We start from the raw sequence: 572148 nt of genomic DNA, 5'->3' as shown, positions 1-572148 counted from the left end.
AGTTTATTGTCTTTGGGTCTGAAAGTCATGAGTGTGTTTAAGAACACCAACGCGTGTAGTTTCAACAGCCTTGAGTACCCGTTTGAAAGGATGAAGGAGCAGAGGACAAGAGCTAAAGAGATCAGATACTGCATGAAAAATGAGTGAAAATGTGTTCCCGCTCATCTCAATGTCAAAAATCCCACCATTCAGTGACACTACGCTTTCACCCTAGCAAGCTGCTTCCAACTTCACATTTTCAAATGGTGTGAAATACACTTAGAGTCAGACAGAAAACAATTGCCTTTCTAGTCAGTATTTTTTTGCAGATTTATGCTATAAGCCCTATCCAATTACGACAAAAGATGGCACACAACAGCGCAAACCACGAGACCTCTGTGTCGTATAGTTTGTGTTTCTATTTGATCTGACATGCTCGAGGGAGAAAATAAATGCAAATCCCACATTGCACAAAGCTTATCTGAATATTCAATAAAACATATTTTCAAATCACGACAGAATAGAAAAGTTATTACTTTGCAAGCTTTTCAGATTAGTCAATCAAACTTTCATGCCTCCAGACCACAGAAGGAGAAAGCAGGACATCTAAGTCTGCGCTGCTGCAATCTCCTCCTGATTCATCCAGAGAGCATCAACCCAAACCCATGAGCAGACAGAGGCTGCCCCAGGAGGTATTTCCTCAGCCCTCTTAAAATGCCAGCTATAAAAGAAAGATGGATTTACCGAGAAGTCAGCTGGCAGCCAGCGCAGGACTCAGCGCACAGGTCTCCCAGAGAGCAACTTTGCCTAATGAGCAGGTATGTCCTGCACGAGCAGCTATTTTGGGATGGGTTTTGGGACTAGGTCCAGGAAAACTGCTTTACAGTGATCTGACTCAGGCTACCTGAGCTTAGACGTTCCCAGGTACCCATGAGGTTGTTGAAAGCGTGCAAATACTCAGTGGCTCAGGTGACATCCACTTCCTTTTTGTTGTACTTGCCCGTGCATATGTTCAGGAGCACCCAACACCTGCACCCCTGGGCAACAGCACCCCAGGCCACCTGTGCAATCAATGGGAAGTACACTTCCTCCTGTCTGCTGTTTGCTTAATTGCTAGTGTTGCTTCTCAAATCCTGTAATCATCATTTTGAATTTACACAGTCTCAGCCAAATTATTCTCATCCAGTCCCCCATCTCTCTCAGACAATGGATGGCAAATTCTTCTGCACTAAATATTTAGAGAAAATGAAGATATGGAACTGGTAAACTGAGACACTCGCCTCGACTCTCCTCACCAGCCTGGCCAGTCGCGCAGCCATGGGGAGTCGCATAGCTGCAGGAGTGAGACCTCATAAAACCTTACACAAGCCCCACAGCCAATACGGCTCTGTGGAATCACCCGTAGGGGCATAGGACTGTAAGTGCCCGGGTGGTTTCATCCACAGCATATTTCCTGTGCTTGTTTTTCACCCTTTGCAGATGTTGTTTTTGAGCAAGCACCCACAGCAGTTCCATAAGGAGGGTGCAACAATAAGGAGAATACACTCACTGAGACTTCCTGGAAGTTGATTTCTTCTCTTAAACTTTTCTGAACTTCAGCAGCTCCCTAAGAATGTGTTAGAGCCTCTGCTGGTGTCAAGTGACATGGCTTGGTGGACGAATTCAACTCAGCTGTGTCTTGGCACGATGAATACCTTACCAGGAATCACATCCTTCTTTCAGATAGATTAACAATCTGATCTGTGTAGTACACTTCCATTTTTCAGCAGTACAAGCCTATTAAAAAGTGTTAAAATAATTACCTACCTGTGGCAAATGTTATTTTAAATATTTTTATTAAAGACACTAAATCTAACCATTTTTCCCTAACTTCTTTCATAAAGTAGTAAAAAAAACTGGTATAAAATGTTAAAAGGAAACCCTTATCATCTTATTGATATTTAAAATGTATTTTTATTTCTTATTGTTTACTATAAAGTTGTTAGGAAATGAAAAACTGTTCAGAGAAATCTAATTTTTCACAAAAAAATTAATTTCTAAGGACAGTCTGAGACTAGTTCTAGCTTATGCACTGAACAGTTACTTCACATCACATATGAGTGCTAAACAGTCCATTTTTTTATTTTAGGAATTAAAATTTTGCCTTGTAGGACTTCTGTAAGGCCTCCTTATATATATGAGGCTGAGCATTCACTAGAAGGAAGAAATACAGCTAGATTACCCTTAGAAATCAGGCCTGTTCCAAATAGTTTAGGTCAGTAATGGAGGAAAGTGTGTAGGGAAGAAGGTGTAACAAATGGTGGGTGGCCTATGAGGACGCAAGCCTAGTGAAACCCCGTAGATGACCGTGCAACTAGACAACAGAAGATAAACATTTCTTGGAAGCAATTTCTGGGGTATACAGACTTCTGAAAGTGAGAACATGGAGTGAGACCATGAAAAAGAATTGCGAAGTCCTTAATATGAAATTACCAGCAGCAGGAAAAATAGAAGAGAAAGTGATGGAGCCAGAACTTAGTAAGCAGCAAAAGACCTGTTTGGTCTATGGAACCAGGGAATAAGTGGTTTTAATCATCTAAACTCAACACATTTTGAAAAGATAAATCTGTCCATCTCAATTATTAACATGTCTCTAAATTTAACCTCAGAATTTACACAATATGGTTATTTTCATCAATTGTGCTGCCACTCTGTGTTGTGAGTACACTCCAGCATTTCTCTGTCCAAATCCTCTTGTTCACCCTGCCAGACAGGCCACGGTGCCTCATTTCATCACCACATTGGTGTGCATGGCTAGAGAATGGCCATGCTTGTCACTACAGAGGTGGACATCTTCCTGTGTTAGGTGAAATGACTTCATGGGAGTAGCCAATATTTGAAGAAACACCCCTAAAAATGCCAAGTCCCAGCCAAAGCTCAAAGTGATGTGTGAAAAACACTCAAATTAGTCCCACAAAAGTTCACTGGAGGATTCATTTTTTTAGGCATCCCTCTCTGTGGAAGATTGGAGCCATGGTTTATGATTCTCTAAAAAAACTTTTAGACTTATAAGGAATGTTAAGTCTTTGGGAAAGTCAGTGAAAAGGGCAATGTCATCTGAATGCCCTGTTTGCAGCATATTGTCTTTCAGACTAATCAATCTCTCATTTTCAAGCAGACCTGTCCCTAAGCAGCAGAAGGTAACACCTGAATGGACATAACACAAGCCTGGCTTTCAGTCAGAATGATTTACTGTTGTTATATATGGTGAGAACACCATTTTTACAATTTATGAATCTGATCATTACAGTCTTGCTTCTCTACCCCAGATTACGTAAAGCAGAGAATGTTTATGGATCCCAGCTAACATAGAGGAAACAAACCACATGTTTCTCATGTGCCAAAAATGGATAGGCAATTCAGTAGCTGCAGATCCAATTCCTTCTGAATGTCAGCCTCTAGTCTATCCCAAATATTTTTTTAATAATTTACAAGAGCACTGGTACTAATTTCCTCTCCATTTAAAGGGTCCCAACTGTGTGCTTGCTTCCCTCATGATAAGTTTCATTAACACAATGAAGTCTCCAAGCAAAGGCATGCAGTATATAAAATCAGAATAAAACAGGATGACACATTTTAGGTCATCTGCTGTAGTCATCTGATTGCTAGAGCACACTGGCTCTTTACTGTACCTGTAGGGGTCCTCTTCCCAGAATGGGGCTGAATGTCACAAGCAGGGGAAACATCAGTTGTTCTCTTCAGGGGGCAACCTAGTGTGGTCCACTATAGGGAAAGCTTCTGCGCAGGTCTCTTGAATTGTCTAATCTTACTCTGTTATGCTATTATAGGCTGTGATACTTTATTAACCACCCTAAATAATTTCCTTCCTTTTTGCATGGATGTAACTGAGATGGGAGTCTTTAGTGGACTTTATACATGGCTTGCCAGTAACAAAACAGTGGCACCAGGACCAAAACTAAAGCCCACTGCTGAGAATGAGGTACAATGTTTTAAAAATAAATTTGGCACTAGACACTGGGAAGTGTCACAATCACTACTCTGTGTGCTTTTTCTTAATAACTGTAGTGCAGGAGCTTTAAAGATGGTCAAAGAAAACACATCAGTGGAACCCTTTTCTCTGAAGAGGCAGCTCCTTTGAGGTGAATACTTTTTGAAATCATGTGAATTCCATGAAAATGTTTTAAGGAAAGCAGAAAGATGTTCTGGCAGCTTCAAAGCATCCAGTTTTTATATTTTTAGAGAAAAACATTTTCTTTTCTAAATCACTATGGTTTCAGATTAAGTTAGCATAGTGTTAGAATATAGTGTAACATAAATGGAAAGGTGACATCATTAAACATTTCAATCAATCAGCCTCATTTTTCTTCTAGAAGTTTTTTTTAAGGCATTTCAATAGTTGCATTCCTAATTAGGACAAAGACAAACCTCAAAAATGTTCATAAAACTGAATTTCATTGTCTGCACATCTTATGCACTCCCTCATGCTATAGTAAGATAATATGTTTCCTTCTAACTCATAATAACTTTTTTCCCTTGAAATCTCTTTGTTTGTCATTATTTTCAGTAATGAAGTGCCCCGTTTTCAACAGCATCATCCAAGTATAACCACCCAACAAGTGCTGTCCACTTCTGAGCTGCAAGTCTTTTAGATATACATTCCAAGAATACATCCAATTTTGCAGCAATGCTGTATCACCACACTATTATTAATAATTATTCTACTGTATCACAATAGAGTCTCATGTCCTTAATTAAGGCGAGTGTTTGATTTGAGTAGGAACTGCTCAAATATAGAGTGGAAAACAGTTTATCTTCTGCGGAGTTTATGGTCCAATCCTTGAAGGAATTCAACTAGCACACAACACATAAAAAGGAAAGTGAGTGAGCTGATACAAACCATGGGTACATGCCCAGCTTTCCAGGTTTCTCTGTCCTAAGAAATAGCTGTGAATTTGATTGGTTTCCCCCAAATAAGTTTCTTAAGATCTTACTTAATCTTTTTCTTGATTTCTCTAGGGTTATTTATCCCATGCTGACCCCTGTAATACCTCCCAAATTAGTGTTTGCTGCCAAATTCATTAGCATGCTATTTGCCAACCCCTCCTAGGAAATTAAGGAACACAAGAAATATAACACTACTTTACTACAGTTGGAAAGAAGATTCCTGAAGGAGAAAGGAAGGAAAAAAGAGAGGCAAAGCCAAAGCAGGGTGAAGGATGCTGCAGGAAATGGAGGGAGATGGAAGAATGAGGAAATGATGGATAGGAAAGTAGGAGTAGAAGAGATATGAAAAAAAGAAAAAAGAAATAGCCAAACAAAAAAAGGAACAAAACTGTCTGATTTAGTTAACCTCTGAGAGGGCACTTAATTTCAAATATGAGAAGCTCACAGACCCAGGCCCATGCCTAAAATTAAGCTTGTGTTTCATTCAGGCCAACAAAAATAGCAGTTGGACTAGATGATCATTGTAGGTCCCTTCCAACTGAAATATTCTAGTCTAGTGTAGTCTAGCCTAGTTTATATTGCTGTTTTCTATACAAGAATTTAAAGCACTGGAGAGAATAAATCCCTTGGAAACTTGGTGAGATTAGGGCACCTACCTCCCACAGATTTCTTGAAAAATCTGGGATTTCAAGCTATAGTAATAAACTATAAAATAAATGATGCTAGCACTCTTTTGGTGCTGTTCCCTATTCAGTGAAGGAGCCTGAACAGAATACATCACTACTCAGTTATTTAGCACTGGGCTATGTGTCAAAAAGAAGCAATTCTCTTCCTCAGGCCAACTTGGTGACAATTACTTGCAGTTCACCAGACATTTTGTTGGAAATAAAATCTGTATCATGGTGGGCTTTTTGTACAGCTACAGTCACCACCATTCCCAGGCACAGAATAGAGGACTAAGCAAGCAAACACTTCCTCTAAGCACTTAACATCCTCTGTTGATGCTACCTATATGGCTCCATACATCACCACAGTATAAGAATATCCCTTTCATGGTTGCTAAGAAATGCACACCTCTGACTCATTCCAGCACTGAAGACTGTATAGTCTGGCATGGCTGTTATGTACTACGGTGTACCAAAAAAGAGAATGAAATAAGATCTTGAACCTTGGCTCAATACCAGAGATCAGAAGAGGTATTCTTGTTACAGGAACAGAGTAGGATTTGCATAGGGAACACTGACTCCTTCCTGACATCGTGTATTTTGGAACGAAACTAATCCCCTGAAATGCCTAGTTCTGGAAAGTTAAAATTTAGCATCTTTTTGTACGTTACAAATCATCCTCCATTTCTACTGGCCTTGCTGGATGCTAAGGGCATCGTACAATGAATCCATGAGATAACAGTTTTCCTGTTGTGTACTTCACTGTACACTAGATTTCCAGAGGGCACCAGGATCACTGCCGTGTTGTGTCTCAGGTTGCTGCTCACGCCTGTGATTATCCCAGATGCGGCTCTTGGAGGGCAAAATTAAAACTTTAGCAATCTCTCATTTTAGCTAAATGAAAGCAATCTTTGAGGAGCCAAAAAGGCCACAAGCTGTAACCCTTCAACTAAATTAAATTGTGCCTGAGCCCATCCCATGGCTCTGGGACCAGCAGGCACAATCTGGCCCTGTCCACGACATTGATGTCTCATACCCTGTTGGGACTGGTGCCGTGTCAAAGCTGACTTCTGCGTGGCATTGGCAAGTTCCCTGGGAGAATCCTGGTGTTGCTCCACCCGAAACTACCCCTAGGAATGTTCTAGGGATATCACAGTGCTGACAACTGAGTCTTAGCATTCAAGAATATACCCTGCCTTTGTTTAATTTACTAGTATAGGTGTCATCATTGCAAGGCCTATGTGTTCTGAATCTCATTTTTACTGACCTGTACTAATTCCAATGCAAATTATTTCCCTTGGTTCTTACCAGTATTTATTACTGATTAATTCTGGTAAATCTGGTAATGTTTCCTTCCATGCAAAAAACAACTAACCAACCAAGAAATCCTGCAGTTCTAAACATATATACATGAAAAAACACCTTTTAAAATTCCACTTATTACAAATGAATCTGTGCCTACAGCTGACTTCTGGATTTTCCCCAACCTTTGATGAAGTCTGGATTTGGGTTTGAATTTTCATGAAGTCTGAACTTCTTCCATCAGCTTCTTTGAAGCTGATTCTTGATCTGCTTGATAGACGGAAGAAAGCCCCCAAACTAGTTAATCTTCTGTATACCCGTAAGATTCAATTGTAAAGCCAAATGCTGATACAAACACCTTTCTTGATTTGAGGGTGTTTCACACAGAAAAATGTAGCCATATTTTAACCCATGGCAGTTATCAGCTTCCTAGTGAAGTGCCTTGTAAAGTCTAGTGTCATGTGGAGGTAAAGAATGGTGATGGATGGGATGCTGGGAAATGGGGGTGGATGGCAGAGAATGGGAGAATTGAATGGGAAGGCAGGGAACCCCACAGTACCCCCGGTCAGTCCTGCTCTAGGACCTAAACCCACCCTGCACTAGGAGGGAAAGGATAAGTCCTTCCTTGGCTGTCCTCTTCAACAAGTTGTCATGTAATTTGGCATGTGGAGAACGCTGGAAGGGATTCAAAAGCAGACCTGAGGACAGAAATCCAGACGTGGGGAATCTAGCATATACAGGGGAGCATGGGGCTGTAAGGGGCTTGCTGTGAAGCATGTTTGCAGCAGCAGAGTATCAGAGAGCAAAGAGAAACTCCTTAAGTGCTAATAGTTTCTAAAAAGCTAATGGCTTAATAAGGCTGGAAGAGAAGAACCATGTTGGAAATTTTCTCAGGTGGGGTTATGTATATCCTGATAGGAAATGAAGGAGAGGGAGGAGAGACCCATCATTTTCTTCTTAGGTGTTTATTATAATCAACCATAATTTCTGAGGATTCTCTCATCACACTGTCAATAACTTACCTTCCAAATATTTCAGTGAGTGGTGACCTTCCATATAACAATGGAGAACAGGGCTACAGAGTCACAGGGCTCCCTTTACTTCATTTCAGTAGTGCCGTTGTTGTAATAGTAACTCCAAGCATCTGAAGAACCTCTAAGATCTACAAAAAATATGTCCCTATTAAAAACATTACTTTGCTGGAAAGATTTGCTAACATATGGTTAAGATTGCTCACTTACTTCTATAAAGTCGAGCTCAGCATAATTCAAACCTCTGAGAAACCAGGAAATACAGAGGATAATAAAGCAATATTAACTCCAACATTTATAGCAATGCCTCAATATATCTGTAATGGAAATAATTCACCTTTTCAGTGAGTGTCTTTCAGAGAACATAGTATGTACCTACTATAGCATAGGCACACCTCCTCTTTGGAGAAGTGGGCTGTATTTACAGTGACACTTCCTTTACACGCATACTCTGATCCAATTTCCTAGAAACAATTCCATAATAATTGAATTTTTTCTTTCCCATTACTCATCAGGTATCAATATTTGGTCACATATATATTATTAAGTCCACAGAATATTTTCCCTACTTTACTTTACCCAAGTGCCAATGGCTAAAATGTCTCTGTCTCCCAGAGCTGACTCAATGTACAGAACTCAGTCATGAAAAGAGGCACGCAGATGTGTCAGGGTATATATATATATATGTTGTTCTTTTGATCCCTCCCACAGAAGTGATGGGGCTGCAGCCCCATCTGAGAGGTATGGCCTCCCATCTTTGCTACTATCATAGTTTACCAAGTCTGCTACCACTCAACACAGCAATAGTCAACTCAGCAAATACTGCCAGTTCTCTATTCCTATTGCCAGCTCCCAGGAGGGAAAAATAAAGGTTGCCCGAATGTTGACCTAAACTCTGTATTTCCTGGCTTTCGAAAGTCTGAATTTTGCTGAAGCTGATATTTTATAAGGGCTCCAGCTACTGCCAGGAAATCCTAACTCTGCATTAATTAAGGGGGTTTGTCAGTCAATAACAAGGAAAGATGCTTTAAGGGCCTGAAATTCACTCTTTCCTTCATCCTCAAAATATGGCTTGAGAGAGCATCTTTGCAAAGTGTTGGTCTGTGATTCAGGATGAGAAAAAAAATCTGAGGCTACTGGAGTCCTGAAGTTCCTAGTAAGGACCAGATGCATGAGGGAGTGGTAGGCTGGGGGGTTTTTTGCTATGTGTGGGGTGGTGGTTTGGTTTTGAACATTTTCCTGCTGACTGGCTCTTTTATACCGGCGGTGGGGTTCACCACTGGTTTGCTATTTTCTTTATTGCTTTCATGGGTTCTGTCTTTAATGGCAGTCAGAAAACACTGAGCTAAGGATGAGTAGGCTTCTTTAGCAGGTATATGTAGAGAAACTAGCTTTTAAAAATGTAAGTGTAACTGAAGACACAAACACTGCACCAGTTTTCAACAGAGTTCAGCTCCTATCTCTCTCAAAAAAAAAAAGAAAGAAAAAAGGATAGTTATCCCAAAATACTCAGTGGATATCACTGTCACATTTAGCAGCTGGATTTTCAGAAGTACCTGAGTGGGCTCTTTGTGTGGTACATGACTGTGCTGGTTTTGGCTGGGGTAGAGTTAATTTTCTTCACAGTAGCTAGTGTGGGGCTATGTTTTAGATGAAAGATAGAGTGAAGCTGAAGTTTTGACCTAGGACTACAGGTTACCTAACCCTTTAGTCCAAGGTCTATCAAAACTCAGGCATGAACTCATCACTTAGTTTTTCAGTTCTACATCTCTAAAATAGGATGGAAATGCTGTGGCACATCAGTAATGTTGACATTTGTCAGTAATGAGGATAATAGGGGTGAAGGATCAATGGTGTCAGTGGAAATGGGATGCACACCTCTCACCGCCTCCGTCTTGTGATGTAAACTATATACCACAGCCGTCTCTTAAAGGTGGCTGCAACCTTCTTGACCTTCCATTTCCACAATCTGAAAAACCTCCTCCCAGGATGGCTGGAAAAAGCTGTGGTGACGAGGGCAGAGAAAAAATGTTTTAAAGATCAATTCAAGCATTTAAAATGAAATTTTTAAAGAGTAACATGAAGAAATGTTTTCCATTGGAAAACTGGTATTATCATGCCAACTTAGGAATGACAAAACACCTCAGCAGTTTATGTATTCATGAATATGCATGAGAGCACTGCTACCAAATTCACTGCTCCTTCCACCCATTAAACCATCATCAGAAAGTGACAGTTGATGCTGGGCAGTAACAAGAGCTCAAGGAGATAAAACTGATATAGACTTTGCATTACAGTAATAGACTCTGAAAAAAATTCAGTGGCGGCATGAGTCAGCCCAGTTACATCAGCTTCTGTGATGTCTGAATTTGATCAGTGGACAAATCCAAACAAAGCAGATCTTGCTTTAGAAATAAATTTTACATGGCCTTTGTGCTGTTGAGCAGTGCAAGAGAGGAACAAAACGATTTGGGGCACAGACAACTCCAACACTCCCCCCTGAGGAAGATTTCTGTGGCAACCAGTGATTAAGTGTGATTGGAACCAGGCAAAATATTTTCAGAGAGCTGTTTCTTCCCAAGTCAAAATGGGCTTGTTTTTGAATTCACAAATTCTTAAACGAAACTGGACATCTTCTCACATGTGCCGGTTTGTGCCCCCTTCCTCTCCCAGAAATAAGTAAAATTACCATTCATTCACTAGAATGACTGCCAAAATGCTGGGAGTAATGGCTGTAAATCTTTTTAATTTTAAGCTTGATGAGTTGTTCTAGATTTGTCTGTTGGCTTTAGACAAATCCCAGTTCCCTTACTGGTCACCCTGCTTCAGGTTATCTGAAAAGCGAATAGAAAATTCTAGTTAATGTTTTCAGACAAGGAACTGCACTCTTTGTGTTGTCCTCTAGCTGGAAAAGATAAAGAAGTTGCTGCTTCCTGTGTGTGGATCTCTAGTATCTTACTGACTACAAGAAACCCAAAGAGGCAGACAGGAACTTAGGGACATAAGCATTTGCAGAAATAACAGTCCATACAGTAAAGACATCAGAAGTCCATACAGTAAAGACATCAGAGAAAAGTAAAATAGGCCACCTTCCCCCTAAGATAGTAACACTGCGTAATTATGAATGACCTTACAGAGTACTCCAAAATCATGGACAATTTTGACCAAGTTAAAAACCTCAAGTTCTTTCCTGGCAGTAGAGCTGGACATAGCATAGTTATGTGGAAGTCAGTTTTGTGTGTTTGCATGCAATGGTGCTGCATTAACACAAGGACTGCAAAATTATTGCTATCTTCATTAATTTACTTCTCTTATAGCCATGGTGAATCAGTCCTGTTTGCTAAGGCATGCATTTTTCGAATGGTAATCTGCAGTAACCAAAACACCTTCAATCTCATTTGCATCACCTATACAAATATATACTCACCCCCCAGAGTGCTCCCAGGTTAGGAGCCTGATCCACCCACCCTTTCAAAAGAGGACGGAAAAGAGTTAAACATAAAAAGCACTAGCAGAACCAGAAGAGGAGTGCTTATGATAATGGCAGCTTTTATGCAAGTGCCCTGCCACCTCTCTGACTGACTGCAGGATGCCAGCCTTTGTGCTCTCCTATGGTATGCCTAGGAACATTTTAATGGGAAGTGGCCTGATTTTTAAAGAGCCGTCATTAGAGGGGAAAATTTTGTTAAAAAAAAAAAAAAAATGCAACTGTGTTAGAGAATATCTGTGCAAATATGCAAGTACGGCTTTGTGCAAAGCATTTCCAAACATGGAAACATGTCTTTTTCCTATACATACATAGCAAGCTCTTTTTTGCAAGAATCATAATTTTCTACCATATTGCTTTTATTAAGAACCTAGAGAGGTTTATTTTTCCTCAAAATCTGTGCTCTGGAGTCATAATTTCATAAGTCCAACTTAGTTCGGTTTCATTAAAATTTTTGCCCTCCTGATTGTGAAGAAAAGGTGGAAAGGTGAACTGTAAAGTTTCAAACCCTAGAGGAATTTTCAGCAGGTCTGGGGATGGAAGTTTGGGGTCTGACTCAGTTTCTGATTGTTGGGGTTAGCAGCACTATTAGCCTCAAGACTAGAAGGCTTAAAAAAATTGGCTTAATGCTCATAAAAGGGTTTGAGCAGGATATTTTCTTTTATTCTTCCTTCCCCACCCTTAGACTAGTACCAAATTACATACATTGCTTCAGATTTCCAACATTTCCCAATATGGATTAATTTACATTTGGAGAGAGGGTGTGAATTAAACTGTTATAAAAGGCTTAGATGTAGTGCCAACTTGTTACTATGCTCTTTCAAGCATCAAATGCTTTTTCTATTAAGGAAGCTCTCAGAGAATTTCTTGCATCTGGAAATCTCTCTCATTGCACAGCTTATTTATCGAATGCAAAAGAAGAGATATACAAATGAAGGCATTCACAGTAATACAACTCCTGGACACCTTGCTGCAGTTGGAGGCTCTATCGTATTATGGCCTACAGTAAGATGTTGCCTTCTTCAAGGAGATTTCAGCCTGAGAAAAACCCAGCTGCTGCAGGGGTGCAGAATGCATGAGAAGAGTCAGAAACAACAAGGAGAAAAGCAGAGGACAGAAGAGCACACACCAAACAGTTACAGCTGACACAATCAGAACTCACAGCCTGCAGCCTGAATTGCACTTAACAGTCCAAAGTGAGAAGATGGGCCTGACACCACTTCTTAATTCATTAAATATTGCAGGGATGACTTCAGCTTCCAAGCTACATTTTACATGCCACCTAGTAGACAGCTATACCTAGGAGTGAATATGAAGCCCTTCCTTGTTTTCTGCTGTTCTTTTTTCTTGAATTTTCTCATGTATCAAGTGCCTACAGACATACAATTCCATTTTCTGCCAAGGGATGTGATACAATTCCGGTCCCCTGTTGGTTGCAAACATCACATTCATACCACCCATTCTAATTAAAACATAAAAGCATTGGATGAGGCTGATTCAAATTTGGCTATGTAAAGGATGGTCTCATTCTTGCTGTTATTGATACTTGTATCAGAGCTGTGTTAGTCACTAAGGATTTTGCTAGCAAATTGTATTCAAGGCCTGTTCAACCTCTCCCTTGCCAGCATTCACAGAAATCTCTCCCTTATGTATTATCTTAACCAATTAGCCTCTGCCAATTTTTGTAGGCACTGTAAAAAGTATTCAGAGATCACAAATTTCCCAGTGACTGCCATTTCCATCCTGAAGCATTATTGGCCCACACATCCTCCAGATACTTTAGTATGTTCATCTACTTGTGATCTTTAGCCTGCCCTAACCTTCAGCTCACTGCCACCTGGGTGAGCATCCTCCTTCAAGCTAGAGAATATGGGAAAGAGCTTAGAGCTGAGCATCTTTAGTTTCTCTCCAATGCGCCCACAGGAGCAGAAGGGACTCAGGGTTTTGAGGGGAATTGTTGGTGACCTTTTTTTCTCCTTTATTCATCCTTTCCAATCAACAGCTACAAGAGCCTTAGAGGTTCTGCATTCCTCCTTTACCGGATTTCTTCTGTCATTCCCCCTTTACCAGATTTCTTCTGTCTTTTGGGGGTATGTGATTGGTATTGTGGGGTAGCTACAGAGTACAGCTCATCTTCCACATCACCAGTACCAGCATCAGAGACAGCCCAAATGCTGCTAACAAAGATCCTAGTCCTTCTTCCCACCTGTTAAATAGCTTGCTTACTGTTCTCTCTGACTCTCTGCTGAGTTGGGAGAGAGTCATGTGTATGCATCAGCTTATAATTCATCAAATGTGACTAATAGTTTTATGGTGCTTAATATATGAGATAAATGTGAACTGAAATGTAAGGAAATCACCAGGCAGCAGGTTTTAAACAAACAGAAAACAATTGCTTTAACATGGTGCTTAATGCTGTTGTGGGACATATAGCCATCAGTTGTTGCAGCAGCAAAAATGGATAAATGAGTTTTAAAAAGATTGGAAAGATTTGTGGAGGATGATTCCATCCTTAGCTATTAAATATGATGATTCAAATGCAACCTCTGACTCAGGAAACTGTTCAACTTTGCCAAAAAGTGCCACAATATTCAAGAAGAAGAAACACTTTTCAGAGAGAAACATTCCATGAGCATCGACCTTGGCCCCTGTTGATTATAAGATGTTGAGCTAGCTGAACTTTAGTATGGCATGAATGGTCTTACATTTTTCCTAAAAATGCTGCGTTTGGCTAATATGTTTTTTATTGTGATTAATCTGTGTCATACAGGGGCTCATCTGTAAGGACTTGTACAGTTCTGGTGAATTTACTACTTGCAACCAATAGGATGCTGCTGGACCCTATGCAATTAAATATATATATGTAGTTCTAATAATTGGGGGTTTACCTAGTATACAGTCAGTACCCATTCTTCTCTGCCATGGCTCACCAAATAAAAATGGAAACTCGTAAACAACGGGAATCTGTCCACACTGTGCTTGCAATGCTTCTGAGTCTTCAATACAGAAGGCAGGCTACAGAGAGAGAGAAAACACTGGTGTGCTGCTGCACTTCCTGACGTAACCCGCAACAGATCTGGCTATTCTTGTAGTCATAAAACAGTCACTGAAAAAAACCTACTACTTTACCCAGTGATTGCATATCCTACGCAGCCACACTGCAGCTGAGGTGAGAATCATGCAGACAGGTAGTTTGGAAAAAGAGTCTCAAACCCCACCTCCTCCAGGCAGGAGACTGCGTTCACTCCTGCTCAGACTAGCAGGCTCAGAGCAATTCTGAAACACAGAGGTTAACTTTGCTGTTCCAAACTGTCCCACCCAAGAGACTGCCCTGAAGCTTTTTACAGGGAAAGGATTTAATTAGAATATGATTTGCAATATTTGGTATAACAGACGACTGCCAAAATTTATGCTTTGTGATTCATGGTACAGGTTTGCTTAGACAACTTTTAAAATGATCCCTAAGTACAGAAAGGGTGAAGGCACCAGAGGCAGAGGAGAGGCTTTGCTGAGCAGATTTGAATGTCATAAATGCACAGTTATGGCTTAGTAATTGTATCACAATTGACAGATGCTGCAGCAGTCACGTGACTAGAACATGACCTCATATTTCGGCTTTCTCCCCTCCTTCCCCAGTGATGAGGGCAGCGCTGGCACTTAAATAAGCAGAAGGCATTTAGAGAAGGCTAGCTCTTAAATTACTTAAAGGAGAAGCCTGAATTTGGATACATAGATATACTTTGTATGGGCTATTAAGCAGCTGCTCAACAGTGGCAGTGAAGTAAAACTCTTTTTTTCCACTTGGGAAGCATACTACAGTTAATATTAGGGTAAAAATATTGAATTCCAAGTACATTGGCTTAGATCTTCCCTTCCTAAGGAAGAATTTGCAGGAGGGGCAGTAGAGGAAAGAAATGCCTCCATGATCCATTCACAGGATTACTCTGCAGACAATGGGGCTGCTGCAAGCTCAGATGTCCTCCAGGGATCTGTGGAAGGATGCTGCAGCAATGAGGAGGTCATCTCTGCTCTGCCTCTGCCCCAGAAGCCACTCTGGATGCTCTGGCAGGGTGATTTCACAGGAGGATGGAACAGCCTGGAATAGTATTTAATTTTCTGGAGATTTTCCAGGGGTACTGAGTGTCCTAAGCCTGTCCACTCCTTTTTGCGTAGATTTTGCATCATGCAAGTCCCAGGAGGGTCCTGGGAGGAAGACATGGGATGATGCTCTCTTGATAGCCAAACACCACTTCAGCATAAAGGGGAATCCCACCTTGGAAATTTCCAAAGGTGCAGTCAGGCCTGGGGGGATAACTTTCTATCACAGCACTGTTACACAGGGACAAAAGCTGAGGCTGGCTGAGAGTTAAAAGTTCTAAATTAAAATCTCAGCTTTGGCATTGACCCCCATGGCAAGTTATGCCTTGAATGAAATGATAATAGCACTTATTTGCTGAGTTATCCCAATGAAAAGTGTTCTACAAGTGCAGGGATTTTTGTAATTTTTAGAGTTTTCTCACTAATACATCTGCAATTTGCAGCTATTTGTAAACTACAGACCTGAAACTTTTCAATACAGCTTCAGAGTTGTTCAAAGATGAAAATTAAGAATTTTCCGCACAACTACCCTTCTCTAAACCTTCTTTTTCTTTGCCTGATGTTGCTAATCTTCTCTTTGGATTGAAGTGTGGGACAGTTATTCTAATCTACCAATTGCAGTGGTAACGCTTTGGAGAGGTAAGATCCTAGTTAGCCTTGTTAACATTGATAGCATATCAGAACAGGATGGGAATTCTCTGTTTTTGATAACAGGGTTGCAGTCATGTTTGGATTTCAGCTCCAAGAAAGCTTTTGCTTGAAAAGCTCTGACTAGTTGTGGTAACCATTATTTTGATTATCCCAGCTGAAGCGTGAGCATTCCCGAAAGAGCCAGCAGCTTGGTGGCCTGCTGCTTGAGCCATGCTTTGTTGCTGAGCTGTTACATGACTTTGCTAAAGACCTTCATAGGATTATTCAGTTTCTTAAATGAAAGAAAATGCAAACTGAAAATCTGGGGACAAGATGAGCTCTGTGTGTGTGTTAGGTACTACTGCTTGACCATAAACAAGGGTCTTACAGTCCTTTGGTGCGTTCTTGGGTGACTGGGCACCCCAGCAAGCGCAGTGCCTCTCCTCCATGGCACTTGAGACCACCTCCAGGGGTTCAGGCTCTGCAGAGCTGCAGGAGATCACTGGAGTATTTTGGGGTTGTTTGCTTGGTCCTTTTCTCCTTCCTAAGCTTCTAGGGCAGAAAGCCAGCTCGTTTCTTGCCATTTTCTGTGTTGGGTGTGTGACTGACAGGTGCTGCTGGAGACGCACAGGGCGCAAGCCCGTGTGGGAGGCCGCGTTTGGCCTCGACTTTTTCCTAGGGACCTGAAAAGCAGCTGCAGTCACCAAACGTCCTGGGAGCTGCCCCTGCAGGGGGTCCCATGCAGCCCTCACCATGGCCATGGCACTGTCTATCCTAGCTCATCCCCGCCAAAGGCCCCAGCTTTCACATCCGAGGTTCTGGGATGCTTTCAGCCAGAACTGTCAGGAGGCCTCTCCGAGGCAGAGAAGAAGCCTGCTCGTAGAAAAATGAGCATGCTCAGCAATATCGAAGGGGTTAACCCACTTCCCACCTCCCGCTATACAGCTCTGCCGCGGCCGCCATGTTGGGAGCCTCCTGCCCCGCACGGCGCCATCTTGTGGTCCCTGAGGGCTGGTGCCAGGAGACAGGCAGGAGGGACGCAGCGCCGCCAGCCCCTGGAGAGGGGCCGGCTGATGAAGCCGTTGTCCTTGTTATGGAGGGAAATAAAAGCATTTCAAAGTGTTGTAGGGCTGCCTGCTTCTCAGTGCAGCAAGCGAGCGGCCAACAGCTTCAGCATCTTCCCTGTGATGCTTCCCTGTGCTGCGTGTGTGCTCGGGTGGAGAATCACAGCGGTGCAGAGAGCTGCCACCCCAGTGTGAGGATTTTGGGGTGTCTCAATGAGCCCCAGCTCCTTCCCAGCGTATCAGAAAGCACGTTCCCAGTGGAAACCACATCAGCAGCACAGGACTGCTTCTCACACTACAACACACCAGTTACTAACAGGTAAAATATCATGGTGATAAATATGTATTATTCCTGTTCAGGGTGAGCCTACACCTAAGTCCTTCTAAATGCACATGGCTGAAAATATAGTTTCCAGCATTTCACCAAGATTTAAAATCCTCAGGCACCTTTTTTCACTTAGAGCCTGGCCTGTGATGTGTTTTCTAGTAAAACACTGAATTGCAAGCACGCATTTGAGAAAAATAATCTGTTGACCAGCACCATCATTCCTCAAATGGTGGTGGTGGTTGGTGGTGTCACCCTAAGGCTGATTGAGAAAGCTGATTTACCCCCTGTTTTGAACGGGCCTCCCCCTCTGCTGGGCTACACTGACAGACAGCAGGCACAGAGCAGCTCAGGTAACACTGGAGAGAAAGCTCCTGCAACTTCTGAAGGCTTACATATGCTTCGGAGCTGGATTTGAACTGAATGAGATTGGCCTGGAGTAGGGTAGATAGCAAAGTGGGATAAGTCATGGTTTCAGGTATTGACCTGTTTGTCACAGCATCATCCCTTGGGGAGTCTCACTTTACCCGCCTTCTCGCTGAAGATTTCTAAAAAGTGTTATTTAGGCCTTTTTGCAATCCATTGTCCTATATCATTGAATGAAAAGTTTTCAGAGACAGTCTGTATTCACAGTGTTACGAACATTGATCAAACCATCTAGGTTTCTAGAGGTTTATGCAGTACATTTAGGTGCCTGTAAATATTGGAAAATCTAGCTCTTAGTGTTTAGCTCATTTTTTTTCTTAATTTTCTTAGCACTGGTAAATTAAGTAGTTATCAAAATGTTGTTATTTAGTAAAATGCTGTTAGGGTGAAAGCATCAAACAATCTAACACATATTCTGTTGCATTCACTTGACACTTATAACTATGTAAAAGTAGTTAAAAATCACTTTTAGGAGGTAAAGCAGTACAAGGTCTCTGTGTGAGCCCCACCTAAGCCATGAACGTTCAGGAATGAAGAAAGCTTATTTTTGCAAGTTTCCAGTAAGCCTATCTGGCTTGAGTGTAGACCATCCATGGTTTCATATCACTTACACACCAGACCCCCCCCCCAGCCGGTCTAGTTGAGGAATTTAATTTATTGGTGAAGGGCCTCAGGATATGCCCCCTTATAAATGTTATGTGTCACTGTAACTGAAATTTTATTCTGGGAGTAGATTAAATGACAGTATCATTGACCATTTGTCTTGGGCTTTACAATTTTCTCTTTTGACTTGAACTGAGAATTAAGTTAAGCTTCTAAACTCTGCTTTTCTGCTCACAATCTGCCTAAACAAAGCAGGAGATCCTCCTGAACATTTCAATGCCCAAGTTGCTGGTAGTAGTCCCTGATAGATTTCTCTTTTAAATTTAGCACAGCCCAGAATAGTAACTCTTACATAACATATACACAGCAAATATGGGACTTGCTATAATTTCAGTGAGAGATTGCAGATTTCCTGCCTTGCAGAACAACTAAAGCAGACAGCATTAGATTTGTGTCTCATATAAAAAGCTTGAGCAAATAAGCTTATTCTTACAAAGCAAGGGATAATGTTTCTCCTAGGTATCAGAATATAGCTGACAACCAAACGGACTGTGACAGATCCTAGCTCCTCTCCTGTGTCTGTGAGTGGCACTGTGGCCTCTGTTTACCCCAAAACATACAGGTGTGCTGGACTCCCTGTTCCTGAGGATAAAGTGAGACAGCAAGGCAAGAATTTGCACTCCATTGTGGATAGGCCATTGGGGCTAGTCAGGAAGGGGAGTTCTTAGATAAATATGATCTCTGCTTATTCACAGCTAGCTATCTAGCTATCTGTGGAGCATATAGTCCTCCATGCCCATGCCACAGATGGCAGACCTTGAAGTAGTAAAGAACAGGAATTAGACCTTTCTGGCATAGTATGTTTGGCAGGGGATCTGGCAGAAGGAATGAAATAGACCTTCAGCCCATTTTCACCCCTTCCTGCCTTCTGTTTTCCATAGCTTGACACTTCCTGTAACAGTGAACTGCAGAGCAATTGCAGACCCTGCACATTATATGCGTGTGTCACAGCTGGAGCCTGATCCCTCCATGTTTCAAGGGTAAATCCATGAAATGCTGCATCCTTTCAGCATTCAGTGCTCGCTCTCTTTCAGGCTGACAGCCTTTGAGGACTGTAGCTTACTGAGCTGGGTAGCAGTCAACTGTTCTGGTAGGCAGGACACCAGGGTATCACCGCCTCCTAGAGTCACTGCAGTGCTGTTATACTGGAGGAAGCAGCAAGGACCTTCACTGTGCTTAGATGGTAGTAGTCATATGGACTCTTGGACAGGATTTCATTTCACTGGGATCCACAGATACAGTGTCCTAGAACTGCTGGCACCTTGCATAACAGAGTACAGGCTGGACAGTATTTGTCCCTATGTCATTTGAAGAGATTATTTACACAGAGGAATTTGCTTAGCTAAGAAACCTGGATGGAAAGAGAAACATGTCAAATAAGCAATTACCCCCATAGTCAGAGGCTTATGGAGATCAATCATACTGACCTATAGTCCCTGCCCTTTCCTGGATTGCTTTAAAAATAAGAAACCTACCAGGAAAGACATTAAGGCATTATTAGATCAGCCTTGATTTTGCAGAGTCGCCTTGGGAACTTTTGATCTAATAAGTATCTCCTCTGCTGATTTGGTACCCTTTTCTTGTAGGTGTAAATGATGATGCAGACAAGGCAGTGCAGTCTTAAAACCAGTTCATTACACAGAGGAAATGTATCAGTTTCATTAGAAGGATGATGTTGCACCAGTTTAACTATGTGTCCCTTTAAACCTTGCTTATCCTGGTGAAGTTTCCCCCAGACTAGTACAGAGTATGCACATACACACACAGCTGCACTGGTTGAACTAAAGCAGTGTGATGCCATATTTTTAGCTAAATCATTAAATGTCCTCAATGAATATTTAAGTGTGACATTTATCTGTCCCTCAGACCCATAGCAATGTACTGATCCTGCTTTCTTGTCTCTGTGAGGAACTAGTCTGTAACTGTTTTCTGTGCTGATACAAAAGGCTGGGGATTGAACATGCATGGTGTCTTCCTTCCTGCTTGCTTCCCCACAGACCCTGGGTTTTCTGGATCTGCAGAAGTAGAGGGCAGTGGTAACTGGAAAGGTAGCTTGAATGCCAGGCATTGCCATTCATAGCCATGAATGTACTCTTTCTGCTCCCACAGCGTCCCAGGAGTCACAGCTATCCAGAGCTCCTAGATTCTGTGCCTTTATTAAGTGTCATAATTGCTGGTCAAAATAAAATTTCCCTAAGGGGTAAAAAAAAATAAAAGGAGCTTGCCTTTGTGTAGGCAATAGGCTGGCAATAAACCCCAAGGTAAGGGGGTGAGGAAGACTCCAAAAATTAGAAGTGAGAGAACTAACCTATTATGGGTATCTGAAAGTCTTGCTACAGTTCAAGCTATAGCTGCATGTTTTTAACAGTGAAGGATAGCTGGGTATTGGGTGTACTGAATTCCCTGTTGTTCATAGCCCCTATGACAAGAGAGGATGCCTTCCTAGAATTTTGACTGCTTTTCAAAGGAGAGCTATGGGCTTCAAATAGGAATTCCTGGGTTACTTTATTTGGCCAGTCTTTTGGAAGAAGTAAGTCAGACTAGAGGATCATAATTTATATAGCTGAATTTAAACTCTCTGAGACAGAGATTTTGTTTTGCTAATAACAACAGGGGAACAGTGCTATTGACCTTACTGGGAGTTTAACCTGCATGTGTTCAGTGAAGACTGCTGTACATCTGCTGATGTGCAGGCTCCAGTAAAAACTCCAGCACGCCAGTCTCCTGTGTCATATTCTGGAAGACTGTAGAAAGCTGGTGATTTAGGACATAAATCAGCAATAAACTGTATAATCCCAATGTAGAGGTTTAATTTAAAAGAGAGAACTTGATTAAAAGGGTTAGATTAGAAGCGAGATTTATAAATAGTCATGTGGAAGACATTTAAATAATACGAATACCTTTTATGTAACACAGTACCGGGTTCAAGAAATATTTAAATAAAATACTTGGTTGGTTTTGCCAAAAAACCCTTGGAGAATTCTTGGAGAGTCTAATCAGGTTCTTGCTGGTGCTATCAATCTGCCCTTAGAAACACTTTCAATTCTCTTACATGTCTTGACAGGGACCAGATAAACACCTTGGGGTACTCCTGCCGGGTTAAGGTCACCTTTATGCCGAGGCACACGCAATACTCCACTTAGCAGCATCAGAACAGGACTTAAATGATGCATAAATCTTGAGCTCTCCAGGAGTTATTTTCACCTTCTCTGTATGAGAAGAAAAGCGAGTATTTCCTTTAACCCTGTGTGGCTTCTGTTTTAAAATAAGCCTTGATACTAATCCTTGGCTATCTGGATTTAAACTGACATATATCCTACAGCTTCAAATACCAGAGCATCTGAGTTACCAATGTGCCCTTAAACCCAGAGTGTTTATGCTCTTAATCACACCAAAGGACAGAAAAGTCATTATCCTCCCAGTGTTTCCCTAATACTGCAGTGGGTTCCTTCAAAAACCCAGGCAGTTTTCCTCACGTTATTTCCTTTTGCTGCAGTGTTTGCACTCTTCCCCATTCTGACTTGAAAGAACTTGATGAGCAAGGTAAATATCACAGAGCGACACATCAAGACTATGTTAGCAACTTGTGTAACTTCAACTATACAACTTACAAACTGGAGTTTGCACTTGAATTTCACAAAAGGCAGGTGGCTTCACTTGTATGTGAGCAGATTTTCTCCCTGATGGAAACACACAGATTCCTAGGCCCTGATCCTAATACAATTGTCAAGCTTAACCAAAAAGAAATATCAGTAAATGGTAAAGCATCCATGTTTCTGGTTTATAAATATATATATGATGGTAATGCATTAGAACAATGCTCCTGTAGTGATAACTTCAGCAATGTCACTTCCTGTATGTACTGTGCACATTGTATCACTTAAATAAACCACCAACTTCTATCTTCTAGTGTCCTTGAAAATGCAGAGGTACTGCATAAGATGCTGCTGCTCTCATTGAGTGTAAAAGACCAAACCAAGCTTTTCCTTCTATGCTATACAGGGTAACAGGGTGAATGCCGAACAGAGACAGAGCCACTACACTGTGACTTTAAGTTGCTTGTGGCTGCCAAGGCTCAGCACCGAAAACTGGTGCTGGCAGATGCATTCATCACATGAAGTCCATGCTTTATAGGCTTCACAGATGGACTTCACTGGAGTCAACTGGTGACAAAGAGAAGAGAGCTGAAGTTGCTGAAGAGTTGACCAGAGGTCAAGGACTAGGGTCCACAAAGAACCAAGGTGGTACCAAGACGATTAAGTAAGTGCTCTTTGTCCAGGACCAGGAGTTCCTCCGCCAGGCAGTGCTCAATGTAAATATCAGCTCTTTTTTTAGGCATCACAGTAGGCTTTAGCCCTGCATTCTTTAGTCACTGGAAAAGAAATAGTAACTATGTGGGAGATGGTGTCCCACTTATTCCCTATTCCATGCTTTGTCACGAGAGGAAGGAAATTATCCTGGAATTTCAAAAGCTGTTGCAATTATTCTTAGATTGAGGTGGAAATAGTTTCTTGAAAAGAAAGATGCACGTTTCTTCCAAAGGTTCTTTCGGAAACTTTCATTTGTTCTATATGCAATTTAAGGAGTTTTGCTTTTGGAACACTGGAAACCTTTAAAAGGATTCAAAACAAAGCATGTTTAGAGAAATGCCATTCTTGTCAGAAAGAATGGTGGTTTACTAGAAGATATTTCTCCTCATCTAATTCTTACATTAGTGGCTGGCAGTGACTGAGAGCTGCAAAGTAGCCAACTTTCTGTCCTTGCTAAAATTGTACCAGGTAACTCTAAATTTGAAAGGTATGTACCAGAAAAAAATACAGGAAAATCAAAGACACTGTGTTACTGTGTCAATTCCAGGAGTGTGTCTCTTTCTTGGGACACATTAGCTGATGTTATGTCCAGTGAATATCTATACATAAGAAGGAAAGTGACTGATCTGTAAGACTATACTTCTAGTCCTCAGGAATTTGTGGTTAGATACTCATGTGAGATTTACTTCTGCTTATTATTAACTGATTATTTGATGCAGTTGCCTGGCAAAAAATAAAATTATCAACATCTGATATACCATGTGTAAATGGTCTCTGCAGCATAGCATTTTTAGGTGGTGATGGTCACAAAGAAGTGTGAAAGCAGATGGAGCACTCACTCTTTCAGGCTTTGTTCTCTAAGTTTTCTCTCCAAAAATGTGTCTTACTGCCATGTTTGACCATTTGGCTCTTAGCATCTGCTGAAATTGTCCAAAACCATCCAGTCTTCTGATCCAGTGTTGCCACTGTTTAAGCCCTTCTGAATGAACAGTTATTGCTAAGAACCAAACCTGTGTTTCTAACACAGAGCTAGAGAGAAAACAGTGGCTTTAACCATGATGTGTGCCTTTGATAGCAGCAGTCTGTTTGGCAACATTTATAGAATTTCTTCAGTTTCATCTTTTTCAAAAACCACAGCCCAATGAGGACTTTTGTGATAGTCAAGAGATGTCCCTTACCCTGAAGTTTGAAGCAAGTTGAGGTAAAGAGCATAAGTTTTAGAAGTTATGTGCAGTTTGTGAATGTACCCACAGAAGGGAAACTGGATATTTTTGGTCAACCATGACTCAAGATTTATTGAACCACCTTATTTCATACGGAAGTGATAGAATCATAGAATCATAGAATCATTTAGGTTGGAAAAGACCTTCAAGATCATTGAGTCCAACCATCAACCATGCCCACTAAACCATGTCCTGAAGTGCCTTGTCTACGTGCTTTTTGAATACCTCCAGGGATGGTGACTCAACCACTTCCCTGGGCAGCGTGTTCCAATGTCTGACAACCCTCCCAGGAAAGAAATTTTTCCTAATATCCAACCTAAACCTCCCTTGCTGCAACTTGAGGCCATTTCCTCTCGTCCTATCTCCAGCCACCTTACAGAAGAGACCAGCACCCACCTCACTACAACCTCCTTTCAGGTAGTTGTAGAGAGCGATAAGGTCTCCCCTCAGCCTCCTTTTCTCCAGACTAAACAACCCCAGCTCCCTCAGCTGCTCCTCATAAGACTTGTGCTCCAGGCCCCTCACCAACTTGGTTGCCCTTCTCTGGACACGCTCCAGCACCTCAATGTCTTTCCTGTAGTGAGGGGCCCAAAACTGAACACAGTACTCGAGGTGTGGCCTTACCAGTGCCGTGTACAGGGGAACAATCACCTCCCTGCTCCTGCTGGCCACACTATTTCTGATGCAGGCCAGGATGCCGTTGGCCTTCTTGGCCACCTGGGCACACTGCTGGCTCATATTCAGCCGGCTGTCAACCAGCACCCCCAGGTCTTTCTCTGCTGGGCAGCTTTCCAGCCACTCTTCCCCAAGCCTGTAGCGCTGCATGGGGTTGTTGTGACCAAAGTGCAGGACCTGGCACTTGGCCTTGTGGAACTTCATATAATTGGCCTCAGCCCATCGATCCAGCCTGTCCAGATCTCTCTGTAGAGCCTTCCTACCCTCAAGCAGATCGACCCTGCCTCCCAAGTTGGTATCATCTGCGAACTTGCTGAGGGTGCACTCAATCCCCTCGTCCAGATCACTGATAAAGATATTAAACAGAACGGGCCCCAACACCGAGCCCTGAGGAACACCACTTGTGACCCGCCACCAACTGGATTTAACTCCATTCACCACAACCCCCTGGGTTCGTCCAGCCAGCCAGTTTTTCACCCAGCGAAGAGTACACTTGTCCAAGCCATGAGACGCCAGCTTCTCAAGGAGTATGCCGTGATGAGAGACAGTGTCAAAGGCCTTGCTGAAGTCAAGGTAGACAACATCCACAGCCTTTCCCTCATCCACTAGGCAGGTCACCTGGTCATAGAAGGAGATCAGGTTGGTCAAGCAGGACCTGCCTCTCGTAAACCCATGCTGACTGGGCCTGATCCCCTGCTTGTCCTGCACATGTCATGTGAGCGCTCTCAAGACAAGCTGTTCCATAATCTTACCCAGTACCGAGGTCAAGCTGACAGGCCTGTAGTTCCCCGGATCCTCCCTCCAACCCTTCTTGTAAATGGGAGTCACATTGGCAAGCCTCCAGTCCTCTGGGACCTCCCCTGTTGACCAGGATTGCTGATAGATGATGGAGAGTGGCTTGACAAGCACCTCTGCCAGTTCCCTCAGTACTTTTGGATGGATCCCATCTGGTCCCATAGATTTGTGAGTGTCCAGATGGCATAGTAGGTCACTAACTGGATTAGTGTTTCCTCCTGGATTAAGGGAGGTATATTCTGCTCTTCATCCTTGCCTTCCAGCTCAGGGGGCAGAGTACCCTGAGAATAACTTGTCTCTCTATTAAAGACTGAGGCAAAAAAGGCATTAAGTACCTCAGCCTTTTCCTCATCTCTGGTGGCAATGTTCCTTTCTGTATCCATTAAAGGACAGATATTTTCCTTGGCTTTCTTTTTATTGTTAACATATTTGTAAAAACATTTTTTGTTGTCCCTTACAATAGTGGCCAGATTGAGCTCTAGCTGAGCTTTTGCCTTTCTAATTTCCTCTCTGCATGACCTAACAAGATCCCTGTACTCCTCCTGAGTTGCCTGACCTTTCTTCCAGAGATGATAAATTGTCCTTTTTTTTCTTGAGCCCTAGCAAAAGATCCCTGTTCAGCCAGGTCAGTCATCTTCCTCGGCGGTTCGTCTTGATCTCCTCCCTGTTATGATCCTGAGATTCTGCAGTGCTGCAGAAGTAGTAGGACAGAAGGGAGCCAAGCAAAAACTGAGATGTAAAGAATATCTATTAAAATGAAAGAAAAGAATAGACTTTGACAAACTCTCATACAAAGATAGCATTTCAGACTTAGTGCCTCCCTGAGACAGTTGCAACTTTTACAATGAGAACTGCTATTGTTATAACATGTTCCACAAAATTCAGTTTAAAAAAGGGCAGCTGCCATAAAAACCACTGCACAATATTTATTTCTTCTTCCTCTCCGTTACACAGGGTGCTTCTCAAAGAACAGTGTATGCACCAAAACTGTATTCAGAACTGCACCCACAATAATTTTAGTGCTACAAAATCAGTAGTTGCCCCATCTTTGCTAAGCCCAAGTATTCAAAAATCATTACTTAGATTTCAAAATCATTATTGGCTTAAAACTCATGAGAATTTTCTTTTTAAGCAAGTAAGAGCCTTAGAGCTCTTACAAGCTTGACATCTGGTTTCTGGGCTTCAAGTCCTGTTCTGGAGTTTTCATAATTATGAGAGCTGGAAACTTGAAAGTGTTTATTTTGTAACTGTGTAATCACATGACTAGTGGCTGTGATTGTCGTGGTTTAACCCCAGCCAGCAACTAAGCACCACGCAGCCGCTCACTTACTCCCCCCCCCACCCAGTGGAATGGGGGAGAAAATCGGGAAAAGAAGCAAAACACGTCGGTTGTGATAAGAACAGTTTAATAGAACAGAAAAGAAGAAACTAATAAAGATAATGATAACACTAATAAAATGACAACAGCAATAATGAAAGGATTGGAATGTACAAATGATGCGCAGTGCAATTGCTCACCACCCGCCGACCGGCACCCAGCTAGTCCCCGAGCGGCGATTCCCCGCCCCCACTCCCCAGTTCCTATACTAGACGTGACGTCACATGGTATGGAATACCCAGTTGGCCAGTTTGGGTCAGGTGCCCTGGCTGTGTCCCCTCCCAACTTCTTGTGCCCCTCCAGCTTTCTCGCTGGCTGGGCATGAGAAGCTGAAAAATCCTTGACTTTAGTCTAAACACTACTTGGCAACAACTGAAAACATCAGTGTTATCAACATTCTTCGCATACTGAACTCAAAACATAGCACTGTACCAGCTACTAGGAAGACAGTAAACTCTATCCCAGCTGAAACCAGGACAGTGATTTACAATAAAATCCTTAGAAGCCAGCAGTACTGGTTTTGATTTGTATATCCAGCATTCACAGTGAAAAAAAATTTAAAGAAATTGGGCTTCTATAGTCTAGTGCTGACAAAGGACCTAACTGATCTTATGGTCAGTTACCCAGTTCCTGCAATTCAGGCAGGAGGGGAATGATTGCAGGCACGGAAGCAAAATTAGCTGAAGTTACCTTTGGGTTCATACTCTGGAGTCCTGCAGGGGCCGCAACAACTCTTACTGTGAGCCGGAGCCTCCTCAGGACCAGCGTAATTTGCGCTGTGCCTCTTAAGGTCCTGTGAAGCAGAGACTACCCAGGGCTTAGCGCCTACCAGCTATGCTCCTGATCTTCCCTGTATGCTGGAGCTGGGAGAAAAGCCGATGGGGAGCTCCTACACCAATTCTTCATAGCCCAGAGGGACCCTTGGAGCAGAGGGTACTCTCAGCAGATTACTTATCTCTGCGTGATGATGCCAGAACAGATTTCAAGGCAGGAAATACCCAAGTAAAATCTGCAGTGTTCTTAGATGAGCTGGTCGAAATATGCCAATTATTTTGCAGTTCCTTTTTTAATATATTTTCCAATGTGAGTTTCTTTTTGAAATGGAAATAGGAAAAAAGGGTTTCCTGAGAGCCATAAAGTTATGATAAAAGTGAAAAAACATTGCTGAAAGAACATTTTAAATCTGTATAGAAGAGTTCAAATTTTTTAGCCCATGTATACATTTCACACACACATATGCACAAAGTCTATAGTTAAAATGACTTTATCTTTTGTTTAAAAAATTGTAGTTAATCCAAAACATACTGATATTTTACTATATTTTGAGATAAATGAGATTTGAATCAGGATCTGTTTTAGAAATGAATGGGTTTGGACACCGCATTTGAATGACTTGATGAGGTTTATAGGAGCCTATGGTACTTTAAGGAGTGACGCCTCACAGCCTGCCTGTTAGCTTTATTACACTGCAGACAGTCTTCACCATTAGCTGCTGCTGTGAGACAACTGCAGAAAAAAATACCACCTCTGGACTCCACATGAGATTTGGGTTTGCTTTTGTAAAGCAACAGGAGGTGCTGAGTCATTTTGGTCTGGTGTAAGAGCAGTGACGCAGGGCACAGATTAGCCTTCAGACTTTTGAAGTTGCCTGGAAAAATATGTGTTTCTCCTGGGAAGGTGTTATGTCTTGCCATCCAGGTAGGGGTGCCATTAACAGTGGCATCTGATAAAAGAGTCTCAGCAAAATAATTTGCTTAATTTTAGATTTTCTGATCTTAATCCTGATACATGCTCTCTGCCTTATACATCCACTCTCTGATACAAGAGCTTGCCACTGAATAATGCCACCAAGCTCTCCTGCAGCACAAGAATGAGCTCTCTGTAAGTATCAGAGCTCTGCTTAGGCAAGACTGAATTTGAGCTTGTGATTTTGGATCAAAGGTCACAAAGGGGTATCTGAGCGCTAATGACAGTGCAATACGAGTGTTAGGCTGATGATTTTGAAACTTTGGCTTAGATGACTAGTCTGTGGACAAATAAAGGAGCCAGTGCAATAAGCAAAATCCAAGCTCAGGTACTGTAGTCCTGAGGCCAGACTACTACCCACCTTAACAAATCTGACATCCAGCAGTTATGACATGGGGAAAATAGAAAGGTTGAAATGATGTATGTCAGTTCTCTTTTTAAATCTCATTTTAAGGTCAGAAGAAGGCTACAGTGTAATATACCATATTTTATGAAGGATTAAAAACCCCATGGATTCAAGATTGCTCAAATTCATCAGTTATTCATTGCCCTGCTAATATCCTTTCAAACACAGACTAAGAGGTATGCATTGAGTCATGGTTATGCTTACTGGCATCTTTGTTAACTCTGGTGAGTAAAAGCCGTATTTATTGATGCCTATACATATGGGTGTGTATATGTACACACACACACATATGTATATATAACTCCATGTTTGACTAAGAGAGTTTCTGTCATTAATTTAAGCCACAACGGTGCACACAGCACCCCTGAATTTTGCTTTATAGTCAACAAGTCTCTCTATTTGCTCAGCAAACTGTATTCTGCAGCATCTTGGTGGCCACAGATCTTTCTCTACATTATTAAAACCACACAGGCCTCAATTTGCGTTCATTCTTACTACCCGACTCGATAGTTACAGTACTCGGCATCACCCCTGGGGATTGCTTAAGCGTTGTCTAAACCAGTGGCGGTAAAGAAAACTAATGATCTAACTTTCCCTTTTAAACTCTTTAAATGTAAATCACTTTGTGAACTCAAACAAACACACAAAAATTAAATTCTGAAGGTCACTTAAGACCATAAAGCCATATGGTCTAAATTTTCAGAAATACCCAGTGTAGGAAATTTTGCAACACTGTATTAACAGTGTAGCAAATCTCAATGGCAGACCCTGTAGGAGGGGAAGATGATTTTATTGTAAAATCAAAACCTGAAACAAAACAGATGTCATTCATTCACATACACGCTCTCACAACCACCTACAAGCACCAGGATGTGTGCATCCAAGCAACCTGCTGAGCAGTCAGGCACTGAGGGGGGTGTGTGTACAAGTGTTCAAGCAGTCTGCCCAGCACACTGGCACCAAAACATATGTATTGAGGCAGTTTGGCCAGGATTCCTGGCAATGATGCAGAGGACAGCGACATCAGCTACTGAGTCCTCCTCACATCTATGTCCTTGGCAGGTTGGTGACCATGTGCTGGTTTTGCATATGCCTTTTTGTAGTCTTTTGGAGCTGACACTGATCAGTCTGTCCATCCTGTCCCACTTACTCTATGAGTAATCAGGATTTACTGCCCTTTGTCTCTCAACATGGGTGTTCTGAGAAGTTGCACATATATGTATGCCAGGGCCCTCATGACTTGCTAATCTAGGTACTGACAACACAACCATTCCTATAGTCCTTTTTCAACCTTGTGTCACTTGCAGTACTTCCACACCCAGACAATTCCCATTCATACCACTCTTAGCATTTCTATTTGTCCTGGGTTTGGCTGGGATAGAGTTAATTTTCTTCCTAGTAGCTGGTACAGTGCTGTGGTTTGGATTTAGGATGAGAATAATGTTGATAACATACTGATGTTTTAGCTGTTGCTGAGCAGTGCTTACACTAAGCCAAGGACTTGTCAGCTTCTCATACTGCCCTGCCAATGGAGACCTGGGGTGCACAAGAAGCTGGGAGGAGACACAGGCAGGACAGCTGACCCAAACTGGCCAAAGGGATATTTCATATTGTATGATGTCATGCTGAACAATAAAACTGGGGGGAGTTGGCTGGGGGGTGGCAGCCCGCTGCTCGGGGACTGGCTGGGCATTGGTCAGTGTGTGGTAAGCAATGGCATTGTGCATCACTTGTTTTGATATTCTTTTATCATAATTATTATTTTTCCTTCCTTTTCTGTCCTATTAAACTGTCTTTATCTCAACCCTATGGATTAGGACACTCACCTAATAGACAGAAGGCACATATTGTCCCTTCTCTAAACTAGGCTGTTTTCCCATCTTTCAGATGAGGTTACTACACTACAGGCTTTCTGCTGATTTGTGAAGAGGCATTACTTGGCTTTGTCTTCTGAGACCTCGTGGCTGAATAACCGGTATAGAGAAACATACCTTTGGTATCGAGGTAGGTATTTAATGTCTTTCAAAGAGCTCCTGTTTTCCTGTGCTTCCTGTCAGCTGCTGTCAGCTAAGTCATGAGACTTTTAATGTATTTTCAAGCATGTAGCATGTTAACCACAATTTCTGCCTTCATAAAAATGTTTACATTTCATAGCTGAAAAGAGAAAGCACCTAAGCTTCTTCCTGTTTAGATAGAGAGTCTGAGTGAGTCAATGGCTCAGGACTGACTAATGTCACCAAGAGACAGGGTCCTTAAAAATTAGCTATTGCCTATTTTAAATAATGGTTTAACATGGCCCTCACATGTCTGAAAAGATTATGTGTTCATTTAGAACCTGTGGCTTCAATTTTTGTGTCTGTCATTATTGGCAAATATGCCTTATTTATTCAGACACCTAGAAGCCTTATTGCTCTTACACAAGAAATGCTTTAGACATCTATACAACTTAAACTGTACTCTGAAGAGTTAAAAAGCACGATTTGCACCTGTGATTAAATGTGCTTTAATTTACATTTATGAGAAATTTTATTTGGTGGCCCAGTTCCCATGGTTTCTCTTAAAATCTAATGCCCAGTCTGGAGATAACGAAAAAGCAAGCGCAGCTGCACCACTTTTTTGTTGGTTTTGTTATTTTGGGTTCCCCACCCCCACCCCCCTAGGACATTGGTGTAAGTCTCTGAAATCATCTTTCCCCTAAAGCTTTGAGCTGCTTTTAACCCTCTGACCACTTACAGAGGGTACAGTCCTGCCAGTCCGTAAAAACCGAGTAGCTAACCACTCCTTAAGGTAGTGCCTCTCCTTCCTTCCTGTTGCCACTAGTCAGAGAACAGGGCACTGAACTGCCTGTCAGTCCCCAGTGTGTCGGCACTGAAAACCTGAGATGATGCTTGGCAATCTTCACTGGGGCTGAGGGTTGCACAGGGGAGCCAGAGCAGGACCATCTGCCCCCTCTGCTTGCTCTCTGCAAGCAAAGCTGCATTCCCCAGTCACTGGTACTGGCTGCACTGGGGCTCAGTTTTCTACACAAGGTGAAGATAAAACTGAAGTTTCCTCTGCTAAAGGGTGTAGCTATGGTCATTCCAGCCCCATGGCAACACTGAAGAAACAGCCTCCTAAACTGTGCTCTGTTTTGCTTCAGTGCACACTCATCACACCAGGAAATCACCAGCTGAAAGACATTAATGTGAAGGTGCTCCCTTCCCTATTACAATTTTAACTTGCTGTCTGCGTTCCTATCACAGCCCAGCACTTATTCTGCTTTCCATAGGGAAATGCAGCCAGAGTAGGTGGTTATTCACAGACACGTGTAGCTTATCCCTAATGTTACGCTGCTTGGAGAGTAGTTTGCAGGCGGGGCTGTTGGCCAAGACTAGGTAATTCAGAACAGTCATCCTAATACAGTGAGACTGAAGGTACAGGAAATTGGAAGGCAGAAGAAAGCAAGCTCTTGAAATTAAAACAACAAACCAAAGATCCACAACTTTTCAGATTTCTTGGGTAAAAAACCAAGTCTGCTGATGAGGGAGACACATACCTTTTAGTTTCTGTGGAAAGATTTCACTGCAGACATTTGGAGTTCTTGCATCTCTCTGTAAGAGCCATATTCCTGTGTCCCATCTCTTTCACACACCTACTTCCTTTGTGACATGGAGAATCTGCTTAGCTTCATGTTTTTCTCTCCTGCCCCTTTCCCTCTCAAGAGGGAGTCTGCCATAGATTGTGTATGCTCCAAAACCCATCTCCGTCTCCCAAACAAGTTATCTTTTCCTTCAGCCAATACAATGGTCAAAAGACTTCCCTCGGTCAAAGTGTGGTCCTTTGAGTCTCCTGAACTCTTAACATCTGTGTTTTCAAAAGCCACTTCCTGCTCTTTGTTCCTTTTTTTTTTGCTGGGATTTTTCCATAACACACCCCCAGCTCTTACAGACCTCTGGGTGCAAAGGCAGCCATACATTTCTTCTAAGACAGTCCTATTTAAATGGAAGACTATTATTGTCAGTGACTCTCTCAGATTTTTTTCCCTTTTCAGGGAGTTATATGACACCAGCTGTGGTAGCAAATTGCTGATTCACTATAACCTTAACCTTTCCATGATACAGCAATTTTATAACCTTATCCAGCATTCATAAATTCCAAATAAATAGATTTTCATACCTGTCAGTTATTTAAGACAAGCTTTGGCCTCACATGAGCTTATGGAATTGTTTGATGCAGGCCTAAATACAAACATGACTACTGCCTAGAAATATGGGGAAATTATACTGTATATTGAAAATGTGAAGCCTAGAATATGTGAGAAAGTACACAATATACGATGGTCCAGTGCTTTGCATTTGGCATCATTTATAAAGGTCCAGGGAGGAGGTTTACACAACCATTTCACTTGGTGGTTGCTAGAAATGGTGTACATGACTCAACATCAATGGGAGAGAGTCCAGCCCAGAATTTTTTTCTGCCATGTGTGCTGTGTCAACATGATGAATGCCTCACAGAAAGGAAAAATAACAAAGAAAAGCCATGTTGATGTCTGCTGTAGAAAACAGGTTGCTTACAGTTTGTTGGTTTTTTTTTAATTTCTTCCATTTCATTTCCCAGGTAAAGGATTGAAGTATGGAGATTTATTTGTAGAAACATTAATAGATAGTATCAAAAATTGTGAGGTGAAGCTGTTCAATAACTCACCTGTAATAAAACTGCATGTAAACAGATGCCATTCCATGGGAATTCTTTTCTCTCCAGCAGATTGGCAGCCTTTCATGACTCAGGAGGCACTCACACATCATGACACTAAACTGAACTATTATTTTTCCAGTGGGAAAAACTGACACAAAGGAGCTCACTTGTACAAACCCTGTAGCAAATCAATGAAAGAACTGGGATAAACTCCATCCTCGTTTTGACTGGGATAGCGTTAATTTTCTTCTTAGTAGCTGGTACAGTGTGTTTTGGATTTAGTGTGAGAATAATGTTGACAACACACCAATGTTTTAGTTGTTGCTAGTAGCGTTTATCCTAAGTTAAGGCTTTTTCAGTTTCCCACACTCTGCCAGCAAGCAGGTGTACAAGAAGCTGGGAGGAAGCATAACCAGGACAGCTGACCTGAACTAGCCAAAGGGTTACTTCATACCATAGAACGTCATGCTCAGTATATAAAGTGGGGGGGGCGGGGAGTGAGCGAGTGACTGTGTGGTGCTGGCTGAGCTTAAACCATGACAACTCCCAAGGTTTATCCAGCATCATAGAAGAAGGTTTAGTTCAGCTTACCACTGAGTGCTGCAAGTATCGAAGTGCAAGAAAGTTAAGGTGCTAGGGCTCTGCTTGGCTCTTCTAATGATTAAGGGAAGAAGCTGGGTATTTAAGGAACAGAAAAATAACCTGTGGGGGAAAAGTGAAGACAACAGAGAACCCCTTATAGACAGATGTATTATTTGCTGTATCCAAATGTTTTCAACCCAGAACTCAGATATAATGGGAGAGTGATGGTTTCTAGGTGAGAAGATTTGTAAGTCTTAGCGCTGCCTGAGACCACACCGTTGGGGCGTGAAACAGAAAGGATTGCGCGAGAGCAGGGACAGACTTCATCTTTTTCCTTACTGCAGATGAGCATTTTGACAGCTGACCTTTGTTATGAGGTATGTGCCTACACAGGAACACCAACACTTTTCCTTTGATAAATTCTTAAAAGCGTGTCACTGAGTTTTGCCAGGTTTTTTTTTCTGGGCCAAGTTTAGCAAAGGCAAGTGTCTGCTTTTTCACTAGACTGCCTATATTTACAGGCTTGTGCTGAGAGCATGGACAAATATCTGGGAAGTACGGGCCAGTGAACAAGGGCTGATGCAAAGTAATTGGCTTTTTCATTTTTGTTGCTGGTTGAATGTAAATGAAGACTTGCATTCACTGTGGTTAGAAGAGAAGTTAGGGTTACTGTGGTTTTCTTTCAGTTCTGCCACTTATTCACATGGCCTATTTTTCAGTCATACTGTTCTTTCACTCAGGGGGAGAACTCTTCCATTATTGTGATGTCCTCAAGTGAAATATAGAGCCACTTCAAGGCTGCTCTAATTGACATAGCTGCTTCTGGTTATTTTCTATTATCCCCAGGATATAAAGAATACTGTATTACAGTACAACATAGGCCACTCCCAAGAAAGTTTGACTGAGCCCTCATCCAGTCTTAAGCAGCAGACAGTTCTTAAAGCAGGCAGGTATAGACCTCTTACTTGTTGCTCTAGGAAAGCTTTCTACATGGGTATTTGCACTCCAGAGCTTGTGTGCTTCTAGTTCAGCCCAACGGATCTTTGTGGTCACTGAAAATAAAACCTTTGGAATAGACTCATGCCAGATACTCAGCCTCTCTATACTTCAGTCTTCCCAGCTCCACATAAAGCTAATAAAACCTGCCTAGCTTTTTACTGAGTGATAGATATGTATCTGGCATTCGTGTTTGCATAGCTGTTGGAGATCCCTGGATAAGTACAATAGAAATGTCATTACTATTTATGTGTTTACTTATTTGCATGATTTATCGCTGTGGTATTGTGGTAGGTTGACCCTGGCTGGATGCCAGGAGCCCACCAAAGCTGCTCTATCGCTCCCCGCCTCCTCAGCTGGAGAGGGGAGAGAAAATATAACAAAAGGCTCATGGGTCAGGATAAAGACAAGGAGAGATCACTTACCAATTACCATCATGGGCAAAAGAGACTCAACTTGGGGAAAATTAATTTAATTTATTACCAATCAAATCAGAGTAGGATAATAAGAAATAAAACCAAATCTTAAAACACCTTCCCCCTACCCCCACCCCTCCCTTCTTCCTGGGCTTGACTTTACTCCTGATTTTCTCTACCTTCTCCCCTCCAGCGGCGCAGGGGGACGGGGAACGGGGGTTGGGGTCAGTTCATCACATGTTGGCTCTGCCGCTCCTTTCCCCTCAGCGGCAGGACTCCTCACACTCTTCCCCTGCTCCAGCATGAGGTCCCTCCCATGGGAGACAGTTCATGAACTGCTCCAGCGTGGGTCACTTCCAAGGGCTGCAGTCCTTCAGGAACAGACTGCTCCAGCGTGGGTCCCCCATGGGATCACAAGTCCTGCCAGCAAACCTGCTCCAGCATGGACCTCTCTCTTCACAGGATCACAGGTCCTGCCAGGAGCCTGCTCCAGCACGGGCTTCCCACAGGGTCACAGCTTCCTTCGGCCACCCATCTGCTCTGGCATGGGTCCTCCATGGGCTGCAGGTGGACATCTGCTCCACTGTGGACCTCCGTGGGCTGCAGGGGGACAGCCTGCCTCACCATGGTCTTCCCCACGGGCTGCAGGGGAATCTCTGCTCTGGTGCCTGGAGCACCTCCTCCCCCTCCTTCTTCACTGACCTTTGGGTCTGCAGGGTTGTTTCTCTCACATATTCTCACTCCTCTCTCTGGCTGCAGTTTCTGTTGCACAGCAACTTTTTCTTCTTCTTAAATCTGTTATCCCACAGGTGCTACCACCATCGCTGATGGGCTCGGCCTTGGCCAGCAGTGGGTCCATCTTGGAGCCGGCTGGCATTGGCTCTGTTGGACACAGGGGAAGCTTCTAGCAGCTTCTTGCAGAAGCCACCCCCGTAGTCCTCACTACCAAAACCTTGCCATGCAAACCCAATACAGGTATCTAGATACTCCTGGCCCATTTAAGAAAAGAAGATTGGATTGGAACTGCTGAAGTCCAGTTCCCCTGCTACTGCAAATATATATATCATTTCTGTCATGAACTGATAGAGCTCTAGCTAGCTAAGTATTCAGTATTCTTCCCCCTCCTACTTCCATAGAGAGGCTGTTGCAGGCTATCACTCTCTACAGGAAAAAAAAAATCTCCCGATTTCCAACCAAAACATATTTGTGACCCATTGACACCCTGATTGCTTTTGTGTAAACACTTCCCCTTTAGCTTACATAATTCTTGTCCCTTCTCAGGCTAAAGTCACCCAAAGTATTTATGCAAAGTACCTGCTCTCAGTCTTTGTTTTGCAAAGGTTTACAGGTTGTCCATTCTCTTTGTCTCTCTTTTAAGTCTTCTCAGCAGGTATGTTAGTCCCAGTTCACCTGCATTTAAATGTGAGTGACCAGAATCGCATGATTGAACTAGAACTGCATGTAGCATCTCAGCTGTGGTCTCCTGAATGCAATTCTACTGTGTCATTTCATACTGGAAATACCCAGGATCACATTTCCTTTTTTCACAGCTGCATCAGTGGCAGCTCACAGCCTGCATCCCTCCTTCACAGTTGCTTCCAAATTGACGATGCCCCAGTTTATAGCAGCATAAACTGTGATTATTCATCCCTAAACGTATGGACTTGGACTCATTCCATTCCTATTATGTTGGTCTCCGCAGGCCATCGTTTCTTCCTGCGCGATGCCCATCTCCTTGCGTACGGATAGCACATCCCAGCTTTGCACCATGTGCGGATTTCGTCTGCGGGGTCCGACTGCTTGTGCCAGGGCCGCTAAGGAGTACCTCGGACCGGCCCCACGCCGCCGCCTCCACCCGCGGCTGCTGTCGCTGCCTCCTTCCGCCCCTCGCTCCCTCCCGGCAGCCCCAGGAAGCGAGGCGTAGGCGCCGGGCGGGGAGGGCCCCTGCAGGGCGGCTGACAGCTTCCCCACGGCGGGGCAGCCCGGGCGGCTGCCGGCGCTCACGTAGGCCGGGGGGCGGTGCGGCGGCCTCAGGAAGCGGCGGCCGCGGCCGCACGTAGCGGGGCCGCCCGCGGCGCCGCGCCGGTCACGTCGGCCGGGCCGGACCTCCTCGCAGCGCCAGCGCCCCCCCCCCGCCCCCGGCGGCGCCTCGGGGGCGGGCGGCCGGGGCTGCGGGCGCAGGCAGCCAGCGCGATTGAATCGGGCTCTGTGTGCCGCTGACTACCCCCTCTTTCGTTCCGGCTGCCTGCACCTTCCGCCTTCCCCATCTGCCTTCGGCGTAGTGCCCGCGCGTGTGAGATGCCCCAGACCGGGGCTTGGCTGCTCCGGCCAACGACCCCTCCAGCCCCGGAATGAGGAAAAAAGTGTCACCGGGAAACCGGAGTCGTGGCTGAAAAGACTCTGCTTACTGTTATCAATATCCTTAGGAAACGCAGAGAATCTTCACATCAGAACAGCGGATTTTCACCTAGAAGGTCCTATACGCCACTCAGCGCAGTGTGGCATTCTGAGCAGAGTAAAGCCCGTTTCTAACGTGTCCTAATATAAAATATAGGTTCCAAAATGGACTTTGTATCAGATGGATTTAGTAACTAGCTGTTACATAGGGTTTATATGTAGATACCTGTCTCTCCCTATGCCAAGTAAGCTCTCAAAAAAGTGGCATCTGGAAAATAGGAAATCATTTGTCTTGAAGTGGTGAAAAGTATTTAATGATTGCCAGTTATTTTTCCTGCTTTGTTATCCTTATGTCCCATAGGGATTGCTTCACCTCATAGGCATTCTAATGAAGGCTGTTTCAATCCTCATTTTATGGTTATGCATAACTTATGTATCCTGAACAGCATGTCATTTCCTCTTTTCTTACAGCAGCATCATGCCTGTCACCCTAGATCTGCTGCTTAATTCTTTCCTGTCCACATGGCGCTGCTCCTTCTTTTAATTTTTTCTCTCCTTTATTGTAGCAGCTTTCATCCACTTTTCCTGTTACTACACACACTTCCACTACACATGCCAGCACCTGCCATTTAGCTCATTTCATCGCCCAGGAAAGTGAATTAACAATGGAGGAATAGCAAGCTGGTTTCCTGTCCTGAAAGGAATCCTTAATAACGTGTGTAGGACCTGACTCTTGGGTCTGCTTCAGCTGCCATTGCTCTGCAGCTATAAAAGTTGGATAATTAACAGGGCTCCCTAAAAAAAGAAGTGCTCTATTGAGGGGAGATAATCAACCCTTTTCCACCCACAAAGGTGATGTCCCTTAGAGTAAGGAAGTAGGACAGGAGGCAGTTCCACAAAGACCACTGGCTCAGTGAAGCAGGGTCTAATTTTAAGCAGATCTGGCTGATCTGAATCATGCCAGAGACCAGACTGGATCCTTTCTGCCCCTAAGATTTGAAGACTATAGGAATGCACAGAATGACCTGTGCCTAACCCTGGTCCTGCAACTGCTGTTTATTGCAGCATCTAAGTTTAGCCTTTCATGGATTGATATTGCGCAAACAGTCATCTCAGAGGTCAGTCTAAATGGCTGGACAATGTTCTGTGTTTGAAAACAATTATAAAACTGTCACAGTTCACCAGTGCTTTAGGCCATAATGATAAGGGACTCCAGGAAGACCTGTTTGGAGAGACTAAATTGGTTTTTCTCCATGTTTTTCACATGTTCTAACTTCAGCTTTCAAACAATTAATGTTCTTCTTGCCTCTGAGTTGCCAGAGTGCTTACAGAAATCTGTTAGTTTACATATGGTCAGGTCCTCTCAATCTTTTACACTTGCAAAGAGAAAGGAAGTAGTCTCTGTACATTGCACCATACAAGAAGTTCTTCTAATAGCCAAGCTATTTGTTTGGTAACAGGCAGGTGTTTGTCCAGAAACAATTTTGGCTTTCTATTGTGAAATGTGTTCATCTGATTCGTGTCAATATAAACAATGCTAGGGCCGCATAATAAAATGTGACCCTCACTGTAACCATTTTGTCGGTCCTTGTATAACCACAGGCCAGGAGGAAACAGATGATATGTATATAGTTCTTTTTTGCCAGCCCCAAACCGGTTTTGTTGTTAACTGCGCAGTGTTAAACAAGAGATCCTAGGGGAGAACTGAGGCATTTATCATAGTATTAAGCGAGGTTACGAACGGGGTGATCTTTAGTATGTATGAATAGAGGGTGTATTGAAGTGGCAGTGTGTAAGCAATTTGTTATATGCATTTGTTGGGGGGCAGGTGTCTGTTGCGAACTTGCTTAGGTTTTGATGGCCACAGCTGGTGTTGTGCAGGGTGTCGCCTGTTGCACAGGATGTCTGCTGTCATGCCCCAGCAGCGAGGAGCAGTGAGGAGACACATTGTATAGAAGACCCCTCAGCCAATGAGGAGAGTTCGAGAAGTTTCTAGGAGAACTGAAGACCCCTCAGCCAATGAGGAGAGTTTGAGAAGTCTCTAGGAGAACTGAAGACCCCTCAGCCAATGAGGAGAGTTCGAGAAGTCTGTAGGAGAACTACTGCACCTGCACAACCAGGAGGTGGAGAGTCTTTTGGAAGGACACAATGTAACTAATGTTAGACTATAAAAGAAGCTGGGTTGTTTTTCACAGTGTGCGTCTTGGTAGAGCAGAGACTCGCGATGCACCCAGCGCTGTTTGCTTGCCTTTATTCATTTAATAAATTGTAAACTTTGATTGGAATCCTGTTTGGGACTAAATTCATTTATCACACTATTATGGCAAAATATTTAGGCTTTTGTCAGTGTCTTCACTCTACTGTGTTCCCAAAGGTTTGTAGTCTTGAAAATAGCCAAGAATCCTTGCTGCTGCATGCTGCTCAGTGCAAGATGCCTATCCTTTATTCCACTATAAACTGTGTTTCAGCTGCACCTTAGTGAGAAGTCATAGGACTGGACTGCAAAAAAAAGGTAGCTGTTTATAATTGTAGATAATAATGTGGTTATTGTCTACACTGAGAAGCATATGCATGTATGAAACTTTCACAGGATAGGTCTGATCACAGTTTCTGTGTGAGATTATCATTTTTTCAGTAAGATGGTAAGACAAACCCTTATCAGTGGCATTGTTCCATGAGAAGTCTGTGACAATGTGTTCATAAAAAGGACTAAGATGGAGATAAGGCCACAGGCCATACCAACAATTGGCAGCATATTTCTTCACCTTTAACTAATGGCTGAGCTCCTTCACTGCTGTCCACAGTCCTCTAGATCAGCTAGAGTTACTTCTTACATCTGGTAAGAAATCCTTTCAGGACCCAGATCTTCAACACAATTACAAACCGTCTTTATGGCCTTCTATTGAAATCAGGCTTATTCTCTCAATAAGGCAAATAATCTGTTTGGGTTTGGTTTGTTGGGTTGGTTTTTTTTTTCAAAAAACAAAATGAACCTGTGGGGGGGACCAGAGTCTGTCAAGGAAACCATGCCTACCATTCCTCTTTCTTCCAGGATTTTAAGAGATCTGCAGATTATCTTTATCCTCATTTATCCCCAGAAGAGAGAGATTTTAGGAGACAGTGAACAGCTGGATGGACCAGAAAGTCATGAAGGGAGTGGAAAGAGAGAGACTGTAGAGCTCTTAGAAGCCACAAAGACTCTCACAAGGGGAGTGACAGAGACAGTTGAAGGTGCAAAGGGATTAAATGCTTGAACAGCGGGTATCTAGGTGTCACTTTGCAGTAGCAAATTAGTGGACTGGAACTACAGCATGGCAGTAACTTTCTTCTTCCCGAACTGAAGAATGCCACCCTAGCTGCAAAGCAAAAGCATCCAGCCAGTAATGCAGATGTAAAATCCTTTCTTCTGCATCAAACTCTAAATCAAGCATAACGTTCCTAATTCGCATTCTAGCTGCTGTAAGAGTTCTTCCTCTTTATTAGTGTGTGTGCCTAGCTGATAACCCAGACTTGCATGGGTGATACAATTTAATAAAAAAGAACCAGTCAAGAACATTTTCAGGATTTATGTCTGGTTCTATTTACCAAATTGAGTTTGGGAGTGCGGAATGAGGTTTTGATAGACGTTTCTTCTTTTTGCTTGCTAATTTTGAGCCAAAGTCTAAGCTTGCATAGTCTAAATAGGTTTACAGTGGTGCCAACCTGAGGGTCATAGAGAACTTTTAAAAATGAGCAGTATGATTTATGACTGGAGAAAGGTATGAATATTCTCTTTCTGGTTTCTAGGCTCACAGTGGGGCTTTTGTCTAGTGCAGGCTGAATTAGAAAGACAAGACTAGAACTGACTTAGTTTTGTTCTCAGCTATTGTAGGCAGCTGTGCCATGTAATCCCTTTTATACCCTTCAGTTGGCTCTAATAAGTATAAAAATAATGAAGTCTCTCAGTGAATGGGTTTGGCTCCCAGAATAACCTCTTGCCATGCTCTGTTGATCCCAGCAGTGCATTAGGGCTTTACCTGGGAACTTCAGCCTTCCTTTAAACAGATCTTTCCTAGTATTTTCTTCCTTGATCTATTCTTTGCTCCCTTGATCTTCTGTTAATTTCTCTTTCTCTGCTTGTTTTGCTTAGTGCTTGCTTTTTTTTTTTTTTTTTTTTTCTGCTTAGCAATCATCTAGAATCAAGGAGTCTGAAAGAAGTCTCTTTAATCTAGAGTCTAACTGGTCACTGCTGTCTAAAGTGAGCACAGCACAAGATTGTGCCATTATTTGTTAAAAGTAATGGTCTTCTCTTTCCTTGGTGGTGGTGTACTTTAAGACTAATACCTGGAAAAGAAAGCATAGAAGTATGGAGAGAGAAATGTACAATGATGTCAGATGTTCCTGGCAATAGCTGCTATATTCTAGAATAATATCCCATGGTAAAGTCAGATCCTCTTGCTTGGGATATTTAGGATGGCATTGCACATAGCATTGGGGAAGACAGTTTGTAGTTCCCAAGAAGCTGACAAAGTGTTGTAGTACATATTTGCTTCATCCATTCTTGTGCCATACTTAATTAGTTAAATGTTTGTGTTTTTTTAAAGGAAATAATTTATTATCAGTGAAATAGTTTACAGGGCTGATAGGGCACCAGGAAGACAGGATGAGTTCCCCAAAAGTGAAGTACCAGAATAAACCACCAATGACTCATATCTGTTGTGGAACATTTTTAGCTAATGGTCACAAGAGCATTCCAGACGCCTTTAGAAGGCCTTGAACAGAATAAACAGAAGACAAAAATAAGAAAGATACCAATTAGAAAAACACAGGTGCACATTCCACGATAAAGAGAACTTGGCACAAACAACCTCAATGCGGCAGTTTATCTTGACCAATTAGACTGAGACAAGTCTCGTATGTTTTAGTTAGTATAACCAATTATGTTTTATGTTTATGTGCGTGTACAGTGTTGATATAACCAATCATTAAGTGTAACTAGACGCGTGAACAGTGCGTGAATAATGTGTGCAACCAATAGTAAAATAGCTAAACGCATGTACAGATGTAACTAATGTATAAAATGATGTCTGATGCTCTAGTAAAGTGGGCTTCACCTGATCACATTGGTCTGTGTGTGTTGTCCTGTGCCTCCGCACATATCAGATGGCTAATCCTTCTCATAAGGTGCCTTTCATCCTTACATCTGAACATTGTTGATTAGGGTCAGGAATTTCAGTGAAGGCTGATATGGGAGAGGAAGAACTAAGAGCAAGCAAATAATTCCAGAGATTTTTAGTTAGATATAATAGAGTCAGTACAATAACAAACAGCTGACGCTTCTCGATATAAAAAACAGCCGTTCCTTTCCTATATAAATAAGGACCATGATGATGAAGCAGTACAAAAACAAAGCAATCTGGTCTTGGGGCACATAGATGTCCTGTAATATTTCAACAGGCTGTAGGAAAACTAGCAAAAATAGCTGATATACAGAGGAGGATTTAATCAGGTGGGAAGATCCACTGTATTCTTTCTGCCTTCCCCAGCACTCCTCGTACAGTGGTGGACAGCTGACCTCCTACCTGAATTGCAGCCTGATCCAGCCATTAATATTTCAAGGGCAAGCACTGACACTTGTCACGATCCACTGAAAACCACTAGAACTGCATGGGAGAGTGTCAATGAATTGCAGACTGATGGCATTGCTTAGTTAGGCAAACCATTCAGCTAGTGTTTGATGGTGTACACTAAAATTTCTCTGAATATCTGAATATTCTGGCACTCAGTTCTGCCTTTCTTATGCTTGAAACTATTTTTCTGCTCTAGTAGCATAGGCAGGAACAGCAGTATTCTGGTCATTTTTATATCAGCTGCAGAATTTTTCTTTAAATCCCAGATGATGAGTCAAATAATACACAGTTTCTAGGAACTTGTATGTTAAGTCACTTGAAATAATTTCTGCTACTCATTTTTTACTCCTTTGGAGACTGGTTCTTAGTTCATAGCCCAGTCACCCAAAAGAGACTTCTGGGACTTCTATTCAGCACACTGCTGCAAGACTGAAATGCTGCTCCATTTAACTATTATAAGAACAGCATCATGCTATATATTAGGTAGCTAGTAGCCGCTTTAAAATCCAGCATGAGAGTAGGAATCTAACATGAGAGCTCTGGTGTCCCTGAAGAATTATTCTGATTCACATGAGAATTGAGTTAGACTAGTGTTAATTTTTTCCTTTGTGGTCTTTGTCACTGGTAGACTACAAGTTTTCATGAAATATATGATATCACAGAATTTCCATACCACTACATATTCAAACTATTTTGCAACACTACTTTATGGATTCAATTTCCTATTTTCGTACTGAGTCATCCATGCGAGGTATTGCATGACCTCAGAAGACTTCCTGGAACTGATGTCAACTGGATAATCCTGTACAGAGTGAAGTTATTAGCTCTTCTGTTACTTAAGGTTTAAGTTATAATTCTACTTTCTAAAGTACCTCTAAATCTGTGCTATTGGAAGAAAGAGAGGCCATGGACATTCTTGTACAGCTCTTCATCAGACGTGCCTTAGTAGATCTCTTAGCATCACCTGCTCCACTTTGCTGTCAGCTGGGTAATTGTTAACAAACTGCCACTTTCTTGAGACAACCAGAGCTTTTTTTGCAGTCAGTGGCTTGGATCTGCAGTCAGCAGTCTGAATAACTGAAGACTTATTTCAGAGCTAGCTGAGTTTCCCCACAGCTGTACTGCCATCTGGCCTGTTTCTTTTACATCATGCTCCATGTCTCATTATTCTTTTCCTATGAGCTGTCCTTGTGTCTATTAATCATCACAACTGCTTGTTTTCCCTTGCCTGGGATTTGGTCCTCTAATCTCCTCTTCAGTTTCTTCAGAATTTATTCAGTCACAGGGTATTTTTGAGCTGACTGAATGAGTATTCCCTTGCCTTAGAAAAAAATGTGACCTCTGTAATATAGGTTCTGACTTCAGCTGTGCCCTTCTTGTATTCCCCTCCAACTGAAGAAATTTGGGGCTATACACTCCAGGCAGGCAGTTACAGCAAGGAATTCTGGAAGGATGAGTGGCTGTATGTAAACACTCCAGAGGGAGTGTAGGAGAGAATGAGCTGTGGGTCTCTGCTCCTTTTGCAGAGGGTATGGCAGTTTCTTCAAGGTTATCGCACAGCAAGTTAGCTGGAAAAGAAAATACAGAAGATTTTTTTGTAGTGAAGCTGCCTGTTGGAGGACATTGATGAGCCAGCAGGCATGAATTTGACAGTTTTGGGCGAGCAAGGGAAAAGGGACTTGCTTCCTTTAGTCAAATCTCAGAGCTGAAGATTGTGACAGGTAAGAGGAAGCTTCCTCCAGCTCTGCTTGGCTAGAGGGAAAAGGGAGTCACTGCTTGTCAGGAGGAAGCCATGCTGAGGAGTGACAGAGGAGCTTCTGCTGGTTTCTCTGCTGCTTTGTCTTTTATCCATTCTGTTACTGATAAGGATAAGATAAGGGTAACTAAACTGAAGACATTCCTGACATCAGGATGGAAAAGGCAGAGGGGTCACAGTGAATGAAACTGAAAAAGAGATAAAAGTCAAAATTGTCATCAGTACAAATCTAGTGAATGGTGTTATGCAGGATGCAGATTTAACCCAAGGCCTTCCCTTTACAATCCTCGTACAGCAGGAACCAGCCATACAGAAACCAGAGTCATTAATAGGTCTACCCTCTCAATATAAGAAAATTTTAGCTTATTAATGCATCAGCAATTTTTAACTGGAGTTGCCATGTGTTTTACATTCTTACATTGTGTTTTTTGCATTTTTCTGAATATTTTAGCATCTCTAAGCTGCGTGGAGTAGAGCTTGTCAATGTTAACCAATTTATTGACTATCATTTTCACAAACTTAATTATCAATTTAAGAGGCTCTTGTCCCTTCCCTTGCTTGAAATGTCTTCCGCTGTCATCTGTGCCAAATGCCAAACCAGCAATGTGGGACTGAGGTCTAGGTGATGGTGCAAACATCTGGCAGGATAACTATGGCATGCTTACCTTCCTTGTCTCAAATCAAACGTCACTTGTGCTTATAAGCAGAAAAAAAGCCAGACAAAACTACACTGTTTTCTTTCCCACCTAGTTTTTTTGAGCTTATCTCACTTCTGAGTCCTGTTATATCACATGGACTTTTCTGCTTTGGACTTTCTTCTGTCTTCCAGGCCCTGTATCCTCATGACTAAACCTTTAAAGTCTTTCTCAGTGTTTTCAGAAGAGAACAATTTCATATTGACTATAACTGGAGGTATCTAGTTAGAGCTGCATACAAAGTTTTAAAGAAAGGACTGTTGGGTACTTTCATCATCATGTGTAAACTTGCATAATTCTGTACCCTTTCAAAGTGATGTCATCTGAGGTAAGCTGATGGATGTTGTCTGAAGATCTGTTTATTTAGCAAGTAAGTACAGGAAACCTGGACAAAAGCTTTCATCAAAAAAAGATCAAACAGAAAAGGTAAACTCTCCCTGTCACAGGTGTTAAATTCTGTCGTAGCTCAAAGTCTACATAAAAAAGAGTGAGTAAACATGAAACTAGACAGTATTACTCTTACCATTGAGAAGTTAGATACAAAATCAGAGAAACTAATGCTGTGCTTATAAATAGTAGCCTCTGTCTCTCAAGCCCCTCATTCTCCCTGCAGAGGACTCCGTGAAGCCTGTCTGCGGTTAGCTCAGCGCCCCTCATCCAAGCTGAGTGCCAGGCGCAGGGAGTGGCTGTGCTGACCTCACTGGCCATTGTGCTGCCCTCGCCACCTGCCCACTGCATCAGGGTTGTCCCTGCAGGGTTGCGGAGTCCTTTGTCTCTCCAGCCTGGAAAATGGGATGACATTGAGTTTCCCTGATATATGCAGTCTGGAGTAGAGCCAGGTCAGGATGCAGTTTACCTGAGACCTTATTTAAAGCCGTGACTACTAAGCCATCTTTCCTATTTTCTCTCCTGCCTGCCTCCTGTTACCTGGCTTCTGTGGTGGAGGAGATGCAGTTTCATCCATGTGATTCTGCGTGCTACACAGTGGTCTTAGTTCACCTTCCAAAATACTCATGATTAACTGGAAGACCTGGAGAAGAAACTTAAGAAGGAAATCGGAGAATGTGCTGGTAAAGTTTTCGTGGGTTCAGGTAGGGATTTTCATATCATGTCACATATCAGTCATGAGAGATCAGGAAGGTTATTCACAGAGGTGTTTGTTAGCAGAATAACATGGACTGGCATTGTCATTTTTGTATCAAAGGAGATCTAATTATCATAGGGGTATTACCTTGTAGCAGTCTTCAAAGTGTTAAGAAAGAAGCTTATGTTGAAAGTAGCAAGATGGTAAAAAGAAAGCAAGGTGGAGCTGGAGACACAAGCAAAAAGCAAAGTAGAAAATAGCAGTAGTGTTTGGCATAGACATGAGTGTCAAAAGGACTGGATGCAACAGAGCTGGAAAAGTAGAGGTGACAGTAGTCAAGCAACAAGATTATCAGCCCATCGATAAACACTTTGGCAGTCTCTCAGGCAAAACATGATGGTCTTTGCAAAGCTGTGGAGGAAGGAGTGATAAGATTTAAACAGTGCCAAGATATAAGGCAATCTGGGAGGGGGGATGCAGAAAGATGGTGCCCAGCTTATGCTTAGTGAGTAGGAAGATGATGCTGTCATCCCTGATGAGAGGAGAAGGAGAGAGAAGGGAAAATGGGAAGAATTTTGAGTCTTAGTCAGATTAAAATAACAGACCTGCAGCAAACACTGAAGTGTTGTCACAGTTAGATAGATGGTGAATGTTTTTAAGTGAGTTTTGCAAAGTGTTTCTAAGGTATTGATTCCTTCATGCCATTTCTCTCATCTATGTGAACTGAACAGCTAAGCACAAACAGACATTTGAAATATCTGGTTATTCTGCCCCATCCTAGAGTCTCCATTTCTTATGAACAGTTTTAATCAAGAGAACAGAGAATGTCAAAAGAAGAAAAGATGAGCTGTGCTCCCTTTTGCAGAATATGAAGTGAAACAGACTTTGAGAACTGAACAAAGAGGAAGTAATTATGAGAACTGATCTTCACAGGAACTGAGGCAGGAAAATAGCTGACAGGCAGGCAATTTTCTTTTGTAATAGACGTTGGGCAAAAAGAAATCCTGGAAGAGCATGAGTCTACACTGGTAAGTGCACAGAAGCAGATAGAACTGATGAGGGTGCTCAAACTACTCAAAGCCTGTTGTTTTCCATAGGGAAAACTACAAAAGCCTGGACTTTGACAGACGTAGTTGTTGTTGGATAACTTCATGGATGTCCAAAAGAAATACATAAAAAACTGTTAAAAGACGAAAAAAACCAGTGTCAAAACCATTTCAGAAGAGCAGATGAAAGTACTCAGTAGCACCATCACAATGTACATATAATAGAAATGTGAATATAACCAGCAATCAGACTCACCATGAAGAAAGGGATAAGGAAACAATTGGATGGTGCCAGCCATATCCATCTTTATAAGATAAAAATCATGTAAGGGCATAGAGACAGAAGGCTTACAGTAGATGTGAATTGCCTCATGCACAGCAACATGAATGTCATGCTCACAAGAAAATATGGAATATATGTATGGAGTGCAAAATGGTTTTCACTGTTTCACAAATACACCTCACAAGTATGCAGAAAAATGCAAGATATAGAGTGTGTATTACTGGAGAACAGTTCAAGGGATAGAATCTCAGCAGCAGTGATACCATCATATTCTTATCAAACAGTGACAAATGGATGCAGAAGTACCATAGTAAGGCACAAATAAAGTGAGATAGCATGTAAAAAAGCATGGCCCATTCTGAAACATTAACAGTACCGGTATCAGCAAGACTCACAGGTTACAGAACATATCTATTCCATATAGCTGGGGTATGCAAAGATAAAAATACCAAACCTTAGGTTTCTATGTAATGAATGTGTGCTAGCAAAAAGCATGGTACTGAAAGGTCTTGAGTCTGTAAAGCTGGTTAGGTCCCAGTGACAGTGGAGTCGTTTGGAGGATCTCACAGTAGAAGACATTTTTTGAACATTCCCTTAATGTTTCTGAAAGTGTATTTCCTGTGACATTGCATCACTGAAATCTCTAAATGCAGACCCTGCCATGCATGAACTGAAGTAATCACTGTTGAGGAAGAAACCTAAGGAAGTATAAATTACAGGATCTGTCATATTTGAGAATGAAAGAAAAGGTGGAGGAACCATTGCAGAGCAAAATAGGCCAACCCTTTTATCCATAGGTGAAGGCTGCAGGCCAGACTTAATGGAATCAAATGAAATTAAAAGGATGAGATCATTTGTATTGCCAGTTTATATAAGAAGCAGGTACTAGAAAATCCTGTGTGTGGGAGGTATCCAGAACAGCAGACAGAAACAATCAGGTTGGGGTTGCTGCTACCCACTCAGTTTGGATGACATTGGTTTGCACACTGCACACAGCAGGTGCTAGATGTTCAGTGTAGATGACTGCTGGCCTAAGCTGGACAAAGTGTCTGTTTTCAGGATTCAGATGGAAAACAGTGTTTCCAGGGAATGTGTCATTGATCTATCACCTACATTAGAGCTATGCTGGAATGAGAAAGTAAAATCTTACTAGAAGTGATGACATCCTTGTAGACATCAGCTGAACTAGTAGGACAGCGCCTGTGTAATATGGACAAAATTAGGACAATTACTGAAGTGAATCTCTGCCAAAATACACTGCTTTTGGTGGAAACCTTTCTCTTTACTTCAGTGGTCACTGGATCAGACTTTGACCTGATGATTCCTTCTCTTCAAAGAGAAGGTGGAAAAATACCTCAGTATTCAAAAAACATTGGCAATACTTTTTAGAATGTCCAAAAGTTTCAGTAGTGGATTGAGTCTAGGCAAGGAAAATTTCAATTGGAAAGAGGTAGTTTCAACTGACTGTGTGTAACAAACACAAAGAAAAACAAGGGACTGCAGACATCTCCCATTTTTAACCATGGCACTAAGAACGATTTGTATGAAAATGTCATGAGCAATGATAAAAGAGAGCCTTTCTACAGAATTCACTATGGAGAAAGAATGTAGCCTTTTGTGGGGGGAATGGGCTACTGTAACTGAATCATTCTCAAAAGATTTAAAAATAAATCTTATTTGCCTCTCCACCATGTGTTATATTTTTGACTGACAGTAAATTACATAGGGCTGCTAAATACAGCAGTAGTATTGTTTGGGTTGTTTTTTTTTTCAACTTAAAAACTGAACTGTCAGCTCAGTTGTGGATCTCATTAGATGATCATGTGGCTAAAAAACAGAATGGACTCAGTTGTATTGGTTTCATTGTCCAGACCTCCACAGACTTTCTCTTCAGCTTAGACAACCTACAGTCAACCCTAACAACCCACAAAAATCAATTGAATTCTGAGAGCTTTGTGTCAGATCTTCATCTGTTAAACACTGAGGTAATAGTATTTCTTCTTAATCTTACGCATTAGCTGTACAGGATCCGTGTTTTTTGTCATCTTTAGCTGTGCTGATGCAAATACCCAATTAATGACTTTGGCACCTTTATTTCTTTAGGTAATGTGAGCTAAACACCTAAGCTGGTTATTTGCTCTTGAAAAATTATACTGACTAAATCTTCACATGATCATGGAGATATCATTAGGTGCCCCAATGTTTTTAGAAATCTGCCACCTAAATTTTTGAGACGGATATATGAAAGACAAAACCCAGAGAGGGACTTAGGAACTATAGCATTCAACAGTAACTTAATGGAACTTAAAAGCTGCTGATCGGTATTCTGACACTTCAAGATAGCCATCTGGAAATGCTAAGGGGAGGAACAGACTTTGTCTTGTATTTCTTCAGAGGTAGCTTTTTGCTGTCCCCTTAGGATTCACATTTGCTGGAGAGAGGGTTTCAAGCTGTGACATTTTTCAGAAAATTGAAATATAGAATTTGGATTTGTTTGAATCCTTCATCTGATTTGGAGTGGAGATATCAATTTAGATCTCCACATCTCTCCAAGGGAGTCTAATTGCTGGATTAGTAGATATTAGGACTGTCAAAGAGGGAGGCAGCTCATATGGCTCCATTTTGTGCAAAATAGACAAAATACGTAATAGGCCCATGTCAACAGGAGTTAGAGTTTGGATGTTCTGTCAGGCAAGGGGTAATGAGGACCTGAGGACCTGATGGTATAAAGCCTTAAACCGTCCACATCAGGTGATCACTTTGGTGAGCTGAGTTTCCTTAGGAGGTAAGTAAAACCACTAAAGTCATCCATCAAGTGAATTATTCTCAGCAGTCTGAATATAATTTTTCAGTTTTAATTTCTTTTTCTTCTGAACTTTTAACCTTCTTTCTTCAGGGCAGAACTCATCATACTTTCATAACCTACCTCATCTACTTGAGCTTCCCAAGAAGGAGTGTTTTGGCTTTGGCTGTGAATGTGTTTGAACTATTGGCATAATCCCCAATCTAATTTAAAACAGGTTAAGAGGATTTCTGAAGAGTGTTTTCTGAAGGAAGGAGACATTAGCAAAATGCAGAAGCGTTTAACAACTGATCTGGGTATGATACTTCCTTCTGTGTCCTGCCCAACCTTCCTTTTCCCATCTTTGCTTATTGATTTGTGGGCTAACTCTTGACATACCTTCTCCATTTCCTCCTCAAACACCTTTTACATTCAGTTATCTTTTTTTGTTTGTTTCTGAATCCTACCACATCCTTGCCAGCTGTATGTAATCTGTGATTTTCATGCTTCAAAGATATTCCAGGTCTTCCAGATTGTTTGGCAGCAAAAGCTCTCTAATCAGCTTTGGCAAATGTTCATTTAAGACATATTTTTTCCATACATTATCCTAATGGGTTACCTACAGGTAAATCCAATGACCTAGTCACATTGCTTCTTCCCCTTTTTGGAAAATATCAGACTATACAGATAAAGACTGAAAGGCCTCTGACACTGTTCATAGCAACAAGCTTACCTGAGTTAATAGAGAACCCATCATCCATTCTTAAGAGCTAACACAGGTTCCTTTCTCTTTGATAGGTATTTCCTTCTGAGCATCATTTCTTTTCTATTTCAACTTCCTTCAGACACTGAGTGTGAAACAGCTGTGACTGTGCCTCAAAATCTCTTCCCTTCTATTTTCTTTTTTATCTCCTGTTACAACTGCCAGCATAGAACCTGCTGATCATATACTAGTAGCTATTATATTTCATTGTTCTGGTATGTATTAATTTGAAACCTTTAACCTCATCTCTACTTTCTGAAAACTCAAGCATAATGGTAACATATCATTTGTCTATGATCTGAACTGGCGTTTATCACCAAAATGGCACTAAAATCAAGAGCTGTTATGGGTGCAAAAGATTTATTCTCATTCCCAGTTAGCTGATTTCTGGGAAATACCATGATTTACTTAAAAGAAAGTGCATATCATTGATGGCCATAGTACTATTGATAAAGACATTTTTCTAGTATTTACAAAATAGTCTTTGAGTTCTTTGATTTTCACAATAACATAAATGTACTTTCTTCTTCCCCTTTCTCCATGGTAGGTGATTGAGAAACATAAGATTTTCAAATCTGACTTATGAGACACTGAATTTCCAGGTATGTTTGACTCCTTCCATGAGAGAAAATGCATATAGACAGAAAAAGACAGCCCTCTTTTATAGCGTACTGTATTTCTTCACTCCTACAAAGTGGCATCTCAGCTTGGTATTTGAGCCTGCACCACCCTCAGATCTCACACCTGTCTCTCCCTCTCATTCACACATCAGCAACCTACATCCTCCCATGTCATGAGCCAGAAGTGCAGCTCCCAGCACAGACTGAGTTCCTCCAGCAAGCACTGCAAGTGAAGCAGCCAGTCAGCATGGAGCCACTGGCACACACAGAAACAAGCTGTTACTAATTGGTAGGCTGAAAGTAACTCCCTTCGTAGAGTCATGGTTAAAGCTCAACTCAGCTAAATGCTTCCCCACACAAGGAGCTGAAAATTACTCTTTCCCCCTGAAAGTGACTCTGAGCCCATGATCACGAGGATCCTTTGGCCTCTCTGGGCACCAGCTCCAGTGCTGGACCATTCTTACAATGAAGAAATTTTGCTAGTATCTGATCAGGGTTTCCCTGGCTGTGTGACCTGTGCTCATTGCCTCTCAGCCTTTCCCTATGTGCCTCTGAGAAGGATCTGGCTCAGTCTTTTTTACCACTGCCCATTAGGTAGTTAATACAGCAGGTAGATCCTCCTATAGACTTTTCTTCTGTAGGCTGAACAAACCCAGGTCTCTCATTCATGTGTTGCAGTCCCCTAGTTATCTTAGGATACCTCTGCTGGACGTCCTTCAGTTTGACAGTGTCTTTTGTGTACTGGGGAGCTCATACTGGGTATGCTACTCCAGATGGCACCTCAAAAGTGCTGAACAGAGAGAATAAGCTTTTGCCTTGACCTGCTGTCTACACTTTTGCTAATGCAGCCTAGTATGCCATTGACTCTCAGCCCCCATTAAGGCATATTGCTGACTCATGTTCAACTTGTCTGCAAACACCAAATATCCTGTTCACCTGGTGAGTTGGCAGCCATGCGGCCCAGTGCTGCAGCAGATGTTCTCTGCTTTCTCACCGAGACTGTTTTTTCTGGGTTTCCATTTCCTTTTTGTGCTCTAGATGAGATACTGTTCCTTTAGCTTCCCCATTGGGGGTGGGGTGAGGAGGAGGGTAAGCTGTGTCTAAGAGTAAGTTTACAAACTTCCCACATCTAGTGATGCTGTTGCCTGGTTCTGGATACTGATAATATATTATGTGGCCGCCTAGGCAATATAGGCTATAATTAGGCATACTATTCACACACATACACACAGAGCCCCAGACACACTCTTCTGAATGTACAGTGCTTTTGCAGAAAGCTCAGTAATGGAGAAAAGCCTCCTATAGGTTGTTCCTGTCCAGTCACATATCCACTCCAGAGCAGTTTAATTGCTATTTAACTAGAGACATAGAGCATGAGACTATTCAGTGTTGCATGTGCTCCATCTCCCAATACGACAAATATTTGTAACTGTATTGGTGATAGACACTTCCCTGAAGTTTGTTATGTCTTTGTCTGTATAGCCCAATCTCTTCATACTTTTACATCTGGCAGTTCAAACCCATTGGCCATTCCTGGACTCACTCCAGAATGGTTTCCCAAGCCTTATGTCAGAATGATATGTTTTCTTTGCCGTTATTGTGTTGCCACATTAGTTTTATCTGGCAGCAAGAATGACAACTACAGCAGGTCACTTTAGGGTGGTACAGCACTTTTCTTCTTCCTTATATAAGACCATTGTTCCTTATAGTATTGTCTTTAAAACTGGGGGGTAAAGGAGGATTGACTGTGTTATGATGGTCAGCATCGTTCCTGAGTTGTGCTGTATAGGCTATGATACGACCTTCTCCTCTTCTCCTTCCTGCTGTTGCATGATGTTGCCATTTGAAGAGATGGCTGCTTGGAGCAGCAGCAGAGAAGCTGGAGAATGGGGCCAAGTCCTTACCAGCTAAAGACTTTCCAGTTAACATTAGAAGAACAGCTGTTAGGTGCCTCAGAGAAGCATTGAAGGGGGAACTCTGGGAGTTGCTTCTTGGAAAAAGGGTGTGCTTAGGCAGTTTCTCTAGAGATTTTAGCTGACAGAGAATCTGTAAGTATTTGCCTTCAGGGAACAGGAGGCAGATAGCCTGGGTGATGGAGACAAGTTGTGCTGGTAGAAAACCTCAGCAGGAGTTATATTAAGGGCTAAGTATGAAGACCTGGAGCCAGGATATTCTTGTGTTGCTTGTTAAGTTTTTCAGTAAGTGGAAATCCCCAAAAGGGAAATGTTCTCTAGGACTTGTCTAATGTGAAGGAGAATGTGAAGGGAGCTGAGAGACATGGTGTTAGCAGGGTTACACTCTGCCAAGGGGATGCGTGCCCTGGGATGGTGCAATGTTGGCTTCCTCCCCATGCAATACACACAAATGCAGATTGAAGACAGAGACTGCCTTTCACATCAAGAGTGTCTATGTTCAGTTAATATTTCTTTGCTCTTTTGCTCCTCTCTGAGTCACCTATTGTTCTTTGTTCTTAGAGCTTCTCCATGAGGGAGTTTAGTCTTGGTGATATTAATTTGCTTTGTTTTTTGGGAGCAATTGCCATTTAAAGCTATTTGTTAGCTTGCTTTATTTATTCAGTCCATGTATTTGACTTGTTTCTTCTCTTGTATCTTTGTCCTGTAAGGATTTTCATGCTTTCTTTTTTGCCTTGCTTCCCTAAAACACCAAGCGTCATCTCCCAAATTGCTATTTATATGTGTCCTGAATTATCAACTTCCACCCACCAGACTAAAAAGCACTGTTGTGCTTCCATTGCTCTTACTGTAATTGTACTCCCTTTTCGAGGAAAAAAAAAAAAAAATCAACTCATGTAAATAAGTAATGTGCTCCGTTTACAGAAGTAGAGCTGTGCCAGGAACAACTTGGGCTTTTAACTGAATGATCTGACCTTGGTTTATATGGTAATGTCCTGGGAGAAGGGACTCATCTACATATTTATATCGAGACAGACATATTATTAGTGTTAGTCATAAAGAGGAAAGCACTACCTCAAAAAGTTTACAGAAATGTCAGTTGTGTATTTTTTAAAAGAAGAAATGTAGTCTTGATGGCTTGAGAACTGACTTTTTGAAATAATAACTATCTTTTTTTGAAGGAGGATTGCTGATAACTGAGAAACATATTTCAAATGCTAATGTCATACTGAGACAGTTCTGACCACATAGTAGAAGATGGAGCAGGCTGAGTAACTAGGCTGACATTTAATGTGAGTGGTATTAGTGTGGGGGTACTTCTAAGTACAGCTGTCATCGTGAGCCGGTTCCCAGGGTAGGAGGAGAATAGGAGCAGGTATCCAAATAAATCATGGTGTCAGCTCTGTGATGGTGTCTCAGGCTTGAGCACAGGTCCAGTTGCTAACAGCATATGCGGTACCTCTCTATTCTCAGAACATTGGAGATGGCTTCTCAAATAGCTATGTTTCCGTCACCTTCCCTTCTCAGTGTATATGCTAAGTTTTCTAAACAGAGATATGGTACACTCATTTTAGTGAATTGTCTCATCTGAACACAGATATCCTGAATATTCAAAAAAATGAGATTTGCCAGCTATTAAAAGTGCTCCTATCCCCTGCAATGAATGCAGTAAACTGTGGTTATAAAAAGGAATGTAGAACTACCTCAGACGTAAGACACCACCCAACCGATATCTACATAGGAAGAAATGACAATTTGTCAGTTGATTGTCAGTCTCTGAAGGGATCTTATATTCCAACAGATGTGCAGGCAGTTGTGAAACTCATGTAGGCATAAGCAATGGGAGAAACCATCTTCTATAGTGATGGCCCAAAGCCAACAGAAGAAAGACTGCATTCATCTTTCAGGATTGGCCTTTCCTTGGCTTGGACTCCATCAATGATCCAAAACCTAACCAAGGAGGTTAGAACGTGGAGCATTTCACTTAGAAGCAAGAATTTCATGAATTCTTCAGTGATTGTTATGCTGACTGCAGTGAAACCAGCAGCAAAGGTAGCTCAGGTTTTGCAAATAATTTTACGTTTATTCAGAGCTTATTTCTAATACCTGGAATAACTGCAGAAGTTATGCGTCAGGTGTGCAAAAAAGCCTTTTCCCATTTTAAATGCATTCATGGCTCTTAAAGGTCCTATACCAAAACCCAACCACCAACTCCTTACTGAAACTCTGGATATTGTTGAATATAGTTATTTCTGACTAAAAGCTGCCTTTAAATATCATGACAGCAATACTGTGCTGCCTCAAATTTTGTGATGTCAATTACAGCTGTGCAAAATTAGTATACAATTTCAGGAAAATTAGACTGGTGGTGCTTTTGCACTTGTTGTTGGTACTTGTTGGCTTTCTCTGCTTACTCAGAGAAGTCAGACTCAACATGCACAGCCTTCTACTCTTATCTTTCAACTCTCATTCAAGCTTAGACAGCTTGACAGCATTGCTCAAATACCTGCCCTGGGAGAAGCCAGGCTGCACCTTTCACCAGAGCGAGTAGGGTTGAACCCAGGCTTCAAGAAATTACCTTTGCTGGAGTATAGTTAGAATTTTAACAAGTAAAGAGTAAAGCCTGAAATTAAGGAAGCTCAAAAATGTAGGCCTAATGAAACAAATCTGTTGGTGTTCCATGAAATATTGTTGTAAGAAGTTACCTGGATTTGGGAGTCTCAGTATTATTTGTCAGGTAAAAGAACACAACTTTATCTGTAGTGCCTCAGAATTGTTGTGAAATATTCTAGGCCAAATTCTCAGATGATGAAAAATAGTAGAATGTCATGGAAGAAAATGAGGTTTGCTAACCTGTTCTAGATGATAATCTGATCCCTGGAGGGTTTTCATATCATCTTAAATTATTGTAACATCCGTATCCTTCCAACAAACCATCACTCAGAAAATTGATTTGCCCTAATGGGTCACAGAAATATTTGTATTTCCTGTTCTGTCCTTCATGACTTACAAATATCTTAAAATAATCAGGTATGTAGATATGTATGTATGCATGTATGTTTACAGGGGGTAATTAAATCTTACAGGTGAATAGTTTTGCACTAACAGTTTTTGCACTGTTAAAATAGTTTTAACAAAATGGAAGAGCTCTTTTCTTGGGCACAAAGAAAAGAAACCATGATAAATCAGCCCATGAAAATGAAGTATCCCAGTGCTGACACAGGAACAGATCCTGAGTTTATTAGGCAAGCTGTAGAAGAAGCAAAAGAATGAGATTTACGGTAAAGTTAGACCACTTTCTCTCAGTATAGCTTAAGTGGTATTGTCTTTGTTATCCAGTATGTACAACCCATGTGTTTTGTGCTTATCTTCAGGGAATTCAAATGTATATTCTGAGTGATCATCAAAACTCACTAAAAGGAACAGTGAAGCACAATTAGCTAGGATAATTTAAAATGGTTCATTGGAATTGATCAAAAAATACATAGAGGAGGCAGCTTAGCCTTTAAAGAGCTTCAGAATGTTGGTGATCATTTTTTTGGCCATTATATTTGATGAGGATTATATGTATTTTAATTTCAGTGAAACGTGTACTCTTTTGTTGCATGTAAGTTTTGTCTGACCAGAAAAAGTGGAATTTGGCCATTTGCCTGGAATTTCTCAATGTTTGATATCCTGGAGGTCCTAGTGATGTTGCCACTATACACAGATTGGCTGTCCAGTGCATGCACAAGACCTCCAGTGTGATCACAATGGGAGAATGATTGTGCATGTGTTAGTTGTAGTATCTACTCAGGATTTTCCTAGGCATGCTCTTCTTTCTGGTATGAATGCCTCTGTACATCAGTAACTTATATAACTATGTCTGTTTCCAAAAGGCAATGTATGTAGAAGAAATGTGATACTTTTTTTCTTTCTAAGAAGAATTCTATCTTGTCTACTGCTGCAGTATTCAGAGGGAGAAAATATGAGCAAAGAAGGATGGTTGCACAGATAAGGCATAAGACTAAAGATCAGGCATGGGTATGTCATTTATTTTAGCTGGTGACTCAATTCCCCATACTTAAAGAGGAGATGACTCCTCTTACCATACCATTAATGCACAAATTAACCCAAGTGCATAAAAATCTATAGCAATAGTGTGTGTGCCACAAAGCAGGTACTCATTTATTTCCTAAGAGGTGTCTAAGGAAGACTGCCTGACTACTTTGACAGCCTAAAAGCTGCAGTCTAAGGAACTATTTTGCCAGCTCTCTCCCATTTTTCCAAACAGCAGCACTGTCATCCAGTGTATTAGAAGGTCATCTAACCTGAGGGGACCGAAACAGCTGGTAAGTGTCTATATACAATTCCATTTGCTGACCTTCCCATTTATTAAATATTATGTAGGAACTTGCAGTGCCTGAGTACCAAAAAAACCCACCTTTGGAATTTCTTTGGAATTCTTTGCACCTGCTCACAATCCCTTATTACTAACATCCTGCTCTAAATTTGGCCTCCAACATAGATGCCCATATGAGATGCACTTGGCTTTATAGAGAAATTATCTTCAGATATTGAAATACATTGTGAAGAGAGACTTCCTACTTAGGCATGAACTTTCCTCACTCTCTAAATATATACAGTTATCCCAACTGTTATATACCCTACTGTGTCCTTGCAACTATGGAAAAATCACATCAAGAAGGAATTGAAAGTAAAACTTTGCAATATATAGCAATAACTGCAGCACAAATGACGGCAACAGTATACCTTCCTGCTATGTGTTAACTTCAGCTCTGCTGGCAAAGTGACAGCAAGTTTGGAGAGAGAAGAGGAAAGCAAAACAGATCATCATTTGAAAATGGAAGTAGCAGCCTCCATGTCGTGGTTGAACCCCAGCCAGCAACTAAGCACCACACAGCTGCTTGCTCACTCTCCCCCGATAGGATGAGGGAGAGAACTGGAAGAGTAAAAGTGAGAAAACTCGTGGGTTGAGGTAAGGACAGTTTAATAGGTAAAGCAAAAGACACGCATGCAAGCAAAGCAACACAAGGAATTAATTCACTACTTCCCATCAGCAGGCAGGTGTTCAGCGATCTCTAGGAAAGCAGGGCTCCATCGTGCCTAACGGCCCCCCTTCCTTCTTCTTCCCCCACATCATATGGTGTGGAATATCCCTTTGGTCAGTTGGGGTCAGCTGTCCTGGCTGTGTCCCTTCCCAACGCAGGTGGGGTGAGAAGCAGAAAAGACATTGACTCTGTGTAAGCACTGCTCAGCGGTAACTAAAACATGTCTGCATTATCAACACTGTTTCCAACACAAATCTAAAACGTAGCCCCGTACTAGCTACTATGAAGAAAATTAACTCTATCCCAGTCAAAAGCAGCACACTCCACTTCTTCAGGTGCAACGAGAGAGGACATTAGCTTCCTCTCTGGTTTGAATGTGAAGGCAAATATTTTAATACAATAAATCAAGGACAAAAGCATGTGAGATGCCGAGAACTTCACAAGCCTCTGAAGTACCTGGTAGTGAGTCTGGTTGCAAAAGATTGAAAGGTGTTTGGTACATGGAGAATGAATGATTTTGCAAGTACCTATTTACTGTAGGAGGTTTACTGTATATTTCATGCCTACCAGACAGTACCCTATGCCTGCCACTTGCCAATTAAGTCATTCAGCAAAACCAGATTGATTTCCTAACTGCACTGCAATGTTTGATCCCTGGACAGACATTAAAATCCTTTTTATAGTTCTCTAAGATTTATGGGGATATACATTCATGAGGGTGTCTTGAGACTGACTGAACAAATACATCATTAGTAAGCTTTTAAGGCATTATGATACCAGCATTGTCCACCAGAAATTCAGGAAACTTAACTGCAATAAAAGCACAAAGACTGCCACAGCTCCATTTCAGTGTCTTCTTAGAAAATACACATTACCTTTGGAAAGCATAAGATAAATATGCAAATATCCTACATCCGTTCTTGTTCTTTTTCTGATTATTCAATAACTAGGACCTATGTTTAACTAGTGTGGTGGGTTGACCCTGGCTGGGCGCCAGGCGCCCACCAAAGCCAATCTATCACTCCCCGCTCCTCAGCTGGACAGGGGGGAGAAAATATAACAGAAGTCTCATGGGTCAAGATAAGGACAGTTTAATAAAGTGAAAGCAAAGGTCGCGTGCGAAAGCAAAGAAAAACAAATGGTGTTATTCTCTACTTCCCATCAGCAGGCAATGTCTAGCCACTTCCTGGGAAGCAGGGCTTCAGTACGCCTAGTGGTCATTCTGGAAGACAAAAATGCCCCCCTTCCGTCTCCCTTTACTTAGTTTTTATATCTGAGCTGATGTCATATGGTATGGAATATCTGTTTGGTTTGTTTAGGTCAGCTGTCCTGGTTATGTCCCCTCCCAAGATCTTGCCCAGCCCCAGACTGCCATTGAGGGGGGGCAAAAATGTTGGGGAGACAGCCTTGATGCTGTGCCAGCGCTGCTCAGCAGTAGCCAGAACACTGGTGTGTTATCAACACCTTTCTAGCTACTGATGCAGAGCACAGCGCTGCGAGGGCTGCTATGGGGAGAATTAACTCCATCTCAGCCAGACGCAATACAACTAGGTAATTGGATTGTTGGCACCAAAAGCAATTAAAAACTCTCTAATACTTTCAGTCAAAATTAGTGGTGGAATTCCAGAGCCCTGTGTATCATTCTGTCTTCAGTGTGCCTTGGGATTTTAAAATCCAGCTGTAAACTGACAAAACACTTGATAAATGATGCAACAGGAAGTGGTCTCAGTAACATCATTAGTCTTTCTTACATTCACTGGGTCTGTCATCCAGCTCTCCACACATCACCTACCAAGCAAATATACTGACTTTGCACTAGTGTGTGTGATATACAGAACAGGGCAAAAAGCAATTGAAGTCGCTGCGTTTATTTACATGATATAATCTGTAATTGATAGATCCTTTTCTGAAACGTGCTTTATACAAACTAGTAACAGTAGAAGAACTTTATCTCCCTACTCCTGAATAACAGAGAAGAAGGTGGCTTTCTTTAAGATTCTTAAAAGGCTCACATTGCCTTACTGCAGCGACATCCTTTACTGTATCATGAAGTCACTGTGAGCTTGTGACCAGTCCCTGCAAGGGATTTCAGTTTATAGATGGGAAACTGAAATGCTGGCATATCTACAGTAGGGAATAGAGGACAGTGCAGAGATTCCCGGGCTAATTACATCCATGAGATTCACTGCAACACCTTGAAGAGAAACTATCCAGGAACACTGAAATGGGATAGCTATTATCATGGTGCTTTATCTGATCCAACAAACCTGCCTCCCAGAAAGAGCTAATAGTCTTGGGCACAGGTACATTCTGGAAGCCCACAAATTCTGGCAGAAAGCTTCACTGCAATGTAGATGTATTTGCAAGGGAGAAAACAGTGACCAAGTAGGATGGTCTGTGACAGAAAAGGAGGTAAGCTCAGTTCCCCTTGAAGAGCCTGGACACTGCCCCAGCAGTAGAACAAGGAATGTGACAGAATGTGACCTTGTCAACAAAAAGCATCAGTTTGTTGTGGCAACAGAGCAGTTATGAAGTCAGCCAAGGGCAGACTCTCTGCAGTCGTTGTGTCCTGGCCTTTGAACTGGGACAACTGCTTTCACATTTTCTGTATGGAAATCCTGTGAAGAGGAGACTGTTGCCTTATGTTTAGCCTGCTACCTGCCCTGTCTTTGGACATCAGTTACCCATGGTAATCAGCTTGCTTTACTTTCTTCCTCTTCTGCTCCTCTTCCTCAAATTCAATAACAAACAAATTGTCTTACTTGCCTAAATCTTTTCTCAGATGTGAAATCTATGCCTTATACCACTTTTATAAAATGCAGTAAGTACTGTGAGCCTGGAAACAAGAGAACTCTTAGTTCACATACTGAAATGTCTATTTAGCTCCAGTGAGTTAAAAGGATAGTATTGACTTCCAGCCAATGACTAGATGTACCCTACAAGTTGTGATCTGACTATGCTGGAGGCAGTAAGAAACTCCCCAGTCTAAGGCAGATTTTCAGTCAAGTTTTATTTCCATGAAAGAAAAGCCATCCTTCTTCTAGCTGCAGAATGATATTGATTATGTTATATTTTAAAGAAGTGTGATACACTATTCTTACTTCCTGGGGGCTCCCAGCCAGCTCCATGGGTTACTGTAAAGGGAATTGCTGACAAATTCTCATCTTAAAAAGCCTGCAAGTGAGATTTTCAGAATGTCTACCTACAGACCTATATCCAGTGATATTTTTTGTTATTCATATCTAGGCAAGGAACATGATGGAACGCAAATAAGAGTTAAACCCCTAGCCACTTTCATGTAGGCTCCAGTGTGCCCTTTGTGTGTGTGCTTACATTATTTGCAGAGTTACTCCTTTTCTTATGTATGGGTCACCTGCTTCATTGTCAGCACATAGATATCCCCATTCTGTTCCAGAACATCCCTGAAGATGCTTTAACATCAGTGGAGGTCTCCCATGTTGAGACAGGAACTCTGTTTGCTGAAGACCAGGAAATACAAGGAGATTTGGAAGACCTCTGTGATCTAGAGGGATCAGAATATTCCTTTCAAACAACCATGGAAGAGCTTGAGGAAAATCAGAAGGATATTCAACTTACTTTACAGGAACCCCAGAATAATGATAACAAGAAGCAACAGCAGGAAAAGATGGTAAGTGGAAGATACAATTCTTCCAGATGTAAAACTACAGTGCATCATGGAACATGTAGATCAGCCAGGAAATCAAGTGTGCAAAGGAAAGTGAGGATCATGAGACATTTAAGTTATTTCTCAGAGGTAAAGAATCTCAGTGACTCCCATTTTCATGGGTTAACATCAAATTCACAAGATGTGAAATCCTTCCATTTGGTCAAAAGAGCCATAGCGTTTGGTTTAGATCAACCAGGCCCTCATTAAATATTTTTAGAATTTTCTTTACATTTTCAAACCAGAGAATTTTTATATGGTGGATATTTTGTATTTTGTAAGACAACATTCAATGGAAGATTTCTTTTCCAACTCTAGGAACAAACTTTTTAAAGGGAAATAATGGATATTAGAGAACTAGTTAGTCATTATACAAATGTGTGAATAATCACTTGAACAAATATTCAGGTTTTAGATTAACATACTCTATTTTCATCTCTCAGCTTAAAAACAGATTTTACCTCCCTCTCTCCAATTTATAGCAGGGAGCCATCAGACACATGACAACATCATCTTTCATCTCAGACAGCAAAAGAGAGAGCTTGGACACAAAGTGTCATATGGCACATTTGGACATGAAGGAAGGAACCAGTGTTTTGCAGTCAGAAGTATCTACCAGTGCAGAGGAGCTGGAACAGCTCTGTGGCAAGGAGGTCACAGCAGCTGATATTGAGCTTGAGAGGATGAGGTGGGATTTTGTGCTGGCTAAACTGAAATATGAACATGAGGATAATGAAAAGCAAAGGCTTCATGAAGAGAGAATGCAGCAGATTCATCAACAGGCAGTAAAAAGATCAGTAAGTAGGGAAAGGAAAAAGGGTTGAACACTACAGAGACTGAAACTTTCACATTCTATAGTAAGCAATTTGTAAGGTTTTATTCTTTTGCATGTTGAGCAGTACTGGGACTTCTTTTAAAGTTAGACTTGACTAGGTGACCTTTACAGCTTGTACATATACTTAAGGAGAATGGAGTTGTTCTACTCCCTACAGTGTGAACTATGGTAACATTCATTGCTATAAAATATATTAAAGAACAGTTGACTCACAAATTAAGTTTATGACGTAAGGATCCAATAACTTTTTTTCTCCTTATTTTCCCCCACTGAACATCAGAGGAATTGCTCTGAATGCCACTTTGATCAGTTTCCTGCTTCTACAGTGGGATCAATTTCCCGGGTTACAGTTAGATGACTCAGATAATAAATGCATGAATAAATGAGTGGATGAAAGAATCTACCAAAGTAATGCGAATTTTCTAGACAATTAGTCAGATTTTGCAAGCCTGTTTTTTATAGAAGTAGATGAAGTTATTGTATGTTCAGGCATATGAGTCTGTTGTTAACAGTAGTCCAGCCCCGAAGAGACCATTCTATTTGGCAAGGTTTAGAAAATGGGACAGCTGCAAGTCTTGGTTGTCTAGGCTCTTCCTGATCACATTGGCTGTCTGTGGGCCTGACTCTCCTCCAATTTAACGCAATTTGTCATTGGACTGAGTTAGAGAGTAAGCAGAGTACCTGAATCTCAATCATCAATGTTTTAGAGGTACTTGCATGTTTGTCTTCTCTTGTATGTTCTGTGCTCTAAATCAGGACAGGATGGAAGGATGTGTTTTACACAGTATTTGTAGCATTTGTGTTGTGGTTGTACATAGGAGCTCAGATCACACACAATAGTGGCACGCAGCTAAGCACCGTAGAAGCCCTGAAGTTTTCCATATGCATATATTAATATTTTTTCCATATAGTTAATCCATAGGCCTGGGTAGGATCTCACAATTATGCAAAGTAAATGCAGTTCCAATGAAATTAATGAAGTTATATCAGAGAAAAACAGATGAGGATCAGGTACAATATATATTTGGCTAAATGACTGACATGCATCTGGACTAAGCAAATTAACTACTGAATTCTTTTATTAAATTAAGACCTGAAAGTTTGCCCATGAACATATGTAAAGATATGAAAATGACCATGCAGTGAAAAAACATAGGCAAAAGTTTGTGCCACAGCTGTAGAGATGGATACACAAAAGCCTTACCATGGGCATGCACTTACTTCACATGAATTGCTTTGTGTACCTGCATGCTCATTCTTGCAGTAAATATGAGGTCACTTACCCTCATTTCAGAGAGAGAAAACCTAGCTCATGTTATGGATATGGGTGGGAATGTGACACCTACCACTTAATACAGCATAGCTGATTTGCTCTCAGTTCACATACTGGCTTATTTCACAGCAACTTTTTATGAACTAAATGTCCCAGAGGGCCAGGTGGGCTCAGAGGAGCACATGGACTGGGTGTGAGTGGAACATAGTTGTGTGACATAATGTGTATCTTTTCCTTTTTCCACAGTTTAGCCAAGGACTCCAAGACCTACTCCGGCCCCCGAACCCGTATGCCTTGTTCCTATACTGCTTCATCGTTATTCATGTTATTTATACACTAAAGGAGCTGTCCTTCTACTTTTTCCAAACCCATTATCTGTTCTGTTTTGCTGTTGTGGTCTTTTACATTCTCAAAAAGATTTTCCAGGATTACAAAAATAAGAAGAAATATCCTTAAAAAGGCAGCATATTGTACTCATTTTGCCCCTGTTTTTGCTGCTTTTTTATTATCTTTTCCTCACTACACCAATCATACATGCAGGATTTCAGATATTGCTATATGCGCAGTAGACTAATTATGGAAAACTAACTGATTTCCTCAAGAAAATTCCGACTGAATGACATCATTTGACTTCATGCTGTCTCACCAACATGTTTGGCATCATTCAGGGGCATTCGTCTATACAAATAAAGTTATACACAATAAGAAGTCATTTTGGAATGTGTACTTTCTATTCTATCTCACCTTCTTGGATTAACACAGTGACTTGGGATTACCTGTAATAAATTATCACAGAGAGGTTTCAGAGTTGGGTTTATTAGCATGGAGGGAGGTGCTTAAGAGAATTTAATATTCTGTTACGTATTCACTACCACGCACCAGGCAGACACCTTGCTTTGCCTTAGGGCTCTCTACCTCTGGGACAGCAGCATTCCCCTCTGTGCTGTGCCATCCTCCATAGCTACACACAGTTTCTATCAGCAATAGACCATCAAGCACTGGCAAGCACATACATACTGTATAATCAAGGTATAGTGATTTCTGAAGTATCCACACTGATAAGTAAAGATATTAAACATAGCCCCAATAAAAGGCATTTTGTCTAGTGAGAATGTGACTAGAGCCTTTTAATACTATTTCAGTCATGCAATAGAGGATATTTCCAGCAGAGAATAGGTGAAGAGTCATCTACCATATGGCATGTGAGGTTAGAGTAAGTACAATCTTATCAGCCTTCCACTGTTGCTAGAATCAGAGCATAATTCACCCATATATCCCCATGCACATGCCTTACTCTCTTTTACTTAAATAAGTTTTGTCTCAGTTTGCATTCTCTTTGCATTGTGTTCTTAACAGGAAAACAACCTAAAGAGTGTTTGATAATCAGGCTAGGTATGCTAAAAACTGTTCAGGTCAGGGTAAAATAGGTGTAGTCTAACCTTACTCAGGACTGTGTCCGTGATAAGTTTGGCCTCAGTCAAGATGGTATACTTTGGGCATGCCAGTGGTAAAGTGTTTACAAAACCAATGCCATGTACAAGGCTGGCTGAATCAAGGCAGTAGAGAAAAGAATATCTCAGATCTAGGTGTAGTGACTGGGTAGTTTCCTGACAGTGCAGAATGAGTGCAGAGTGCAGGGTCTTCTCGTATTTCCACAGTCTCTGCGTTTCTGAAGCAGTGGAAGGTTACAAGGATGGTCCACTTCACATATACAGAAAAAAACTGCAGAAGATTGAAACGAATGATGACACAATCTTCCTGAAAGGAAATTTAACCAGGCAAAGTGAGGTTGCTTGCTGTAGATAAAACCTACATAGGCAGATTTAGAGAACTAGACCAATCAAAAATAAGCAAGTGAATAAAAGCTTTATCCCAGCTGCAGTTCCTCTTTTTCCAGCAAAAGTGACCATTACCTCTCACTGAAATCCCAGGCACCCTCACCCGCTTTAGAATTTCTGTGGAAGGCAATGATTCAACTTTAATTTTTGTAAATGACCTGAGAGTAAGACCTGTAAATAAGCTGCTTTCAAATCCGTGTTTTTCTCTCACTGAAATCATAAGTGTCACCCAGACAACTGAGAGAAGCCTGTCCTTTGTTTTCTTCTGAATCTGAAAAAATTTCCTGTAGATAACCTATATATAAATACGGTTTGCAATAGCACAAGTGACTTAGAGTACTTCATTGCTGGTAACTCTTGGATTTTGAAGAACAGGAGAGATTATATCAGTCTGCATTTAATATTGTTAATTCAAATGACAGCTAGAATTAGTCACAGATGTGAGACCACTGGAAGTTTCAGAATACAGAGTCTGCACAGAAGCATTATTTTTAATATTCAATGCTAACTTTTGGGGAGGGGCACAAGGACTTGGTAGTCTTTTGCATTTTACTTACTGCACACAGCAGGTAATGCTAAATAGTCTTAAGACAGCTGCCTCACCGTACACACATATTCCAAACATATCCCCAAATCATAAAGTCAAGGAGAAAAATAGGTTAGCCTTTCCCTGACAGGTGCTCTCTGAGCCATTGTGGGTACCCATGCTATACTTTTAAACTTATTGCCACATTGATGAGAGCCAGATTTTTCTTTTTAAGTGGCAGTTTCTGTGTAGCTGCCTAGCTTCTGGGAACTTCAGCTCAAAAAACTGTTGAAATACCATGAATCCATTGATAAAGTCATGAGAAGTAGCAATACAGCAAAGAACAGAAAAATCAAACTCCTCTTTAACTGCTTCAGGTCCTTCTGAGCTTTGATCAGCTCTTGCCCTTCACCAGGGTGAAAAATACACTCTTTGAGTTGCCTGGCGGTGTCCTATACCCTTATTTTATGACAGTAGGTTCACTCATCACAAAGCATATGGCTTCATGTGAAACCACAGGGAACTTGGTGGTTTCAGCTATTTTAAGCCTAAAAGTAGCCAGTATTTTACAGCTGGTTTGATTTCAAGAGAACGACAGCAGGTAAAAAGAGCTCAGGGTTGTAGCATAAAGCTATTCTGAAGTTTCAGAAGCCACTATGAAGACCCCCAAGTTAACAATTAAAAATAATAATATCATAATTCCCATAGTTTTTGGCAGCTAACTTGTGATTTATCAGTACTTGATTTGGGCGTTACTGATCTTGACAAAACAAAATGTTTGCCAACTCACCTACTAGCGAAGACTACGTTTCACAACATTTATTTATCATTCTCCCATAAGGAGGCTAGCTGCACCAAATCAAAGGGCAAACTTGGAAGTGAAAGGAAGGCCCCAACCCACTCGATAACCAAAACTTGTTTTGTGTTTAGCAACTTCATTCTGGGGCCCTCTAGCCAGAAATTTCTCTGAACTCAAAGCTGGGGGCGGGGGGTTAAAAGGCTGCAAGGGCAGCTTTGTTGCAAAAAGTTTGCACAGGCTGTTTTCAGTGAATTGGTGACTTCAGACCTCACATTTACATTTTGAGCCCAAGATGACCTCCTACCTATATACAAGCTTAACAAATGTGATCAAAACCTTCCTCTTCTTTTTTATTTTTCTGCAGTGGAAGGCTAAGGAGAGGGGATGAGGAGAAAGGCAGTGCAGCAGAAGGGAAGATCTTGCCAGAAGATCGTCCGCTATTGCCAGTTCCAACGCTGCAAAGCTCAGCAGGACAAACGTGAGCCGGCTGAAAGCGGCTCAGTGCACCGGTGAGACCCTTTGCTGTCACTGTGCCAGCCGAGTAAACTCAAGCGAGACGGAGCCTTGCGCCTGTTGGCGTTGCTGGGACGCGGGACAGCACGCCGGTTCCAACATGCGCCCGATTCAGCAGCTCCCTTGGCTTGCCGGCGAGCCCCGGGACAGCCGCGGAAGTGCCCCGGGGCAGCCGCAGCCGCCCAGGCAGCAGCGGCTCGGCGGCGGCGGCGGCGGCAGCGGGAGCGCGAGCCCCGCCCCGGCCCGGCCCGGCCCGGCCGCCGCAGGGCAGGGCAGGGCAGGGCAGGGCAGGGCAGGCTAGACTAGGCTGCTCTTAGGGACGGGTTAAGAGCACGGGGAGTGACAGCCGAAGGGAAGTCCCTGGCCGGCCGTGGGAGCAAGGAACCAAGAAACCGTGGAGAGCTTCAGTACAGCACAGGGGTGAGTGATATGAGCCTTCTGCATGAGCAAGGAGGGTGTTATGGGTGGGTTTTCATGCTCTGAAGAGTGTGATGTTAATTGTACTTATTTTTTTTACCTGTGCAATCCCGGAAATGTTGCTCAGATAAAAAAACCTGTAATAATTTGTGAAGAATGATTTGCAAGTTGCAGTTATGAGGAGTGAGGTGGGATAGGACAAGAAAAATTGTTTTTGCTGAACTGCAGCAATGTCCCAGCTGCTCGGCAGTACCTGCGTGCTTAGGTGTGCTCTTTGCCACTCTGAGCCTGGCAGGCACAGACGGGGAAAGAGGGTGTCAGTAAAGGCAGGTGGTGGAACTCCTGCCCCCCTGGTTTTATGGAGCAATTTTTCTATGGTAAAGAGTTAGGTGCAGTTCTGCTAGTTGTATAAAGGATTGCTGTTGCTCTAAACAGGGTGCTTTTGCTCCAAGTCTTTGGGACTGGTTTAAAGGCCAGTACTACACTTGTTAGCAGTCATGAGCAGCTAACTTCTAGGTATACTGTATGTGCTTTGGGTTTTGGGCAAGCAGGGAGAAGAGACTTTCAGGTCATCTGATACCCCTTTTCAGATTAACATAAGCTCTGCTGGAGAAAAATCTTTTAGGTCTAGCCTGCTGCCTTCAGCTTTATAAACTGCTTTGTAGATCTTACAGAATGAGGTAGGCTCCCAGTTGCATTACACTTGTGGGGATGACTCCCCAACATACAAAACTAGGGTGCAAAAAGTGTGTGTCTGTGTATGCAAGTGGCTGGTTCTTCCTCTCAGCTGTGGGAGGTGAGGCCTGACTGGGTAAGTGCTTGCACCTGGGATGCCACTGATCACAGCCAGGTGTGGGCTCAGCCTCCTTAGAGGAGCGTCACACCCTAAATCCCAATGCTCTTTATCATCTTCCATTTCCTTTCCAAAGACCCAAACCATATGACCTAAATGACAGTAGTGTTCTTGAATTGTTATTTTGTCTCTGCTTGGTTGTATAAGGGCTAGCTTTGACATGTGTTGCATATTTAAAAGCTTTATATCTCTGCAGAGATGCACTGTGTCTGCATAAACACTTGTGTTCTTGGCTCTTCTCTAAAAAATAAGGTGTTTGTAGCGCTAGGTTAACTAATTCTGCACTTTTGGGATTTCTTTCTTGTTTGGAGCTTGGGAACTGTGGTTGCTTAGCACTTCATGGACTCAAGTCCTTTCAGACTACTTGAAATACCCAACCTTGGATGGGTGTTACTGAAGTGTGAGATATGCTGTTGCTTTATTGTTGTGAAGAGAAATTTAAAAGCCTGCCTCGGTGCTTTTGTCCAAGGACCTTACCATGTAGATAGCCTCTACACTACAGCTTGGTCCAACTGTCACTGAAACCAGTGAAAATCTTTCTGTTAACCTCAGTGCTAGCTGGGTTAGCTGTTCTGGCTTGCAAAAGTACTCAAGAGTATTACCACTGTAGGGGCCGATGGGATAGTATAGCTGTAAAAGTCTCATTACAGCCACAAAACGTTCCAGTGCTGTACACTGGGCAGCAACTTTTGATCTGAGTTGTTTAGTGTTTCCCATGGTGTTCTTCTTTTGGCAGCAGAAGCTGGTGAAATGTTTGCTTGTTTGGGGGATTTTTGAGTACTTCAGTGAGGGAAGCAAGAAAATAGGTCCTTGTTTGCTTTCTTCTGCAGCCTTGAAGTCACAGTAAAGAACTTTAATTTCCATTAAGAAATCTCTCCCTCTGCATTCTTTTTTTGGTGTGTGTGTTCTTCTCCCAAAAGTCTCACTGCTGTTGTGAAAATCCTGATATCCATGTGGGTTAAACTTACTGGAGAAAAAATTGAGTGTGTGACCTCTTTCACCAGCTTAGTGAAATCAATGAAATTGGTCACCAGCACAAAGAAAGATGGCTTTATGTGAATGCTTGAAAGAGACAGAGATGGGGAAAAAGGATGAGGTGCATCTCTAAGATGCTGAGGGTGATTCTGGTTGAAGGAATGGAATTCACTGGACACCAGTTTCTCTGACTGCGGTGAACATGTTTGTGGGCTTTGCCTCCTGTAAGGCAATTTTGCAGGTGTTGAGTGTGATGGTACGCAGCTGGACTAAGGGCTTTAGCAGGACATTCATGTAAATGAATCAGGCTCTTGTTACTTAAATTATTTGAAGTAGTACCATGCTCACAGTTGTTCCTCCATCCCTAACTTGGTAAGCATTTCTCCAGTGCTCCTGAAGGACACCCTGCATCTGTCCTCAGTGCACTGCTGCTCTGCATGACTCCAATACAAACACCACTGCCTCTGGTCTCCAGAGCTCTGAGTGCTGCTTCCTGCACATTGGCTGGCAGCTCTGCCTTCAGCTTTGGTGTAAGTAGAGATAAATGGCTTATAGGACTTTGGCTATTTCTAACCAGGTTGTCTTCTGAGTGCTGAGGGTAACCACCCAAAATGTGGTGTCTCTCCAGGGCTGGGGAACCACCATCAATCAGGTGGTGCTTAGGCTGGGAGTAGCAGTATCAAAATGATGGGTCTAAAGCATGGAGGGGTTGGAAGCAGTGGGAATTAGTGGAAAGTTTTGTCTCTTTATAGAAGCCACTCTTCTCACTGATGAGAAAGATGATACTGGACTGTATTTTGGGGCTGACTTTTCCAGGTGGACTTCATTAAGGATTTGAAGAATGGTAGAGAAGACTCTGGTCTGGTATAGTTTTCTTTCCCTAATTGTTTAGGTAGTAAAACTTCTGCTCAAAAGGAAAAGCAGACAGCAGGGCTGGCATAGTCTAGCTGGCTGATAGTGACTTTAAAAAAAAAAAAAAAAGCGCCAACCAACCCAGAAGAACCTTTGCCTTTGGGGGAAAATGCTACAAAAGTTGCAGTGGGTTTTTTTTATTATTATTATTTTTGCTGTGCTAGTATTTGGTCTTGCAGAATCTGTGTGATTGCTTCTTACCGTGATCTTACTGCTGGTGAACTCAGAAGCGAGGAATAGTGTTATTGACTGCTGTGAAATTGACGGTGTGTTTAAAGATGAGCATGTGCTTAACTGTACACTTTTTTGTTGGACTAAATCCATATGCAGAATGCTGTTCCTTATCTTACAGCATTTGTAAAAGGGAAATAATATTTCCTTCCCTTTGAAGCTTGCAAGAGGCTAACTTGTAAGTTTTGACATATATCCAAGATTTTTTTGATGGACGGTGCTATTTAAACATCAAGCTTCTGGGATACCTACGGTAAAACGTGGCAGAAAACAGGTGTAACAACTCCCTCTGTGAATTATCCCTAGTCTAAGACTGCCCTCTCTTGGACACTATCAGTTGCTGCACTGGGCTCAGAGAGGTTTCTCACTCAAGTCATCCTTGCAGCTTTGCTTTGTAACTGACCATTGCTTTTACGTCTTTTGGGGGTGGGGTGGGGTGGAGTGGTTTTTTTTTTATGTTGGTTGTCCTTTTGGAGAAAACACTAGAAAGTTTCAAAATAATTCAAGACACTTGTTGCTATGTTCAACCCAGGGTAGACAACTGTATTCTAGCTGAATTTTTTACTTCTTTTTATTTTTTCCCTCCCTTTTAGAAACAAGGGAGGTTGATGGAAGCTTAGAAATAGAAAAACCTTTCAAAACATTTGCTTAAATGTAGCAAGGGTAGAGTTCCAAGGAGCCAAAGGGATGTAGATGACCAAACCTTGTGGAATTTTTGAAGGGATTTCAACATCCAAGTACCTCAATGCCATAAGAAATCTTGCCCTGTGTTAGTATGCATTGTCGCAAATCTCCTAGCTAATCATACATGATCTTGAATTGTATTCTGCTTAAATGTTTCAAGTAACATCTTTTTAGTAATATGAACAGGGCAACAGGAAGGTATATGGACTAAAAGTTGTCTTTGGCTAAAATAATGCTGAAATGTTTGTTTAGATTTAGCTAGACTAGCAAGTTAGGCTGGTAGACCTATTTATCCAGCCTCATTCTGGTGCCTAGAACAGAAAATGTTTATTTTGTTCACCTGTCAAGGTTTAAAAAGAAAAAAGAAATTCTCCCAGGTGATTTAAGGTGAGACAAACTTGGTGTGGTTAGTCTGCAGAACACTCTTATCTTGCTGTTAAGGCCTGTCTTGTTAGATTTTGGTGAGTACCTTATTGTTTGCTTTAAGGAGAAACTGTATTTGAACATTTCTGCTGGCCTAGGAGCTTATCCATTTTATTTTACTGCAATGCTCCCCTGGAGCCTGATTTTTGCCCCATTTCATGGGATATCCTGAGGTCAGAGGAGAGATTGTTGCCCTGATCCATGTTCTTCGCCTCGCCAAATATGCCCTTGACATTGAGAGTAAACCAACAGACGCAAGACAGCAAAGCTTGCAGAAGCGAGGCAATCAAGAGCAGTGCTGTAGGCAGCTCCGTAAGACCATGACAGCTTAAACTGTTTTTGCTTAACTTGTTTTCAGGGATGTCTTCTCAGAGCGAGCCTATCTACCTTTGGGTGGAGAACTGCAAAGGGCTAAATTACTTTTTGGCTTGTCTGGCTTCATGTTATTTGTGACTTCTGAATGGAATACTGGAAACTTGGGATCACCACAGCATGATCTTGTATCAGTGTCTGTGCTGGACAAGGATTCAGACAAGCCTTTAGCTGTCACATATTCCCAACAGCATTCTTTAGCTTACTAAATTGGTATCTGTTTTCGGTTCTGCTACAGCAATTCCAATGGAGAAAATGCTTTTTCTTTTCCCAGCAGAACAAGAAAATTAATTGATTAACTCTTGTTGGCTTGCTGAAGTTGTGGCATCCTTCAAAGATGTCCAACTTAAAAAAGAGTATTTTGAATTTCTGTCTCTGACAAGACTAGCTTTTCAAGGGTGAAATAATTTACTGTCTGTGTTCTTCCTGTGCAGTGAACAATCCCTCTGCCTATTAAGACTAGAAAATGCCTTGCTTTTGTTTTCTTTGCACAAGCTGATGCCTGAGAACGTTCTCCTGTGGTGGTGAGAGCATGTCCTTTCCAGAGCCTGTAGGGGGTGGAAAATTATTTTGGCCTCAAACCTTAATTCAGAGGTGCTGAGTATGTAGCCACTCTAATAGCAGGAATTTTAAGATCATCCTTCCCTAAGATGCTTTAGAGTTTAAGATATGGTGGAATAAATCTTTTAAGATCAGTTGTTCTCCTGATCCCTGGCTACCATCAGAATTGTAACAAGTGCTGTTCTGATCGGATCCAATCTAGAATAGCTGCTGCAAGATTTGGCTTGGGTTTTAAATTTATGTGGGCTTCAGTTGCTTGTAGCTACCATGGTATTTCATCACAGAAAATGGAAATAACTAGCTAGTCGGTTATCTGTAGTGTTTAACACATCTCACTGCATTTTAAAGACTAGGACAGCCTGTAGATATAGCAATGTCTGGTGTTCTTCTGATGTTTTCAGATCCTAGGGTTGTAGCTTCTAACCAGTGAGGTCTCAACATGTTTCAGGTGAGGCATGAGGCTAAACTTATTCTCTTGTCTCCTCTTTCTTGCTGGAGAGGAAAATCATCAGCACAGAAAGACCAGGGTATCTTTTAGTACTTGCCCCACTGAGGTTCTGTGTCTGATATGGCTGTGTCAAAGTCCTCCTTTCTCCAATGCCCTCTGCAGCTTGACATGCTGCTGCTCCTGCTTTTCAAATAAGCTGAGAAGGAAGAAATGAGGCAGCGTGCCCTTTGGAAGCAAAATTTCTCATACTGTCCAAATAACTTTTTTACTCTTGTCCTTCCAGCACTGAACCTCTTGTGTAACATTCATTGCTCCTCCCTCTTGGTGTCATTGTTCATTCACAGCCCCAGTAACTCTCTTCAGGGTTATTAACATCTCAGTCTCCACTGTTCTTCCACATCAAGATCCAATTTCACATAAATGTAGATGGGAGCAAGGAGCAAGAGGGAGAGGACAAGGAGGTAGCAGCCTAGTAGGGACGGCAGCTGGGTGGAGTGGAAGACTTGCTGGGAAAGATTGCTCAGGGAGACACATCAGATGACAGTCTTTTGCCTTATTCCCTTTTGCAGTACAAGGGCAACATGTAGGTGCTTTTGACCTTCTGAAGGGCAATGTTCTTGTAGTCTACTTTATGGTGACAGAAGAGAGCATCTTACAAGGTTGGAAGGTAGTTTAGTTGGCCAGTGACAGGTAGGCTCCTGTGAAATGTACCCCTTGGCATCTCTGCCCCCAGGGGCTGTACAGAAGGTTTCTGGGGTGATTTGAAACTGCAGCATCCCCTGTCTGAGAGAGCAAGTGAGGGAGATTCACTGTTGGTGCGAAGACCGCTTTTTATAAAAACAGAAAAAGGCAGGTCAGGAGAGGGATTTCAGTGGGATGCAGTTATGGATTGTGCTGTGAGATAAAAAGTGACGTCTGGTTTCCTGCACAGCCCCTTGTGTCTAATGGTGTGGCTGAGCTCTGGCTGCAGAGGTATTGAGGCTGTCTTTCCTTTCCCTACCTATTGTCAGGACACTTACAAGAACCTAATATCCATGAGGTCTCTGCCTTTGTCAAAATAGGATTGAAATTGGGCAGCTAGATTTAAAAAGGGAAAATAAACCCCAAACTGCCTCTGGCAAGAGGGGCAAGAAAGACAGCCAAAATTACTAAATTTGCTGCTTCTACTTCAACAGATGTGGTAAGATTATTTTTCTTACTACAGCTCAGTTTTTTGCACTATTGAGCTTTTGCCTTTTTCTTTTTTCTTTTCTTTTTTTTTTTTTTTTTTTAACCCAATGACCTATTTTGATGTCAGAGTGCTGGTAAAACGCATCTGAAAATCCTAATCAGAAAATCCTAAGCCAGTATCTTTAACAATTGTGTTTCACACATGATATAAAATCATCCATACAAAAGACATACAGAATGGAAAGTATTTAGTTTTCTCCCTGTGTGCTCTGTCCCTGTGTATTGGCAAGACAAGCCACACCACCAAAAGAGTAGCAGAGCCAATGATGTTTTAATCCAATTGACCTGTGATCTATTTTGCTACTGGCTTACCTACCATAATGACCCCTGCTTGTCCCATCCTTGCTTGTCTGGGGTCAGCACTGGGGCCTGGGGTTAGAAAGAGTATTTGCAGTGGCTAGTGGAGAGCCACATCCATACTGGTTGACTGGCTGCTACCAGCCAAGAAGTGTCTGAGCCAAGTTCCTCCTTTGCTCTCCCCAAATGAGGCATGAATTTGAATGTAGCTTATCTTCTCAGCTGCTAATTCTCAGGAAATGAGTTGGGATTTTGTTATCGGAGATATTTCTGCTGTGTCAAATTTGATTGAAATTGGCTACCAGATTAAAAAATGGTAGCAGCAGACAAGATGAACAGACTGTAAAAAATATACCTGTTAGAAATCGAAAAAAAAACCTAGCAGAACTCAGGGATCCTCTTGTAAATATCTTTTTTTCTTCTATTAGAAGTTACCTGAGGAATTAAAACCATTTGACTCTGACATACATGCAAATGCAGGACTAAGCCTGGAAATTTATCGGAAAGATGGAGCATCTTCTTTGCTTGGCCTCTAAAGCCGTTCCCCAAAAGGTGGCAGTCTCTGCTAGCAGGAATGTGTCTCTCTGGCAGATGGATGCTTTTCCTTAAGGTTCGTTCAGTTCTATGCTCTGTATTAGCTGGGGTTTTTTTTCCCCTCCCTTCCTCCCCCATAACCTTTATATTTCAAACGAGAGCAGCAGCCTGTATATTTGACAAATATTTGTCTAGTGCTGTAAATGCACACAGACTTAAAAATGACCTTTGAGTTAAACCAGAGCAGATTCCCACACAAAAATGAATTAGTTTTAGTTGGGGTTTTTTCCTAAGCTGTATAAACATAAATTAATAGAATGCGTGCTATGAATGCTTCATCTCTGCATCTGTGGCCAGGCTTCCACAGCTTTTTTAAATGTAATCACAGCTACAACTGTTCCCTAAAAACTGTGCTAGAGGCCTGGACCTGCATTCTCCAGTTAAAAGGAAAGCTTCCCGCCTTCTTCAGTGTTTGCTTCGTTTGCGGTCAGATCTGAAGGACTTGAAGCTGTCCCTGTGTCATAATTCAGACCCTGTGGAGCTGGCACTCTTTGCTTACCGATGTTTTTCTGGTGGAGCTGTATTTTACTGCCCTGCCTGGACTCTGCAGCTCCCCAGGCACAGTTTTTCCTGAGCTACTGCTGGGTCCAACAGCAGCAACAAGCCTGTGGATCCTCCTGCAAGATTTGGCCAGTGGTCATCATGGGACGAGGGGGAATGCAGTTCATACCTTGATGTTTCCACACCCTGCCCCCATCACATCCTTATACACATGATTTCCTCATCTACTTCTGCAGTTCTCTCCCTGGAGAGCTCAATGAATCTAAGGAAAGGAGTGGAAAATGTCTGAAAAAGCAGCTAATTCTGTCCTTCCATTTGGGGACAGAAACCCAAATTTACCTCTCGGGACACTCAAAGGCATGTGCTGGTTGTTGCTTAAAAACAAATGGCAAAACAAACTTTCCAGAATGGATCTTTTGCACTTAGGAGCCTGACAATTGTATTTCAGGCCCTTTTTGAGGTAGGGCTAAATTAACAAGGGTATTCTAGAGACAAATTCACTGGGACTGAGCTGTTTCAGAGAGTGCAGGCACTCTAAAGTAGTCTTTACAAGCATGACAATTTCCATTCCAGTCTGGTTGGAATAAAAGTATCTTCATATGAATAATAATTCAAACTAGCATGGCACCATTAGAAATTTCATTGAACCAAGCTGTTTGTATCGGTGAGGCTGTTCCAGGACTGCCTTCTCTTTTAAAAAAAATATTCATTAGTTAACAAATCTGACTTACCTTCACTCAAAAATTGTATGGATAATATGAAAAAAAAATATGAAAAGAAATTTATATGAAAACCTGGATTTTGTTTGTTGGGTTTTTTTGAGAATGCATTTGTCTGTCAGACCCTGAGGAACTGATGAGTGCAAAATCCAGATGCTTGCCTCGCTACCGATTTTTTGAAGAGCCTTTGTTTCCACTGTTGCCTGCGTTCAGGCTTCACACAATGGGATAAGTACTCAAAAGCCAACAGCACAGAAAAGGGCTAAGGGCAGCTCCACATCAGAGAAGGTAGATAACAGCTAGAGAAGATTCAGATCAGAGCAGCAGTAATTATCAGAGGCACTGAACAGCTTCTGTACAGTGGCAGATAGGCTTGGGCCTTCCTTTCTTGGGAAAGAAGCTCCTGTGAAAGGATGGACAAAAGCCTTGATGCCACAGGGAAGGAGGAGATGAAAAGGAATTAATTGTTTGCTGCTGCTTATAATATGAAATCCAGGGGACATGAAAAAATTTCAGTGGGTTTGGAGTTTAAAGCAAGGGGTGGTGGTTTGTAACATATCTAACCTGTTGAGCAGAGGCTAGAGGTGCTAGAACTTCACGTGGTTTCAAGAGGTCTGGGTTTAAGGAGCCTTGCAGGAGACCTGTGAATTGTATTGACCCCAGCAGAGTAATCTGGTGAGGTGTGACCACGTGCTTGTGCCAGTCTTACATTTTTCCCCAAGCATCTGGTATTTGCCAGTGTCAGAAACAGGCTAACCTAGGCTGCAGAGACTGATGTGACCGAAAGATGGTCCCATCTGCTATAGATGTTGTGATTTTTAAATGCCATAATAACTAATTTTCATGTGGATAAGAACCAGTTTGAAAGTCAAATTAGTACAGTCTTTAAACGTTTTCTTTCCTTTTTTCCCTAAGCAATCATGACTTCTACGTAACTTTCCTCCCTTTAAAGAACTATTTCACATATGTAAAAGGAAATTAGATAATCCGGATTATTTCACAATCGGTGTAGAATTTGCTTCCCTTTTTTTACCCTCCCCCTCTTCTTGGCTTGGCACACTGCAGTTCCTCACTAGGGGCCAGATTCTGGGAGACGAATGTCCCAACTCCCACAGAAAGTTTCCTGGAGGTATTTGGCAGAGGAAAAAACACAATTTTTTCTATTAGAGAGCTTGTTCTTTGGTTTTGGTTTTTTTTTTTTTTTTCTTTCTTTCTTTCTTTCTTTTTTAACTGGTCACATTCTGGAGCATTTGTTTTGCTCATGTCTTGATTAAACCAAAAAAAGAAGAAGAAACAAACAAACAAAAAAAACCAGCTAGCTGGTTCCTCCCTCGTGGATAGAAGTACAATGTCCATGTTGGCCCTGTACACATTGCAAAGAGTTACTTAAATGCAGACAAGCTGCCACTGTCATTAAAATCATTCATGAAAGTGTTTACATTAAAGTTTTTCAAACCTCTCCTTTTCTTTCTTTCTTTCTCAATTAAGTTTCTGTTTATTTTTGTCAGCTGGCATTTGAGACCCATTGCAACACTGGAAACCTACTTGGTTTGGTGCTATCTAAGCTTTTCAGGGTGGTGGAATGGTCAATAATCTTTGTCCCAAAGACTTTTGGTTTAAATTAGATGAGAATGTCCCTTCTTTAAAAAAAAAAAAAAGAAAAAAAAAAATCCAACAACAAACTAGCCCAGCCATAAGTTATAAGGCATTAATAAAGTTACTCAAGTGTAACTTTTTTCTTTGTTCTATTTCTATAATCTACTAGGGAATAAATTTCCTAATCAGATAAGGAAAGGAATGAATGTTAAATGCACATTGCTTTAAAATAGACCTGGAGTTTTAGTTTCTTTGGATCTCTGTTGCAAAGATGTTCGTATCAAAGATTATTTCTTTAATGACAAATAAACTGCATTAAACACAATTATATGCCTTTCATGAAGATTCAAAGACAGAGGTTGTCAGCCATGCAAATATTTTGGTATATGCATTACAGGTTTCTTCTGGGCAGGGCAACTTCTAATTTAATTTAAGAAATGAGTGGGGGAGAATCATATTTATAATAATAAAATCACTGTTTCAGAAGAAAAGAGTAGGAGCCTGTTTACTGCCTTCAGTGGGCTTTAGATCAGAAGCAAAATTATCACAGTTATCTCTAATGCTCTTAAAATTACTGTAATAAACTTCCTTTTCTTCTCTTTGGTATACATGTGGAAAATCTTGTAATCTCTGCTAATTGTGAGGCAACAGTTTCCCTGACTCTATTAGAGGCTTTCCAGAACTGTGTTAATGAAACAATGAGACATGACAGGTTGGGTGTTATGGTCTAATAATGATCTGCCTTGGAGGTTAATGGCACTTGGCTCACAGCCTCCTGGTAATAGGCAGCGTGTGCACTAACTGCCCAGGTGTAGTGTTATTAATTCACTTTGGTTTACTTCAGGCTGTATGTGCATCATTGAAACATTTGGCCCTTCATTCTTCAGCCCCAGTGTAGCCTGGTGTTTGAGGAGAATGGCAAGATTTTTGCCATATAAAAGTAATGCATGTCAAAATAGGGACTTTTTCTAATGTGTTACCTTGTGGTGTGTGGGGAGCTGCCACCGGCAGGAGCAGAGACGGGGCAAGAGGAGCTTTCCCCCTCCTCTCTGGGCAGCAGCCTCCTGAGCATGCCTGGTACTATGCTCCTTCACCTGATGCAAGGCTGTGGCTGGGCAGACAGTTGTGCTTTGCTGTTCTATCCCCCCACCCTGCTCTCCTCGGGAGATGGCAGACTGGGCTGTGCCACTTCTGCTACAGGCCTTGCAAAAGCTTCAACTTTGACAATTAAACCTCGGGGATGAAAAGCCACGGGAAGCAGGTGGGAGCACAGTCTGCTCCCAGGCCTCCCTTCTCCAGGGCTTGGAGGCTTTACAGGTGGATTCTCTTCAGCCATGCGTTGGGAATGAGCAGGGGTAGAGGCAGGGGCAGAAGCTAAGTGGCGCAGGATTGCGTGAGGCAGGACATGCTCCTAGTGACTCTGATGTGGTGGTGGTGTATGTCTGTAGGTACCAAAGCAGTGTGTACTCGCAAGTGTTATGCTTTTTGGTGCTTGAATGACTGTTGTTACTGCAAAGAGAGGTAGCAACATGTGACTGCTGAATAGCATATGTGTAATTAGCTCAAACCTGGGAGAGAGGGAGGTGGCATTTTGTTTAGCTGAGGTGTGCTTCTTCTGGAAGAGGAAGAAGCCTAGAGGCTTAAGAACAAACTGTATATATAATTTCTTTAGCTTACAATTCAAACACTCCTCCAAATCCTTTTGCTATAGTAAAAATAAAAAAACTGAAACCAAACCACCTACTTACTATTGTATTAACACAGCCTAACAGGCCTGGGGGTATGAAGTAGAGCATGGAGTATGTATGCTGCTGGGTGGGAATGACGCAGACGCTGCTCTTGAATGAGACACCACCGCCTGCAACTCTGATTTTTGTGAGTTACTTAACAAACCCAAGCACTGCCTTGCATCTGGTAGAATAGTGCCTAGAAGAGCAAATGGAGATCTGATTCTCACCTGATGAATTTTGCTTGTGGATAAACAGGCTTGGGACCCCAGCATTCATTTCGGACACTGCGGTTGTCATCACACTGAATACGTAGAGAATGAGTATTTCTGTACTTCAAATCAGTTGCTTAACTAAGAATCATTTCCAGGGTGAAATGCCTCCACTGTTCGGAGGCAAGGGCATACAATAGTGCTGTATATTTGGTTTGATGTTTGTCTAGTAGAGTAATATCTTCTTGCGCTATGTTTTTTGTTTTATTAGTATTTAAAATGGGAGGTTTTCTTAGCAGCTATATAACTAGGCTCTGCAGTGATGTTGTCCAGTGATAAAAATAGCATCTTACATGGGAGGAGAAAGTATGAATTTATAGTGGAAAACAAACTCCCTAAATGCTATCCAGAAAACTGGATAGACAACCAATTTGGAGTGAAGAGTATTAAAATAGTGTCATTGCTGTGTAATACCTCCTGTCCCAGTTCTTTCTGCTGAAACTTCAGTTCCTGAAAAGAGTAAAGATGCTGCTCCTGTGAGGTTGCTGCTGCTCTGTTCTCCAGATGCACCGATGTCCGAAAGGGTGTCTCTACATGAGAGTGATGTCTGCAGCCTATCCGCATGGGAGACCAGGTGTGCTGTGGGATGGAGGGGGCTCAGGAAGCCAGAGTTCTATTTCTGGCTTTGTCGAGGACCTGGCAAATGACCTGGGGAAAGGCAGTCTGCCTCTCCCAGCCTGTGTTTCCTTTCCTGTTTATATAGCCTGCACGCTCTTCAGGCAGAGGTTTCTCTGACTGTGTTCAGTGTTGAATATCTACTTCATCTTTGAAGGGCTATGGCCCTTAACATCTGATGGTGGATAAATTAAGAGACGGGGATGTCCATCATGATCCTGGTCAGGGGTTTGCCTGTGAACAGCAAACACATCTGCTCTTTCCTGTGAAAAATAGATGGTTCTTTCTGTCATGACTTTTAAGTTACTTTTTCCCCAGTTAATTTGCCTTGATCTAAGTCCCAGAGAAATATTCATATAGTAGCCACTGCATTTTTTTTTTAAAGATCAGAATGGACTTGAGAAGATAGGGTGCTGAAACAATAATTTGTTGTGTATACGTCTCTCCTGATGTCTAGAGTACATTATGAAATATACTTGTTGTATGGAGTAGTGACAACAATTTATGTGCAAGTAATAATAATTCAGAAAAGAGTACTTTGTTAGGGGAAAATACATCACCAGTGGCCTGAGATGGGGATGCAGCTGACTCACCTATGTCCAACCAGCAGCAAGGCTGACTATGTATTCCCAGACATTAGTAAAGGCTGCATCCTGCTCCCCTATCTGGCTGAGCAGGGCAGAGGTCGTCTAGTGAGGGGTGGGGGAAAATATATATTTTTTTTGTCCCTGGTCTCCAGTAGCTAACTCCCCTGTGTTCTTGCCCCTAGAGACACTCCTGGCTCTCTGGCCCGTTTACCTCCTTGCCAGCTAGTTCAGCTCCCTCTTTGCTTGCACTTGCACACTCCCTCACGCGCCTGCACTCGCTCCCTCACGCACCTGCACTCACTCCATGGACACACGGGCCCTCCCACTTGTGGTCTGACTCCAGTAGCTGCATTTCTGCACTCAGACCCCTGTACACACACATGCATAATGAACAGAGTCCCTCACACAGTAAAAGAGTTACAAATTAATTTAATAAGAAGATAGGTCAGGATGTAGCCAGACAAGTGTACCGAACAGCCAACTGGTTACATGTGACCAATCTTTTATATCCTCTTACCTGTCTATTTTCCCCACACTCGTTCACCCCAAAATCACCTAAATCCACCCCTTTTCCAACCTCTGGTGCCTCCCCTAAACATCCTGTAGTAAGTCTTGTGCAATCCCAAAATGCTCTTCCCCCACATCCCATGAAGTGTCCCATACCCCTGGGCAGCAACTCTCTATCCAAAAGGTGTGCTACTGTTGACCCATCTTGATGGGTTTCACACCTGGACACTGGGGTTGAGGCCCTGCTACAACAGCCCCAGGAGGGGTCCAGGCAGAGTATCCCTTCTTCTGAGTCCTTAATTTGGGTTCTCACCTGCCCTTGTGCCTCTGTGCTCCTCTGGGATTGTGGAGATCAGGTTGTGGTGGGCTGATGGCTCCTGTGGTGGCTTGGGAATAGCCAGGGCAGGGTATTATTTGGACTTCCCCTCCTGCCACTATCTCTCTGTGCTCATTTGGGCACGTGCAGATGAATTTTTATCACGTAACCTGACATTCCTGAGGTTCTCTTTAACTTCATAAATGGATAGGGAGTAAGCAGGAAAACACAAATCTGTAGCTGGCTAATTTGTGGCCACCCAATATGCTTCGTGCCTGAGAAAAAGGTGCATCATCTCTGTCAAAACCATATAGTGAAACCTGAAGCAAAACAACATAGCTACTTTTCCATATTAGCGATTCATCTCTTACTTGCTATTTTTTTAAACATCATTCTTCAAACCATAAGTACAAAATCATAATTAGTACACAGAATAGATACAGCAACTTCAAAAACGGAAATCAAGCAATAAACCTCGAGGCAACATAATGCACTAGTGACAACCAAGATGTGGTTATAGAGGCAATAATGATATATGGAAGTGTATGACTTCATCGAAGATGAGATAGGAGGCATTTATGAAGGTTAACGCAATTTCTGCACAAAAATTGAAGGGCTTTATCTGATGGCAATGATGTTGTTGATAACAAACTCCTGGTTTTGTCCCTGTGGCGGGTTAGGTTGCTTATCCTGCTACTTATTTGTCAGGCTGTTGTCTGTAGCAAGGTGAAAGCTAGCAGGCTCCCTCTTCCACTCCTGCATCATCTAGTTAGTAAATTCTTCTACAAGCTACCAACCCTCTTGTCAGCCTGAGTAAACGTCAGACCTGAAAACAAGTCTGCTCTCCACCCTCGGCTTTTGCAGAAATGGCTTCTTTTACAAATAAAAAAGCAAGCAGGAAGAAAGGCATAAATCATGAGTCTCCTGTGGGATGCTGAGTGGCAGTTGCATGTTTAGCACAGAGCAGTCTTTTAGGAAGAAGTGCTTGCTCCAATTTGAGCAGGCTGAGCGCAGGGCTGTGGCTGGTCAGAGCTCGTGCGAGAGCTTGGTGTGGACATACAAAGGGATTAGTTAACTGCAAGCCAGAATCAGGTAAGTGTATAGTATCTTGCGTCTTGTCCATGCTAAAAAAAAATTGCACAGCCTTAACTACTCTAGAGAACTGTGTTTTATGCAACCCACAAATACGGTTGAACTGGTACTGCCAGTGTTGTGGTACTTTATATTAGAGTATCTTTTCCATTCATTCCTATATATGAAATCATGAAAGGTGCTGGTAGAAGATACTTAAATAAAGCTTCTTCCATGTCACTGTACCAATGATCTCAAACAAACACACTTTCTCACTGTCACAGTGACTGCCTGGTAACTGGGGAGGACCTTGCGTGATGGCACTTTGCACGCATGTGTGCATCAGTATGTACAAAGCCTTTAAGTGAAACCTACCCCCCAAACACAGTCATCCCTCTACGCCTTCGGTGGGAGAGGAGCTGGGTGTGCTGCATGGGGAGGGAGCCTGCTAGCGGAAATCTAGCTCTGCCTCGTCAAGCAGCTCTGAAAAAGGAATGAGTGGAGATGAGGATGAGGTCAAAATGGGTTACCTGGGGAGTAGCATAAATTATGGTCACAAAATTTGGCCCTGAAGTATAACCTGGAAGAAGAAAACTGGATTAGTAATAATGCTTTGAGGTGCAAGGGAAAGGAGGAATAGGGTAAAACACTGCTGTTTCTTAAAAAACTAAATCCCTTTTATTTTTTTTACTGAGATTATTTTCCAGGTGCAAACACATAAGAGAGCAGTTAGAGCTACTCTGTGAGGTGTCCTGTGCCAGAAGCTTTCTGTCCTCTCCACAAATAGGAGCTAGTTATATTGTTCTGAGCAGGTGTAGACGAATACTACAATGTTTACCCTTGGAGAATTTATCTATGATAATCTGGGTAAAGCAACAACACTTGAAAGCAAAGATAAAACATAGATAAAGATATCTTTCCACCTATGACCCTATTATTCCACTCTATATTTATTATTCTGTATTTTGACCAGGTAGTTTCTGATTTCTTTTCCCTTCTTCTGATAAAATAATTTGTAGGTTTATTTGAGGTTTTCTGAACTGAAAACTGATGCCTAGCACTTTTTTCTTTTTTTTTTTTTTCCCACGAGAACCTCTCACTTTGTGGTTGCTTGAGGAAGTTGACTTAAGCAATTTAAAATGTAGTCGTGGCTTATTTAGAAAGAGACACTGGCCGTTAACACAAAAATATATGCCTAAATATGCTAACAGGTGCAAGAGCTGTCTAATCACATGATGGCTACAGGAAACATATTAACTATAGTGTTTGGGTTAAAGACAGGTCATGCTGATAATTAAATACAAAAGTAAAAATTTTTGCTATATATTTTTCTTTCTTTTCTTTGCCTCAGGTTTTCCTGCTATTGCCTGTGCTTACAGCTGGAAGTTGAAGTTTTCTATGTTCTAGAGTTAGTATGAAAGGTTGTGACACTGATTAAAATCAGTGACAGTCATAGCTGTAGTAGGAACAGAAATAGAAGTGTGAGATTAAGCAGATGTCAGCATTCATTATGAACTTCTGTGCCCTTTCAAGTCTCAGGTCACAGCTTCCAAATTACTTTCTACATATTTCTAAAATAAAGTTCCTGAAAACATATTGTGAAAAATCTGAAGTTGTTGTCTAAGTTATTGCTTAGATTGCCTTTGGTTCTAGAGATCTTTATGTAAGGCACCATTTGGGTTTGGTGTTTCGTTTTTGTTTTGTTTTTTTTTAATTAAGGGTTATGACTTTTCTTCCTCCTTGCAAGGAGAGAGCACACACGCACACAAAAAATCTTTGGAGTAGATTTCAACTTTAATAAGGAGGGTACCTCTTCTATACTACCTGTTCTATCAGGTCTACAATCTGGGCATGAAGTGTGTATATAGCTCATCTCAAAGCTTTCTAGCAGCTGAGTAAAAATCTATTGGCTTTCTGCATCACAGATTTCTGTAGGCAGGGGAACCCTGGTGATTCATCCCTAGCGGTGATCCAAAGCATTTCACACCCTTGTTATTGATGTGCTTGCTGGTTGAATGTTTGATGTGCAAATTGCTGTTTTACCTTCTCCCCACCCCCCCCCCCTCCCACCCCTAGACGATATAAATTTCCTTAAAGTTGGTTGGTGCCATCTTGCCACTGTACCTAATTTTGAATCATCAAAACTTGTTTATGGAGCATAGAACCACATCTGGGACTGAGTACAGTGACCTATCTGTTTGAAATCTACTTCCTAAGGATGTTTAGGGAAAAATCCCAAACAGCCTTCTCCAGTATCCAGCATCTATCCTTCCCAGGGCAGGAAGAACATTTGTCTGTCAACAGCAAAGGCAGTGTTTCTCAGAGGTTAGGTCCACTGTGCCTGTGTAGCAGGGCTAGTCTTTCAGCAGTAAACAAGATATAGGTGATTCTGTCCCGTAAATGGAAAAAGGTAAGTGAACCATCTGGTTAGAAGGCTTCTTACTGTGCTCATCTTCCCTCATCCCCAGAAGGCAAAGGTGACACAAAGAGCAAGATTTTTATTTACCAAGATGCATTCTGACACGGAGAGCTGACTTCATCACTGTCTGGCCTCTGACTGCTAATGACTAAACTGGCCTGCTGTGTACCTTTGGATCTTGGTACCTAAAACTGCATCTGTGGTTCAAATGTCTTGCTTAGTTAGTCAGCTTGTGCTACTGTCCACACCTTTGAAATTGTATAGCAGACAGAAGTTGCTGGGTGTTTCCCTTAGAATTGTAACTGTCCTACTCCTTTCAGTATTACCGTGGAAAGTTGATGGTGAGGTAAGATTCATTAGAAAATATGAAAGCTAGACTTAAGTGCCAAATCTGTAGATTTTGATGCTTCTAGCTGATGCTTCTTACTTGCAAGGTGGGAGCATGTGAACAGAAGTTCTGTCATGTTCCAGAGACATGCAACAAAGCTCTTGCAAGCTTTCGTTATAAACCATTTCCTTTGGTGTAAAAACCCAAGCACAGTAACGCTGCAGTAGACACTTAACCTCTGTTCATACACTAACCGGTTTTCTTCTTTAAACTGTCATATAAGGACTTTTAAATTGCAGGTGTCTAACAAAGTTGGTAAGGAGTGATGATGCAGTAGTTAAAGAACTGAGTTCAGTTTGTTCTGCTACAAATTTCTTCTTAGCCTTCAACGTGTTGCTAAGACTGTCTGGCTTTAGAGCATATCCTCCTTGGCTGGCAAGCTATCTTAAAAGATAAGGATGATATGGAAAACTCCTGCCTTGTAGTCAAGTAGTCTGTGGTTCTTCCTACCTGGTTTGGCTCACTGACATCTCAGGAACTGATCTGTGTGTAGGGTAACCCTTTATTATACAACTGCTTTCATAAGTATAAAGTTTTGTATTACTCTTTTAGTAAGCAATCATTTTTATTCTCTTAACTCTTCCTTCCTTAAGTTGTTTAAACATTCTGATTTGTATAAGCTTTGTTTGCTTACCTGATTATTTTTAAGATTTCAGTATATTTAAGCACTTTTCCAATCTCATACTTGTGTTGCTTACCTAAGGTGGAAAACATGTCTAAGGTAGGTACCTTTTGAATATTCCCTGGAGACTGGAGTAACATGTTTGGTTCTCTGGATTCTCCATACCCTATGTGTGGTCTTTGCTTGAAGTTGCAAAGCACCCACCCAGATCTGCTCCTGATTACATATATTTTAATTGTATAGCTGTAGGAGAAACTGTAGAGAAGGGGGAAGAAGGGTGACTTAATACTATGACAGCTTGTTCTGCTGTGGTCTGTCACGTCAAGTCCATTACCATATTTAACTGGAAAAAGTATTCTGGAAGGTATGGGCTCTACATTTTAGTAAAGGCAAATATAAACTTCATTTTGTGCCATATTTACATCAGTGACAGCAGATGATGTTGTTAGTGGAAAGTAAGGGTGAAAACAGAGTTATCAGAATATTGTATCATGAGATGGAAATAGGGCCGATCCAGGCAAATGAGAGGTGGGAAAAAAGGCATTGCAAAAGACTGCACAGTTCTCTGCTGCTCAGCACAGTATTGAATAAAGGCACAACAGATGCAGCAACATCAAGTCTGTTCCCCAGAGAGAAGGAAGCCACTTTCTCTAGTGACAAGTCTTGGAGGGATGGAAAAGACTTCATGTGTCTGCATTTCAACATTGTCTTTTGTTCTTATATTGGTTTTAAAGCAGCTTCCTTCAGGAGAGAATTTGGAGAGGAGGCAGACATTACTGTTGCTCGTCTTGTTTAGCCTGATGCTATTCCTTGTGTAAGTGAGGAAACAGCCTTCTCAAAACTTGTATCAACGGTATTTTGCTACCTGAACCTGGTGCTCCAGTCTAAATGTCACAGTTGTCCCCACTGCTCGCACCCTGACTCAAATGTGGAGCAAGGTGGATGACCCTTTCAGGTCAATACTAGCATGAGGAGGGGGAGGATTGGCATAGAATTAAACTTTGCCCAAAGAGGCATACTGCTTTGTCCACTACAGAAATATGTATGGGATGGGGTTTGAATGTTGGGCACCTCTTCTGGAACTCATTCGGGTATATGGTTAGCAGAGCCCTTACTTATATCCTAGAGATACAAAGTTCTTGTCAACATCTTGAGGGAGGCTTTGAGGTTGGCCATACCAGAAAACACCGATCTGTGGCAATTGCGCTGCACCTATCTCAAGGCAGCTTTACCACAAGACTTCTTGATGTAAAAAACTGAAATTGAAGAGCATGCATATGTCAGTCACAGAGGACTGAACCAAAGCCTTTAGTTTCTAAATACATGTCCATCTTATGATGATTCACAGGAAGCCTGTGCAGAGCTGTTATTGCTGAGTTAGTATCTGTGCTGTGTTTTCCTGGAAGCACTTATATGGCCTGTCGATGCCTTTGATTGTCTATTCCCATTTCTCCAGTACAGATCTCTATCAAATGCAGTACCTAGTACAAACTTCTGGAGTTTGCATGCAGGTTGCCAGCAAGCATAACAGAAATCCAGGACTCGACTGACCGAAAGAAAAGAGACTGTATTTTTCATGTGGGATTGGAGCACACCCCAGTGATATAGCAGACCCCAGCACTCCTTTTCACTTGTCACATTCTCTTTTCCACTCTCTCCTCCCCTAGTATTACTCAATCTGTCATTCTTGCCCTTCTCACCAAGTAACTGAGCACTGAACAGCATCTTCTGAAAGTACAGCTTCTGTACCTCTCCTTTTCCTCCCAGCTTGGATCATCCCACCAGTGCTATTAGTCTTTGTTCTTGAGAAAAGGAAGCCCTTGGAGGGTAGAGAAGGGGCAGATGCAGTTGTGGTTCTGTCCTCTGCAATGCAAACAAAAGGCGCTGGAGATTTGTACACAGCTCCTTGTCTGCAATGACTGTAGCACCCTGGAGGTAGACTGGAGGCTAAAAAACAGCACATCCTTTGTGCTCTTGCCTGCCTGAACGCAGTGCAGGAAGTCTGAATCGCCCTGAGCTGAGGTCACTGTTACTCTAGCTAACAGAGGCACAGTGCTAATATAGAAAATTCAATAAAAATGGTGAAGGGCTGATAATGTATTTGGCCTCCTGGAAGAAGGAAGATATCTTGTTACAAGGTGCACAATACAGCTTGATTAAGCAACACATGTGAGCCAAGAGGCCTTGGACAGGTGATCTTGTAGGTGTATGAGATAACCAGTGAGCTTGAATGTGGCCATCTGCATAGGCATGAATCACGTTCACCTGGTTCACTGAATGTGAATCAGGACTGTGACATGACTACTAAAAGCAACAGATGTATCATAAGATACTAAAGCCAAAGTACAAGAAGTATTTGAACACTGCTATAGTTCTGTTGACACAATAAAATACCTTTGTGCTCTGCTGAATCCATGCTATTCCACAATTAGAGGCAGAATTGAAAGCCATAGATTTACAAGATCGGTATCTGATGTCCTTGGCCCTGTTGAGCTGCTATTTTCTTGGCATTGCCCAGTAAAATAGTTATTTGGAAATAATTAGAAAACCACCAAATAGGTAGAGACAGAGCATTCTGAAATACCTGACTTGGAAAGAGGTTACAGGGGTTGCTTGTAAAGTGGAATCTGGGTGTGGTTCTTGCATCCACACTTCTTTTGTGTTTAAAGCAATAGAAGGTCACACAGGTATTCACCTATGTCCTGTAGATATGCACAATAAAAACAGCTTGAGAAGTATTTTTCTTATTTCACCCTGACAGCTGTGTTTGGGAAAAGAGTTTAACAATGTGCTCTTCAACTTTGTGGCCTTTAAACACTCACTGTGAATATCAAAGATGGAAGAATGCTTGTACCCTTTATAATGAGGAATATTACATAGAACGTTTCAGTCTTTAAATACTTTGTCATATTCAGTAATGACCAATGCTTATTTTCACTTTACTCCCAGAGAAACTAAGGCAAAAAGAGCCTTTGTAATCTCTCTCAGCTACCTTGAGCTTCATGCCTGGTGTAAGGGATAAATTTCAGTCTCAGAAGCCGAAGTCTGCCTTACTACATTTTATATTTAAGCTTATATTTTAGGTGTGAATTAAATGTAATAAAAAATTGCTTGAATGCTTCTCTGACCAGAACTGAATAATTCTTTGCTCAATTTTTCCATGCTTATGGCAAAGCAGATATGATTACTAACAAAGTCTCCACAATGATTTGGTGAAATTTATACTTAGACATTGCATATTAAGACATTCTAGGATCAGTAAACAAAAGAATAGCTAGACTAATTCAAGTGATTTATAGTGTTGAAATAGCTTATAAGATATGAGAATCCCCAATGGGCACAGAAGTGAACGAGATCGCTCTCAGGCATGCTCTTTCCCCATTCCTAGCAAACCATGGTTACATTCTGTGAATTCAGGCCTGAAAAATCATGAACAGAACCAAAAACGCAGGAGATGAATACTTCAGTGTTGCGAAACCCCCTAAATTTAAGATAGAAAGTTAACGTTTATACTTGATAAGAAAGAATACAGTTTTTAAATTGGGCTAGTAGGTCTCAACTCTGCATTAGAGCTTATTTTTCACAGGATACATAGGAGAGCGTTGATTTGGAGTGGGTGGGAAGGAGGTAAAGGAATAGCTCTGGCAATGCTTTTGCATCCTTTTGTCCCCCAGTAACAAGGTTATATAGATGAGCTAATGAATAAAAACAAAGTTTATAGAGACAAGGTACCTGTGAATTCAATACAAGACAGGCATGCCTTTGGCCATGAACTGTGATTGATGTTTGAGGCTGGGTGACAGGATCATTTTTGACAAAGAGGAGGTCATGTTCAGAAAAGATGTGAAGAACTTGGATGGAAACCTGCTTACTGGGCAGGAAGCCACGTGAAAGAGGGGAATAATTTCCAGCTTGCTTATTTGCCAATAAATGTTAAACTGTGGAACACAAGGTTATTGCCTGTCCAGCAGTTTCTTAGCAATATTAGAAGTTCACTTATTCCTTTCCTTTCTTGGCTTCTTTCTCGGTCACAAACTTACTTTCAGCTGAGGAGGCGATCTAAACCATATCGAATGTTGCACTGGGAACAGTTCACACTCTCATACTCCAGACAGAAGAAACCCTGATTCTGATTTCAGAAGGAATATCTGTCTTGGTATGCTCTCAAAACCCATGGGACTATCACAGTCAACCCTGTGTGGAGCATGCAAAATTTGATATATCAGAGAGGTCTAGTCTGCGTTTTGTCTGGTATGCAACGGATGAGAGCATGAAACCAAATAGGCAAAATTAGCAATAAATTAGCTAGTCCAAAGATCCTTCATCTTCTTTCTTTATGACTGTGTGTGTTTTATCAGGCCTTTGTACATACCACCAAGATCAAAGGCAGGACAGTTCAGCGGTGGCTCTGAGTAGCCCTATGTAATAATCTACCTCCTGTCATTGCCAAGAGAGTGAACCAGGAGAAACTCTTTGAATTAGTCTTTGAATACCAATCTATTTTTATGAATACTGCACCTGAAATGCATAAAAAGTTGTATCTTGAGAAGACAGCTCTTGCTACTTAGGTCCAGAAGGGAGGGATTTTTCTAATCTCTAGTTTATCTCTAATAATCGCTGTCCATTACATGGGTAAAAAAGGAGCATACCAGAAATTGACTCTTGCCAACATCTCAGGCAGTTGAGCATTATAAGTGATAATTATGCTCCTGGCAACAGGTGAAGCCAGATGTTCAGGAGCAGCTGCTATTGACCTGTTGGCATAGTTGGTTCATGGTATAATGGAGTGATTCTTGGCATATTTCTAGGGGAAGAGGGCATAAAACTGAGGGGAAATTACATTGAATATAGGGTTCAACAATATGCCATGATGATAGAAATGTACATCAGTAGTGGAGAATGGAGAATCTTGAAAGTGATGGCAGCTATGCAGAGGATAGAAAAATACCTCCTGGGCATCATTAGTCAGTGATTTCTGCTCATCAAGAAGGGCCATTAGGAGTGGCATCTGGATCTGTTTCAAATAGTCTAGATCTGGATTGTGGGAATATGACCTGGAGGCTTTTCTTCCATTGCAGGTACTCAAAATTCAGGCACCTGGGATTTCTTTGCTAGCAAGTTTTGTGAGGAAAGGAAAAACAAAGTTACAGTAGGACGTCACGGGTACTTTACCACTGGCACAGTGGACTGGGAAATGCATGATAATCTTGGGTCTTGAACCCTCATGTGCTTGTGTCATTCCTCTGACTCTCCTTCATAAACACCTCAGAAGGCATCTCAGTGATTGTGGGAGCATTGCTATCAAAATGAGGATTTTATGAGTTTCCCCATAGATAAGTAGACCATGCAGGGAAACGTTTTGAAGGAACTTTAGTCCTCTCTTCTCTCTAATGGATTCAGAAGCGAGTTTTAAAAACTCATCTTTATGGATAGCAAAATGTAATGAGTTTTTATTTTCTTTGCGTTTTATACCATGCCTGAAAATGTTCTGAATGGGATGGTTTTGCATCTGTAAGTATGCTCAAAAGACCATATTGTCTTAATTGTACATGTGCACAGACAATTCAGTCTCCAGACCAGAGTGCATTTGTGTTTTGTCATCCCTGAGAAGGGTAAATAATTCACTCTGTCCATGAAATGCATCTTTTCTGTGGAGTCTATAGGAAAACTGAATAGTACAAAGAAGAAAATATGTATTTATGGCAGGGTTTTTTACAAATACAAAACTGAAAGTGGACAAGTTATACATACTGTGCGTTTTATCCATAACTAAATTCAATATAATTTAGCTTTATGTATGTCTGAAATTTACTTAGTTAAATTGTCAGCGTTTATATATGCAAAACACTTGATACCTTTAGAAGCCCAGTGTTGACCACGACTGTGTGTCATCATGACCTAGACCGATTTCTCACCATGAAAGTTTTAAATTTCAGCATCCAGAACCTCTGGTTTTAAGATCTTGTTTGCACTAAGTCCTGACATTTTCACTCAAAGTACCATCGAATGAGATCCCAAGTCTCAACCTTTGGTATTCATACACATGTTTGCACATGAATGGGCTTACATAAACAGGCATTTGTGTGCTTCATTGCTTCACTTTTCTTAGGTAAATGCTTATGAGAAAATATGCGTGCTTCTGGGAAGAGCCCATTAAAAACTTCTTATCAGGGCTAAACTGTTTCAGGGGTCCTTGGGGGATGATAGGGTTTGTTTTCCGTGGTTTGCTGTCCTTCAAAAGAACATTGCTAAAGGGCAAGCTGTGTAGAAAAAATAAGGTCATTTTACCCGTTGCTTACTGGTAAAGCATAAAGTTCAGCTTTTTGATTGTGTGTTGCACAGGTGTTTTAGTGAAGAAACATATGGCATGATACTTGCACTGGTCTAGAGGTTCATTTCTGCTTACTCATCCCAGAGGGCTTAGTCTGTTACGGTTTTTTTGTTATAAGCATAAACATTGTCTAACCATCGGGGAGACTTTGTCTGTGATTGGATCTGCTGATGTTAATGTTTCCTTTAGGAACTAATAAGAATACCTCAAGAAAAAATGTTTTTACATTGAGGAAAGATTGTAGAGTAAAATATACACAAATTATTGCTGTGTGTTTCCCTGGAATAAGTATGAAGGGTGGGTGGGTGAGAACATGTAACAGAAAGTTCCAAGAATAAATGAGATAATATTGTGATGTTCCTTTTTTATTGTTGTTGTTAAATTATATTGTTCTGTTTTTCATAACATATTTGTGTTAAGCTCTACTCCCCAAAAACTCTTTGGGATGTGTAAACTCTTCTTCAGGTCCAAAATACTGCCTGAAAGACATGTCGGGGGGGGAATGTGTCTTCCCCCCCACCCCCAAAGTTATAACTATTAAAGTGTATAACCCTATATATTTCCTGATGCATAAGTATTTTGCCTTTAAACCCATCCTTTTAGAATTAAAGCAACTGAAAGGAGAGATGATACTTTAGGAATTTCAGTGTTTATTTTTCTTATATTTCTAAGTGCGTGCCCTTCATGATACTCTGTAGCATTTCTTGACAGTTCTCTGCAGAAAATTTTGAAAAATTTGTGGAATAAACTTTAAAAATTTATTAAGCAGCTGTAGCTCAAAATCCTAGAGTAGTACAGTATCTCATTTCTTGCTTTCCTAAGGCTGTTAACAACTGGGTCCCTTACAATTCAGGACAGTTTTAAGGTCCTCGTCCTACATTTAGGTCAGTGAAATAGGCTCCCACTCTTTCACGTTTCTGTTGAATTAATAAAGTCTCTTTGCTGAGATCAGACTGCACTATCTGAGGACGTGGAAGAGAAGAGCAAATGACATGGGAACGGTTAAGCATGAAAAATAACCATAACAATGTGACCTTTCCTGCTCACGGGCTGTAGACTATCATTTGTTCTGCAAATGGTTTTCCTTGTCCAAGCAATGTATGGTTGTTAGTTTTGAAATGGAATTGAGTCACTGTTACTCAGTTTTGTTTGTCTTTGCTCACTTTGTGCAGCTGAACCTCCTTCAGAAAGGCATGGTGGTTCCTCCAAAGTATTTTAAAAGTGCAAGAATAGCAGCTGGGCCAGAACGTGGTGAAGGAACATCTGTAAGACTAGAGCTCTAGATGAAATTCAGCATTTTAACTTCACAGGGGCAGGTCTGTTAGCTTGCTACGAGGCGGGGGTCTGCTAACTGCCCTGGATCTCACTGTGTCCAGGGTAGTCAGTGCATCAGGCTGTAGTTTGCGTGGTTTAAATTAGGATGTATTAACTGATGCTCATAGATTCACCGCTGCCACTATTTAGAATTAGAATTTGGGAGCTTAGCTATTAGTGATTGCTTAGCTACAGTGACACAAATGCTGAAGACAGAAAGTGTTGCACTATCAAATAGGGAGAGCGCTACACCCCTGGGAATGCAGGGGAAAAGGGTTGTCATGAAACTGTGAAGCTTAGTCTCTAGTTAGAAAGTGCTCCAATCAGCAGACCTGTTGTGATTATTTTATGTGAAATGCTGGTTTTGTTGATGCAAGGCAAGATGGGCTGAGCATGAAGAGGTGACCAAAAATTGCCTAGGGGATTCATATATAATGCTGATGTAATGCACTGCTAAGCCAAAAAGAAGTGTACAGCAGTAGTGTGAAAGCGTTACTGGTGAGTGGTAGGTGCTTAGAGGTAGAGGCGGATTTAAATACCTCCTCTACATTGTCATCCCATGACTAAAATTCCTCTTTCTTGCTTCATATTATTTATATCTATGGAAATTTCTGCAAAGCCACAAATGGCTTCAAGGTTCCATCCTCAGAGGTACTTTGAAAACCAGCAGGGAGAGAAAATCCCTGCACCAGAAAGCTTCAAATCTAAATGGACCAGTGAGGCAAGGAAGACAAGGGGTGCTACCCCCATCCTTCTTCCACACCTTCGGATCGTCCCTGTGTGGCTGCAGAGCCTCCTTCCTTCCTGTGGTCAGCAATTGGGAACCTGCTGTCCCCTGTGCAACACACCCTCTCAGTGCCCACATGTAGCCTCAAGACTAACCTTCAGGACCTTCCTGAGCACCCTCAGAAGGTCTGCGATCCTCTGGTGCTAAAATAAGGCCAAAGCTGCCATTGGAGGTTGGCTGGCACGGTCTCTGTTTCTTAGTCCTCCTGCTGAAACTGATGCTCCTGCCTCTTGCCCCGGCACCCTTTGGCACACCCAGCAGGCTCTTGTGGCTGCGGCGGGGGAAGGCGAGTCCCCATGGGTTCCTGGGGCACGGGCTTTCTAAGAAGATGTGCAATGTTGTGGTGGGGGTGCTGTTGTTCATTTCTCTCCTCTCTCCATGCTGCTTTTTGGCCCCCTCTGCTGTGCCCTCCCTCCCTCTCGTGCCAGTGTGTGCCAGTCCCCCCGGCCAGAGGGGTGCCCAGCTGGGCTGTGCAGCTGGTGTAGTGGGGGCAGGAGGCAAGGGCAGCCCCCGTACCAGCTGCATCCTCACACAGGAAGGCCTCCACAGGCTGTTTCCACATCTGCTGGAGAGGCGACGTGTCTGCCGATTTACCAGTCATGTATGGCTTGCTGCCCTTACAGCTGCACAAAATCCGTGAGAATCCGTCCCGTCCTCCCCCTGTGCCCCCCATGGGAGGATGAGCGTGCCCAGGGGATGCTGGCAAGGTGGTGACTACCCCCAGCTCTGCTGAGAGTGGAAGCCGCAGCTGGCAGCACAGAGGGGGCATTCTTTGTGTCGGGGCACGTGCCCCTGGAGGGGCAAAACAGATTGTGCCGAAAATGAGAGAGGAGTTGGCAGGTGTAGTAGGGTGGTAAAGGCTGTGCTCCCTCACTTTGAGGAGCGCCATCATCCTTTTCCATTGCTCCTCCTGTATCCCTGATGACTCTAAGCAATATTCCAGCTTCCACCTTTAAACTTGCTTGAACGTGCATTGCCATGTCACCTGCTTTTCACCCATATGCTCTAGTTAGTGAGCTTCCCCTTGCAGTACTCCCAGTGACATGATTTGACTCTTTTCGGCAGAAGGTAGTTTGTCTTAGGAGAGTATTTGTTAAACGTGATACAGTCTTGAATTAACATCTGACATAAGTGTTGCTGAAAGAAAATAGATCCCACCTATTGTGCAGCAGGTATAATGGGGCTTCTTAAACAGCATGGTTTGGGAATAACCCAATTCCTTAATTAACTCTCTCTTTCTATGCCAAACACAAGCTGCTCAGGCAGTTTTATTCTTTTCCCATGTCTGGGAGGCAGTACAGTGTTTAAAAGACTTCTGTAAAGCTACATGTTGATTTTTAATAACACCTGTGTCTTGAGGCTGATTGTGGGGGATTGCTGTCTGTCATTAGCCAGTCATCTTGTTTAAGCTTACTAACCAGTTTGTTGTCAAAAATATCTCTGTTTTGGAAGAAATCTGACACCTTTTTGCTCTATTTCTTTGACAGATTAGTTTGCTTTTCCTCGGCTCCTGTGCAAAGGGAGTCTGCCACCCTGGAACCAAGCTCCTGTTTGAAATAACTAGTATATACCTAAGAAGTATTCATGAAAGGATTCAGGCTTTTTGTTTGTTCTTTAATTATTCCTAATTAAACATCAGAGGATCACTTGAGATAGTTGGAAGCTAAAATGCTTTTTCTGCATAGAACTCTTCTCTCATTTACCTGTTCATATCTCTGTCATATCAGGTATGTCATACCTGTCAATATCTCTCTTATTTACCTGTTACAGTACAGCTGATGAGTGTCTCAGGTTTGTCTCCTATGAGGGAGAAAAACAAAAGTACTTTCAAATGTCTGGTTTCTGTGGGTGGATGTAGGCTCTGGCTAATAGTCATGTACACGTGCTGTGGTGGTAGCAGCCATCAGACTGGTCCTGTGACCCACCGTGTACTCTGCCCTGGTCCTACCACCTCTGTCTCTGCAGGCAGGCTCCACCTGATACAGAGGGTGCTCCTACACAATAGGCATCTTTGTTCCAAGAGTGGGAAACGGCAGGAGGTGAACAGCCGCCTTCTGTCTTCTCACCAGCGATGATCCTCCTTTTCCCCTAGGAAAGTTCTGAAGGTTAACCAGGCAGAGCCCATGCGGAGGTAGTGTTGGTCCCTGCTGTGGCATGATAAATCTTCACCCCATCTCCACAGACTGCTTCGGGACAGGTTTAGTGATTGGTACCTCTAATCCCTTAAAGCCCCACTGACTCTCAACTCAGGATGTTATAGGTGACATGTGAAGGACTTAGAGCTTCTGTCATAGCCTGGGATGTGTTGTAGCAGGAGTATATTTCTCATGCTTGGCTTATGGCTTTAGAAAGAAATGGGTTGCCTGGATTTTTGTCTATAGATGCATTATGCTTTGAATGGGAGCCATTCTTTCCCCAGCTTTAAACCATGTTACTGTGCTTGTTGTGCTGTGATCATGCTACAGGCTAAAAAAAGATAACCTCTCCTCCCCTCCCCATCTCCATGCCCTTTTACAGGTATATCCAGCACCTTTCAGACAACTCTGAACCATAGTTGAACCTTATATCTTCCTACTGAGCAGGTCTAGTGACACCCATAGTAACCTTGATGGTAAAGGTGGAGTGCTCTGTGACCTCCTAACTCTGCAATGTACCTGTCACTTGTTCAGCAGATGGTCTGGGCAGCTACTTAGGCATTCAGAGGGTCAGAAACAAGCCTTTCTATGATTACTATTATATATTGTGACTACTACTTTGCTTTCCAAAGCAAGGGTGGGGTGGAGATTTGTATGTGATACTAAACAAACAAAAAAATACCCAAGAATGAGTAAATTCAAGCCAAGACTGTTTTCAGATTATGATTTCAAGTTTATCAGAGTTGGGGGGTTGACAGTGTCGCCTTTTGTGGTACCGTCCCATAATTGCGTGTATTCCCTTGTAAGTCTCTTTGTGCAGCTCTCTGTGCTCCTATTGACTCGTGACAAAAAGCTCCGAGGAGCACTGGTGGGTTTGTATTGCAGCCTGGGATGGCTCTGTAATGAATCCCTGAGTGGGAATTTCCATCTCTGCTTCTAGCTTCTGTCTCCTGCCATGGGTTATCTATGTATATGTGGCTCGTGGTTTAGATAGGCTAACGAACCAGGAGGGTCCCAGTCTCTACTCAGGTCCTAGACATGTTGTACACAGGCGCCGGGGGAATCAACTCCTCCATGGGGGAGCATGGTCAGCACAGCACAAACTCCCTGCTGCCTGCAGACTGGACTGTCTTAAGCCACCAATTTGGAACATTCAGAACATATTTGTGACCCTATCAAAGCAGTTAATAAGACTTTATTTTCATTTAAGCATGTTCACAAAGTGGAAGGCAATGTGACTCCCTTGCATCAATATACAGCCTGAGCTCCTGTAAATTACAGGACATGTTGTAATAAGATGGCTTTTTGCCTTTAAAGTTTAGCAGAAAAATTCTGTAATGCCATTTTTTTTGCCATTACTTGCACACAGGAATTGACTAAGTAAAGAAAGACCATTATAACTGTGGTTTCAGAGGCTGTTCAGCTTGAAACAAAGGGATTTCTTCACATTCAACCTCATTAGTCTGATTAGTGGGCTTGTAAAACGAAGCATGAAAATGAAACATGACATAGACATGAATTGATTGTACTAAAATCTACACAAACTGCTGCTTGGAAATGAAAGGATGACAGCCATCTTCTTTAAGCTGTTTAAAAAGTTAAGTTTTCAAAGTAGCTCATTTTTTAGAGCCTGTAAACTACATTTCTGTAGCTGCTAAGGGGAGTCACTAAGAAGCTAAAAAAATCCAAATGAGTCAGGTGATTTCTTTTTTTTTTTTTTTTTTTTTTTAAATAGAGCAGAAAAATCTGAAGGTGTAACAAATTATCAGTAGAAAGAAATGTTGGGCAGGAACACATTACGATTGGGTAGAAATGGATGACAGTCTACTTGTTTCCATTTTAAAAATGGAGAGAATAGTCAGCATTATTTTCAAAAAGGCCTCTTTGTATCCTGCTGAATTCTGCCTTCAAACACACTCTACCCTGTTTCCTTGGTTAATGTAAAAATACTTGTTTGGATGGATCTTGACTGGAGATCTGGAAGGAGAGCAAGTTTACTCTTTCAGCATTAGTTCAGTGATTGGCACCGTGTGGTACAAGTGCAAGGTAGTGTCCTATACCTAACATTAGCTGTACAGCTACAATGTATTATCTTTAAAATTCAGTTTTGAATGCCTACTTTTCTTAACAGAGCTTAGTCCCACAAGCCCATATGTCTTCGGATATGGACTTATTTTGTTCTACATACACCTCGTACTGTCAAAAGTAGGCCTGTCCAACTGCAGCGTGTGCCGCACTTGACTGCGCAACTGTCCACATCCTTTTTCTTCTGTAGCTAACTTTACAAAAAAAACCCCAAAACAACCCAAAAACACCCAAATGATTTGAATGTACATTTCAGTGCTGCTGCAATACTACTTTCGAAGATGAGTCATGGTGGTACAGATAAGATCCCAGAACTCCTTTTGTAATTGCGTTGTCTGCATTTCCAATAAAAGCATCTGGAAAAGGATTTCTAAATGCTCTGTGACGTTGTGAAAAGGTCAGCTGGCGATGTTCACTCAGGAGAAGAATTTGGCATCTTGGTAGTGAAGAAAGGGAGGCTATGGCTGGGGGGTGCAGCAAACTGAGGAAGTATCTGATAGCTGTGTGTGAAATTAGGTGTGAGTGAGGGCTCCTGAGCACAAGTATGCTTGGGGGACCCTGCAATGCTGCTTTTGGTCCTAGCAAGTTGCTGCCGTTATAGTGTGGCTCACTGGGAGGAGCAGGATAGGACACTAGCATAGTGGGTGTGCTATGCTGTTGTCCTTCGAGCGGTGAAGTTTGGGGGTCTAGTGTGAAAGGGGAAAGAACGGTTTTTGGAAAGCTTCCTGGGGCAATTTCCTGTTAAGCAGCTTTTACTATGCATGGTGTTGCTCTGTAATGCTCAGCCACAAAGTATTTCCATGAACCATGGAAGTAACACATTACCAGGCTTATTTACCCTCTTGCTCCACATGTAAGTGAATTGTGTGTTATCTACGTTAAACCTAGTAGATGGGTTTCGTATAGGTGACCTGAGTTGGGGACAGCACATGAAATGAACAGCTTGTTCAGCCACTGTGCTTCTGGCCTACGACTTGAGAACAGCCGTGTCTGCCAGGCACAGCTGCAGCATGTCCTGCAGCACACTGGGCATTCCTGTGTCGGGGTCAGGAATGCCCTATGGAGAGCATGAGTTCCTGCCATAGGCTGCAGAAGACCCATTTTTCAGGGGCTTGGGGATGGTCACCCCTCATCAACTGGTTTGTAGCATAGGCTTTGTAGACACATGGGATTCATTTCCTTGGCATGAGTCAGGATGTGATTTTGCCTGTAAGAATCAAAATACTCTGAAAGATTTCCATGGGAAGGAGGCATAAGGTGGGGAAAAGGGAAGGGGAGGAAGGAGGATCACTTGTATTTTCTTGGAAATGTCCTGGGGAATGGCTCAGCAGGAGGGAGCGGGAGCATTTCCTGCTCTCTAAGGTGGCTTGTTTGGGATCCAGTCTCAATGTACCCACCAGGGAAAGCATTCTCCTGGTGGGTTTTGAAGAGGATCTGCTTTGAGCAGGTTTCAGGACAAGTCTTTTGGCTATGCCCAGCATGGCAGTGTGCCATTCAGAGGCACTTCTTGTGGTTCTTGAGCTCTGGGCACAGGCACTTTTCACCCTGTTTATTTTCAGCACAGGTTTGTGGAATTTGTACACTGAACAGGACAGAAGAAATCCTGGATAAACAAAATTGTATTTAGCTAAGTGTGTGTGTTTCTAATACAAAACCTCAGTGCAAACAAACCCTGCCCAGCAGGGACTGTGTTGGAGAAAGAAGAATGAGAGCATTGTTGACTTGAACGTTCCCTGTCTTTCCAATGAACTTAAATGAGTTCCAGATATTTCATTGGTTCCTGGTTCCTCCGCTGGTTACCCAGACAAGTATTTTAGTGACTTTCATTTCATTTTTTTCTAAAGATGCTTTTTTCTTGGTCTTGCATGGGGGGAGGGAGAACGTGTAAGGGGAGAGGTTGAAGAAGTCACTCTAAAAATGAAAGCACAAGTTAAAGTGTTTATTTGGTATATTAAGATATAATTGATGGTTCCAAAAGCCAGGTTTTTGTCCACTTTTCAGAGTGCTTGGGTGGCTTTGCATAGATTATGCTTGCTGTGGATCAGGGAAGGAAGAAAGGGGTGCTAGATAAGAGCAAACCTACCACATAGTTGTTCAAGGTGTTGCCTATCATTAAACAGAATCTCTTCTGCAGAAGAGAGGTTTTGAGAGGGAAGAGGGAGGTTGACCAAAAATTATTCAGTGTTGGTGTCTCCTTTATCTTTGAGATTTCTGTGGTGATCAGACTGGCCCCAAAACAGATGATACTGTGCACTCCACAAACTGACTAAAGATTGAACAAATTGAAGTTGTGAACAACAACCTGTGTTAAAAGGTGTAAATATGCTAAAAAAATATGAGCATTTCTGTAGTTAAGCAAGGCACAAGAAAGCTCATCTTGATGTTTGAAGCTGAAGTTAAAATAATGGAGAGCAACCTGTTCTCCCATTCAGCTTCCATTGGTTTGCTTTCTGTGAACTCCAGTGTGTTTTGGGGGCTGCAGTTAAGGACAGCACTATCTGTGTTAGCAGTAAGGCAATAGACACAATTAGTATTGCCTGCCCTTCCAGGAGAAAAGCCAACAGATGTCATGCAACGTATCTAAAACTGGACGGTGACAACATCCATTTTATGCTTTGTTTGATCCAGTGTAATACTGTTGGGGTGCTGCTGTGTGAAGGAGGGGCTGAATTAAAATTTTATATATATATATTTGTATTGATCATAAGGCTCATCATATGAGGCAACTTTTGTGGTTTGCCACTTAGAAGTTTGTGCAACTTCTACAAAATAATGCCAGGGAGCTGTGGGCTTCGGTCTGGGTTTTTGACAGTTGTGGGGTTTTTTGATTTGTTCTTTCCCTTTCTGTCTCAAATTTGGTCTTTACCAACATCTTGAGAAAAGGAGAGCAGGACTTTCAAGCTGCTGTTTTTTTTCACTAGAGAATCTAAAATAAAGTGCAGTTGCATAAACAGTTATAACTGGGAAAATGCATGCCTGTCAATGTCTTTAGAAAGAACTTTATTCTGGGGAACTGTTGAAGTGGTGTTGTGATCACTTTACTGTCTGCGGGAGTGTTAACCTTTGATTTTCCTGACTTATGGGTTATAACTGGACAGAGATATCCCTGCAGGTCACTGTCCCCTGGGGCACTGCAGGGTTCTCCAAGTTCTGAACAGGCAAACTCTGGAGTGAGTGCATAACGATTGCCCAGGGCTGAAAGTACTGAGGGATAAGCTGGACTTGGAAATAGCACCCTACGTGAACTTGTCGGTGTCCGTTAAACACATACAAGCATCTGGAAGTGCTCTAACGAGTGTATGTGCCTCTATCTCAGGCTTAATTTTTGTCCTGAACATGCAATTATTTGTATGGGGAGAAGATTTGGGGAACCATAAATATGGATTATCTTCCCACTAGCGTTAGCTCTATGGTGCTGTTAGGACTAAAAGAGCAAACACATACTGCTCCTCTTATGGCAGGGAAATTGTTCTGGCTTTACAGACAGAGTTCAGCCATCTGGGGAAATTGCTCAACTCTGCTCTCATTTCCAAAACTGCAGGAGAAACTATATGTACATCTGAAATTTGTTAGGATTTTGCTTGAAGAACAGTGTCAAGGGGATGATGAAAGAAATACCGTCTGTGAGCCAGCAGCACCTTTTTCATCCATACCCCACCATTGCTTGCTTCAGTAGCAAATGGAAAGAGCCATCTAATAGCTGAGGAAAATGTCTGAAATCAATTGGTGGTGGTGTTGCAGGTGTCAGGGGGATGCACTAGCTTCATGTGACTTGGAGCATTAAATCAGCTTTCATGTCAGGGCAAGGATTGTGGTCTGTTGTGTCATGCCCAGCAACTAGAGGGGGAATAGGGTTTGGACATTTTCAACATGAGCTCAGTTTGAGAACCACAGAAGCTGAGGGTTTGGACAAAAAGGGCTGGGGATCTGGCTGATAGTCACATCAAACAGACAGCCAAGGCAAGGACATGACCAGAGAGAACCTATAGTGGAAGTCCCTGAATCTGTGCTAAAAACTGCTGCCTGCAACGAAGGGCATGTAGAGGTGTGGCAGGTTGGAACAAGCTTGTCAGGAGGGGAAGGTGAGCTGGAGAAGGGGAAGGCAGCATGAGGCAGAAACCAGAATGATGAAACCACAGACCTAGGTAAGAGCTGGGAGCTAGGCGAGAAATGGGATTGAGGTTAAAGGAAAGGCCAGGAATCAAGACTAAGCGATAAGGGTTGCTTGCTGCAGCCAAGAATCACGTTCAGCTGTTGAGAGACTGGAGGACTTTCCATGTTTGATGGATGAACTAGCCATCCTGTGTTGCTGTGGTTTATCTAGGACCTTTGGTCCTTCTGGAGGGTGACACCAATACACCTGGAGGACGCAACGCTTGAGGTAGGTTTCTGCCACAAGAGACTTCACTGGAGGTTTGTCTTTGCCAGTGCTGTGGGGTGACAGAGCTTCAGTCACTAGAGCTGTTGTGTAACGCTTTTTCTTGCAAAACCCAGCCAGTGCCAGTCCTTCAAAGAAAGACCAACAGTGAGACCCCAGATAATTAGCTTACAAATGATATAATTTTAAAAAATATACCTGGTGGGAGTTCACTCTTGTCTTCTGGTGCTGGTGCCTTTGAGTATCTAGGTTGCCAGCTTTGTCTGTAATTCCAAGATCTAAACACAGACTTTTCAAGCAGCGACATTGGGGTGTTGCTTATTTTTCTTTTTTTTAATGAAGCTAAGGGGAGTTGGGTTTTTTGAGATGCGACCCAGGTCTAAGCAGTCCTTCCAGCCACTGCGGTTAAGGTGCAGCAATTTCCATAGCAGATAGCACATGAGCCGGGGACACAGCTGCTGTTGCCTCCAGCTGCCTGCTACTGTCTGGTGTCAAAAGGCAGTAGTAGCTGGTGCTGGTTGGCTTGCAGGTAGTCTTTGCAAGCCAGTTTCATGGATGTGTTTCTGTTCCCTAATGAGACATCTTAACCGCATTACTAACTGAGAGGCATGACTGAAGAGAATTAAGTAACCCCTTGATTACAGGAGTTTAGGACTTTAAGGAAAATGTTCCATGTGAGTCCTGTGGCACATTACAAGCTGCCAAAACTGCAGGCTGGCTTTCAGACACAAGAAACGTCTGTGATGCTTCCAAACTGAGTAGCTAAGGTTTTTCTTTCTCTCTCTCTCTCTTTTTTTTTTAAATTTGAAGCCATTTTTAATTTTAGCACCGAAAAATGGGGTACATATCAATTGCTAGAGCCTTCCTATGGTGCTTTTGTAGCTTCAGTTGACTAAGGAAAGCAACCATAACAAACAGAGCTCAGGGTAGTGGGAATCCACACCTGCCTTCCTGGCGGGCAAGGGTGAGCTCAGAAGCAGCCCCAGATAACCAAAAGGAGGCTGTTGTGCTGTGTGTTGGCTTGTGCTAAGGGAGCAGAACAGGGATGTGTAACAGATTTTGTTGTCCTAAGAAAATATTGTTAAGGATTTTCTTTTTTCTTAGAAATTGTTTCTTCGTCTCTTGGGAAGCCTATAAGAGAGTTGGAGGGGAAAAAAAAGAAAGAAAATAATGCTGTTTATTTAAATGGAGGTGAATATTTCCAATTCTCCACTGTAGCTCTTAAAAAACAAAACCAAAAAAACCACAAAAGTATCTGGCATGTCTATGAATAGCTTTATAAAGCTCCTCGGGGGAGAAGTAACAGATGAAACCTTCACCATCTAGAATTGGAGCAGTTGTGTGTTGGAGTGAGCGTTTTCCTGTGCTTTGCTTACTGTCGTCTCAAGCAAGTGTGATGAATCACCTACTGTCCACAGATCTCAGTAGTCCTTAGGAGATGGTGTCTTGACTGAAAATATAACTTGGATTTTGCTCCAAGTTATCTGGGCTTTTTTGTAGTTTTATTAGTAATCACAATATATACAAGGATGTTGAGAATTTCCTACAGTATTTTGTTGTAACCATTTGTTTGATAAAGAGTGTGAATCTTACCTGCATGAAATCTACGGTCTAGGAAAAATGTATGCTTGATCACTTTAAAAAGAAGATGATTGATTGATAGACTTGAAAATCAGCCAGAGACTGAGAGAAGCCCAAGTAAGGAGAGGTTGGCAAAACTGCCTGATTTTTCAGCACAATGTAGTGAGTATTGAACAACATAGTTGGGATCAGTGCTATGCTGTTAGAGATACAAGATCTGATGCCAAGAAATGGTGCTTTTAGGCAGTGAAAGATGATCTACACTTAATTTTAAGCACTTCTGCTGGCCTATTGGGGGTGGGGTGGGGGCGTGGGGAAATCAAATTTTTAAAAAAGTTGTAATAAATCCCTGTTCAGCAGAACAAAACTTGGCTATTGATGCAATCTACTTATTATGTTTCTGGCCAGGGTTTGGGTCTTTTGGGTATGTAAATTGCAATGTCAGAGCTTAGCTGTCCAGGATGTTCACATAGGTAAGGGAAAAACACTAAAACTCACTAGCATGAGAGGTGTTTAGCCCTAGTAGAAAGGGGTGGTGGTGGTGGTGCTAAAGGCACTTACGAGTATGTTCCTTAAGCTACTTGAACATGGGAGTGGTGAATGCTGGAAGCTCTTCAGCATGAGAGTGCTAGCAATAAGCTGTGTGCAGACACCCCAAAAAAATAATGCCTGGCAGCACTAACTTACTTATATTAGCAATTAGTGATTACAACCTTTAAAAGATAAAATGGATCTGAACAGGTTAATCTCTACTTGAGATTGGCTTTTTTTTTTTAACCTTCAGTGGGATTAGGATCTGACATGCTGAGTTAGTCTTTGTCGAAGTGCCCTGAAGATCAATGGAATGCTTTAAGAGAGGGTAACAGGCACACTGCCCTTCCTCTTGACTACAGAGTGTTGTGTGATTACTGTTAATTATAGGAGTTACTTTCTATGCCTGCTGAGCATCCCATCTAGAACAGGAGGTGACAATGTTGTTTGCGAAGCTCAAAGGTGCTAATATGGGCACTGTGTGTTTCAAAGGCAGTTATCATCAGAAGGGTCAAGCGCCAACAGCTTCCACACAGGCCAGTCTGAATTTAAGTGCATGTTTGGAAATGAGTTTCTCAATGTGTCTGTCCTCCTACAGCATGATCGCTGTTATTGCACAGGCAAAACTGGCAATTTCTATATGGAGAAGGATTGGCATGTTTAACAGCAGCATTGGGATAAAGGACTGGGTGGGTGAAGCAGAGGCATATTCATGGGCTTGTCAGGACTGCCAGAATAAGGTGGCTTATGTTACTGCCACAAAAACTGAAGTGGGGAGCTGTGGCAATTCAGCCTCTAAAATGTTTTGTCAACAACCTAATTTTTTTTTTTTTTTTTTTAGGGGTAGCATTACAAGAGGCACCCTCAGCTCCTCAGACAGAAATCCGCTTTTGAAATAGAAGCAGCAGTCTGAACCATAGGATATGTTTCAGAAGGGCAGTCTGCAGGGCATTAATTCTCTATTTGAGGAAAGCTGGGTAAACTCTACACAAAGGTTGGTGGTACAGACATTTAGCACACTACTTCCCAGCTCTCAAATATGGGTAGCTTTTGTTTGTTCTTTCATTCTTCAAAGATCAATGCAAACCTTTATTTTCTATAAATAATTTAATAAATACTTTTCTTTTACAATGATACAACAAATAACAAATTCATAGCAAAGGAGTCACAAAGAATTTAGGATCAGTATACTTTAATAAAGTATCAGTGTCAAAATACATTTCCTTATCAAGTTAAAGTTCCCATACAGTTATAATATTGTCAATAAGAATTTAGCAATATAGATTATGAAATAATTATGATAAAAAGTATGATTAATATTAAGACATGGAATATTTTTCAGAGTGTTTTAGTAAACTGTTAGGGTATAATGTTTTTAATGCTGAAACTACACAAATAAGGAACAGAAGAGCAGTATTCAAGTGTCTTTAATCCTTGAAGCCTTTAAGTCCTTGCCACTGCAAATTTGTCAAATCTGGTTTGCAACTTTTAATCAGATTTTGATGCTTACAATATATTTTTTCCACACAGTAATAACTTCACTTCAGGAATAGATTATTTTTGGTAATAAACTCCTGAAAGATTGCCTACAATAGGGACTAACTTTTTTTTTTTTTTACGTTATGTACCAATAAGGGAAGATCTTCAGCTTTTCTAAGTATGTGTTGTTAAGACTCACTTAACACAGTGAACTCTGAAGTGCTCTATGAACCCAAGGCTCCCTCTCTGCAAGTGTCAGTGCATGATACAAAGCAATTTTATAAGCCAGACTTCAGTGGAATCAGAAGTCTCAAAAGAATATATCTTTGTTCTAAGTTTCTGGGCCAGATTTTTACCTTGTGTACATTGCCACTGTTCCATGTTCTTCAATGAAGCTATGATGATTTATACCAGTGGAGGAGACAAGATGATATATCCCAACATGTATCTAGGTTTGTATGTATTTTAAAGTCAGAACTGCTCACCTGCCTTTTATTACTTTAAACAGTAAAAATGTTAAATATGTTGTAATTTAAACTTTCAAATCCTTTTGACTTTGAAAGCATCCAAAGCCTTATTTTTAAAAATATGTGCATGACAACTAATGATAGTTGGAAAGGAGCTCTTTGAAAATCTCTGGCTGCCTTTTAATGACATTTCAGCTACTGATTAATGTAAGGCAAGTAAAAATGATAGAGACCTGCCTGCCAGCTATTCATCTCACTACACAATCCTTAATTCTTTTTGCCTACTTTTAACTGAGTTAGCCTAATATGCTGGGAAATACCACTTTAACTTTTAGTTTTAATGATTCAATATTGCAATTACATTGCTAGCTAGCATATAAAATGAAAAAGGGTGACATTAATCAGAGGTGTTAGTACTGGCCACTAGTCAGATTCCTAAAATATCAGCAACAACATAACAAATTCTGCTAGAACTAGTAGTAATGGCTCTTACAGTTGCTGTATCCTAGATATAGCAAAAGTACCAAGAGATGATTAACAACTGACCCAGTGAGAAATTTAAAAAAAAAATTTTTAAAAAAATCTGTTTTTTGTAAAAAAATGAAGGAAACAACAAAGCAAGAAACCCCAACACAAATGAAAACACAGGTCTAAATCCTCCACCGGGGTAAATCTGTAGTACTCCCTTGGCTGTAGAGCTAAGCCAGGTTAAGGCAGCTGAGAATGTGGCTCGCTTCCGAGGAAAAAACCTTACAAGGTGCAACTTTCACAGATACCCACAAACATTGCAGTTCACCATTCACATTTCTTTCAACAACATGTATAAAAATGAAGGAGGTGGGGAGGCAGAAAGGTGGGATTTTTCTTTAGTATGCTTTTCCAAAGTTATTTAAGTTACAATAAGATAAATGCTGGAAAACAGAAAGACTCAAAGGATTTCAATTTGGCAGATCAACAAAAAACTGTGGTAGGAAATGAAATTTGTTTCATTCATCTTTGGCAATAAAAATAAATCTTTGCAGTACTGCAGCCAAAGTCTCACGTGATGAGGCATTTATACCACAGCTTTTTATGAGCATGAAATTTGAAGAAAATTTCAGCATATAAATTACAGGTAATGAGATAAGGGGAGGGTAATCAAACTCTCTAAACAACACTTTAATTGCAATGGAGAAAATACAGTAGATGTATTTCTTTAATATGAATAATAAAGTCAGTAACTTCAAAAGGCCACTATTTGGTAACATGGACAGGTTCAATATCTAAGTAAAATCCTGTAAAAGTGTATTGGTATTAGAAATTGTCTACTTGCAAAAATATATTTAAAAACTGAAGCTGTTTTGAACAGTATAGGCCATGGAATATTGCAGGATTGCTCAGGTGGCCTGGTCCAGTGCTCTGAGCAGTTCACTGCCCTGCAGAAGCATAGAGCTGCCCAAAACAGGGACGTTCACCTCACAGTCATATCTTGTCAACTCAGGCAACAAGTAGGGTTCAAAGGAGGGCCCCAGCAGACGACTGGTCATACCTGGAAGAGATTAGTGAAGTAAGTCACGGTGCTGAGACAAGAGAGACACAGAGGACTTCTTTCCTCTCCTCCTTCTTCTGTTTATATCAGTTATAATTTCATTTTGTGTTTATGTTAATATGCCTCAAACCACCAGCAATTACAGGTTTCAGAGCAAACCTACACATTGCTCTGCCTTAAACTGTTGCAAGCATGTCACATGGACATGGGCAGTTTTTCACATCCACCCCCAATTTAGATTGTTCTGAGAAAAATGATATTAGTGCAGATGAGGAAAGCAGTAGTAAACAACACAGTTTCTAAATTAACACCCACTCCCCTTATATATTAAAAGGGACACATATATGTCTCCTTTAATTAATTAACTTTTAGAAGGCATGCGTTAAGACTTAACTTACAAACCTCCCAAGTTGTTTAGTACAATTTAATCCATTCCATCACAAGACAAGCGTATGGATGGAGGTTGACTAGACCTCCAAGGTAAAAAGGCATTAAGTTTAATTGAAATGAAGGGCAAAAATATTTTTTCCTCATATATTACAAATGTAGACATTAAAAGTTTCACACTAAACAAGAGAACAAATTTTTCATTCTATGAAACAATACATGTTTGGTTCTTAGTTTATCTCCCCCCCCCCCCCCCCCCCCTTTTTTTTTTTAAAGTGTTTTCTTTCATGGAATCAGTATTGGAACTAAATACCAACATTTTCCAATTTCAGTATTTGACAGCTCTTACCTGATGCTTTATGAGCTGGCTGGACAGTATAGTCCTGATAACGGGAACTGTAAAACGGAGGGGCAAACACTCCTGCTTTCAAATTCTCACCAGGACTGCCACAGGTGGGTTGCTGCTGCTGCTGCAGTTGATTCATTGGTTGGCTCAGACCTCTCAAGTTACAGACAAATTCATCTGATTCACATAGTAGCAGAAAAAAAAAAGTTAAATTAAGCCAGTGTAATAATTATAGTAGATAATACTAATTCAAAGCAAAGCAACCCTCGTCATGGTGGTCACATGGCATACCTACATCTTGTCACAAAGAAGTCCAGAAACACCACTAGCTCTAGAAGTAGTATTGCACCCAAGATATGCTTGTGTAAGGAAACAGTGTTGTAGAGAGAAAGTATCCTTTTTAGCTCTGAGATGCCTGCACCTTGGATCAGCACGAGGTAAACCCATCTCCATTAAGCCGATCTCTGTTACCTCCAAAGCAAGGATGTGAACATACATGAAACCATCTACCTGGTAGTTATCAAATGTATCTTAAATTGTTCAGCTCTTAGTGATACAACCTGATCTTTAACTTTATCTTAGTGTAATATTTACAGAGCTTATTTACATTTCCTTTTGAAAGAGTCTTTGTTTCTATTCAACCTGTCTTAAAATTGTGTTTTGATACAAAACATTGCAAAACCACTTTCTTTTGTCTTACCAGTAAGAACACTTGTGCTGAGAGACTTCTTTTCTGTAACCAAGGAACAGTTTTCCCCTTTGAGAAATTTCATTCTCTTCCACATTAGGTGAGAAGGGTTAATGACAGATGGATCTCCCTAGAATGTAAAGAAAAGCAAAATAAATAATTACACCAATGACCATGGTGAGTCCAAAGTTGTGAAGGGGATGCATTTCTTATGATTACCCCACTCAGCTGTTGCAACGCTTGTTCTTCATAATCCAGTTGTCGCTTCAGTTTCAAACTGTTAGACAGAGCAATTCTTGCCGGGCTTACATCTATGCCTCGTTGCCCAAAAGCATCCAGGGGCCTGTGGAGAAAAGGTCTCTGGGTAAGTGAGCAGGGAGGCAATTCTAAACCATGTTGTTCACTTATGCAGATTCTTCTTTCATTTAAAGACATTTAAGGTGTTCTTTGACACATGACAGTGGACAGACCTCAAATGTCAAATGTTTTTATTTCCTTTTGTTAGTCATCCCACAAGCTTTGGAAACTTTTGACTTTTGGGATCAAAGACTAATGAAAGTCTAGCATAAACAGCCTCTAGGGATCTCCAGGCAGACATAAAAATGCTGTGGAAAAGAGAGTCATGCAATTTTCTAAGGATAGGATTTTGAGAGCCACACCTGTCCCTTTGCTTTGCATACAAAATATGAACACACAGGTTGCTGTTTGGGGACAAACCCTTTCTTTCCAGATGCATATTCAGACACTGGTATTTCTGCCAACAAGAAATCTCAGAAAGCAAACTGCAAAGCTTCATGTTTTAAAATGATCCTTGCTACTTTATGTACTTCCTGAATGTTTTAGCGTGACCACCAGTGAAGACCCAAGAGCTACAGAGAAGCTTCTAGCTATGACAGGAAACTTCTAGGACTGTAGCCTGTGATCTACATCTCATCGCATACTGTTCCCATGTGTAAAAGTGAACAAGGTGAGGAAGGATTGTAGAAAAAAGCCTATAATTTTAAATCTTACTTACATATGCCAACAATAAATGTACTGTCATCCCTCCCTCTCCCCTATTTTCTGTTGTGCAAAAAATATATGCAGGTAAGAAAGGTAAGAAAGTATGCATGGGTCCCAGCTTACTGCTGGACCAGTAAGCCTTTTCAGTACTTTTCTTAAACTGCATAAAGTCAAGCAGGCTTTGCAGAATTACTGCGGTAATTTCTACCTGACCAGCAGGAAAATCCATTCATGCACCCTTGCAAGCAATGAAAAATTAGCCCACCCAGTCTGCTTCCACTAGACTGACTGCCCCAGGAGAGCACCACACTAATTTCCCCAGAGGTGCAGTCTGATGCCTATCAAAAGAACTTATTCCAGCTGAACTGAGAAAAAAGAATTTTTCAAGATTATGACCCCCCCCCCCCATCTCCCAAAATATTTTCTGAGTAAAATACATAGTTATACCACAAAAACTCTTACCTTTTTTTATATATGGGCACGCTTGGAGAATGTACTGGTGGCCCTGAGGGGGAACTTGATAGGGTTCCTGAGTATTTATCCATGAGTCTCCATTTAGCAGGAACATATTCTAATGGAGGATCAGGTGGCCACTGGGTGTTTGGTCTTCCTCCCATTGAAGACAGGGGAGTGCTGGCTTGGTCATGGTACGGTGGCAGAGATGACCTACTCACATTGTTGAAGAACACCGATGACAGGGACCCATGACCAGGGTTAATGTTTTTATTTGATAGCTGTGGGCAGTATTTCTCTGGGAGGAACTGACTCTGTGAAGCAGAAGCAAGGGGTTGAAAGATGGTACTCATGCTACTTGGACTCTGCTGGGTATTTTGTGCACTTTCAGAGAGAGGACGTTCTTCTTGGCAGATTGGGCTGAGCTGGAAATCCTCTCCATCCATAGGAATGTAAGGAGCCAAGGTTTCAAGGTCCAGTTCATTGAAATCAGTCTGTGCAAAAATAAAGTAAGTTCATAAAGAAACTAGAAGTTAATAGTAGTTGTGGCAGTTAGTGTGATATGCAATACTAGTAGATGCAAAGCTGAAAAATCGCTGTATGCCAAATTTACCTACGTGAAACTGGCCAGCTCCTATTTAAAAATGTCTTATTTCTGTAACATACATGTTCATCATATCATCAGCAGCAAAGTAAGATAACAAACTGAAGAAAAAAACCCCTCCCAGACAAGCAGTATTGCTAAAGCAGCTTGCATGAAGCCTGCAAGATCAGTGTGATCTGAAGTAGATCTTGTGTTCCATTACGCTTTGAATAACTTGTCTGCCAAGACTCTACAACATGTGGCATGTAGTTGAACCTCAGGGTTTTTCATGCTAAAATAGAAACACAGCTTTCTCGTAATCTAGCTACATGAAAAAATGCTTCTAAAAATGCAAAAGTTTTAAAATATGTACTTGGAAGGGCACTATTGCACCTAAATCTGTATTTTTTTTTTTTTCCCTTGGAGGACTAGTCATATTTAAATTCATTTCTCTTGGCGTTTTACCAGAGCTGAACAGAGAGGGAAATCGATATGGGCCCACCAGCCAGATCATGACAGGGGCACTTTTCTAGTGCTCATTTTTCCCACCAAAGCTGCTGATGTGGTGGGACACACCTGAGCAAGCAGATGCTGAATCTGACAAAACTGAAGTTTGCACATGTGAAGTCTTGCACTGAGTTTGATCCTGATACACATTTTCCTCCTATCTGTCCACTCTTTCTACCGCTTTCATTGCTGTCTCTATGTCCAGATTTAGATGAAATTTCTTCAGGACATAGACTACCACATACCTAATTCTGCAAATTGCACTGGCAAATTGAGGCACCTCATTTGTGTCCCAATCACCCCAGACTTTCCGTAGGATTAATAGAAGGAGATGAGTGTAACAGCTGAGCTGACAGCCAGCAATGCCTGTTCCTTTCTCTTAACTATAAAGAAGTATAAGCTCTTAACAAAGGCATTTCAATTAAGTTTCTAAACTTAGGTGGGCTGCATCAGGCCTACACCTCTTATTCACTAACTCACCTGATGTAATGTTATAATAGTGGAGGATTAAGAGAGTTATTTATAGAGGGAATTTCCACACTTACACCCTGATTAGAATGCAGGAGATGGAGACCATGTTACTTGATGTGCAAGTAATTGTCACCTCTCTCTGAAATCCTCCAAGAGGTAAGACAAGAAGAATATATCCAAAATGACAGTTTTCATTTTGTAGTTGAAGGAGATATGTGCTATGAGGGGCATTCCTTTCTCATTTTGCCATTTTGCCAGAATTAGTTTATTTATATTTTGTTCTAGAAAGGATGTTTACTCACTAGTCAGTATGCCAGATTTAAAAAAAATTGCTGCTGCTTATATTCCTTATCCAGTCTACAGAAGCTTCCAAATTCTGAAAGCTCCCTCCTGCTTCTTTCTTCTTAGCAGGGCCAGCACAGTGACACCCTAAAGCACTTGCTTCAGAGAGTTAGGGTTAGAAATTTACACCCCAGCTTTTGAAAGTGCATGTTTTTGTTAGCATTGTGCATCAAAGCTTTGGTGTATACGTTTGGACGTTATATCACAGTATCTGCACATACAGCATGCATCTGTACTACCTACTAGGAGGGGACTGATTTTTAAGGCTTTTGGATGAGATATTAGTTCCTTACCTGGGAGGTGCACTGACTTTTCGATTCTGTGTCCATGGCAAAAAGTTTTTCAATCACCTCAATCTTAAGATCTTCATCCATAGAACTGTAATAATCTCCTGGGCTGCTTGGCTGCACAGAAATAAGAATTTGCTATAAGCAGCAATGCAACAACAGTATTGGCTTAGCATCATGCCATTTATACTTAAGATGTATGCAGTACTGGAGGAATATAGATCCACTGGGCCTTGTTAATAAGCAATGACACAGGACTGCTAACATGAAAACGTCATCTACATGTATTGATGGGACTTACATATAAAACATAACATACTTTTTTTTTTTTTTTTTTTAAAGCTGCTCTTACCGTGGAACAGCTGCTGTTGCTGCTTGCACTTGGAGTACTGCTTCCAGGTGCAATCTGAGGCATTGTAAAGGATGGTATCGTCAGCGTTTCACCTTGAGCAGTGTGGCTTTTTACTTCCACTGGCCATGCTTTGTTTGGTGTCGAAACAGCACTGGTGAAGGCAGGGGCTTCCTCAAACTTCTGTGTCCCTGGATGGAGTTTTAATAATATTAATGAATGCTTTTAGCTTGTGGTGTGTTATGATATAATTGCAGCTATTCATTAAAAGTAAACACTGCTTCTAGTTGCCATGACAATAAGTTGGCATAGACTTAATGCAAGTTGTTTAGTCAGCAAGAAAGCCTGATTCTGCTCTCATTCATAGAAATTTTCCACTGGTGTGAGCACGTGGGCTCTTATAGCTATTAATCCTGCTTTGTACACAGAGCAACCAGACTTGTCTATTAAGTTTCTAAATGTAGACTCACATGTGGTTCTTTGTTGCACAAAAATTATTTATACAAATACTAACCAAAATCCAGGGAAATAATGGCATCGCCGGGTGTTGGTGCCAGCTGAGCAAGTTCCTCTGGTTCCTCCTTTAACTTAGTAAACAAGAAGTCGCTCTTCTCTGACCCGGGGATGCCACTCTCATAGGTGGTGCTCATCGCCAGCAGGTGAGGCTTGAAGAGCGATTCCGTTTGGTCCATGGAGAACACAACATCGTTCTTCTCAATTTCACTAACAAGAAAATAGGTTTTAGGCATTTTGCACTCTAAAAAAAAAAAAGATGCGGGTAATGTAGGCAGTACAAACTGTCTAAAGCTGGGACCCGTACAAGTGTTTTGGCCTCTCTCGGTTGCATGCCAGGCTCTCGACAGGCGAGGCACAGTTCCAGCGTTGCTGAGCACCATCATCTCAGATGACGCAGAGAGTGTTGTCAGGACTTCTGTGGGAATACTCGGGGCTTTGTTGCTCTGCTTTTTAAAGGGATGTAGTCGAGGCTATAATGACCCAGACTATCACTCAAATAAGTATTTCCTCTTTTGGGCCCATCTAGGACCAAAAAATACTTGAGTTTTGCCAGACAGAGGCAAAACTCCTGATTGGTCCTGATTTTTGAGGCAGTAAACAGCTTCTCCTAGCAACATAAGATACAATTACTACTTAATTTTATCTCTCTGTCACAGCATTAGAAAAACAGAGCACATTAGCAGTTGTGTTACACAATAAAATCATCAGTGCAGGCTTTATACTCTGTTGTATCAGCACAGCAGCCACGCTACAGAAGAGAAAGGCTGTGGTATATTTCAACAGCATGTATGAGAACGGGCATGCCACATTTTTCATTGATGTCCAACAACAGTAAACAAGACTGAACAAACATGACTAAACTGATTTCAGAATAACAACACTGAATAAATAGATCCTTCAAAAGTTCCTCTGATTATTGCATTTCTTCCAGCACATGAATCCATATGTGTTTTTTCTGTCTTACCTCAGCACATAGTTGACACAGACAATACACTGAGGCTGTAGGTTGCGAGTATTGTAAATCACCGTCCCTTGAGTCTCTAGCCATACATATCCACCATGCTTGGCAAGCATACGGTACTGGCTCGTCACTACTTGACCTTTTGTACACACTGAGAAAAGGGGGCAGAGAGATATAAATAATGCAGCAGGACAGGAACACACAATATATAACACTTGTTTTAAATAAACCCACTTCTGAGTTTTCATTAGTGCAGTTTTGCATAAGACATTTGCTAGCAAGGATACTTAACTTTGGGAAAATTCAGCCATTTTAAATACAAAAGGGGCCGTTCATTTGATGTCTCCACTCAAGATTGGAAATTTGAATTCTTGAGATGGTCTGAGTATTCAGATCAGAGTGTGAAATTTTTTTCATTTAATATAAGATCCCAGCTGCACCCAAAATAATGCCTTCTAACTGCGTGTTTCTCAAGAGTCCCTGTTCTAGAAGTGCCTCAGTTTGGGCTCCCAAGTTGATCTGTGGAAAAGTGAATTTATTTAGGAAACTAATAGTTTTCTGGTTTAGATGATGGATAAGCCCAAGAGGCAGATGGTTTAAAAACTATACTCACAAAAAATTAAAAATATCTCACAGTTGAAATCTATACCTATCTCTTTTTATACCTTACAGTTAGGAGCTGGTGATACCAACACCACAAATAAAGTGGTGTCACTAGCACAGCATTGGTCTTAAGAGGCTGAAGAAGTAATATAACTCTTAAAAAAGTATCAAAATTAAGAACAGTAAATGGGACTGTTTTGCCTCGGACAAAAATAAAACTGAACTACTGTATTCCTCTGTCTGCTTGAACTGTGTTGTTCCTCTGCAATAGCTTGAAATTAGCAGACTAGAAGGAACCAAGACCCATGTGAGAAATCAAACAAAGTTTATTTAACTTAAAAAAATTATTATTTTTTTTTTAACTGGCCTGTGTTTCTCAAGCAACATACTGACAATAGTACAACTCAGGTTTAAAGCTTCATCTAGATGTTTGAAGGGTCAATCCCCCTCCCCCCCACGTGCAATATTTTGTAATATTTGAAGAGAATGAGTTTTCAGCATGGAGCTTTGGATTTCCGAGATGTAAAGTTTTATGATGTCCTGTCTGCTGTAAACCCTTTCCTAAAAGCAATGAATATTGTCATGCAATTCACAGTCGTCAGTTGAGGAAAAATACTGTCAATCAATGGCAATAAAATTAGGGCAGGAGTATGCAAGCAGTACTCGTACTAATAGAAGTTTGTATTCGTAAGCAGAGGTAGTTGAACTGAGTAGCAGAAGTGGGAACTGGCTCAACTAAACCTTTGACCCCATTGCCAATCTTTCCTTTTAAACAGCTTTTATGCCTGAAGACAGTATGCCATCAAATTAATTCCCTAAAAATAATGCAGTTTGACTCAGTAAGGCTGGAACCTTGATTCTGCAGTCTTTGTACAGAAAAATTCCTTGTGAATGTGGCCATTAACAGAAGCTATTTATTGTCAGTCTCTCCTATATCGCCACCATACAAATCCAGGCTTGTGAAATGCAACAACTGTTTTGCAGATAATTGTTGCTGTGTTTATCCTTCTATCTCTGAAGTTTGTTTGTTTTCTTTCTAGCAGTATTTAATAATCCTTCATTTAATTTATTTAGACAAAGTAGAACATTACTTTTATTGATTAAATACTTCTAGTGGAACAAAATCAAAAGGCTTTCATTTCAAAGTATTTTAGTGACTGGACTGTTCTGCTCTGCTTGTGAAACATAATTACACTGCTTCCGAATCATCAGCTCATCAATAAGAGTCACAGTGTAGGCGCCTGTTACATTACAAAGAAGCTTTTTACTGCTTTAATCTTTATTATTATTATTATTCAAAGCATGTCATGTTCTGATATAATAAAGTACAGCAGAATCCCTCCGTGGGGTAATGTCATAAATTACCAATATGCTTGTAACTGCTGACTTTGTTATCAACACCACATTTAAGGTTCTGCCTTCAGAGTGAACTTCTCCCTTTTTTTTTTTTTTTTTTTTTTTTTAAAACTATACATTACCTGTATCTTTACAGAACTAGTAACATCTCAATGAAATAGGCTCCAGTTATATTCCTTATCTTTGGGTGGAGAAAGGGGGAAGGCAGGGATGAATTTAACTGAACACAAAATTTGTTTTTTAATTGCTGAGAGGCACTTGAGAAATACGATTCACTTGGAAGGTTTGTCAAACTTCTGCTATGTACTACCAAGTGGCAGGTCCCAGATGGTGATATTCAGCTCCCCACTGAAGTCAATAGCAAAATTCCCATTGGCTTTAATGGCAACAAGACCAGACTCTAAATGGAAGCGATTATAGATTATTAATTGCTGAATTGGAAAGTATAGCTCTACAGTTAATCTTTTGTATAGATTTATGTAACAAGACAAGAGATTTTCATCTTGCTTGCATAACGTGAAAAACTGGGTATGCTAAATACTGCCAAATGCACTCTAATCTTCCATTTGATGGTGACTAATTAAGACTTTTGTACTCTATATGCGACTATAGTTCCAGCCAAGAACACAAACACTATTGTGGCTTGCTTGAATGTGAGGTTGTTATTTCACCTCAAGAAAAAAACCAACCCTGCAGTACAGTAAAACTGCAATAAGTGTGATTTATCACTAAATTAGAAGGAAGGAAAGGGAAGGAGTTCTGCTTCTATCCAAGAGACTAATTTGAGGTTTTTCTTCCTCTCTGTCTTCAAACTTCAGTCTCCTTCCTCTATTTCCTATGCATCTTTACAACACTAAATGGTTGGCACTGTCAGAATTGATGACTGTATTACTGCATGAATATATACTCTACACATAGCATATTTCTAATAAAAATTATTGTTTAATAAATACAAGTGTGCTGAACATGAATTTTGAAGTGGATATTTTCATGTGTAAATGACCACGGCCAGGAAGAACCAATAACTTCTGTACAGCTATGTGCTAGGAAGAACTAGGAAGTTGTGTATAAGCTATATACCTGCTTGGTTACCCTGTGCATTAGACTTCATCTCAGTGGCACACATTATGAAACCTAAGGATTTCCTATTTGGAGGGCTTGTTTTCTCAAGTCACAGCTTGCTGTCACTTTGCCTTTGTGGTTGTTCTCTGAGTCAGTAAGAAGTCTGACTGTCCCAGAAGACACAGAAAGTATTTATCTTAGAAAAATTAAAGGGGTCAAATTTGCTGGTGATGTAAACTGATGGTTCAGTTGTGGGCAACGGCATTTATCACAGCACAGATTTTGGTCCTGTGCTTCCAACAGTAAAGACCATCCATGCTGATCCTGTGCTATCATCATAAACGCTATGGAACAGATTGATCCTAAATATTTATAACCTGTCCAGTGCACAGTGCCTTGAGCACTTTTACTGGTATAACTCACCCCTCTAGACTTTCCTTTGCCTTCATTCTGCATCTTGATCAGTCCTCATGCCCAACAGCAAAAGTTTGTAGGACACAGCCCTTTTCAGTAGGCACAAATGGCATCTAGACACACACTCTGCACTACATGAGGTGAATTGAATTGCTAGGGTGAGGAGCAACCTCAACCAATGCCTGGTCAAGATGGGTACTAGAAACTCTCCAGAAACCTTTACATGGACAAGTCCCAGGTCAGTGGTCCCATTTAATTAAGTAGATAGGGATAACCAACAAGGGCTCGCTCTCTCTCCTATTACCAAAGGGACTGCCAGCTCTCATTTCATTCCCTCCCTGGTGTTGTCCCATTCTTAGAAATGCAACTCCATGATTCAAAAGCAACAGTGCAGCATACCCCCTGATTTCTCAGGATGACTCTCGATAACCCAGCATAGGATACGGACATCCTATCTATGAATATCACTAATTCCTTTTCACTATTAAAAACATGAACACATTACCTAAGAAACAATTTTAACAAATACATTCCCAGATAATTCTCTGTAAGTATGGTTCAATTTCTTTTTTTCTTTTAAGCAGCTCTGGAAACGGGATGATTCATACCAACAGTTTTACAGCACACAACTTTAATCACTGCCAAACATTCTTTCAAATAACATTTCAGCTCAAAACTGTCCTGAATCCTTGCCATTGGAGCTAATGCGTATTCCCTTTTCCCCTTAAGGTCAGACAGTTATTCTTTGCTGCTACTTTTCTCTGGGAAGTACAGAAATACTATTGGTCTATTTGGTAGGCAATTTCCTACAGACATGACCTAAGTGATGGGCTTGCTCCTGAGGACAGAGACTTTGATCAGAGTAACTACAAGGTGGGGATGTTTTTAGCTTGTGGACTCCAGTCTAGGAGCTTTGCTTTGTTTTTATAAAAAGAGCAGCGGCAGATGTTTTAGTGATGCGTTGCTGAGAACTCTCCCATACCCTAGTTCAGTGGCTGTAACAGCCAAGGGTGGGAAATGTCATTTCTACATTAGTGCACCGTGCTGCCTCCAGCCATAGTGCCAACTCTAAGGACAGAGACTGAAGATTTAAATCCAATAATTTTAAAGACACCTTATGTGAGAGAGAGAGGAAGCATAACTGTGCGGCCTGCTGAAGAAAGGTAGCAGATCTTGGATCTGATCTCTGCTCCTGGAATAATTTGGGTACTTTACATTAAAACCAGCTAAAACTGGTAGTTCACATATGCATAAGAATAACAAGAAGCAGCTGTTCCTGGCAGTATGTATTATTTGTATAATGAATATCCCTTTTAGAAAGTCTCCTCGCACATTTATTTTGGGTGGGGAAGATAGTTGTTATTTGGTAGGAGAAGACAGACATTCAAAAATGCACTGCAATAAGCTCTTCCTATTACACTTTATAGCTGCTCTTCCTGCTGAGCCCAATGGCACAGCAGAAGGATAATACCACCAGTAAACACACTTCTCACCAGGCTAGTACTGCCCAACTCAGCTTTTCAAGTTTTCAGCTGATCCTTGTATTATCACTTAGAGAGACAGTGATTCTCCTCTCTACCATCCAAGTTTAGTTTTAATTATGGCAAAAATCAGACCCTCTGGAAAGATCAGCAGCAGGTTTCAGCTAGACAAGCATGGTAACCTGTAAGCTTTCTTGCAAAGGGTAAATACTGTTCTCAGAGAATATCTGCACACGAGGTGCATTTGTGTTTTCAGCTACTTATTGAGGTACCCACAAGCTGTGCTTTATGTGCAAACTATGAAGAACAATAAGAACGTGACTTACAGTTCTGGTGACTCTTGGTCATACTCTCTGAGTCCAAGGCATGGTAGAACTCATATGCTGAACGGCCCAGCAGCTCCTCTGGATGGTATCCAATCAACTCTGTTATTCTTGGTTAAGAAATAACCAGATATTTAAAATTCAGGTCACCTTAGCCTTATGCTTATATGTGCAGGGCAGCTATCAGCTCTAGTCCTTAGACTAACAGAATTAAAACCATAATATGAGAAATTCTGAACTTTCGAACACATTAGGAGCTGTAGACGACTTCTGATCACATTCTGAAATATTTCCACGTTCAGAATAAACTGCCTTTTACTACTAACGGAATAAAAATTCCTAGGGATGTCATTACATGTGTTGCAAATTATCCCAGGCCTATTGCACAGTATCTCTTATAGAAGGCCTTAGCTGGAAAACTGTTGCTGACAAAGTTCTCAGGCTGTCCACTACATGCAGAAACTCCCAACTACCATCATTCAAAATCAAATGCATGTGAGGGGAGTAGTGGTTGGCACCATCAGGTTTAAAAGTATGTGTACATTTAAAAAACATACGTAGAAGGGTTAAATCATTACTTTGGGTATTGCATTTAGTAAAATAAAAATGCAAGGTGAGAAATTAAGTGCAGTTAAAAGAAAAAAATCAGCTCTTCTGCTTAGTGTTTCTCAATTATATGAGAACTTTAGCATATGGATTAGGTTACTTGGGTGACTAATCCACAAACTAAGTAGGATTTTACACAAAGGAAGCCATGATCTCAAAAACTAGACTTTTTTCAGAGCCCTTCTGAGTACTCAGGCAAGGCAGGATTTCTCACAAGTTCCTGAATAAATGAAAATATGTCATCAAATTGTGAAGATGATTTTCTCTTATGAGAGAGTGGAGGAAAAGAGTTCTTTTTTCCTAAATTCAATTTGAAATACCATCACACACTACTTTACAGGAAACACAGTAAGTAAAAAAATAATTCAAAAGCAAAGACATCATACCTTTTGGGAAAGTAAGGAAACATTACTGTTTTCCAAGTCAACAGTGCTCTTGGATGCCTTTTCCTAGCTTTTAAACTGCAATAACAACCTGTAATGTAGCAGAGAGCAGTAGCAGAAACGACTACAAACCAACTGCTAAGCTGTCATAAACCTTGAAAAGCCAGGAGGTTTGCAAGGAACGGTCACATCTTGCAGCACGCCACTGCCATGAATGGCGGTGCCCAAGTTTTATGCCTCGTAACTAACTCCCTTGGAAAGGCTTTATCTGCCACCACCACATTTGATTAGTGGCATTGTTGCTTTTAAGAGACACATCCTCAGGTTTGTGTACTTTCAGAACATGGCTTAGTGGGCATGGTTGATGGTTGGACTCAATGATCTTGAAGGTCTTTTCCAACCTAAATGATTCTGTGATTCTACTCCATGGACAGCCTTGGCCCAGCCCTACAGACACAAGCATGTCTTTACAAGACAGACATGTAAATACTGTGAAACAGAGCAAGAGCATGGTATTCATCTCCTGGATCCCCCTCCAGCAAGGAAGATACATAAGATGGAGCTATTCTGTGTATGGGTTGAACGCCAAGGCGTTGAGTCAGCTTTCCCCTCGCCTCCACAGAACTGTATAGCTCATATCCCTGGGACACCTTGTTTTTTTCATTCTGAAAACTACTCTCTGTTGTGATTTCCATGGAACAAACCTGGGTTTATAATGGTTTAGTTGAGCAAAAACTGTAGTTGGTTTTATTGGGTTCCCCCTGAAGACTTACTCTTCTGTTTACGTTTACGGTTTTATTTACACTTGCAGTTAGACTGACAAAGGGGAAATTCTTGAATCAGGTTTCAGAATTGCTTTTTTGACTCTCTTCACTAAAGAGCTTCTGAGCTTTTAAATTGTACCCCAGTCAAATCTGTAACTTTTCTCTGAAACCAAAATTGCTTTTTCTTTTTTAATAAAAGCAGTTCTCATAATAAGTTGGTCATCAGATCTCAACCATCAGGAGAAAACAACAAATACAGAAGGAGCCCTAATAAAAGTAAGGCTCCCAAAATACAGTTACTGCCTGCCTTTACGCAGTCAGCTGGGACACATTGGTGTCAGTGGCCAGAGGCTTTTGCCAGAACCAGTGTAAATATACAGTCTTTAAAAACAGAAACTCTGGCCTTTGGTTATATAATGGCATAGTACAATAAAACCATCCCGGTTAGTTTGGAGCTCATCACAAGGGGAAGGCTTTTAAAATTCAGGAAGTTGAGGACTTACTCTTAATCTAGTTATTGGGAGCTGAGAGCCAAGTGGGGGTTAGGCAGGGAGAAGGAAAAGGAAATAAAGATAATGGCAAAAAAAGAAGCATCGTGTACCCAGCAGCACCAATGCAAATCCAAAACCACATTATAGCCTTCATGGGTGTCAACAGTGGAACTGAGATAGCAAGCAAAAAATATGCATTACAGAGGGCTGGGGGACTTTTAACTCTTATCATATAGGAATTGCAATCTCTATGCAAAATTGTCTATTCCAGTCCTGTAATTCCCCTCCCAAATTGCTCCTCACTGTTCATAACAGAGCGCCCTCACTATAAAATTACTCTTCTTGTCATTCCATGGCACAGAACGACTTGTGGTGCAATCCTGCTGTGACAATGTCAAATTTAATTAGTTCTAATGTAATCTTGGGTGAAAGTTAGCAAGTGGTGGGTTGATATCTTTTTACAACAATCAACTAAAAAGTATACAGAAAGATAAATAAGATACCAAAGAATTACTCACAAACCCCACAACATTGGCTAAATTCTAAACCCACGCCTGGTAACACTGAAATACTAATCAAGAGTAATTGTTTTAAAATAGTTACTTTAAAAAAAAAAGGGGGGGGGGGGCTAAACAGCTTCTATGCCCTCGTTAAGTGATCTGTTAATCTGTTACCACTATTCAGATTAATTAAGTTTCTCTTTAAACAGTCCTGGGAATAAAATGATTTTTTAAAAAATTACAGAATGTTTCTTTCTCCCATCCCCGAAAACACCTAAAACTGGCTGACAATGCTTCCTAGATTTTTAAATACCACTATTTTATAACAAACACCCTCTCTCCAAGAATTGTTAGCGGAATTGGTTTTGGGTGCATGAATTGGCAGATCATACCCTCCTTTATTCCTCCCCTGGTGCTGCTGGCTCTGAAAAGCTTAAAAAAAAATCTTGCAGGCTGCAGGCAGTGCAAGGCTGGAAATCAGATTACCCAATTCCATGCCGCATTATGCACCAGGGCTGAGGCAGGCAGCTATTCCCATCTCCATCACACCCGTCCTGTGAGTCTCCTGAGACGTTCGTGGAAGAAGAGTGGCCACAGCTGAGAGCCTGAACAGCACCTGGGCCAGGAGGCAGCAGCAAGTGCTTCAGCAAATGTCCCTGCACTGACCTCACTTGAGCATCACTTTGAGGTTTGCCAGTGAGGTGCACCCTCCAAACTCTGCGTGCTTTCCATAGGAGCCTCTTAGCAATATGAAATGCCAAGTGAATACACAGAGGACTAAGTGCAAAGGAAAAAGCATTCGATGGAACTATGAGGAGGAGGAGTACATAACTAAGGGAGTCACAGAAATGTATACGCCCCGTGGGACCAAACAACACTAAGTTCAGAACACAAGACTTCTACTTTTGCTTAGACACCAGACAGAAAATTGCTCTTTGTGAAAGCTGTGGAATGACAAAATTGGAAAACAAACTGTATGGTGGTTTTGGATGGCATTCCTGCCTCGGTAGGCTTTGTATTTCCTTTGCATTTGTAAAAGCTAAATTGGTGCTAATTAGAAGGATAATAATAATTTTTGTTGAAGATGACAGGTGGGCTGAGAGGCTATTTATTCTCCCATAAACCACTCGTTTCTGAAAACACAAATACCTTTGGGGGAATGTTAATTTTGCCAGATTGGCACTTCAGTCTTCTGAGCTAAACTTGTCACCATAAGGTACTGAGGTCAAAATCTCAGAAAAACATAGTAAAGAGGTGGGCAGTAGCCCTCCGCAGTAGCGGATCTGTCCCAGCCACCGCTACTTAAATGCTTTCTGAGCACTACTTCAGCTTCTCTTAATATACCCATTTCTTGGGATGTGGAGTAAAGGCAAAGTTTTGTGCTTAAGGTACACAATGGAGAAACAAGCAATCTGAATCCTATTTCTAGATTTGTATAACTTTGCTCTGCTTTATCTCTTTGAGACATGGCAAAGCAAACAAAGCTCACTGCTTCAAAGGCTACATCTCCTATGAAATGAGCTATTTCAAGTGTTTTGTTTTTTCTTAAAATTGTGCTATTCTGTCTCTTTATAGGAGCACAAACATTTTTATTGTATGCCATTTCTTGAGTTAAAATAGTATCGTAAGAACCATCAGGACTGAGAAGTCAGGCTCTTTGTGAAAGACTGCTGTAATGTTTACTGCTCATAAAAAAACAGCTGGGTGTATATTCGTCAGGCCACGTGTGGACTGTGTGTGTGTGAGGGTGTGAATCTCTTAACAAAGTCTTTCTGTATTCAAACTGTTACCAAGTTATTGAAGTTAAATTGGTCTTGACAGGAGCAAACAAACAAAGTTATACTTAAAGCAGAATGAGTTAAAAAAAAAAAAAAGAAAAAAAAAGTAAAGCCCAACACAGCCACTAGACCTGGGGTAAAGCGCCCTGCCAGCCTGCAAGCAGCAGGGCAGTGTGGCAGTCCCGCCAAGTACCCACATTTCCTCTTGAAAATATTCATGGCTTCTTTTACTCTAACCCAGGCCAATGAAAAAAATAAAATGCAAAATTCTGGGACCTCTGTCCACTCCTCAGAGGGACAGCTGGCCTGGTCAGGTGTATCTGCCCTGTTAGGCAAAAAAAATAGATGGGTACATGAAAAACTTCACCAGGACTCTGTCTCTCCTACTCATTTGGTCTACCTAAATCAAAGTTTCATTATTAACAAAAGAAGTTGGTCATGTTTTTTTCTTAAATGTGACATATATCAAAAGCCATTTTTGCCATCACTTCACTGTTGTCTCCATACTACATTTTCCCCCTGAGCAGGGATGGAGGGACAGGAGGTCCTTTCAAATGCTTATTTGCATTCTCACCTAATTTAAAAATATTCCCCAAATATAGGTGCAATGGCAAACTGACTTAAAGCCTCATATAAGGCCCTGTGCCTGCATATTTCTGTTTTACAGGGACATAACTGGAAGCACAATACAACTTAGTTTTCTCTCAGTCAGGCACAGCCTGGATCCCACATGTACAGTCATAGTAGGAGAAACCTGACTGGGATCAACACTATTGGCATTGCATCTTCCTGCACCATCCTGTTCTGAATCACCATACATCCTCCATCACTCCTTTTTCTTCTTCAACTCTTCCATTAAAATGTTCCAATCAAGAAAAAGCAAAAAAAAGTATAACTAATTGGGTTTCTTGTAACCAGGAACATACAATTCCCCAAAACAAGCCATGCCTTCAAAGTAATGGAGAACATATGCTTCTCAGCGTGCCAGTGCCAGGGAACTGGTTTGTGATGCAGCCTCTGGAGTTGTTGCCTACAGATCTCGCACCATGCAGAATAGATTTGTTTCCTTATCCTTCTCTCCTCTCATGCACGTCACCCACAGCAATCATGGGCAAAGAGCACTTCCCTCTCCCCTCCCCAGCACCTCAGAGAGGTCACAGGGATGAAGCTGAAAAGCTCAACGCCACCTACACCACCATGTTACCCTCCCTGATTTCAAAACTCTGGTTCCCTCCAGAACACAGTGTATGGTTTTCCTTTGTTATGCATAAACCATAAAGGCTGAGACTGCATCTGCTGGGGCAGCTGAAGTAGTTTTGGGGGTTTCTATCAAATTCAGATACAGTTTTCACTTTTGTTTTGTGGATTTTTCCACCACAGAAACATACTGTCACTGTTTGTATCTACCCATCACACCTGTGGCCCTGCACAGGAAGATACACTGAGCATCAGCTATGCCACCAGGGTAACAAAATTGCTTTCGTACAAACACTTGCTTTTTTTCCTGACTAAAACACCCTCACTGGCCATCTTCCCAAGACAAAAGCATTGTGCAGCTGAACTAAATCCTCACTTGGATTATTGAATTGTACCACTGATCAGCATTTCCGTATTACAGCTAAAATAATCCTTCCTGTAAACCACTTAGCCAAGATAAGTGGAGCAAGGGAACATTTTTAAATTGCTCTCCAAGAATGGCTGAAGCAGGCATTTAACAGAACAACCTATTTTTATTATTTATATCTCACAAACTTTTCTCTACAGGCTCATCACCTTGCAAAAGATGTTTTAAGAATAGAAACACATCCCACCTAACCATTGGCAAGTCACAGGCCCACATACATAAATTATTTTTGGAGGGCAAAATATATGGGCTAGTGCCTCACACTTTTTAAATGACGGATGGCCAGTCTTGCCTGCTTCATATTGCATCTATCCTGTACCCTCCTGAGGAAAAGCCAGAAGAATCAAGGCACTTCACTTCAGCCAACTAGGTTTTGTTAACAAAGTGTTGAAAGCTACCCAGCCTATATTTTGTGTGTTGCTTTGTGACAGAGACTATGAGCTTTCCCAAGGAGATGACAGATGTGATCCTCGTTTTCCACAAGGATAAATTTCAGCTTCATGTACAAGGGCAGCTCTCTTTTGTACCCACTTAAGCTTCACGCTGAAGGTGGATGCTTCCAATAGTAAGGTCCAGCACAGCTGCCATTCATTAAGGTACTTCCTCAGAAATCCTAGAGTTTCTTTAACTGAATACTTGAAAAATAAAAACTTAGTGCTCCCTGGAGCTGTCCACACCAGATGAACTGCAAAGGGGATACTCAGATCTCTGCAGAAGCCTGCTAGAGGAGGCACGCTGCCCTCAATGATATCAGCCTTGAACTGGAAAGACATAGTCTCTTATGGAGAAATGAGCTGTCAGCCCTGCTGCATCACTGCAGAAAGGCCAGAGTACATTGAAAAGGGTTCAGGCATCTGACTGGCACATGCTGCTTTTCTTCGTCCACTCCTCAGCCTGGATTTACATTCTTGGCATAAGCTGCTCTTTCAATGCAATTTGTCTAGCAGCACCGAATTCGATAAGAACAGCTGAGTGGTTTGCATTTTTATGTGTCTAGTGATGTGTCACCTGTTGGAGAGAAATCAACATCCCTCTTGGAGGGAAGCGAGAGCCAGGAGGATCTGCTGGGAAGAACCTAAAAGGTTCACGAGGTCTCTTGCTTCTCTGGCCTGGCTGGCTTTTTACAGCTTTATCATAATCTCAATAAAACATGAATGAAACATCCAACCAAAACTATCTAGTAAAAGATGTGCTGGTTTGTTGCCTGGTTTTAAAGAAAAATCTCTGAAATTCACTACAAGTTAAATCCTCCAGAGGAACCTGTTGTATTTCACTGCCATGTTAGAAGTTTTCCCTGTAAATCAACTCCCACTGTTTAAGACAGGGCATAATACGTCATTCTTTTTAAAATAAGCATGTGTATCTTTAATGGGATAGTAGCAGTCCCTCTAATTCACATTTATAATTGCTTATGCAATAAGTCTGAGCAGAGACATGTGAATGCTGCAATACAGCAAAATCCTCTCCTCTGTTACTCTCCTCTAGCCTGCCATTGAATGGCCCCAGTAATTCAGAGGTATATTGCTTTTAATAATGAGTCACTACCATATTGTTGCTTTCCCCCCCAGCAGCAAAATCCTATTGATATCTCAATATTTTCATCCTGAAAGTATTAACAAGAAAAAAAAGGGGGAGGGGGGAAGTCTGTTTTACTGTGGTTACATCAGATGACATTTCAAGTTACAGCACACTTGCTGCTAAATTCTCAGAGAGGTCAGAAGGTCAGTCACAAGTTTCACACTTGTAATCGTGCTTTCATTCACAGCTGCTAATGCTGCTAGTTTATACGGTTGCTTCAGCACATTGTTTAAAACAGTAATCTTGCTTAGCACAAGTTTTGAAAAACCTTCAAAGGATGAAAAAAATAACCAAGATCTCAATCCCGTGAGTTTTTGCATAAGATGCGAGCATATGTATAACCCCACTGATAACCCTACAGACCTCAGCAGTTGCTAGCACCTCTGAATTTCAGGAGACCATTTCATTAGACAGAAAATTTCATATTAAATTCAGGGATGACCTCATAAACTTAAAAATCTCCCAACAAACACCAAACTTGCAGTAGTGCAAACAGGACTTTCTGGGGAAACAGGGAACAGGACACTTCATGGGAAGGGATCTCTGGCTCACTCATACACAGGAAAGTTGGTTACCCAATACGTAGACAGGGAGAAGAGGTAGACGGTATCAAATGCCATGGAGATCCCAGGGGAAATTGGGCAGGTGGAGACTAGAGGGATCTCCAACTTTTCTACTCAAGAGGGAAGTGTGGGGAGTGGAGGACACAGCCCCTTGCTTGACCCAAGATCCTCACCTCCTTTGCATTTTGCCACTAAAAGGAGCAGATAGATAACCAGCAAAGACTGTTTGCTTTTCAATGAGCAAGAGGCTGCAACCCCATTTCAGAGCTGCAGATGCTCTGGATGTCTTAGCAATTCTTAGTTGATCTAGATCATAAAGTACTTTCCAGCTAACCAACAATAGCATCCTGGGCCAAACCAACCATAAAATAGTCCTTGACTAAGGTCCATAATGCATGTCATTTCAGATGTTCTCTTGAAAACGAGAACAGAAACCCTGTGTACTCTTCAGTTTGTTAAAATCCAAGAAGCTAATGCTTATGGCTCTAAGTTGCCTCATCTTCTGCCAGTGAACTTGAATTCCTCACTCAGCAGGAGGAGGAAATACAGCAGGAGTACCATTTTGCCTAAACTGAGATTTGAGATGGATTAAGCGAGCCGCTGAATAGTTGTCTTGGTAATAGACTGTACTTCTTGTCCTAGCTTACCAGGTCCCAGAGGAGGACATTTGGAAGGACTAGTTGTTTTGTTCAAGAAGATAGAAACACTCATGGAAAGGAAAAATCAGTGGAGTTTACCTGTCATCACAGTAGGTAAATTTCATGTCCATGCTATGGCGACTCAGGAAGGTCTTGCTGTCCAGGGGGATATCGATGTTTGAAGGATGCTGAATAGGCTCACACATTATTATAAGGCAGGTGAGAAGAGGCTCTTTATACCCACACAGAGTGTGAGGAGGGCAAGTTTTATACACTTTAACTTGTCCAGTACAGTGCAAAACCTGAAATGATCATTTTTGAATGAGAAACAAACTTAGACTATACTTTCTTTACATGCCAAAATGTCTTTTTATGTCAAAACACGTATTATGGCTAAAATATGGTACCTTCCACGTCGCAGACTTGAGGTTAACAGTTCTGCCTCTGTTGGTAACGGTGCATTTCATCCTCATGAAGAAGTCACGCTCAGTTGACATCTCTTTGCTTTTCTTTCCAAAGCCTGGACCTGTATAAGGAAAACGGCAAATAAGTTTTCTCAGTTTTGCTTCTTGATTTCTTCTATTTATAAGCATGAAGGATTCAATAGAAATAGCAGACTAATTTTCAGATAATTCACCTGCAGAGACCATCAAAGATTCATGGAGCATTGAAGAGCAGTTTGCAGAGCTTAGACCTAAAACTTTAAGTGGAACTTAAATGGGACTTTGTGCATTTAAACCTATGTTTTAGCTTGCAGCACATAAATCTTCACAAAGTCTTACAAGTGAAAACATTATGCCTCTCTTAACTTGACGAAAGGAAAACACTAAACAAGCAGTTCTTAGTGCTATCATATATAAGCAATATTTGGCAAAACAAAACAAATCTGCAAAGTATTGAATAACAGTTAATGATTACTGTAGGAATGAAAATTCCCTTTACCATGACTAAGAGATCTCTACTGTCAGCCAATTACTTCGTTTGGTTATTTAAAAAGCAAACAGTGACTCTTTTCTATTTTCATTATTACCATTTTTCAGACTCAGATTCTCTCGAATTTCTTCATGGTCACATGGATGAGTGAAGTCAAAAATGCTGTGTCCAGTTAATTCCACCTGTGCAGAAGTAAAAACTGTATTTAGCCAAATAAAAGCAACTAATAGTATTTATCTGTTTTTAAATACCAGATGAAACTGGTCACTAGAACTAAGTGCATCAACAGGATGCTCACAGACACAAATCCTGTGACCCTCCCCCTTTGTTTATCCTATGCATAACTTCTCATTTTCTCCCCAACAATTCCCTATCTCTGGATTTGCATGGTGCAGTTAACAGTCAACACCACTGGTTATTTTCAACACAGAAGGAGAAAACCCCCAATCCACAAAGCAGAAAAGGGAGGACCCAAAAGAGCAGCTCCATCCCCTCTGTCCCACAGTCTAAGGCACAAGTTGAATAAACACCCATTCTCCTCTCCATGGTAATATCTAGGAAGGCAACTTTGCAGTCACCAAAGATATTACAACTTTGACAGAAAGGGAGAGATAAAAAAACCCCACTGTTGTCTGGTGTGCAGGGTACCCGTCTGAGAAATCAGACATTTTATTTCCAGTCTTTTCTGCAGTGACACACAGCTGGTTTTCTGCATTTAGGCATAGGATTCGTTTCTAGGAATTGTATTACAAAGACAGGAAAGTGTTAGGGAACAAGTTACCTGGGTAAGACCCATGTATTTGTTGACATTCTCTGACAAAAAGATCATGTCTCCATCCTGTGTCACCACGGCAATAAATCCCTCCAAAGCTTTCAGGTACAAGTTGTCCATCTGCTGGTCTCCCTCTAGTTCATTCTCGTTGTCAGCACATACTGAGAAAAAAAAAAGAAAAAAGAGCATTCAAAGTCTTCAGCACCCTAGCCAGCCTTTTTCAATGCAAGCACATCCAGTTACAAGGCAACAAAATATTTTTCTGCTGTTAGAATTTCCTTTCCACAAACTGCTTCTGGTGGGGCCTTCCAAACAGTGTATGAAAGGGATGTCCTTATCACTAGAAAGGCAGGAGATATTTTCCTAAACTTTTTGGCGAATACAATAGACCCTCTATTCACCTTCAGCGTATTTCTGCAAGACGTGTTTTCAGTAAGTAACACCTATATACCTAGACACTGAAGCGCATCTTTTTCGTGCACGTTGTTTTGGCCACATGCAACCTTTATATCTCCTAACAGGCACAAGGTATAGGGCAAATCTTAGAGATGATAAGCAAATTTGTGCATTCCTGACAAACGTCTAACAAAAGACTTTTCCATCAGGTGAAGTTTTCCAAGAAGTTCAAATACTGTTCCTACAAAGCATGCCTAAACAGACATCTCCACTCAGTATGGAGATGTCTGTTAACACTACCTTTAGTAGAAAAAATAGAAAACCTCTCCCCTGAAGTCCTTTTAGGAGAATCCCTCTTTCATCCCATAAATCTCAGTATTCCTGGGAAAACCACAGATCCATCCCACCAACACCTGTTTTTTCATCTGCAGACATCAGAACTCCCTACGCACCACTCCACCAAACTCTGGCGAGCTTTGTCACTTCGTCACTTAGGTGCCTCACGTAGGTGAGGCAAACTCACCTACGCTTCTCCTGTCCCGCAAGGAGGAAAGCCTCAGACCCCACTTACATCCCACGTGTTTGCCTATGCAGATTCATGAACCCAGTGCATCTTACCAATTTTTGGGAAAGACACACCACTGCTATGCTGAAATCTAAGGCCATGCTAGAATATTTATTGAAGTGGGTTTTTTTGGTTATGCATTTTCCTGTTGCTTTTTGGCTGTGCTGTAGAGACAATTGATGGCACTGCGATGCCCTGTTGTGGGTGCCCCACATTGCTCATCTCTTGTGATGGGAAGCAGTAAGTAGGCAAAGCCGCAGGCAGGAGGGAGGGGGAGACACTGCTTCTCCTAATACCAGTCACCCAAGCGTCCACTCAGCACTCTTGCCTTCCCTTCTACACTTTTAAGCATGTTTCAGCTCCATGAAGCCTGCAGGAGATGATTTGTAGATGACTAGTATAAAAAAAATTCTGCGTAGGAGCTGGCCCATTAATTTCTTGATGTCTTCCATTAAACTTCTGGGATTATTTTTTTACAAAACTGTTTACAGATATCGCATCTGGTCAGTGTACCTCAGACATGCTGTGGTGAGTTTATCTTTACAGTTTTGTCAGTTAGCCTGCACACTTGCGATCAGTCATTGCAAATATGTGTAGTGGTAAGGCACTAAATTCGGGGGGGGGGGGGGGGGAGCAAACAAACAAACAAAACCCTTACTGTTTCAGAATAAAGAATAACCAACTCCAACCATACACTGCTGAAGATACAAGGCCATGGGTAAGTCCCTTCCAGATCAAAGGCGCTCAAGGCAGCCAGGGTGATGTGAGAGGAGCTGCAGGGATGCTGCTCTCTGTGGCCCTCCCTGGTGGCACACGAGTGCTTCAGGCTGGACCCACCACTGATTTTGCTGGCCAGAGGCTCCAGCCGTAATAGCATCAGCCTTACTTGCAAGAACACTGGAACTCTTAAATGAGTTTCTTGAAGAAGTTGCTCTTCTTCATTGGTTTAATGTTGCAATTTCAGCATACAGTTTTTGTTCTCTAGTACACATACTGTTAGCACTTGAGAAAAGCATTTCATTTTTGTTCTTTTCCACCCTGAAACAGCACATTCATAATTTCCCTTCATGTTTCTTGTCAGAATACTCATTTTGGAAGAAGTCTAGAAGAGGAATGGGGTATTGCTTTGTAAAACATTATTAGAAGTTGTTTGGGTTTGGTACTTTTTTGGATATGGAAGAGGCTGAGCCAAACTAATGCAGTTTTTACTTTGAAGTATTAATGAGTAATGATTAAAGGATGAGTTCGATCTATATACCTCCTGCAACTGCATCTGCTAGTGCCTAAGGATGGACAGTGAGCAATTGCAGAGGGATGAGCTTGCAGAGCCTACCGAGCTGCTGTTTGGAACAGAGGAGTGGTGACAAAAATGATGCTGGCTGCTGCTGCTGCATCCTCCTCTTGCTCCTCAACATCCCTCCCTGGCAGCAGCCCATTACCCATTGTGCAAACAAAGGAACAAACTGACTCAGCCCCAGAGCCGTTAGGAGCACCCAGTTTATTATCACCCTTTGCTTCTCAACACGAAAATTTGGTAGCAGGGAAGAGAAGATGGTCTCTGGGGATGGCCAGCACAGGCTGGGGATTTATCATTTCGTGTCCCTGCACTGCAATTCTAACTACACACGCAAGGGCCAGTTCCTCCTCAGTACAAAGTAACTGACTTCAGGAAATTACATCAGGGTTAGCATTTAAAATACAGAAAATACACAATAATATATTTGAATAGTATGTACTGTGACCATAATGACATTTAGGGAAGGAAAAAAGAAGGAAAAAAAAAAAAAAAAAGGTAGTGACCATCTGCTCCCAAGCTTGTTTCTGCTGTGTAAAGAATGTCAAGGGTCTTTTTTTACTTTTCCGGAAGCAAACAAATGGTTTATTCAGCAGGGATCATGGCTATAGCCCAAGACAATCAGCCAAGTGTGGGTTCAGAGAAAAAAAAAAAAATGACTTTTCAGCTGTAACCCCAGACCCTCCTTTCCATTTTTTTTTCCCAGCTCATTAAGTTTGCATTAACAAAACATGACCATTCAAAGGCAGGAAGGCTATTCAAAGCATTTGTATTCTTAAACGCCTCCAACAGTGGAAGACAAACACTTTACTTGTATTATCAGATGATCAAGTTTGCTTTTCCATGTATATAAATTATATTACTTATACAAATACACACAGAGGACATAGGATCACTCACATCGGGGCTGCAGGTTCAAACCCTTAACATCCTAGCTGAGCACAGCACTTAAAGATATAGTCAGCTTTAAAGCACACAGTTACAGGGTTTTGTGGGATCAGAGTTCAATCTTCGTCCAGCTGGAGGCATCTGTAATGTGGACTGGGAGGAGGGAGGGAAGAGGGTTTGTGCTGCTGTGCACCCCCTCTCACATAACCCAAAAGCACGACCAAGGTGTTTTGCAGACACCCTCCAGCTTCCTTGGTAACTCAATAAACCCCACTGCATCCCCTCCTTCCCCCTTAGCAGCCCCAGCTAGCAAGGGTAGCTGGCAGATATGGGTTTCTTGCAGTACTTAATAAGGCATGCTCACATTTCAAAGACAGAGCAGCTGTATCGAGGAAACTGTAGGTACTATCAAGCACATAAATGTAGGTGACAAGTACCTTCAGGGGCCACTGTGCTGCTGCTGCCCATCTATTCCTTGACTGACCCCATGAGCATCCCCCAGCAGCCTGCCCAGGGAAGCCCAGGCACTGGGAGATGCACCAAGGGTGCTCACATCTTCTGCTGTGTCAAGGTTCTTCGAGGTGGTTGCAAACATACAGTCCCAGAAGGTGTCACCTGTGCTAAACCCCTGAAGCATATTAGCTACCTGAATATCCTTAGTCCGCAGCAAAAAAATATGCTGGGCATCACAGTGGCGGCCCTAGTATGCCCTGTTATCAGGTAACTTAGTATAATTATAGTAATATAAATAACAAATAACAGTGCCTCATATGGCTGCAGTTACAGCATTATAGCTTGTTCCCTTTCTCCTGTGAAAATCACTAGCTACTAATATACAGAGGATATACACACATTAGGAGACTGATACATCAGATGCAATTCAGTTATTGCCACTAGCAAAAATTTGGTTAGCTTTAGAAAAAAATCTGTTTTGCAGGAGAAAAACAAACAAAGGCATGGCTACTGCAAGCTGCTCCCAGAAATCCCTATTGTCTTTCACTTTGCTTTAAATTTTCTTCATTAATTTACCTGGGGGCTGGACTGGAGCATTAGCATAAGAAAATTCAGCTTCAGATGGAAAACATTTGAAAAAGCTGGGACCAAATGGAAGTGGGAGGTTAGCATGAGGAAGTGGAGGCAGAACTTCAGCCTTCGGTTTCCAGTAGGTCTGAGGTCACTTTATCCAGGTAGCAGCACCCCATGTAGACTTGCCAGAATTTTCCAGGTCTTAAAGAAAGGTAACTGTGGACTCAGTTTACCCTGATTTTTAGGTTTCTTTGTCAGCATTGCTTTTCAAAATAGCTGCTAACTAAATTTTGAAATAAAGATGCATTTCTTGTTTTTTTCCTACAACTTTTTCCATCTCCCCTCTACTAATGGAAGTATCTCAGTTCAGGCACCATGGCAGTATAGCAGGGAGACTGGACTGCAAATATGCCAGCTTAACTATAAATTAAAAGCACATTCAGCAGAATGAAGTGTTGTAATATTATTGTTCATATTATAGTTACATTTACAGATCCCGGCCAAGATCGTGCTCATTTAGCACTGGGAAGCCTATAAAGGAGGGAGAACCCCCATCTAGGTGAGATCGGGAGATGTTGAAACATGTCAGAGAACCTCAGAAAAGTGCAGTGGCCTCCCTGGGGTGACTGTCAGAGCTACAGCAGAACCAGGAACAGAGCAACCATGGTCCATGTCCCAGTTTGATGGGTCATCCACTGTTCATATTGCCCCAAGTTTGTATTTCTTAGTCTGCATCAAATTTTGATACAGTATTTTTCAGTCCATGTCTCAGTCTGTGTTAAATTTTAGTAAGTATTTTTTAATCAGCTCTATTTTGAAAAATTTTCTAACCACCAAAGTAGAATTTATTCATCAACAAGAAGCTTTGAACTGTAATGGCAAATGCTTATTGCAGTGTTTATGATAACCTTTTATGCTAAAAATAGCTCTTGTAAACAAGCTTTGATTAATTCCCACTGTCAGGATGTGCACTGTTCCCAAGTTTAAGAACACTTTTTCCGTAGATGCTTGCTCATTTCCTTCAGTCCAACCTCTTGGAATGAGTCTGAAGGCTCAAAAATCAGGCTCTCCTTACAAGAAATAACTGCTCAGGTATAAACAAACTCCTAGCAAACAGCCTATACTCTTCTCAACACCTTTGATCTGACTCAAAGGGGCCTTTTTAGTCAGTTCAGAGGTAGAGAGTGATAAAAAGGGTTTCTACTGGAGGTCACATTGTCACCTCCACAGAATTTTCACGGCTTTGTCTCTCATCCTGGATCCTACAAGTACCACAAAGTTGCTTGGATATTGTGCGTAATAGACACCAGGCTACAGCTGCTACTCCAGAGGAGGGTTGTAAAACCTGCCTAATGCCAGTACGCAAAAGTTAGGGAAGATCTAACAGCAGTTCCATCCTGCATCAGAGAAAGCAGCTTTGAGACAGACTTGTCTCTTTCTGGTTTCTTGTTTTCCATCAAAGGAAAGCGACTGGGGTTTGGTTTGGGTTTTTTTTTCAATTTTAATTTTTTTTCTGTCTTGACAGGGCAGTGCATGCTGTTCAAGGGGATATTTTCAACGTGTTCAATAAAAGCTTTCAATTTAGATATATCAAGAAAAAGCTACTCTTAAACTTGAAGCTTCCTGAAGGGCTCTTATCTCCAAGTTAACAAGCAACTTCAATAAAGAAAACACTTCTGTTAAGGTTGTTTTGATTGCAGAGTTTGTACCTAGCCAAATCATTCAGATGCTGCTCCCAGGAAGCTGCTTCAAGTCCTGCAGCCATCGATGTTGAACAGGAGGACACAGCACCCCATCGCGCCAAGCTTCCTGAATGCCATAGGACCTTCTAGTGCACCCTCTCAGAAAAGGGACATCACTTTAAGCAGCTGAAGCACTCAGCACCCAGCTCCACTCTCATTCCTAGCAGCACGATTGACACAAAACTATTTTTTCAATTTAATAAAAGCAAACAAGTAGACATGCTATTTTTAAAGCACTGTTTTACACCACAATGGTCTGAGATTAGATGCAGCTTATCCAGACATTCAAAAACAATGCCCACATCACTTCTCCCTACGGTTTGTCCTCTCCCTTAAAAGCCTAGAGAAAACCTATTTTTTCCCTTCTGCTCCCTGCTGGCTTTCCGGCTCTGTTGTCTCCCTCCCTTGAAACAACTTCACACTGGCTTCCTCATGGCCTCCTTCTCCCAAACAACTTCCCGTCTGCTTCCCTGTTCCCTCCCCATTTCTGCTGCTGTCTCCCTGCACAGGAGCAACTCCCATCCAGTTTCCTTTGCTGGATCTCTGCACAGAAGACACCCGGGTGACCACACAATTGGGATGAGATTAAAGAAAGCTGATAAAACTGTGTTTGCCTGATTAGCCTGACTAAAAAGTCTGTAGTCCTGGCACACAGAAACTCACTGGTACCAAAGAGTTCTGGTTCCTGCAATGCCGTTAGCATCAGCATGGTCCAAATAAACACTTAAAATTACTGGCACTACATGCTAATGCCTATACAGGCTTCCTAAAGTGGATTCTCTTCCTTATATTCAGGCAAAAAGAGACTGAGGCAGCCTTAGCAACTATCACGATGTTAGCTGTTAACTAAGGCAGCCATTCTTTAGCAAAAGACAGGTCTTTCTCTTTTGCCATCTATTAACTTCCACCCTCCCCAAAGCATTAGGCTAATTTAGTAGCTATACTAGAGAATAATAGGGGACAAGTACTGCTATCAATTTTTCTGACTATACTAAAGGACATAAGATCCCAAATCCAAAAGCTCCACTACGGATAAGCATCAAACTGTCTATTTTCAGTAGCAACTTTATGGGATCAAAACCTTTACTTGAAATGAACAAAGATCAGTTCTAAATTTATCCCAAACATTTGAATGTGATGATGGCAAAAATGTATTATGCCAACAGAATTAGGAGACATCTTGAAAAATTATTTAAGATGATCATAATTAAATGATATTTCTACTTAGCATTCCAATTATACTGTGTACTGTTCTGTGCACAACATGGAAACAGTATTATAAAGCTATTGTTTCAGTTTGCTTCCTGTGATACTAATCTCAATCAGGCTGTCAGACCAACAGCCTGCATTTCTAAATGTTAAAGGCTTCCTCTCCAACATTCCCACACAGAATTGCCTACTGTGAAAATCAAAGGGAAATGTGTTACTAAGTAAAGTAGCAACTTTTATAAAGCAAAACCTGGTATTTTTTACCCTTTTGAACTCTGAGATATACAACCAGCTATTTCCTATTATGATAGGATACAAGGGCCAAGCTCGGGCCCTGTAACGCCTGCAGGAGATGTGCACCCTGCAATACAGAAGCTGGGATTTTCAGAGGCACATAGCAGGAGAGCTCTCAATGAGGGCTCAGATTCATGGGCTCTGCCATTCACCTGCTGGAAGAATGTGGGCATAGATTTCCCTAGGTCTTGGCTTCCTGACAGATAAATAATCATTATGCAGACACAGCTAGTAAAACAGCCTGAGTTACACAAGTGAAAAGCCCTATTCCAAGTCAGGGAATAATAGGAAGGGCTCAAGACACTCAATGCCAGAGGACTGAGGCTGGCAAGTTGCCTACAGTCACCTCTGAAATCCCATCTGGAGCATCAGCTTGCAGAAAGCTGAGGATGCAGTCCTGGGAAGGGCCTTGCTCTCTCTGCTCCCAGCAAAACTGCTGTGAAACAGAGAGATGCGTTTGCATTTGAGAATCGTGCCCACAAAGAGTAATATTAAATAAAATCTGGAGTACCAGTAGTTTTTGATAGAATAATTAATAAATAACAAAAATGCTATTCAAGCAGTACTTTTTTCTTTACTACCTTTTGAAGCGTTTTCCAAGCTGCACTGCAAGCTTATTTTAGTGACATTGTATATACATATAAATGCAGTAAATGTTATTTTAATGTCCTAATTAATGACAGGACAAATACTCCCACTTAACTCTAGTTTACACTACTTGTTTAGCCCAAATAATCAAAACTATTTCCATGAAGACAACATAAGGCAAAGAGAGGGTTGTGGGCTGGTGCAGGCATTTGCTTCTAATGCACACTGCAGTTCTCCATGTCCCCATTTCTCATTTCACTGTCAGAGACAACACAGTAACCCCCATGCTCCCTGTCAGTTGAATCTGGCTCCTCAAATATAACACAGAATTGATGGCCAAATTCCAGTCTGCTAAACATGTGTGTGAAATGGGGGCAGCTTTGCCTGGAGCTCAGAAAGGGTCCAGAGCACAAGTAAGAATGGGGCTTGGACAGGCATCACACAAGCCCAGTGTCCATTTTGTTCCACGGTCTCATAAAAACATAAGGAGCAGCAAACCTTTTTATCCGTAAACCAAAAGCTCTATCAAAAACCTATTGCTTTGAATTAAATCAGACGGCCTTCCAGTGAAAGCCAGTATCCTTATAAATACTGACATTATTCAGAAGCCCACCATCAAAGACTTAAATTCTACTTTCACAGGAACAGATGAGAAAAACAGTACCCGTCAAACATTATCTATATTAAGCAGCGATTGTACAGCAATGGTGTTAATCAGTCCTGAAAGGCGGTATTTTTTCAACAAAGCTCACCTGCCACAAACACCTATATTCAATTTTACAGCCTTGTCTCCTGAGAGCAAGAAACAGTTCTCAAACTGATAGAGATTTACTTTGGCCAGAGCAGTACTCTACACCTGTGAATCTCAGGAGTCTCAGCAAGTGTAAACTGTCGGGCAGTCGCAGGAGGAAGAAATAGTACTCTGAAGTCATTATCCTGATAACGATAATGAAAGTTCTCTCTCTGATGCCACTTTATTCCAATGCCTGATAAATTTTATCTTTCAAATATTTAGGGCTTAAATTTTCAGCCTTCTTGTTTAGCTTGGCTAATTTAAATGTTAGCTAATGTCAGAATAATATAAGTAGCAGACAAGGCCTTTACAAGCAAACAGTGGTTTTCTGACTTGAGTTCTTTCATTTCAGTGTATTCTCATTGTCAGAAAATAATACCCAGATCTTCCAGAAAAATCAGTCCCTTTAAAGTACCTTAAGTTCAATTCCTCAGAATAGGAGCACTAAAGATTTTAAAACTTTTACCTACATCTCCAGTGTCTAAAGATGCAGCGATGGACAAATCTGTGTTTGACTAACACACAAATTTTAATGAGAGGACTTACTCCAAGTCAATATTTAGACTGGAGAAGCGCATCAAGATTTAAGGCTAAGCAAATAACTAACATAGAGAAAGCCTGGAATATTAAATCACAGCCTGTCACTACTGTAACATTTCATTTCCAGATTCCTTTCTAACTGCTGGGTCCTCATGGTTCTTCAAAAAAATGTAAATCAGCTACATGAATCACATTGTTTTTCAAACACTGTCACAGAAAAATCATATATGTATGTGCATGTATGAATATTATATGCATATATTGAGTTGTCATCACTATCAAATAACATGAGCCTAAGCTTTAACACTACAGAAGCACTAAAACAAATGTTTTACCTGTAGCTTTTTTCCTCACCAAGAAATTTAAGTTTATATGAAAAAGTTCACTTTAAACTTAGCAGTTTCCAGGTGTGCAAATGTCTCGTCTGATGACAGCATCAAACTATTTCACATCAAGTTTCACAGACACCCATATTATTTATATCACCTGTTACAGCCCTTCAGAAGTTTGCTTTTCCTACGCTGTGCCAGTCTCTAGTTCATGCCATATAAATATTTGAAAAGCTGAAGCTCAGTTTTTATGAGAAAGTTACTAACAAATTGGCTTGGTGTACGCCATGTTTAAGAACATTTACCTATTTATGCAACTTCTTCAAGTATTAGTTACATGATGAAATTAGAGATGATTTCCAAACAGTGTTCAGCAAATAAACTTTTCTTTTCATAGAAGTAAATGTTAAAATCAGATTCTATATGCTAAGAAGAAAATACCCACATTTTATACATTTTAGCAGAACAGAAAAAAAGCTACAAAAATTACAGAGCACGCAGAAGCAGAATTGAATTTGTCGTATCTTTCAGACTAACCAACAACAAATTAACAGCATGCTTTTCCACAAAATGAGATACTTCCTAATAACATTTATTAAAGCAATTGCTATGGTATGACTCAACTTTTCTAAAGACAGGAAGTGCAATCATGACCTTATTGGGAGTTTTGCCATTAATGAAGGAAAAGATGAAATTTTGGGTTTACCTTTCACAAACAATGCAGGCATTGTTTTGTTAACATATTCTCGACACTTATAGGTCACCATGTGAAAGTTCCCCTGGAAACATCAGTTGTTTCCATTGATCTTACAGGATACCCAAACCACAGATTTCCATCAAAGTGATTATTCAAATATAGGTGCAAAATTAGAATACTGTTAATGTTACCAGTTTTGACAGGCTATGAAAATGATGCTGGTTCACATTTCCTACTAGTCCAACATGAGCAAGATTCTGATGATGTAGAATCCATTCATGTTGAGTATTTAAAAGGTGTTTGCTTTATCTATCTTATTCTACCTCATCATAAACAATCTATCTACTACTCGTTACCAGCATATAGCACAGTTTGTCCTTTCAGACAAAGTACTGGACCTTCAGAACTTCCCAGATGCCTTTTGAATGCACTGGCACAAACACGCTTGCCACGCCAAATCAAAATTTACTTGTTTCAGCACGGAAGCTTAAGATGTATGCTTGAATTCTGCTTAAACTCTTAAAAGCTTAAAATCTTGTAACTAAGCTTAATAAACCACATTCAAGAGTTTTGAGAGGTTTTTTTTAGAGTGGCAAAACTGCATCAGTTGTTATTTTGGCAATGAAGACCCTATATGACTAATATCACTCAGATTTTTCTATCCCAATTAAAATATATGCAATTCTGATGAAAAACCCCCACCAACCTATCTTTAAATCTAGTTGCATTCTCACAACACAAGCAGTTGTGTCCTGTTCTCACTTTAGGACCCAGTACTTGGAGAAGAACATGCACAATCTCACCAAGCTGCCATCAACTAGCATTGACAACTTCTTTTAGCCAGATCTTACCTGAAGACAGAAGCTTGTGAGTGCGCAGAAAACTGATTGCCAGGCGCATTATGGATGCCTTGTCCAGGTGGGAACTGATGTTGTGGGGCAGGGGCAGCTCATGTGCCAGCTCATAGAAAACCTCGGTCTCTTTGCTTCTTCTGCATCTTGCTGCATCTCTGGATTTCTCCTTCCTCCGTTCGGAACTGCTCCTGGTAGGTAAAGGAGAGAAAGGAAAAAACATTTCTTCAAATGCTTTTCACAACCTGAGAGGCATTTACAAGAGTAAATCTTCTCAGCAATGAATCCATTCTGTCAACCGGTTTAAATCAACTGACCAGACTTTATTATCTATTTGCTCTTTTTAAAATGGGAATTAGGAGGGGAATACCACATCTGGAAAGGGCTCTGATTCTAAACAAGCCAGTCTTTGGACACCCTGAATCCCCGTTGAGTGTAAGAGGATCAAGATCTGCCTTAGGCGAGAGATTTGAAATTAAATGGCAAACTATTATTCCTGAGATTCAGGAAATGTTAAAAATAAAAATTTTGTTTGTTCAACCTAAATTTACTTGAAAAATACTCTGGGATGAGGTGAGAATCCATTTTAAAGCTGGAACAATTACAGTGCACATGGCTGAGTCGTAGATATTTCAATGTAATAGGGTTTCAATGGCTGTACCCTGCATTAAAATAAAAGTAATAATAGGGTATCAAACTCTGTGTATATATACAACTGTCTCAGCTCTTAATGCAACACTACTCTGGAAAACCACCTTTCCTTGACCATGAAGGATACAAAATGGGAAAGAAAATACTGTTGCTTGCAATAAACCCTTATTTAGAAGCTGTTCTAATTAAATCACCATCTCTCAATAGTCTATGAAAACAAATTCCTTCTTGAGTAAAATAACATGACTGATAGAGCCAGCCTCCTTCAAACTCTGCAAAGAACAGAAGAGCAGGAAAGGAGAAGGCGCTTTATGAAGCAAGTATGCAAAATTAAGCCACTGAGGGACATACAGCTAAATTTAACATGCGAGAAACACAAGGGCTATATGTATAATGTAGCTGGGATAGGATGTTTTAAGAGGGAGCTTCACTATCTCTAAGGGTTTTTTATAAAGTACAATTCTTATTTCAGAACATGAAGAACATGAATCCATTCAAAACCATCAGCTGTTTCAACCCCATGTAGCTCTGCTGATACTATAAGTTTCCTTCACTTGCATGAGTTGAGGTTTTGCACCTTAGTCATGCCAACACAGAATGTATTTTTTTTCAGGCAGATTCCTGTAATACTCTACCAGTGCAAACAGCACAGCTTGGATGAGCACAGAACGGGGTGTGGAGAAGATCAGCCCTACCATTTTTGCTGTTGTGGCTGCACATTCATTTCTAGAATCACCAGTGGCAGCTCTCCATTTGCAAGGCTGCCTAAAAATGAAGCATCTTATAACCTGATTTTCCCAATGTCAGTATAAAATAATGAGCCTATAAACTACAAATGGATCAACGAAAAAAAAAAATCCTATCAAAACAGGATATTTCAATAAGTATATTCTCTTGTGTGATGATGATGAGGAAAACAAATATTAATCCCATCACTTAATCCTAGAAACTGTTCCAATCATACCTGGTCTCATATAAAACTGTATAAAATAGGAAAAGAGTATTAATACATAGTAATGTATTCTAAAGAAGATGACCATTTCTAGAAGAGCTAGACTGCCTGCAAAAGCTTCTAGCATGGAAACCACAGGTAGCTTTGTAAATTAGAGAGAAGGAAAAATAGTCAGGGTGTGTGATAAATGTTAAGAGTAAAGTTACAGTAAGGTGTTTACAGGGGCTCAGGCCAGGCTGGGCATTCAACATCATCATCCAAAGCAGAAATGTGCTCACAACACATCAGTAGGGCCCTCATGCTGCAAAACACGTGAAGCAAGGCATACGCTTAGGGATCAAAGAGGTGCTCACCAGTGGGTGTGCTAACAGGGCAAGGGGCCTCATAAATGCTTATGGTATCTTCTCAAGATCCATGACCACCCCTCAGCAAACTTCTTTCACAATTATTTTGCCTGGGGTGAATATTTTCTAACATGGCATCTGTTACAGGAAGTATGCACGGGATGAGACCTACACACATTTCAGTACATAATGGCAGGATCCAACTTTGATAATGACTTCAGGAGCATCGTCAGAGTGAACACCAACCCACCCAAGTTTGAATCTAAAGAATCAGATATTCACAAGGTGACACTAACTCCTTTCTGTTATCCTTGCCAAGTAAAAGTCATACTACATCTATGTAAAAGGAAGTCCCTTCATACAGCTGTCTGAGAAGGTACAACAGAAAATGCCGTCTCCTCGTGGGGTAGGTGCTGGGAATGGGAGAGCCACATGAACTACTTACACTGATGCTTCTTTCTGAGGTACATCTCTCTAAAGAAAAATGTGTCTACACTGTGCCTATAAAGATGCCAGACTGGGAACAAACCTTCTCAGTTTCTAATTCTACCAACAAAATAAAAGGGTAGAAACAAAACAAACCCAAACAGAACAAAACCCACGTGGCAATATTTGCGAGAATTTCCAATTGTAGCTTGGAAAATTTAACTTGAACCATAAATGTTCGAGCTCTGCTCTAAATCTAGAGCCCACAATTTTCACATTAGAACCAACTTGGGCAAAACAAGATCCAATCCCTCCTTGTTTAAAAATGAAACTTTGGGAACCAAGGCCAAAGCCGTGTTGCAATTCGTGCAGTAAAAATTAGTTGTATGAGACAGGGTCTCTCATGACGCCACTCTGGCCACAAAGAAAAATATTTAGTTTTGCTAACCTCTGTAAATATAATTTTGAAGTGCAGCTAATGAGACAAGCTGGTTTCATTAACCATGGGTTGCTCAAGGTTTCTAATAACTAATGCTATGAGCAGAGAATGATTTTTTTCCTCTGTGCCGCAGATGCTTTCTCTCAACACTGCTTCTGACTGTTGTGCTCACTTTCTCTGCAGAGAGACATCGTTGTTCATTACACACTGCATGAGAGCCTTCTCACATCAGAAAACAAGGGGAGGAATCAGCTTGCCTTGTTGCCTTCAAAGGACTTTCTTGCTCACCCATTATCATTTAAAACAAACAAAAAATTTGCTTGTTAAACATTTCCCCCTGTAGCTTCCTGTACCTCCATTTTCCTTGCCTTCTTCCCTCACTCAGCACACCCTCATGTTGCATTGTTATTGTGGCCAGCCCAGCACAAGCACACCAAGGCTCAAAACACCCCCACGCCCCACACAGCTTCCCCCCTGCCACAGACAGACATCTGTGCTTGCTTGCTGTCCCTCCCAGGGACACCCACGTCGAAGATGGTCATTCTATGCTTACTTGTCCTGGTTCCAAAAGCCTCCAAAAATTGCAGTCAAGCGACAGAATTCTGCAAAAAGCAGTATTTTCACAGTTTTCGTTTGCAGACAGCAGACCATTAAATCTCTCTGCAGTTACCCCCATTTTATGCCCGGGATTAGCATTTTACGCAGGCTGAGGCTGGACTACCCACAGCTAGGGAGTGAAAATGTAACCATGTGACAACCTACCTGCCTGTTTGAAGGCTAGGAAGAAAGGCTGACACGAATCCTCTTCACACATCATCAGTGCAATAGGGAAAAGGCCCAGGCTCTAGCTAATTTATGAATCATTCCCTCCCAGCACATAAACCACCCACTTATGTGGCAAAAAAAGGGCACACATGTGCATCACTGCTTGGAGAAGGTGACGTAAGCAGAAGCAGAAACCTCACTTGCCCAAACCTGTGTCAGATTTTTAAAAATGCAGAGGGGAGAGAGAGGAGAAAGACACCACAAATCAAGCCACCCGTACGCTGGTCCAAGGCCCAGAGGTACTGCAGGGGAAGCCTACCGGGAGCTCCCTGACACTCGTTCCTTCAGCGGTCCAGGGATCCCCCAGGATAAGACCCCACTTGGCCACAGGCCCACCCTCACATTGCAATCGCAGTGTGACTGCTCCCATTAAAATGACAAGAAAGGAAAGGAAAAGCTTGATTCTCCATTGGAAATGGGGAGACAGAGCTGCGGAACGGGCCTGGGGACTCCATCCAGGACTCGGCTATGCAGAGGGTGGTTGGAAGGCTTGAGGAGAAGGAAAAGGAAGGTGCTGCTCCCCAGCAAGGACTCTCCCAGGGCTGCCGGACAATGCTCTGGGGCTGCAGCGCCTATGCGTGCGCAAGCCATCGGGCATGGAAGAGTTAAGGTAGCACAGGCACTTCCCCACCACAGAACACAAGTATGGCACTGTACCCCCAGGATGGCTGTTTACATGATTTCCCACTCCCTCCTGGCATGTTTAGTTTGTGCTCTGAAAATAGAATTTACAGGCCGACCCATGTGAGCAAAGATGACAAACAACTGGCAAGTGTTTGCCCTCTCAGGTGAAGCTCCTGAATTTTCAGGAGCCAAAGCTCTCCATGCTTGTCCCAAGAACCCAAACAACAAACCAGTCCCAAGGGTATACCCATGTACGGAACAGAGCATGCGATCCCACCCGCCGGAAGCATCCGAAGGGGTGTAGGAATGCCCTGCATGGATCCCAGGAGCCTGATTCCTATCCCCTTACTCATCTCTGACAGCCCCTTGCGACACAGCTTCACTGAAATTGGTGGGAATGCCTGTGGATGAAGGTCTTGCACACCCGAGGTAAAGATCATAATCTGGCTTTCCAAAGCCTCTCTTACTGCAGGACTGGCTTAAATGACCTTGCAAAACTATCACGTCAGCTTAGGGACTGTCTTCCCAGTGCTCACTGCTGTGATGGCCCTGGACTCCAGCAGCCAGGAGAAATGCTGGGGCAGCCAGCCGGGGCCGGGGGCTGCACTGCTGCCACTGCCATGCCCAGGCACCTGCAGAAGGCACCTGTGACCCAGACACAGTGGGGATCAGCCCCACAAATACTGGGGCACACAGACCACCGCACACATGGGAGCTTACATGCAGGTATATGGTGTCACTGACCAGTCTGAAGTGGGGTTAGGCACCCACACAGTCCTCCTCGGCTCAGCAGACAGGGACCAACCTGAGGTTTTGGTCGCATTTCCACTGACTGTGACCATACTGGCTCTCTGCAGTCTCAACCCTACTAGTACTTCATCTCCACCGGTAATCCCTGCCCACCACCTCCACCCGTACATCTCCCTGGTCCTTCCCGCACGCCGTTACCCCCTCAAAGCCCTGGGTACCCACTCAGCTGACGATGGTGCCAGGTGGTCAGCTTCAGCGATCCTCCCTTCTGTCAAGGGCATCAGTGGCCTCCTTTAAGTTGATGGAGGGGACTTGCCAAGATAGCAGTCTTCTGCTCAGGGTTTCACTGCTCTCAATGAGTCCATGTGGGTCAATACTTTGGTTGTGTACACACACGCTTGCTTGTTTAAGACTAGGCAGCACTGTAATTGCCCTGAATTACGCTCCCACCTTGTAGGCTCAGGATCACAGAAGCTTTTAGAGAAATCGTAATCTGCACCTTGCATAAAAATTCCTTATACGTAACCTGGTAGCCTTCGCTCATACATACATACTGTGTGACACATTCGTACAACGCTTTGAAATACATAGTTCAGATTGACTTGCTTGAGTTTACTTTATGCTTTTGGTGACCCTTGGACTTTGCTTCAAACTGCCATGTAGGCAAGCTAGTAAAACAACAAGCATATTACTTTGTATCCAATGGCTGGTTATTAAATGTTTCTAGCTCCAGCACTTTAAAGGTCAAGAAGCCACAGTTAATTAAGCTGTCACATGAAATTTCTGTAGTAAATGCTCATTTTGAATGGTTTAGAGTTAAAGCTTCAAATGCTAACTTGCAGAACAAGAAAAATACAATCTAGGGATGCAAAAATAAGAAAATATTTTACAGTACAGATAAATGAAAAAAAGATCAGATGCTTAGCATAAAAACGATTTTCCAATTCAAACCTGTAAAAACTCAATAAAAATATTTTAACGGACAGCACCATCTTAGATAACAACAATGATTTATTTCCAACTAGCAAATCCATTTTTTGCTGTATGTTTATATTTTGCTTTACCTTCTGCTCAGCAAATCCCTAGATGATTTCAACCAGGATAATATTTAGAGGAGTTTCGGTGGCTGTGAGGCACTCCATAGCTATCTCAAAACCACACCGTTTGACAGTCCCAGAGATGTGCTTGCACGGACACCAAGCAGCCAGTGGTCATGCTTACTTAGCCTTAAAATTCCTTTTAAAAGTATTTGTAACCATTCTACCTAACAAGCAGTTTATTCTGGATGGCATGCTGTGCTTTTGAAAGCCCCCTCCGTTAAAGTAAAAAAAGTGACCATTAGTAAATAAAAAATGCTACAAACAGCAATTTACCCACTCACCAGGAACTCAGGCTGATCTATGACAGCTGTGAATGAAACCCATACACAATGCCATACACATCTCTCTTTATACCTCTTTTCAGTGAAAATAATTATTTCTAAAGTCTGAGAAGACACCAGATACCCAGGTTCAGCACACAAGCAAGAGTGATAGGAAGGGGAAGGATGCAGAGTTATTCTTGGATGGAGAAAAAAAAAAAAAAAAGGCTTGAAAATATGTGGAGTGCTGATGGTGGGTAAGTGCTAAAGCTGCATCGCTGCACATTGGGATGTGGTGCCCAGTACAATGACAAAACAAACACAAATGACGTCAAAATGGGGAATTTGTTAATAGAGGAAATGAGAGTTCGAAGGTAACAAGAAAAGCTACTAACAGAAAAAAAGCTATTAGAAAAAAAAGGAAATGAAATACCTTCCACCCTTCCTTTAAAGCTGCCCTAACTTACAGTAAGTCACCAATAACTCCTTGGTTTGATTGGGGGATTTCTTGTGTTTCTGTACATACCCACGAAATAACAAATCACTGCTAGTTCAGTAAAGCTTGGCACTTACTGCCATATCAATGTGATGCAATTCTTTCCGCTAAGTTTAAAACCAAAGGTTAGATGATAGTCAGGAAAATGAGACATTGGAACGTCTCAGGGACAGACAAGGGAAAAGTTCAGTGTTAAGGGCGAGGAACTAATTTCCATTCTCATTAGGCCTTTTCAAAGAATGCTTAGCACAACAATAAGGGACTCATAGGATTAAAGTATCAAGGGATGAGGGCTAAGCGAATACCAAACTTTTGGTGTCTTTGAGCATATTTATGATTCACTAAGTCCATGTCACCCTAGGACCACCACAGTTGACAGTAACACAGCCAGGAATATGTTTTCTTGAATGGGGAACACATCAGCTCTTTAGACAGGATAAATTCCATATGAACTTTAAAACCACATGGAAGACTAACTGCTCCAGTGTCTGAAGCTCTGATGGTACCTTTAGTCTTAATAATTAAGCTGTACTGGATTTGTATTTTATTTATTTTCCTGAATGTTCCTGGCATTTATTGTGGGAAAAAAAAAGGTGGTGCTGAGACAAAAAGCATTACACCTATACAGTTTTAAAATGCTTATACCACTAGCATGTTTTTTATACCAATAGGTGCATTAAACGCAGCTACTAAAAGAAAAACACTTTGCCCCTGCAATTTAAAGTATCATTGTGAACACTGAAGTTGTCAGAGCAACTAAATAGTATTTGGGAATTCAATGTTGAAAACCTTTCCTGAGGCTGCAGGAGCACTTACATTTTTTTAAGGTATTTAGGTTCACAACATGTCACCAGAGTCTGATAAATTTAATCACAGTAAGCAAAACAATGTCTACAGGATTTATGTTCTACCATTTTTTCTCTAGTTTCATGAGTATCTTGAACGAGAAAGATAAGTATTAGGATTTCAGCAGCCATTAAATCTGGTCCAGGATTATTTTACGATGCTGTGAGTGCAGCCTGTCCTGCAGTCGCCACGCCAGCATTGCTCCTGGGGCAAGGCACAGCCCCGTGGAACCATGTGAGGCCCACAGTGTGCAGAGAAGATGCCAGGCTGCTGTTTACGCAGCAGTTAGAGCAGATAGAGGCACTGCCTTTTTGCCTTTTCAACCCATTCCCTGCATTAGGGCTAGATGGCAGATAGACTTTTCTCATGGCTTAGTTTTCAGGCAGAGCAGTTTCCTGCTCCAAGTCACTGTGTGCTCAGCAACCCCCGGTGCTGGTCACAGAAAGGGTCAGGACAACTCTGGATCACCCTTTGTAAAGCTACTGCAGCCCACACTTAAAACAGGTCAGCGAAAAACCTCCTCTGTCTTCTCAAAGAATAAGGAGATTTGCAGAGAAGCAAGCAGCCCAGCATACGGTCAAATCTCAAACAGAGGAGCACAAAGTCATCTAAACTCAGTCTTCCCTCCCAAGACTGGTTTTGCACTGCTCTGCTCCATCAAGATACGGGATCATGGATTCCTTCCCTGTGGCAATCAACTCTTTGATACCAGCCAAAATACAGCACGCTTCACAGATAACCTGCAGACTAAAAAAGCCCACCACCAAACCCACTAAACAGTGCTACAGAAAGGACTGTTTCGACATTGGCCAAAACTGAACTTGCTTTCAAATCAGCAAATTTTGGGGGAGTGATAACTATACCACTCTGCTTTTCTCCATAGTTTCCACTTACACATTCAAGGGTCCCTGCAGCACAGCTAGAGCTGGAATTGCACCGCAGCAGTGGGGATAAGGTTATGACAATGCACAACCCGAGATCTCTATCAATGATTTGTGTTTGAGAGATTACAGATCCTTATCTTGTGGTATTACTTGTAGTAATCAGTCAATTTTGACAGCTAATCTAGAGGTCCATAGATGTTGTTGCTCAGAAGCTCAGCAGGTATTGCTAAGATCTGTTTTCAGATAACCCAACTATTTACCTACTCTAAAAAACACATACCAAAGGATGTGCTTTATCTCTTCACCAGAGGGTTAAAGCTAAAGGTGAACCAAGTGCAATTTGCAGGCGGGGGGGGGGGGGGTGAGGGGGATGCAGAAGTTAAATGCAAAACGAGCCTCATTTTTCAGATGGGGCACTGACCACATCCCAGCCCGTACCAAACCACAAGCAGCATTATTTATCAAGATGGCGCAACTGCAGGTAAACGAGGACAATTTTTCAGTTAGGCTTTATTTCAAGTCTAAGGGACAAACATTGCCATCACATGACTTTACTATCAGTGGTATGTGAACCTACACTTCAGCCTCAAACCCACTCAACCGTAAATAGTTGAGAGTGTCATGCTGAACATTGTTGACAAATCCAAAGTTTTACGATCTAGCACTGTCTTACACCTTGGGCAATACCCACCGACATTTGCGGGCAAAAACCCTGGTGCTTCGGCAGGCTCGGACCAGTATCACATGATATTTTATCTCGTCATGCTGGCACATTTCCTGACAGGTTCACACAAGGGGCCTTTGTGGGTAGGAACAATGAGAGAAGCACGCTCGGCACAGGAAAACGGGTGGTGACCATGAAGGGCTGGAAAAAAGCCTCTTTCAAAGGAAGGTCTATGAAAACATTCATTACACCCCACCCAGCTATTTTCACTACAATATTTCAGTACATAAAAACAACGCAGGGAAAATAAACAGACCACCCTTCAATATGTTGTAGGTTCTCCAACCCCTGAAAAGAGATCAGCAAGCCATAAAGACACAGAACTCTTCAGAGCCATGTAAGAGGTCTGCAAGCACCCACTGAAACCTCCCCCACCACCTTTCTTCTCTCATGTATCTTTAGGCTCTCTGTGTATTATGACTCCATCAGGCATCTTTATTTCCAGTGTAAAGGAATCAAAATTTAAAACTGTACTGGCTGGTAAATAAATGATAGTAAGCATTTATAACGATGGTGAAGTAAATATATTGCCACAATTTTAAAAATTTCTACATAAGTGAATGGCCCTCCACAATGTTTTTCACCTGTGATTTTTTTTTTTTTTTTTGCTAATTCTGCCAATTAAAACAGTAGCTAGAACTAATAAAATATTTAAGACAAAACAGCTGCAAGAGAGAAAAGGAGCAATAAAGCCAATCCATAATGAAATGGATCTCTGAAGTCAGCAGATAGTCAAAGACTGGGGGCCAGTCTTTGAAGGTATGGAGGCCATGCTCTCACACAGGCTTGTCTCCGCCACAGTCAGCAACATTACCAACAGAGCAAAGATCGAGCAGGTGAACCCCCCAGCCTTGGTAACACAAAAAGAGCTCCTCCTTTTCTTGAGGCTTTGGGCTGCTCTGCAATGATGCCCTCTACAGCACCCTTCCTCCCAAGTTCAGTATATAAAGACAGCAGGGCATCTACAAAGGGAAATTGGCCACTTTGTTTCAAGCACAGGGTCTCTATGTTGGATGCTCTAAAGATTGCAGTGGTGGCACACACTAGCTCGAAATGAAAATGTTTTCTCTCCTTTAGAGAATGCTTGAAATGACCATTAAAATTATTTTGCACCACTGCCTGTTAATAAGCCATGCCTTTTCCTTCCAAAGTGTCAAATCTTCTAATAATAAAGTTAAGAAAACAGCTCTTGCAATAAAACTTTCATGAAATAATGCCGGCCTTTCTTTACTTTTTGGACCTTAATCATTTTAATGTGTGCTCAGTTATGATGGAATTTAATGGTTTCTCACTCTCTATCTCTTGGTGACTTGTAGCCATTTACAGTAAGAAGATGGATGTCCAGAAAGACAGATTAAACAGCCATTTCTTTGGCGAGCAGGGAGCAATAATTCTTGAGAGTAACAATACAGATACTCTAAATTTTGATCATTCCATGTAACACAGTTTCCTCCACTTCCTGCAACAATGATCAAGGGCAGGTCCTGAGAGCCAGGCTACATTTTTTGCCCTCTGGGGTGTGACTTTTGTCTGTACAAACATCCTGGGACACAGCTCATTCTTAGTTCCTGCTTTCTTTTTCAGGGGGCAGTTATTTTATACAGTAGCTCTTTAATTGTATGTCTCCTCTTAATTAAGTCATTGGGTAAACTGGAACAGTGATAACTTTGCATGCTGTGATTTTGATCTGTCATTAGTATTCAAGTGTGTCACTAGTTTAAGTTGATAAAAATCAAAGATAAGTAGCTTGAGCTGGGGTAAATTGTATTCTCCCTCTTACTATGAGGTAAAAGGATTGAACCAAAGTGTCAGGCTACTTCAGCTACCTAGCCAGAAAACCAGTAGTCACTTCAGCAAAGTTAGGCAAGTCCTCTAAATTTACAGCTAAAATCAGAGGCTGGAGTGATGTAACTTGGGGGCAATCAGTGCCTTCTCTGTCCACCCACGCACACATACCTTCAGCTCCTGGCAAAGACTCCTTCAGCTCCTGGCAATGCCCTGAGGAGCCTGCTCGCTGCTGACCTGCCTCTCGGCATCCACTGCTGCTGCAGAAGCCAGAGGGACATCGAAACTCCAGTACTTGAGGAGGAAACAATTGTGGTCTCTCCACACTCAACTGCAGTATTTCAAATATTTTAAAAATTAAGGTTTGGTTCTGTCGGACAATAGCTGCTAGCTCTTCTGACACATTGCCCTGAATAATTACTTGCTAAACACAAATTTTCAAAGGGGACTGATATAAGGGCAGTCTGTGTTGTAATACAAAGTAAATAACTGGATGCAGTCTTTCTCTTTTGTTGTTTCTTGCTTTATTGTTTCCTTTCCTACTACTGCTTACTAACTCCTTAAACTTCTATGTATCCACAATCAAAGGATGGTTACTCTAGACAAAAATAAAAGTTGATGATAAATGGGAAGCAGCAAAGCTAGGAAGCATTCAGTGCACATACAAAGGTAAATTCACATGGCCACATTTCTTTGTATTTTCTCATTTTTACCTCCGAACTATGAATTAACATATCGGTATTTTGCCATTACTCCTGCTAGAGCTTTTATTCTCCTTAAAGTTAAGCAAACAAGGCACATGTGCATATATTGGGCCTGATTCTCACCTCCATCATGGTCCCATCACCCCAAGAAGGCAAGAGGTGGGAGTCTAATAACTGTCATTAATTCTGTTTATGACAAAGGTAGGTAGGTAAAACTCAGTTCTTCCAGAAAAGAAGCTAGACTTATTTGTTTAATTTGATGCAGTTCACAATTGTCAGCTTACTTAACAAGAAACACATTACAACCAAGCAGGTCTTGGACATCTATCAGAACTTTGCATGTGTCAGGGTGTGGTACCTCAATATTTCACTATTTTGATTCCAATTGTATAGCAGCCAAATTTCTGACAATGAAGCCCAAGATACGCACGCTGAAATGCATGCAACTGTATCAGTACCCGCATAAGAGGTCACAAGAGTTACACAAAACAGATGGTACTTCCCAAGGCAAGGGCAAGGGTTCTCTCATCCCTTTGGAGCTGAGAGTCTCAGTAACTACCAACACTGTTTTGTAAACATACCTTGTGCCTCCTTACCGAGGTTCTTGGAAAACACAATTTTTATTCTTCTTGTCTTTTCCTAAATTAAATAACTTAATCAACTGAACTGCATGATTGTTCCAAAAATGACTGCTTTCTCAGGAGAAGCAGAAAGAAAAGGAAAAAAAGAAGACGCTTCACTCACCGCCAAAACTGATGATTTTGTTATTAGAAAACACAACTGGGATGGTACAGAGGCCAAAGATGAAGTACACTCAGAAACAATCTGACCACAACCCTACCCCAAAACAGTAGCGCAGAAGAGGGATGAGGCAGGCACAGAGAGAGCACCATGTACCCGTGTCGATACAAGCTGAATCCAAAAGGTAACACTGCTTCTTATGTTAAGGTATCTTTTGAACTGTATTTGTATGCCAGTATAGTTAGCTACATTTGTACAAAACATGCTGCTATGTCCAAGAGTAGTTATAAAAAGATTTTTATTCCTTCACAGACAGGAAGGAAAAAAAAAGAAAAAAAGTCCTTTCATACAGAACATGAATAACTATTTAAGTCTTTTAGTGGAACAGCCATATGCTACTGTGAAATACACTTAAGACTAAGAAACCTTTATAATGCAATGTGTATGGAAAACAACAGTAATAATTAAAGAGTAAGGCAGAGCACACCTAATGGAGTCAGTCTAAATTGTACAAATATGATTTAACTTGACTTAACATAGTTTTTAGTCAACGGTACATTTATAAAATAACAAGCCTTAGAGGAATACATTTTATGTACAACCTATTCATTTTATTCCCAATTAAAAAAAAACCAAAATCTTATTCATGATTGTACGTAACAATCACCAATATCAACCTCCCCCCGCACTTCTTATTATGATTTTCTCATACAGGTAATGTACTTCTGCCAATTTCTGTTGACCCTCCCACTAGTCTTTCGAAGAAAACTTGAAAACATTGGAAAAAAACTCCAAGGACTCTAAAAAAAACAAGTCATTAACAGAACAAACCCACATGGGTGAACATTTCAACCACAGTTTCTCCACTTAGAGGGATCCAACATCTCAGATCATTGACTAAGAATCAAATAGGCGATTTTCATGAATGATACTAAATAAAGCTTATTATCTACCAATAAATGTTTACCACAGCTGAGAAGAGGTTGTTTAGCTTTAACCAACAAAAGCTGGATAAAACCCTTCTGAAAGCACAGTGAGTAAAATTGACCCACAGTGCGACAAGAAATAGTAAAGTCCACTGATCTGCTATATTTTCAATTAAGCTTCAAATCAGAGTGGAGGTAGTGCATAGGTCTGTGCCTCTGCAGATGCAGGGATTTTATTTGCTATGATTATAGCATGTTTTATTAAAATCCTGAACGAAGATATGTTTCCCCAAAGCCCTGGCTTACTAACAGCTCTGAAAGAAGGACAAATGACAGCATCAAACCTCATCAGCCCAGAAAGAAAGAATGCAAACAACTTGCCTAACCTGTAGATCAGAGGTTGCAGGATTCCTTGAACTAATACAATTTGAATCTGAGCATTTCTTTAAAAGAGCAATCCAGTCAATTCAAGCAACTTTCAGGGATGGAGAACCAACCCACTGTAACATTTAGTAGGCTGCTCAACTGGTCAGATACCTTCACTGTCAAAATATTTGCACAGATTTTATTTTCCCTCAATAAGAATTAATTTCTTACTGCCTATTTTTATAGGTCTGAAGTTATTTTGGGCATATAGGTGTGCTAACCCAATACCAGTTCACTTTCAGCCTCTGTTTTATGTTATGAAAAATCTCCTAACCAGCAGGATCATATCACTGATATGTTCTGTCCAGAAACAAGGTGCAAATTCGAAACAAATGTTTAACATGAGAAAACTTCAGGCTGAGCAGGAAAGAATGCAGAATTACAAACTGGAGTCTGGCCAGAGGAGAGAGGAAAGACAGAGAAACAAGCAAGATAAGCTGTGGGGTTTGGGGAGAACCCCCCACCTCGACACAAACATTCCTACCAGCCCCCCCTTCTCCCCCCCCACACCAGTTCCCAGAAAATACAGTGTTTGCATCTACACTGGTGAATGCTATTTTTCCTTCTGCCTTACATATGTACCAGCCACAGCAAGTCATTACTTAGGTGCTTTCAGAATTACACAGTTCATTAGTACTCACCATCACACAACTTTGCCAAGCATGAACATTTCTACAGATGAGTTGCTCTGGACAGTAAAAATCAAAGGGTGGCTACAGGCAGCAGCTGCAAAGCTCATTGCTGTGTGATCTCTCCCCAGCGTTTACATGGAAAGGACTGGATGCCATGGAGCATACCCTCTGATTTAGGGCTGACTCAAAACAGCTTTGCAAAGCCAGTCTAAAAACATGTCTTTCCCATGTTTTGGGGAGCTGCAGCTATTTAAATGATCATCTTGAAACGTTAAACTCCTCACTTCCTTGTTTTAGCATTAAAACCAAAACAGCAACAAAAGGACTGGGGAAAAACATTCTTGATGTGGGGAGTGGGATGTCCCATGCCTGACCCATCAGACTTCAACTCAGAGCAGGGATCCAGTACTGACACTCATGCCCCCACACAAACGGGGAACCCAAGCACATGAAGGACAGCAAAAACCACCTGAAACTCCATTCAGACAACGGCACATTGTCAAACAATGGCCAGTTGTTTGTTGTGGTACAAAGGAAGAGGACACAGTGGGGACAAAACAGAGTCCAGAATGAAGGGCTCGCCTGCAACACTACAAAGGCAAAGTCTCCCCTCCCCAGGTCCTCCTCTGGGGTATCACATCACACCTGTCCCTGGGACCAATTCTCACCTCACCACATTAACTTAAATGGAGCTATCTTGACTTGCATGGGTGGGAGATCAGAACACAGCTCTTCAAAATAAGTTTTATTGTATGGTTTCTTGTCTTGTGTCAATGCCAATAAACAGGAAATACTTTGCTCTCAGATTCTCCTGGGACATGTCACTCCTTACACCACACAAGCTACTAGCAGGCAGTGAAACTTTGGCATGGGAAGGAACATCCAGATTTGCCGCATCAGCTCTGTTACTTGGCTACCAAGAGAGAAGCATAAACATTTAAAAAAGAAAGTAGGTAGAAACAACAGTTTTGGGGGAAGTTTAAACAAAATGAGGGGTCTGCACAGAAAAAGTAACTCTTTCTACAAGTCTGTTACAATAAAAGAATGAAAGTTTCACATAACTCCATAGGCCAAGAAAGAATGAATGTCTAGCTAGTCTATGATATAGAAATTCCAATGTCTCAATACAATTCTATTTCATTATAGAAAAAATAATAAAATTATTGAGGAGCATTTGAAATTGATACCACTTTAAGGAAAGCAAGAAGGGCCACTAGCAGAGTTTCATTAAATGATGTTCTCTACCACACAGAGACCCAAAGCATGGAGAGAACTGGAAACCAGATTTTTATCAAACCGTCTCTGGAGGAAGTAGATAACACAATCCAGAAAATGGGAGAAAGATTTGGGAGTGCTGTCAGCAGATTTAGGGAGAGGAAAGGGAAAGCAGACAACCAAAAAAAGTCCCATGGGTGTACAAAGACCTCGAGAGGATGGAAAATATCTCGAAGTGCAGACCTAGAATTAGATAAAGAGAGAAGTGGAGAAGTTTTCACCCTAAGTGTCTTGCTTCACACAGGGTAAAAGGTGCAAGTGTGGCTGAAATACGGGAACATCTGGACCCTGTGAAGTCCCAGTTATGCAAGTACTGATCACCCTAATTAACCAAGCTTTGAAAGCAGTCAGAAGGACAAAGATTAATTCTGTTTAGCTCCATGAATAACACTTAAGAACAAAAGGGCCCAGCCCACCCCGTAGCTTCAGCAGCCTGATGTATCAAGACTTAGTAGATCAGAAATGGTCTTAAAGAAGGAGCCCCTTCTTATTCCCGCAAGGATACTGTAAAGAAGAAGAAAAGTTACTGCATAAAAACTGTATAGAAAGGATAAAAATACACCTTAAGCAGTACGTTCATATAAACATACATAACTACAACTGTGTAGATACAATTCAGTCCTCAAAAAAAAAAATCTAGAATAAACCTTACATCAGGATCTATTTTCTGTAGGCTCAAATATTTTTCCCCATGCTGCTGCCCACCAACTTGCACCATCCTGACTCATGGGAAGCCCCCATGACAATTTGCTCAGTGAGCCCCATGCTAGCACTTGCACATTCAAGACCACTCCCAGCCCTTCTCAGAAAGGTAAGCACTCTCCCAGTGAGGACAACTATCCCTTGAAGCAGAGACAATTTCAGTCACTGAAAAGCCTTTTGCACTGCCTTTTCCAGTTTTGGCCTGAATAAACTTCTTTTCACAGCTGTCTGTCCAAACATCTCAGGTCTTACATGCTTTATGTCTGGTCTGACTGCTCACCTAAACTACCTAAAATGGCTAATTTTCTAGTGTGCTTCTGACACTCACATCGCAGGCCAGGAGGTGTTGAGCACTTGCAACCTCCTCCCTGAAGACGGATGGAAAGTTCAAAGAGAGCTTAGTCTAAGACCAGCGATTCTCAGGATTTAATTCCGCAGTAGTGTGCATCTCCATACGTATTTTACGCTGAGTTTTCAGCAGAGACAGCATTTTCCTAAAGCTCTCAAAGCTTCATGCTGCAGTGCTGCAGTTTTCAGTAGTTTTGTGGTCTACCCCTCTATCTCACTCTGTCATCAGGGAATAGGGGACTATTTTCTGCAGCAAAATTATTTTATCCAACATCCATACATACCTATGAGATCACAAATATGTATGCAAATATGACAAACAGCAGAGCTACCCCTATTTCTACTTGTACATTGGTGTTCACATTCTGGCCTTTGTTTCTAAATGAGCATCAGTTTTGATACTCCATTTTGTTCTCTGCTGGTTTTGTTAACCAGTATGTAAACACGGTGCCAACACGTTACACTGCTTTGCTATCTAGTTATGGTGATACAGCTTTGATGTTACTCATCAAAGTTTTACTTCATTCAAGTTGTGTTTAGCATGCCATGAACAGAATCAGCTTGTGCAGCACATCCTGCCTGCCTGTTAAAAGCCGGACTACAGCTACTACTCTACACCAGCAAGCAGACCTCTGCCACCATGCTTTCAGGTTATTGCCATAAATTTGGGTTGACATCAGTAAACTAATATTTAGGTTTTCTTCTGATATAGCAAAGTGCATCTTTGAAGGCAACTTTCACTTATTTGAACAGTATTGCAAAAGAATAACTTAATTATCTGTTCTGCTATAAACACATTTTTAATAGCACACTTTTTTTTCTAAACACTTTGAAGCTGCAGAGAGAATAAAGCATGACACAGAATGGACATCATACAGAAGCAAAGCTCAAAGTATTATAAAGTTATAAATTTGTAACAACAGTGTTCAGCCACGGTAGTGAAGCACTTCAGGACAATACAGACCCATAACAAGTACAGGATTAACACAAAGGTTTTTTATCAGATAAAAGTACTTTAGAAAGTTCATACATGTGATATTTTCTCCTACATTACACATGAAAAAAATCAAGATATTCATGCACAATAAAATAATAAACAATAGTAGCTTTGCACATCGTATAAACCTGCACCTATAAAGGAATTGTCTGACCAGCACCGGCACGACTGTGTGCTCTAGCTAATACTCTGGACAGCCACACACATGAGAAGAGTTTCCCCAGCTTTCAAGGCACCCTTGTCTTATTTTTGGGGGCAAGGAGAGGGTGTTCTTGTGTCTTCCCAGATTGCCTGGACCAACAAGGCCTGGGCTTCCCAAGGATTACAGCCATTGCAGCCGCACAGCAAAACAGCAATTGGCAGCAATAGCTGGAGAAGGAGTGCTGGAGAAAGGGCAGGTTTTCTGAAGGATGGTCAGAGGCAAACCATTTAGGAATGTGAGAGGGTAACTGTCCTTGACATTTGCGAACTGGCAAGCACTGTACAGCAGCGTCCAGGCTGCAAACATAGAATACTTTTAGGTACTGCAGCTAGAGTTTAGCAGTTGTTTGCTATTTAGTCATTCACAGCTGAACATCTTTAAATAAATACTTTTACGAACTACATATGTACCAATGAGCATGTCCAGCTCTTACAAGAAACCAATCATCCTTCAAGTACCCTACGGCTAAAGTTTTACCCTGGACACTGGCTTCCCATTATAAAAGTAATCTGAAGTCCAAGCGTTTAAAAAATGATGACTCAATTTCAAGAGAGATAAGGCTGGTTTACAAGGAAATTCTAAGATTTAAATGTTTGTGCATGTCTGTGTATATTTACATATGCACACATTAGAATCATCATGCACACGCACAAACACAGGGGGCTCAGAACTCTGTACATTTGCCTTCCCATTTCTGAGTTTTTGTGAGCAACTGGGACATGACTTCAAACTTCTCTATCTTACAGTTAAAAAAATTAAATTAAAAAAAAAAAAAAAGAAAAAGACACAGACATACAGAAAGACAGACAGACAGAAAGGAAAGTATGAGTCTCACCTAAACACCAGATAAACCATTTTCTCAGTTTTCATCATTAGCAGATACATTCCTCAAGTTGGGATGGATAAAATTATACTGATAACCACACTTCAAACTGCGTACATGCTTTGACTTGGCAATACTGCAGTACCGAAAAAGAAGGAAAAAAAAAAAAAAGTAGTTATCCCTCAGAAAGTTACCCCTGCCGGGGTTTAGCATACCCATAATTTGATTGCTCTAAGCCACTACTGAAAAGGCCCTTGCTAGCATGGGAAGGGGGAGAAGACAATAAAAACCAGAGGAAAGAAGTAGGTTACAAGCGCTAGCAAACATTATCCATTTAGACTGCTAATGGCAAGCTCTGCTGTTATATTTTTATCATTGCTTTTCTGCAAATTACTTTTATCAGTGATAATTTAGCTTTTATTTCATTATCTGGCACAGCAGACAAAAGGAAAACAGATTTGTTTTACAAGCAGCTCCAGCACTTGCTCTGTCCATTAACATTGACAGACAAAGGTAAATTAAAGCTCTTAGACCACATTTTCAGCATACGTGGTACTGAAACCTCTGTATCTAACCAATATGTGTTTCTAAAGAAGAATAGAGTGCGCGCTGATGCTTTTATTCTGTCCACACAGTTAATGGAAGTTTTCATATTTTCACATTTAATATTTTTTCCCCATTCAGTTCTATTTGCCTCTAAAAACATCTCGGGGCAATTGGGGAGAATCAATATTTTAAACAAGGAAATTACTACATTTCAGTCAGCTGAAGAGCGAAATAGCACTTTCTTTCCTTCCACTTTTCTTAAGACCACAAAACCACAGAGAAGTTGTGTTTGATTAAAATATTAAATATGCATAAAGAACCCTTGGAGGATGTTATGTTGTTCCAATGCTCCTCTTCATCTTTTTTTTAGGTGTGTTTTCAGCTATTCTATTTACTCCAGTAGAGGTAAACAGATTGCTTTATAACTTTCATCTAAAATAATAAACTTATTTATAGAAGCTAATGTAACTACACAGCTGTTCTGGGCAAACAGTGGCCTTTCCATTTCAGTGATAGTATAATGACTTCAATCACAAACAATTTTGCAAGAAAAACAACAAAATATTATTGACTGCTCTAAAGATGCAACTAATAGTCATTAGCAACAGCCGTTCTTCTAAGTAATAAAGTCACTTCTGTTCTTGCATGAAATATACTTTCACCTTTACTTAACAAAAAAAACCATGTTAGCAAACCAGAATTTCAAAGTCTGAACTGACAGTCAGATGTTCTGGCTTGCTTCAAAGACTGCCTGGGCTAACCTTAAAAAAAATAATTTAAAAAAAATCTTTAATTCTAGATATTTGGGATAGTTTTAGTTTGTGATATACAGACCACATGAAAGGGGTCTTTCTCAAAGGCAATAAATAATGTCATTACTGGTTGCTCAGTCTGAAATTGCCACTACAACCCAAGCATAAACATTTATTAACATATAATGCAAAATTAATAGCTAGTGACAAGGCATTTCAAAGAAAGAATATTCTACTTTGTAAAAGCAAAATTAAAGAGCTCTGCCACCATAATTTCTTTAACGACTATTCAGTTTTGTGACAAATTATCCACTGATACTGTCAAATACCACTGCATTTTCTAATAAAAACTTCATTTTTCTTAGAATAAATTTTTTAAAAGCCTGAGATAAATTTAGTTTAGTTTTTATGTCCCTTCAGCAATCATTACACAACCAATTACAAACAAATTTTACTGCTGGGGCAGGTCATGTTGATGAAAATAGATTAATATTAAAGCACATGGAAATTTGGAAGAGCAAGAAAATACTTCTTGGACTACCACCAAGGCAATTTCAAAGCACAAACATGAATATAATTTAATCATTTCCTTACAAGTAGGCTTGGCTATGGGGCTCCCAAAGTAATGATAAAAATAAAGTCACACAGAATGTATTTTAAGAGGACCTTTACTGAGATGGGGGAGGAGAAAGAACATGGTAGTTGAATATTTTTAACCAGCTTTCCACAGATGAGTCTAAATCAAGCTCTTACGATTCTTCCATGTCATAACCCACTACAGAGGTCAAAGGTTGAAGCTTTCCCAGAGGTTCACTGTGCATAAAAAACACTAAAAGTTCCCCAAATTTAGTTTATATGTAACAGCAAAAGTGCTGTGGCCATTTACATCCCATACAGTCCCATTAGTATTGAACAGGGCATAAGCAGGGCAGGCAAAACCATGAAATCACCACATTTTCAGTTAGTTTCTTTACTCGTGCCTGCAAAAGTTAGTGTTTCCTACACTCTTTAAAATGTGCTGTGAAAGGATGACAAAACAAATCCTTTACTGCAAACCTAGAAACATTTTGTCATAGTGTATTTTTTTCCAATGTATTGTTTTTCTAATTTTCTACATTTTTCTAATGTATTAAAATGATTAAGTGTTACAAAGGGACTTGGGGGTGCCCACATTCTTTTTTTGTTTTGAGCAGAGGTCCAATGAATAATTTGAGTAATTTGAGATCATGAGCTTTGCAAGCTGGACTGGAGGAGCAAGTTCAATACCCTATGGCTAACCTGGGGGAATTCTGGGGACGTACAGTCAGTGGGAGCTTGGCCACTCTGCCAAAGCTGAAGCCTTTGGCTCTTACTCCAGGCATCTGACCTGTGTACTATTCCATGTCTATAATTTATCTTAAAACAACAGCAGGAACATTGGTAGGAGAGGGAGGGCTGTTGAATGAGTGTGCTGAACAGTCTAGGAAATTGTCATCCCAATTGCAGTTAGAACTCATTCTTTTAAAACTGTCTCTGATCCACCAATAAAATAATAATAAAAAAAAACCCAAGCACTTTTGCTTGAACTTTTTGAAACAGTTAAAAAAACCACACCACCAAAAAAAAAAAAAAAAAAAACAAAACAAAACAATATATTGGAAATTGCCTTTTTGATTGTGCTGGTAGCTCCTTCTGGAACAAAGAGAAACTATTGAGTTTCATGAGACACTGTCATCATCATCAAACTCAATTTAAGGAGATTTTTCTGCCCCAAGCTGTTCATACAGCATTGGGGAAGAACAAAGGGACATTAATGGTGCCATTGCACATATCACACAGCCCGACCAGGATCAGGGAAGAGTCGAGGACACAAGTCTCTTGCTCCACCAGCTGCCCCATCTTCAGCCACCCACCGCCCGCAACATTTGCTGTGGGCATGCAGGTGCTGCAGAAGCCATTGTCAAACACTGGAAGGTTAAAGTCTTCACAACACAATGCGAATGAGAATTTAGCTTCAGCTGGTTTTGTGAATATAGTTGGTAGCCATAAACCTATCCTTTTCACACTCGGGCAATCTTTAACATTACCGTGCCCTACAAATATCCACAACTTGTTTGGCGCACAGTGATGTTTCAAAAACAAGAACAGCATTGTAATTATGGTTTTGCTTTGTATATAAGTAGTAGTAACCACAAAATATATTTAAGGCTATTTGCTGTATATGCAATTCTATCTAGCACATAAACATCCCTCTCCTAAACAGAGCCTATTTCACCACATTAGCTACTCTAGTGCTCCCACAGCTTTTTGGAGCACACATCACCATCTCCTCTCCTCATCACTCCCTGCCTACACCAGTGCTCTCCTGTCTGTCAGTGCCTCACTCCTCCTCCTGCAACAACTTACAAGTCTCCACCACAGACTTTAAACTTTCCAAGTAACAACAGATGTATAGAAGAGTCTCAGCATCAGCATATGCTAAATGTCCTCAGTTCCTCAGTAAAGTCACCCTACAGGAAGCAAATGCAAATTACTGCCTTCCATACATAAGGCACAGTCCTGGGGACCTTGTTATTAAATCATCAACCTTCACCTTTCATTTTACTGATGTTTCCAGTATTCAGATGTTGCCTGAAATAGACTATGTTACTATTTCGCCATGCTGCAATTTGTTACCAAGTATTTCACTCCACTGATTGAGCAGTGACAAACAAATGAAAGCACCAGTTTTTAAGCAACAAGAAAGCAGTTCAATAATTACTGCAAAAGTTAACAACAGGGTCCCCATAATCCTTGCAAAAAACTTTTTTTTCATGACTCCTATTCACTCCCTAAAACAAGACTTTCAAAGGGCCCTAAATGCTGTTTTCTCTGCCTTCCAAGGCTATAACTCTGCACCCTACTGATGCTCCAGTTTATCAGGACGTGATGCTAGCTGTGGCTAGTATCTTATCTCTGTAATCCCCCAGTGTTAGGCCAAGGCTAGACTTGTGCTAAGGGTATGTAAAATTTGCTTTGCTGTGGAAAAAAAATACATGTCATTTGGAGAAAAGGCGGAATAACTGGTATGGAATAATTATGGTTGCTTATAGCAAATGTTTATTTTCCTGCAAAACAAATGAAGCATAAGCAACAAAAATACTTATTTCATAAGAGCCCTTATTAGCCATCAGACTAAAGTTGATTCATACACATATTAATGATACATATACAATGACATCCTCAAAAAGCATGTACAGCCACTGAAATCAGCAGGAAGGGGTTTTGCTGATGATTTGGAGAGAGTATATGTAAAGCTGGTTTGCCCCTTCTTCAATCCTTTCTACCCTCTTGGGGTATCCTTGCCTACAGAGGAATACACAGCAATAGCCCTGGTGGGCCAGGTAAGAGGTTAGTGTAGCCCAGCACCTTCCCATCAGCCTATTTAAATCAGCAGACACCTAGAGAGGGACACAGAAAGCAGAGTGATGCTTCCCCAAAACATTCTCCCAGCCTCCACACATTTGTCCATAGACCTTCACCTGAGCACCGTCCCCAAGAAAGTCGGTTCAGTCAAAACTCTAGTGGCTACAGATGCTTTTGATGACTGAAGTCTTGCATACACCCAAGCCTCAGCAAAACCCTTTGAAACTACATGCTGTGGTAGGCCAGCATGACACTCAGAGCTAAAACTGCTCATCAGCTTTCTTCACAGCTCATGGTCCTGTCCTGCCAGCCCTCCCATGTAGCAGGAAACCTACAGCAGTCTCCTCAGGAGAAATTCATGCTAGTGAACCGGGTTGCACAGAAAGGGCAGAGCCCCCTTGTCCCTTCCCTGTCCCCAGGCAGCATTGGTGCTGCATAGGCCACCTCCACCCAAAAGACAACCTCACCAAGCCTGCAGGAGCACTAGCACCAGCAAAAGAAAAGTATACCTCTTGTCCTCTGTTAAAGATCCATTAAGCTTTTGTTTCAAAAATGTTCCCATCCTTACTTATTGAAGGAAACTCTGTTCCACAATTCATTGTGTTTGCTGTTTAGAGAAATTGAAGTGTGAAAACTGCAAGATGTCATCGTTCTTTCTGGGACTTCTGTGCTGACATTTCAAAAAGGTGTATTTTCATAATTTTTATTCCACCCACCCCCTCGTATCATTCCCTAACACTTTGAAAAATGCAAACAAAAACCAATGCACCATAAGCGACGGTAACATTTACTATTCACTTCTGCTTGATCTGGCAGATCTGACAACCAGAGAGCTTTTCAGATCTCTATGTTTTGTATTATGGCTAGGACTATACTTCCTCACCGTAGCATATACTGGGTTTTTAATGTTAATTTTACAGTTCTTTCATTTCACTTTTTCAAACCGCATCCATTTAAGCTTTTTAAGCATAGTTAAACATATAAATGTACTAATTGTTGTTATTAGACCTATCCTCTAAGAGGCTAAGTGTACTGAATTACTACTTCAGACAGTAGGAGAAGCTGTTCCAAAACTCCTGAGGTCCTCAGTACTTAGTGAGACCGGATTTTATAGTATACAATAAAATTGTTGTTATATACCTACAGCATTCCCTCATTCCCAGCACAGCTCCCTAATTACAGCATACAAGTCACAATATTGCATGAGATATGGCGCTTTTTGCCGTGACATCACAAGTTTGACTTTCCCTGCTGACAGGCTACAGCCTCTGGGCAAGTTTCTTTAAAAAAATTGAAATGACAGGAAGAAAATAAAATAAATATCAGCAACTCTTTCTCAACTGCAATACCCATATGAGGAGTATCTAAATAAAGTCAGGAGTATGTCCCATTCCCCTCTGCATAACACATATGAAGAGGTTACAGATGTTGCCCACTTTGCCAGCTGCAGAACACAGTTCATGAAAAATGCTCCACTGCTCTTTAGCACAGCAAGCATAACCCTGTTTCTGGCATTTCCAGTTAGTCTTTACACAGTCTCTTCCTTAGATAAGAAGTTTATTCTTGCTCCTGTAAAAGTTCAGCCTGAGAAACACTGAGCAAGATCTTCAGCTTCAGGAAGGGGCAGGCACGTAGGGCTGAAAACACCCAGTTAGGCAAGCTGCTCCCTTCTGCCTTTATCTGTGAGCACAGGCATTTTGACAGTGTGTATCTGCCCTAACACATCCTTCAAAGGAGAGCGGTATCTCACCACACCAAAAGCCAAGTGACGGAGACTGCTATACCCCTCAGAGATATCTCTTGCTCCCCTCCTGTGGCAAGACACATGTGGATTGGTGATCAGCATCCTTAACACGAGCTTGCATGAAGCTTGAGACATGGCCATGTACTCAGCCACACAAGCGATGCAGGGTGCTCCCCAGCTTCACAAATAGATTACTGCGTACAGCTACACGCTTGTTTACTTGACCGAGGTCCATATTTAGACATGTATACAAGTGCACAATCCCGAGCTGTTTATTCAGACAAAACTCCCACTGAAGGCAGCGAATATATGTCTGCCTGTGCAGCTGAGGATTAAACGCTTAAATCTTCCACAGCACCCATTTGCACATTTCTAAATAATCAAAGAAGAAAGAAAAGGAAAAAAGAAAAGCAGGAAGAACGTGCCCATGTGACTGTGGACCACTCCAACACGTGGCTGCTACATTTGGATTCAGACAGCACGTGTGCCCCTCTAACATTGCTGATACATGTCTTAAGGCTCAGCCCATCTATTTTGAATAAGAGTTTCTAAACCTCATTATTCTATATGCTGAGCAAATTTACAGCTCTGTGACTTTGTAAGTCAAAACATTTTTTCGGAAATCTTTTAAAACTGCTCAGATGGTTTACACAGAAGGGACAAACACTTTTTTAAAAGAAACAGATTGTTGGGTCCTAAAATTTCTAACTGCTTCCATTTAGAGGGGAAATCCCTCTCTATTGACTGTGAACTGTGTTCTCTAGCTGGCTAAGTGATGCTCAACACAACGTCTTTTGTAACTCTTATGCTTCTTCCTTAATCTTAGGGCCAATCCAGCATCAGTCTGCTTCTACCAAGCAATTCATATATGTATGGCTTATCCAGGACTTCAAACCCATCAGTGAGAAGCAAGCTTGGTACTAGCACATAAAGTGGCTTTCTCCATCACCGGCAAAAACATGTCGAGGTGAACCTGGTTTATGTGGCATCCATGCTCCTAGAGCTGTATGGTCAAGCCATACTAGGCACTCTGGCTTTGCATCCGTCTGCCAAAAATGCAGTATATTTAATACACACACCCCAGAAATGTTGGTATCCACAATACTATAAAATGGCCTGCTAGATGTCAGTAGTATCACCACTATATTACTTTGACAATTCTCCAAGCATTATATTAGCTAGACTGTAGTCATTAAAATATTAATCCTAAGAATACAAGGCAATAAACCACTTTTAAATGGCCAGAAAGGCTGCCTCATAACACACATTAACCAGTAAAAGTGTATTGTCCATTAAATTAACCAGATTAATAGACAGTGTTGCAAGAAGTCATGTGTAGGCAGCATGAACTTGTTGATGTCAAAGTTACTATGACAACTGGATAACCTGGATTCATGGAAGAGATGATGGAACAAGACTATTTAAACAAAACCTCACACAACTGTGGTGACTAAGTAAATTCTAATGTTTTCTCTTAAAATGATTTTCTGTTTCTTCACAGCAGATAGCATTTAACTGGAAGATCATACCAAATCTGAGAACTGTAACACACATATCAGTAAAGTCTATTGAGTAAGTTTACAAACACACTGCAGTGACTATTTTGTAATCTTTGCTCTTCAGCTTTTCAAAATCACGCCAGGAGTGGGGTTGCCAAAGAACATGAGTAACAGTTTGAACACTGCATTTAAAAGAAGGTCCTAGAAAGTGTCATGTTAGACAACTGCCTTTCTGAAAATGACAAAGCTCTGTAATTACATGCAGTGTTATATGTATACATACATGTGCAAACACAAATATTTAAAAAATAATCAGTATAAATGCAGAGCGACATGGCACAAACTGCTACAAAATTCACTTCCAAAACATATATACAAATAATCCAGGCTAATAAATGCTAAACATTAATAAATACACTTGCTTCAACCGTAAAGCAGAATTAATGCCTATTTTATCAGCAGACAATTGCAGGAACAACTTGTGTGGAAGCATTAAAAAAAAATAATCAGTAGAATGAAAAGACTATTTTCTTAAATACCTTGACTTGCTATCCTTGTCTTAAAATTAATACTTGGGATATTTGGAGCACATTGTGAAGGCAAACATAAGGACTTTTAACTGAGTGACTACTAACAATAATGAGAATTTCACAGTGCTCTGAAAATGTGCTTATTCATTGAAACACCGCCTGTGGTGCTGCCCCCCCCCCCCTTAATTAATGTCTATATTTGTTACAGAAATTAGTGCAACAGCAGCACATATTTCAAAGGCACAGTCAATCCAAAGCCGTGCCTCCTGCTTATCTCGTCACAAGGCTGCGGCAGTCAACTTTATTGCCTTCAGACATGTCGGCATCGCCATACGCCCCCGCTGCCGGCACTGGCAGTTTCCCTGTGGAAGGGTGCTTCCATCAGCGTCACCACCAGGACGCCTCTTGCCACTGACATGGCTCAGCCGCACGTTTGCAGGACTGGCCTTTTAAAAAGTCAACTGTATAAACTGGGCAGTGACCAGATCAAGCCGCAGTTATACAAGAAGCAAGGAAATATTATGCAAGACCACAGGAAGTCAGAGGAGACAGCATTCTGGGCAGGCCTGGCAAGGAGTCTGTGTGAACTTCAGCTAACAAGCAAAGCTCGGTCATTGGCGCCAGATTCAGCAGAGAACATTCCCAGTGCTGCAAAGGATAACACTCCCCATGTTTTTGCCAGTGGGCCACGTTCCAGGACGCCATGTACCTGATGAAATGCAGATAAACCTGGGTCTTATTTTTTGCCAAGTCTTCACTTATTTTTAAAATTTAGAGCATATTTTTGTCCAACATTTGTTAGAAGTGGCAAACGGTTTGTTTTCATGGCTTTGCTAATAGACCACTTGTTCTTACGCTCCCTGTAATTTCAACTACAATAAGTGACCTATAAAGAATACGTTTGGAAGAAGCCTCATTTTTTCCATGCATCTTGCCCATCTCTACCTCAAAGCACTGTGCTAATAGGATATGTGAGGACTATGGATTCCTTTTCCCTTGGCATTTTGGAATGACCACTGCAAATGGACTTGGCGCAAAAAGATCACACCCACCTCGCACACAACTATACTATTTTAATCTGCTTCCATGCAGAAAGTAATTGGGGTTTGTTGCATTTTTGAGAACTACCTCATCCAGGTCCTACTTGGAAAAGGCATCCATTAAAACGCAACAAACTTTGTTTCTAAAATGGCTGAAGAAATTGGTCTTAATCTGGCAAACATTCATCATCTAGCAATACAGGAGTTCAGAGAAGTTTTATGCCTTGTTCTAGGATTCACCTTTAAAACATCAATGATAAAAGGTTGGAGGTGGGAATCCATTTTGAGGTTCACACACACACACACACTGCCAAATAAGCAGCACAGCATGCAAAGTCTTACACAACACAAAACAATTACCAATTGTGATGAGTGTAGACAAAGCATTCTCAAGAGAATCTATTTTATGTTTGTAATCGCCCTCAAAAAGCACACAATAGCGCTCTCCTTCCAGCAAATACATAATACAAACAAAACCCAAACAGTAGTACTGCCTTGACTGGGGGAAGTGATTCTGAGAAGTATCATAGATCTCCAGTAGATATCGATTACCAACACCAATGAACCAATTTTAAAAGTTCTTATCATTACCATCACTTATGGGAACGACAAACATACACAACTCTTAACAAGAGATTCCCGTGTTCCCCACAGTTTGCACATGAAAAGGTTCCCATAACCTACCGCTTTTGCAAAAATAATTAAACAAGCACCGCAGCAGCACAGGAAAGTGAAAATATTAGTGGTGACAATGCCTTCATTGTTACTGCTGGTATAACAATGCCCCAAATTAATCATGAACCTGACAACCAACACCAAACGCACACACAGTTGGACCTCTCCAACCAAAATAGACTTTTCTACAGCCAGATCCAGAGTTATAGCTGTTCAGAAGTGCAGTTGTTTCTCCAGCTGAAGACAGCAAATCCAGTCCAGCAGAAAGAAGTCCAGCTGCACTTCTCAGGGCCCAAGTCAAGCATACACTGGTGGTTTTAATATGGCCAGTATAAAACACCTCACAGTATCAAGTGTTAGTATTAATCATAGTTGCATGGCAGTTTCTTCATCCAAAACCAGTAAGGTCTAAGAACACTGAAACACTCGGAAAACGCCCAGAGTAAGGAAAAACATTTTATCTGTATCTATTTCTACCAAATAGCAAGGCAAATATCTCGCAGTGAGTTTTTAAAATGCCACAAGGGTTAACTAGCAAACCGTGCTACGAAAGCAACAAGCTGTTGTGCGAGCAAGGCCACTAGCAAACCCACGTTTCTCCAGGCTCTGCAGACTCCTGTTGGACCCTGGTACCTGTGGCACAGAGAGCTGCAAGCATGGAACTGGCTGGAGTTACTGCCTCTGTGGGGACACCTGTGACTTCTCCAGCCATCGGAAGCCTCTGGTCTCTACAGGGGAACGCGCTTGTGCTGCAGCCTTTCCCTGAAGTGATTACAACACTGTTTCTGAGCACCTATTCCCAGGAATTCAATATCCTTGAGATCTTTATAGCTCTGTCAGGAATGGAGACAGAGACACACTGTAACACGGTAAGCCTTGATTCTTTAAGAAAACAAGCTAGAAGAGGATAGTTCTTCTCATCACTGTCTCATCTTCTATTAAAAAGTCAATCTTCTATTAAAATTTCTTTTGATGACTGCATTTCCCAGTAGCTTACCCTGCCAAAATCCTTCTCCAAACTTCCCATATGCAATTCATATTCAGCTACTACAAACTAGAATATACCTACCACCACAAGCAATAAAGCATTTACTTTCTCCAGGGTGGAGGGGGAGATGTTTTCACTCTCAATAGCTAGTATATCTCTAGCTTGAGGCCTTCTCTTTATTTTCCTTCAGTACAGTAATTTCATATTCCAGAGCTTCACTGTATGTCCTACAACAACTCCTGGTATGTGAGCAAACTAAGTACTTTCAAAACAGTGTACCGAAATAGATTCGCTCATCAAGTATTTCCTTCTTACAGCTTTGTAAATCAGAACTGACTTGCTACACAAGTAACAGTACAAGAACAGATACTTGCTCTGCTTTCCTCATACCTTACTGTTTGACCATCTCGTTTGCTTAATCCACCAGCTAACAGAAGTAGAACCCAAGTGGAATGATCATGAAATTCCCTTTTAAGAGGGGTAAAGGTTCACACTACACAAAGTTTATATCATATTTTCCTCAAAGGTATTTTCACAAAGCAGTACCCAGAGGTCTCAGGCAGGAACTGAACCCCATTTTGACAGAACTTCTAGACATACTATCAGACTTCAAAGATTTTGGAGCTGGAGTTATTTTGGTACAAAAGCCAGAACACTCAATCTGTTAATTAAGGTACAAATGGAAACTAAGAAACCCAACCAACAGGAGCACACAGCTCAATGTACAAATGGCTCGGTAGGCTCATTCCACAACTGTAACCTACTCAAAATGCAATAAAACAGGAAATCATTTAATGCTTGCACTGTACTCATCACATCGACTCCCTCTGAAGGAACGCTCTATAGTGACCTCATGTTGGCATGATTGCTTCTTAAAGGTTCTAACAGGTCAGGCTGCAGACACCCTTCCCCTTTCAGCTCTGTCTTTAGGTGGACCTCTGCTCCACATTAGCCATCACTGCACCTGAAATCCTTACTGTGAACTGCAATGCAGACTTTGCTCTCTGCTCATTTTATTCCCCAGCTTGGAAGAACACTGAAAAGTCACTACTTTTTGAATATGCACCATTTGCTGTCATCCACCTCCTTTGAAATAAATTTATAAAAAAAGTCAGAAAGCAATAGTGCTAGTCACTGTGGTTCATTGCTTCACGCCTGCCTTTAGAGAAGCTGGAATTTAGTTACACCATGTTTATGGTGGTATTTAGGTTTGGGGGATGGGGGATGTTGTCCTAAGATTTGGCAGGCAAAGGGAAAGGAGCAGTGCTATACAGATAACATGGCTTCTTACATTATCTTCTTCAGGGCCTGCTTATACAGTATGCAAAGCTGCCGCTAAAAGCCTGCATAAAATGTTAGGCTTTTCTCAATGTCTTTTCTTTATACTGCAGAACGTGCCTGCTCCCTCTTCAGGCCTGCCCTGCCACCCATACACAGGAGAAGCCTTAACATGAATGAAGATCCACAGGCTTCAGTCTATGTGGTCTTATGCTAACCTCTAAAGCCATGTCAGATTAACCCTGTAATTCAGCGCTCCTTTCCTTCCTTAACAGCTCTCAGTTCAAAGAAACTGAGAGAAAATGATTGCTGGCTGAAACCCTACTGAACTCCCCATCTACAGAAAAGACCAGATTTAGTGTGATGGTCAAACCCTCCTTTTTGTTCTTGTTGCCCCATGGGTTGCTCACTTGCCTGCTTCATGATGAAATCTGAAAGAATAAGGGGTTTTATGATCTCCCAGACACTTCCAGGGTGTTGCAATCCCCTGCCACCACCACCCCATCTCCTCAATTGCCCGGGGCCTCTAAATTGCACATGGATCTTATACAATACAAGGGCCAAATTCAAAGGTGAAGCAAATGAAGGTGTAGGTCACCTGCCAGCACATGGGTGTAACCTACATATTGAGGGATAATATGGAGCAGTGCAGTAAAGAAAGCAATTAACCAGGCAATGTAAGAAGAGCAAGAGATAACCAAACTCCTTCCATTTGACAGCCCCCTGTTTAAGCATTTTCAAGTTCGGTTTATCACAAGCTTCTTGCCAATATCACTACAGCATTGTGTTAAGCATAGAAAGTCCATACTTTTAAAAGTTTACAGTCTAAATAAATAAGACACACAAAGGGTGGAAGGAAGGATATACTAACATCCCAATTTTCCAGACCGGGGAGCGAGGATAATGGCAGAGCTCAGCTACCCCGTCCAGGCTATGTTACCAACCCAACGCCTCCAGTCCCCAGCAGGACAAAGAGCTGGGGCCGAGCGAGAAGTGCTTTCAGAGAGGGTGCAGAGGGGAAAGGTGACAGAAGAAGCAGCTGCAGAGGACAGAACCACTTGCTGAAGCTGCTGTTCAGCAGCCAGGTCAGCAACCAGACGCGGCTTTCACAGCCAGCTCTACTGAGAGCAGCGAACAAGCTCAAGAGACAGAATCCAAAACGTGATTTTATTCAGCTTCGCTGCACTTTGGCCCAGATCCCCATGCCAAAGAGGCTTTGTTCGGGCCAGGCGCATGGCTAACAAACAAAAGTAGTGTTGGGGGGTTAATTTTTCTTAAATGGGAAATAATGGGTGTTTCGAAACACCAGCATTAAGTTTCCCTCAAGATATCTGCACTTGCTTCTATTTCATTTTCAAGCCAGCACATGCCTAAGCAAACGGGATAGTCCCCTTTTGTGAATCATTGGGAACATAAAAACAAAAACATACATTTGCTGTTATATAAAAGCCAGTAGCAGCATTAAGACAACTTGAGCACAGAAAGGATGTTCCTATAAAAACGTCCCCCTGATTAGTAATGACAATAAACACATCCATCAAATCATTTCCAGAGGGAAAACCAAGAACTGGAATTATTAACAGTAACTGATAATCTTAGAGCTGCGGCACATAAACAGCCTCCCTGCAGTTGAACCAAGATACATTCCATCAAACGAACAATCTTCCTCCAAATCACGCACGTAAAAGCGCTGCATTAAGCAATAAAGGGGGTCAGTCCCCCCAAATGTCTACCTTTTCTTAAAAACGTAAGTAATGCTATTTTGTTAAGACCAGGCATCATCATCTTGGCTAGAAGGGTATTGGTTTCCTCCACTGCAAGTGAAGGTCACCCATCTCACGTGCAAAATTTGGCAAATTCCAACTCTGCATTCCCCGATGTAAGAGAGTCAGCTTAAAGGACGACAGGAAACGGGTCGCCTGGGTCAATATGGGGATACACTGAAAGAAGTAAACTAAGAGCTACATTCGTCATCAATTTCCTTTGTGAAGTTCCCCTTAAGGAGGGATGGGAAAACCCAGGGACAGCTAGAGCCAGTGGTAAGCAAAGCCCTGCTGCTCTGCCAAATACAGCTCTCTTCCTTCCTGGTGAGGCTAACATGCAGAGGCCATTCCCAAAGGCTCTTCCCTTCAGAGAACTGGGCAAATGCAGCCTTTCCAGAAGAATCACCTGGCAAAAGTTCTACAGGAAAAATACCAGAAGCTTTTCCACCAAATTCCAATCTTCTCTCACAGGTTATGAAACACACTGGCAGCAACTGAATCCTTACAAAAAATCCTGGAGTGGAATACAGCTATAATTGGTCACTGGGATTGTATTCCAGAGAAATACTGCCTAAGGAGTTGTGGCATGGTAAAGCCACTTAATGTTGAATTTCTTCTCACGCATCTATGTATGATGCTGCCATTCCATAGATCATTCAAAAAACATTTTTGTTCTAGGCAAGCTTCATATCAGTTTTAAGTCAATAGTCTCCATAATTACCTAAGAGTCTGAAGATACTGTCATTGCCATCAGCTGATAAGTATGTTATTTCATAATAACAGCATATAAAAATCTAAAGAGGCACAACAGTGCATACAATCTCAGAAGATATTCTGGTATTTGCAACAAGTTTTGGATACAATTTGCATGACGGCTAAAAGTTTGGCACATTCCTAGCAACATTCCCCATTTACAGAGAGGGGTGGGGGGAGTGTGTGTGTTTGTTAATGTCACAAAGATCTTTGAAGTACTGTGACAACAAGTACCAAATAACACCAAGAATTTACTGGCAGAGAGGGTGATACAATTGTGAATGAATTGACAGGGCTCCATGACCAACACCAGCCACGAAAATGTCCCAAACACAATGACTGAATAGGGTTGCTTTGTAGTTTATCATACAAATGCAAGTGCAAATGACAATTGTGATACCAAGAGTTTAAGTAGCTTTTTATGGTAGTAAAGACCTTAGATATGCTAATGACTGAAACAAAATACAAGGAATGTTCTTTAAAGGACTTCCACTACCTTTATAAAAACTGCCTAATAACCATCCCACTTCATAGTTCCTTCAGGTTATTACCTAAGCAAATATTTATCTTACAAGCACATGAATGTATCTTAAAGGAAAAATACTCTACAGTAACTTTTGAACACTATTAGATGACTTGCACCAAAATTTTCAGCTCTTAATGGATTTTTCCCATGCTAAGGTTTTAAAAAGTTCATAAGGCCTCTGACACTATAAATTAGCAACAGCTTTCCCTTTTAAGAAAAGAAGAGCAATAGGGCACATTTTTTAGATTTCATGCAACTTATTCAGGCCACTGGATTAGCTTCTTAAACTGAAGCCATTCAGCAAATCACCATCTGTGTATTAAATAATATATACTAAGGGGCTCAGAAGCTGACTACGTAAAAAAACCCTTATGTACTAGGCCAAAGGTGGGTATCACCTGGGATCACTATATTTCAAGATATTATTATATCTGTTACTTAAAGCAATAGCTTTCCTGGGAAAGGCAAACATTTCTATCTCTTGCCATACGCAGGCAGGTTTTCAAGAACGTGACTCTGAAATTATCAGTCCTTTGAGAACAACCAAGTTAGAAATTCTGCAACATGCTGTTCTCATCTCTTCCACATTTTTACTTTCTTGTTTGTCATATCAGGAGTCAGTGATGTGGGCCAGGGGGTAAGGAGGGCCTTTACTGCTATATCTTCAATTACACTACTGTCTTTAAAAAGCTGTTCACATAACCAAAGCCAGAGAAGACCTTTGTCATCGCTGAGTCACGCTTCCTGCCTAACCCAATCCAAAGACAACTAAATATTTTCATCAGATCTCATAACTTGTTTAAGCAATTGCAATTTTTGAAAGACTGGGACTGTTTTGATTTCAAGGCCTCAAGCGATGAGGACTTCACCAGTAGTGTAAAAGGAATACTTAATATTTTGGTTTAGCAGATAAACTTAGAGTCTTCCTGAAGGGAAGACAGGAACTTGACTGAGGTCAAGCCACCAAACCATGTTCATGTATGTTTCCTGTGGCTTTCAGTAAAACAAAGATGATCTGGGAAAAAAAAAAAAAAAATTGAGTGAAACACCAGAAAAGAAAGAAAAAAAAAATCTTCACATTAAAAAGAGACTAAAGATTACTTAAGTCTCATTCAAATGAAATTTAAAACATCCTGTTTTAAATTAACAATGTAATGCAACACAGGAATTCAGAAAGTTTATTAAAATGAAGCCAAATCTAAAACATTTCACTCTCCAAATGTTTGACAATTTCTCGATCCCATCCCTTCACTTTAGTCTAACGCTAGCTCTTGTTTCCCTTGTGCTCTGGAAGATTATTTTCCAAGAAAATATTTATTTTTACAGAAAATATTCACTCCACCAACTGCATCTGCAGCTCTTCCAATGCTCAGTAACCCGTTGTTCAAAACTTGCACCTTATATCTTACCTTCGTTTGCTTAACTCTAACCAAATGTATTTTGATACATTAGATAATGAGTAACAAATATTTCCAATAGATTAAGTTCACATTTTAGTAGTTCCAAACAGTTTCTAAAATGATCCTGGTAATCTTATTACACATGCACCTTCAGACAGACTGCTTGCTATCAAGTGCCATAAGTTACACCCACATGATTCATCCATTAAGAGAGTTGCTCAGTTTAAAAAAAACAAAAAACCAACAAAAAATAAAACCCACCACACAACCCTCCCTATTTCCCTTCTAATTTTAGTCTCTCCTTAGAAAACACAATTTCCTGAAACAAAAAGAAGGGGTCAGACTGCTCACACTCTTCTAGCTCCAAAATGTTATTTGTAAAAGTAGTTGAACGTACGCAGTATTTCACATCTAAATTTAAAGGGATGCTGTAGCGCTCCAGCTTTCTGTTCTGCCGGGACTGCGGAGAAGGAGGTGAAAGCAACAGGGAATGAGTGATTTTTGGAAAAAAAATTGAGGCAGACAAGAAAGCGCACTGTAGGACTCGGCACTCATGGCTTTTCTGCAGAAAAAAAAGAGTAAGGCAACCTACTAGAGCATGGGACCCAAGGACAGGTGCTCACCATCACCCCATGTCCCCCATCACTGTGGCTTTCAGGGACAGGCCCCATGCCAAAAGCAACAAAACAGCTAAGATATTAAACTGGTCGTGGACATGGCAGCATGGCAGGTGAGAAACGGCATCTCAGGGGATATATTGGTCACCAGTGCAACCCTCCCCACAGCAAGAAAGAGCTAACAGCCACGCCAGCATGAGAACACCCAGCAGGAAGTCTTTTATTTAATTCAGAGAAACTTAAGGTAGGTTTGACACCAGCCCAGATCAATAAGAAATAGCATCACCTGCCCACCACCTATTTCATAAATACATCCTCCATTTTACAGATCTGAAGGACTGAAGCAGATACTCGTGGGGAAATCTTCGTTCTGTTAACCTCACCTTCATCTTGGTACACTGTAAAATGAACACTGCGTTTATAGAGCAAATGGTGACCTAAGCACCACTACACCTGGTTGGGAAAAAATAGCTGAGGATACGTATTAGTTGCTGTGAGTTATCTTAAGATCACAGCAGGGCAATAACTCTTAAGCTTACTGATGATATACTAAAAAAAACAACCAAACAAATCCCAGCCAAATCCTGTAAATGGCCACAGCCCGGTTGTTCTCTCCATCACAATCCTGCTTTACAGCCTGTCTGCATTCTGGCCTGGGGTTTTCATTCATGTAGGTCACAGCTGGGATTTAGGGACAGGCCTCAACAAGTAGGGTCTGGTGAGGTAGCCAGGCACGGGCAAGACACATTTGTAGAGATGCGTTTACTTCTCCTGTATCTTGCTGGAAACACCAATAAGTTGTTGAGAACTTTTTGGAAAACAGTCAGTTTGGTTCTACAAATAACAAATACTCGAGATTAAAACATATGCTACTTAATGTTTGCTTAAAAGCAGATCACTATATGAATGCATACACAGCAGAATGATGAAGCATTTGTAACTTGGGGGATGGTTCAACATATTTGCATTAGGAATGAAAAACGCTAAGGAGCCATATTATCCTGGGTTTGTCCCACTTGAGAGCAGAAACAAAATAAGAAAGTCTTTTTTCCTCCTGCCCAGATGCACAGAACTTGTTCATAAAGCTGCAACAAGCCGGTATTAATCGCACACACACACGCTAACATAAAGCATTTGCAAAGTTTCTGAATTTTTCAGACAATCTTTTTGGAGGCAACACCCTAAACATTCCCCTAATCAAAGAAAACTGCTGATTCCACATATTAGCACACAGAGGAAGGGTCAAGACCAGGGTACCTCTTTGACTGAAGATCAGACATAAAAATTCAACTAAAGCAACTTTGCTTCTTGCCTGGCAAAACACTTGATGAGTTTCTATAGAACGGGATATTGAATATTTGCTGTGTCATATAATACAATGGACAGAGAAGTATCATGGATACCTTATCCAACTTCAAACTCTTTGTAATAATAGTCAAGTAAATTAAATTACAAGTCTAACTGTTTTAAGACCTAAATATGCCCATTTAATCAGAATTTATTATGGTAGATTTTGTTTCAGCGAAATTTTCTAGACCTAAATAAAGTCACAGAGAAAAGAACCGAAATTGTAATTAGATTTGAGATCAAGAAGTAAAGAGCATAATTAAATGAGAGTTACTTTGGAACATTAGTTATTTATCAGCCAATTGGCCTACTGCACTTCCTTAATCTACTTCCCAAATGCAGACTAAAATACAGTTTCCCATTTTACATACTTCAGAAATAGTCTTCACGAAAAGTAGCCTTATAAATTTAAGAAAGCAGTTATTTTTTCTTCTATAAGCAGTCAAGGTTTTATCCTCAGCAGATAACTACTTTATGATATTGTGTTTTAAGTAAATGAAGCACAAGAATGATAAATGAGAAAAAAACTGCCAGCTGCATAATAACCATACTTGCACTTTTGCTTAATTTAAGAGAAGGGTTCTGTCAACATTGTACCAGCTACTAGGAGTAAAAGTATTCATAACCACTAAGATATACATGACACTATGAATACTGGAGTAATTAACAGAATAGCATTTCACAAATAGCTTTAGAGTAATAAAACCATTCCATATATCCAAATTATTTTTAAATACAACCTGCCTTTGTACTGCTCATTTCCTTATGCTAATGTTTATCCCAGTTCTTAGTTTTATAAAGGTTATCCATTATGAAAAATAATAGCAAAAACATTCAATACTTGAAAAGTTCTGTCCTCACCATACCTAACAGAAGCTCCTACTTGGAACCTGAAAACAAAAATACTTAACATTTATGAATCCACCATAACAAAAAACATTATAGACAGGCAGAAAGACCCATTTTTGATACTCATGATGTGTCTCCTAAATTAGCAGCATATTACCAAAACTCCTATTAGCAGAGAACCTCCAATATGCAAGATGTTCCCAGTGACCCACACAGGATAAATGTGACAGAAGATGACCGACATCAGAAGGTGAAGTGAAAAGGACATGTCATAGAAAGGTGCTGTATACTAAGGGCTGTTATATTTTTAACTTGCTCTTGGGCTAAGTGCTAAACAGGAGCAGAGCCAGCCCTTGTGGCACCCCTGCAAGCACAAATCCTTGGAAGCCCAGGTAACTTCGGGAAGACGGTACACACCAGGAAGCACTTGCATTGCACACCGCTCCCACAGTGAAAGCCATTCAGCCCTCATCAAGCTCAAACACTTGGGCTGTAGAGAGGTGAAGCCACAGCAGTTGAGCAGAAGTCAAGCTTTCCCAAGTAGGCCAGAACACCAAGTCAGAGCTCAGCCCAACCTCTGCCACCTGCCATTGCAGGCAAAGGGAGACATCGAGGCAAGCATGCAGCCTGTCGTTCCTCATTCATGTGCCCTTGGGCCACCCTCCAGTAGAAAAGCCCTTTCCACACCTGTATAAATACAGAAAGGGCAGTGAATGCAGAAACTAGAAGGGGCAAAATCAAAGTACGATGAGTATGAGTGGCCAGAGTCATTCAAGAAGACCTGCAAGCTATGAAGTGCCTGCATTTTTGGTGCTGAAATGTAAGTCCAAGCTGCTTAATGTTAATGTACCATAAACATGTGCTAAACAGCCAATTTCGACAAATTGTTCATCATGAATTCAGGATATTACATTTCTTTTTGATAACTCCAAATAAGAAAAATTGATGTTAACATAGAAGCAAACAGGAGTAAATTAAATACATGGGCTATGCATGTGGGAGATGTTGAGCAGTAACAAAACTTGAACAATTTTTTTATGAAGTCAAGTAATCTATGCAATAGTCTGCAAAGGAAAGTGTTCAAAGCTCCATCAGCTGAAGTACACAAAGTGAGGTTTACAAGAATGTAAGTAACAACCTGCATTGGCAAGTGGATGGACAAGATCATCTAATTCACCACTGTCACAGTATAACAGGCAAAAGGCAGTACACCTGACAATAGTGACATACCTCAAAACAGAAAGCATACCGGGTAGAACAAAACTGAGACTGTACGTTTCCTGAAATCTGCAGTTTAACACCTTGGCAGATCCAAACGCTCACATTTCCCGGCATCCGAATTATATCCATTAAGAGTGAGCAACTACCTGAGCTCTGGAGAGCAGTGCTGTCAGGACCGTTTCCTCATCCTGAAGAGGAGCGGCCAAGAGTGACCTCAGCTTGGCAGAATCACTCTCCTGAAGTAGAGGTCAGTGAAAACTAAGGCACAAAGTGTCTCATTAGAGGGGCTCAACATCTAATAAAGCCCACAGTGAAAGGGTAATTAAAAGCAGTCGGTTACCTAGTCAATAACTGGGAGGAAACCCGTTTGTTTACTACCTGGACCAGAAGAAGTTAAACAGATTTATACAATGTTACATCTTTAGGGTCACAAAACAGTACTGTATAATTATACAGAGCTGCAAAATTGGTTTATTTTTCATACAACTGGAAAACAAACACAAAAATCCCCAAACAACACAATTGAAAAGGTGAAGCCAAATGATGCATCCTACTCGGTGGTACCTGATTTATCCTGAGCCTGGTTTCAAACCTTACTCAAACATACGCTGTTGTCCATCCAGAACAGTCCATTTAACACACCATGCATTCCTAACAAAATAACTATGTCCCTCAAATAATTAAAAACACATGATGACTAAATAATTATAAAACACACCAAGATATTCTACAAGACTGCCCTGATTAAATTGGGACCTATCTACTAATTGTCATTATACTGCACAATGATCACAGATATTTTTTCCTTAGCTTTTATTATTTTGCTAAAATATTTTTTACCCTTTTACTCCTCCTTTTCCCAGCTTCTAATTACTGGCATTCTAGGAAACATCAGACTTCATATTTAAGACTGTGTAGACAATAATTATTTTTTTTAATTAAGTTAAAATAATAATCATATAGATCTCAACTCAGACTAACTTTAAATGCGGGAGATCAGCCTACTGAAAGTGTTAGAACATGTGTTCCAAAGGAAGCAACTGCATTTTTCTATTGACAGACACAGCTTCCAACGAGAACCTGAGGATGCTCTTCAACTTTAAATGGACCATTAAAAGAATCAAAGATTATCTTCCATAGAGCATCTGTTTAACAGTAACAGAACTGCTCCTCTAAACATATGTTCCAGAGCTGCCTGCAAATGTCCTAAACCAGATTACCCCCACCACCTTTTCTCCCTGAAATTGATTTATAAATGCTATTAGCGAGTCAGGTTAAAGTTCCTAGCTGCATATCTGGATAGAGATCAACCAAATAATACAACTGTTGAACTCCAAGCAATAAATCTATTCTATAATAGTATTGGAAAATTTTATAGAAAAAACTTGCTTCAGTAGGCTACATAGGGTATGTCCCCAGTAGGGACGTCAATACGTGCACAGAGAGAGAGGCACAAGCAAGCTACCTTAAATCCTTCATCTGACACTTTCCCAGTTCTTCCACAAACATTAATTTACACAACCACCCCATGAACCAGATAACAATTAGCCTACTTCTGAGAGAGACAGACAATTGTCACTGGAATATCACTAGATTTACATAAAATCAGTGACAGCGTTGGGATTAGCGTTCAAACTTTAGTCCTGTGAAGTTTCTATGTTGTATCTGAAGAGTATTTACACAAAGCACTTCAGCATGCTGTCCTGCAAGATTAGACAGTGCTCAATCCCTCACTGTGTTTGAAAATAAGAGGTTAAAACTGAAGAGATTAAGGGTGCCTCATTAAAAAGAGATGATACAATGAATGCAGTGTATCTTCAATAGGTACACTATTTTATTCTTCTCATTCCTATAAACTGCTATAACACATTTTTATAACTACATCGTACTGCACTATAATTTTTTACTCTCTTGCCCAACACAAGATGACACAAAACATACCCATATTTTATACCCTGCACAGAAGACTGATACCTAGAACAAAATACACTTGAGGCAATTGTGTAACCTTAATATATTAGCGTTTGATAAACTGAGGCTAGTTACTTGGAAAATGTATAGTTTATACTACTACAATACTTCCCCTATTACATCGTCATAGGGTGACTCAATAAAAAAGGAGCTATTATACAAACCAAAACCCAGTGTTTAAAGTTTAGCGTATCATCAACCGGAAAGTACACATGACAAATAACAAGATAAAATTCTTAGTCTGTAAATCACATCGTTTACGAACACAATCTATAGTCAGAACAGCAACCTGAGCCAATAATAGACTCAGCCTTGTAACTGCCTGCTGTACAAAACAGACTGAATAAATACCCTGTTGTGAAACTTTGTGGATCTTCATTCACTTGCTTAGCCTTCACCATGTCAGCACCCTCACTCATCCACAGGATTTGTTTATAGGCTTGCAGCCACGGGTAGACTCTTCTTAATCTCTACCTGTAACTTCTGTGTTAGGAATCATGAGTTTTATTTTGACGTTCAACTTCAAGAACCAACAGGAAAATATACTCTTTGATGCAACTACAACAAACCAATAAGTTAATTTTATTCCCTTTGCAAGGTTCGTTATGGCAACATGGAAACGTCTGGCTTTATGTCCTCCGCAAACAGCAGCGCCCAGCGAGGCGCACTCCTCGAGCTCGCGGCCCTCGAGGAAAACTCGCTGACAGCTGAGGAACTTTGCGAACCGCACGAGATGCAAGTCCCCGCATAACGCGGCCAGCTCCTTGGGCTGGAGCGGGGATGGGTCGAAACTTATTGGTTTTATACAGTTCGTAAGCGTTTACACAGCCTGTCGCTTACATCCACACGACTTTAATTGTGAAACCCTTTTTGCTAAGGGTGCTACCTTTAAAACACCCATCCTCAACTGAAAAATAACTTCTTAATAACTAAGCGCTAGTAGATACTAAGTGAATGAGCCCTGCCACAACGTGCATTAAAGTCATCCCACAGGAGCGGCGGACCCCGCACTGGCGGGCTGGCCGGGGGGAGCAGCCGCCCGCGCCCGCCAGGTGCACCTGCCCGCCCGCCCGTAGCCGCCGCCGGCCACAGCCGGGGCCGAGCGGCCGCCTTCGCTCCGGGTGGCGGCGGCCGCTCGGGACGCGTCACAGGGGCAGGGGTCGCTTCCCGCGGCGGCGGCTCCCAGGGCGCTGCTGGCCACCCGGCGGGGGCAGCTCCCCGGGCAGGAGCTCCCGGCTTGGCGCGGACGGGCGCCGCTCTTCCCACGGCGGGGGAGGCCGGCGCTGCCCGCCCCGCCCGCCCCGCGCCAGCCCCAGCCGGGGCTGGGCGAACTAACTCCCGCCGCAGGCGCTGCGGGTCCCTGCAAAGGCTCCGGAACCCTCGCAAAGGAGCCGCGGCGGCGGGAGGCGAGGCCGCGCCGTCCCGCCGGCAGTGCCGCCCTCGGCCCCTGCCCGCGGGGAGTCCCGTCGCGGCCCCACGCGGGACGGCACTGCCTCGGGGGGAGGGGGGAGCCGGAGGAGGAGGACGAAGCGGCCCGAGCAGCCCGGAGTCTCGCCCGCGGCCCCGCTCACCTTTTCTTCTCCTTGTCAGTTGTCATCGCGGCGGCAGCTACCGGCTCCTGCGCCGCCTCTCGGGCCGGGGCGGGCTCAGCACCTGCCCGGCGGGACGCGGGAGCTCCGCGGGCGGCGACGGGCGGGCGGCCGGCCGGCCGGGGTCCGGTTCGGCCAGGTCGCCCCCGAGGCGGGCGTACAGTCTCAGGACACTGCCGAGGATTGTACGGCCCGCCCGGGGGAGAAGGCGGCGGCGGCTGCGGGGCAGGAGCGGCGCGGCGGCGGGCTGTGCGGCTGGGCACCGCCCGCAGAAAGTTCTCACTTTAAACCTCGGGCCGCCGCCGGCCGCGGGGGCAGGGCCGCCCCTCCTCCCCCCCCCCCGGCCCGCCCCGCCCGCCGCTGCGCCCGCCAATGGGGGCCGCGGAGCGCCGCCGCCGCTCCCCGGCCTCCCCGCCCCCGGCACCCACCGCCTCCCTCCTGCCGGCCCGCGGGTGTCGCGCGGCCGCCCCCGCCCCCCTTGCCCCACCTCTCCTGTCTTCTTCTGTTTCGGGGTCCGCCCGCGCCCCACCCTTTACCTCCGCCACCGTTTTATTTCTTTTCGGTGGTTTAACTTACTCCATTTCTTTCTCCCCCACAAGGCGTTTTACCCCGGTAGCTCCTAGCGCGCCCCGCCGGTGCGGTCCCAGCGGCGGGGGGCGGCGCGGCACCTGCCCCGCGGCCGCGGCGCAACCGCGGGCCCCGGCGCCCCTCCGGCACAGGTCCCTGCTTAGCAAACGGGGGAGCGGCCGTGCCTTCGCCCCTTGGGGCGCCCCATTCGGCCCGAAGCAGGGGGCTGTTTAAAAAAAATAAGTTAAAAAAAAAAAAAAGTACGACTGGCACCCACAGGAACGACAGCGCGAGCTTTGGGCCGACGCGCTGGAGCTATCCGTCACGTGCGGGATCACCCTGCCCCAGCCCCGCGGGGTTCGGTACTGGTCACGCACAGAGGGGAGGGAGGGGGACAGCGGTCGGGGTTAGAGGGATGCTCAAAGGAGCAAGGGGGGGACACCGATGGGACTTCCTTCCTCTCCCTGGTTTTTCAATTTCACATTCTATGTGATACTACATATTTCAACTCGCGCATTTTTAAAACTCGTGGTTGTTGACACAGAGTGAAGTACGTCTGTGGCAAGAAATGCCAAAGCTCATCTCATGCTAGCACCTGCCATGGTTTGCTGCAGTTAAGATCAATGTAAATAGTAAAAAAAAAAAGAATGCTCACTTTGATTTTTATCTATTTTACACCAAGGCAACTAACCTTGCTAGACGAGGGATGACGAGAATTTTTCTGAGATTGTCCTTCATCACCATAGAAACTGCAGTCTTATCCTCCTGTTTTCTAAGGCTTACCTTAGATTTTTACATCTCAAACCAAAATAGACACCTTTGCATTAAACTGCACCAGGTTTTCTGTACTTCTGGAAAATGGAAGTACTGCAGGCAAAGTGAACCAAACTAGATTTATTTCTTCGTTATTCAAATTTGAGCAATTTCCCGATGCCATATCATAGGCTGCTTTGTGTACAACGTGTGAGAGGGTGGGTTTTTTTTTTTTCTTTTATACAGTATGAATGTTTAAAGAACACATTTGGGTTTAAATTTGCATATTCTGCTCTGAAGCCTGAAAAGAGCTACACATGCTTACACAGCAACAGCCTAATTATGTGGTAACAGTTGGGGTTTTTTTCTTATTATACAAGAGAACCTAAACAAAAGAAACCCACAAATATTTAAAACCTAAGTAAACTTAGTCAAACAGAATTTGTGTATGCAGGACTAAATTTAACCTTCTGGGAATAAGAGAATGCAATAGGATCAAAGAGCCAAGTCATTCATTTCCTAGATTAAATAGACTTCTTCGTCCTTCATTGATCTCTGCTGATGTCAATGCTCCTTGCTGTATCTTAAAGCACTTCACTTGGATAAACAACTTGCCTTCAAAAATCAGACAAGAAAAGCATTCAGATCAACTAAACCTAAACCACTCAGAAAATTTCAAATATTTCACATCTAGCCCATTGGCCTAACTCATTGGCTCTGCCTACATGGGTACAGTGTAGTTGATTAACAGTCTAAAAAATCTCTTGCTCTCTTGACCAGCGAGGCCTGAAGGTGCTTTGACACCAGAATAATTCACATCTAAGCACCACCGAAGAACCACTACCTGTCCTCCTCTGTGGAGACAGACTGGTGGGCTTCAACACGGGTCAACTGCCAGCAAAACCAGAAGCTTGCTGCTGCATCAGGAAGGTGAAGCGAGTAAGACCGAGTGATTCTTACAGCTCCCTCACAACTTCAGTTCCTGAAGTTGTCTATACTATTACTTCTGGTAACTGAGCTCCTGATCTTGACCATGAGGAAAACAAATGGCCTGTCTTCTGGAGCTTACTGTAGTTGTCAATTCCCTCTCTTTCCCATGACTATTCAGGGAGAGAAAAATCAAATACATCTTTAATAGCACCGTCATTCTACTTGACACATTCTGAGACAGTAAGGGGCCACACAGCACCTACAGGGATGCAGAAAGTTTTCGCCTTGCTGGAGAACAGTAGAGAGAATCACGTAATTTTATTCTCAAATGCACCTCATTACTGCTTTGATCTCCTTTATGGTCAGTCAATATTTATTAACAGCAGTAACCACCCTCAGGTGGACTTTCTCTAATCTTAGACTACTCAGAAGCTTCAATAGGAGCCACACCATGAATGCATTTAGTCTACAAACATGCATTATTTAATCTGCAGGAGACGACAGCTGCCGGAAAGCCCAGAAAAACCTCAAACTGACAGTAAGCACAGTTTGTCCTCTCAATTACTGTATTACATTGTAAGGGCTCTTTCTGTTTCCTATTCCCATGTTACTTCCTACATTTTATCTTGCGTTTGCTACATTTTACACTTAGCTTAGTAGGTACAACTCAGAGAAAAGCTCATGGAACAGAAAAAAGTACTCGGGAAACTTCACGAGCTGACCTCAGCAGGGGTTAGCTTCTGGTCCTGTCCCCCCATCAAGGTTTCCAGGAGAATTAACATAGCAGACGGGGCTTCCTTACTCTTGGTGGTCAGAGAAAATACAAGCGGTTATGTCATCCACTCTGTTCTGGAAATTATAGGAGATGAACCACATTGCTCCTATGTGAATTATTCTAGAGATGCTAGAGGAAGAGAAAGGTTTTGATCTCCTAAAAGTAACCTTCAGGTGAGGTATTTGGAAAGAGTCATTAACATCTGTTGGGATAGCAGATGGGTTCTTGAAGGGTCCTTCAAGTCTACTGGGGACCAGTTTATGTTAACTGCATTTGGACTAGGCTCTAGGGAAAAAAACAAACAGAAGACTTACAAAAGTAAAACGGTGGCATGAGAGCAATTTTCACAACCCACCCTCAAGTTTAAACAAGACTGAGAAATTAGGTAATCTGCACATGGTAGTGACTGGGCCCCTGGTGCTCAGCTTACCCTTCCGGTGTTCCCAGGCAGGAACACCCCATCACCCAGATAAGATGCAGGCAAGCTCCTAATTACTGCCATCTATTTTGAAACACACTACTGATTTAGGACCAGTTATGCTACATTGTTTTTTCTCAGGATATGCATTTGTATGTAATCAACCATCCAAATCAGCGCTTGCACCAGTTTGAATGCGCATTAGCTATCATGAGTGAAGTGAAAGCAGTTCTAGTACTCTGTTGTACATATGCATGCTACTGGCCCCTGTATCAACTGAAGAGTATTGGCAAAACATACAGACGTTCAACACTGCTCAGCAATTAATGCTCTAGAGTAGTCAGAAGAAAACATGGATACTCTATCCCTTGCAGGGGAGGCATTATTATTAAAATCAAAAGCAGCTAATAAAAATAGATTGTTGAGAGGACAAAATGTTTCAGATTGATTAATAATCCCTGTTTGGTTTCTTTCTTTTTCTGGCTCCTCAATACTGCAAGAAAGTATAACAACAGTAAGTTGATGCTTGTATGACATTATGGGAAAGGGAAGAAAGGAGAGCCCTGTTCTTGCAACACAGCTGATCCTTTGAAGGAAAGAGACAGGATTCTTCACTTACTCATACCAGAGTAAGTTACAGCCACAGAACATTTATTACACATGATAGCAAACAAGACAGAAAAATATTAAACTTTGGGTTAATTTGTTAGAAGGGGAAAAGTGATATTTGTAAGCTAGATAAAACACAAAAGGTCCATGGGAGAAAGAGGGGACTACTTGGATGGAGATTTAAAAAAAAATGCCTGAACTGTGGTGAAAAAAAAAAAAAAAAAAAAAAAAAAGAGACCCTTCCTTGTGCAACCAGTCACTTACACTCACTCACACCTCCTTTCATAATTACAGATGTGCCCTTGTGTCTTAGTATAGATGTACCTTCTGCAAAATCAGTAGCTGTGCCCTTTGTCCACAGTGGCACCAACCACTTGCCAGGGTAGGAAACAGCACCTCAGCTAGCACACCTGTGGAGTCTTTAGGATTCCTTTGCCTCTTGCTACAGTTTCATGCTAGAGAGAATTCTTATACGAGAACATATATTAAGACACACATATTCCTCTTACATAAGAACAGATATGAAGAACAACTTATAACAGCACTCCTCATTGCCCTAGGCAGAAAGCAATACACACTCTATAGGCAATAGTGGACCAGCCAGTTTAAAATGTAATTTTGAGGGAATACGTTAAGATGTCTTCGGGAGCTTCCAAATACTGATTGCACACCTTCAAGCAAGGCTCACAGATAAGCTCCAGTGTTTTGAGGCATTGATTACTTACAGACACATTCCAGACGTTTCAGTCATCACACTCCCATGAAAATAAGACATGATGGCCAAAATGTTGGGAATGTACCTGTAAATATTAAAAGGCTTAAAATTACCCAGCTTATCTTTCAGCCTTTTTCAAAGTGACATACTGAGGAAGTCTTTGGCCTATCCCAAGGAAGGGATAAAACAAAGAAAGTGTAATTAACATAGCAATGTGTTGCAATAGAATCAGTTCAGAAAGACAACCAACAATGAGTAAGTACACAGAAACACTCCCGTCCTGATACTGGAAACTATCATTCTGAAATTTTGGGAAAGCTCAACCAAGAAACCAGGGAGAAAACAGATGCAATCCAGCTTGTTAAATGAAAGCTTTCATTTTGGGTTTTCCCCTTGACCTTCAATAGCTTATTATTTAGAAATACTATGTTTCACAGTTACTTTCTTTTTTATTGGCCTGTGGAGACTAAACTCTGAACACATTTGCTAAGCAGGACCCTGATTCATCACCTAGAATGCAAAAATCTGCTGGGCAGTCAGGGCAACCACTCAGAAGCTTAAAGACTTAGAGCGCATGTGAGACTCCATCATATTTAAAAAACTACTAAAGAGGCATAAGCTTAATATAGGAATATAGTATGTTACTGTATGCTTTTTGGTATATAATGCAATAATAGTCCAATTTAATGAAAATTAAGTATGAAGCAGATATGGCCTTCACCTCATTTTCAGAAATTCTTTTGCAGTGTTTCTGGAAGGTAGGCACCATACAGATATAATATTAAGTATTACCTCCTATTCTATTTTAACCTGTTTACTTCACCCTCCATATTGCCCGCACTAGCTGTCAGTACTAGCATCAGGCAGAAGAGGTCTGCAGCCTCTTCCTGCTCCCTGACAGTAGCTCTGAGAAGGAAACATGGGCGCAAGATCACCAGAGGTGTGTTTTACTCAAAGCCAGCAAAAACAGCATTTAGGAGATGGGAAGGGAAACCGTTCCTCTGGGTGGATTTTAAAAGCCAAGTTTTGTAGCTATGTTTTTAATACTCATTACCTCCTGTCCCCAAGAAACAGTTATCATCACAGAGGAGGAAGAGGAGCAAAACAAAAAGAGCAAAAGAACTCTGTGCCGGATGAATGTCGGGAGAGATGGGAAGCTATGATTGAAGATTTTTGCAATACTGAAGCTGATACCAATGCCTAGTAGTTAACATTCAGTCACTCAACAAATATTTATTTAGAGACAGTGTAACATGCCCACTGCAGAAGTTTGAGTTTTAAAAAGAGCCGAGAGATTTTTTTTTTTTCCCCTTCAATTTTAGGAATCTTAATACCAAGGGCAATACAGCTCTTAAATCTTTTAATCTCTGACGGTTACTTCTAGAGGCTTGCATGGCACATGGGTAATGCTCAAGCCTGTACTGACTCTCTGCATAGCAGCGAATTTCCCTCTAACATAATCCCAATAAAAACTCAGGTCAGAATGAAACTGAAGCAACTCTTTTCTTAATCCCAGCACTAAATGCTGATTTAACCCTAATCCAGGCAAATAGATTTGGGCTTTGTTTTTATTCACCCACGACTAATTTACTTTAATGAAGATCTTGAAAAGTGTTTGTTTTAAAACAGTCATTCTTAAATTACTGATGTTTAAAAAAGTCACTGAACCCACTAACCCCGTGGACACTTGTCACCTAAAGAAGGTGACAGATTATTGTAAAATTGCAAAAAAATCCTAAATTCTTCAGGCGCTGCAACACTAAATGCCAAATCCCTGCCAAAAATTGACGTTTTCTGGTAGCAGAACACTGTCATAAAAAGGTAAATTCCTTATCACTGCATCCTTTGAAAGAATCACACAGTATTACTGGAGCTCTCAGACTTCTAGATCTTTTTCTTTTGCCCTAAAGAAAGGCTAGTTTTTAGCGGGCGAGGTTCTTGTTAATTGAAATCCCACCCCAAAGGTACTGCTGTACAACTCCCAAATGTATGCTGGGTACTTTAACACCTTAGTGGACCTGAAGCAATCATAGATACTCACAGTGGATAACCATAACCAAGTCTCCCTTAGCTCCTCTAAGTCAATGATGAAAACATAACTTCCATGAGAGTGTGACCTGGAGTGAGATCCTAACTCAGGTCTCGGAGACATCTGGGACAGCCTCCACCTACCTAGCACACCCCCACTGCCCAGACAACCAAGTTGCTCATGAGTTGCCTCCTCAACGGCCATGAGATTGAGCAACCTGACTATTTAAAGTGCTGGTAAAGTTCACCTTTGTCCCCTTCACCCTGAAATTTGTTCTAATTTGGGGAACCACTCCAAGATCCATTTATCATGGGGCTTAACATTTGTTGCTGAAGTGGATCTGCTCCTGGAAATATTTATAGGCTCTTAAGTAGAGCTAACACGAGATATTGGTAACAGTAAAAGCAATTCACATACAGACAGGGAGTTGGATAGTCATCCCCCCCTTTTTCCACAAAGCCACCTCTGTGCTTCGTGTTTTTCTTCCACATCTATGTGCTGCAGGCTTTGCGTGAGGCACCTGTTATCAATAATGACCTTGGCTATGCATACTAAGGGATATTTCTCTTCATTACACTGTAATATATAATTTATGATAACATGTGACATTTCACTGAGAAAATAAAATAAACAAAAAACCCCACCAAAAACCAAGAGCAGGAGAAAACTGCAACTATTATATCCCAAGTCATTTATTTCTGCAGAGAAATAGATTTAATTTCATTACAAGTTGCTTTGTTAAAGCATTCCTTTACCATTCTCCAAACCCTTAACCCTTGGGTTTCAGTGGTCATAAGAATTAAAAGAAGGACCATTACAGCTTGCTGCAAATTAGCATTAATGATGAACCCAAGATAATTTAATCTGGTAGTGAGTTTGGTCACAACACATACATTCAAATAAGAGTTCATAATCCCATTTTTGCATGCTTAAAATTAATATTAAGCAGCAGCACCACTAACAAGGGTATGTATTTATATTTCCACAAAGCCAAAGCTGGGGACTACATAAATACCCTTACGTATTCACTGATTCTAAGTTACTCTTCATTTACATTGCTACAGCCAACCACAGTCAGATTTCAAATATCTGAAAATCCCATTCAGTAACGTGGAATCTGACACACTATTATACATGTTTTTTCTTCTTTCTTGACCAGTGACAAAGGAACTAGTCCAAAGATTCACACTGTCTTTCAAAAGTCTTTAAATTAATTTCAAAAAGTGCTAAAACCTCTGAATCTCCATCTCCAGCAAGTTTATTAGATATCTACCTCTACCCTCTGCTTCAGAGCAGTTGCAACAAAAGTGTTTGCTTAAGCTGTGGGAGTTGTTGACTTAGTGATTTTATATGATATGTCCTATAGACAAGGTAAGTGCAGCAGCCCAAAGGGAAGAACAATGTTTAGAACTGTTTTAGACACTGAGGCTTCAGGAACACAGCTAAAACCTCCAATTACATTTTTCAAATAGCGGAGCATGTTAGGCCAGTATGGCCCAAAATCTTGGCCAGCCTGACAGGCTCAGCAGGTTTACTCCCTGAATTGTGTCACCAGCTCCAAGACAGGTATAGCAGAGTTCCAGACATGCCTTGCATCAGAAGCGAACAACAAGCGACACACGAACGCCACGCTCAAGTTTTCAGAGACGCAGGTAGAAGTTCTGCTGCAAGAGTCCTACAGAACATCCATGCAAATTATGAAACTGAAAACAGAACCTCCCACCCCCTCCCAATTAACATTAAAGGCATCTACATCAGTCAGTCTAAGACTTTTCCCACCATCAGCACTAATTGTTTTCATTATGCCAAATGATTGCTGGTGGGATTTTTGTAGTACCCACTGCCACCAGTTTTCAATAAAACCAGCAGGATTTTGAGATCACAGCACCCATTGTTGTTATCACAACAATTCAGCTCAAAATCAGCTTGGATTTCAAAGCTTTTCTTGAAACCTACACATTTCCAAACACTGATTGCACAGACCTTCATCTGGTTATCCAGATGTATGCTTTATTAAAAGTCTTTCAAAGCTGTGTCATGTAATGCATCTGAGTCTCAGTAAAGCATGGAAAATCTGCACATATCACGTTGCCAGAAAAATAAAAGGATGTTCATAATTTGTGGCAATGTCCAAAGGCAAGGTAACAACTGGGAATCAGTGTCCTACTTAAATAAACCATGATTTGTCCTGAACACAGTAAAGAACTTAAGTTTTTAAGCCCTTCATTGACTGGATACTCATGATTTGGCTTAACGCAGGGTGCTGGTGTATTTCCATACTTACAGGCACATAAATGACTTCAGTGGAGTTCTCCAACAAGCTGAATTAACTCAGTGTTCACATTATTAACACAGCTTTTACTTTGTACCTAAATATTTTAGTTTACATATTTTATTTAGTTTTCACTTCTCTGTTTACGTTCTGTACTTTTGTCTCCCCAAAAAATATTCTGGAAGAGAAGATGCTTGTGAACCAATGCTTTTTCATGGAACCAGTAATTTTTGCAGTCTGAGTGCATGCAACTTCAACAGATGTCTATACTCAAATTAAAAGTTAGTTCACATTAAAAATTCTGAATATTTTTTAAAGTGATTTTTACCAGAAAATACCCGATATGCCTACCACACAACCTAAAATACTGAAAACAGAAAGACAAGCCTGAACTATCTATTCTGTAAGGCAACTTTCAATTCTTTTCCAGTAAAACCTGGCAAACAAATGAGAGAATTAATCTCCCAAGAGATGAATAAATAAGTAATTTATGTTGAAACTCTTACATTTGTTTAATAAATAACAGAGATTATGAAGTATTGAGATGAAAGTACTGAGGTTGGAAGTTGTGCTGCTCGGCTCCTGGCATGAAGCATGTAGTGTTACTGGCAAGTATCAGAAACAAAACAGCACTAGTAAGTACAGAGCTCAGAGGTTAGCATGTGTTCTCCTCCTGCAGTTATGTGGGATAACTTTCACTTTCTAGCCGAGATTTTTGGTCAGTAAACAACGCAGATGGTTAGTTCCTATTAGCTTCAAACAGAAAGCAGGCTGTGAAATACCCATTTTCTGATACAGAAACTTCAGCCACAAAGACGAAGAAGATGGGGAAAAAGAAAAAAGAGAGAACCATGAGATACTGTTCCGACCAACCAAAATTTTCCATGCCTTGTAAATGGGTTTCGATTTATTTTTCTCTTGGAATTTCTCTTTTTTTGCCCTATGAAAGTTAAGTTAATTTTAATCTTCATGCTTTAGATGACGTCCATAAAAGTATTCTTCAAAAGAGTTAGTTCTGCCATTTTGGGGAGTCTCTAACACGTCACTTCTGGAGTAACAAAGCAGCAAGTGGGATTTTCAGCAGTTTGAGGTGGTACCCAAGCTGGGAGGAAGCAAAGCATTCTTTAGGCATTGCCACAGGACTCCTCCCCTTTCAGTGAAACAGAAAGGTTCCCCTGTTTTTGTCTGCAGTCTGACACTGTCAGTGTTGTTTCCTAACTAGTTTTTGTCGTGCAGAAGTCTGCTGATGAAATGCCAGCTCCTCACAGTCCTTTAAATCCTCACCCTCTCTCCTCCCTCCTTCCATCTTCTCCCACAGACCAATCCTAGACTCCCCCTTCACAGCTCTTTCCCCACGTCACTCTTCATCCTTTTCTCAAACTGACAGTTCACTTTCACTCAAAATGCTCCATTTAAAGACTCATTAAATAAATTTATCATAAATCCATAGATATAAGCCAATAAAACAACATATCACAGAGAAGTTTTCTAGTATCTTTTAGATAATTCTTGGCAAGAATCCATCACAGCTTTTGTTAAATGCTCTCATGTTTTATCTTCCCAGTTGAAAACCTACACTAAATGTGAAATGGCCTGACTTCTACTACCTACAACATGTTATATGCTTTTTTGAAACCAATAAGAATTTTTTTCAACTTCAGTCCCTTTGGCCTGGGAGATACTCATGATCTGCTGTCTAGTCAGCTTCCATCCTTCTGCTTGACTCTTCAGGCAGGTTTTCTCTCCCTGTGTCCCGCTACAAGCAGTTTTCTGCTCTTTTAATTATTCCCAGATGGATCTCCTGCTATTTCTGTATTGGACTAACTGGAAAGGACCATAAGAGTATCTCCTGTGTAAAATACAGAACAAGCATAGGTTCTGTTGATACTGTCTGAAATTCTTCAGTTCATAAATTTAAGGATCACATTAGTCTTTAGAGTTTCAAGCGTACTAGATGCTGAGGTTCAGTAAGTTATCTAGCCAAACATCATTAAACTGCTGTCAGAGTCACTGCACTCCAGGTTTGCACCTTGCAAACTTAGTCTCCATTTTTACTTTGCTGTGTAACTGTGTAGCAAGCCTCAGCTTGGCAGAGTCCAGCTTACTAAGCATCTCCACCACTTCCCTTCAGGTGCTGCAAGTCTCCATTGCCTTATGCTTCCTCAGCCTTTGCACAGGCTGCAAACATTTGTTGGCTAGTTTTTGTTTGCTCTAAGGGTGCTGTTAAAAGTAATCAGAGATGGATGAAGAACTAAGCTCTGCCAAACTTCTCTAGAAACGCTGTCCCTATTGCAGTTACATTCTGAGAGCTGTCAGTCATGTAGTTTTAAAACACCCAGTATCTTTCTGCTAAATTGAGTCATTCTAGTTTCTAATTTAAACAGCGTATGACATCAATTGAAATGTTTTACTGGAAGCACAACACATTACTTAAACACTCCTGATTTCTGGAAGAAAAACTTCCAGAAATATTTTGGTTAGTGGTATGTATTTTACACTGTATGTGTGGCACTACATCATCTGTTCATTCTTTACCAGGTTTCATATTAGTTGTTCCATTATCTTCCCCAGAATACAACTATAATTTATCTTTCTAAAAATGCTGCTACAATATTAAGTTTTGGGTCAAATCCCTTAATCTTTTCCATAGTTTCAAACAGCTATTTGTGGAGGAAATCCGTATCTGAGACCCCCATTCAGCCAGCTCTTAAAACTCTCAGGTGCAAGTCATTTCAGCCTGTCAATATGCAAGTCAAGAAACTCCTCTTTAGTATCCTCCCTTGTTATGAGTGATACTGAAACACTTTTGATTTCATCCCGCAATTTCTATGTCACTGGACTTCTTTCAAATACAAAGCACAAATATAAATGCTCAGCCTTCTAGCATTATTGCTTATTCTTCTGTTTTTACATTTAAGTGAACTAATAACAGCTTCTTCATTCATATCTTTAAATCCCTTTCAGCATAGGCTTTACCATTCGTAGCTCTACCAATGGCCCTACAATTTTCATTTCCTTTTCTTGCAAATTCTCCATCATGGGCAGCCTGATCTGCAACAGTCACTAGTTTTGCCTGTATAGGCAGCTTCCTTACTGCAGCTACCTACCGTAGCTTTTTGAGCACCTAGAAACACTTTCTTAAAAAAAAAAAAAAAAAAACCAAAAAAACAACTCACTAGAATTAAGAAAAACATGAGTGATTACTTCAAATTATGAATCAGCCAACTGATCCGATGCCAAGGAGGCCAAAGTGTTTAACACCATCTTTGCATCAGCATTTGCCAAAAGCCAGCTGTGAGTAGGCTGCTCATACAGTGATGCCAGTGACAGGGATTACATATCCTGCAGATTAGAGACAAAATCAGTAAGAGAAATACTTAAGTTAAATGACCTCACTTTATGTTTGTCATAGAATACTTAAAGATTGGCCTAAAGTAAACTCAGAACCTCAAATTATTATCTTTGAGCGCTAACAGGGAATGGTTGCTGTACCAGAGAACTGGAAGAGGCAAACTCAGTGGCTACTTCTAAGAAAAGTTGGGGTGGGGGGAAGGCAGTGGTGTAAGAAAAAAAGAGAAGTTGTCAGAGAGAGGAGATTTCAAGATTTCCAGGCTTAACTTAAATCCCTAGAAAAATTATGTAGTAAATAATTAAACTAATCTGCTGTGGAAGGAAACATAGCCTTCATTTCTCCATTTTTACTTCGCTGTGTAACTGCATAGCAAGCCTCAGCTTGGCAGTGTCCAGCTTACTAAGAGAGTAACAGCAGTTACTTTGGATCCATCAACAACAAATCTTGCCCAACCAAATTAATTTTCATCTGGGACACAATTGCAGGCCTTCTAGATAGGAAGCAATGACTGTCATATCTCTCAAATTCATTAGCACTGTCTGGCAAGCCACAGAATACATTGATGCATCCTTTTTTGGCAGTAAACCACTGGAGATAGAAGAGTTTGTGGGTGTATGTTGGATGATAGCATTAGAAAGGAAAGATAGTTTTGGTAAACCTGGAAAAGTGGGGGAAAAAGCGAATTCAGTAAGAAAAATGCAAGTTACTAGGATACCTGACTGCACAGATACAGTGTGGAAAACAAAAGGTGAGGCAAAAATTCTGCAAGAAATAATTTGGAGACTACAGGGCAAATCACAAACTGAGCATAATTCAGCATTTCCTACTCCATAACAGCATGATAATCCTTGTACTCACGACATCCATGTGAGAGTGCAGCTCATAAGACACACGGAAAACTTCTGTCACTCTGCTCAGCTGTAACCATATCTTTCTTGAAATGCAGCACTCATAATTGGATAAAGCCAGAGAAAGACTAGGACAGATCAACATGAGTGGTCAGAGATCTTCAGGGTGATCAGTAAAGAAATGCTGACTAATAACAACATTCAAATATCAAAAAGCTTCTGCAAAAAAGAAGGTAATCATCTGGTAATCATCGGCTGTGGTGAGAAGGACAGAACTGAGATTGAGACTTCTAGAGAACAAGTCTTATGAGGAGTGGCTGAGGGAACTGGGGTTGTTTAGTCTGGAGAAAAGGAGGCTGAGGGGAGACCTTATCGCTCTCTACAACTACCTGAAAGGAGGTTGTAGCCAGGTGGGTGTTGGTCACTTTTTCCAAGTAACAAGTGATAGGACAAGAGGAAACGGCCTCAAGTTGCACCAGGGGAGGTTTAGGTTGGATATTAGGAAAAATTTCACTGAAAGGGTTATCAAGCATTGGAGCAGGCTGCCCAGGGAAGTGGTTGAGTGACCATCCCTGGAGGTATTTAAAAGATGTGTAGATGTGGCACTTAGGGACATGGTTTAGTGGCGGACTTGGCAGTGTTAGGTTTACAGTTGGACTTGATGATCTTAAAGGTCTTTTCTAACCTAAACGATTCTATGACTCTACGAGACTTAAATTATACAAACTTAGATTTTAGTGAAAACTCACTTCACTAATAGGAAGAGGGAGCTGTGACTGGACATTGACTTAGATGAACACTTCTCAGAAAAGATGTGCAAATAGCTGATGATGACAGACATACAACTGAAAGATGATCTCTTGAGGTGCCACCTTTGGTCCTTCCCTCCCCTCCCCCGCAGGTGGCATAGGGAGGCCAAGATTCAGCAGTGTGAAATTGGCAAAAGGTGTATAGGACACTGCTCACAAACTTGTGCAAATGGAATAGAATTAAAACATAATCAACATAAACTATCCCCCTCCCCCCCCTCCACTAATCTTATGATGAAAGAGGAATTACAGAGACAATATTTTTGAAGATGCATCATATCTTCTCTCCTCCCTGGTGGCAAGTACCCATTTTCTGGGTTTGAAAACTTTTCCTTTAGTATTTATAAATTGTTATCCTGTCTCAGAGCTTGCAACACATAATAGTCATAGACTGGTCTTCCATAGTAACTTGGTATTGTTTTCATTGTGCTGTGTAGACCAGATACCAGGTTTTCCAGACCCTTAAACACCAGTGACCTGATGTACACAGCAAACTGGTACTATACCCCATTCCTTTTCTCTTATAAAGGTGATCAATACACATAAGTTTCAGTAAGTCAATAGTAATTCTGCAACAAAAAGTGTTCACACTGAGAAGAATGTGCTCAGTCACTGGAGGAGTAACAACTTAAATAGCTGTGTAGCAAAAGTATTTGGGAAGAAACATCTAAATCGTTTAGATATGTCACTGTACATTTTCAAAAAGATTTTATGACATTCACATGCAGCAACAGAGATTAGTTTAGGTGAGTCAGGAAGTCTCTTTCAGTCTATGCCCCTACAAAGTCAAGAATGTTGAAATGGTTTACTTTTATCATTAATCTCATTACTGTTGATAAATCCCTTTTAAAGAAAAAATTACATGAAAATCTCAACTTTCATTAAAAAAAGGTTTCTAAATCTCAGTCTCAGAGGAAAACTTGCAAAGGTAACACAAGCAAAATCTCAGAAGTCAGAAAATAAACAGTGGAGAGAAGAGATAAAAAAAAGCCCAAGCAACAGAAAAATAAGAAGCAAGAAGAGGGCCCTAATGCACTGTAAGGCAATTGAATCAATTATCATGGATCTGGACACATACTTTTCCAATAAAACTAGCAACAACAGTCCACCTTCGTTTTTCTGAAAGTATGTAAATATACTGAAGACGACTTTTCCCCTTATTACTCTCCAAGCAGCAATTTATAGGGAGAATTTCTTGGGCCATGCACCCATGGTATCTACAAATAACATAAATATTATTCACCTTATTTTTATCACATGAAATGCACAATTGTAGGGATACAGTTAGGCTAAGAGAAGAGGTTTCTGAGGCACTCAGCTGGTGCTGGAACAGCAGGAAAAGAGCTATACTCTTTCATGCATTTCTAAGCATGTTGAAATGGGTAGTTGACAACTTCTAGCTTCTGTTTGAGTGAGCTGCACGGTGGAGGAGAGGCTGATGCATGGACAGGAGGGTCTGTCAGTGTTTTGTGCGACTGTACTAAGTAATCTGGTTATGTGTGTGTTGGAGAGGGCAAGCAGGCAAATTTCAAAGTGACAGACACACATGCACACTCAAACTTTCTGAAGTAATTCAGTAATTCACAAGGAGGCCAACAGAAGTGTACAGGCAAGACCTTTTGATTTTCCTCAGATGGTACAACATGGTAGTTACAAAACCAGTCACAGGCACTTATCGCCATTACTGCACAGACCTACCTTTTAGCAGAGGCGGGTAATGCTAGAAATAACTTCAAGGCTAGGTTATCTTGTGCAGTTATGACAACCCACGAATAACCAAGTCGAAATTGCCTGGTTAGCTTTGTCAGGGGTGCCAGTCAGATGACTGCCTACTTTATTGCTTACTCTTCCTTAGAATGCAATAATGAAATACTGGTTCCAAAGAAAGCCATATGTGTCAATGGACTGCTGTACTTGGGCATAACATCAATACCACTGACGGGACCTTGCCTCCTGGTGAAAGAGTATCAGACTTTGAAACTCACAACTGGTTTCACAGTGCCTTCACCAGAAACCTCCCAATTATGAAGTTCTAGCTATCACTAATCCCATTACCAGCCACCACAGCAGGTAGCAGCCAAGATCATACACATCTCTCTATATTACTATAATGTGCCATGTTCTGGTTTCCAGTCAGGCTTTCTATTATTTCTTTTCTTTTAAATTCAATATATTTTTGGGCTTTATATTATTACTGTCTCCACAATAAACATTTCAATTCTCTAATATAAGAGATCTGAAATCTGGGAAGCAAAAATTCCATAACATTTTGCCAGAAGAACAGCATTAAATCTTTGATGTAAATAACTGCAGACCCAGACTCCACCTGGTCCTGGATGCAAAAGGAGCAGAGCCAGCGGAGGGAGGAAGCCACTACAGCTGGGCTGAGAGAGTCCAAGGGAAGAAAAGGCAGCAGTTGTGCTCCATTGAAATGCAGACTGCCTGCCAAGTTCTCCAACTGCACTGCACCAGGAAGTACTTTTTAATCAGTTAAAAAAAAAAAAAAAAAGAAAAAAAAGAGGGGCATAGGGGAAGGAGTGTGGATATTAGAAACAAGGCGACCTTTCTATCTATTAATTGCCATTTTCCTAGAAGGACTGATTGTCTCAAAATTATTATTTTTAATGTTCTTTTGGTAGTAAGAAAAATTCTAAGGAGTTTAACACAGCTGTCTCACAGAAGGTTATCTCTTGTTTACAGTACATTTTGATACTGCCTTTTAAGCACTGAAACAGAAACAAACAGGCATCTAAATATGTGTTGCCACAGTTTGCAGAAGTGATGAATTATTAACTATTTTCTGACATTTTTTACATTATGTTAATTTGCTTTATCTTCCACATCTGTCACACATATCCTCCCATCCAACACACAGGAAAAAACATGTTTAAACACAGTTATTCATGCTTACAAGTGGTCAATATAGCTGACATTAAGACACAACAGGTCAAAACTTCAGAGAAATTGCACCAGTTACTCTACCTAAGGAACTGGCCCTCAGTCTATGCAACGTGTCTTACAGTCCTCAGCGTCTAAAACAAGTTCTCTTGATCACCCTATCACTTTTAAAAAAAATCTTCATTTAGAAGTAAAAAAACCACAAACAAAAGCCAGGGGAAAAAAAATCATTTAAATTGATGCTCTATCACAATAATCCTTTCTTATTTTGACTTGTCTAATTTAGGATTATCTTCAAGTTTGTTTCCTTGCACAATCACCCAGTTAGCATGGGAACAACAAGGGATTGCGGGCTGTAACCACTTCTCAAATGAAAATAATAGGTCAGAAGATTCTCGTTGACCACAGTGGGAATTAGATCAAACGTAAGTACTACACTGCAGGAACACAAATTCCACAGGCAGGCAGCACTCCATCGGCAGATAAGCTTTTACATGAGATTTTTATTATCATGAGAAATTCTGACGGAGGTTTGGATTAATTCTATTGTAATGCTTTATTCCCAACTTTATCATCAATACTATAAATACAGAGACTCCATGTAAAAGCAATGGCTTCCCATAGCAATACAGACTAAAGTTTTGTGCATGAAAAGCATTAACATGAAGGCAGAAATTGGGTTAGGTGTCCAGTGTATATGGTTACAGTATAAGAAAGCATTTTCTTCCTCATTTATTTGCATAGGTCTCATTTGCCAGTTCCTGGCAGCAGAAGACTGAATGCATGCAGATACTTGGTTGCTATAGATCAGGTGTCTCCTTTAAAGTTAGCAACATCTTGATAGATGAACTTAATCAATTTACACTAGCTCAGGGTTACCTGCCCTGGAAAAATTCTATATAAATACTCATAGCTCAGTAAGTAAGACTTCAGTACAAACATGCATCCTTTCCCCCCCCCCACCTTTCTGAACAAATACCATGTTCTTCACCTGTTTATAGCATTATGATATGTAACCCAAGAAATCAATGGGAATCCCACAAGTGTGCTCCAAACCAACCATTTTATTTTTGCCCTGTGTTTTATTTCAGGTTTATTCTGCATTGATTAGACATACCAACACTGGCCCACTGATAGTAACACACAAAAAAGCAGGCTACGATGTACTAGAGAGGTGCACTGAACCAGAGAGGCTGCCTGCCATGGAAATCCTGATCTTTCTTTTCAAAATGCAGAAGTCTAAAGCATTGTTAGCACTGAGTTATATATACAAAGATACTTCATGTAGAGAAGTATCATGACTGGTAACTGTCCTGGGTTCAGCTGGGATAGAGTTAATTTTTACAGGAACCTGGGAGGTGGGGGGGCATAGCCGGGGCAGCTGACCTGAACTAGCCAAGGAGCTATTCCATACCATGTGACATCATGCTCAGTATATACATGGGGAGTGGGCCGGGGGGAGGGCTCTCCGGCTCTCGACTTTCGGTGGGGGAAGTGGCGGAGCGTCGGGTCCCGGGTGGTGAGCAGTTGCACTGTGCATCACTCTTTTCTGTATACTCTTTCATTAGTACCGTCGTTGTTGTTGTAACTTTTTTTGCGTTGTCCCAGTAAACTGCCCTTATCCCAACCCTCGAGGTTCCAGTTTTTTTTCTTTTCTCTCCTCCGTCTCCCCCCTATCCCACCGGAGGGGGGCGGGAGGAGTGAGCGAGCGGCTGCGTGGTCCTTTGTTACCGGCTGGGCTGAAACCACGACAGTCCTTTTTGGCGCCCAACGTGGGGCACGAAGGGTTGAGATAACGACAGATCTGGCCAGAGCGTGTTGAAAACAATTTGTCATACGCATTCCTTATATTAGATAAATAGATGTTAGTCACAATGTTGATTAATTTGTTTACATGGTGGCGTTTTGTAGGTCCTTATATCTCTATGTATTGCCTGTAGTTACGTTTCTCACCTCTGGGAGAGTGATTGGGATTATCATTTTGCTGTACTGGGCAATGTCGACTTGTGAAAGCGATTACATCACTGGTCATGAGGTTAAGCTGGTATCTGTATGAGGCAGTGATATCATTTCCATACTTTGGGCACCTTCTATCAGTATTTTATTGTAATTACAAAGCCAATCCATGGGGGAGTTAGGGGGGGGATACTTCCCCCCGTCCGTTACGCCTCCCTTTTCTCCTTCCGACTAATTACACAGCTTTTGAGACTTTGAATATCCTTGGGATGCAGCAATCCACTGTGCTGTTTAGTGCTATGCTCCTGAATATGTTTCAGGTCTTGTTTAGGGGCTACAAAAAGCTCTTTAAGAGTACCACCCAGAGATCTGCCCCAAAGCTGGATATTCATTGGTGGCACGGCATGTGGGAGGATATGGGCAGGTATCTAGAGAACTTCTCACCACCCAGTGGCTTGGAAGTTTCACTCCTGAACACTACAGAACCCTCATGAAGTGGTAGAATATTTGAAAGAAAAATGCTGTGGCTATTCCAAAGACGTACAAACTTCGCTGCACGTGTGCTGGGCCCTGGCCAGAATCTACCAAACACTGCTTGATATTGATGCGAGCACCCTCATGGAGAAAAAGGGGGAAAAGATGGGAAAACAAGGGCAGCAGGCAACCGTGGCTAGCCCGACCCCCGGCAAACATGCAGCGCGGCTACCACCCCAACCTGGCAGTTGACAGATACTGCAGCTAAACCGAGATGAACCAACCTGTGCCGGTAATCAGTAGGCCCCTGTACAGAAAAAGAAACACACAAAGAAATCAGTTTACGCTCAGTGGAGAGATGAAGATGACCAGGGTTCATCACGAGAAACAGGAGGAAGAGGCAGAACCTGAAATAATCCACCTGATCTCTAATCCCTGGTAGTGAGTTGCGTGACAGGCGAAAAGAATTTTAAAAGCCGCCACCCAGGTGAGCACATTGTTCCTGGCTGCTTCCGAGGCTGGGGATAATGAGGGCGAGTAGTGGTGGAATTAGAGGGTAAGGAAGCCAAGCATTTGGGGATCTCTGTCTAGGGAAGGGGGCATCGACAGAGGCGATTGGGAGAAAAACACAAGTCTCTCAGCCTCTGGAGGGCGACTTCTGTTAGGTGTAAAGGAAAGATACCCCTTCAAGGATGTAAGTTACATGTCACCAAGGCAAGTGGACCACCATGGAGAGAGGTATCCAGTACCTGAGGGAATTAGCCATGCTGGAGGTGATTTATAATGATCCAGAAAATGGCGCAGTCACCCATAGACCCAGATGATGTCCAATGCCACACAACCCATGTGGCGGAAGTTTCTACGAAGTGCACCACCAACCTATGCCAACTCATTGGCAGTATGTCCTGGAAAGAAGGCCATGGACAACGGTGGATGATTGGGCTGTCCAACTACTCCGGCAATACGAAGGAAGTCTCTCTTCCTCCCTACGGGCCTGTGTCTCGGCTGTAGAGGAATTGTCCCGAGAGTTCCAGCAATTCAAAGTGGATATGTCTTCCTCCCCACCTGTACAGGCCCGCATCGCAGCTATTGGGAGTAAGCATTCCTCTGCCCAAGAGAGAGGAGAGAGAAAGTACACACGACGGGCTAACCTGTGGTTTTACCTGCGTGACCATGGAGAGGACATGAGGAAGTGGGATGGAAAACCTACCCTCAGTCCTGGATGCACGGGTACGGGAGTTGCGAGAAAAAGCAACCAGGAAAGAGGATTCTTCTTGGAAAACTGCTGCTCCAGTTTCCTGTGAGGAGTCCCCCAGATGCAGTAGATGGGCTGATCACATTTCGGATCCTCTTGAAGGGACTTCTGATTCACGTGTGCGAAAAGTGAGTAACGAATATTCTAACCAGGATTAGAGGGGCCCTGCCTCCAGCCAGGTGGAGGAGAGGGACAACCGAGTCTACTGGACAGTGTGGATTCGATGGCCTGGCACATCAGACCCACAGGAATATGAGGCTCTAGTAGACACTGGTGCACAATGCACCCTAATGCCATCAAGTTATAAAGGGGCAGAACCCATCTGTATCTCTGGTGTGACAGGGGGATCCCAAGAGCTAAACCGTATTAGAAGCTGAAATGAGTCTAACCGGGAATGACTGGCATAAACACCCCATTGCAACTGGCCCAGAGGCCCCGTGCATCCTTGGTATAGATTATCTCAGGAGGGGATATTTCAAGGACCCAAAAGGGTACCGTTGGGCTTTTGGTATAGCTGCATTGGAGACGGAGGAGATTGAACAGCTGTCTACCCTGCCTGGTCTCTCTCAAGACCCTTCGGTCGTGGGGTTGCTGAAGGTTGAAGAACAACAGGTGCCAATTGCTACCACGACGGTGCACCGGCGGCAATATCGCACCAACCGAGATTCCCCGATCCCCATCCATAAGCTGATTTGCCAATTGGAGAGTCAAGGAGTGATCAGCAAGACTCACTCACCCTTTAATAGTCCCATATGGCCCGTGCGGAAATCTAATGGGGAATGGAGACTAACAGTAGACTATCGTGGGCTGAATGAAGTCACGCCACCGCTGAGCGCTGCTGTGCCAGATATGTTAGAGCTTCAATATGAACTGGAATCAAAGGCAGCTAAGTGGTATGCCACAACTGACATTGCTAATGCATTTTTTTTCCATCCCTTTGGCAGCGGAGTGCAGGCCACAGTTTGCCTTTACTTGGAGGGGTGTCCGGTACACCTGGAATCGACTGCCCCAGGGGTGGAAACACAGCCCCACTATTTGCCATGGACTGATCCAGGCTGCACTGGAAAAAGGTGAAGCTCCAGAGCACCTGCAATACATTGATGACATCATCGTATGGGGCAACACGGCAGAAGAAGTTTTTGAGAAAGGGAAGAAAATAATCCAAATCCTTTTGATGGCTGGTTTTGCCATAAAAGAAAGTAAGGTCAAGGGACCTGCACAGGAGATCCAGTTCTTAGGAGTAAAATGGCAAGACGGGCGTCGTCAGATCCCTATGGATGTGATCAACAAAATAGCAGCTATGTCCCCACCAACTAATAAAAAGGAAACACAAGCTTTCTTAGGTGTTGTGGGCTTTTGGAGAATGCATATTCCAAATTACAGTCAAATTGTAAGTCCTCTCTACCAAGTTACCCGGAAGAAGAATGATTTTAAATGGGGGGCCTGAGCAACGACAAGCTTTTGAACAAATTAAGAGGGAGATTGTTCATGCAGTAGCTCTTGGGCCAGTCCGGGCAGGACAAGATGTTATAAATGTGCTCTACACTGCAGCTGGGGAGAATGGCCCTACCTGGAGCCTCTGGCAGAAAGCACCTGGGGAGACCCGAGGTCGACCCCTGGGGTTTTGGAGTCGGGGATACAGAGGATCTGAGGCTCGCTATACTCCAACTGAAAAAGAGATATTGGCAGCATATGAAGGAGTTCGAGCCGCCTCAGAAGTGGTTGGTACTGAAACACAGCTCCTCTTAGCACCTCTACTGCCAGTGCTGGGCTGGATGTTCAAAGGGAAGGTCTCCTCTACACATCATGCAACTGATGCCACGTGGAGTAAGTGGGCCGCACTGATCACACAACGGGCTCGCATAGGAAACCCCAGTCGCCCAGGAATTGTGGAAGTGATCATGGACTGGCCAGAAGGCAAAAATTTGGAATGACGCCAGAGGAGGAGGTGACACGGGCTGAAGAGGCCCCGCTGTATAATAAACTGCCAGAAAATGAGAGGCAATATGCTCTGTTCACTGATGGGTCCTGTCGCATTGTGGGAAAACATCGGAGGTGGAAGGCTGCTGTATGGAGTCCTACACGACTAGTCGCAGAAACTGCTGAAGGAGAAGGTGAATCGAGTCAGTTTGCAGAGGTGAAAGCCATCCAGCTAGCGTTAGACATTGCTGAAAGAGAAAAGTGGCCAGTGCTCTATCTCTATAACCGACTCATGGATGGTGGCAAATGCCCTATGGGGGTGGCTACAGCAATGGAAGAAGAGCAATTGGCAGCGCAGAGGTAAACTCATCTGGGCTGCCGCACTGTGGCAAGATATTGCTGTTCGGATAGAGAAGCTAGTGGTAAAAGTACGCCACGTAGATGCTCATGTACCCAAGAGTCGGGCCACTGAAGAACATCAAAACAACCAGCAGGCAGATCAGGCCGCCAAGATTGAAGTGTCTCAGGTGGACCTGGACTGGCAACGTAGGGGTGAGCTATTTATGGCTCAGTGGGCCCATGATACCTCGGGCCATCAGGGAAGAGATGCAACATATAGGTGGGCTCGCGATCGAGGGGTGGACTTAACCATGGACACTATCGCACAGGTTATCCATGAATGTGAAACATGTGCTGCAATTAAGCAAGCCAAGCGACTGAAACCCCTGTCGTATGGAGGGCGATGGCTGAAATATAAACAGTGGGAGGCCTGGCAGATTGACTATATCACACTTCCACGAACCCGCCAAGGCAAGTGCCATGTGCTTACAATGGTGGAAGCAACCACTGGATGGCTGGAAACATATCCTGTGTCCCACGCCACTGCCCAGAACACTATCCTGGGCCTTGAAGAGAAAGTCTTATGGCAACACGGTACCCCAGAAAAGAATCGAGTCAGACAACGGGACTCACTTCCGAAACAACCTCATAGACACCTGGGCCAAAGAACATGGCATTGAGTGGGTATATCACATCCCTTATCACGCACCAGCCTCCGGAAAAATCGAACGATACAATGGACTGCTGAAAACTACATTGAGAGCAATGGGGGGTGGAACTTTCAAACATTGAGATACACATTTAACAAAAGCCACCTGGTTAGTTAATACTAGAGGATCCACCAATCGGGCGGGCCCCGCCCAACCAAGACTTCCACATACTGTAGAAGGGGATAAAGTTCCTGTAGTGCGCATGAGGAGTATGTTAGGAAAGACAGTCTGGGTTAGTCCTCCCTCACGCAGAGACAAACCCATCCAAGGGGTGGTTTTTGCTCAGGGACCTGGGTTACACCTGGTGGGTGATGCAGAAGGATGGGGAGTTCGATGTGTACCTCAGGGAGATTTGATTTTGGGAGAGAATAGCCAGTGAACTAGGCTGTAGGATATTTAACTGCTAAATAACCTGCCAATGTATGTCATTGTATCTATAGTGTCTACATGCCATATCAAGGGTATTACTGTAAGAATTACCCAAATGACTGAAGAATGGACTTTGAAACTGAGCCAAGAACAACAGTGATAGAACTTGAACTGGCGCCCAGCAATTTCCTCAAGATCAACCTCTTTGACCTGCAGACCAAGGGTGTGGGTTGCATCAAATGTACCAGCCAGAAGTTCCAGAGACAGCATACAACAACCCAACACCTCACACCATCTCTCTTATCCTGAAGAAGTGTTTACAACAGATGGAGCCTCAAAGTCATGGACTAAATAAAATTGATGGACACATTGGAGGGATAACCCATTGACTAAGGGAATACTATTTGTATGTGTGTGTGTGTGGGGGGGGGGGGTGTCCATATACATATATATCTATATATAAGACAAGGAAAGTGGTAGCGGTTGATTGGAAAATGTAAGATCTGGGCATGATGTAAATGGTATAGAATAAGGGGTGGATAATGTCCTGGGTTCAGCTGGGATAGAGTTAATTTTTACAGGAACCTGGGAGGGGGGGGGGCATAGCCGGGGCAGCTGACCTGAACTAGCCAAGGAGCTATTCCATACCATGTGACATCATGCTCAGTATATACATGGGGAGTGGGCCGGGGGGAGGGCTCTCCGGCTCTCGACTTTCGGTGGGGGAAGTGGCGGAGCGTCGGGTCCCGGGTGGTGAGCAGTTGCACTGTGCATCACTCTTTTCTGTATACTCTTTCATTAGTACCGTCGTTGTTGTTGTAACTTTTTTTGCGTTGTCCCAGTAAACTGCCCTTATCCCAACCCTCGAGGTTCCAGTTTTTTTTTCTTTGCTCTCCTCCGTCTCCCTCCTGTCCCACCGGAGGGGGCGGGAGGAGTGAGCGAGCGGCTGCGTGGTCCTTTGTTACCGGCTGGGCTGAAACCACGACAGTCCTTTTTGGCGCCCAACGTGGGGCACGAAGGGTTGAGATAACGACAGATCTGGCCAGAGCGTGTTGAAACAAATTTGTCATACGCATTCCTTATATTAGATAAATAGATGTTAGTCACAATGTTGATTAATTTGTTTACATGGTGGCGTTTTGTAGGTCCTTATATGCTCTATGTATTGCCTGTAGTTACGTTTCTCACCTCTGGGAGAGTGATTGGGATTATCATTTTGCTGTACTGGGCAATGTCGACTTGTGAAACGATTACATCACTGGTCATGAGGTTAAGCTGGTATCTGTATGAGGCAGTGATATCATTTCCATACTTTGGGCACCTTCTATCGGATTTTATTGGTAATTACAGCCAATCCATGGGGGAGTTAGGGGGGGATACTTCCCCCCGTCCGTTCGCCTCCCTTTTCTCCTTCCGACTAATTACAACAAGCTTTTGAGAACTTTGAATATCCTTGGGATGCACAAGCCACTGTGCTGTTAGTGCTATGCCTCCTGAATATGTTTCAGGTCTTGTTTAGGGCTACAAAAAGGCTCTTTAAGAGTACCACCCAGAGATCTGCCCCAAAGCTGGATATTCATGGGTGGCACGGCATGTGGGAGGATATGGGCAGGTATCTAGAGAACTTCTCACCCCCAGTGGCTTGGAAGTTCACTCCCGAACAACTACAGAACCCTCATGAAGTGGTAGAATATTTGAAAGAAAAATGCTGTGGCTATTCCAAAGACGTACAACTCGCTGCACTGTGCTGGGCCCTGGCCAGTATCTACCAAACACTGCTTGATATTATGCAGCACCCTCAGGGAGAAAAGGGGGAAAAGATGGAAAACAGGGCAGCAGGCACCGTGGCTAGCCCTACCCCGGCAACAGGCAGCGCGGCTACCCCAACCGCAGTGACAGATACTGCAGCTAAACCAGAGAACCAACCTGTGCCGGTATCAGTCGCCCCTGTACAGAAAAAGAAACACACAAAGAAATCAGTTCGCTCAGTGAGAGATGAAGATGAACCAGGGTCATCACGAGAACAGGAGGAAGAGGCAGAACCTGAAATAATCACCCGATCTCTATCCCTGAGTGAGTTGCGTGACATGCGAAAAGATTTTAGCCGCCACCCAGGTGAGCACATTGTTACCTGGCTGCTCCGATGCTGGGATAATGGGGCTAGTAGTGTGGAATTAGAGGGTAAGGAAGCCAAGCAGTTGGGATCTCTGTCTAGGGAAGGGGGCATCGACAAGGCGATTGGGAGAAAAACACAAGTCCTCAGCCTCTGGAGGCGACTTCTGTTAGGTGTAAAGGAAAGATACCCCTTCAAGGATGAAGTTACATGTCACCAAGGCAAGTGGACCACCATGGAGAGAGGTATCCAGTACCTGAGGGAATTAGCCGTGCTGGAGGTGATTTATAATGATCCAGAAAATGCGCAGTCACCCATAGACCCAGATGATGTCCAATGCACACAACCCATGTGGCGGAAGTTTCTACGAAGTGCACCACCAACCTATGCCAACTCATTGGCAGTAATGTCCTGGAAAGAAGGCCATGGACAAACGGTGGATGAATTGGCTGTCCAACTCCGGCAATACGAAGGAAGTCTCTCTTCCTCCCTACGGGCCTGTGTCTCGGCTGTAGAGGAATTGTCCCGAGAGTTCCAGCAATTCAAAGTGGATATGTCTTCCTCCCCACCTGTACAGGCCCGCATCGCAGCTATTGGGAGTAAGCATTCCTCTGCCCAAGAGAGAGGAGAGAGAAAGTACACACGACGGGCTAACCTGTGGTTTTACCTGCGTGACCATGGAGAGGACATGAGGAAGTGGGATGGAAAACCTACCTCAGTCCTGGATGCACGGGTACGGGAGTTGCGAGAAAAAGCAACCAGGAAAGAGGATTCTTCTTGGAAAACTGCTGCTCCAGTTTCCTGTGAGGAGTCCCCCAGATGCAGTAGATGGGCTGATCACATTTCGGATCCTCTTGAAGGGACTTCTGATTCACGTGTGCGAAAAGTGAGTAACGAATATTCTAACCAGGATTAGAGGGGCCCTGCCTCCAGCCAGGTGGAGGAGAGGGACAACCGAGTCTACTGGACAGTGTGGATTCGATGGCCTGGCACATCAGACCCACAGGAATATGAGGCTCTAGTAGACACTGGTGCACAATGCACCCTAATGCCATCAAGTTATAAAGGGGCAGAACCCATCTGTATCTCTGGTGTGACAGGGGGATCCCAAGAGCTAACCGTATTAGAAGCTGAAATGAGTCTAACCGGGAATGACTGGCATAAACACCCCATTGCAACTGGCCCAGAGGCCCCGTGCATCCTTGGTATAGATTATCTCAGGAGGGGATATTTCAAGGACCCAAAAGGGTACCGTTGGGCTTTTGGTATAGCTGCATTGGAGACGGAGGAGATTGAACAGCTGTCTACCCTGCCTGGTCTCTCTCAAGACCCTTCGGTCGTGGGGTTGCTGAAGGTTGAAGAACAACAGGTGCCAATTGCTACCACGACGGTGCACCGGCGGCAATATCGCACCAACCGAGATTCCCCGATCCCCATCCATAAGCTGATTTGCCAATTGGAGAGTCAAGGAGTGATCAGCAAGACTCACTCACCCTTTAATAGTCCCATATGGCCCGTGCGGAAATCTAATGGGGAATGGAGACTAACAGTAGACTATCGTGGGCTGAATGAAGTCACGCCACCGCTGAGCGCTGCTGTGCCAGATATGTTAGAGCTTCAATATGAACTGGAATCAAAGGCAGCTAAGTGGTATGCCACAACTGACATTGCTAATGCATTTTTTTCCATCCCTTTGGCAGCGGAGTGCAGGCCACAGTTTGCCTTTACTTGGAGGGGTGTCCGGTACACCTGGAATCGACTGCCCCAGGGGTGGAAACACAGCCCCACTATTTGCCATGGACTGATCCAGGCTGCACTGGAAAAAGGTGAAGCTCCAGAGCACCTGCAATACATTGATGACATCATCGTATGGGGCAACACGGCAGAAGAAGTTTTTGAGAAAGGGAAGAAAATAATCCAAATCCTTTTGATGGCTGGTTTTGCCATAAAAGAAAGTAAGGTCAAGGGACCTGCACAGGAGATCCAGTTCTTAGGAGTAAAATGGCAAGACGGGCGTCGTCAGATCCCTATGGATGTGATCAACAAAATAGCAGCTATGTCCCCACCAACTAATAAAAAGGAAACACAAGCTTTCTTAGGTGTTGTGGGCTTTTGGAGAATGCATATTCCAAATTACAGTCAAATTGTAAGTCCTCTCTACCAAGTTACCCGGAAGAAGAATGATTTTAAATGGGGGCCTGAGCAACGACAAGCTTTTGAACAAATTAAGAGGGAGATTGTTCATGCAGTAGCTCTTGGGCCAGTCCGGGCAGGACAAGATGTTATAAATGTGCTCTACACTGCAGCTGGGGAGAATGGCCCTACCTGGAGCCTCTGGCAGAAAGCACCTGGGGAGACCCGAGGTCGACCCCTGGGGTTTTGGAGTCGGGGATACAGAGGATCCGAGGCTCGCTATACTCCAACTGAAAAAGAGATATTGGCAGCATATGAAGGAGTTCGAGCCGCCTCAGAAGTGGTTGGTACTGAAACACAGCTCCTCTTAGCACCTCTACTGCCAGTGCTGGGCTGGATGTTCAAAGGGAAGGTCTCCTCTACACATCATGCAACTGATGCCACGTGGAGTAAGTGGGCCGCACTGATCACACAACGGGCTCGCATAGGAAACCCCAGTCGCCCAGGAATTGTGGAAGTGATCATGGACTGGCCAGAAGGCAAAAATTTTGGAATGACGCCAGAGGAGGAGGTGACACGGGCTGAAGAGGCCCCGCTGTATAATAAACTGCCAGAAAATGAGAGGCAATATGCTCTGTTCACTGATGGGTCCTGTCGCATTGTGGGAAAACATCGGAGGTGGAAGGCTGCTGTATGGAGTCCTACACGACTAGTCGCAGAAACTGCTGAAGGAGAAGGTGAATCGAGTCAGTTTGCAGAGGTGAAAGCCATCCAGCTAGCGTTAGACATTGCTGAAAGAGAAAAGTGGCCAGTGCTCTATCTCTATACCGACTCATGGATGGTGGCAAATGCCCTATGGGGGTGGCTACAGCAATGGAAGAAGAGCAATTGGCAGCGCAGAGGTAAACTCATCTGGGCTGCCGCACTGTGGCAAGATATTGCTGTTCGGATAGAGAAGCTAGTGGTAAAAGTACACCACGTAGATGCTCATGTACCCAAGAGTCGGGCCACTGAAGAACATCAAAACAACCAGCAGGCAGATCAGGCCGCCAAGATTGAAGTGTCTCAGGTGGACCTGGACTGGCAACGTAGGGGTGAGCTATTTATGGCTCAGTGGGCCCATGATACCTCGGGCCATCAGGGAAGAGATGCAACATATAGGTGGGCTCGCGATCGAGGGGTGGACTTAACCATGGACACTATCGCACAGGTTATCCATGAATGTGAAACATGTGCTGCAATTAAGCAAGCCAAGCGACTGAAACCCCTGTCGTATGGAGGGCGATGGCTGAAATATAAACAGTGGGAGGCCTGGCAGATTGACTATATCACACTTCCACGAACCCGCCAAGGCAAGTGCCATGTGCTTACAATGGTGGAAGCAACCACTGGATGGCTGGAAACATATCCTGTGTCCCACGCCACTGCCCAGAACACTATCCTGGGCCTTGAAGAGAAAGTCTTATGGCAACACGGTACCCCAGAAAGAATCGAGTCAGACAACGGGACTCACTTCCGAAACAACCTCATAGACACCTGGGCCAAAGAACATGGCATTGAGTGGGTATATCACATCCCTTATCACGCACCAGCCTCCGGAAAAATCGAACGATACAATGGACTGCTGAAAACTACATTGAGAGCAATGGGGGGGTGGAACTTTCAAACATTGAGATACACATTTAACAAAAGCCACCTGGTTAGTTAATACTAGAGGATCCACCAATCGGGCGGGCCCCGCCCAACCAAGACTTCCACATACTGTAGAAGGGGATAAAGTTCCTGTAGTGCGCATGAGGAGTATGTTAGGAAAGACAGTCTGGGTTAGTCCTCCCTCACGCAGAGACAAACCCATCCAAGGGGTGGTTTTTGCTCAGGGACCTGGGTACACCTGGTGGGTGATGCAGAAGGATGGGGAAGTTCGATGTGTACCTCAGGGAGATTTGATTTTGGGAGAGAATAGCCAGTGAACTAGGCTGTAGGATATTTAACTGCTAAATAACCTGCCAATGTATGTCATTGTATCTATAGTGTCTACATGCCATATCAAGGGTATTACTGTAAGAATTACCCAAATGACTGAAGAATGGACTTTGAAACTGAGCCAAGAACAACAGTGATAGAACTTGAACTGGCGCCCAGCAATTTCCTCAAGATCAACCTCTTTGACCTGCAGACCAAGGGTGTGGGTTGCATCAAATGTACCAGCCAGAAGTTCCAGAGACAGCATACAACAACCCAACACCTCACACCATCTCTCTTATCCTGAAGAAGTGTTACAACAGATGGAGCCTCAAAGTCATGGACTAAATAAAATTGATGGACACATTGGAGGGATAACCCATTGACTAAGGGAATACTATTTGTATGTGTGTGTGTGTGGGGGGGGGGGTGTCCATATACATATATATCTATATATAAGACAAGGAAAGTGGTAGCGGTTGATTGGAAAATGTAAGATCTGGGCATGATGTAAATGGTATAGAATAAGGGGTGGATAATGTCCTGGGTTCAGCTGGGATAGAGTTAATTTTTACAGGAACCTGGGAGGTGGGGGGGCATAGCCGGGGCAGCTGACCTGAACTAGCCAAGGAGCTATTCCATACCATGTGACATCATGCTCAGTATATACATGGGGAGTGGGCCGGGGGGAGGGCTCTCCGGCTCTCGACTTTCGGTGGGGGAAGTGGCGGAGCGTCGGGTCCCGGGTGGTGAGCAGTTGCACTGTGCATCACTCTTTTCTGTATACTCTTTCATTAGTACCGTCGTTGTTGTTGTAACTTTTTTTGCGTTGTCCCAGTAAACTGCCCTTATCCCAACCCTCGAGGTTCCAGTTTTTTTTTCTTTGCTCTCCTCCGTCTCCCCCCTGTCCCACCGGAGGGGGCGGGAGGAGTGAGCGAGCGGCTGCGTGGTCCTTTGTTACCGGCTGGGCTGAAACCACGACAGTAACATGTACAGTTTACCGCAAGGCTGAGGGTATTTCAACTGACGGCCATGGAAAAGAGATGCTTAAATTGAGTACTATACATGTACAGGCCTCAATCCAGGGAAGGAGTCCCTCAGCTGCTCAAGTCTTTGCATTTTGCATACACCGTCTGTACACACAGATCCTTAAAACCAGAGGTCTCCCTCTTTTGAGAAACTTTTAAAGCCTTATTACTACCAAATGTCATTAACATTGATTAACTCCAAGAGCACCAAGATGTGAGAGTTCTTGTAACTGCACTGATATTGTAAAAAGTTGTATGGTTTTTTGCATTTTTTTTTTTTTAAATCATGTGAACACATGGCAAAGAATAAAAAGACTGCACTCTTCCATAATTAGGAAGTGCACCCACATCCCCCAACAAAAACCCAGCTCCTAGTCTTGTTGTCTTCTGTGTCATGAATCCTTTCTCCAGGGAAAAACCAAGGGTTTATTCACTTTATCCTCAGATGTCAATGCACAGAGAAAATTATCAATTAAACTTTTAAAATAATCTTTAATACAACCATATTGGTCAAAGGAATGTCCTTTAAGGGGACTTGCCCACAGCAGATCAAAAGACCCAAGAAATCTAAGGCGTTTTTTATTATTATTATTAATGTTAGCTAATGCATATTCTAGTTATTCATCAACAGTTAAAGAGACGGACTATCAGGCAGCAAGGTGAGAATTCTGGTGTGAGGCTGTCAGAAGAACAGGTTTGATAGTCCTGATGTAGAACAACTGATATGCTTATGGCTAGATAAGAGTATATGGCTGCTGTTAATCATTCGCTGTACGCCATCATACAGGGTTGTTTCTTTCACATAGGGGTGCCTCTCACTGGTAAGAAAAGAAGCCTTTTTTCCTCTTTGGAAGTACATATTGTTGCACACAGCAGAAGCAAGAGAACTAGGAATATACATGTATAAAAACTCAAGGAATAAAGAAGGCCAGAGCTCTGCTTGTCCAACCACCACCCACATTTCTCTGCAAAATGGGTCCTTCCATAGGGCCCTTTATACTGGTAGCAAGGCATACTTTCTTCACGGTACTTTTGAGATGGGAAAAGCTGCCATGAGGTTATGTGCTATACAGGAGGCCCCAAATCTTAATCCAGTGTGGTGGTTTTGCTGCTCTCCAAGGAGCACACATATGCTCCATGAGCAGAGCCCCAACAGCACCAGTTGCCATTGCCTGGTGAGGCTGTGGCAGGGCAGCCACAGAGAACAGTCATCCCTCATCAAGATACCAACGGCAGCTAAGCCCTTTGCATTCCTGCGATGCGGTCTGTATTTACTTTTGGCCAGATCATTAGCCAAAGACACAAGGAGATAATACCTTCTTTATCCCTTTACGAGCAGAGCAAGTAAGGAGCAACATTAGGGGCAGCTGGGGTAAAGAAGATTATGTTTTGGGTAGACCTATACTTCATTTTCACAGGAAGATTCAGGGTCATCCGCAACCAAGAGCTAGTGTATGTGTCTGCATCAGCATATATAGCTGTGCTAGTTAAGTCAGGTTAATAGGCAACTACTTCATGTTGTAACAGCTGGGGGGGTGGGGGGGGGGGAAGCGATATATCATCTTGAATTTAAAAAGGCCAGCTCACTTAGCTCTGCAACACAAAGTACATGCTCCTTCTTAAGTACATGAGTAAATCCCATAACGACTACTGCTTGAACACAAGTGTGCACTTCAGTGCTTCCACTTGGCTGGATCCTTAATTTCCAACTCATTTGTATATAGACATTTCTTAAACAAAGGGAAGTTGTTGTAAGAAATTACCTGCTTACTCTTCCCAATAATGAAAAGCAAGTGTCATTTCCCATTCTCTTATCCCTCTTGTTTTTAAAAAAAGTCTCCCACTGATACATGACATTCATTTAAAAGGAAACACTTTCAGGCAAAGAGAAAACAGTATTTGTTTTAAAGAGAGAGCAAGACAAAATGGCATATTCAGGTCTCCTTCAAACAGGACCTAACTTAGAGCTGTGGGTATGGTAGGTACTTACAGTATTTAACCATGTAAGTAACAGCACTGGGATTTTTAGATCTTGGATTCTTTGTCAGGTAACACATGCAGATGAAACTACCAGTGCTCTGAAAGTTTCATGACGACATGACAAATCCTTTCACAGGCCAACAGTTTCCCTTTCTGCCAGAAAAAACACACTGAAGACTCTAGAATGACAGTCTTAATTCAAAGCTTTCCTTGCATACTACTGAGTGAGAGGGTGTATTTGCTAGGAGGTGGGACAGTTACCTACATTTAACAAGAGCATTTCAGATTTTAAGCAGTGTATACCCTAAGCACTTTTAAGATGAACATGGAAGCTAGTTGGTAGGATAAACCATTGGAAAGGATTAGGAGATTATTATTTTTAAAAGAAACCAGTTAAAAAAATTACTTCATTAAAAGGTAAGAAATGCAAGAGTTGAGGTTCCAACAGCAGTTATCACTGCTGTTATTTTCAAAAACCTTTTCCTGAAAAACATATCATACTGACAGCCTACTGTGGAATACCCTGAAGCCTCTGCGGCTTTAGATTTGCAGCAAGCGGGTGGATTGCTGCAAGATGCAGGCTCGAGAATTAACCACCAAATTGTGAACATGCCCAGACTGTGCAATCACACCATCATTTAATGGTGACCCTTATCCTTTCCTGTATCTTTCCCTCTCCACCCTTTATTAGTGCATTGCCAGTGTCAGGCTGTGGCATCTTCAAGGATGGTCATATCTTTCCATATTTTTTTTTCCTGTAAGATGCCCAAAGCACTTCCTAGAGACATGAAGAGAACTCCCAGGGGGCTCAGCTAAAGGGGATGCAGTCATTATGCAGCAGACTCATATGCTTCAGCATTTGCTAAATACGTGCCATAAAAAAATCAAATGGATATGCTGCTGTATTAACATTGTTTTCCAGCTGTATATTTTGCATGGGTTGACTCTGCAATTTCCGGATGTATAGCCTTAGCCTTGCACTACCCTCATCTGGATCTTGTGTATAACCCATTTGTAATAATATTACTTTAATATTTCAAAGGACAAAATTGGGACTAAGTTGTATTTTGAGTTCCTTGAGTACAACAGAATGTAACAGTAATTATTATAGTACAAAGTCTTTTTTTGTTGTTTGTTTGGTTTGGTTTTGTTTTTTTTTTTTTTTTTTACAGTTATCCCTAATATTACTAATGATTATTTTTAGAATTATGCCAGCAATTCCTTACAAGCTGCTTTTTTCTTTTTAAATGCACTTTTATAAAACTGATCTGGTAAACTGATTCTCTCGGGACCATTATTGGTAATTTTGGAAAAAGAAACTAAATGCCTAAGAACTTCAAGTTAAAAAACATTAAAAAAGAAAGCCTCCACCCTCCTATATCTCCCCAAGAAGAGTTTTTGTAACACTTTTTAGCACTTCAGGAGAGCTGCACAGCTAGTACAGGAAAGCTCCAGCAGGTGACTGGAGGCCCAGAGGGGCTCAAGCTGGTGTGGATCAGAAGCCCTTTCTCCTGGTCTCTCGCCCCACTTAGAAGAATTGTGAGAAGCATTAAGGCCTTGCTGCAGGAAAAATACCGCAGGTCCAGGAGACTAAATGAGCTGATCTAACTGTTTATCTCAGGTGAACTGTTCATCATCTGGCTTCCCACACCCATTCCTGTTTTACATTGTGCCAGGCCTGATGCTCATTACACTATTCTTATCAGCCACTTTAGCTCACTAACCCAGGAGGAAACTAATCCAGGGGAGAAAAAAAAAAAAAAAAAAAAAAAAAAAAAAAAAAAAAAAGTAGTACATAATTTTGTGCTGATATTAAGACTGAATCACCTCAAAGGCTCCAAGCAGCATGCAGCTGGTGCAAAGGAGAAAGACAGACCTCTTCTCCCTTTGTGGTGAAAAACTGATACATCTGCTTATTCCACTTGTCCTCTTGCCTACCTGAGTAAGGGCACTCAAGGACTCTAGCCTGATTACTTCTAGGGCAGAAAGTTATTTTGGGATCAAGACTAAAACCAAGCAACTGGCTAGTGATTCCAGCTGTGCAACAAGAGCAATACCAGAAGTTCCTGATGTTTGAAAGTATGCATCTGCAGCTGCCTCCTCCAAAGAAGGAAAAACACAAACAGCCTTCTCTGAAGTGGAATGCTAAAAAAAAAAAATCACCACTTCTGTTAATTTTCTTAAGATCTTGGCTTTTGAGCTCCCTGGGATACCTCAGGAAATGTGGGTTTCCTCATCCAAACCAGCCAATCTTGCAAATTGGTACTGTAGAAACCAGCAGCGGGTGTGGTTAGCTCATAAAACTGCTGGAGAAATAAACTGCAGAGACTCTCCAGCAATGCCAGTAGTGTTAGGGCATGGGAGTTGCCGTGGGCACCGTGTTGAATTCCCTTGTCTCTGAGGGGAACACTATACTATCCCTGATCTCAATCTAAATTACCTAACATTAGCTACAAGCTGGTCCCATACTAGCTAGCTGCTTTTCCACCAGTTGTCTGGAATTGCTGGCAACGGGGCCACCAGCTCCATGCTCTGCCTGATGCCTCTCCCAAAAGGGGCAGAGGAGCAAGAGATGCCCTTTGCCTTGCCAGGCAGCTCCAGAGATGCAACATCTATTTGAGCACACCTTAAGCTACAGGAACAGTACAAAAGAGCGAGCCATATCAAAAGGCACAGCACTATCCTATCAGACATACTGGTATAGAAAAAGCATTTTCTTGTACATAAACCCTGGGACTGAAAAGGTAGACGGTTGACAATAACCTTTTGAAATTCAAAGTAGGATAAAAAAAACCTGTGATCTTACCACATGAACTCTGCATCTTTATGTAGTACAATAAACGTTTTGGGAGTTTCCTAATGTAATCATCTGCTAATGGCTGGTACAGATGGGCTGCCTCTAACACTATGAAAAGGCTTGAGAAAGCTTGCTGTTACTGGTACCTCAGTGCACTATGCCAGCTGACAAGCAGTAATGCAGCACATGGTGTCTTCCACAATCACCTGCAAGTTCATTGGCTGTCTTCATTGCTTTGCACTGCATTTTCTCCTGGTCCTAAAGCATTTTCCACCTTGGACACTCTCTTAATAAAATAGATGCTCATAAACAGCAAATATCTGTATGTGCTTCTACACAGAAAAAAGTGGCTGAATGAGCGAATGGAGAGCAGAGTAGGTGAAAAACTTAAGGTACCCTATCACAGCAAGTCAAGAGTAAAAGTTTACTGAAACCAAGTTCACTTTTAGCCATTTACTGTGTGCTACTTAGCAGCTAAATTCACTTTAGCCCCCCTTTAACACCGCAGCGATCACATACTTCACTTTAAACACTGGTGTCACATACCTGAGATTAGGGAGATATTCAAACAGATTGCTGAAATTGGAGATCACAGAGCAGTTTGTCGATAGTTGTATAATTATTCCAGCTTAACAGGAACAATAAGACTTCATGGAGTTTCGTTTGAGCTGAAGAAAGAAACAAAATAACAGTACTCCTATAAAAATATGTATAGACAGTACAAACTTTAAGACAGGGTAAATCTATGAAAATCGAGATCTTTAATGGACACTTAGGCTGAGCAATACTGTCTAAAGATCTGTCTAACAAAACCAATGTGTTTAGTTAAGCTACAGAGTATATGAACAAGAAGTACTGCTTCAGGACCCCGTATGCTTCAACTTTCCTGATTTTTTTCATTGAATGCTCTCTTCGAGAAAGATCAATGGCAACATCATGATGTACTTCCAAGAAAAGGATGAAGTTAAAGACCAAATATGCCTCAGTATTTTTAAAATTATATTGAAAGCAGGCTTGAATGGTATCTTAATCATCATCCACAGATTACGTGATGAACTGGAGACAGCCAAAAAAGGGTTAGGAATAAGGACAAAGTTGAATGGAATAAAACCTGGGAAAAAATCAGCTATACACAGGATTTGGAAGGAAAATAATTTGACAAATGTTAGTAAAAACACAGTAGCATAGAATTGTGGAATTCAGAGCCAGGTCTGTTTCATCCCCACTGCAAAGCTGCATCATTTAAATTAAATTGCAGCAAGAACCAATTTGGCCCTTGCAGTGACAGCAGGCAACACAATGTGAGACCAACACTGCAACCAACAAGTTCAGTCTTAGAAGGCTTGGATCAGAAAGGACAAAATGCATTTCTTTGCAAGGCTAGTGACAATCCAGCAGGATATTCATATGAACCTCAGAAAGATGTAAACAACTGAGGGATTTTGGAGGAGAGCATTAAAACAGTTATGTGGTTGGAGGAACTGAGTAAGGCTTCTTCACAAGAGCTAAACATATCTAGTCTGGCTGAGCAGTCTCCAGCAGCAGCAGGACACAGATCTGGGAATTTTTGAGAGTCTTCATCTAAAGTCCAAAACCTGAAGGTACTTACAGAAATACAAAGCAAGTGAGTCCCATGGGATAACATTAGACACTAGGAAGTAAGCTGGGAGGAAAAAGCATACCCTATAGAAAAGCGATTCTGCTGTGAAATAAGTAGCCGAGGAAAGCAGCTTGTGTATCAATCCAGATCTGCAAGTACTAACAACCAGATTTGAGGGGGGTTATTTACTGGAATCATACAGAGCCCGAAGGAGTAGCACACTTAATGAACTGAGATAACAGCAAATAAGATTCTTGGGCCTGGAGACAGACTGCTTGGTGTTCTTCCAATTCAAAGTCTAAAGTATCTCCCTTCCTAAATTTTTGAATTAGCAACACCCTGATTATTTCAAACACCTAAATGCTTCACTAAAATTTTGACCTACTATTTTATACAGAAAGCTTTTCCTCATAGGAAAAAAAAAAGTTTGTTATGACTGATAAAGGAAAATCAAGTTTTGCATGCATTAGTTGAGCTGCAAATGTATTTCATACAGGCTGTTTTAAGTATGTAGAAGTCATTGGACTACGGCTGTCATGAGAGCATATCAATCGCACTGTCAGAATCTGAGGCTTTTTAGCTTCATGGAAAGAGCAGACAAAAGCAGGGTGGGGAAAGAGCCTGTAATTCTACTTTTCGTTATCCCCATGTTTGTAATACTGACCGATGCAAACGTCGACTTTTAATTGGTTTTGTATTTAATTACATTAGCATACATAGGCACACTACTGGATTGTGTCTCACAGAGGAGTTGCATATTAGCAGGAACAACAGACTACAGCAATCTAGTATTTTCCAATTCATAGACCTATATCCTACTGAAAACTGGCAATCTTTCCTGCATCTTATGTCAGCATAAATAAGCTCTAATTGTGGTCTAGTCTAAAGCTTGGCATCTGTCAACTTTATGGCACACAGATACACAAATATAGTAACATTTATTTTCTACATATTATATCCTTCTATTCATGTTGGTGAGAACCATTTTACATTAAATCTTCCTCCAGTTCCTCCACCCCCACCTTATCTGCACACAAACTTCATGTTCTTGTCTATTTTCCCTTTTAGCTCAATTTTTCTCTCCTTTGGGAGCAATAACTGAGGCACAGAAACTTTTCAGTTACATTTGTTTTCCCCTCAGAAATTAAAATGATAGACATTGGTAAGGGAAACAGACCGCACAGTAGCAATTACACTTATGTTAAGTACATCATTAGGTCTGTGTATTTTGGTTGCCTTCTGAAGGTCCTTTTATTTTAGCCCCAGGCCTACTTGGCTGCAGTAGGTCACTTGTTTCCGACAGCAATAAAAATAAAAATAAAAAAGAAACAGCCCCGAAAGCAGCATTCTCCCACCCCCCCCACCCCGAGGATGTTGTTTTCTGGCCTGTCTCAGTTTCCGGTTCCCATGAACCAGCTTGTTGCTGTTGTGTTTGGATTCACTGCACCATAGGAAAATGTTAAAAGGCTTGCTTTCTTTTAAAGAAAAAGCAAAACAGACTTTAATAGAAAGCCACCTTGGTTTCCATGCGTTTAAAAAAAAAAAAAAATCTAATTTTTAATCTTTTTCTCTGTTGTCCTCTTTGTATTTATTCCAGAAAATACCTTTCATCTTTACTGAGGTTTTGAGCGGTACCAAAGGGCCAGGGCTTGGCTTTTTGCAGCAACTCACTTTCCCTGTGGATGGTGGTGCTCTACCAGGGGAGGCTCTCGAGGATTTTGCCCATTGCAACCAGCGTTTCAGGGAAGTGCGTTCTGTTACCCCTCAAAATGCCAGCCCACGTGATCCTACCACTGCTTCACCGGCTAGCTAACAGTGAGAGCTGGGCCAGGGCCTCGAGACCATTTGTGTCCCTCTTCAGATCCAACCCATCCCTTTCTGCTCCAAAGTGAGGGGTCAGGAGACACGACCACAGCTGGTAACAAAAGCCCAAGGAACAGGCCTGTTGCTCTGTGGAAATCACAGCTTGCATAAAACACACATATACATACATTAGGTACACTCTGGTCTTCAGTCATTACTGCAGGACTTGGAGTTGATAGGGTTTTTTGCTTTGGCTTTTTTTATAGCCTAGTTTCATAAGCTAAAATAGATGACCCTGCTTCCACTAGTAGGTTGGAGTGGATGATCCACCGAAGCCCCTTCCAACATGAATTATTATCCTACGACCCTAAAATGCAATTAAACACTCAGTCCACCCCGCCACCTCAAATAGCTTTTGGACTTGAATGATTTCTATCCCGCTTGGCAAAGGGGTATTAAAAGATAATTAAGGTCCTGGAAGTTTTTTTAATTTGTTTTTGTTTGTTTGTTTGTTTTGGGTTTTGTTTGTTTTTTTAATTATGGCAGGATAGAGAAGAAAGATGAAAAACAGATTCCTTCCCCCCTCCCCTTTCCTAGGAAAAGCAGACAGATTTCACATTTCAAACACTATCTAGTAACAGCATATACATCAACCAGCCTATTTCCTTCAGCTGTTTATGCCTGTGACTCAGGTAAGTCAGACACCAACTCTCACCCAACAGCTCCATTTTCCCCTCCTTTCTCCAGAGCTGCTCACAGCCTGATCTAGTAGCTGTCAAGGAGAACTAATGGTGCCCCCCAGCTGCAGCTCCAAGCTCTGGGGCTCTCCGGCACACCCCAAGATACACCCCATACTCCTAAGGAACCACAAAAAAAAACCCAGAAGTGGCTTAGACAAAACCTGGGGGAGCTACCACATACTTTTGTGTCACTGGCACAGATAAGTTGCATTTTTGCTGCAGTTTCATGCCAGTGACAGCTGTTACATGCTCTGGCAATTTTCCTCTCAAAAACAGTGACACGTACTTCAGACTTCACAGACACTTCGAGGTGCTCTCATGCTCCAGAAGGTTTTCGAACCCTGAGGAGGGCCATGAGGCAGATTTGAAAGTGAGATTGGGCCCTAAGTCAGCAAAATATCCAGGTTTCTAAGGACACGATCTCACCCTGGGTCGGTTTATGTGGACAGTTGGAGAAACCCAGCACAAGTCGCCCTCGGGGCAACAGGAGAGGACCTCCAGCTGCTGCCTGATGGCGAAGGATGCCTCGCCAGGGCTATACTTACAGTGTCGGCATCAGTGATGCATGCTGGCTGCCTGCAGGTAAGTGGATCAGAGATAGTGGGATCCCTTGCCATAACCTGATGTGTATTTCCATACAGGAGCCACAGGTCCCAGTTTGTACCTCTCTGGTTCCCCCTCCCTCCCCTGATGTGGGATAAAATGCAGCAGAAATTGAAAAGTTTAAGGAAGTCCCACATATTTATTTTTATATATATTTATGATGCAGGCAAACCCAAAAGATTTTAAAAAAGGTCTTCTCTCCTCTGACAGGCTGCACACGAGCACGGCACATTTAAGCGTGCCATGTATTTGACTCACAGCAGCTGGGAGACTTTGGGTATTTTCTTAAATCTCCATATCCTGATCCCTTGCTGCGGTGGACATGTATGTGTGGGGTACTGTGCCCTCCCTCACACTCACAAGGCAATATCACAGCTTTTTTCACAGCCCCTCAGCCTCACGTGCCAGAACTGACCAACCTGCCTGCCGCACTGGCACATTGTGGGAGGCAGGGAAGGCTGGGGGCTGCAGGGGAACAGGACTGAGGTGCTGCGTGCCTGCCTGGAGGAGGTGGAGTTCAGTGCCATCACACAGTTTGGGGGTGGGTAAGGGAAAAAAAAACAGGAGTTATTCTTCACGTCCCACCATTCACAGCAGGGCTATGCCTGCTCCTGAGAAAAATCCCATTCATGTCCATCCTGAGATTTTGGCTCCTTCGGCCTTGCCTGTCCTCCCCTGTTTCCACTTATGCCTCCCAGGAAAAAAAAAAAGGGAGGAAAAAAAAAATAAATCAGCAGAGTAGTGGTGGTACTGAGAAAAATCTAAAAGGCCAAACTGACACCTTGTTGCATAGAGTAGTAATTCATTGATCCCACACATTGCACAAGGGCTTACGTCTGTGTGCAGTGGAGGGCAGCACCACCGGGCTCCTGCAGGCTGGTACTGTTTTGGAGAATTCCCATAACCCCTTGGAAAGGTTCAGAGCTCAGGAACCTGACCAGGAGGTGCTTCTTTTGCCACACAGCTAGCCCTGGAAAGCCTGCATTCCTCTGCATGTGCAATTTTTCAAGGCACTCTGCTGCTAGTCTGTGAGGAGCCCTGCCCTGGGACCCTGCGTGCACGGCATGAGGATCCTGCACAGTCTCCGGTTCTGAGCTCAGGCGCTGCAGCACTTGGTGGCACCCAGCTCAAAGGGTCTCGCTCCCAGCCATGGCAGTGGCACCCTGCTGGCAGGGCTTACACCATCTTCCAGCTCAAGTCTGCCGCACAGTATACACGGTATTATCCTCCCCTACGCCTCACCCGACCCCTGCAGCCCTGCCTCAAAATCTCTCAGAAAAGCAAAGGCATCGCATTTTGGTTTGCAGGAAGTGCAGGCTGGCCACACCACCCTCCTTGTGAGTCCCAATTTGTTGCCCAGCCAGGGCTAATTACAATTGCTTCATATGACCACTCTTAGGCAGCATTTTGTGCCTGAAAGATCAGCAGAGTCCAAGTAACTGCAAAAATAGAATCAGACACAATAACATCTTACATAAGCTTTGGTTAATAATAAACCCAACTTTACTCAAATCCTAGTGACTCTAGTCCTAGTAGTGACAAGATATGAGATAACTATGAGAACATATTGAACTATTTACTGTGATTTGATGAGATTATCCTTCTTGCACTTTGTAAACTGTTAATAAGGAAAGGACATATTTGGGATCATCCACCCCCCCACCCCCCCCCCCGCCAGTTGCTTGGATCAAACATCTGATTTAACAGACTTATTGCAAGTGTTACAGCACAGATTTATGAATTACGTTTTTCTAGGACCCAAAAGATGTAAATACATACCAAGTAGGATTCTCAGCTATCTTTTTGTTTACCTCCCTCTAAAATCAATAGTAAAACTCTACTTCAAAAAAAAAAAAAAAAAAAAAAAAAAAGTAATTTTACTGCCACTAGTCGGATAAACTGTGTCCTTTAAAAGTCTGTCCTGGCTATCCTCGTGCTTCTTGATTAGACAAGCTGGCCTTTATAAACTATGTTTGCTTCTGCCAAAAACCAGCCTGCTTGGTCAGGGAATAAACTGAATTACTGATAAACTGGATTATCCATTTTGGAGCCCTTTGAACTAAGAAAATGTTAGTCTTCCCTCCTGTCCCTTAGTGATTGTAACAAGGGTCTGAAATACTGTCACAGAAGTTTAGAAAGCTACCTGAGAACAAACTCTAGCCTTCCTGTTCCTCCTATTCAGGAGATGTTATTTGAGGAAAGTGTTAAATAGATACTATTATCAGCCACACCTATCCTCTTCTGCCATGGAGACAGTAATGTTCTAGGACAGGTTAGAGACAAAAAGGCATCCAAGCCCTCAATAGCTAGGTGACTAAAACACACATTCCAGGGGCAAACAAAGGAAAGGAACTTAAATGCATTGAAATGTAACAGTCTCGGCCTCAGAGGCATTAACAAAGAACATGCCCTATAAGGGAATTTGCAAGGTCACAACCTGGTAAGAATATTCATATTCCTTCTAGATGCTGGCAACTGGATTTGCAAGCTTCTCTAAAGCCTGTTTTAAGTTACACACTGCTTCAAGTTTGGGTGTCTCAATAACATAGGTGCTGGTGCACCAATAGTACCTGTAACTAATGTGAGTTATTTAGATATGTTTGTTAAAAGGAAAACAAAACATATATTTGCTTATATCAGATCATCTGTTTTTCCTCAGTTTGATGACAGAAGTCCAACCCAGATGTCAATTACAGACAATACTTCAAAAGTAAAGGCACTTCTCAGAATAACTTTGGAAGAAGAACATTAACACTCATTTTTCAATTACAAGCTGAATTTCCTTTAATGTTTTTGACGACATCTTGGTTTTTGGCTACTTATACCTTTGCTGCTGTTCTGTATACTTAGCAAGGCAAGGAGTATTTGTAGAAAGATAAAATTAAAGCATATGCACTGACATAATGAGATACTTCCATAATGTATGAAAAAGGTGATAAATTTTAACAGTCTCAATAGTGATTTTTTTCTTTAAAGTGTTAGGCTTCATAACTTCAACAATGTTCTAACAAATTTTTGATGCTTTTTTTGTTAACAAAGGAATGCACATGTGTACATATCATGGTAACAGCTAGCATCTCAAAGTCATCATGGAGGGACCATTCAGGTTCAGATGTGAGCAGTAGCACTGCAGCGGATGTCCAGCAGACAGAATGGGAGCAGGTATCACTGGATCACAGCATGACCCTGAATAAGTTATTTAACTGCTCAGCTCCAGTTTCTCAGTTTGTGAAATGGGAATATTAATGTTTAACTACCTCAATAAACCAACATATACATATGAATACTGAAAAGGCCACGGTACTTCCATTTTAGAAATACAAGTTAGTACACGGGAGCTCCTTTTATCAAGAATTTGACCCTTTGCTATTCCCACCCCCCTCCATAAAAAAAAAAACGTCCAGAAGAATGGTACAAAATTGACACAAGGCCTCTCACAGTGAGGATGATTTGTGGATTTAATTTATCAAAGAGAAGGTCAAAAGTTAACTTGATCACAATCTACAGGTACTTATACAAAGAGAGTAGCTATATCTAGAGGGCTCCATCTCTTAAACAAAGGGAAAACAACTACTAGAAATTCAAATTAGCCAGGGCTGCAACAAACAGGCCAGCAGTAACAACCTTCAGATCAAGGCTGAAGAGCCTAAATTTCTGAGATACACGCTAGGTCACTGGGTTACCTGCAGGCAAGATTTCTCTGGTCAAGATCACACACACATTCTTTGCAGAGGGGTCAGATTAGACTATCTTAATGCATTCTTCCAGCCTCCATCTAGAAAATTATTTTTTAAACAGCACAAATGGAATTAAAGATCTAAGAGGGCATCCTTATCCAAGGGCTGGTAATAACTCAGGAAAAACTAAGACTGAAGCACTAACATTGGCTAAAATGTTATTAAAGTTTCTGTAGTGACCAATGAAGTTGATAGCTTTAAGATCAGCTCAGTATGGCTGGAAAATGGTTTTCTTGGGGGTGTGTGGGGGAAACAGGACAGCAATTTTTGCCAGAAAGGGGTGTTGAGGAAGGCAGGCAGCCAAGGGCAGCCCCACAGCGCTCCACTTGGTGTGGGGAGGGAGGGACAGGTAGAAGAAAGTTATTGTGTGCCAAAAGCTTCAGGAATGAGAGCAAAGGTTTCACATCAGCTATCTCACTACTGGGAATACTCTGCTTCTTTCACCTGTAAGCAGCTTGTCTTCTTTCCCAATTTGAAACCTTTGTGTGGAAGTGCACAAAAGCCTATTTGTTTTTCCCTTGTCCTCTCATTTTGGGTAAAGGCAGGCAATAAGCACTCACCAGATTTGAACAGCACAGTCTTTTGAACAATTAATCCAGCTGGAAATAACTGCATGATGTAAATAGTAAGGGATAAAGACAGTCTTTTTGGACCCATAGTTCTTTCAAACAAAGTTTATCAAGCCTGGGAAATCAAAGCTCTGCACTGTTAGGCTGCTGTTATGCATCCCCACCACAATCAAGAGGACTCCAGCATCTACAGGTAACATCACTCAGTAATGCAGGCAACTCCAAAAGGGCTGAGGAAAGTTAAAACTACAGCTGTAAGCAGGGCTGAATTTGGATATTCTCACCTAGCCTATTATTCCTTCACACAACCCAGAGCTGCAGCTAAGAGCCATCTTCTAGATGCATACCCCCTTCTTCATACAAATAATTAAAAAAAAAAAAAAAAAAAAAAAAAGAATCCCAGAAAGTAGTGCCCGATTCCCTGCAAGCTCTCCCGTTTGGAGCTAGATGTCTGAACAGATTGCCTTTCCATGAAAAACCGAGACATTCACGCTCCAAATTAACCAGGGTTGAAGGAGTGTTCTCTCTGGATACAGAGGACTTGGGTTTAACCCCTCCTCTTCTGTGTGATTTAAAATTTAAATATGAACCTATGTCTTCTACCTCCTCAAGGCCCAACAGGCTACTGCACACTAAAAGTACTCTGGAGCAAATACTGGTGAAGATTATGTTGAAATGATGCACTGCCTGCAGTATCACATTCCAAAATGTCACATTATTTACTGTAAACATCCATGAACTACATGTACTCTTATCTCCTGATTCAAAAGTAGTTGGCTGCAGAGACCAACAGAGGCAAAACTACAAACACAACATTATATGATTTGCTATTTACTTTCCATCATTTACCAACACAGAGCCATACCCAACTGGCAAGAGATCTCGTTTGGGTTGGTTTTTTTTGTTTTTTTTTTTTTAATTTGTACAAAATTGCAAGTTTGTAAAGTTGCATAACTTTATGTTGCTAAGTCAACAGTAAATAAGAACAGCTTTGAGTAAGCGCTGTGCATCTGACCCACTTAAATGCTTGATCTACTCTTTAGCTATAAAAGCAATTAATTAAATCTTTTTACATATTGCAATTACAACACTGATCAATGAAGAGGTTGGATGGAATCCTGCTAAGGGACATGAATGTCCCTGCAGCACACTGAGTCCCATTAAAAAGTTCTGGGAACTACTTCAGATGATACGTATGATCCCAGACCTCTTGTCAAAAATCCTCTCTCTTTCCAAATATTTCCTAGAAACTGTGTTCTGCTGATTTCTGTGAGGCACTTCAAATTGGCTTCAGTGGAAGCTGGGCACCTCCCAGTCATTAGGAGACAAATTATTCCCCACTTCTGAATGTCTCAAGTACAGGGTATTTGTATTTCTACCATCAAAGGAAAAGGGCTTTCCTCGTTTTGGGGAACACATTCACCTATGCTATAAGCTTAGCAAAGTACAGACCAAGTTCTCCATTGTTCACATTCCCTGTGCAACACATCTGAGATAATCAGGGCTCCACAGGAAAATAAATTTGGTTCCTTAAAAGTCAAGTATACTTGACCTGGAACAGATGTTCTGGGTCTGTTAGTGATAATCAGGTGTAAAAAGAGAGGAAGACTTAGAATGCCGGTTTCACCCCCACCCCCTCCTTAAGCAACCAAGAGATACTGTTCTGCAGCAGCCTCAGGCCAGAAGAGGTCGGGCATCTTCTTGCCTGGCCCAAACTTCCCTGGTTCTGCTTTTGCATCCACCCAGATGCCCAGTCTGACATAATTCTGGCTAGCCCCAGCTGAAATCACAGTGTATTCCAGAAACTAGCAAGTGATAGCTAGGGCCTCCTGTGTCCAAACAGGTAGGCACGTCCTGAATGCACTTAACACACATCAGCAGGGTAAAATAAAAATGCATCTTCTCGGTCTTTGAGACGAAAGTTAGGGTACTAGGTAGCACCATCCAGCTTCTGTATAACAGCCTAGCAGTTAGACTTCTTCCCAAGTGAGCACAATCACAGGGCTGATCCCTCCTTGTATTGGGTCTGGCTGAGATGGAGTTAATAGTCCCCATAGCAGCCCTCATAGAACTGTGCTCTGCATTAGTAGCCTTCCACCCCTCGCCTCTGTGAATCACATTTTTAAGAACTATCATTAAAATCTACATTCATCACACAAAATCTTCACTCACATCAACAAAAAGAATTCCCACACCGAAATCAGAATAATATCATCACAAAACCGACAAAAGGTGAGCAATTTACACACAATCCACCCCTCGTCCCTTCACCACAATTACAACAATAAAATTCCCCGCTCGTCATGCAGCTCTTAACTCTCTAGCTGCGTTCAGTCCATGTTTTGCCCGTAACCTCTCTCAGTTACTATCCTTATCTCGAATTCCTCACACTGCCCGCATTCTCCACCAAAAAGACTGTGATGGGTTGACCCTGGCTGGTTGCCAGGTGCCCACCAAAGCCATTCTATCACTCCCCCTCCTCAGCTGGACAGGGGAGAGAAAATATAACAAAGAGCTTGTGGGTCGAGATAAGGACAGGAGAGATATCACTCATCACTTACCGTCACGGGCAAAACAGACTCAACTTAGGGAAATTAACTCACTTTATTACAAATCAACCAGAGTAGGGTAATGAGAAATAAAACCGAATCTCAGAACACCTTCCTCCACCCCTCCCTTCTTCCCGGGCACAACTTCACTCCCGGCTTCTCTACCAACCCCCCCAGCGGCACAGGGGGACGGGGATGGGGTTTACGGTCAGTTCATCACACGTTGTTTTCTGCCGCTTCATCCTCCTCAGGGGGAGGACTCATCACACTCTTCCCTGCTCCAACGTGGGGTCCCACCCACGGGAGACAGTCCTCCACGAACTTCTCCAACGTGGGCCCTTCCCACGGGCTGCAGTTCTTCACGAACTGCTCCAGCATGGGTCCTTTCCACGGTGTGCAGTCCTTCAGGCACAAGTCCTGCCAGAAAACCTGCTCCGTGGCTCCTCTCTCCACAGATCCGCAGGTCCTGCCAGGAACCTGCTCCAGCGTAGGGTTCCCACGGTGTCACAGCCTCCTTCGGGAAACCCACCTGCTCCGGCGTGGGGTCCTCCACGGGCTACAGGTGGATATCTGCTCCACCGTGGACCTCCATGGACTGCAGGGGGACAGCCTGCCTCACCATGGTCTTCACCACGGGCCGCAGGGGAATCTCTGCTCCGGCGCCTGGAGCATCTCCTCCCCCTCCTTCTTCACTGACCTTGGTGTCCGCAGAGTTGTTTCTCTTACATGTTCTCACTCCTCTCTCCGGCTGCCGAATCTGCCTGTCCCAACTTTTTTTTCCTTCTTAAAAATGTTATCACAGAGGCGTTACCACTATCGCTGATTGGCTCGGCCTTGGCCGGCGGCAGGTCCATCTTCAAGCCGGCTGGTATTGGCTCTCTCTCGAACACAGGGGAAACTTCCAGCAACTTCTTACAGAAGCCACCCCTGTAACCCCCCCTGCTACCAAAACCTTGCCAGCAAAACCAATACACTCCTTTAGAAATTGTGGCATCATACAGTCAGGAATGCACAGGTCAAAATACATCCTGATCTGTCATACAGTGTTTATGGCACTTGAGCAAGAGTCCTGGTTTTGCATCTTGTTCACTACACTAATGCAAACAAACAAAAGAAATGCAGGGACCTTGAGTAAGGGGATGGACCCTACAGCTTCCCATTGAAGTGATTTAACTAGAGTCCTGTTCCCTCTTATCTCTGCAGTGGCAGGATTTCAACAGGCAACACCTGTCAGGAGACACCCAGGGCTTCCTCCTCAGTGGCAGGAGATGCCTGTTCAGCCCCTGCAACATAGGGATGTGAAGAAACTGGTTCTCACCACTTTATCTGAGAGCATTCCTACCTCCAGACTGCTGCACAATGGGCCAGAATAATTTCCACTTGTTCTTCCATCATAGACCATATCATAAAAGAGGGATCTGTTACGGATCCCCAGCAGATGACCAAATTTCTTCGCAGCTCTAGCTTTAGTTGACCATACCTTGTTATTGGTAGAATTATGGATATACCCCAACATTTAACATTTCTTAACAACTGATTCTCTAAGGAGATGATGTTTAGGCCATTCTGAGCTGAACACCCTCTGTGCTCAGTTTCGGCCACCAAAATACCTGGCACAGGTATTTGGATTGCACATGAAAATTTCTGAAAGTGGACTTTAGAGAATGCAGTGGCAAGGTATCCAAGTGTTACTGAGTACACAGCATGTCAACAATTTTTATTTTCCTTGTCTTCCTCTTACCTTGACTTGTCCTAAAATGAGTAGTTATTAGAAGAAATCACTCTCTTACCCAGTAGGGCTGTATTTCTAAGAGGGCAATGACATTTTGTGACTGTAAAAAGCACTTTTGCCTTCATCTAGTCAGGTAAAGATAACCAAACTCTTATGTTCCTGACTATGCATGCTAGTGAGCCTTAACAAGGGAAGACAGATGCCCCTCCAGCCGATTCAAGAGGCACATTTGGTAAATTTCTAGCACAACACATACTACTCTGCTGCTGTAATCACACTCCTGTGTTGTGATTTGACAGGCACATCTCTCAGCAGCAATACCAATTTTAAGCAGCCCCTTGTCCCTTTTCCTCATTCTTTTGCATTTGCTCCTCAGTGGCTCTCATTCACATTATGCTGATACATTTGCCCATGCAGCTGTGCGTTCAGCCAAGTGATAACAGACTCAGGTTAAAAACAGCCTGTCAAAAAGATTTAGCTTTAACATGGGGGTATTCATAGTTTGGTCCAACCAGCACAACTCAACTCTGTACCAGTAAAAAGGGAATAGAAAGTAAATGGGAGAACAAGCAAGCTATCTCTGGGAAAGGTATGCCTGGTCTCCTCCCACAGCTTGCACCTTGCCCTTTGTCTTTCTTGCTGCCACCTAGCCCTAAATGGTGTTGTCAAAAGCCAAACAGGAAGACAAAGAGGAGATGTAGATGGTAAGTTCTGGGTTATTAAGCTGTCAGTTATACACATCAAGAGCCCTCTTGCTTCCCATACAGAAGGGGCAAAACCAGGCCAAAATAGTGAACAGAGAACCTCTCTGCCACCTCTCAGAGCACCGCTGCCCCACCAAACCCCCGCGCCCTCTGATGCCACTCCAGTCCTTCTGTTTAGCGGAACCACCCAAAGGGGCAATAAAGACAAACATTATTAAGAACTCTTTACCTCCAAATTTGCTCTCCACTTAACCTCTTGATTACATTTTTTTCATTAGTCAAACAATGGACAAAGGGGGGAGAGAGGGATGAAGAGGCCCCAGTTCAGAAACACACGTACATACCAAAATGAAGACGGCAAGTGACAAAGCAAAGGTTCAAATATGTAATTAAAGAACATTCTCCTTATAGCTCCAATCATAAGTATGAGCTTCATTGTTTTTAGGACTGTTTCACACACTACAAAACAAAACCACTCTTGCTCTTAGTCACAGAGATACAACCATGTGACTTGAAATTAAGATTTAAAAAAAAAAAAAACAAAAAAACGGCGCACGAATCATTGAGAGAGCAGTTTGCAGTTTTAACTTAGTTTTTATACTTTTGATTTTTGGAAAGTGGGAAAAAAAGCAAGAGACAAACTAGGCTGCCTAAAGGAGGAAGAAAATGGAAGAGACAGAATAGAAAGCAAAGGATTGAACAAAAGATGAATCAAGGAGGTATTTCTCAATCTATGGATTGAAAGACTTCAGTGAATTGTCCAAACAACTAAGAGAAAAAGACAACTCACAAGGCTTTTTATTCATGCAAGCAAAAATCACAAAGGTGAACAAATACAGGCAATATTAAAAATGTAGTCTAGCATTTAGTTTGCATTTGAAATAAGATTGTCTCCAGATTTTTCTCCCCTATAGAAATTTGAAGAGCCTTACCTTAGGCAATTGGAGTGTTTTAAATCTTTATTAATATAAGAGTTTGAGGGGATGATTTAAAAAAAAAAAAAAAAAAGTCCTTCAATGAATAAGAGGTTATTATATCATTCTTCAACAAGTTCAATCTCAAAGACTTTGCCACAATGGCAAAGACATGCAGCAGAGATGTTTCTCGACATTTAGTAAACACTGCTACTCAACTACATCTTCCTTTCTTCAAGTTGATTCTGGTTCATGAGCACAAGAAAACACATAGAGAATTGACATATAAAGCATTGTAAGAAGATGGATGTTTACACAGGCATAGGCCAAGAAAAAGAAATCTAAGTCTCTTTGCCTTTTAGCCTTTTCTACTCTCACTTTCTTGCACTTTTGTAGGGACTTAAACTTGGACAAGACGGTGCAACTGTAAGAGAGTATTTGGACTATAAGATCATGCATCTGTAAGCTCTCTGAGATCAAGCCACATGAGTGTAAATCCTCTCTCACAGGCTCTAATTTCACAGACACTTTTGCAGCTGGAATAAGCCAGCAATGCTAGTTATAGAAGTCCTCCCACCACTGTCCTGCACAGCTTCCTAGTGTAACAGAAGGGCTGGCCTCAACCTGGTTTGAAAGTAGTTCAGATGGCCCTTCTGTCACTGCCCAGTGACAAAAAATACAGTACAAGTTCCCTGGGTCTCTATGACACGTGGTTTCCCACACACAGACATTCATATCTTTTCAAGTGCCAATACAGGGAAATCACCTCTAGAAGAAACTCAAGCAGTAAAAAGAAAAATGTACAAGCAAAGAGGGTGGACTGAAGTCAATGTACTAGCTTTCTTCTATTCTCTAGCTGACAGCAGCTCAGGACACTGTTCATCACACCACGTTAATAGCAACTGCACTAGCAGACAACAAACCCAAGAGAGGTTCATTATAAGAACTGCTTCATTTATGTGTCTTAATCACAGTCTATCCCACCCCAAGAACTATCACAGACAATCCTACTAATTTTCTTATCCTTTCCAGAGGCTCTCAGACAAGGACTGAAGCCCCCATTATTCAAGTTAATACCTTACCACAAGTGCCCTCCTTCATCAACATCAAGCCCAAGTTTTAGTCAGTCAGACTTTTTTCACTCCAGGTGCTTCAGTGCAGATCTATTGCAGGCGCTACACCTGCTGCAAGGATAACCACAGAGGCACAATTAAACATTTCACCTTCTCTTACAGAAGGGAAATGTTTGAGTTAAACTAAGGATAAATCAAACACAAATGAAGCTAGCCTGAACAGTCACAAATTAATTATATTTCAATCCTTCAAAGAGACAGAGAAGTATTAGTAATAGGTGCTTTTTGCACACAATTAAGATAAAACACAGCCCTGCACATCCCACTTGTCTCTGCTTCTAACCCCACCAGCCTCCCTCTGCCACTGTGGAACTGGTAAAGCACACCAAAACTTCACCTATAGCTCCTTCCTCTGCTCTCTCATCATCCCCATGGTGAGAAAGAATAGGCTGATCCTAATGCCAGAGGATCCCAACTCATAGCGTTTGTCCTTTTACTACTGAAATCACACAAAACAGGCTGACTACAGGGCTCAGCCTCTGATCCAGAACATGCATAGGAATTTATCCAAGTCATATGGCAAATCAGAAGCAGAGATCAAGGAACAGATCATCAGATTTTACCACAATGTCCAGATCTTGAGATGCAATTTTGTCTTCACTAGCTCCTCTTAATTTTACTTTTCTGATGAAAATAATAGTTAAAATTAACCCTACATATCAACATGTAGGGAAGTGTAATGGAAGGCTAGTTTCTTCTACAACTAAGATGAGAGACTGAAGGCTATATCCAGTTTATACTTAAGCATAGTAAAGCCTTCACACATTAATTTTTTTAGTATCATATAAGATTCTTTCATTACATATCAGTAAATTCATTTCATAACATAACAACAAAGTAACATGCCTTATTTTTACCGTATTTTAACCTACCACAGAGCTCAAAAAAACACAAGGCACCTTGAGTTTTCTAGTCATCACTGCTAAATACTTTTTTTTTTTTTTCTGGAAACAAGCATGGAGTTTGCACTTGAACAAGATCTAACACAACAGAAGCCCAGCTGAAACTTCTATCTGCTACTACGAGAAATAGCTCAGTTACAACCAACCCTGAACCCTCATATTCATTATATTAGAAAAGCATTGGAAATCCTGAATGCTTACGTAGACTATATGAAGTAGCAAGGAAATACACACCTCACATATCAAAATTTTTACAGGAGAACAGTGAATTCTCCTGACAGGTTCCAAAATTAAGTCATCTTTCTCAACAAAGGACCAATTTTACCAGCCTCTTCATGAAGTATTCACATGTGCAGATGATACTTCCCTCCACCTTAAACTCATCCCTAACACTACCACCACCACCACCACCACCACCAAGATCAACTGCACCGCTTGCTGTCCTACCTGTATTTCTTCCACAGACAGTCCTGTAAACCCACCTCAGGACAGGGATGAGAGCACATCTTCAGACCAAACCTCTCCCTGTGCCAAGGACCTGATCACAGAACCTGCTCAGGGCCTGTCATGGCCACCACAGGTCTCATTAGCCCCAGCTGCTGGTGCTGGCTTTGGCACAGCTGGGGCTTGTTATGGCCCTGCCGAGTCCACACTGCTGCTTAACAGCCTTCGCTTGCAACAGGAGCAAGGTTTCATCCCCTCCCAATGTGCCTCTTCAGACCTGTTTGGAGGGAAAAACCTCCTATGCCCAAAAGCAGCAGGAGGTGGGTCACCTCCATGTGGAGAACTGCTACCAGTAGTAAAAAATATTATGGGTACTGCAGTCATCCCTAGGTAGGGAAAATAGCTTTGTATGTGTAAAGGTTGAATGAGTAAATCATTAAGTTTACTTAAATGTAAACTTTAAGTAAAACAAGGAACACTACTTCTCCTTAGCATATACGGTGTTGGGGGGTGGTGGTAAGATAGGCTGGAGAGCACAATATGTTCAGATCATCACCTGGTATGCAGGGTGTTTGGGGAGAAAATGAAATGCTCAGTAAGGGAAAAGGAAATGCAACCTCTTCCCTGTTTTTTCTCTGAAAGCTCTTCATGACTCAGCTGCCCTCTCCTGTTGTGATCTTTCTCCCATTAAAAGATCAGCCCTCCTCTTTGCTCTGCAACATCCGATTCCCTTGCCAATGCTTTACCTTCTTCCCAGTCTACCTTTTACACAAAGAATCAACTCTTGTTTTGTAAGCTCCATCTTCAATGTCTCTCAGCTCTGTGTAATGCACGTTGAATGCTGCAGTGTGCCAACAGCTATGACTGCAGCTATTGGTTTTGAATCTGCATTTGCAATTACAGCCCCTCTATGCCTTCCTCTGCTTTCTCTTCTACTTGCTTGCTCTTCTTTTTAGATTAGAAATGGACTTTAGGGCAGGAACTACCATGTTACCTAAAAATGTAGAGCCCCCCGTGGTGGGATCCTAAGCTGCTTGGAAATACCACTATCAGCAGAGAATACAGGTTACTATTTGAAGCGGGCTGTGTTACTTTATTACCCATCAATCGTATCTGGACTTACAGCAGTTTTTCAAATGGGGAATATGAGTCAAATTCAGCAGAGATGTAAAGATTATTCTTCAGTTACAGGTTAGTCATTAAATGGTCATTACAGTATTATAGTTTTCACTGCCATGGTATGGTGTGGGCATGAAACATCACATAAACTTCATGCTCAGGGTAGAAAAAAAAACAGGAGAGAGAGATCACTAGGCACAGAAAATTAACCTGAGATATTTCCATGGTGGATGAAGCTGTGGACATTTCACGGACAGAATGGAGCCATCTGGAGCTGACCTAAGTAAGTACTGCTAGATTTTGGTTCACATAAACAGCAGTTCCTTTGCTGTCTTTGCACAGTTAGCACACTACTTCAGAAACAGAAAGATGTGGTATCTGAACATACTTACTGCACTGTCAGGCACCGGAAGGCACCAATACAGATTGCTGAGTAGAAACTCCGAATCACTGCAAAGCAGCCAAACTAATGCTCACTTTGCCACTCCTAATTATCATTGTGTAACACGCAAAAGAGAGAGATGACAATACATGTTTTTGAAAACATATCACTATAGCAGATGTTAGCCCTTCTTTTCCATTGTACTTATGCCTATTGTACACCCAACAATGAAATCATCTGTCACTTCAGCTATCCTCAGGAAAGAAAGTTGTATATATTCACACTGACGTGTCAAGCAACAAGTAAATTTGATGGATATCAGCAATATTAAAACTTACAATAAGAGGAAAAATCATGCACTTTGAGATCCTTGTAAAAAGATCCTTCTTTTTATAGCTTTCAAATTTCAGTTGGCCAGAGAAAAGCACAGGAAGGGGAAAAAAAGAAAAAGGGACATGACCAGCAGCACACTGGAGAAGACACATGATTAAATCCTGCCTAGATGCCTCCAAGTACTGCAGTCCAAATAACATTGTTAAGGGTCTCACCTATTCAAACAACTGAGCTCGCAGGTCTCTAGCAAGCACACCACTCCTTTACTCTTCCCAGTGCAGGAATATCACCAATACTCTGAATACTGGCCCTGCCCAACTCTGCTAGTGACCTGCACCTGTGAAGCAAGTGCGTACTCCTTCTCACCCTGCCCCAGGTTCCCTCGGCCTTGCGGCAGGAGAGAATGGTTCATACGCTCCAGGGGGCCAAGGCAGGGCAGGCCGAAAAACAAGACACTCAAAGCATGCAGAGGTCAGAGGAAGCAGCTGCTGGGCTCTCACCAGCAGCACAAACTGGCAGAGGGAATAGCATGCACAAACCATCAGGAAAACAGCCACCAGTCATCTAAAAACAATAGGAGATCAAGTGCCAGGGCTCTTCTCATCCTCTCCCAAGCTGGGGTAAGAGATTGGTATTTTCCTCATCTCACATTCTCAAGAGGAAAGGAGAGGTAGCAGAGTGCTGACCTTACTCCAGAAGTTGTGGGGAAAAGGGGATGAAACGGTCCCTCCTTTAACAAGCTCAGTTGCTGCTCTGGGGATTCTGGAGTATTTACAGCTCAAGCATATTAGGACCTGGGGCAATGTATTTGAGACTTTCTGGTCTCAAAGTCATAAGTTGGAGGAGTCACCCTAGCAGGAGACTTAATCTGCGCTGTTCTTTATTTACACGATATACAGGATCATCAGAGAACAAAATCCCCACAATGTGGTTTTTCATTGGTAGTTGCAGTATCAATATGGATTTCTTAATTTAGGGGTAAGTTTGCAAGGCCAATTCATCTCTCTCCACTGTGAATCTCAAAACACATTTCTGATCTCCAAAGAACAGCAGAGGACTGATCAGTAGTCACAGCACCTACTGACAAAACCACAAGTATTTGGAGTAATTTTTTCCTCCCTGTTTGCATAGATCTACTTTGAAAAAGATTTCAAAGAATTGATTAGTGTTTGGTCATTGGGCATCTGTGACAGAAGATGACTAAGTGAATCAGTAGTTCCTTTCACTTATAATCAGTCATTGTGGGTATTGGGTAGCAGTTGCACAAAAGTGTATGGCTACTTTTATTGTACGTGGAAACGAGCTTTCAAAGCAAACTAAGGGACAAATGTTGCTGCTCAGAACACCCATTAGCCTGCTGATCAAATCTCTCTTTGATATCCAAAGTGGTGCGTTCCAAGAGCACATGCTATTGACTGCAATACTGTGAAAACTGGCTGGCTCACATGCAGGATTGTAATTTTGGTAAATCTGTTTCCTTTAACATGCTTACTTTTTGTAGTGAGGAGGAAAAGGGATTGTGGGGAAGAAAAGGGGTGTGAGGTAGCGAAACAATGCAGAATGCCAGCATTTTCTTTCAGTCAGTGTTCGTACCTATTAAAACATTTTGCCAAATCAAAGAGATGAATTACCGCACTGTTTCTGGAGTCTGATGCAACCCTATTCGCTCACTCTGAGCCTGCAGTCAGCTGGTATTTTGCAGGCTAGGAGAGCTGTGATTTACAGTCTGGGGGATATGAACTCAACAGCCAGATCACAAGTTTTGGAACTTTCAAAGAACAACATTGGGCATCTGTTCTTTCAGGATCTGTTTTGGCTGATGGCAGTAGCCAAGGAAATTTACCCAGCCTTCCACCTCCATTAAATTTTGGCTGTTGGGTAACTAGTGCTCTGTGTTTATATATAGTTGGTAGTATCATCATTGTTCTGTGCTCCTGTAATGAAACAATTTCTTCTCTGCTCCTGCTGTGAATGGCACTGAATGAATTGTATTATCTTAGCCAAAGTCACAGCAGGCACTGGGTCAACGGGTAAAACTGTCCAATGAGCTGTTGTCACCCAACAGCTCAATCTCCAGCTGTTGACATGGAGAAAAAAAATAGAAAGATGGGGGAAGAGACAAAATTATGTTGAAGGGAAAAGAAATTATTAGTGGGAAAATAGACAGAAATGGACTAAAACCAAAGCAAGGCACACACAAAACAGTCAGAGAGACTGCTTCAAATAGGTAACACTTGAATTTCCCCATTATTGAGGAGAATGGGCTGCAAATAGCTCAGTATTTTTGCAGAACTTTTTGAAGTACTGAATTTCTCATGTTGCATGCCTCCACTCCAGTGAATTTGAGCACTCTATTTCTTCCTGAGACCTGAGGGTGCTGTGCACCTCAGAGACCAGGCTCTCCGTTCTCTTGCTTTAAACAATTGGACCCAACCTCCCATCATTGTGCCAGCCAAGGCTGTAGCTGAGCTGTGAGCTGATGGCTTGGAAAGGGCTGGTAAATCCCCGTCCCAGTCCATGGAAATCACAGAAATAAAGATAAGTTTCAGCAAAGCAGCTGCTAGTTCATAAGCTCTTTTGGTGAAATACTAAGCATGCTCAGTTCTTTGAATATTTCTGCAGAGATACAAACTGATGATCTACGATATCTGCCTGGAGTCTCTGGGGTCTACATCTTGGAAAATAAATCCAAGAATATCTGTTTGTAAAACAAACAACCGCAAAACCCCTTCACTAAAATGCTATAGCTCTGTCAGCCCCATAATTTATTAGTTTCTATATCCAACAAGTAGGAGAGTGGGTGCTGATCTGTACCAGTTCTGCAAGCCCAGAGGATCTCTTTGGGAGACGTAAGTGCAGCAGGAACGTGTGCCTGTGATCACACAGTCCCTACCATAACTCTGGATTCTTGTCCAAGCGTGAAGGCTACATGGAGTATGCTAGCAGGTCATACCCAGCTGGGTGATGTTCATGCCTGAGTGGGAAGAGTGGCTGCCATTCAGTCCTGGAGGTAACACAGGCAGCAGCACAAGACATTCTTGACTGGAATCACTGGCAATTCTTCCCTCACTTTTGTTGGGTGGGTCATTTTAACTTTTGTATTTTATCTTAATTCCCTACTGAATTTCCCCTGAAAACTGTGGGCTTTCCTCTTAGTGCTTTTTTTAAAATCTACCTTTCAAGAACTTAATTTTATATCTCATTTGAATCGCTACTTTTTCAGCAACTGCATCCTCTAATTCATCATGCCAGCACGGGACCAGCACTGATTCCAAGACAGGGCAACACCCCAGTGATTCACCAGCATGGTTTCCTGCAGCACAGGATTGTCCTCTAGTTATTTCTCACTTTTGCAATGGTGTCTCCTGAGCCTATTTAGCCAAGAAGTGGTAAGGTGACCTGTCATGAACTGCCCACCTCTGCCACTCCAAAGAACAGTCTTTCCTCTTTCTCCCACTTGCCTTCAGCTGTCTGTGATGCACCCGACCCTTTTATGAACTAATTCAGCCTTCTAAAACTGCAGAGAACAGACCGATGAAAAAAGGTGAGCTGGTTCCTATCAGGTTAGCAAGCTGGATTGTCTCAAAAGAGGTCATGCAATTGCTAGAGCCAGCACAAAGCCAGCAGTGTGAACAGGAAACTCCAAGAGGCAGGGAGACTGCCCTCTTTGTGCAGTGAAGTGTGCTAAATAGGCTCTACACATTGTAAATAAGAGAGTTGGTGCTGACCTACACCATTTCTCATAACAGCATTTCAGGGAACTGATAAGTGAAGAGGAGGAATGGAGTACAGCACCTAGCACACTTGAATCCTGGCTCACAGTGCCCACAAAACTGGGATCACATGGCTGAGACCAGGGGGAGATGGACAGGATCACCCCGTTCAGCCATCATGGGCTGACAGGCTGGCTTAACTATCACAGCACACTACAACTACGATGACCTTCTGGGCTAAAAAAAAAATTTTGCAAAGTACCCCCTTTGTTTGCTTGGTCTACCAGAAGCATTATGCTAGTTTTCCATTCTGAAAAATCGATCACTCAGAGTAGGAAGTCTGAATATTGATAAATTAAAATGTACTCTGAATACAGAAAGTATTTGCTTTAGCATAATTTTCTACCTTCTACATGGAAGTAAATGAGTTATTAAATAGATCCCTTTTTTTTGTTTTTTGTTGCATTGTTTTGCTTTATTGCCTTTGACGTCTGAAAAGTTTTTCTTGCATTGCTAAATGAACCGGAAGGGCAACACTGAAAAACCCCAATGTGTCCATTTGGTGCAGCATCACGATGGCAGTGGGCTAATAGCCACAGACTGGCATTGTAATTCTTTACCTGATGATTTCCCTACCTTTTGTTGATGTTTCCATCATGAAGAAACATGTATATTTTCCTTGTGCGAGGACATACACAACACCAATAACAGAGGTTTATTCTATTTTATATTAGAACAATCCACCTCTGCTTTTTGGGGGGAAAACCCTAGCACACTATCTGCCCTACATTTTTAAGACATAGGCTGTAAAGCTTGGATTTCCTGCAGTGTTTCAAAAACATTGTACCACTGGATTTAAAAATTATGCCCTTCCCTTGAAAGAGCTGAATGTGAGAGCCTTATGAACATACTTTTGGGAAGGAGATGGTGGCTGAGTGGTAATCCTGGTGGAAGAGATCATGTGGTGTTTTTTTCCATGAACACAACAACCTTTGGATTTTTATTTAGAAGTGCCTCCAGTATGGGTTAAATTGTGTATAAACACCCTGGCTTAGCTTTAAACCAGATCGTTCTTTATTCCTAGCAATGTAATCGGTAGCCATGTCAAATTCTCAGCTGATTGTAAACTCCCCTCCCCCAGGTGCCAGATATTTGAACATGAGGCTGCGCTGCTCAGGTAACAGTACTCACGCTAGCTATTTTAGAAGTAGCTTGGGCATAACGTCTTTGAAGCACAGACATCCACTTTGAATCCTTCTTGTTCCCTCTGACACTCAGCTTCTATCCAAGATTCACATTTCCTCCCTTGATCACCTTTCAGCAATCTTCTCACCGTTCTTTGATCACTGGAAACCTCTCCCATTCCAAGGGGATTTTTCATTTTGGACTGCTACTGTGTTTTCTGTCTTTCCCTTTCTCACCTACTTGCTCCTCTGTCCTCCTGCTACCATTAAAATAACCGTCCTGTCCTTCCGCACAGTTCTTTTAATTCCTCCAACGACTTTCCCTTTCATGCCAGAGCAAGCTTAAATCTCGTGTCCACTCACTCCTGGCACTGCACAGCCACTGCCTATGAATGCCTGATAGCGTGTTAACAAGGTGCTCATGCACAACAGCCTGTGTCTGGTTTACATACTTCCACTGGGAGCTTTGCAAGGGTGGGTGTTTTCCCAGCCATTAGGCAGGAGGTGGCCTCAGTGGTTTCCCCACAATCAGCAGTGCATCTCAAGGTCTTGCATTCTTCCACTTCCAGATTCTTTCACTGAAGAAAGCGTGTTTATTGCTAAGTACAATTTTGCCTTAGTAATATATGGTTTCCAGCAGAATTCCTGGAATCTGCTGTTTACAAGCAGGGTCAGAGGTTGTAGAAATACTTTCAATTTGCATATGAGTGATATACCAGGAGGTTTTTTGCCCATGAATAGTGTCTAAACTATATGACAACTGCTTTTTTATTGGTGTTGATAACCTCCCTGGCTCTGAAATCAACTTGTTCAGCTGTGTGGGTGGTTCAAATCATTGCTAGACAGCTCAGTAAATGAAAATTAGTAGTCTCCACTCCTCTTCATCACCCAGACTCTTCTCCCAACACAGGCAGGAATATTAACAAGAACAAAAACTTCAGTAAAACTCTCATATTTGAAGTCTAGCAGCTGGAGATCCTCTCTTAGTGTGTCAACCAAATACATGGTGGCAGCATTATTATCCACTGCAAAATGCTCCTGCAGCGTGTTACTTTTACCCCTGAGCAAGCAAATGAGAAAAAGGGTAACATGACTGAGATGAGCATCTTGACAGTTCACCACTCGGTATGGGCCACTCAGAAGGCTAATGCCTGATAGTACACTGGCTTTCAGCAGGGATGTATTGAGAGGGTGTTGTACGTAAGTTGACGACTCCTGGAGGAAGGATATTTTTCCGGTGGTATTAAAGACTGATGGTTTAATGCTGCTTTTGTAGCCCTTCAACTTGTCAGAATAATGGTGTTCTGCACAGTTTTCCATTTCTTTTCTCACTGAAGTCAATGTGTCCAGCTGCTGCCTGACTAAGCCAGCACTGGTGATGTGCAATGGGAGATAGGGTCACAGTAATCTCATATCTATAGTGCAAGATGACTATGCAATTAACAATACGAGGGACCCACTGCAACGTAGACTTTGGATCAGCACTTTATGGTCCATATTTGGTAGACTGAACTCACTGATGATTTTAGCAGGCTGTCTCTATGACCAGAGATGCTTTCAGAGTGCCCAAACATAGAGTTTCGTGGTGACAGCTGTTTAAAAAGTTGGCCCTATATCTGGGACTGGAAAAGTGTGGAAAAAAATCTGCTCTAGAACACCAGTTTTCCAGCAAGATTCCTGCACTCTGGGAGGATTGATCTTGGGGTTACCCAAGGCCTCTGTTCAGCAGCTATGAAGTGGTGTTGGAGGGATTTCATACAACCCTGTACTTCAGTAAAGCAGTATCATAAACTATGAGCAGGCCTTGTAACAGCAGAATTCAGGACCTAGAAGTTCAGCTCCTGTCCTTTACAGAAGGATAAGAGTGCAGTTGCAATGCACTAGCATGTAAGGGGTTAGCATATCATTTAATCAAAGAAAAAATGTCTCCACATTATTCCAACACGTAAAGTTTAAAGGTCTTAGGTTTGCTTCTAAACAGGACAGTGATCCCCACCCTAACATAAACATTTACCTAAGTGAGATTCCCATAATCTCTTTGACCCTCAATCTGCTCATCTTAATCAACCACATCATTATTTGGAAAAATGTGCCTTCACGTGCCTGATATCTTTGCCTACTCCTCACTGCTCATTAACCAAAAATCAACAGAAAATGTTCTTTTTTAATGTACCAAAGACTCTGAGTAAACAGCTTTCCTAGAACATAGAGGTTCTCAAACTTTGCCTGGGCGTGACCATGTTTCAATAAAAAGCTTATCCCATTGTAAAACCAAAAAACCCACCCCCCTTATGCATCAACTACTGTATCTGATTGCACAGAACTTTTGACTGTCTTTTGGCTTAGCAACTGAAAAGAGGAATGAAAGGGACTCCAAGCAGCCATGAAGCCCTTTCATGGGAGATCACCAGCAGATATTTAGTGAAGCGTGGTTTGAAAACACCTTGTGCTCAGAAATGCCAGTACAGTGAGAGTACTGACTAGGTTCACCCATGCTCTTTTCCTACCACTTCTGCTAAGTTTATGCTAACACTGTAAGAAGCAAATCATCGTAGCACCTAGTTTCAGTTTGCTGATTTGTAAAATGGCCATAATAGCATCTCTCCCTTTGCACAATTTCAAAGTCTCAAGCTCCATGCCACGTGTGTAAATGAAAGGAGGTTGCTTAGGCAACTGTAATCATTTTTTTCTACGTGAAAGCACAAGTAACAAGTGTGCTTCTGACATTTAGACACAATTCTTCATGTTGACATTCCAGTCTCTCCATAACTGTCACCATCTGATAGGTGTATTTGAGCAGGGATGTATTTATTGTCACTCAAGGAATATCTGGCCTATTCCAAAAAGGTTGTCAAAGGTACAGCAACATAAGGTGACTAAACTAACCTAACAGCTTGTCTACGCCAAAAGCAGGACTCCTGTTCTTTACTTTCCCCCTTGCAGCACCAATCCTGGATAAATGGCACCTTTGGGTAACGTTTTGTCTCAGTAGGTTTAGAGAAATGAGAATGTACATTGGCACAGACAAGCATCAGCCTGGCACTGACTCTTGCTGTTACTAGCAGCTTTAGTCTTATCTTCAAGCTACCTCCTGTACTACGTAAGACACTAGATGACACTGGTAGTATTGGATGGTGACGACAAGTGTATGCAATGCTCAATTCGGTTCTCAGTCCACTGCCCAAATCAGCAATAGACCCCAGGTCACCGACTCTTCCTAACTGACTTTTTTTCCAAGGATTAAACATCTGCATACAAACGTGAAAGTTCTTTAATGCTTTTCCAAATTTTGGACAGTCTTGCATAATCATTTCACAATATTTATAGTGGCAGCTTGTGTTCCACCTCACGCTGCTGCTCTTATCTCCTGCTTCCCCAGCAATGACGAGGTAAAAGGAAAGATGGAGTGGAAACTATTTTGGCACATATATACATTTTCCCAAAGTGCTAAGAAAACCTTCATCTTTCTACCCTTCATTGTCGCTAACGTGTCAAAAGAAGGGATACTCAAGAACACAGTAAGAGGCTGTATTGATAGGAGGGGAGTAGAACATGTCCTGTATCTTGATTTTGGAAAAATATATGTTGCACGCAATGTTCTAATAAGCAAGCTAGGGAAAGACAGCCTAAACATAGCTATATATAGGGGGTATGATAGCAGTAGAAAAACCATACCGAGAAGGTAACCATCAAAGGTTTACTGCTAAAATGGAAGCCTATGCTGAGGCAGCACTTTGCACTGGTTAAATTCCTATTTAACCTATTTTCATTATGTCCTGGTGTATTGGGTCTGGCTGAGGTGGAGTTAATTCTCCCCATAGCAGCCCTCGCAGCGCTGTGCTCTGCATCAGTAGCTAGAAAGGTGTTGATAACACACCAGTGTTCTGGCTACTGCTGAGCAGCGCTGGCACAGCATCAAGGCTGTCTCCCCAACATTTTTGCCCCGCCTCAACGGCAGGCTGGGGCAGAGCAAGATCTTGGGAGGGGACATAACCAGGACAGCTGACCTAAACTAACCAAACAGATATTCCATACCATATGACATCAGCTCAGATATAAAAACTAAGTAAAGGGAGACGAAAGGGGGGCATTTTTGTCTTCTGGAGCAACTGCTACGCGTACTGAAGCCCTGCTTCCCAGGAAGTGGCTAGACATTGCCTGCTGATGGGCAGTAGAGAATAACATAATTTGTTTTTATTTGCTTTCACTTTATTAAACTGTCCTTACCTTGACCCACAAGCCTTTTGTTATATTTTCTCCCCCCTGTCCAGCTGAGGAGGGGGAGTGATAGAGCAGCTTTGGTGGGCACCTGGCGCCCAGCCAGGGTCAACGCACCACACCTGGATAGAACCTATTTTCATTATGACTGGAGAATCTAACAGAGAGCGTGCATATTAGATTTACAACTGACACTGATCTGGGAAGGCCTGTGAAATAATTGAGAACAAACTCACATTAAGAAAAAAAGATGTAAAAATATAACAGAAAACAAAACCGAACACACTAGTCATTGTAATAATCCACGCTGCATCCACATACTGAATATTACACATAATTCTACCCCCCATCTTCAAAAGGGATACAGTAGAACTAGAAAAGATTCAGAGAAAGTTGGCACAGATGACCAAAAATATGGGATGTGTCTTTATGAAGCCTTTTTACAGACAGGTGAAGACTTTTCAGTCTGAAAAAGAACTGGCTGAGGAAGGATGTATCAGTGACCTACAAAATTCTGAGTGGCATGAAAAAGATGAATAGCAAATGATTATTTATTCTCTTTCAAAGAAAGACCCAGGCAGCATAAAATGGAATTATGACTGGGTCAGAATAAACAGAAGGAGGTAATTTTTAACATAATGATTAGTTGAGCTGTGTAGCTCTTTCCCACAGAACGTTTTGCATGCCAGAAGCTGACATTGTTCAAAAACTGATTAATCAAAAGGAATTTAATTCAGAGATATTAAATATAATAACAACATGACCATCTACTTTATAACATCATAGAGTCAAACTGCTGCAGGCAGAATACCATCTCATGCTTTCTTGTTTTCAGATTTTTCCACAGGTATTTTCTATTTGATATACTTTTATACGGCTATAGCTACAATCAAAGCTGACTTCTTGATTTCTAATCAGTGTACATTACTGCTTAAGCTACTGACCACTGCCAAGAGCAGGATACCTGACCTGAGTGGTGTTTGGTTTGATCCAGTATGGCTGCTCACACCTTTTGTTGATTATATGAATTAAGTTACTCAGATGAAAAGTTTCTTGTTCCTAAAAGAGGTCCACTTTGATCTAATTCATTCTCATTTTCTCCTCATGCCTGGGATGAGTCATGTTCACCCCACGTGTTTTTAATTAAAAAACTGTTTTGCTCAAACAGTATAGATGAAGACCCAAATTGAATTTCTGTAGCTTCTTCGAGTTAGGATATGTCAACCTATTCAATACTTTGATTCACTATTGGATAATTATTCTGATTTTGACCAGTTTGTTTAGGTGCTTATCATAATGATTTACTCATGTACCTGACCAGACTACTAGGAGGCTAAAAACATTTTTGACTGTAAAGTGATCTAACAGCCCCTGTGTGCAAGGCCACAGAAGCAGACAGTTACATGCTGAGACTCTCTCCCTGAACTTTTAGTACCACATTTACAGCACGGCCAGTCAATCAGACTGTGACTCATTCCTCATCAAAAGACTGCTGTCTTTCCAAATTTTGCAGTCCATCAGCAAGGATAAAAACTCTTCTTAATAGACATCAGTTACAGCATTACAAGAAAAAATGATATGGATTGATGTGTTTGGATACCAGGGATGCTTATTGTTTGTAAGATGACAGTTAAGTTCTTCCTATGCTTTTAAGGTTGCAAAACATACCCAGAAAATCAAGATGTTACATAGTTGTTCAACTGGTAAAATGTGTGTGACAAAGCTTATGCTAATGCTGTCAACACACAAGATTTGGAATATGCTCATAGGTACCAAACATGTTCAGTGACTTTGAGAAGATTCAGCATGAAGGAAGAAAATGGAGGTTTCTGCAAAAGCTGTAATTTGAACAGAAAACACTCTTCAATTTATTTATTTATTTATTTTTTTTAAGCTAGTTAGTATATCTATTAGCTAGGTATACTAACTGGAGATTTTTAACTGGAATTACTGCCAGAATATGCCAGTAGCTGATCTACTGAAACAGAAATTAAGAATTTTAGACCATGAAAATAGAAAGTATTTAAGGTGCAAATTGAAACACAATGAAATATTTAAATATTTCAGACAATGTCACATTGACAGATTAAGTTAAATAAATCATTTAATAAGGTCTATGACCCTAATTAAACTTATGCATACAATTAATCCCTCTAATCAATCCAATTAAAGACTAAAGCAGTCTCATGTGTTTGTACACAAAGTGCCCTACTGAACTGAGTTTTAACAATGCAGCCAAGCAGAATGGTGGGATCAGTGAGCGACCATTATGTAGCTGGTAAGCAGAAAAAGTCTGTAAACTCACCTGCTTGGTGTTTTTGAGGTAAATGTTATATTGCTCAAGATAAATAGTGTTCACACCTGGTTACCTGTGTTTCTCTTGGAGTGTTAATTGCTTCACAGATGAGGTTCTTCTTAACAAATCCTTCCTTTGCAAAATGTCCACTCCTAAAAGACAAGCTCATGGTATTTTGTACAACATGTAACAGGAAAAATATTCATCCTTCATCTTTCTTTCTTACTCTTAGGAAATACTCAGGAAAACTTTGGGGAAAAAAATAAGATTTAACATCACTGTATTTATTAGGTTCCGAAACAATACACATTCACATCCTTTTGAATACAGTACATTTGGCACAGTAATAATGTTTACAATGAAATAACACTAATGAATGGCAAAAGATTCAAATTACATCCATAAGAAAAAAATTCTGTACAAACAAATCCTCACAATAAAAAAAACCCTACCCCCCCAACTGAATACATTTTATATTTAGCCAGAACTATTCTGCACATAATTTAAAAAGAGGTAATTTGTAAGCCTTTTTTGGAGAGAAGTATTTTTCACCCGATGGAGAAAAATGTGTTTCCATTTTTTTAATAAAGTCTATTTAGGAGAAAAACCAAGAAACAATGGATTCTTTATAATAATAACTATTATTAATAATCTTTTTGGCATTTTGCACTCATTTTACAAAGAAGGAACAGGGAAGATTTTACAGAACAGGCAGAAATGTAACAGAATGTCCATTTTTAAGAATTATCTTTAAAAAATGTTCAACGTAACAGACAAACCTTCTGATGTAAACCCAATGCAGAGGATCTAACTATTTATATTGAAGAAATATCTGCCCATGCAAAAGTTTTTATCTCCTTCACTTTTCTCTTAGCATCCTACCAAACATTGCAGGTGCTGAGGCCTCTTGAAATACAAATGTTTGCTAATTATATTCACTTTAGAAATGGGAATACAGACTACATAGCTTGCTTACAAAAGCTTTATGGGACACTTTTATTCCTTCAAAATAAATGCTCAGAGTTTTGTGTAAAGGCCTCTTGTTGTACAAACAGTAGCGCACTATCCAATAACTTGTCTTCCTCACCAGTCTACTCACCTATGGAAAAGAACGCTTTAGCATTGTGATCAGTTCTTGCCTGGATGTCAAAAGCTAACCGTGATGAGAAATAAACAGAGCCAGTGGTGAGACACAAATTGATGGGCAGTTCTACAATATATTTCTAAAAGAGAAAGAAATTTAAACATTGAGATGATGCAATCATTAAGATGTTTCTGTGCTGGTACTCAGCTCCAGAAGCTAGTCTTTTCCCAGTACAAAAGATTACTGAAGATAAATTAAATTAAACTAAAGGCTTGATCCATTATTACACCTGTAGGCCAGACAACACATTAATTGATATATCATAATATTTAATATTTTGAAATCATCATAAGAATATATATAATAATTACACCTGAGTTTTAAAAACAAAACAAAATGGAACTGAATGTTGTCATCAGTAACAGACTATGAGCAGCCAGATGCAAAACTGACACAAACTCACTCATCTGCTTGTGACCGAGTTTATCTCTTAAAGCCAATGAGTCACACTTTGTCCACCACGATTTGCAACATTCCTTTCTCTTTTCGAGCTCTATCATGTCATAATAGAGTTGAAGAGAACTATACAAGAGGTTTAGTATAGCTTAATATATGTCTACATCTTTTATAACAAAAACCTCATCTCTCTGACAGTAACTTGAACCCATACACATACAAGAGTATTGCACATGGACATTACTTTAATTATTCTTTCATAGACTAACATTTTAATAGTATGCTTGAACATGCAGCAGTTGATACCTCTATATTCAATGAATTCCACAGGCCTTGCAGCAAACACTATATACAAAATCTCACCTGTACAAAAGGCAAAAAAGCTTCTTTAGTGCCACTTTGCCAATCACAAGTATATATATTTTTGTGCAGCTGGAAATCCATGTGCAACAATTAAAATGGACTCCAATGACCGCTCACTCAGTCCAGTAAAATATATAATAAAATGACCTCAGCGATACATGTACACAAAAAACCCCCAAAAAACCAAACCACAGGGTACTCCCAGAAATATAAGTACATAACACTGTTAGCGTATCTACAGGAGGTAACTTCACATTAGTAATATTGTCCACATGAGTTACCGTTTCAATTCATACACAAAAAAAATTCAATTTACAACTTTCAATAATGTCAGTTTGTGAATGTTTGATCTTCAGTTTTTTAACACACTTCTACATAATGCATGTGTAGCCTTATTTTGTGTCTTCTAAAAGCAGATTTCTCTTTAGATTTTAAACATAAAAAACAACAAACACAGTAGTATTATGGTTTTGTAAAAGTGTGCAAAAGTAACACACTACTGAGAAAATAAATATAAATAAGAAATTATTCATCAACTTGCTAAAATGGAAAAGGCAAATTTATAATGTTTATAATTAATTTTTTGTGTAAAATTAACTGTAAACATTTGCAATCTTGCCATCACATTAATGGTTCATTTAAATGGACATTAGATTTGGTAACATGGATAGTACACCCAATTGCCTGAAAAACTGTAAATGCCTATATATAGCTCTGTTAAATAGTATAGGCTTTTTATTCTTTAGCCCTTTAATAACTATCCATATAGTGTCTATTTCTTGCTTTAAATAAAATTTCAGTAATCTTTGTGACTTTTCTTATTCCTAAGAGTTTTCCGTAAACTGTATGAGGAACTTCACTGAAAGCCTTATTTGATGTGCTTCTTTTTCTGGACAGGTTTATTTTAAGTTTGTATCTCACCACAATAAATTCATAATTGAGGATTACACCTCCACGAAGGCAGACTTCTTTGCTTACCAAAAGGCAACATATTACTTACTTGTTCCACACCTGAGTACAGATCTTACCATAACCACCAGTGCAGAAGAAACAGTTCTCACTTTCTTAGCTTAAATACATATGACGATTACAGAATGTGATCTGCTAAATTGCTTTTAATAGCACAGCTTCATTTTCCATGGAAAAGATGCAATTTTTTCCTCTGGGGAGATCTTAGGAATAAAAGAAAAGTTGCAAATATATGGCAGTGTGTTACATCTACAATTTCTGATACAAAATTATTTTGCATTGCTTTGTGAGACAGAAATTAAGAGTGCTTTCAGGACAGAACATTAAAGGAAAAAAACAATAAATATATACTTTAATTGGGGATACGGGCTCAGGGTAAGAGAAGTAGTTCTTGATCTACTGAGTCTCAGTAATTTGACGATCTCTTCAGAATCACTTCTTGCAGCATCATTCATCTGTCAGCCTAACGTTGTCTATGGCAGTAGCTCTTCTCCAAAATAAGAGAACCCTTTAAATTCTTCTTGATTGATTTGTTTTATAATTGTCTCATCCACTAGCGTTAATACTGGTTCTTCTCGTGTAAAGTCTTGATCAAAGTTATTTACATCCCTTTTGGTTTTCTGAGAAGAAAAATACAAATAAGGTGAATGGTAAACCAGCAGGGTAAAATAAAAAGTGTTCTCCCTCCTCTCCATCCCACCCGAAAGGCTGAACTTTCTGGAATGATTGAAATAAAAGAGGAGCTACTTCACACAAAGAATAACAGACGTATGAGAGAAGCTACAGGAGCAAGTACTATACATGAGTTCAGGAGAGGCCACAGAAGCAGTACTATAAATGAGTTCCCAGAGACTCACAGGTCTCTGACAGGCGAAGGAATAGCAGTATGATGATAAAGCAGGAAGCTGAGATTAGGACTAGTTTAAAAAAGGCTTTGGCACAGTAGGTGGTATGGCTGTTTCCTCTTAGGTTTGAATATAATGATATCTCATTTCAGAGGCACAGAGTGAACTGATTTAATTGATTTCCCCACAATATAGCCTACTGTTTCAACTCTAAGTTAACTGTTTCTTTATATCTGGCTACACTCAGCTTTAAAATCAGATGTAGACCTCGCAACGGCTCTCAGTCCAAAATCCTTGAGCTCCACATTGGCATGTCAGATTTCCTAATGCAGCTGAATGTCATTCAGAGCACCATGGCAAAGTGTGAAATTCTGGCACCAGAGAAATCCACCTCAGAACTCCTCTTTATTTCAATGGTATCAGGATTTCCCTGTTGAAGTCTAAAGCACTTTGCTCTTTCAGTGAAGTTGAGCCAACATAGTGCAACTGTACGTGTTCTGGTTGGAATAAGATGTATTAACTAGAGACAGACTTGGGGAGGCCGACTCGTTGTCCTCAGGGCACTCATGACAGGGACTATCTGTGACCACTTACATGTAAAAAAACTTAAGGCCGCAGGGGAAAACATTCCCATGGTCATTCCCTTGAGACCTGCACTGTTCATGTTTTCCATGTTAGCAGCATATTTCAGGCATCTACAGGTTCAGGGAATTGGAAAAAGCATTTTCCTTTACACTGCCTCTTTTCTCTTTGTTTCATGAAATCTAATGGTTACCTGAGTGATACTTGGCAGAGGCACACTGACACATTGAAAAGTTTGTGTCCATCCTGTATATGAGATTTAAGATGATACCAGAAATAGAATAGCTATTTGACTTGTAAAGTGATACACCATAAAGTACATTAACATATTCCAAATGGAATATATGCTTTCTTTCAATGTAGGTAAATTTTCCTATAAAATGTATTTATAAATGTATTTTCTTCATCAGCTCTACTGAGGCACTAAAACAAATAGTTTTCTTTCTCACAATTGTAAAATGGTCACAGCAACCTTCACCTACATTGTCTGTAAGAACTTTATAGGTATAGGGAAAAAAAGGTCTATATAAATGCAAGAGACTGTCACTTGTAAACCAAGTACTTTCTAAGTGCAGGCAACCAAAAATCCACAACCTCTATCTACAAAATTCCATTAAAAGGAAAGGAATATGGACTTAACAAACATATATATATATATATGTTTATATTGTTTACATTTGTAGTATTTACTTCGTACATAAAGACTGGACATAAAAGTGTATGTGACCCATATACTCTGAACTGCATAAAGCATGTGGGATATTCCTTTGGGCTTTATGTTTTTTCCCAGTCATTTGGGCAAATACTGCAAAATAAGAATGAAATTCCATATGAATTTTTAAATGCATTACATTACAACTACATCTACATTCTTCTTGTTCCCCATGTCCTACCATAGTATTTTCACACAATCATACAATGAATTTGGTACAGGTATAGTCACTAAAGCAGAAGGAGGTAAGTGAGTATTTGTAGCAAGTAGAATTCAAATTCAGAACTGTAGTTATGTGCTAGAGAAACGTGACTACATTCACACTTTACCCACTAGCTATCCAGGGCAAATAAGCTCTGGACTAGCTGAGAACAAACACAATATATATTATTTTCAGGTTTTCATGCTGAATGTATTTGTGAAAAGTGTTATTTCCTTGCTGAAGATAGAAGAATAAGATGACAAATTCCTTAAAGCCTATCAAGGGCAATTAATTCCCAATAGCTACTTTTTCCAGAAAATCATCACTACGATTTGTGAAGGTGTTAGGTGAAAAAGAGTGCAGATCAGCATATCTGACAAATTGTCCCAACACTGGTGTATCTAAATCCTATTGATTAAAAATAATTTTACTTCCAGTAGAATTTTGAATCCCAAACACTTCCGAAACAACAACCAAAGGTATTTGCTTAGATTTAAAAGCCTAGCATGTCTTAAAATATGCCTTGAAGACCAAAGAAAGAAATAGAACATTCTACTTTCTCAGATTTGTAAACAATTCCATGTCTTTTTGGCAACACAGATGTAAATCACCCAATTTATTAACAGGACAAGTATGGAGCAATCCAAGATTGCAAGGACACGCTAGCAAGCCTTTAACTAACCAATTGATGAAGTGAGATTAAATAAATCACAGGGAACAAAAGTGAGTGGATTAAGCCATACAAAACAAAAGGTAGAGTTCGTAACAAGTGCTTCTTTTCAACAGAAAGATTTATTTGAGAAACCCTCCTTAGCAATTTAGGCACTTTCTTCCTGAAGCTATGGCTGTTTTGCAAGGCCTCATCTGGTAAAATGAAACAGGTCTGGCCACATTTCTGCTACTATTCCTACTTTAATGTAGTTGCACTGTGAATACTCTATAGGCCAACAGCATGAACCAATGTATAGTTGCAGCATGAGGGCTCAGGATGAAGGTATGAAGGGCTGTGGCTGTCTCCTAGCAGAGAAGCTGAGAAAAGAAAGAAGATCTACAAGGTAGGGAGAGTATATGAAGGAAACAGAGTGCAGCTATTACCCAACTTTGAACATTAAAAAAATCATGAAGAAAAAAGGAAAAATATTTAGATTGGCTGGCAAACACATCATTAAAAAAGCAGTAATTAAATGGGTGGGATTCTGTTTATTTAGCCTGCTGCTCCTTGAGACTTTGGGACACATTATTGTTAACTTTTTTCCAGGTAAGACTTTTCAATTTCAGATGACTGAAGAAACTAGGGTTATTAGGAAAAAAAGAACCCCCAAAACCACAGCTGTCCACCCAAACACACAGCAAGTTGATTAGGTTTCAGATGCTACTTTTTTCTCTCTAGGCTACCCAAACACCTTGTGTTCAGGATGCTTCAATGCTATATGAGAGCAGGGGCACAGCAGCTGCCCAAGAGCTTCCAACAATAAGTGGCAAATTCCACACTGCACTGAAACTGCTCTACTGCAGGCAGCATGTACACAGTCCACCTGACAAAGAGCAGCAGCAGTGCCATGGCGCTTGTAATGACTAAAAATGACATGACTCCAATTCTAAATCTCACCTGAAAGATGACTTCTCCACCAGTACGGTATCTCGCATAGTGAGAAGGAATAGTGACTCACTACGTCTTGTGCAGAAAACGGGCTGGCTAGTTGATCTTTTTTTTCTCCCAGCAGTATGAATGCTTCATAAGTCTCCCATCTGAGCATTGACCTAGTGTGACCTGCTTATCCGGGGAGGCATGGTGGACTTGCTTCATGTGGGTGATATGATCTGATTAGATGTAACACTTATGCTACAGAAACAGAACCCCTTGAATTAATAAATATTAGCACAACCTACTACCCATCAAGGATGACAATTTTTAGGTCAAAGTCATGTTTTATTCTATTCAAAGACTACTGCTTCTGTTTGAAGAGCTAAAGTTATCGGAAATTTTAAAAGACTATCTCTTCATAAAACCCTATTTAATCAGCTTTCCTAGTTGGTCCGTACAACTTTGGACAAAGGGATATTGTTTTATCAGTCAAAATGCTTTTTTTCTTAAATCTCTTCACATAACTACTAAAAGATTAAAATGAACTTCATATGCTATTAATAAGCACACATTCAACAGTGGTTTTCTGAACTGGTTTTATTTTCACTACCACTTCAATAAAAAATTAATTTTCTACCTGCAGTCACAGATTCAAGCTGTAAAAAACCCTCCAAAACATGCTTAATAAGCTTTCCAGTGTCAAGGATTACCAACCTTGTTTGTTAATGATTACTAAAAGACACTATATGAATTGCAACAGTGAAAAAGGAAATCTAAGTTAGTGGTCTTATCAATGAAAATACATTAAGAAAGTTAGAACTTGCCATTCCTTCCATTAATCACATGAACCAAATGTGAATGACAGAAGCCTTTGGTATTGAAAAGCCACAGAAATCCTTGCAAGAAGGCACCTGACAGACGATGTTCCAAACCAAGGAACTCAGCAAAGCTTGGGCACCTCATCAGCTGTGTCATGAGACCAAGAGGCTCAGTGGACTCTCTTCTACTTGATAAGGATTAAATTAACTCTCCGGCTTGGAGGCATTAAGAGGTATCTCTCTCTACTCCATTATTTATTTTCATTTGACTTGCAGAAAATCACCAGAACTCTTTCAAGTCCTTTGCAAGCTCAATGGCTCCACTAAATTGGGCTGGAATTGTCCAGCAGGTTCAAAGGCTACTCAGAGGAGGTGAAAGAAAGATGGAGGTGGTGCCTAGAAAACAACAAGGCCACAAAAGCCTAGGTTTTCCTACAAATTCACAATATGCTGTTTAAATATAACTATAGGAATCCTCTTTAAACCAATTAATAGATTTCTGTTTAGTTTAATAGAATGAGGAGCTAATCCAGAACAGACAGCCAATACAAGTAAGTGAGGCCAGAAATTATGATTATAACAATGAACCAGTATGTTGGAAGAAAAAAATATTGTGCTGTGATATTTTTCAGTAAGTGGACCTTTTGACACAAAATATATAAAAAGCTCATCCATGATTTTCTGTCTGAGAAACTGTCAGCACAGAAATGCAGACGCAGATTGGCCTTTCTATATCACTGAAACATCTTTAACTTTACTCCACTGCAATTTTCTGTCAATAGCAGTGCTTGATGCCTCTTCACATATTTTCAAGCCCACAGTGAAATCCTGGAGTTTGTCATTCACTGGGGGACCTTCACCAGAGAACCCTTCCAGTGCAGCGCCCAGCTGTACCGGCAGCACATCAAACATGCAATAGGCACATTAAATCTGGTCAGGAAGCTGCTGCAGCTTTCCATGTGCAGCTACAGGGGCATGGTACAGCAGTGCAGTAGGACAGGACATGGCGCAAGAGTCGCACCTTCTCATATGTATTGCACAGTATAATTTAATTCTATCTAGAATTCCGCTTCAGTGAGAAATAAATTATTCCCATGTTTGACACAGTATCATCAAGAAGAAATTCTCAGATCAGGATGATCAGAGTTTAAATATTTTGTATTTTCCTTGTCACTGGTAAGATTTTCAGATTATTTTGTTCAAGACAAATGGAAACTCAACATATCAAACAAACTGGTTTGAAGCACAAGGTTATGTGGCTAACCTCACACATCACTGTCCTCTCATTCACCTCTCCTTATTATGATAACAAAAACCACAGCACAGGCAGAGATCACTTTGCACCAATGACTGGATCTCTTTTCATAAAGGTGTAGTAGTTTCTAAAAAGTTGAGACCTGTTGAGCTGTAATGAGCACTCACCTTTGCACATAACTGATTCTATATATACAGAAATTCAGTATGAATACTGTGAAAGAAACAGGCTGAGAAGTCCAACACTTCAGGACTGTCTTTTGTTTATCCTGGTGATGCCTCTTCACAGTATTTGTACGCCCTGAGAATCTGTATCAGTATTAGAAGTATCTCCTAGAATGTCTTATTTCAGAAGAGATGAAATATATGTTATCAGAATAACTTTAAAAATTATTAAATTTTTTCAGCATGTTAATTGCTCTATTCACATATGGAAGAATTACAACAGATCAGCCATAAGCTGCAGTATATTCAGCTGAAGGTTACAATGATAAAAAGGGGTTTGAATCCAAGTAGTTTTTACAAGTATACCAACATTCAGTACTTCCAAGCAGAGGGTGAGATTTTGTGCTCCTAGATTATGCTTCCATTAGATGTAAAGGACACCAAATTAAGAGAAAGAAGTGGAAAAAAATTCCACTCAATAAAGATGTTAATAGATAGTGAAACAGTATTTGAAAAGCATGCCAACCTATGCCAACCACAATTTAATCTGTTATAGAGGTACACAGATATTTAATAAACACCAAGCTAATTCACGGAACTATGAATTTTAAAAGGAATCATTTGTTATCCAGTAAACTGAAACCACCTTTATACTAAAACAGTATGTATCTTTCCTAGGACTGTGAAATGGGTCAAGAAGGAAGGAGGAATAACCTGAACAATTAGGGGGTACAAACTTTCAACAACTACACAGCCAGGATGCCAGTCTTAGTATTCCACTTCTGCACAGCCTTTCTCCCATCCTTCACTCCAAAACCACAACAAAACAAACATCAAGGCAAACAAAATCGAAGCTCTGCAGGTTCACTGACAACCACCCCATTGTCATCTGGGCAATGAACCTCATCCAGAAGGCGTCGCTGTAAAACTGTTGTCCCCTATGGTCATACTTGGGTCTAGTTTTAGCATGAACGAGTACACAGCACTAAAGCTATATATACCGAACCTGCTTTGTTCATAGCCTGATTGCTAAAGCACAATAATTATCTCTGTGTAAAACATTGACAGAGATAGTTTTCACAGGAGCTGCAGGTTAGGTCAGCGCTACAGGTTCCTACCTGTGGTTAGTCCTTTACCCTCAAGATCCATCTTGTCCACCTTATCAGGGCCTGCTTCCATTAGGACTTAATCATGAGATAACCACTGCTCATAAGCTACGCTATGGTAGAATACATGCATTTTTTAGAGTGAAAAAAAATACAGGGGAAGAGTGCCAACTTCTGAATTTCTACACTATATTTTTCCCTTATGGTAGGTTTCTTTGTGGGTTTAACTACATGGGAAACAATTTTATATTTCTTCTTGGGATGGGGAGGAAATACGAGAAGAGAAAGTAATGGAACAATCATATGAAAATACCCTTCATCTGCACAATGCAACTCTTACTGCAAATTTTATGACCCACTCTGTAGCGCAGATTTTATATGTGTGCCTCTCTAATTCACATTATATTGGCAAGCCTCCATTGATATCCTCAACTGCTCTAAGGTCATCATCACCAATGTCACCTCCCCTCTTACATACTGGCACACTTCCAAGATTAGTCCATTTCCGTTTGTGTTCTCCTGAAATTGCATTTTAACCATTGTTGTTATAGCAGAGTTACAGTAGTCAGGGCTGATGCACCTGTGACATGCTAAACCACCTGCTCGCGATTCCTCAAATACATGTGTAGAAGCCTTTTTGTCTTCTTGATCACTAGCACTTTAGCACAAAGGACTGGCTATACTCAGAAAATGGAGTTGACTTGCAAAGAAGAGAAAAAAGTGATGCAGAGAGTTGGTAAGTCTAGGTCACATGTCCCTAGAATTCCAGCGGCTTCCAGGAGACATCCCATAAATCACTGAAAAATTACCCAAATACAGACAGTCTAGCAGTGCACTGAGATATTTGACCAGATTTATTATGTAAAAGATCAATAGGATTACTTTGCTTTCCATTCTTTAAGGAATCACAAAAAAATGGAATAAATTAAGGAGAGACTGATGCTAGTGAATAGGTGAACGATGTAATGAAATATTTCAGGACTCATATCTCTGCCATGTTTCCTGAATAAATACTGACCACCTGTATTTCCAATGTTTTATTCAGCCTACAGTCACCTATCCCACTTAATTACAGAAAAGTAACACACCATGGAAACCTTCCTGAATATGTTAAGAAATTACAAATATATAGCAATATCTTGTGATTCTGAGCCCCTCCTCTATTGGGGAGGCATGGACTTGTGCATTGTGACACTGGACGCAAAGAAACACCACGGCATGGAAGGTAATAGCAAGCATATAGAGTGGGAGCATCACTCCAAGACTCAGCTACACACTAGAATGGTTTGCACTATACGCCATAGAGCAGGAATGCTACAGAGTTTTTGGCAAGACTGCCTTCTTCAAAACATTTTGGGAAACTCATACTCTTTGATGATGATCTCCAGCTCACTAAGAATAAAGCTTTTAGTTTGACATGGGTAATGCATATGACAGGCTTTCATACAGAGAAATGGTATAGCAGGTTTCAGCTTATACAAATGGAGAAAGCTACACAGTGATGGTTTAATTCTAAGACTACTGAATTGTTAGAGATCATATTTTGAAGTCTAATGATTATTTTTAAGCCTTTGCAAAGACAGATTAAAATAAAGATATATGTGACTTTTTAGAATGCAGCTGAAGCTGCACATACTCATACAAACTATAGACTGAAAAAAAAAAAGGCATTGCACAATTATGCATGAACGCCTACTACTTCTGCATCTCAATATATCTCCTTTCCACCTTTCCTCTGGACACTGGAACTGCTTTTTTGCAACACAGTTTTATTAAAAGAGTGGAGTAAGACATAGCAGAGTTTGTAGTGACACGGGTTTCATTCTTGGTTCTGCTACTCATCTGCTTTGAGCTTGAGTAATTTTCTACTCACTATGCATCTAATTTTCTTCCTATTTTTGTTCTCCTATACATGAATTGTGATCTCTCTGTCTATCATTATCTATGACCTCTTGATTGTCTCACTTATATGGCTTTTTGCACAGTGGGAACCTCGTCTTGTTAGGAACTCGAGCTGTTATTGTGGACCTGAGGGCACAAATTCAATTTCTCTTTCTTCTTGCTCTTGTCAAATATAAATACAATCCTTCAGAGTGTCATGGGCAGTCATGATCTTCAACTTCTTCTTTTCCATACTCCATAATTAGGCAAAAGCAATCATTGCTCTGTAGGTCCTTTGCAAACACAAATATGGCGTGCAAATCAGGGAACAAAATCTGCGCTTAAGGTTTTTCATAAATTTCTAGAATGAGTGTTCCGCTCATCCTGCATAATTTAAGCATATGACTCCTGCAGCATGCTGTTTAGAGGACCAGTACAAGGTCTCTGCCTCCACAGTAACAAAATCCCCTGTAACAGCACAGCAGCATAACAACAGGAAAGCAGCAGTTAATGAAGTGCTAGGATTCCTTCTAATTTAAAGATGCCTTCCCTGTCCTGCTACTGAAGGTAAGTGCCTACACATCAGCTGCTTCAGTCCACCATCTGCTTATTAGTGCATATGTCAAAGGAATTAAGTTTTGCACTAGTATGCTGAGCTGTGAAGACATACACTGACAGATTTTTGCTGCTGATTTTGGGTGAACATCCTAGTAAGACACTTTTTAACTTTATGCTCACATTAGCATGTTATACTGCTAATACAAAAGGTTCTCCACGAGAAATTAACCCAAAGCCAAAGCTGCTCTTCTACTCCATGTTCACCAGACTCCAGCTGTGAGTGGGACTAGTCATGGACTGCCAGCCTTCAACAAGTCTTCGCTTTTTTCTGATAAATTCCTCTCCACTGTCTGATAAAGAACCAGATGCTACTGCTTCTTAAATCACCTGGTGTTTTGCCACTGGCTTTTAATGACATCAGAAACAGGCCCAACCCAGGAATATTATTTATTATCTGCATTAATATAAAAACAAAATATTTCTGTTTGAACGCTTAAGAGTATACTGTAAGTAACCATGATAAGGTGATTTCACTTAATGGTTTAGATTACTTTCTGAAAATAGCACTGTAGATTAAAGCAGCCAAAAAGTGAAACAGAATTTGTCTTATTCTAAGGAAGCCCAAAAGGAAAGCAGGAACACTCTGGCTGCTTATCACTCCATCCCAATGGGCACCACTTAACAATGTACGTTTGTTTAACAGATGGTTAAATGAACCTAATTATTCAGTATGAACAGATTTTAGTGCTATAAGACCAGGACTCAACAAAACCAAACAAATACTGCTGGATCCCCAGTACAGAATCAAAAGAAGCATAATAAAAGTTGCTTAACTTATAAATTTTTGGGAACCTGCAGTAGCTTTCAAACTTCTGTAATTCTAGTGTTGTGGTAATCACAGCTAAAACCAGCTGCTGCAGGCACTGATGCTGAAGAGAATAAAAAACAAAAACCAAGACTAACCGAATGAGCAAACTCTGGGAAAACAGAAATTTGTTCGTCCAAACAACACCGAAATCCCTTAAAAATACCAGCTCACTTACTCTTGATTTCTCTAAGTTGTGATACAAGCTGCATATAAACTCGAAAGCCATATGCTTACATTCTGAGCAAATTTAGTGGTTGTACAAAGTGCCAAGCTAGTTGAAGCTTTGGAAACCAAGGTCCTTTACTTTGTTGAGGGAACAGGCAGAAATGTTACAGACTTCTCTGCCCTGCCCAGCCACATGCTAGGCTGATTGGTATGAGCTACATTGCAGGTGGTTATGGTACTGTTGCTCACAACTGTCTACTGCAAGCTCAACTGAGATCTTGAACTTCATCACCTGCCAACAGCCAGTGCTTCTCAATCACCAGCGACCTGGCTAACATTTGAACCAGTAGCAGAAAAATGTAACTTTTACGAACCAGCTGACATTAAATATTCTAATTCATGATACCCTGTGGCAGTGTGCAAAAAGTGTTGGACTTCAACCGTTATAGCTGTTTGTAATAAAAAGGCTGTCCCAAAAGTCCACATCCATTTTTCTTTAGTTTTTCTAAAGGATATATGTTAACCATTCTGACAAATATAGATTCTTCCCTGTTCCTAAACCTTTTTTTTTTGTACACCAGTATTAATCACCACAGTGTCACTCTCAGAAGAAAGCCCACTGTTTTCCTATGCCTGGAATGCCTGCAGCAAGTGGGGAATACATAATGTGCAATGTTTAACAATGGTACATGAGAGTCTGACGTCCCAAGATCACTCCCCAGTGTTTCATCTAAGCAGTAACACTTCATGCAAAAGCATGCAGTATAGCTCCTTGCGTGCCCATCTGCTAAATGCTCATTGCCATGCACTGATGACTGAATGGAAATATATTATGAAACTGAAGGGACACCTCAAGGTTATTAGGCCTAAAAATGGACCTACCTTGACATTTTCCCCATATTGAAGGCCTTACCTTAAAGAGGGACATTCACACTGAAGCAAACTTGAAAAGAGAGAACATTTATACAAAAAGAAATTTACTTGGCCTGTAATTTCCTATGTTCCTTCTGGTGCTACTGAACGATACTGCATTTTACAGGGCTTCTTCCCCACAGTGTAAAGGCAAAGTCATAATTCTGCACGCATGATGATACAATCCAGTCATAAAAAAATAGAGGTGTGCCAAAAAACCCCACCAAAACAGTATCTTGACTTCCCAACACCAGGTTAAAAATCCCTCATTAAAAAGTAAAAAAATCTTTGCCTGTTAGCAGTCATGTATGAAAACAAATTTGAGATTATAAAATTTATGTTTCAGGCTAATATATTTGAAAGTTTTCTCCAGAAACGCGGTCCCTCTTTAAGGATTCCAGCCATATTTCACAGTAAGCAGACGGTTGCTGCAGCAATTTAAACACAGACCTCTCTAATTGAACACATTTTTGGGAGCCGTTCAGTGAGGCACCTACCCATGAGGCAGGTGCGGCCTCTGCCTGTTTGCCTGTGCAAACAGGCCAGCTGCACACTCTGTAGGTGCTGATTTGTATTTGCTATTTATTACCCAGTTTCCAAACACTGCGGGCATCCAGCTTGTCATAAGTCATCGACAAAGCGTTGGTTGCCAAAATTTTACCAGGTTTTCGCTCATTTAGGGGAGGGGGAAAAGAAAATTCCCAGTGCTCACTGACTCCAGTTGTAACCCACAATCATTGGCTAGGACTAGAATTTTGTATTTGGGAATGATTTTATTTCAAGTCTTTGCTGCAGCGCAAAACTGAAAGAGAACACATTGCTGGCATCCTTAAGTCAAGACTTAACAAGGGAGTTCAGGTTCACAAGGAAACTGCATACAGACAATGTGGCTCAGATAGTGATAACTAAGGAGGGAGGGACTTTGATAATGGTTTATGATTATCTTAGAGTTACCGGAGCTGAGAGGTGAAAATTACTGTAGGAAATTTGAGACTGAGGATCAAGATGAAATCTGCTAACACTGAGGTCTGGTATAGCATAGAACACTCTTCCAAGGGAAGTGCTACACGTTCAGTCAATTTAAAAGCCAGGCTGATCTGGAGCATTTGGTTTTTAACAGTTCTCAGTCATATTTCTTTGCTGTCACAGAACTTTGCGTTAAGCATCCTGAGATTGCCACAGAGTGGAAACTGAGGCATGAAAAGGTTGGCTGATGAACCCTGGACCACACCATGAGTTTCTAGAAAATCTGGTAGAAGAACTTCTGTATCTTGCAATTCTCGGGTCTGGTTTTAGCTGCTAGACCAACTCTCTACCCCCAAGAATTCAGAACTGAAGAAGGAACATACAAATATTCAGAAAACATTCTCAGTGATATAACTGCAGGAATGGAAGAGGCTGCAAAGCGAAGGGAATCACATTAGATGAACTAAATGGGCTGGCGGCAGCTGCTGTTGCTCCATACTGCAGATACAGTTCTGCAATAGACTATCTTGTTCATTTTGTTTCTAATGCTCTTGAAGAAAGCAAGCTTTTAAAATGGAAAACGAAGAAATTATGAATGCATAGAGAAAATTAAAATAATGTATTGTTCTGTGAAAGCTGCACATTCACAGTAAATCATAGTAATGGGATTATTTTGTTAACTTCATCTCCATAAAGCCACACTATGAATGGATAGCGACAGGCACTGATAAAGCCATTAGTGATGAAACTTCGGCTCAACTGCTGAAAAGAAATACATATGGCAAACATCTGTTTTACCAGGCTTTGTATTACCCTCTGGGTCAGAGTTCTTCAGCTTTTTCATGTTGAGGACATCTTAGTTAAAGTCTCAAATGTTCCCAACTCTGACAGTTACAAGAGGGTGGATGAAAATGACATGTCTGTCTGTTTGCATGCACATGTTTCAAGGATTGACAGTGAAAACTCAGCTTGAAAGGATGGGAGTGTGCCTGTGGTGAGACTGTCCTTGGTACACAGTGCCTAACAGCTTCCTCTGTCTCACAGCTCCTTGCACCACACTGAGACACTGTGACCAGCAGCATAAGAAATACGAGAGTGATTTTATTGTGCTGGTCTAATTCTACAAAAACCAAGAAGAAATCCCTCAGAGGGATGGAACACCTCTCCTATGAGGAAAGGCTGAGAGAGTTGGGGATGTTCAGCCTGGAGAAGAGAAGGCTCTGGGGAGACCTTATTGCAGCCTTTCAGTACTTAAAGGGGGCTTATAAGAAAGATGGGGACAAACTTTTTAGCAGGGCCTGTTGCAATAGGACAACAGATAAGGATTTTAAACTAGAAGAGGGTAGATTTACACTAGATATAAGGAAAAAAATTTTTGTGATGAGGGTGGTGAAACACCAGATTGCCCAGAGAGGTGGTAGATGCCCCATCCCTTGAAACATTCAAGGTCAGGTTGGACGAGGCTCTGAGCAACCTGACCTAGCTGAAGATGTCCCTGCTCATTGCAGGGGGGTTGGACTACATGACCTTTAAAGGTCCCTTCCAACCCAAACTATTCCATGATTCTGTGAAATTGATGCTCATATGAGGCTACCACTGACTTCAGACAGATGAGCAACAAATTTGGGGCCATGATGTTCCTCCATCGCTGGCAAGCCGGATTGGGATATTGTGTATCTTTATGCCACTTGGGCATACCTCTCTGAGCTCACTGGCTGATGTTAGTGGCATGTCAGCAGGCCACAAGTTCAGTTTGGAAAGCCTACAGCTGGCCAGCTGTGCTCTCAGAAATGACACAAAGAATTTCTTGCATGGATCTAATAAGATATGGAGAAGATTGAGGAAAAAGCAAAATACGACAAAACATACCTTTGCTTCACTGTTTCAAATACAAGCTTTGCTGGTAAATAACAACTTGGGACAAGATAAATTTCATCAATACACATTAAAGGTGAAGCGGCAATCTGTTTCAATCACTGTTTTAACACGTATTTTATTATTTGGTATGGGACAGGCAGAATCATCCCATGATGCACTACAGCAAGATCTACCACATTTACCACCATATCAATGACTTTGGTAAGAAATTAATCTACTGCACCCTTGTTCTCATTTGTAATATGGCAAATGCAGTTTGAAAATGGAAATAACAGATTCAACAAAGCCAGGATCATAACCATGGAAACAAAGAAAGATGGAGAGCAGAGAATCACTGAATACTATCAAGGCCTTTGTGGTTCTTGGGCAATAAATTATGTTGCAAACCACAGCTTGGTCTTATGGCCACGTATTAGGGAAATTTCGTTCTCCAAATAGAATAAAATTCCAGAAAGAATACATAAGACAAAATATTTCAACATAGGAATAAAATGCCTCAAAGGGATTTCTGTCTCACAGCAGTTGCTCTAGAGAAAAGATATCTGTCTGCACTAAAACTGTACTTATTTCTTGCATATGCAATTACATATTCATGTCTGCATTAAAAGCAGCAGGGAAGAATAATATTATTCAGAAAATTTCAAGACAGTCTGTGAAACTCTAAGAATTAGGTTTTAAGAACAGCAGAAATGATCTTCAAGAGACACTATCAAGGTCACTGGAGCTTAGCTGTAACAAGTATCTGCTTCATAGCTGTTCAAAAGTTTGCTTGATTTCTAACGTACATGCCTCAGGGCTATTACTTGTTCTGTAGTAGCTTAACATTTATAACCGCTCTACATGGGACAAACCCTCAGTATAGTAAACTGTAGTATATATATAAAAAATTACTTTTGCCACTGAAAAGCCTCATAATTCTGGATTTATGAAAGGAAGGGCTGGTAGATAATATGCATCATAGCACTGGGCCCCAGTGCATTTTTACCCCTTCATATTCTGTATTCCAAGTCATTAAGCTGGAGGAGCAGCCAAAGATCCATCGCAGCAGGTTTCAGGGCCACCAAATCTGCTTCCATTGTCTCTACCTAGCAACCTGCTGTGGCACTCCTGCCACTGCTTAGCAATCTAAACCTCAGCCATTTGTATGACTGCTCTGCCCAGGGCACTCTTGCAAGCCTTCAGAAAACACACTCAGTTTTTCAAAGACCTTTTGGACTTCCATAATTTTCATTCCAAAGCTGAAAACAGTTAGGAAAGAAATTTCAGCTTCCCAAACATCATTAGAATAATCAAATCATGTACAAACTAGAAGGACATTAATGGTATATTTCTGGTATAATAAGGAATATATTTGCATCCATCCACAGAGTGAATGAGATTTAAAAAAAAAAAAACAAAACTCAAAAGCCTGGCTAACAAATAGCCATGTAGTGTTTTTTCCAACTCCAGTTGAAAAATTCAGACTTAAGGCTGGCAGAGCTGAAGAGACATACCTGAACTATGGAGGAGACAGGCTTTACAGTACCATGTAATATAGCTCCTCAGAAAATCTATTATGGCAGAGAAAGGATAAAAGGTAACAGAAGAGGAAGACGACTGTGCTAACCAAGGAACTTGCGTGTTTTTGGGATCAGCAAAGTAGTGAGGCAGAACTGAAGCAAGGTTTGTTTCCATGCTAGCACCTCCGTGACCTCCCTTGGCAGGTTATTCCAATGTCTGATGGGACCTCAGTGTTTGACCATTTTCCCTAACGACATTACTTGTTCAGTGTCAGTGTTTTATATTGCCCAGAGCTCATTTGAATAGATCCTATGGTTTGGGGTTTTTTTTTGAAAGTGTGTATGATACAGTAGTTATAAAATTTCCCCCCTTAGTCATCTTAACGGTTGGTCAGAAAATAGATGAATACCTGTGTAAATATATGCATTCTTGCATGAGCAAAATTTTGTATGTGCATGCAAAAGTCAATTTGAATGCACAAATGACTATATATGCATTGTATGCTTCTTTCCCTACACATATGTACACTCACATATCACATGCAAGAAAGTCTATTTTCTGACTAATAATCTGGCCTCTCTTCTCATAGCTATTTTCAGAGATCTAGGCTCTCCTGAACATAAGATGAAAAATATATTTTTTAATCCCCTTTTAATATTACAAGTCACTTTTAAGTAATCAACTGCTCTTTATCAATACTGAAAGATGTTAAAACCCAGAAAACATTCCAAACACAGGCATTAGTTATGTTTTTCCCATAGTTACTCCATAGCTATGGAACAGTTACACTTGTTAATCTGAATCAATAAGTCTCAATGCTACACCCACAACTGAATTTAGAGAGGAACTCTCTATCTAGATTTTAAAGTAGACTCTATTTTGTTAGTGTTCATCTTCTTCCCTCTTTCCTGTATTTTTCAAAGTGAGTGCAATCTCTTCTAGCTTGGCAAGCATCCAAAATCACCTTTTCAGCATTTGAAATTTAGTGCCCTAGATTCCTTTACCATTTCTAAAGTTGCATAATTAAAAAATTATATTTTGTGTGATCTTTTTCTCCAGCCTAGATATACATATCTCACACTTTACTTTCCAACTAATAAATGGTTCAATTTTAAGAGGACAAGTAAAAATTTCAGTATGATCTTGCTCAAAGATTTCTACACAACAACAAAATCCAAACAATTGGAAAATTTATGCAGCTGGTACAAAACAGCTGATGGATCATAAAAATAGTGTAAATATATAAGGTATACCCTTTCTAAGTGTAGAAAAGTTATCAGTAAGAGTTGATAGGACCAGGTCACTGGGGAAGATATCTTAGAGAGAGCAGATTGAGAACGTGAAAATAATAGGGATGCCTGTAACATAGATTACATATTATCTGAATTCACTACCATAAAAAAAAGAGTTCAGAAAAAACACAAGCATACAGAACTACTAGGCTGCAGGAATCAAATTTGGTAGAATAAAGTTGGCATACACAATATGGAAAGAAGTAGTATGAAAATCTGACATTATAGAAGCAGCCTGAAGAAAAATGAGAAAAGGTGTAAATAAAGAAGTATAAAATCACCCTAACAACTATTAAAGAGCAAGCAGCTCTCCTGAAAATTAGACAAAGGAGTACTCTGAAATAATCTGAAATCACTACTAAAACTGAAATATCCAACTAAAAAACCATTAAAAGAAGCAGAAAAGGAGAAAAGGAACAAAACAACAGGAATTAATAAAATAGGAATGGCTTTACAATATAACAGCAGTGAAATAATTACCAGAAAGAAGCTGCACTGAGAAGGTAGAAGGTATTTATATCAGCAATGAATAAAAATATCTGACATGCTAAATGCCTCCTGACTTTTAAGAAGGACTGCTGCAGCAAGAATACTTACAAGAATAATAAAGGCCTCATAAAAATACCTATTGTCAAAGGGATGGTGCATCTCGACCATGAAAGGAAAACAGCTAATAAACAGACTAGATGTGAGGAATCTGGGACTTACTAGATGTAGGCATAAAGTGAAAATTATTTTGGAATTGTACATCTTGATTTGATAACTGTATTACCAAAACACTGATGAATACTGAGCAAAGCAACAAAAATTACTGTGAGATGAAAGGCCAAATACTTGTGAAAACAGGAAAAGAGCTACACACATGCAACTCAGCTAAACACCGATAAAGGCTGTCTGCAACTACCCAAGGGTTGTGGAACCTGACTGGAAAGCAGTTAGTTACAGTATTAAATAGGCTTCAGATAGATACTAATGGGGTTAATTTGGGGTTTACACTTCCTGCAGCAGTGCAGAGACTTGTAAGTCAGTGAAGGCACTAGGTGCAACCTGGCCACACCTCCAGAGCAGAACTGGGCAACAGGGTAAGCAAGCCAGCATGCCCTGCTGGCTGGACCCTTTCCAGGAGAGGGGCTGGCTCAGGCATCCCTCTGCCCATAGCTACTGCATTACAAGGTTTCCATTCTCCAAGAAATGTATTAAGAAAAACTTCCCCATATGATGACGCTATATCCTACCATTGCTCCTAGAAAGACATTCACAAGGGCTAGCTAGCTTTCTCTTACAGTTGTCAATTCCTTTGGGTTCTTTCTGCATAGCTACAGAGAGAGGGAGATACTTCTCCAAGAGTGGACTCAGAGGAGCTACCTCAGGCTCCCGTTCTGGACGGGCAGCCCCGCTTTCACTACCTACACAGGGAACTTCAGAAATGCATTTCACTGGACTAAAAGTAAATGCATTAAATGTGACAGACAGCAATTCTGCGATAACAAAGGGGACTTTTTGACATCTAAGTTAGGATTCAGCGCTGAGCCCAAAGTTTTGTCTTGTTTTTTTTTTTTTTTTAAAATACCTTTGTAAACTATCTAAAGAAAGACAGAAACAAGCACCTTGATCATATTTACAGGCAAATCAAACATTGTAATTAGGAATGTGCAAAGTCAAAAGATGCAAATCAATCTCAAAGGATTTACCTTAAAATTATTCTCTTGTACTGTTCAAGCACAAAATTAACTGCACACATTCTCAGCTGAAAAGCTGACATTTGGTGAACTGTAAGTATTTTCATCCAGAGGAAGACAAGAATGAGTAAAGTATTTTTGCTTGGCTTTTGTAGTTCTGCGTGTGGGGCTGCTATTTACATATTTTGTTACTTTAAAATAGAAATACTTGATTATTACCTAGGAAAATGTAAGTACATCAATTTACCTAATCATGGTGTATTTCTTTCACCCAGGAAGCTGTTTTTTCAAGTACCTTCAGTTAATATATTATTAATCAGAAATCCTTTCCTCTGTCTTTCACTACAAAATCCAGTGGCCATTGGCAACACAGGACTGTAGCAGAGTTCACACAGAAACTACAGACAGTATATACCCAACTGAAATAATCTCTTCTGATCAAGGTATCTTTAGGAACACAGGAAAAGAATTCAAACCAGGCCTCAAACCCTCTCATGGGTTTATGTGACTGAACATGAACATCTTCCTATGCGTTAAATCTATTCCTGACACTTACCTTCACAGAAACAATGACAAGACAATATTTTCAGTGTGTTTTTTATGTTTCTATTTCAGCCCCCAAATGTTGTACCAAGTAATCTCATGTCTCAGAAAAGCGAACACCTAGAACTGTCAAACCAAGTTTTCTCTGAATGTTATGCAAACTGCTACTTACAATCCGAGGTTTGAAGGGTGGCTTGATTTTCCTTTGTTCTAGAAGAACCCAGTCAATTTCCTTGAAAAATGGATGCTGCTTAATTGCATCTTCCCCGTTCTGTGACGCCACACAGCCAAGTCGCTTATTGGGGTTTTTTGTCATGAACTGCAGCGGGTGGAGGGAGAGGAGGAAAAAGTTAAAACATGAATGGCAATGGCTGGAAACCATTTGCAGTTCAATTACGCATTCCATTTCTTAAAGCCTAGTGTTTAGAGACAGTCCCCTTTCAGGAGGTTATTTTTTTCTGTAAGAGCAACAAGGATGTCCCTCCAAATTTCAGAGGTTCCAGCCAAACTAGATTCAGAGACTCTGAAGTGTAAGTTTCCTGCAGGAAGCTCCTTCAACTGACTGCTGAAATGTTCTAATTTCATCTGGCTGGGAGTGCTACAGGAACAGCATTTCTAGTTCCAGCTTTGGCTAAAAATACTAAAGGAAAGAAAGAAAATATCAAACCCTCCAGAGACACTTCCAAATAGATGGTCAGGATAGCTCTTATTTTATCTTATTTGCTTTATCTTAACTATTAATTTGGGGGATAGGGGCTACATATTATGCTTACTGTTGTTTATTTTCTTTGGGTACGTAGGTTGCATAATCATACACTCCATTCAAGCACACACATGAAAAGCCCTAACCTCATTACTCATTTCTAGGATTTTATTCTAATATGAGTAAGAACAGCACCTGCAGGTATGTGAATTATAACCATTCTGTCCATATGTTTCAGGAAATACATAGAGTGATCAGCACCAGCAGAAAGCTTCCCTTGAGAAACTCCATGACATAACTTCCACCTCCACTTTTGTCTTTAGTACACCATTAGTGGCAGCAATTGGAACTAACTGGTCTCCTTTGGTGTGGTAATTTTTAAACTTCTCACTTTTAAACTCACTATTCCTTTCAGCAAAAAGCTGTAAAACTGGTGCAAAACATTGATATCAAATGATGGCAGCTGATAGTATTTTTCCTCATTCTGCTCTGTTATTTCTTCCTTCATTTATTAGCAATTGCTCTACTTATTTCGTAAGGCATGTGGAGACAGAATCCTTGCAATTCAAGTAGCAATGAAGGCTGTTCTTATACACACATGCACACTCTTATTATAGAATTATCCCAAGCTTTTCTATAACTTCATATTCAGCCATTATTATAACATTTTTTTAAATTAAAAGTGTACAAATGAAACAAAACGTGGTAATTGTTCAGTGCCTTTTTAACCTAGGTACCACATTATACTATATATCTGTAGGAAAAAAAGCTTAAAAAAAAAATCACTATAATGCATGCCCTTGCTTTAGTACTCCAGTTATTAGATAAGTAGCTACTGAAGCCCTTAAGATGGTTTTAGATAGCTAGATCAACCATTCACAGGAGAATACCATTGCTATCATTTTAAAGATATAACATAGATCAGTGAGGCAATTCTCTCTGTGGTTTCTGACACACACGCACTGCTCCAAAGACGACCCTTCTCTTTGGTCTTGTGTTCAACTGCTCTGCAAGTTCTTTTGCAAGTGGACAAGTCATATCTAAACTACAGGTCATATTTTCTATGGGCAGGAGAAACAAAGGTTTTGAAAGGATTACTGTGCTTTGGTGAGGTCTCTTGGAAAACCACAAAACACATTCCTACATTCCTCTGCTTTATTTCACCTTCAGGACTGGAGCAAGCAGGCCACAAACCAGCAGCCACACATTTTGCAGAAACAGAACACGGAAACTACAGGATATGCTTTTTGTACCACATAATCCAGGTATCAAAGAAGTAAAATCTGATCCTAGTATCTGCCATGTTTTATCTTTGTTTTAAGCTGGGGGCAGGAAAAACATCCGAACATGTCATTTTTAAGAAGCCCAGGACATGAAAATATGACTAGATAGTACAGTTTAGTACTGTACTTCACAAATTTCATGAAACTTGGAAATGGATGAGAACAAATTTTAAGAATGCATACTTAAAACAAATTTAAAAAAATCATATGCAAATATGATGAAATAATCTCAAACTTCTGAATTGGGCATTTAATTCTATAAATTCATCCCCTGCAATAAATATTGATTTTTTTCACCTTCTTTTTCTGAAGCACAAGCTGACATTTATTCCTTGTTTATCAACAGCGTCAACAATGATGCAACTGTCAGGGCAGAGACAGCTGTTAACTGTACTGTGTTGAAGAGATGGTTGCCAATGGAGCTAACAGCCATAGCCATAAGTGTTGCCTTTTTATTTTCCCATATTAAGGCAGGAACCTCCTTTTATGAAAAGAGGACCCTTTTACGATCAGAGTTCCTACTGACTTAAATGACAACAGGACAAAAGGTTGCTGAGATAGCCATGCAACTTGGGGCCCAAATCAAGGATCATCAGGTTCCCAAAATTTTGCTTCTTGAAATAAATGGCACAGCTTAAAAACAGAGTTCTGCTTCTGCACCCAGAAAGCTCTGTCATCTGGGTATGCAGGGAACACACACTGTAGACACAATCTCTCTCCATTGCTTGCAAAGAAGCACAGAGCTAATTTCAATGAAGAATTGTTTTCCTTACCACACAGGAAAGAATTTTAAATAGCAATTCCTGTCAATTCACAGAAACAGGACTAATAAGATCTGTGGGATTTCACGGGATAAGCAACGTGCTCCCTTGTAATACTGAGCTGTAAAATTATCCTCCTTACAGTTTTCCTGTTATTTCCAACAAAACACTTTCTTCAGAAAATAAGAAAACATTGTTACTTATACAAGAGAACGTCTTCTTATGAAACTTTCCTTACATGCTGCTTGGAGGAGTGTAAAAATACAGTTTCTGAAGAATAAAACCCATGCCTCAAATCACAATGTGAGGAAATGAAGTGTTCCAAAGTTAATCCCTTGCTACCATTCAGCAGTAAAATACATAGATGCCTCTTTCTTTCCTCTGTTTTTCCTGTTCTTCATTTAACAGAATGTGGACAAGGATGAGATGAAGAACCCAAGTTTCAAATGTGTTTCACACCATAGCTGCACAGACAGCAGGTTGCTAAATGTAAGGAAATATTTTCTTTTTATGATGTAAGCTGGCACAGGTCCATTAAATTATAACAATTTATGCCAATGAAGACATCTTACCCAATGAGGAATAATCTATTATTACAGTGCAAATCTATTTAATAGATGCAACTCTCTTTTTAAGGTTTATAATGGAATTAAGGATTAACTTTACACATAAAAATGTACGAAAAAAAAAAAAAGCTACAACTACAGCATAATACAAACCACCATGCCTACTATCAAAATGTAGACCAAGGAAAACAGCCTCTTGAAAATATATAGCGAAGTCAGCTTTAAAAGAAATCAGAAGGTTTAACACCCTTGTACTTAGATTCACAAAAATACATAGCTTACACCTGCAGCCCAATTCTGTGTCTGCATTTGTGTGTGGTTAATGAATGACACATATAACATTAACAGTTAGACATCTCACTACTTGCACCACCAATGAGTTAACACCGTAAGGCTCTGACTGTCAAATATGTTTCTCTCTCTCCTCCATAAAACAAATACCTTCTCCTAATAGTTACAATGGCTCTCATACTACACACTTAACCAAGAGTTATCGGTTAACTTTTCCCCTCCAACAAATCTTTCCATGATTCAGAATAATAGAAACGTCAGTTAACGTAGATTCACTGAAGGAGCCTGTGGATGGCATAGAAACAGATCTTACAGACTGTGAAACCAAAACACTACAGAAAGTCTCATGGACTTCAGTGAAATTCAGATGCAGATATGAACATTGACAACGACCCTTTCTCTACAATACACCAAAATAACCCCTGGACCCTGGATATCAGCCTGAATTCTGCAGCTTAAGTCCATACATTTTAATTGCTGAACTGAAAATAATTGAAGGGTCTGGAAACAAACATGGATGCATGAAAGTATCATGTCAGCTAAAAAAAGTCATCAGAGAGCTATCTGGGGGGAGAAGGGAGAATATATATAAAGGTCAGCTTTAATAAATCCTCCATGTTCTCACTACAGTGAATGGAGCAAGAGAGATACTCCAGCAAACAATTCAGAGAGGGTAACTTTGACTTCTGCTTTGAATCATCTGCTAGAGCATCTCTCTCTCAGCTAGAATGAGCCTGAGGATATTTTCAGTAAAAGATCAAGATGAGCATTTCTGCAGAATGTGTTACCTGTCCACTGGTGTTAAAATCAGAAGTTGTTCAAGTTTTATATATAATTACAAAATGTAACCCTGTACAAATATCTCTGCAGGACTTTACCAGCTGCCCTCTTAATTGAAAGTCTCCCTTATTCCAGATGCTGAAAGAAAAATAGAAGTGGAAAGGTAGAAATTTTCCACTTTCAAGAAGGTGGAAAACTGGAATAAAAAACAAGTCATTTTTTTAAGCCAGATATCCTCCTCAGGTTTTCAAACTATGGGGATTGGCATACTGGTTCTGTTTGTTTTGCTTTTTATTTTAGTATGATACTAGAACAGAAGAAAGAATTTATGTCAGTGTCACGTTAAGTAAGTAACCTGACTTTATGGTAAGTAAACCTGATTTTAGAAAGGTAGTTTAAAAACTGAAGTGGCCCACTGGCACACTTTGACTGCTTAAAAAAATAGTGGCATTTGGTAACACACTTTTCTGTCAAGTCACTACCCATATTGAAAAACACCAACCAGGGCGGAAACAATTACACTAGAGTAAGACTGCTTATCAGAGTGTTATGAGAACTACAAAATAGAACATGCAGCTTTCATGTTCTATTTCAACCCATCTTGGTGATAGGGGAAGAAAGGCAGAGGGACAGGAAATTTTATAAGTGAGTTAAATAAAAACACTGTTTCTTTAATTACGTAGTGCTTCCCCCACTCCAGTGAACATGCGGCATATAAAGTGTCAAAGTGATAGCACAGTTCTAGTTGATTGGGTTTTCCCCGAAACATGAATCTGCGGTACACAGATTTAGACAGTGTACAACTGCATGGAATACAAACATTCTGTTCCTTTCCCACAAGCAGTGCAATTTATCCCAGGCCCCATTATCCTAACAGTGGCACTCTGAACTGTGCTTGAACTCTCAGCGGTGACTGCTCTCAACAACTTTTGGCAAATTCAATTTTAATCAAGGGAAAAAAAAGAAACGCAACCCCCCAAAAAAACATGAAGAGGAGGAGCAAAGCAAGTAATGGAAGACTCACTGCTTTTAAAATGCTGACGGCTTCTTTACTGAGCCAGACTGGATACAAGACATCATCGTGAAGGATGGATTCAAAGAGATCATCTTCATTGTCAGCTTCAAAGGGGGGTTGCCCAGCCATCATTTCATACATGAGAACACCCAGAGCCCACCAGTCTACTGACGGGCCATATTCTAACTCCTGGAGGATCTAGTGTGGAAAAAGAGACTGGAATGAATAGACAAGTTAGACAACACTCTCGGCTGCACATTTGCTGTTTCAACACGATACACCCCTTCTTTCCCCAGTGCCTAAGCAGGACTAAATCCCACACTGATTTCGGTTACAGCAGGCATGGTTTCTTACCCATGCAATTTGCACTAACACAGCTAAGTGTCAATGCGTAGTTGTTCTCAGAAGTACTGACTGAGTTTATCAGTCCCCTGAGTAAGAGTATGCTTGTGAGCAAAAGAGCTGTATATCCTTCCAAACTGTTTAAAGCAGGTCACGCTATAGGGGAAAAAAAGATCACATATACAAAACAGATTGGTGGAAAATGTGAAACATTTCCTTGTCTCTATCTTGAATAGAAACAAACTGAAGCAGCTTGTAATGCTGCACAGAGATCATCTGAGAGATTTATTCTAGTCCTTTAGGTAGGGCTGAAGGAAGCCAAAAGCATTTTTGTTCAAGTTCTTTTTACAGCATTAAAATGCTGTACGATATACATGGCTGTAGGACCCACTTTAATTGCCATTGCTTTCAGAAAAACTGGCTACAACTTTTCACATGGTGCAAGTTCAACCTTGTAGCAAATACCTTTAGTGGGGAGTAGTAGGTTAGCATGATGGAGTTTTATTGTACTACTTGGTGTTACAGAACTAGTGTTGTACAAGGAACAAGCTTAATTCTTGGCTCCTCTTCATTGAAGAGAAGTTTGTAGTTGGGCTGCAATGTTTCAGCATGACAGGCGACTGGGGAAAGTAGAGTGGGTGACTGTTTAAGGTGAAGCTGACTGCCTTAAAATGAGTTGGAATGCCAACAACTCCGCCACCTCCTTAAACAACACTAGTGTTACCGTCAGAAGCCTTGTGGTGAACTGCGTGAGCTTAGTGCTGTGTTTGGGAATCACGACCAATATAAAACCAAATTCAGTCTTAATATAAAAACACAAATGAATTTAACATTTGAATACAGAGGTCTGGACCCCAACTGGATTCTTAGTTGAATGGATATTACATTTTATAGACGTTAATTACTGAAAATGATACTCTTCAAAAGTGTACTTTTCAAATGTTATGGGCACTCTTTGGAACTCAGATATTGCTAAAGAAAAGCAAATTGAAACATACTACCATGATGTAAGAGAAATAGAAGCAGGAGATAAACTTCTGCAATTAAGATGACAAAATGGAAGCCTGAGCTACTGACTTCAGTGAGACCAGGATTTCATGTAGAAGTTCCTGGGATCTTACTACTGCTTTGTTTTCAGTAATAATTTTCAAAGAATTTGCCAAAGGACTCAATTAGTATACTGAATCAGAAAAGAATTCTTATAAAACCAAAAGCATCACACTGGTATTTATTTTCTTTTAACACCAGAATACTTTTCAAACTCCATAAAACACACATTTCTGTTAGGGTAGTTACAAGATGATTTGCACCTTACCAGTTGTGCTAGCCTGACAGCCATGAACACTAGCAATATGGATTTCTAATTTATTGTCTCTAACAAATAATAAACTAACATTTTTCCCTGCTGCAAATTTATGGTTGATGAAAGACAAACCAATGACACTTTTACGTTAAATCAGCACACTGAATCTTCAGCAGAAAGATGCACAGGTTACTAACTAAACTGAGCAGATGAAGTCTGCCTAGCAGACTTACTGTGCAATATTGATTCATTTTAGGCACTTGGAAATACATCTCATAAGATTAAAATTTAGGATATGTAAAACCAGCACGATTCTCAGCCATTTCTTTTATCCAATGAAAGCCTTGAAATGGCTTTTGGATGTTGCCAACTGATATGCAGCATCTATATGAAAAGTTCCTACTTTTCTATGCAAGTCTGTACTTTCTGTTCATCAACATGATGAGAAGTAACACAAACGTAATACCTTTCACTCACAGATACTTTAAAGAAAGAAAAAATACTCCCACAAAGACCCTAGGCAAAATGACACCAAACGTATGGTCTCTTTCATATGAACATGCCCTTCTAAGTCTCATGAAAAATTAACAACATTTTTATAAGTACTAAAGACCAGTGCTGGCAGTACTCAGTTGCATCTAGCACCTTAAAGGCTAGTAAGTGCCTTCGCAATGATGCTGAGTCAGAAGTGAGTGTATGGAGAAGAATACTGTTAAGTTCAGGGAACAAATAATAGGAAAACCACACTTTGTCACTCCTATCAACATGGAATAGTGCTTGTGAGCAATACAGTAACCAATTTCTGCAAGATTACCCAGGAGAAACGGCAGCAGAGTCTAGTCTGTATCTTTTACTGTTTTCATCTACATGTAAAAAGTGTCTAAAATTACATATTACAGTCTGATGAATGATAATATCTGTATTCTTAGTGCAGTGCAAAAAAATACCTCCGGAGCTATATAGTCAGGTGTTCCACAAAAGGTTGTGGTGGTCACTCCATTCAGAATCCCTTCCTTGCACATCCCAAAATCAGCTAGTTTACAGTGGCCTTCTGCATCCAGGAGAATATTGTCCAGTTTCAGGTCCCTGAAATAAAAAGGCCCAGAATTAAATCAACTCTCAAATTCTAATGTGCTCTTGAATTTCATCATAAACTATAGAATATGACAAACCGATGGTTTCACAAACACCACTGAGAAACTGTTCTTCACGTGTGTGCATAAGAAGTTGGTAGCAGTCACTAAATAGACCTGGTTAAAGGCAACAAGGAAGCAGGCAATGACAAACTTTTTGCAAGATCACACCTTTACTCTCTCCATAGCAGCAAGAAAGCACAGCACATTCAGAAATGTTTGGAAAAGATCTCAGTCTCGTTTCCTACAAATCTAACATTCTGCCTATGTGAAATAGGTCAACAATGTCTAATGAAGCCATTCTCCATTTTTGCATTAGCACAAAGTAAGGAGTACCAATTTACCCATACTCTATCATATAGGTTGAATTCACAGGTACTTTCAAATTTGGATTATTTTGAATTGGATTCTTAATGTATACTAGCAATTCAAAGTTCAGATTGCAATGAGAGGGATGAAAACCAATGCTTTCATCTTTGGGAGCATTATTTCCTGCAGTTTAAACCTGCTTAAAAATAATCTCACATGAATATTTTGCATTCATTGTTAAACAACACATTTTAGCAGCTGTCTCTGATCACTCGTACAAATGTCTTTGTGTCAAAACCACACAATTCTTTGGTTATTAAATTGGATGAGGTCAAAAACAGGCTGAGAAAGGGATATCTACCTTTCCTGTCTTGCCCTCTGCACATTTTCAAAATATACCATTGATGGTTATTGCATGTTCCAACACAATGAATGCTAGGTACCATTTAACTTACCTGTCACTTGCCTTAGACTAAACTACAAAAGGATCTGGAAAGTCAGTGCATAAAAGAACCCTCACTTGCACGGAAAAACCCCCACAATTAAAAACATTAATAAATAATAAAATGAACATAAAACAAAGGCAAAAAATCCCACTTACATTGCATGGACCATATTAATTTTATACTTCTGTCTAGGCTTTATGTACCTCTGCCGTGTATTAAAAATACACAGTAATAAATGAGGGTGTTGTATGTACAAATGCATACAGAGGTGAGAATCAAAAGTGGAACACGTTCTTAGGTGACTTTGTGGACACTTTCTGATTATAACTTTTTTCCTAGAAGAATTAGAGAAATTTCCATAGGTGGAACTGATGAGAAAAAACTGTGTGTAGGCAAGTTCTAAATCAGATAGAGGAATAAAGTCCCATGCCAGCCTCTGTAAAGAAATTTCACCCCAAAAGCCTATGAAAAGATACAGGGTTTTTTGCATAAATCCTTTATGCCAACAAATTCTACCTGAGTGAGGGCCGAGAAGTCTTCACCTTACTCTGAGGATTTCTTTCAGAGAAATGTCTCCCTGTCAGTTCCCAGACTTTAGAACCACAGCCACTGTAACAGGGTTGAAGCATTTACACACATTAAATGATTAAACAACCCTTCCAGGGCTGCATCATGTCAAGAGTTTTTGTGGACATGTCCAAGGCTACAGTATGCTGAGATTTCCCCAGAAATGTTCTTTTCTCCCTATCAGCCCAATTTCAGTAGGTGGATTTTATTATTTTTTTCTTTGCTTTTTTTTGACACTTGTTCAAAATTTTTGAACATGCCGGCCCACCTGTATCTAACATATATTTCTCAAGCATGTGCACAGGACAGCATAAAAATCAGATATTCCTGAGACACAGTGGACTTACTACTCAAGGTCTGCATAATCACTGTACATCTGTACAGTAAATCCAACACTTCTTGGCAGGCCTGGATGACTTGCTGTGCATGTAGAGATCAGTTGGGTTGTGTACATGTTACAAAGTGGTTTGTGCATGCACAAGAAGTCTGACATGGCAAAACAAAGTCACATTTACCTCACTAACAGTAAATCCACTGTCTCCCACATAAACTACCTTTATCAGATACAGTTTATGTAGCTGAAGTATATACTGGCTGTAGAAATGTTCGTTGCAACCAATACGTTCTACACCAGGCTTTGCTATCTCCAGATCAGTCAGGCTGCTCTTGAAGGTCCTCAGCTGGTCACCCACGTAAGGCCCCTTGGAGCAGACTACATATTTCATCATTCCTTAAGGTCATCCTTTTTATGAGTTCCTAAACAACCCAAGATCCAGCTGGCTACAACATAATCCCCTACATCTAACTATTTAACCCCTCAGATAACCACCTCTTCCTATCCCTGGAAAGTGATTTGCAACAATTGTCCAACATAATGCAAGGACAAATAGATATGAACAGCTCTGTGCCCCCCAAAGAAGTCAAATAAACAAAATAAAGCTCCCTGCTCCAAAACACCTGCCTTCCTAAAACTGCTCTTCCAGTGAATTACAAGTGTTACAATCAAAAGACCTACATTAAGACAAGACTATAACATCATCAAGTAGAACATGATCAAGTATAACAACAGGATAAGGTTCTTGCGGATGGGAGAAGGAAATAAGCTTGTAGCTGTAGCTTTTAACCTTCCAAATGCAGTGTTATCTTGGATGTTCCTAAACTAAGGAAGAATACAAGCTATATTTCAAAAAGTCAAGATGGTCAGATAAAGAAATCAAAGTATAATTACATTTGATGTAACCTTGGAACCACTTCCAGCCACCTTCACAACAGACTAATTATGATAGGAACTGATGAAATTCAAGAGGCTGCTCAGAAAACTGGATCCACGTTAATTTGGAGTGGTAAGTGATCATCAGAAGACTCTTAAATGTTATCTTAACTCAGATCCCAAAAGCAGGACTTCCCAGTGCAGGCACGTGACACACTGGAGCTGTTAGGACCTAAAATTGTTTAAGTTTCATTTAATGCCATTCATATGCTAGCCATGGAGTTGAATGGATATATAGTCAGTAACCCAAGAAGCTCCCAAGCTAAGAGAAATCTCAACAGTAATAAAGCACTAACAGCAAGCCACAACGTAATGGAGAAGGACAGGATACTCACCATTGTCTTTATTTCCTTAAAGATATGTATAAAACATAGAAATTAGCAATAAAAATTTAACTTGACAGTGGAAAAAGAGAATGAATAAACTGAGCAAAGAGAAAGCCACGAGGAGTCTAAGTATTAAATCCTGACTACCTGTAAAGACTGACAGTGAAATTTCAAGCCTACCTGTAAAAGCACAAGTCAATTTAACTTTCTTATCATTTACCAAACTATAATCCTACTTGACACAAGAAAAACATCTGGGACCCCTTCATCAAGGCAAAACAAAGCAGTGAAGCCTATAAGCCTCTTCAAAACTCCATTGGAGGCACTGAGGACATCAGCTTAATTACTCATGCAATAATGGAATTTTAATACCAGTAGATTTTTATTATCACAAAGCACACCAAAGTTTTGAAAGAAATTTGGAAGAGGCTAAAACAACAGCAGCATGACCCCCATTAAAGTACAGGCGGGAGGTTAAAAGGTAAGCTGGGAGTCTGCCAAAGTGCCAAATTCATAGCTAGCCCACAAGATTATCATAGTCCATAAAAGTTCTTGCACTGAAAACCATTCAAAACCATTCTGTCAATCTACAGTTGCCAGATTAAAAAAATAAAACAACAAAAAAACCCCCAAACAAAAACCATCACCAAACCCCCCTAATTATGCAACTTTGAAAAAAAATATCTTAGTTAACTAAATAAATGTAAGAGAATAGGTAACGTGCTATTTAACACCTCACAGGAAAAAAAAATAAAACAAAACAGAGAGAGATGAGGAAACAGCAGTCTCACTGAAAAAAACCTTTACGTTTTAGTTTAAGAACTGTATCTCCCTAGAACTGTTGTAGGAAACAGCCAGCTCTCCTACATCTCAAAAAGTGAAGTAAACAGCTATCAATCTCCAGAGTGTAAATTAATTGTCTATATAGAATGATCCATTCTGATCCATTCTGTCTTTTATTTAGTTCCTGGTATTAGCACCAGTTGTCTACCTCTAAATCAGAGCATACCAAATAATACAGTGTCAGATAGCTCAGTGACAAAGGTCTACTAAATTCTTCTTTTTCTCATTTTGCATTCTCTTTGTAGGAACTAAGAAAGTCATCTGTGTCTGACAAAATGAGTTCCTACAACCTGAGTAATTACACGCAACTGCAAACAACCTAACCAGTTAAGCCAGGAAAATGCCGAGATTGCTTGAATGCAGTAATGCTACATTAAGCTATTTCTCTCCTTTGTTTGTTTGCCAAGATACTTTGTACAATCATTCAGTTGACTTGAGCAGTCAATTGCATAAAATGTTGCTTTTGGGTTGTTTGGGGTTTTTTTATAATTTTTTTTATTTCTCTGAAAGCTTTAAAGAGAAATTTAAGCTTTGGTTTGTATTTCTGGATACCTGCCAGCATCGCAATCACCTCAGAAGCTGTAAAGATTGGCAGGACCTCAAGAAAGAATCAGGATTAAAACAGTACGTTTGTGCAAGTCAGAACAGAAGAGAGGGCAGACTGCAGGTAACTTGCAAGAAAACTTCCATAACACTCATTCCTTCCTCCACACGCCAGTGCCATGAGACGCTGACTGCCCTGGCTTCCTACAAATGCACAGTGGACGAGCATTTCACAGGACTGGGTTCTTAAAGACTGACTCCCAAGAGTAGCCAGCGAGATAACTGCCTTGAGTGTGTGGCCCTATGTGTCACATGTGTCATTTAGACAATAATTTTCTTGTTGAAAGTAAGACAATTAAACAGTCCAGATGGGTTTTGACCAGTAAAATCAGAAAGTCTGCCAAACATTACTAACAGTAGCCTTTGAACACGGTAAACATTAGTGACTAAATAAATGTGTATTTGAAGAACAAGATCAAGTACCTGAGAAACATGATCACAAGCTGGTTTAAGCAATCACTTTACAATGAAATTATCTCCGCAGCATCTGCTTCTACTCTAACTGTTGAATGAGCAACAAAACGAGAAAGCATATACATTTCACAGTGTAAGTCAGAATGAAGCATAATAATTATTATCTACAAATAACATTGGAAGCAAGAATATTTCTTTATAGGGTGAAGGTTCAATGAAGGACTGTACATTACTAAACATCTATAGAACATCAAAGAGGAAAGATCCGAAAGCAACACAAGGCTAAAGCACGTAGCTACCGAACAACCACTTTTTTTTGGTGACTTTCAACTGCAATGAACCTTTCAATAGTGTATTTGAAATCACTGCCATTGCTCCCCTGCATGGGAAAATCACATCCTCTCTGCAGGCTTTAAATAGACAAGCTGTTCACAGAAGAAATCACAGAAGGTAAAAGGGAAACTTCCCCCAACAACACGGAAAACCATCAGAATCACTCTCTAGTTACCGCAGTTATTGAAATTCATAACTGAAGGCAATATGCTCATTATATCAATTAGCAATTTCAACGAGTATGATGAAATTTTTTTTCTATTTAATTAAGGTGAGACTTCTACATTCCTAGAATTACTTTTTAACTTACTCAGTAGTACCCAAACTGCTTTTGAGACAAAGACATTCACCTGCAACAACAGGTCACTCCTGTACCCAGTACAAATTTACTCTTTGCTATAATTTTAGTTAATGTTGCATTTTCAACATAAATTTCAATCACAAGCAGTAAATATCACAGAACTTGGGTCATTTGTACCACACTGTCTGAAACAGTATTTTCTGGAAGACTGATAAATTCACCAAAATCTTTGCCTCACTCCTTCAAAGATGTTGGTATCCTCAAAATATTGACAATTAATGTACTATGTTACAGTCTAAGCAAGATGGAGATATATATGGAACTGGTTAGAAAACAAAAAGAAATGTCAACAATTTTAATGTTCTGATGTCAGCTTCTTTAGTAATTAGCTCTCACCAACTTAATCTCCATTTCCATACATAAACTATGGGACAGATATATTAGGACTGTACTTCACTAGTGGATTCTTTTGTCGCTTTCAGTGTTTTAGTCACAACACATCAGCAAGGCTTCCCCCCTTCCCCGCCCCCAACAGATCAGAGGTAAATGGGAAAATCCAAACTGTAATATCTAAGCAAATGCAAACTATTAATATAATTTTTACCCATTTGAAAAACTGTATGGGAAAGAAGGAGCCCATAGTTTCTGATGTTAGTGAGCATAAACATGCAGTAATAACAGCATCATTGGATGTCAGGTTCTACCAGTTGATGTGACCTCCCTTATCGATGGAGTAAGAAATAGGAAACACACCGGACTGCTCATGCTTATGAGTGGATTCATGACAGTAGGGCAGTTTTTGCTAGCAGGGAGGGAGTAGGGAGAAACCTGGGTGAGAAAAAGATGGTTCTGCTGCTTTTGTTATTGTAGGAGATCTCAGGAAGTTTTGCCTGTGTTTATCTGAAAGTCTTGGAATTTCTCTGCTTTGCTTTTATATTGACCATTAAATAATTACTGGATTTCTGATACACATTTTCTTTGTCACTGTTACATTACTTGATATTATCAAAGAATAAAGATATTATCTATCACAAAAACTATAGCAGACCAGTAGTCAGCAATATACAGAAAAACATGCTGTGCAGATTTGAAAACTGCTACTTTTCAGCAGTGTCAAGTTTGGAATAAAGTGAATTCACCTTATACTGATGTGTATCAGTATGTATAATGGCTAGCAGCAGATTAATTAAGAGCACAGACTTGGTTTCAAATAAAGTCAGAGATACTATAGCTACTTTTCATGGAAGAAAACAGTGATAGTTCAGATATCAAGGGTAAACATTAGTGGGAAATGCCAACTTTTAACATGACCATAGTGACACTCTCTGTCAGGCATGTTTACTTTTAAAAACATACACTTTTACTTTCCTTATATAACACAACATCCATCACCCTACCATCTGCACAAATATGTTGTGGACTAAGGGGGTGGCAGAGACGGGAGAAGGGATGTAGCAAAAGGCAGTTTGCTATCTACCCACCAAGGACATCAGAGGGAGATAAACACATGATTGCTACCTGTGGCTCTGTAAACCCTAGTTGTTACAAGGCAAAAGTATGGCTTGCATGATGTATAACATCACCTGCTCCAGCAATGTCTACCATTGAGAAAACTTTCAGCTCAGCAAGGTCCGGAGGTGGAAAAGAAGGCCGTGTGTTCATCACGCAGCCCTAAGTGTTTACTGATGTCTTAATGATGTATTGAACAAAGGTTTAATATTCATTTCCAGAAGCTTAAGGAAACCAATGACTTTTCTGGTAGCATAAAAACATTTTCTATAAAATAAATTCTGTATATGGCTTTTTAATGGCTTTGACCATAACTTTATTTCAATTGTCTGTAGCAGCTTAGGACATGACAGTGCCTGATATGCTTACCTTATTATGCTTAGTTTCCTTAAAATAATGGGCAGACAAATGCATACATTGTACATAACAGCCTTCCTTTGTGTGGCTTTTCCTTTCTTACTATTTCCACACTTTTGTTTGTGAACATAAGTGAAATATGTACAAGTTCAAATATGCATTATGTAAAACATTCTCAAAAATTGGCTAAGCACAGAGGGGAGCGGTCTCTATTTCTTTTTCAAGAGAGGGTTGCCTTTTACATTCACATCACACTGCTTTATGAACGTCATCCTTCCATGACCCCTACACCTGGGACCGCAATGATTTTTCCACAAGCCTGAGGCAGGAATGGGATGTAGTGCTACAACTGTGCCACTTGACGTAGCTTACTGCCAAAGCCTTGATTTAGACAAGCTTTGTGCTGGATCCCAGTGGCAACTCTGCCTTCCCACAGCCCGCAGACCTGCAATTTTTGTACCAAGTAGGAACTGTCATGAACAGAGCTGGCTTCTTATTAGGCCTATTGTATATGACAAACAATCTGCCTCAGAAACTTGCAGCTAAACTAGATAGCAAATGACCTTCTCATTTTGTAAGGTTTCTTAAGATTTACAAACCATTTGTGTTCCACGCTGGGTGAAAACACAGACTGTTCAAAGCTTTTTGTGAAAGTAGCATGCGAATAGCCAATGGCCTGTTGGTCAGAACAGTGACTGGCTCTGAACTGAGGCTGAGCTGCCTGGTCATCCTGGTCACCCACCACCCCCATGAGTGCCCTGACGTTAAGGCTACTAGCTGTTCTGTCAGGGATTTTCTTTTTTCTTTCTCACTCACTGTCTCAACTTCGATTAAAAATACCATTTTCTAACTTTTTATTTTGAAGACTTTAGCTGAAAAATTCCTAACTGGCTCTATGTATTCAGGCTGGGAATGACAGGGTGAAATCTGTACTACCACTAATGATATTTACTGTTTCAGCCTCTGCTACAAAGCCCACGTGTTAAGTCATTGCTAAACATGTAATGTGATAAACCCTGTCCTCACTGACACCTCGGTGATCCCACTGAAGACAATAGAGGTCCCCAGGCTTAGCCAAGGACTGACTCAAGCTGTGGTATTCTACTCTGTGAGGTTCAATGCTTTGTGCTCTTATTTTTATATCTCAAATAACATAAAAATAAGATCACGTATTGTAACAATAGGTTAGGTGGAGGACAAACTAGAAGTGCCTACTATGTATGTCTATAATCCTTTTAAACAAAACAATACCAAATTGTTATTTGATAAAACCACTTGATGAAAGACAGTGAAAGGATGGCGTGAAGCTGGAAAAGCTTGTCAGATTGTTTTGAAAACTCAATTCTGAAAAAATGTTACCAGAACCTTAGAAAGCAAATTTATTAGTAGACACATTAATTAAGCGTGGATCTGTTTAAAAGTTTTTCTTTGGAAACCAAAAGCAGTGGTTTTTCTTCTTCAGTGACCTTAGCAGGTAGGCTGACAAAATCACTATCATTTGAACAACTATGGAATACAAATTATGCAAACACAAAGAAAAACGTACTTGGGTTTCAGGCATAGTTTCTGTGCCTAACCAGAAAGACTGAAATTCTTTCTTCTCTTTCCTATTTTTGAGGGAAGCTTTCTTACACAGAATAGAAAAACATACAGCCAACAAATGCATGTCTATCCAGGTAGCACCTTCTGTTTCTGTAGCAGTTCCCATTCAGCTATCTCAGCGATGAAGCCTTGTAACTTTTAATAACCCACAATGAGGATATATTACTGCCTTATACAGATAATAGGAAAGACAGAATAAAAGGATATAATGTAATCAACCACAATTCCATCCATTTTTGAAATTTACCTTAAACATGAATGTAACTAGAGCTCTGAAACATTTTGCTCTGGTTTTATGGTAATTTTCCTTCCTGTATTTTCCAGGATTCTGATCCAGATTTATCCCACCAGACATTAGGGTTTAACTGAGGTACCACGGTTTGCCCCTGGCTCCTTCCATGGCCATCTCCACAGATATCTCTGAGAGGATAATTCATGGAACATGTGGGCTGCACGGCTCCCTAAAGAAGCCTACCCTTCTCCTCCGACTGTAAATGCACTCCAGGACAAGCAGGATCCTGACTTGGAAGCTTCAGTTACGTTCCTGAAGTTAGGTGAGATGAATCTGAGCCTTTGTGTATATTCAGTATAAGCTGCTTCCCAGCTTCCTGTCTTCCAGCTAGAGATTTCATTCAAACTAGTTGTAAATCCTCCATTTTTGTAGGAGAAAGCCAAATGAAGGCAGATTTTTAAAAAAAGACCTGCATTCATTTGTCTTATTACTCATGGTAGAATTGCACCCCCCCCAATTTGCTAGGCTTTGAACTTATGCCTTGTAATAATTCTAAATTTTTCTCACTTGGGTCATATAGCACTCTCCCGACTGCAAAAACTCCCAACATGCATATCCATCAAAATGCCAGACATTTAATTGCTCTATTTGGACATACCAAATAAAAGGCTCCAAAGCATTTATTATTCTACATTGTTTCAGGCAATAGAAAGAGCATTCTAAAAAAAACCCCCCAAACCCCCCAAAAACCAACAGAAGAAAAGCTGCTACTGTAATCAGCCATGATTGAAGGCATTTCCTGTATTTTGCTATCAAACCGGTTGTTTTTTCCATTACACATTAAATGAACTTTAGTAAGGTCAAGACACCAGAGAAAAACAGGATCAGAATATCTTTAATCAACTAAAGTCGAGTACTTCAGCCTCTCTCTTTCAGATGTTTAGTCCTGGATCTCATCCCACATCTCTACATTTCTTCCTTAAATCATAGATGCATAAACCAGGTCAGTTTGAATTTATGATTTAGATAGTTGTTTCCAATAGCATTTAATTTGTTAGCCTTACACTTCCCCTAGACTAAAGGTCAATCAACCTCATGCTGTGTAACAATACCAATATTATTTTAGTATGATATAAGTCCAACAGGGGAAAGGAGTTTTCATTCACAATCACAATACTGGGCCAAAAACTTCCCTGAGTTGGAATACTATTCTTTCCATCATGCTGCCTATTAAAATCAAGTGTAGGTGTTGAAATTACTATTAAACAAAAGCCAAAGCTACAATAGCATAGGATAATTTGATCCAATCCTCTACATTGTCATCCTGCTGTCACACTGAATATAGACTATTTTAAGGTATATAGCATCCTTGTCCTGTGCTCTGACCCTATTCTTTTTCTAGAGAAAGTGTCTTTTTTTCTTCCATGAACGCCAAACGATATTCTTTTACTTGTTAATGTAACACAAATGTCGACACTTCCCTCAGAAAAATGACCAGTTCCAAGCATATTGTTGACTCGTTGAAGAAGGGAAAAGCATGCCATGTTTTCCCAGCAGCTGCTAAGAAAACCCTGTGCTTTGGTCCAGTTCTGTTACATAAAAGAGAAGACTAGCCTGCCTGAACACTGTGGTAAGACTGAAAGCCGACTCATCATGCAACCTTATTATCTACCTACTGAACACAGATGTACAGAGTAGAGGCTACTCAGTGCTAGCAGATGGCCTCCAAAGCTCACCTTAAGTCCTGCTCTCCCTTGCCCCCCCTCCCTTTTTCTAGCTTCAAAGCTTTAGTAAAGGTTCTCTTTTTAATTCAGCTGAGGTTATTTATCTAAAGAAAACTAATGACACTCACATAAATCCCCATCTTTCAGCCAAGGGACCAGACCTTCAACATACTCAAAGATGAGAACACACAGTGAAGATGAACAGCTCTTAAAATATTACAGTCTGCTTGTAAAAGGCAGCACAAATCTCAATAATGCTCATTTTGTGCTTCTATCAGGAACAGACAGAACCACCATTAGATTCAGGGAAAAAACTGAAAACATGGCAATGCTGGGAACCTACTTTATAACTTGAATTGGTCGTCTTTTTCTTTCATTCCTTTGAATAAACTCTATACACTCTGTAAACTTCCAAAGAAGATGTTTTAAAAAAAAAAAAAATTTTAGTCTGGCAACCAAAACATGGGGTATACAATAAAATGGCCAAACACAGGTGATTGTGAGCATATCCTGAGCAAGCCATTAATGTGCCAGCATGAGCCAACATTCCAGTGCCCTTCTGTACTAGCCAATGCCCTCTGCAGCTTTATGATGCCCAGAAGTGTAAAGCAGAAGGGTTCCTGAAGGTTTTTACACACTGTTTCTTTTTATAAAAGAAACAAATTTATCAGAATTCCCTTCCCTATGCTCCCAAGGGTGTCCTTAGCAGGGAACAAACACAGCTTCTAGCAGTAAGCAGACTCCTGTTAAAGCTCCATATCATGTTTCCATGGAGAAAAATGCTTTCTTAGTCAGAAAAAAAACCCCCCAACTTCTGCAGTGAACTTTTGTACAGACACTGATTTTTTCCAACCTCACTTTGGTCTCAGTTCGACCTGTTGGGTCTTTTTATGGAAAGCCTTTCCACAGAGTGGTGCATGTAATATTACGCAGAATGGACTAAATATATTATATAGCATAAATGAAATGATGTAACTCAGCAAGAACGTTGCTTCCAAGAAAATGTCTACTTATATGGAATCACTAGAAGAAAGATTTTAATAATTTTTGCTTCTATTCTGATTTCAGTAGCATAGTTCACGTGCCTAAACATCTTTTTACGCAATCACATGGTCTGAACTTGGGAAGGGTATGTAGGCTTTTAATTTAAAACCTTTTCTAACCCTGCTGTACTTATCAAGGATCAAAACAGCAGCAGTCAACAGCAGTTTAACAGATTTCTGCGGAAATTCTTGTAAAAACAGTGAGTTAAATCTATTTTGTTTTTTAACCTTCTCAAAGCATTCTGTTATACAGATAGATTTATTTGTTTCAAAATTCTGTAGAGTTAACGATTTTCTATTATGTTTGATGGAAGATTACTGCAGTGGAGGGATTCTGGCAAAATGAAGAAGAATCTTTATTATGTAGAGTAGAGTATGAAGAAGATGCCTGAAAAAATGGGAGTTGCTTGCACTTCCTATGTTGATCTATACAAAAAATAAACTCCTAATGCTGCTTCCAGACAGAGGTCACAGAAGCTTGTGCACTGCACTGCTGGTTGCAACTCCAAACCTTGCTTCAAAATGTAATTAAAAAGGCTTATATATGTTAATACAGAAAGCTATATTTTACAAGATACTCTATTAAAATTATGATTGTGTAGCAAAATCACATTACTTTTGCCCCCCAACCTCTGCCAGAAAGCTGCACAAACATTCCTAGAGAATCTTTTCTTGTGCAGGAAGTTTTAGCTCCAGCATTGTTTCAAATGTAGCTCCTCTAGAAAACACATACTCAGGAACACTACTTCGGCTGTAGTGCCAACATATAATATCATCACTTAAAATCTACTTATAGAATGCACCCCACTGTTTTTGATTAATATGAATGCAATGGAAAGATGACTCATGGGTTACTCACATGAAATAAAACATGGCACGACTTAGGAAATTTACAGTGTGTTCACTTTTGTCAACATGAAGGTTAGCAGAGTGCTATACCAATTTACCTTCAGCTGTGAAGACAGAGAGGCTACCAAAAAGACACTACTAGTCCAGCCTAAATGAAAAGAGAGAGGCAATTCTGAGTACAAGATTTGGGAGGCTAAAATATGATTTTAATCTCTAATATTTGGTACTTACTGGGTAGTCATTGCATGTAAATACTGACTTCAGTAGGATTATAATGTAAACTATTGACCAAAGTGGGCTGTTCTTGAACAATTTTGTCAACATTAAAAACAAAAATTATTTTGAGCCTGAGGAATTATCTTTGTAACTTCTATGTGCCCAGCCACTAGGTCTTTCTCCAGAGACCTGCTAACCAGACTCTATGCTCTGACAAGATCAGTAATTATCCTATAAAACTCCCAGACAGTTATCTGGGCAAAGACTAGCAAGAAACCTAACTATACAGTTTACAGAAAATCTATTTTACATAAAGTTTCATTAAATTATAATATTCAGTAAAGTCTCTTTGCATCCTTCTGACAGCCTTAAACTGAGCACACTGAGTACAATTGAATTCCATTGTAAAATTGCTTTGCTCTTCTGGTGTCAGAAAGAGCTTTTACTGTAAATGAGAATCATGATTTTTAAAGAACCAGTCTCTTATACACTAGATAGCAGTCTCTATATACCCATGTCATGTCGTTATCACATTTATAATGTATTTTTATTATGTATTATCACATTCTGAATACCAATTAAAAACGCATGAACAAATGGATCTCTGAGAAAGATTATCAAAACACTTTTAAAACAAAATAGGAGAGAAGTTGCAGAAGTTGTACTATATCCCAAAGACATGTATACAGTGTATTAAACTCAACCTTGCCCAACCCTGAAACAAATGTGGATATTAGTTTAGAGTCACTGTAGCCATTTGTAGCATTGTGTTAAGACTTGACAGTACAGTAAATGAAATGTTAAGGGCCACTATAGTGTGATTCTCAACCCAGACTCAGACTTTAAATGATGGCATAAAGTACTCCATAAGCAGTGATACAGTTCAGCCCTTTACTGCCCACTCTACCCCAGGCATCATCCCTTCCACTTTCTTTCATATTCCCATGCTACCACTACTGTAATTAGGCAAACATAACTGTGTTGGACTGCTTTTTAAATGGACCCTATCACATAAGGTGTGTAAAAAATACACCCCATTTTCTATGGCAGGATTTTGGGATTTTAGCCTAAATCTCTCTTGCATTGGGCTTATACAGACAATTATCATGGCCTAACTAGGAGCACCCATAGCTGAGCCAGGGGAGAAAAGGCTGTAGAGGTAATGACTTATACCAGATTTGTCACTGAATTATCTCTGGCTTTATAAGCTATAGCTCACTGACATCAGTTAATGTTTTGTTGTTATTACTACACAGAGAGTTTCCAGGACACTGTTTCAAAATTTCTTCAGACCCTTTTGCTCATGGACAGAACAACTTCTACCCACTCTGCAGATGTTTTAAAAATCATAGCCAAATCCTTTTCCTCTTGGGTCACCCACAGAAAACCAGAACTTTTGTCCTACTGTGTGTGCAAGCATACCACTTGCTCTGATCTTGTGGAGGCTGACAAAAGATCCCCTCCTTCTTCTTTTGTGAATTTTCAAAAAGTGCAAGGAGAACCTGCCTAAAACCCCGTGTTGTCCAAAGGGTTTCCCTCAGCTCTGCTCGGGGCATTTCTCGTCAGTGTCTGTGGAAACTACCTTACAGAGTTTTGGCAGAGGCAGCTTCAACCAGCTTGCAATACACTGCCTTCAGCCTTGTGCCAAGGGGTATGCTCCCAAGCTGCTGTCTGCTTTCCTCGTTCAGGATCTGAGGATCTTTTTATGCTATCAGGTATTTAAAGACTTTCATATAAATGAGAATCAGGGCCTCTTTACAATAGTTATGGCCCCTTTGGACCTATTACAGATTATCAGCAAATGAACTGGCACACATTTGGTATGCCTTTTCATGTTCTCAGTATAAAGTACCATAAATGCTTGCTGTCCTCTTATTGGTGGTTAAGTTTAGGCAAATATGTACTCAGGCAGTTTCCTAAGAGCATATTATTTTTGTTCTACAAGTACTCCTTCAGAGCTGTTTCAGATTTATTCATGTTTGGAAGCTTTTAAATATCCATTACCCACTTAACTGACCATAGCAATTCTATCTGACTCATTATTTCTGTTTGTTAGAATATTTTTAGGCATTTTTTTAAATAGGTGTTAATAGATGACAGGAACTCCCTTGGAAACCCTATAATAAATCAAGTAAATACCTGATGAAGTGCTAGAATGTTTATTTGTTACTACTTAATTTTATCCTTAATATTCCACGTTTTGAACATATGAGGTTCCTCAGTTCAGGTTATTAGTGACCAAGATTTCTTTGGTTGTTTTTTTTAGGGCACTGCTTCTGTATTATTCAGTTCCATACCAAGGTACACCCACAGCAGCTGCTATATTGGCTATCTACTGTTGAAGCCATCCCATTCTTCCCTTCCCTTGAAGGGGCAATCGCATGCCCTAAGGCTGGAATACCTTGTGAAGAACACTTTTACAACTGCCACTGTCAAATCTACATTAAAAAAATGTACACAGCTGCATTTGACATGCTTTGAAGGATGGCATTTTCTGTGACTTCCATAGATCAGCAGGAGGAAATTAAAAGTCTAGAGGAAAAAGCATTACCTGTGTAAGTATTGGCATTACTTCTGGCCTCTCCCCTTTATTTTTTTTCTCTCTCTGCTGTTTCACAAGACTGACTACTGGAAACAAATTTTAGAAGCAGGACGCAATAAGTGAAGACCCATCTGGTGTGTACATTGTGAGAAGTGCTGCTTGGGCTTCTCCTCATAAGCTGGATGTTTCTGTAGGAATTTTTTTGAACCCGAAACATTATACCCCCAACATAAGTGGTCTTGGGGGGGGTGTCAAAATTCAATTAGGTGCCATCCATCCCTGGCTGTATCACAGTGCAGAAACCACACAAGCTTCCATCTCAGTAAAAGCTGGCCTTTGCCTCACTGCCATTCCTGCTTAGTCCTGTGCCACATCTGCTTCCTCCACACATACTCAGTGCTGCTGAGATGATGAAGACAATGTATGTCTGCTGCTCTGGGCAGCTGCTTGTTCAGACTCTCTGAAACACTGGCAGCCGAGGAGAGGGGCAGGCATTACTTCTGACACAAGAAGGTAAGCTAAGTGACTCGTTACCACTCTGGCCTTGTTACCCCTCACCTTTCCGCTCGTTTTCAGCACAGTCATTGCCACCTGACCCATTTCATTCCGCTTTCTGATTTCCCTGGTTAGGCTGCACCTAGTCTGTCCAAGGTCCTTCTGATGTAATCCTACCACTGTTTATTCTGGTAGCAGTAGAGACTTTGATGCACTCCCCAAAATGCTGGGGTTCTTACTGGCTGTATTTTCTGTTTTAGTTCATTAGGCCATTTTAGTTAATCTCCTGGTGAACAGTATTATTTCTGTTTTCTTACATTTGAGTACAAGTTGTCAGCTAAACAGACATTTTTAAAGTTTTCAAAAGTTTCAGTGAAAAATCAGTTAGGTTAGCCTTCAGATCAGCTAAATTCTCATTTTCCACAGCCTTTTGCAATGGTAACCAAAATAACATATGGTTTTTAATAACAGTGCATTCTCAAATGTGATGATTTTCTACTTTAAAATAAACACATTTTCAAGGTCAAACCAAGGTCCCAAATCATCCAGGAAGCTGCACACATCATGCATACGAATAGTCTCACTGAATCAAACTCAGCCTATGAGTACAGTGATCTGCATGCAGAATTGTTTGCTGGAGCAGCATCTAAGTGATAAGCTCTTTCATAACAAGGAGGTGGATTAAAGCGGGGGGGAGGGGAAGAGGGGACAAAGAGAATAAATGCAAACCTTGAGCCAAAAGTAGCAAGGTTCTGACCAAAAGATGGAAGAAGTTGTACGCAAATGTCTTTACTGAAGTGTATCATCCAAATTTTCTTTTAAGGTTGTTTAGTAATTTTAATACCATTATTTAAAAAACACTGGAGTTCCTTACGTGTTTTCATCTAATGTTTTGCATTACTCTCCAACTTCTCTGTTGCATTTCAAGAACACAACAAAATCTTTGTGAAATGCCTATCGCCTCAGAACCACGTTTGCTGTGCACTTCTCTGTATTACTATGAAACTTTGGCAGATGCATTCAATAGCATGCAAAAAGGCAAAGCCTCACCCTTAACATGACATAGTTACAGCACCGCTGCAACTGGGTTACAGAAATATTTTCCGTTGTTTGAAGATAAACATGACTGAAGGGCACAGCAAAATTCAGTCCTACTTTTGTCTGTTAGCAGCAGAATTACATTTAGGAAGCACCTTCAGATTTGTAATGCACTATGAAACAAAAAGCGTTCTCTTTCTTCTGTTAGAAAATTCTTTGAAGATACGATTTTGTTTGGAGCTAGTGTACATGTTTCTGTAGAAACAAAGTGTGTCTCAGCATTTTAGGAAAACTACAGGGATTGTCTTGTGTCAGTACATTTCAGTTTTACATGTGCTGCAGCTCTAGTGGATTTTTATTTTGTGTCTTTCTCTCAGTTAAAATCTTCTTATCAAATGCAGAAAGATAACACACATTTCTTCCTGTTACAAAACAAAAGCACAGACATCAATCATCTAAAATCACTGACAATTACCCAGAAATAAATACAAATATGCTCTGTAACATTTTGCTGCTATTATATGTTAAGAAGCGCTGTCGCCCTTTCTACCGAGTGTACCGGAACATGGCTGCCCTCACAGGAATGTAAACTTGGCATTAACCCTGGCAGATTCCCACTCCCTGCCCTCTCTCATTTAACATTAACTCACTCCTATACTGTTATCAGAAGGTAAAGGTCATAGCTTTATTTACACAATACAGCACTATACAAACAGTCATTAAACAAGAAAATCTTGCACCAAATAAACATGAAGCAAAAAAACAATGCTGACCTCGCTACTGGGAACTCCCCCTGGAAGTACCTTGTCATTCCCCAAATGAGGTCAATAGTACCGGTCTATCCTTCTAAATATTAACTGCCCAGCACTGCTCCTCCGCATACCCAACTCCCACACAAGAGCCAACTAAGGACTTTCTTATGTTCCAAACCCAGGAGAAATTTAGAAAGCATTCTACTGTTGGCAAGACTGCGTGGTTCATATCCTATTCCCACAGCCTTTACTCATCCTTCCACAGCTGGAAACCTTGTCAAAGGCTCTCCTATACAACAGCAGCCTTTAGCACAATACATAAGCTGGGCAGATGGCAGGGTGGACTCCCTCAGTCCAAATGCCAGAAGCCTGGGAACCAACCCTCCTTCCTGCTTCTCATCTCCCTCAGCCCTGCTCCTCTCCACCCCAGCCCACTGCCTTTTCCTGCGGGGAAGACATCCTGCTTATTTATGCATTTCATGACTGCTGGCCTGCCTAGATCCAGCAAGAAAAAGTGCAAAGAGGGCAGAAGGCCACTGACTAAAGTCCCGTCGGAGCTCATGTTCAGTTTCGGAAACTAGACCAGGCAGAGCAGAGCAGAGCATGGATGTAGCCTGGGGCGCAAACCCGGCCAGGAGCACTGGCCAGATGGCATGGCTTGAGCAGCAGTCCCCGGAGACACTGGGACTCAGACTCACATGCTGCAGCACAATTCACTCCTTGCTTCCTGCTTTTATTGAAGGTGACGGAAATAGTTTGTTGCTCACTTGCACCAGAAGTAAACTGTAACTTCTCTGTAGCAGAGTCCTGCTTAAGTTCAGGATATTCCAGTGCTTAGGTCTGAATATGTTATATGAGGGTACAAGGTCTTTCTTGCCCTCCTTCATGGACCATAGCTCAAGCACCAATTTAACCTTTAACTGTTTAGACTTGCAATAAGATGATCTTTACATACTTAAAAACAAATTTAAACCAAAATGTCTAGTTTTGCATTTTAAAAAGCAAAAAAAAAGCAGGGGGGGAGTGGAATTTTATTTGGCTGCTGCCACTCGGAAATAACACAGTAAGATAACTTGGGAGAATGATGACTTTTAACATGTTAACCACTGACCATGCAACATTTTCATCACTGTAAATATAACTCCTCGTTATTCTGCCAAGGTTGTACTGAATCATACAACCGCCAGTGAAGTCAGACTTTCTAAATATTCTTATTTCACATAGAAACACGCTAATGAAAGTGCTTTTAATTTTAGGCAGTTCTTCTTTCTGAAACACTGGTGTGTATTGCCCTGATAAACAGGAATGCCTGGAAAACTGATCATCCAAGGAAAAATTCAGTTACTGTTCAAACAAGTTCTTGGGGTATTTGTGTACAGAAAAAGCCCAGAGGTATTCAAGGATTGGCATCAGCATATTTATATTCGCATTCTCCTCAATTCACTGTTCATATATCCTTCATCACGACCAACATACTAATTACAGAGTGCACAGAGCCTCAGAAATCTGCAGCAAGTTACAGGCTGGATTATTACTTCATATTGCTGAGGAACATGATAACCCATAGTTACAAATGTGGACTCCCCTGTGACCAGATGCTGTACAATTCGAAGGCAACATCTCACAGAGCTTACATTTGAAACCAAAAGAATGAGTTAACGCAAAGCAGGTGACACTAATTTCCCAGTTAAGATATTTTTCATCCTCTCAGGTGAACTGAAATTGTGTACATTCAGTTTCCTTCTTTAGTATTTCAGAGAGAACACCTCGTTTAATCACTTGAATGGTCTTGGAGTATGCCAGAGATCACACAACATGCAACTTCTGGCCCTCCAGGTCTTCACTGAAACAAGGTTTGTAGCTTACACAGCTATTCCCTAAATCAGATGCGAACTGGGGACACAGGCATTGATGTTAATGAAGTGGTACCCCACTAGTACTGATGTATTCTACTGCTGATGTCCTGCCTGGGGAGACAACAGGTTTTTGTATGTATTTCAGGCCAGAGTGGGCCACTTGCGTCACCTCACTTGAACGCCTACAATGAGAGCCAGAGACACCCACGTGGGTACTCCTATCCTCAGCCCAAGAACTGCAGGTGAAACAAGAACATGTAACATTTACATATATCTGTGGAAAGTGCACAGGAACATTCAAAGTCAGTACAAGAGGGGAGTATGGAACTGGCAGTTTCTTATCAGCCAGTTTGTTGCATCTTCCCTATATCAGAATATATATTAAGCTGACGATGACTGACTTTAAATATACCACACTTCAGGGACAGGTGACGGTGAACAGGTGACAGTGAACATAGTCCACAACCTTTCATCATGAGTTCAAAGTCCAGTTCAGCTCACAGGCAAAGTAAGATTCATAGTCTAGTCTTAATTCCTGAAGCTTGAATACATTTTTTCAAAGTGGTGGAATTGCATAACACAAACAACAACAACTGCCAGAAACTGTGATTAAAACTTCTCTAGTGTCTGATTGACTCTACTTGTACTACCAGGTCCCAGCTTGACATGTGCCTGAATAGCTGAATGTGAATGCCAGATGAGAGGAAAGGTGGCAGGTATAATGCAAGTATTTTTATTAAGTTGTTAAAGTGTTTTTGACACAACAGCAGTAACATTATACCCTTAAAAATGCCACACTGAAAATTATCCTAAAGTTTATCTATCATACAAGATGCATTTAGTAGCATCTTTATATATAAATATTGTGAGGATAATCTTTATTTCCAACATAAACTCGATAAACAGAAGGAAGGTATGTACTTCCAGTGAGCACACAGATAATGGGACAAGTCTGGAAACAACTGTTGGGCAAGTTGCAAAGATGTGAACTTACAGAATAATTTCTATTGCCAAACAGGGAGCTAGCTTTCTCTTTGAACTTCAAGGGAAATGAGGATAAACTAGTTATTATAAAAGATGATCATTTAGTATCATCATAGCACTTTCTAAAAATCTAACCAACAAGCCAAAGCATGAGCTAAAGCTAGTTATTTACTTCCAAAAATATAACTATGTTTACCTCCAAACAAATACTTCCACATACATGGCTGAAAAAAGATCAGAAGGTATAGCAGCTATTTTGAAACCTGCATTTCCATCAAACATCTTTCTTTATTTATTTATTCCCCACTTTCCTTGAAGTATTGCCCACACAAGCAGCATTTCCCACTTTGGAGAATAACCATTAATTTCACACCACAATGTTTTTTCTAGAGATATAATTACACAGAAGACAAGTATTCTTTATTAAAATATCTGAAGGCATGTTAGGTAGTTATGACTGGTAGTTATTCAGGAGCACAGGTTTTCTTTTCTTTTTTTGTTTTCTCCCCCCCCCCCCCCCCCCCCCCCCTTCCTTTCCTTGTTTGCCAGCTAATAAGAGCTTGGGAGATGTAAAGGAGTGACTTGATCCCAATGCATTTTTAGCATTGTAATAAACGATGCAATGAGGTATGGAATAATCAGGCTGAAACTGTTCTGTGCAAGACAACTATTCTAACATATGCTTGACATCAACACATGCATTCTCCCAGGGCCTGGCACGTTATGAATGAATTGTGACATTTTCTTATGATTAATTCTTTTAAGATAATCTCTAACTTCTTCCTTGTACTTGTATTTTATAGAGTAACTGGGATATACATTTTAAGAACTGTTGAAGCTCCTAGTATCCCCTAGTTGGGAAAACGAGTTATTCTTACGGACATAACTATGTCCAGATCCAAAAGCCTCTGTCAAAGCAGAATACAACTAAATCTGTTCCTAAAGTTCTTCCTGTTGCTTTTTTTAGTTTTTGCTTTCATCCTACAACTCATGTTATTTCTCTTCTTTTGCCTCTTCTGATAATACACCCAATATAACACGCCATTTACAATTTTAGTGTTTTATGGTAGCATGCCAAAAACATGTCAGCATAGTCTCTGAAGCAGGAGTATGTTGCAAAATTTAAATTACAAAGCATTGTCTCATCAGAATGACACTTCTCTTGGGATTGAAGCATTTTGACATTTAAAAGTCATACAAAGAATGCAGGCACATGAAATGATTCAATGCAGCTAGTAGCCAACACACAGCAGAAGCTACATATGAGACAAGGGAAAAGAGAGAGAGAGAAGAGAGAAGAGGATGTGTGTCAAAGGATGGGAGAAGGAAGGGGAGAGTGAATGCACACTCATATGAAGACGGGGGAAGGTAATTTTACCAATTCTTTCTTGTTGGTTCACAGAAATCACTAAACTGATTGCTAATTACAAAGTGTCTAAACTCCAGTTTTCAGGAAGAGGAAATTAGCTTAAGCCTTTCTGTGGAAACAAATCCTCAAAATCCTTTACTTTTTAAAGTACCAATCTTGTCTGTTTCCCTTATGATGAATACTTATAAATTCTGAAGTTGTCACGTTCTACTGTCTAAATGTACAAATACATAGCTTCGGAAATAAATGCAGACAACAAATAGGAAACGTGGTATGGGCAGCAAAGGTAAGAAATATGTTGGACCTTCAGCACTTGAAAACAAACCTATGCAAAGTGGTAGGGCTGAAAGTCCAACCCAGTATGCAAACATCATACCAGTGTTAATAAAAGATGGAGATTAAGAGCTGCAGCTGGTAAAAAAGTTTTCTAAAGAAAACTGGATTTTTGACTGAAAGACCACTTTCACAGAGATTTATTTTCCTCAGAAGATACAATGTCCTGCCGTTTGCGATGTCTCTGGAAAGGAGACTCCTCTTAGAAGTTTCCCTTTGAATCCCAGTTAGTGAGAAAGCCAACGGCCTCTGATGGAAGTTACCACTCAGTCCTGGCTACTAAACATTTAAAATTCACTTCTTTCAATTTCTAGTACTCTTGAGAGCAGCCTTAATATGAATCCAGGGATGTGACAAATTCCACATCCTCATCTTGATGTTTCTGCTCAAGAAATCTGAGACTGCCTGTCCCTGAGATGACTACCCCAAATCAAAACTGATAACCTGAAAGAGGGCAAGAATATCAACAGAATATCAAAACTCAGTTAGATTCACAGAACTCAGAATTTGTAGCAGACAGGACAGACCTGTATCACAAAACCTGTAAAGGACACTGCTTGTGAAAGCCCAAATTTATTGCAAGCAGTGACAGGCTGCTAAAAACAAATAAAAAGAGAGGAAGGTTGAAATGACAAGATAAAGGACTGAATAAACACATTAACATCAGGGTGAAAATTTTCAAAGTCATTCCTTATTTTTAATAATAAAAGCCTATCCCTAAATGCATTCTTCACCACAGTGCAACAATATGCACTTTTTTTGTGTGTGTGCATGGGTGTTGAAGACTAGAGATTTGGGGTGGGGGGTGGAGGTTCAAATAGATCCAGGGCATTTGCAAGCAAATCAAAATTGTTTGCAAAGAGCCCCTTCCTGCTGGTGACTAAGCCTTCACCCAAACAGTCAAGAGGAAGGGGTATAAGTAAAGCATTGCAAACGAGCATCCCGATTGTATCAGAGTGGAGACGACTAGGACAAACAAACTCAGGAAGTGTCAGGGAGTTAGAAACCGAGACAAAATCTATGGCACTGAGTGGAAAGTGAAGAGATTGTGCCGATCTGCAGAAAGGTCACCTCTGGGTTGCACTGTGCCAAGCTTTTTCAAAACCACTTTATTTTGACTATAATACAAAACTGGCACACACAGCTGGCGACGGCTGCAGAGGCTATTCAAATGTTAACACTCTCAATGATAAACAGCCAAAAAAAGATCTATGTAAGCAAATTGGAACAAACAACTAATCTAAATTTGGTTGCTAAGAGACAGAGGATTTCAGCCAAAACCAGCCCCAAGCCTCAAGAATACTTTATTTTTGATCAAGAAAAGTACCTGTAGATGACGCCATGTTGGTGAAGAAACATGAGTGCTGATGTGACCTCTGCTGCATAAAAGCGGGATCGAGGTTCGTCAAATTTGCGTGAGCGCTGAATTTGAAACATTAGGTCTCCTCCATTTACATATTCCATGACGAAAAAGAGGCGGTCCTGAAATTAATTAAACAGTGCTATTTAGCTAATTTCTTTTAGTCACACAAAGGACTGCTTGAAGCTACACTTTAGGCGACTGGAGCATTTACGTCAAGAAATGAAAGAAACAAACGCTACAATTCTGAAAAAGGAAAAGCTGAGAACCAAAATCCCCCAAACCTAAAGAAAACAAGACAAGAGCCTCAAATTGAGAAATGAGAGAAAGGGAATAGAATCAAAATGTAGTAATAAGCAACACACACATGAATCTCCACACATCAACAAATACATATGGAATTATAATCAATGTTATATAACAATGGAGATACTTAAATGATGCTGTTTCTTTTAAAATTTAGACATAACAATGAAGAGATAAAGTCAATTCTGTCAACTACTGCCAGGCTGCTGGGCAAATTTCAGGCTCCTTATTTCTTCTCTTATCTCTTACCAGCTACTTTGTCTGCAAAGCACCTTTCCCAAGTTATGTAAAAACAAATTGGAATTGTTAAGCTATAGAAACCAGTGCTGCCAATCTCAAACACTTACATATGACTTTTTGAATTGCCTCAAACTCTGTCTTTTTATTTTCTTCTGATGCTTATCCCTTCAAAGTTCAAGTTTTCAAGCCTATTTCCATGACGGAGAACTAGAAATGAACTTTACCTGAGAACAACAACTGAGATTCGCAGGTAATCACCCCATTTTGGTGCGTTTCAGAAAAAGAACCCCAAAAGTTAAGCACACAGTGAAATAGTCAGCACTGAGAACACCAGTAAACTAAACGTGTCCTTGGTCTCTTGAACCATTTATGATCTAAACTGGCAATGCAGGTGAAGGCATAAGCGAAGAAATGACACACATCCACTTGATATAATTTAGATCCTATTTTCTGTAAACATTTCTTATAAATTTTCATAGTTTTCCCTAATCTGTACTAACAGCACTAAATCATCAACTCTTTGCCCATTCACCCTTGGTTTGTAAGCCTACTTCACATTCTTTATTTCCTTACTGTAAAATATCTACATCTATATGCACATGAGTTTAGACAGAGGTGGAGGTAATTCTCATGTGACACGGAGAACGTATCTGAGCATATACTCCTTGCTCTGCATTAGCTCACATGACAAACTTTCGTTCTCTGGTCACACAATACACAGGTGTGTGAGCATGGGACTTCAACAAAGGAAGCCCCTCTCCAACTTTCAGGTCACACTGCAGTTTGGCTCTAGCCCATGGTGCCTGGTGTGCTGGGTTGAAGACGAGGAGACAAGATATGACATTGCTTTGGACAAGCAAAAAACAACAGAAGATGGAAGTTAATTAACCTCCCACAAGTGAATCCAAGCTTGCAGATTACGTAGTTTATAAAACGAGTCCAGAAATTCATAAATGTTTGCCATTTGTCTTTAGTCATCTACTCCACGGCTCAGATTCAAAGCATAGCACTTAAAAATATCCTTAAACTTAAGCGTGTGCATTAATCCTGCTCATTAAGTGCCTAAATGTTATACTTATCAGGGATGCTTCCTGGAGGAGGTTAGAAATGTTTGGCTGACTTTTTGCTGATTACAGAAAAAGGATGCAGAAAAAAATGTTGTGCCTTTCCCCCTGTATCTTGGGAACACAGAAGCTGCTAGACTGGATCAAATTCAGGATCCAGGTGGACTGGCATTCTTGGTAAAACATTGCTAACAACTTTGATACGCTTTCCAACATTTTTCTTACCATTCCCTAGTAAGGAAAACCTACTAAAGAATAGCATCAAAGCTTCTGGCTGTATCATATGCTCAAAAGAGCATGGCTTCAGAGCCATGCCTTTGTTCTTTTTGCAATGCTCAGTACTGCTGCTAAGAAACATTCAAAATCATAGTGCAGATCTCTTGACATCAGTGTAGGCTTTAAATATCACCTTCTTTTCTTGTTTTAAGCAAAAATATGGGTCCTTGTGCTATCTCTCTGATTTGTCTCTGGAACCGATGAGAACTATAGCCTTGCTTTTAAAAGAAAATCTGATCACTCTCAGATGGTCTTATGATTTCAGAAGCTAGAGCTTAAGGAAAACACCAAATGCAGTCAGTTTTGTGATAAAGCGTAGTCAAAAGCATAGCTATATTGGTACTGTAATGTAACATAAGAGAGTACAACATCCCTAAGAAGATGATGTAGGCATTGTCCTTTGTTAGGCTCCTCATCACCGCGCTACAGACTGAGTAGCTCTGGAGAGTAGTTTCCGCTTGAGTGTCCCTTTGCAACACGTTGCCTTAGATTATCTCACATGGATATAGTTCAGTGTTTCAAGTACAAAACCCATTTGGCCTGCAGGCTGGGGAGTGTCTGACTAACATTTGGCTAAAGTAACTTCTCCTAACACTTGTTGAAATGGAACTTTCTTACATTGCTATTTTAACCTTTCCAGAGTCAACAGTCTGGATGTGAGTGGGTGCAACGAGGAAAAGGAAGCTGCAATTCACATTCCTCTGAGCAGCCATACTCATTCCCAACATTGCTACCTTTTTGCTGCACCTGTATCACAAATATAAAACAAATGATGCTGATGCAAAGTGATTATGCTGCCTCTTACAACTCTGACTCCCCAATGGTGATCCTCAACTTGCCACTGAGCTGGGAGCTGCTATTCCCAACAGCGATGGCACCCCTCTTCCAGCTGGTAGGGATGGTGCACACAAAAAAAAAAAAAAAAAGGCTGGTTTACACAACTGTATAGATCAGGGCCATTTCCTAACATGTCAGGATATACATGGTATCATTTTTTTATTAAATTCTATATGTTTGATCCAAAGAGAACCAATGTTTTTGTGACATTCACCAAATGCCTAACTGGTGATTCTAAATATCAGAAATTGCGTTTAGTTAAAACTTCAAGTTCATTTATTTTGGTTCAGTACTTTGTAGGACATTTCCAGTTTAGCCAAAGGAAAATTTAACCTGGATTGTTTAGCTGAATATCTTGTCATTAGACAGTCTGAACAAAAGCTTTAGCAGCAGCTCCACTCCCAGAGCTGGAGAGTGCTAACTCTCCTGTCCTCTTTCACATCTTCCTTATGATGAACATCCCCTTCTCAATTTGAAGGGGTATTTCTGGCAGATTCTGCAGCTTAGTTGACCACCTCTTCAAAAGTATACCTATTAAACCCAGAATTAACAGCTCAGTGATTGAAATTGCTCTGTTGTTGCATTTTTCTGCTATACACTGATATTTCAAGTTACTTTTCCAGCTTTCCTGGGTTCACATTTCATCTTCCTAATGAGAATTCACAGAAATGTTCTCTGTTTACAGTGAGTCTGGGAAAGGGTTTGATTTTGCGATAAGAAAAATACAAATTCTTATCCACTAACAATGGGGTAAACAATAAGATGCACAACATCCACATCCACAGCACGCCAGAGTTTCAACATTAGAAGGTACCATCTGTTTTGATGAAATACGTTCAGTCCCTATGAAAACTACTTTCTTAAAACCACTCTCTGGTCTTTTTTTGGTCAGGACAATGACATGATCAGCTGGGACTCAAATTTACATGAAAAGAGGATGCAAGAGAAGAGACAATCTTCTATGAACATGAGCTGAGATTGGTAAGTCCGTTTTTCTCCCGATTCCCATAACCTCAACAACAGACACACTATTTTGATTTTTGCTACATAAAATTTTTCGCTATCTTTCATCAAAAGATAATGATCAAAATCTAGGTTCCTAATCCTCTGACTATTTTCTTTCTGTCATAATGTAAGTACACACACAGAGTGACCCAATGAGACCTCTGTGACTTCAATGCAGAGAGGATTTCATCCTCAAACAGTAATTGTGAAATAACGTATTTTGCCTGATTATAAGCATCTCGCTACATGTATCATCAGATATGTTCAAATTTGAAGCGGGAGAATATAAAGTGAACACTCTAAAGAATTATACATTAAGGGACAACACAGTGTTTACTCAGTTAAAATTGAGATATAAGGTATGACTTTATCATTGCTTGTGTTCCAAAAGAAAATTGAATGGGTTTGGTTTGGATGGCATTATTTTTGGACTCCATTTTCATAACATTTGAGAAGTATGTTTTGATGAACAAAATAAATGTAAAGCAGTCCTGGGAACTCTTTAATTATATGTAAACTGAAATAAAAGGCAAAATCACAAAAAAAGACATTATAGATTAATCCTCTCTTGGCACCTATAAAGCAAAAAAAGTACTGCAAAGTAAGCTAACGTTTTCTGAAGTAATTTGGTTCTTTTACAGGGTTTATTTTAGCCCTTAATCATACCTGCTTTTCCTTGAATTTCTCAAAAGGCATGGCTGAATGAGAACACTTAAAATAATAAATGGAAAGAAAAAACAGAGCAGAGAGCACGGGTAAGAGATTTTAAGAGCAAAGTGGACATGAAATAAACAGGCTAGAGTTATGACAAAAAAAGTTCAATTTCACTCTGTATTTCCATAGTATTTTCTGACCATAAATTTAACTACTATACTGGAATGCATAACTGCCTGTCTTAACATCTCTATTATTCCAGTCCCATCTCTTGACTTTCTTAATTGAGATAGTCTCCTGCATGCTTTGCATCATCAAAACTGGACTCCAAAAGCAACCTCCCTTCTAGTCTCCATCCCCATCACTATCTGAAGAAGTACACTTGTCACTTAAACTAGAAATCTTGTTTCATCTTCTCTCTCATTCTATTCCTTTAATTGTGCCCCAATTTCATTTTTTATCCTCCTTGACATTCAAAATAGCCATCCTTTAGCTCTACAGTAAATCCTTCTAACTAATCCTCTACTCTTTATTCTGATTATTACCACAACCTTCCCTCTTCAAAAGCATTCTCTGATTTTTAGTTTTATTTATATACTTTTTGTTAACATCAGCCTATACATTATGTGCACTCTCTGCCAGTTTATATTCACTTCTTTTTAGATGTTATGAGTTCCATTGGATAGAGCTTTTACCTTTTGTTTCTTTTGGAATAATGTACATATTTAATTGGGTAAAAGGGTGGTCATTTCCAGAAACATCAATAGTAGTAAACTCTCAGGACATAACAGACTCAATCCAGCTCCTTTCTGTGGAGGTGTGATTAATGACCAAGACATTCCCACTAGTAAGACCAGATAATCTTGCTGATCAGTTTTGATTTAACAGATGACACTATACAGTTTATTAGTTGTTTAGATGTAGAATGATACCATTGTTGAGGAACAAGCTTCTACGTAAACCCTGTATGAAAGCTTAGACATGGAAAGACTTTGATGTAATGTTTACCTTAATTATTGTGCAGCCCTTAAAAATTTTTTTTAAAATTGTTATCAGTCATTAACCTGTCTGTCCTCTGTTTGTTTTCCAATTAAAATCTCATTAACATTAGATTGCAGCTTAAAGACAATCCATTGATAGACATAAGGCCAAGTACAATTATCACTGCAATCCGAAGAATATAAACTTTTTTTTTCTTTCAAACGAGTCCTACCAGCTGGGGAACCCGATATGCAGTTCAGCACAGCCTCATTACTGAAATATTACAAACCAAAAATAAATCACACAATCTGTCTCCCAGTTTCAAATCTGAGATGTGCATCCATGCTACAAGCCTGAGAACAAATCTTTTCACTACTGTTTTTTGTCTCCCAGTTCAACCCTTACAACACTTAAAACCAGAGAATTCAGGAAAGGCATCAAACATGGACTCCCCAAGTAAAATTCACAATTGATATATCTTACCAGCCTACTCCAACTACCATTTTTTCCTTCATTTATGTTTTCATACAATTGGCTGTGAATAAATTCTTCCTGATTCTCACTAGTTCTCTAAACTAAGTTATTCGTGTGAATACACTTTTTACCTCCCAATTTCAGAAAGTTGTATTTGAATTAGATTTCTCCAGAGGCTACTGAAAATATCAGGGAAACTAGTATGTGTATTAAATACAGGTAAATTTAAATGCAAAATAGTTCATATTCTAGTATAGTACTGTTACATAATGGAATATGTTTAGCCACTAAACTTGTTGCAATACAAAAGTCAAAGATATAACTTTTATTGCACAAGAAGTCAGATAAATATATCACTTTGGTATGCTCTGTAAGATGATATTTTATTCATATCATGCATGTATGGAATTCTTTTCCAACTCGTACAAAACTCTGATTACTTAACTCTATTTAAACAGGATGCTCAAACAGTTTGTTTAAAATTACCTAAAACTACAGCAACTGTCCCACCCCTCGGAACTTGAATAAACATTTCCTGCTTCTGATGGAAATTGCACAGGCATGTTGTACAGAAAAATATATGCAAACCTTCAAGACCCTGGAAGACTAACCAGGGTGGCAGATTCATCTTCCACACTCCCAGCATTAGGAAGTACAAATAAAAAAAACAAGAGAAAAACCAGCTACAACACTAAAGAAAACAACAAAAAGCTCTCTCCTGTTCATTTGATTCCTTTTTGAAGTTTACAGTAACAGTCTTCAACAGGACACTACGACACGTTATCTGTCTCTGATTTCAGTGTTTATACTCAGGGCTAATGGTGCTGTTTTTCCTGTTTTGTACCAGTGCTTTCATGGAGTTCCAAATAAGAAGGGAACAATTTCTATGAATCCCATATTTCTTGGAATAAATGCCCTGTACATAGGAACTGCTATCTTAAATTTCACATGGGACATTTGCATCTTCCACCTAACAAAAAATGCATGCTTTCAGATTTTGTATTAAAGGAATTTTTTGTCAATCAGACACTTCAAATTTCTCTCAAGCTGGTGAATACTATTATAGCTAGGGACTTACTGCTCAGTTTTACTCAGCTTTGCCCAGTATTCAATTTCGAATCCAGTCTTTTTGCCCCTGAAAGAAAGAATGACCTCAAAGCTAAAACATAGACTGGAGAGAGTCAAAGAACCACACAAAATTGGATAAAGAAGTCTTGCAAGGTCATCTAGCTTATCCTACAGCTGACAGGCATGATCAGCTGTACCTAAGCCAAGGGGAACTAACCTTTTCAATGCTGCAAGGCATTCTCTGGGCACCGTGAGCCAGCGATCTAACCCGGAACCTGAACAGCCCTGCTGAGCGGACTCCATTTGGCCTACAATGACCTAGAAGCAGAAGTTTCTGCTAGTCTGGTCTGCTGGAGGGCAAGTGGGTTTGTCTGCACTCCATTGCAGCAGGGTCTCCTGCTGTGCCAAAAATGCTCTGTTCTCTTCTCAGTCCCCTTGTCAGCAGCAAAACCAGTAATGAATAGTATTCCTTGGACATATTCTGCCTTGCAGGCCAGAAAATTGCATCAGTTCCTGAAATTAATCTGATCAGCTCTTAAAAATCACCACTGATTCCTTGACCTCCATTGGCAGTCTATTTCAGTACTTGAAAATACCACTGGGAACTCTTTTCACTGCTGCAAATCTTTTGCATTACTTCTTGTGCTTACCTTACTCAAAGTATCAATTCCTAGCTGTGCTGCAAGTTATATACTACCTTCAGAGAAACACTTCTGTGCTTTCCACTTTTGTTTCTCACACAAAGAACTGGTTATTGATTTTTCTTGATTTTACAAAACTGATCTCCAAATATTTCTATTCTGTTCGTAGAAATCCTAGACATTATGTCAATTGAGAGCCTGTGGGATAAAAAACACTTATAAAGTCTTGCAAATGGTTTCAAGAATAGCTGGCCCTCCTTGAGACGTTGGAATAATTCTCAAAAAAGCCTCTCTACCCTATCGTACCATACCATGTGAAGGGCCAGAAAAAGCTACAAATTGAATACAATTAGTTTCCAGACAGTGCTTTCAGAACCAGCACAGAGGTTCTCAAAACCTTTAAACTGTATTACTGTAAAGACTTGCATTGTAGCATTTACTCATCTATAACATGAGTTGCTGGAAAAGGGTTTTTAAGCAAGATGTTTGTCTGAGATCTCTAATCTTCATAAAGCAGACCTGGTACGTCGCTTTTGTCATGAGAGACTTATGTTGCCTCCCTCTGGAATATCTATTGATACTGGAACAGAATGGGGTTTTTAACATGTTTTTCATGCCCCTAGCACACCCTATAGTACTGTTCAAAAAGGAAAATATGGCTAGTGTATGTACATTGAGATAAACTGGCTGACTGGGGGTGGGGAACTTAGTATGTGCCAGCAGTAAGTCACAGAACTATGGAAATTACAACTTACGATTCAAAGCAGGAAACATTAGCCAGGATCTCGTGGACATCACCTGTTCTTTTCAAAAAACATCAAGGGATGATTAGGTTTTACCTAGACTGGCATTCAAGAGGGAAGTCTTGTTTAATGATTTTTCCTAAGACAGATCCAACAGTACTCTAAAACTGTCCAAAATTAAGAGAAGCCGGCCTGTCCCAAATTTGTAGCGTGAAAAAATGCATAATTTGGTTATCCCCTTAGCACTAAAACTTCTAGAAAAGTTTAGCTGATTCTTTCAATCATTCAAAGAATCTAATCCCACATTACTGTGGCCACCAAAATCCACTGACTTCAACATCACTTTGGAAATGTACAGGTCTTCATCTGTACCACAAATTTTAGAATATGATAAAGTATGGATATGAATAAAATATATAGCCTAGAATCTGCAACTAACACTCATATACACATCAGGAAAACAGATGAAGGTTACATCCCTTACACAGAGCTTTTTCCTGTGTAATTTACAAATACCTGATGTTTGAATACAGTCTTCCTACTGTTTTTTCAGATAATGAATTCTGTCAGATTACTATCTGGGCCAAATTTACTACGCATTCGATTAGCTGGTGTATCAGGCTCATACTAGGGAAAGTAAAAAGAAAATTTGGTTCAAAATTTCATTAATCCTGTTTTTAAAAAAAAGATAAAGTTTAGACTAATTCAATGCAGCACAGAAACAGCAGGTGGAGAGTTATCAGCCTGCTCTCCCTAGAACTGTCATTTTACTCACTGAGAACATGACATAGAATTCTGGCTCTACTTGAGCTTCTTGAATAGACAAAAATTTCATATTAAGACCCTGAAATAGTATCATGTGAGTGCAAACATTTTCATTTTTTTTAGTGTCTTCCCACTTTAAAAGAGAATTACAATTTTGGTTTTTGTTCTGCTCAGTCACTAATGGATATTACGCCTTCTGCATGTGAATGTTTTCTGTGACACCTGTAATATAACATCTAATGTTCTGACACAGTATCTACAGGGCTTAGTGGTGAGATTCTTTTTAGCTTAGATGGGGTTTAGATCAGGATTAAATTTTTAATGCTGTAATATGTGGAATTTCTTAGCTGAGGGCATGCAATGAAGATGCAAAACAAATTATATGCATTGCCATTTCATCAGCTTGATCCCCTACCATCTAACCTTAGAAATGAATTGCAACAAAAAGACTGCTAACTTTGGGAAAATATTTAACCCCAATTTATCCTGGAGAGATGTGTGTTCTGTTGTCACTGGATTTTTCTGGGAGTTGCTGCAAATCTTTCAGTCTGCCCCAAGCTGCAGTGTTGGTAGCCATGAGCTCCACGGTGAGCTCAGGGAAGGGCTGCTGCTCCCTGGTGCAGCAACCCTGATGCCTGCCTGCTCCCTGAAAGCCTAAACAAGCCCCGAGAGAAGGGACCCCAGAAGTGTGCCAGCTGGTGTAATACGCTCTTTGTGCCCTTCCTCTCATACAAGGGAGAAACACAGCTTGAATCCTCTGCAGAAATGGCATGTTTTGTAGTTCTAGTCACTTCAAAAGGGATATCAAGTAGGAAAGCTTCTCAGGCCATTTCCCTAATACCTTCATTTGATGACAGATAAGCTGTGAAAAGCATCTTTTATGAAATTCTTTGATCTCATCTTCTTTTGGTGGTGTTTGTAAAGAAGAACTGTTCTGGTGAGATAATTTTAAAGACTTCTCATTTAATGGCCTGATGCACATAGCAGAATATTATATCAAGCCTGCAAAATGTCATTATGCAGAAAATGTTACAATGTGCAGGCAGCTATTAATATTCCTTTGTTCTAATTTTATAGGAAAAATATAAACACTGTCTTCCAATTAGAACTAACTATACAGTTTTTGAAGGCACTTCAGAACTTCTAAGAACAACTTTTAACCTGTTTATATTCTACCAAGGAGCTTAGACAGAGATGGCACATGTCCTAGGTGTCTCCTCAGCCCCTAGGCTGGTTCTGGAACCTTTCTTGTCTTTATAATTCTTGTTTTCTTATGCTGTCTAGGCATCTAGTTTATGTCTTTGAGCACACAGGGAAATTAATCAGATGCTACACAACTAATAGAGAACACCCTGGGGAATGCAGCCAGTTGGTCCAGCAGCAGTGGTATGAGAAGGAAAAGGAACCCAGTTAAAGAAGATAATGAAAATTATGGGAAAAAATACTCCTGCAGCAACCATTTGCTGAGAAATTATCCATTATTACTGAAAAAAAAAACCAGAAGTAATTAGCTGAGTGGGCAAATCTTTATATCACAGTCATGATACGTGCTTTTTGTTTCTAGGTATGCAATCAACTGACCAACAGGCAGAAGTTGTCTTCTCAGATCTATGAAACCATCAGTTGTGATCCAGGAGGAAACTACAATGTCTTTACCAATGAGTTGTATAAAAGCTACCCAAAGAAGTCTGTTGAGATATGATTTCTAGTCACATATATCAGGACCAGACATACTGAACCAAACTGGGCACTACAGCAAAAATACACGAGCATATTTTATATTTAAATTTCACTGTCTAGATTGTCAGAATTAGAATTTCACTTAGAAAAATCATCAAAAAGCTAAAATCTTTGTAAGAAAAGAAAGCACAGATGCATAGAGCTTTCCTCTCTCCCCATGTAACAACAAATTTTTGCCATTGCACCAGTCTATGAAAGGAGAGTTGTCTTGTGTTACAGAATTTGGCACTGGAAAAACCTGCTCCTTCTTCCAAGCTCAAAATTGTGCTTGCCCATGAACAGAGTAGTAGACACTGTAGAAGGAAAGGAGGCAATGCAGAAAGGTACAAGAAGTTATTCAAATATTCGATATGTTGTATTGTAAGTTAACTTGGCTAACAGGAGCTTGAGGTGAACATTAGTGTATTTATTCAGAAAGAAGTAAACCAGAATTCTGCAAAAGCTTTCAAACCTCTTTCCCTGCAATGTGGGAATGAGCTTTGGAAAACTGTGCTGCAGCAGGGCCAGCTTCTATATGTACTACCCAGATATCCTATTTAAGATGCTCTATGTGGTACAGAAACATTTGCTACCAGGTATTCTTTACTGCTTTTAAATTGTTATTTTTGCTTAAGCGAAAAAGGGGTGTGTGTGAAAAGACTGGTACTTACCCCACAGCTAGTATTTTTTCTGAAGACGGATCACCAAATGAAACTCAGGAAACAAAATATGAGCATTAAACAGAGAGTTTTTACCAATTTCTCAGTACAAGCTTCTTATTCTTTGGAACTGATAATTTTCCAGTCTCTAGCTGGCTAGCATCTCCCTTACATTCATCAATAAGTCATTCATAATTAATGTTCCCATCAGAGCACTCCTTTGCATGTTCTTCATACTTCCTTACTCTTACAACCAATTCAATAATTTTGCACTAAGGAAAAAAAAAAGGATTATTCACTGATGCACCTAGCAGCACACAGTATTTTGTATTCAGCAATTTTACAAGTCAGAGCAGAGTAAAACATTCTTTGGCCTTGTTTTAGGGCTTGATTTTCTAACTTTTGTTCATTAGACGAGGCCACTGACTCCTATCGGACATTTTGTGAGATTAAGTGGTAAAAAATTGGCTCATTTATACTTATAGAAAGTTTGTGGTGGGGGAGGACAGGGAATCCTGTGCTCCATTCAAAAGCAGGAGATGAATGAAGTCTTTGGCAACATAAAGATATTCACTACCAGAGAAACAGCTCTCCTCTATTATGTGAAGCATTTCAGTAATGTTCCCACGTACTTAAAATCAAAGGTCAGCCAGTGACAACAGTTAGTTCTAGCTTGACAACACAGCAAGAAACTTCTACTGTGCTGTCATCATCCAGATGGAAAATTCATACGAGATACTGTCATATCAGTTCACAAACTATGCCCTGGATGCCAGAAATAACTTAAAGTCTACAGTTTACTTGAACATGATGTTCTGAATAGTAAAAAATAGTTGCATCTGTACTAGCAAAACTGTGCTGAGGATTTCAAGCTCCTTAAAATGAGAAGTTAGCATGAGTAACTGTCTCCACTCACATGAAAGAAAAACATCATAGTATTATTTTGCAGTCTTTACCGAAGAGACTTTCTTTTTGGGAACTTGGCTGAGCCAGAACAAAATACTTATGACAGCAAAAATAGATGTGTTGCTGCTCTAAAGTAAGTTAAGAAATGTTTCCATTCAGAAATGTCTAATTCCAGCTTTTTCTTCAGGGCCCCTCTTTTCTTACAGGTATTAATTCATAGTACTCTAACAGTGACAGGCACATTAACATGCTGATGCTCATTTCCTCAAATTCAAGCTCAGTCCTTCAGACTGTACATGTACAAAAAAATATGTTGAGCTGAAATGTATACTATTACTCGTTGTAATAACATACCATAACAAGACCCAATGACAGATCAACTTTCCACTGATACTGTACTTAGTAATACAGACTGAAAACTCCTCTGCACAGGGACTCAGTATATGCCAAGAAGGGGTAGAGTTAGGATGTACAGGGAGAAACAGCAAGACAACTAGTCAAAGCAACACTAGGAAAAGTGCTTGCAGGGCATCTGCTGCCTACCCTGAGTGAGCTGCAGCCTTTGCTGAGTGCTGGAGCCACTGCTGGAGTCTCAGGAACCACCTCACTTTGCTGAACTCCACAGATTGCATGTTATACCTCACTTGTTACAGGTGCCCAGACTATTTCCCACTGAGCAAGCTTCATCGCATTGACTGCAGCAATGAAAGAAGAGATGCTTATCTACACTTTGGGAAATGTATCCTTCGTTCAGAGAGAACAACACAGAATTATCACTGAGTCAGGTTATTTGGGAAGAGAGAGACTAAAAGACCTGTTGCTAACTTCACACCTGGCGCAAGGCCAAACACAAAATTGTGTCCTCTCTTCATCTGCTCTTAAGACTACCTTTCTTACTCCTAGGCTGCCCTAGGTAACAGTTAACATAACAGTTTCATTAAATAGTGATAATATATAATAGTTTCTCAAGATTTTCAATGCTTTTCCTGAAACCTCTCCGTGGAAACATGACAGTGTGAAAATTCCCTTGTCATAGGGACATGGAGGTCAGTATGAAGGAGCAGCTTACGGGCAGAGCTTCCACCCTGGGTAAACGTTCTGAGCAAACCCCTGTACAGCCTCTGTTGCTAAGCTGAAACCAGATAACCTGCTCTGCTAGAAAGCAGCTGCCAGAGAGGGAAAGTTAACCTTCATATGCTCTCTCTTGTGTCTCTTGTACACACCACTATTCCACCCACAAACTCAGTGTTTCATGCTTTGATCTGCTCTCATGCAAAAAAAACCCCACCAAACCCACAATAAAAAGGGAGAATGAAATTATAACTATAAATAAAGACTAAAAAAGTTAACATTTAACACAATTAATACAAATTCAAATAAATATGTCTACTTCAAAATTAATATATGCACAGATTCTCCTATTCAGCAAATGGTAAGAGGCTAGCATATATACAGAGCTACCACATAAACTGATACAGGGAGATGAGGACTGTGACAGACTATCTCAGTACAGGCTTTCTGCTGAGCTGAGCACTATGATCCTCTGTAGCCTCAAATTTGGCATTTAACCCTCTTTGCACTTACAAAATTACTAGTGACAGAGTCAGGGCCCTGAGGGCACTTACAGGCCCCGGTGCCCTTGCCCAGCCTCCCCTGGGGAGGGACAACCCCTCAACACTGCCCATGGGAGCTCCGTTTCAGTCCAGCCCAGGGCTGTAGGTGTGCACATCTGGCCCTGGCTCCCAAATGACCTGGTTCATCCCCTCACCATGTTGGGGGCTGTCAACGGACACCGCTACCAGCACCTAGCTCTGCTTGTCGCATCTGGACCCTGTGGGTCTGTTCCGGCCAGTGAAGGTGGCCCGTGCTGGGTCACTCTCAGCGCCTGGTGCTCAGGCTGGCCCTTACTCTTGCTGACAGACAGTGCATATGTATTTCCAAAGATATGAACAAATTTGAACCAACAGGGATTAAATTTATACCCCCAAAGGAAGGCAATTAATGTTTGGTACAATGTGATCCCCAGGAATTTCAGGTACAGGAAGACTTTCTGTCTGAAACACAGGTTGTCCCCTGCATGACTTAATCACTAGCCAAGCTGCTTCTGGAAAAGAAAGTGGAGGGAGAGATGTCTTGGCTTACTATGGAGATGGCAAGTGCCTTCCAGGTTACAGATGAGAACTTTGCTCTGGATTGAGTAAGGCTGAACTCCCTCTAAGACTCAGTACAGTATTAGTAGGTTTTAAAACTGGATCAGCAAGTTTCCCTTGAAGCAACGAGCAGGGACACACACATCAAGCGATGCCATGAGGACATTACCAACAGTCACTGACCTCTGACTTGGGCGAAGCTTTTGTGAGGTCAGATCTGCACCTGCTGCTTGGGGCAGCATACGTATGGATGCTTCAAGTTGCATATATCCACTGGGCATCTTCAGCATATACTGAAGCATGGCTAATTTAAAACATTAGTTCTGTAAATGCATGCTTGTATGTGGAAATAATTGCACATTTTGAATATACATTTATTTTATTGATGAGGTCTCTAAATTGAGTTAAGTTTGTCTGCTAGCTGTTCAATGAATTTCTATCTTCCCATGGAAGCCAAGTGTTTTGATACACAGCAAACACAGACTTCAACTTATCTACTGTGTCTATAGTCTTTTTAATTTATCTAGAAATCTGCTTCTTTGATTCATTCTTTAGCTGGTTAAAGGTTAAAAAACTTTAAAGAACACAACATTTATTGCAACATCAAAGATGATTACAGAATAGCCTGGCAGTTTACTTCTCTGCAGAATGCCCATAAAAAAGAAAGATGTGTACATCAGGAATTTGCAGAATGTGTTGCACTATAAGATAAACTGAAAAAGGAATGTGTATGTGCATGAACACAGTAAAGTTCCTATTTTGACAGTTACTGAAGTAGTTTCAGTGGTACCACTTTTTTGTAAATCTAGAAGGAAAGATGTTTCTGAAAAATACTTAAAGAGATGACATAATGGATCGAGGTCAGAAAAGTTTAATTCCAGGTTAAATAGAAAATGTAACATGCTTCAAAGCACAAGAGAGAGAAATTACAAGATGGAAACATTCAATTTATACTAGACTCTTGGTATTTTCACTGACACAACCTTTTCAGCCATGTGGTGCCATTACAAGCAGATAATGCTACTGAACAGATGGAACAAATTAACCTCAGAAACTAAGACCTGGCCATGGTTCGTGAAGTTTGCAAACACACCTTGCTCAATAATTTCAGTAAATCTTTGAATTAAAATCCCCTCAAAACTACTTTTTATTTATTTGTCTTAAAGAAATGAGGGGCTAACATAAACTCAAGTTTGCAGGACTCCTAGAGTGGAAAGTCCACTGCACAAGGGACTGCAACTTCTCTCTTACCCAGAATAAGGGCCTCAAGACAAATGACAGAAAATAGGGCATTACCATTGTCCCGGTTTCAGCTGGGATAGAGTTAACTGTCTTCCTAGTAGCTGGTACAGTGCTATGTTTTGAGTTCAGTATGCGAAGAATGTTGACAACGCTGATGTTTTCAGTTGTTGCTAAGTAGTGTTTAGTCTATAGTCAAGGATTTTTCAGCTTCTCATGCCCAGCTGGAGGGGCACAAAAAGTTGGCACAGGACAGAGCCAGGGCAGCTGACCCAAACTGGCCAACGGTGTATTCCATACCATGTGACGGCATATCTAGTATAGAAACTGGAGGGAGTGGGGGCAGGGGATCACCGCTCGGGGACTAGCTGGGTGTCGATCGGCAGGTGGTGAGCAATTGCACTGCGCATCATTTGTACATTCCAATCCTTTCATTATTGCTGTTGTCATTTTATTAGTGTTATCATTATCATTATTAGTTTCTACTTTTCTGTTCTATTAAACCGTTCTTATCTCAACCCACGAGTTCTACTTCTTTTCCCGATTTTCTCCCCCATTCCACTGGGTGGGGGGGCAGTGAGTGAGCAGCTGCGTGGTGCTTAGTTGCTGGCTGGGGTTAAACCACAACAACCATCCAGGACAGCGGTGCAGTGTAAATGAATGGTTCAGCCTAAATCTTGTACTGCCACTACCCGTTATGCTGTGTATACGCCAACACCAATGTAAAGATATACATCACCCGGGCCACCTGTGAGGACAACTGCCCCATGACTTCCAGAATGAGTGAGTGTATGTATGTGATCCCACAGTGGAAACACAAAAAATAACTTAAACGACTTTTTTATGCTCCATTTCTACATTTGTAAAATGTACTGATATCATTGTTCCTAGTCCAAACCAAAACTCAGGAACACTTGTGAGTAGTCCAACGTACACTGACAAGCACAACAGATAGTGTAGTAAACTCTGCTGGAGGAAAGACTATTTTTAAGAATACATCTCGTGGCACTTTTCACTTGAACAAGGTGACTATGGGTAGGAAAAGAAATATTATTAATATCTGCAAGAAGAAGCTGAGGAAATACAGGTGAAGAGACAGCAAGAGTGAACAAGTCAGTGTGGCATCACATCTAGAGAAAATAAGGCAAGAATAATGCAAGGAGAAGGAGAGGATTTTTCTTGAGGGAACTTCTTTAGGATTAGAGGAATTGGTATAAGAAAAACTTGATACAGGAATACAGCTACTTCATCTGACAGATCCTTAACAAATAAGTATTTAATTACTGGCAGAAAAATGTCACTTTATCGGTGGGGTCCCACCAAGGATCACTTCTGAGCCCAGTTTTATTCAACATCTTTATCAATAGCTTGGAGAAGGGAGTGAACAGTGAAATGCACAAATCTGCAGATCACACTAAGCTCTTTCAAATAGTCAGATGCTGAGCTAATGGTTAAGGAACTCCAAAAAGGATCACTCAAACTGCGTGGGCAAAAAGGTGGTGACGAGCTTCATAATAGATAACTGTAAAGCAAAAATACTTTCTTTTTAGGGGAAAAATATCTGAAACCACATCTATGTGATGCTGAACTTGGAACAGAGTTAAAACTTTGGAGTAACATCTTGTTGCTTTTGTTAACAGTTCTCTGAATCATTGCCTCAAGGTGCACCAGAACTCAAAAAAGCCAACAAAATGTTGGGTAACATCAGGAAGGTCACTGAGAAAAAAACTGAGGGTACTACTCTGCTGCTACATAAAATCTTTGTGTTCCCACATCTTGAATACCATGTGCAGTTCTGGCCTACACAACTCAAGAAGGATGCAGTGGAGGTAAAAAGAGTACGGAGAAGGGTAATTGAAATGATCACAGGGATTAAACAGCTGTCATACAAGAACTAACTAAAATCTGGGGTCTGAGGAAGAATACACCTGAGATTAACATAATCATGAAGATGGTGGATAAGCTGAATGTGGAACTGCTGTACACCAAATCCTGCAATACTAGAACTGGGACACTGGTAAAAGTAGTAAAACGGGTTAAAAAACATGTTTCTTCACACAGTGATTAGTGAACTTCAGGAATTCGCTGCTGTAGCTGTGGAGGCAGACTGTATCAGCCACTTCAAATAAGGATTAGAAACATTCATGGACAATAGATCCATAAGCAGAGAGTAAAAGGGATAAGGCAGAGAAGTCCCTTTTACCATCCTTCTACAATTCTGGATGCTGGTGGAGTATGAAGGGAATAGACTGCAGAAAATGGCACCTATATGCCCTCTCTAAATAGCTTCTTTTATTGCATGGTGTCAGTAGCAACAAGTAGCAAATGGATTAGACAGACCACTGATCTTACCTGGTAGGACAGTTCTTATTTTCATAGGTTACAAAAAAACTTACATGATAGATATAGATATACAAAGACATACACAAAATGGGTTTTTTTTAAAGATCATTATCCTAGTGAAGGTAGCAATATATCTGAAGAATAACTGTATTACTATACTGTTATTTTAAAAGAACAATGAAGGAGTTGATATAGGCATTATCAGGAGAAAGACTGAAATTATGATTGCAGCAGCTTGAAAGAAGAATGACAGCATAAAATATAAAGGTCATGTTTATTTTCACTTTATTTTGGAAAATAGACTGCAGATTACCTTGTTTCATGCTTTCAGTTCATACCTGACTGCAAATTTTTCTTTTAGGATTCATGAACTAACATTAATGTATGAAAATATTTAAACAAAAATGCCTGGAAAAAAACAAGAGTGAACAGAGGTCACGTAACTTGTGTGTATTGTCTTCCAACTCTGAAAAAGAATTTCAAAGACTTTTCATCTATCAATGAATTGTGACATCTGCTAATGTGTAACAATGCAAATCAAATGTAAAAACATAGTCAAAAAATTCCATTGATCAACCACAAGCTTTCATTAAAAGCCTGTGCTTTCAAGAATGTAGTGGGGTATTAAAAAAATAATAATCTCCTTTAGAATATCATGTTGTGAATAAAGCTCATTATCGTTCCAAGCCTCCGGTCAGATGGATCTACAGACTCTGCATTGATTGAAAGGTCAATTTGAATAGATCTGACTGCAGAATGAGACGTAATTTTTTTTACTGGGTCTCTTACCTGTATGTATTTTCTGATCACATTGAAATACTAGAAACAAAGCCAGGGATGTACACCTACATAAATAGACTGATCGCAAGCTGCAGATTAAAAAAAACCCCAAACACTACACAAAAAACACCAAACAAAACCCCTTAGTCTTTCAAAGTACAGGTATTTATGTCAACTGGAGTTTTACGCAGATTCATATCATGTATTGGAACATTATGGTTGTACAAGGTTATTGTCCCAAGAGAATACTTGAAACTGAAAATGACAGAGGAGTATTCTAAAGTAATTTCACAAAAATGCATAACCACCTTTCTTTCTGAAATATTTTTCAAAATATATGCATTTTGCTCTTGTGACATGGGATCACCTTTAGTTTCACTTATTGTACATTGGAAAAAAATATGAACTTGACACTGACTCACAGAATCTCAAATGCCTTTTAGAAAAAAAAAAAAGTTTCCATTTCCCCATCATGTAAGCTTTTTTTCATTCTAACTTTGAAGCCAACCAAAACATGTTTCTATGTTTGCAGTGAGCAGGAATAAAACAATAAAATTATTTCAGCTGCTGTAGTTCAGGAAGTAAAACAAAAACACAATGCCAGAGCAAGAAAGAAAACTCCTAGCTTTCTGTCTCCTTTTTCTCTTTCTACATTTATTACCCTGCTGCTAAATTAATAACTTTGCTAGAAATAGACCTTTATCAGTATTTAATAGGTTATTTTTTAGGATGATATTGCTTTGCTAGCTTCAAAGTGCTTTCTGGTCAAATCATTCATATCAAGTTTTTCTTATAAGCATGAAGTCAGCCTGTGAGCAAGGGCACAAACTGCACTCAGTGATGTACATTTTCTGAGGGTATGTGCAGTGGTTTACATATTGCATTAGTGTTGAAATTCTACAGAATATGAAGAGAATTTAAAAGTACTTCAAGAGCACAGCAGAAGGGAAGATCTTCAGTCTGGCAAGTTCAAACATAAGACATCTTTTGCAGCAAAGCTGCCATAAGAATGAGGAAGGTCCCTCCGCCCAAGGCAGGAAATAATTCATTTACTTGAATATAATTTAAAGCACTGTTTTTATGTACTGCCTAGCTAGCATTTTAACACCACAAGCAATTTACTGCTACTGTGGAACCTTTTTAGTCTTTTCACCTTACAAGTCCTTTTGGTTTTTGAAATCAGTGCAGCATTGGGGTGAATTTCCACTTCAGTGCAAGTTACCAAGGCATCAGAGCCAGCATAATCATCAGCTTCTTTTGCACTTCTCATGTTATCCTTACTTATAAGTGAGACAGCAGTCTTACTCCTGCCAAGACAGTAGTGACAATAAACATTTTACATTTTAAATTCTGCAAACTCTGCATCAATAAACCATAAAAAATGAGAAGTAATTAATTTTGACCCGATGTCAACAATATAATGCTCCACAGCCAACTGAAAGCAGATGCCCTTCTCCTCCAGCCACCAAGCTTTAGTTAAATCCACCCCGCCAGAAAAAGAGTGTAAGTGTAATATCAAAGGTTTCCCCATGAGCCCTAAAGGCAGTCTGGCAACAATCACTAAGGGTCCATTCACCACCTGGTGTTTGCAGGAGCGTGTTGTACTTCATCCTACTCCTTCTAAGGCCTCAAGGCAGCCCCTTCACAGTGAGCAAAACACGGATCTCAGACCTCCTCGGGTCTGTTACATGAGATTCTACTATACCATGGAAATAAAACCAAACTCAGGAAGATGCCATTCAGGCTTACTGTTATTAAATGATGAAAAAAAAATGCACTTAATTTTAATTATACTGAAACTAGAGGATATGACAGTTAAAATACAGTGAGACAGGTTGGACCTGGTTTACTTAAACTTCTGCCCTCATATTTGCTAAATTCTGTGTTGGCCAGCGCGGCAAGCCTTACCAATTTTTTCCCTGGTGAGGCTTGAATGTTAGCACTTTCACCTTACTTAAATGCAGTCTTGTTTTACTGAAAAAATATTTAACATCCTGGGCAGTGAACTGGTTGCTTCCAAGTGTTTCTTTCCATCCTAACACAACAAATTGCTGGACCTTTGCCAGAGTGATCTTGGCTTATGGAGGGACAAGGCACTTATCCTTCGGAAAGGGGTGGCCATGGAAGTGTCCCGAGTTGCACTGTACTCTCTGCAGCTTGTGTAGTGTTCCCGTGCTGGTTTATTTATGTCTTACCAGAATAGAAAACATGTAAGTTTAAGTAAATTGAGGTCACAAGAAGTAGTAAGCTTCTACAAATCTAACTCCAGCATGATATTAAGTTCTTGGCAAGCTTTTAGTAATATGATCTCATATAAAAAGAATAACCTATTCACTGGTATGAGCAAGACAAAACTCACTTGAATCAATGGATCCGTGATTACTTAGACCAGCTATGAAGCTGATGTACTGTGTTTAACAGTACTGGACACTGACCAAGTAAACTGCTGCAGTACTGGTACTAGATACTATTGTCTATGTACAAACATTAAGTTGAGTAGGACAAAATACTGACTCAAGACTTTATTCAATACACAAATTGAAACTTCTTTTGAAGTTCAAGAAAATTCTTTTTTCTGTTTTCACTACTGGTTGAAATCTTATTACTCTGATGAGGACTGAAATTGAAACTGTTAGACAAGAGAAAGAACTTTTTTTTTCTATCCCAACTAGACAGAGGAAATACTCTGACATGATTCCTACTTGGGATGCAAAAGAAGACAATTTCTAGTCTATACTAAATCAATCACTCCTCATTTGTAAGCTGTTTAAAACTTTACAAAGCTCTAAAAGCCTTTCACTCTCACTGAAACCAACGGAGAAGGAAAATCTTTGCTCAAAACACATTAAATAAAATCACAAAAAAATGTGAATTATGTAAAACCTAGTAAGATCAGAAACAATAACCTGCAAATAAGCATTCTGGCAACACAATGGTTGTTTTCAATTTTTTTCTGGTAGCACATCATTCAATTTCATCTAATTTTATGACACTTTATTGAGATTTGTACGATCAATTATAAACTAGTTGCGCTTTTTTTTGTATACCTAATAAATATTTGCTCAGCTAGCAGAACACTAGATGATTCTTTTACTCATAGCCACACTAATTCTTTTCTTCGGTATAAAAGTAGAGTTCAGTTGTTGAAGGAAAAATAACAGTATCGCTAGCCTTGTGATGTTATTTATCTGTGGAAAGTTGCAGGCAATAAAGAGTTTACTCACTAAGCAGAGTTACAGTTTGAGGCAGACCTCCTGGAATCCCCTGGAATGAGGGAGGTGGGGTGAAGGAGAAAAGTAGCTGAGGAATAAATTTACTGAACAATATTTTCCAGACACAAGAAATTTCACTAATTATACAGTCAGACTCTGCACTATTGATTTCTCTGTGAAAAGAAAGCAACTTGCTTCTGTGTGGCAGAGGAAAACTAATATATAAGGTTAAGCAGATACTACAGATATTGGCAACGCTGCATGTCCTATTACCATCAGCTTAAACTGCAGAAATAAGAAATGCACATAAATGTAAGTGTAATGTTACCCTGTTTGTTTCTTCTTTTTTCAGTAGGCTCCATGAATGACGTATCTGGGGATCCAAGCCATAAGTGTCACACACTCCTGAGCAGTTCTCATTAAGGCATCAGCTGCTCTGCACCATCCTGGTGAGGTGGATCAGCATTTCTTCCATAGGGAAAATCAGGTAAGTTTTTTTCTTAACAAATGATGTCATTCATTCCTACCTGCAGACTATCTCACAAATGAGAGATAGAGTTCACTAATTGATTTCCACTGGGCTTAGTTCTCCTGCAGTCAGCATATTAATAAGAAATATTTGGACTATATTTCAATATTTCTAGCTCATGCTACACATAGCATTCTGGCAACTGGAAACTATTAAATTACTAACTTCTATTTATGAACAGATGTCCATCCCTTAACTGACTATATTTCAAGTGTGATTTTGGGTGTAAAATGGAGAAAGGGGATGTGTTCTTTAAATTTGGTTGTAGAGCCATCCTCTTTTATTCCTGGAAGGTGTTCATTACACAGTCTTTGGGGGACTACATCACTTGCTGTGCTGCATCTCTTCTGGAGAGTTTAGTAGATAGTTTTTGTCACCTATTTTTCTCTGAGATAATGCATCACAGTAAGCATTTTGGGTTTTTTTGGTTTTTTTACACTATCCATTTATTGCTGAGTTTCAAGTTCTGGTCTTCATAGATTTATTCCTTTTTCCTCATTCATGGAATGTTCTGGGGAATGGCTAAAAAATAACACCAACAATTTTACCATCCATATATTTTATCACTGAGCACAGCAGCAAGGTGGTAAGTATTGATGGATTTGCAACATCTAGCATTGCTTTGTTTGGACAACTGACTTGAAATAAACAATGTTATGATGCAATATTGATCTGTTGAAACCTCCTGTAGATGATGACTGTCAGTTATTTTAAAACAATACATAAATTCCTGTCTCATACTGGATTCACACACTGGAATTTTCATAAACAACTTTTCAACAACTTGCTCATTTGTTTAGCTACCTTTTAGGAACTTGGCTTTAGGTAACCAAGTTTTAAAAATCTTCAGCTACAGTTCATATGCAGTTCCAGAAATGCTTTAAGAAAAACTGAGCAGCTACAATTAGACACAGTGGTTTCAAAATTAACTTATTGTTGGACAGGGTTTTTTTTAGCTTTGGAGGACTATCACAAAGACTCAATAAACATAGCTTCAATCCCCTCTCACTTCAACGAAAGTGCATGGTAAGTTCACTGTATGCAACATAAATGCATATTAAATAGTAGCCCAGCACACTGTCTCCCACTGGCCAGGTGGGAAGACCAGACAGTTGTTTAGAAAAAGCCAGCAATTATTTTTTTGTTTGCTACAGATAAATTTACACTAACACTTCAGATAGCATTCTCAGGATTTCACTGGAAAGACAAAGGAGTTCCTGTTGTGGTTCTCTAGGAGAGATGTGAATTCAGAAACAATGTCCTCAGGAGAAGATACAAAGCCAAGATAGAAGCCAGGGCTGCAAATAATACCGTGAAAGACGTGTCCTACAGATTTACAGGCAATCCCTGCTCAACACAAGCTTCCCATGTTACATGTTATTAATTATGCACTCTTGAAAAAACACAGAATGCTGGATATAGTGAAACACCACATCAACATTATATATAACATATCCATTCCTACATAGGAAATGACCTATGGAAAGATCTGGGAAAAGCATTTAATTTTACCTTTCAGTTCCCCTGACTGAATGTGATGTGTACAAATGTAAATGTGATGATGTACAAAAAAGGTGACAATAACACTACAACTCTTCTGTTTAATCACACAACAGCACATATGTTACTGAAATCACTCTGATAAAGGAATTTATGATAGGCTTCAGACATTGCTGTAGACTTCACTTTACTGGAGAGTTACAACAAATTTAGTAAATGCAGTCAAGGTAAACCAAAGAATAGATCTTCCTGAAGAAAATAAACAGTATATCTGAAACTACTTAAAGACAAGAAGCAGCTAAAACTAGGACCAAATTGTGTACATCCCTGAAGTAAGTGAAATTGCTTATAACAGTAAAAGCTGGATTCAGGGCTAAAGGACTAAGCCTGATTTCCCATCACTGTGAATATATGTACACATACAAAAGTGCATATGTGTTTTGTAAATACGTGTAAAAAACCACACATGAGAATATGTAAAAGAGCATTACAGAAGCAGCCAAAGATTCAAAACCCAAGAAATACCAGAATTAAGAATGCTTGTATACCCTCATCTATTCCCCCTTTGTCTCTTTAGCCTGCAGTTTGATGTTGTTTACTTAAACGATGACTACGTTTTCTTTTGAAACCCCACTTTATTCCTACAGGAAAGCTTAAAGAAATGTTGTAAATGAAGCTGATTTTTAGAGAAAGGATAGTTTCAGAATTAATTGTCACTCTAAACAGAGGGAGTCTGTGCTTGCCTTGGTTACATCATCAACCCTACTAGTCAGGCCTCTTACTTAAAAGTGTTTAAGACTTTGTTGCTACCTATTTTTCTTTTTCTGCACCCTGTCTGCAGAAGCTTAGGACATTAACAGTGATGTCTGAAGTAAAATGAAAAGTATTGTTCATAGAGTATAAACCACTAACACTGAAAATATATTAACATGCTCTGGGAACAGTTTTATTCCATTCAACTTTAAGATAGCTAATAAAGATGCCTAGTTTCGGACCCTTGTGAACCTCAGCTCCCTACATGAAGACAGAGTTTATCTCCAATTTCAGTGCTACAGCTAGGCAGAATGAATCTAGGCACAGGTGATATTTTACAAAAACAAAACTGTTGGAAGATTATGGCTGTGATCCATTTATACTTAAGATCTCCAGTTGTAAAACAGTCATGGCAGTTTGAGCTGCTCCCACAGGGCACCCTGTTTACTGTTTTGTGAAGCATTTAGACAGCATGGTAAAAGAACCATAAATACACAGGCTGGGAAATAAATTACCATAAGGTTTACACCTGGTAGCTAAACAAGGCATCGCACTGATTATCACAGATACAGAAAAAGACACCTCCTCTTTTACTACAGCAATGGTCTGCGATAAAAATGTACACAATCATGGAATTAAGGACTGCATCATACTGAACACTCAGAAGGCTGAATTACACAGGAAATTTCAGTCATTAGTGAATTTCCCAAAACTTCTTTAAAAATAGCTGTTTGCATATAGGAGGAAGATACTAATGTATTCTTTGCCAATCACTTCCTATTGGATGTAAATGTGGGTAAATCACTAGACTAATAAGTTTTGGGGAGTTATCATGCAAATTCTTGTATTAAAAATTCCAAAGTACAAGATTTTATACAGCACCTTAAGAGATTTATACGGAGGAGGAAAAAAATACCTCTCGTTACAAAAGTAATGAAGAGAGTCAGGCAAGAGTAAGAAAACTAAAGCTAGTATCTTCCTAGAAGTCCTCAATGACTTCCACAGAACCAGAATTTCACCTTGCACTACATTTGTGGATAGGAAAAATCCTCTAAAGGAAGGGAAACCGATCTTGGCGTGGCTGACTAACAGCTTTAGAAGCTATTGTCTTTTTGCCTCATCAGCAGATAACTTGGTAAAGACTAGGTTTATATCCTTGAAGGCGTGCCCCATAATATCTAGGGACACATTACACTGGAGATGCTGACGGAGAAGGGACATGTTTAACCTTGGCAGGGGGAAGAAGGGGAACTTAACAATAAGCAGTTTTCTTTTAAGCAGCAGCTGGTTTCTTGAACTTCACTTAAGCAGAGGAAGTAGCATCCAGCTGGGCTATTGCTATAACAAAGGCCTTGACTAGTACAGAAAAGGGGTTGGGCAGAAAAGGGAGGAAGAAAAAAATGTGACTTCTTATATAAGATTCTTTGTATGCTGGCATACTTTCTTGGAGCTATTCATTGCTGGAATCCCCTCTTCTCCTCTAAACTTGTTGCCACAGAAACACTGAGGGTTTGAGCAATTTCAAAGTGTTGCAAAAATTGTTTCTAAGAAATAAAAAAAACAACTAAATATCATTGTGCTGCCTCATGGAAGAGGAATGTTCAGCACAAGCACTATTGTGCTAAGTGCCATGTAAGGAAATACACTCAGTGAAACTGCCCCCCCCCCCGATTCTTGGATACCTCGGCAATATTTATTTTAGGCCTATCAAAAATAGAAGGAAAAAAAGCAGGGGTGGAGGGAACTAAAATGAATGCTCTGGCAGCTTTGGAGGGCTCAGAATTCACTCTCTCCACTCAGATGCAGTAATTCAGATGCGGGTGTTGGCTAGAAATTCAAACTCCTGAGTGATCTCCCCAAATATTGCTACTACATGTTACTCTTACATATTCCAAGCAAAACCAAATTAACAAACCTTAAGTGAGAGATTGCCCAGTAAGAAATAGTCCTCATATGAGAAGATAAAGTGTACATACATTGTAAAAATAAATGAATATGATCTTTGCAGTCTGAAAAGAGCAGCCAAACTCCTGACAAGTCCTTGTCCGAGCAAAGTTCTTAAAAATCTATTTTAGAGGAGATTGCCAACTATACACACAGGGTTTTACACTTTGAATAGAGCCTCTTCTAGGACGGGCAACAACCACTAATGGAAAAAGGATTACAAACCAAAGTGCAGTTGGAGAACTGACCAGGGAAGTCCCCTGCTCCAGGCAGATCAACTGTGGAAGCCCCCAGGCTCCTTTGGCAGACTCTGTTAGTGATACAGGGATGTGACTGGTACTGCAGACATTCACTATCACCAATTACATGTGGGTGACTTTTAAAGCTCTAACAAAGGGGAAATAAAACAATGACTTTCTGTGTTACTGTAATCTTCAAGTAAAACTCTGACGTGGCAACTACTAAAGCCAAAAAGTTACACAAGCAATTCCCCATTATCAAAATGAAAATGTGACATATCCCTCAAAATGCCGAGATTATTCTTGAATGTAATCCAGAAACTTCAAAGACAAAACACACAAGAACTGGAAGTCTGGATATCTACTAAAAAAACCAATATACCCGTTCAAGCAGGCTGTTCCTTAATATCAACAACTTTTGTGCCCTGTACATTATAGTGTGGAGTAGATATAATAGATTTTACAAGAGTTATAAATTAACATGACATAGTTAGATAATGGTGGTGGCTTAATGGCAGCTTTGACATTCAGATTCTTTGAGTCTAGACAATTCACCAAGTTGTAAAACATATGTGTTATTCACCAAGAATGATTGCTCTGGTCCAACATATATGCCATATTTTCCAATAATTCTGATGGCCTGAATACCAGTAAAAATGCTTATACAACACTTTCATTTTGCCACTCTCTTGTCTGTATCCACAAATATACACAGATACATACTATTTCTGTGAAATTATTCAACAGCTAACATGTTTCTGATACATGATGGAACTTCACATAACACTTTAACACACAGTAGACTATTCACGAGGCTTATCCTGCAGAAACTGCTTTTATTACACAACAAATGAGTTTGAGTTCTCTGTGAATGCCCTGATGTACTGTCACATTAAGATTTGCTTGTATTATCAATGTGCAAGACGTTGTGGCTCTGGGCAGACTGATCAAGCTGACCCTGCTTTCAGTGTGCCTGTGCATATGTGTGTGTGCACACGCGTGCATGACAGGTGGAGTGGTCCCTTTTAAGCCTAAATTTTACTATGATAATATGACTGTTATTTGACATTTTAAAAAAAAGCATTAAAATATGACAGATTTAAAATAAAATTGAGTCTGAAGACTCAGAAAAGCATGCACAAATAAACAAGGGAACTTGGAAATAGAGTTAATGAACAATTCAAAAGGTCAGTAGCTCTTATAAAAATGCCCTTAAAAACCTTTAATCTACACACATACACAAAAAGGATTTGTTAACTGAAAAAAACCAATAGCTCCTCCTTTTTTTCTTGCCTTTAGCATTATAGTTTTGATGACATTAATGATGAACTTGTAACTGGTTTCCTCAGCACAAGCAAGAATATGTAGGAATGGCTTAATTCTTCCACTATTATAAAAGTCCTTCTTTCAGGGACCCCACGAAAGGAAATGCAGACACCCTTCACAATGTGAAAAGGCAGAAAGTCATTCTGATTCTAGCTGGGCAACCCCTACAGGCATAGATTTTTACAACATGTGTAAATCCCAAATGGTTTTTAGTTCTGTATGAAAACAACGAAATGACAGTTTTCTAAATTACAGATAGAAGATGATGCAAGTAATTTTATGGCACACATTTTTAATCTGTTAGAACCTGACTTCACAAGAAAAACCAGAAAGTTTGTAATAACTTCAATTTGACAAATTCAAATTTATTCAACTCTGGTCTTTGGAAGTCTACATTTTTCAGAGAACTATAACGAAACCATTGTTTGGGATTTAATGTTTCAAAATTTATTTCTTGTCAACACTATATCTCTCAAAGTTTCTTTTTAGAAAATCAGATCCTAATTGTTGCTTGCATGACTTTTCCCCTATGCCACTGTTGGACTGCATAATGTTTTTCCTGCCACATAAGCATGTCTATAAGAAGCCCAAACAAGTTCAGAAAGAGTTATATAACATTTTTTGCATTTTTGGGGACTATAATTAAAGCGATAAGATTATGGCAGAGATCCTAGAACAGATTAAGCGCAAAATTCTATGATGAATGAAAGTTGGGTCATTAAAAGTGCAAACCTAGATTTTTTTCTTTAAACCACACACAGTTCAACATCTAGGACATAGGATTTTGCACTTAACAAACACCTTTAATGGAGGTCAGCAAGAGTACCGGTGCATACGTTAAGGAAAAAAAAAAAACCAACCCAAAAAATTGCTAGTAGCAAGCCTGACCCAAAATGTCTGTGCTGTATCTAGATTGAAAGTAATTACATGAAAGGACATACCTAGTTGTAGATCTAAGAAATTTACAGGAATTCTTAGGGAAAAAACTTTTTAAGAACTCCTAGCAGAGATAACTTGGATGTACACAGCACCTTATCCATATTTGAATCCAGGTAAATCAATAGTTTCATGGATCTTGAAAATTGTCTGAAGACAGAGCTTAATATTTACTTTAGCATACTGAAGTGCTGGAAATACAAAGCTAAAAGACTCTGTGGTTTGAAAACTGGAAGAAAAATAAAGTCACCTATCCTCCAGCATGTATAGTGTTGGTTTACAGCAAAAAGCCTTTCTGTTGAAAGATAGATATGAACATCTTACCAATATAATATACTCCTATGTATTACTCTTCACACAGATAATTTCTCTCTGCATCAAAAATCTGACTGTGCTGTAACACAGAAAAATAACCACATGGCCATCTGTTGTGACCCTCCTCTTGCTAGATGATGACCACCAGGCATCATTTCCATGCATCATCAGTCATAAGCCTTCAACACTGAGCATTCTTCCCACTGCCAATGAGTTTTAATGTATCTTTTTGCAGCCCAAAGCATTTTTATGTGGGATTTGAACTCTTTCTCTAGTATTGAGTCATACACAAATGCAAAAAAAAGTGAATAAATCTTCTATTAGTACATATTAATGAATTTAAGTAGAACCCATGTTTAAAATCACTGCAGCAGATCTGGCTTTCATCTGTAATGTGAATGTGGTTTTAATTGCAAAGATATATATGAAAATTCAAATCAACTCAAGAAGAAAGCAAAGATTTTTTGGAGTGTAAGAAAAAATTAAAAAGGCAAACTTCTTTAAACAGCTCCAGAAGTTTTAAAATTATAGCAGACATATTAAAGAAATGGTTATGAAAATAACTAACCTGCACATAGGGGATGCTGGATGAATGCTGAACAACCAGGATAGAAATATATTCTAGCAAAAGCACGTGTTCTTTGGGTGCACGAATATACAAACATATTCCTGCAAATGTTTTATACACGTGGTTTGGCCAGAAAAACAGTGACAGACTAACCTGTTTCTGTCTCCTGAAACATACTGGCCTGCATCCTCTTTTCTAATTTAGAACAGGAAGCAGAAACTGTTACAAAAAGTAGTCAAAAGTGTGTACAAATACTCAGTCAATTGGGTTTCAAGACATACGAGAAAACACCTCATGATACACAATCAAAATAGCAATGGCAAACTCACTTGTGCATGCCTTTCATGTCATTTCATCTATTTGACTTTCCTATTTTATCCATTTCATCCCACAAACTCCTGTAACAGTGGGTAAGGCACAAAGTAAGAGTAGCCAGCAGGTTAAGACTTGTGTCTAACTGAGCCAGGTCTTGTTCAAACACAGGATGTCAAGATTGCAGACTTCAAACCAGCAGCCATGCGCTTGGCAGTGATGCTAAGCAGAGCAGCAGTCAGGGAGCGAGGCTGATCCTGCCTAGAGAGCTCGCAGTCCTGCGAGAAGATAGTGACAGACAGTGACAGGGGATATTTGAGAAAATTCAGACAAAATTGCCTGAAGAAAGGAGAATACACAAGGACTTGCAAGCTCCTGAAAGATCCATGTGTCTGGAGTGTGCCAACACCACTGTACTTAATTATACAAATGCTCTGCAATCTCTAGCTGTTTTTCAAATTAAGTGCTGCATTTGATATACAGAAATCTACTGGCCAATTTTTTTTCTGTCCTTTAAAAATCCACATTCAGATATTTTACATTCCATTTTGGATCAACCATTATAAGTCCTGTACTGAATAGGCAACATACCGTCTAATCCACATAATCTAATACTGTGCAGAAATGAAATAATTACTTCCAAAGATGGACATGGAAAATTATGGCATGTCACCTTAAGAATATAATTAATTTATTTATAACAACTACTACTGAGGCTTCATTGACTATAAACACTACAACAACAAACAAAACTTAAGCCCCCTCCCCAAACCCAGAAACAAAACAGCAATTGCACATGCTTCTCACATAGTTGCAGTGCCAAAAGCTGAATTTCTAACAGATGACAAAATGACACATCTCATCTGCAATACATACTTCTTTCTGGTCACTGAAAAAAAAAAAAAAAAAAAAAAAAAAGGCTAATGTTTCTGACCCTTCTGAAGTCACTGGGAATATAACCATTATCTTCAAAGGGATCAAAATTGACTCATAAATCTTGTTTACCATTCTCATGAGCAACTTAATAGCAATCATGAGAATAAAGAGTTTAGGATCATACCTAAGGTGATTACAGCCACAAAACACCAATGTGAAAAGACTGCAGTTCAAATTTTCTTATTACTCTTTTAAGAAGAAAATCCATTGCTGTCTGGATAGGCAGGGCTACATGGGATTTCACAGCTGGCTTACTGTCCCAGCAGTGAACTGCTACTGAGGAGAGCAAACAGCCTCTTTCCCACTTGCTGCCTTGCAGGCACCAGTGAGTGTCAGGCAGGTTAGAGCTGCTCATTGACACACTGATTATTTTCTGCAACTTCAGTTTTCAGCTCTACCAGCAAACTGATCCAACTCATCCACCCAAGGGCTCGCTGGAACAGATGCAATGGAAAGACTGGGTAGCCCCACCAAGAGGGAGCAGAAGGGGAGACGTCCTCATCCACCAGCAGCAGTGGCACAGTCTCAGAGCAGTGTGCACATATCATGAAATCGCACTGTTAACTAGTCAATGTTCAAATGGCCTGGAATAAACCACCAGTGTTTTGTTTTTGTACAAACAGATCCAAACTGTTTATTTTCCATTTTTCACCCCTCAATGGTTAATTTCACTTTTTCAGCTTCATTGAATTAAATGTAGTCACTATTAAAACAAACAAACAAAACCCAATTCCCCCCCCTGCTCACAAATTGGGCAGTATCCTGAAAAAAGTTTTCAATGACTTATATCTGGCTGTCAGATATGGACTGAGTAGATTTTCTGTATTCTTTCCAAAAACATTCTCATCAGATGAGAGACTGCAGCAGTAAAATGTTATAAAACATTCCTACAATCTATACAGTGCCATCACTCAGTATCTTGCTTTCATCATTATGAGCCTGATCAAAAAGCAAAATAACTTTTATGAGTTCTGGATCAAATCACAATTCCAGTTACAAGTTTTGTAGCTCCACTTAATTGTTCCATGCAAACAGTGATAATGTAAGAACATGAACTTTATTTTTTAAGACATGGCTTTAAAGTACCCTTTTCTCAATATCAAGGCTGACTACAAAGAACATATAAAGATTAAAAACATGCAAAAATAAGTACAGGTTTTGATAAGCAGTAACCAAAAAATGAAGAATGTCTATACACTCAGTTGTGTTGCTTACCTGTCAAAAATCCCATCCCATGTGTATAACACCAGCAAGAACTAAAGTAGGTTCAACAGCTTTTTATATTAAGCAAATAGCAGAAATGGCCAGTGTCTTGGTGACATTACAAGCATCAGCTATGAAAATGTCAAGGGTATTTACGAACAGTGAAGTGATGGAAGCTTCATCATAGTTTGAGAAGATATGGAAAATTCCTTTCAGGAATTTTTTTTCACTACATATGCAAAGTTAAGGCAAAATGCCTTTCCTTAAATAATGCATGAATAATGCATTCTCTTTGGATAATGCAAACAGGATTGCAACTAAAAATTTTAGAAGACCACCCATAATTGCTATTTCCTGAATTTCTAAAAAAAAAATATGCGTCATTGTATCTGTGATTGCTGACACATAACACTCTCTCTCCTTTCTGGTAGATAGAGGTATTTAAGTTTGAGCTCTGGGGGAAAAAAAAAAAAAAAAAAAAAAAAGCAGCTTTCTTTCTTTTCATTGTAAATTAAGTGATTTCATTCTGTGTGTCAGAGAGAAGCATGATTGTATTTATTTTTCTAATTTCAATTATTTTAGGCTTTAAACTTCAAGCTGTGGAGTGTTCTGTCCCTGAAGCGGCAAAGCTTTTCAGCATATTGAAGAACAACTTGTTCACAGACATCAGTATCTTGAAAACAACAATTAGTGAATTGTATATTTCCAAAATTATGTCAAAGGTTCACATAATTTTTTTTAAATAAATGATTTAAAAAATGCAGTAACTTCCAATGTATTTATTTTACTTTTTTTTTATAGCAGTTGTGGTGTTATGTGAAACAAGGCAAGGAGAGGGCAAAGTTTTTATCTTTCTTAGTTCAGGATCAAAAACTGCACTCAGGCCACAAGAACTGAACTGACAGACCAAGACAGCAAGCCAGTAAAGTAGGACAATGCAATCGGTGTCCGGTAACTAACAAGAATTAGAAAGAAATCTCCTACTTTAGGAGAAAAATAACATCATAGGTATATATTTCTGGCTCTGTAAGATTACAAAATGTTGAACTCGTAGTTTATATTTGCCCCAGTGGTTTCACATAGCATTTCTACAACTATTCCTGGACTAAAACAATGTTTAGGGAATGTAACATGCCATAACCTTGGCCCAGTGCAATATTTCATTCTAAGAAAAAGTATATTAATCATTAAAAAATGTTCTCTGGAATTAGGAACAAAAGAGCAGCAGTAACAATTTGCACGAACAGCCTTTGTGATTCAGTAAGTACACCAGCAGTGATTTGAAGCTTCTCATTCAGTACTTTGTGGTCATGCTAACCGAGCATTTCAAAGCAAACTTCAGTTGTACTGACACAATTTCCCATGTCTTTGGTTCCATAGGAGAGAGAAGGTCTTTTTGAAATTTCCCCCTACTTTTGCCTCGAGGCTTCATGAGACTCCTTTGAAGTTTATAACCTAATATTTCTATGGGACAACAATTTACATAATTCAAAGGAGAGCTTTAAGGAAAGATCACAAATTGCTACTTGTTAAATTAACAGACATCTACCCTTACAGGGAAAAAGAAGCAAAAGGAAAAATAATTTAAAACCTCAGAATTTTTCATTAACAGATTATAATGTTTTTAACCTTCTAAGCATTTTACTTAAATCCTCAAATAATTTTATTTGTCATCTGTTTATCTTTCTGAGACCATCAGTAATTTGACAAAGGCAGTAACTTGCAAGCAAAACTTGTGGGTAGGACCAAAAAAATGATGTAATTCTTCACTGTACCATGATAAGATCTGGGAACTTTTTTTCATAGTTTAGATTTCTTTATTCAAACATAACACAGTAAATTCAGTTTGCCAAGACAGAATGTTCTCTCTGCTGTCTGTTACTTGAATAATGTAATATAGCATTTGCTTCAAGAATATTTTCAAAAAGGACCCATAAACTCATATGTCCTCTAACCTCTTCAAGCAGTAGCTTCCTCATTTCCTCAAAGAATGTAAACAACTTTAAAAACAACATACTACTAATGGATAAAACATTACTTTAATCTGGACAATGCCAGTAAATAAACCTCCTTTCTGTCAATGCTCTTTGCAGACTGATGTTAACTGTGCAATCAGATAATGGTTAATGAATTTTAATGAAGTCTGTATTGTGTATCAAATCCTGAACGTGGTGATATTTTAGGTTCTAGGGAGCTGCCTGTGGCTTCTTAGGTGCAAATCATCAGTCTAAATCCAGTTAAAATGTAGAGTGAAACAATACTCAGATATTGGGTTACACATGTGGCTGAGATTACATGTTAGCCTAAGGGATATTTGAACCACTTCGAGTGTTTCATATAATACCACACTGAACTCCACTGTGGAAACACAGTTAATCTCCTCGGGCATATCACCCAGCAACAATTCTTTCCTAACTTTTCCCACAGATTCATGGCAAATTTCCAAAAGTTCAGAGATTTGGTGAGTTTAAGCCCCTTTAAGTTCAGATTTCTATCTCAAACTCTCTCATTTCTGATCCAGAAATCTCATTAGATATGATCTTCCCATTTCTCGTTATGCTAGAAAAGCTCTGCAAGCTTCCTTTCCTATGCTGCTGCAATACAGCAGTTGCCATTAAAAGGACTTGCTCTTGAATACTGCAAGCACAGAAGGGATGTTTATACATGCAATGCACAAAGCGAACATGTGGCACAAGCCTGTATGAATGAGACCTCAGCAACATGACTACCAAGTTTCTCACATCTGAATGCAACCAAAGAGGACTTTCCAGGAGTTAAATACATCACAGGGCTATACTGAATTTTAAACCCCTGAAGATAGCCCCTTTTCTTGCCCAAACCTTATTTCATTTTTACTTTTTGATTGTCTAAAAATACAAGTGAGATTTCTTGGATGTCCAAAGCAGCTAATTCACTTTTCTTTTAGAACTTGTTCTCCTACTGCACGGGTCCATAAATGAATCCATGGGTTATACTCATCAATATATCCAACACAGCTATTCTCATTTCTGAAAGAGTTGTCTATATCCTATATTTTCTTTAAGAAATGCTCAGATAAATGTGCTAAAAAGTGGCTGAATTAAGTTTAAAATAACCTTTATTTCATTTCTTCTTCAGAAATTCAACAGAAGAACACTGCAGACCAAAAATCTGAAAGACGATGGCATCACTCTTTGGCATGCTTCTTAATTAAGTCTAATGCATTATGCATGATGCCCTTTTGGCTCTGGCATGACATTGCCAGCTGTGGTTCACTGCTTACATTCCTGATGGGAAAGCAAAAATACTGTAACACTTATCTCTTTCTTTCAGTACCTTGGGTCTTGGTGATGGAAAATGTAACTTGAGAACTGTAGTATCAAATTTATTATGTACTATTTACCTGTATTACAGCATGTAATATTTTTTATATCTAATGTATGCATAACAACACATTATGGAAATGCATACAAAAACACCTGCAGGGAATCCTGTTTTTTTCCTATCTGAGAAACCTCAGTATGTTTAGTTGTTATTTCCAGGTGATCAGATACATTATTTCACTACTGTAGAAGATGATGGAGAAATAGTGCAGCTACATCAGTTTGGAGATTTTAAATGGCATAGACACTACTTTCAGAAATATCGTTAAAATGAAATGGTATAAATATTTATACTGCACTATAGGGTTGTCTGTTTACAGATGTGGTATTAAGAGGATTTCTCCCCTCCAGGGTGGAGAACAAAACATAATGCTCTCTAACATTTACATTTCTAAATAGTTTCTCACTTTCAACACTTCCCACAAAAAATATTATGTGCAAAGGTGCCACCGCATTACATGCAAAACCACCATCTTTGGCTCAGGAAATGCCCAAGTCATTGGTCTCCTGATATTGGGATAGTATTCTGGAAAAATGTCATGATATGCTTTACCCTGTACCTACACTCTTTCTGGGCATCTGCTTTGGCACTGCTAAAGACAGGATACTGGGCCAAACAAGCTGTTGGCTGTTCTTGCATTAGTATCTCTTATACAGTCCTTCATGAGATCAGAACATGGTTTTCCCTTTTCTTTGGCCCTTTATACAAATTAGCTTTCCAACAGAGGATGAAAGGAATCTAGCAAGAGGTTAAAAATATGTGTTTCCAGAGAAAAATTACATGAACACACAGAATTAATGAAAACTGATAAATATGTGCAAAATCCTTAGTCTGCATATAACATTCTCTGTTCACAATGTTTTCATAACCCTTCCTGAAAATAAAGCTCTTTATAAATATCCATTCATCTGCATAAGCACCACACACTGATTTTTTTGTTCTATATGATACACGAGTTACCTGAGCCAGGCTTTTCCAATACCTATTGAAAGTCATTATTCATACACCTCTCTTCACTGTCTGGATTTCTGTGGTTCTATAAAAGCAAGTGACCTTTAAAAGCATTAATTGTATCTACTTTATTTTCCATACTTTGCTGTTTCCAGAACATGATTAATTTTTGGCAAAGCATATGCTTCACACTGCTGAAAACCCTGGCAATTCACAAGTATAAATTAGACAACAGGAAACACTGTCCAAAATTCCACCATCATTTAAACCATCCAAACCCTCTGAAACGAATAAAGCAGCACAGAAGAAAATAGTGTGTTTTATCTTCAGGGTGTATTTTTTTCTACAATTCAGGAAGTAGTTTTAAGGGGCAGAATTTTGTATGATTATTTTAATATTGGATTTCTGAAGACAGAGAAGAGAAAATAAGTACTACTGTAGACTTTTCAAGAAACCACTTATCAATTAGATTATTTGAATTTACTTATCTTGTGTTATTCTGCAAAGCTTCTTGGAAAAACTTATTTATAGAAGGCTTATGAAATGGATCCCTTTCATCCTTCTATCAGCTGAATGGAAAGTTAAGTACCTAAAAGGACAATTTTCCTTCTTGTGTACTTGGCAAGGTATACATACTCTGAAAAGAAGAATTATAACTGGGTCTTTCTTGGATGTATTAAGGATAAAATGGGGTGGCTTCTCTAGGTCACAACTTAAAAATTAGTCTGTGGAAATATGCAGACTTACTACTAGCTGGTATTATTCCATACACAATCAAAGTAGTTAAGTTTGTAAGTCAACCTTCAGAGTGCCTTCCACGAACACTCAGTTCCCTTATAATGTACTACTTTTAAAAGAAAAAAAAAATTTTTCCAGCATAGCTATTGCTATTATTTAAATTATTTAAAGTAGCGTCATTGGATGAGTATTATTTTTAAGAGTCACACCATTCTGACAAAACCTCATTAATCCTTAGAGGACCTAGTGGTCTTATTGCAACAAAGCTAACCTTACTCACAGAGAGTCACTGTGCATGGGAAAGAGACTTACAGTTATTACATATACTGTGTGATGCAGGAAAAGATGGATTAGTACACCCGATGCGGGAAAAGTAATATATTTCTGCTATACTGTGTAGGAAGAGAAAGACTAAACAAATTAAGCAGGGAAATAACTGGGAAATTATTGGGAAAATATTGGGAAATAATTTAAAATACTGTTTTATACTAGTTTTATAATGTAATAGACATGTTAGTGGAATATATTTTGAGATCACAATATAAATAATTCATGCTTCAGTAATAATCAGAATCTACTTACTATGAAAAGGAACATTAACTAAAACTCACAGCCCTTTCCCTCTTTTCAGTCTCATTTAAAGGTGACTATGCACATTTTTAGACATGGGAAGTGGAGAATGGAAAAAGAAAGTGTTTCACAGCCATTTGCTGTAAGGTGAAACAGAAGAGTCCAAAATCTAATGTTCACTGTCACGATCTCCTGGTTGCTAAACACACTTTGCACTCCTATGAACTGCTGTATTAATAAGCACAGCCAGGAGTTGGAAGGAGTCTTTATTATTCAGGTTTCCTTAGTTCTGAACAATTACTTTTTAATGACTGATCGGTTTACCAGAAGAGAACACAAAGAATTAATGATAAGATACAGTTTACCTGTACATGTTTTATAGATTTATGTTTACTGTTTCTTACTACTAGTGGAAGTTGTATATGCTCTTTATACAGCATTTCAGCCCTGGCGTAGAGACACTGTGGACTCACAGGCCCACAAATGACATACCACTCGCTCTGCTCCAGGGAGTCACTTGTCTTAAGTGCTAAGTTGACATTATAGATCACCTTCCCTGTCATCTTTTTTAAGGAGATAAAACAATGCACTGAATAATTCTCAGCTTACAGAATGGCCTTAGGCTCACCTTACGTGGGAACACAAAGAAGCTCTCTACATGCTTCCCCAAACACAAGCATGAACTTTAGGCTGTGCATCATTACTCTTAGCCCACAGTAATTAGCCAAGAGTAAACCCTGCTGCCATCAAAAAAGCGTGCATGTTTCTGCTAAAAGTACTCACCCACAAGTGAGATAAAATGGCATAAACTGGATTCCCTTAAATCTTCTCACACACCTATTAACAGTGTAAAAATAATCTGATGGTGTGGTTTTGAGAAGAGGAGAAAAAGTGTAATTAAAGTTAAACCCTACTCAAGTTTGGCCCACCTCACACATGGTGTATGGTGCAGAAGACATGTTATGCCAAAACTAAAATTACTGTGTCCATGCTAAAAAAAGCAATGAAAATTTTACTGAAGAAGCAAAACCAAATGTTTTGTAAATTCCACTTCTTTCCCATGGTGAAATTCTCTCGTGTACAAGTATTTATTAAGCTTACTGTTGTTACCAAAAAGAAAAAAAAGTAATACTATTAAAGTGCCCAAATGAATTCCAAAGAAAATAATTTCCTGCATTTAGAAAAGAAGCTGCAGAAGAATCAAATTTTATATGCAGCTTCCTTTTTCCTGACTCTTCCTTTGGGGTGCGTTAGTTGTTTACTTGTAAGAGTAACACCTAACAAACACAGTATTAAATGTTTTCCTGCAATCACTTGGGTAAAACAGGCTTTCTTCAAATAGCTTTTAAAACAGTTAACTACCATGAACGAGGTATCCTGATAGCTACCCATGTGAGCATTACATTTCCACTTATTTTAAAGATAGGTTTTATTTTTACAAATTAATTTTTATATTGAACGCATTAGAGGCAAATTGTGAGTAGTGCTTGAGGGCTGTAAAACACAAGAAAAAGCACAAAGGCTGCTAGGACAAAGGACCAGTGGTTTCATGTAGGTCATGTACTCAGGTCTCTTCTGTCCAAATGGGGGATCGTACACCAGGTGTGAGGATGGTCTCAAGACCTAGGTGCAGAGGAAGGACAGAAATGAGGGTCACAGCACATGGCTGCAGGGTAACAGATCCTGCTACAAACCAGTCAGGCACATTTCTTCCAAGGGCTGTGTGCCACAAGGCGGATTACCCTTACCCTTCCCACTCCTCTCTCCGAAGACGAAACTAAACGAAAGGCCACAATCCAGCCTTAATGTGTAGGATTTCATTTAAAGCAACATTGTTCAATTATCCTGCTGTATGAGGAACAGTACTCCATTCCTACAAAAGTTGTCAGATTAAGAATGCCAGATGAGGAACCAACCAGCATGATGTTAACACAGCCATAGTGCAAAGCTTACACAGAGATTTTGTGGACCCACTAAGTTCTGTTCAAAGTGTGCTACCCCCTTTGCCCTGTTTGGATGACAATATTCCTGTCTTCTCTGATCTCTGCTAAAGCACAGTGTACAAGACAGACAGACAGACTTACCAGGAAAGTTACTGGCAAAGCATCTGGTAGATACTCTGAAAATTCCTCCCCTTGAACATGCCTCAACTGGAGAAACATATTTTTCCCAAGAGGAAAAGTGTGCAATATGTACTTCCAGCTACTCTGTCCAAGAGATATGAGAACAGTACCTAAAAGGCCGTTAGCTCTACCAGTTATCCTAAAAACCTCCTGTCTGCACATGATCATCACATCAGGACTAAAATCTTGAAGTTGAATTTTACACTTGGCTACACTAAGATGTTTTTAACACAGTGAACTACTGGCATAGTTAACTCTAAAACCCTAATATGCAGACATGAGGACCAAGGTAAATAAAATCAGTACAATCTCCAGCTTGCCCTCCTATTTCATGATGGCAGTTGCAGTGATTTCTGGCCACAGATGCTGACTCCGGACTACTCCCGGGGTTGTTGAGGCCTCGGTTGGTTACAGCAAAGCAATCCATGGAGCTGCAGCTGCAGCACTCACTTGTATACATGCAAACTAGGAACAAGCCCTAGCTTTGAGAGGTTGTGAAAGAGTCCTGTTCAGTTTGGGTGCTACATCACAAAATAAAAGTCTTTCCTGTCTGAAAGAGAAGCATTTAGACTCTTCTGATTGATGCTGAAGGAGTAATTTCTCCTACAGGCCCCTGATGAGCCTGGCTGCACTGATAGCCTGACTTGCAGTTTAACACTAAAAGGACTAATGTGAACAATGAATCTTCAGTGAGCTAACCAGGCTTTAATAATCCTTCAAGAGCAGCTAGCAATAACTGAGCAGCATAATAGCAACTTTCCCAAAACCGGGTCAACGTGCTGGATATAGGGGCTTGTGTGTGTGAGAGACAATGATTACAGTATTTAATCATCAGCTTTACCGTTCCAAATATTCTTTACCACAGTGTCTACTTTTAGACAATACAATGATTGCGGTCGATGCATTCATACTGTGTAGCAGTCAACAGGAAATCTAAATTTAACATACACAGTACCCAAATTTCTGAAAAACCTTATTCTGCCAAAATTTCATGTGTTTACATGACTTCTTGACTGTATGATATATGAAACATCACCAGATACCACTCTAACTTCTAGCGCTTCAGGAAATAGTCTGAAGAATGAGTCAGTATCAGTTCATTTTAATTTCCTATGATATGAACTGCCTGTAGAAACTAGCTGGGTATTCTATGTATATGCATATATAATAATACAGTTAAATAAAATATTAAAATTAAGTTTGAATATAAATATGTATACATGTATATAAAAAGATAACATAATATAAACAGTATAAATAACATTGCTCTATGCTTACTTACCATTTTAGTCTACTTTTTTACCACAGTTAACACCTACCAATAAGAAACCTTTGTCAATAATTTTATATTTAAATTGTATTAAAATATTTTAGCACTGAAGTAGCTAAAAATACAGGGGCTAATTTAGTCTTTTGTCTCCACATGTATAAATCCACAGAAGCAGGGATAATAATGAACAGATTTGGGCCCTAAAAAGTTCTAATTTGACACTAATCAGTAATAAAAGGCAATGCAAACTTGTGTTAAACTGATTACATCCATATAGCAATATCTGCATAATGGCTTTAGCTGCTTAGCAACAAAAGTACAAGAATACCAGATAAAATGGATTATAAGCCCAGATCAATGTAACAGTGACCAGTCAGGTTAATTTGCACTGTATATCATAAATGACACTCCTCTGAGCTATTACTGCAGAAGGCATTTACTTTTTTGTACAAATACACGTAAGAGAAATAAGACTTGCTTTTCCACTACCAAAGATAGTTTTGGTCACATACTACAGTGATTTTTCTTAAATTAAGAAAACATGACTTAAAGACATCATAAGCATATGATTCTCTTTCCTTTTGCTGTTTTCTTACACAAATAAAACAAGTCCCTTTAAAAATGGAACTCCATTTTACACCTTTTGCAATGTTCCACTTTTCCATACTGATCCTTGTACACTATAATAGTATTGTACTTCTGGACTTCCAAACCCTTTTTTGAAACATTTAAATACAAGCCATGAGTAGAAGAAGGACTGATTACTCTTGGTTTTTACAAAAGGGTCTGATGCAGAAAGAGGTCCAGAGGTTTGCCAAAATCGAAGGCACATCATGACAGCTGAAACGGAAAGAAAATCTCCTAAATCTTGGCTTTATAAACACCATCCTTCTAGCATTAGTCAGAGTGTGCTAGATACAGTGCAAAGACACAGAAAGGAATAGCATCTGAATCACAGTACTCACTATCTAGGATAAACCAGTAGTAAGCCACTAGGTAGAACATGACAGTTAAGGGATCAATATGGTTATAATAGGGTCACTACAGCCTATTTCTAGATGTCCTTCAGTTCTGCCACTGTCATGTGGCTAATCTCTACCTTACAACACCAGAACACAGGAAAGAAGTGAATGGCCTTGCAGGTCAGCTCAGGACCTATGCTATGAATAGGTATGCTGCTTTTAACATGCAGACAATTGTAAGGAGAAAAAAAAATTGGGGGGGGATAAGTCTAACTATTTACCTGTAGTAACTGACTTTCTGACCTTCTCTATCCTTTATTTAATTACTTGTTTTCTCTAATAGAAATAGCTATAAACGTTGACTAAGGGTCCTTTACAAGTTACGCAACTCTATCATTCAACAGAAAACATTGCTCTGTACTAGTAGTACTCTCTACTAAAGCAATTTTCTGGAATACAGTACTCTGAAAAGAGCAGGAGAGCACTATTTTCAAAATTATCTAATTTCACGAAGTTGGATAAAAAAGCAAATGGTAGATGTTAAAAGCAGTAGCTCTCCAGTCTTCTAAATTTATAATGAATTATCATAATAAAGCTTTCACTGTCTTAAATAATTTAAAAAAACAGATTATTCTTAAAGTATTTATTAGGATAAATCATTATAAATTATAGGGTGTGCACATATATGTGTATGCATCTCAGGGTAGAGGTCTAGAAAATTTTAAGTACTATGAACAAGGTTGACAGGGGTGTAGGATGAATAAAGTCAAACCAGTCATACCTTTACTTTGTAGAATCTCAACTTTCCATTAAAAAAAGACTTTAGTTTTCACAGTTCTGAACCTTCCAACTGTGAATGAAATATCATAAATACAGAAACGTCTTCAGAGAAAATAGCTCTAGAAATATTTTAACCCCCTTTGCCAGCCACCTGACTGAAGCATTATCAATAAAACCTAATGCTGATAATGTTCCATAGTTGAGCATTGAAGCACGGTATGAGGTTGGAGTGAAGAACACACTGGAGAGGGAAATTGGGCAGCATCAGCATTATTGTCAGGTAAGGTACTCCTTAATGAAAATAGAAAGAACTAGCACATAGAAGAGAAAGAGAAGATAGGAGGAAGAGTGAAAAAAGAATTTAAACAATAGTAGTGCTGAAAAAACCCAACATTTTCTCAATAAAGGACACAACGAAGTCCTGAATAAATCAAAGATGATGATAAGCAAAGGTCAGTTATTACAAAAATGCTGTACCCTGTATGCTAGGCCTTGGGCAAGTTTCGCTATGGGACTGCCAAATACAGAATGTGGTATTCTTTGTTTATATCCCAGCTGACAGACCACATGCAAAACAGAACTCAAACCTCTGAATACATTGATATATGCATTGACCATATTCTGGAAAACCAAGAAGGGAAATGCTGCCATAGTATAGGAGTGTTGAAAAATAGCATCCACTGTGACATGGTTTTATAATATACGCTACACTAAACTATTTGAGCTCCTTCCACATAAAAACATGCATCAGCTGAGGTCCTGCCTGTAGATTTTACATTCTTTCTAATGGGTAGGACTGGGTTGCTGAGTTCATACCTCAAACTATTGCAGAGAAAACATCATGTATCAGCTTCACATACTTTATCCCAAGCTTTGGACCAGAACCCAGCTCTCTTGACTTCCATGCCACAGCAGAAGATTGCAAAACAACCCCTGAAGTACAGTATTTGAATATACATAATTTTAATACAGAATGTTGACTGGGGGGGCACGCTCATTTTTTGATGGGCTTAAAGCAAACTGGTTTCATCAAAGTTAGCTTTTCGATTAAGTAGGAACGTGAGAAATACCAGTCCCAAGAATATTCCTTTAAAATAAGGAAGTTAGATGGGACTGCTAAAAGTAAATTCAGATATGTAGGGCTAAAACCACATTGGTGTATGGGGTATGCTGTTATTAGCCATTATTTGGCATGATTTCTGAATTCCAAGGTAAATTTAAATATGATCCCTTACTTGTTGTGATAACAATAGTATCATGTAGTAAATGATACTAATGAAAAGTCTGCTCCATGTAAAAAACAAGTAATACTGAAGCATATTTACTCTAAAAAGCATATTAGGCAATTTTTCTGCAATGTCTTCACCTTATTACTGAAGGAAAACACTGCAATATTAAAGTCAAACTCATACATTCACATTTTTGTGGAAAAGGAACAAAGCAAGTAATCTCATTACATAAAGTCAGCCTCTGAGTGCTTTAACAATGAATACTGAGTCAATCTTCCCATTAAGTCAGGGTGTATACAGCAAATATGCTCTACTTGAAATGCAAAATTTAATTCCAGCATGATCACTTCAGGGACCAGTTCTGCAAAGTACAGCAGCCGTGGCATGACATACAATTGCAGCATAAGTAACTATACACTACTGTTAAACACATTTTAAACTCTATTGTACAATAGCCTTTGTCACAGTAAAGCTATTTTAACCATGGACCATGTTTGTTTGAACAAGTTTTTCTACCTGTTTTTCCACTGAACCTTAGCAAATCATTCAGTGACTAATTTACTTGGTACATTTTCATTTGTTGTCATTCATAAATAATTTATAGCTTTAGCAGATGTATTGCTTTTGCTTTTACATATGGTTTGGATTTTTGTTTCTTTATAGAGTTCTTCGCAAATTGTTCACAGGCCATGCTCAAAAAAACCGTTCAATTATTCAACTGTGAACTTCTAATTTGATTGGGTATCACTAGGTGTAGTTTTGATTGTTTGATAAGAGTCACTAGCCTATGACTTGTAACTATAAATCACTTAACTATCAGTTCCTCTGAGTTCAAGCAAAGCCACAAACTATAGTTTCTATCTGGTCAAGGGATCTGGGAAGAGAGAAGATTGTGAGAAGAATCTCTGAATATCTTTCTTTGATGAATGGCTTTGGAGAGCAGGGAGGAAGGCAGAAAGCATGATACAAAAGAGGGGAGAACAGATGAGAAATAAAAAAGGAAAGAAAGCTCCAGGAAACCAGAGGAGTAGCAGGAGAACCTTCTGTCATAATTCACTTAATGTAAAACTGATCTTTACCGATGTTCTGCCACATGATTTACATCAGGGTGCTGATACATTTATTTACACCTCACGGAGTGCGGTCTGCCTTAGTCCTAAAGGTCCCTCTGTGTTCACAGAGTTTATCCTTCACCCCAGTACAATCTTTTTATCACTTTCTTCATCTGAAATAATACGCTCAATGGTAGTTACAGATTCTAAAGTAGTACGTTAGAACATTTAAAGAGTATGTTCACACATATATTCAAATGAAAGTCTGAATGCATGAAACATCCATTGTAGACATAAATTGTATACACACCTTCCTGGGCCAATTTTTTGTGTCAACTTCAAAGCATATAAAAGGCTAATGCATCTTCACTATTGTAAGAACTGTATAAACATATTAAACATTTATTATTTGCATATTTGAACACACTGTAATCTTGACCCTACTAGCCATTTTCCTATGGTTTTCCCACTGCCCTATTTATCTTTCCTGACAACTTTGCTGGAAGACCTTTTAGTCACAGATTTTCTGTAATTCTACACACATAGTTACTGCAATTGCTCATGTGTGCCATACATAGTTTAGGTTGTAATATGTGAATATGTAGGTATTTACACATGCACACACATAGACTCATACACGCCATTAGTAACTCTTAATTTTGTTCAATATGCTAATTTAATTATTCATTTAATTTGCCAAATTTTTCCATTAAATTAACTCAAATACTCAAATGTAGTATCTTACTGAAACAAAAAAAAAGCCCAGAAGTTTGAAGGAAGTTGATTGCTTTTCAAGTGTTCTATTTAAAACATACCTATATCCTAATGTCTAAACTTATTCCCTACAGGTCAGGAACTCATTCCATTTGAATGAATGGCATATTTAGTTCAAGAGCCAAAAGTTCGAACCTTAGTTCTTTGAAATAGTAAACATTTTATCAGGCACTTCAAAAATAAAGGATGCTTCTGTAAATATCATTATATATGATTGGTATTCTATCTGCAAGACAGATTCACCTTGTGGGGGTTTTTTTGTCCATAAAGCTTTCTGGACAATCAGGTCAGATTGTCAGACTGTCAAACTGTCAGCTCAGCTGAATGACAAGGGAGAAGTAAGAGACTAAAAAATGAAACCCAGAAATGTTCTGTGAACACAACTGGTTTCAAGCACTTTGACTGAATGGATTCAGAAATCCTACAGTCAGCTACACCATCCAAACGTTCACTTATGTTTAAGCAGCAAATCTAAGACAGGTGCTATGAAGAGGAATTCTGTATGAAAAATTACCAACAAGGAACACAGCACAGGAACAGGCTGTCATTATCAGCTCTCTCTGCCGTTCCTTCTCCCTGCTCCTCAAGCACATGGGCGGCATTAGCACTATAGGAACTTATTTGATAAGCAGTATACCTATTTGCTTTCTTTTCTGAACATTTTGTATACTACACAGCACAAAAAACCTGGAAAGATCAGTATTCTGCCATAATCTCATTTCTAAGAAGATCATTTTAGAATTTTTACTCTGAATACTGGACGTTAAAAACATTTGTACTTAATCCAACAAACGATACACCCTATTAACGTACAGAAGAAACCCAGAAAATTGCAGCTTAGTAGGTTTTTTTGTGGTTTATGCATGCAGGGTTTTTTTAATTTTTTAACTCATTTACTGCCATCTCCTGGTAATCACAAGGTAATAGTATTTATGCTACTTAACAGCAGCTAGTACTCCTGTTCAATACTACTGAAATGCTGAAATGCCACAAACCTCTCAGAAATATTTTTTAAATTTTGCTGTACTTTTTACATTGCTGTCTTTTATTCTGAAAATAGTGAATATTGTTCCTTGGGCACAAACTGGTAAAAGATTCATGGAGCTTACCTTTGTCTGGAAGCAGCAGTAAAGTTGTGTTAGGTATGGGTGTTTCCGTGCTAATGCCAGAATTCTCTTTTCTGTCATTGTACAGTCTACATCGTCATCTTGAAGTATGACATCTTTCTTCAACACTTTCACTGCATATACTTCATCTTTTCCTTTTAGCTCAGCTAACATTACCTAAAACAAACAGAAATTCTGTTTGCATATGAACAACAGATACCATAAATGCAGGGTTGCATATGCATTTGACTGCACTGGAAATATAAAGACAGTTATATACTTGCCTGAATGAAGCTGAATATTTATAAAACTAAAAGTAATGTAATTTTAGAAAATTATACCTCTGGTATTCTTTAAATTTGAAACAGACAGTATCTATTTTGTTTGTTAGTTAAGAATGCAGAAGATAAGAAGTTTTTATCCCCTCATTCAAATATTGTAATGAGTGCCTACTAGTGAGATCTCAAAAACTAAAAAAGGAAGTAAGTTAATATAGAACAGAAATTTATTTCCCACTTTTATCTCCCACTTTTGGTAGTGAAATTTGTGTATAATGAACCTAGTATACAATCCCATGTACCATTCCAGCTGCTTTAAAGTTGTTGATTTTAACTACTACTATTGTTTAAGATTCAAGTCCTATACTCTGTTTAAGGTCAGTTCTGGCTTGGAGCCAGGGTAACCTTCAGAGAAAGGATTAGAAAACAGGGAGACAAAAGAACTCCTTCAGCCCTGTTCCCCTGCATCTGCAGTTCCCATGTATCAAGGAAGGAAGAGTGTACTTGTGAAACAGATTCACATTTCAGTCTTCCCCTTTGATTCCACAGTGCGCAGCACAGTGAAAAGAAAATCTGTAAGCCCTGTAAATAGAGCAATGCCCCTTCCACTATCATCAATTTCCTACTGTGGGAAGGTATCTGGTGAGTTGCATCTTTGCTGCATACTGGTATTTCTGACAGCTGTCTAAGCCTCTTGCACTTGTATCTGAGTGGAAATGCTTGAGTTCTGCTTCCTCCAGCACTGAACACACCCACTGAGGAAAAATAAGCACACAAACTGTTCTGTGAAATAAGTAAACTTGAACTGGGTATTATCTAGAAAGGGAATGAACTCAGAACTCCACAGCATTATTCCTGGGCTGATTTTTCCTGCCTGACTACAACTAATTATCTTGTTGAACAGTATGTACGTAACTGTATGTATGTCCTCATTACCAATATCCTGAAATAGTGAAACATTGACATTTTGTTTCAAAAGGCTTGACCATAGTTAAGGAAGAAAGCTAAAGCACAGAAAATGCCAGCTGATCAGGAGGCTGATGTTCCTGATCTGTGGGGTAAAAGCCACTTTTACCCAATGGGTAAAATTAGGAAACCGCTAGGATGGAAGCACTTTCTGAATGTCATTATGAATACTTTCAAAGGAGTACAGTAAAAAAAAGCCTGCACTTGAGTTTAAAAAAAAAAAAAAAAAAAGCTGCCCACCTTGCCAAAGCTGCCTTTCCCTAATACTTTGATGAAGTTGAACTCTTCAAGGCCTATTCGCTTGGTCTGGGCCTGTTTGACCTCCCCATTTTCACCATTCTCCCCAGTTTTGTTAAGCTGGTTGTCTGTTGACATTGTAGCTGTTGCTCTGTGTTCCTCTCCCCGATTGTCAAATGATAACGCTTTCCTAATGTTGTTTTCCAGCTCTTTGATTTCTGTGGAAAAGTGAGAAAAAAGTGCTCATTTTAACCAACCATCAGAAAAACAGCCTGTGTTAGTCTGTACCAGTTTTAGGAAGGGACATATATCATCCCTGAATGCTGTATAGAGCATTCTGTGGTTAAGAATACATATTTAGCAAACTGCTTCTCCACCTTACAGTAATCAGCCAAAACCCTGCTCTAACAGGAAGGGTGGCCTTTTAAAATGAACCTTAGAGAATGACATGTCCGAAACTTGAAAGATAAGCCAGAATAGTAGTCAGATAGTTGTTTTTAGTGATTTTTGGGTGTTCCTGTACACAGAGAAGTATTTTGTTTTGAATACCCCTGTCTTCCTGCAGCACTTACTCATCTTCCTGCTTAAGTATTTTAGGGTTGTATCTTCAAAAGTTCAAAGGATAGTTGGGCGTCCCAGTCCTTGAAGTCAACATGAATGGAGCATCTTACGCAGCTCCAGCTGTTATTAGACACCTGCCAATAAAGTATTTGACTACTTCCTAGTGCCACTTCAAGCAGCAATTGTGCAGATCTGCTAAATGGTTCTGAAGGTTTCTCCGTGTTAAACACAGTGAGTCCTGGTGACTAACAGACCTCAGCTCTGCCTCAAGCTCTTGCATAGTACTTCTGCCTGATGGCCTTGGAAGCAACAACTTTACTGGACAGCTAAAAAAGTGAAATTTAAGAGAGAATTTAGACAATTCTTTGTTCTTATTTTAAGCAAAAGATCAGATATTTAAAAAATAATATTTAACCAAAATACTGTCTGCGAAACCAAAAGGTTGACAAATTTAAATTAGTGCTGGACTCAGAGTTTTACAGTACTTACTACCATGGAGCTTGGGAAGTGTCTTTCCTGAAAATAAGGCTGAGAAATTTCTCAACTGTAAACAAATTTCAAAAAATTTGACACAAAGGTATCCATCTTCCTACATCTTGGTGTGAAGATTTTTCACTCATCAGTTTACACACGTGATGGTACATAATGTACCTCAATGACTTTGATTTTTAAAAACAACAATCAGGTCAGATTCAAAAAGTGCTGCTGACATACACATTCTGTCAATCAGGCTGTTCAGCTCAATGAAATCAGGTCATATCAGTGAAGATTAAAATATTTATCTACAAATCTATGCATGAAAAAAATCACTGAAAAGAAACGGTTTTACAAAGCCTCTGGAGACCACACAGACACACTAGCATAGCCTAACTGGACAGAATTTTTTATTACCGTAAATGTTCAACATGGAATTGCAAGGAGGCAATTTTGTCTCAAAAACTTATTAACAGATAGAGGCTTTTCAGATAAATAAAGGCACTCTCAGGTTCCGTGGTACTATTTAAAACGTTCTCACTCTTACAATAGAATATATAACCTCCTTTCAGAAAGGTATTTGGTTAGGCAAGGACTCATCTAGTAAACTTAACAATATTTTAAGATGAATGTTTTATAATTTTCCCTTTAAAAGCCACTTAATTTCACAGATTTAAACAAAATGAGAAGCAGGCCTTTTAAAAAAGTTCTTGCAGTTCCTAACATTAAATGCTTCATTTTCTGGTGGTAACTGCTTTGTTGATTTGGTTCTAAAGAGGCTGGGGCTGATAGCTTTTTAACTCCTCATAAAGAAGGAAAATATGTAACAATAGATATCAGTTAGGACATAAAAAGAGATGTTTGACCTTGATCACATGGAGAAGTTGGTGCTGACTTTGACCTATCTTCTTCTGATGATGCGCTTCCAGGAACTGGTTGTTGAGTCTCTGCACCTGCAATTAGCTAAGAACAATTCCAAAAGGGGTACTCAGCTATGAGATCCTCCCATGCCAAGAGGAAATTTAATTTAACAACATTAATTCACAAGTAGAAGTATGAAGGAAAGTGAATATTTTCTACCCCTACAGATTCTCACTGGCAGGACCTCAACCATACACTAGATGGCATCACATCAAATGGAGACCACAATATAAACAGAGAAAAAAACAGCAATTTAAAGAAAAATAGGTTCTTAGGATGGAATAAATGTAATAAGCATACCCAGCAGGTGGGAAAGTTTTGAATAACCACTATGAGTTTGTGTAGAAATCTATCCGGTAAATACATTTAACTACAACAAGTATTAGCAAGCACTGCAAACTAGCTCATGCAGTAATGACGTGCCATCTTTTCCCAGGAGTCACAGATTCATTAATTTATTCCTGAGTTTTCTATGTTTCTGTAACATTTTAAAACAGCGTACATGGCATCCAAGTGTGCAATAATCAGGAAAATGAACAAAACCAAATGTCAATGTTTTAAGAAATTATGGTAAAAATTGCCTATTTCTATAAGTGAGAGCAATGGGTGTGTTGTCACAATCATGCGAATAGAGATAGAAAGTGTGGCCAAATTCTGATCCAGGATACGTATTATCAATCCAGAATAACTCCATCAGCTTTGGATGTACTTGGGGTGACCTATGCTTTTTTTCTAGAACAGTCTAGTCCTTCATATAATAGCGATGATAACCCTGGAACTGTCATCTAGCAAACAGCTCCTCTTCATGAGAATCAGTCCATTGCTCATTTATCAGCATTTACAATGTTATAGAGTAGTGCTGTGTCTCAATCAATCAAATATCCAATGCCAATTCTGAGCCAAAGAGACATTTGTTTTTATGAACTGTTGCATCAGACACTGACTCTCTGTCTAACCTCCTTTGTCAAAATTAAAAAGCGGAAATCCTTCCAGACTCTCTACAAACCCCAGGTTTGCAAAATTGTAGCAGGTCAAAGTAAATTTCATATCGAAATTCAGAATAGATGACATGCACTCATAAATCAAAAGCCAAAGTCTTAGTTCTGTACTGACTTAAAAAAAAATTCTTGTGCAAGTCAAGTGAGTGGGATTGAACCCCAACTAGTAAAGTTACAATACAGCCATACTTATCTCAAATTTTTTATGTGATATGATGTAGTGAAACTACCTTTTTCCTCCTCTGCCCACTATTAGTGATCTTATCTGGAGTGACTCCAAGATCTGCAAGAACTTTAGCTATGCCTCTAGCATCTACTCCACAGTTTGGTGCCACATTCGTTTCACAGCGTCGATGTACATTCATCTTGCAAACTGCAATGAAATGTAAAGTAATAGAGTAAATTAAATACTACCTTGGCATGCATTTGTCTTACTTAAACCACATCTTATTGGACCTACCAGTAACTTTTTCAAATAAATATAATTTCAGTAGAAAAATACTTAGCTGGATTTCCAGTGACACTTCAATGGTAATATAAAATTATCAACCTGATTATCATTCTTCTGCTATGATAATGCAGAACAGTGTTTTCACACAGTACCCAGAAGAGACACAGGAGCAAATGAAAATACCTAATGAACCTATAAATCTTAAATAGAATTTGAATTAGAAGAAAAGTCCTTCAGAGCTTGGATTTTAGCAGTCCACTTCTGCTCTCATACTGAGCACAACTTTAGTTCCTCATGTATTATTGCTTCTTACCCTATTTTACTCAAGTAGATTAACCACTAATGTAGGCAGGCATAAAACCAACAGTGTTTCAAGTTTTAATAAGTCTTTGGCACTGTTAGACACTCTTTCTTTAGGTGGCAATCCATTTACTAAGCTCTTTCTCTTAAATACCATCTTCTTAAAATAGCATACTAGTAAGTGGGGAAAAAAGGTTACATTGCTTCCAGGTTATGGGTTAGGCGGGAGAAGAACATAGCTCCATTAAAAATAGCATAGCGTGGATTTGTTAGGAGTCAATGACATTTTATCTTACACTTCACTGCCCTCTTGTGGAAAAAGGCATAAAGCAAGCAAAACTGCAAGTGTAATTAAATACTAGGTTAACATTCAATTGCACAAATTCCTCACTTCATTACTTTCTAGAGAAAAAAAAAATCAGAAAGTATGTATTTATAAAGCTGCATTTCACTATATTGTTCATCAATGATGCTTTCACTGCATAAGCCCTAAAGAAACAAATCACATTTATCTCAGACTATACACAGACAGGTACTGTATCTGCAGCAGTAACCATGCACTTCATAAAGCAGGTGCCTTTCCTCTTCAAGTATGTTTCAGTTCGCAAGAAGAGCAAAAAGAAATTGCTACACATGGCATTTTCACTACATGTATATTCAGTGATAAAAGCTCAGTGGCAAGTAAAATGTTTGACCTAGGATCCATAACAGTGGACACTGAGGAACTGAACTGCTTGAAATAAAGCAAGCAGGAAAATTCTGTGAAGTCCAACTTCATGAACATACTTTGTAAAAAGAAGCACAGGAATAAGCAGTGAAAAAAAAATAATAATAAACCTTTGGAATAAGCTTTTCATGGCGTTAATAACCACACTGGGCAAGCAAGTACAACTCTGAAGAAGGGAACATTGTTCAGCACTCGTTAAGAGAGAAAACAAAGCATGGAGAAAATGACGTTTACAGCTCAGGTGAGTTCCAGATTTCATGCAGAAAATACTGCATTTTTATAGGCACTGATTTTATGAACATGGAGAAGGCAACATAGGCTCTCTGAACTATTGTTTCTATGCAGCTGCTACACAGTAAATGCATACATATGAGAAATAACATTATTTTCTACAGTTAAGAGCAAATGAACCACTGTGGTACTTGAGAGAGAATATGAAAGTGAACTAACATATTCACAGATTAAGTGGAGAGATACTATAGCTCTGATTAAAAATCAGAGAGAAAAAAAAAATCAGGTTTAATTGAAAAATCTTCTCTGAACATATCTCCACCATAATTAAGACAGCATTTGAACAAAATCTTCAATAGTAGTAAAGTAAACAGTATTTAGAGTCTAACATTTTATCACTGCTCGTTAGCTAGAATCACAAGGGAAGGCTTGAATTTCAGGATGCTCTCACTGTGTACTGCTTTGGCATGAAATAAATTTCTTCTTTCCTTTGCTGCTCAGCAATTTGTGACATGAAACATTAGGTCTGACCTTCACCTTTAGTTATGTCTGACCTTAAATACTGAAAAGGATATATTTCATAAATTACGTGTTTATACATACATGTGTGACTCCACATTTCTGCAGTTGGGAAGTGTACATAACACGATTTTGGTATTTATGAGATGGACCTACCCATTCATAAAAGTATAACAAAATGAAAATGCTTATAATTTCATTAGGTACTACTTTCTAAGAATATTACAATCTTCATGACATAATTCCCATCAACCCACTAATTGAAGTATTTAATTCACGATTTCTAAAATATTGCGTTCCTTTGCAATTGTTTGTACTGTTTTCTCCCCCATTTAGAATATACAGATCTGCTTGAAACAAGGTGAAATGGAACCAGCCATTTCCGTTAGTCAGCTAAAATGACATGAATGCACCTTCCAGCAGTAACTTCATATACAGTTACTGTACATACACAGTCCTTAAGCTGCAGAAAATAATGAATCCTTTATTTTCTGGAATAGAGGTGCTAGGCAGACCATCACAAAGGATGACTTAGCTAGATATCAGAATACTTATCTTCTGGATATGGACACACAGGACTGGTTCTGCCTAGCCTAACCAATACATAATAGTAATTTTTGAAGACGGTATTAAAGGGAAAAGTAGCTGGAATAATGATGTTTAAAAAGTTTAACAACCATCACCACAAACCTGAAAACACAAAAGGCATATAAGCTGAAGGGATGTAAATTCTCATGCTCCTAATTTTCTGTCAACTTCTGATTTCCTATGTGGCAAAAAACCTACATAGCAGTGAGTCCAAAATGTGTTTCTGCACCTCTGTCCTCTGCATCTGTTATTGACTGGTGTTGCAGACAGGGTAAAGGACCATTTTCTAACCTTGATGGCAATCCCTCCAGCAGTCTGCTATTTACTTTCTATTCATATCTGTGCATGCTGGAAAAGACAGAATAACTTGAACTCTTTCCAAGTCTACAAGTCACTCACAAAGAAAAAAGCTCTGAAGTGGTAATCCTTACCTTTGCATTGTAAACCTTGTCTCAAAAGACCCCAGAGCAATGAACCACAGTGGTCACAGAAGGTGGGCACTTTGTAATTGTGAATGCTGAACTTGTGAGGCATGTTGACACTGAAACGCTGGGATCCCAATTCCTGAAAAAGGAGAGCACAGCATATTTCATTCTAAGTAATTTCTTTATAATCAGTGTATGCTGAGGCCCTGTTATGTTTTGAAACCACGCAGAATTCAAACAAGACGAAATAGGTCTGCGCTTGGATGATCTTTGCATTAGATATACTCCAGCTCTAGAGTTCGTCTCACTACTTTATTTGGGGAAAAGAAGGGGAAGGGCTGCTGTTGTTCAAGAGATAAAGACTGAAGTCTACTTCCTAGTACTTCTGGGAACAACAAATATATCACTATCAGGAAAGATCTCTTAATGTGGAAGGCAAGGAAGTCACTCCCAATTGTTTCAGGAGCAGGAGGCCAAACTAATAGATTAATAAGAAAGAGAAATACATCACAACCCCTTTACCTTTTCATATCCCACTCTTCTTTAGATTATGAAAATGACAATGATAAATTGTTGCGTTCAGGGATTCCACAGTACAATTTATTGCTAATTCAAGGATGTCATTGATAAGTTTTTATAGTGGCCACTGCATAGCAGGAGATTTATTTCAATGTTTTTCCTTCCCTTTCCTATTACCGCTGGCTTTTCTCCAGTGATCTAGCACCCCTTCTAAACAATGAGAGCATAACATCAGCAAAGCATGCAAGCCTCCACCAGTCTGGAGCCTGGAAATATAAATCCATGCAAGAGTTTGTATCTTCCAGCGAGTACTATGCAAAAACAGCACTAGCCAAACACAGTCCTTTATCACAATCCTATACACAGTCCTTTATCACAATCCTATGCATGTGATCAAGTTTCAGACGTAAAATACTGGTTGTGAACCAGATATTAAAGAATGCTTCCAGTATGAAAAATGGTAGTGAATTGCACAGGAATAATGAGATCAGTTAGTGTCTCAGTCAAATTCATATCAAAGTTGGAAGAGCACCTTAAAACCATCGTTACATACAACTCTGATTTGTAATGTAAAACTACGCTTTTTCAAGCATATAAATGTAGGTTTTTAACAAACAAAACTAAGAAATATACTTTTTCTGTGTGGCTAAGGAACTGGGATCACCCACAGACTACCTCACCTAACCCTATGGTGAAAGACAGTAAGTCCTTGGTGTTGCACAAAACAGAACAGGACAGTAAGCATTCATTAGCTCTTCTGTTAAAACACAAACAAAAAACTTTTGTATAAGATAAAGCATTCACTGGTTACAGTTGAGGGCTACAACTATTTAGAAAACAATAAACCCCCTCCCCCTCCCCAGCTGTCCCCTATCAACCCAGCCATAAAAGGATACCCCAAAGCTGAGGAGTTTAAGGGAGCTGAACACTACCAGCAGTCACATCACTCCCTGGTGTATGACTGTCCACAGAAATTAACATTAATTTCCTAATCAAGCCTAAAAGGGCCATCTCAGCTGAGAGAGACCTTTAACCCAAGTGAAAGGATTGCTTTGTTTTCTCTTCTGATCCAGAGCTGAATGTGCTGTTGGCAGATATATCTACCTCCCTGAAAGTATGGTTCTGAAGGCAGCTGATTTCATTTTCAGGTGATGTCTTCATTTATTTAAATGTGTGATACATAAAGCACATATTGTGTTAATTCTATTAATATACAAAAAGCTTGCTAGAGGTAGGGAGTAATTACGTTGGAAAACCTGTTAACTATGCAATACCTTGTGTTATCACTGGCATCTTGTACAGTAACCATGGGCCTTCTTCAACACACAGATGGCTTTCGTTATAAATTTTGACAGTTTGGATGTGGTCTTTGTTGAGGTGAGGCTTTGCAAGCAAATTCTGGGCAGTCTTTTATGTTGATGCAAGACACCCAAGCATGCCTATCCTATCAGCTGGCAATGACTCAGTCACAAAAAATGCAGTTAAGGGATAAAGGGTTCCAGTCTGCTTCTTTTGAATTAAAATGACAAAACTCATATTAACTCAGAAATAGTCAATGTTAAAAATGAAAAGGAGTGGAAAGAGCTCACTGAGACTTTAAGCATTCAGATGTTATAAAAAGTTTACTAATTAGAAATAAATTACTGTATAATAATTCCCATGTAAATGAAACTGTTACGGTAATCTGTCATTCCAAAGTAAATGCTATATCACAAGATGACCAGAAGGGCACAAAAAAGTCTGTAACATTTATTGATTAAACAGAGGAGATGACACTACTTTGAACAGATGAAAGACAGAGTTTTATCTAGAAAATTTATTTTATAAACATTTACCTCATCGTGAGTTTCCTGTTTTTTTAAGCCAGCACACTTCGTTATTATAAGTTCATGGCATCTCTTGTGGACTACACAAGTGCAAACTATAAACAAAAAACAGATAAAAGAATGAGTTTCCATGAAGATTGATTTGAAAGCAAAAGACTGATGTCAGAAGACTAGAAATGCTGGGACTTGAAAGGCTGCAAGTGACTGGTGACTTGGTGAGTCCTATGAAGTAAGTCTGGCTTACAAAGGCAGAAGGTAGTGGACTTTCAAGAGACCAAAGAATCTTAACAGAACTAAACCATATCTGCCAAAATCTCAGTATGTAAAACTACAAATTATCTTCTGAAGTATTAATGACAATTTTTCTCAATTTTTTACATATTTGATTTCTTTATCTGATAAAGTCCACAATCTCCACATTATATGAGACACAATGGCAAAAACTATTCCTGTCTGAAGAGCTTCCAGAGGAAAAGACATATAAAGATAACTCATTGTAAAAGTCAAAGAACAGAAAAAACAAAGTCGAACATTCTTTCTGTAGCACATAATCATAAGTTGATAACCGTAAAGGGTTTCAGGAGGCAAAAATGCTTTATCAATATTCATACTGATTACTTAATCAATGAATAACATTTGCAGATATGACAGATAAGATTAAAAATTACAAGGTCTATCATACTGTAGGATTCAAGGTCATTAAGTGAAGAAAAAACCTTCAGAGTGAAATAATGAATTTCATTTTCTTCTAGCTTTGGTCATTGTTGTAAGAAAAAAAACCATCAGAACTCAAGGAACCTCTGCTGTATGTTAATACAATAATTCTTATTATAGCATGTAAAACCATTATTTGTGTTTATTTATTTACAATGAGATTTCATCAAGTCTTTTGTAACTGAAAAATCATCACTAACTTGATTATTTCTACTTGTCAAATGAGAATTAAACAGAAAAACATCATCCCAAGAGATGACTGCATAAAAAATTAAGAGTACAAGAAATTGAGTTAAAAATGGAGTTGGAAATGAAGCACTTCCGCAGTCTTTGCTATAACCTTCTCTAATGATGACCTCTATAATTATCTATTTAATTACAGTCTTTGCAATTACCTGGCATTTTGAAACAAAGAATCTGAAGCAGAATAAAGAATTCACAATTTTAAAATGCAAGAAGTGAAAAATGAAGAAGCCAACATCCACAGATACGGCCCCCTAGTTGGATGTGCATCAAGAGATACTTAGGACCTACTGTTCAGTAATGTTAATTGCGCCCCTACCTCATAAATGATGCCTAAGAGCAACAGTTTTGAAAAATCATACTGTGACTTGCTGTAAAGATTGTATCTTTGGCGAGACAAACTTATTCTGATCATCTTGTGCTAAATTCTTGGCACTGTACATATACGACGACTGATGAAAATACCTTATTATTTAAATATTATAACATAATACATATATTCAAACTGTCTCCACGTAGATTTTCTCTTACCTTGACATTGGTATCCCTGTTTTCCTATTACACCCCTGAAAATAAAACAGTGTTTTAGCAAATGAAGAATATAAATATTTTTAAAAATGAAAAACATTTTTTCCTCTCCTTACTGGACACACACAAGTTTAAAAGAATAGCTTCTTAAAACCAATAATCTGATAACTGCATGCCTAGACTGAGATCAGTTCAAAGTAGGAACCACATTCCAGCTGCTAAGAGGTAACAGGTAGGATGATAGGCCATGAAGAAAGTCAGAAGTAAAGACACACTTACTATAATAAAATAGGCAAAGCCAAAGGGTACATAGAGATGGAAGCCACAAGCTGGTAAAATAAGTCATCAAGGAGGCCTCTAAATAGACAGAAGATTGCATTTGCCAGTACTGTTGCTTGAAATCATCTTAGCTAAAAAAAGAAAGGCTAACCTACATTCTTTAGAGTAATGTAGCTGAGTTCATACACAATTCACATAATTTCACATTAAGAAAGACTGATTCACTACACACTCTTAAGAAATATTAATTATGGATCACACACATCAGATCTTATGTGTATTAAGGTACAAAACAGTATCTCTAGGTAACTTTGGAAAACATCGATAGAGTTGCTGAAAAATAACTGAAAACTGAATGTCTCCACCAATTCTCCCTATCTGAAAATTAAGATTACTCAAAACTAATGTAAATAATTTCTAAAAGGGAGTTCTTGACATACGTCGTAATAATAAAGACCCTGTACACCGAGCACCCAAAACCCTGGATCACTAGAAGTCTAGTATTCCCATATTCCTTTAACTTCAGCAGGATATATGGAGCTTGGCACTTCCTAGGAGGAAGATGGTGATACTTAGGCCCCTAAAGAAGAAATCAGTCATCTTGGCAAAACATAAAGATCTAATATTAGGTCTAAATCTACATTTAGACACTTACAGAACACTAGACTGGCTGTCTACCTGGAATTTATCATGTGTACTAGACAGGAAAAGATTGAACTTTGTGGCTCAGAGGAGAAAAAACAAAAATACAACAAATTCTAATATTTGTGATGGAAGTTTAACAGTTTTCTATTACCGTCTGCAAAACTGGTGACAGCTTAATATTAAAATGAAGAGGAAAAAACTACTACTCTTTATACCCATTTATACTTCAGCAAAACAGGAGGGTATGTTAGCTCCTCAGCTCAAAGTTGCAAAGAAAGCAAAGTCAAAGTTGCTTCATACCATATAAAATCTCTGCAGTGTGAACAATATGTTGGTTGTCTAAGATAGGTGGCCATGAACTTGTGTCCATTAACCTGATGTACTCTGCGTCGCACAGCACCCTGCCGCTTTCTGGGGCGCATACGTTCCCGGAACACACGTTCTTCATTGTCTTTGGGTGCTGAAACAGAGGAAAAAAAACATAAGCACTGGCTGTATCAGACGCAAATATGGGAAAACTCAAATGCAATACATAAGTAGATATTCTCCAAAAATAAAAATAATTGTCTCCAACTAGCAGTGCAAGATAACTTCCCTAAGTTGTGGGTCACTTTTTTCTTTTTAGCATCAATTACTAAAGGACAAGGGTTTTCACTGCCTAGTACAGGAGCTTCTATTTGTTCTAAAACTTTATCTGTAAATTCATACTAAGCTGGGAATAAGTCTTCTGTGCTTTATCACTATCAAGCACACTGACAACCTCTTTAACAGTAATTACACAGTTAGATTCTCCAAACAGCTCAGAGTTGCACCTCATTTGATCGTTGGGGGCGGGGGGGGGGGATCCACCAAAAAATCCCAACATCCCCTGGTCCCCATGCACTCAGAAGGTGCTGACACAAGCGCAAGACAGCTGAGTACAAATACATATTATCAAGAAGAACAAAAATTCCATCCAGAACTGATTACTTCGTAGAATTCCTGATTAAGATCTGAGCTTCAGACTCTTAGAATCCACTTTGATACTAACAAACTTTCAGCAAAATGTTCAATGGAAGGAATTTGTTCCTCTTAAGCAATTCCTGTTCAATTGTATATGAGATTTAATGGTAGAGGAAGTAAAAAATGAAGTTGACATATCTCAGAATGAAAACTTCTGGAAAAAATTCTCCAGAGTGCATCGGGTCTTTTTTCCCCAAGGCTTTATTTTAAAAAGTATCAGTAACAACTCCATAGTATTCTGTATGCATTAAGCAAAAGCTGAGGATGAATTAGCAATGAAGAATAGTACATAGTTGTTAATGAAGGACAGATTTTACAAGCATTCCTTGAGCCACTTGTGTCTCTGCAAAATAGAATATCAGATTTGGGGGGGACCACATTCAGTCATCCATTGCCAACTGAACCTATGCACTCACTACTTCAGTACATGTAACACTTTTGAAATGTATTTAACACTTGTCATTCTCTGAATTTCAGCTACCCTGAATCATTACAAAGGCCTAAAGATGTCAACTTTGGTCTGTTGCAAGCTCTTCTGTACATGAATGAGTTCTCCAAGCAAGTACAGTATTTAACAACAATACAAAGAAAACTAAAAGTCTAAGAACAACTCAAATCTATAATAGTCTCAAATTCTTTTACAAACACTGAAATAAACCTTCTTTTTGAGGGTTGTAAAATTAAAAAGTATTGATTTGGAATTCCTAGAAAATGGTCTTAAATTAAGCCAATGGATGGATATCCTGGGAAAATACAGAGTACAGATCCGTGAATTGCGATCAACTTCTTTCAGTGCACAGCAAGGGCTAAAACCCACGATACTAGCAAACTCATTTATGCACCAAAAAGCCTAAGCTCCTTACACATTAACATCTTACAAAAAAATTCATACTCAGAGTGGTTTTTCACCCTAAGAACACACATCTGTGGGATGGCCCAAATGCCATTACTTTTCTATTCTAAGCGAGCTCTCAGTAAATAAACATTGACTTACATGCAAAGCTACCCCTTTTATTTATGCCAAAGAACAATCAAAGAGCAATGGCTCTAGGTCCCCCTTCAAGAAGGAGATAAGTACCACCACATAGTTATCAATTATGTTTATTTTTATGTTGTCAGTTATGTTTACTTTTATGCATTAAGCAAAACTCTGATGTCTAATAAATACCACAGCTGCTTGAGAGAAAGACTGTCTTCCACAGAGAATACATAACAAGAAGTTGGAAATCCTACCAAAGACTCCTATTTCCAGCTTCCGAATGATTTATTGTCTTTACATAGCTGCTGGAAACCTTTTAAAAGTTGTTATTATAGGAAATAATTCTCTATTAACATGGAACTGTTCTTTTGGTTATCAACCAGATTGTAGAATTTGCTAAAGTATGCAGTCTGGATGTGAGAAAGTTAAAATCCTACTCTCCTGGAAAGGGTTCCCAAAAAGTTATCTGCTTATATGAAGTGAACAAGATGTTCTGACAGTGCACAGTTCACATTTGATATGATAATCAGTCTACAATACCGCTTTTCTCCTTTTTTCATCTTAAGTGTAATTCTTCACAGATAAAGCACCTGTAATTTTAAAGAGCAGATAAAAATCCTCTTCTTGTTTTGGCTAGATAAATACAGTATCATGACACTATTTTTTTTTTTTTTTTTACCAACAAAGTCTTAAAACCAATTTTACTGTATTACTTTCAGTTCTATATTTAATACTTTTATGAAATTCCATTTTTCACTTACAATATTTATAGTTAAAATAAAACAACAGAACAGTGTCTTTTTCAGAAATGCACTAACTTGAAAACAGATACAAGGAATACACCTGAAATTATCCAATTAAATGCCATGCCTCAGTTACGGATATAATTTCTACACAAACAGCATCTCTGTGTGTGAGAAGGATGCTCAAACAGCTCAGGGAAATGTAGTTTTCTTGGTCTGTCTGGGATAATGTTGGAGGTCCTTTAGCCAGTTCCCCCAAAACTGTTTCTCCTGTCAGTCTGCTGTTCCACATTTATCACTAACGACTAGCACTTGGCCAAATCTGTGCCCTGCATCCTCCTGTAGTGTCAGACTGCATAGATGAACTGTGTGTTCAAGAGCAGTGACTCCCCAGCGGTGACTCTGCCTCCACCTCACCTCCCATTACAGCCTGCGCAGAGCCCCCACCTTGTCAGCTGGCAGCAGTACTTGTTTGGGGGGGTTGGAGAAGCATCTGGCATTACAGTGCATGACTAGACACTGGATGACTGGACACCAGCCTTTCATCAAAGCAGATCAAGTCACAAGAGAAATTAATTCACCCATGAGCTTTACACTCAGTTTACATTAAGTTCAGCTAGCTTGTTCACTGTTACCCAACAAAACCACATATGCAATGCTTTTCCACAGTCCTCAAGCAAAACGCTGCCATGTTTTGCATGAATCATACCGCTGTTGGGGACCACAGGCACAAAACCAGGCAGTAACTTTCCCAGGTGACTCAGAAGCAGATGATCACATCTGTGCTGGCTCATACCCAGGGTTGGGAATCATTCATTTCTAGTAGCACTAACAATAGTCTAATGTTTAAATTAAAATCCATTTATCTCATAATGAACAGCTACACTAGAGACGTTCATTTAACTGTCTGAATACATCTACTTAGAAGGGGAGCTACACTGCTCTCCCCAAACTTCTCTCATTGTTTGCAAGCAGGAAAACAAAGATTATTAAATGCTATCAGAAAACAGGGAGTACTTGGTAAAATCCCCAACATTTGTGTGATACAGCCAACTACTGTTTTCAAGCCATACTTTAGAAAATATTAGCATCCCAAACAAAATTGACCTTTTAAATATATTCTAAAAAGAAAAAGTCTTACAGTGATATATAACAGATTCTAGAAAATACCATTAGGATTCCACATACTATGCGTGGCATTTCTATTCTTAGCAGAGGAGTTCAAATTAAAATTAAGTGGATTTGTTGAAGTCAGTCTATAGGCAAGTTCTAACATAAGCAATAATTTCTTCTCACAGTATTCTACTAAATGGTCACAGAGGGTTATCGTCTCCTCAGTAAAAGCTCTTTATGTAACGTACATTCTGTTCCCTGTTTTGATTTTGAGTCCTTCAGCCCTTTGTATTATTCAGTTTATCCTTTTTAATGCATTTATTTAACCTTCATTTTCAAAAGAAGGAGTAAGAAATGCTCATGATAATTTCCAAGTGTTCATGCAAAATACTGTCAATGCAGCACACTGAGTTTAGGCTTTATATGATGGTACTTGGGAACTGGCAAATTTAGAACTAATTTTGTCTCAAAACTATACCCAGTAATGCCACTACTTCTTTTCATTGCAGCCAGGAGTAACTCTGAGTCATTTGGAAAACAAAAGCATATAATTGCTTTTATAGACTCATACCTACAAACATATTGCCTACATTTCAAAGACTGAAAAGACTAGCAGGCTTAACTCCAAGCTCTTAGAGAAGTGTTAGAAAAGTCAGAAGTATCTAGCATGCAAAATTGCACAAAATTCATAAATAGTTGCAAAATGGATGTTTAAATGAACTGTCTGGAACTATATTTAACACTGTTAATCATGTAGTATGTTAAGTATGAATTATAAGTCATAACTTAAAAGATAAGAAGGTGACACATAATACTCAGCAACTGTCAAAGGGGGCAAGATTGGAGGAAAAAGAACCTGTACACCAAATAATAAAGGCTCAACCATGCCTGGTCTCATTTTATACTAAAACGATTTCAGCATAAATGTGAAGGGTTCAGTGTGGAGCACTAACCACAACAGATAGAATTATCCTGCATAGCAAAATGTGCCATTTCCATTTATCATCCTCTATGCGAGTACTCATAGAATTCTGACAACAAACAAAAAATTGGAAAAACTATGGCAGAAAAAGAGAGAGAGATTACGTGCACAGAGAGGTTTTTCAGCATTTGTTATTGCTCAGAATGCTGACTTCTAAAAGGGAACATGCTTGGCACTTCCCTTAATTGGAGGGGATTGGCATTGAACAATAACTGTGTTTGGGGAAGAAAAAAAATAAATCAGATGTTTTCATTAAATGGCTACTGCCCCATCAAAGCTGAACTGTAGACCATGTACAACGGTGACACTTGCAGTGACCAGTATTGCTGGCAGGTAACCCCATGCAACAGAACACTGACACCTCCATGGTACTTCTGGCACAAAGGGCTTTTCACCCTGGGCATCTCTTGGGTGTCTTCACGTTGCTGTCATCCATAACTACAACTAGCATCCAGAAAAAACAGCTGGTTTAATATCAACCCTTAATAATTACAACAGAGCCTAAACTGAACAACAAAGGCAAAGGAACAATGATTGTATTGATGTTTAATTGCTGAAGATGAAAATTAAGAGCTTTTGTATCACATTTAAATCTGACCACTTTAACCAGTATGCATGTACTGAAATAGAGCTTTTGTTTTAGCACTATATAACATCTAAACAGAGGAAGGATATTGACACAGGAGAGGTAATTTGCCTAAAGTTATGTGGGAAAGTGAGAACAGGCAGGAACAATGTCCAGGACTTCTCAGGTTTCAGGATGGAGTGTAACCAGATCATTATGTATCAAAATTACGTCTCAAAGGATTATTCTCGAACTCTGGTTTGGGCCTCTACAGTAGAAGCATATATAGTGTCATCAAGATTTCTCCAGGCAGAAACTGTTACAGGATTTTGCCTTTAAGGCTTTAATCTTCTTTAAAAAAAAAAAAAAAAAAAAAAAGCTAAACACCCCAATATATTTACATTTCTGTCTCCTTTCTTTTAAAAAAGACTTGCTTAGTAGTAACAGATGCAACAAGCTAATTTTGCAACTTTGAGATAAAAAATAGCAAGGGCTGTTACTGATGAACACAGAAATTAATTGGCTAGTCTACCACAGTCATAGAAAGATCATGCAATTTTTCTGTGTCTTTTTCTAGAAGTATAATATTTCCAGACTATTTCTTTAACAAGGAATAAACACACAGGTTTTGCTTACTGTATCTAAAATGTTCTTTCTTTAGGAAAGCTGACAGGAAATTTCTTGTTTAATAGAAGCGTCAGATCCTTAGGTAACACTATATTGTTAAAGAAAACAAAGATGATGAGTGTTACTAAAGAAATGAAGAAATGCTCACAGAATGGGTGAGTTTTAGAAGCGATAGGTGTCTTGACAAGTCATGTCTGTTAACATGAACTATTTACTGAAGGCATTGAAGGATAAATTGCATTTTAAAGTATATCAAGCCCAAATATGTTGGGTAGCTTGTAGCATGGGCTCAGGCTCAAATCTATCTGCCTTCAAACACGTGCTTATCTTTAAATGCTTAAATTCTTGTCTAAAAGACAGATTCTGCCTATAAGTATTAAAGACTTTCCTTGACATGCAAACAGATAAAAGCTTTTGGGGTTGTGACAGGCACACATTTTTGTTTCAGGGCTTGTTTTACTTTCCTTTTTTAAAAAAAAAACAACAACCCAAACCTATAAAGCTACCCAAATGACTGTTTACACGTGGTTCAAACCTTCTCTATATACTTAATTGTTATCACGAACACATTCATTAGCTCACTCAAAGCTGAAGGGACAACAGTAACTCCCCACATCCTTTCAAATGGAAGTACTTTCATATTCGATTCACTCAGTAAAGGAGAACATATAGTCCAGAAGTGCTAAAGAGTCTCATAGATACTGAAGGTCTGATTGCAATTTCTGCACATGGAGAAGTCTGATTTAGCTTTCAGAAATGTCCCAACCTTGCTGGCTGGCAATAATTTGGACCAAGCGTTCAGAACCAGGAGCGTGGAGCCTTGTACCTGAAGCGATCCGGTGAAGTACCACTGCTGCCCCAGCTGTGGCCCATCTGCTCTGCTGCAGCAGAGGCTGCGGTGAGGGAGGATTAGTTCCCATACATGCTCAAGCAAAATCCTCCTTCAAATGACTTTGAGACTTTCCTTAAGAAAGCCTTCAAGGTGAGCCCTCACAAGTTTCTGCTCTCATCTGCACAGTGCCTGCAGAATTAGCGACAACTTACACAAGCTTAAGGTATTAACAACATGGAATTATACATGGTCGTCTTCAGATGATCATACAGCATGTTTTAATAAATCTAATATTTAACGAACTTCTGTTTTATAGGAACTGTTGATTTGACAGCTGGTAGGGGATGGATATAAATATAGGGCACTACATCCATTTTTTAGACCCCAGGAGGCTCACACAGATGACAGGGCTACTGACCTCATCTTGGAAGGTGAATGTAGCAATTCCTATAGATAAACAGCTGTCAGATTCACAAAGTAAGCAAATCAGAGACAGTTTCCTCCTACTTCCTCTCAATTTCTTTTTTGGTGGTATTTAACATTAATGATTTTAAGAAATATGGTATTCCTGAAATAAAGAACTTGTAACTACAATTTTCACATTACATTTTATTTGACAAAAGAAGTTATATTGCTAGAAATAGCACAGGGAAATTATTGCTATATATGACAGGTTTTCTGAAAAGTCAATTTCATATCTCAAGATTTTTTTAAAAATAAAATTTCAACTTCCAAGACTTTTTCCACAAGACAGAATTTAGAGCTTTTTCAGTAAGAAAGGAGATGTCACAGACAACAGGAAAAAAAAAAAATCAATGCCGACTGAGATTATTCTGGTCTTCCAGTGTTATCTTTCAGGAGGAACAAACAGCCTCACCCTAAACACAATGCCCTTATGTCAAAAAATCTGCAATTGAAATTAGAGAGGTGGAAATGCATTCTACATATGGTAGATACTAAAGCTATTATTCAGGAGAAAAATCTTACTCCACGGAATGTAATGGGTCTACTGATGTCTCAATTAGTAATGTAAAATAATAATTCGTAAAATGTAGAACAGTTTTTGTGCCATAACTTGACATGATAAACTTACAGGAAGAAAATTAATTTAGTTTGTGTCAGTGATGTTCAGTTCATGTGGATACAGTGTTAGTAATGAGTGGTATTAGTAGCCTAGTGTTAGTATTGATAGTGTTAATTCCAGACAGGCTAACAAGGTGCAATATCTCTTATTAAATCAACTACTTACTAAATCTAAAGTAGTACATGGTCTTTTGAATGAAGAAACTACATATCTATTATATTATTATTATAAGATTATTATAACTATGATCAGACCGAAAGCCATCTTTGGGACTAGATTTCCCTACCCTTATTGCTGCAAGTCTGCAAACACATCCTGCAATGTGATTGCAGCGTGCTCCTCAGAGTGTCCCCAGCCACTTGCGGTAGTAGTGGTGGTGGTTGACAATCTGGTGACACACGCTCATATTGACTATCCTTTGGCTGTCTTCAGGAAAGAAGGAAAATGTGACAAAACATCACAGTCAGGGCTGCTGTGGAAGATGAATTTTCAAAGTGGTGTATACATGCATGTTTATTTTAACAGAGCTCCAGGCTATGGAAGTATCTGCAGGGTCAACTGACCTCTGCAGGGTGAACACCTGAGCTGCTGGCCTTTGTCAGTTCCTGGAAAGGAAATGGTGTTGTTATGCTAAGAAGGAAAACAAGCATTGTGAAAATTTCAGGACAAAGCCCTTTTCCCAGAGGTAACTATTAAACCAGACAGATCCCAAATGACAGTATTTTAAGCGTGTGTTTGTGTTAGATCAGAGAAGTTCAGTAGTCTTTTTCTATTAGTTGCAAAAGCTACATCGAGCGCAATGAAACAGGGCCTTGTATGCCTGGGGTTTCTGGTCTTTCAGAAGAGTTGTTTCTTAAATATTTTTTCAATCCCAGCTTTGTTCCTTTGCCATAGAATAACAGAAGCATAAGTAGCAGGCACCTAAGAGATGCCCAAGCACCGCCTCCTGCACTGGGGAAGGGTCTCGTGTCCTTCAGGCATCCTCAACTTCCATTCTTCTCATGGTTCTTGAAAATCTCCAGCAAGGGAAATTCCACAAAACTCTTGTGTATCTTGTTTCACTACTTTGGCACGCAGGCTGTTTTGCTGAGAGCCAGCCTAAATCCTTTTGCAGTAAATTATGCTGGATGAGTGAATGGCAACCTGAAAAAGCAAGTTTTTGCCAGCACAGAAACTACTGAATTATCTGTAGCAAGACAACCATTATCCTGCTGTATACCATGCAAAAGACCAGGGGCTGGGGATGGCCAGAGACAGTGAGATGTTACAGAAAAGACGATTGTAGAAATTTTGCACACTTCTCAGGCCACAGCAAGACAGAAGCTGCTTTGAACTAAACAGGTCCCTATAGATATTCCAGTTACAAGCTAGCTGCAGAAAAGCCATGAAAGTAAAAAGGGGAATGAAAACCACTTCCTGCCTTTAAGCTACTAAATCTCAGTCGTCTTGTTGATTCCATTTCCAGATACCCCTCCTGATAGCAACACTTGTTTCCATTCAAGCTTATAAATGCATGTAAAAAGGCTCACTTGCACTAAAATCTCCACATTAAATCTTATCATTCCATGTAACCATATTAAGGACCTATGGTGTATAACCTACACAGGTCAGAGAAGATGGCTTTCAAAACATAGTTTTATACTGCTTATACCCCTCCCAAAGCTCAAGCCTGTGATACACATTACACATTCAGGTTTCAGAGTGCTTCACAGTGGCAGTAAAATCTTCTTGCCTACAACTGGGAAAGAGGCCATTCTGAGATAGTCACCATTGAAGACATGAAAAGTACACAACCTTCAGTAAGTTTACATTGGAGAAGTGATTCTTTTCGCTTTTTAAAATTTTTCTTTATTTGTTTCTCAATAAAGTACCAACTACTTGCTTGTATCCTCCATGGGTCAGAGGGAGTCCACTGCAGAACTGCTTGTGATTCAGAAGAGCCTCACACAGCACCTATGTAATAACTGAGAAAGCCAGAGAAGATTTCATAGCAGCTCCTTTATCCCAAACAGGAAGAATCCTTCCCATTAGTCTGATGTCGGTATAAATTAAAAAGCACTGAATCCTCAATACTTTGCTCAAAAAATGCTCAGGAAGGGCAGACAGAGTTTCAAGAGCAGGGAGACTGACAGTGATATATTAATATTTTATTTACAGATTTTTTTCTTATACTTTCAGATAATGGCAATGATATTTTTCAACAAATTAAAATAGATGCTGTAAAAATTTGAAGTTGCTTCCCCCCCAACAATATTAAAGTAGGAAGACACAAAGTATCTGTACCTTCTTGTAGATAAACCCACTGATTAGACTGTAATGGTTCTGATAAACAGAAGAGGATTTGACCCCAAGCAGTAGGAAGTGTTATTAGAAATAACAAGTGAGACAATTATCTTCACGACCACTGTTTGCCAAATAGTTTCAGGATGCCTCATACGTGTTTTCTCACTGTAACTACAGTAGCTTTATCTGCTTAGGCAAATACTTTACAATGCTATTAAATACTCAAATTATTAAGTGTTGGGAAAGAAATCTTTCAATAGTGAAACAAGAAAGCAAACTATTATTATTTCAAAATAACTTAAAAGGCTCTGTTTTCTGAACTAAGTTGATACTGAGGGTTGTCTGTAGAAAAAAAAAGTATCTAGGCACTGTTAAATTATTTCTTGTTCTTATGACATATTCTTGGTAATTTTTTGAATTAGAGAATGCACCACAGTATCTTGATACATGTTAGAAACAAGCACCTGGTTGCCACTGGTATGAGAACTCCTCCATGCCAGCTCTTCAACTAGCCAGGAAGCGAAATCTGGTAAAACTTAAGACCAGTCTGCAGGAATGGCTGGAGATCAGGTTGTCATTGAAATGTGCTCTGCGACAGCCCCACTACGGCAACCTGAGGCACTGGGTCTGCACCAAGGAGACCCTGACAGCCACCTAATGGATGGCAGCCAGGCAGCCTGACAGAAAGATCAAGCTTTCTAATATAATCACATGCAGTTTTAATCATGTTTCTCCTTTTGTTTCACCACTTAGGTCTTTTATATTGGCTCTGCACACTAAAACCACCTTTGCTCTGCAGCGGAGCCTGCAGGGCACCCAACAGGTAAAAGAGTGGGTCCTCATCTGAACTGCACAGATAATTTTTTCCTTTCTTTGATGGAGGGTGTAGGAGTCTATAGGTAATCAACCTTTGGACTTTTCACTTCTCTCAACTCTACTGCTGAACTGTGAAACTTGTTTCACTTATAACAAGTGAAAGATATTAGTGTTACCCATCACCTTAGAAAGTACTGTTCTCCAAGGCAGCTGCCACCAATAAGTAACATCTGCCACTACTTTTCCCTTTTTGGCCCAATACATAACCCATAACACGCTTTCACCAGTGTTCCAATATGTTGCTGCTCTTTCTGGTTTGTATCTTTTAATAAGGGCCATATTATGACAATCCTGTCACCCTCTACCAACATTCTCATCTTGCCCATTTCCTAAGTGGGCAGTTCTTGCAATCATTTTAAGAGACAAAAATTGGCAGCAAAAGAACTCATTTCCTCTTTCCATTGTCCTTCTTGCAAATGTGGGAGGAATTTTACTTATTCTGACACCACCCCCAAACACACACAACAAAAGCTTAATTAAGAATGTCTCTGACTCACAAGCAGTGCTATTACAGCAACTCTCCCATCTATGTCTTTCAACATTAAATATATTATTACTAATTTCCAGTCAGAGAACAGTAATAGATATATTATGTAAATCCTGAAACACTCATGATTTATTATCAGCATACTACTTTAAAAACCCTATTTAGCAAAGCATTTCTGAATATGGCTATATGAAAGACCATATTCATTGTGCCATGGATTTCAATGGAAATCTTCCAATATTTAAAGCACTACTTACCTGCCCTGCTAGATGTTAATTCTACACAACTATTGCATGGGAAAAATGGAAATGTGCTAAACATTATGTTCTTTCTCCCTGCCAGGCTTATAGGCACAGCATCATGAGGTAATTGCAAATGGTGAGTTTGCATGTTGTCAGCAGAGCCTGAATGTGTTATATAGGTTTTTCACTGAGGGGGATTGACATGACAGGGACAGGGGGATGACCACCCTCACGACCCGTCATTAGCAGAAGTAGTATTTCTCAGTGACGAGATTAAGTAAGAGAAGTTTTAACACTTCTTATTTGCTTTTGGATTTCAATATACAGGTTATTTTACTGTCCAAACTCTACATAACAATGAAAAAAACAGAGTAATAAGGCGAGACCACAGTGTTAACTCATCCTACTTTTGTAGAAGGAATTTAGGGCCTACCATGAATTTGCTACCACCTCCATCGTGTGCTCCGATTTGTAATATTAGATTGCTACTTAAAAATGTACTGCTGATTTTTCCTTTTGCAGATCTTCAAGCAGAAGAACAGTAAAGGGATCTCTCTCCTGTGTCTTATGATTCCCGGCAAAGTTGTGCAGCATTTAAGATTTTGCATAGTGTGCTAGCTGAAATACATAATCACATGAGAACCCTGGCTCTTGTTAAACAAAGCAACACATATCTAGTTCTCAGGTTATGGAAAAAAGCTTGAAAAATGTGACATGAATGCATCTAAAGACTTAAAAGCACAAAAAATGTCTTAGTGGAGAACACCCCCCCAACTTTATTATGGAAAAATCTTAACTTTTCTCTGTACACTGGATACATGTCTTCAAGTCAGTATTAGCTTTGTGTGGCAAGACTTTGGTAGTGGGGGGGCTACAGGGGTGGCTTCTGTGAGAAGCTGCTAGAAGCTTCCCCCATGTCTGACAGAGCCAATGCCAGCCAGCTCCAAGACGGACCTACCTCTGGCCAAGGATGAGCCCATCAGCGATGGTGGTAGCACCTCTGGGATAACATATTTAAGAAGGGTGAAAAACCTGCACAACAGAAACTGCAGCCAGAGAGAGGAGTGAGAATATGTAAGAGAAACAACCCTGCAGACCCCAAGGTCAGCGAAGAAGGAGGGGGAGGAGGTGCTCCAGGCACTGGAGCAGAGATTCCCCTGCAGCCCGTGGGGAAGACCATGGTGAGGCAGGCTGTCCCCCTGCAACCCACGGAGGTCCACGGTGGAGCAGATATCCACCCGCAGCCCACGGAGGACTCCACACCAGAGCAGATGGGTGCCTGAAGGAGGCTGTGACCCCATGGGAAGCCTGTGCTGGAGCAGGCTCCTGGCAGGACCTGCAGACCCGTGGAGAGAGGAGCTCACGCTGGAGATGGTTTGCTGGCAGGACTTGTGATCCCATGGGGGATCCATGCTGGAGCAGTCTGTTCCTGAAGGACTGCACCCCATGGAAGGGACCCATGCTGGAGCAGTTTGTGAAGAACTGCAGCCTATGGGAAGGACTCACATTGGAGAAGTTCGTGGAGGACTGTCTCCCATGGGAGGGACCCTGTGCTGGAGCAGGGGAAGAGGTGAGGAGTCCTGCCCCTGAGGAGGAAGGAGCGGCAGAGACAACATGACCCCAACCCCCATTCTGCATCCCCCTGTGCTGCCTGGGTTGGTGGGGGGAGGGGAGGTAGAGAATTCGGGAGTTAAGTTGAGCCTGGGAAGCAGGGAGGGGTGGGGGGAAAGTGTTTTAAGATTTGGTTTTTATTTCTTATTACCCTACACCAATTTGAACGGTAATAAATCAAACTAATTTCCTCATGTCAAATCTGCTTTGCCCATGACAGTAATTGCTGAGTGATCTCCCCATCCTTATCTCAACTCACGAGCCTTTCATTCATGTTTTCTCTCCCCTGTCCAGCTCAGGAGGGGAGTGATGGAGCAGCTTTGGTGGGCTCCTTGTGTCCAGCCAGGGTCAACCCACTGCAGCTGGTCAAACTTTGCGTCTTACTGTGTAAGAGACTCACATGGGTAGAAAACAAGACACTCTGTTTGAAATGAGATACAAAAACTTACTTGTTCCTAACTTTGCTACCTTCTTGATATTCCAAACTTCCTACCTCCAGTGTTTGCATATTTATTTAGTCCCATTTCTCCAACCTTTGGTAAGACACATGTATCAGTGTCTTTCACGTTTTCAGTGATATCGTGAGCATGTGGCTCAAGCTTTCAGATAAAATGAAAAGTGCTTCTGGCATACGAAAAGATGCTTAACTGGACACCTATTTTCCAACTGAGTCAGAATTTCAGAAAAGTTTTTAAGCATCAACTGCTTGAAGTAATCTAATGGGACCCGAGCCATTTTTCCTGACCTATGGCAGATTAAGTCTCTAATAAAAAGTATGCTCACAGAGGAAAAGAATTGGCAAACAGCCTTTGAAGAGTCAACAGATGTGTTGATTGAGATGTATTTTGTTTTTCATAGTCTCCAAAATTGATGTAATATTCAATCAAGAATATTTAAGAACTTACTGATGGAAGCAGCTGGCAAGTGGGAAGGGTGGGATGTTGGATGATGAGATGCCTTACTGTGGGAATTGAGAAAAGAGGCAGGGGGGGAAGACCAAAATGGAATCAGAGTTTTAATCCTCTCACTTTGGAGAAAAACTCAGAGAAAATTGGATGGGAAAGAAAAGAGAGGGAGGAATGAAAGTGAACCTAGGGCTGATGAAAGAGAACACATCAGACAATACTCCTTTTCCTCCCTGTAGGACAAACTGTGAGCAATGCAGCTCACATCAGTCAATGGCCCAAGCTCCAAGCCCAGTCTGAGTTTAGGATTATTGTCAATCAGTAAATCAATTTCCTTTCTATCCATTTGCTGTAAAGAAAAGTTAACTCTCCCTATTACAGAAAACTTGTACATAAGAACTAGCAGATATATAGGTACAAAGAGTTAGCTACAGAAAAGCACTCAAGATCCATATTTTTTCCACAGGGATCTAGATAACTGTCTTGCAGTGCTCTAGGAGAATGGATATTCTCATGCCTAAAGAAAATGTTAGACTTGCTAAGGTTTTCCCAAAGATACAGGGCCAACCAAGTTCACTGAAACAACTAACTTAAAAAAAAAAAAGAAGATGCTGCTTTAGACCCGCTATTGTTTTCTTCAGATACGTTATCGTTAAAGCTAATTCAAACTATATTTATGCAGAAGAACAGGTACAGAAAGCCAGCATAGCAAGTTAAGACACTTACATATTGTATTCTATCACATTACTCTGAACTAACTCATTTTTTTTCTCCTTCAGCAAATAACCTTTTGTTACTTCCTAAGACTAAAAGCAGTTCAATACTAACAAATCCCCACAGCACTCACTGAAGGTCGACTTTCAAAATATATGTGAATTCTATACAAGAATTAATCAATGTGTGTGGGAGAAAACCTGCTTCTAACATTTCTTAAGATTTTAAGTCTTCCAAGAATAATATTTGTTAAACTCTGGGCTGTGCATCTGTATACTGTAGCTGAAAGAGAAAATGGAACTCGGAAAAAAAATACTGCATTTTTTTCTTCCCTTCTTCAGCACAAAGATCAAATCAAATGCTACTTCAAGATCCAAACAACTTTCTCCCTATTCAGTCCAGAAACTAAATCAGACAATGAAAACAGAGACAAAACAATTTTTTAAATGATTGTTGATTTAATTTTTCTCTTATTATTCCAGTGCTCTAACAGTTTTCCATTCAGCATTGACCCTGTCTTCACACCAGCGGTACTACCTTTGGGTATTCTAAGGCGCCAGGTAAGTTCTCCTGCCACTGACAGCACAAAAATCATCTGGAAACCTGTGCGCAGCATGAGGAGGATGGGGTCCAAGCAAAATCTGTGGAGAGCCAAGGGAATGACAAGGAGGCTGCCTGCAGCACGAAGGACGACTATTTGTACATCTTAGTGCTCTATATGCATAGTCATATGAGGATAAGATCTATCCTTTGTTACAGTCCTATAGTTATGCCAAAGAAAAGAGACACACATATAAAATCAAGCAGAATTTGGCTCAGTTTACTTACAGTAGAGATAAAAAAAGAAACCTTGATTGCCTATGTCCAAATTGTAAGGATACAAAATGTTTTAGCAATAGTAAAATACTAACTTCTAAAACTTCATTCCATTTATTGTTTTGTTTATTAACAGGTCAAGAGATAGCTTTTTAAAAAAAACCTTTCCTTAAAATAATTCAAGTCACTGCCCATGATCTCAAACTCTTTTAGCTCTCTTTGGTTTCCCAAGCACCTCTGCTCGTATTCAAACACTACATAATTCATTTTAACTTAGCCTTATCAGGTTGCTGAATAAGAATGTGAAAGTCAGCTGGCTGTAAGTTGAAAAAATATATTCAGTGTCTCCTTATTGCTGCTGTCACTGGTTTAGCTGTTCCCATGGTAAACTTAAATACCATCACAGGAAGCTGTATCACCTATCAATTCACAAGTTGGGAAGTGTGGTGTATGGAGATTTGATTTAACAGATCCCAGAACTGTCTGGTTGAAGGATGTGGCAGTTAAAAGCTGGAGGCTGGATTTTGTTGGGTTTTTTTCTTTCCCCTCTGCCTTTTTTTTTTTTTTTAAACTTGTATAATATCAAGAATAAGACATATGGCAGCATTTCTAAGTTGGTTTCAAAGAGATTTTGATTTCCCACTTACTTTCTCTAAGTGTGAATTACCTAAGAAGGTGTCAGAAGTTCCTCGAAAAAATCTTTTTAACACTGGTTGTCTTTAGAAAAAGAACTTCGAGAGAGAAGCTCCCACTTTTTTTTTTTTTAAACTATTTTGACAGCTCTATAGCTGGAGCCTCTGACTTGACTACCCATATGACACATCACAGCACTCATGAATTAGTTTTTTTACAATCGTTTCAATTCAGAAAAAAAAATGATGCTTCCTCATTAATAAGGAGCCAAAAACACCCTGAGAAAGAGATCATCCCCCAGACTAGAAAGAGATTTTACCATCAGAAATTGCACAGGTAAGAGCTAAAGTCTCCTATGAAACCTCCTTCTTCAGTAAATACCTACCAAAAATCAAATATATTCTTACATGTTGAAAAGATTTCTCTAAACATCTTTTCTTTAATAAAACATTATCTTTGCCATTAGCATACAAGTAGCCAGATAAAAATACGTAATGCATTTTGAGAAATAAAGATGGAAAAAGCCAATTTTTAAAAGCTAATTTAGACTAAATAAAGCCATGTTTATAGTCTGCCTTTTTCTTTATTTCACACTGGAAAAGCAGCAACCAAAAGATTTTAATAACAAAGAAAAAACACATATAAAGATTGTTTTTAACAAGTAGAAAAGCAATGCAAGGAAATGGAAACACAGCATTTCAAGATTTGAATACTCCAAAAATCTCTTAAAAGTAACTCTTCACTACTAGTCCCTGAGTTGTTAAAAAGCTCCCAGTAACACCCCATCCAATATATGAAACCAAACCTTTCTTTTCAGTGTACTTGGAACACTCCTTGAATTTGAAAATCTAGTATCACACAGTGAATCCACACCTGTCAATTGCAATTAGTGATTTTGTGATCCAGTATTTTGGGGACCACCATAACAAACTTACGTTAGAAAGTACAGATTTTATAAGTTACAGCAAAACTGTCTGAACTCAGCTCCATTAAATGTGTCTTAAATCCTATATTCAAACTCAGAGATATTCAGAATAGCTGACTATATTTAGGAACTCAGACCACCATGTCTGCATTGCAGAATCTGTTTGCTTATTCTCCTACATGCAAGAATATCATCTTAGTACACACAATACCCCTCATTTCATGATGGGAAAAAAGTCATAGAAATGGGACAAGAAAATTAGATGTAGCTAAGTGATTTTCAGTCAGCCCACACAGAACATTAGGGGGAAGAAAGCATTCCTCTGAGCAACCATTAGCACTATTATTAGCAGCATCTAAACTTATTTAAAATAATTGTTCCAGTATTTATTCCAGCAAACAATACAAATTATCCTTGTCCCTTAAACAGAAAGACAGACACAAAATCATGAATATGATCCTCCTTCTGTATTGCATTTATCTTTACCAGAAGCAGGGAAAACAGGATAGAAAGTAGACCCGGAAATTAAGGGCAAAAATAAATCTTAGTTGAAGGGAGGCCATTTTAAACATTATGATTATTGTGCCAGAGCTGCGGGTTCAATGAAAATGGATTATAGGTGATTTAGAAAGATGTAGAAAGCTGCATCACAAACTAAAAGTAGTAAGATCTCAGTCTGACATTTGTCCATTGAATACACAGAGACCAGCAAATCATTGCTGCCCACCAGCAGCAATGAAAGAGGCGTGCGGCTTTACCATTGCACCAGAAGCACTTTTTGAATCATGCTTTCCAGAACATGGAACCATCAAAATAAACTGATCTGGGCATTTACACATTTTTAAACTAATGAGGCAATCACGAGATGCAAGAAGCACTTGGCTTCAGACTAGTGAAAATCTCCAGTTTTATTTCTATCACATTTTTCCCTACCTTTCATTCCCGCAAAGGTATAACTTCATGCTGACATTTCAGAACACCACCTGTCAGGTCATACATGCAACATATGGGTAAATTCCAAATAGCTATTGAAATAGTACTGATAAGTTACCCTTTTTAAAATGGTGTTATACCACTGATCTCAAGATAGGAACTCTTTCAGCCTACCACTCATCTCTTTAAGGAGTGCTACCTCTAAACCAGCTGTTCCCCCCTCAGATAGAAATTGGGTACATGCTAAAACATAATGGTTTTGGTCAGGGACCAACTCTGATAAACTGCCAGGAGTTTTGAATTATATTGCTATAAAGTCACACAAAAAGAATCTGTCTCTGCATATCTAAAATAAAGTCATGATTCTCAGAAGAACAGTTCTTTGGAACAGGTTTTTAAGGCTTCATAGCTTACTCATAACAAAATTAAAGCAAAAATCTCTCAGCAAATGTGAGACTTATTTAAGAAATTAAAATAGAAATTTTCCTCCTATGTAAAATGAAATAAAAGGTTATCTTGGACTAGGCTAATAATGACTCACTCACTAATTTTTAAAATTTATTTATCTATTTATTTACATGTAATGGTGTTATTTCTTTCATTTAAGTCTAACTCCTGAAAAACAGCATTTCTCCTACAATCAATTTTTTCTCCTAGCACTGCCAAACACCAATTCTCCCTTTCCGTCCATGCCTGGGTCTCAGAGGAACAACAGCTGGAACTGACGTGGCTGGTTTTGTCTACTCCATGACATCTTTCAAGGATTTTTGTATTCATCATCGATGCACTGATCACAGTGACTATGCCAGCTCAAACTTTGGGAATATAGTCCAGTAATGAAACAAATCTATGATAAATAAACTTATGAAAAAGCTACTAGAGTAAAATAAAATAAAATAAAATAAAATAAAATAATTAAAAAAAAGTTTTATACTAGAATAATGTTATTTTTAATTTCAGAATAACATACAAGTAAGGCTGATAACATCAAAGCAAACAATTACTAAGGAAGAATAAGCCAATGATTTTTCTTAATAAATCCATATATAAAAGCCAATTGACTCATCCAGAAGTATTCCCATAAGTATATTATTATTATTCATATATCACAAATACATGAAAAAACTTATTTAGAGTATAGAGCCTTGCCCTCACATCCTACTTGCCTTCATAACCAGCCTAACTTGGTTAGTACAACAGCAGTAAGTGTGTGTGACTGTCAGCAGTAGTCACAGTATCTCTGAAACAGCATTTTTTTCCCTGCTACCTTTCAATGGCCTTTACTCAAGAGGCAGAGACATTGAATGACATGCCTGAGGTCACCCAGAAAACCTGTGGCAGATGACCTGTGCATGGTGCCTTCACAGCCTTCACCCAGGATTTTCTTCACATCATTTCTATGCACTTAGAGACTGATATGGTACTTACAACTAATATCAAATAATCTCTTGCTTGAATCCTCCTGCTTGATCACTAATAAGGACATTTTGTTTTCCTGTGATTTTTTCCCCATAGCATGAAAATACAAAGGGCATTAGTCCATGCTCAGTAGCTTTAAGTTTATATCTCTGTTTCTGAACTGTATTTTATCTCTGTACCACAGTACAACTATTTTTACAGATTCCACCACCTCCCAGCTGGGCAGAAACTGGTAATCAAATCAGTTGCAGATAAAAGCCAACAGAAATCTTAGAAACATCTGTGACACCTAAACCAGAGTTAACAATACCTACCAAATGCTTTTATCTATACTGTATATATACAGCATAACTGTGTTTTTCAAAGGGTAACTAGTATCACAATGTGTTTAGCTAAATAAAAAGACAATAGGATCCACATACGTCACTGTTTTGTTCATAAGAAAATTATACATGTAGCAGATATACTACAAAATTAGGCATCTTGACAAGTTTGTAATCACCATCTTTCTGGTTACCTAACTTAATCCTGTATCCTCTTTGCCTGTGCTTTGTGATTCTGACTAAATGCTCGTGACAGTCAGCTGTCCTTTGTGCTTGGATGCAAAATGATATAACATTTATTAAAAAACCCACCTGTCTTACGTATTTAGAAGGCATAACAGCATTGTTTTTTCTATAAAATGTTATTTTATTTGGAAGATCATGATCAACCCAAAACATAATTAAATGTCAACTGAAAATTACTGTCTCTCTCTTACACACTGTTTTCATGAACCACAGGGTAATTCAGGCTGGAAGCTGTCTCTGGAGGTCTCTGGTCCAAACCCTGCCCCAAGCAGCTCCAGCTAAAGCGGGCTGCTCCGGGCCGTGTCCACTCAAAACCCAAGTATATCCAAGGTTCACGTCCATTCTCCAACAACTATCCTCCAAGTAGCCTCTGTTGGCTTACTTAATTTTAGCTACACAGACTATACTCCCAAAAATCTGAGTTTAGAGTGCTTGATCCAATGATCAGACTACAACATTTCCTCCCCAATTTAAACTATAGGAATTAATTTACTGTCATGTGATCTGTAGTACAAATATCTATGTGAAAGATAAAGTTTCCTAGGCAATATCTTCTTTTTATATCATGAAAAGTTCCTTTAGAAAAGTACAAATAAAAACCCAGAAGCTAGAGCAAGACCAATAAAAGAAGCAATAATAATTGAAGTGCTTAACACACGAATGAGTTAATGCAGGACACTGAATAACACTTGCTACTGCTTAAAGCTAGGACCTGTGAAATGTGTTCATCTGATTCGTGTCAATATAAACAATGCTAGGGCCGCATAATAAAATGTGACCCTCACTGTAACCATTTTGTCGGTCCTTGTATAACCACAGGCCAGGAGGAAACAGATGATATGTATATAGTTCTTTTTTGCCAGCCCCAAACCGGTTTTGTTGTTAACTACGCAGTGTTAAACAAGAGATCCTAGGGGAGAACTGAGGCATTTATCATAGTATTAAGCGAGGTTACGAACGGGGTGATCTTTAGTATGTATGAATAGAGGGTGTATTGAAGTGGCAGTGTGTAAGCAATTTGTTATATGCATTTGTTGGGGGGCAGGTGTCTGTTGCGAACTTGCTTAGGTTTTGATGGCCACAGCTGGTGTTGTGCAGGGTGTCGCCTGTTGCACAGGATGTCTGCTGTCATGCCCCAGCAGCGAGGAGCAGTGAGGAGACACATTGTATAGAAGACCCCTCAGCCAATGAGGAGAGTTCGAGAAGTTTCTAGGAGAACTGAAGACCCCTCAGCCAATGAGGAGAGTTTGAGAAGTCTCTAGGAGAACTGAAGACCCCTCAGCCAATGAGGAGAGTTCGAGAAGTCTGTAGGAGAACTACTGCACCTGCACAACCAGGAGGTGGAGAGTCTTTTGGAAGGACACAATGTAACTAATGTTAGACTATAAAAGAAGCTGGGTTGTTTTTCACAGTGTGCGTCTTGGTAGAGCAGAGACTCGCAATGCACCCAGCGCTGTTTGCTTGCCTTTATTCATTTAATAAATTGTAAACTTTGATTGGAATCCTGTTTGGGACTAAATTCATTTATCACAGACCCAAAATCTTTTGATATCATTTGAGGATGACCACAATGATCTTCTAAATACCTGTTTTCTTATTACGTCAGCATCCTAAAAACTGAGCCATATTCAATAAAATATTACACAATGTCTTTTAAGGAGTACATTATTATGGAGTCTAAATAAAATGTAGAAACCTATTTATAAAAGTTACGATTTAACTAACACTGACTTGGCCATGACTGCTCCCCCCTCCCCCCCTTATCTAAGGCTAAGAAAATAGTGCATATAAAAGCTGGCAAGATTTTTATATATAATTTACAATGTAGTAGGTAGGAAGGCAGATAGATCCATCAACTTTTTAAATTTAGTGTGTGCGGTTTATTGTGAAAGGAGTTATTTTTCATGAGAGACATGAGTTCAGGATTTTTTGTTTTATTTTTGGTTATCACATCTTTCTAACAGATCATGATTCATTCACTAGTCTTCAAGGAAGATCAGTGCACATGAATATTTTTAAGCACAGTGCCTGCACAATTTAATGCTCACTTGCTGCAGTAAGATTAGATCTCTAATGAAAGCTCAGCATTTCTGCCCATGTAACACCTACAATGAGCTGTGGAGAGCCCTACAGCTCAAGCTGACTCAAGCTCTGCAGAAAACAAGCCGCAAAGCAGCACATTATGGGGACTTCTGCAGACCGGACTGAGCTTATGTTCCTAAATGGAGTCTCCATGACAGGGATGTGGATGTTTGATGCACTGAAGTAAGATTTTAGAATGACAGGCTACATATTTTTATTCCACGTACATATTATGTGGCACTTTTTTATGGGTACATATAGGTATGTACACAGTCAAATCTGGTGTCAGAAGAGATGTACACAGTTCTGCTGTGTCCTCCTCTCCCTGTGAAATTTATATTCACAGCTGATTTGTAGAATTTGGAGGATTGCAGAAGAAAGCAAATTTACTAGCACAGAGGCTTTCTCTTATAAACTTCAGTAATGTAAATTCTATTTTACAAGTGTGATATCCCTTTCATTGCCACCTTTTACCTATTCTGTCAAACACAGGCATAACTTTTGGGACTCTTGTACAAAACCATGACCAAATATCCTAAGAGGCAGCAACATGTAGAAGTGTTTTGCTTTCCCCATTGCAGGAAACCTATTCCTCTTAATGCTTGAGGTTTTTCAAGACTACTTCATTTTAGAGACAGTCCACGAACTAGTACTCTGCTTCCAATTGTTGCTGAATTACTAAGAATTGGAAGTAACATTGAGAAATTTTAAGTAAGGAACTTCTGAGAAAGGGGAATTCCTAGGAAACATAGCCTCTCTAAAAACTAAAACAATATGTTAATGTTTAAAATCATAAAAGATAAAGAAACAAGTCAGTTATTAAAGTAGGAAGACTACAGGAACTATGAAAACCTGGGGCATTTAAAAATAAGAGGATTCATAATCAAGGCAAACAAACCTTTGAACATGGCAGTTCAAACATCGTATCTTCCAGGCTCCAAGCTGAACAAACCTTTCAGTTACAAGTGTAAAGCCCATATATACCCCATAAATTATAAAAGATCCCTGAAGGCTTTAAGCTATGATCCACCATATAATTAGAAATTTCAGGACCTAACTTTGCCTTATGACAGTAAGCAGCAACCGTGACGTATTTTGTCATACCCATAAGTTGCACAATGTGTTATTTTTTAACTCATGCTACTTGTTCTAAGTACCTCAAAAATTTTATCCTCAGACACTCACGTAAATTTAGTTATGCTCAGTATGGAAAGCTAATAGGAGTGTTTTCCCAGAAAAAACATTCATGCTAACTTTCAATTATCTAAGCGTCAGTTAACATAGTTTTTTCTTAATTACTTAATAGGCACAATTACAAGGTTTCAATTTTTTTTTTTTCACCTTGTCATAAATAAGTTGCCAAACTGCCTTCGAAGAATGCTATAATTTACATGGAGAGACCACCCGACAAAAACAGAGAACAACTATATGTAAAAATATTAAATAAATTTTAAATTAACAGAAGAAGCTTAGCTTATATTTAAGACATTGTGACACAGACACATGACAATATAACCTGTTATTAGTCGCAACGTTGTGCTGTCACTTGCTTTAATGGGTTTCCTTTGGCGAGTGAATTGAATGGAGTTTGCTTCTCAAATAGAAACTCCAGAACGAAAAATTACATTACCCTGCTGAAAAAGCTCACACCCACAAAGCATTAATGAGCATATTATTTGTTTCAGCTAACTGTGCTACCTTTTTTGTTTAGCAGAACTCAAAGAGTCTCTAAAGATTTTCTCCTGAACAGCTTTATGACCTAGTTTAAAGGAAATGTAAAAGGATTATGGTTTTGGCCCTTTAAATCAAGTTTTTTTGGCATTTACAAACTTTGCTGAATCGTTTTGGCTGTGGTGCCTTTCCTTATCTGCCCAAGCAATACTCAGCAGTATGGAATTTGCTTCTAGTGCACACTGAAGTGCTAGCACTTTGCAAAAACTATTATTTCTTTAGTGAAACATCTTTCATTGTATTTTACAAAACAATTTTGAAGCCTTTTCAATACATCCACACAATGTCCGTCAGCACAGCAGAAATGTATTCAAATGCATCCAAGAAAACCTCCAGAGAGGTGCGTGGGTCTATCAAAACATGACCTAAAAAACACCACACAACAGAGCTCTGCTGATTGATACATGAATATAAGACCTAGTGCTTCAAGCACAAAGGAATAAGCACCAAGAATCAACTGCTAAGGCTGTTTGTCTAGAGAGGTTGACCTACTGAAGGTTTCAAAATCTGCAAAATCAATTAAAAGAATCAGGTTTTATTATTAACATATTCTGACTACATTAACAGTATAAGGGAGATGACTGAGCCTCAGAGTTAACGCTCAGTAGAGTTAATAAAAAAGAGCCAAGCAATTTAATTACACCTTTCAAAACTGCCTGCACACATATACCCCACACTTCAATATTCAAACTTAGTTTCATCTCTTCTACTAAAAATATCTTTTATTACAGAGGAGTAAAAGCAAAAAGCTTATTCAGAACAAAAATTATCATTTCAGACAATGCATGGTGTGAAATGACATGTACCTTCCCATGTTAATGAGTATTTCAGTAGCAGCATGGCTTACATAATAACCACGGGGTTTATGGTAGCTAGTTATTTTGACAAGAAATCCGAAGAAGCTGCATGAAAATAGCATGGAAAGAAGGAAAGAAAAGCAATAGGCCTGACATGTAGATACCCTTTTACAAAGCATGCCAAGTCTGTCCTTTGTTACTTTCCTTGGTTTTCATACTGAAGGTCCCATTTTGAATCCTATGAATAGGTAAAAAAGGAATTTGCAGCAAAAAGTCTTAAGGAATCCATCTGCAAACAAGTTTCTGCAAGTCCCTCTCCTACTGAAATGGAAACTGTTAAATAGGGAGTGTGCATTTTCTTATTTTTTAAGCAAAGCCTAACTTTTTAATGCATTGTAGCGAATGGGGAAAAGAAAAGTTTCATCAGTACAGTTCAACTGTGTTGTTGGAAACTCTAATTTCACTTTTGATTTCAAGATGTAGGGACCAATCCTCTTCTAAAATATCAGAGCGAGCTTTATTACTTCTTTTCAACAGGAAAAAAAAAACACTAAAGCAAGAATACATAATTTACAGTAAATCCCAGCAGATGAAAAGACACAATTTTACTGAATGAAAGGTTTTCTTCTAAATACGTATCTTGAAGTTTAATCTTTACAAACAGCACAACATAACTTAACAAAGTCTGACCATCAAAAATAAAACAACAGCAATTTATAGTCAGTTTATATAGTTTATAGTCAGTTTTTATATAAACCACAGTAGTCCACCTTTCTTAAAATGGTCCTTGATTCTAAACAAGATAACCACATGGTGGCAGAAGAATCAATGTCTTGCTCAGAAACTGTATTGCTCTCAGGAAAACATGCAACCTAATGGGTTTGTACTGCACAGTAAATGACTTGCCACTAATAACTATGATGAAAAATGCATTGGTTCAGCATAACTCAACCCTCAGGGCTGATAAAGGTACATATTTTCTCAGAGCATTCTAGCTACTGCAGATTGAATTGTTACTTTATAGATTGAAAGTTTGTACAATTGGAAACTTCAATTTAACATAAGATCAGATTATTTTATATCTAATTGTTAATAAAGTTTCAGGAAAAAAACCCAAACAAACTACCATTGTAATGCCGCATTCAGCTTAAAAATTTGGAAGAACTCCCATTTGAAAACACAGTACAAGTAACAGCATTTACTGAAAATTTTATATACCTATCCATAATTTCTAAGAGGTTTTTTTATGACTTTAATTAATAAATTAGATTAATAAATAGGGGCTTCTACTACCAGTCTATTTTACTTTTCTCTCCTCTATTTCATACTATAGCAAGACCCTCTCAGAATTGAACGTATTTTGCCGTGTACAAGCCAGGAAGAGCTTGGGCTTCTCACAGTCACCAGCCAGAACAGAGCAGGGGCTGAAGGAGACGTGGCCAGACCCCGCAGAGCCCCAGCCTGCAGGAGCGGTCCCCTGCATGGCTGCTCAAGCATAGGTCAACATCACGCCAGCTAACGAACACTTGCACCTGCACAGTGAAAGAAACTATTCCCTCTCCTTGACTTGTGCACAACCCTGCCTCAAAAGCTGAAAAACAATTAACCTGCTAACCCAAAAGGATGATTCCTGAATGAGCCCGAAAGCTTTACCAGCTCACTGAGCTTAAGTGAAACCAGGAGAAAATGTACTGAAGCAAAGCTCCAGAGAATACCTGCTGCAAAATTTCTAAAAAAAACCCAAAAACCAAAAAACAACCAAACAAAAAAAAAAATCACAAATTAAAACAAATTATTCTGTTTTGCAACCAAGACCAAGGAGCCAACTAAAGGGATCTCACAACCTTTTTAATACAGCTCACTAAATGTAGCTGCTACTATCTACAACTTCAAATAATTACACGTAATACATTTACCTCTCAACAGCTATTTCTTTTCTGCTCCTGAGTGTTTACTGACAAAACTGAAAATGCCCTCAGCTAGATTGCAGCAAAATAAAAGAATGAATGATGACAGACATAGATCCCACAATGAATGATGTTGATGATTTCTTGTCATATTCATAGATATTAGTCAAGTCTGTAGCAAAATGATAATCATTGAAAGTTCCTTCAGTTTGCTTTAGTGTTTGCGTATAGAGGAAAAAAAAAGATAGCACGAGGTTCCCCTCTTACAGTGAATTAAAGGTGCGTTTACACTGGCATTTTATCTCATATTAAGTGTGCCTTTTTGAAGCAAGTCTCCTGATCATCCCTATCTACCATGCTTTGCTTCACATCACCAAATGCTCTCAGCACAAACTGGACTCTTGCAGCAAAACTAAGCCAGGCAAGAGCTAGCCCAAAGCAAAACCTTCAAAACACACATAGTGTGGACACTGGATCCTCAGCACCAAGGCTTTGCCTTACAAGTCCAACCCACCAGGTGCTTGCACACCTTTTGAGAATCAGAAATGCAAGCAGTGTTGTTGCTGTCTAAAGTTATTTTAATGCTTTCTCTCCTCTGTATATTTCAATGTGTCTATCATGGTATAGATCATTATTTGTACTACATTAAAGTACAAGTGTATTAAAAACAGAAAAACACTGGTGCAAAATATCACTAAATGCTTTTTAAAGTAATACCCAATTTAGTTATCGGAATATCCCTACTAGGTTACTGATTTCAGCAAGATTAGTGAAAAAAGAAAGCATAAAACCACAGGAAAAGTCACTGAAAATAATTTGGGCAACATAATTTTCCTTTCCTTCCCCAAATCACAACTACTACACAATACTCAGGAGCAAGCAACTACAATGGGAATTTGTAGTAAATACTTTTGGAGAGGATATTTGCATCATCAGTTGAGTGACAAAATGTTCATATTGGCAAATGGCACTTAGGCTAGGTTCTGAGACACGCAGTTAAACAGCATGTTAATGTTTTTCTTCCTGTGATTTTCTTTCAAGAGAAATAAAATTTGAAAAAAGAAATATGCAACACCTAAAACATAAATTAAACAAGACTAAACTAAAAGGAAAACACTTATATTAAACACTTTTTCAGCTCTGCTCAGCAGATATAGCCACGGTAGAACATATTCATTACCAGCTTCCCACTGTACGTGATTAATTTGTTTGATTGGTGTCACTTATAAGGACAAAAGTTTGAATTTACAGAAGTTTATTTTTTAAAAAATGATTTTTGTTGCATTTGCAACAGAAGTTTGAATTATAACTACCCTCGTGGAAAATTTCTCCCTGTACTAGATTATACAAAGAAACATAACACTTCAGCTTCTCTTCAGCTTTAACAACTCACATGTTGCTATTTGCTTATACGTGTACATTGCATCCAGGACTGAGGTGGCATTGCACCCCAACCATGCATGTGCATTCATAATTTAGCCTGGAAAAGACCTCACAAGGTCATCTGGCTGGGAGTCATTAAAAACAACACTAACCTCAATGTCCATCAGAGCTCATAGCATTCATCTGTGTAGGCTCTTTCTGTTTCTCACTTGCAGGCCTGACATACATCTGAATAATTCACAAGGTCTCAGATTTCTCTAGCCACAGTATGAGAAAAACAATAGTACATCACTTGTAACTTGTGAAATATTGTACTAATGCTTATACATCCCTTTGAAACCTTGAAAGTGATATAAAAGCAGAAAGCATATGAACAGAGGAAAACATAAAGCTTTCATTTGAAAATAAGGTACTTGAAGCATTTAGATATTCAGGTGTATTCTCTAACTGAAAAAGTTAGGGGAAAAGAAAAGTTATCTTGGATCCAAATTCCATGAAATCACATGGCTAGAAAGCTGGCTGCTGAACAGCAGCAATCCAGGCAATGCTAATACTGGTCACAGAGAGCTATTTCCTATTCAAATTATGAGGGGGGGGGGGGGGAAGGAAAATCACTGAGGTTCTTGTTACAAAGTCATTTTACTCTGTCATAAATCCATGCTGCCAGTGAAAGAAATAATCCTCTCCCTTGTCAACTCTCCTAGAGCATCACCTCTGGCTCTCGCGCTGCTGTGTGACAGATTCGGTCAGGGCACTAACATGCTGAAAATCAGCACAACAAGAAGGTCCAAGGAGAGCATAAACTTATGCCAGATAACAGTGTATGTTTAAACACAGTCTCACTTCAATTTCCCAGAACAATTCAACATTAGACTGTATGCTATTTTTTTAAATTTAACCCTTCAAACAGGAAACATAAGGCTGTACATTCTCAAGATTCTCCAAAAGAGACTGCCAATATGCCCTTACAAAAAGGAATCTTGGTCTTGGGCTTACTAGGCCCAACATCAAGGACAGTAACATCACTCTATTAACTAGAGATGCAATTCCAGATACATCAGTTTTACACAATTAAATCCTCTTATATTTGCATAGCCTCTTTCATATTGGACTATCACCAGCTGATTTAACATCTGTAACTCTGATGCCCCACTGTTCCCTTTTCCACCAATATTCCTCCTGAAGACCAAAATGTTGTGATGTTCGAGCTAATGGTTGGTATGGCCCTTGTTAAAAAGCAACGTTTCCCAGCTTTGCTTTTCCTACCCTGCAGAGAGAGCAGGAATGGTGCTTTTCAGATCAGCTCTATGTATTTTTGCTTTCATTCACGCTTCCTTAAGCAGGTAAACCCTGGCTTGTCACCCTCAGGATGGCCAGATGTATTTTTGCCCGTGCTTCTGAGAAGATTTGAGCTAAACTCGGAGCTAAATTTTATGAAGCCCCATCTGCCAGCACACAGCTCTGAAGCCGAGAAAACCTGATGTTGCTCTCAAGGCATCCAGCAATAGCTGAATCACTGCAACCTAAATCCTGAACAAAACAAAGACCCTTACTATACATGACCACATTATTTATATCTGGTGAGATCTGGTTGGACTAGCATCAGAGTACAGATTTTAAATTTACTTAGACAAATAAAAGGAAAGCAGTCTCAAACTAGAAACTTCATATAATAGCCAGCCTGATGAAGCAGCACCTTCCTGGCATCAGTACCCAGGCTGTTACAACAGCTGTTTAATAACAGTATGGGAGAACTGCTTCAATCTGCTTTTGATGATGCTTCTAAAAGTGTTATTTCAGCAGTCCTGAAAGCTGCAACTGTAGCCTTCCTGCCACAGGTAATTTCTGAAACTCACTGATGAAATTAAGAGACAATCTATCCTGTAAACTTATAATCAATTAATTTTAACAAAGAAATGACAGTCATAGAAAATAATTTTGCTCCAATTTATTTCCTTATGGTATTCTGACTCTTAGGGATAGATCCAAATCTTGGCACCAATTTGGAAAAAAATGATGCAAAGCAGCAGTTCTCAGAAATCTTTTATTATTGCAGTGGATTTAAACAACTCAAGACAAAAGGAAAGCTGGATTTGCTGTGCATTGTTAATGATCAATGCTTGCTTAAAGGGAGAGACAGGAGGAAAAATTCTATAGTTTGATGAATGATTTCTACCTATAGACTGCACTGGTAATTGCCATTCAGGAGCTTAAGCCTCCTTATTGAAGTCTTAGAAACAACTTCTGCACCCTGTACTAGGGAACTAGCACAGCTTGCTCATTTGGGCCAGCTCCTTCTGTTTTCCATCTTCCATCCCCTTTTAAAGTTCCCACCCCCCTGCTGCATCACATTCCACACGTCTATCCCAAGACACCAGCCAAAAACAGCGGACAGAGTGCCAACACTCTGAAAGCTTAGATAAAACTACTGTGCTCTGCTAGCTTCTTCTACAAATAGGGCTTCTGCCTCTCCAAACATTCACGCCTGGATTCCTCCCCTTTTGAGCCACTGAGCAGTCACAGCTCTTTTTGTTCCTTCGTTCACTCCCAACTTCATATCGGTTTTTTCACACAATTTCTGGCACACAGAACAGCAACCCAAATGTGGCCCAGATTCTGAGGACCTAAATGCTATTTAAATCCCTAGGCTACTTGGCTCCTAGAGCCAGGGCACCTCTGAAGGTAGAAAGCCAGACGATAGGAAACACCAGGCAAAGGGACGTGAATGAAATGAGGCTGCTTGACTTGAATGTTCTCCCCTTCCCTTGTTCAAAAACTGTTGTATTTCCTATTTATTCCAGGAAACATTTACGATGCAGAACTGAACCACTCTGTTTAATGCAGTCCCCTAGTCCTGCTAGACTGCAAATTGTTTGGGGAAACCAATAATAGAAAAGTTTATTACAATATCCTGCAGACATCTCACAGAACATCTCAGCTAACATTATAATTGTTTACTTGCCACATTTGCTACTGCAGACCACTACTGAAGGGCAGTAATTTTCTTTGTTTTAAAAAGAAGAGACATTTCATTTGGCAATTTCCACCCTTTCTGCCATATGACGTACTCTATGCCAAGGCATAAATACTAAGTACAACAGGAGACTCCAGAGGGAGAGGCATGACTGAAACCAGGCTACTCCACCTTGCTCGCTCACAAGAACAGGGGCAGAATTATCAGGAACCAAAAATTATCACCTCAGTGATGTAGTTGCTTTTTAATCCCCTCCCCCTCCTCACACCCGAGTGACACATTCTGATGATTCTTTAAAGCCTTCTTTCTGAATACAAGGGATCACCTTGATAGGAAGAGTAAGCTGTGAACATTGTCAATCTCTGTCACAGTTGGCTAATTTTTTTGATATGCTATATATGAACTACTTTGTGGAGAAGCTAAGGCCCACTGCACTGTCAGAGCCTTTGTTTTCTCAACACTCCCAAATTCAGGTTTTGGATCAAAGCAGACAGGACAGGTGCTGTCCCAAAATCCTTTTAAAACAGGGTAGCAAGATGACTTTAAATTGCTTACTATGCAGTAAGGAAACAAAACAAAACACACCCCTACCAAAAGAAATATATTAATTTCTGAATTAAATCCTTAAAGAAGAACTATCCAAATTTCTCAGTGTTTTCCCTTTCCTTGGTCTATGTTCACCTGTTTGAATTTGGCAGTTCCACTCCCACTCTTGATCTCAGTTTGTTCTTTTCTGCTTGATATTTTTGTGGTTGCAATTAAAGTGAAGTTTATGACTGTTCTAACACAGTTTCAATTTAAATCGCCCTCATGATGCAAAAGCATCTCTCCTTGTATCAGAATTACTGCTAACACCACCAGAGTTCTCAGAATAGATTAGTGAAAATAGAGCCACAGGACCTTCCAACAGAAGTATACTTTTTTCCCCTCCATATATCTCTTTTAAGGAAGTGACTATTATTTTCATAGGTACTTTGTGAAGGGTGAGAGCATCTCCTGAATAATCAAAATGCTAACCAGTTGTGCACTATGACACCTGTCTCTTTGGCCCGAAGAAGCCTAAAATGGACAAAAAGTGGCAAAAACACAGAGACACTAACCGGAATGGGTGGTCCAAAATCTTCTTGTGCCTGCATGTTCTGCCAGGGATTTTTCTTTTGTTTGTTTATGTCCAGACTGAGAACAGACATAATGGAAAATACACAATTTTTCCAAAATTAATTTGCCTAGGTTCCAGCAGCAGTTACAGCAATTGCAGCTGCTCCTTGTCTTGTCTACAAGTTGGATGAGGTACTGTTATTTGTAAATGCTCATATAATACCTTGAAACAGCTTTCAAATCACTGCCAATAGACTAAATACAGTTCACGAAATCGCTTTGTATCATGACAAAGAATAGAGGTCAACACTATTCAGCAAACACACATACAGAACAGCCTACATTATACATTTTAATTATTCATCCAGTCTGCTGATCTAACAGAATAGTTCTGCAAAGCAACCCACAGGTTAAACGTTTGCACATGCTTCCTCTCATTTTTACCAGTAAAAGACAGGAATTGGAATTTATTTCAAAAAAAGACATATTGACACTGTGAGGTATTATGGGATCTTTTACGTCTTGCGTCTCTGAGTGACTGATTAACATGCACAGAGCTCTGTACTACCATAACTAGACCATCTTGGTTCTTAAGAGTTCACTGAAAGCTCATTCAGAAATCTTTCAGAGATATGAGGAGGGTTGGGACTGAGTGTTTCTCAGTCTGTTCTATGCCCTACTTCAGTTAAGAGCCACATCATGCTCATGCACAGAGGTACTGCTGTCAAAAACTCTTTATAATCAGTATTAGTATCCCTTACCTATCGGCTCAGGTTTCATGAGGACTCCCAGAAGAGTTATCAAACAAACTTTCCCTGCTTACACCTGGCAATGAAATCATGCTCACTTCAGGCAGATTCAGACTCAGCCGTGGGACACACCTGCAGCACCTCCAGGAAAACCTCGTGGCGCTCTGCACACCCGTCTACCACGCACACAATTTGAGGAAGACCCAAGATTCACAAAGGCTTTTACATGCTTAAATCCTTTTGTTTTCAGTGGTCTTCAGGTTCCAGAATGCCTTCCGAGCCTAATCAAAGTGTTTCAGGTGAGTGGCTGCTCTGCATGTGACTGCAGGCAGTCGCAGGGGCTGTGCCACGCTGCTTGTGCCAGAGTGAGTCACCACAAACAACGCACAACCTGCTTCTGCCACCCAGCCCTCCCACAACAGTACCACAAAATAAGCTGATGAGCAACCTAGTATCTTCTATTCAAACAAAACAAAGTCCAGTTCTTCCTCTAGGTAGGAGAGGAATTGTTTTGAGACGTTTTCTACGGGGTAGGGGCAGAAGTAAAGAAGGAGAATAAAAAGGAAGGATGTCTCAATGGTTATCAACCTAACCGGAAAAAGAGGACATAGTAGAAACAAGGATTTTCTTAACAACATATAAGTATCTATATTTGTCACTATCTTCCAATTAAATTACTGGTAACAATAATTTGCACTTGTGTAGCATTTACACCTATGAAAGTAATAAGAGTTAGGCTCTTCTTGCTAGTGGATAACCTAAGGCTAACCTCAGCTGGAAATGGCCAGAGAGTAAGAGAATCAGAGTCCCAGGTACTAGTCTTTAAAGTAGACTTCAGATTACTAGTAGGCAACAGGGCTTGCCACTAAGTAATATTTAGTTTCTTTGTTCTTGATTTTCCATAAAGAAGAATATTTACTAGTCTACAGGATCTTATATATAAACATATACTTATTAGGCTTGCCTATAATGACTGCTGTTCATCTATTTTAAAGCTATGCTGTCGCTGGCTATTTAATTTGCTACAAACTAAACTCTCAATAGCAAGCACAGTGACCACAGATTAGGCTAATACTGAAAAAAAAAAAGTTTGCCTTTATTTTCTCCTTAAAACCCAAGTCAAAGACGACCTATAAGAAGGAAAGTTCTTGCAGATCCTGCAACTGATGGTAGAGGCAGTGGCTACTGACACTCAACCTGTGTGGGACATCTTTCCAATGTGTACTACTGATATGGGGCAATAATCCATCCATCAGTCCTCGAAACTGCCCATATACTGAAATCTGAGGTCAAAGCAAGATCACTTTAAAACAAGTTAATGTAAAAGTTTGTGGTGGGTTGACCCTGGCTGGATGCCAGCTGCCTACCAAAGCTGCTCCATCACTCCTCCCTCCTCAGCTGGACAAGGGAGAGAAAATTCAAACGAAAGGCTTGTGGGTTGAGATAAGGACAGGGAGAGACCACTCACCAATTACCATCATGGGCAAAACAAATTAAACTTCAGGAAATTAGTTTAATTTACTACCAATCAAATTGGAGTAGGGTAAGGAGAAATAAAACCAAATCATAAAAAGACCTTCCCCCCAGCCCTCCCTTCTTTCCTGGCTTAACTTTACTTCTGATTTTCTCTACCTCCTCCCCCTGAGCAGCACAGGGGGACAGTGAATGGTGGTTGTGGTCAGTTCATCACACGTTGTCTCTGCCGCTCCTTCATCCTCAGGGGGAGGACTTCTCACACTTTTCCCCTGCTCCAGCATGGGCTCCTCTCTCCACGGGTCTGCAGGTCCTGCAAGGAGCCTGCTCCAACGCAGGCTTCCCACAGGGTCACAGCCTCCTTCAGGCATTCACTGCTCTGGCATGGGGTCCTCCACGGGCTGCAGGTGGATATCTGCTCCACCATGGACTTCCACGGGCTGCACGGGGACAGCCTGCCTCACCATGGTCTTCCCCATGGGCTGTGGGGCAATCTCTGCTCCGGCACCTGCTCCCCCTCCTTCTTCACTGACCTGGGGGTCTGCAGGGTTGTTTCTCTCACATATTCCCACTCCTCTCTCCTGGCTGCAATTGCTTAGGTGTTTGGTTTTGCCCCCCTTCTTAAATCTGTTATCCCAGAGGCGCTACCACCATCGCTGATGGGCTCGGCCTTGGCCAGCAGTGGGTCTGTCTTGGAGCCGGCTGGCATTAGCTCTGTCAGACATGGGGGAAGCTTCTAGTAGCTTCTCACAGAAGCCACCCCGTAGCCCCCCCCCCCCCCCCCCAAACCTTGCCACACAAACCCAATATAAAGTTTTACTACGCATCAGATCTCTTACCAGATCCTGCATGTAATTATACTACCAAGCAAATCCTTGTTGCTGCAGACGCAATCACTACAACTTTGGACAAATGCTTCTAAAGAATGTAGCTGTGAAAATGTTTGCACTGAGGCACATGTTTATGTGATGCTTCTACCAGTTTGGAGTTTTGTAGAGAGATTAAGCTTTGTCTTAAAAAAAAAAAGTCCCTTAAATTCTATTATGCTTACAAAAAGACAAGTTCTTCATGCGTGGGCTCCTCTCTTTGAACAGCCTCCCACCTAAACCACTGCCCATTTCTCCTAAAACCAGACACTTATCTCAAGAAAAATAGACGTGCATTTCTTTCACCAAATATCTTTGTACAACTGTGAGCAAACCCATTTAAAAAAAAAATGGTATTTGCTTAACTGCCAGAAGTATATTTTTTGTTATGATAATCATTCAATATTCCACTTTCAAGCTTGCCAATTCATATTTACCAATATCTTGGGTTTAATCTGTAGCATCTACAGCATTATAGTGTCATTAATAATTCTACTAGAAGCACCAATAACTAGTTCACATAAACCTGATTTACTAAACTAATTTATACTGCCAAGGCTGCCAGAGGTCCAGGCAAAAAAAAGTTAAATGCTCTATGGCAGGCCATTAATTTTAAAATACTGTCAAACCATCTTCAGTCTAGCTTTCATTATTAATTTGTAATTAACTGTTCACTAGCTCAGCTGTAATCTTTCACGGATGGCTGTTTTTTAAACAGAATACAACCACTCCAACACAAAAACGTAATGGGAACTTCCCCTAAGGAGTCACCTTTTTAAAATTTCCTCACATCCCACTCTCTGAAAACTCATCCATGTAACAGATGACTCTTAAGCTTTTTCTTACCACTCAGTGGAACACAACCTTACTGGTGAGGAAAGGGAGATCCACAGCTCACTACGAATGCAGAGCAGGGGCGGGGGAGATCCTCCACTCTCTCCCGCTTCCTTGGGTGGGAAAGGAAATTGCTGAGTCCTTTGTGATTTCTCTGGCAGATAGGAGCCAGCAGAGACAGGAAACTGAAAAACCTGGCTTCTCTTCCCCCCTGCCTGCAGTGCCCCATGTCAAAGGATGCTGGTGGGGTGAGCTGCTGAGGCTGCTGCTCCCCAGGTCCCCTCAAATAAAACATGGTGCCTACAGGGAACAGCCCAGTCAGGCAAGTCAGACAAGCCAATGCTCTGCTCTGTCTTGGGTTGTCCCGTATGGCACAGGCATCCATCCTTTCCTTCCCCTTCTTTCAAACTCAGAAGATCAGACAACTCTGGCAAGTACATTTGAGAATATCAGCAATACCTACATTTTGGTCAAAGATGCTATATACCAAGATGTGAGATTACTTATTATTTCTAACAAGACCTGTATGTTGGTACATTACCATCTCCTCTTGAGGTTTACAATCTCTACTACCAGTCTCTAGATGTTGTGCTTTTGGGATCATAGTGTTGCAAAAGAGATGCTGTGTCCTCTATGTGAAACATACACATGTTGATACTCTATTCAAAAACCTTTAGGTAAATATTCTCTTGGATACTCAATTTGATATTTTCACCAGCTTTTAAGGGTATTAAAAAAGGTATTCTAAAGGTATTACAAAAGGTATTACAAAATACCTTCCATAAAACAAAACAGAAGACATTCACTTTTGGCAAAAGCAGAAACATGAAAATTTCTTCATTATATTAAACAAAGAGCTCTGGTAAACTACTCACTCCTTCTGGAAAACAAAAAGTATTGCTTCTTCCAGAGGAAAAATATACGAGAATTTCCAGGGTTAAATATTTACTGAACCAATCTATTTAGTGCACAAATGCGATAAAATTGGATATAGATCTAGGGCTAACATTTGGATGTGTCACAGGCAGTAAGGGTGGTGTGGGGGTGTGTGTATATAAATACATGCTTACAAGCACAGCAGGCCAGAAATGCATCTTATTTTTTTTTCCTCTATCTTTGTCTTTCCTCCCCCATCCCAACCCTGCTAGAACAATATGAAGGAAGTTTTAGCAAGGTTCTGCAAATGCAAAAAACCAAACAAAACTACATAACTCTAAACCAATTAACTGCATACTCATCGCATAATGATTATATTTAGCATATGCAATGGAAAAATTATCTCATGTAATGACCACCAAGATGCTCACAAAATAACAAGATATTCTTGATACTCATTATTTTTCAGGGTAGAAAGTTTTCTCCACTGTCTATAAGGACCACAGGCCTAGCACATTAATTCGTCTCTGTTTTATAATTATGGTGCCAATTAATGCTATTTGAAGAGCCAAGATCATAAGAAAAATATACAAAATAAGATCACCCACAGAGAAACAGCTCTACTATTTGACACTTTTTAAATTCCACCCTTTTCTTCTTTTTCAGCAGAACATTAGGAAGTAAAAGTTTGTATTAATAGAAAGGAAGAATCAGACTGTTGTTTGTACAAGTATGAGAAGAATTTGAAATGCAGACTAGATTGGATAAGGGTAGCTCTAGATAATCTGGAAGTGTTCAGCAGCTAGTATGTTCCAAACAGCACCTAAGAGTGATTTTAAAGGAAGGTATTTAACCAATTGTGGCTTTAACAGTTCAACAATCCCAGCCAGTTCTTGATGCAACTAAATACATCTCTCTCTATATATATAGAAAGAGGGGAGGGAAATTAAACAAGCAGAAGTTAACAACAGTGCTACTAGTTTAAAACTGGTTTGGCAGGGTGGCGGGTGGGGGGTGTGTTTTTTTTAAAGAGCAGGCGACTTTTGGAGATGGGTATCTCCACATGTATTTGGGCTTAATTCTAGCTATTTATGTTTTGACCATCTGGTCTATTTGACCAAATCTAGGAAAAAACAGCTTAAGACCACACACTGAGAAAAGATGCATAATTAAAACAGGTAAACTGTATTTCTCACCTTTTCAAATTACAGAGGGAAATTTTACTACTATCAGCAGTAGCAAATAATTAGAACCATCTGCACAGGGTTTTCCCATAGTTTTAGATAAGTTTTCCACTTCATTCCAGGAAGAAACATACAGAGAGTGATCCTGTCCCGGTACTAGGGCATACTTAATCCATCTAGCTTCAGCTATCTCCATCTCCTCCGAGACAACAGTCAGCTTTTTATCAGCACTAGGACCTCAGATGCTACAAAAGTATTTTATAATGCATGATGGTATTCTTTTAACATTTTCAGGTAGACATGAAAATTGAGCCAAACTTGCAGCCTTTTTCCATCATGGTATTTTTGCCTTAGACTCTAGGATTTGGCCAGACTGCCAGGGTCCGATTTCATTAAGCTTGAATAGTCTTTTGCAAAACCTAGTTTATGACTATGTGTTACATTGCTTTCTCTATTTGTATATTAATAAGCAGATCACAGCTAGAGGAGGTTAAAGGTGGCATTGTAGACAAAATAGTGTTTATTAAACTGAGGAAAAAAAGCTGGACAAAGCTTCCCCCCCCTTTTTTCCCCAAAACAACTTACCTAGCCTACTTAAATTAATCATAAACCCACATTTAAATTTCTAGAATACTCCTAGAAAGAATAAAGAATTACAAATGTTTCTCTCAATAGATGAACATATTTTAACCTGGTCTTTTTGCTTATTGCATTGCAAATCATAAAACCTGCACAGACTGTAATTTAAACTACAAGAAAACAACCACTGAGCACACACACTGGTGTAATCATCACACTGGCTTCATACAAACCTTATTGGCAGTAATGGCCCCACCACAGATACCCCTGTGCTCCTTGATGCTATACAGACAAAACCAGCTGCAAACATTATCCAGAACACACTAAGGTCACACAGCTGATGCATTGTGTCAGCTTATTGCTAACCAGGTGTGGTGGGTTGACCCTGGCTGGACACCAGGTGCCCACCAAAGCTGTTCTATCACTCCCCCCTCCTCAGCTGGACAGGGGAGAGAAAATATAACAAAGAGCTTGTGGGTTGAGATAAGGACAGGAGAGATCACTCACCAATTACTGTCACGGGCAAAACAGACTCAGCTTGGGGAAAATTAACTCACTTTATTACAAATCAACCAGAGTAGGGTAATGAGAAATAAAAACAAATCTCAGAACACCTTCCCTCCACCCCTCCCTTCTTCCCGGGCACAACTTCACTCCCAGATTCTCTACCAACCCCCCCAGCGGCACAGGGGGACGGGGAATGGGGTTTACGGTCAGTTCATCACGTGTTATCTCTGCCGCTTCATCCTCCTCAGGGGGAGGACTCATCACACTCTTCCCCTGCTCCAGCTTGGGGTCCCACCCACGGGAGACAGTCCTCCATGAACTTCTCCAACATGGGTCCTTCCCACGGGCTGCAGTTCTTCACGAACTGCTACAGCATGGGTCCTTTCCATGGGTGCAGTCCTTCAGGAGCACACTGCTCCAGCGTGGGTCCCTCACGGGGTCACAGGTCCTGCCAGAAAACCTGCTCCCTGGGCTCCTCTCTCCACAGATCCACAGGTCCTGCCAGGAGCCTGCTCCAGCGTGGGGTTCCCACGGGGTCACAGCCTCCTTTGGGCATCCACCTGCTCTGGCGTGGGGTCCTCCACGGGCTACAGGTGGATATCTGCTCCACCGTGGACCTCCATGGGTTGCAGGGGGACAGCCTGCCTCACCATGGTCTTCCCCACGGGCTGCAGGGGAATCTCTGCTCCGGCGCCTGGAGCACCTCCTCCCCCTCCTTCTTCACTGACCTTGGTGTTGGCAGGGTTGTTTCTCTTACATGTTCTCGCTCCTCTCTCCAGCTGCCATTTCCGTCTGTCCCAACTCTTTCCTTCTTAAAAATGTTATCACAGAGGCGTTACCACTATCACTGATTGGCTCGGCCTTGGCCGGCGGCGAGTCTGTCTTAGACCCAGCTGGTATTGGCTCTCTCTCGAACACAGGGGAAGCTTCCAGCAGCTTCTTACAGAAGCCACCCCTGTAACCCCCCCTGCTACCAAAACCTTGCCACACAAAGCCAATACACCAGGTATTTCAATTTCTTTCATAGTTTGACACACTTATTAATGTCTCTCTTGAAATACAAGCTTTAAGTAAACATTGATAGAAAACTATGAAGATAAATAGTTTTGCCTTGTTTTAACTAATATTATTGCTGGAAATATTTCACTTGATTTTTAAACTTAAGTTAATAAAACGTTGAATGGTTCAGATCAGTGAAAGTATAAGGAGCTTTGCCAAGTGGACAGATTGGAAATGGCAGATGATGACAAAGCAAATATCCTGAGGAATACAGAAAAAGTTTACCAGCTATTCTGCAAAAGTTAAGCTCCAACCACAGCTGCAGACCTACTGTTTAACCCCAACCCTAGGGACATAAAGTTCTGTTCTGCATCTCACATCCCTTAATTAAGCAGTGAAGCAATTCTCTGATTTAACACCTTTGCAAGTGTTATTTAAGGATGTCAATGCAGAAAGATTTTTCCTGCTCAAGAAGTGATAGTATTTCTCTGCTTTATAACCTTTGTAGTGCAAATATTATCTTTTTGGCTTTCTGGTTTTCTCTTTTCATCATTCTGCTGCAGTGAAGTCCATGCTTCTTAGAAATGCTCCCCAATTTATGGAATAAGCCTGAATAGAGTAACAGCTGGTATAAATTTAGTGCTACACCAAGTGTAAGGTGATCTCAAAACATTCAAACATTTCTCCAGCTCTGTAATGATAAAGGAGTGAAAGTCAATGGTGAATCTGTTTGAGTGTTAGATGACATGGAGACAGGACTTCCAGTGAGTTTATCTGTCAACTATCTAGAAAGAAAGAAGTAAGATTTATTCTCTATTTTAGATATAATAAAATAAAAAAATAATGCAAGTACCACAACTACCATATCTACATAGATCAAGCTCTTACCCACATAAATGACACCTATAACATGTTTGCTGAATTTCTATATAGACTCCCAGAAGGGAACCAAGACCTCAAGCATGACAGCTTCCATTATATCAAATTTACAGAGACATAATTTTATTTTTATGAGACAAATAATTATGTGACACTGTAAAACCATTGTTCTCTTAGTTAAAATAGTTGGCAGTTAAAATCATCTTGCAAAGAAAGATACATTAGATTAAAACTCTTTAATATAATAAAGGTATTAGAGGACACTTCTTGCCATAGTATCTTGGCTTTTCTGATTATTTCTTACACTTCAAATGAGAAGAGTAAGCTTCCTGCTGTTTTCATATAAAGTCTTCTATGATTGTTATTTTTAAAATGCTTCTTCTGCCACTTACTTTAAGAACTGTAGAATGATGAAGAATTAGCTGGAAGGAAAACTTCATGAGTCCCACTGAAGCAGTTTCTTCTGGAACACCATTTATAGAAATGCCATTTTGTCATTTTTACCCTGAACAGAAACTGTATGTGATATTTCCACCCTTATACAACTGAACTCATTATACTGTTTCCATAACAACAAATAGCAGTACATGAAATTAGATCCCAATAAGATTCTGAGAAAATTAAGTTACAGCCTGTTAATGTGTCTCTTAGAGACTCATACAGTGAACAAGAAACCAAATCTGCAAAGCTGGCAATGTGGGTACCTAATAATAGCAGTACTAGAGGTTAATATCTCATGAAGGGAATCAAGGAAAAACTGCCTGAGCCTATACCCACTAGGTAAGAAAAATCTCAAGACACAGAGGCTATATAGATGGACACATTTAACTCAGTGTTTTATCTGAGAGCTGCCCAAATAGCAGAAGCTTCAGAAAAAAGAAGTAACCGCTTCATGGGGTAGATTGTCAGACAATATCTTGTCAGTTGGAAAATTTCTTCATAACTCTTAAGGACTGCTACAGTTCCCCCTTTCTGTTCCAGACAATACACACAATTGAAGTCTTTAAACTTTTATAATTGTCTATAGCTGAAGAGTATGTATAATTAATTTCTTTTGGACACCACTTTGATTTTGTAGAACAAAAGAAGTTAAATGAGCCCATGACTGACCTTCTCTCAAAGGAACTTGGTCTTAACACAGCACCTACTGAACTCCAGTGTTAAGCTCTGTTGCTGCTCTAATTCCAACTAATTTTAACCTTGCAGTGACCTGTAACACCATCACCACACACACAATATAGCCAGGTGTAAAGTCTGTTCTGAACTAGAAGTTAGGGAAAGAGCCTTCTTTCCTCACTAGAGCCTTTTTTTCTATCTGTTCAATGATGACAGACAAAGCACACCTAATAATTTTAATGGAATTTAATAAAATATTATTACAAACTCATAAGACAGTAACGACCCTAGATCATGCTCCTACTTTCTCTTCTCCCCCATCCTTCAACTTCCAATGGCAAGCAGCTGTACAGTATTCCTCTGACACAGAGGAGTGGAGAAAAGAATGACAGAGGTGCCTAAATCTCAATAAAAAGCATCATTCTTCAGAACTGCTGATTTGCTTCTGGTACAAAGCACATGTAACTTCTCATACAGCAAGCAACATCCTGCATTACAATACCTGTCTACAGAGCAATAGTATGTGAGGATGGCAAAAAAGGAAAAATTCAAAACCTGACTCTATCTTAGCCGAACGGACTGCTTGTTTCAGACACCTAGACACCAAATTTTCAAAATCTGAAGGATGTAAGCTGGTTACCTAGAGAAAAAACTATCTGAAGCTTAAGCTAGATGGTAAGATTTTTCTGGGCAAACTCTTTCCAAAAGATTTATTTGTCATTCACAATGTTCTTTTACATAGCCATAATAAATAGTTACAATGCAGTAGATGAGTAAATGCATATCCTGGGGGGAGACCAGCACTCGGAGTATTTGTCTGCAGGGGACACATAGCTAGCCAAATTCAAGGACTGAAATCCAGGCATTCTGCCATAACTCACATGGCCTGAGGACCTAACAAAAGCATAAATAAATAAATATATAAACAAAAATAACTGAAATAAAGGACATTGTCAAGGCCACAAAGTCTAAAATTAGCCACAGTAGCCACATTTTGGTTTGTATTGTGCAAGTCCTTTTCTGTGCCAGGCACAATCTCTTCTGCTGATCAGGTTATGTATCAAAGCAGATGAATCCTCCCCATTACTATAGAGACAAACCATTACTGTCTTTCAGCACCTTTCTTCTCCGATTTGAATGAACAAGAAGGCAAAAAGGCAGATGGTTCATGCTTCTGTCACAATGTTATTCCCACTTCAATCCAGATGACGTAGAGCTCCACAAAAGGGACGCCTTATTACAACATACACCAGACATCTTTCTTTATTGGAGACTGAATTGTCATAGCAGTAGTCTTCATCTACACCCTACTGAAAAACGGTTCTTCAAAGCATAACAATCCATCAGTTTAGGAACACAAACTAGATTTCAAATATGTACTTTACATCTTAAAAATCTGCTACATTACAGTTTTCTTGAAAGAACTAAATTCCATTGTAAAGTTTCCATCACCTTATTGTGTGTTGCTCCTGAACTTTAAAGTATTTGCTCTAATTCAAAATAATTCTACTGTCCTAGTAATGTTCACAAAAAATAGAGGCCTGCCCTACAAAAAGTAATTGTGAGCATATAAATTGAAATACACTTCCTTCAGTGAAGGATGTGATAATTTGCAAGAACAAATATATAGAAACAATCCCTGCTCTAAGCCTGTTGTGATGACCACAAAGATGTACTTTTTCCCTAGTCCTCATAGGAATAGCAATCACAATATAAAGTAGAAGTATATAGCATGCATTCACACTAAAATGCCTTTTAGCAGTTAACCCATACTGACAAGGTTTCAGTAGAACATCTTGCATGTAGGTATGCAAGTACAGAGCACAACAAAAGTGGTTTTCTTTTAGGCTGAAAGCCATCATCAGGGGTAACTCACTCCATGATGAGCCCAGGACATCTAGTCAGTGCATGTGGAGGAAAGATGACTTCTTGCATTCAAATTTGAATCACTTTTGATATTATTAGGAAATATTGCCAGTCACCCATATCTGGATACAAGTGGGGATTATGGGCATTTTCTAAAAAATTCATCTTTCAAGTACTAAATATGGAGCAGGGCTAGCTTCTAACTTCAATAACCCAAATGCAAATTTCAGCCTTTTGAAAACAAGAACAGTATGGTATCCTCTGGCTGACAAAACAGACATAGAAGGAGAAATATTCATCAGCAGGACATCAGAAAACTAAGAGTACCTGTGCTCAAAACAGCTTTCTGCACAAGAACAGAGCAGGTCGTTGCCACTGGTACACTCCTGTCAATTTGGCACATGGACCAGTCAAGCTGGGTAGGACAGGAGTGATGCAGAGAACTCCTATCCCATTTACAAGGCCCGGTCACCACAGTTTCACTACAGTCAATGTAGGAGGTTCTAGACACAAATTGCTATAAAGGAGAATATGAACTTAAATTAACAATTCATCAATACTCCAAGATGAAAGAGTATTAAGAACTTCATGTTTCCTTTAGGTCAAGAGCATGCATACAGCACTCATCCAAATGCAGCAGATAACACTGCAGTAGAAAAAATTGATAAAATACACAGTTCCTAATCCATTACATCTGAAGAACATTTTATATCTCCTTTAAACCATCACAGTAGTTAATGGTGAAGAAAACAACTTCAAAACAAAAAAGATCAAGAGTCTGTAAGGACAACATACAGACAAAAAGCACTTAAGTGATACTACTTTTGATATAATCTTATTAATTATACAACAAATTATTCCTTCAGTCTAGTGAATAAGACAGGAGAAGGAGTAGCTGTTACTCAGTAGAGAGTATATGCATGTGATTGCCTCATTGATTCTTCAATAATAAAAACTTCCACTTCAAAAAAAAGTTTCTACTCCTTGTAAAATAGATAACCCTCTCCAACTGATTAGATATGAGGCCCAGAGGCCTCTTCAGAGAGAAAGAAAAAACAATGGATTATTGTAAAAAAAACCCAACAAAAACCCCAACATATCCCCTCTCCTCTGGCCTCACTTCTCTTACTGCTTTAAGTTTCAAGTCCAGAAGTGACAACTTCATAATGATTTCAAATACCTTCTAATCTACGGATCACTGTAACAGATATAAACAGCAGGCATATTCTTGGATAAAATGCTGGCAACAGTAAGATCAAGATCTGTAAATATCAGCACTGTTATCATTCCTCCTGCAGGATTTCGAAACAATAGGCCTCTTGCTTCTTGAACAAAAAGTTGCAAATTGCTTGGTAAGTTTTCAAGATCCTAAAACAATTACATATAATTAAGCTGAAGTTTTGATTTTTGTATTGAGTCTTCAAATGTAAAAAGAAACAGTGTTACTACTTAATTATGGTCACTTTAGTCCTTTGGAACCTTTGAGAAAAAGCAGTACCTAAACTAATAAAAAAACCTCCCCAAAACACAAAGTAAGAATAAAAGAATGAAAAGGCCAAAGCACGTGAAGTTTTTCTTTAAGGTCTTTTTTTCCCCCCATACAAAATCACCATTGGTACTTTTACACTGTGCAACTAAAACCAAATCTAGATGTTAATAACTTGACTTTTTGTTCCTAATAACCTTCATCTCAGAAAAAATTCCACCATTTCCACTTGCCTGTGGCATCCATAATTACACTGAAGAGAGAAATATACTTTATTAATAAACTGCCTATTGTACTATGAGTGGCACTGACTTTTTCTACCTCTCTTCTTTGGTAAGAGCCAGAAATTGCTGATGGGAAAGATGGATGTTTTATTTTTAAAGTTTTATTGAATATAGAAAGCATTAATACTTAAACCTAACCTGCCTTTTCATAAGTGCAGTAAAGACACCCAGTGCTGCTACCACTTTAGCCATTTTTGGACTTAATCATGTGCCATCAATATTAATGTCATTTGCTAAGAATCATCTTTCTAATAGTTTCCTGTGCTGCTACATTAAAGATGATTAAGTCTAGCAAGGAAGCTATAGAATAGGTAATATTCATACTGCATTCATCTTGAAAGGTACACATCAGCAAACTAGAAAATATAAAATGCCAATAGAAAAAGGTACTGCTAGATAATAAATTTTATGGTAAGAAATTAAAACTCTATGCTGGTGAGCATTAACTGGCAATGAATTACGTATAAGACTTTTAACAGCAATCCAAATACCAATAGTTAAAATTAATTCAAATCCAGTGAGAATGTTGATGAAGTAAGCTGCAACTCCATAAATTTTACCAGCAGGAAGAGCAAGAATAAGGCTAGCATAACCTCACTGTCTGAAAAAGCACGGTTCAATTTTAATGTACCTTTTTTTTAAGCTGTTTTCTCCAATTTGTAGAATGTAAAGAATATAGGACCTTTGTTTAAACAAACAGCTTTTCTGGTCCAGTACAGAGTTGTTTGATTTTCAGAAGAGTTTTATTACTCTATATCTGAGAGAGCAAAAAGAAATAAATTCATACCTTTCAGTGATTCTGAAGCCAAGTCTGCTCCCTTACGGGTTCCTTAATAGCAGTGCACAAATTGACACTGGTTTGGTGAGGTTACAACAAAGGCAAAAAACGTGCTTTTGGGCAATTTAACCTAAAATACATGCATGCAAGTTGGTATGCATAGATATAGTTTCCTACAATTTTAATGAAACTGGAATTAAAAACCCATAAAGTCAAAAATAAGATATTTTTAATTTTTGCTCCAGAGCAACTGTACAAAAACCAGTTAGACTGATTTTTGAGAACTGAAACAAATAATAAAGAACCTCATTCATCTTCACAAAAAATTTTGATCATGGGTTCAAGTGAATCTCAAATCAACTCTCATTCCTTGCAGTACTCATTTAAAAATGATAAATAATCAAATAACAGGGCACAGAAGCAGTTTTCTCCAAAAGTTGCCTGTAGTAAAACAGATTTGAAAAGATCTATTAGCTATGAATATAAATGCTGAATATGTAATTTAATGCAGGCAGTATTGTTTAAGATAAATAATTCACTCTTTCCTGGACTGTCTCCTCAAAATGTATTTGCAACTGAACAACAGAAATTACCAGCTCTTCAGAACCGTCGTAGCTTTAATGATACCTTCCAGAGAGGGAATCCAGTGCCTAGAGGACCTCTAATCAGCAGGAACACAGTAATTCCTACAGGCATGGAAGAAGGAAGCTCCCTGATCCTTTTTGTATCTACTTTTTGTTTTCCTGGTGCATTACATACTAGTGAACACAGTAAGAGGGAGAGCCTCATATGCATTCTGTATTATGCCTCCTCCAAGACCTCAGGCTTGGACTTTCAAAAATGGCTGAGATTATTAAGTGCTCCTGAAAGCCAGAGCACTTGGCACTCCAACACATCTGAAAATCATCTTCTGAAAACCACACTATGTCAAGAGCCTTATCTGATGCCTTTTGGAAGCAATAGGTGCCTTCTTACTATTTCATTTGACTTTGGATAACGTTTTCCAGGAAATACAAGGCATTGCAGGTGAAACTGCTCCCGTAACACACATGGTCATCCAGTCTGCAAAGCAGTTCAGGCAAAAACTACTGCAGCAGGTTACGGATGCAGCATACTTAACTTGGAAGTAACTTCCAACACATTTTATACATTAAAATCTGCAGATTTGTATGCAATTTATGGATGTGACAATATTTTCCTTGTGCCCAAATATTCTCCTAAGTATCAGATATGTTGGCTATGATTTCTCGTGACTAGTTTTAAAAGTGGTTGCTTCTTGGTTTTACTGGAGCTCTCTCAAACTTTTCTCAGGAAATGTTTACAGAAATATGTTCCCTAACAGCCATTACATATGGCCCTACTATGCTCTTCAATCATTATTTTACTATGATAACTAGTAATAATCTCCCAATGTATAGAATTCCATCAAAGACTTTGTTATCCTTGTTTCAGGACTATTCTGCACGTGCAACAGCCAGTTAAAGTAATAAAAATATCAACAGAAAGAAAACCATAATATGAACATAGTTGTTTAATAATTCTAGCATTGTTGATCCATCCCTTTCTTAACATAATTTCATATTTGCTCATTATGCACTGCAATAGAGTTGGTCTTGGAGTACCAGACAACCACCTCATGTGGGTAAAAGCCTGGTGTACTAATCCATGCCAACAGCCCCACTCTGGCTGTCAAATACCAGCAGGCTGTTTTGCTTCTTTCCCTGCCCAGATACATGCCAGAGGACTAAGGAAAAGGTAGGGGAAGATCTTTCCCCAATCACTTCATCTTCAGTAGAAAGATTAGTAAAAACATTCGTCATGCTTAAAATACATAAGGACTTCCTAAAGCTAAAGAAAAGCCAAACCTCACACCCCCCCATGAAACAAACTTTCACCTACTAGTAAAACTGGATTATGAAGTTTTAGGAATTCAAGGTCAGACAGAAATTTAAAGGAGGAAATGAAAGTCCTGTGGATTTGCAAATGTGACTAAGCAGATATCGTCCATAAATCATCTTTCCTAAATCCTAGTTACCTAAACTATGATTTACCAAAGTAGGACCGTACACGTAAGTTAATTCAAATTACATTTAACTGAAATGAAGGAAGCTATTCACACCTCATAGCTATTGTTTCAGGCCCTCTTGTAAACTCAGGAAATAATTTCAACACTTCTGAAACTCTTTTCATGTTTGGAATGTTTTCTTTGCAGCTATTTGAAAGGCCTCAAAAAACTATGCTACAAATGTCAATATGAATTGCGCTCTATCTATTCATTCAAGTATTCTGCATATTTGATCTCTGAAAACTTGATTATTATACAAATAAAGACTATATTTCTGCAAACTTCTTGCATAATACTATTTTTCACTCAAGAACCTCAAATTCCTGATCATTTTAAGGAAAAATGCCTCCCATATTACTTCTGTGTAAATCAAAAGACAAAACATAACCAACCCCAGTAAGGCAAATTTTCCACCACCTACTTCTCCCCCCCCCCCCCCCCCTTCAGTTTCTGGAATTTTTCTCTAACTTCTATTATTGCTAAACACAGAACTGAATTTCACTTCATGTTTCTAGTTTTACCATGAGGCTTTCTAGTCATCTTATGACCCGTGCTCCTTGCTTTTTAGTCTTTCCCAACACATTATTTGCCACCACGGCACACTCAGGAGGAGTGGGAAGGAGGAGAGGAGAGAAGAAACTAATCTCCAGCAGTACAATCAAGTATAATTTAAATGATATGAAGAAACATTTGGGATTTTCTGTGTGGAATTATGTATCATTACTATGCCAATTTAAATCACGCATAGGAAGTCCACATTTTACATTCCCAGAAATTCATGACATTTTTCAGCAGTCAGCTCTATTAGACTAATGTAATAACACTGCCAGCCACCATGCTTAAGTCATAAGCAGTATGATTGGATTTGTCTGCTCATTGCATTTTCAATTTGAATAACAGTCATATTATTCAACTGCAAATATCTTTTTTGTCTAAATACTCTACTGTTTTAAGTAGTTGGAGCTGGGACAGCAGCATCAAACACTAAGGAGGAGCAGAATAGGCTATTTCTATTGTATTGGTATACAATCAAATTCCTAGATTTTGTGAGGTGCTCTACCTTACTATAGCACTAAAAAGAAAAAGTCTCATCCCCTTATGCTACTGTTATGAATAGTACAGTCATCAGAAATATTCTGAATTGGCAAAATTAGTCTAAATTTTTCCAAATGTTTAGTTGCCAACTTTATAAGAAAGAGAGCTTTGTAGTGGTCCAAAAAGGATGGCAAGTACAATGTAAGTGCTTGTCTACATGGAGAAGCAAGCTGGAACAGCTGTTCCACAACAGCTCCCACAGCAGATGCTCTTATTTCAGAAAAAAGTGCTTTTTTTACACATTAAGAAAGAGTAGAAGCCAGGGCACCCTGAGGCTTTGGCTCTGTGGAGTAATACAACCCTCATAAAGAGTCAATGTGAAAGACTTACTGTTTTTCAATATGTACACTAGAGTATTTCACAGGGTTTTAATCTCTCCTCCCTTTCATTTCAGCCAGTAGAGAACTCTTAAGTGATTTACAGGGATTCATCAGGTTGAACAATGTTGTAGACAAGAGAGGGCACCAGGACTTGAACAGAAGACGATTTAACCATCTGATCCAGAATTATTTGAGATAGGCCATACAACATTCCTGTAGTGACGTAGTCCACCATCTATAGAGGGAATCTATGGGGGGAAATCTTGAGGTTTTAAGATACTGCATAGGAAGGCAAAAAGATTTCTATTTTAAACATGAACAAAATTTCATTATTTAAAACACAATAAAAATAAAACTGTGTGTTGAAAAAGAATTTAAGTGCCCATACTAAACAAAACCAAAATAGGTAAATAAAAAAGATAGCTTATTTTTTCAAAAGTGGTATAGAAGTAGATTGATTTTTGTTCTGCAATCTAAAAAAATGTACACTGACATTTCAGTTTATTTCATTCAATGTTCATATTGCCATTTTGTCTCTTTCCTGTTTTTTCCCCCTTCTATTTGCCACTGAAGTGGACTGAAAAAAGAGGATAAAGAAGAAAGAATTTAATTTCTCTTAAACCTTTGTCAGAAAATTTAAGTTCATTTTCTCCCCAAAACCACCCTTTACATTTAAAGACAGGAAGAGCTCTTTTGCTTTTATATAATCAGTTCCAGAGGCATTTGATTTCTTTTCTTCCAGCTAGTGAAACCATGTACGTACATTTTGAATCCAGGAGTACCCAAGGGAAAAAGAGAGCATAATAGTCCTGTCTATATCTTAAATAACTTTCTCATTTCTCAAAACTGTTAGCCTTTCCAAGCATCTGAAACAATAATCAAGCTGAATCCCTTTATTTTTATGTTACATACAAGTGTTCTCTCTTTGCCTTGATTTTTCTGAAATCCTCAAACAGAAGAGGCCTCAGAGCATGGGCTGGGGCCTTATAGGAAAACAAAACAATAAATGAAACTATGGAGGGTTGTATTATGTACTGCTCTCTACCAGCAAAGGCCAGGGCCTGGGCTGTGGTCATGGTTATGTCCCCCTAATAAGCTGGAATGACCTCAGGTGGAAGGGGTTCATAATTCACATGAATGGGTACCTCTTCCACAAGACCTTGCCATATGCACATGCAAACCAGTGATTCATGGAAATAATGTTGCAAACTGGTGATGCATATGGATGGAAGGGTTTCAGGATTTTTTAAGTTGCATTTGTTTTAGAAAACTGGTAGTAATTCAAGAGGTAATGGAAATTATTACCAGAAGTGCGACCAATAGGATTTAAACTGACTGCATGTGAGAATAAGCATGCGTTTTGAGTTTTTCTCGCTTTGGCAGCAGATTGGTAACCAACTTCATCTTTTATACTGTTTACAGAGACACCTGCAGATGTGGGAGCAGCCACCAGAGGGCTCCCATATATTTTCCATTCAGGTAGAAAAATGTTGAGATTACCAAAAAATTAGGATTATAAATTTTGCCTTAAAAGTTTAAAAAGCAGAATTGAAAGACAGAAAATAACAGACCATTACGATGATCTTAACATACTTGGTAGCTGCAAAGATTGTTTGAGAAAAGATAAAAATCCCCAGATTTTGAAGGCTACTTTAATGCTAGTGCTCATACACAGCACTAAACAAAATGGGTCAGAAGCTAAATGCGTGCAACCTGTAGGTATTTCAGTGAAATGAAAAGCCTAATTACTATGTCACCTGGCACACTGTCTCGCTAGGGAATGCCTAAAAATTACTTCTAAAACAAGTCTGGGAAAAAACCAAACAACAAAAACCCACCACAACACAACCAAGACACCTCAATAGTGCAAAGAAAAACCTCAGAGAGAGGACACCAAGGGTCTAAAACTTATCTTCTGAGAGCCAGTACTCCCATCTGCAGAAGGAACCTTGCCTTTCCATGGAACAAGGTAAAAACCAAAAGAAAAAGCCAAAACCAGTACAAGTCTGAGTAAAGCAGTGAAATCACACATGCACACTCAGAAATGGCATTAAAGTAGGTACGATTAATTGTATTCCAGTTCATGAACCGAAGGGAGCTGTTTGGTGAATGTAAAGATGGAAATCCATGTGAAAGATCTGAATGTCATGAACCAAGATAAACTAATCCATTCACAACAGGTGATAGGAAAGATGGCATTTTTCAAAGACTGCATGACAAAGCTGCACTCCCTGAACTCCAGGTAGGGTACTGCAGGAGGAGTGGTACGGAATCTCTGGAGCACTTTCAGCTGAAACAACTCAAACAACTGGGACTAAGAGGGTTGCGCCTACAGCAGCAACTTTACTACTTTCCCCTCTCTCACTTCTATTTAACACATAGGCACAGCCATCAGAGATGCAAACATGGAAGTTATTTGCCCAACAGTGACCAGGTGGCTTGTTGGAGAGCACGGAAAGCTGTAACATTCTGGAACAAGTTAGTACTAATAGCAGAAAAAATAGCTGAGGAACAAATACCTTTAGAGCCATATATTTATGGTTCACTGTTTGGGACTAATAAAGGCTACAATTCAACATTAAAATGGATCCTGTACAATTTAAAACGATTGTTAATTAAACCATAGTAAGATTGTGAGAAGGCAGAATGACCTGCTCAGAAAGGCATTTTTAACTCAGTTTGCATTCCCAGCTTTGTATGAAAAAGTACTTTATCAAAACAAAGGCACAATGGAAGCAGTTTGTAAGTTGGAGAAGCCATTTTCTAAAATTTAGATTCAGGAATTCTTAGAAATGTAGCAAAATAAAATACATATTTTATTAAACTACCTGCAAGACATAGAAGCAATTTCTACCCAATTATTAAAAAGCTGAAAATATACATGCATGTAAGAACTACAGGATACTAAGTGTGACACAGTGCAGTGAAGTTAATTTAGTGGTCCATCATCGGCACAGCATGCTAAAAAAAATGGTTGAAAAATACTCTAGCATCTGTATGTTTATATCTCCATAATCCTGGCAATCAAAACAGGAAAGTTCAAGTCATGAATGAATTTACAAGGTCTAGCCTCAAACTATACAATTATAAATCAAAATTATAAAGGCAACACCAGACAGAAAAATATCCTAATGGTGTTACCAGGTATTACAGAGAAGCAGAGCAATTCCAGACAGAAAAAGGTATATAATATTTATAAAAAGTAAATACAGCTGCAAATGTCTCATGCCTTCAAGCTTTGGCATCACTAATGAAACTGTCATAAGTGATACTGAAATTTGATGTAGGGATTTCTGTTTGATACCAAACGGAAACAAAAAAATATTCCCAGGAGGACAGGTAGTGAAACAGCAGGTAATAATGCCGAACCACTATCAGACCATAACTCTATGCCAAGTGTCAGAGATTGTCAGTGTCCAGCTCGACACCAACTTCAGGAGGAGGACACTACGAGATGGAAGAAGTTACCCATACTGTAAGCTTGCATATTCAGTGACATTTGTAGCATCTCAGCAGTATTTGGAAGAAGCACAAGGGCCCTTCAAAATTCTTCTAGAATAGAAAAGAGCCATAATACACCAATAATAATAATAATAATAATAATAATAATAATAATAATAATAATAATAATAATAATAATAATAATAATGTCTAATATCTCTAAAATAAATACAAAATGAAAGAGTATTTACTAAAGACTTAACCAAATCTAGTCAAAGTCACACATTCTAGAGATGATATTTAACACAAAAGAGTTATGTAACATTATTGCTTTGTAATTTCAAACTCGTATCTCAAAACTGATATGCTTAGTTTCCTCTGAATGTCCCTAGTGCAGTTCTCTGCTGGCGTGGGACTTGTGGCCGACAATTTTCAGCCACGCTGGTCTCATTACAGCAGTGCTAGAGTAAGGGTTAAAGTAGGTCATATACTGGAAAACTAGTCATAGCAACTGGGTTTTTTTTCCTCTGCTTTTCCATAAACAGCAGAGAAATCTGGCATTAAACCAAATACTTATTTATGGACAACATTTATTTTTAGGTATTTATTTTAGTCACTGGAGAACAATTGCAGCTAAATGTACTTATTACTATATAGAAATCTATTTTTTGAAATATCCTCTGTCAATGTAAATTTTTTGTCACTCTTTCTCCTTTATGCGCATGCTGTGTGTATTAATCACATACATTTCCACTGCATCGGGAAGCTGTGTGATCTTCCGAAGTAAAAGACGCAATCCTGAAGTCCCCTTTCAGCTTTTACGTAAAAAAACCCTAATTGCTCTGCATACTGGTTTTCTTAAGTAAATGCTGGAATAAGAATAGGAGACTCAGGATTTTATACTATGACTTGAGTGAGCTGGTCGTTGCTAGTAGAACCAAGTTTCTTACAAACCCTCGGCACAGTAACCTTGACCTAGACTTTCAATTTAGAGCCATTCATTTCCACTGCCAAAAGAGAAAGGCTGTGCCTTCAACACCACATTTGTTTCTTACACAGGCAAAATAGCATGAAATGAAAATTTTACACCCTCTTTCTACAGGCCAGAGCTTTTCTACTGAATTCACACTTAAAATTTCATGCTTCTGTCAGGGATTCTTCTGTTACTTTATGAATCAGCAACTTTTTCTCTTTACATTTTCTGCATCTTTCCCCTTGCCCTCTTTTGTCTTATTGATTTGTCCCACATTCAGGATGAGGCCTGAACTGACCACAGTCTCCATATGTTTGCCAGTTATTTATTGACATATGTTCAGGTCAACCTCTGCAAGGTAAGAAATTTTTGTTTACCCCATTCTGCAGACTGATAGCCAAGCCAGAGATTAGATGATTACATAATACAAGTGGTTGTGCTTGTAAACTCTGTAATACCAGTGTAATGTATTTCAGCCAGCTTTTACATCTCAGCTATCAGCAGAGATTTTTCAGAAGTTTCTATGCTGCTTACAGGGCTCAGAGGGATGCAGCCATTGCATCGAACACAGGCCTGAAGAGGCATACAACTGCGTGCACATGCACAAATCAGCTTAACGCTCATGACTCCTCACAAAGCCTTCACGATTCTTTTATCTCTACAGAAAAGAGGGAATCATAAGGACAAAAATTACGAGAACAACAATTCAGAGATCAGCAGTTAAAATCACTGAGTATGCAGGATGCCAGACAGCTATCCCAGCTTTCTCAGGTTCAGAGTGCTGCTGCAGTAGGTGAGAAGTGACCTATTACCTAGCTTCTCATTTTCTTGTTCAACGTTTGATATTACTTTCTATTGAAAAGGTAACATAATCCCTCACCTTGCGATCCACTGGTTTTACAATATTTCAAACGATGCAGTGACACCAGTGTCTTTAGAAGCACTGTGCAGGCAGAATGCAATGCAAGCCTTGTACAATTCCCCCCCCCCGCCCCGCCACAAATGCCATAATGGCTTTTCCATTATTAATGATAACTTGGACTGTTCCAAAATGTTGTAAGGTGGTCACTGGACCCATATTCTACCTAGGCCATTAACTGTTTCTCTGATTATATCAAAAGACATCTCAATTCCCCATCTACCTCCCTGCTACAATTGCTTCATCAATATTCATAAGATCCAAGAGCTTGATATTGATTACCGCATCTAATGGACTCATTATGCAGAGTCATTGTGACCTCTGAAGCAATTCTAGTTTTGTGACTTATCTAGATGCTTGCTCAAAATGTTTTGAGACATTGGTACCAATGCAGGAGCAAGCAGAGCAAGAAAAAACCCACCACAGCTTCTTGAACTGACAATACTCTGACAGGATAGACTTTTTCCATGCCTGTACGAGATGTCATGCAACACTAAAAGCTCTGTCACATTATCCCCAACTTAACAGGAGCTCTTGTTATCACACAGCAGAAAGAAGTAGTTAATATTAACTAATCATTATTAAAATTCATTATGGAAAATCAATCTGATTGTGCTATAACCTCCTGCTGCAGTCATCTGGGTTATTCTGATATTTACGTAATATTGAGTTCCTGCTAACCAAAATTATGGCAGTTATATAACATCTTTCAATGTCATAGCGATACTGCAAACAAAATCTATTCCATTTATCAGCACCAAGGTACAAAATAAACACATTTTGCAAACAGTTTCTAATGGCAAATCTTTTACTGCTTCACATGTCCAACACTAATAGTGACAAGTATTCTTCTTTGGAAAGAAGAGAACAAAACAGTACAACTACAGTGTGGATTAATCTTCTATTCTCAAAATCCAATTTGTTCTGGAAGATGATATTCAATAAGAACTCACTTAAAAAGAAAAAAAAAACCAAAACACAAAAGAATAACACCCCTTTTCATATGTTAAGAAATTGAAAGAGTGAAAACAAAAGTTAGACAAATTCTAGAGTAGAAATTAGGAATAATGTGTTAAACTAAAGAAATAACCCACAAGAATAAATAACCTAGAAGGGAGGCCAGTACATCATCACTTGGATTTTTAAAAAACACCCCTCTAACTCAGAAACTATCATCTGGATTTAAGAATAATTTAGTAAAATATTATTGGTACAACTGCAGCTGTTTCATTACAGTTAACTATGAAATTGTTATTGGGATGTGTTCTGCTAACTACATCTGATTAAATCAAGATGGAAAAAACTTAGTACACATACTTTTTCAGGGTCGTGTCCATGTGCCCCCAACCCACCCCCGCAATAATTTTTTGTGGGTCAATTACTATATGTGTTAGAGTTACAATGATTGTCAGGCCGGTTCTCTTCTGCAGTCTGGCATAAAGTTTCTCTGCCAAAAAGTAAAGTTTTCATTCAAATTTGGATTTAATATTGAAATACAATTTGAAGGCTCTCCAAATAATCTATTATAAATATTACATATATATATACATATTTACACACAAGATTAGCACATTATTCTGTTCTTTAACGTGAACATATGGTTAAAGACTTTTAGACTACAACTGCACACTGGTTTTGGACTTGTCCACCACAAGTGTGTTAAAGCAGAACAGCTTTTGATTACGTTGTTTTAATCTTCTTTACTGAAAATTAATCTAACCCAAAAATAAGCTTCATGTATTTCAAATAATTTAGAGATACATTTTCCCTACACACGTGTAACTGAAAATCTGAGTATCTTGAAAAGGTGAAACATTTTTATCAATCTGAAATCAATTCAAACGATAAGACTGAAGAAAAATTGTCAGCTGTAGTTAGAAAGTAGAAGCAATAGATTATTCTGCCTGAGTGCCTTAGCAAGTGCATCTATAGCTAATCTCGTTGGTTTAAAACATGAATTGTGTAGCATTCTCATCTTTATAAGGAAAATGCAGCAGAAGGCATCTTTTACTCAGGCTTGATTTTTGCTACAACTGAGACTCTTCCTAAGTAGAGATGGAGCAAGAGTAGAGTCATATTTGGCCTACTTTATGCAGTACTATAGCTAGTTGCTTCAGAATTAGCTGAAACACACCTAAAAATGACACAAACCAAAATACAGTTTGCCATAAAGTCTATATTATTTTCATTCCTCACATCGAAAGTAAACCTACATTATGCTGCAGGATAACCTTAAAACATGGCTCCAAAAAAGTGATTGCCTAATTAGAGTAATTCACAGGTACGCCATTCACATTTGGGCATGGCAGAAAAGCCCATATTTTATCTTCATTCAGAAATGTCTATTTTTGGAGCAATATGATCTAAAAGGACAATATTTTTCTCCAGACAGGGAACCAAAATTAAAAATTCAAACCACATATTCTCACTCTGTTTCACAGCTGAAATAGCTGTCAGTTAGCAATGCTGTCAGCAAAAACTTAACATTGCAAAAATTTCAAAGGTAGAAATAATTAGGAAGCAAGCATAATGAACCCAAATGATATGACTTCAAAACTCTATACCTACACTTAGTATTTAGATGCATGTTTTAAGTCAGAGCGTTTATATGTATGAACTGACACCTTTGATTTACAGAACTGCAAAAATTTATTTCCCAAATGTAACTAATATAAATGTGTTTGCTATTTATCACATTATAGTCACCATTCATACTTATATACAAGAACACTAATGTATATAAATGATTGAATTCCAATATCCTTATCACGACTTAGTTCCCGGTATCACAAGCAGTTATAAAGAAGGGAGGGTAGGGGGGTTGTAGATAACTTTTCAGCACGTGCTCAAGCAGGGATCATGGAGAACTGAACAAATTAGCAACTATAGACAGGGAGAGCGTGGGACCTTGTTTTGAAGCCAGTCCAAGGGAGGAAACAGTAGACCATGACTACGTAGCATAACTATGCACTGCCTCCTAAATAGGGCAGCCTTGGAAGAGTGCGGTCAGCCAAGGGTGAGGTGCTACTCACTCTTAAAGGACTCTGATCTTATCCTCAAAAAATTAAACTTCACTACACACAAAAAGGCAAGTACAGTTTATTAATTGGTTTTTAAATTAAGTTCCTTACTTTATTTTTTCTAAGTCCTAATTATTAGTAATTTTTTCCCCCAAGTAGTTAGGCAGGCCTATTTATTGATTATCTTTCCTACCAATACTTTCTAACATTTTAATTCAAGGCACTTCATTTACGTCATAAATATGTGCTAAAAATCTAAATCACTGCCATGTTTAATTCTAAATATAAACCTACTCTGTGTCTGCTTCTGACACTACCATACCTGGGCAGAAAGGCTCCAAGTGTTTGGGAAGCTGCAATGTTAAATGCTGCAAAAAAAAAGAAAAAGGTAGCTATATGAATGAAGTTGCCTAACTTGATTTTGCACCTGCTAAAAGGCTATCAAGCCTCTCTGACATCTCTTTCAGATGCTCCATGAATACCAGCACAATAAAACCAAGACATATATACACTCTATGAATGGTACTAATAAGAAATAAGAGAAATTACAGGATACTTCAAGTTACAGTAAAAACCGCTTTGCCCCTATCTATAACAACTGCTGTCGTGGTAGTTCCATTTAACAATTAGGCAATCACTGATTAACCTGTAACTCTTACTTTTTTTCCCTCCCTCTGGGAAAGCAGGTATCAGACTTAAGTAACAAAGGCAACTGATGCCAAATTGAAGTCCCGTTTCACAAAACCTGAACAGCCTGCCTGCATTTAGTCCCTTGTAGAAGTGCTGAACACCTGTAAGATCAAGTTACACAGGTTCAGTTCTAAAACCCTGCCTACAGAAGCACCACAGCAATGAGCTGCCAAGGTCAGAACCGAGCTCTGGGTGTTAGCGTAAAACCAAACAGGATCTATGGCAACTTTTCCAATGGCAACAACTGACTTTGAAAAGCTACCTATGTGGCCAAGATCTTTCATCCACCTAAAACCAGATGCCGTTATTGCAAAATACCATCTACAGTCTGAATATAACAATCAAAAAATAGAACTTAGAACTGTGTGACATAATATAAATTTACCCTGTTACCTTTAGTATAACAGCTTCTAGACATCAAGATCATTTGGTCCTTTCAATAAAGAAGTTGTTCATAACACAAAGTAAAATCTAATCATAATATTATGATTATGATAATATGACACGTAAATTCAGATGAGGTTGGATTGTGCAATCAGCACAATTGTGACACCAGCACTATGAATCTCATTGAAAGAGATTAATTTTGCATGGAGGCTTTTCAGTATACATTCAACAAATCGGTTAAATTCCTATTTTGATAATCCTATTAATCCTAATCTGTAAGGGTACCATAGAAACTTCATCCTATTTCAGAGTCTGGGTTTTGTTTGTTTGTTTGTTTGCTTGTTTATCACAATATGCATGTATCAAAGTAACAAATACTGTTACCAAAAAAAAAAGAATCAGAAATCAGCTAAAATTCATTAGGGAATGAACCAAAAACCCCTCAAGGCTGAAGGTTTAAAGAACAGATTTGGTGGTCTTGCTGGATAGATGCTCCATAGAAGAACAGACTGGTTTTGTTCCCTGCAGATGTCTTTTTCCATGAGATGGACAGGTCAAAGCCCTAGCAACAGACCTGCTTCCTAAAGCTCTCTATCATCTTCTGCTAGGAATCACAAGTACAGATCAGATATTTGTATTTTATGAGATAGGATAATTTATAGTTTATGTGAGGTCTTCAAGAATGGGGTGGTGGATCACTCAGTGTCAAAGACTGGACTATTACACTGAAATACGTGTTCTTAGTTCAGTGAAATATGCCAAACTCTCAGACTATTAAGCCCCTCAGATCACAAGAGCGCTCAACAGGGGCACAAGCTTAGCTTCAGGCCACAGGCAAGAAGGCAAACTGTCTAACCACCAGATCCATCCCCAACAGCAAAGTGGTGAATCAACAGCTACACAGTGCACAGAAGGGGACTGTTACAAATATAGCCTGTGTGTTTAAATTACATTTGTTTTGACAGACTCATGGTGAAAGTAATGAGCATTTTTTCAACAGCTCCTCTAAGAGAAAAAAGAAAAAAAAAAAACCTGCTAGAAAAACAACAGGTGAAATAAATGGAGATGACCATGAGAGAGAAAAGTGCTTTCATAAACCCTGGAATTACCAAAGTCTGCTTTCCTGCCAGTTTGAGATGAACTCTCTCTAAGCACTTCTGAACCCTCCACGAAGGTCCTCCCTTCTTCACCAAGCCATTTATTTTTCACTAAGCTTGCAGGAGCATAATTATCTTTGAAATGTGGTGGAGCAGAACTGTCAAATAAGCCAACAGGTTCCCAGAAGAAACAATATCTTCTTCATTAGGAAGGACGGGACACAGACACAGAAAGATGGAATAGTTTTGAAGCTGGTTCCCAGAGGAGAGTATACTAGGGCACGGAGGAAAAACATGCTAAAAATCATGAGAGGCAACAGGCACAAACAACATGGACTTTCCACAGAATATTTCTTTTTCAATTCATCCTTCAAGTTGTAACAAAATGTCCTCACAGAAGCGTTTCAGATCTCCTTTATGAGTTCCTATATTTAGAACAGCACCTCCTAAAAAATCAGGAAGTTTCCATTCTGAAGTTATTTTGCCAAAATGCAAAGCTGAGTGGAAAACACTACTTACACGAAATTCAGTTAAAAAAGCCCCATGCTACTTAAGGAGTTTAGTTAAGATCATGGATTTATTTATTTGTTTATTTTGATTGAGCAAAACCTTTTTGGAAAGATGGCTGGGAAAGGATGGGAAATAAGATTTTTGACAAAAGTCTGCGTTATTTTCAGAAGCTTTATGGAAAATATGTTTTTGTCAAAAAACTCACAGAAAAAAAAATATTTCCTGTCCAGTTCTAGCATATTTATATCTTTCAGTGACCAATAATAATAGCCCCATAAAAAAAGAGTGCAACACACAGGATCCAAGTGTTTCCTCCAGATGCACCTGCAGATGTCCCTTTGCCTCATATAAGAAGTAGTACTGTCTCTCCTAAATCTCATCTTTGGAGGATAATAATTTGAAATAAATGCACTTAGTTCCATCAACTGGATCTGACTTTCTCAGCATTTCTATTCCCTTCTATAGGTTATTCTACAAGGAAGAGTGTTCTGCATGGAAATAATTGAAGACAAGAAAGTATTGTTTCATATAGCTTGTGTGAACTTCATATAGCCCAACAAAATTGCACATTTCTGAAACTGAAATGAAAACAGGGATACAAATGAGAAAGCCAATAGAAATACACTGTTACGCTTCCACTTTTGCTGCTGCTAAATTTCACTGTAATTTCTTCAACCAACATTAAAAATGTCTTTGGCTAACACAGAAAACATTGCACTATGCTGATAATTAATTTTATTAAGCTTTATCACAGTGATCCTTGCTGAAGATGCATGGGGGAAGGCGTCAAACTACACCAGAACTTGTTGCACTGGGCTTATAAAAGTGGTTTTAGAGAGAGCAAAAAGGAAGCGTGCAGCCTTTCGGCTGCATGACTGCTCTGCTAGGGCACCTCCCATTCCTGATTCCTGGTTTGTAGAATACTGGGAAACAACAGAAGCAGAAACATGAATGGTTTGTTTAAAGTAAAACATCCTCCAACAAGAAACGCCACCGGGTAATATTAGGCTCAGCAAGTAGTTGAGCACTACATTGTTACTGCATATGAAAGGATGAGACAGAAAGGCTCTCAATCAAACATGAGAGGGGCGTACAGCACCGAGAAACTATTGCAGTACAGAGAATCCTCATCTTCCACAAACACAAACTGTGAAACATTCTTACAATGATGACAGACAGAAAGGTTTGGGTGAATACTTTGTGTTCTGCTCTAACACTGCACAGCTGTTTGTGTACAGTTGTCCAGAGAGGCGCCTCTAAAAGCAGCAGCACCAATAACATGAAATGTTGTAGATACTGAAATCAGACCACCTGCTGCATTCCTAGTCACCTCAACAGGTTTAGATGGGGATAAATAGAGCCTCTGGATGTAGGTGCAAAACAGTATTACTCACACTATTCTGCAGTTTCTGAAACTTCATACATAGAAGTACCAGATTATTCCACAACAGAAAAGTCACCCTTTCTCTGCCACTTTTCTGTCTTCAGTCTATTTTATAGAATCTACCAATTGTACTATCTATCATTTCTGCTTTTTCTGGAAAGTATACCAATATCTAAGTATACTTATTCAGTACAGTGTTTACTTATGCAATACCATTTCTCAATAAACAGGATCATACTGAAAAGCTAAATATAAACTTACCTAGGCAGAGATCCCCATGTAAACCAAATAACAGAAACCACTTTAAAATTCCACAGGCAGTTAAAATCAATAATATTACCATTTGGAATTAGAAAAATGAGTTATAACTTCTAAAGACCCTCATCCCCAAGGAATCCTTCTAAGGAAACACTGGTATAAGATAGCCATTTGTAGACTTTATTAACACCTTCCTATGCATATCAAATTTATTTAACAAGTCTTAAAATAGGTGGCTACAACATTGATACAACCCTAATATACCCCTTCTGAGTACTTGGCAAACTGATAAATTTCACATAGCATCAGGAGCTCAAGGTTTATAAATTCTATGCTGTCCTATTATTCACATCCAAGTTAATTTAAGCAATAACTTAACAGTAATAATAAAAGTCTATTTTTTTAATATAGGATGTACTTTTCTTACATAATTTTTTAAAAAGTCATTATAGACAGATATAAGCAAAATAAAAATGATCACAGTTGCATATGACATCATTGCTGTTCCTTAAAGAATATATTTCATATTGGGAGAAAGTGACAGGCTTATCTCTAGGCATCAGTAATAAAGAAACACAAATAATATACCTCATCCATTTATATTTATATGTAGTTGGCTAAATTCTAATGGTGCTGTGTGTGAGAGTTTTCAAGTATCTCACCAAGAAGCTAATCTATTTATTTGGCTCCCATCAACCAGTAGATGGATTTCCTCAGCCACACCCAACAGGAGACAGTTTGAGTGAGTAGAGTTTTGTGCTACATTCGCTCCTTTTCCTTCTTTTGACTGCCAGGGAAGAGCACTCTGAACTGCAAAAATACAACCTCACATGCAGAATCACAAATCACATAAGATTTACCAATTGTTAGTTTAATTCGTAAGGGCTAAGGCAAGAAAATTTGTACTATTTAAGTATACTGCATACCTAAAGGTAAGACATGGTGAAATTACTTTTCAAGGAATTACTAAGTATCCAAATACAACTTTCTATGGCTAATTTCCTCTACTTGCTCAGAAATGAGCAAGCAGTGGATGGAGCTCCCTTCTTAAAACTATATCTGCACACTGATTCTAAAATCCAGTAACAAAATAACACAGCAAGCAGTTTGCAATTTTCTCTACCAATATGGACAGTGTTCCAGAAGTAGTTGTATCTAAAGGTCACAGAGGATTTCATTCCTCCACAGCTCAGTTCTTGTTCCATGTTGAATGTATCAGCAAGGGTGTTGTTTATAAGGAAGGGCTTTTTTTGTTGGGTTGGTTTTGATGTATCCATGAGGAATTGGAGCTAGACCACCAACTGATTTCACATAGGCCACCCAAATATTCCCTCAATATCAAAAGCAGAGATTCCTTTTTAAAACTTTAAGATTTTGCTTTTGTCTATAGTAATGATTATAATTTAACACAGCAAAACACCACCACAGATATAAGATTTTTACTGTAAATCAGAACAGGAGTTCTGCATAAAAGCAAGGACTATTTAAAGACGGGACAAATGCAGAACCATGATGGAATCCATGCACTGCAAACAATGTTGACATCATGGTACAGTTCACCCTAGAGAGTCAGTTTTCCATGCCTTAGGCAAATGCTCAACTGCCTTTTATCAGCATTATTAGTCATTACCATGACAGCAACATAGGATGAAATCAGCATCCGTTACATTGCATAGTTACCTCAAATGCCATCCAGCCACTGAAACAAAGGGCTGGAAAATTACTTGGAGCAATATTGCGATTTTGCTTGTGCTAGTGCATTTTTCAATTGATGCAAACACATTAAGACAGTTAATCAATTACAAATCAAAATCCATTCTCTGTACTGTTAATGACTGCAACTTTGTTCAGGTAAAAGCATTGTGTTGAAATACTTTGAACTAAACATTAATGGTGTATGACTTCTGAATAACAAGAGCAAAACAAACTCCTCCAAGGATCTTCCCTTTTAAAAGTAATTCTTCCATCATCTAAAGCAACTTCTTATTGATTTCTTTTATAAACATATATTATATTCTAACAATGTGTCATGGATGAATCCTAATCATTTGAAGTCCTCTCACAAAGGGAGCTAAGCAGTAGTCCAGGAAGGACCTGCAGAATCACCCTTCTACCTCCTTAAAAACATACATGCTGCCTATATCAAACATGACCTTCTGCAGCTTGAAAGGATGTTTCAGCTATTTTCATTAATCAACTGTTCCCTTCTTCCAAGAGTTCAAGCAATGCAGTGTGGAAATTGCACTGTCCATATCTAGAATTACAGTGACTAGCATAAGGATAAAAGACTCGGCAAGAGGGAGCTAGCTTGATACTCTATGCTAAATCTGTAATGTGGAACATTTTATTAAAAAAAAAACAAACGAACAACTAATTAGCACCCTTTCATTAAGCTGCTGCTTCTTCCCTATTTGTGTCACACATGAGACATAGGATAAAGGACCTGATTTGCAACCTGTACATCAGCAATCCCCACTTGCCCTGTGTGAATAAGGATCACAGCGCTGGATCCTGAGAAGAGATTCAGTCATAATTCAATAGCTTTAAAATGAATCACTTTCATGTCAATATTATTGCATGACTTGAAATCCCAAACCTGATTTTCTTCTCAAGGAGGTCACAGGTGAAGCATACCATGGGTTCTAATGCAAAGCAACAAAGTGTTAATGGAAATACTAAAAAGACTGCTTAGTGCTGATCCTATGGGAAAAAAAACTGTGTGCCAGATCTTTGCCTCAGCTTTCATCAGCAGCTCGCAGGTTACGGAAGTAGAGCAAACCAGAATCTGCACCAATCGCTTTTCCTCTAAACTGACAGAACAATTTGATATATTTCCTTCATCTATGTATGCAATTCAGAAATTCATATTTTAAAGTTATTGCACTTTAGTTTCATATTATGCAGAAGTTTTGATTTCAGAATATAATAGGGAGCATGTAGCTTGTAGCACTCGTTTAGGGAACTGAACTCAAGCTCCAGCACCCAGCTCCCAGAAAACAGCTTTGCCTCAATCTGCCATAGTGAGGTGGCCTAGTACTGCATTGAAAAAAAAGAAATAAAGGCAGAAATATCAACATGTCTAATGATATTTTCCTCCAGAATCAGAAAAGCACTTTCTTGTTAACAAAAAGGATTTAAAAGGCTACCATCATGTAGTATCCAATAGTTTTATATAGCCTTTTTCTTCACAATGCCCGACTGTCTGAGTTCAGGCTGGTAGCATGGGTATCATGAGAATTAATCTCAGCTCCAACATGCTCCAATCTCTTTGCAGCCTTATATGCTTGATTCAGTTTTCCATGTGTTTTATCCCTGACAGTCCTATTTAATAACAGTGTTCACACACAGAGAGAATTGAGATGTGGGGTAAACTCATGACTTCTCCAAAGTCACAAATACTTTTTTGCCGAGGCAGCTTCCTGAATCCTGTATTCACTGACCGATCCACTAGCCTATAATCCTCCCAGTCTGGCAGCACCTCTGTTTCTCCATGTAAAAATGCATCTTCTAAAGATGTTGTAAAGCTTATGCAACATATAAAATGTTCTATGACGATAAGAAATACTATATAAATGCAATTATTACCATACACAGGAAATCTCGGCTGTTTTCCATATAAAGGATGTCAATGATATCAGCAGAAGGAATAAGACCATGGTATCAAGATTATGGTTTATATAATATTTTCATTCTAAATTACATTGCCTACTGTCCTGCAACTTGTTTGTAAAACCACTTTTTTCATACCTCAGATAAGAGATGTTGATAAAACACTGAAAACGCCTTACATGATGTTTTGCTACATAGTCAGTTGCTGCTTAAATTTTAGCAAGCTTTTCATACTCCTTCCTTACAGGAATTCTTAAACATCTTCTGTTTCCCCTTTTGGCTTTTTATTTAGTTTTCAAATAGCTATTTTTGTGCTTTTGCCACAAGGAATATAAAAATTACCTCTAGGCCATAAGCAGAAACAGGAAATAAAAGCAAATAACCCAGTCTTACAAAGAGTGCTATTCTTCGGCAAGAAATTTAAATATTAAGATACAGTCATCTCAAACCTAACAATATCAAATAAAAGAAGCACTCATTTTGGAGGTTTGTCACCAACTGTGATGGAAACACATGATGGACATAAGTTGCTTAGGTTTTTTTCATTCAAATGAAGATGAATGTGGTGGGGGAAACTAGGTGCAAAATGAAGATGTGAGATGAACACCAATATTTAGGTGAGACCACAACACAGTGCAACAGGAACAGGTAGCACTGACAAGGCAACTCAAAGCCAACCAAATTAGTAATAGGCTATTTTGGGTACTCTTGCATCTTCCAGTTAAGTGATATAATTTATTATCCCAAGGAAGATTCCAGACAGGCACAATGATAATCTAGAATTAAAACTGTAAGTAACTTGGTCAGCTGAACATAGAAAGGACACATGCTAAATCAATATAAATAAATACACAAATACTATTACAACCATTATTGATTATTAACGTGTTTCATAAAACCATAATGCAACTCCTTGTTTTTCTGATGCAACATATCAAACACTACCATTTTCCAGGCACTGAGAAGAATTTTTCAGTTATAAATTATTTCTTTAAACTACAAAAATACATATATATGTGTGTATACACACACACACACATATGTCCTTTTGATTGATGGATACAGTTCAGTCTAAATTTTTTTCATCTTTTCGATGGTAAGATTAGTTTTGCTTTTGTAATCTGAATGGTCTTTCAACAACAGTATCTCCTACTTATTCTGTTTTTCCTATGGATTCTGTTTATCTTCTCAACCGTAAAATGTACAAGAAGTGGTGTGCTATATAAAACTTGTAACACAAATATTACAATTTGCAATGATTTCTTCTTCCTGCTAAGAATGAACTCTAAATAATAGACAGCCACAGTTTCTCTGCCACACCAAAACAGTGACTTTGCCCCACAGCAATTACATGTTTCAGCAACCTTTCCAGGACAAATCAAAGAGGGAAATCCATTCTGCTGTTCAACTGATTCTGTCATCTATGTAACTGCTTTTACTTTTCCTAACTATAGCAAGCTTTAAAGATCTCGGCAAAGAAGGATTTACAGGAAATTACAGCTCCAAATACCGATATCCAAAGTAAGAATCAGTTTTGCCCGGGCAGGGACTTCAGACTTTGGCCTGCCTGCGCTTCTGGAGATGAAGCTGGCAGGAAGTGGAAGTGGAAGCAACGCACTTCAGGCCGGGATAAGCAGCTCAGCAGGAAGCAAGGGAAGGCAGTCACAGGCCAGTCAGCAAGATAATGAATTCAATCCAACCTTACAGTAACGAGGAGAAAAATAAGTTTGACTCTGAGTTTGAGCTCCAAATTCAAATAATGCAATTAATGGTTGTCTGCTCTCTTCCTCCCATTGTAACAAAGCATAAAACAAGCTTTGTTTGGTTTAGCATTCAGAGCAAGAGAAGACACTACTCATATGCACTGGTGCCAAGAGCTGTGCATAATCAAACCCCATACAAAGATCCATGGGACAGACTAAGGCTTTAGTGCCTACAGTCCCTACCAGGTAGGATTTTCACAAGAACCTGAATTAGATAGGTGGCTACATCTCACAGAAGTTAAGGAACAGAAGGAGGAAAAGCCTTGGTTCCACATCGCTTTCTGTGGAGAGATACCTGTCTCCAGAAACTGTTTGCCTAATTGCTGCAACATTTCCATTGGATTCTCTAGAAGGAGCTACCAAGAACAGACACCAACCAAGTGAAAAAAGAAAGATGAAGTCTCTTAAAAAAAAAAAAAAAAAAAAAAAAAATCTCTTTCTTCACAATTACTGAGGTTTTGTGCCTGTTTCTTAGGAAATGACGTTCTGAAATGCTATTGATTACATAGCGACAAAAAAGTAGCAGTAAATTTCAAAAAAAAATATCAGTATTAAGAACACTAAGAGAATCATTTCAAACTGGAATTACCTAATCTTTAACAGCACACTTCATGTTCAGCCTCATCTGTGATTAATGTATACTAACCTATGAAGTCAGTCCTCAACTGTTATTTGAGGAAGAAGGACTAGAAGGGAAAAGAAGGAAAAGATTTAGTTGGGTGCTATAAAAACAGGAAACTAGTAATAAAATTTAGATACTACTGAATTTAACAAGGCCATTATTTAACTTTATTCTGAGTAATCCTTAACAGAAACTTCCATTTTCTAACTAATTAAAAACCCCAACTGTATGTCTCCCAGGAATAGAGAGGAGAAAAATGAATAAAAAGATAACTCAACATCAGTAACAGAAAACTCAAGAAATAGATTCCAGATGTTTAAAGACAGATTCTTTTCTTAGTCTTTCTAGTGTAGGTATGAAACTGGAAGGTTGGATTCTCTCCATGCCGTCTCCCAAATCTCTTATTGATGTAAAATTGTTCCAGTGGAACTGGGTTGGCCTCATTACAATCACAGAAGAAATACTGCATGCCTCATGTTATCCAAAGTCTCTCAGGCCAGAAATGCTGCAACAATTTCAGTTTCACCTGTGCTGTAGCAAATCCAATCCACTTTTAAAGTCTTTTACGCAGTCCTTCCATGCTGGTAATGTTAGCAGTAGCAGCATTGCTAGAAGGAATCACTTTTAAACTATTATGTAAATACAACCCTGAGAGATGATAGCTGTGACTTCAGCAGCATATGGTATATGTAACTCAAAGAATTTGGTAACAAAATAATTCCATTTTGATATTTTATATGGTTTAAAGAGTTTGGGCAAAGATATGAGGAAGATGCAAGTTCTGAAATACAACTTTTATAGCCTGCACGTCTGCCATATACACAGTAAAGGGAAACTGCTTCCATTACTCTTATTATATATTAAATTAGGAATCAGGAGCCTTGATCCCTAGCAAAAAAAAAAATTAACACTGCAGAGAAACTGATGTAGACTGCATTGGACAGTATTAGTTGCATCAGCTTTTCACAAGGTTATTTGCAAATGACTGCAGGATTCTTAAAGGCTTTCTTCTCCAAAGGCAGTAGCAGTGAAATGAAATACCTTCCAATACTTTCTATAGTTTGTTATGTGTAGCTAAACTGGCATAGTAGAAAGATGTTTGTACTTCCTACTCTGAATCTTTCACTAAGTCACCATTCTCAGTTTGTAAGGAAACAGTGTGCTCAACAACTGAAGTGATCTGTCCAGTTGGTGGCAAGAGTTTCACTGACTCCTGCTGAGGCCGAGGAAATGGGTGAGAAGCCTGAAAAGAATACAGAAACATAGGCCCATGCTATTCGATAGCTCATATCCCAGGTCAGCCTTTATGGAGCAACAAAGAGTTAGAAATCTGTAAATAATGAGGACTGTGGTGCTGCAAAGAAACAAAAACATGAAAATCTGCATCACATCCTAATATGCTAAATGGCTTGGCTATCCTAGGTAGAAAGTCTGTGAGCAGACAGTCCTTCAGAGAAGACATTAAACAAGATACTACTGAGTACGTGAAGTCTCCTTCCTGTTCTCCCACTCAGAAAATTAGGAAAAATACTTGGAGAACAAGATATGATTTCCTTACATAACTTAGTCAAACACTCAAGCACAGATAAGGGAAATGCTTAATCTACCTAAGAAAAGCCAAATAACTTTTAGTGATGTATACATTCTTCTGAAACGAACATAATCAAACCCCTCCAAAGCAGTATCTTAACAAAACAAGAAATGTTGTTTCTGATACTGATTATATCCCATAAAGACTAAATTAATTCCCTGAGCATGCATAATTTATGCTTTCTAATAATAAAGACCAGGGATGACAGCCTTTTAAAAAACACCAAGCAAACTGTAATTAAAGATTTTTAATCTTCAAATCCTGAAAGTCATTAGAAGAGTCTTCAGCTTTTGTTCTGTTCTGGTTTTGCTGGTTTAAGATCAATTCTGAAATCTACTATACCACTGCACATTGGGAGAAAAATCTATTCATTATGGTCAATTTGCCACTCAAATTTAAAAGTATAACTAAGAACTAATAACTCCTGCATTTGTACACAAAGGTACTATAGTCAGTAAAATGTCCCGAGAAAGGATTTTGAAAAAGGACCCCTGATTACAATTTAGTAACTACGGCCAGCAAACAGTTTAGTTTAACAATACTGAACCCTTAAAAAACAGCAAAAAAAGCCCAAAACTAAAAGTTTGTTTAAGGTTCTGAAACAGGGATAATTGTATTTTAATAATACAAGTAAGTACTTGTAACGCAAGTTCATTACAACACACTGAGTGCACTTCCTACTCTTCCAATGAAGAGTACGTAGTTAACTGAAAACAAGATAGAAAACTAAATGTCAAGTCCTTTTCCAGTCTTCATCAAGCTCTTTCTCTCAAGAAAAACTTCCACTTATTAATATTAGCCTTGCAGCACAATAGGCAGACGTACTCCTATTTTCCAGAGAAGTCTGTTGATGCACAGAAGAATCTTGTCCAAAGTCAAGATGGCAGATTTATAAATCGCTCCAATTATGGGTTTTAACCAGACAATCCTATCATCAAAAACATCATTATAAAATGGATTCATTAGTGATTCCATTGCATACATCAAGAGCTATAATATTATCTTGTCTGAAGTACTAAATTTGCACCAGTCTTGAAGTGTAAGTATATATTACTGTTCACTCCAAAAACTATGAACACATGAAAACTGCATGCTCCAAAACAAACATCTGCCATCATAGATATTAGCAAAATCTGTTGCACTTATGGAATGCATACAAATGAATTATAAAAAACCATGAGAATTCTTTCTAAATTTTAGCTCTATTTTTCTTCAGAAACACTTTAAAGCATTTGAAAGTAAATAAAAACTTATTTAGTCCACAAGCTGTTCTAACACAAAAGTAAATCAGATACTGAAACTCAAATTGCTGTAGTATAAAAAACCAAAACAAAACCCCCACTATTTAAATTTTACTTACTGTGTTTGCAGCTAATGAGACCTTTTTCTTCCTTTTTATCCTCTGTTCAGCATGCATTCTCTGTGATTCTCACACTGACATTTACAAAACACTGAAATATTTGTAAACTATTCTTCTGAATATAATATTAAATATAATGTTAATTGAACATGTGGGAGTGCATTGCGTGTTTAAACAACTGAAACACACAGTACTATTTTTGTAAAACTAAGAACTCACCCACTGAGGCAAAGCCTCAAACCTGATCTTAACATTCTGACCTCTGCATCTGAAAATTTCTTCAGATGTGAAAACAATCCCACAGTAGTCATCCGACTTTTACCAAGCACCAAATAAAGTCCTTGCACAGGATTACAGGGAGAACTGTACTGCTAAATGGGCACTCTTTCAAAAAAGAAAACAGGATGGTTTCAGTTCTTTGTCATACAATAGTTAAATACTGCATCATATTTTTAATAAAGGCCGGACTAGATTTTTCAAGCACCCTGACCAAAGCCTGAAAGCAATTATACAATCACACAGTTTCATTTTTCTGAAGTCTAAATGGGAGAAGAAGTTCTTTCTTCCTTTCTAGTTCTTTCTTGCCTTATGCTATTGCAGTGCAAATGTAAACAATTACATTGCTCTGAAGAGAGAAGTACAGCTGCTTCCAGTATTTTAGACAGAGGTGAACTGATACCCCAGGTCAATTTTATCTACTATAGAAAATTAATGAATTGCAATAAAAGATGTTTCTTTTAAATAGCACCATTCACAGAAGAGCAGACGTCCAAGATGATGGGATGAAGTTTAAAAATGCTGTATTAAAGATTTTTTGAAAACACAGAGTCTAAAAAAGAAGAAAAGCACATGCTTAGGAATTAACTGGAAAGATCCAGTTTCCTGGTACTAATGGGGAATTATAAACAGAGAAGTAAGTACAAAAGGTGTGTTTCTCAGTGTTCCTTTACAACACTGTAACATAAATGAGATTTTCTATCTGTTATATCTTGGAGGAAGGAGCCCCACTGGTGTGAACTGGAGTTATTAAAACTCCTCAGATTCATTCAGGTTGAGTATTTTGCCCTAGATTCTGATATTGCTTCACTATTTGTTAATGGTTAAGTTTAGTGTGTGTTACAGAAATATAATTTCTGAGAAATATACCTCAGCCTTAGTGTAAGAGAAATCAAGGATCTATACCGCATGCAATAGCTCAAAATCCAACGTATCAGACAGTTAGGTTGTTAAAGCTGCTAGTGCAGATTAAATTCTGTATTTTACATTATTCCTGATATCACATATAATTCACTTTTTTGGAAGAATACATTAAAGAAATATGGCAGAAATAATGAAAGCAAACTAAAAGTCTTATCATGAAAAAAAGACAAAGGACCAGGCAGTGTTTAAATCAGAGCATCTATCTCAGCTTGTGATACTTTCCTTAGTATAGCCCTTCTGAAAATCCAGATGAATGATGAAAGGGCTTGATCTTCCTTTTTGGACTTGCATCTTGCTTTCTTAGATGCTTTCTTTTAAAAACTCTAACTTGCAAGCAATACACACGTGCTCTACTCAGTCATTTTTACGTCCAGAGACTGCCTTTTATAGTGGCAAAGCAATTTTTCCCCTCACAGGTACAAAGCATCCATGAAAAGGCTCTAGCAGAGAAAAAGAAATAGCAAATTCTGAAGGACAGATAAAGGCACCTATGTGCCCTAGTTTTGGCTGGGATAAAGTTAATTTTCCTTCTAGTAGCTGCTATAGTGTTATGTCTTGGATTCAGTATGAGAAGAATGTTGGTAACACTGATGTTTTCAGTTATTGGTAAATAGCATTTACACTAAGTCAAGGATTTTTCAGCTTCTCCTGCCCAGCCAGCAAGAAGGCTGGAGGGGCACAAGAAGTTGGAAGGGGACACAGCCAGGACAGCTGACCCAAACTGGCCAAAGGCATATTCCATACCATGTGATGTCATGCCCAGTATATAAACTGGGAGGAGTTGGCCTGGGGGTGACCGCTGCTCACGAACTAGCTGGGCATCAGTCGGTGGGTGGTGAGCAATTGCATTGTGCATCACTTGTTTTGTATATTCCAATCCTTTTATTATTATTGTCATTTTATTATTGTCCTTGTTATCATTATTAGTTTCTTCCATTCTGTTCTATTAAACTGTTCTTATCTCAACCCATGAGTTTCACCTTTTTTTTTTCCCAATTCTCTCCCTCATCCCACTGGGTAGCGGGGGAGTGAGTGAGCGGCTGCGTGGTGCTTAGTTGCTGGCTGGGGTTAAACCACGACACTATGGAAAATGAACTGCTTTACCTCATTATTTTAGAGCTAACTCCTACTATACACAACAACAGTTTATCAGAGTATTTCTGTTCTTTCAGCCAAATCGTACCTGCATGATGGTGAGACAGGGGTGAGAAGGCTGGTTGAAGGAGAAGCAATGTTAGCAAGTCTCACAAACCATACTGTATTCTGAGAGTACCACAAAAATTAATACAGTATTAACACTGCAGATGCCTTTGCAAAGGCATTTCCAAGAACATGTTATGATTAGCAAAATCTTTAAAGAAAAAAACCCAACACAGACCCACACTATTATAGTTTGGGATAATAAAGTTTCAATGCATTCTATTTTTGCGTTGCACAATCCACAGATTTAGTTAACAATATGCCTTAAAGATCTATCACAGACTGAAGGTCTACCAAATTATGAGCACAGCTGCTGTTATAAAAATAAGAAAAAGGTTTCTGACTATGCAAGTGTAACCTGTAAAACCTGCCAACAAAGCTTCTGACTGACAGAACTACTGCCCTTTTACATGCAGTGTTTTTACCTACTTCTATGGGAAAATATTTTTAGCTACGTATTTACTTCAGCTAGTAATATTCACTTATAAAATACTGATTATAGCTTGCTTTATTCTCCAACAGTATAAGGAATGGCTTACCATTGAGAGGCATAAACACACATATTTAACAGTACCTAACGTCCAGTAGTAAAACAGAGTCCAAGAGCCCCTCTTAATGATGGCCACGTTCACTAAAGACAAGGGCTTCCCATGGGTAGCGTTCTTTATTACTCTAACTTTAATCTTTTATTATTGGGACACTCACGGTACTTCATGATCATAACCTCAAAACAAAAGTAACAGCAAGTATAAATTTTGCTGATTTGCAAAATATATAATGTATTAACTTTTCTCAAATGCTTTATCTTTACTGAAACTCCATATTATGCACCACAGGTTTTTAATATTGTTCACTCTTCCTAAATGGAAAGTGCAAAAAACTGAAATGATTTAAGATCCTGTGGCAAACAAGCACAGGTAATGGGACTGTCTTTTTAGAACATCTGTTTATTATTTCTAAGTCTAAGAGTTTGAAATTCAAGCTTTTTACCTAAGAAGTAATGATGGTACTTTTCAGTTAAAAGACTGATTCTTTTAAATATTTTTTAAAACATGAAAACTTATTTACCTCTACTCAACATATTATAGCACTTTTTAATGCTTATTTTCAATGGATTCATGGAATAAATATGCAACTGTATGCAGATTTTGAGCCTCTACTAAGAAAGAACTTTCCTAAATTGACTTCTGTTTCCAGCTATACTCAAGTATTTTAACCTGTCAAGACTATACTCAAAAAAATACACGGGTTTTAAGACTCCAGCTGTTTACACTACTGTAGAACTCATATTTTAAAAAAAGAAGTAGATTTTTAGGCTATGTTGAAGGCAGTAAACAGTTGGTTAATGACGTTCACAAAAGATATGAATGGTCCCAAAGTTTTCACAACCTCAACGGTATATGGAATGGCCAGGAACATGGCTAGACCTGTCTTTAATACATCTATTATTATTATACACCTCATCTATTCATCCCCTAATCAATTAATCAAAATAGACTATACCAAGACTTTTTTCCTGAATGATACTAACAATAAACAGACTTGACTATTGTTGGGGAGCATAAGGGTGAAGAGGGAACAGATCGATTCAGAGCACACTACTGCAACAATAAAAGTGTAGAGCAAAACACCACACAAATCATAAGAGAGTATAGGTTATGTATTTTATGAAGTACAAAACAAATACATCTAAATTATAATGTTATACATGGTTTTCACATCACATCATGCTATACAATGAGCATTGGATTAATCTATGTTGTGTCTTCTATCATGAAATAGTTAGCCATACACAGTTTTCCAAAAATGTATTTCTATTTCAAATCTTATTACTAGTTCGTGTTTCACTTATGTATGAAAATACCACTATAGTTTTTAATTTGATATTTTTCTCCAGTTTTCTTCAAAAAACACACTAGGCATATGCAGTGGTAAAATTAAACATGCCTATTCCAAAGACCTTGTACAATTTTGTTAGGAAAAAAACAGCATATGGAGATCAGAGCTTTTACTACATAAATGGAGAAGAGAGGGACAGCAGTTTGGAACATGGTATGTATACGAGCTTCATCACTTTTCTATTTCAGTCTAATGCAATTTTCCTTAAACAAGTACAAACTCTTACAATACAATACAAAGGCACCTTTAAACCAAATCTTCCGTCAGTGTCTTGCTCCCTGCAAAGCACTTGTTTTGGCAAACAGCTAGAAGCCTGCCAAGAAAAGGTCACTGATCTTTGCCTGAAAAGCTTGAGCCAGCTTTATACAGTAAGGGCTTATTACAAACACACAATGCTTACCAGATGTTCAATCAGCTAACTGGATGCAATCCAAGGGATGGCTATAAATCCATGGAGAGATGTTCCCTACGCTGCCATTTGCCACACAAAGTCAAAATTACATAAGCACACTTTGGAGAACCTCTTCTTTGAGCAGTGCAATTTAAAAGGATCACGCACCAACAGAATGAATTGTCACCAAGTGCTGCTTGCTTTTGCACTGACACCTTTAAAAAGAATTTGGGGTTTGAACAGTTAGCCTGTAAGGTTCATTTTCCCAACCAAATGCCTGTGCCATTACTGCAGTCAGGGTTAACCTGCAAGAGCAAAGAACTTAATGTGGACTCTGACACTATTATTTGACAGCTCCTCCCCTCAGGCTTTCCAGTTATTGTCATTCGGGCAACAACACACAGATGTCTGCTTTCAGATGCCATGCTGCCAACAGGTGAAATGTCCGGCTGAGCATCATAACCTTCCAGTTTTCATATTAGTATAAATGCAATGTTTGGGGGGCTTGGGGGGTTTTTTATTTGGTTGGGGTTTTGTTTGTTAAATAAACAAACTAGAAACTCAAGATCTGGATGGGCAAATATTTCTTCCAGTTGTAAACACAGTCATAAAATAGATGAATAGTTCCAAGAAGAAAAAGAAACAAACCTAGAAAAAAATTTTCATTTTTGTAATAAGCATCCACACTTCAGCACAGAGGTATTTTAAGATTAAACCAAGTAAGACCCAAGAGAAAAGACATATTAGTAATAGTTTTGAATTATCACTCCTAAGAGGAGAAAATGAAGGCATAGCAGAGGGAGAAAACTTTGCAAATCGGTTTAAGCTTCTTTTATTTCTTTGATTTTACCCTTTTTCCTCATTTGTAGTTTGAATGAGTGCTGATCTATTGGCACTAAAGAAATAAAAAGCTGAGAGGGGAAAAAAATAATCCCCCAAACTCTACCTACATAAAACAAAACCTTCAAAGGTTCTCAGTTGATACAGTGCATAATGAGTTCTGAAAACAAAGATTCTGGTTACATTTGAAGTTGGCTCACACACTACTGCTTGCTCTCATTCTGTTAAGGAAGCCTATAGAAGGAAAACCAAAAAGCTAGTGTAGTGACCTACCTTTACCCAAGCTATGAATAAAAACATGAGATGAGGCCTTTAGAAGAAGCAGAGTCCTCCTTACTGAGACTAAATAGAGCAAAGTAACAAATGTGTACCTTCTTTCTCTGACTGGATATTTTGCTTTACATTGGGAAGGGAGAAAAGCTATACAATATGGATGCTTCAAACCCTACCTCCCTGAGCACACAATATTCCTGAGAATTTTCAGGGGGAGCTGCATTTGTGAAAGAGCTCTAATTTGTAAACCTACCTGAGCCAAGTGACTGAAGACAGAAACCAGTTCAGCACTGTCCTGTTCAGATAGTTTCAGATTATTTTAATTCCCAGAAAAAAAAACACAGCCTTGAGTCTAAAAATATAATGTTCATGTGGCTTGCTAAGTCTTGGTAAACAGCCTCCCAGGCAAACAGCTTCCTTACTTCACAGATACTTTACATTTTATCCCTAGAAGACTGCCTGCCGCAATGCCACAACAGATCCATTTGCGCAGATCCTTTCCACTCCACCTACAGCTCTGGAGAAGCTGCAGAGGCTTGTTGGGCCCCCCCGAGGGCACCGCACTCTGACTCCACCTTTACCTCTCCCCAGACTCTATATGGCTCTTCCTAGGCCACTTCCAACATACCAGCTTCCTCTCAGACATTAAAATACAGACGAAGGTAAGGATGTGTCTGTGCTGAATGCTCAATAAACTTTGGGTTGCAAAATAAGAGGTAAGAAGGTCTCTGCAGTGAAGCTATTAAGGGACTCTGTTATTCTCCTTTTCCATGTGTTTACCATAAGTGCATGGGTTATTATACAATAGGCTCTCCACCCATTCTCATTTAAAAAACAAACAATCTAGAGAAGAGGTGACCTTTGTAAACAAGGAGTTAAACCAGCACAGACAAAACTAATACAATAAAGAAGGTTGACTCCTGTGTTAAAAATCTTAAAATGCAATTATTCGCAATGAAAAGTTGGTGATTAACTTGAAACTTTCTTTTAGAGAGAGATGCTACTGCCAGGAGGAATAGCAAAGGTGGGCTAGAGATACACCCTGATGGAAGGCATGTATTAGTGGGAATAAAGGAACAATTTGTACCATCTAAAAAACTGAGAAATGTTTCTAGAAAGAGGTGAGCTGCTCTCCACCTACTGCAAGAATATTCAGCTGAGGTCTATCTACCTAGTCATATACTAGAAATTCTGAACAAACAAGCATTCTTTCATAGCCTGTTCAACACCCCAAGATCAGCTGATGGCTACAAGAAACTATTTCATGGTCTGCCTGATGAATCTTTCAACAGCATCACAAATGTCCCAAAATGGCAACAATCAGATATAATTAAAAAAACCTCCAACCTGTCAAAGTTATATTTGCAATAGAAGACATTAGGGAAAGAAAACACCACGCTTCACTAACACAAATTCCTGAAACAACCAAGCAGAAAGACTAGTTCCTGTATGTATGTCATTTAGACTTTGAGATTTCTGGGTAAGCACCTTCTGCTGTTCTCTGTTCAGACAGTGCCTAGCACAACCAGATCTCATTTTCTGGGCCCTTATAGCATAAGAAGCATAATTAATGATGATGACGACAACGACAAAATAGTCTAAGGAACAAAAGCTCTGACAAATGGATACATTACGAAATGTACAGACAGTTTTCAACCTGTGGGGTATTTTCTACTAACAGATCTTTGCAAAAGGATGCTACAATATGGAATAGAAATACATTTTTTCTTACCGTATTGATTCTACTTGAGTTGGATGCCGGGAACAAATGCTGTGGATATTCTGCTTAACAAGCTATATCTATGTTATAGACTTATACAAAAATGGCATTAAGAAGCACACCCTGCTTCTACTGATACTATTTTCCTTTTTCCTGCAGAACTTCTGCCATAACATACACCAATCAGCAATAATTGTATTTGCAAAACTGAGAGCCTTCAAGTAAATGGGAAACCTCTTCTAAACTCATATATTTTTACTTAAGTGTTAAATACATAACCTGATGTAGTCAGAAGTCTAAGGACTTCTTTGTTGGATATTTCAAAGCAAAAGGCCAAATAGTCAACCTAAACAAAATGTTTTGCATTCACAAGATACTGCCATGACTTCACCTAACAGGCTTTATTGTTAAATATCACCTTAAGTTCTTCATCCTGTGAAACTTGAGTATCTTACAAGCAGATGAATCTGAAGATGAATGTGTTAGAAGGTGTAATCTTTTGTAACTACATAACTTGTACACCTAACCAAGAACTTCCAACAGGCTGCCTTCTGCAGTACCTACCACCTCCAGCATGAGCTGTGGTGGTTTTTTGCAATTCAACTGCCCACTCTAAAATGGTGAATCTGTAATTGTATAGAAAGACAATTGCATAATGCAAATTGGGATACCTAAAAATGATAAATAATCATTACAACTGATTAGACATAGTACACAGAAAAAGTTTTGAATAGTTCTTAATTTTTTACTACATGTTACCTATAATAAATAGTTAAGAAAAATACCAATGTGTCAAGGTTATTCTGAAGTCATTCTAAAGTTGATTCAATACTGACATACTGCAAATGGTAACTTAATTTGTAAACTGGTAGAAAGCTACCATAAGTAACTGTATACACTTGTGTCTCACATAAACCAACAATTCCAAAGAAAGAAGAAATCTACAATGACAAATGCAGCAGGGAGGTCACGAACTTTTAAATACAGCAGCATCTGTCTTTCAGTCTATATAAAACTGACTTTGTTGAAAATGTTTTTAATCATTCCTCAGGCAATCTACCTCTCTTACCCACTTGATGGCCATCTATTATTCCAGTTTATAAATTGAATCTTTGTGTCATCATATTAGTTATGTTTTCAACTTTCAGCCTGCATTTGGATCTTGATCAGCTACACCGGAGCTCTTAAGTATTTCTGAAATCATTCAAAAAAACTTCACTCACAAAACTCTATAAGCACTAAAACAGATGAAAAAACACTGTCAAAGCATGTCAATAAAACAGTCAAAGAGTGCACTTCAGCCTAGAAATAATGCAGACGCTACAGCAACACTGAATTAATACAGAAAATCAATATGACCTTGGACAACAAGCAGCACTGAAGAAATGAATGACAGCATGTCTTATAGTCTCCAGTTCATTGAAAGACTGATAAACAGATACACCCTTCTCCATAGCCCTGGCAGAACTTGAAGATAAAAGACTAAAAACCCATGCAATCATTAGATCCATTTTGCGAAGTAACAGAGAATAAATATGATAGATCTTTCCCAAGCTAATTACTACTTACAAACACCAGTCTATTATAAACTTTGTTTTTCTTGTAACTGCATATATAAAGTGGAGTCACCAGATGTTTGGTTAATAGCAGAATTGACTGATTACATGCTTTGCAAGTCTGAAAATATTTTGGCAGAGTAACAACCACCACCACGACCCATATTTTGATCTGGTCTTCCAAAAGCAAGTTAACAGAAACACTTATTCTTAAAGATCCTGTGTGTTTGCCTATGGTACAGTACGTGGCTCAATGAAGTTAAGCAAAAAATTCCAACTAATACTACTGGATGCTGTGTCAGGTCCACAGAAGCTCCATTTGTTTGTTTGACCACAGGGATTTGTTTTTTAAAATACCCCTTAAAGTTCTGAGTGGGCAGGTACTACTTGTCATCACTTTAAAAAAATCCAATAAAAGTATTAAAATTATAAACAAATATTTTTATAAATAGAACTTTACTGATTAACTGTTGCAGTTATTTTAGCCTGGGAATAGATACCTTAGTGCTTATCTACATTTGGGAAGTTTCCACTGACACAGCTGTTTCCATTCATGGGAAACACAAATACATATTTACTCTGAATGCACAGAGCCATTTTAAATAAAATAAATCTACAGAAGGTAAGAAACCCTGCAGATCAATTTTGGCATAGCAAGTGTAAAAACCTGAATCACAGGTGTTAGGGAAATACTGGTTACCTAGTTTAAAATGGAGACTTTTAAAAAATGTATTTTAAAAGTTGTTTTCTCTCCCTCTTCCTATGTCCACATCAGCAAAGCATGCTAAAGTATTTTGCAGAACTGGTTTTGAAAGCATAATAAGGGAATGTCCATATTTTAGCAGAAAAATTTAACTCCTAACTTTTGAGAACATCACCTTCCACATGATAAACGGTTCATTTACCATTTTCTTTTCAGTATGTGGGCCAGACAGTTCCTACTACAGAATTTACAAAAGATTGCTAAAATAAGTAGTTACGCGCCCTCCCTCTCAGTGCAGAACGAACACTCAGAAGCTATAAGCAGGTTCCAAAACAGGATTAGTGTAAAGATGATAAAAATGTTCCTGTTGGGTTTGTTGTTGTTCTTGTAAGGGCTTTTTATGTAGTTTGCTCTCCACTTCTCAGACTTTAGCATTTGTGTTTTCCAACCTTTTTCTGCTTCAAAGACTAGAATTGAATTGGAGCAAGTTCTAGGAAATGATGTTTTCAGAACAAATCCAGATTTCCTGAGGTCCACTGGGAGAGCTGGCAGTGCCACAAGATACCCACTGGAGAGCAGTCTAAAGCCTTAGGCTTTCCAGGCTGCCCCCTAACAAGTGCACTGTTACTGCTGGAGAAGTAGAGCTTCTTCAGGCAGCTTCTGAAAGAAATTTCACAATATAGGAAGTGGCAGAGAAGCTGGCACAGCTCTATAACCTCCCATGGATTTGTAGCTTGTCTTTAGAATGGGAAAAAAATTGTCAGTTGCAAAGCCAGCAGCTCAATCCTTCTTTCTACAGTTCCACATAAAAATACTGCTAGATGCCGATATTGATATCTAAGGGTGGCTCTCAAGTCTGTCTCAATGTGACAGGGAGAGGCAGGAGCACTCTTGACCTCCCTCTGTAATCTGCCATACTTCTATCTTTTCTGTACACCTAAGTCACACAAGTGACGAAAAGGCCATGACTGATTCACTTTAGAGGAAGGGGAAGGAGGAAGAGAAATTGTGTACTTTTGTTGAGGAAGTCAGCTTATAACAATGAACTGTTTTCATTGTTTTGCCGTGCAAGTGCAGACAGTGCAGAGGGATAAGCAATCTGGCAGCTGGAACTAAGGGACAATTGAATTTTAAGAGGTATATGGTAACAACATCTTATGTTAATATTACGTAAAAGCTTACTAAACCTATTGAGAATATACTACTAATGAGAATTATTCTTCTTTATCCACCATTTAGGATTTTATATGTAAACTTCCAATCTATATATCAATTTATTCACATAAGGGCTCACTTGCAAAATTAGAACTTTTGCCTCTTAGAGGCAATTTAATAGAGGACAAAGCTCTCTGCATATTAATGGATTCAACTAATGTTAAAGTCAAATTATACCAAAACAGAATTTGGATATCTATCTCAAAAATCTTTTAGAAGTGCCAAATAACTTATGTTACATTATTGATTGCTGATAATTAGAAACCTGCATATATCACATAGAAGAAACAAGTCCAATTTTCAGTATTCAGAATTACAAGACAATACTGGTTGGCAAGTATATACTACATCTCAATGGCTATGGGGTTTTTTTATTGCCTGGGTTTTTTTTAAATACTGCTAACTGAGAAACATGCAACATGATTGCTTCCTCCAATTAAAATTGTTGCTACAGGTATTTTTATTTTCATAAATTGCCAATTTTTTCCCCTCCAGAATTTGAGATGAAATAGTGATACCCATTTGTGTAGCGTGTACATACAGTGCTATGTAGTCTGTTGCTATTCAAAATGAAGACTGGAGCTCATAAACAAGACCCTGGTTAACAAATTAGGTCAAGAGTAGCAATCACCTCAACCAACCCTAGCCACTCAAAAGTCATGCATTTAGACTAACCTTAATCTTATGTTCCTTCTATAGTCAACAAATACAGATCAACTACAGTGAACTGCCCCACCGAAATGCATAAAATACATAGCAGATGTATTCTATTTACATACTGTCGTGGTTTCAGCCCAGCCGGTAACAAAGGACCACGCAGCCGCTCGCTCACTCCTCCTGCCCCCCTCCGGTGGGATGGGAAGGAGACAGAGGAGAGAAAAGAAAAAAAAACCTGGAACCTCGAGGGTTGAGATAAGGGCAGCTTACTGGGACAACGCAAAAAAGTTACAACAACAACAACGGTACTAATGAAAGAGTATACAAAAAGAGTGATGCACAGTGCAACTGCTCACCACCCGGAACCCGACGCCTTGCCACTTCCCCCACCAAAAGTTGAGAGCGCCCTCCCCCCTGCCCACTCCCCATTTATATACTGGGCATGATGTCACAAGGTATGGAATAGCTCCTTGGCTAGTTCAGGTCAACTGCCCCGGCTATGCCCCCCCACCTCCCAGGTTCCTGTAAAAATTAACTCTATCCCAGCTGAACCCAGGACACATACATATTTATATATGTGTATACACATAGATCTAATGAAATAGGCTTTTTTGAAACATGTAGAATCAGTTACTTTCTGTGTGGGTTAAGTGTTCAAATCACTACAGAAGGATGCATACAGTTATATTAAGCTAGGTGCTTCACTAAGGTGAAGTGTGAAAAGACTCATCCAAAATTACCTAGGCCTCAGCCCTAATAAAGCAGTCTAAAAATAGGATTTCATAACATCGCTAACAAAACACCATAAAAACAGTTTATGAACTGTTGTACAAACCTGGTCCAATTTTCCTCATGAGGAAAATCTTAACTTTCCTAGAAAATTTTGCAATACTTCTACACAACACTTTTCCACAGTTATTTAATTGTATTGGAAAGCTCTAAAACTATGCAAGTTCTATTACATTTTGTAAGCACACCCACTTCTCCAGGGTTCCACCAAATTCACCCTAACTAAAGCCTCTTGGTCTTCCCAAGGGCTTGCCATAAGACAGCATTTCAAAAGCTGTTTCCCCTCAGTGGCCTGCTCCCATTTGAGTGCTCCCCTTCAACACTAATGCAATGACACAAATTCTAGTTCTGCAAATTTCTTTCCAAGCACCTTTCAAGTGTCAGAGGGTAATGCACCACATAATATAGGAGACATTACCATAGGCATATTTTCTTTTCCTGTATAAAAGGTTATAGAGTTTTAAAGAACTTTTGAAGTACAATGTAACACCATTCTTCCTGCCTTTTGACAGTCTGACACACCTGAATGCATCTTGTGATGGAATAGTAACACTATGCTCATCTGGGTATCGATTATCAATGGAAGGTTAGAAGAACATCTACCTGCCCTATGACAGAACCACACCAATGCCTTTAACTGCATTTTAGTTCCATCATTGGCATGCCAATTAGCAAGATATGTGGAAACTACTATTTAACTGATATTTTCTTCAATATGGACAAAGAAAAAAAGGCAGAGCATATCTTATGTGGGTATGAAATGTGGCTATAAGATGAAGTTTAAATAATAGTTTGCTTTGTTTTTAAAATACAGAATTTATAGCAATATGTGTTTTTGCAAGCTACTGTTAGTAATTGGTCAGAGCACAACAATTCATTACAAAGAACAGAAATACAAACGCATTCTTCCGCTGTTTCTCAACTGCACCAAGCAAAATAATGTCATTTCATAGCACTTTCTATTCAGCCCCTGTCAGGGTTTATGTGAATCTTCTTTATGTGTAATAAAGACATAATAACCTCTATATAGTTACAACAATTACCTCTAGTGGAACTCTATGAGCTACTGGGGAAAGCTGATCAGTGGACACAATTTAAAATAATCAAACCCAAACCAGACATCTAGGCCATTTCAGCAGGTCAGGCTGTCATCAGGAGCATGATTAAAATATACAGACTTGCTTCTTCATAAATTCTCTTATTCCCACCATATACCACCTGACTCTCTTCCCACTTAAGAGCAGAAAAATATCTTAAGAATTTAATAAATATTTCTCTTCCATCTTTCTTTGGTTTTTTCCAACATATAACTGTTGTGTCATAAAAATGAAAACACCTCTTATCATTCTAATGTTTTGGTCATTACTTGAAAAACAAAATATTTAGTGGAAAAATACCAAATATTAGAATAATTTAAAAAGCAAATAAACTCTTCCCCCCAACTTTGACATTTTATCATTTCTACCTACATAATGATTAGCATTCTTCCAAAAATAAGAATTTGGAAGTTTCTTCTGGACATTAATACTACTAAACTATTCTCATGTCATTACTGTCCTTTTAGCTGGTATTATCACCATCAGTGATTAACAGGGTAAGGTGACCTGCAACTGCTCATTGACTCACAGGCAGATACATCAAAATGCGTTCTTTTTAACTTGAGTTCATACAGATTTAAGAAGATATTGGCACAGCACCTCCTCTAATACTCCCATTGCAGAGGCCCTTGGAAGATTCCATTCATGAAAGAATAAGATAAAATATTGAAAGGCCCTACCTTCACCTGACGATCCTGAAAGGTCTATGATGACATACACTCTCCCTTCTGGCTCCAAGTCAATCTGCAATCAAGAAGAGAATTAGAAGAAAACTTAGAATGGTTCCCAAAGCAAGTGACTGCACATGCAGGAAACAAAATTTTCCAGAACTTGTGACAGCTAAGGTGTAGGCAGAACACATGGGCAGGTCTACAGTTTACTACCAACAGAGCAAAGAGGTGTTGAGGACCCTGCACCTCCACTGAAGTAAAAAAGAAGTGTGTGCCCTTAGCACTTGGAAAGCTTGAACCCAGTGAATTTTACAAATCAAAATATTTAAAGCACTGTTCTGCCATACATTTGCACCACTATTTCCAAGGAGACGAGGAAGAAAGTTAAAAAGTGGTAGTATCGAATAACTTTTTTTACTGTAATTTATACTGACCCCAGCTATGCAAATGTGCAAAACAACACTGTGACCTATTCAGATTCCAGCAAGACAGATCAGCTCTGGTCACAGAACAGGGGAAATGAACACACACAGCTCGTACAGCTGGTTAACACGTGTTTATAATACTCCCTTTGTATCCCCACTGGGAGAAAGAAATACATGCTTTATCCCCTTATTCTAAAATACAAAATCTGTTTATTTCTGCACCATTCTGATGGTTTTTAAGGAGTCTTTGCTCTTGTGGAGATCACCTTCACTCAGCATGAAATACAAGTGCTCAGTATCAAGCTGCTGTACTTGAAGATTTCAGGGGCTGTGGGAGTAAGCTCCTGTACGTTTAGGCACCGCAATGAAGAGCTCATTAGAAATCCTCCTGTATTTTACCAAACATTTCATCAGCAACTCTAAATACTGCTGGATTTGAGTATCTTAATGGTAACCCACACACTACAGACAGTTTTTGCAGCCACCCATCTCTCAAAAATTAAACTGTAACTAAACCACTATGCAATCAATAGCTCTTACTGTCACATAGCAGTTGTCCCATGATTTCAGAGACCGAGTGAAGCGACGTGATGTACATTAATACTATATTTTCAGTCTATTTTAGTAAGTAAAGCACACAGATAAAGTTTCATGCCCACTGCCAGGGTGCCTCAAGGGGCCTTGTCTGCCAGGGCCTGTCCTGTGTCCCACCGCTCCAGCCAGGAGCAGGCAGTCAGGGAGGCACGAGGGCAGCCCCAGTCCTGGGCATAAGGCACCTCCCTGGGGATGGGGCTGGGCCAGGGCCAGGCCCAGGCAGGGATATGGGCCTGCTGGTAGGCCCGGCTCAGCAGAGCCCAGGGCTGGGCAGGGCAGGGCTGTGGGGAGCTGGAGACCGGCCATGCTGCAGCATCGCTGGGGCAGATGCTGACAGCCCCCAGGGGCTGACATGGGGTCCTGGGCCCTGGGCAGTGTGGGGGGAGCCCCAGGGGCCAGACAGGGACATTGCAGCCTGTTGGTGCCTCGTGGGCCCTGACACTTACACAGGACTTGACGAGATCACGCCTCCTGTGTACCAAATCAGGTTACACAGGGCAGGTGAGAAAACGGGAAAAGGAGATGTGCCCCAAAAAGCTCCTTCTTCCCCCAAGTGAAAAAGCAGCAGGACTATGGGTCCTTGTCAGTCCCAGACCAAATGGATGCAAGTCAAAAAGAAGGGAACATGCCTCATCACTGGAGTCCAGCCAAGCCCCGCTCTCCACGGGCAGAAACCTCAGAACTTTCCTGACGTTTCTGCTACACTGAGGCAACTGCACATGGGGCTTGTGGCTGGGAACAGGCTACCTCCTCTCCCACCCCACCACAGCCCTCCTCCTTCCACGCCATGCTGCTCTGCTGTAACAGGGGAAGGTGGGCCTTGCTTCACCCCGTCAGCAAACAACACTGAGCTGCCTCCTAAGTCGTGAATGACATCAGGCTGTGGCGCTAGGCCAGCATAAGATGATAATCAGGAGATCACCAATTCACACTAATAACTTGGGAGACCAATCTGTTATCTTTGCCAATTAGCAAGTAAATGAGGAAAGGAAGGAGACACCAAAACATCCAGGCTATGCCAGGCTTTGCCTGTCTACATTCAGCAGGCAGCTTCATGGGGCCACCTTTTTTGTCTCCAGGTTTCTCTCATCACCTGAGAGGACCTTTAAAAGAGGGGCACCTCAGCTGTTTCCCTCTTTTGGGCCACAGCTGCTGAACCTATCAGGGTGACGCGAGCTCCTCCCTCCATGAACCAGCTTCTCACAAAAACACTTCTGTGCCTTTCAAGAGTGAGCTGCTAGTGGAGTTCACAGCTCTGGCTGATGTCATCGGACCAACAGACCAAGAAAATTGTCTCAGCAGCTGTACTGTAAATAAATGAGGCAGGAAATAGGTGCTAGCAAGGCCAGGGGTTACTCAGAGGAGAGGAAAATGAAAGCATGGTCGAGGGTTTTTCCATAAATAAAGTGTTGAATATTAAGTAAAGACATTTTTAACAATTTCTGAACTGGCAGCATGAGTTTTGTGGGGGAGTTTTGTGGGGGTTTTTTGTTTGGTTTTAAATAAAGCTACTGATCTTGAAATACTGCTCCTCTCCCTTTGCAGTTTTTAAATAAGAAAAATATTAGAAGATCAGAGGCCCAGGTGCATGAATACACTTTGATGTCTATGCTGAGGGAGGCTTTTGAAAAACTGATATAGCACTCAACAGATGGCTGCATTAAAGACAGGCACGCCTAATGCTCTGTTTGTATCAGTACTATATACTGTTTGGTTAAGCTTTCAGTAAAATACTTTATGCAGTTTCAAACCCAGTGTATACACACACACATACAAAAAACCCAACACCATCCCAGCAGAAGACTCAGGCATCTGGAGGAATTGGTGACCACCATCACAAAATCTCTGTTCTGCCCATTTAAGTACAAACAACATTGGAAGTAACTTAGGAAAAAGGCTGGAGGACTGAACCCAAGTTTCCATTACACATCAAGTGGACTGTTTTCATATACAATTTATTAGAAATGCTGCTTACTGATTTTGATTCAGAATTTTTGCTGATGCTCTAAACAGCAAATGCTCTGAACTATTTATAAAAGGGAGTCTCTTTTACAAAGAAAGTATGTTTCAGTCTTAAAATGTTTTAATACCAATGAGAATGAAATGGACATATTCTTATTTTCAGATTTATGAAATACCCACACTTCATTTCAGTGAGTACCTATGGTGACAGTCTTATCAGTCACATGAATTAGTACTTTTGCCAGAAGCCAGCAGCTCAGCTGCCTCAGCTGACCTTACATACAAAGAGAACACCCCCAAAAAATGGTGAATCCCGTAAACTGATGGGAATCCTTCTCAGATCTTTCATCTTTCATGTATCAAAGCAAGTATGGAAAGAAAATGACTGATTTAATTCTAATTTTGCATAAAACGTTTCTAATTCAATGCCTAGAAACACGGTGGTATAAATACCTCCAGAACAGATTACTAGAATGTAAACTACATGCCTTTTCTTTCAATCTGCACATTAAACTACACGTAGAAGAAGGTGAGGACTATGCAATGTCATTTTATAAGTAAGTAACAAAAGATACATAGAGCACAATCTAAAGTTTCCATGATTTTTTCACCAAATGCCCTTAGTCATATGTAACCAGAAACAGAATGACTGGCCAAATTCAGCTAAATATAACAGACATCCTTGAATGCAACGGAAATAGTCTGATCACAGCAATTCTGATTCTGATCCTTCTCTGACTAAAAAAACTTCTCTCTGAATGCCGCCAAGCATTTATACAAGTAGAGAGACACTATGAGAAGATATCTAAAAACACACGACTGTTCAAAAGGACAACAGGCAACAAGGCAAGATGCAAACTAGGGATGGGACAGAGGAGTTGATACAAGAGCAGCTTTGCTGTAAGCAAGACACATTGCAAAATATATGCCTAGCACATACACACCACATTCTCCACATGCAACAAAAAATGTAACAACTATCATTGAGCAAGATGTTTGATCACCAAAGCGTTTTATCCTGTTACTGGCCCATGCTATTGCTGTGACTTTTGTTAAAATACAGAGTTTTAGTAGGTGCAAGTAAGATTAATTGTAAAGGTACTTTAAACAAGTACTATATTGCTAAAATAATCCTTATGTGGCAACGTATTGAGATGAATACAATGATTGCTGGAAAGCAGCACAGATCTTGAAAAACTCCAGGCATTAATAAAGCATATTAGGAGCCTGTTTCAGGGAACAAAAGGCAACCATCCATAAAACCAGACATACTTTCAGAGGAAAAAACCTGTGTTGAAACCATGGCCAAGTTTCAGCATATTGAAGGCATTTATATAGTTTCATAGTCATTAATGGATTTTGTTTTCAACACCCTTCTGAGACAGTTCGCCGTATGTAAAATGAGATACTCTCAAAGGCACAAGCTAGACTAAATGACTTGCCAGAAAGTCATACAAGAAGTTGTCGTGGTTTCAGCCCAGCCGGTAACAAAGGACCACGCAGCCGCTCGCTCACTCCTCCCGCCCCCTCCGGTGGGATAGGGGGGAGACGGAGGAGAGAAAAGAAAAAAAACTGGAACCTCGAGGGTTGGGATAAGGGCAGTTTACTGGGACAACGCAAAAAAAGTTACAACAACAACGACGGTACTAATGAAAGAGTATACAGAAAAGAGTGATGCACAGTGCAACTGCTCACCACCCGGGACCCGACGCTCCGCCACTTCCCCCACCGAAAGTCGAGAGCAGGAGAGCCCTCCCCCCGGCCCACTCCCCATGTATATACTGAGCATGATGTCACATGGTATGGAATAGCTCCTTGGCTAGTTCAGGTCAGCTGCCCCGGCTATGCCCCCCCACCTCCCAGGTTCCTGTAAAAATTAACTCTATCCCAGCTGAACCCAGGACATTATCCACCCCTTATTCTATACCATTTACATCATGCCCAGATCTTACATTTTCCAATCAACCGCTACCACTTTCCTTGTCTTATATATAGATATATATGTATATGGACACCCCCCACACACACACACACACATACAAATAGTATTCCCTTAGTCAATGGGTTATCCCTCCAATGTGTCCATCAATTTTATTTAGTCCATGACTTTGAGGCTCCATCTGTTGTAACACTTCTTCAGGATAAGAGAGATGGTGTGAGGTGTTGGGTTGTTGTATGCTGTCTCTGGAACTTCTGGCTGGTACATTTGATGCAACCCACACCCTTGGTCTGCAGGTCAAAGATGTTGATCTTGAGGAAATTGCTGGGCGCCAGTTCAAGTTCTATCACTGTTGTTCTTGGCTCAGTTTCAAAGTCCATTCTTCAGTCATTTGGGTAATTCTTACAGTAATACCCTTGATATGGCATATAGACACTATAGATACAATGACATACATTGGCAGGTTATTTAGCAGTTAAATATCATACAGCCTAGTTCACTGGCTATTCTCTCCCAAAATCAAATCTCCCTGAGGTACACATTGAACTTCCCCATCCTTCTGCATCACCCACCAGGTGTACCCAGGTCCCTGAGCAAAAACCACCCCTTGGATGGGTTTGTCTCTGCGTGAGGGAGGACTAACCCAGACTGTCTTTCCTAACATACTCCTCATGCGCACTACAGGAACTTTATCCCCTTCTACAGTATGTGGAAGTCTTGGTTGGGCGGGGCCCGCCCGATTGGTGGATCCTCTAGTATTAACTAACCAGGTGGCTTTTGTTAAATGTGTATCCCAATGTTTGAAAGTTCCACCCCCCATTGCTCTCAATGTAGTTTTCAGCAGTCCATTGTATCGTTCGATTTTTCCGGAGGCTGGTGCGTGATAAGGGATGTGATATACCCACTCAATGCCATGTTCTTTGGCCCAGGTGTCTATGAGGTTGTTTCGGAAGTGAGTCCCGTTGTCTGACTCGATTCTTTCTGGGGTACCGTGTTGCCATAAGACTTTCTCTTCAAGGCCCAGGATAGTGTTCTGGGCAGTGGCGTGGGACACAGGATATGTTTCCAGCCATCCAGTGGTTGCTTCCACCATTGTAAGCACATGGCACTTGCCTTGGCGGGTTCGTGGAAGTGTGATATAGTCAATCTGCCAGGCCTCCCACTGTTTATATTTCAGCCATCGCCCTCCATACGACAGGGGTTTCAGTCGCTTGGCTTGCTTAATTGCAGCACATGTTTCACATTCATGGATAACCTGTGCGATAGTGTCCATGGTTAAGTCCACCCCTCGATCGCGAGCCCATCTATATGTTGCATCTCTTCCCTGATGGCCCGAGGTATCATGGGCCCACTGAGCCATAAATAGCTCACCCCTACGTTGCCAGTCCAGGTCCACCTGAGACACTTCAATCTTGGCGGCCTGATCTGCCTGCTGGTTGTTTTGATGTTCTTCAGTGGCCCGACTCTTGGGTACATGAGCATCTACGTGGCGTACTTTTACCACTAGCTTCTCTATCCGAACAGCAATATCTTGCCACAGTGCGGCAGCCCAGATGAGTTTACCTCTGCGCTGCCAATTGCTCTTCTTCCATTGCTGTAGCCACCCCCATAGGGCATTTGCCACCATCCATGAGTCGGTATAGAGATAGAGCACTGGCCACTTTTCTCTTTCAGCAATGTCTAACGCTAGCTGGATGGCTTTCACCTCTGCAAACTGACTCGATTCACCTTCTCCTTCAGCAGTTTCTGCGACTAGTCGTGTAGGACTCCATACAGCAGCCTTCCACCTCCGATGTTTTCCCACAATGCGACAGGACCCATCAGTGAACAGAGCATATTGCCTCTCATTTTCTGGCAGTTTATTATACAGCGGGGCCTCTTCAGCCCGTGTCACCTCCTCCTCTGGCGACATTCCAAAATCTTTGCCTTCTGGCCAGTCCATGATCACTTCCACAATTCCTGGGCGACTGGGGTTTCCTATGCGAGCCCGTTGTGTGATCAGTGCGGCCCACTTACTCCACGTGGCATCAGTTGCATGATGTGTAGAGGAGACCTTCCCTTTGAACATCCAGCCCAGCACTGGCAGTAGGGGTGCTAAGAGGAGCTGTGTTTCAGTACCAACCACTTCTGAGGCGGCTCGAACTCCTTCATATGCTGCCAATATCTCTTTTTCAGTTGGAGTATAGCGAGCCTCGGATCCTCTGTATCCCCGACTCCAAAACCCCAGGGGTCGACCTCGGGTCTCCCCAGGTGCTTTCTGCCAGAGGCTCCAGGTAGGGCCATTCTCCCCAGCTGCAGTGTAGAGCACATTTATAACATCTTGTCCTGCCCGGACTGGCCCAAGAGCTACTGCATGAACAATCTCCCGCTTAATTTGTTCAAAAGCTTGTCGTTGCTCAGGCCCCCATTTAAAATCATTCTTCTTCCGGGTAACTTGGTAGAGAGGACTTACAATTTGACTGTAATTTGGAATATGCATTCTCCAAAAGCCCACAACACCTAAGAAAGCTTGTGTTTCCTTTTTATTAGTTGGTGGGGACATAGCTGCTATTTTGTTGATCACATCCATAGGGATCTGACGACGCCCGTCTTGCCATTTTACTCCTAAGAACTGGATCTCCTGTGCAGGTCCCTTGACCTTACTTTCTTTTATGGCAAAACCAGCCTTCAAAAGGATTTGGATTATTTTCTTCCCTTTCTCAAAAACTTCTTCTGCCGTGTTGCCCCATACGATGATGTCATCAATGTATTGCAGGTGCTCTGGAGCTTCACCTTTTTCCAGTGCAGCCTGGATCAGTCCATGGCAAATAGTGGGGCTGTGTTTCCACCCCTGGGGCAGTCGATTCCAGGTGTACCGGACACCCCTCCAAGTAAAGGCAAACTGTGGCCTGCACTCCGCTGCCAAAGGGATGGAAAAAAAATGCATTAGCAATGTCAATTGTGGCATACCACTTAGCTGCCTTTGATTCCAGTTCATATTGAAGCTCTAACATATCTGGCACAGCAGCGCTCAGCGGTGGCGTGACTTCATTCAGCCCACGATAGTCTACTGTTAGTCTCCATTCCCCATTAGATTTCCGCACGGGCCATATGGGACTATTAAAGGGTGAGTGAGTCTTGCTGATCACTCCTTGACTCTCCAATTGGCAAATCAGCTTATGGATGGGGATCGGGGAATCTCGGTTGGTGCGATATTGCCGCCGGTGCACCGTCGTGGTAGCAATTGGCACCTGTTGTTCTTCAACCTTCAGCAACCCCACGACCGAAGGGTCTTGAGAGAGACCAGGCAGAGTAGACAGCTGTTCAATCTCCTCCGTCTCCAATGCAGCTATACCAAAAGCCCAACGGTACCCTTTTGGGTCCTTGAAATATCCCCTCCTGAGATAATCTATACCAAGGATGCACGGGGCCTCTGGGCCAGTTGCAATGGGGTGTTTATGCCAGTCATTCCCGGTTAGACTCATTTCAGCTTCTAATACGGTTAGCTCTTGGGATCCCCCTGTCACACCAGAGATACAGATGGGTTCTGCCCCTTTATAACTTGATGGCATTAGGGTGCATTGTGCACCAGTGTCTACTAGAGCCTTATATTCCTGTGGGTCTGATGTGCCAGGCCATCGAATCCACACTGTCCAGTAGACTCGGTTGTCCCTCTCCTCCACCTGGCTGGAGGCAGGGCCCCTCTAATCCTGGTTAGAATATTCGTTACTCACTTTTCGCACACGTGAATCAGAAGTCCCTTCAAGAGGATCCGAAATGTGATCAGCCCATCTACTGCATCTGGGGGACTCCTCACAGGAAACTGGAGCAGCAGTTTTCCAAGAAGAATCCTCTTTCCTGGTTGCTTTTTCTCGCAACTCCCGTACCCGTGCATCCAGGACTGAGGTAGGTTTTCCATCCCACTTCCTCATGTCCTCTCCATGGTCACGCAGGTAAAACCACAGGTTAGCCCGTCGTGTGTACTTTCTCTCTCCTCTCTCTTGGGCAGAGGAATGCTTACTCCCAATAGCTGCGATGCGGGCCTGTACAGGTGGGGAGGAAGACATATCCACTTTGAATTGCTGGAACTCTCGGGACAATTCCTCTACAGCCGAGACACAGGCCCGTAGGGAGGAAGAGAGACTTCCTTCGTATTGCCGGAGTTGGACAGCCAATTCATCCACCGTTTGTCCATGGCCTTCTTTCCAGGACATTACTGCCAATGAGTTGGCATAGGTTGGTGGTGCACTTCGTAGAAACTTCCGCCACATGGGTTGTGTGCATTGGACATCATCTGGGTCTATGGGTGACTGCGCATTTTCTGGATCATTATAAATCACCTCCAGCACGGCTAATTCCCTCAGGTACTGGATGCCTCTCTCCATGGTGGTCCACTTGCCTTGGTGACATGTAACTTCATCCTTGAAGGGGTATCTTTCCTTTACACCTAACAGAAGTCGCCTCCAGAGGCTGAGGACTTGTGTTTTTCTCCCAATCGCCTTGTCGATGCCCCCTTCCCTAGACAGAGATCCCAACTGCTTGGCTTCCTTACCCTCTAATTCCACACTACTAGCCCCATTATCCCAGCATCGGAGCAGCCAGGTAACAATGTGCTCACCTGGGTGGCGGCTAAAATCTTTTCGCATGTCACGCAACTCACTCAGGGATAGAGATCGGGTGATTATTTCAGGTTCTGCCTCTTCCTCCTGTTCTCGTGATGACCCTGGTTCATCTTCATCTCTCACTGAGCGAACTGATTTCTTTGTGTGTTTCTTCTTCTGTACAGGGGCGACTGATACCGGCACAGGTTGGTTCTCTGGTTTAGCTGCAGTATCTGTCACTGCGGTTGGGGTAGCCGCGCTGCCTGTTGCCGGGGCAGGGGTAGCCACGGTGCCTGCTGCCGGGGCAGGGGTAGCCACGGTGCCTGCTGCCGGGGTAGGGGTAGCCACGGTGCCTGCTGCCGGGGCAGGGGTAGCCACGGTGCCTGCTGCCGGGGTAGGGGTAGCCACGGTGCCTGCTGCCCTGTTTTCCATCTTTTCCCCCTTTTCTCCCTGAGGGTGCTGCCTAATATCAAGCAGTGTTTGGTAGATACTGGCCAGGGCGCAGCACAGTGCAGCGAGTTGTACGTCTTTGGAATAGCCACAGCATTTTTCTTTCAAATATTCTACCACTTCATGAGGGTTCTGTAGTTGTTCAGGAGTGAACTTCCAAGCCACTGGGGGTGAGAAGTTCTCTAGATACCTGCCCATATCCTCCCACATGCCGTGCCACCCATGAATATCCAGCTTTGGGGCAGATCTCTGGGTGGTACTCTTAAAGAGCCTTTTTGTAGCCCTAAACAAGACCTGAAACATATTCAGGAGGCATAGCACTAACAGCACAGTGGCTTGTGCATCCCAAGGATATTCAAAGTTCTCAAAAGCTGTTGTAATTAGTCGGAAGGAGAAAAGGGAGGCGAACGGACGGGGGGAAGTATCCCCCCCTAACTCCCCCATGGATTGGCTGTAATTACCAATAAAATCCGATAGAAGGTGCCCAAAGTATGGAAATGATATCACTGCCTCATACAGATACCAGCTTAACCTCATGACCAGTGATGTAATCGTTTCACAAGTCGACATTGCCCAGTACAGCAAAATGATAATCCCAATCACTCTCCCAGAGGTGAGAAACGTAACTACAGGCAATACATAGAGCATATAAGGACCTACAAAACGCCACCATGTAAACAAATTAATCAACATTGTGACTAACATCTATTTATCTAATATAAGGAATGCGTGTGACAAATTTGTTTCAACACGCTCTGGCCAGATCTGTCGTTATCTCAACCCTTCGTGCCCCACGTTGGGCGCCAGAAAGGACTGTCGTGGTTTCAGCTCAGCCGGTAACAAAGGACCACGCAGCCGCTCGCTCACTCCTCCCGCCCCCTCCGGTGGGATAGGGGGGAGACGGAGGAGAGAAAAGAAAAAAAACTGGAACCTCGAGGGTTGGGATAAGGGCAGTTTACTGGGACAACGCAAAAAAAGTTACAACAACAACGACGGTACTAATGAAAGAGTATACAGAAAAGAGTGATGCACAGTGCAACTGCTCACCACCCGGGACCCAACGCTCCGCCACTTCCCCCACCGAAAGTCGAGAGCAGGAGAGCCCTCCCCCCGGCCCACTCCCCATGTATATACTGAGCATGATGTCACATGGTATGGAATAGCTCCTTGGCTAGTTCAGGTCAGCTGCCCCGGCTATGCCCCCCCACCTCCCAGGTTCCTGTAAAAATTAACTCTATCCCAGCTGAACCCAGGACAGAAGTCTATGGTTAAACAAAAACTGAACTCTGGTCTCTTGGGAGTCTCTGGACTGCCCACTGGGCCATTTCTTCTGTTCTTCAGCTAAGCTTCACTTTGTCAAGCAATACACATCCTGTCTTCCTGCAATATCAGAGACATCCAACTATTTTTTTTTTTTTTAAACAACTTTAATGGGTACACATCTAGGAGGCAATTTCTTTTCCATTCAGTCCATACTCATCAATAAAAACAATATCAAACAAAAAATTGCCTAAATATTTCTCTGCAGCATTTCCAAAGCATCACAATCCTTGGGCAACTCTGGACTAATGTAAAATTTAATCAAAATATGCAGAAGATTGTGAAAATAAATGAGCTCTTCCTCAAGGTTTGCTTTTTGCAAGCTTTTAAGTGCTAAGTGTTCTTCTGAAAAACTGAGTCCTAAGCTCATCTAGAAGCTCACTATTTTCCTCCTCTCAGGTGCAAGACATAATTCCCACTCCAAAAAATATGAAACTCCGACAGAATTCTCTTAGACTAAGATTTTGCTAAGGAAACAACACACTCTCTCTAATCTTATACGGATGAAGATTAGAATATGCTATGCAATTATTCGGGTTGCACCGATGCTTCATATTTGAATATGAAGATGATTTTACATTCTTGACCACTGTACAGCCTGAATCGTTCTATCAACATTTGGGGGTGGTTTTTTTCACTCTAGCTGACAGCACCAGCAGAGGTTTTGCATGCCCTATGGAGCAAACTGAGGCCTGTTGTAAACAAGTGATAAACCACTATCTTCAGTGGCTCAGTGCTCCATTACCATAGGTTTTATTTGATCATAACAGAGCCCATCAGCCACCTATGTTCCAACACAGGAACGTCGCCTAGGATTAGGTGCACTATACTCATTTAAACGCCAACTTGTCTCTTGAGAGTGATATAGAGAACGAACTGCTTATTGCTTAATGATTGTCTCTCTCTGTAACTTTACATACCAAGGACTGGTGTTTGTGAAAGATTAAGCCTGTCAGAGACTGGTACTTGGGAGTGATGAGCAAGAAGGAACCATGAGCGATCACAAAACTTAATTAAATGTTTGATGAATTTACGATCTTGTTGAGAAGGCACAAGTAGAGGCCTTGCTTGAATAGATAGGGCCAGAAAAGATAAGAACTCCTGCCTTTGTTCTCGTCCTTGTAGATAATTTAGCTTAAACTAGCCATATGGTTCTATACCACTAATGAAAACTTAGATAATAAGAGCACTAACAAGCACTGATGTATCAAAACATGTAAAGGACCATACTGCGCAGAATCACCTGAGGAGGGTCAAATAGCGGACAAGTGAGGAAGACTATGGAAGACCACCAGAGGACTCCTGAAGACCACCAGAGACCTTCAATGCACCTGCGTAAAGGACATTTGCATATGCTAATAGTTTCCCGGAAAACTAATGAATACGTATAACATTTCTCAGAAATCTAGTGAATATGTACGTAGAACATGTACTTAACCTGCACAGTTAGACCCAACGGTGTGCACGATAGGTGGAGCAATCCCCCGTGCATCCAGCGCTGCCAATAAAGAATACCTACTTAATAGTTAATCAAACTATTGTGTTAGTTTCTTTGAATCAAGAGAAATTTAAGGATAGTCATTGACATAAATCTCAGATCTGAAATACAAAAATGACTAGAAAAATGCATTTTCCATAACCAAACTTCCTAACAGCATAAAGGTTGAGTAAGTTTTACTCTGATGTTCCTCAGCTAGACAGTATATGAAACACAGCAAAACATCTTCAACCACAAAGCTGTTTAGGATTTTGGCAACAGTATAAACCTAAATGGACTGTATAAGCAACAGAAACAATTAAATCGTAAAACCTGCTTTACACCTCTTGTTGTGATATTCTAGGATTATCTGATATTTAGATAGCTTAAGGCACAAACCTCCAAGCCCATGATCTGTCACTGCAGATGGTTATTTGAGTCATATAGGACTTGAGAAGTCAGTATGTATTAACTCTTGCTGAGCGCAGCATAACAAAAAGTTTCTCTTTGAACATACAACTTCTCTGAAAGGAGGAGGGAAGGGATTGTGTTTAAAGAGCTGGTATCTGAAAAGGCTGGGGGGGTTAGGTCTGCTGTTTTGAGCGGCATTTACTTTTCCAATTTTGATAAAATAATATTTCCATGAAAATGCATAAGAAAATCATAACAGTTGTAATCTAATAGAAAATAACTAGAGACAGAATCTGTGCTGGTCTTTTGTTCTTTAACCACAAGATTTTTCTTCTTCAATTTAAATAGCTAATAGAGCACCTATTTTCACTTATTTAATAGAAAATAAAACATTAATAGTGACACTTTTCAGTATAGTCAAAATGACTGCAGACCAAGTAATTTAAAAACTTTCAAAACCACCATCATTGTTGGAACAGAAGCAAACTCTTGACCAAAACAACAGCTAGAGGTAAGATTAAACTTGCAAACTTCCCCCAGCACTCATGCCTGAATCCCTAGCAAGCTCACCTAAAATCGATAGCTTTGCAATAGGCTACGTAAGGTCAGCAAAATAGCTGAGAAAACTTTATTTTATAATATTATCTGAAAATTAACAGATTTCACATTACATCATTAATTACATGAGGTGAAGTTGACTTTTAAAGAAATTGCCCAGAAAACATGTTGAGAAAATGTCCCTAGAACCTCTGTTTACCTCCATGATTTTTCCCCCCCCAGACTCTTCCTCTTCTGGGCAAAGAAAGCAGGTCCCTTCCAGAGTCAGTGCACTGCCACAAAGTTCACAGATCTGCCTTTCATTATGAATGTTACATATTTGATTACTATAATTACAGAGAAACGTAACACAGCTTGCCTCATTGTAATTGACCACAATGATATAAATAAAAGTTAAGACATTTTGGCCACAGGGGATTCTATCATTTATTTACTCATACTCAAAAGTAATCAAACATCTTGCATGACCTACAGAAAAGATCAAACACTTTCTAATGCCAGACACATGCACAGACATAATACAGACAGAAGCAGCCAGGGAAAAAACAAGATTCAGCTGAAATAACCACAGTATTCAGAAATCAATTCTAAACCAAGAATCCTTCCATTACTTAATATAGCACATACTGATATTCAATTGCAGTGTCCTGAATCATGTGCAATACGACTTTGATCTTCCACGATCTACTGTACCTAAGGCCTCCCAGGCACCAATGGAGGAACATTTTTAAATGCATGGTAACACACAAATGCACATGTGTTTGAGCACAAGCATGCACACCTGCACACTCAGAAGTCACGTACTCATTTTGTGTATTACAAGGAAGAAAAATTTTTATGGAGCACTGTACTGGGACTAGGGTGTTCATGGTTCATTTTCTGGTAGAGTTCAGAAAATGAACTTGGACAGATGGCTATATTTACATGCCGCAAGACAGCAGAGCAGTACAAATGGCTGCAAAGGCATCAAGCAGCATGACCACTGAAGGGTCACTGCACGAAACCAAGTTTCTGACTTCCTCCTCTGAAGAGAAGAAGAGAGTATCTTCACTTTCTTGAAAGCTTCAGGTGGTAAGAGTATGTATGGCACAAGGTATTAACTATTATTAAGCTGTTTAACAGTTATATGCCCAAACTGGTTAGGGTTTCTAAACACCTAAAATCAGAATTCATGAGAAAGGGAAATGAATCAATGAGAGAGAAATTTCTTCATGAGTGGAAAAAGAAGTCAATAACCTTGAGAGATGAGGCTGCCTAGACTAACAATTCAGGGCATTCTGTGCTTGAACGGGTCGATGGAGACTCATACCAGTATGAGTGTTTCCAGCATGTGTGTGTGCTGTTTTCTTGGTTTATTTAACCCAGTACAGTTACTCTGGCGACGTAAATGTCTTCCATTAGTATGGCTTATTCCCCTGCCTTCATAAGTCTAAGTTACATAGTGCATTTTCACTGTACTATAACTGTATCCACAGTAGAAATGGAGGTTGCATTATTTTAGGAACAGTAATGAAGATGAAGTAAAAAGAACCTACACAAGCCCAGAGATAACATGAAGTACGCTGCATAAGAGCTGGGTTTGGCTGAACAACAGTCAACTAGACTTTCTGAGTGAAAGGACAGTAACATCACCTACAAAACAAAAGTCTGCATAAAGCCATTCACTTGAAACATCTGCTAAATGTATTTAAAGAAAAGAGCACACTCACTTTCCCAAGCAGATGGTTATTTGACTTAAGAATAAAGGAATTGCATCATGTGGTAAGATCTGACCTGTAATTTCATCACAAGGCTTTTCAAAATGTATTCTTTAATGCACTAATGCAGTGGCACTCTCCACACCATAGGGAAGTAATTAGCTGTCACAAAATATTTAAAACGCATTTATCATTTTGGCTTATGGACATTTTTTAAATGTCATGCTACAGAACTGTAACCAGAAGGGAGGGGGTTACCTACACACCTAGGAATAAAATGTCAAATAGAGAATCAGGACTGCAAGCACATCACAGTCAGCTGATTAGTACATGTTAAAAACTGATAAATGCTGTCAAATTATTTTACTACAGTACAATTTCAGATAACCATTTGCTCATACACTACACCTAAGCCAAACTCCTAGTTGGCACATTTGTTCAGTCTCAGGAATCACCCAAACATGATGATTTAACCACACAGATATTTGGAGTTTCTCCTAATATTTCCCCTGAGTAGACACCTTTGCAACACTTTGGACAATCATCATGAAATAGCTATCTGCATAAGAGTAAGTACATGGATAAGCAGAGGACCTTAGGATTGACTGGTACTTTTCCTGGTCATATACAACAGTTTTTGTGCACTGCATACATTTTTCCTTATTTCCTTAAGGGAAGTAAGTAAATATGGAAATTACTTAAGTAAGACTTACTGTGTGAAGTCTTACAGATTAAGATATCAAAGTAACACTACCTGTTTCCTGTAAAGTATATGGTATTTTTCTTCTCTTTATGGTCAAAAAGCTCCTTTCTTGCACTCTCCTCCTGCCAGGTATACTCTGGGAAACTCAAGACAGTATACAGTAGGAAATATCCACACAGCATTACCACACAAAAAATAAAGGAAATAGCCGTGTTGATTTTTAGACCTCAAAAATCAGTGAGATTAACAGTTGGAAGATCCAAGACTGAGGTGGCATAAATTCAAATCCTTCCTAAATGAGGTAAAATAATCTCCAAAGGCAGGATATAAATAAGTACTAGGAAATGGTGATATCTAGATCATGTGAAGTTGCCCTTCAGTTTTTCACCCATTAATCCTATTCTAGTCCTCTGTAAAAAAAATTCTGGAACTTGCCTATTAACCAACTGTATTTTAAAACAGAAGTTTGGAACATCAATGACACCCTGGCTTGAATAAAGCTCTCAACTGCCTCAGCGTGAAGATCTTCCCAGACTAACTATTAGAAAATAAATATACCTTACATGAAATCTCAGTGCAAACTGGGCAGACACTTCAGCATTGATCTCAGACCCTTCCCACAAAAGGTTCACATTTTCAGTCTCTCAAACACTACTGTGCAACACCTTTCAGTAACTTCCGAGAGAGATCCTACTGACTTACAATCATCAATTAGCCAGTTAGAAGAAAGTAGCAGGGAACTGAATCCACTTTGGCTCAGTTCTAGTTCAGGTTCATTTGTAAGTAAAGCTGTGATAGCTTTGTTCCAGTTAGCAATGAAACTCACATCTAGGTTTTGTTCCAATCAAAAAAAAAATTAAAACAACAACTACTGTTTATGAGTTTGAGTTCAGTTCAGCTGTCTGGGAAGAAAAGAGAAAGGCCTTCCTTATCTGAAAGGCACATTAAATGTACTCGCCATTTGTATTCACGATAGAAATTAATCCTCCATTAGGAAGGAAACAGCTTGTTTCAATATGCTGTAAATGGACAAACTGTACTTCGATGACACTCGCTGGAACCTTTAAGTAGCTTGTTGATGTGCAACACCGGCATCAGCTGCAAGCCAGAGTTCATCAGCAGATGGAAGAAAAACTCCGATTGGCAAATTCTTACTCTTCTATTTTGCCAATTCAATTTAGATATGAATGAGATTCCCTCCCCCCACACACCCCCAACTAAAGTGGCTGAAACTACAGAATAAGCAATTTAGCCCTGGAGATGTGCCCAGAGGCATCTTTGATCTCAGTAACTATGAATTACTAAGCTCTTTCCCCCAATTTTCCAGAAAATGAACAATATCTTATTTTAGGAAACACCTGTAGAACCTATCAAGACTTGCCTGAAAATTCCCCAGCATCCAAGCTGCTCCTCTTTCTGTGCAAAACTGGTCTTTTAACATGACAAAAATCCCCATTTTACTTTGCAGTTTACCTTAGTATACCCTTCACAAAATTTTAGCTGATAATCAACCTGTCAGCAGTGCTGAACACCACTGAGTCACCACATAGAGTGGTTGACTTCAGGTTTTTTTTTCAAGTCTCACCTTGGTGCCCAAGGCCAAAGAAGAACGTCAGAGGGCTGAACTCTAACTACCCAGAAGGCCAAGCTGCTCTGAGGTAGCGCCAAAGAGGAACAGCCCTGTGGACTACCACGAGGCAAGAAACAAAGAACACTACTTCAGATAGGCAGAACTTAAGAAAGCTGATGAAATAACATAACATAGGGACTGAAATATCTTCCATTAAAAAACACAAGTGAATGAGAAGAACAAAGGACCTAGGGAAAAGAGAATGGGAACATACAGAGACAAAAAATATATATACAGCTCAGAAGTGGCATGAAGTTGTCACAAGCAAACAACAGGAAGTAAAATAATATTTCAGGACCAAAGCTATGCTAAAATTACTCAAAAATGCTAAATTCTATTTTGGAAAAAGAGCCATACTCCTCTACTTCTAACCTCGTTCTTATATCTTAGAATGCTTCTCATTACTATTTCAGCTGTCCTGCTATGTCAAAAGACCAGTTATTTTTTTTTTCCTAACATAAGGGATAAGCTTTTAAAAAGTTATAAAAAGATTTGGAACAGTTTTTAAATCAAGACACCAAAAACATGATCACTTAAGAGGTTTTATTATTCATCCAGGGAATTGCAAGCTCATAATTTTTTAAAATACAAGGTCTCTGTTTAGATATCCTTGTAATTGATAATTTTTAGTAACTTTAATGAAATTTTTAAAAATGTGTCTCCTACTTTCTCATTCAGGTTCACCACATATACCCCTCTATTTCTGAGGAAAGAAACTGGAAATATAAGCAAAAAAGGAATAGTCACCTTATAGAATTATCTAAATTCAGTTATAGAAACAGAATGAGATTGCAAAAATACGACAAAAATATTTATTTCCCAGTTAAAAAAAAAAATTTTTCAGCAAGCACCAAGATGAAAGCATGAATACACAAGCTTCAAGAATTACAAATAAACATTCTTTTCTGGGTTATGAAGATGGAAGGAAGAAGTATGTTCTACACAAATATTCCTTTCACATATGTATCTGTAACCTGAGCTGCTTTACAACAAACACTGACATTACAATAAACATTGCACGATAGGTGAACCACAATAGTAAAACAGAACTGGCATCAAGTCTTTAAACAAAAGTATCCTTCCTGGAATAGCTCTCCTACTTACAGCCTGCCAAGAATTGCATCAATTCAGAGAGTTTGTTCAAGTTATGCTAAAAGTTAAGTTTTAAAGAAATTTGGAAGAAGAAAGGAGAAAACAGAATTTAGAAAATAAAATACAAGTTAGTTGCAAAAGTATCTGCTTTTTCAAAAAATGCATCTTTTTAAATGTTTGTTCAGTTTAGAATGAAAGACTTCATTCTGCCTTCACACTACGTGACACACGCACCTGCAAGCCATATTTACAGTAACTGGCTGCTGTGCAGATACACTAGTCCTTTTCCATACTGAGCACACACACAGAGTGCACACAGAATGATGTCATATCTGCATCAACCCCTCTGAGCCCCCGACTTTCCTGTCCATCACCCTTTCTACATTGGGGTTTTAAGTAAGGATGTCTATAACAGGCTGGGAACTGGATGCACCTCTCAAGTCTCAGTCCAGTATCTAAAGAGCAACATCATTCCTAAAGGAAAAGTTCATTTCTAAAATCTTGTATTAGATAAACATTTTGCCAGTAAATGTGGCAGTTTCAATCACACAAAATTATTAATATTAGATATGTTCAATCATTCAATCCACGAAAAAAGTAAATTCAATAATGGCATCAAAACACTTAATTTTTTTTTTTTAGTTTCTTGAACAAATACCCAGAATTAGCAAAAAATACCTCAAAAACTTGACAGAAAATGTAGCCCCCAATGCTATCTTAAGTGCCTTTCTAAAAAACTGCCAGAGGAACCAGCATTTTTATTTCCAGAAGAAAACGTCATTGGAACATTCTCTCTCTGGTTCTATTTTTTTTTTTCCTTTAGAAAGTACTACAATAAGATCTTTAGATACCATTTAATAGTGTTGGGTTTTTTTAACATAGTTTTTGTCTTGCTCTGATGATGTTTTATCCTCTATTTAATCATCAGGTTAGAAAGATTAATGAAGCTAATTCTGTTAATAAAACGGCTATCCTGAGGACTACAATTATCTTGGATTCACTTGGACTTCCTCTGCAGCTTTAGCCATAACAAACCCAGAGCAACTCCGAGACTCCTCGGATGTCAGCTACAAAACACTTTGTTAAAAGGAAAACTAAACAGAAAACTGCTATAGTCCATGCTACCCATGTTTAAATGTGAAAAGGAAGACCAAGTAAAATAAAATTTAGTAGCTTGATACATGTTGCCAGGCAACCTATATTCCATGAAATGGATAGACCAGAACGTAACATCTTGAATACAGAGATTACAGAAAAGGAAATGGCAAAAATAGCCACTATTACTATTACTGTTCCTGAAAAGTCAGACAGCAGAATCCACCAGCCAGAAGTGGCACACCAGGAATAGATACATCTTCAAAAATCCCTAAGAACAAACATGTTCTAGCATATGCTGCATTATCTGACATTTTTCTTCAGCATTTATTTTCATTTCCTGCAGTGTTTTAAACTGAACCACATGTGGAGTTCTCACATGTTAGATATGAGTCTGACACGAAAGATGCTGGGTAAACCTTTTTAAAATCTCACTCCTTCAGACATCCATGCAAGCTTTCCAGTAGTTCCTGCATTTAAGAAAAAAAAAAAAAAATCAACAAAAATTCCCCCCTGACACTTAGCCTGCCTTGTATTGTAGTGATTTGGTTGTTCCTCTTCTAGTCCATGATGAAACAGGAAGTGCAGAGTCATTTACAGGTGGATTTGGGTTTTGGTCTTTCAAAAAAACTGATTATAATTCCAACTCTTTTTTTTTTTTTTTTTTTTTTTTTTAAATACAAGAGTATTCAGGTTTGGGTAATATCTTTGTAAGAGCTTAGGTTAGATTTTTCACAGCCAAATAGTCAGGGCTCCTGGAACTGGACTCAGGATAGCTGAAGAATTTTTGTTGGTTTAGATCTTAAAATTTAGTGCTGTACGTATAAGAACCACCCAGTTCTGGTAATGGAGAGCATAGCATGCTTCCTACTTACTCTTTTATAGAGCCAAGTAGAGCAAAGCTAATACCTGTCTTTCATGAAACGCTTTCAGTGTTTTCTGAAAATGTCTAGGGATGAAGGATCTGCTACACCCCTTGCTAACTGGTTTCATTAGTTTATCACTTTTAATGTGAAAAGAAATACATGCTTTGCTGTTCATTTTAAACTATCTGGCTAGCCCTCAGAGTTCTTGTTTTACCATTCTCAGATTAAAAAGCCCTTTATTTTTCAAATGTACTCTATTTTTTTAAATGGTACTTTACATACCCAAATTAAGTAATCTCCCATTGTTCCTTTTATTTAAAGCAAACCACTGAGCTCAGAGCTGCTGGGTTACTCTGGGCAATAAACTTAATTCACCCTCCATGTGCCTATTTCACTCCTATAATTAGTCTTATCTAGAGTTCAAATTCTATGAAGTTCAGGCTCTCGTTAACACATTTATGCAATTAGACCCTGATCTCTTTACCATTATCTACATTGGAGTTTGCAGGTTCTAGGTATGCTGCCATATTAATAGTTTTATTTGAACTGCTAAATTGACAAGGAGTAATCAGTCATTATTGTAGCCTATTGATAAACTGCACATACTTCTGCTGTGGTGCACATATCACTTCCGGAAAAGCAAGAAACCTTACCTCTTGATTTACAGAAAAATCTCCATTTAGGGTTTACAGCATGAGGCTTTGCAATTCTAATTCCACACAGAGGGCAGAGATAGGTCCTGCAGCAAGTCTATCTAGCCTTCAGTGCACTTTTTTGTCTCCATTTCCAATCAGTTTTTAAAATGTTGACCACCCATAATCCTCCTATGTGCAGCCTACAGAAGGAGGAGGAATAATTTCACACCTCGGGGAAGTGTCATGAAAAATCTGTCATCTGTAAGGAGCGTGGAGGCAGGCAGGATAGGCTTCTTCAGGAATGCATCTAGTTTTTGGATACCCTTGTTCCTCATCCCTCCATCTCTGGTTGGCCTACAATTTCCATAACTGCTATCCCACATGGCTTGCCATAATCTCTGCCTTGGACAACCCTATAATCAAAACTTAGTCCTATCAAAGTTTGTTTCAAAACTCTCTCTCGGGTCTTACCTTAAAAAACTCATCTTAAAAGGTGATCTGAAATAGGAACTATGTACTTAAATTTTTCACTAAATGTGTAGGAACAGGCCCCAAAAGTCTGCCTGCCCAGAGTAACAGCAATAGTCCCTTTACTCCAGAGACTTCAAGGACAGAAGTGGAAGGAAAGTTGCCTTCGTATTGGGGAATAAAGGTTTTGAGTGTGTGGGTTTGGGGTTTTTTTTTGTTTGTTTGGGATTTTTGTTTGTTTGTTTTGCCCCCCCCCCCCCCCCCCTTTTTTAATGCAGTGTTTTTTCCTTACTAGTAATAAAGATGAAAATGATTCATGCACAAGTATGACCTTGTTAACCGTCTGGGCAACCCTACTTCAAGTAAGGCTCTCTGGGGAATCCTATTGATCTCCATGATGTCTGTATAACATTGCAGAGTGAGAGTTTTGGATTGTTTCCATTTCTGATTCTCTGACCCTATCCAATCTGTTGCTTGTGGCTCAGTCAAATATGTTGCATTTTAACTTTTCCCAGGAGTCTACACAGTTTCTCTTTTGGGTTGTTTGAGATTTCATTCTCTGCAGCTGCCTTTAAAAGTGCTTTCAGTTTATCCCGTTGCAAAATCATTCCCCTCATCAAGGAAAAAGATTCCCTCTCTAAAAATTCATCATACATACATGTGTGCATGCTAATAAAGTTGCTAACTATTGAAGATAAAGATGCAGTGGGATCCAGTAAAGATAAAAGGATAAAAAAATGTTAGCATCCTCAGGATCTAGCTCGAATAGTAGCTGGTATTCAGCCACGGAGATGTGACTAGTTCTGGGTAATTTGGTCGTTTTTCTTATACTGTCCTCAAAAAAAAAAAAAAAAAAAAAAAAAAATCTTTGGAATTGCATGTTCAGAACTGAAGTAATGCAATTTAGCAGCATTTTCCATATATAAAATCAACTGGTTTTAACACCATGAACAGTCCCAACAATAAGCATGAAACATTATTATCAGGTATTTCAGAAGTACTCTAACGAAGTTTCTTCCACTTCATAACAACACTGAACACTCTCCACCTAATCCCGCAACAAGGAGAGCTGTTACTCCTGGGACAGTCAGGATCCTACAGGCATACAAGTAACATCTATAAAACAGGTATACCCTGAAACACCCTACAAGCAAGTACAAGGCACAACCTGGCAGCCACACTGGGCTCTCCTGATACTCCTCACCCCCTGTGTCCTTCACTCCTCTACAAATTGTAGACTGTTATTTAATGTAGACAATGACAGCTTTTCTGACTGCTACCATAGATTTACAATGAAGTAAGGGAACTTTTTACTTCACTTTGATCTCACCCCTTGAACAATATCAAAGGAAGGAACTGGACCTCTCTGACTCAGCAAAGTATGAACTTAATACTCAACTAGTTTACTCAAATTTATTTTATTATCATTTAAATGACATGAGGTTCCCATCCTCCCTTCAACTTTTGTTATAAAAAAAAATGCACTGTGAAAAATACAAGCAGCAGGAAACATGCTAACATTAAAAACAACGGAGACAGACTAGCTCTCCTACTACATAGGCATGTTGCACAGATCTCACAAGCTCTAACAGACATTTTAGCAAGAAAAATCAATACTGCAATAAAAGACAATACATACAAAAGCTAGTTAGCATAATTTTGAGACCTAACATTTTATCTGCAAAACCAATACTTCTCAAGGATTTTTTTCGGGTACAAAATTCACTTACAATTGATGAATCAATATTTCATTCAGAATTATTTTCATAACACATGGCTTTGATTTTATAGCCATGAACCAAGGCACATTTTTAAAACATGAAGAGATACCTGTTACATGCTGGAAATTGTAGGCAATTCTGAGTGTTCAAGAAACAGCAGCTCATTCTGGGAACCACAGTCCAATTAACGTATATTAGTGCAACAACTACTTCAAATACCTCCTACTCTGACTCTTGAATTCCTATGTTATTGTAGCTTTTTCTAGGAATTTAAGCAGTTATTTGAAAAGATATTTTTATACCAAAAGATTTCAGTAGCTAAGGATAAAAATCTATTGCTTGCATTTAATTATTACTGTCATTTTCTAAAAAATTGCTGAATATTAAGCTTTCTGAGAGCTGTAAATCACTGTTATTTCTGCACCATGTCAATATTTAGTAGTATTTTGTTTATAAAGTCATTAAAAGTGGTAATACAATATATATAAAAACATGGCTTCCTTATCATATGGCTAAGCAAGCAGAGCATACATCAAGCCAAACTGTATGCTTTACTCTCAACTACTTAACCTCTTCCTTCTACCTCCCCTTACTTTGTACATAAATTAGGATAATTACTGAGTTCACACTGCAAAAATTTGTATGAAGAATCAAGTTTAATGGCAGTGTAAGAGCTGTTGTGAAGGATTGAAATACTGCTGGTTTATGGCAGCTTTGCCTTCCACACCAAATTTAGATGACTGTGAACCACCATCAATGAAGAGAAACTGAAAGCTACTGAAACATTCACTCTGCAGGCAGCAGGTCCTTCCAGAGAGCTTTGAGATGCTATTTGAGGGTGAAACTGAAAGAAGCTTTTGGAAAACATGGCAGCAGCAGGCTTACTCGGCTGCAGTCTGGAAGCAACGATTGAATCAATCTTTAGAAATATAACAGCTGAACTCCAAAGACACCCCAAAGATAATGAGCTGCCCAAAATTTACCTAACTGCCAAACCTCCTACTGACTGTAGTTTGTATTAGACTGCTGTCAGTGACTCTGGGTCTTTCGGACAGATGGCTCTAGCAAACTGATGTTCAAAGAGCATCCCAACGATGTTTGGGCTTGGGCACCCAAAGGTTTTAAAAAAGAAAAAAAAAAAAAAATCTGCCACGCCTCAAGGCTCCATGTTTACTGGAAACATTTGGGGAAAGACAGAACGAAATTATGCTCTTACTGGCACAGTATTTTGTTTCTCTCCCCTAAATCACCTCCCTCTCATGACCACCTCTACTGCCAGAGAACAGCTCCACAAAAAGAGATGCAGCTGGTGAAAACAGAATAAAAGACTGACATCTTCCAGAAAAGGACATTTGGTCTCTAAGAAATTAGACACACACAGCAGCAAAACCATCTAGTTATCCATCTCAAAGTTACTCTCCTTGAAAATATCTGGTACCACAGTAATGGTTAGGAGTATGTCCATGCTTTTCTTCTGGCTTACTCCATTATTTGTGGTGCATTGATTTTACTAAGTGTCACTAAATGGATGACACAGAAATAAAGATGCCCATGCAGTGATAGTCAGGGATACTTTTATCCCTCAAGTGTATTGCAAACCACATGTACTCATCTCTGGAAAGCAGCATCAGAAGAATACAGAGTAGGTTTCAAAAGAGGGAAACTTCAACAAGAATGCTGAATGAAGTCCTCTTTTAAGATCTACCACAGAATCTTTAATAACATTCCAATGCTGCTAGGCTCAGATCTGTCAGAAAAAAAGCCTTTTCCTTTCAAATTTTATTAATTTTATCAAACTCAAAAAAGGAGGGTCTCAGCGGACCTGTATCTGAGTGTGGCATTCCAAACCTAAGGTTTAATTAATTCTCTTACTCATTCTATAGCTGTATGCATCATACAAATCCTCATAAAATACCTTGAAACTAAAAATGAAATGACAGTAACTAAGACAAATTTTTTAGAGCAGATTAAAAGCAGGGATTCATACTTGCTACTTGAAGACAGGAAGACACCAAGCAGAAATAAAGCTGTAGTTTCTACATACTGTATAAAGCCCCCACCCCCAGTCTGCAAATCTCTATCTAAAAAATTAATCTAGTTTTAGCTTATGGAGATTAATCCAGATTTAGCTTATTCATACTTTAAAAACAGTGTACACAAACAAGATTTTTTTTAAACTCCTCAGTGTTAGACAAATATAAATAAAACTCCCACATAGAATGATCTTCAGGAATTATTTCCAATGTGGAAAAACACTACTACTCTATGGGAGGCTAAGGACTGAAGAAGGGGAAAGCAACCATTCAAAGGCATGTGTAGTAGTATTATTCCCCTTCCTTGTTATTTTTAGTTTTGCTCCCTGCTTGGAAATGCTTGTGCACAGGGTACAATAGTTACTCCTTAACTTTTATATGCACAAGAAACAGCTTTGCACACTGTATCACAAACTGTAGCAGTGTTACTAAAGCAGTATTATCTGGGAGCACTGATGTGCCCCAAGATGTTCCGACACCACTGGGAGCTCCTACTGAATAAATGGGCATTCAGTGCTGTTATCGGATGTCTTTGCAGCCTGCATGCAGGGCAGAAAGGACTTTTCATGAAGTTGTATTACTGTCGTAACACAAGTGCAAATTCATGGAGGACAGAGGATGAGCAAATGAAAATAAGTAATCCAGATGGAATACAATACTAACCCCTACAACTTCAAAGGACAGAGGAATATGGAACATCATGCACAAGCCAAGCTCCTACTCCCAATACACGAAATTCCTATATCTGAGAGGCCTACAGAGGTTTTTCTTCTCTTCTTTGCAACTTCAGCTGTGCCACATTCTTGCTGTTTTGCAGTCAGATAATTTCTATGCAATCTACCTGATATTTATAAGCCATTGAAATCTCTAAGGACTATTATAAAAGTCATTCTAAATTCTGGACTCTAAGCAAATGAAAACATTACACGCATTAAGCCTCTCTTAAAAGAGTTCAGTCTTGATGTACCTACTAAAAACACATTAGAAAAGAATTAAAATGCAAATCTGCTTGATCCTCATTTGGCAGAAGTAGGACTAAGTTGGTACTGCAGCCTCTGTGCCCACTGCATTCCTTTGTTTCTAAAGTTTCAGATAAGCAAAGAATTTTGCACTGCTGTGTTACAAGCCAGAAGATTCAAGGAAGATTTCAAGAATTTTTCTGATGTTATTATTGAAGAGATGTAAGACTAAGGCACTTGAAAAAGAAATAAAATAAATAACATGAAGAAATGCTTGCCTTCCCTCAGGAGAAAGCTGTTGAGGCGTCTCCTATTACATGAAAAGAACACTGCAAACTTTTATAGGAACTACATGATTTGATCCTTTCTACACAAAACTGGTTACATTTCCTGGCCCACCAAAACAGAGCCTGGTATACACAAAGTCTTTGATTTATCCACCTGGAGCTGAGAACACTCCCTTTACAAGAAGCCTGGTTTCCCCTAGGTTCATGTTCGTTCTTGATGAACTGCCAAGGAATTACCTATTGCTTTGGAGAACATCTGTTACTGTTCCATCTCTCAGAATCGCACACACATCCATTTCTAGTTGCCACGTGAAAAGTTTTGAAACTTCGTCTCTGTTCAGAGCATGTGTTAGGAAGAAAAAAAGAAAAGGAAATCTTACAAATTTTATAATCATGCTTTGTCTTTGATACTGTTATAAGCTGCCCACAACAGAAAGAACAAAATTACTTCTGAAACTATCACGGGGAATAAAAATAATCTGAAAGCGATACATATATGGAAGAGAAAGAGCGCTAATTCGGGCATACAGTGATCTCATAGGGTCTTAGATCACATATTAATTAATTTGAACTTGTGCACAAATTCAACTGCTGAATTAGTTCCTGCTGCTTCCACACTAACAGAGCAATTCTGTGTTTCAATGTTATGGTCGCAGGTCAACCATTAGTTTAAAAAAAAAAAAAAAAAAAAAAAAAAGGCACAGAGGTAGACTTCATAAAGAAAAGAGTTCTTTATAAAGAAATCAACTCAAATTACCTCAGCAACCAAGTTTTTTAAACATTTGACATGCTCCTTTATCACAGACTTACTGACTAAACCCTCTCAATGTCATTTTAAAAGTAAGCGACTGAACTGTGATTTTTTTCCCATAGTACATAACAGTAAATTATGTATCTTTACCACCTATATGATAGTTATCCTAAAAAATTTCAAATTCTTCAAAGAAATTTATGTTGTTTACAGTAAAAAGAAAAGCAAAGTAGGAGTAAAAAAGGACACATTACACAGTTCAAGCAAGCAACAAAAACCTCCCTCCTATTACCACCTCACCCCGAAAGACAGATCCTCATGTAAGATTTGACACTAGCCGAAGAGTCAGTGAGACAGAATGTTTGAGGAAGATTGTTGCAAGTGACAAAAGCTGCAAGACACGCATCATATATCACCCACCAGAAAAGATCCAAACTTCATTTAAGACCACAATACCAGAAGACAACATCTAACACGCTACTCATGCAACTCTTCAACTACTAGCATGCTTGGACAAAGAAAAATGTTGTAATTCATAAGCATCTACCTACCAGCTGATTTATCTACATTTGGACAGCTTTCACTTGAAATGAACTGAGGCTAGGTTTTCAAAATGTACCTTAAGGATTCAAGTGCTCAAAATCTCCTGTGGTGTGCCTCCAAATCCTCAACACACCTTTGAAAAAAATCAACCCCAAACAGCACCAAGTACCTGGGCCAGGAATATTGACCTTGTCATAAGCTTAATCAGATGCTTGCAGTATCAAGTCCAACTCTGCTGCCAACAGCAATTTCAGCTCACTAGAGTAGCTCCAGCAAGACAACGTAGGCTCTCAACAAGAGTGATGAATTATTATTTCTGCAGCAGTAACATTGAAGGGTGCCTGTGAGAACTTTTAGCCCATGTAGCAGCTCCAGGATAAAAGACCCGCCTCCTGTTCTGGAGAACTTCAAGGAATAATAATCTAGTTTGGCATTTCAAGTAAACACTTTTGTTCCTTTCCTTGGACACCATTCACGGGTTTCTGTTGCTTTGTTTCCTTAGGTTTTCAGTATAAGGATTTATTAATTCCCACTAATGAATTAGTGGAATTTGATTTTAGGAACAGTATGAGAAAATAAACAGGAAATCTGGGAGAGAGAAAATCTGTAAAATATGTACTTTATCTTAAAAGGAAACAGCAGAAATTATGATACACTTTTAACCCAGAAACTGAAAGGTACCTGAACCAGTGTACAAAATACAGGTTTTTCTCCTTGTTCTCTTTTGAAGACCAAATTTGTAGCATATTAAACTGCAAATCAATTTTACTACTTACATGCTTAATGTAAATTTGTTTTATCCACTTGTACTGCTTCATCATCATGCAAACTAGCCCAAGCCTGTTAAAAGTGTTAAACTAAAATGCTCTGTCATTTCAGCTGAAGAAAGCTTTTAATGTTATATTCTGTAACACTTTTAAATTCACTGTCAGAAGTTCCTGAACTGAATAATATCTGGTACCAGCACAGATGACAGCAGAAACACTACAGACATATGTGCACAACAGCGTACGTAAAGAAAGCATTTCCCTGTAACTTCACAGACCCTGCATACCCTCTGTGGTGAGCTGTGCATGCACGTACACATGTGCACACGGCATGCTGAGGGTCTCCTCCCCACTCTCCCATTCAAAACAATTGCTTTTCTGATAGTAGGAACACTTTCTTCACCAAGAGCCTCTCTGCCAGAGGAGAGCTACATCTGGCCTCATTCTAGTCTCTGTTACACTGGGAGGACTGAGGTATAATTTCAGGCAAACTAGAAAAAGTATGTATTTAAACCAGTATGAACTGAGCTGAAGTTGGAGTGAATACCATTAGCAGCATGCAAATGTAGGAACAGACACATATCCCAGATTTCTTACTTTTACCAGGACTCATGAGTCAAGGGCCATTACTAGTAAGCAGGCTGTGGTTTCTTATCCATCTCTACAACCTCCAGAGGCAGTTCAACTTGTAGCAGAATTAAAAAGCATTTTTTTTCCATTTTTCTCTCTCACATAAGTACAGCAGTATTTCTGAACCTACTGAGACAGTTTCTTAAAGACTCCCTGCTTGAAAAGACATATGCACTATGCAAACTATACATGTGCGCCAGAAAATAACCACCTATATTTATTAATTTTATGATAAAATATTAACATGAGCCATTTGACAATAAGCCTTGTTATAGTACTAACCAAAAAAGCCCTCGCAGTCTTACAGTTTGCTCTGTGTCCAAGTATCAAGCTCCAGAGTGGTGTCAGCAGTTTAATTTTAAAATCTTGATTAAAATTATACTTTCACCATAGGTTAGTACTAATCTATGGAACAACAGTTTTAAGTAGATGAAAACCTCATCTGCATATTATCAACAGCAGTAATGGCTAAAGACAAAAGGAAATCATTCACGGTTCTCTAATATTTGTTTCTAAATCCTAATCTATCATGATTCAGGACAAAGAATATTCGGAGCATATAAAAGCTTTTGAAGGATGGTTAATAACAAAAAAACCTCCAACTTGTATGAGCTCCATAAGCTTCCCCGAGTTCCTTCCCTACAACTGATCCAAAATACTAATCAAAGAGATGAAACGATGATACAATCTTTTCCCAATGATGCGAAGTTTCTATGCCCAACATAATTTTCAAGAGCCTTGTTTTCATTTGCCAGACAATCTTTGCACCACAATGACTTTGTGCTATGTCCTTCATCCTTTCAGCCGCGTGGATCTTTGATGGAGGATCTTCCCAGCTTCACTGGATGACAAAGGGTTAAAGGAGGTTTTGAGAGCAGATGGCTGATTTCATGATGTTCTCCAGCAGTCTGAACAAACAGGAAGCCCGGAAATGAGTGATAATTGTTAAATAAGAGCTCTTAAAACACCTGCTTAGCTCTAACTGATAACTATTAAACCTTTATAGCAAGGTAAAAGCAAAATCCCCCAGAGAGAATTCCACCTGCTTTCCCCATCTATTAATTTATACAATGAGACATTCAGAAACACCCAGTGGATCGGGAAGTACGAGCCCCTCCAAAAGCAAGCATAACCTGGAAGGCTGGTGCACTCCAACACCCTCCCAAAGCGATGTAGCACTCACATCCCTTTGCTTTTCAGAGAAACACGTTTTAAGTCAGCTTGGTGTTCCTGAAGTTTCCACCCAAAGTTTTTACCAAATATGACTCTCTATACTTCTCTTCTGGACAGAATTTGTATAGCCATTCATCCTACACAGCGAGGAAGTGGTTTTGCAGGAGTAGGCCATTTTGTAAGGCAATTAAGAGAGAAGGAAAGGATTTTCAGGTCCAAGCTGGAAAGGCATGGAACCTTCCCTGCCATTAAACTTAGTGGAAAGACTTTCTGCATCGTTAATGTCAGGAACACAGGCAGAATCACAATTATTTAGTTAGTTTAGCCACACAAGATTTAAAACAAAACAAAAAAACCCACCAAAAACCTACACAGAAAAAAGCAGCCATTAATAAAATATGACTTCTTTGGATAAAGGAGTACAAGTATCAAACAAAAATCATGGCCATTTGGACTGGTGCCATGAGCGTTACCTCTATTCTAACTGCCCTCTTTCTAGGCTAGTGCATTTTCTGGGAGGGTTATTGATGGCCATTGATAATTGTCTTGCCTTTCATGCAAGCACTTTCTACTCCATTATATCCATTACTCTTCAAAGAGAAGAAAAATGTTTAATGATTTATATGTCTGTATACATCTTGTTTCCTTAAATATCCTTAACAAACCAGTTCTGAGGATTAAGAAGAAAATTATCCCCCCAAATTTCAAATAAACAGATAAATAAATAGGAACCTAAGGGCAAAAGTGGCAATTCATCCACTTTAAAGAGCATTTGTAATTCTGTTGTCAAAAGTTATCTCATTTGGAGCGAATAGGCCCTCCATACACACAAGGTTGTTTACTACAAGCAAAAGTTAGATTTTTTGCAACTATATTGGTTTTGAATGAAAAGAGTCAGAATTTAATTTCCTTTCTTCCCTGACAAACAAGCGAAGTTATGGAAAGATGAAATGGAACAGAAAGCAGCAGATGATTCTAAAAAACTGTAAGCAGCTCATTGGGATCTGATCATCAGTACCTTATGCTTCTAAATCACCTTGGTAACTATGAGAATTCAAATTGCTATCCATTGCCACTCGCTACGAAAATTAATTATTTACAACACTTCTGGTTAAGTTTAAAGTTGCATGCCTGTCATTTTCCAAAAGCTTATAAACTGATAATTTTTCAATAACACAACATTAACTTTTAAATCAGATATTGAGTTGAATTTAAAGTAGATGTGTGTTTGCAAAGAAAACCAAGTGTGTTACCACAGCAGTTTGGAAACAATTTATTAAACATCTGTGCTATTAGCCTAAACAGAACAACTTAAACTACAGCTCCCATCCAAAAACCTGTTGGCCCTGTCAAAGGTCAACATGAGACCAACACATCCAGGAAAACTTACCCTTCTCAGAAACAAAATAACTGAAAGCACTCTTAGTTTTAATCTCATACACTTCGTCCCACACAAAGCAAATAAAAGAAATTACAACAAAAATTACAAGCTTATATGAAAAGCTCTAATCTACAAACACAGAACAGTATAAAAATTTATAAATGGATTACTAACTGCTTAACTTCTTTAATAAAATGTTTTATTTTAAAATCCTTAATTTATTTTCTTCCATGATATTGTTTAATCATCCCATTATGAACATCTACAGCAGAAATCAGATTTAAGGAGAAAATGCATAGAATAGAAAGCACCAAAACCAATGGTCTGAATACACAGCTACTTCCACATGCCACTGTAAAACAACAAACTTGTTGGTTATATACTAACAAAATAGAAACGCCCAGCATACCTAACTGCTGTACAGTGCTGTATTTTTCAGTAGGCTGATGAAGGACAGAAAACCTCAGACACAAAAGACGAGACTGAAGTAATCTGTGAACGCTTTTCCTCTGCATGATATTGCCGAACAGCTTTCCTTTCTCACCTCCTGCCTCAGGAGAGGAAGCTCTTTGGGACTCATGTTGTGCCCCGGGTCTCGAGGCTTTGACTTCCCACAGCAACCGTGGGTGCTACTTTGCAATTCTGCAAGGCAAGTGCTGCTGGTAACAGCCTCCAGCTTTTGCAGCAGCAGCGGGTGGCTTTGGGTAGCTGCACTGCCTAACCACAGAAACTCAGCCAAGACACAGGAGCACTGTGACATTCAGCACTCGCCATTGAGGTGTGAGCCCTGCACAGTGCAGGGAGCACAAGCACCTCTGCTTCCTCACCACCATCACCCCATCCCCTCACCTACCAAGCAGGAGTCCCAGCAGCGACTCAGTGCAACCACAGCTGGTGCTTCGCATCAGGCTAGAAGCCCACTGCTGTCTGGGGAACTGTGGCTACAAGAGGCAAATACAGAGTTGCACAGCCTAAGCCTACTATGAGGGACTAGATGAAGGGCTGCATGGGACACCAAGGACCTGGTCTTACACCACGAAGGATTTCACTGATGGATCCCATCAGGCACCTAAGAGCCCATGTCAGCTCCCACAAGCACTGACTTTGGGACAGCCTGCCCTTCAGGCAGGCGAGGCAGTTGGCAGGCAGGGATCTGCATCTCACAGTTAATGCTTCTTCCTTCAGAAACCTTTCTTTGGCCAACAAGGTCATTGCCACACTGCATAGGGGCAGCACTGCAAACTGGACTCTAACTAATTCAGCTTAGCCTGTATACCTCTCTGCCTATACTCCAGACCAAGCCTCTGCTTGCTCATCGTTTATGTCCTCCAGCCACTGGGAATGAAGTGCCTGTTGCCAATTAGCCTTGTTAACAGCTCCTTCAAGAAGCTCCCACTGCTCTATTAAGCCGGATTGTTGGACTGCTGGCAGCAGCTGCGGGGTGTCTGGCAGTTGGGGACAGGACTTAACTCCTCGCCTCTTAGGCGCTGTATGGGGCTGACCTACCCTACCGCCAGTAAGAAATGGTAACGTAGGAAACTTGAACAAAAAAAACAAAATTAGAATCCCCCCCAAAAAGCCTGGAAAATCTTCTTGAAAGCCTGAGCAGCCACACAAGTAACGTTGGAACAGATAATAATGCTCCCTAATTAAAACTGGCTAACACTTCTATAATGTTATCTGATGCTCTGTACTCTCTTCTGCATTCTCTCAAAATTTCATGTGGTAAATCAATCATGACAAACACAGATATCTGTACTTTCTTTTATCTGCAGCAACTGACACATTCATACATCTAATGCTTTACAGCCACTGCAATATTTCTAAGTTTTTCTGTTCCAGTAAAACATTCTCTGGCTTATTATGTAGCAATAACATTTTTCAACGCAATTTTCATTTCACTGAAGATCTGCCTAGAGAAGGACAAATGGCTTTTAAAACTGCATCTTAATTCCTACAAGCCTGGCTATTTCAACAATGCCCACTGATTCCTGCTCAGCTAAAACTCATGTTAGGCCACACAAACCCTCAAAAAATACAGCACCAAACCCAATCCAAAGTACAAAAGGAGTGGACACCATACCCTCGTGTCTCTTAGCAGCAGTGTGTGCATCAGTGAGTTATCTCATCTTTCTTTATTATAGTGCTAATTCATCTCAGGAATTAAGATACTCTGTTTTGGGTTTTTTTGTAATATATGGAACTAAGTTATTCTTCAGTCCCTTCTTTACTATGCACTTTAATTTTTTTATTAACAACTGACTCGCTTGGGGAACTTCTCAAAAGAAAAGAAAGATGACAGAATGCTTTTGTGCTTGTGATAAACTGAATTTTCAGTACTGGACTAACACTAAATAGGTAAGTCTCAGAATAGTCAAATTAAATTCAATACATTTACAGAAATATAAATATGAAAATATAAATAAAACCTGCTGCAGTGGGAAGTAACTGGCTCAGAATTATCACGCACTTCCCAGCTGCTTTGCATTCTGTTCAGGACTTGAAATTGCAGTCCATCTCATTTTCGATAAAAAAAATCATTATTGTCTTTTTTTTTAAACTGCCACCCCCACTATGTGAGAATCAGAAGTTTCTTAAGATTTTTGACTCTGGAGAAGAACTTTCAACCTTCAAGTTTAGAAAGCTTTTCTAGTTCATGTCAATAAATGCTTCTTAGAGGACATAAAAATTACATTATTAATTATCACTCAGAACCTTGTGATAAAAACAGGGTGGATTGCTATGGCACAGAGAATTCCACAGAAGTATGTTATTCTTTGGAAAATTGCTATAAAAAAAATCAAAGTATCCTGTGATAATAAAATCCCTGAATATTTCCTACTTTTGTGCTGTATGCACCTCCAAATCTTTAATAGAAGATTTTTGCCACGTATCTGTACCATCTCCAGAGCTCCAGCACTCCACTGTGATCTAGCCACATGGCACAGGAAGGTCAAATTTTAAAAAATCCAATGTATCACCTCTCCCAAGCAATAATTGACACTCTTAGAAATCACCTAATGAGATACTATTTCCTGCAATTCACCAAAAGGAAAAAATGCCCCAGTTGGGCATTCTCAGGGTAACAGGGCTGCTTAATGGGATCAGAAGAGAAATAATTCCCAATCCCATCCACTCTGTTCAAGTCCATCTTGTATCTCCAGCAAATACATATGTTGTTATGATCTAATGTTGGGAAACCATTAATAATATTTAGCTTACAAGGTTAAATTCTGACCTAACTTTAACCCCACAAAACATCAGTGATATTCATGTGATTTCAGCTGCTGTTGAATGTAAGCAAAAGCTCACGAGAATTTTTGCAGCAGCACCTACCCCAGCTTGGTTCACGGACTGTTCTCCAGGTCTATCAGAAACAGAATATGAATTTTGCAAACTGCTGGGCAGGCTATCAGGCAGAGTTAACCCCAGCTTGATAACCAGTTTTCATGAAGTCTTTATCTCTGCTTTTAGCACTAGCATAGAACAGATAATTCTACCCAGAGCACTATCCCTCTAATTGCCAGTGCTGTACTTTTCTTTAGCTGGAAGGGAAAATCTTTTCAGACTAATATTTTTATACGGAGGAGTGGCATCTTACATTAAGTTCCTTATTCTGCTAGGCTTCATTCACAGTATGTCCAGCGCAAGTTTACAACTGACAGATGTTTGGCAGGGGGACAGAATTCCACTTAAAACCATCAAACTTACCCACTGTCAAGAAAACATGGTTCTCCCTACCCTGGTGGTGAGTACCCATGGGGAATATTGACAGTCCTAGTTCTGATCCTACTTAGTAAATGCCTGTATCACATATGTCATCCTTACAACATACCATCTGTCACTTTTACTGGCAATCTCACAGGAAAGATAAGAGACTACAGGTTGTGAAGTTTAACCTTAAGTTTATTGGGGTCCATGCAGTGTAGCTTCACTAAACCTAACAGCACTAGTACAAACAATACCAGTGAAAGGCAGACTGCTGAGAATAAGAAGAGAGTAGAAGGTCTTCAGGTCAGAAGGTTGGTTTGTGATGGAGAAGTTGAAGGGTATTTGGTCTACAACCAGCTGAGCAAGGGTACAAATTACGACTGGTGAGAGGAGGAAGAAAGCTGCTTGCTAGTCAGCAAGAAGTCCTTTTAATTAGGGCAAACTATTTAAGTAAGTTAGTTGTCAGTGGCAAGGGACTGTACACCTGAAAGCACAAAGCTTCTGGACTCTTGGGCTCAGAAGCTCTGAGCCCAAGAACTTCTGGGGCCAGCAGCAGAAACAGCTCTCCCAGAGTAGTTCTGGGAGGTGTAAAAAAGCCATGAAAAGACAAGCAGATGTATGTAAGATTTTCTCTGTTAGTTGACTCCTGCAAATTGAAGCAATGCTTAATTTACAATCCCTACACTTTTATCCAATGGGTACTCAAAAATCTGCCTTCAAATACTTTTAAAAACCAACTGTTTCCTTGTTAGAATTAAGAAGGTTTACTTAGAGTTACAAGTGTTTAATTCCTTCCTGTCCTTCCTATCAATACATTTACTGATTTTAAAGACCAAATCCTTCCCTTGCTGCTTCATTATTTATAGAAGTGACAGAGGACACTGCTTGCCATTTATTTCTGCTGAACTACAAATATTGTGCTGGTTTTGAAATAGGTCCATGGGAGCAATAATAAGAAAAAGCCAATCGCTGAAAGCTGAAAAATAAGTGAAAGATAAAAGGGCCATTATTCCGAAATCAATAACACTGCTCCCTAAAAGGCATTCTACACTGAGGTAATCACATTTGCCGTGGTGGAGCCGCAGCAGCTGCACCGTCCGGGAGGGTTTGCAGGCAGGTGCTGGTGCGGGTCGGCACCATGCGCAGAAAGCAGTGGTGAGGTCTGGGGGGCGGCAAGGGTGGCGGGTAGCAGCAGAGAAGAGAGTTCACAGCCAGTGTCTCAATTTTGTTTGCTCAGTGGCCAAAGTCTACCTGTACTGCACAGCTGAAACTTCCTGGCAAAAACTTGAAAAGGTACTTCACAAGCCTGTAACCTACGGGAAGCTAACACATTCTTTTTGGTAAATCCATCTCTCACTCTAAATACTTATATTTGAAAACTTTACCGAAATGAGTAATTCACTGGGATTGAGACTTCCATAAGTTTCTACCTATTTTTCATTTTATCTAGATACATTTACAAACTATATTATGCTCCCTTTAACTGAAAACATTACAAATTTTTTCTGGAAATAAGACTCTGTGGATATGCTATATTCATGACACCATGATAAACATACCAATAATTCCAAGGAAAATTACATTTGCAAATTCTGCAGAATCAGACTTTTTAATAATGTAACCATTTCCCAGAATCATCTGAGACGGTAAAAGGATTAAGCTACTGCTATAGGAATTATCGATCCATCTAATAGAAAGCCATACATAGAAACTCCCTGAAATAGTTCCAGAAACAACCTTCACAATGTGTCAGAGTGGATGGAAGAGGAAAATAGCTGGCAGGCGTTTTCAGCTTTTCAACAAAGAACAGAACCAAGTCAGACAGGGAGCATTTGGAGGATTTTCTCCAAAACAACCATAGGCAGCACTATATGAAGTCTGGTGGATATCTGTGGGTCTGATTCTGAACCACATCGCATCTGAGATGAAAAGCCACAGTACGCAGCATTGTATCAACTGGCACTTTCAGCACAAGATTAAGAACAAGCTTCATTAAAACCTGCATGTAATTATCAATGCAGAATTATTATGTGCACTTGCAAGTAATCTTGAAAGTACTTGAAAAATAATCTTTTATAAATAAAGTGTGCTAGTGTTTATTTTTTGGCTTTATACAGACAGCAATTCCACAGAGTGAGAAATACCCAAGAGAAACATTCAAGAGTTTTGGTTCATTTTATCAAACGTTCATAAGCAAGATTTAAATTCCACTTCCAAAGAACAAAACCAGCAGATTTTAGAAAATCCCGCTTACCACTAGTATTGTAGTACAAGTGTCTTAAATTCAACTGCAAATTACAGAAGGCATCAGGATGAAAAGGACAGCCTATTAACTCACCTAGTATGAAGCCCTGAAAATGGATAACTTAGTTACCTTTGATAATGCTGTTATAATTCAGGACTACCTTTAAAGCTCTAGAATGACTTCGCAATTTTCAAAACACAACATAGAACCCAGAACACAGGGGAAAAGAAGACCACTCTCCTTATTTTGCAGCTCAATTAAAATTAATTCAGTTTAACTACGTAAAGGCAGATTGTTTCAGAATACTTACCGACAGATGTTCCAATATAACAAACTTCAGAAGCCTTGTCCAAAACAACAAGGAAACCAATAAAACACACACGCACAAACAATATTAAGAAAGACAGTCCTGGCTTGCAAATGACACTTCAAAGCACCTATAAAAATGAATGCCATTCACAATACTATATATTGTGAACAACATATATTCCTTAAGACCCTGGGTTCAGTATAGGTTTTAGACTTAATAGACGTGAAAAAAGATTCAGGCTGGCTCCCCCCAAACTTCCCTGATCCCAGCACTTTGGTCTGGAGGTTCCTGCTAGCTTTGGCTTTTGGAAGTTCTCTCCACTGATGGACATGTGTCTTCAATTTGTGTATCTCAGTAATCATTATTCTCATATACTGGAAAATATATTCCCTGTCTTCCCACTGAGGGAAGTTTCTGAGATTGGAATAGAAATTTTAACTGATTACAGAACACATATGAAGTGGTGGAGAAAGTTTTTTGCTCAGAGTTAAATAAATTTAAGCAACAAGACAAAAATCAAAAGTTTCTGAAAATTACAAAGTAAAAGCGAATAGTCCATGACAGGGAAAATTGGGGGGGGGGGGGGGGCGGCGGCGGGGGGGCAGAGCAGGCAAAGAAGCCCTTTTGCCTCACTATGGCTCACAAATGAAAGAGAAGGAGTGGGAGTTCGTGAATTTTCATGAAAAGGAAATGGAAGGGGAAAGGGATTACCTTTATTATTTCAGAAGATAATGATGTACAAAGGATACATAAAATATATCCTCTCTGAAATTAATTCTTAATAGTGTGTTTATATAGTATGCTTAGCTATCGTATACAGATCTTTATATTTCCAGAATTTAATGTCATAGTGGAATCTACTCACAGTGAAACCCTTAAAATACTGAATGTTTCCTGTTATCCAATTTCCTTTCACTGCATTTTAGTGGAACAAAAATTTTGTAGACAGTAGGCTAACTTGGCAATATACATTTGAAGAAATACAGATGAAGCTTCAAGTACATCATATTCTACTAAACAGCACAAAAACTGAAATACACAAATGCATGGTAAATAAGGTAACAGATTTAAAGACATATAACATGTTTCCTGTTTTTTTCAAATCAATTCAGCATTGGCCTGAGATAGTTTTTCATTCTGTTCTCTCAGTTTCAACACCAAACCTCCAGCTTACAAAACTGGCTGGATCAAAAGCCAATATTGCAGATTTTTCTTGTAGCTGTATTACAATTCCATCTCCAGGCAGGAATCTGAGAACAGCCTCCTCTATGGTTTACTAATTATCTCCAAGACATAAAATTCAGCCCTGCTTAAAAGTTCCTCTCCTGTAATCAAACAGAAATGTTCTCTGTTGTACTATTTCTGCAATCCAGGCATTTCACTGAAGTCGCTCCTTGGCACATGGCATGGCTCTCTAGCTCCTTTACAGAGATGATCACAATAGACCAGGACATGCTTTAATTTAGAGTTTTATCTCTCACTTTCAGGTCTATCAGTGTTAATCCACTTACATGACAAGTGGAAGGTAGCCCCAATGATAGCTTTAAGTGTTCAACTGATAGACCTTGTCAAAAGAAAATACATGGGCAACATAACACATGCAGAGGTAGGAGTACCAATGTCTTGCTGAACTTGTACAGATACTACAGTGAAAGCCAGAGGAGTTCAGTGAAAATTAATTCAGGGCTTTCCATATTTCCTTCTGAAATCCAACATACCAGTGTCAGCACACAAAATCAAGAAAGGTGATAGATTTTTTTAAAGGCTGTGCATATCATCAAGGCCAAATTCTCTAATATCTAACATAGTTGATAATTTCCAAAAGTTGATTAGTGCTCTCTTCTGCACCAGACAACAGCGTATAGGTACAATTTAAAGGAACTGCTCAGTGAGAGTACACATGACAGAATAAGGTCTTGGAAAATTAAAAAGATTGCATAGAAAATGTACTTATAATTAGATATCAAATAGGATGCATCATAAAATACATTAAGTGCAATATAATTAGCCATTCCAAAGCTGCAGTAATTTTTCCTGTTTATATGGTTTATTTCTAGATCTTCTATTACATATTATTATCCAGATCATTCAGTTGCTGTCTTAACTATCTAATGTGTGTCCTTGCAGACATACAACAAGCAGCAAGAGGATAACTCTATATGAATAGTAATGAGCTATGGAGCAATGATCAGGGAAGACAAATTTCAAAAAGGAGAAGGGAGGGAAGATCTTTGAATAGCTAGTGTACCTGCAAAATACATGCTCAAGAAATCAAGGTCTTGCTTTCTCAAGCCGTAAAATCAGGTAATTAAAAAGTTACATATGCAATCTTATTTTCCCCTGGAATCAAAAAAAATGGTACTTTGGGGTAAAAAAACCAACAACCAACAAATAGAAAAAATGTCCCTCATCTCAATTTTTAGTAGCAGATAAGAGGAAATGAGGTATTTGAGTTGCAGATGTTACCACACTCTTGATGTCACAACATTCACCCAGGGAAGGGTGTTATGCTTAGGGAAAACACCCTACTACACCGCTATACTCAGGCTTACTGAGAATAGCAATAATAAGGGATATTATATATCCCTTTAACGTGTTCAACCATATTTCTTTGCATATGCAAACTCCTTCTAAAAAAAAATCAAGCTCAAGTAAGGATAGCAATGTAGTGCTAAAAGCACAGGGTATAGGATGGATTGGAAAACCTGCAGGAAAATTAGAAGGAAAAGTTGGGCAGCTGGCCTGAGCTAAACTTTGTTCTCTCTAAATAAAGTTTTCTCCAGGCTACAGAATAACTAAGGCAGTAACTTCAGGATACCCATGTCCACTTTGAGAAAGAGCAAAGGCGGCAGATAGAAATTATTCTTGCTGCAACATCCATAAACGTTTGCCACATTTTTGGGGAATAGCTCCTTAGAAATCCAGAGGGATTTGAAATAGGGATTGAAGAACCACTCCTCCTTTTATGAAGCCAGTTCTTGTCTTTCATACAGTTCTAATATAAAAAAGGTCTTTTTAAAAGATGCTAACAAAGAAAAATATGGCAAAGCAAATAAAAACACACTTATGTAAATGCGATCATATACTATTCTTCACACAAAATATTTTTCACATATAGTAGCAAAGGAAAATCAGATAATATTAATAAAAGAAACTTTGAAAAATTCAAAACACTTCAATCCTTATTTTCCAAACTATGTAAAATCTGAAAATTGCAAGTATTTCTGTCAGTTCTCTTCTCTATCATCATAATGTAACCGCACTTGCTAATTAATTCTAATTACCTTTTATCTCCTTAAAAAAATTATTTACTTTAACAAAGACCATTGGCTGCTGGCTAATTTATTTTCACACTCCTTATCAGCTTTGTCCTTCTTCTCTTTGTTGCATATACTGTCAGAGAATTACTATTAAATACGCTATTTTAGCACACAAAAAATTTGTACGAGGAGAGACACAGAAAGATGAAGAGAAGATGGTTTAGAATCCACGACAATATTTCAGAAACATTGTTCTGAGAAGAAAAATCTTTTTTGACAAATCTTGTCTGGAGTAGGAATTTTAACGTCCATTTTGCTTAGAAAACTCCTTTTCACATCTAAATGACCAATACCTGAAGATCCACAAAAAGCAGGGGAACAAATACAGATCACACACATGAACAGATTTTCTAACTTGACAAACAGTGCAAGCTCTACTGCTTCAGTACAGTTTTGGTCAATCACATTCACAAATGTTTTATTATCTTTTTTCAAACACTACTTGGCCACAGATGGGATATACTGTCCTCTCGAAAAACTAGAATATTCCCTGGTAACTGAAACTCAAGGTAATGATAACCACCATTGAGAAGTACCGGACATACTGTATAACCATCTTCAAAAGTCCTGATTAGTTAAAACAGAAGCAGTGGTATTACTTCTGAAATATAAGCCACTGTGATCACGCAAACTAGAGCACACCATCATCAATCAAGCCTGGACGACAACTGACAGTGAACAAGATACAGCCTTCACAGTCTTTGTCTAGCAGAAGTTACAGTCTGCGATAAATAAAATGACAGGAAACACTGGGAAAGTTACCTAAGGAAATAATGTGAAGGTTCTAGGGTTATTATGAAAAGGAACACAGCCTGTGAGAAGGCTTGAGGTTACAGAGTTTGAAGGTGCAAGAGTGACTTTATGTGGAGTAGGGGAGAGCTTGGATGAACCAGGAGTTTCCTTCCCAACTACAGGACAGCAAATTTAAATTTTGATTCTGCTGGACTAGAAAAACAAATGGAAATGGTAGACACTTGAACCCTGAATGCCACCTAAACAGATTAAGCTGAAAGGTGATAAATATACAGTTTGTCTCCACCAGTATCCAATACTGATGCAGTCATTTACATCCTCTGTATGCTTCAGCACTTGTATGCCAGCCTTCCCCTTATTCCTCCTCTCTTGCAGCTATTATGTATGTATACCAGGTCCTAGTCCAAATTTTTCTCTTACGTTTATCTTTTGCTTGCTACAACTAAAATGTGAGCAGTAATACCACTATAACAAATATAGACTTATAATAAATATCTTCTGATTGCTTTGAAGTCCTGCTCCAAATAAGGGAAGCAAACATCACACAGTGCTTCTTTTGCAGAGGTTGGATCCCAAATATTCATCCCAAGCCAACTCAATACTTTTGAACTTAAAAACTTTCTCCAGCCACAACCCTGACCTTCCCAAAGTACGCCATACATGCCTCACCCAAATAGGAACAGTAAGACAGGTCATCAGGAGTGATGCGGCACTGAGCGCAAAAAAAAAGCTTAGCAGTACCAATTGCAATTGATGAAAAACAGATAAACATCCTCAAAGACAGATGATTAAGAGTCAAAAGTATAGAATATGACAAAAACACATAGATTTGTCTCTTTTACAGATCATATAGGTTTTCAGAAAGATAGGTAGCAATTTGCTTGCCAAGTGATATGTAAAGCACTCTAGATTGAATTCAGTTCATTGCTGGAGGATTGGGGAAAAAAAGGAAAGGGAAGACAGAGTGATAACAGCGACACTGTCATAACCATCACTCTGCTGTTGTTCTGTGCTTTAAAGGCAGAGTGAGGTAGACAGTGCATTAGTGATTTCTCTTTCAGCACTTTGGTTCAAAAATGCAGTGATTAGGCATGAGAATTAACTAAAACCATTACTAAATGTATTTAGAAGTAATGCTTAGGTTCTTAGGACCTTGCATTCCTAAGCTGCAGACTGATTACTAAAGTGGGGAGATTAATTAAATGCTATGATAAAATCCAGGAAAAAAATTGCTACTTAGCTGATTCTAGCCCACTGCAGTTTCAGAAGAAAAAGTGTAACAAGGCAACAAAAGTTGAATAAAGTGTTACAAAGCAACAAAAATATCCATTTAATCAGGTGCCATCCTGTCTCCATTTCTATGAAACCCCAATGGACCCTGATCTGAAACAAAGCAGGGGAAAAAAAGGGAGAAAAAACATTCTGGAAATCCCTTTATCCCAAAGTTTCAGTCAAATCCTACCTCCTGCTCTGTTTCATTGAACATTTTCAATATATTTTTGCACATATATCTTAGAACACTTTCAGTATATTTTTGCACAAAGGCTTGAAAGAGAAAAAGATGTATTTTTCTAGTATCTTTTCAGGTATCAGAAAATCGGCAGGTTCAAAGCCTTAAATTCATCTGGGTGCTGCAGAGGCACTGACACAGTAACATTACCCAAACAGACTGTAACATAGAAACACTACCCTGTCCTTGGATGGTGGACTTTAGGAAGCAGCTTGTGAAGAGCCACATTTGGCTCTCTACACCTGCAAAATGTTTCTGATTATCCAGCAATACATGCAAGAGTAACTTCAGCAAGAAAATTATGAGATTCTCCCCATAGTTTGGGGAAAAAGAAGAACTGCTGTACATTCAACAGAAACATATGTTATGACTCCAAGAGAACAGCTAGATAACAGTAATCTAGAGGGAGGAGCATGACAGGTCAAAATCTTCACTCCCACTAGATGGCAATATTGGTTTTTTTTGCAAATGCAGAATATGCTCTCATCGAATGGACACTGCAGTATTTTTCGTGTTTTCCAAAGTTGCATTTTCTGTTAAAAAAAAAAAAAATCCAAACCAGGCTTTATTGATCACAGGGGTGGGGGAAAAAAAGTTTATAATACATATAAGTTAGCCAACATACACATTAAACCATACATAGACTACAGCACCTAAAAAATACACTAAATGAATAATATATGCAATATATGCTTTTAAGGCTGCTAGGCTTATAATTAGGCCCACATCAAATTAGATCTTCAATTTAATCCTTTAGGACTGTATCAGCAGGATGTGGCAATGGAAACAGCACATTTGAATCCTGCAGGAGAAAGCATCTCAATTTACTCTCAACCAACCTCCTGTGACATTACGCAGGAGCTTAGAGCAGTATTAAAGAAGCTCCAAATTAAAGAGGGCTCCAACTCTAGCTCTCATGGTCAGAGGAAGGGTCACTATGACAGCAGGCCTAGAAAGAGCATCCTGATTACTTAAAAAAAAAGATAGAAAGTAAAACCTTCCAGTCTTTGAAAGAGACCAAATGTTTGTATGCACACATATGAACCAAAATGCATGAAGATGTGTTTCTAAATTCTTCAAATCATTCTACAAACAACCTTTTAGGAAGTTTTCCATGGTAGCCTTAAAAATATTCAAGTAAGAATAGAGCTAACATAGAAACCCATTTAAATCATCACTCAAACAAAAAAACCCATGCTCTTTCAAAAAACACTGCTACAGCTTAAAAAAGAAAATGAATTTTCCATTGTGAACAGTTAAAAAGAAATAGCCACATGCCAGTCATCATATTAATTAGCGAACTTTGTCCTCTACAATTTGCTTAAGGAGCAGGGTAGTGACACATCCAGAACAAAGACAACAATGTGCAAAGGACAACAGAAAGGCCCAGCAATCCAGACACATGTAGCTCACCGGGTGAAGGATGATGTCTAGGGATTACAAACCCAGGACTTGGAAGAATCAAGTTCAAAGTTACATTGACGTGAATTCCTGTGCTAATCAATGGCCCTTACTTACAAACTGGAAGCCAAGGAAGAATGAGGACTAAGTTTGGAAGACAAATGCTCTGTGAGGTGATCGGGACATATCAAAATACTAACCCCAGTTACACAGCATTTTGTTCAAGAGACCCATTTCTGGTATGCTAGGGTGCTGACAGTCTACAGTTTAATCACCTGCAGAAAGCTCTTACATTCTTGTTACAAATAAAAACACCAGCTTTCAGTCTCAGATCAGTCCTGACTCCTGAACTCAAGCTACTTTAGAACATGGGACGGATGGTCATTTAAGTGCCGTTCATAATTTATTATTCCACTTTGCCAGTAATCTCATTAAACAACTCTGACACAATTGAACGAAGCACGATACAAAACCATTGTTCCAAGTATACTTCCCAGCTACTTCCCAGTATTTCCAGTCTTGAACAAGACCTTGAAAAAAGTAAAAACCTCATGGATCCTTTAAACGGTGTCAGAAAACAATGAGAAATGTTTAGTAGCAGTTAACTGGTTCAATCTCAGAATGGCTTGCTTAAAGGTTTTGGAAGGCATTTTCCGTATTACCAAAATATCTTCGAATTACAACTTAACATATGTTCTCATGGTGGTACACTGGCTTCCAGAAAAAGTAATCTATTACCAAAATCTTGTTTAATATTTTTCCCTTCCCTGTCCTTTTTCCTCTCCTCTGGTTTATATTTGCTTAGCATATAAGATACACAGAAAAAATGTTCTCCTCTAGGAGCCAGTAATACTGTCACGTTACTTCCAAACAGCAATCCAGACAGGGAGCAGAAATTATATGCAGGGTAACTGAAACTTGCTGTCCCTTTGGGCAATCTGCCTCCAACCCAGTGTCTGTCCACACAAATTTACACGCACATACACACATGTATTTTACTGTGTTAAAAATAGAACTTAAGAATATTGTACATCTATCAGCATGTTCCCAAGTATTCTTAGAAAGTATTAACATTTTCCTGAAACTAGGTTTTACATGAATGAAAAACATTCATATCTTAGGAAATGTCCACTTAGCGCTCCCTCCCAAATTTCCCATCATCCTCAAAAGATGCACAAATCCTACAAGGTTGGCTTCAGAGTTTTTAAATACTAATGCCAAAGACAGTTCATGAATCCATAACTGACAGCACCAGTCAGGTCCCTAACAGTGCCAGTGTCACATAGATCTGTCCCAGGACATTTAGTATCTCAGAACAGGCGTAAATTCAAGACCATATTATATGTCACAACAAAAGGCAAATGGCCTTGTCTCCAGCCCTGTGTTTTCCATCGGCTGGTGGTGCTACAGAACATCATGCTCCAGTGAAGCACAGAAGCAGTGACATACTTTATGAAACCATGCTTTGTTAATGCTCATGAAAATGAGAATCATCACAAATAACCCCACTGGGCCACAATATGTAATCTGAAATGTGAATGTCATTCTGGACTGCAATCAGACAAGGGGTGAGGTACTCAGAAATTAATGAAGGTGACTTGAATGTATCCATACAGATAAAAAAAGTTGAAATGCCCCTCCTCTGTAACACTGACTTTCCTCATTTCCCAAGGAGAGGATTCTGCAGGAGCTGTCAGCACTCTGCACAATGAAGTTGTAAGTGATACTGCTTATGCTGCTGTCTCACAGCATTGCCCATCATATGCTGTGCTATGCAGGTATTTATAATCAGTGTGTCTCCAATTAACCAATCAACACTCTTCTGCTGCTTTTCAATGCATAAATCTATTCTCTTCTTCCTTGAGACTCGATAGTAACAACAGACCAAGACACACTTGAATATTCTGGATGGTATCAAACATCAGACATAGCCAGATACTTGTAGAATTCTTAGGTTTTGAATCCAAACTCATTGTTCTGGCATGCTTGATCCAAACACATCACTCAGACCACTCCATTTTGAGTATGTTAATTGTTGCATGCTGCCCTAACTTTGCAACCTGTCCTCTTTCCTACCATGTGGCAGCCATGTAGAACACCCACCCTCGGCTCACACAGTCATAGCTACTGTGTCTTCATAATATGTTAATAATACATTGCTCTCTTCGTTTGGTGATTAAGGCTTAGAGTCTAAACCCAGGCACATGATAGTTGTGCCAAATATGTGATAATTTTGTTTTAAAGGCTAAGAACACCCACTGTGAATTGACTGAATTTGCCAAAATTAATATTTTATTCTCACAATAGCCATATGCTATTCATTTGTACCTTAGCCTGGAAACAGCCATTACAAATATAAAAATCTCAGTAAAAACATTTTGCAGCAAATTAAAACAATTTATTGCACCAACAGAGAGGGGCAGGACAGAACCCATGAGGTCAAAGAGAGTCAGTAAGCTCAACTTCAGAGAATTAATCAGAAAAAAAAATTGTCAAAAGTATTCCAAGCCCAAAAGAGGAAAAGAGCTTCCAAGCACATCAGAAGGAATGTAGGTGAGTAAGTGTGCTGGGTCCTGCACTTCGGTCACAACAATCCCATGCAGCGCTACAGGCTTGGGGAAGAGTGGCTGGAAAGCTGCCCAGCAGAGAAAGACCTGGGGGTGCTGGTTGACAGCCGGCTGATTATGAGCCAGCAGTGTGCCCAGGTGGCCAAGAAGGCCAACGGCATCCTGGCCTGCATCAGAAATAGTGTGGCCAGCAGGAGCAGGGAGGTGATTGTCCCCCTGTACTCGGCACTGGTGAGGCCGCACCTCGAGTACTGTGTTCAGTTTTGGGCCCCTCACTACAGGAAAGACATTGAGGTGCTGGAGCGTGTCCAGAGAAGGGCAACCAAGTTGGTGAGGGGCCTGGAGCACAGGTCTTATGAGGAGCCGGTGAGGGAGCTGGGGTTGTTTAGCATGGAGAAGAGGAGGCTGAGGGGAGACCTTATCACTCTCTACAACTACCTGAAGGGGGGTTGTAGTGAGGTGGGTGCTGGTCTCTTCTGTAAGGTGGCTGGAGATAGGACGAGAGGAAATGGCCTCAAGTCGCAGCTGGGGAGGTTTAGGTTGGATATTAGGAAAAATTTCTTTACTGAAAGGGTTGTCAGGCATTGGAACAGGCTGCCCAGGGAAGTGGTTGAGTCACCATCCCTGGAGGTATTCAAAAAGCACGTAGACAAGGCACTTCAGGACATGGTTTAGTGGGCATGGTTGATGGTTGGACTCGATGATCTTGAAGGTCTTTTCCAACCTAAATGATTCTATGATTCTATAAGTCACTTTGATCAACTTGGTTGCAAAGAAAACAATCTTATCCTACAGAGCTAAGACAGACCAGTCAGTGCTGGGATGGAATGCTGCACATGAGGGTCAAGTTTAAGACACTTCTGTGTTGGGCTTTATTGTACTGATACAGAAAAGTAAATGCAAATATTGTCCAGACCCTTAAAAGATCAGGCAAATCCAAACAGTCTTCCCTCCTTCCTCCAGCAAAGGTAAACATTTAAGGCAGAACCTGCTTCAGCTAAGAGTCAGTAATCTTTCCTCCTAGGTTTTCCTTCCTTGCTCTCTACAGAAAAGCCCAAAGTGCGTGGCAGGTGGGAGGGAGAGTTAAGGAAGCAGAGGGAAGAGCAGGAGGCAGGGAAATAAGTTTATTCTCTACAGATAGCCCAGCTCCAAAAATCCTTCCACACAGTCGGTCCCTGAGCCGAAAGAAGATCAGTCCTCTCCCTGTCTGCACCCCTGCACCTCACCACACTTCAAGAATGGAGAAGCGGACAGAAGGGTAGAAGCAAGAACTCCAGTGTTACCACTGCTGGACTCAGAAGTAAAACACTCATTAACTTAAGCAAGGCCAGGATTTTATGCCAGATTCACAAACAAGTCATTTAAAAAATTCCAGAACAGGTCCCCAAACTATCTGTCAAGGAAAAGCAAGAATCTGATGAGATATATTCCCCCAAGTCTGCTCTTTCTGTAAGAAGGTTTTATTTTATTTGGCTCTAGCTGTAACATATTGCTAAATGTCATTGTAAAATGCAAAAAATATTCATTCATAAATATTCAGTAAAATACTGAACTTACAATGAACTACACTGGCTGTAGCAGCAAATTTAACTCACAACACACAGAATCCTAGAAGCCACACAATTAGATCTAATTTGTTTAGCTGCTGATAATAAGAGTTGTACAATAATAAAGCAGATCCTTGCTTTTCGAACTACATAGCACATACTTGTACAACAGACTGGTTGCAAACCTCCGAGGAAGGTATTCCGTTAACCTTCAGGACCTGAAGCTGTTACCACAAACAATATTTGCTCTTTTACAGATGTATCTCTCCAACAGATTCCCCCAGTACCTTCACAGTCCCTCACTTTGCTTTCTCTTCCCATCATATACAAAAAACCCCAGGCTGTTTATGAGGCAGGGGGTCTTGTAAAGGCAAACAGCACCCTTTTAATGATGTAGTGACATTCATTCTGTAGGCAATTGCAAACATATACCTACCCACACATGGTACATTCTCTGTTGCAGTCCTTTGACTGCAGGGCCTTACATGTACAGGAATCAGTTCAACTGCTGTAGAAAAACAGATTTGGGTGTGAAACTTCAGCTGCCTAAGAACACAGAACTAAGGTTTGAAGCAGGAAGTGAATCACATCACATACAACTGAAATGAAAAGTTTGTTACTCGGTGACCGACTTCCTTCTTAGGCATGACTATCCTAGTGCAACACTATGGACTGTCTGGACATTTGCAGGAAAAAGAGATGCACCATCTGAAAATTGGGAGATTCATACTCTTAAAAAAACATAAAATTCATGTTTCTATCACGTAAAACATGGCCTGGCCTTGCCATGACTACAAAAAATGACACAGGTGTCACTACTATAACTGAAGCTCTTCCCATTTATGTTCCAATCACAAGACAGTATTTCCAACTACCATTCCCCCTAAGCCACTGCTGAAAAACTGGCACTTAAAGTAACACAGGGATGTGCTGCCCACAGGAATACTAACATCTATTCCAGTAACAGGAAAGTTTAGGTTTGCAGCCTATCAATTTGAGATAGATGCTCTGGTGGCTTCTAAAGTACTCATAGCAAGGTTTCAGGGATTCCACTCTACCAGAAACTACTGAATAAGGTATTTTCATTGGTGTTTTTATTTTGATACTTTTGAAAATATTAAACTTTTTCCAGCTGATAATGAAGACTGAAATTAGTGATAACAATGATCCATTAACTTACTGCAAAACAAACAAAAGACCACTTTGCTTCTTAGTTATGGAAATTTCAACTCCACATTTCTGTTGCGTAAGTAATATTTTGGAAAGACAAGGTTCACACCAGGTATAAACCAGTGCAACTCTAGCAAATTCCAATGGAATTGCATCAAACTCCACATACTGTAAGCCATTCTGCGCAGTTGCCAAAAAGGAGAGAGAGGAATTGGGCTACAGAATGGTTTGGCTCACACCGTCCTCATAGAGAAGAAAAAGTCCATGTACACCCTTCTTCAAACCCAGGCTAAAAAGGCAGGACAGAGAACATTTAAAAGGCTGAGCCCAGTTTACTCAGCAGTGTCTATTAAGGTGTTTCTGAACTTGTGAAAAGCAAAGACATTTGATTCATAATTTTAAATGTTAGAAGTGGAAATATTTCTCTAATACTAACATAATCTACCTGAAAGTAAACTTAAAGCACAGGAAAATAGCAGCAGCAATCATGATAAAGTCACTAATGGAAGCAAGGAAGTGCTTCCTTTTCAGCAGTTACCATTCAAATGCAGAGCACCTTTCACAGCAATTTTTCCTAGAACAATTTTTCAGATGTCTTACCCTACATCACACATAGCCAAATCCCAGCCCCCAGTGAGAGTGTAGATGGCAAAGCTGAGGACTTCGGAAGGAAAAGAAGAATGGTAGAGAAAGAAATTTTTAAGACATAGCCCAAATTTTACATAAGAGGCTTTTAATTCCCTTGTTTTCTTGGTTCAGAAGAATAGCTGGTTGCCCTTCCGCAATCATATTATATACACTACTTTTATTCTCAAAGGCAGTTAAATAGAGAAGAGAGTTGGATTTTTAAAAGACAAAAACCAAAATTCTCCTTCGTACATGCAGACTCTGCAGATTGGGTGTAAGGCTGAGGTTGCTGATGGGGGGGCAGGGGGAGGAAGTGTGCAACCACAAACTTAGCAAGGCTGAAAGAGCATTTGCTGTATGGAGCAGTGGTAGAAAAAATAAGAAAGAAGAGACTTCTGCTTTTGTCAGTATGCAGGTTCAGTTTATTACAAGAATATGAAATGACAAAAAAGTTTCTCCCAGCTTCATTTGGGCAGCACCTCTGCTTTTAAACAGACTGCTCTTGCATGTGTTCTCTCCCAAAACCAGGCAAGTGAGTATTAGCATAGAATTGATCCAGCCACAAAGACCATCTGAAGACCTCCCCCTTCAAAGACATGCTCAAACAAACATCCCAAATCTTCTGTTTAAAACTCTGTATCTTGGATCCTCCTCCAGGCTGGCAGGGCTGTAAGATATGCTGCCCAGCTGCAGAAGAGGAACACCTGGAAAGATATGTGCAGAGAGGAGAATCTATCACTGAAGGTAAAATAGCTGTCAGACCACATTGACTTCCACTCCATCCCTTGCAGTGCACTCACAGAGTCAGCAGGCAGGTCTGCTCTGAAGGCTGCAGGATCATCACTGGTAACAGCTTAACAGAGTTAAAGGAGTCCCTCTACCAAAGTAAGTGAAGGCAAGTATGCCTTTACACTGAAACGTCATCTTCTTTTATGGGCTCTGCTAATTGCAGGTAGTTACAGTGTATGTAGAGGACTATTTGTTATTTATTTTTCAAAATGTATTGCCTTTCAGTCTAGTTGGCTATCTCCAACTTTAGGAGAAGAAATATTTTTATATTGTAAATAACTAATTTACCACTCCTCTACATAAATGATTATATTCACAGACAATAAGGTCCATGGCTTTTACCTTTGTGGTTAGAGTTAACCCTCATTTCAGCAACACAGGCAAAGAGTTCAAACAAATCTTCAGGGACAAATACGTTGCAACACTTGAACCACTATGAAAATACACTACAGAAATTCCTACTTGCATCTTTAGGCTGATTTCCAAATAATGATGCACCACTACCCTTTTGCCCTCTAAGTACTTATCCTATGACTTGAATGCCTTTTGTGAGGAACTCTCTCAAAAAATTTCTAAATGTCTATATTGTATCACCCTGTTTACTCACTACTTCAGGGGCATATCCAATGAATTTCATTAAACCGGAGAGTTCAGTTTTCCTCTGCATGAAACATGGCAATTTGGCTTACAGTTATGTCTGCTTAGGCATTATGGAAAATTATTCAGAAGACTCCATCCTGACTTAGTATTGTAATTAATTCAGCATCTGAGTGCAGGCATTTGGACTTACCATTAGCAACTCCAGATATTCAGTATGTCTTCTGCAAAATACCCCTTCTAAAGAAAGAAGCAGCTAGCAGGCAATGCTTTAAAGGGGCTATGGGCACAAAAATGCTTTTTCACTTAGTTGGCTCCATCTGTTTGAGAACTTACAAACAGATGCTCCATATCTTTCCAAATGCATTTTAGCAGTGACCAGAAAAGTCAATTTTTCAGCAGACAAAACATCAGCATCCAGAAGTGGAGACCAACCACTTTCAGAACTGTTCCCTTTGAACTGGAACAGTTTGTACAAAAACAGATGTAACATTCACAGACAGAAATATGGAGCATTAAAATAAACGGAGGCTATTCTCCTTTAATCTGGAGAAGGAGTTAGAAAGGAAAGAACACAGAAGTGAGAAAGAAACAGGAAAAAAATCAGAAAGCACCTTTAGGAGAAAAGGGGCCAAGGCATGTGCTATTCAGTTGTGGAGCAAAAAGGGGTTGTGGCTATCAGCTATCCCTTGCTTGCCGGCCCAGTGTTTGGGCCTAGTTTGCCTCATTTTGGGTCTATGTGAAACAGTCCCCATTGGGTCACCACTTGTCTACACCTACAAACAAAGAAGGAAAAATGAACAATTGTGTCCATTTAGTAATAAATTCAGAGCACAACACCTGTCAACACCTCCATCTTGTGTGCCTCTTCTTAAAGCAAAAATAAGTCCTTGCTTCTGCTGCTCCCCCCTGCCAAACAACTCCACAGTCAGGCAATTTCTTTTCCAAACCAAGTGCCCACCTATAGGAAAAAAACCCTGCCAATTCTCCAGCCCTCTTCCAACCTGGAGGCCCACTGTTTTCTCAAAAATTCTATTATCTTTATGAGGACATGCAGCTCAAATGTTCTTAATTTGCCATCCAGTGGTCAAATTGCACCTGTGTTGCTCAGCCTTTTCAGACAGGCTTGCTGCTTGATTTGCCCTGGTCCCAGAGATGGGATGAAGGTGAGTCAGGATTATCCCACACCCACAGGCAACCACTTTGCACCTGCTCCACACATGAGGCACAGCGAGCACAGTTGAGAGGTCCCAGAGGAAGCCAGCAGTGGCCCAGCAGGGCTATCCCTGGAATGGATAAGGAGCAAGATTCCCATTGTACGGAGTCAGGGTATAATGATGGTCTGACACCATACAGTATTAACCAGCTCATTAGCTGGCAGGTGTTAACAGCTACCAAATATTCAGTTATTGAAGACATGTAAATTCTACATTCAAGATCCAGACAACCAGAGCTCATGGGTATTAAACAACAGTGATGACTTTTTACCATTATCATCTTCTAAGAGTGAATGAAAAACTCTGTTAAACCTGGGGAGATCATACCTGAAGTCTCTTGTCTGCAATTCCTGCTATGGCAAAGAAACCCTGCATGTGTCCCACCAGAGAGACTATAAAACACAATTCAAGGTTAAGAAAGCAAAGGTACAGTGAAGAGAAGACCATAGCAATTTAAGAGATATTTCCTCTGGACCTCAAAATGTAAGCAAAATGCCCCCCCAAATTGCTGAAGTCCAATTCAGCATTATCTCTCAGCAGTGGATGCTGCCTTTTCCAGCACTGATTCAGATCCCTCATAAAGACGACCCATATGCAAGGAAGCACTTTTTAGAGAGGGCAGATTTACAAGTGCAGCCTCTCAGGGTAGTCACAGTCCCAGCAGCAATAGGCACAGATTACTGTAGTCATGCATGACTCAGGCTGCAAAGGTGCTTCTTCATCATGCTGAGTGAGACACAAGTCCCAGCCTTGTAACATAACTAGACAGAGTCTTATGCTCTGCCCCACCTTGCAGTATAATCTTTTATTTGGTAATAGTGGGTTTTCAAGAGAATCCATTATCTGACAGGTTCTTTAAAAATTTGATAGGTGAAAAGGAGAGAGACTGAAGATGGCAGCAGAAAAGATACAGGTTAGGTAAACTCCTAATACTTTTCAATGTCAGTACAACAGAAAGTCCTACTGTTAAAGTAAAGCAAGATTTCAAAGGACATACAGACAGGGTGAGACATATCTGGCTTAAGAGAGGGTAATGCTTGGCCTCCAAAATGAAATTTTCTTCAGTCACTTTTACTGTGTTAATATCTTCCATTGCAAACTTCAGTTTGGAGACTTTCTCACTATGAACCACGAGCCAAATTATTCACATTTTCAGGCTACTGCAGTAACTGGAGTCCTACAGAATATCAGACCCTGCAATTATTAACGATAACTGTTGCTCTAGCCCCACTGTCCAAACTCAGAGCTACGGAGACAGTCAGTCAGCCATTCCTATTAGTGTTTGAAATTGAAAAACTCTTTTCTTAAAAACATAACTTTTATCCTACTGTATTCTGAAAGCCAAAGCGAACACAAGAGCACAAACAAAAAATAATGTTAAGCTATGACCAGCAGAGACAGAACTTTGATCAGTGGTTTGAAACAACTTTTTGTGGTTGCTGCACGTGTAGCCACAGCGAACACAACAGTGGCTGAGGTTTCCAGTGGTCAAAAGCAAGATACAACCAATGACAAGAGTTTTCACATGGGGACTGTGCATGAAATTACTGGTGCTTGGTAGCAGCCTCATGACAGTCTAGGTTCTATAAAAAACAGTCTGCCATTAAACTGAAGTACCAGTCAAGCTGTAAAACTCACATCTTACTTGTTGTATTTTTTAAATTATTTTATTATGAAGCTTGTAAAACTTCAGAAAGGCAACATTGCCTTGTTTATCTCGTGCAACTGGCTGCTCTATACACAATGCTGATACTGTGATGTTCATACAAAACTAAAACACAAAAAGCAGAGTGTTGTGCCTTCTGCCTCCAGCAAGCCCCACTACAATGTACCCTTGGTCTGATTTGGCATGAGGAAAAAGACTCATACTAAGTTTTCTTGTCCATACTCAGCAGTATGGAGCAGCACCAGAGAAAGAATTTAATAAGCCCTCTTCTAATTCAGAAAGGTCAGACAGATAAAAAGTTTGTACCTGCATTCTCAGTTACCTGCTTCTCTGTCACCCCTTCTCCCATACCTGCTCACTATTTGTACGCTCTGAAAAGAAAGGTATGCAGCCTTTCTGGAGAGTGAAAGCCATTATCTGCCCACAACAAAGTGCAATGCATATTTGAACAGGGCCACAAGGGACCACTCAGTACATTAAAAGAAAGTCTGGTATCATCTCTATCTAAACCATCTTACTGGTAATTGACTTAACTGGAAACTAAAAAAAACTGCTGACAAGGAATTGAGTCAGATCTGCTACTAAGATGTGAGTTATGTTGTTACTGTAATGCAACTGTCAGTCAGCAACGTTTATGTTCTACTTCCCAAGGATTTCTGCATAAACTCTGGAGCCTGTACTCTAGGGGGTTATGCAATATATACAGCTGTGATGAGACCTCCCAGCTTGGCTTGAAGATTTTAATTCTGAAATTCAAAAATCATATAATGAAGACAAAATACAAACTGCATATTTTAATAAGCCTTTAGAAAGTACAATGTAATTACAGCCTGCAAGCTGGTTGGTCAGTGACCTCACTAAGCAACAGAAAATTTGATTTAATTGCAAACACCACTTACAATAATTTTACACAGAAAGATTTACAGCCATGAAGAAGTTGTTAGAAAGGTTGTTCTGCATTCAGGAAACGCCAAGGGCTCCAGCAACGCTGAGCTCTGAAAGAAGGGGTGTGATTCCCATCTGACTAGACAGCAGGTGCAGAGATACACTGGCCTCTCTCTGTGTAAACCAGGTGCTAAAGTTAATTCTATCGAAGTCAACATAGCAGTATTGGTAAAGAACAGGCCCTAAAATTTCCAATAAAAAACTGGTTCCATGTAATATAAGAGATGTGGCTGTAAATTTCACATAGTGGTTACTTAATATCACGCATTAAGCAGACCAGTGGTCTATTTCATAACGTACCCAATCTGTTGCTAGTAACAACTGCTCTTCTAAAGAAGTAAGACATCTTTGTTAGGAACAATCACAATATAACATTACTGGAAGAGTGCTAATTCCCTCTTAACACTAGGCTCTTTGCAATGGATTTATATCAATCAGCATTCCTATTTCACGTTTGTTCTGTGTAGAGGAATGGGGTAGGGGAGAAGTTTTCTCTTTCCCATTAAATAAAAAATATGCAGAGAGAGGCTAAATGTCAAACATCTGGCACAGTGCAGGAAAAGAAATGCAATGTAGCTGCAGTAAAAACAAAGGCATACATAGCAGAAACACAAGGCTCTAAAATTTTAGGAAGATCTATTCTGGTAATTTCAACATTTTTATCTAAATTCATGATATCGGGCACATCAGTACATCTCTCCTCACTTTGACAGCCCATCCAATAATACGTTGAGTGCCCCAAACACCCACTGAAATCACTTCTGTGGCAAGCAGAATTGCTGTAGACATGCTGCTGCTACTGCTGTAGACACTCCTAATGGTGGTTACCCCTTTTCTCTTTGCTCATAACCCTGTTTTATTTGACTAACTTCTTTGTCAGAAGCCTAGCACACGAAGCCTCCAACGCGTAACTATGAACTGACTTTTAAGAAGGAATAGGATCCCTAGAGTGATTTTTTGGAGTTCTGGAACACCTCCATCTGCCACCAGTCCCCAGCACGCTCTGATGTTAGCACTATAGGAGTGCTCCTGGCATGTGGGGGACACCCTTCCCCGGCTCACCTTTAGCCACCATCAAGATGAAGAGAAGCAGAGAGCAGCCATTAAGAAGAAAGAAGCTTCTTTATCCTAATTACTGCTGCTACTCCCTTTTGTCAGCAGCTTAACAAGGCCAGGGAATACCTGCATTCCCACCTCTAATACTGAAGCTGGTCCTCTTGAAGTCAGTGCAGTTTACAAGGGACTGAACCTTTTTAACAACTGAAACTGGAAGAAAATACTCAGAATTACAGTACCTTGCTGAACATACCTCCTCCTGCAGTCTTAAAATTTTAGTTTGAATCTTTCTCCTTGGCAATAAAGAGAGACTCGGGCCATAGACGATGAACACACTTGACAAAACCTCTTTCGTCATTCACATTTAACAAGTATATTGCCACTTTCTTTAAGAGCTGAGGGATGCATTACTTGCCTAGCGTCAGTAAAAATGTTTTCCATTCATTTTATTCAGAAGCTATTGCAACTGATGAAGAAGATAAGAAACCTACAGATAAGGCTCACATGAAAGGCCTTATCTTTTCCTTTAGTTAAGGCCCAAGTTCCTTTGATAGGATAATAGAATATTTTTTGGTTATCTGCACTTCAGCTCTATCAGCCCAAAGGATAAAGTATAAGCTCCATTCTTTTATTTGAGGCCAGCAATAAAAAAAGGTCATGCAGAACGAAGCTTGTACATTTTTAAAAGAATGCTCAATGCTCAATGCTTAGACAATCCTCTTCTGTTTCCCTCTCAAAGTTTAATACCCCTTGTTAATCTATATATGCTTTTATGTGTGTTCATCATCATGGTACCTGAACATTGTATTAAACCAGAGACATAAATAGTGGAGCTTCCTGTGGGGTAGCTAACCCACGCTTGAGTTGGCGGGGAAAGCCACTGAATTAAAGCCATATTCTGCTTATTTCTATGAGTTATTTTGCTCAGCTACGGTTATTATTTTACTGCCAGTATTACAGCAACGCCTAAGCAGATTTGCTTAGTGTCATACAACCTCACATTGTACATCAGCTTGTAGGTTCCACTTCACTTCATGAAGTTCTCGTTTTCACATTGAAGTTTGTAGCAGGATGCTACAAACATCCCACATACCAGTCTGGGTATCTCTCATTAAGTGGGACTCCTGCACAAAAGGAGGATTAGGAGCATTACACATGCTAGATAGCCACTATCTCCCCTGCCTCTCTACTTTCACCTTCTAGAGTGTCAGCTTCTCAACTTCCCTTCCTCTGCCTTCTACTGCAGTGCCAAAGGCTAGATAATACCAAAGGAAAAGCCACCATTTTTCCACTTGCTAACACCAGTTTTTCTCAGAGTAGTCAAAGACTCACCACAGAAGGAAATCATCATGCAAAAAGTGAGCTTCCTCTGTAAGCCATCTGATCTGATCCAGTTTCACTGAAACTGTTGATATTACAAATCTCGTAACAAGTCATAACTACAATACAAATCCTCTTTGCTCTAGGGATGAGACTTGCATAAACGCTATTACAGATGTCATACAAATTTGCAAATTTCCCTAGAGGAAACTAAGACCCACTTTCAAGAATTTGTTTTAAAGAAAATTTTTCTGCCTGTACTGTTCAGAGTATCATCTAAATTTACCTACTATAATGAAGACTGTCAAACCTACATGTTTTCTATGGTAGAAAAATATACTCCCAGCATATCAACAGTGAAATAGATGTAATAGTCACTGAGGAAGAAAGTCCCTGTTTATGTAACAATCTGAGTTACTTTAAAGATTGGGGAATCTGTGAAAGGATGATGGTTACAAATACTGAAGAAAGTCCTGAAGCAAGGATTTTTATCAGTCTGAAATACAAAGGCATAAATTAACAGAAGTGGTCTGCCAACCAGCCCTGAAGTTGATATGCTAGCAAATGCAACGATGAGGATTTGGTTTTTCCATTCAAAGCATCTGTAGTCCTGTATGTTTCCAAGCACTGTATCATATAATTAATCTAGATGTTAAAAGTTTTATTTAACTTTAAATCTTCAAGTTAGCTGATGCTTTTCCTCATTTTATGACCACCAGTTTCTGTTTCCCCTACCCGATTCTTTTTAAAATCAGGTTAACTGTTGGAAATGCATCTTTTTCTCTCATTCCTACCCTACCTCACTTTTTCATAAACCATTACAGTAAAATTATTATACAACTGGCTAATCCACTCATCGTAATGCTACAGCAGGAGCTAAGACAGTGACAAAGCAATGAGAAAAGAAAATTAGTCTTAGACAAATTCAAAGCAGAAAATTTTTGCTAAGTTTTGTGCATTTTGGTGTTTACATGATTTTATTTGTAAATAACACTTAAAAATACTAAAAGTCTCTATGAACGACCCATGGAGGCAGTGCAGTAAGAGGACTAATTGCACTTATTTAGCCAAGGGCAAAAGAAAAAGAGTGGACCAACAGTCATATAGAGGTTTGGATTTAAAGCATGTCCTTTTCAAACTGTCAATTTTCTTTTTAACCAAGAAACTGAACTCTTTGTCTTTTGCATTCAGCACAAATACTTCTCAAAATACTCTGATAGATCAGAAAGATTTTGTCGTCTTTTTTATAATACCTGCTCTTCATAGCTGCTGTCTCTTCCCAGAAAGAAGGGGATGGGAGAGTGTCAGGTACCAGCATCAGGAAACCCTGATGCAAGTGGTTCAGCTCATACAACGGCAACTTTGATGGCATACCTACTTCTTGCCAAACACACATTTTACCAAGAGGTCTATCATGTGGGGATTCTTAAACTATACTGTACCATCAAATAAATGCTTGATCTGTCTCTATTTCCTTAATAAACCTGGCTTGCTCTTTTTCAGCCTGCCAAATGACCAAGTGCTAAGACACCATGGTGATGGGACAAGCAGAAAACACCAAAACACAGATCCTGTTCTCTTTAACTGAAATGCAAATTCCTTGTTCCGCACAGGAAATTTTACTCAGAATGACTACATAGATGCAAATCTTTCCAAAGATGAGTTTTGTGAATGAACAGTTAATGTAATGCAAAGTCAAAACAAAGAAAGAAAGAAAGAGGCAGTAGAAAAAAAGAAAATTCTATGTAAAAATAAAATAAACTGGGATCAGGTCATATTAATCTATACAAATGAATAATGAAACAGACATACAAAGTGTTCAGAAAATTATGGTTGCAGAACCATCATGGATTGTATTTAGTGAATCATTTCTTTCTCCAGAACTGTTGGACATCAGGCCTATTGCTAACTTTAATGAGTATGTTATAGGAGTTGCAAAGCAAGCAACTTGCAGTTCCTCAAATATCTGACTTTAAAGTGACACAGCTATAATGCAAGCACAAAAAGCACCATGCAGACAAATCAAGTGTAGTTACTTGGGAGAAAGTTCAAAGATCAATTCAGCATTGCTTCATTTGTGGGATTTTTAAAATGCTTGGACTCCAGACAGTTACACAGAAATTTCAGCTTTCAGTTGTATATTCTTTTTTTAAATTTCTACCCTTCAAGCCCCTGCCAGGAAAACCAAAGCTTGAAAATACAAAAACCGGAAGTCTTAAACACTAGAAGACAAATAAAAACTCTCATAATTATTTAAAACTTACAATCATTAAGGCTCATCACATGTACTTCGCAGTCTTGACTTAAAATTTGAGAGCAGACACTAGAAGTAATATTAACACTAGTAGTAATATTAGCGGTAATTAACACAATGCATAACAGTGCAAGCAAAATTGAGTGTCATCCTTCATGACACAACACTCAACCAGCAACCATACATATGGCCTTCAATAGATATAAAAGCCAAACCTCATTCTTTACATATCACCTGAGCAAACAGGCAGCTGAAGTAAGCAAAATTAGACAAACAGGCCATGAGGGAAAGGAATTGTCACTGCAAATTACTGAAAGCTCAGAGCTGCAGGAGTCTCTGGTACCATTATCCTCCTTTGTATGGAAAACTTTCTTTTTCAAATCATTCCATTCCAGTGCCATTGCCACCCTCTAACACAAAGTCTCTCACATGTTGTTTTGTATACCAGCTCAGGATCTCTGTCAATAGCCCCATATGCAAAATAACTGAGCCATCTCGTACTCTGTAGGTGGCAAATGATTAGGAACTTAAATATATTGCGAGTCATGCCCAATATTGGTTTACTCCCAACTTAGCTACGCAGCTGTCAGCACACAAGCCACTAAGTTTGTACCTCTGTTTCTGCAATCGTAACTGTGTCAAGCAGCATCTGCTAACAAGTTTAGTCCCCTTAAGAGGATTTAAAATATTTTATCACATGAATTGAACATTTTATCTTGTGGATTTCAGAGTAATATTCATTTTGATTTGCACACAGCTTGAAAACATGTCAGACATTTCTTTCAAAATCTCTTGCCAACAAGCTATGAAAAATGGATTTTATTTCAGGCATTCTGGACTGTTATTGACAACAGAACAGTTTTTCAGCCTGCTATAAGAGTTTCCAGGATCCCAGATTTATCTCTCAATCTCCACACTTCTTGTTCCCTAGCAGCTTGTGTAACTTACCAGTGATATATTCCTTAGCATAGGCTGTCAGTTCTGTACCCGTCTGCAGTGATGTTTTTAAGTCACTAACAAGATGACCTAATCAGCATCTGTTCTTGCTATGCCCGTGTGCTGCCATGACATTTATTTCTTTTTACCATTAACTTTTTTCACATGTAAAATAATGTTAAGAAGTTCTAATATAACAGGCAAAAATGTAATGTTTTTTTCAGAAGCGATATCCTAAAATTGTTTCAGTGACTTCTAAATTATTGGTATACATCACTTGTCACTACAAACAACAGGATAAGTGCTTGGTATACTTCTGATCCTTTATTTTTATCCTTTCTCTTTTAGGGGAAGCCCTGCTGTATATATTGCATGCTACTACATGCGGTTTTCCCATCTTGTTACAAGTAATTCTGGACATATTTGCATCTCTAGCTCAGCTGTATACTGAGTCAAAGCTAATGGCACACTACTTGAAATTTATGGGATTTATTTTTCTTTCCATAAAGCTTAAGATAATCTTTGATATGGATTTTATTTCCAGGATGAACTGTGCATGCTGAAGATAGAAAGCAAAAGATAGACAACGTTTCCAAGAAGCCATGAAGATGCTGACATGCAAGATGTAGAAGGAACAAGCTCAGAAATAGACTATGAGAGAACATAGGTGATGGTATGCCAACAGATGCACAAAAGGCAAATCTTACACAGTATTTACAAGGGTCCTTTGGAAGAAACTATTACTGCAGAGATACAGAAAAAGGCAGCAGACCTGAGCCAGCATCAAGGAAGGGGCAGGAAAAGGTACTGCATTGCCCATCACCATAGGCACAGCTAGCCTTTGAAAAGTACAGCATGATCTCCCCTGCGTCACTGTGGCCCACAAGCTGGTATCGAAGAGGAGGAACAGGAAGGTAACAACCCACCAACCACCTGTCCCCTCTGAAGCATCTGGTGCCAATACTTGTAAGAGAGCACCTTAATTTCAAACCCCCAAACATACAGATTGTCTCCTTACTCTCACCCACACTTTCAGAACTACTGCTGTCTTTGTTGAGATCTTTAGAACCGAACTCTGGTAGCAGGGACTCAGGAAAGTCAGGAACATAACATATTTTTCTTTTTCTTTGCCCCAGAGGAGGTACATACAACATTACGTTATTAGAACACATACCAAAATGTTCTCTTTTGGTTGTACCCCACAAACAAAGCCCCCCTTAGCCTACTCATACAATGATTAGTTCATTGCACACTCATGAGACACAAATAAAAAAGTTACAGTTGAGTATATGTAGCACCTTTATCTCATTAAGCATTGAATGCAAGAGCATACTCCATAACCTCAACACTGTAACCATATATTCCTATAACCAGCAGAGCACAGCAATCAGCTCAAATCCTTGCAATGCAGTTGCATCATGATGTATTTGCATTGAATGTCATGTTCCAAATCGGAACTGGCAAGCATCTTAGCCTCAAACAACAATGCCATATGGAGTTACATCTGATACTGCTCGAGCAGAACTCCCTTTCTATCCGGAATACATCAAATGGTGCCACAGATATGCTATGGCATTTAAATAGTAATAATGCGGATGTGAGGGCTAAATTAAAAATGTGTTGCATATTAGAAACAATTTGCACACTAAAATGAAAAAAGGGAATTGCTGGCTTTTGGCAGCAGAACTTAAGAGATGTGTAAAAAAACCCATTTTCCTTAATTACCTATATGTCACCTTTCTTAGCGGAACAATTATAGGACTAAAGACACATTGAAAATATTAGCACAGAGAGAAAAGCTCAGCTAGCAACAAAGATTTTGTTGAAAGCAGATAAAAGAAGAGCTTGAGCGCTCAAGTTCTGCATGCAGTTAGAACAGGGCACGGGGCTGGGCTGGTTGTCAAAGAACAGCAGCTCTACTTCAGTTGCTGCTTTAAAACTCTACAGATGTGAGTTTTGTGCTTGTGCAAATCAGGTTCATGTTTTCCGCTTGCACGAAGTACAGCTGAGATGCTTGTGTTCCCTCACCAATACATCTCCGCTCTGGCCAACCAGGGTCACTTACAGGGAAAGAAAAGTGGTTCAAATCTCCAATTTTACTACTTTAACAGAACCAGTAGTTGATACAGTTGCAGTGTGCTGTCACTCTCAGCACAATTCAACCGCTTGCTGTCAAGAAAATTAAAGGACTATCAGTCATAACTCACTGCAAGAATTCTTCTCTTTTAAATACCAGACCACTTGCCCAATTCACACCTAGACCAGACAGCAGTCAGACAGAACCACTCACTACAGTCTAGATCAGGATCTGAGAGCTATCATGAAATTGGAGTCCTGTTACCAATTGACCAGGCTTCCCATCATCTCTTGGGAAATGTGTTACTCGGTGGAGGTGACTGTTCAAGCCTCCAGTGTTGGACAACAGAACCAAAAAGCACAGTCTCCCACAATAACAATACCATTACGTTTATGAAGGAGATTATTTCAGAAAGCCAGACAAAGAAGATTTTGTCCCAGGATCGTTTAAACAACTTTTTGGATTCTTTCAAATTACTATGTGGCATGATAAATACTTCAAAACCACCACAATGGCTAATTTTATACATATGGATACGTATACAATGATGGGTCAAATCCCAGGGGTTTTTCTTCGGCTCAGACTCATTAACGACTCCACTGGGAACGCAGGTTGAATGAAGACAACAGGATTTCTTAAATGCAGCACATTACTAACTAGTATTTGCAACCTGTTATCTGAAGGTCCTCAAAGGTCAGAGCACTTCCAAGATGTCCTCTTCCACCAATACAGAAACAGGCCTTCCTCAGCCCTTGAACAAGGTGACCACCTGCCTTATCCTCTACCTGCTCTGCAGGTACTTCTGGCCTTCCAGCAGAGCATAGCAAAACTGATTCTGCCACATGTTTTCAGAGATCCCAAGTTAATGTATTTACGAGACAACTGTGCTAAGTAAAGCTTTCCAAAGCTCCAATGAAAAAAAAAATTACCCTTCAAGTTACTTCGTAATTGTTATTAATGCTACAGCTTCAGGTATTCAAACCATTCAGAGTATCCAGAAAACACAAGTACTGTATTTTGCATAGCACAGCATGTCCATGCCTGCCAAGTCCCGAGTTCCCTCAATGAAGCACAGAAACCAGCTGCTCTGAGGCACACTCCCAGGGACCAACCAACAAAACTCATCAGAGCCAAGGCGGCAGCAAAATTACTATCAAACTACAATAGCCTACTACCTTTTCAGTAACTTCATCCATGTCATCAAAGCTACTGAGTATCCAGGTAGCTTCTGAGCAGCAATCCAGAGGCAGCAGTTGACATAGTTCAGATGCACTTCTGCCACGCTGCTCACTAGCACAGGGATCAGCACAGACACCCCTTGAGACAAGTCCACAAGAAGATAAGCCTTAAATGTCCCAGAATCCAGAACTCTCACAGCTCCTTTCCCCCATGCTCTGTCACAACAGTTGGTTTCTGACAGAAACATCCTGCTGCCTGTCATCAGGCTTGTGTTTTTCAGGGCAGCCAAGCCACTCCACTGTGCCTGGTGAGTACCTGCAGCAGAGGCAGCCTCAGCTCCAGATGCTGCTCTTTGACACTGTTCAGTACGCCATTGATACTGTGCAATTTGGCTACTTAGAATTTTTTTTTTTTTACTTGGGGACTCAAGAATATGTAGGAGATTGCATTTTTCTAGACTTGATCTGCTTGGTGACAACTTCTCATTTTTAAACAGTTTTCATCACATGCATCCAGACAACAAAAACCAGTGCAATATTAAAAACCAACCTTCCATGGGTGTTAGTCTTTTTCTGAAGTTTGAATAGCAACAACGATACTTTCTGCATATGAGGATAGTTCATTATGAACTATGGGTGTGTTCAAGATTTAAAAAGCTTTAGAACATAATTTGTGTAAGAACTTTCAGCAAGAAAGGATTCCAGGAGCTGGTAACTTCCCATGAAGCAAAATGGTGGAATACAAGAAACTCCAATTTCCATGGGAACATCAGCCAGGCTTTAAACAAAAATGTGCCAAGTGCAAGAAGATGCCAGTGTATGAAGTTTGTCAGGTGATCGTTTTCACATATTTAGGAACTAACTGCATCATAAAATATGTATTAAATATAACTTGTCTGTGCATGAAATCCTTCTGACATTTGAGCGGTTATCATTGAACCATGCCTCCTTGTACAAATTTTAATCTAACTTCACTTATGTGGAATAGTTCTATGAAAGCCAATGCAATCCATGAATCTTACACAAGTTTTGCCTTAAAATATCAAGCCTTTGCTGCTGAATTGCTTTAGACTAAACCTGACATCTCCAATTTTGCTGGCTGATGCAAGGACCAGATAGCTATATTCAAAACCAACAAAATTATATTAAAGTATGTCTGCATGCAGCTACTGCTACATGAAAAGACAAGATTTGTGCTTGCTGGTTATAAATAACCAGACATTTCCTAACCTTCAGCTGAAGCTAGGTCAAAGCTATGGTGCTCTGGCACTGACAGTAGTATGTACAAACTGAGAAAAACAGAACAAGGACCTAATGGTCAAATTCTAACTTGTAACTCAATGTATTAGAAGCAAGTAACAGCAAGTCCAGAGCTTTATGTGCCATGTAAAACCATATTATCCTCAGGCAAGTAGGGAAAGCTTTTCAAAAGCAGCTAATGGGTTTGGATGGCTCATATATTCGGAGCCTACAGGAGGAACTGAAATGGGCTCGATTTTCAGAATATGAACACTTACGATGTCCTGAAAGATGTCCCAATTTGCCAGTCAAAATTTGGTCTTCCAGTCATAAATCCCTGCAGCTCAGTAATGCAGCAGTTAGGTAACCACTACCACTCTCAGCTTTGTAAATCCCATGTCTTATATATGCATATTCAGAAGAGTGTTCAACTCCAGACAAGATTTTTTTTTTTCCCTGTCAGTGGTTTCAGAGGACTCAAAAGTCCCTAGCAAGATTCCTGGGTGAATTTTTAAAAGCAGATGAACTAACATTAGCTACATTGGGAATCATGGTCCAGAAACACCACCAATAACTGATACTTGCCAGTGCAGCTCTTGTTTATCTCTCAGATTAAACCATAACATTTCCCAAATCTGGAATTTAAATCATGTAAACTTCAGAAACCACCTAAACTTTTCATCCATTGGTTAGCTTCATTCTCCTCTCAAGCAATACATCATTCACAGCAAGATGTATAAACAAGGGAAAACAAAGTCAACTTATTTAGAGTCATCAAGAGCCAATTATTTTTTAGCAGACACAATTTATAAACATATAAAGGTTTTAATTTTATATATATCATTAACATGTAATAAACTTATCTTGGAATTTAAAGTAATTTAATTTAAAGTTGAAAAAAAAAAAGGAATTAAAAAAATTCACTTTCTTCTGTTGCATTTCTTAACTCCAGCTGCTATGCAACCAGTATATTGATCCATATTTATAAATCAATTAAATTTTCAAGAATGCTTAAGTGATTTAGATGTCTAAGTTCTATTTTCAAAAAGAAATAATTGGAGCGAACCGGACATATGTATCCCTAGACGATGAACTTCTCTTGCAGATCTTACCCACAATTATTCTAAAAAGTTTTTGTTGTCCTCAGTCTTGTTGCTGTTTCCATAAATGCTATGTAATTTTTTTTCCCCTCATTTCTCATCTTTTCATTAGTAGGCTATTTGTACTACTGCTTGACCTAGAGGCTTAAACCAAGCTTGAGAGTTTCATTAGACTGTGTTATCTGTTTGTACAGAGCTTAGAAAGAGACAAAGGAAGCCATATCCTCTCTGTGTTAAACACTGAGGCACAGAGAAACTAGGACTAAAAAACCCTATAAAATTAAATAGGCAAGGTGCATTTGAGAATATGGGTTTAAGTTACTTCCTAAAACTATAAAAGTTATCTCTGGAAGCTGCAGAAATTAAACTCAAGTTGCTGGTTTCCCAACCTATTGCCATAAATATTTCTGATTGCCGTTTTCATGTATTATTTTCACTTCAATATGCGTAAATCTCTTTTGTCTTGGCAAAAGCCCTCAGCATAATAATGACATGGTATGCTGCCTCCGAAGAGCAGAGATATGGGTGAAAGTATGTCTGCCAGGAGGGCAAACTCTCTGCATCTTCCCCTACCTACTACCTGCATATCCTTAAAGAGAGAAGACAATCTCAGCGTTATCGAATACACTTGCCCAAGGAAAACTGGAATTGAAAATTAAAAAAAAATTAAAAAAAAATCACAGCATCACACCTACTTAATCTACTCCCCTCTTACTAAGCAACATCTGTTCCTCTTTGTTCTGAGTTTACACAAACTAAAAGAGAAACACTAAAAACTCCATCTAACTGATTGTTTTAGTATCAGCACACACATCCACAACACTTTACTGAAGAAGATGGCCAACGCCCCAGCCTCATTCCCAGATGAAAAGTAAAACCACTTGAATGAAAGATTCTCTACAAACAAAAGGCAGCCTCTAGTTGCTTATTAAGAAGATAATGACTAACAAGCAGGTAAGATTAAGCTGTGCAGAATCTGTTGTTCTATTTTTAGAGTCCACAGCCCCAGGCTGAATGCTGAGGTACTGTGAATTACATGCATTATGCTAACATGCTCCACAGTTGCTTACTGGGCATGCTTCCTATTATCTAGACAGGATAACAGTCTAAAGAACATCTGTACAGACTGAATGAGAGCCAAGACCTCAGTGGATGATCCCACTAACATCAAGTTGAAGTTTTGTTGAAATTATCTGGACTAGACATGCTGTAAGAAAACTAACAATTTGGGGGATGTTTCTTCCCAAAAGAAATTATTTTAAAAGATAGTTTAGAAATGCCAAATAAACAAACAAATAGCATTCTATTCACTTTTGGCAGGATGTAAAAGATAAATAATCTGATCATGTGGAAAAGGAGCTGACTTCTAGTATAAATACATATTCTAATCTCTTTGTGTTATAAAAAGAGAAAACAAATAGGATTTAGGTCATATCCTCCACACTGCAGAGAACATTGAGATAGGCCCCGCATCGGACTTCCACGTGACTGCAAATGGGCCCACAGTCGCTTCACATCTCCACGCTTTTCCCCGAGTCACAGTGTAAAACTGGTGATGCCACCATTTTTTCTCCCACAGATGCTTTTTCATTTCACAATTCAGATCAATGCTAATCACTAGGCAACTGTAATCAGACCACTCAGGATACGTCTTGTCACACCTCATGTTAGGATGCAGAGTGGAAGAAGCAGGTAGCTCCTGAAAAAACTTTCAGAACACAGTGTGGCTTATAAAAACTCTGGCAGGAGAGAGGAAATTAAGTTTGGTAGGGTCTAGAAGAAGCCTTGGAAGAATCAAGAGACTGCTTAGACCACAACAAGCAAAAAACCACCTTGTTGTCAGCAAGAACTAGGAAAGAATCTATCATCGCTACCGTACAGGCATGCAAGAAAAACACAGGACAAAGGGTGAGAAGAGAAAAAAACCTTTCACCCTAAATATCCATCACATTACACAAGGGAACAGACAAGTCTGGTGAGCTGAATGAAGTTCATCAGATTCCCAATGAATTGCCATCCCTACTTGCAGGTGCAGAAAAAAGTAGAACCATTCTTTCTTCCACAGTGGCTTCACAATATAACTTACTCATATGAAAGCGGTAAACACCGCAGATGCTTTTTTTCATCTGTTGCTCATGGGAACTCCTCCAAAAATACAAGTTCCTCTGAGCAACTTCACACCCTTATCCAACATTGCAAATGACACAGTTGATCCAAGACTTAAATTTCTAATATTGTAAATCTAACTTCACTGAGCTGGATTTATAACAAATCCTTTACATCCAGAGGTAGAAGTGCAGGACAGACAACATTTTGTAACATTTGGAACTGGGAATCATATCCGTTACATCTATATCCAATGCTTACATTAATACCAATCTGTTCAGATGGCATGGTGCCTACTTTGAAGTCAGCTGAACCTGGTCTCCAGGGCACAGATGCCAAGAAGTTACACATGATTTTCATGGCAATGCTGAGGAGACCATACATACTGCAGAAAGGCTCTTCATCCTCATTTACATGGAAGCACTGTCATTAAAGAAGCTCAACTGTGCTTCTTTAAAAGACAGAAGAATTTTCAAAAATGAGTGCAAGGTGACAGAAAAACTAACTTCATGGGGTTTCTGGCTGCCAATTAGACTGTGTTGCTGCAGCTATAATGAAAAGATTATACAATACAGAATACCTGTCATTGTCCCCTTCACTCTGCAAGTGGGCATAAAGGGGAGACAATATGTAAAGGGGGAGACAAGATGTAAAGGGGAAGACAAGATGTAAAGGCAGAGATAAACAGCTCGCTAGCTATTGCAGAAAAAAGTAAGTTGACAGAGCTCTGAACGTACACCAAAGCACTACCTCCAAGGAATGGGTATTCCAAAGAAGTGCATTTCACAGGGCCTTTCACGTCTGGTATTGCTTCTTGTAATCTGTTAATAAACATGGTACATGGGAAAACCCACACACACTTATGAGGGACTGCTTTTCAAGACAGATTTTCAACTTAGGAATATAGGAAATTCTTAGCAAAGTAAAATGGAAAAAAGACCATGGCCTCCACATTATGTTAGCTGATCCAAGCTAGGGGTAGTAGCAATCTGAAATTCCGGACATGAGGAATACTAAATGCAAATGCATGTGGTGGTTCACAGTACAGACTGGCTAAGGAAGCTAAGGGAAGTTCTGATCGGAAGTAAGGATCATGGCATAGCGATACCTGAATTCTGTAATTCTGTACCACACTGAAAAAATAGTAAAATCTGTTAAATGTTAAGGACATGCTTCATGTAGGAAGCTTAACAGTGAACAGAAGAGAAACATGTCTCTTGTGCATGAAATTCATAGGCCTTGTCAGATCCACACAACAACAGCATCTGTGTGGCATCCTGTGAAATCACTCCTTTTAAATGGCATTCTGCAGATGAAACACAATCTTTTGGCTAGTGTCTCATGTAGTTTTGAACCAAACTTCATATCCACTCATATCTCCACACACACAAAGGATTGACTAAAGCTCCAACTGAATTTCATGCAATATGTGCGTCAAATTAAAAAAAAAACAAACAGAAAAACCCACCTGGGACTAAATGTTCATAACAACATAGAGATATTTTTCATTTTTTAACAAAAAAAGAAGTCCTGCTGTAAGAGTAAGTATCTATGCATCCATAATTCAAAATACCACTTATCATCAACTATTATATAAATTAATTTTTTTAGCATTTAACATTTAAATTACTGTTAATGCAAATGATACACCATATTTCCATCAGGTTTGGATTATTTTTATGTGTCAAAGGGAAACACCTCATCACCCACCACAGCCAGGTCTGGCAGAAGAGCCCTTCTGCCCAACAATGCAAGTCTCGGTCTCCCTCTCCACAGTCCGTCCTCTCTGGGGCCTTGGCCTAGATACAACCTGGTAGGCAGACAACAATTTTTTTCCTGTTGCATACCACCTTCCTGCTAGACCAGGCTGTACCTCACCATTATCTCTCCACTACCACATCTCACAGCTGCATTTATCACCTCAGCACCTCCTACTCAAACCCCTCCTCAAGAGGATCCCTTCCAGAACCCACCACACCTCTGGGACCATCATCTCACAGCACAGGTTGCTGGCTGGCTGGTTAATCATGCTTGGGAGAAGTGGTGGGTCTTTCTGCTAATGGGCAACACCACAACATGCATAACTTGAGTAACACCCACCCGTGGGAGCTGCAGGTGTGGAGTGACTTTGAAAACTGTGTCACAATTCTCCAAAAATTAGATGAAAATTCAAAAGAAAGGACTCTGGGGTGTCTTCTAGTGAAGGGCATGATCGCAGCACTTCACTCTGTAGTCTAGGTGAATTGAAGAACTGAGCAGAGATGTACTGATACCTAGGTAACAGCAGAGATGAGTTGGTGTACCTTTAAATTGGGATCACTCTGATCCTCTTCAGATAAAACACATAGCAGTCCTTTGCCCACTTGTTTGAAGAACCACTATTTCATTTAATAGAAATTTCTAGGGTAAGGTATTTTCAGGAAGGTGATAAAAAAGAAAAAGAGAGATTGAAATTTTGCAAAACCAACACCTCTAAAGTACCAAACACAGATACCAGAGAGGTAGAGGGAATCAAAGATAGCCTAAGTATCTGTGACAGCCTAGACAGGTTTAAAAAAACCAAACTAATGAAAAAAAAAAACAAAAACCTCTCCTATCCTGGATGGTCCTGTCCTAGATCGTACCCCTGCCAGTACAATCAGCGCTAAACACACTCCCCAACTCCAGAAACATCAATCAGTTTAACAGCTAGCATATACATACGGTACACCTAAACAGTCTGAATGACTTAAACAGTGTGACCATAGTCTGGGTACATTGTGTTTCTGTGACATTTGTCAAATCTTAGGAGGGGAAAAAGAAAAAAAAAAAAGTCAGAAGCAAAAATATGTTTCAAAGATAAAAAAGATTTTTTTTCCAGCTTTCAGAGGTGACCACCAGAAACCCAACAACCTGAGATTCATATAATTAGGGAAGGGCAGAAACAAAAAACAGTACACCCTCTTCCAATCACGCTGAGAGATACCAATACATTAAATAGCCAAGGATATCATAAACTCAATTTTGTATCTCCTGGAATTTTCCTATCTTGTCATGCACAAAATTATCACACTCCATCCCCAAAAAACCTTTCCATCTTGCCACCACTATCACATCAAGAACACTGTTCTTGAACTTCTCTCATTATGTGACTGGAAGCTTCTTTCTAACTTCCAGTATTAACTTTACTCATGACTACTATAAAACTACTATAAAACCTGTATGTGCTAACATTATACTCTTTCTTTGATAACCAAGGTGGCCTACGGACTAGCATTATTTAAGGCATGGTGAATGCAGTAATCCAAGACAGTGTTGTGATTAACCCCACCCCAGCACCACTCAGATTCCAGTGACCAGTACAGAACTGGTTCAACTGGAAGTGGGCTCTGGTGCAGATTCAAAAAGAGCCTGAACTCATTACACTGGATTTGCAACACTATACTTCTTGGGCCATAAAGACAGGCTGAAGTCCTGCCCTTTTTACAGTAGAAAAGTTCCAGCTTCAGTCAGGATTTTGCTTGCGAATTTGCCACTTAACTACTTTTTGTGTATTCAAACTCCCATATTTATTCAAGTTATATAAATTTGCCTCCTGTGAAACTTTTCAGATGACAATGACGAGGATCTAAAATTTGCAAACATTTCTCTGTTTGTTCCAGCATGACTTGAGACGAAGTTCTATTCAAGGCCTTTAATTTCTTCCAATAATGTTTAATACTATCTTATATGGTTAATTATAGATAAAGAGCTTCTTACTGTATTCTAATGCTTAAAGCTATTTCAGCTAATTAATGAAGTACTCTATTCATCAAGACTTGAGGAAGAACTTCATTTTACAGATGCTTGACATTCAAAAACTATAGTTCAGGACAGTCATTTAGCTTTCTTCATTTGGAGAAACTTGATTAGCGAATGCCTTAAGAAGTGTAAGCCAAAGGCAACTCCTTCAGGACTGTTAAGTTTTTCAGTAGAAGAATCATGTAAAAAGTTTCAAACAGGCAGCTTAACCATCAAAGGTACAGACTCAGAGTATCAGACTCTACCTATGAATATGGATCATATTCATATTGCTTTGGTTGAAGCTGTATTTTCAAATATATATAATAATTTATGAAAGTTTTCTGCATTAACTATTTAAATAATGTGTTAAAACAATGCTCTGATCTAAAATTAAAAGATGCTGATTTTTTATTTCAAGAAAAAAATACTTTTTTTTTCATTTTCAAGGTTATATATATTAAAATATATAAATATACAAAAAAGTTTTGGTCTCATGTTCTGAAGACAGAATGATAATTATTCTAGCTTGAAATTGTCTTTAATCCATGCTCTCTTTAATTGACAAAGCACTTTTGCTGCTCAGCCCAAGAGCCTTTAATATTTTCCTTCCAGCTAGATGACACGGTTTGGAGTTTCATGCACATAGATGTGTGTGAGATGGAAAATATCCAAAAAAGAGCTCATTGTCTAACTAACTGGTACCAAATGTGCCAAGAGGTTGAAAGCCCTTTCTTTAATGTGTTAAGGTATATTGTGCCCACCTCATATTCTTTAAAGCATGCAGAATCACGCTCCTAGAAGGACATGACCATAATCAATTTGTTTAAAATGTACTATTCAGCTCGGCTTCCCGTACTGAAGACCTCACAGAAATATACTTTTTGAGTAGTACAGTTGTCATAATTGTCATGAAAAACCCTTTAAAAATGGCATGTATAGTATTCATTGAGCTGTTACTGAAAATGTTGAAAGCTGCAACAGCAACTACTTTTATATGACAAAGAAGCATCCATCCTACATATTGCTGTTTAACCTCCCCAAAGCCATCTTATTTTTATGAGTCTTCTATTAAAATCTAAGCTTTTAGTGAAATAATTTCACGTTAGCAAAATTTGCCATGAGAGTTATTGTATCACCACTACTCGCATAGTATTACCTCTTTGTACATTCCAGTCCATATTAGCTTTTGAATTCTGCACCACTGCACTGGATCTGCACCAGTGAAGCCAATGAGAATGTTCTTACCGGACTTACAAACACACAATTTTGCACACAAATATGTACAATATAGTAACTGCATAATAAGGTACAAATGTGGCAGTATAACACACTAATAAACGCAATTTCTACTCTAAGTACTTTTTTTCCCCTGTTGTGTTAATGTACTATTACAGTTAGACACTATTGCAATAAGACAGCAATTGAATCCCACACATTTTCACAACATTACATATATTATTCTCATGCTTTAATTCAACAAGTCATCATAAGTCAGCAAGCAACATAAATACAGACGGACTCCAAATGAATTCTTATTATGACCTATACTGGCATTCCTCAGAAAATAAAGACATTAACCAGTATTTTCTCTTTACACTACAAGCCAGTGGTAACAAATGTGTGTTTGACATACTATGCTGCATGCATATACTTTGGAAAGAAGTGCTTGAAAACTTTCAAAGAAAATGAATAATTTAATCAAGTTACAGATTGTATCTATTACACTAAGATAAACCCAGAAAAGTGCTTCCAGGATCTGTATTGTGGCATAAATAGGTTCCACACTAGTTTCTTTTTTGAGAGTGCCTGTTACATAACTGTTACAATTTATTAAGCCAAATTACATGAACTATGTATCTCAACTCCAAAAGAAGCCAACAATTCCATACAGTTGACCAATATTTATTAACATTTTTGTTTACGCAAATACCTGTTTACTGTATCATTTTATTCTAATAAGGTATTAAAAAGAAGAAACAGAAGAAATGTTAACACACTGCATAGTTCTATGAATCCATTTTCTTATCTACCCAAAGTTTTCCAGAGAACACCAAAAGTGTCCCAAAGTGCCAGAAAATAGATGTATAAATTAGTATATTGAGATATCTCTTTTGCTACCTACCTATCTCAGAGATTCAAAAAGGAATTTCAAGCAGGAATTTGTACACATTATCTTGTTTGATATGTTAGTTTAAAACAGTTCAAAAAATGTTCAGTTTTTATTTGGGTAAGTATACTCTTAGACAAGGGAGCTGCAATACTCAAACTTGTAATGGTAAAGAAGGTACAAATCGTGTACCTTCTGAAACAACTCTGCAGTCGCTACAGGATTACAAGTGAATGAAATGTAGTTGCCTTGCTCTCTTTTCACTATCAGCAGAACACCAGAACACTTTCAGTCTCACTTTGTGCTAACCATGCCATGAGACAGTGATTTTCCCACCGTGAGCAAACACAAGGCTCTATGGGCAGAGAATACATCAAGGAAACAAATTCATTAAAACTTTCAATTTAGAGGACTATTTTAGTGAAGTTACACTAAGAAGAACTGGAACTGATTGTAATCTGCTGTGTTGGTATAAACCCAAGGTCTCCACTGCAAGCAAGTCAGTGTAAACACTCCTCTATTCTTTGGCACTGAGTTGGGGACTCCTACTCTGATTCCTCCTTACTGTAGTTGACACCCTTCTCTTAAGATATGCCGTACAGCTTTTTTTCAAAAAAGTGAAGTTAAGCAAAACTTATCAATTTTAACTGTCATGGTTAATTTCTTGAAGGGTGCATCCTGTATCTCCACTGAAGGCAGCAGGAATATTTCCAGAGGTTCATTCTACTCAATGTAATTTAACATGGAAAATATTAAATCAATTGAATTTATTCAGAAGGATTTATTTAATGAATTATTGATGTGGCCCTTCTGCTTTGAGAAGGTGATCTGGGCCAGAAACAACAAGCTACCTGCTCAAAAGAAAGAGCCTATGAATCTGATTTATTAGCTCAGTGATGCTGAGTGCAGAGTTCCCTCCACATTTCTGCAAATTAGACCATTTTCAGCCATAGATGTGCAGGCAAACCCCACAGCTGTGAAGCTTTCCTAACTCTAAGTCAAGAACATCTAGACCCAGCCACATTTTTAATAAGAAAAACTAGTATGTTGAAATGACAGTGAGAGTGCTAAGCCACCCCAGACAAATCTGAACTTGGGCATATAGTAGAAAAAATTGACAGAACCATCCCTGAAAGAGCAACATAAAGGACTGCTATAATAGCAGCTTTCAGCTGCTGCATAGCTGCTGTGTTTGCTTCCCAAAGAACCACCAGTTCAGACTGATAATGAGAATCCAGGGACACCTCACCAAAAGCACGACCCCCAAAATCTTTTTGTTTCCGTTCTGCATAGTAAAAGCACACAGACAGCACAAGCATCTTGTAACGGAGCACAGAGCATTTTTGTTTCCAGCTTCAGGATCCGTTATTTCATGTTTATACCTCTTGTATCTTCTCCTATGAAATCCTGCAATTCCTAACAGCTCAGTGGAAATTACACACTGAATTCATTGACTACTATGCTTCTGCAGACGTTATTTTTCAGAAGAATATGAAGTCTGATATTCATCATAATTAAAGTTCTCATTTGTTTGTGTTGGCAGGACTTGGACGCTGTTCTTTGATATAAAGGGGAAATAGCTGAAGAACTCTGCTTAAAGAATCTCACGTAAGTTTCAAGACAGGAAATGAAAAGTATTTTAAAAATTATTCTATATATTGATGTGAGCTACTAGATTTCACCTTCTAGCACAAAAAAAAAAAAGTGTATCTCATCAATATCTCAGCATATCTAGTAACAATGAATCACTGTGGAATCCTTCAATACGAAAAGTGGTAAAAATGAAGAGTGAAATTCTGGATCCATTGAAGTTCAGGCAAAGCTGCCACTAATCAAAAGAACTCCTTGAAACTTTGCCACTCATTTCATTGAAAACAGAATTTCACTCAATACTGTCTTTAAAAAAAGTAAAATTCAAATTAATGGGGTGTCTGTGAAGCTATATTTTTATAGGAAGTTTCTGCCAAAATAGTTCAGGACACAACAGTAGTATTTTTCAATTCCTACCTCACCAGGAATTTAGAACTTGCATTTACAGCTTTACCATCCTAGACTTAACATAATTCTGTATGCATGCATCCCCTATCACATGTTCTGTGGACTATCCCTTGCAGCATACACACTTTCATAAGTTCTGTTCCTCACACACTAGCTTCACAAAAGACCTTGAAGAAAGAAAAAATATTTTAGGATAGTTTGTGAACACAGCAACAGAGGTTTTGCCGGAACACGGTGAAATGGGGAAGAAGAAGTGAATACAAACCAAAAGAAACAGCTTACAAGCAGCACGTTTGGTCTGAGCATAGAATGAAGCAGGACAGGAGACAAAAATGAACAGTGGACTAGGAGCACATGAAATAACATATGATTTATGCAGTGTTCCTAACGAATAAATAACTTCCCTTTAAAGGAATACTATGGTATCTGGTCGCTGTGTTCTTAGCAGTTGCCTTCCATGGACAAGATTATCATATAATTCAGTTGAACTCATAGTCTGCTATACACATAGAGCAAGGAAGCTTAGGCTATTACTTATTAATATCAGTAAAATTACTGAATCAGTATTTCTTCTGAAAGCTATTATCCTGCCTTTGTGCTTGTTATTGTCATTATTCACTGCTGCTTAATAACAAAATCCATAGTACGTGTGGACATCAGAGTCATCACCCAGATTTTTACATGAAACCAGGAAAAAAGTCACAATCACAGGCTGGACATCAAGCAATACAATTCAGGTTCTCAAGGGCAACAGATGGTGTTATCCTTTCACGTGTCACTGACAGTGTTGGAGACTCCCTTAATTGCTAAAAGATGCAAATTGAAGAATAAATTAACCCAAGCCCTAGTGTGAACATCACTATGTTAAAAGATGGCAATTGGCTTCCAAAAAATAAAAAAGAAGTGTATCAACAAGAAGTTGAGTCACAATTACAAAAGGTACTACACTGGCAGCCTCAAAATTATTCAGAATTTAAAATTATTTAAGCATTCAACAAACTAAAGAGGTCACTATTTTCTAAAAGTATCTACTTCTTAAATGCAAGTGTAGAACTCCAGCAAAATTAAAAGATTCTTTAATGTACAAATAATTACTTTTAGGTTAAATTCAAGATTAGGTAAAGAGTTACATGCAGAAGCTTAACTTAGAGGACAAATGGCTTATTCCTGCATTTCATTAGAGGGACTCATCTCTGCTCTCTGTACTATTTTAAAGGAAGATTTTATTAGCTTACTGGAACATAAACACAAAAGATTATTTATAAGGCATCCCTTTTCTGCAGGCATTATGCCTATGATAACCGTTATTTTTCTGTAGAAACTTCTTATATTAAGAATATCCAAAAGCCAAAGCCTCAACTAGAATCTGTAAGAAACTGCCCTAATTGAGTTACAAATGTATATGTTATGATATTCCTAAGAAAATGAAAGGTTCAGATATCTGACTGTGCTCTTGGAAATTTCTTCTGACTTTTCTCAGTTTGGTTTTAGTATATCTACCCAAGGAAGCATTGAACTGCTGCACAAGTAATCCAGTTCCAGCTATATGCATCAAAGAAGTGAATCCTCTTCCCTCTTTCATGCATGTGTTACAACCAATCAGTAAAAGCTGTGCAGGACTTGGAAATGGGTCCTTCCACAAGCACTCTTAGAGTTTCAAGTGCCTAAAATCAAAGACTACACATGTTATAGTGTGTAAGATTACACTCAGTCATCATGGCCACACACTTGCAATGACTGAATTCAAACAGACCAAATTAAAGTAGCTGTGTAAACATTAATTGAAACTTGCATTGTGTGGGTCTATGTAAGTCTTGAAGACTTACCAACCACAGTATCGTCAATGTTCTTTCTATTGTCTTATTGGCTACAGTACACGAACAGGCAGTATAAAATAGTACAAATGCTTGTATCAACACATAATCCAGGAGAACACAGGTTTGCCTCTAGCACCTGACAAGAGACTTGCCAATGACAGTAACATTTGGCTGTCTGCTGTATGGCTCTGACCTCTACCTCTTATGCAGACATCTGACTTCTGTGCAAAAAACTAAAATCATCTCAAAACTCAGCTAAACCTGCTGTCCTAGACATCTGGTGTGTCCATCACAGACCGTGGAATCATTTAGACAAGAATCATAATTTGTTACTGTCTGTATAATACTAACATAACGGATCTTCGGCCCCTGGACAATAACATAACACATACAAATAACAGTAAAAATTGCAACACTAGACATCTTGGAATTCAAGTAGTGTCTCACTTTCTTCAATCTCTAGGGATAAGTAAACTGCAGATAGGACCCAACTAGACATTCCAATTCATAAGACTAAAAGCACTGCATCAGTGACTTCCGCAACCTGAAGAGAATTTTCGATACTTTGATGAGACTTTGTTCTGAAGGGAAACAACCCATCTTCCTTCTTCTTTATAGTCACTCCACCCCCCTTCATGGTTTCATTCTCTACCTCTTGACTTCTGCATACCCCAGTCCCAGAGAAGTTATACTATCTCATATCACAGAGAAAGCCGAGAATGCATGAACATCATCTGATGTGATGCGATAGATCAGATCTTTTTCTTTGCTAATATATACTTGGAATAGATAAGAGTGACCAAGGACATAAGAGATCTGGGTACCACTCAACTATTATAAATTAATCCCTCTCTCTATTCCCTTTCAAGTTACATCATCTCCCAGAAAAAAAAAAAGGATAACACATCAATTCACTCTTTGAGGCAGCAATTTTCTTTTTGTGAAATGCCTATTAAAACAAGACTTATTTTTTTACTTACAGTCTAACCAAAATTAGAGGCTCAGGAACTACAACAGAAAACAGAAACAATACGAGATTTACATCTCTATTTAGAACAAAACTATCCCCTCAAAAAGCTCTTTGCAGAGCTGCGTGACTAATGCAAACTAAACTAACTAGCAACAATTTGCTAGTTTCCCCATTTAATTAGTATTCTGAAATGTGATTTGTGATCCAAAGGCTGCTAGGAAAAAGTGTATCAAATCAGGTATATCATTTCTTATTTATTAAGAATGCTAGTTCTTAATAATGCTAGCATTATTAAGAATGCTAGTATTACCAATAAAATTTAAAAAAAATAAATATTAGACACCAGGCTGCAAAGAAGAAGGAAGACTCAAGTTCTGTCATACTGTCACTTGTTCACTCATTTTTTGTTGAGAAAACACCTTATTGTTACCCATAAATAAATGAAAGTAATCCAGCCTCCCTTTACAAATTTACAAGGCCAACTGGTCATGCAATTTTTAGAATCTGACATCAAGCTTTGTTTTATAAACTAAGTAGTTATTGAACTAACACACATTTTTCCAAGCATCTGCAACTAGCCCTGATGAATCCCATTACTGCTGGAAATCAAACCTGGCTGCTTCCTAACAGTTTAGATTACCTTTTCAACCATCCACTCAGCAATCCCCAGAATCCATAGCAGGGTGGAGGCTGCTATTGTTTTAGCTTCCTGGTTGTATAAAGAAACTTAATCCTTACTACTATCATAAATAAAGGGACTGGTTGCACCCTCAGTTTCAGAGATGTTTAAATTAATTAAAACCAAGATTCACTACGTAAAGAAAGCGAGCAGTGAATGAACACTGTCTTACAATATGCCACAGCACAGGACTACTTCTGTGCTTAGATAAAGTTGCCAAGGACACCACAGATCAGGGAATTTTCTAATTCTCACACTCTCCTACCGCAAAGCCCACCATTGGTGACATTTAAAGACTGGCAAAGTATTTGCACACAGCATTAGGGCATACCCAGGGTACTAACTACTACACAGATCTGGTCAGAAAATGGCTTCCCTCCTGCATCCCATTAAAATTTCAAACTTATTCTACTGTGTATTAAAATGAAACCAATTATCTTTGGAGGTCTTGAAATGAAATGGGGGGAGGAGAATAGAGATTTACCCTCAACAGTAACATGGTTAGGCTACTCAGATGTGACATAGAAACCCACAGCCGGTAAAGAAACACGGCCTTGAAAGCGCTCTCCTGCATGCCATCAAATGCTCCCATCACAAGCTGTTGGCTAGGAGTGGTAATTCCACCCAGGACCTCATAAATATTTCTCCTGTGTAAATTACGTGAAAACGGCTATGCTCTACTGAAAAAACTGCAACAGATCAGTCTTTCCAAAATAAGAATTGGATTAACAAAAAAGTCCCGACCAGCTGGAATAAATAGGATAGGCTAAGGTCTCCAGTTTGCTAATCTGGCTTTCTCCTGAACTTGGAATGCAGACCATTAGCCTTGCTTTTTGGCACACTCGCACATCTGAAATAACAAAGCAAGCTACCTTTAAACTAGCAACCTTTATATTAGTCTCCAGGTAACCTTGACTGCCAAGGAATTTATAGCTTCGTTCCATGGACAATGGAAACCACACTAACGATTTATCAAGCTATTATCCAGGCAAAATTCATCTTTGGCACATGCAAAACACCCGCAAGCGTTTGACCAGCTATACACAATGACACATGTATGGCATTTTGTATGTGAATCAAAGTGTGTCAGTAAAAACTGACAAGGATTCCTGCATCTCTCTAGGCTACTGATAACAGAGGTATTCTACACACTAGTGTCTAACCACAACTGCTGAAGCATGTAACCCAGAAAAGCTTTGTGCCTCTCTATTCTCCAGCTAAAGGAAAAATGTAAGAGAATTATAGAATCATGTAAAGAAATATTCAATTTGGTTAGATACTACCTGTATATTTTTATTAAAATAACATACACTGTACCTCATTTCATATTTTACAAACAGCCAGACCCATATAGTATATAGGTTCATCATGAGCCTGAAACACCCCTACATCACATTGGTCAGGCTCACTGAACAGTGGTTGCATTGACAAAACTATGCTGCAATGTGGTATAAGGTTTTCTAGGCATAATTTTAAGATGGCTACATTAAAACGAAAGAAGACAGGAATGAACTAAAATTGCTATCCTTCCTGAATAGTGTTAACGCTATACTACTAATATTTCTCAGCACAAACAAACATGAATTAATAATATATACATACAGGTATTAAGAAAAGCATAAAATACATCAACACTGCTATTTGGGCCTTGCAAACCAAAGAATCTCCTTCCAGTTTTACATTGTTGGAAGGTTTGAAATGCTAAAACAGTTCTTGGCAGAAATGAAGCAGTGGAAAGAAGCAGAGCATTAGCATTCATATGAATCAAAGCCACACAATACATAAAATTCTATAGAGTGTGCTATTTGGCTTTGACATTTGCTATACAGAAGATACATGTTTTTCCTCATCTACAGATTAAACATTTTAATTTTTAGAAAATCTATTGTCAAGTACCCTTCTCCTAGGTGCCTGAGACTTTTGGAGAATCTGAAGTTAACACTGATGCAGTAATCTTTATAATGAAAAACATAAACAAACATATTTGCTAATATGTTGCTCAAATTCTGGTTTTTCTTATGAAAATCATGTTCTTATTTGCCAAAGAACCAATGGATACAACTTTATAATGCTTATTTTTCAAATGTCTTCACTTTTTGAAAAAGCAAGGTATAAAATAATCCAAGAGGTCATTTGCAAGGAGTTGTTCCAGGAGTGCTTTGAACAAAAGTGCAAATGATACTTAAAACTGATACATCTTCACCAAAAGCGAATTCAGAAAGCTAAACAGCAAAAGGTTAATCTTTAAGAAATCACACGTCCCCACAAATAGGTGCTCTCACAGGGACAATCAATCAAGAAGGAGGGAGGGGAGGCTGTATAGGCCGTATTCAACAATTAGCATGAAGTTGGAGCATAATACTAAAATGTTTGTTAGCATAAAGTGTTCCAGGCAACTCTGCAGGCTGTATGTCCTGAAATGGCCTCTCCCTTTCCTATCTTCCCCCACCACTTTGCTCCCCACAGTCAGAAAGGGTCCAAGGCTCTTCAGGATTCAGGTTCACTATCATGCCCCACTGCTGGAAAATTTCATTGTGTCTTCCCAGTGACCACGAGAGATGCCAGCTGCTTCCTTACTGCATTTGTTCCCACTTGTGATTTGCAGTGAGCGTATTCCTGACTGCAGTCACCCCTGTGTTTCCTCCCACTGGTTTCCTATGGGACAGACTCAGCAGCCCCTACCACGGCAAGACTTCCACACAGAGTTCCTGCAAACCCTTATAAAGGCAGAAATCCTGGTGCAGTCAGAGGAAAAGTCTGTTTGGCAGCACTCTGGTTGCACCTTCAAAGCCTAAACTAGGTTTATTTTGAGTTACTGTAATTATTAACCCTATTTTCATATGGGGTTAATATGATTTGTTACTTTCCACCAACTGGCAACTAGTTCCCATGTAAAGATACTAAACAAAATGTAAGACAAATGGTTATCTGTCTCTAAGTAAAGCAACATGTCACAGTATAGCTCAATGTTCAGTAAGAAATTTACATATTTTTATGCCATGATAGAATATCAGGTGGTGAATTCACCATGACACAAAAATAACACAAGCAGCACTCATCTTATTCCATTTGCATCCGCATTCAGCCTTTCCATACTAAAAATTGTAATGCAAGATGAAAGTCAAAAGGCACAACTAACTCAAATCCAGCTATGTTTTATTCCTCCTAAACCTCTGGCTATGGATGAGCAGCACTGAGACATGTTTTAGATTCCCCTGCTACCTCTGCACACTCGATTTGCTGATCCTGAATTATGAGGTTGGCATAATTTCTAGAGGATTTGTTATTACTGTTATCCCACAATGAAATTATTTAAATTAGAGAAAAAGGGAGATAGGATGGGGAAGATATATGTAAACAAATCTCACTGCAGTAAAAAGTAAAATATGATTTGGCAGACCATATGGCTGGCACAGTATTCTTTAAGAAAATCCTAAACATACCTCTGAAGCCTTAGGTAGGTTGAAAGCCCACCAGCCTTCCCCATGCCTCCTTCCCTTCCTTCTCACACAAAAAAAGCCTACAGGAAAAATATCACCCTCAGCTAGGGATAAAAACAAATCAGATATTTAATTGTACATCTGAATAAAGCAAATAAAACACAGAAAAAGTGGACTATTTGTAGCTTGGGTGCCCATCAATCAACAAAGCTCTCCTACAGCCAAAACCCTGGAGGATCACACACTCCTGCTGTGAGTAAATCTCTGGGTGCCAGACCAGTGCCACCTCCTCCAGCCTGCCAGGCAATTCGCCCAAGCCCCTGGGGATGGCCAGGAGGTAGTCCCCTTTCTGAGAAAGGGAACACCTTTCCCTTGTACGCATTTCTTTAAAAGCTCCCGCTTCCTTGCAATAGGTCCACTCACTTTGGTGATAAAGTGGCAGCTGCTTTTCCCAGTAGCCAAACCACAGCAGCCAACATCTCAACATCTCTGTCCATGTCTGCTCGCAACAGCAGCACCTCAGCTGCGACAGCACCCTAACCTGAGACCTTGGTCTCTGTCTGCCTCATACAGCCAAGCCAGATGATGATTCTGGTTTCAAAGTTGTAACTTCAGAGTAATTCCAGCAGGTCTTAAGAGAGGCATATAAAACCGATTGCTGAGCTAGGGGGAGTAGGGAACAGTCAGCATCTTACAGAGCTAGGCCCGTATATGGTTGTTCTTAATATGGTACTTTGTACTTTGCTACTAGAGACACATAAATATTTTATTTTTGGATTACAAGGGTTGCAAACAAGGTATGCCAACTAATGTCAAACAGAATAGCTTTACAAATTCCAGGAAAGTTATGTGCAACGTTTAGGCAACACATACCCAACAACAGGCTGATTCGTAGTTACAGTAATAAGAAACGAGACATATACTCAAAACACATGACCCCACTGGAAAATTCAAGGCACATTACTATAATTAAGCTAGAACATTTTCTGCAAAGTCATATTATGTAGACTTTTTAAAGCGGGGCTTATATTTGTTCATAGATATTGGTATTGATACATCACAAACTTTATTTTGCCAACATTTTAAAATACAATTCAGTTCTGTTCCTCAACTGATTAATTTTTAATTACTTTTAAAAACAGTTTTGGTAAAACAAGCTGTCAGAAGGTCATTAACTACAATGACATAATATTGAACTCAAATATGAGCAACTCTTTTTAGCAACTAAAAATGAGTACTATCTGACACTATGCTTACATATCTCTCACATAGAGCATAGTACTGCCTCTCCAGGTATATGATTGTACAAGCCCTTTGATTTCTACTTCATCCCCAGTCTATGAATTAATGTAAAAACTAGCCTATGATCAAAGATCTCTATTGATTGATCTGCACTGCTACTGCATGGAACTGTCAGCATCTACTATGATGCCTATGCCATACTGCCTTCTCCTAATGTACCTGAAAGTCCCACAAGATCTTTAGTTTCACTTCATTAGGGCTTATCACTTACATTTATTTGGATCCACTGCATTCACTTGTTTTTGAAATTCGTTTCCATTAAGGAAAAAGTTTCTTACGTATTTACCACATCCTATAGATAAAAACAATACAAGCTCTACATAATTAGCAGCTGCAATACTTGCATAGGGAATTTGAGTTACAAAACTTTATTTATTCATTTTCTTGCTCAAACAATGGAATGTTGCTCAGTGATCTCTCTGTCACTGGCAAGCTTTTAAAATTAAACACTAGAAATGAATTGCCTCAGGTTAAATAAAGTAAGCCAGCAAACAAAACAAAAGCAAAAGCAAAACAGAGCAATCTCAGCAACATATCCCCTCTTCATCGTTATCTAGTTCTAGCCAACACCCACTTCCACAAAGAACCAGAAGAAAAAATATAGGCCTTGCTGTATGTCCCAGAGGTTAGCAAATCTGGGCTGTTAAACAGCAGGAACTGGCAAATTCTAGAAGTGCAGAGTCCTAAAAAAGATGCCTGCCAGATACTTCCCTCTCCCACTCCAAAGAGGCTTCAATTCAATGCCTTCCAGTCTGTATCTCTGGCAAAAAGGCTGTATTTTTGCATGCATTTAACTGCAGTCACACTCAGTATCTGCACAAAATTATTACTGCTAATTCACTCCACCACAGACTAAGTATGTCGTGTTACCTGCTATAGTCATAAAAACATTTTTGCCTAGTTCTCAAACCTGCCAATTACTAGGTATTCTTTTACTGACTTTAAACTGAAGGCAGAGAGAGAAAGAAAGAGAGCAAAAGAAAATGGGGGGGGGGGGGGGGGGGGCGCGCGGGAAGTGAAAGCAAACATATACAAAAAAGTGCATACCGAGCCAGATTTTTTCAGCATGGAGTTTCAAATGCTCACCACTCAAAATTCAAACCAGATTTTCAAAAAACCTAAGCCCCAATAGTTTCTATTGTGATACTTACAATTAGATAGTTAAACAGATTATAACAATCTGATCAGTTATTTAGTTAACAGCTAACGAACTCTAGTTAAAAAAAAAACAAACTCTTGTAACCTAAAATTACATTTATTTACACACAAAACATTTCAGCAAAAACTCATGCTCTATATTTTGCAAGCCCTTGTTATTTAAGAAAATATGATCAAAGTCTCTCAAAGGTTTGGGTTTTTTTTCCACAATATGTCACTTTTCACACATCTGTGAGAGGATGAATTGCGGCAGTGAAGTTCACGGTAAGGATGAGATTTTGAGTAGAGGAATTCCTGTTCACTGAAGGTCATGCGTCAGAAATACCCTTTTCTGTATATCAGGCTTTAAAAGGACAACACCTCACTTCCTGGTCTGAGCTGAATCTGCTGTGAATTTTCAAAATAACACTGATGTGTTTTTAGCAGTTCAATCTGTAATGGTTAAATCTGTAGTTAAAAATCCCCAAAGCCCAACAACAAAAACAAGGCTATCATCCTGTAGCTGTCTGCGCTTAGCCCGTCTGCTTGTGGTTTACTTGCAGAAAATTTCAGTAACAGAGGGATTGCTTTATTTTCAGGAGTGGGGGGAAAAAACTATTTTTCCAATATGATCTGTTCCTATTTTTCTTCACACAAGCTCTGTGAAGAGGGAATATAAAGTACTTTTTAGTTTTAATATTTAGTTTATTTGCAAACCATTTCATTTTGTGCTTGAGCACAAAGAGCAGAAAACAAAACGAACTCAGAGAGAAAAGGGAGCAATGACTATATTTTCTCCACCCCTTGCCAAAAACACTACAAAGAATGGAAAAAATGATGTCTCACTTTAAGCCCCAGAACTGGTTAATCAAAGCAGTCGATGATCACACACACCAGGTAGGAAAAAAACAGTTTTCTATTGATACTGTACTTATAACCACTACCTCTGGCAGCCTCAGATGGAAAACAGGAACCACCATGCTTCTGTCAGAGGCCTGCAGACTGAAGGAATCAACCCTTCAGTAACCCCCACAAAACACACCGAGCAAAGGTGCAGGAAACCTCCTAGTGGGGAATTACTGAATAACCAAATCAGCAAGGACAGATCAATTGCCTAACCCCCCTCTGTCTGTATTTGGCCCATATTTGGACACATGATCACCTGAGGATGAGGTATTGATTGGGACTGTAGGTATCGGAAGAGCCTACACAATTTTGCATTTAATGTACTAAGGCCTTGGTGTCAAAGATATATAGGAGCAGAGAGTTCCACATATATAAGCAAAGTTTATAAATCATCCAGTATGGAATAATTTAGGTACAATCCAATAACCTTGCAGTACTTCTGGTGAGCATATTGTTTTAGCCAGGTTACAGCATCACACTACACACAGATTGATGCGTTAAGACCACAGAGGATTGTATATGGCCTGTGATGATAAACTTCTCTACAAGCATTTCAGCAACAATATCAAGGCTCATTTATCAGGGACAGGCATTTCTCTAGGGTAATACTGAAGTATTTCAGATGTTATTTATTTTTTTAATGTTGCAATTACGTTCCCAGTTTTCCTCTTCCCTCCTCTCCCCGCTCAGGCAATGCTACCTAGCGGGACTGATAGCCCTGCCAGCTTCGATTCACACTCTCCAGTAGAAAACAAGGGGGTGAGGGAAGAGGGAGGACAGAACTTTACCCTCTTAAGAGAAGTGCTCAGTTCCAAGTCAGATCTCCAGATCACCACACAGATTTCAAAAACTCTCCAAACAACAGTCTATCCTTGTGCTTCATGTTACCTTGCAGGAGATTTTCTCCTGTGTGAGACCTTACCATGAGTCCCCTGACTGCCCTGCCTCACAGAGAGGGGCTTCACAGCCCACAGAGTGACCCAAGCAAAACTAACCAAGGTATCGCTATTTACTGATCATCATCATGAGCTAAAAGAGGAGCAAAAGTTACAGAGTGTACCTCTTCACTCATCCTTTATTCCGCAGATACTATGGAAAAGGAATGGATAAATGTGACGCGCTCTGTTCCTTCACATGCAAGGAAACAACAGGATCATTTAGCCCTAATGCTCAAAACCAGCACAAGGTATTTTTAAAGCTCTATAGGCTTCTGGACTCCCCTTTTGAAGCTGACAGTCTGCAAGCCAAAAATATTGCACAGTTACTTATTTGTTGTATTGTTAAACAAACTGGGAACAGTTCTTTCCCAACTCTTGATCACTGCAGGCCTGGCTGCAGGAAAGGTAGTCATATCTTCCATTTCAAAATTAATTGCTAATATTCAAATAATTTTGACCCTATCTGTACAGTTAAGAGTAAGATTTTGTCTGGTCTTTTCTCAGAGTAGGCACTGTCTGAAGCACATTTATTTTCACACTGAGAACCCAGAGATTCAAAGGACGGTCTGCAAATGTTTCAGAGGAAGTTATCAGTATTTTTCAGGGAAGTCCTGTACACCAAATACTTGAGATCAAGAAGATATAACAGTAAGTCTATACGCTAAAGGAGCTTACAAATGCAACTACCAGCACAGCTCCCCTTTCTACCACCTTGCTTTTCAGTGTTAAGATCGTCCTTTAGGTAAGATGAGAAACACTGACTTCAAAATACTGACCTCTCCCACATGATAATGTCATATGATTATGCAATATTGTCCTCTAAAGATTACTGTATATTAAGGAATATGCCATATTTTCCAGATTGTCCCTTGCATTATTTTCTGAGTGATTTGCATCATTGCATGATGGTAAACAAGGCTCCCCAGGCTTGACAGGAGACTGCCTCCCCCCACAAAGGAGTAACTTCCTTTCTTGCTTGCTAAATTTGGTTTCGCCTCCCTGCGGCCTCCCAGAAGGTGTCACCATGCACCAAGTGAAAAAAAGCTGTCCTAGAAAACAATCCCCTGCCCCAAATGATTATAGCTCAGGATCTGTACTTTATATATTTCCAGGGTGCTGCTGGTCCACAGGCATGGAAGCATTCTTCTCTTTCTCTGGAGCACAAGGAAGGCTCTGAAGCCTCATGATTAATCAAGCATGGTCAGCTTGACTCTCCTCAGGAGGAATGAGGAAACAGAGGTAGAAGAACCTGTTTAATGAAACTCTGAGAACTGAAGCCTGAGGCAGGAGCTTTGGTAGAAGTAAGCACTGTGTCTTTTAAAAGTCTGTCTAATTTTTCCTCCCCTTTGCCTCCAATTTGTTTATAATCCATATATTGGAAGGGTCAATGAACACCCAAGTTCTATTCAAACCACAGAAAACAGAGCAACACACAAATCCTGGGAAAGGTATAATTTAATCAAAATCCCTTTGACTCAGGATGGTCTAAGCCTTCTATACAACATTAGCATAGATTTAATATTTCAACAATAACAAAAAAAAAAAAGAAACCATGCCTCATTTCTGTCATGCCATTAAAAACTGCAGTACCTTTTCAGGTAAGTTTTATTTCTACATGCTGCAATAACCAGATGCAAGAATTTTAGCCACTTGCTCATCATAACAGCAAGAAATTATGAGAGGACTGAATCAGTCTGGCTATTGTATGTACATTTCTCAGTTCATGCTTAGAGCATATAGATTTCCTTGTGTAACTTCTAGAAACTACTGTGAAGAAACAGGTAGTTTTCCCCTTCAGCATGACGAGCAGTGAAGTCTCATTATACCCACCCTTAGTTCAAATAACTCCAACAATGACTGCAGTCTGAATATTGGTAGCAAATTAACCTCATAGGGACAGTAAAGTATGTATTAGTGGGAGAGGAGGAGTCTAATTCAAACATCCTTTGCAAGCTCTGAATCTCCATGCAGGCCATGGTGTATTGAGATATCCATACACCATGAATGGCTCCACTGAATTCAACAAAGCTAAATGTGAAGGGCTTTGCAATTCATCTGGAAGTGAAGCACTACACCACTACATGCTCCTCTACCCAAAGATCTTGATTGCATATTCAATACATTCATCAAAGTGATAGCCACTTAGGAATCTACTGATGAAAAGTACTACTTAAATTTGGCATTATTTTATTCTACATAAGGGAAAAATATGTATAAATGCTCCTTAACATGAGAGCAAAACTAAAGAAGGATTTTTCCTTTTGCCAGTAAGCATCTCATATTCTGTTTTACCCTCTTGATGTCTCATTTTCATATCAGAGTTCTTATTAGTACAACAGACAAACAATGAAAATGTGAAAGTGATACAGCCCCTGTAGATCAGCTTCTATCTTTACTCAAGTGCTGTACATGTCTGTGTACATACAGAGCACTGCTGATGTGCACTGCAAGCAATATTGGCAGTTTAAAAAGCTGACAGCAGTAACCTGATTTTACTTCAGAGAGTAGATCTAATCTTAGGACCTGATCCCATCAGGAACTGAGCGCCATAAATTTACTGGAAATCAAGCAAGCTCAGCATTTCACTGGAGACACTCAGCACCTCATAGGTTCAAATCCATACTTTTTAAAAGTCATTTCCTATTTGTCCTTTGTTTACCCTGGCTTATCCTGAACAGCGAGGCTTTCCGACACAGAGATAACTGTGGAAATGATTACTCTCATATTCTTTGATGATTTCAAAAGGCAGGAAAGAATCTCTCCCCCTTCCAAGGACCACCCAGCTGAAGCAAAGAACATTACTTTTTTCGGGCATGCTAATAAGAGCCAGTAATAACTCCTTGAGTTGCCTTGGCCTTGAAATACCTGATTGAACTTGCTTTTGTTCTCTCTCAGTAACCTGTTTTCCTTCTGTATCTGCTTTCACACAGTTATCATTCAGACAACCCTGAAAGGAAGGCTGCCCAACATCTCCCCTTCCAGTCAACATAACCTCTTCCTATGACACGTATTCACAGCTGTAATGTGTTTTATCCATTATACCTGTCTCACATTTGGATGGAGCCGCTGGGAAACACAGTGTAACAAACTAGGTCTTCAAATTGAGCCTTCTAATGATTAAATATCTTAACTGTAACTAAAGCTGCTACCAGTCTCTCCAGGGAAAAAAAGAACACAGGGGTGGTGGAGAATGACATCTCCTTTCCTAAGTTACTAACAGGAAAGAAAATCCAGAATGAGTTGGACATACATACCCAAATAAATGAAGAGGAATTATTTCATCCCCTCTTACCCTCATGTACTCCAGTTATTCGGAGCCAAAACCGGGGGGGTGCGGTGGTTTTTGGTTTTTTGTTTTTAAATCAGGCTAGCACATGCATGCATTGTCTTCTGTGGCTATATGCTCTGTTTCTGAACCAGGATCCCTCACAGGAGTTTTGATAAATGTAACCTGTCACCATGATTTTTAAGTTCTGCCAGGAGCAGAAGTGAGGTACTTCTCAACTGAGGAGATGCAAACAGCAACTAATGAAACAGTGATTACAAGTACCACCAAGAAAGTAAGGTACAAGAAGGAAGTGGTACTGGAAAAGTAATAACCCTAAGGATAGCAGGGTTAAAGGAAAGTAGCATTGAACCCGTGGGTTTGAAGATGTAAGCCCTGGGACATGAGATCTGAGCTTTGGGACAGATGGTATTTTGAGGCACAAAGGAGTTACCTACCCACGGTCTTCGCTTACAGCTCTTACCAGGAACCTGGTCTGTGAGCAGAGACACTTTCAGGACTGCTGGATACCCCTCCCATACACTCTCTTTTTTGCTGTTGAAATATGTCAGCCTTGAGATGAACATCTAACATACTACATTCATATTTTAGGAAGTGAGGACACAAATGTTAACTTCACACTGAAGCAATGATGACTGATATGGTCTCACATTGCACAGTGGACCTGCCAGCAATATTAACAAACAAATCTGTATTCATCTAGTATTCATTCAATTCTAGTATACATTCAAAGCATTCTATCTTAACAAAGCTCATCTGTAATCAGTGTTACTATTCCAGGAAAGTAAACCTGTGACACCAGGAGAATTTGAAGATAACTAGTTGTATCTGGGCACCATGTCTTCTCATATTTACCTAATGCAAGAAAATCATAGCTTCTCTGCAATCAAAGGTGTCACACTATTATAAGCCTACAGTAAGAAATGAAGCTGAACTGTTAACATACTCCTTTAAACCACTATTCTAATTGAATTTCATGAGCCACATACGTTTGAAATCAAGCAAATCCATAAGACTACATTCTAAGGGCACTGGTTTCTTGCTGTAGATCACTGACCAGTGTATTGCAAAGTCAATAGTAAATTTTGGATGGCTGTACAGAAATGCATAAGTTGTGAGTTTAAAGTCAATTATCATGAACAGATGAAAACTCTAAGTAATTCAAGCCATAAGTTCATCACCTTTGCACTCCAATGCCTTCAGCTTCACGTAATACCACAAAACTGATATTCCTGCCACTGACTACTTTTAGTATGACGAACCTTAACAATCCACATTCTGACATTTTTTTCTGTAGTGTCTGCACAACACCTTTCGGATGAAAAAACTGTAAGTAGAAAGCTTTACTACACTTACAAGTCTAGCTGTTAAATTTATACTGATCAGAAAGCTCAATAATACACACAGTATCAAAAGACCCAACAGAATGCTACTTCTTCACTGTGAAAGGATAGCAATGGGTATGTTGTGTCCTTTCCCACTTCATTTGAGCTCCAAACACAATAAATAATGAATAATTTTGCAAAGCAACTCTGAGTAGCTAAACTGACACCTCCTTTTAATTTCCTCAGAATCTCTCGTCCTCAAATTTGTACAGCCTCAGTTGCTATAATCCACACCAAATTTATCCCACCCAGGATCAATCCTGAAGCATACATAACATGTTAACCCCAAGCCATGTTTGCACATCCGGTGTAGTGACTCTGTGGCTTTTTCAAAACCAGGAACTGCCTTGTGTAAACCACAGGCTAGTAGTTTGCTAGGCAGGCAACACCAATACTATCTCACTGCATCTGTTTTATAAACATGCTCAGGTGTTGGGCTATCAGGCTTTGCTGCACTGCACAGCTGCTCCACAGCACACACCAGCTGCACTTACTCCCTCTTACACAACTCCAGCTGTAGCATCCTAAGCTTTTCTACTGCTAGTAACAAAGGCCCTAAAAATGGAAAACTAAATGTTCCGTTTCTTCAAATGAGTGACCCAAATGGAAGTCCTCTTTCCTCTGAACTTAGTGCCTGAACAACCAAACAACAAATACTTCAACTTTACATTTTGTCTGCTGTTGTCTTCTACTGTATTAACTACAGTTATGGGATTATAAATGATACACAAAATCATGAGTTAGGATGACAACTTTCAAAGGTGCTCAAAACAATTCGTTCTACATTTCAGAGGGATTTGAACATCCAACTCTTCAGCCCCTCTGACAGCCTGTGTAGGTAGGCTCAATACCAGAGGCACTCAAAGTACATGCATGCAGGATACCTCTACATGGTAATTTTTTCACTGTAACAGTAAAGCTGGCGCTACCCCCAACTAGTCATCCAGAGAGGCAGCCCAGCTTCAAACTACTGACTCTGCTTTGACAGTCTGGAAGCCTGGTTTTATAGATCCATACCTCTACAGAGAAAGCTCCAGTGTCAAGAACACAGCAAGATGGAGGCCCTGCATTTCTGTTTGTTCACTACAACTGAAGGATGCACAATAAAGTGGTTGCAGAATTAAAACAGAAAAACCAACCAAATTCTAAACCCAATAGCCTGCAAAAACTATGCTACAAGAAGGAAACAGAAATGTGACGGTAAGAATCCTTCTTTTAGAAAAGGAGAATAAGAACAGTGATTGACAGATGAGGAAGAAGCTGCAAGACAGAAAGATAGATATCTAAAAGGTATCAGGCAGAAACCTTATTTCAGTAGTCTAAGTCTCAGCCCCAGTCTCCCCTCTGTAAAAATGAGGATACTGATATTTTCATTGCAAAACTCTGAGATTAAAACCATAATGCTTGTGCCATACTTCTGGGTGACATGGAGGAATACAGTTTCTCCATCCATTACACTTCCTCTTAGGAATGCTGTGAAGATGACTATGCTCAAAATTCTCCAGGCTCAGATATTTTGATAATGATTTTCGTTACTACCTAAGAAGATAACGTCTATGTATCACTACATGTCAACCTGAAGCAGACAAAGGCCTCTTCTGGAACCACTGATATAAAAGGCTGGACTATTCATTTTATAAGATTTAATACCTGAATTATGAGTGAATGCCCATCCTATCATTTCCCATTACTGACATCCTCATTTGTTTGAAGAAATTATGTGAATAGAAATAAAGGCAAAAATTACAGAAGAGAGAGGAGATAACATGTTATATCACAAGTAGATGGAGGACAACTAAGTATGTAAAAACTTGTCTGACCAGTTCACAGCATGCAAGATTATGATGAAGTTATTACACATTATCTCACAGCTCCCTAAAACTTCAGACCATAAAGTAATCAGGATCAGGAACACTTTGTGTACTGTGAAAATTAATTCACCAACCTCACCTGTTACCACAAACACTAAGGAAAACCAAGCAATACTGATGACAGCCATTTTTATGTTGTGACCTGTTCTGACATTTTGAAACTATTATTTAAATAAAGCCTGCTGCACATATGATCTTCCTTATTTGTGCAATCTGGTCTATTACAAAGTGGCTTCAGTTTGTTGACTGTCTGTCTGTCTTACATGTTCCTTGGTTTGGCACACAACATAAGCTTCAGCCTTTTTCTCTGCTGACTCACGTGAATAAAAACATTCTCCCTTAACTACTCAGACAACTACTGCTTCCCCAAGGGCCATCAAATACATTTGTAAAAGTTGCAATAACACACTATCTATTTCTTTTGCATAATTCTGTTCTGAAAAGTATAGACTTGTACTTTGTTATGCATTTTCTATGGCTTTTGCACGTCACTTCTATCTTGATACACAGGTCCAAAACCTCTATAGATCTCATGTTGTAGTTTATGACCTTACTACCCAAAAGTGACATAATAAGTTTTCTTATTTTACAGAGTAAGCTCCTCCAGAAAGAAACTATTAATTTTCTCTTTCTGCACAACCTAACACATTGTGAGCGTGAACAAAGAGAAAGTAATAACTCCTACATTCAAAACTGTCACCCTGCCAGAATGTATGCATCCATGCTCCGAGGTGGTTTCAGCACTTCACTCCTGTCTTACTGGGGATATCACTAGCATCAAGTACATTTTCATAGGTGCATAAAATGTCTCCAAGACTTCACATTATTTGTATTTGATTAACCGTGCATAAAGCTTACATATAGGGGTTCTGCAGACCAGCACACTGCTGCTGGGAAGCATATTTTACTTGCTAGTCTGCAAATAGGGTGCAGGGCTGATTGACAGTTGCTGGAAGAGCTGCCAACTTTTGGGCAGTTGTACAAAACATTCGGCCTGTAATTTGTCTTACTGATCACTGCCACAATTATGCCCAGGTCCCAAACAAAAGAAGCCCATACAGTCCAGTGGGAGACTGCTGTAGAGAGAAGAGGTTTCACCAGAGCTGCCCCCATTTCTCACTCTGCCTGCATTCCATTTCAGTCAGATGCTTTTTTTGACCTCCATCTTCCAGGAACAGCATAAAAGACAAAATGACATCCTCACACTTCACATCTGATTTTAAACCTGATTTTAAAAACTGTAAACTCTGGATTACACTAAGGATTTTGAAAGCTTTATGGTATTAATAACACTGATACAGCAAAACAGTGCTTGGCTGGAGAGTGCACACATTTTAAACCAAATATAACAGTTGGAACATGTTAGAGCCTGTCAGTTTGACGTCCAGAGTACATTCAAACAAGTCTAGAGATCAGTTTCATTTTATTTGTTCAAATACCCAATGATTTACTATTGTTTTGTTAATGAAGTATCAGTCAGAAAAAACAAAAAAGTTAAGGTTTGGGGCCTGTTTTGGGGTTTGGTTTTTTTACTTTAAAAACACTCTGAACAATACCACATGTGAGAAAATACGTACGTACCAAACTGAAGAGAAGGCTTGTTGGTCAGAACTCAGTTCTGACCAACGCATTCACAAGCAGTTCACAATGCACTCACAAACTCATTCATAAACAGTTGAAAAGCTGAGCTTACTACAGATAAAACACTGAAAAATAATCACTGATGGAAAGACAGCTGGGTAACACTTTCAAAAGACTGCTGAATCAGGAGCATAAATTCTTCATGGGACTTCGACACATCTGAAAAATTTACAATAGGCCTCAATTCTGAGAAATACATAAAGTGCAGTATTAAACATATAAGGAATTCAATTGATGGTCTCCCTAACTCAGCTAGTAGCACAGAGGAATCACTATGTATGCAACTAAATGATACACTTACTCTCAACAGTTTCAGCAACAGGGAACACCACTCAAAGAAATTCCCATTAAAGTCAATATAGGAACATCAGCTTTGAATTGCTGTGCAAGACAACTTACACCTTGTCTGCCCTCCAGTCATTAGTATATGACACACACTACAGACTAAACTTCTTATGTGTTTGTTTAAGGTATATTGGTTTTTGCTTACTCACACATTTACTTGCCAACAAAACTAACACAGAAAAGTTTCTGCTTTTTGCACTGCACTGGGCTATGACAAATGGAGGTCAGCTGTACCTGATCTCTTTTTTTACACTATACTACTGTTGTACAGTGAACACCTTTCAAAAAAGGACTGGGATCCCACAGTCCTACTAAATGATATATACAAGAAAGTAATACGATATCCCCTACCCAAGGTATCTTCCAACAAACGGGCAAAGCAGACACAAAGAATGAGTGTAAACTGGCAAGGAAAGAGCACCTAAAGAGATAGGAACTTGTCTGGGTCATGGTGTCCAGGCTGTTAATGCACCACGGAATTGTTAAAAATCAGTTTAGTTGAATTTGTATTTTAAAACCTTTTACATGGCCTTATAAAAAATGCACATGCAAAGCTACCTTCTAAATATGACCATTAAACCAATATTCTTTTTAAAGTAATGGACTTTACTATACATATATATATAAAAATAAATAAAGTATTGCATAAAGGTCATCAGAAAGAGCTACAAGGTTTTGCTCTTTAGGTGAAAAGCACTGTCACTTGCTTCTGATGCAATGTGAGCATTCTGACTATTCTCTGACTACAAAATCAGTATGAGGTGTTAATAAAACTTCTTTCCTCTCTCCTCCTCTCAGAGCCTTGACATGGCTCTGAGAACTTGCTGGCACAGAGAGTAAAGGTGCAGAATAAAACTTAACAAAGCTTATCACAGCCCAGTGACATCATTACATAAGATTAACCCTATATATTGTGTCTGTATTTGATTATTGTACTGGTAGTGCTCTAACCCAGCTACTGATAAGGAAAAAAAGCTCAAATGTAATAATACAGTCAATACTAGCTTTCATGGAATTATACAGAAAAATCCTGTAGTTCCCTAAAAGTGGATGATCCCAAATATTCTTAAAGCTATATGGGATACTCAGAAATAACTAGGAATTTGAGAACCATGGACTAGATCATAAGGGCTGTCCTTCTAAACCTGTAAACTCTTTGAAGAGAAACACCACATCATGCAAAGCATCAGTATCTCCAAACATTTCCAGCAAAATTTCCACTATTGCCTCTCTCCTTGAGGTTTTGAGTTAGGGACACCAAGCAAAGCTCAGCTGATAGGCTGCTGCTAAGCTACCACTTCAGCCTTTCACACTGGTAAGCATTTTCCTGTTATTTCTTTTGGCTGCCCCAATCTGCCTTTCTTGACTTGTGCTTGAACTGTAATTTTTGGAAGACAGAAACCATAATTTCACTTTATATAAAATAAAAAAACCAAACAATACTAGGTACTTTCTGTGATGAGGAGTCCCTGAAAATCCCAACAGTCAGTACCAACTAAAATTTTACAACAGTGTTTCCATTGCTTGGAATAATCCAGTTTTCAGGGACAGATCATGTTTCTTCAACATCTCACTGACTCTGCTAAAACCAGAGCATTTTGCTTGAAGTTCAAAGCTACCATATTACACTTCTTCCTTCAACCACTTCTGTAGTATAACTAACTGGAAACTCAGTGCATCACTTCTGATTGAAGATTAACTGTTCCAACAGCCACCAGTCTGATCAGTTAGTTCCCTGCTGCTTGCAGAGAAGCACAGTGGGGACATGCTCTGGGTGACAGCGGCTGGGCAAATCCCATAGAGCTTCAAATACTGAAGATGCTTCTGAGCCCTACTAACATGAGGAGCTCACTGGTCCACCAGTGTGACAAGAAGAGAGAAGGAGTTGGAGTGGTAGGACTAACAGCAATATGGATATATAGGAAGTAATAACAAGAAAAATTAAGGAAAAGTTAAACCAGCCAGCCAGGACTTGAGGACAAGGTGATAGCAGTGGATTAAGGAGAAAAGAAGTGGGCCATGAGGTCAAATGTTCAAGAGGTGCCAATGGTTACAAGGAAGGAAAAGGCAAAGAAACTCAAGAGGAAAAGAAAAAAAATTACAAAAAAGAGATTCCTCAATAAATCCAACTAGAACCACATAGGAAAGAGAACAAAGTGGATGCAGCATGAGTGATCTTTAGCCTTTCCTTTTCCAACACATTCTCCGACATCATTTTCAAAGACTATGGATCAATCTCACCTTGAAATAAAGGGAAGTTGACAGATGCCGCAAAGACTTATGCGATGAGTAAATATGGTCCCAGCAAGAAAACTGTGCTTGGAATAGGTCTGTGTAGAGATCTATAGCAGGACATTTCATTCACGTAGCCTGCTACCATTGCCAACATCAAAATCTTATGCAATCCTGTAAACGTCACCCCATCATTTCTTGACCATCTTGAAGCCAGAACAGATAAAGAAAGATGGGGAATTGGCAGCATGAAGACAGAACAGATAATAAAGAGGAAACTGAAAGAAAACAAGGAAGGAGAAAACACTACTCTCTTGCTGGCTTTTAATCTGTGAAAGAAAGCAAAGCAATTCCAACCATTTCCTCATCTCCTGTACAGAGTATGCATCAGTCTTCCCTTCATGTCTCCACCACCATTACATCTGCTTCATTGCTACCACATCACTATCTAAAGATACTTACAAATATTAACATTGACAAAGCCATATATTTTTTAACGACATTACAAAGGCCAATGTACTGAAGAATGAAGAGTTCTAAAATGCATAAGAAACCCTCACTCCCCATGATAAGAGGCTTTTTACATATTTACACTGTAAAGTACTGAAAGATACTAAGTTGGAAACACTAAGTATTAAGTTTGCCCACTCTTCATTTAAGATACACAGATACAATGGGGGCTCACTGTTCAAACAATGAAGACGTGAAATTTATTTGGTAACATCTAGCCATTATTCACGCTTTTTTGTTCCTGCCTGTGATGAAACTGCCCAGCAGGACACAGAAACAACCAAAATGATTCTATTGTCTGGAACAATTAAATCAGCTCAAGTTAGCCAATATAAGGCAGAAATGGCTGCCTGCAAGCCTCCAATGGAATCAAACTTTGCCTTTTTTAATTCTAAAAGAAATGGTGTTTCTTTACTTCTGTTCTTCAACAATTCAAGCCCTACAGACTCCAGTGGGGGAAAAACTCTCAGAACTGTGTAGCATTTCTCTAACACTGCTTCCAATAAAATAAATGTTAAAACTCCTGTTATATTTAATGGGACCATGCCAATATCACTAGCTTTTTTCGCTGTGCTATTCAGAAATATGTGAAATCTTGGCTTCTGTTAAATCACAGCAATGATAATTTAAGATTTTTTAACTCTTAGAGGAATGTGAGAGGACACTCAGAAATCAACTTTACTAGCAATTCAAGCTACTGACTGTGAGTAATAATCAGAGTAGATAATAATTCTGCAGATGTTCTTACCTCATATTCATTTGCATTTTGCTTTACTAAAATATAGTGCAAAGTACGTAACTGCCACAAAAGTTACCCAATCTCTAGAATTTTTTATTAGCTTTACAGTTGCAGTTTCATACTAATATTGCTGAATATACTTTTAAAATATTCTAGTGACTGCCAGCCAAATAGGAAAGCAGTCGCTTACAAACACAAGGTTAAAACTTTTTGTCAGCCTTCTGTAATGACCACTTTGCCCCCAAATGGTAGAAACCCCTGTAACTGCTACAATTTGCTTGATTCAAAAGGGCACGCAAAATATCCCCATTCTTCAGACCTTGCTTTGTCTAGCTTGACAAAAGGGTTGGTTTGGTTCCCCCCGCAAACGGGCAGTTTTCCAGTTTTTGTCTTTGGACTTCTGATCTTATTCCATATCCAGATAGTTCCACTCCTACCCTTCCATGTGGATGGAGGGAAAGTCTATTCTCAGTCCTCTCTGACCACAGATTTCCCATTACTTGCATACCTTATTGTTTCCAAAATCTCTCTTAACATGAACTGTAGATATCTTTCTCTTACAGTCTAATAACTGGGGTGAGAGAAGGGAGATTAAGGCAGTACCAGGCAAAGCAGAACTGAATTAAATCAGCCAATTCCAAGCAGAAAAGCCCTCACCTCTAATTTTTTTACAAATCATATTTGCAGCCTCCCCTCAAAATTTGAAAACCCCCCAAAAGTTCATTTCAATGGAAGTATAGTTAGGGAGTGGAAACTAATCACTCTTAGATGCCAAGTCCTACAATTCCAGCTTAAATAAAATCCTCATTTTGGCAGTATTTAAAGAATTCTGGACAGGGAGGGCAGAGATTTAGTTTTGATGGCTGAGGAAAGCAGAAACCAGGCTTGCATGTGCAAGATTTCCAGAAGAATAATAAATCAGTAAGAGTAAAATAAAAGTAAAGGATGTTGTTAAATGTTATTTATTCTCAGTTTTCCCTTGGAACACAGGCACCAACTGAGGAAAGAATTTAAACACATGCCTGCATGAAATCCAGTGAACCCAGCAAACCCAGTGAGATCAGTGGTTTACTCACAACCATGAAGTTCTGCTTAGTGTCTATGGAACCACTTGAGCTGGAATAATGATACGCATTGTCTAAAAACTGGTGCAAGAAGGACATGTAGGAATCGTTTTCTCCCTGCTTAGACATTTCTTAACGTCTAGCTTTGAATTAATACCTATGAACTGGACTCTATTACTGGTAAATTTGTTCTAACAAATACTTCTACAGAGTTCAGTAGAATTGCTTTCACTATGTGGAACTTCATATAGGTGTTGGTATTAGCAACAACAGGACGAGATTCTGATCAGTCATGGGATCAAATCCTGACCTACATGTATGATAATTCAGTGCTAAGTGAAATGCATGCTCTACTACACATTTTTCATGCCCTGAGCAATTTTTTTCATGTCTGAAGTGAGACTTCAAAAGCTATACACTGAGCAAGGCAGGCAAAAAAAAAAAAAAACAAAACAGGTCAGTGAGCAACATACAGCCTTCAACTAGTCAATTTGCCTATGCCAGCTCATCCCTGTCTCCTACATGTGTAGCCTTCTGCTGTTGCCAAAAGGGCAGCTGGAGTATGTGGGGTAGTAGCAACTACTTGTTACCCTCCTCCGGGTTTCTCTCCGTGCCTTATCTCTTCCTTTCCCCACTCTGCCCTTTCTCTCTCCCTGCAGTAGCAATTGCAGAGGCAGCTTCTTCCCCCCTCTACTGCTTCTCAGCAGGCTGCAAAGCACTGCAGGTAAGCAGGAGCTGTTAGGAGAGAACATTTCTAGCAGGGAGTAGGAGTAGATTATGCAGCTGTAGAAAAGGATTGATACGAGATAGTGGGTGACCTGTGTAGTGACTGTACCACGTCCCCAGCAGAGAGGGAAAAGACAAGGCGCAGGAGGGAGACAGGCTGGGGGAGAAGGCAAGGAAGACCCCTACCTGCACAAAGCGCTCTCCAAAATCTCCCATCTTCTCCTGACAACCGCCCACCCTCACAATTCCACTGAGTCCCTGTGAAACCCTGCCGATCCCCTGTAGCTCTCTCACCCTTGTCCCCCAAGCCTGACAGACCTTGCTCAGTGACAGCCTTGTCATGCAGAAACCTATCAAACAGGAAAGCAATTTCCCTTTCATTTCAACAAATACTATTCTGATAACAATGCTTTTCAGCAGCCCGTGAACCACAGTTTAGATGAGATGTAAAGCTTTCACAAGCAAAATCCTAGGCCTTTCAACACCATCAGCACAGATAAGTTCAGGCAGTAGATGAAAATAAAAATGAAAATACACTGCAGTCACACTCTGCTAGCCCAATGCCAACCTTCAGTAGTGTATGGCACAAGCAGAGGTTAATGCGCAGGGTGACCTGCACTAAAATGATGACGATTCCACTCTCTGTCTGCCAGCTACAACAGATCACCTGCTGACTGAAAGGAGTTCCGATTTCAGCAACAGAAATGGCATTTAAAAAAAAAAAAAACAACAAATAAACAAACAAAAAACAGTAAAACTCTGATAAGCACCTAAGTAGTCTTCCCAGTTAATTCAGATTAGAGGCGCTGGAAGGAGACTGTTCTACTCCTCACATCCATGGACAGCTCACAGCACCAAGGACTCAGAAGAGTTTTAATCCCCACCCCCCACTATTGCCTTTTGGGTGACATTCAGAGCTCCGTCAGCCTAAGGTGTCTAACTGTATGGACTGCAACTTAAAGACGTAGTCTTTCCAATAGGAAAACTTCTTCAATAGTATACTATAAACATGACATAAAAATATGTAACTCAACAGTTCAACAAGTATGTAAAAGAGTGTACTTATTCCCCATGCCATTTCCCATAACTCATCATCAACTTGTTATTGAGATATATTAATTCATAATAAACTTGCTTTATGCAGTGGTGGCACAGTTGCATGACTAACTTCACATTGATAAAATGGAAATATGAAGGGATGCTTTTAAAAAAGTATAATGTTTTAAATTTAGATCTTAAGAAGCAGCACTGAAGAGAAAAAAAACAGTACGGAAGATATTTAGGATTAGCAAAGAAAAGCTCACTGAAACCTGTGTTTTATTTTTTTCCTGACAGTGTTAGGGATTTTTTTAAGACAACAGAAAATTAAACTTTTTTCATTAACGTAAATATAGCTGTAAAATATTTTCAGTGGAAATAGAGGTTCTTCTTGCTAAATGTTGTGATGTCCTGAACTGATTTAATGAGTCCTGCTACTCTGCCTGCAAATGGATTTCTTAGGACGACTCAATAGGTTTTCTCGTGTACAGCCAGGCTAATGGCTAAGACCCTTAGATGGTGTCTTTGGCATAGGTCCAATCACACTGATTTCATCTATTGTCAACTCTGGAAAGTGGACTTGAACTCAGAACCCAGACTACCAATCATCCAAACACATAAACATTGATTGTGCTAATTCACAGGAGTGTAACCACAAGGCTAAATATCAACGGAATTTTCCTTCCTGATCTCAATTCTACTGATTAAAATGTAGCTGCATTACCAACTCAAGTGCAACATTTACATATGCCAGATGTGAGAAGGCTAAATAAAGACATACTTTATTATTACCTGAATAACCTAACTCAAAAAAAAAAAATATAGCCACAGCTTTCATGTTACTAGTTTGTTTTTCAATCAGAATTTGCAAGTTGTTTATTGTTCTGTATTTCATATTTTTCAAAGTGTAAGTTCACCAACATTCTCTCGAATACTCTATGCCATTCTGTATAACATTTTATGTACTTACAGAAAAGCCTGTAATGTCGTAAATCCAAAGCTCTCTTTAAAACTGCAGTGTAGCCATGACTGAAAAAATCTGCAAAACTGACACTTTTACCGTGCTATGTCTGTATTGATGCACCACTGGAAAAGCAGCCATCTTTTTAATTGTCACTATACCTTTTCTAGAAACCCAAACAAATATTTACATTGATCATTAAAAAAAAAAAAAAAAGTATATATTTTGTTTAAAAGCTTCTATCCAGTAAAATCTGAACCACTGTTTTAGGCCACAACTTTGATTTTTTTAATATATATATTCAGGAAGTATACATATTATAAGGTTAAAAATAATTTTTACAACTGCTGAATACTCTGTAGATAAAAGGAACCAGAATGTTGCATATTTATCTGACTTGTCCTAATACAATAGACGCTATCATGATTTCAAGCTTTGTACTTGTTTATCATCGTGTTTCCACTGTAACCATGGCATCAGTATATAGCACAGGCTTAACAGTGAGAAAAATACCCAGTATTTTCCTAAAAAACTCATCTCTTAGGAAAAAATACAAGGATTTGCACAATGGCAAAAACCAATCAAAGTAGGTGAGCTGGCTAAAGAGAGAAAGTTTCTTTTTAGGGAAAAAAAAAAAAGAACACTATTTCTTTGCAAGTCTTTTTCGCATTTTGGACTTCTGACAAGAACCTAGAAATATATTACAGGATAAGTGCAGATACTACAAATGTTGAAATTTCCTTACAAAAATACATGCAGCATTATACAAGATCGAAAGTATTAAAGCTATTAATATATTGACAAGAGCTGTTCTCAGCACATGAGCATTTTCTCAAACCTGTTTAAATAGTGACAGTCCAGTCCTACAAAAACTGTTGCATCATTCTGAAGGTAAAGAGGGGCAGCAGTGCAATTACACCAAACATGCGGTAGCCAGTTCAAACTCTCAGGATTGCTTAAAGGGCAACCCCCAGAATGGCATAAGGTGACCTTACAGTCTCCAAGAGAGCTTCTTAGGTTGCATTTATTCGATATTTCAGACAGTAAGGAGGAACAGGTTCCTGTGACTGCTGCTTTTAATTTGCTTGTTACAAAGTTGGGAAAGAGCACTACAAAAATATCTGCCTTAAATGCCAAGAGTGAAATGAAGGAATTAGTCCTCTTATTAAACAGAAGAAACTGACTGCATCGTACCAGCAGGTCTTACTCTAACCTTGGTTTAGGCCACGTGCACCTTCCTTGCACTGCGAAACCCGTTCACTTCATAGACGACTTCTCTTTTTCAGGTTTTAATATAGACTCCAGACACTGATGAAGATGCCAATAAATCTATTTACATCACTATGGACTCTATAGAGATGTCATGGCCACAGGCCTTATTTTAACTCAGTGAAATCAGACAAAAAACCAATGTGATTTTGTAAGAGCCAGTTCTCTGAAGGTCCCTATCTATTAACAATTCAATAAACGCACTCAGTGTTACAATTACAGTGACACGTTCAGTAAACAGGCAGATTTTGGAAAAGGTAAAGCACAATCCTACAAATACTTGCCTCTGCACCAATTCTGTGATACAGGGAGGGTGGTATACACTGTGTATTATAGGTACTGCACAAACACAATCCAAACTGTGAGGATTTACAACACCAAACGAGGTAAGCGATGCTTCAGAAGCTGCATTATATTGAGCTGACCAGTTACAATCCACTGCCATGTCCTCAATTCTGTCACATCAACAGACAGCAAGCCTACTCACTCCCTCATCTCCTCCCACCCAGTGAATGCTGGACAGCAATGAATCCTGGTGCAATAAAACACAGCATTTATCTGATTCAGCTAAGTAGTTCCTACCAAATCATGTTTACAATGGTCCTCAATCTGTTCAGTTCCACTGTTTATCTAGGGAACATGTTCAGATGTTTGAGTTCACCTTAAAAATCAGAGCCAGGATGTACCCCAGCACACCAGCCCCACCAAAACTCAAACTTGGCATCTGCAACCTGCAAGGTCCTTGCAGATTTGGCAACAAACTCACATGTACCACACGCAAAAAGAACATATGAAATTACTATTCTTTCACTAAAAACCTGTGATAACATCCTTATCCCATTGGTCTCAAAGATGAAACTCCCTCTGATTTCAGGAAAGCCACAACTTGATTATCATTCAATCCAGCTAAAGGACATCTGCAATACTGCTGCATTTGTCTTTTCCTGATTTGGCTATTTTGCCTCTGCCTATCACCCAGTTTTACCATCTGAGCTTACTAATGTGTAGCTTTTATAGAGCATCAGAATGATCTAGATCCTAATTATCATGATGTAATATATGTAGCAGAGGTGAAAAATATTTTAAAGTTGTAAAGATAAAAGTTTTAACAGTAAAGTTATTCAGCTCTTCATCAGCATAAACAGAGCCTAATTCTTTCACGCCTTTCCATCATTCTGACATCTCTTTATACCACTGCATTAAGTAAAGAAGCCCCAAAGAATACATGAAACTCAGAGCTATTAACTCTCGCTATTTTTACTGTGGTCCTGGGTTCTTTGTCTGTTTGCCAAAGAAATATTGCCCTGCCTAGTATCCTTGACCATAACAAATAAATACACAAAAAGATGAGCATACACATTTCAGAGAGCTGGTCAAGCAGGGCACATTTAAAATGAGAAGACGGTTACTATTGTTTTATTATACATCTTATTTAAAAGATATATCATTTAACTGTTTAATTGCAGAAATGTGAAATGTGCATATTCATGTTTCCTGTGTTTCTTTTTTTGTTTGTTTCATTTTTCCATGTTAAATCACAGTACCTGAGAATGTCAGACCAAGGATTTTCCAGGTTTTTTATACTCTGACTGAGGCATGTTAGCTTCTGGGTCTTTAAGACACCTTAGAAGCTGTTAGACACGTTGTGTATAAAGGCAACAGAATTTGTCTGGTTGAGGCCAAAATTCACCAGGACCCTTTTATCAGTTTCAGGCATTTGAAGAAGCACTGCACTAGCTCTACACATAAAGGTGTAGATCATCTGGGGGAGGGAAGGAGGAGCATAAGTGTTGATGCAGTGAGCTTTCAAGTGACATGAAGACCCCGAAGTGTCTCGTATCAGAGGTCAGATCTGGATTTTTAAGGCTTGTCAATGCCAGGCTGACCAAGAGTATTCACACTGAAATAATGAACTTGGTCTAAGTGCTGGATCCGGGTTTTGCGGTAATGTTCTGTATGGATGCATTTGGTTGGGGTTTTTCAAACACAGTAAGATAACTAGAGTTGTATTTATGTAATGTAATTTCAGAAACTGAAGTGGTAATTATACATCTCTTCCTTAGATTCAGCATATTTTTCTTTCCTCCCTTGCCTGTAGACCACATGCATTAGATACACAGTAACCATGACTATCTGAGTATAACAAAGCGTGGAAATAATGAAAAGCCTTCAGAGCCATTACATGCCCTTGGCAACCTAACTCTGCAAGACAGATGTTGCATCCAGAAACACTGCCACTGAAAATCATATGTACATGTATGTATCTACAGCACGAACACTCACCCAGTCCTCGAAGTGGCGGCTCCCGTTCTGCAGCAAGTCCTCAAACTGTATAGTGCAGTTAGCCACAAAATCATCGTACCCGATGGGGGCATCATGGAAAACAGCCATCTCTATCTTCCTGCCATTACAAACGTCGGTGACAAATTCATCGTTCCAAGCAGGACTGTTGGTCTTTTGCTTGGTTGAGGTCTGCCCGATCCTGGAGTCGTCCACATTGAGGGCTATGTAAGGGTCCAGCAAAAAGGTCTGCGGCCTGGGACCCACCGCATGCCTCAGCGACCACGCCGTGGGTTTCAGATTCACCGCCTCGCAGATCTTGATTTTCAGCAAGCCATTGAAAACCACCATGGCTGGACGGCTGCACTTTTCCCGGGATTAAACACTCGCAGGACGCAGTCGCACCGAGAGGGAGGGAGGGAGGTCTCACCAATAAATAGGAGGGCAGGTCTGGGAGTGGGGGAGCAGGATACAGTGCGGGTCTCTTCGCCTTGCTGCTTCTGTTACCTTTGATTATTTAGCCTTTGCTCTTGCGACACCCAGTGAATACATTTATTTTCTTGCCCGTGTTTCTAACGGAAAACAAGGGAGGGGGGCCGCCGGGGAGGGGGAGGCGTCCGCGGCTGCAGAAACCCCCGAACGCAATCAAAACCCGAGCATAACCAATCCTTGGGGTGAGCAAGAGCCTTCTCCCTTCACCTAGACCATAATCCTGGATCAGACTTTGCAGAGGAGGCAGAGCCGCGATCGCAGGCTCCTGCACACGCCAGTCCTGCCCGTGCGCCGCACAACAATACACACACACACGCATACACACACACACACACACACACGCACCCACACACACAAATCAGAAACACCGGCCGACCCACCAGCCCTGCCTACTGCACAGCCTCCGCTCAGCAAACATCCACCCGGGGACCTTCCATCCGCGCCGAAGCCCGGAGCCGCCCGTCCTGTGCCGCCTCCTCCCCCTCCGCCGCCGCCGCCAAGGCCGAGGACCCAGCGGAGCGACCCCCGCGCATGGGGGGGCGACGGCAGCGGAGCGGGCCGCGCGGGTCTCGGCAGGCTCCGGCCGGGCGGCCGCCGCCCTGGCGATGGGCAGAGCCGCCTCCCGCCCCGCGCCCGCCCGCCGCCGGCCGCTTCCCTCCGCTCCGCGCCGCGCGCAGCCCCAGCCCGTCTGCCGGTGCCGCTCCGCCGCTCGCTCCAGCGCAGGAAATGCGCAAAAGACGTCAGTGTGTGTGTGCGTGTGTGTGCGCGCGTGTGCGTGTGCGAGCGTGTGTGGTGCGAGCGTGCGGAGGCAGCCCCGTCTGTGTGTGCGTGCGTGCGTGTGTGTGTGAGTGCGCGCGCGGGTGTACAAAGTTTTGCCTGTGGGGGGAGCAATGCGGCCGCCGCCAGCCGGGAAAACGCGCCGGGGGCCGTGACTGCCGGGGGCCGTGACTCCCGCGGGCCGCCCTCGCCGCGCCCGCCGGGCGGCTTTCCGCGGGGGCCTCTGCCTCCCCCCTCCCCGGCCTCCTCCCTCCTCACAGCATAAAGCGGGGAAACACGCCTGGAAAAACCACCCCCGGCCGCCTTCCCCCCCCCGCCCCACGGCCGCTTTTATTAACGCGCTTGGTCACGGAGATCCTGCCCCCGGCCGCCGCGCGGCGCTGCCGTTACCGCCACGGCGACTTCCACCACGCCGGGCGCTTCTGGCGCCGCGGGGCCGGCCGGCCGGCGGACGCCCCTTCCCGCAGGGCTTTCTGCCCCCTCGCTCTCTTCCCCCGGGACCCTTCTGCCGCGCCCCGGCCCGCGCCTGACGGGCAACGAGCCCGCCGCTCCCCCCGCTGCCCCGGCACCGCCGCCTGACAGCGCCGAGCCCCGGCCCGCGCCGCCAACCGCTCCTCGCCCCCCCCCCCCCCCCCCGCCGTGGCCCCCGGCCGCCGCCGCCGCGGCGGCAGAGACACCGCTACGTCAGCGGGGGCCGGGCCGGAGGAAGAGTTTCCCCGCGGTGTGCGAGCGCCGGGAAGTGCCGTCCGCCGCCAGGGGAAGCGGCCTCCCGGCGCCCGCCCCGCCCGGCCCGCGGCCGCCCTTCCCCCGGCCGGGAGAGGCTGCCAGGGGGTGCCGGCCCTGCCCGGCCCGGCAGAAAGCGCCTCTGGAACGGCTGTCTCCCCGCGGCGGTGGGTCGCTGCCAGCCCCTTTGTTTGCTGCGTCTCACCTGGCCCGGCGGAGCCGGCCCGTGCCTGCCCCAGCTCAGCCCCTCGGCGCCCAGCGCTTCCCCGCTGCCCCTGGCTCGGAGCTGGCGCCGAGGAGGGGACACCGCCGGGAGTCAGTCGCCACTGCCCTGCAAGGGTACTGAAAAGGGAAAAAAAGCCTTCTGAAAGGGCAGAAGGGTGTACTTACTATGTTATTGAACGTTATCTACACCTCGTGTAGGATTCCAGTCATTGTCATCACCGTGGTACCAAATACTGTGTTAAATAACTGGGAAACTGTGCAGCCTGGCTTTCTCTTCCTCAGAACAAACGTACTCGGGACCTAGATGGTTTCCTTTGGTGTAAATTACTACTGCCTTATTTATTTTTAGTTACTGATCTTGCCAGTCTTTTGTGAGGATGTCATTGGAAAAGGGATGGACTTTGCCCGTCGGTGGGGTTTGAATTCACTGTATTATCACAAGAGAAACCAAGGGCCAGCACTGGCAACCCGGAGGGCATCTGGGGTGCTTCGAAGATTCAGGCAATGTAAAAAGGAGAAACTCGGTTGCCTGGATCCAGTTGAGTAGGGATATAAAAGATGAGCACCCAGTCCTTGATCCGGACCTGATATTCCTGACTGGAGAGTAAAAAACAGATAATTATGGATTTCTACAGGTAATGGCTCAGGAGGCAGGTGTTATATTTGGAGCTGATGAAATAGCTCCAGTATCTGTACTTCCAGAGTAGTTTCCAGATAGAAGAGATGGTACTAATGAAGCCTAAGGGTCATGAGAGCATTCACGTTAATGGAAGAAAGACTTTTTGGTGCCCGTTGCCACTTAATCTACTAGTTAAAATAGAACTACAGTAAAAATCTCCATGTTCATTTTCATCTTGACAATCCCCAAGCAGAATTGCTTGATACAAAGCTGTGATATGGAGCTAATTATGGGAAATATCTTCCTTCACAATTCAGCCTTTCCTGGGCTCACAGCAGCCATGATACATCCCTTGCGTTATTTCTGTAAAGGACCATACTCGCAGGCCCCACACGAAATACAAGAATCACCTACTTCTTTCCTCCCACTCCCATTCACAACCTAGCACATACAGTACCATTTATTAAGCTATGTGGTCTTATATTTAGTGTGTCAGAAAGAACGCCCTAATTAAATCTTCCTCTGGATGTGTTTGTGTTGTTTCTCAATATAATGTAAACAATGTAAACAATATGCTCCATTTCCTTAGATATTGGAAAACATAAAAGCCAAACTAATACACTGTTTAATTTTTTCTGTTTATTTTTAAGGGACCTGCAAGTACGTGTATCCCAAATGCCCAAGGTAAGATTTAAGTAAACACAGTCTCCATGGTGAGTTTAATGACCTAGCATCTCTGTGAGATCACACATGCATATTACGAAAGTCTGAATAAACACAGATGATACTAACACAGCATACAAAACACTATAAATAAACCTTATATTTGACTAACTACATATATAATATACCGCATACATAGCTAGGTTCTGATACCTAATTTGAGCCATCTGCACTCTTCCATGCGCTGAAGTAAGCTAAGGTTTGGTTTCACAAATCATTTTTCCTAAGACTGCCTGCATGAATAAGGATTTACAAGCTCACTTAGGATCAGACAGCTCCAGCCTTATGGTGCTTAGGAAAATACACATACCTTGCACAGTTTTCATTTATTTGTATATTTTATTTTTTTAACTATACTTTGGGAAAGCATGTTTATGTCAAGACTGAACTTTTGACACTAAGCACTTTTTAACTTACCAGAAGACCGCAGAACAATGTTCTTAAAATCCAGTAATTTGGGTACATTGAGCAACATTACAACGCTTCCTGCAGTTCATCTGAAAAATTGGCTCATTGGTCTCAAAAACTCTAAGTAACAGACAGCAAAGAACATTCCAACTGTAAGTACCATTTTCCACTTGAAAGTTTTTAAATACTTGTTTGCTTGGATTTTTTCTCTGTTCTCTTGCTGTGCATTTGGAAGGGTTTGGTTCTTTAAGAGTTAAGGAGCAAATGCTATTCCTTCTATTTCTCACAGGGCAGTCAGGAAAGGAATATACAGCACATGCAATATTTCTCCGGCAGAAGGGTAATAAGAAACACTCTAGATGCATTTCTGTTCTCTGTTACAAAGGCTACCGCAGAGTAGTAAGCCATGCCCTGTAGTTTAGTTATGTTTTAGGTATTCTTGCCAGCTGTGTTTTTTTAAAAAGGACACAGAGGGCCTACAGAGTATGCAGACTCAGGACTGGTTAAGGAGATCTATCTGCTCCCCAGAAGTAACTTTTGCAGGTAGAAGTCCCTCTGCTTAGCTCTCTGAGACCAAACCGCACGTAGCTTTGTGTCTGGACTGCTCCCGGCGTACGCTGCTCACCTGTGGGAGCATCTGCAGGTTGGTGTTTTGATTTTTCATTAGTGTTGCCTCAGTCCAACTGATTACTTGACAGGCCACTGCACGGTTAGGGTGTCCTGTAAAGCTGTAAGGAAAAGACCTACCTGCTAGAGATCATAAAAGCGCAGCCTATTTGCATCAGCTTCTATTTGCATTCTTACTTCAGGAAAGAGACTACATCAAACCGGTAACAGATAGCAACGATGGCAACACCAGCACACAGTCATCTGCAGACAACAGCCTTCCAAGACACGGTTTTACTCCCGCAAATCGCTCTCAGGCTGCGCCTCCCCTGTTTCACGCAGAGTGGCAGTGGCAGTGGCAGGGAGGGACGAGCAAGCTGCAGGCAGTCTGTTACCTCGAGTCAGCCCCTGACCTTTCCGTGGCCTGTGAATCCTCAATAGCTCTGTGGAGAAACAGCACTATCTGGTGGAGGGAGTGTGTCAAGTCCGACCAGGACTCGCAAGAGGCTTTATTCAATTACTGCACCCACTATTGCAACTGCTTCTGAGATGTGCTTGCCCAAGGCTGATAGATAGTTTGACTGGATTTTCAAGAGGATTTTTTTTTTTTTCAGTCCCATTGGCCCTGGAATATATCTGGCCGAGTCTTTATAAAACTAATGGTTATATCTATTTCTAGTGCTTTCCTGAGGAACTGCTTAAACCTTGGAGAAATGTCAGCAAATTTTCAGGACTTTCCAAGTACAGCAATATGAAAGAAAGAAAGGAGATTTTGTGTTGTTTTATTTTTAAAAGGAGCATCATTTCTTAAGTTATACTAAACAGATGCACAAGGAACAACACAGGCTTGCATACAGGGGAGATTTTTCAGAAACAACTTTATGTAAAAAATGAAATAAAAGCCAGAACCCAAGTTATAAACCTTGCAAAATTTGAGGAACTTTGGCTCTGAATCCACACCAGACATGAACATATTCCAACCATCACATATGTGAAGATGTTCACTAGTATGAATACATCCACTGAATTCCTTTGAACTTAATGGATATGCTTATACAAGTACAGTAGTTGAGTGTTAGTGGGATCAGTCCCTTCCTGGCAAGAAATTAAAGACTGCTGGAGAATGCTGACTATCTTTGAAAGTCAAATTGTTATTTAGAGATCTAATTTTGGACACACGGTTATGAAAAAAGCATCCTTGAGTATTTTCTCTCCTGTCATGCTGCAAACGATCTTCAGGGTATACCAATAGCTAATTCATCTTTTCTAAAGATGGAGAAAAAGCCCAGTCTCAGCCAATTTCCTACTAATTTATTCGTCACTTGCAAAGCATGTACCTGAGAAAGTTACTTAAGGCACTCCTAATGTTCTCTGTAAAATGTCTCAGCAAAAGAGATCTTGTCAATGTGTGATTAATTAGCTCTCCAACTCTCTCTAGTTTAATTATACTTTTGGTACTCTTTCCAACCTCTTTTTAAAGAACATACTGAACACTACCTCAGTTGTTATCTTTCATTGGGAATAAATCTCTTGGAATACAGCTGCATTGCAACTGATGTGTGACTGCAGGATTTGCAGCTTTAGGGTACCTGGTTCTGGCAGACAGTAGCACGGTGACTTCAGTGCAGCATCTACTAGCCAGCCTGATTTCAGGTATGCACCTGGTTTGCTAGCCAATACTAAAACCCATGATATCATACCTTCCTAGCAGTTCTTGTGTAAGCTAGACAGATTACAGCCAGTTTAATCATATCTGCATGTGCTACAAAAACATATCACCAATTACAGAACATATGCTTAGGTCACATCTAGGCTAGAGATTTCTGGCTCAGTTAGGCAGGGCTGTAGAGTGGTATGGTCCCAGACAAACACAGCTATGCCAGGGACTCTCACCATTGTGGGTTTTTTTTATTATTTTCTTGCTTGTAGATGGTGATTTTATTACACTGATATAAAAAATTTCAGCACTGTACATCTCTCAGGTAAAATACAGTGGCATTTCTATACTGGAAATGCACACCAAATAAATATATAAATAGGCTTCCACTTGGTCTAGTATGTGTATCCTCTCAGCCTTTGTGTATGTAGCTTTCCTTGCTGGCAGAATTCACTCTGAGTTTGCCATTTGCAGGATTGTTGCTATTCTAGACATGGAGTTGCTGGAAACTTGTGAAGGGATCTGATCTGATCTGTTGTTGGTTTATCAGCCTTCATCTTGAGAATTTACAACAGGTTTCTCAGGCAGGGAAACTTGCAGTTAACTGGTATTGCTTAGGACTATAATAGGAGTCTGTTGATATTCAGACTCAATGATTAGATTGTCCTTGCTATGAGTAGTTTTGGGACAGAGTGACAAAGAGAGCATTCTGGAATGGATTAGGCTGCGAGAGAACCCCCTGCTCTAGAACGGCCTCTCCACGCACACAGGGTGAGCCTTGGAAGAAGTGTTTTTCTAAAGGTACAGCTCACTCTCTGCATCAGAACCAGAAGAGGACAGGAACATCAGTCTTGGCTTTCCAGGCTGTTGCTTTCTTGAGCACACAGAAAAAAAAGACAACAAAAAACCACAGTATATATGCTGCTTGAATGAATGATTTTGTATCATATAAAAAAACCAAAACAAAAAAACCCAAACAAAACCAAACCCAAACCAACCACACAGATTAAGTAGGCAAAAGGACAGATCCTCTTCACTCCTTTCTTCTCTACCAGCTAAGCAATTTCAGGCAAGGAGCAAGCATAGCCTAGTGCTAAATGCAATTCATCATGGGAAAGCTGGTCCTCAGGTTGTCACAGCCTCCTGAGGCTGGACACCCAATGCATTTTGAGATCGGTTGTTATTTATCCATGCTCCTGTTGGCTTTTGCTCTTTTTATTGCTCTCCACAGAGTACCACAGTATTATTGCTGCTGGAAACTGTTCCCCATTGGAGGTGAACTTCCCCAAAAGAAACTCTTTGAGGAAATCTGAGTGTGTTTGCCTCCAGGAAAGAGAATTGACTCTCCGCTTCCTCAAACACTACAGGAGGGCAAGCCAGACAACACATGGCAGGATACAGCATATTCCTCCCAGAAAGACCTACTGTTCTGCTGAAGTATTTAGTGTGAGTACACCAGAAGAAATTTAAAAAATAGGGGAAGCTCTGAGTCAGGGCAACTTGGTATTTGTGTGCCTAGCCATCACTGGATGTAGTAAGGTTCCTGACAGTAGTGGCAGGGTGTATGCACTTTACTGAAGCATTGCTGGGCTTCATCCTACTGCCTTACCCAGCACCCTACACAAGGTTTGGAGCATCTGTCACTATTACGTGTGATGCTTCAAGGCAAACTCATTTCACAGTTGATAAGATGCAGTGGAATAATAAGTGTGCCCAAGGTGTAACTATCATTACCAGCTTCTGCTGATTTTTTAAAATTATTTTAAATTGTGCATCAGTTCAGTAGTATGAATTAAATGTAAAAAGAACAGGCTTTTCAAAAGTAGGTATTATCACCACTTTACAAAGCAGAGGAGTGAGAAAGAGAATGATTAAAGGGCTACATTTTGGAAGTGCCTCTGAATTTTGAGGGCTTTAATTGTAAAATATCTGACTTGAGATATTTTAGATATCTCAAGTGGACAATTTTGAGAATTTAGTCCTAATCACCTGCTTAAAGTCACATATGAAGTCATTAACAGAGTCATTAATAAAACCTGTATCTCATGATTCTCACAGTCTTCCTCCAGCCTTTTCCCACTGTAGTCTTCAAGAACTCAAACTTTTTAAAATTTAGAAACTAAGGCAGAATAAAGAAGTGATGTAATGATTTACAGTATTTGCAGTATTGC

General features: G+C 40.0%; 3 protein-coding genes and 1 long non-coding RNA gene across 8 annotated transcripts; 2 read left to right on the top strand and 2 right to left on the bottom strand.

The window, feature by feature from the left end:
* The first annotated feature begins 30716 nt into the window (after positions 1-30716).
* On the top strand, positions 30717-66315 carry TMEM247 (transmembrane protein 247). 3 transcript variants are annotated; one of them, XM_030036187.2, is made up of 6 exons: positions 30717-30853; positions 31035-31151; positions 59037-59094; positions 63230-63463; positions 63982-64296; positions 65854-66315. In XM_030036187.2, the coding sequence occupies exons 4-6, from the start codon at positions 63371-63373 to the stop codon at positions 66061-66063; spliced, it is 618 nt and encodes a 205-aa protein (XP_029892047.1). In that variant the 5' UTR covers positions 30717-30853; positions 31035-31151; positions 59037-59094; positions 63230-63370; the 3' UTR covers positions 66064-66315. The 3 variants fall into 3 exon arrangements, with proteins under 3 accessions (XP_029892047.1, XP_029892048.1, XP_029892046.1); XM_030036188.2 differs by lacking the exon at positions 59037-59094; XM_030036186.1 differs by lacking the exons at positions 30717-30853; positions 31035-31151; positions 59037-59094 and adding an exon at positions 62406-62503.
* A 3264-nt stretch (positions 66316-69579) lies between these two features.
* LOC115350387 lies at positions 69580-140131 on the top strand. 2 transcript variants are annotated; one of them, XR_003926418.1, is made up of 2 exons: positions 69580-69703; positions 139867-140131. It is a non-coding gene; the product is annotated as an uncharacterized LOC115350387 (long non-coding RNA). The 2 variants fall into 2 exon arrangements; XR_005933890.1 differs by lacking the exon at positions 139867-140131 and adding an exon at positions 113501-113704.
* On the bottom strand, positions 108938-188858 carry EPAS1 (endothelial PAS domain protein 1). The gene is made up of 16 exons (XM_030035999.2): positions 188546-188858; positions 145210-145400; positions 134007-134158; positions 133323-133407; positions 132700-132818; positions 132392-132594; positions 123371-123477; positions 118132-118279; positions 117166-117374; positions 116655-116842; positions 116309-116419; positions 114122-114606; positions 112877-113000; positions 112670-112787; positions 111973-112146; positions 108938-111236 (listed from the first exon to the last, which is right to left on the bottom strand). Exons 1-16 carry the CDS (start codon positions 188569-188571, stop codon positions 111085-111087), a joined length of 2592 nt encoding a protein of 863 aa, XP_029891859.1. The 5' UTR covers positions 188572-188858; the 3' UTR covers positions 108938-111084.
* Positions 188859-255512: 66654 nt separating this feature from the next.
* PRKCE (protein kinase C epsilon) lies at positions 255513-564856 on the bottom strand. Of its 2 annotated transcripts, none has more exons than XM_030036000.2 (15): positions 563751-564855; positions 455566-455629; positions 369754-369913; positions 368533-368567; positions 367054-367139; positions 364706-364838; positions 361689-361831; positions 360406-360502; positions 358508-358722; positions 357027-357200; positions 309450-309604; positions 285624-285762; positions 283041-283229; positions 277805-277951; positions 255513-258741 (listed from the first exon to the last, which is right to left on the bottom strand). In XM_030036000.2, the coding sequence occupies exons 1-15, from the start codon at positions 564096-564098 to the stop codon at positions 258595-258597; spliced, it is 2232 nt and encodes a 743-aa protein (XP_029891860.1). In that variant the 5' UTR covers positions 564099-564855; the 3' UTR covers positions 255513-258594. The 2 variants fall into 2 exon arrangements, with proteins under 2 accessions (XP_029891860.1, XP_029891861.1); XM_030036001.2 differs by lacking the exon at positions 255513-258741 and adding an exon at positions 269776-269805 and having other exon boundaries at positions 563751-564856.
* Positions 564857-572148: the final 7292 nt, after the last annotated feature.

The sequence above is a fragment of the Aquila chrysaetos genome, chromosome 13, assembly GCF_900496995.4.
Source record: "Aquila chrysaetos chrysaetos chromosome 13, bAquChr1.4, whole genome shotgun sequence".
NCBI lineage: Eukaryota > Metazoa > Chordata > Aves > Accipitriformes > Accipitridae > Aquila > Aquila chrysaetos.
Note: the sequence above shows the minus strand (reverse complement) of the source record. Positions and strands in the feature narration are given on the sequence as shown.

What these genes read in the sequence shown, in the direction of transcription:
- EPAS1 (XM_030035999.2), bottom strand. Translation starts at nt 188,571, where the DNA reads ATGACAACTGACAAGGAGAAGAAAAG. An exon ending in TGTGTCAACTATGTGCTGAG is followed by an intron (nt 117,375 to 118,131) that starts GTAAGACAGAAA and finishes TTTTCTTGTTAG; the next exon opens with TGAAATTGAGAAGAACGATG. An exon ending in CGTTGCAACAGCTGAGTGGG is followed by an intron (nt 112,788 to 112,876) that starts GTAATCATAAGA and finishes TTTACATTCTAG; the next exon opens with GGAGATCCATCTGTCATTAA.
- PRKCE (XM_030036000.2), bottom strand. Translation starts at nt 564,098, where the DNA reads ATGGTGGTTTTCAATGGCTTGCTGAAAATCAAGATCTGCGAGGCGGTG. An exon ending in AACAGGAAACTCACGATGAG is followed by an intron (nt 364,839 to 367,053) that starts GTAAATGTTTAT and finishes CTCCTTTTTCAG; the next exon opens with GAATTGGGATCCCAGCGTTT. An exon ending in ACTGCTGCTTCCAGACAAAG is followed by an intron (nt 309,605 to 357,026) that starts GTAAGCTCCATG and finishes AATTAATTTCAG; the next exon opens with GACCGCCTCTTTTTCGTCAT.
- TMEM247 (XM_030036186.1), top strand. An exon ending in AGCAACAGCAGGAAAAGATG is followed by an intron (nt 63,464 to 63,981) that starts GTAAGTGGAAGA and finishes TCCAATTTATAG; the next exon opens with CAGGGAGCCATCAGACACAT. An exon ending in AACAGGCAGTAAAAAGATCA is followed by an intron (nt 64,297 to 65,853) that starts GTAAGTAGGGAA and finishes CTTTTTCCACAG; the next exon opens with TTTAGCCAAGGACTCCAAGA.